At 45.6% G+C, this 505,231-nt stretch overlaps 2 protein-coding genes across 5 annotated transcripts; one reads left to right on the top strand and one right to left on the bottom strand.

The window, feature by feature from the left end:
• Positions 1–26,741: 26,741 nt before the first annotated feature.
• On the top strand, positions 26,742–261,685 carry NCAPG (non-SMC condensin I complex subunit G). Its single transcript, XM_082243654.1, has 21 exons — positions 26,742–26,980; positions 29,378–29,581; positions 67,851–68,079; positions 69,597–69,742; positions 73,033–73,117; positions 73,283–73,475; positions 75,748–75,897; positions 78,961–79,101; positions 84,404–84,527; positions 103,629–103,718; positions 127,705–127,884; positions 127,996–128,106; positions 140,952–141,071; positions 167,446–167,709; positions 168,453–168,634; positions 169,363–169,537; positions 203,652–203,813; positions 209,768–209,900; positions 244,055–244,144; positions 253,463–253,535; positions 261,547–261,685. Exons 1-21 carry the CDS (start codon positions 26,870–26,872, stop codon positions 261,674–261,676), a joined length of 3,093 nt encoding a protein of 1,030 aa, XP_082099780.1. The 5' UTR covers positions 26,742–26,869; the 3' UTR covers positions 261,677–261,685.
• Positions 261,686–309,272: 47,587 nt separating this feature from the next.
• LCORL (ligand dependent nuclear receptor corepressor like) lies at positions 309,273–486,187 on the bottom strand (the record flags this gene model as incomplete). 4 transcript variants are annotated; one of them, XM_082243651.1, is made up of 9 exons in its annotated part: positions 309,273–309,611; positions 314,758–314,860; positions 319,959–324,034; positions 370,529–370,610; positions 385,627–385,878; positions 391,926–392,055; positions 392,153–392,229; positions 402,986–403,051; positions 486,060–486,187. In XM_082243651.1, 8 exons carry the CDS (start codon positions 486,154–486,156, stop codon positions 314,766–314,768), a joined length of 4,875 nt encoding a protein of 1,624 aa, XP_082099777.1. In that variant the 3' UTR covers positions 309,273–309,611; positions 314,758–314,765. The 4 variants fall into 4 exon arrangements, with proteins under 4 accessions (XP_082099777.1, XP_082099776.1, XP_082099779.1 ...); XM_082243650.1 differs by having other exon boundaries at positions 486,064–486,178; XM_082243653.1 differs by lacking the exons at positions 309,273–309,611; positions 314,758–314,860; positions 319,959–324,034 and adding an exon at positions 363,719–367,421.
• Between the last annotated feature and the right edge of the window lie 19,044 nt (positions 486,188–505,231).

Genomic DNA, 505,231 nt, shown 5'->3' with positions numbered 1-505,231 from the left:
ACCCTTTAAGTCCTGCTAGATCACTGCAGACTGGCCCCTCCTGCAGGTATAGCTATGTAAAACATTAAGTCTATAATCCAGTCATGCACTGTCTTACCCTGCTCTGCACATGCTCAGTTGCTCTCCATTTTTGGCATCAAGCTGAAAATCAGAGCCACTAGAGACTGATCTGCTGACAGCCTAAATATTTACTGCTGCTGAGGGGCTCTGGGCTTCAGCAAAACAGTAGCCTCCAACAAGAAGAAACAGGAGTAATGTTGGAGGCAATTTAAAGCACACACTTGGTAGCATGAATATTAATGTAGAATGTATGTTTCTTGATAAATAACATTATTTTTAAGTTTTTACCCCCTTAATGACCAGGCCATTTTTTGCGATACTCCAAAGTTTAAAACATATCTCCTGCACTTGAGTTGTGTATGACGGGGGAATGGAATGTATATATGGAGGTTCAATGGACTTAGTTGGTATTGCTTGTTTATAAGGAATAAGTCCTGCGAGCGACCCTGAGGCTCTAAATCGATCAGTTATTTGCCGCAGACACTCCACTTCTCATAATAGTGTGCTTAATTGAAATAAATATATAGTGTTGCGCAAATAAAAAAATATTAAATTAATTAATTTGTGCTTAAATTATTAAAAAACCCAAAATATTTATAAATGACATAATATTAAAGTGCCAATAGTGCTAATAAAGTGGTAAATATAATATAATATAATACTCATAGAAAAGAGAAAATATATAGATATAAAAGTCCAGTGTGCAAAGTGCAAAAAGCCAATAAACAAAGTCCAAAATGTAATCCTAAAGTGATCTGTGCTCCCAGAGAGAAGTGACCAGAGTGTCACAGTGGACAGCCAGCCGTGCACCCCCTTGTGAATGGGTGCTCACCTCAAATCCTATAAAGAGCGCATAGATTGTTATCCCAAAAAGATCATCCATCCATATCCTTCAGGGCTCCTCTCATTCACAGGTGTTGCAGCGTCAATCAATGCAGTATATATGCAAACAAAAAGACTTGCAATAGTGTATGAAATCCTTAAACAATCAGCTTTTATTAAATAAAGGTGGATAAATCTCACTCACATTTGTAGGTGCAACACATGCACTTGGACAATAGCATCAAGTAAATGGTGGAAATCGTGGTGGTATAGTGGGAGAGACTGCACAGCGCCGCCGGTCTCCACAGCGTGCGCCGATAGCTGACAGCCTCACCTAGACAATAGTGTATCGCTCCGTCCGTCCTGTCCCCTCCCCTACGCGTGACGACACAGGGATCACGTGTCTTCCTCAGGGGGATATGTTGTCTTGCTGCCCCCTCAGGGCCAATGGTATCCAAAAACACACTAAAAGACAACAACAAGAGAAGGGCGCACAGACCTAGTGCATTACCGCTAAAAAGATTTATTAAAATGTTCAAAAAAGTGTATATTATACTCACAAAACGAATGTAGGTAGCACGCATATAAACATGATCAACACAAGATCTCCAACGGTAGCCAAAACACTGCACTGTGCTGGATAGCATGCAGAGGTATATGGATCTGCTAAGGCTAGACTGACGCGTTTCGAGGGCGAACCCTCTTCCTCAGAGCCAGAAAGGTGCTGTTAGCTTGTGTTGATCATGTTTATATGCGTGCTACCTACAATTGTTTTGTTAGTATAATATACACTTTTTTAAACATTTTAATAAATCTTTTTAGCGGTAATGCACTAGGTCAGTGTGCCCTTTTCTTGTTGTCATTTTTTGCAACTTAACACTGCGTTTCTTTAACTGAAAATAGCGCGGACGTGTAACGCTGTACCCAAATAAAATTGATGTCCTTTTTTTCCCACTAATAGATCTTTTTTTTTGGTGGTATTTGATCACCTCTGCGATTTTTATTTTTGCCCTATAAACAAAAAAAGTGCGACAATTTTGAAAAAAAAAAAAAAAAACAATATTTTTTACTTTCTGCTATATAACATTCCCAAATAAAAAAAATGAAAAAAAAAAAGTTTTCATCATTTTAGGCCAATTTGTATTCTGCCACATATTTTTGGTAAAAAAAATAGCAAAAAAAATAGCAAAAAAAAGTGTATATTGATTGGTTTGTGCAAAAGTTATCGCGTCTACAAACTACGGGAAAGATTTATGTAATTTTTATTTAACTTTTTTTTTTTTTTACAAGTAATGGCGGCGATCAGCGATTTTTAGCATGACTGCGACATTGCGGCGGACAGATCGGACACTTAATTTACATTTTTGACAGTTGTGGGGGGACCAGTGACCTTACTACAGTAATCAGTGCTAAAAATATGCACTGTTATGGGGTTAACACTAGGGGGCCATCAAAGGGTTAAATGTATGCCTAGGGGGTGTTTTCTAAGTGTGAGGGGGATGGTCTTATGGAATCAACACATGGACCTGTGTTCCTAAATAGGAGGAACACAGGGGCCCTGTGTTGATTGCTGACAGAACTACGGTCTGCCGTGTTTTTAAAGGCAGACCGCCGTTCTGTCTTCCCGGGGAGTGATCGCAGGAGCCCGGCAGCAATCGCGGCCGCCGGCCCTGCAGATCAGTTTCCTCTCTCGCGAATTGTCACGCATGCGCATCCCCATGATCGCTCCAGAGGAGCGATGTATGGGTACGGCGATTCGAGCAGCCGAGCCACCTTGCCGAAGTATATCTGCGGCAGGTGGTTGGCAAGAGGTTAAACAAAACCAATAAAGAGAAAAGTAAAAAGACTGCCATTCATGAACTACCTTTGAAAATGTTAGTTACCTGGGCTGTCTCCAACTTTAATATGAATCACTGAGTTGTATACTTGTTCTAAGTCAGTTACGTACAAAGTACTGGAGCAACTGAATCGACATGACTGCCAGGCAGCTAGCATTCTCAGTATAAATGGAGAGCAATGGTAGCCCCTGTACTTCCTCTGTACAGGATAGATTTAACTATTCTTAGCTGTATTAGCTGGTCCTACTCCTCTGGTATGATATTATAGCTCTATTTTTAGAGCTTTTTAATAGGGAACTAGCAACAATATAGATGAAAACAGGGTCAAAATGTAATTAAACACCTGCTTAAAGCGGAGTTCCAGCCTAAAAAAATTTTATTTTATAAAAATACCCCTAGGACATTTAGGGCTAGTGCATTACCTAGTGTACCTGTAGTGTACCTGCTAGTGTACCTGTAAGAAGAAAAACTTACCTTGAAAATTTATTGTCCAGTGCTGCCATCTGCTGTGTGGACAGCTGAAGCCGTAGCGCCCCCCTTCGTCTCCCTCTTCCTGGATGTCGGAGTCCCAGAATGCCATGCTCGTCACTTCCGGGGCAGGCGCGTCATCCCGCAGCTGGTTGTGCGCATGCCCAGAAGCTGTTCTAATTCATTCAGCAGGGAATGACGCGCCTGAATCGGAAGTGACGAGTGACACCGGGGCAGGTGCATTGACTACTGGGATTGATGACGCTCATTTCCCAGGAGTCAATGCAATTGAGGAAGTGACGTCGGGGGCCGCGGCCGCATAAGGAGGAAGTGGAAGGAAGGTAAGATAATTTTCATTAAAAATAAGGTAAGTGAAACAAAAAAAAATAATAATTATCCAATTCTTTTTCAGGATGTTTTAATCTAACTGATGGTGTAAAGTGCAAAAATAGGGTGGAACTCCGCTTTAAATAACATCCTTGCTTTTAGGGAAAAACCTTAATGGCCTGGCGACACGATCTGGTAGCTAAGGGATATAAATGCTTCCAACCATCATTTCTGCTCTTTATTGTTTATAGAGATTTTCCAACTTGTCAAAAAATGTCAGTGTGACATGTCTTATCATTTTGATCTTGTAATAAGAAAATAAATATTAGACAAGGTGGGCACAACTTGTTCTCATTAGGCAATACAAGATATATGCCAATGTCAGCCAAACTGTTCAAAGAGGGCAAGATGTTATCTTCCTATTCCAAGACTAAAAATAACCTAATAACAATGACAGTTCGAACAGCTAAACTACAGATGTCTCTGAAGAGGAGTAATGCCCCGTACACACGTGCAGATTATCTGAAGACTTTTGTCTGCAGACTTACCAAAACCATATAATATGAGGTCAAACCTAAACACTTTCAATTTGTATGCAATCCGGCAGGCCCTTGCACTACATAGAAAAGGTAAATCTGAAGACAAAAGTCTTCAGATAATCTGCACGTGTGTACGGGGATAAATCGTCATATAGACATGTAATGGTAGAGGAGAACCTAACATTCTATCAGATACACATGCAAAAATTCTAAAATTATGGAAACCATAGAAGTGATACACACACACCAAGATCTTCCCACTATGACACAGATTACCCATCTTCTTTCCTAACCACCTGTAGGCAGGTGCAGTCTACTTCATCCACTGCAGGTGGCATTTGTCTGCAGTGGCAATGCAGTTGGAAGAAGAAGTCTAATGCCTAGTTTCTCTATGGTTTCCTCCATCACAGGGAGGCATCTATTGGAGGCTGGCACCCCATGTAACTTTGGTGGCCATCTTGGATCAGGCAGAATCAATTTAGGACCCTGGCTCCTGGGTTTGGCGTGCATTTTGCGAGTGACTGTAACGCTCCTGCGTTTTATGTATGATGTGGATTTTCAGCTGCAGAAATATTCCACTTCAGTAGTCATGTAGAGAAACGCTGAGACACCAATCCCAACTCTCAATGACTCATCATGTGTGGATGATCTCAATTCAGCAAGTAAATACACACACTCAATAAGATGTTTCCTAGAGTGACTTATGTATATAGTAACACAGTGATGATAGGCTGAAGAGACAGGTTGGGTAGAGATGGTAGATGACAGACACTTGAAAGGAAATGTTCTTGGAAGTAAGATAGTAGCAGATGGGATGCAGATAGGTTTAGCAATCATGTATGGTAGCAGATGACAGAGTAGCAGGTGGACATACAAGAGAGATCAACCCAGTGCAAGAACAGGTGGTAGTAGGCTCAAGAGCTAGCAATCTTGGATAATGCAGATGTAGTAATAGTCCTTAGTATGCAGAGCTAGATAGTGTAAGCTTTAGTATGAAAGTTATAAAGGTTTCCCCTGTGGGGTACTTATCACTAATAGCAATGTAGTAGAGGAGAGGTTCGGCAAGAGCGGATGATCCGGTAGCGGGATACAGGGATCAGCGCAGCGTGGTTCCGACAGCGAGGTATGCTTGCAAGCATGAGAGCTTCAAGACAGGTTAGCATCAAGGCACAAAGCAGTTTGAACGAACACATGTGAGTGAGAGCCGGCGATCTAAATAGCCATCCATTCCGGCGCTCAGTGATGACAGCATCAGTCTTAAAGGTGTATGCGCACCTTACCAAAAGAGAATGGTGGGGCGCATACACTTATGAAAGAGTAATTAGAGTACCCAAAGGTACCAGAACATTACAGTACCCCCCCCCCTTAAGGCCGGCTCCTGAAGGCCTCTGGAGCTGGTTTGTCTGGGTACTTCGCATGAAAATTGCGGATTAATCTAGAGGCATGTATGTCAGAGGTGTTTAGCCAGGTGTCGTCTTGGGGCCCATAGTTCTTCCATCGAACCAAGTACTGAAGTCTTCCTCTGTGGATACGAGAATCCAGAATCTCTTTTATCTCGTATTCTTCTCCACCTTCAACTTGTACAGGAGGAGGAGGTGGGATAGTAGGCCTTATTCCTTGGTCAGGAACATGGGGCTTCAGTAGCGACACATGGAAAATGGGATGTATTTTGAGGTCTATTGGCAATGTAAGCTGTACTGCAGCTTTTCCAATAAGTTTCTTGATTGGGAAAGGTCCCAAGAACAGAGGTCCAAGCTTTTTGTTAGGGATTTTCAGTCTTAAATTTTTTGTTGAGAGCCAAACGAGGTCCCCGATAGCGTACTGAGGAGAAGGTCTTCTGCGAAGATCATAGTACTTCTTTTGTTGACTATGAGCGTGTGCAATGGTAGTATTAAGCAAACCCAGAGAGTCCTTTATTTGGGTAAGATAGTCTGAAGCTACTGGGTTATTTGAAGGAAGGATGCGTGGTGGAAGAATAGAGGGATGAAACCCATAGTTCAAGTAGAACGGACTCTGCTTGGTCATACTGTGGGTTGCGTTGTTGTAGGCAAATTCTGCCAGAGGGAGAAGATCCACCCAATCATCCTGTTGGTAAGAAGTGTAACAGCGTAAATATTGCTCGATGCATTGGTTGACTCTTTCAGTCTGTCCGTTGGTCTGCGGAGGGTAAGGAGAAGTGAGCTTCCGCTCGATCCGTAGTATGTGACATAGTTCTTGCCAGAACTTGGAAATAAATTGTGATCCACGGTCAGACAGAAGAGTTTTTGGGATACCATGTAACTTAAAGACATGTTTCATCAGGAGTTCTGCCGTTTGTTTGGACGAAGGTAGTCTGCGAATAGCAATGAAATGTGCCATTTTTGTCAGATGGTCCACTGACACTAAGATGGTATTAAATCCTTTGGAAGGAGGCAATTCCACTATAAAGTCCAAGGACACAACTTCCCATGGAGTTTGGGGTATTGGTAGACTGCATAGTAGACCGGATGGTCTCGTAGTGTCAATTTTGGACCTGGCACAGACATTGCATGAAGAGACGAATTTTTGTATAGATGTTTTCATGTCAGGCCACCAGAATTGCCTGGTAATCAGATTAAGAGTCTTTGTCATACCCATATGTCCTGCCATAGGCACATCCTGCGATAATTCCAAGATCTTGGTGCGTATGGTAGGTGGTATGTAAAGTTTGTCGTTGTAGTAGAGGAAGCCTTCTGCATCAGTATTTAGTTGTGGTGGGGGTGAATCCAAACTTATACCATGCAAAACCTCTTCCTTCAAGGAACGGACAACTCCAATAATGCGTTTGTGAGGTATTATAGGAACGGAAGGGATTTCAAAGTAGTTTTCTTCAGTTAGTCGTGATAGTGCATCCGCCTTTTTGTTCTTATCTGCAGGTGTGTAGGTCACTAGGAAGTTAAACCTTAAAAAGAATAGTGACCATCGTACCTGTCGGTGAGAGAGAGTTTTGTTAGTCTGAAGATATTGGAGATTTTTATGGTCCGTGTATATAAGTATTGGTAATTGGGTGCCTTCGAGTAGATGTCGCCAATTCTCCAGAGCCAATTTTATAGCAAGCAGTTCCTTTTCACCCACGGGGTAATTTATCTCTGGACTGCTTAGGGATTTCGAAAAAAAGGCGACTGGATGAAGTGGCGAAGTGTGAGTTGGTCGTTGGGAGAGTATTGCTCCTACTGCCATGTTTGACGCATCTACTTCCAGAATGTATTGGAGGGATGGGTCTGGATGGCGTAGTATGGGAGCAGAAGTAAACCTTGTCTTTAACAGGTGAAAAGCTTTATTTGCTTCATCTGACCATTTGAATGGTTTTTTAATGCTAGTGAGCTGTGTGAGGGGTCTCACAATGGCAGAGAAGTTTCTAATGAACTTCCTGTAGAAATTCGAAAATCCAAGGAATCGCTGTAGCGCCTTGCGTGTGGTTGGTGTAGGTCAATCCTGAATGCAGGATATCTTACTCATGTCCATCTCGATTCCTGTTTTGGATATGATGTAGCCTAGAAAGAGTACCTCGTCTTTATGAAACAAGCATTTTTTCAGTTTCACATAAAGGTTGTGTGCAAGCAATCTCGATAATACTAGTCTTACATGTCTTATGTGTTCAGACAGGGATCGTGAATATATTAGTATATCGTCCAGATATACCACAACACAGACATCTAGTAAGTCTCTGAAAATATCGTTTATAAATCGTTGAAAAACTGCAGGGGCGTTGCATAGCCCGAATGGCATTACAAGATATTCGAACAATCCGTATCTGGTTCTGAATGCAGTCTTCCACTCGTGTCCATCACGGATTCGAATGAGATTGTATGCTCCTTTCAGGTCCAATTTTGAAAAATAGGTAGCTCCACGCACCTGCTCAATGAGCTCAGGGATAAGCGGTAGAGGATAGCGATCTTTTATTGTAATAGCATTCAATTGCCTATAGTCGATGATAGGCCTGAGACTTGAGTCCTTATTGCGGACAAAAAAGAGTCCTGCTGCTGTGGAAGAAGTGGAAGGTCTAATAAAACCTTTTTCCAAATTCTCATCCAAATAGTCTTTGAGATGGGAAAGTTCATCCTGTGAAAGAGGATAAACATGACCGAACAGCAATTTGCTATTTGGGAGTAGATCAATGCTACAATCATAGTCTCGATGGGGAGGTAGTGCTTGAGCATTTTTCTCAAGAAAAACCTCAGAGAGATCCTGATAACATAGTGGTGCAATCTCATCTGTCACCACAGACAGGATCTTCCCGAAAGACGGGAGGTTACACGTACCCTCGCAATAGCAAGAGAGGAAGGTCAGGGTCCGTTCCTTCCAATCTATGGTTGGTTGATGTGTGTGCAACCAGGGAAGTCCCAAAACAATAGGAAAGTGGGGTGAAGGTATTAGATCGAAGGTAGTGGTCTCCATATGAGACCCGTTAGTAGTGACTAGGAGTGCCTGTGTCTGATCAGTGATCGGACCAGAGGATAAAGGAACACCGTTAATAAGACTCACTGAGACAGGTTTAAGTTTAGAAATAATAGGAACTTTATTTAAAGCAGCAAAACATATGTCAATATAATTTCCACAAGATCCTGTGTCAATCATGGCCTTATTAGTAATCCTGTTCTGGTCCCACTGTAATGTTAAGCAAACAGAAAGATAAGGGTTAGTGATTGAAGTTGTCAATCCCCCTAGGAGGACATGTGAACACTCACCCTTCATTTTGTAGACTAGGGGACAGACGTTTATCTTGTGATCCGGGGATGCACAGTACAAGCAGAGATTACCAGATCGTCTTCTGGCTCTTTCCATAATTGATAGAGGTGGGCGTATGGTTCCTACCTTCATAGGAACGGGGTCAAAGGCCGAAATCCGAGAAGAACTGGATAATGGCATTCCCATTTTCTCAGCCTTTCTTTCTCGTAGTCTTCTATCTATGGTGATACTGAGTTGTATCAATGCATCCAGGGTTTTTGGCAGATCCGCTCGGGCGAGCTCGTCTTTAACGGCCTCTGATAGGCCAAGCCTAAATTGGGTTTTCAGAGATGCATCATTCCATTCTGAATCACGGGTCCATCTCTTGAATTCTGCGACAAAGTCTTCTACAGGTCTCCCACCTTGTTTCAAGGATCTTAATTGAAGATCGGCAGTACTCTGCCTATTGGGATCATCATATAAGCTAGTGAGTTCTGCTAGGAACAAGGCATAGGAGTTGAGAAGCTGATCGCTTTTCTCAAAAAGAGAGTCTGCCCAGGCCCGAGGATCGCCTGTTAGGTAAGAAATAATAGTACAAACCTTAATGTGATCAGTAAGGTAGGTACGGGGTTTTAGCAAGAAAAGTAACTCACATGCGTTTTTAAATTATTTAATTGTGTCATCTGAGTGGTTATTTCTGCTGAATCCATTTGTGGTTCGTTCAATCTGTAACGCTCCTGCGTTTTATGTATGATGTGGATTTTCAGCTGCAGAAATATTCCACTTCAGTAGTCATGTAGAGAAACGCTGAGACACCAATCCCAACTCTCAATGACTCATCATGTGTGGATGATCTCAATTCAGCAAGTAAATACACACACTCAATAAGATGTTTCCTAGAGTGACTTATGTATATAGTAACACAGTGATGATAGGCTGAAGAGACAGGTTGGGTAGAGATGGTAGATGACAGACACTTGAAAGGAAATGTTCTTGGAAGTAAGATAGTAGCAGATGGGATGCAGATAGGTTTAGCAATCATGTATGGTAGCAGATGACAGAGTAGCAGGTGGACATACAAGAGAGATCAACCCAGTGCAAGAACAGGTGGTAGTAGGCTCAAGAGCTAGCAATCTTGGATAATGCAGATGTAGTAATAGTCCTTAGTATGCAGAGCTAGATAGTGTAAGCTTTAGTATGAAAGTTATAAAGGTTTCCCCTGTGGGGTACTTATCACTAATAGCAATGTAGTAGAGGAGAGGTTCGGCAAGAGCGGATGATCCGGTAGCGGGATACAGGGATCAGCGCAGCGTGGTTCCGACAGCGAGGTATGCTTGCAAGCATGAGAGCTTCAAGACAGGTTAGCATCAAGGCACAAAGCAGTTTGAACGAACACATGTGAGTGAGAGCCGGCGATCTAAATAGCCATCCAGTCCAGCGCTCAGTGATGACAGCATCAGTCTTAAAGGTGTATGCGCACCTTACCAAAAGAGAATGGTGGGGCGCATACACTTATGAAAGAGTAATTAGGGTACCCAAAGGTACCAGAACATTACAGTGACCAGAGAAGGGACAGGTCATCTGTCTGTCAGGGATAGTGCTTAGCATCAGGGAAAGGTTCCAGAGGGGGAGGGAAAGTGCAGGGATTCACCATCCTTCCTGGAAGCCATCCTGTTTGGGTACAGACTGGCCAGGCACATTCCGCTCCTCAAGGCAGATGCTGTCACCACCTCTGGTCCACCATTCTACTGACGCTTTGCTGTTACAACTTGTTAGTGCTCCCGGTCAGATTGCCTTCCCGCCGGGCTTGTTTTAATTGCTGAACTTCTATTACAATATATTCTTGTTACTGCCCCTGGACTCTGTGTGTTTTCTGCCCACTGCATCATGCTGCACTTTTCCACACACCTATTTTTATGATCATACTCATGCTTTACACCACCTTACCAGTTGCTTACCCCCTTTTTCTCAACCTTTTTGCCATCTCTTAAGCTGGCCATACACTGAATGAAGTTTGGCCGGTTCAGCAGGGACCAGCCAAAATTTGATCAGTCGGTGGATGGCTCTGCTTGACAGAAGTAATAGTTTGATTGACTTCCGTTTAAGGGACTTCCTGGAATACTATTATTAGTCAGCGCCTGCAGACAATATTATCTCTCCGTTTCCTACCCTCTCATCTCTTTTTTTTTTTAACAACCAGAATGTTTCTTTATTGAGAACATTGGCATGATGCAGAGATCAGCAATAAAGAGTGGAATTAAAGCAAAACAAATACTGACAGTATCATTAGCATAGTGTCCTCATGGCAGGGTGCAGAGTTCACAGTCAGAACATATACACAGTAAAAATGTCATCACTATATATACTGTATTTTTACCACAACGTATACAAGATAGTAAACCACAGCCAAATCACGACCACATCGAGACTTAAAGCAGAACTTCACCCTCCCCCTCCTTCTCCCCTGGCTTTGACAGGTACCCACTCACTTATGGGTCAGATCGGCACAATGAGGATATTCTGCCCTCTCCTCCTCCCCCTCCCCACCTCCCTACACACACAGGTCCCAAAAGAATGTGGGACCATTCACAAAACACTGCCGATGCCTGCACCCGAAGCCGACTGAAGATTCGGCTTGAAAAGACATTGTTGGATCCCTGGACAGGTAAATGTCCTCATATAAAAAGACATCAGCTACAGTATTTGTAGATGCTGACTTTGTAGCTGCTGTCCTTTAATTTGTTTGGGGGGAGACTGGAGCTCCTCTTTAAGGAATAGGAAGAAACACCTTCCTACTAGGCCAGCCATGGCTGCCATACCCTATCAAATTTCCTAGGACAATTCCTACTAATATAAGTTAATTTACAGTATACATAGAAAGGACATTTTTAATAGCTTTCTCCCACAAAGCCAGGGAGGGAGGCGAGGAAGCATTCTATTTCGGTAAAATTTCTCTCTTGGCATAGCATAGCAAGTACGAAATCAGCAGTTTAGTACATTGGGGACCTCTGCGCATTATCTGGGATACCTAATAACGTTTGCTCTGGGGAAACCTGAAGGGTCAGCTGAAGACGGAAGTTGATAAGCCTAAACACATTCGCTCAAAAGAGTACAACTCCAGAACAAATGAAAATATGTTCCAATGTCAGCCCGAAAGCGAGGGCAATCAGGAGACTTTTGAGGGTACAGCAGATCCAGTGCAACTTCTGTGGAGTATATTACACCCTGTGTAAGAACTTCCTCTGGATTAACCACTTTCCTACTGGGCACTTTTACCCCCTTCCTGCCCACGCCAATTTTCAGCTTTCAGCGCTGTTGCGCTTAGAATGACAATTGCGCGGTCATGCAACACTGTACCCAAATGGAATTTTTTATCATTTTTTTCACAAAAATATAGCTTTCTTGAGGTGGTATTTAATTACCACTGGGTTATTTCATTTTTTTCTAAATAAGCAAATAATGACCAAAAGTTTTGAAAAAAAAGAAAAAACCTTTTTCATAGTTTGTTATGAAATTTTGCAAACAGGTAATTTTTCTCCTTTACTGATGTGCACTGATGAGGCGGCACTGATGGGCACTGATAGGCTGCACTAATGGGCACTGATAAGACGGCACTGGTGGACACTAATGAGGTTTTTCTGATAGGTGGCACTGTTGGGCACTGATAGGCAGCACCAATGGGCACTGATAGGTGGCACTGATGGGCATTGGTAGGCAGCACTGATAAGAGACACTGATGGGTACTGATTGGCTTCACTGGTGGGCACTGATTGGCAGCACTGGTGGGCACTGTTGGGACTGCACTGATAATCAGGACACTGATAATCAGTGCCCTGAATATCAGTGTACATTTCTCTTTTACAAAATCCAGTTACGGGCTCTCTTCTCTCCTCATGCTGACAGCGTGAGGAAAGGAGTGCCGATAACCGGCTTCTGTTTACATCTGTGATCAGCTGTGACTGGACACAGCTGTGACTGGACAAAGACCTGCTGATTGGCTGTTTACCTCAATCTGTGATAAGCAGTGTCCAGAGAACACTGCTGACAGATTTCACCGCCTGCACCCCACAGCAGGCACATGGCGGGCGCATTCACGGGAGACGGTAATATGACAGCCTCCCAGAACAAGCCATCATTCGGCTATAGTGCGGTTGGCAAGTGGTTAAATTATCCCTTGAGGAATTCATTAATTTAGAGCCATCCTTAAAATAGTCTTCTCTGTCAAGGTCAGGAATGTCCACCCTCCACGCCTCCCACAGTGTACCTTCTCATCTCTTTATCTCCTTCTTTCCCTTCTGCTCACTTCCTTAGCATCCACTTCATTTTAGAATACCCTCGGCTCTGCCTCTTTTAGATAACATCATGCTCCCAGAGTCTGTTGCTGCATCTTGGAAGTTACAGACCTAACCGTCACTACATGATTCTAACATCCCACTCTCCCCACTTTACAGTTACCAAAACTTCTAGAAAAAGGTAATGTTTTATTTAATGCTATCATCTTTTTGGCATACACAAATTACAAAAGCTAAACATACAATCAAAACAGTTAAAAATGAACTCCAGGTATGGTTTTTATTTTTACAGTTACACTGATGAAGCTTGAACCAATGTAAGTATGCATATGCAATACCTGAGCGACCGCTGTGAAAGCAAAGAATCACTGTAGTAGTCTATGCTACTACAGTGATCACTGCTATTGACCAGGTCCCGTGCTTTGTTGCATAGCAACCACAGGGGGTCTCCTGCTCTGCAAAGGTGCCATTAAAGCAGGGTACACACTAGTAGAAAATCTGCCGAAAATTCCCACCCGATGTGAAATTGTCCGATTTTCGCCTAGTGTGTACACAACTTTCAGCAGCCGATGCCGACATTTTCAACTAAAAAAAACGGAGGGACAAACACCAAAAATGTTTTCGTTCGTCCCCAGACGACCAATTTGCTTTTAATGTGTATGCAGTATGTCCGTGAAAAATCGGATAGGAAAGACCGCGCATGATCTGAAGTTGCTGACAACCCGGAAGTCTAGGAAGAAATGTGCCAAAAAAAAGAAAAATCGGACGAGAAATTTTGTGAACATTTATGCACTGTCGACTAAAAACGGTAATGAGCGCTGAGAAGACAGAGAAAAATCGGAGGATATTTCGTCCGATTTTCGTCAAGTGTGTACGGCCCTTTACATTGCATTTTTCTCAATGAATGCAAGACATTCTCTTATTGAACAAAGTGGGGAGATGGGGCATTGACATCACAATCTCCACCTACATTAATTGGAGATTATTGTATGTGCAATAATCAAACACATCTTATCATTAAAAACAATAATAAACCTGTAGCTGGCTCAATAATCCACATAAATAATCAAAAGCTCTTGCAGCATTGCAATCAGAATGTGCACTGTGCAAGAAGTTGCCACAGGTAAACTGGCACTTGGCACTCAAAATCTTTTGGACAATAATGCCTCGTTTCCACTGAGCGGATCGGTTCGGATCGGTACGGTACGGTACGCTATTTTGGGTGTTTCCATTATGAAAGTGGCCCATACAACCGAACCAAACCGCACCATTCCTGGTCCTGCTTCAGATGTAGGGCCATAGGAAATGGTACGGTACGGTTAGGGCGGAGCTACTGGCGTCACACGATAGATTCCACTGATTGGCAGACAGGAAAACTTCAATGCTCACGTCAAATGAAAGAGCAAAGCAAACACCTCATTTGGTGTAAACCCCGCATGGTCCCTGTTGGCCCGACTTGCAGTGGAAACGCTCACCTGAATAGACCGGACCATTCTAACCCTCCCAAACTGTACCGACCCGAACCGTTCCGCTCAGTGGAAACGAGGCATAAGTAATACTTTGTAAAATGTTATGGATAGAAAGATTATTTTCAAGCCTTCTAGCAGCATGAGCTCTGGATCATAGCAGCACAACAGTCCTAGGAACTGAGCTCCTACGCACCACACTGGCCATGCACAGTTTTCTTCAACAGGGGGACTTAACGCAGACTCAGCCTGGGCTTGCTGCAGGCGACATAGGTTAAATTATAGTCACCTTTGTAAAAATAAAATAATGAATGCACATATTTTTGTAGGTAAAAAAAATGTGCTTTTATTGTTTTTTTTTACTAGGGGCCTGCAAAGCATTGCACCCGCAATCAGCAGATCAATGCAGGGCTCTTGCAGACTGTCAGGGTAAGCTGTCTGCTTGTACCTCATACGGGCAGGCAGTTATACACTCACAGGAAGCATCAACCAACTACCTAGAATGCTCAACAGTGCCCTAGTAGTTCATTGAGAACTGCAAGCCAACAGCCAAGGATTGGATACCTGCTGCAGACTAATGGCCCGTACACACGTACCGATTGTTGGCCGTAAATATTCGGCCAACGTCCGATCGGCCGATTGTCGGCTTGTTAGTATGATGCTTCCGTTCTGACAACCGACTGCGACTTTTCGGCCGAACAAAATCTGGTGTGCACGCTTTAAAATTTTTGTTGGCCAACAAAGAACTGATTGACTGGTTGACTGGCCAACTGAAAGACTGATTGTTCGTCAGTCAGTAGAGATTTCAGCCGACAAAAATGTGATGATCAAGACTGGGCATGCTCAGTGAAGAAAAAACACACGAAAAGTAGACCAGAACATAACATCATTTCTGCAGTTGGTTGTTGTTGGTCGACAAAATTTGTGTGCAGTCTAGAGCACATTTCAACCAACAAAACAGCACTGGACAAAATACGGCCGATCGTTCGGCCGATAATCGGTACGTGTGTACAGGGCATTAGGATCAGCAAAGTATTTCAACATATGAGGTGCATGAAGGATAAGCCTGTTCTTTTACAGGGTGCATATTCAGTAGGTGACCCTGTGGTCTTTTCAAAACACAAACAATTACATTTTATAAATTTTTTTAAATAAAATACTGCTTTACTCTCCATTTTTGAGAGGTGTATGGCATTTGGGAGACATCTTGAAATAACACAATAAAAAAAGCCAGATGAGGTGACTTGGAACCTTTTTACGTAAGCCTAATGTACATTGCTGTATTAATCTACACAAATCTTGCTGGCACCATGATCCTGCATAAAAAGTCCCTACTACATCCCACTAGCTGTCGTGTCCTGTGCCTAGTGGCCGTCCTGCTGCATTCTGACTACAGAAGGCTGACCATTTGGCCTGCACATCATTGGGAGATCGCTGTGCATTTTCTCAATGAACATAAAGTGTTTTTTGATTGGAGGAGGTGGATAGGCGGGCAATAATGTCATGCTCTCCACCTCATCCAATCAGAGAATGCTTTGAGAAAACGCAAAGCATTCCCTGAATGGCACCCATGCCAACTGAATGACAGTTGTGTTCAATTAGCAGCAGGGCAGCTGCTTGGCACAGGACCCAGAAACAAATGAAGATCACTAGAGAAGAGCTGTGTTTACTCTGGTGATTTCCAGCTGTTAGAGTAGATACCTGCAATTTGTTTCAGTCCGAATGTAAATTCGGACAAATTTTTGGTTATTCAGAGATTCAGATGTATCCGAATCTGAATTAAATAGTAACTAATTTAGTTTAAGTTTGTTTCGTTTATTAGTTTTCAAACTAATTCCAACTTTTTGGAACAATTTGAAATCAGATCAGTAGAAAAATGATCAACAGATTCAACAGATTTAAATTTCGTGTGACGAAAAGCTGGTTGTTAAGGAGCGGGCCGGGAAGCCGGCCACCGCATCCTTAACAACCGATGACTCATCAGCTGTCAGCAGGCCTCCCCGCTGAGAGCTGAAATGTTAACAAAAGAATGTCGTCAATGGAAAATTCAGAAAAAAACAACGTGCCCCCCCCCCCTCAATCCATACCAGGCCCTTCGGCTCTGACCCCCCCCCACCCCAAAGCACCCTGTCCCCATATTGATGGGGATAAGGGCCTCTTCCCCACAACCCTGGGCAGTGGTTGTGCGGGTCTGCAGGTGGGGGGGGCTTATCAGAATCTGGAAGCCTCCTTCAAGGGGTCCCCTGATCCTGCCCCCCCCCCATGTGAATGAGTATGGGGTACATAGTCCCTCTACCCAATTACTGAAAAAGTGTAAAAAGTGAATGTAGACACAGCATGAGTTTTTGACAATTCCTTTATTAGAAAAAAAAATAAAAATGTCCCCCGAAGTAGAGCCATTGTCAAATACATCATCGGAAGACCCCATCCCTTATCTATTTAGGAAATGTCAGACAGTGTCGTGATTGACGATTGATCTATACCGGGGGAATTTTTTTTTTTTTTAAGGAATTGTTAAAAACCTGTGTTGTGTCTTTATTCATTTTTTTGGTGAATGGGTAGGGGTACTATGTACTGGGGGCCCCTTTGGTAAAGGGGGCTTCCAGATTCTGATAAGCCCCCCGCCTGCATACCGCCACAACCACCGCCCAGGGTTGTGGGGAAGAGACCCTTTCCCCCCATCAACATGGGGACAAGGTGCTTTGGGGTGGGGAGGTGGAGCACCCCCTATGTTAGTGTGGTTTAGGAGGTGGGTGCTCACTTGTCACCCCCCCCTTTCTTGGTCTGCCAGGCTGCATGCTCAGATAAGGGACAGGTATGGGTTCTGGGGGGACCCCACGCTGTTTTTTTTTTTTTTTACTTTTCTATTGCTGGCATTCTTTTGTGTACATTTCAGCTCTTAGCAGGGAAGCCCAATGACAGCTGATGAGTCATTGGTTGTAAAGGACACGGCACCTGACTTCCAGGCTTGCTCCTTCACACCCAGCTATTCTTAACACTGAATTTAATTTGGTTGATTATTTCTCGACCAATCCAATTTCGAATTGTTTCGAAAATTTGGAATTCGTTAAAAAAAAAAAAAAAATGAATAAACTAACCACAATGAAATGAATCGAAATTAAACGTGCCCAGTAGGCAAGTGGTTAAAGAAGTAATGGCACTGAAGAGTGATTGGAACTGTGTGTCACGCTGCGAGGAAACTACTGGGAAAAGGATCCGGGCAAACTGCTTAGCGACTTCTACGGAGATAGCGCTACACGGTAAACAGGACTAATCCAACTCCACTATATCTAAAACTAAAAAACAATTGGTTTCAGGTATAGTGAATCCGGAAAGTATTTACAGCGCTTTACTTTTTCGACATTTTGTTATGTTACAGCCTTATTCCAAAATGAATGAAATTCATTATTTTCCTCAAAATTCTTACAAACAATACCCCATAATGACAACGTGAAAGAAGTTTGTTTGAAATCTTTGCAAATTTATAAAAAATAAAAAAGGAAAAAAAATCACATGTACATAAGTACTTGCAGCCTTTGTTCAATACTTTGTTGAAGCACCTTTGGTACAAATTACAGCCTCTAGTCTTTTAGAGTATCAGTACAAGCTTGGTACACCTATTGTTGGGCAGTTTCTTCCATTCTTCTTTGCGGGACCTCTCAAGCTCCATCAGGTTGAATAGGGAGCAGGGCAGCCATCAGAAATGTTGGGGCCCCTTACACAGCTTTAGGACCGGGCCCCCCGGTGCTTGACCACCAACCTTCCCCATGGCCCGCCCACTGGCCGCCCCACCAAATCTGCCCACTGGCCATCTTACCAAATAAAGTAGATTTAAAGTAGATTTTAAGAAAAATCAGAAGATGAAGGGGAGGGGGGGGGGGGGGGAACCACTTTAAAGGTGCAACAATGGTAACATTTCCAAAATGTAAACCACAGTTCCCAGTCCACCACAGTGCCCCATACATCACTGTGCCCCCTATAAATAACAGTGCCCTGTACATCACTGTGCCCCCTATACATCACAGTGCCACTTACATAACAGTGCCCTGTACATCACTGTGCCCCCTATACATCACAGTGCCACTTACATAATAGTGCCCGTACATCACAGTGCCCATACATCAATGCCACTTACATCACAGTGCTGCTTACATCACAGGGCCCATATATAACAGTGCAGCTTACATCACAGTGATCTGTATAACAGCGCTGCTTACAACAAGGTGCCAATACATCAATGCCACTTACATCAATGCCACTTACATCACAGTGCCAATAACATCACAGTGCTGCTTACATCACAGTGCCAATACATCAATGCCACTTACATCACAGTGCCCATTCATCAAAGTACTCCTTTATGACACAGTACCCCTTTTATTGCAAGCCTTCCCTGCTGAGTACCACCTTGGTAAGTCATAGGCACTGATCAGCCTGGGGTGTCCTCTCCCTTCTGTCTCAAGCCAGCAGCCACTACCATGCTCACAGAGACTAGAGGTGCTGCAGATCTGGAAGGAAGGCGGGAGCTGGCCAACTTAACAAGTGGGTACTTATCCACTTGTTAATTTTAAAAGGCTCCCGCACTCTCTGCAGATAGTCCTGCAGCACCTCCCACTCCCTGTGAGCATGGCAGTGGTGTCTGGCGGGAGACCTAGCTGCTAAGTGGTGGACCATGGCCCTGACAGGACTTTCATTTGGCATGGACCGTGGCCCCATTTAGTGATCCCTGCAAGGTACCAAGAGCCTTTCATGGGGCCCCCACTGACATTGGGCCCTTGGGCACCGCCCATGGGCCCAAATGTCAGTCCGCCCCAATCCCTGTCCACAATGTATCCCCATCCCACCCAGAATTATCCATCCCTCTCCAGGATTCTGGTCGGGGATGGGGATACATTGTGGACAGGGATTGATAATTCTGGGTGGGGATGGGGATACATTGTGGACAGGGATGGGGATACATTGTGGAGAGGGTTGGAGGAATCGGGCCTGGGCAGGGATGATGGGAGTTGCATTGTGATAATGGATGAGGATGATTCTGGGTGGGGATGAGAGTTACTAAGTGAAGAGGCTCTCCACAATGTAATTCCTTTCCCCACTCACAATCACCCCCAGCCATGTTTACATTGCACCTCCATCATGTGTGGAGTCTGTCTGTGTCCCATCAGGAGTTCAAACAAAGCACAGGAGGACCAGCAGCAGGCTGCAGCACATCGCACATAGAAAACTCAGTGACTTTTACCCTCCAAGCTGATCTTCATTATGCTCCATGCACCTGCGAGGGCTTGGGATACTTCCTCTATTAGGCAGATAACCATACCCCCATGCTGAGTGCTGGCCAATCAGCTACTGCCCAAACGTTTTTTCCATAACCAGGCTCCGCCTCAGGCACAGAGATCATTGAAGCTTTCCAGGATCTACCCGTGGCCACTGAGAGGAGAAGAAAGCCTGTATGTAGGTATTTCTTCTCCTTCTCTCCTCATAGTACTGCAGCGAGAGGGGGAAGAGGATTATTACTGACTAGAACATCCCCACCCCCACCAAAAACACGGCACAAACCCCGAGCAATATCCAGCCCCCCCCCCCTGGCATACGAGCGGGGGGGGGGGCGGGGTGCTGATGGCGGTGGTGAAGATCGGAAGCTAAGGGAAGCGGTCCCCGGGCCCCTCTAGAGGCTCGGGCCCCTTACACCAGTACTGCCTGTACCCCCCTGATGGCGGCCCTGATAGGGAGTATCGGTGCACAGCCAAATTCAGTACTCTCCAAAGATGTTCAATTGGGTTCAAGTCTGGGCTCTGGCTGGGCCACTCAAAGACACTCAAAGAGTTGTCCCATAGCCACTCCTTTGTTATCACGGCTGTGTGCTTAGGATCGTTGTCCTTTTGGAAGATAACTCTTCCCCCGCAGTCTGAGGTCCAGAGCACTCTGGAGCTGGTTTTCTTCAAGGCTATCTCTGTACATTGCTGTGTTCATCTCTCCTTCGATCCTGACTAGTCCCTCAGTTCCTGCCGCTGAAAAACATCCCCACAGTTTGATGCTGCCACCACCATGCTTCACTGTAGGGATGGTATTAGCCAGATGATGAGCTGTGCCTAGGTTTCCTCCAGGCATGATGCTTGCCATTCAGGCCAAAGAGTCAAATCTTTGTTTCATCAGACCAGAGAATTTTGTTTCTCATGGTCTGAGAGTCCTTCAGGTGCCTTTTGGCAAACCCCAGGTGGGCTGTCATGTGCCTTTTACTGAGAAGTGGCTTCTGTCTGGCCACTCTACCATATAGGCCCTGATTGGTGAAATGCTGCAGAGATGGTTGTTCTTCTGGAAGGTTCTCCTCTCTCCACTGAGAAATGCTGGAGCTCTGCCAGAGTCACCATCTGGTTCTTGGTCAACTCCCAGACTAAGGCCCTTCTCCCCCGATCACTCAGTCCTGGTTGTTCCAAATTTCTTCCATTTACGAATGATGGAGGCCACTGTGCTCATTGGGACCTTTAATGAGGCAGAATTTTTTTTGTTCCCTTTCCCCAGATCTGTGCCTTGATACAATCCTGTCTCGGAGGTCTACAGACAATTCCTTGGACTTCATGTCTTGGTTTGTGCTCTCTCATGCATTGATTACTGTGGGACCTTATGTAGACAGGTGTGTGCCTTTCCAAATCACGTCCAATCAACTGAATTTACCACAGGTGGACTCCAATCAAGTTGTAGAAACATCTCAAGGATGATCAGTGGAAGCAGGATGCACCTGAGCTCAATTTTGAGTGTCATGGCAAAGGCTGCGAATACTTTCGTACATGTGATTTTTTTTATTTTAAATACATTTGTAAAGATTTAAAACAAACTTCTTGCACATTGTCATTATGGTGTATTGTTTGGAGAATTTGGGGGAAAATAATGAATTTATTCCATTTTGGAATAAGGCTGTAACAACAAAATGTGGAAAAAGTGAAGCGCTGTGAATACTTTCCGGATGCACTGTATATTTTATCCACTTGTCTACCAAGGTATGCCTTTAAGTGGCATGGTAGCCAAGTGGTTAAATCAAGTTCCAGAGCACCCTGATCACTATTATGGGGCCCTCCCCACACACCCCCGCTGGCAGCACCCGCATTGGTTCCCAGTCTCTCCTGTTCCTCTAGGAAGCCTGGGATTGCAGGAAACAACTTCAACAGTGAAAAACAGGAGGAACTCAGCAGACATCTACTCCCTGATCTCTGCTGGGACTAATGACCCCAAAAGCGACCTGTATTACGACACTTCCAGGATCACAGCTGTCATTCCTCGGCTAGTGTAGATGAGGATGCAGCTATTCGAGCATGATCAGTGTTTGAATAGCTGCATTGGAAGGCAGGGAAGACAATTGGTCTAATAGACTTGTTAGGCCCTTTGTGATGGCAATAAAGTAGCAACAAATTTAACAAAAAGTGTTTAAAAAATTATATAAAATAAATAAAAATTGCAGCATAGGCAAACACGTGAATGTAAATATCAATAGCACCGCACATGCGAACATCAGAGTACAAGCAATAATTCTAGAGCCAAATTTCACGGTTAACGCTAAACTGATGACCTGTAAGGGCTTTTAAAGTGTCACCTTGGGAGAATTTTGGGCACCATAGTTTTTTGTTATTCCATGGGTGCGTGCAACTTTAAGACTTCACATGTTTCACATGTTGGTTTAACCACTTTCAGGTCCGCCCTATAGCAGTTTTATTGCTACAGGGCGGCACCTCTGTGTCGGATCCTGTATATATACGTGATCCGACTCTCCTTGGTAGGGAACACACATGTGTGCTTCTAAACACAGCAGGAGCTGATAGGCGGGAGCCGCAGACTCCATGTCTGCCGGCACCCACTGATCATCAGTCGGTGTGCCTATGTAAACAAGGCAGATCACTGTTCTGACAGGAGGGAAGAGATGGAATTTGTGTCCCTGCAAGGCAGGAAACACATTTAATCTCTTCCACTAGTAAAAGCACCAACCTACCTACCCACAGTGTAGTAAAACACAGGTTAGGCACAAAGTTATCTCTTTGATTGCCCCTCATGTTAACCCCTTCCCAGCCAGTGTCATTAGTAAAGTGACTGTGTATATTTTTAGCACTGATCATTGTATTAGTGTCACTGGTCCCCAAAAAGTGTCACAAGTGTCAGGTTAGTGTCTGAATGTCCGCCGCAATATCACAGTCCCGCTATAAGTCACTGATTGCCGACATTACTAGTAAACAACAAATAAATAATTATCCCATAGTTCAGGGGTAGGGAACCTATGGTTCGCGAGCCAAACGTGGCTCTTGATGGCTGCATCTGGCCCGCAGACAAATCTTTAATAAAGGTGGGTGTGTCCGGACGTGAGCCGCGCTGGACGTGTAGTCCCAGAGCTCCGCCACATCTACCACTCAATCCAGTGCCATCTGCGTAGCTGTGCCCGGTGCCAAGAAGATCTCTGCACCCATCGACGGTACACTTTGTGGGCTACCCACCACTACCCTCAGTTTGTCTCTGGGTGACCGGATTACCGCGCTACGGAAACCTCGGCCTACTCGCGGTACCGCCGCCGGCTCGTGTGCATCTGAGGGCCTTGGCAATCACCGCCCGGTAAGGACACCTGCCATCCGCTCCCTGTTCCCCGGAAGGAGAGGGAAGGAGATTCACAATCTCCTTCCCCTCTGACACCCGGGGACCTGCAGGAGCTGCCTCTCACGTCCTCTTCTGAGGCCTTCAGCGGCCGGCTGCCATTTTCTCAGGGCCTATTCTCACATCCATCACTCGCAGGCCTGCAGGTGTTTCACCACTCCGGCCTCATTGCATACCTGCCTGCTCTGCTCTCTTCCCGACCGGACTCCAGGCACTTTCACACGGCTCCAACTACTCACTGTGTAACTGCGGCCCATGAATATGAATATTAAATAAAGGTTCCCGACCCCTGAAATATAGTGTATGGCTCTCACGGAATTACATTTGAAAATATGTGGTGTTCATAGCTCTCTCAGCCAAAAAGGTTCCCGACCCCTGACATAGCTTGTAGATGCTATAGCTTTTGTGCAAACCAATCAATATACGCATATTGGGACTTCTTTTAGAAAAAACATGTGGCAGAATACATATTGGCCTAAATTTATGAAGGAATTTGATTTTTTAGTATTTTTTTTATTGGATATATTTTATAGCAGAAAGTAAAAAATATATATATTTTTTTTGTTTTTGTTTTGATTGTCAGTCTTTTTTTGTTTATAGTGCAAAAAAACAAAAAATGCGGAGGTAATCAAATACTGTACCACCAAAAGAAAGCTCTATTTGTGGGAAAAAGGGACATAAATGTTATTTTGGTACAGTGTCACACAACCGCGCAATTGTCAGTTAAAGTAACGCATTGCTGTATCACAAAAAAGGGCCTGGTCATGAAGGGGGGTAAATCCTCCGGAGGTCATGTGGTTAATATTGTGCTTGCACTAAAATTAATTTTAGTGTATTTTTTCCAGAAAATAAGCATTTGAAAAATAGCTGTACAAAACTGCAACAGCTACCATTTTATTCTCTAGACTCAGAGATCTCCAAACTACGGCCCTCCAGTTGTTCATAAACTATAATTCCCATCATGCCTAGTCATGCCTGTAAATGTCAGAGTTTTACGTGGGACGTGTAGTTCTGCAATAGCAGGAGGAACGTAGTTTGGAGATCCCTGTGGGAGCCTCTGTTCTATCAGAATACTACTACCTATCAGATTCTGCAACCGGAAGTGACGTTTGGACAAGAACAACTTACTGCGCATGCGCCATGCGTTCCTACATGGCCGCTATGCGTTTCGATAGGTTTCCTAATGTGACAGAACACGAAGCAGCGGCAGACATCTTCTTACACCCGCCCACGTCTTGAATTTTACATTTATTTTAGCAGGAAACTCACCTTATATACTGAAATAGACTATTTCACCACGACCGAGTTAAATAGTCTATTTCACTATATAATCAGTTAGTTTGTTGCTGAACAGTGCGGGGTGTACCAAGATGGCCGTCGCCACCTTCTACCTGCAGGTTACTCGCTATACTTACTAGAATACAATAATAATAGAAATGTAATACTGTGATTTAGTATATAAGGTGAGTTTACTGCAAAAATAAATGTAAAATTTAAGATTTCCGTGGGTGTAAGATGTCCTCCTCTGCTTCGTGTTCTGTCACATTAGGAAACCTATTGCATACCTGCCAACTGTCCTGTTTTTCCCGGGATAATCCTGGCAAATAGGAGCCTGTCCCGGGTATTTTACATTGTCCCTGTTAATCAGGGACAATGTAAATCATTTAAAAAAAAAAAAAAAAATTTTTTATTTTGTGCCACACAGTGTCGCTCCCACCCCAGATAGGAGTTGTAGTTCTGGCAGCAGGTTGTCTCTCTCTCTGTGCCCGCTCACTCTTCCCGCCTGTCGCAAATTTAACGTGTCACCGAAGGCAGGGTGTCAGCATGGTGCACTTTCCAAAATCCGCCAGCAGGGGGAGGCAGAGCACCTTCCGACAAGCAGGAGGCCTCACACTCCATTAATTACTACTATTAATAATGTTTTTTTTATAGATATAATTTATACACCTGTTAATTGATACATGTATATAGTTTTCTAGCTCTAGATAAATGTGTGTACATATCCGTGTATGTGTGTGAATATATATATATATATATATATATATATATATATATATAGCTCAAAAAAATGAAAACAGACCTCAATCCTCAATGGGAAAAATCTCATGCTGGATATCTATACTGGTATGGACTTGGTATGTGTTAGGATAATATGGACTGGGTAATGTGTTAGGATCTATACTGGTATGGACTATACTGGTATGGACTCTGTAATGTGTTAGGATGGTATGGACTGGGTAATGTGTTAGGATCTATACTGGTATGGACTGGGGAATGTGTTAGGATCTATACTGGTATGGACTGGGTAATGTGTTAGAATCTATACTGGTATGGACTGGGTAATGTGTGAGGATCTATACTGGTATGGACTGGGTAATGTGTGAGGATCTATACTGGTATGGAATGGGTAATGTGTTAGGATCTATACTGGTATGGACTGGGCAATGTGTTAGGATCTATACTGGTATGGACTGGGCAATGTGTTAGGATCTATACTGGTATGGAATGGGTAATGTGTTAGGATCTATACTGGTATGGAATGGGTAATGTGTTAGGATCTATACTGGTATGGAAAAGGAAAGGATGCTACATTGTTTTATGTAAATGAAAATGATCACCCTACAGAGGGCTGAATTCAAAGACAGGTGAATAAAGTGTGAAATGTGCTCAGGTGTGACCATACAAAAAATTGAATATGTAAATCTAAATAAAGTATTAGGTGTAAATAAGTACAATAAAACCTAATTATACCAGATAGTATAATCATACTTTATTTACACCTTGCACTTTATTTATATTTACATATTCCATTTTTTCTATGGTCACACCTAAGCACATTTCACACTTTAGAATTGCAGGGAATTGTGATGAGAATTTTAAACTTTAGGCAGAAGTAGTGCAACTGAATGGGAGAATTATTCCAACTCTGCTACTTTGGCCTTAAGTTTTCAATTCCCTTTTCAATTTCCTGTAATTCTCTCTTTATGAAGTAGACCCTATAATCTGATAAGTAGGCGGAGATTAATTATGCGGAGTGGGCGGAGCTTCACGGAAGTGGGTGTGGTAAGTAATTGATAGCTGTGCTGCAAAGTGTCCCTGGAATTTTTTTTCAAATGTTTGCAACTATGCTATTGGAACACATAGCGGCCATGTTGGAATGCATGGCGCATGCACAGTAAGTTGCTCTAGTCCGTACATCACTTCCGGTTGCAGAATCTGAAAGGTAGCGATATTCTGATAGAACACCTCCGCTTTTAGAAAACACATCCTTTTTCTTGAAATTACAGTCATTTTTAGCAAAAAAGTGCGTGCAAAAATTGGTTACATGTACATGTGTAGGACCAAAGTTTTATTTATTTTGTATAATCATTTTGAATGGCCCATGTAGTCTGTTTGCTCTACGTATGAGTAAAGTACTCTATTTTGACTTCACTTCTCTGCCCCTAATCTCGCCTCAATAATACACCGACTTCCGGGTAAACTAATTCGGAGCAGCGCGTGCGCAGACTGCACTTTCCCTGAGCGCGCACGCTGGGCATCTCTTGACAGCGTGAGGCACGTTCTTCAGTCACATGATGAGCGTTTTCTCCCGGTTGCGTGTAGAAGCAGATTTTGAAAGCAGGCGGGAGCGCGTCTAACTGTCCGGTGGTAGATTGTGTGAGAGCTGAGGTGTCAGACTCCCCCGAGGTGGAACAGAACCGTATACTATATACAGGGACCGCTGGAGAGAAGACGTCGTCACGATGACTGTGGAGAAGAAAGGATTTCAGATTAAAGAAGCCTTTGACTTGGCTCAGAAGCCGCACCAGAACCTCGCCAAGCTGGTCACCGGGCTCAGGACCACTTATGACCAGGTGAGTGAGGGGGGACTGACTGAGGGGCTCACCCTGTCTGTATCATTAGTGTCTGATGAATGTCCTTCCTTATGGCCCCCTTCACATCTATGTGACAGCATAGGGCAGCCCATTCACTCAGGGGCCTTAATGTAGCTCCTGCACCTTTATTTTTGGCCTGGAGCCTCTCGCATCTTTTGTAATGTGTGACAAAATGTGCATCTCCCTGCTACCTTAGTTGTGCCTTTAAGAAATAATTGCAGAGCAATAGGCATTTTGTAGCGTTTCTTTGCACGCTCCCGGAACACAAAGGTGTGAACGGACTTATCCCTCGTACACACGCATCGATTATTGGCCGGGAATTTCCGGCCAACGTCCTATCGGCTGATTTTCGGCTTGTTAGTATGATGCTTTCGACAGCCGACTCCGACTTTTCGGCTGAAAAAAATCTGGTGTGCAGGCTATAAAATTTTTGTTGGCCGTCAACACAACGGCCAATTTTCCTCAGTCAGTACAGATTTCGGCAGACAAAATTCAGATGAGCAAGACTGGGCATGCTCAGAGAAGAAAAAACACACGGAAAGTAAACCAGAACATGACATCACTTCTGAAGTTGATTTTTGTCGGGCGAAAAAATTTGTGTGCAGTCTAGGCACATTCCAACCAACAAAACACCACTCTGGACAAAAGTCGGACGATCGGTCGGCCGATAATCGTTGCGTGTCTATGAGGCATAAGGCCAGGTGGTGCGTCTCGTGTTTGGGTGGGCACTGCAGGCCGTTCCTTTGAATGAAAGAAGACAGGAGGCACCTCTAAGGCCCCTTTCACACTGTAGAGTCCGTCGGCGGACTCCATTTTTCTCAGCGGGGGATCCGATCCACGGATCCCCGCTGAGCAGGCGGATGGCAGCTCTGTCTCTGTGCTGTGTGCAGAGACAGAGCTGTCCGGTCCCGGCTGTTCTCTATGGGGGAATTGGATGAGAACGGACTGTCCGCTCTCATCCGATCTGCTGGACGGATGGAAAATAGGACATGTCTCTGCTGACATCCGATGCCCCATAGAGATGCATGGGGCATCCGTTCAGATCCGCCTGAAAAACTGACAGGCGGATCTGAACGGTCCGCCTGTGTGAAAGGGCCTAATAGGTAAGATAATTTATTGAGCACAATAATAAACAATTCACAAGCAGTAAGGAGTTGAATGCCTGGGATTGATGTCCGGTGCTGTCGGGGGGGGGGGTCTGACACCGTGACGTGAAGCCGGCTGAGCGGTGTATATCAGGACTGCCCAGGACGCTGACATGTTGTGGAACTAAAGCGAGGCCTGAAGCACAGAAGGCCGTGGAAGGAAAAGCGGATGTCGTCATTGGTAATGCAACGCATTTCCAAGTTAGCTGGCTGCTGATGGCAAAATGCAGCGACGCTCCTTTTTCACAGCAAAGGACTGGATTTTTATTTTATTTGTAATCAGTGTTAAAAATATGCACTGTTACTGTAATAATGACACTGGCAGGAAAGGGGTTAATCCAGGGGCGATCAAAGGGTTAAATGTGAGCCTAGGGGGTGTTTTCTTACTGTGGTGGGGGGTGGTAGTGGGCTTGTAAAATCAACACAGAGACTTGTGTTCCTAAGTAGGAGGAACATAGGAACTCTGTGTTGATAGCTGAGAGAACAACGGTCTGCCGTGTTTACAACAGCAGATCGCCGTTCTCTCTCCACGGGGATCGATCGCGGGTGCTTGGCGATCGCGGGTGCCAGGATTGCTCCCATGGACCGCGGTACAGGTACCATGGCCATGTGAAACTAGCTTTAGAGTTATACGCTAAATTCTAGCATATAATTGAAAAGGTACTTTGCTTACCTTCAGCAAATCACTCTCCATCTATTTATTTTTGTCTGTTATTCCTCTATTTATTCACTCCTCCCAGGCTGGTCCCCCTGCCCCCACTTTATAACTTAGTTTCCTTGTTTGATCCCTATGGTAAAAAAAGCTCCTGGTCACATTTCCTCCTCTGAGTAGAATTCTGACCTGGTTATGTTGCACTTCTGTGGCCAGGCGTGATCTGCACAGCACCTAGATGTGACCTACCCTTAGCCATTAATTAGTTTACATGTTGGTGTTACGTGTTCCACCTGTTTTGAGGGTGGAACATGTTCCCAATAGTGTAGCCGCTGCCTGATTCTAGGACAAATGGAGAGAATAGTTCTCCTGAAGTGGACACAGGCCCCAATAAAACTCTGATAATGGTTCTATTCAAAATTTAAAATAAAAAAATAGGGTTTCAGATTGACTTAAACGTGCAAAAAACCGGGTATTACTGAGAATACATTTCTATGAGGTGTACAAAAGTGTAACAATATATATATTTCTGCTGCCACTGTTATACAAAACTAATACTATGTTACTGTTATTTTACAGATTGAAGACAAAACCATATTTCTAGAAGAATTTGTTCATTACCTGAAATACCCCTTGATAGTTTACAGGAGGGAGCCCGCTGTGGAAAGGGTTATGGATTTTGTGGCAAAGTTTGTAACTTCTTTTCACAACTCTAACGATGAGGAAGATGAGATGGATGAAGAAAACTCCCCGGTCAATTATTTATTTAATTTCCTTCTTCAGGTAAGATGTGTTTAAAAAAAAAAAAAAATGTATGGTTTATTTAGCACCAGCAATTTACTCAGCTCTGTTCATTCACGTCAGTCCCTGTCCTTAAAGAGGTTGTACACCGAGAAAATTTTTTTTTCTCTTCTTTACATCCTGAAAGAGAAACCCATAATGAGCTAGTATGCATCGCATACTAGCTCATTATGAAATACTTACCTTAGAACGAGCCCCCGCCGTGCCGTCCGCTTACCTGTATGACGGGCGACATGTATAGTCGCCCGTCTTCCGGGATCGCGGCATCCGGCCATCTGATTGGCCGGAGCCGCGGTGACGTCACTCCCGCACACGCGCGCGGGAGCCGGCGGTCACGGCACGGGGCTCTGAAGGAGCGGCACGATCTGCCGTTCCTTCAGAGCGCATGCGCCAGTGACGTCACTGGCTGCATTAAAGGTAAATATCTCCTAAACGGTGCATGTTTAGGAGATATTTACAGTACCTATAGGTAAGCCTTAATATAGGCTTACCTATAGGTACAACTTCCTGAGGAGGGTTTACTTCCTCTTTAAGCTCATGATCTATAAGCACAGTTTAGACAGTAGATAATCAACCTGTCAGCATGTCTTTGGAGTGTTGGAAAAACCCCTGAATCCCTGGAAGAATCCTATGCACTCCATGTAGATTGTGACCTGGTTGGGATACATACAAAGAATCCCAGCGCTTCAATGCTGTATTGATCACCTCTAAGCCATTGTGCTGCCTCTTATAATAACGTTTACTTTGTAAACCTACAGAAATATATAGTTTCCTCTTGATGTTGCATAAGATCTATTCTCTGGTTTACAGAGAATATGGTGGCTCTTATATAGGGACACTACCTTTTTTTTAAATCAGTCAGTTTTTACATACCGAGATTATGCGAGTTTAGCAGTGCTTATGAGTGTGTTTTTTTTAGGGTTAGAAGCGTTTTTTAAAGATCACCTCAGGAGACCCTCCAAAATGCCCACAATGCATGGAAAAACAAGTAAATTAACTATTTCAGCCATTATGTGAGAGAAGAGAAAGCAGCAGTATAGGGAGCAGTGTGCTTGTAGATAGCTGTCTAATTTTAGTGTTTTGTGTTCCAAAATTATCACCGCGGTTACAAGCATTTGGCGTTTGAAATGCTGTTAAATTGCTGAAAAAAAAATGACCAACTGCTCCTAAACTTCAGTTTAACAGCTGTAGTGTACATTAGGCCTAATTCAGACACTGAATTGTTTGTCAGCTGCTTTTGAGCAGGCTTCTGCAGACAATGTGGGAAGAGTTAATAACCTGAGATCTGAATATTTATCCTTCCCAAGCAATCACTGAGTAGTTAACTCGGGGGTGTCGGTTAAGGGAGGATGATAATGCTTTGGAGTAACCTTGCAGAGTGTTTTTAGAGCTTGCGATTATGTTTTTTTTTTTTTTTTCTCCTCCTCTAGACCTCCTCTAGAAGGGAGTCTGCTAGAAGAAATTTGTTGGAAGGTTTTTTTTCCTCTAGGAGCTTTACTGATGCTACAGCTGGTTTGAGAGAGATCCCTGGCCTCCTGAAGAAAGCCAGAGTAAAGGCTCCTATACACTTGACGAAAATCGGACGAAATATCCTCCGATTTTTCTCTCTTGCTCAGCGTTCATAACCGTTTTTAGTTGACAGTGCATAATGTTAACAAAATTTCTCGTCAGATTTTCTTTTTTTTGGGGGGGGGGGGACATTTGTTCGTAGAGTGATGTAAGTACTTATACGTGTGACCCCCCTGAGGCCACGCCTTTGCGTTCCATCTTGCGGATTTGACATGGCTTATGTCTTTGCATTGTGTATATACAGTGGGTACGGAAAGTATTCAGTCCCCCTTAAATTTTTCACTCTTTGTTATATTGCAGCCATTTGCTAAAATCATTTAAGTTCATTCTTCTTCCTCATGAATGTACACATAGCACCCCATACTGACAGAAAAACACAGAATTGTTGACATTGTTGCAGATTTATTAAAAAAGAAAAACTGAAATATCACATGGTCCTAAGTATTCAGACCCTTTGCTGTGACACTCATATATTTAACTCAGGTGCTTTCCATTTCTTCTGATCATCCTTGAGATGGTTCTACACCTTCATTTGAGTCTAGCTGTGTTTGATTATACTGATTGGACTTGATTAGGAAAGCCACACACCTGTCTATATAAGACCTTCCAGATCACAATGCATGTCAGAGCAAATGAGAATCATGAGGTCAAAGGAGTGGCAAGGCACAGATCTGGCCAAGGTTACAAAAAGATTTCTGCTGCACTTAAGGTTCCTAAGAGCACAGTGGCCTCCATAATCCTCAAATGGAAGACATTTGGGACAACCAGAACCCTTCCTAGAGCTGGCCGTCCGGCCAAACTGAGCTATCGGGGGAGAAGAGCCTTGGTGAGAGAGGTAAAGAAGAACCCAAAGATCACTGTGGCTGAGCTCCAGAGATGCAGTCAGGAGATGGGGGAAAGTTGTAGAAAGTCAACCATCACTGCGGCCCTCCACCAGTTGGGGCTTTATGGCAGAGTGGCCCGACGGAAGCCTCTCCTCAGTGTAAGACACATGAAAGCCCGCATGGAGTTTGCTAAAAAAACACCTGATGGACTCCAAGATGGTGAGAAATAAGATTCTCTGGTCTGATGAGACCAAAATAGAACTTTTTGGCCTTCATTCTAAGCGGTATGTGTGGAGAAAACCAGGCACTGCTCATCACCTGTCCAATACAGTCCCAACAGTGAAGCATGGTGGTGGCAGCATCATGCCGTGGGGGTGTTTTTCAGCTGCAGGGACAGGACGACTGGTTGCAATCGAGGGAAAGATGAATGCGGCCAAGTACAGGGATATCCTGGACAAAAACCTTCTCCAGAGTGCTCTGGACCTCAGACTGGGCCGAAGGTTTACCTTCCAGCAAGACAATGACCCTAGGCACACAGCTAAAATAAGGAAGGAGTGGCTTCACAACAACTCTGTGACTGTTCTTGAATGGCCCAGCCAGAGCCCTGACTTAAACCCAATTGAGCATCTCTGGAGAGACCTAAAAATGGCTGTCCACCAACGTTTACCATCCAACCTGACAGAACTGGAGAGGATCTGCAAGGAGGAATGGCAGAGGATCCCCAAATCCAGGTGTGAAAGACTTGTTGCATCTTTCCCAAAAAGACTCCTGGCTGTATTAGATCAAAAGGGGGCTTCTACGAAATACTGAGCAAAGGGTCTGAATACTTAGGACCATGTGATATTTCAGTTTTTTCTTTTTTAATAAATCTGCAACAATGTCAACAATTCTGTGTTTTTCTGTCAGTATGGGGTGCTATGTGTACATTCATGAGGAAGAAGAATGAACTTAAATGATTTTAGCAAATGGCTGCAATATAACAAAGAGTGAAAAATTTAAGGGGGTCTGAATACTTTCCGTACCCACTGTATATCAATACATATATACACGTGTGTGTGTATTAGGGCTGAACGATAGTAGATGTGATATCGACTATCGTTCTGCGGGCGTGGGCGATATTCATATCACTGAAGACATGATATTTGGCATTAGGCAGGGAGAAGTCGGGACTTGGGGGGAGGACTCGCAGTGCTGGCAGCCGACACATCCATTGTTGTATCGATAGCCCGATGCAATCCAGCCCTCCCAGCTCTGCCTCTAGTCTCCAGCCGACCATTACTCCGCCCTGTTCCGCCCATTGTCTCGCCATTGAATCTATTTACAAAACATTACAGCCTGATCCTGCCCCCTTGTGCGCCCCCGATGCAGCCAGGAGAGACAATGGGCGGAGTAATGGTCGGCTAGAGGCAGAGCTGGGAGGGCTGGATTGCATTGGGCTGGAGGGGCGGAGTTCCGATCACAGCTGAAAGCAATGGGAAACTCGTTTCTTTGGGGAAACCGATATTGACACAACAGATGTCATGTCGGGCTGTGTTCTTCTACCTCCTACCACCACTGTGAGTCCCGACTCTGCCTAATCCACACTGTCAGTGTCTTCTGCATTCCACCCAGAGAAATATCGCGATATATATATATATATATATATATATATATATATATATAGTTGAAAACCAAATATCGCAATGTACTTTTTTCCCCAATATCGTGCAGCCCTAGTATGTATGTATGTATGTATGTATGTATGTATGTATGTATGATAGAACAGTGTATATGTATAGTGTATAATTGCTATACACAAGACATTGGATATCTAAAGTGTACACAACACTGTAGGTTTCTGTATTCTGACATATCAACATTGGTGTATAGACTTTACATACCCTTTACAGTGAATGTGTGGATAGATGGAGAGAGAGAATCGGTGCTCAGTTCATAGTGCAACGAATATAGATACGAATTATCCATTTCTGTTTTTTTTTTTTTTTTGATGATAAACTTCCGGGTCTTCAGCAACTTCCGATCATGCGGGGTCTTTTGTATCTGATTTTTTTCACGGATATACTGCGTACACATTAAACAAAAATCGGTCGTGCTGGGGACGGACGATGAATATTTTGGTGTTTGTGCCTCCGTTTTTTTTTCGTTAAAAATGTCCGCATCGGCTGCGGAAAGTTGTGCACACACTAGCCGAAAATCGTACGATTTTACCTCGGACGGGAATTTTCAGCAGATTTTTCTACTAGTGTGTACCCCACTTAAGTTGACTGGTGTATAGGTTTACTAGGCCACTTGGGTCATCCAACATGACCCTCTGAAGTATTGCTACACTATGAAACTCATAGTTGAGTAATCGACTACCATCCTTCCTTCCCTCCAGTGCCCTAACAATGAATGATGTCACGTGTGCTCCACACCCAGCATCATAGGAGGACCGATGTGGAACTCCTCTGTCCAGCCCTGCGGCTTGTTATTGCTCTCTTCCTTTGCCTGCCTGGCACGCTGCCCGGCACGCTGCCTGACACAAACAGGTGTGGGAGCATTGTAAGGGGGCACTCTGAAACAGCAGGCACTGAGTTTGACAAGTCCCGTAGGCTTCAGGCCATAGATAGGGGTTAAAAAACTATCACCTCTCACACTGAAAATAATCTTTTAGATCAGGCAACTAGCAGCATTTTTAAAGGCAGGGCACAAGGTCTAAAGAAAGTGAGCCTTGCATTTTGATGCAAGGTCCCATTGTGAAGCATGTACTCTGAGTAAGTATAGTATAACATGGCTCTAACTTTTTTTTTTTTTTTTTTTTTTTAATATGCAAACATAATGGAACACTAACCACCTTTTTATGTTACATTTAAACAAAAGATCATAAAATACGTTTTGCAGACTCATGTCCTTCATTTAGAGCAGGGTTGTCCAACCTGTGGTCTAAGACGGCTATGACTGCACCCAACAAAGAATTGTAAACTTTCTTAAAAATTTGTTTTTGTTTAAAAATTTTTGTAAAAATGTGTTTTACACTTGGCGAACACATGCAGGCAAAGAAAAATTTGACAGTGTCTACTTACTGTATTTTTAATTATCTTCCCAAAGAAAAATCTTCCACTCTTTACAATCGTTCATGTTATTTGTCTTTGACAGTACCTATATGTAGCAAGGTTTCCAGGCCTGTGGCCTGATGTGGGTCTGCCATTGTTACTGGTTACCTCTCCAGCACATGTGAGCTACAACCCTGGGTGTGAGAACTGAGACATTGACAACTCTGGCATCTTTGTTTTGTGGTTTTATTGTAGATAATGGGATGGGAGAAGGGAATGAGTGAGATACTCCTTAGGCTCAACTAAATACACTTAAACATTTTTCCTGGATAAAGTCCCAACGCTGCCTTGACGCCAGCCGATGCTAGCCAATGCTCACTGACTCAGAACACACTGTAACTTGATAGAAGTGTTGAATCCTCTACTTTAAGTCCAGAAGATCCAGGACTGTGGACTATAGACCTACTGACACTGCGGTATTGCAAAGTCACTGACTACTCCCACACCCCCCCTAGCCTTGCACTGGCTTGAGGTAGTTCTGCATCCTACAACCTCTTCCGGAGTGGTCCCCTCTGACTCTAGGCAGACCCCCAGGGGCATTTCTCAGTACTCACAACCTATGTAGGCTTTCCTGGGACTGGACCCCTCTCGCTCTCCGCAGGTTCTCGGCACTCTCTGTATTCCCAGGCGACACCCCGAGACATCCACCTCCTCAGACAGGAGGAGAGACAGCTGTTCTCTACCTCCTGGGACTCTGCTCCCGCCAAGGACACTGTGTTACGCACTTCCCCTAAACTTATATCCACTCCCCAGAATCCTTTGCAGCAAAATCTGCCTCTTGGGGTAGCTACAAGCTTGAATGTGTCCCCTGATTGGGCTTCCCACACTACCCTATGAGAAGCCTCTCAGAGGAGCCAGTGGGGAGACTTCCCCTTCAGCAAACACATGACACCCTAACTAACAGAAATCATGGCCCTACTGTTAGAAAGACAAGGCCCACTATACATTTACCTACCTGTAGGGTGCTACATATATTTGTGAGTGTTGTAGAATATTAGAACTGGTAAAATAAAACTAACACTAGCAGCGCTAAAAAAAGAAACAAACTGTTGTGTAAAACAAAGTCCTTGGCAGCTCATGTGATATACAAGCATATAGTCCATACAGTGATTAATCAGGCAAAATCCATCCACCAGGGTAGGGGAGTAAAGGGTCTTGACTGTTCTACCAAGCTTCCACCACACTGCGGTGCTCCCCCCCTTTAAATGGAACACTCACCAGAAAGCGGTGAACAAAAAGCCTTCAAATACATCCACCAATCGACGGGTATAGGAATCACTGCTGGACATCACCTAGCTCCTTCCTCCTCCAATTTTCCTCCATTCAAAGCACATGCAATTGAACAAAGTGGGGGCAACAATAGTGTAATTCCGCAAAATATTTATTTGAAAGCAACACAAAATTACAGCCCCTCTCCCCTTTCAGATGTCTACTTACAGGAGGGCAATGGAGTGAAGGCATACAGATAAAAATATGCACATCGGATGGTCATCACAAGCAATTCCTGCAGCCTATTAGGAATCCTGGAGGACGTCCTGTGTGAAATAATAAGCGACCGCGCACATCAGCTCTGACGTTTCGTTTTCTCGACTTCTTCTGAGAGCCCATCTGATGTGCGCGGTCGCTTATTATTTCACACAGGACGTCCTCCAGGATTCCTAATAGGCTGCAGGAATTGCTTGTGATGACCATCCGATGTGCATATTTTTATCTGTATGCCTTCACTCCATTGCCCTCCTGTAAGTAGACATCTGGAGGGGAGAGGGGCTGTAATTTTGTGTTGCTTTCAAATAAATATTTTGTGGAATTACACTATTGTTGCCCCCACTTTGTTCAATTGCATGTGCTTTGAACGGAGGAAAATTGGAGGAGGAAGGAGATAGGTGATGTCCAGCAGTGATTCCTATACCCGTCGATTGGTGGATATATTTGAAGGCTTTTTGTTCACCGCTTTCTGGTGAGTGTTTCATTTAAAGGGGGGGAGCACCGCAGTGTGGTGGAAGCTTGGTAGAACAGTCAAGACCCTTTACTCCCCTACCCTGGTGGATGGATTTTGCCTGATTAATCACTGTATGGACTATATGCTTGTATATCACATGAGCTGCCAAGGACTTTGTTTTACACAACAGTTTGTTTCTTTTTTAGCACTGCTAGTGTTATAGTTTTATTTTACCAGTTCTAATATTCTACAACACCTTTGATAGTATCTGTTTCTGTATAGCAGCTGCTTTGAGACTTTACGTCTTAACACATTTTATTCCATCATTGTTGCCATTTATCCATTTTAGTATTGTGCGCGGGGTGAGTTATTTTATGAGACTGGTACTCTTGTCATACATATTTTGACTCTTTTGTTTGCATATATTTGTGAGTAACTATTATGAATGAAGCACTTGAAGGGAAAAATTTAAATCAAAATATCTGATGAGCACCTTGAGAATTCATTGACAATTGCTACTACATCCATGCAAGCAGATATTGATACAATAATTTATCAAGAACCATGTAAATTATCGCACTAGTTTTGTTGCCCTTTTTAAAATAAATTACAAAAAAAATTAAAGTTTTATTACTCGGGTACATTATTCTTCTCAGTGATCTTAACTTGTGATCTGCCTGACATTTTCTGCTTATCCGCTATCTCTATTCTTAGGGTATTTTTTGTGTGGTCCAAGACCATTCCGCTTCCAAAGTGGCCCAGTAAGGTCAAAAGGTTGAACACTCCTGATTTAGAGGTAGACAGATTAGAAAGCAATACACCTATGTATCGCTAACAATTTACACAACACTCTGTGTGTGATTATATTATTTTGTAAATTACCAAGTCCTGTGGCTGACAAGTAAAAACATCTTGCCACAAGGGTGGCAAGGGAGATTGCAGGAATTGTACAAGGGCAGTTGGTGAGGATATACAAAAATTTAGGGGGAGTAAATGCATTGCAGATAGTCTAGGAATAATGAGAGATTATTGGGCAGCTATTGTGAGAGTGACAAGTTTAAAGAGTCCACCAGTGCACAAGTGCCTCACAAGCAGCTGAACAGACCACCAATGCCCCCTGGCGTACTCTGTTCTAAAAATGCAAGAGCATGTCCTGCGCTTTCATGAACAATTATAAAAGGTGAGTATTATCCTGTAGATGTCTTTCCAAGCCTTTTACCAGATTTACAATCTGCTTATGCTAAATGGCTTCAATAAACCACTGTGTGTGTCTTCTCCTTTATTCACCTTTGCTTCCCAACTCTTCATGTGAAATTCAAGAGAAACTCCTATAGTGTGGTATTTAGATTGTAAGCTCTTCTGAGTAGGCCCTCTTAATCCTCTTGTATTTTATTGTATATGTATGGTCTCCCTCTAATATTGTAACGCTCTGCGTAAACTGCTAGCGCTATAGAAATCTTTAATAATAATAATAATAATAATAATAATTTTATAAACATAAACATGCATCTACAGTATATTGTGGTCATATGTGAATATACTAACATATGTGCACCGCTTGCTGCTTGTGCAGCCTCTTACCAAATAATCCAATTACAACTGCATGTCATTCCATTGCAGGTGGGTAAGTGGATCAAGATCCCTTAGTGTTCCTTCTCTCAGTATTACTCAAAATGGCGTTATACTGCAAACCATATGAATAAATACTTCATGCTCACATTTAAATCCATAAAGTGCAGACCTGTGATTTCCCACACCACATGCCAGCTTAAAGTGTACTAACCCCTTACCAGAGGTAGGTCCTTTAAGGCACAAAATCTGATCATCCTAAATCTCTCTTCCAATCTTCTCAGTGCTCAACATTAATACCAGCCATAAAGTTCCAATCCCATGATTCTCATACACCAGCCACCTTCACACTGTATGTGCTGAACACCTTACCAAAATGGATCCTTTAAGGCACAGTAGCATGAGTCGTGCTATGGAACATTTTACTCCTTGTTTCCAATATAGATTATTTTTTTTTCTACTATTGCTTTGTTGCTGACGTTCGTTTTTGTGGTAATCTAAGCCTCTGGCCTGGTCTTCTCTGTATTCAGCCTCCCCATCGATCACTAGTTAAAGGACATGGAGAAAGCAAAAATAGCTCATAGTGCAGAAAATCCCATTAAAAAAAAACGCTTTTTTTCACCACCAATATGCTTACATGTAAGAACGTATACAGACATCCAACACTCAACAGTGACCTCCTGGGTGCTTCCGGCATCTGATGTCCCTTTTTTCATGCGTTTCATCTGTAGACCAAAGGCATATGCCTTTTGTGTATTGAGGGAAATCACCACGCTGCCTTTTTCATGAGGGTGTAAATATTGCAAGTTAGTGAACAGTCAGCAGAGGTTCTTACGCGTGGGCCTCTTTGGAATAACACCAGCTTGACCTGAACCTACCAGTTTGCTCACATATAAATTCAATCAAAAAACAAAGACCTTAGAATACATTGATATTAAGGGGAAAATAGGGTTTTAATAAAAGTAATATCTGGGCTTATCGTGGTGTGTGGTAAGATCCCCACAAAGAGGTTATGTAGGGATCCTCTAAGTTGAGTGAATGTTTTTTGTACCAACCTGCAGGAAAGCTATTTAGGACTTGGGAGTTTTTAGGAGTGAGGGTGGGAATTGCACAGGGGTGCTTTAAAAGCTGATTGTTGGGAGTTAGTTGAGGAAAGTTGATTTTGGAGAGATATTGATTGAATACCCCCCCCCCCCCCCTCCCGTGTAGAATGCTACTGTCCTGCAGGGGTAACCAGTGTAAGGAGGTAGAGTTAAATTCAGGTCTTGTGAAGTAAGCTAATTCTTTCCCTGTCTTATTGCTAAATTCAAAAATTTGAATGGTTTGCAGCAGGCCTCGACAAACCCTGGGCACCAGGTCGCATTTGCGACTAGAATTAGCGACCTGGCGCATGGGGTGCCCTGCAGGAGGTGTCCTAACCCTTTTGCGCCCCCACCTTCTTTCCCGAGTGCACGGACTTCCACGCCATCCATAAATTGAGGCCCCGGCTTTTCGGCCTTCTTCTGTGAGATGAAAGGCTAGGGGAAATGGCGCCCTCTTGTGGTGGCCGAGAGTAATGCATGTTCTCAATGCCTTCCCTCTCATCTGCTCTTTGGAAGGAGATGGGAAGTTTTTGCAGGCTTCATCTCTCTGTCCAGTTACCTTTGCTTAAAGGTAAGTGGGCAGGGAGTGTGGTTATTATTATTTATTTTTTAAATTAAAAAAACATTTTTTTTTTTTTTTTTTCCCCCCCCCTCATCGCCATGCCACAGCTGAAGGCCCCTTTCACACGGGCTGTCTGATCAGGTCCGCCTGTCAGTTTCTCAGGCAGACCTGATCGGACCCTTCATTCTCCTCTATGGAGCGGTAATCTGCAGCCATCTGATCCTGTCTGCCAAAAACAGACGGATGGTGGTTCTATTTTCTATCCATCCCTTGGATCGGATCAGATGCTCTATAGAGGAGAGTGGGGTTCTAGTAGTCTTTATGTGTAAATTTAGTACGTTATTTTTTGGCAATAAAGCTTGGTTGTTTAAAAAAAAAAAAAAATCTGGCTCCTAACTTTTTTTTTTTTAGCTGGCTCCTAGATTTCAGGAAAATTTGTCAAGCCCTGGTTTGCAGAAGTTTTTGTGTAAGGGGTTGCCATAGAAGGAAGTGCAATATATATTGAGCTTTGTTTGAATCATGTCAGATTCTGGTGTGACCAAAAGGGTCTCATGATCACATCAGCTGGCACCAACTGAGGCTTAAAATAAGCCACAAATTTTGCCTTAAATCCTTCCACAAGGGAGTATGAAGGCATCTGCAAGTTGTACATTCTTATAGGTTCTTCAGCCTTGTTCCCTTTGCTGTGAGCTGATGATGGTAGTTTTCGATGGCCAGCTCAAGTCTCCACCAGCAATTGAGATCCAACTTGAATCTTTTCTGAAGTTGTGATCGCTATGAGAGCAGTTACCTAGTGGCGACAGTAAACCTTTTTATTTTGTAGACCAGCCCCACAGCTTTTTGCTGAGGCCACAAAGCTGCCTGAGTTTGGCAGTGTGCCCCTGTTTTATTGCTGTAATGGAACACAGCTTTTTGTTTGTGTCAGCAATACTACTTTCCCCCTACAAGTCAATGGTAAGACAAAATCAACTTGAGGCAGAATGATGCAACCTGTAAGGTCAACTGCAGGTCTAAAGCGCCCATCATTGAACCCTGAATGGTCTTGAAAGCCTCTCAAATGCAAGATGAAAGCATTCTGCCTTTTGCACATTAACACAAACCCTTGAAGCGGAATTCAACTGTATCTGAGCAACACAAACTGAAACTGCTAGTAGAACTTTATGTAAAAAATGGGAACGCAGGCAGGATTTTTAATGCAGAAAAGACCAGCTTTGTGTCTCCTGCATTAAAGTTGTCTACCCCCCCCCCCCCCCCCCACACAGTATAAATTTGGCAATGCGCAGCTGACTGCGCTTCCACACATGCGCTGGAGTGATGACTTATCGCCCTGGCCAATGAAAGTGTCGAGCAATCAATACCTGGAAGAATAGTGTGCTTAGCTGAGAGAGCTCCTCTTCTAGATAAAAGTGTAAAATAGTTATGGAATGTACGATATGTCCTAGGTCAGAAATCGGAAAATAATAGAAAACCTGCCGCAGAAAAGCTTAAGACAAGTGTAAATTGTAAACACCCCCCTATAAGTCTAAATGGTGATCTCATTACAAATGAGGTATCACTGTGAATGTCAAAGTGAGAGCCAGAATTCTAGCACCTGAGCATGTTTAACTCTAAACTGGTAACCTGTAAAGATATTTTTAAGATTTTACCTGTGAAGATTTTAGGGATCGTAGTTTGTTGCCATCTTGACATTGGTATGTATTTTACTCAGTAAAACAAAATTTCCCTTATCGTCTTTCAGGACAGGCACTTCTGAGAGAACCTGGCTCCTCCCTTCTTAGGAAACACCGCCCCAATTTATTGGATTTAAGCCTCCCTCCAGCTGGCTGCTTCAGTTCTGGTGTTTCCTCCAGCGGGGAGTCACCGTCCAAGAGGAGACCATATTATCCTCATTTCCCATGTTACTACGGGGAGTAGCATACATAGCGGATGCCTCTGCGGAGTCTGTGCGCATGACGGCCAGGTCATCGGCCTTAACCAATTCGGCTAGAAGAGCCCTCTGGTTAAAAACTTGGCAAGGAGACTGGGGCTCTAAAGCCAAATTGTGTGGGATCCCATTTACAGGGGACCGCTTATTTGGTCCAGGATTAGAAACAGTCCTGGATCACACGGCAGACCGAAAGAAATCCTTCCCAATTAAACAGGGGAAAAAGACGGGATTCAATAGAAAGTCCTATCCCCAGAAAATTTTTTCGGCTCCAAAGAAATCTGAAGGACAGAAAAGATCCTGGAATCAAAGAGGGAAGGGCCGCGGGGGGGCTATTTTTCGCCCTCCTGAACAGCCCAAGAAGTCTCAATGACAACCTCACCACTGTGGGAGGAAGACTGGGGACCTTTCTCCCTCGGTGGGAAGAGATCACCTCCAGCCCCTTTATCCTGCAGATAAGACAGGGTTATCAGCTGGAGTTCTCAAGCCCCCCTCCTGCCAGAATGTTAATCACCCATCTGCCAAAATGCGAACAGAAGTCCAGGGCCATACTCTCCTCTCTCAAGGAACTAAAAATACAAAACGTCATTCGGAGAGTTTCAGCAAAGGAAGTGGGAGAAGGTTTTTACTCCCACATCTTTGTGGTGATAAAGCCCTCAGGCAGTTACAGGTTAATCTTAAACTTAAAACCCCTGAATCGTTCAATCAGATACAGGAAGTTCAGGATGGACTCTATCTATTCGATAATAACCATCCTTCCCCCACAGTGCTATATGGCCTCGATAGATCTCAAGGATGCATACCTGCACATTCCCATTGCAGAGAAAAGCCAAAAGTTCCTGAGGTTAGCCGTAAAAACAGGGGAGGACATTCAGCACTGGCAATTTCAGGCCCTCCCTTTTGGCCTCTCCTCGTCCCCCCGAATATTCACGAAGGTAATGGCAGAGACCTTGGCATTTATGCGACTACAGGGTTTGTTGGTAATCGCATACCTAGACGACCTGCTGTTGTTCGCCCACTCCCAAGAACAATTGTCCAGGGATCTCCGGGATGCAACACGGATTCTGGAATACCTGGGTTGGCTACTAAATTTAGAAAAATCCTCCTTAGTACCAACACAAAGGATATTGTTCTTGGGGTACGAGAGACTCCAGGGTCCAAAAAATCTTCTTACCCCCAGACAAAAATCAGAAAATAAACAAGGCAGTAGGACAGTTGCAAGCAAACCAAGCGATCTCAGTCAGACAATCCATGTCTATACTGGGGTTACTAACAGCAGCCATCCCAGCAGTTCAGTGGGCAGGCCTGCACTTTCGTCCCCTGCAACTATTCATCCTGGAAGCTTGGGACCGCAGCCAGGATTCCCTGGATACCTTCATACAGATCCCAACCGCAGTGAAAAGATCTCTGTGGTGGTGGAGAAAAGCCGAAAACCTATCACAAGGCCTCTGTTGGGTTCAGATAGCCTCCACCATCATCACCACAGATGCAAGCGGCATAGGCTGGGGGGCCCATCTGGGATCCAAGCTAGCCCAGGGGACCTGGGGACTGGAGGAAGCAAAACAATCCTCCAATTGGAGGGAAGTGAGGGCGGTAGAGTTAGCCCTCAGAGCCTTCCAGGAGGACTTGCAGGGACACCGAATTCAGGTACGGTCAGACAATGCCACAGTGGTAGCATATCTAAACCGACAGGGGGGAACCAGAAGCAATCTCCTATGGGGTCTGGCAAAAAAGATCTTGCAATGGGCCGAGGTCCAAGTTCTCTCTCTTTCGGCAGTTCATCTCAAGGGAGAGTTAAATCAACTAGCCGACTTTCTCAGCAGAAAGAAGGTAAGAGAAGGAGACTGGACGTTAAATCAGGAAGTGTTCAATGGAATTACCCAGAGATGGGGAATGCCAAACATCGACCTGTTTGCCTCACGGCAGAACACAAAGACACCTCAATATTTTTCCCTGAGCAGATGGGACGGAGCTCTAGGGGTGGATGCTCTAGCTCAACCCTGGGTGTTCCCCAAATCCTATGCCTTCCCCCCACCAGTGCTAATACCAGCGGTCTTGAGGAAGTTTCAGGAGGAAAGTACGACGCTAATACTTATAGCACCACATTGGCCGAGGAGACCGTGGTTCTCGACCCTAAATCGCTTAGCGGTAGAGCCCCCCTGGTTGCTACCAGTGAGAGAAGATCATCTCTCCCAGGGCCCAGTACTCTGTCCTCAGACACAACATTGGAACCTTGCAGCTTGGCTACTGAAGAAGAACTGTTAAAGAGCAAGGGTTTCTCGGGCCAACTGGTGCAGACTCTGCTAGGAAGCAGGAAGAAAGACACAGAGCATCTACCTAAAAACTTGGAAGTTTTTTAGAAACTGGTGCAAAGCAAGCTCTTTAGACGCAGGAAGTACAGTATCAGTACTCGAGTTCCTACAAGAGGGGGCTAACAAAGGGTTAGCCATCAGCACCCTAAAAGGCCAAATTTCAGCCATTAGCGTATTCCTCGAAATACCTTTAGCAAAAGATCCCTGGGTGATCCGTTTTTTCAAAGCCCTGAATAGGCAAAGACCAACAAGAAATCTCCCATTTCCAATGTGGGATTTGTCTTTAGTTTTGCAGGCTCTCATTAAAGAGCCATTTGAGCCATTGGAGTCTTGTTCGGTGAGAAATTTAACCCTCAAGACAGTTTTTTTAGTGGCAATCACGACCGCCAGGCGGGTTAGTGAGCTAGAGGCCCTTTCGGTTAAAGCACCTTTTTTACAAATTTTTGCAGATCGGGTTATCTTTAAAACCGATCCAGCGTTTCTACCCAAGGTAGTCTCAAGGTTCCATAGAGACCAGGAGATAGTGCTACCGACGTTTTGTTCAGAGCCTGTGAGGGAACAGGAAATTCGTTTTCATAGTTTAGATGTCAGAAGATGCATTCTGCAATACCTAAACATCACGAAGGAGTTCAGGAAGTCAGACTCTTTTTTTGTTTTATTTGATAATTCAAAGAAGGGTACTAAAGCGTCCAGGCGTTCAATAGCCAGATGGCTTAGATTAATCATCTGTGATGCTTATAGGCTTTCCGGTAAGGAGGTCCCTATGGGTATTAAGGCGCACTCTACAAGAGCAATGGCGGCCTCTCAGGCGGAAAGAGCTGGTGCTACCCCGGAGCAGATCTGTCGGGCAGCAACTTGGTCCAGCTACACAACTTTTTCCAAACACTATAGACTGGACCTGCTATCCGCTAAAGATCAGGCTTTTGGGCGAAAAGTCCTGCAAGCGGTAGTCCCACCCTGAAAGTAAGTACTCTCTTATCCTCTCAGAAGTGCCTGTCCTGAAAGACGATAAGGGAAAATTAAAGTTACTTACTGGTAACGTCTTTTCCAGTAGTCTTTCAGGACAGCACTAATACCCACCCGAAGAAGGTCTGAATATAAGATGATCAGAGGATGGAGGTTAGTATGATATATCTTTGTGTCTCCCCAGTGGCCGGAGGTACTCGTAAAGAACTGAAGCAGCCAGCTGGAGGGAGGCTTAAATCCAATAAATTGGGGCGGTGTTTCCTAAGAAGGGAGGAGCCAGGTTCTCTCAGAAGTGCCTGTCCTGAAAGACTACTGGAAAAGACGTTACCAGTAAGTAACTTTAATTTTTTTATATTTGACCAAAAATTGGGTGTTAATATTGGGTACTATTTTAACATCTATTTGAAAAATTACAAAATTGGCCCCGATGGTAAGTGGTTAAAGAAAAAAAAGTCCATCAATCCTGCAAGCTTTGTCTGGACATTTTATGCATCAAACCTTCGGTCATATAAGGGTTAAAGAAAAATTACACCTCGTTGCAGGTCCTCCAATGCCAGCAATACTGAAATAATTTGTGTGCTGATTCCTGCTAGCCAATTTGTAGGTATTGCTGAGTAAACAAGGCATATCTCCGTTCTAACAGGGGTAAGGGATGGAGTTTGTCCTTGCAGAACAGGGAATAAATTCCAACTCTTCCTCTAGTAAAAGCACCTCACATACAGGTGCATCTCAAAAAATGTAGAATTTCATCAAAGTTAATTTATTTCAGTAATTCAATTCAAAAAGTGAAACTCTTATGTGATGTAGATTCATTGCACACAGAGTGATATATTTCAAGCATTTTTTTTCTTTTAATTTTGGCTTACAGCTAGTGAAAATCCAAAATTCTCTACCTCAAAGTATTACATAAGACCAATAAAAAGATTTTTAATACAGAAGTGTTGGATTACTGAAAAGTATGTCCAAATATAGTATGCACTCAATACTTGGTTGGGGGCTCCTTTTGCATGAACTACGGCGTTAATACGGTGTGGCATGGAGGTGATCGGCCTGTTACACTGCTATGGTTTTATGGAGGCTCAGGTTGCTTTGATAGCGGCATTCAGCTCATCTGCGTTGTTGGGTCTGGTGTCTTATTTCCTCTTGACAACACCCCCCAGATTCTCTATAGGGTTTAGGTCAGGTGAGTTTGCTGGCCAATCAAGCACAGCGATACCATGATTTTTAAATCAGTTATTGGTAATTTTGGCAGTGTGGGCATGTGCTAAGTCCTGCTGGACAATAAAATCAGAATCTACATAAAGCTGGTCAGCCAAGGAAAGTATGAAGTGCTCTAGAATTTCCTGGTGGAGGGCTGCGCTGACTTTGGACTTGCTAAAACACAGTGGACCAACACCAGCAGATGATATGGCTCCCCAAATCATCACTAACTGTGGAAACTTCACACTGGACCTCATACAACTTGGATTCTGTGCCTCTCCACTCTTCCTCCAGGCTCTGGGACCTTGATTTCCAAATGAAATGCAAAATGTACTTTCATCGGAAAAGAGATGTTTGGACCACTGAGCAACAGTCCAGTCCTTTTTTCTTATAATCCCAGGTAAGACATTTCTGATGACGTGTCTGGTTCAGGAGTGGCCTTGACACAAGGAATGCTACAGTTGTAGCCCATGTCCTGGATACGTGTGTGTGGCGGCTTTTGAAGCACGAACACCAGCTGTAGTCCACTCCTTGTGAATCTCCCCCAGATTCTTGAATGACCTTTGCTTTACAATCCTTTCAAGGCTCTAGTTATCCCTGTTGCTTGTGCACCTTTTTCCTTCCACTCAACTTTCCATTATTATGCTTGGATACAGCCCTCTGAAGAGCCAGCTTCTTTAGCAATGATGTTTTGTGACTTGGCCTCCTTGTGGATGGTGTCAATGACTCTCTTCTGGTCAACTGTCAAGTCAGCAGTCTTTCCCATGATTGTGTAACCTACTGAACCAGACTGAGACCATTTAAATGCTCAGGAAAGTTTTGAGTTACAGTAATTCGCGCATAAGAGTGTGACACCATGAGTCTACAATAATCTTTTTCACAAGTCTAATTTTCTGAGCTACTGAATTTTGGATTTTCACTATCGACTGTAAGCCATAATTCTCAAAATTTAAAAGAGAAATGCTTAAAATATATCACTTTTTGTGTAATCTATATTATGACAGAAAAACAATAAATCACTGTGCTTGATCAATAAAAGTGGCTAGATTATGGTATAGATTAGCAGCCAGCACATAAAGTTGTTGAACCCCAACTAAGCAATGATGTAGACAAGGTGTGCAGCGCTCAATATAGACCTAACAAAAAATGGGTCAATAAGATCCCAAAGACCTTTTTAAAATAATGAACACAAGATGAAATGAACACCATTTAAAACCTAATTAATTATAATATGAATGTCCAAAAAAAGTCCAGATCTATCGATGAACCACTCAGGAGAAAAATCCTGTTCACGGTGTGCTGGCTGTATTAGCAAAAACCTCCACCAATCACCTAATATTTTGGCCCGCTTACCAGAATGTGCAGATCCCCATTAGACATCCACACAAGCTCAAATGGTAATTTATTTCAAGGCACAACGATCAGCTGTAAAGGTATTAGATCCTAATCTCAGAATTCACTCCAGGGATGTTACGATGGAACGATCAATGTACACCCTCATCGATGATTTTATCAGGGTAGATATATCATTGGGTTGGCAGAAATAAACAAAGAGAAACTCCTCATGGTGAAGTACGCAGAGACACTTGATTTAATATGATAAAAAAATTTACACTCCCATGTTACAACAACATATTTCGCATAAATGGTGTCCTGAAGAGGTGTTCCCTTTGAATAGTTTGGTCGTGGATCGCTGAAGACTCTGACCGAAACTAGTACACCGGGGAGACGCCGGTTCCCCTACCGGTTTCGTCAGAAGGTGACGTCTTCAGCGGGCGTAGCTAACCGCCGCTATTTCTCGCTTTCAATGGCCGATGAATCCGGAAGGGGGAGGGCGGCATGCGTTCCAGCCAGCTCCTCCTCTCTCAGAATTACTATCCACAACACGATGCAAAACAGGAAATGCCTTAAAAGTTCATAGAACCACTCAGGGAATAAATCAACTTGCATATGACATCCCCAAATCTAACATAGCTGCATACAGGATTCATTGCTTCTCTGGGAAACCAATACCAGATAGCAATCATCCACTGAATGCAACTATGTTAGCGAGACTACCAAAAGAAAAAGAATAATCAATATAAATAATCCTTCACAGCATAAATATAGGAAAAGTTCCAATATTTAAAAATCCAAATGTCAGTCATACAATGTGTAACAAATGGGTCGAAACTACCCAAATTAATGTTAACATAGCAATGGATGACCAATGACACAAAAAGGAACAATAAAGTGATATCAAAAATATATGAATAAAACTAAAAAATTAAACTTGAATTAGCTAGGTGGAAATCAGCTAAGACTACCAACCTATTCTCCAAGAACACCTCTCAGGGCCTCAACATGCAAAATACACATAAACAACATAACACATTTTAATAATAAAAAGTCTGAACGTAATAAAATACAAATATAATATAGTAAAGGACTGAATAAATTAGAATAAACCTAAAAGCAATAATATCAACTAAGTATTATTGATAAAAGAGTTGATGTCCCAATCGATGTTCATTCCATGTGGACTATAAGTTTTGACTTTATAAATCCATTGTGTTTCCAGCCGAGACACACCTCTCGTACGGTTACTGCCCCTCCAACTACTAGTGTACCTATCTATGCCCATAAAGATGGTACCTATTGGGTCCCTATTATGACACTGGTCGTAATGCCGAGAGACGCTGTGTTTTGGAAATCCCTTAAGGATATTCGTCACGTGCTCCTTCAGCTTCACATGGAGCATGCGTATGGTACAGCCAATGTAATCAAGCCCACAAGGGCACCGTAAGAGATGCACAACGTGCTTCGTGGTGCACGTAATGAAAGGTTTGATATAAAACTGTTGATGTGTGGCATTCGACTCAAATTAGTCTATTTTCCTCCTTTTTTATCAGCGTTCATTTTGCAAATGGAGCACTTCTTGCACTGATAAAAACCCTAATATTGCCACCTAAACCCCAGGTCGTTTATAGAGGATTACCCCCCCCTTAGGCTGTATGTTGCCCCGAATGTTATCAACCCCCCCCCCCCCCCCCAAAATGTTTCTTTTTTTCATGATCGAGGGTACACCTCCATATCTTCTGTCAGCCATTGTTTCACCTTATGGAAAGAATGGATTTGACCAGCGCTATGGAGTGTGTATAAACAATTATGTACAGGTATGAAGCTGCCACCAACCAACCCCTAAGATAGGGGTCAACTAGATAAAGGGTATGGAAGGATTGGTAATGGCGCTAACCTGTTTTTTTTTAAAAGTATTGCACTAGATCCCGTGTGTGTATATTGGTGATAAATACAATTAAAAACCAAGTGAGAGTAAATTCCAAGTGATCATAAAGTGCAAGTGCCGAATGACAGGATCTATTTTTGGGCTGATAATGTACAGTGCCTTATGAAAGTATTCGGCCCCCTTGAACTTTTCGACCTTTTGCCACATTTCAGGCTTCAAACATAAAGATATAAAACTGTAATTTGTTTGAAGAATCAACAAGTGGGACACAATCATGAAGTGGAACGAAATTTATTGGATATTTCAAACTTTTTTAACAAATAAAAAAACTGAAGAATTGGGCGTGCAAAATTATTCAGCCCCCTTAAGTTAATACTTTGTAGCGCCACCTTTTGCTGCGATTACAGCTGTAAGTCGCTTGGGGTATGTCTCTATCAGTTTTGCACATCGAGAGACTGAAATATTTGCCCATTCCTCCTTGCAAAACAGCGCAAGCTCAGTGAGGTTGGATGGAGAGTGTTTGTGAACAGCAGTTTTCAGTTCTTTCCACAGATTCTCGATTGGATTCAGGTCTGGACTTTGACTTGGCCATTCTAACACCTGGATATGTTTACTTGTGAACCATTCCATTGTGGATTTTGCTTTATGTTTTGGATCATTGTCTTGTTGGAAGACAAATCTCCGTCCCAGTCTCAGGTCTTTTGCAGACTCCATCAGGTTTTCTTTCAGAATGGTCTTTTATTTGGCTCCATCCATCTTCCCATTAATTTTAACCATCTTCCCTGTCCCTGCTGAAGAAAAGCAGGCCCAAACCATGATGCTGCCACCACCATGTTTGACAATGGGGATGGTGTGTTCAGGGTGATGAGCTGTGTTGATTTTACGCCAAACATAACGTTTTGCATTGTTGCCAAAAAGTTTGATTTTGGTTTCATCTGACCAGAGCACCTTCTTCCACATGTTTGGTGGGTCTCCCAGGTGGCTTGTGGAAAACTTTAAATGACACTTTTTATGGATATCTTTAAGAAATGGCTTTCTTCTTGCCACTCTTCCATAAAGGCCAGATTTGTGCAGTATACGACTGATTGTTGTCCTATGGACAGAGCCTCCCACCTCAGCTGTAGATCTCTGCAGTTCATCCAGAGTGATCATGGGCCTCTTGGCTGCATCTCTGATCAGTCTTCTCCTTGCATGAGCTGAAAGTTTAGAGGGACGGCCAGGTCTTCGTAGATTTGCAGTGGTCTGATACTCCTGTATCAATATTATCGATTGCACAGTGCTCCTTGGGATGTTTAAAGCTTGGGAAATCTTTTTGTATCCAAATCCGGTTTTAAACTTCTCCACAACAGTATCTCGGACCTGCCTGGTGTGTTCCTTGTTCTTCTTCATGATGCTCTCTGCGCTTTAAACGGACCTCTGAGACTATCACAGTGCAGGTGCATTAATACGGAGACTTGATTACACACAGGTGGATTCTATTTATCATCATTAGCCATTTAGGTCAACATTGGATCATTCAGAGATCCTCACTGAACTTCTGGAGAGAGTTTGCTGCACTGAAAGTAAAGGGGCTGAATTTTGCACGCCCAAATTTTCAGTTTTTTATTTAACAAAGTTTGAAATATCCAATAAATTTCATTCCACTTCATGATTGTGTCCCACTTGTTGTTGATTCTTCACAAAAAATTAGTTTTATATCTTTGAATCCTGAAATGTGGCAAAAGGTCAAAAAATTCAAGGGGGCCAATTTCTTTCGCAAGGCACTGTATATGTGCCCAGAAAGTGCTTAGGTGCTAGAAATAAATGTGAAACAGCAAGTATAAAGTGCTGATTTATTATTCCAAAAGTGCAATAATAGCGCGGGTATTAAAAAATAATAAAATAATATGAATTGTTGTCCATAAACATGAAATTAGGACTTTAATCGATACTGTGCAAAAAGCAGTGCTAGTGAAAAAAGGAAAAAGTGGTGGAATCATTGAGGCTACTGCCAAGAAGTGCTATGCATAGGAAAAAAGCACTAGGCGTTGCACTCACCCTTTTTTTTCTCCTGAGCACAAAGTATTGAGTACAGGCTGTGATAATCTCCACAAACACAGCAGGTAAAGTCTCAGGGTGCAATCTTTTGGTGTGCAAACCTCATGGGGATCCTCCGGAGGCAGGTCCAATCTGAGAGCTCAAGACAAAGAAAGCCCCATGGTGTAGTATATACCATTTAAATGAAAAGCAAGTGTAGCAAAACTCACATTTCAGGCTGATCAATTCCAGTAAGAGATGCAGGCGCCGGGTGCTGGGTATACATCCGCGTTCCACGGCTACCAACTGCAAAAACCGGAAGTGACGTTGACGTACAAACTCTTCTCTACGCGTTTCATCTTTGGAAGTCTACGGGCGCGGCCACTCCAGTAGGCGCCCAATGACGAAACGAGTAGGGCGGAGTTTGTACGTCAACGTCACTTCCGGTTTTTGCAGTTGGTAGCTGTGGAACGCGGAAGTATCCCCAGCGCCCGGCGTCTGCATCTCTTACTGGAATTGATCAGCCTGAAATGTGAGTTTTGCTACACTTGCTTTTCATTTAAATGGTATATACTACACCATGAGGCTTTCTTTGTCTTGAGCTCTCAGAATTGGACCTGCATTCGGAGGATCCCCCTGAGGTTTGCACACCAAAAGATTGCACCCTGAGATTTTACCTGCCTTGTTTGTGGAGATTATCACAGCCTGTACTCAATACTTTGTGCTCAGGAGAAAAAAGGGTGAGTGCGACACCTAGTGCTTTTTTCCTATGCATAGCACTTCTTAGCAATAACCTCAGTGATTCAAACATTTTTTTTTCCTTTTTTCACTAGCACTGCTTTTTGCACCGTATCGATTAACCGGTTGCCGACCGCCGCACGACTATATACTGCGGCGGTCAGCCCCGGCCAGGCAGAGTGACGTATCGGTACGTCACTCGCCTGTCACTGACTTGCGAGCCTATCGCGGGCGGGCGTGCGCCCGCCGCGGCTCGTTCACAGACAAGTCAGTGCGTGTGACCGGCGGACTCGATGTCCGCCAGTCACACTGCGATCGCTCCTGTGAAGGGAGAAAGACAGAGCAGCTTGTGTAAACAAGCTGCCTGTCAGTTCTCCCTGTGTAAAAGTGAAGATCTGACCGTTCTACTATGTAGAACGGTTGATCTTTGCTTTTACACCAATAGGAATGTCCCTACACAGTTAGAATCACGCCCCTAGGACACACTTAACCCCTCCCTGTCCAATAAAGTTAACCCCCTTCCCTGCCAGTGTCATTTTTGCAGTAACAGTGCATATGTATAGCACTGATTACTGTAGTAATGTCACTGGTACCCCCAAAAGTGTCAAAAATGTCAGTTAAGGGTCCGATCTGTCCGCCGCAATGTCGCAGTACCGAAAAAAAATCGCAGATCGCCGCCATTACGCGTTAAAAAAAAAAAACACCAAAAATGACAAATCTTTCCCTTTGTTAGTAAACGCGATAACTTTTGCGCAAACCAATCAAAATACGCTTTTTGCGATTTTTTTTTTTTTTTTTTTTTTTTTTTTTTACCAAACATAGGTAGCATAAAACAAATTGGCCGAAAAATGTTAAAAAATTTTGATTTTTACTTTTTTTTTTTTGGGGAATTTCATATAAAAAAATGTGAAAAATATTGTTATTTTTGCAAAATTTACGCTCTTTTTTTGTTTATAGCGCGTGATCAAAAAATGGCACAGGTGATCAAATACCACCAAAAGAAAGCTCTGTTTGTGGGAAAAAAAGGACGTCAAATTCGTTTAGGTACAGCGTCGCACGACCGCGCAATTGTCCGTTAAAGTCACGCAGTAAAAAATCGCAAAAAAACCCCTGGTCCTTTAGCAGCCAAATCCTCCGGGGCTTAAGTGGTTAAAGTCCTAATTTCATGTTTATGGACAACACTTCATATTTTATTTTATTATTTTTTAATACCCGAACTATTATTGCACTTTTGGTGTTGGGTGAAAAGTGCGCAGGATAATGTGTAGTAAAGCTGCAAACCTAAAATGATGTATAGCAATAGTGAAGGAAGGTAGGTGCGCTAAACTTGAACACAATGTTGCCCAATTGGGAATAAATCACAACGTGATAAATTAAATTACATGTGAGGAAACAATATACAAAGTAGAATGTAATAACGTGCTCTAGTGATCAACTAAGCAATCAAGGGTGACATGTTCTCTTCAAAGTAATGACAAAAACTGAAGTAAAAAAGTCCAATCCAAACAAAAGTCCTGAAAAAGTCCACGTGGTGTTGTGAATAAAATGAACTCCTTGGTGAACAATCCACAGCAAACTAGAGTGCATATAGTCCCACCACCTTATCTGGATTGGCTCCTTACCAGAAGATAAAATTGTAAGGGCGTAAATGACACAAATCCAGATATAAGATACCCACACTGGATCCCTTAGACCACACTTAGGGAGAGGATGTGCCTCTTATCATAAATCATAAATATGGGCCTGATCACACACTCTCTCATGGGAATGGGAGAGTGACACCCTCTCCTATCTCCGTTGACGTCCTCTCGGAGGAAACGTGTCAGAAAGGAGCGCCGCAACGTCATCACTCATCGCCGCGGACCGCGCTGCAGGAGGCCGTGGCTCTCTCCTCTCCACCGTTGTGCTTTTGTGCCCGGAACAAGTGGCTGTACGTAAGTGTTTCTATTATTTTAATATTAAACGGTCTGTACAGTACTACTCTATTGCACGATTTTTATTTCTGGGGCACTACGAGAATATCTCACGCACCGGAGGGGACACATCCAGACCCAGGAACCAGAGGAGGGAAACCACCCATTCCCATGAGTGTGTGATCAGGCCCATATTTATGATCCTTCTGGTAAGAGGCACATCCTATCCCTAAGTGTGGTCTAAGGGATCCAGTGTGGGTATCCTATATCTGGATTTGTCATTTACGCCCTTACAATTTTATCTTCTGGTAAGGAGCCAATCCAGATAAGGTGGTGGGACTATATGCACTCTAGTTTGCTGTGGATTGTTCACCATGGAGTTCATTTTATTCACAACACCACGTGGACTTTTTCAGGACTTTGTTTGGATTGGACTTTTTTACTTCAGTTTTTGTCATTACTTTGAAGAGAACATGTCACCCTTGATTGCTTAGTTGATCACTAGAGCATGTTATTACATTCTACTTTGTATATTGTTTCTTCACATGTAATTTAATTTATCACGTTGTGATTTATTCCCAATTGGGCAACATTGTGTTCAAGTTTAGCGCACCTACCTTCCTTCACTATTATTGCACTTTTGGTATAATAAATCAGCACTTTTATACTTGCTGTTTGACATTTATATCTAGCACCTAAGCACTTTATGGGCACATATACATTATCAGCCCAAAAATAGATCCTGTCATTCGGCACTTGCACTTTATGATCACTTAGAATTTACTCTCACTTGGTTTTTAATTGTATTTATCACCAATATACACACACGGGATCTAGTGCAATACTTAAAAAAAAAAAACAAAAAAAAAACAGGTTAGCGCCATTACCAATCTCTCCATACCCTTTATTGTTTCACCTTAGCCAATACATTATCAGAAGAGAGAGCATGGTTCTTGTAACGAGGATTCAAAAGACTTGCAAGCACAACATGTTTAATCTCTTCATGCTTCTCAAAACCTATATCAAGCAAAGCTCTTTGGCTTGACAGACCATCAATTAAAAGTTGGAGGGTGTTGTGTGCCATGATGACAGAGGTCAAAATGTTTGCTCATGTTGCATAATCCCATAAGTGCCCAAATCATTAAAAATAAAAAGCTAGCATTTTGTAATTATAAAAAAACCCAGAGCAATGAAGATAAGGAAATCTACAAGATTAGGCAGAAAGAGGCCAAGCAAGTTATAAGAACTTCTAAAGTGCAGGCAGAAGAAAAACTAGCTCAGTCTATGAAAAAGGGGGATAAGACATTCTTCAGATATATAAATGAAAAAAGGAAATTAAAACAAGGAATAACTAAATTAAAAACAAAGGACGGAAGGTATGTAGAAGAGAATAAAGGGCTAGCCGACTGCCTTAATGAATACTTCTGTTCAGTTTTTACAGAAGAAAAAGAAGGACCTCCACTTGAAAGGATGACTAATGAATCGTTTGATGCATGTGTCTTTACAGAGGAAGACGTTCTAAGATTGCTGTCTAAAGTGAAGACAAATAAGTCACAGGGTCCTGATGAGATACACCCAAGATTATTAAAAGAGCTTAGTTGTGAGCTGGCAAAACCATTAACAGATCTATTTAACCAATCATTAGTAACAGGAGTCGTCCCGGAAGATTGGAAATTGGCAAATGTCGTGCCCATTCACAAGAAAGGTAGTAGGGAGGAATCGAGCAACTATAGACCAGTGAGTCTGACATCAATAGTAGGCAAATTAATGGAAACCCTATTAAAGGATAGGATTGTGGAACATCTTAAATCCCATGGATTGCAAGATGAAAAACAGCATGGGTTTACTTCAGGGAGATCATGTCAAACAAATCTTATAGATTTTTTTGACTGGGTGACTAAAATAATAGACGGTGGAGGTGCAGTAGACATTGCATATCTAGATTTTAGTAGGGCTTTTGACACTGTCCCACATAGACTTATAAACTGCAGTCATTGAGCATGGACTCCCGTATTGTTGAGTGGATTAGGCAGTGGCTGAGTGACGGACAACAGAGGGTTGTAGTCAATGGAGAACATTCAGAACAAGGTCATGTTACCAGTGGGGTACCTCAGGGATCTGTACTGGGACCAATTTTGTTTAATATCTTCATAAGTGATATTGCACAAGGCCTCGATGGTAAGGTTTTGTCTTTTTGCTGATGACACAAAGATATGTAACAGGGTTGATGTTCCTGGAGGGAAACGCCAAATGGAAAAGGATTTAGGAAAACTAGAAGAATGGTCAGAACTCTGGCAACTGAAATTTAATGTGGATAAGTGCAAGATAATGCACCTGGGGCGTAAAAACCCAAGGGCAGAATATAGAATATTTGACACAGTCCTGACCTCAGTATCTGAGGAAAGGGATTTAGGAGTAATTATTTCAGAAGACTTAAAGGTGGGAAGACAATGTAATAGAGCAACACGAAATGCCAGCAGAATGCTTGGATGTATAGGGAGAGGTATAAGCAGTAGAAAGAGAGAAGTGCTTATGCCGCTGTACTGAACACTGGTGAGACCTCACTTGGAGTATTGTGCGCAGTACTGGAGGCCATATCTCCAGAAGGATATAGATACTCTAGAGAGAGTTCAGAGAAGAGCTACTAAACTAGTACATGGATTGCAGGAAAAAACTTACCAGGAAAGGTTAAAGGACCTTAAGGGCTCTTTCACACGGGCGGTCCGATCAGATCCGCCTATCAGTTTTTTAGGCGGATCTGATCGGATCCTCCATGCAGCTCTATGGGGCAGCGGGTGTCAGCGGAGGTCACCTCAGCTCACACCCGCTGCCATCCGCATCCGATCCTGTGCTGAAATCTGGACGGATGGAAACCCTATTTTTCCATCCGTTCAGTAATCGGAGCGGAGCGGATCTGATGAGAACGGACAAGCGGTCCGCTCTCCTCCGATCTCCCATAGAGGGCAGCGGGTGCTGAGACACCTCCCTCTCCGCTCTGTAAGCCGAGACGGAGCTGTCATCCGCCCGGCTCAGCGGGGATCGCGGATCGATCCCCGCTGAGCAACACGGATCCGCCTGCGGAGGCGGACCGTGTGAAAGAAGCCTAACATGTATAGCTTGGAAGAAAGAAGACAGAGGGGATATGATAGAAACTTTTAAATACATAAAGGGAATCAACTCGGTAAAGGAGGAGAGCATATTTAAAAGAAGAAAAACTACCACAAGAGGACACAGTTTTAAATTAGAGGGGCAAAGGTTTAAAAGTAATATGAGGAAGTATTACTTTACTGAGAGAGTAGTGGATGCATGGAATAACCTTCCTGCAGAAGTGGTAGCTGCAAATACAGTGAAGGAGTTTAAGCATGCATGGGATAGGCATAAGGCTATCCTTCATATAAGATAGGGCCAGGGACTATTCATAGGATTCAGATATATTGGGCAGACTAGATGGGCCAAATGGTTTTTATCTGCCGACACATTCTATGTTTCTATGCCACATCCCAAAAATTGAGTACAAAACCAAAAGGAGTTCCCCTTGGGTGGGACTTTTTAGGCACTGAGTTAACACACAATGAAAAATATGTAAAAAATATGAAAACTTTATTAAATTTATACAAATTGGATAAAAACAGTTAGGCAAGCAGCATGATACATCACATGTAGCAGTGGAACTTAGACCACTCGACCCCCCGGGTTCTGACCCGACGCGTTTCGGAGTATGAAACTGAACTCCTTCTTCAGGGGTGCCCTTGGAGGGTGGTCTGTAGATAATTAGTATATGACAAATTATTTTAAATATTTTCCAACAAGTAATTTCAAGATACATTGTATCTTGAAATTGTTGAAAAATATTTAAAATAATTTGTCATATACTAATTATCTACAGACCACCCTCCAAGGGCACCCATGAAGGAGTTCAGTTTCATACTCCGAAACGCGTCGGGTCAGAACCGGGGGGTCGTGTGGTCTAAGTTCCACTGCTACATGTGATGTATCATGCTGCTTGCCTAACTGTTTTTATCCAATTTGTATAAATTTAATAAAGTTTTCATATTTTTTACATATTTTTCATTGTGTGTTAACTCAGTGCCTAAAAAGTCCCACCCAAGGGGAACTCCTTTTGGTTTTGATGACAGAGGTCTGACGTATCAGCAAGTCTCACTCCTTTAGGCATGTTTGCTCCACTGTCTCTAAGTTGCGCAAGCTTCACTTGGTCTTTGTTTGTTCCCCATTCTTCAAGCATGCCTAGAAACATTTCTCTACTGTACTCAGCTGTGTGGGATCCTTGCATCACTTTTGTATTCAACACCAATTGCCTTTTCGTCCATCCGCTGTCAATGAAGTGGCATGTAAGAATGAGTAGTGACTCAGACTCTGTTTCTGACCAGCAGTCCGTCATGAATGAGCGAGTTGCCAGCATTCTCTGGTTGCAGCATAGCCTATACTTTGTCAACTACCTTTTGGTGTAGCTTTGCCAGCATTGTGGTTTGATAATACTTCTCACTCTTCAGTGTGTAGCTTGGCTCAAGCATGGACATCAACCGCTTAAATCCTTAGTCAGACACCATTGTAAATGGCTGGTTATCGGTGACAATCATCTCTGTGATTACTCTGTCCATCAGTTGGGATCTTCCATCTGAATATAAACAGTGACATCTGTTTTTTTCACAAACATATATTATTGTTATTTGGGATAGTGGAGGAGGTATTTCAAAATCGCATTGATATTCATTTTGTTTTTTCTGTGCTGCATGATACAATTCAATATGATGAACTCTTAGATGGGCCCAAAGATTTAAGATATTTTTGTTTTTTGCAGTTACTGATCCCATGCTTATTATGTTTGTACATGTGTTGCACACTGCTGCTTTTCCTTGAGAAGGTTGAGACGCAAAATAATCCCAGACCACACTTTTTTTACTCTCTCCTCCTCCATCTCCATTTCAACTTGAAAGACACAAAATAGATTAAAGAAATGGCTTGCTGAAGCTGCTGCTGGCACTGGCACCCTGTTGTGGGCTGGTGGCTGACGCCTGGCAGTGTGGCTAGTTTGGCGCCACCCTGTTATGGATGGCTGGCAGCATGACAGGACCAGACTGCAGCTGGCTGTAACACGAGGCTGTGGGAGGCGGCTGTAACACGAGGCTGTGGGAGGCGGTCTTAAGTGCAGTACACGCTGTGAAATGGCATCGCATACGGGGCTGCGCAGGGGTGGGAGGCGGCATTAGAAGGCAGACCGTGTGCGCGCAACATACGGATTGACGTCACTAAAATATCGGTAAATCAAAAGGCCGATTCCGATATATCGGGGAAAGTGCATATCTGCCCTCGATATATCAATGTTGTCGATAATCGGTCAATCTCTAATCACAGTCAGTAGGCCTGGTGAACAGGAAGGAAGATGCTGAACCCAGAGATCCAGGAGAACTGACTAGAGGGGTTGAGACACTGGAAAAACAGCAGCGTGAGTACAGGGGATCATCGTGTCTAAGGGCCTTACCAGGTGGGGGGCCACCCCGGAGTAGAGTAATCATAGGATGGGTGCGAGGCGAGTACCCGGGGGGGGGGGGGGGGAGCCAGTGCTGGCAGCCGCACTGCTGAAGTGAGCTGCCCGGGCTGCAGTAGACGCTGAAGGAACCTGAACCCCTGCATGACGAGCATGACCATCATGAGCACTCCAGCATCTCAAGGTTTTTGTACTTTTAATATTGTATGTAATAATTTATTTTATATATTTGTATTCATTTAATATCTTTTTATTGGTGACCTGGGTTGGAGGTGAAGGCCTAATGTGGGTTGAGGGGGGAGGGGTATGGAGGTGAAGGAAGGCCTAATGTGGGTTGAGGGTCGTGGGGGGGGGGGGGGTTGGAGGTGAAGGCCTAATGTACTGTGAAATGTGTGGTGTGGTGTGATGTGCTGTGTGGTGTGCTGTAAACATTTAACCTACTGATGCCTCAGTTAATGTAATTTTATTGGTATCTATTTTTATTTTTGAAATTTACCAGTAGCTGCATTTCCCACCCTAGGGTTATACTCGAGTCAATAAGTTTTCCCACTTTTTTGTGGTAAAATTAGGGGCCTCGGCTGTACTCGAGTATATACAGAATATATATAATCTATATTTCAAAATGGTTTATAGTGCAAAAAGTAAACGCAATGATGATCAAATACCACCAGAAGAAAGATCTTTTCTGTCGCTCATTGACAGACGTAGTCCTCTTTGATTCATATCAATTGGGTTATACTGCCCTCTACAGGAGTAGGACACTAGGCAGAAAAAAACGTTCTGGCTCCACCTTAGGGGCAGTCCCAGAGGGTATATCCTCTCTCTCACTTCTACAGGATGTTAGTTTTTTTCTGTCTAATCAGGACCTAAGTTCCTTGCTGGGATCTTTGGTCCTGGCAAGATTTTTTTAGAAAATTTTTTTCCTTTTTTAGGTAGTTTTCTCTCCAGTTTTCCTGTGAGATCTTCAAGCAAATCACGCCGGATCTGGGCGACGGGCTGGATGTTGAGATCCAGTGGTCACCCCAGCCGGCCTACGAGCGCGCGCAGGCCATAGCTCCGCGCTGGGTCGGCCGCGACACATTCAAGTAAGTATGCTGGAGCCGGGCGACGGGCTGGATGTTGAGATCCAGTGGTCACCCCGGTTCGGCCTACGAGCGCATGCAGGCCATAGCTCCGCGCTGGGTCGGCCGTGACATAGTCCCACTGGACGGGGACTGACCCTGCGAGTTAAACGTCTCACTTGGACGCCAAGAACCAGCAGAGTCACGGCGTCCGTATTGACAGCCCCCCACCTCGGTGGAGAGGGGTTCTGTTAAAGGAGGGTGCCCGTCAGTTCCGGTATGGTGAGTAGATGTTCCCCCTTCCCCCCTGTGGGGTTTATTGGGATACGGGCCCCTCTGTGTGTGGTCGGACCCATTTTGCATTAAGGTTCCCCCTTTAGCCTATGACAGGTGCACATATCTCTCTGTGATAGTGTGATTTAATTGGGAGCTAACGCTCCAGCAGGCTGACACTCCAGCAGGCTCGGTTTGGGAGCTGACACTCCAGCAGCCTTGGTCTCCAAGGAAGCCTGGTTTAGATTGACTATATTGAAATATAGGATGCTGGCATTTAGATAAGAGGCAAAGCGCCTACCTTATACTAGGATACAGAGGCGCCATACTCCCGCAGGCCGTACTTGCAGGCCGCCGCCAGCCTTTCAGAGCCGTTCGCCGGCTGTTGCAATCTTCCGGAGGAACCACACTAGATCGGCAGTCCGCCGCCATTTTGCTGTAGACGGCACGCTGCATTGTCTACAGAGGCCGCCCGCAGGTCACGCAGGCCGCCATTTTACCGTAGCCTGGTGTCTCCTGCATGGGGGTGGCCATGTTTGATGTGCCCAGCCTACCTCGAGGAGTAGCTGGGAGCGCCGGAAGGCGTGCAAAGGGGGCGGAGCCACTTCCTTTTACCCGGGAAAGCTAGTACAGGACTTCCCAGTCTGTATAGGACAACGCTGACAGCAGTTTGATAGGAACTTCTCTGCATCAGGTGGTGAGCCCTTGGGGTCTCTCTCTCTCTGTGGGGGTCAAAGAAGCAGGTACGCTGAGGGGCGCTATTGCGCTGGGGGATTACAGAAAAAAAAAAAAAAAAGATCTTTTTATTTTTTCAGATTTTTTACTGGCAAAGTGTCCTGGATTAACATGGACCCTGCCACGCATGTATCTCCACCTGATCCCCCTCGAGGTGGCTGCAGGACCCTCCAGTTCCCCACTTACTATTGATGCATTATCAGCGGTTTTGGAGTCTTTTGTATCCCGGGTGGAAGTGGCCTGTCAGGGACGGGGGGCAAGGAAGCGACCCCCGCCTACCCCTATTTCATCTGAAACTTCAGATTCAGAGTCTGAGCCTGTCACTGCAGGTGCAGGACCCTCATCTGGGGCTTGTGTCTCGGGTACTGTCTCTTCAGACAGTGAGGAGGATGTTTCGGCATCTACCATAGCCAGAGAGGAAGCGTTGGTGAACGCACAAATTGTATCTGTCCGAGAAACCTTAGGACTGTAGGTTACACCGTCGGAAGTAGCTGAGACTGAGATCCCTTTTGGTACTAATAAACGGACCAAAATGGCGAAAGTATTTCCCTTGCCCAAATGTTTTTAGTAATGTAATTAAGGAAGAATGGGGTCATACTAAACGAACCCCTGCTATTTCCAAACGCATTATTAGGCGTTATCCGTTCGAGGAATCTCTCCTCCAAAAAATGGACAGTACCACCTGGGGTGGATTCTCCAATATCCAGATTGAACAAAGGTACGGTTATCCCATTGGAGGATGCTCCGTCCTTCAAGGATCCAGTGGATCGTAAGGTAGAAGCTGTGTCTCGCGCCATCTTTTCCCCGATTGGGTCAGCTTTCAGACCAGTAATTGCTATTGGTCTGTTTTCACAAACTGTGACAGAATGGACCAAGTGGTTACGCCGGGACTTAGAGGGGAGAGACATCCCCCAGGCGGTATCAGATCTGCTGGAACAGATGATACAAGGGCTTCAGTTTGTCTGCGACGCTGCTCTAGACGCCACTCCATTATTGGGGCGAGCTTCAATTTCTGCAGTGGTCCTCAGGCGTACACTGTGGCTAAAGTGTTGGTCAGCGGACCAAGGTTCCAAGAAAGCTTTGGCTAATCTCCCCTTTCAGGGGGAGCGCCTATTTGGGGCCAACTTAGATGAGATTATCAAGGATCTCACTGGAGGCAAGAGCACTTTTTTGCCACAAAATACTAAGGGTAAAGGACCTCGTCAGAGACGGGGGCCTTCCTTTTCCGCTCATAAGAAATTTTCTCGCCCCACGGGCGACAAAGCAAAGCCCTCCAAAACTCCCTCAGGAGGTTTCAAGGGGCGCTGGTCGGGCAAACAAAAGTCCGGCTCTTCCAGACCTGAAGATAAGACTACTAAAGCCTGAAGGTGCGCCCCCACCCATACCTGGGGTGGGGGGACGTCTTCGCCGGTTTCCGGATCCATGGCTTTCCAGAATCCCGGACAAATGGGTTCGCGAAGTCATACGGTCAGGTTACAAGATCGAGTTTCAATCACTCCCACCGGTGCGATTCTTCCCTTCCAATATCAGACTATCCCCGGATCGCCTAGAGGCTTTGCGGGGGGCGGTCACGGATTTAATGCAACAAGGAGTGGTAGTCCACGTTCCTTGGACAGAGCGTTTTCAAGGGTTTTATTCGAACCTATTCACAATACCCAGGAAAGAGGGCAAGGTGCGTCCAATTCTGGACTTAAGAGCACTCAATCTTTTTGTCAAGATACAAAAATTCAAGATGGAGTCTATTCGCACAGTAGTGACCTCCCTGCATCAGGGGGATTTTTTAGCGTCCATAGACATCAAGGATGCCTATCTTCACATTCCTATTTACGCAGGACATCAGAGTTTCCTGCGTTTCTCCGTAGAGGAGAACCATTATCAGTTTGTGGCGTTACCCTTTGGTCTCGCCTCGGCTCCCCGGGTCTTCACAAAGGTGTTGGCCCCAGTGTTGGCTCTGTTGCGACAACGAGGCATATATCGATTCTAGGTTACCTAGACGATCTTCTACTCCGTGCGGAGTCTCCGCAGACTCTGTTACTAAACTTAGAGATCACCAGGATCTCTTTGCAAGAGTTCGGGTGGCTGGTGAACCTGCAGAAGTCTTCTCTGGTTCCCACCAGGAGGTTGGAATATCTGGGTCTAATTTTAGACACATCCAGGGCAAGAGTATTTCTTCCGGTGGGGAAACTCCGGAAGATTCAATCGACCATTCAGTTGTTACTATCCGACAACTGGCCTTCTTTTCGGACTTGCATGAGGGTCCTGGGTTTGATGGTGGCTTCCTTCGAAGCAGTACCATTTGCCCAGTCCCATACCCAAATCCTTCAAGGAGAGATTCTTCTCAAGTGGAACCGGAGTCCAGACTCCCTGGACAATCGGATCCGATTGAGCGAGCGGACCAGGGAGTCTCTGGTCTGGTGGCTTCGGTCCCCGATGCTCAGCCAGGGGAAGTCATTTCTCCCAATATACTGGACGATTGTCACCACGGATGCCAGTCTATCCAGGTGGGGAGGAATTCTGGGCCAATTATCTGCCCAGGGGCTTTGGTCCCTGGAAGAGTCCAGGTTACCGATAAATGTATTGGAACTGAGAGCGATCAGACTTTGTTCACTGGACCGAGCAGCTCCAGGGCAGCCCGGTTCGGATCCAGTCGGACAATGCCACAGCAGTGGCTTATGTCAATCATCAAGGGGGCACCAAGAGTGTCCTGGCGGCTTTAGAAGTGGCCAGCATTTTTCGTTGGGCGGAACGGTTTGTTCCAGCTCTCTCCGCTGTGTTCATTCCGGGGGTGGAAAATTGGCAGGCAGATTATCTCAGCCGTCAGATTCTGGATCAAGGGGAATGGTCTCTTCATCCAGAAGTTTTCCACCAACTGTGCCTTCGTTGGGGCACCCCGGATGTGGATCTGTTGGCATCCCGGCTCAACAGGAAGGTGCGAAGGTTTGTAGCTCGCTCCCACGATCCGCTAGCAGATGCCGCAGACGCGCTGGTCGCCCCGTGGGGGCAGTATCAGCTACTGTATGCCTTCCCTCCTCTCAGGTTGCTGCCGAAGCTTCTTCGCAGGATAGAGGTGGAGGGAATTCCAGTTATCCTGGTAGCTCCGGACTGGCCTCGTCGAGCCTGGTACGCCGACTTGGTCAGGCTGGTAGCGGACGTCCCGTGCCGACTTCCTCTCAAGGAAGACCTGCTGTCTCAGGGACCGATCTTCCATCCTGCTTTACAATCGCTGGCTTTAACGGCCTGGCTATTGAGACCCAGGTGCTGAAGGACAAGGGGTTCTCAACTTCAGTTATTCCTACTCTAATTAAAGCTAGGAAAGCGACTTCCAGAAAGATTTATCATCGCACATGGAAGTCTTATATTGCGTGGTGTGAATCTCTTAGGTTTCCTCCACGTTCTTTTTCGGTGAACCGTATTTTGGCTTTTCTGCCAACGGGGTTGAGCAGAAGCTGGCCTTGAGCACTATCAAGGGTCAGGTTTCAGCATTAGCAATCGCCTTTAGCTACTCATTCCTTGGTGCGGAATTTCATCCAGGGGGTGCGACACCTGGCTCCGCCAGTGCTTGCGCCTTTACCACCTTGGGATCTTAATTTGGTGTTGTCGGTTCTTCAGAAACCTCCCTTTGAAGATATTAGGAAGATTCCCTTGCTTACGTTATCCCAGAAGGTGGCCTTCTTGGTGGCCATCACTTCTGCACGCAGGGTGTCAGAACTGGCCGCATTATCCTGTCGTTCCCCATATCTGGTGGTTCATAGGGATAAGGTGGTTCTTCGTCCGAATCCATCCTTCCTTCCTAAAGTGGTTTCAGAATTTCATCTGAATGAGGATATTGTATTACCTTCCCTGTGCCCTAAGCCCAGCCATCATCGGGAGTTTGCTTTACACTCCTTGGATGTGGTTCGGGCGATCAGGGTATACTTGAAAACGACGGACTCGTTTCGCAAGACGGATTCATTTTTTGTGATCGCGGATGGCCCCAAAAAGGGGTTGCCTGCATCTGCCGTGACTATCTCCAAATGGATTAGACAGACGGTGGTACAGGCTTATTCTATTAAGGGTCGGGAGCCCCCTTTCCCTGTTAAGGCGCACTCCACTCGGGCGCTTAGTGCGTTATGGGCCTTTCGCCATCAGGCGTCAGTGCTTCAGGTTTGCAAGGCGGCTACTTGGTCGTCAGTGCATACCTTTTTGCAAAATTCTATAAAGTTGATGTGATGGCATCGTCAGATGCCTCTTTTGGCCGCAAGGTTCTGCAGGCCGCAATTTGAGGAGATCGGTGGTCTACCTCGAGGGTTTTTTTCTGTTGGATTTTTAGTTGAGTCTCATCCCTTTTTGTCTGATGAGCCTTTAAAACTTCTAGTTGGCACCGGTTGGGCCTCCTAGATTGGATTTTGATTTCCGTTAATCCCACCCCTCATTTGTGGCACTGCTTTGGAACGTCCCAATTGATATGAATCAGAGGACTACGTCTGTCAATGAGCGACAGAGAAAAATGGATTTTTGTAAGATCTTACCGTAAAATCCTTTTATCTTAGCTCATTGACAGACGTAGTACCCGCCCCTCTACTTTTGAGTTGGGTTAAATTCTCTGACACTGCTTTGTGACATAACTAACATCCTGTAGCAGAGAGAGAGAGGATATACCCTCTGGGACTGCCCCTAAGGTGGAGCCAGAACGTTTTTTTTCTGCCTAGTGTCCTACTCCTGTAGAGGGCAGTATAACCCAATTGATATGAATCAGAGGACTACGTCTGTCAATGAGCTAAGAGAAAAGGATTTTACGGTAAGATCTTAGAAAAATCAATTTTTTTGTAGGGGGAAAAAATGTATATATTTTATTTGGGTACAGCAGTTGTCGGGTAAAGTAACGCAGTGCCATGTCCCAAAAATGGCCTGGTCATGAGGGAGGGTAAATCTTCCGAAGGTCAGGTGATTAAACAAAAACCGGTTAAAGTGATTGGTGCCTTGCCAAGACTGCCCTGCAACCATGTGCAATACAGCGACTTTTCAGTGTTAAAACGGAACTGATAGGGAACATATTGCCTCTGTCATCTGTCAACTCCTCTCTGAAAAGCGATCCACCACAGATTGCTTTTTAGCACAGTGGCAAGGACTGCTACACATCTGAAAGAGGCCTCACTCTAGGAAGATTACATACGATTACAAAGTAAAATGGAAGAATACCTTGTTTGATATACTGTAACTCCCTGTGTCTATATTGTGTATATCTAGATAGGACTTTGTCATCAAATCGATATTCAGCAGGATTCTTCAGGATCCCCAAATGGCAAAAAAAAAAACTAAAGTGCACTTATCGTATTAAGGTGATGCCTACATTGTGAATTTGATGAGTTTCATTGCCCAGCTGTATTGCTGAAAGAATTCACTTTCTACTGTTTTGTGTTATGATCTGATCTCTCTTGTGAATTGCCTCCTCTCCCCTGCTTAACAATGTTCATCCTCTCATAGTTTGATTCACGAGTTCTGGTCTTATTTAGGAAAATTGGTTATTTGAGCTTTTGCATGTGCTATTTTTTATTTTTTTTTTTAATCCTCCGTTCATACTGTTTACTAGTTGTGGTTTCTCAGTATCCATGTTTTATAGCATGTGTGGTACATTGTGAACACTAGATGGTGCTAAAATCCTAAACTATACTTAAAGGAGGAAAAGAGTCACCTTTTGTTGATGAATTCATTAAATATTTCAAGGACACAACTTACCAGTATTTTTATTTTTTTTTCTGTTTCAGTCCCATGTGGCCAATAGCATGGCAGTGCGGTTCAGGGTTTGCCAACTTATTTATAAACTTCTGGTAAATTTACCTGAAAATGCTCAAATTGATGATGACCTGTTCGACAAGATCCATGATGCCATGCTCATCCGAGTGACTGACAGAGTTCCCAATGTGCGGATCCAGGCGGTTCTGGCGCTGGCCAGGCTCCAGGACCCAAGTGATGTTAACTGTCCTGTAACAAATGGTGAGCATTCTAGTGATGTGAGAGGTGACACTGATATCCTACAGACTGTTATCATAGTCTATGTAACGCATACAGAGGCTGACTAAAGAAACTGAAAAGATTCATACAAATTGTGTGACTATTCACTTCAATTATCCAATCATGTCTAGATGAAATAAGAAAATGAGGTTATTCTATACAATCGTATAAGTATACTTACTTCAGAAGTTAGAGACTTGTGTAGATTGATGGATCTGAAATTAGGTATGCACCGAAATAATTCTGGACCGAAACCGAAAATGCAGGATGCCCTTGGCCAAAAACCGAAACCGAAAATTACTTTTTCCCCCAAATAATTTTAAAATAGAACAGGGGCATACACCAAAAACAGGCAGGCATACACTTGTAACTGCCACCCTGTCACAGTATAGTGGTTAATTTAATTACCAATGGTATTTGTATTATGCAGCATAAGGGGGTTAATGTATTGCCACTGCTGGTCACTGATGAATTAGTGACTGACCAGTGGCAGTTAATTAACCCCTTTGTGCTGCATTAGTGCAACCAGTATCAGTGTTAATTAACACTGGTTGCACTGCTACTGGTTGCACTAATGCAGCACAAAGGGGTTAATTAACTGCCACTGGTCAGTCACTAATTTATCAGTGACCAGCAGTGGCAATACATTAACCCCCTCATGCTGCATAATACTAATACCATTGGTAAGCTGCCTCAGCGTCCCTCCCCATCCCAACAATTCAATCTCCTTACTGTCACTCTGCTGAGTGCTCCTCCGGTGTCCTTCATTCAAAAGAAGCGCCTCTGGCCGGCGGCCGCCTCCCGGTGATGTCACTACTACGATGTGTGTATGAATGAAGTGACACACCGGGCGGGAGGGCGGGCGAGCGGCCGCTAATAACTATAACTATGTGAGCGTTTCACCTCCCTGTCAGCGGAGATACATGCCTGACAGGGAAGTGAAGGCTCACATAGTTACAGCTATAAACGGCCGCTCCCCCCGCCCGGTGTCAGGTCAGTTCATTCACACACAGTCCCGCTGACAGTGAAGTGAAGGCTCACATAGTTGTATCTATTAGCGGCCACTCGCCTGCCCTCCCGTCCGGTATGACACTTCATTCATACACATCGTAGTAGTAGGGACGTCATTGACAGGCGGGCTGCTGGCCAGAGGCGGGACTTTTAAAACCTGCGCCCTCCTCCTTCCTCACGGCGGCCATTAATTTCGGCATTGTTAACCCATTATCGGCCGAAATGGGATAGGCTAATTTTTGGCCGATAATTTCGGTGTATCCCTAATACACACACACATAATGTATGTGTGTGTGTGTGTATATGTATATATATATATATATATATATATATATTTTTTTTTTTTTTTCCTAGACCTCTTGCTAATGCCCCCTTGTTTCATAGGGAATGGTGCGAATTGTGCATGATAGAGCTGACCTCAGGTTCTGTTTTGTGAGCTTTAAACATTTTTTTTCTTTTAAAAAAATAAGCATTGTTTTTCTCCATAGCATACATGCAGTTGCTGGAAAATGATTTGAATGCAGAAGTAAGAAGAGCAGTGCTATCCTGCATTGCACCCTCTGCCAGTACCTTACCAAAAATTGTTGGGCGCACTATGGACGTTAAGGAACAAGTGAGGAAACTTGCCTATGAGGTAAATTTTGGTAATGAGATGTTTTGTTTATGACTAATCTGGAATATAAAAGGACTTGATCACACAATTTCTGCAGATCTGCATAGATAAACACAGGCTCAATGCAAGGGCACATAGTAAAGATATTTTTAGTGTGTGCCCAGTTTACAGCACAACAAAGCGCTGTGGTGTGTGTGTAAAAATGCATACCGGCTGCATGTTTAATGCAATGCAACTCAATGCTCCGCATGTCACTGCAGCACGCCACAACATTCTGCTGTGCATATATTTGAATGAAGTGCCCTTTGTTTCCTTTTATGGGTACTAAAAAAAGGTAAACCGTGCATTGCGCAGTAATGCATTTCACCACCGCCTTATGATCCTTTTTTGTAATTTTTTTTTTTTTCTTCGCTAGTGGGTTTTTTTTTTTTTTTTTTTTTGTGAGGATTTTTTCATTACACCTTTGTGTGAAAGCCCTTCCACCCCGGGGCACTTTTCAAGCGCTTTGGCGCTAAAAAAAAAGCGCCTGAAAAGTTCACGAAAACCAATTCCTAATAAAATTAATGAATGCCTTCACACTGGGGCGGTGCGCTGGCAGGGCGGAAAAAAAAATCCTGCAAGCACTGTCTTAGGAGCATTAAAGCGCCTCAAAAATGTCTTTCTCTATTGAAATCAATAGAAAGCGTCCGAAAAGCGCCCTTAAAATGGTTCTGAGCGCTTTTGTGGTGCTTTTCAGGCATTAGCAGTGTGCCTTTTTTTTTTTTTTTTTTTTTATAGGAACTTGACTCAAAAATGGTTTCAAGAACCTTTTTGAGGCGCTTTCCATTCATTTCAATAGATAGGGGCGTTTTTGAGACTTTTTTTTTTTTTTTTTTTTTAGCGCTCCAAACGTGCTTCATAGATGCTGCTTGCAGGATTTTTTTCACTTTCCCACTGTGAAAGCAATTATTGATTTCAATGGGAATAGGTTTTTGTGAGCATTTCAGGCGCTTTTTTTTTTTTTTTTTTTTTTTTTGTTTTAAAGCGCTTGAAAAGCGCCTCAGTGACGGGGCGCTAAGCAGTAATGTGTTATCTTGACAACCACAAAAAAAAAATACATACACCTTCAGAAGGCTTCATTCATATATATGCAAATTGGATGCATTTTGAACCGCATCCAATTCTGACGTGAATCAAACCCATATTTTAGGGAGCCGGTCCACACAGTTGGGCAAAAAAGTATTTAGTCAGCCACCAATTGTGCAAATTCTCCCACTTAAAAAGATGAGAGAGAGGCCTGTAATTTTCATCATAGGTAGACCCCCACCAGGCTAAGAAGACTGAATCTGCAATAGGCAAGCAGCTTGGTGTGACGAAATCAACCTGTGGGCGCAATTTTTAGAAAATGGAAGACATACAAGACCACTGATAATATCCCTCGACCTGGGGCTTCACACAAGATCTTACCCCGTGGGGTCAAAATGATCACAAGAACGGTGAGCAAAAATCCCAGAACCACACGGTGGGACCTAGTGAAGGACCTGAAGAGAGCTGGGACCAAAGTAATAAAGGCTACCATCAGTAATGCACTACGCTGCCAGGGACTCAAATCCTTCAGTGCCAGACGTGTTCCCCTGCTTAACCAGTACATGTCCGGGCTCATCTGAAGTGTGCTAGAAAGCATTTGGATGATCCAGAAGAGAAGTGGGAGAATGTCATATGGTCAGATGAAACCAAAGTAGAACTTTTTGGTAAAAACGCAACTCGTCGTGTTTGGAGGAGAAAGAATGCTGAGTTGCATCCAAAGAACCCCATACCTACTGTTAAGCATGGGGCTGGAAACATCATGCTTTGGGGCTGTTTTTCTGCAAAGGGACCAGGACAACTGATCCCTGCAAAGGAAAGAATGAATGGGGCCATGTTTCGTAAGATTTAAGTGAAAACCTTCCATCAGCAAGGGCATTGAAGATGAAAAGTGGCTGGGTCTTTCAGCATGACAATGATCCCAAACACACCGCCCGGGCAACGAAGGAGTGGCTCCAGATCTCTACCCCATAGAAAGCCTTTGGAGGGAGTTGAAAGTCTGTGTTGCCCAGCGACAGCCCCAAAACATCACTGCTCTGGAGGAGATCTGCATGGAAGAATGGGCAAAAATACCAGCAACAGTGTGTGAAGACTAAAGGCTTGACGAAAATCGGACAAAATATCTTTTTTTTTTTTTCTTTTCTCTCTCTCTCTCTCTCTCTCGTGCTGGGGAGGGACGATAAAAATTTTGTTTGTCCCTCCATTTTTTTTTCGTTGAAAATGTCGGCACCGGCTGCTGAAAGTTGTGTACACATTTGCCGAAAATCTTACGATTTTACCTCGAACTGGAATTTTCAGCAGATTTTCTAATAGTGTGTACCCCGCTTTACAGAAAACGTTTGACCTCTGTTATTGCCAGCAAAGGGAATATAACAAAGTATTGATGAACTTTTTTTATTGACCAAATACTTATTTTCCACCATAATTTGCAAATAAATTCTTTAAAAATCAGACAATGGGATTTTCTGGATTTTTTTTTTTTATTTTATCTTAGTTGAAGTGTACCTATGATGAACATTACAGACCTCTCTTATCCTAAGTGGGAGAACTTGCACAATTGGTGGCTGACTAAATAATTTTTTGCCCAACTGTATCTGCGGTGCTGCAGCAGTGCAAATTTGTTGCGAATTTAGAAAAGAGCCCTGTGAGTTTTCTGAGCACTGCGGTATGATTTCAGATACAAATTTCAGGCTCATTGCCTTCTATGCGAACGCATCTCAATCGCACACATGATCTTTTTTTTTTTTAACTACGGTTTTTACCCCCCCCCCCCAAAAAAAAAAAAAATGGCGTGCTCCCCTCGATCCATACCAGGCTTTTTCTGGTTCACCATTTGTTTTTTTTGTTTTTTTTAAATCTGTAAAAAATCTGTACCAGATACCAGACCCTTATCTGAGCAATGCAGCCTAGCAGGCCAGGAAGGGGGGTGGGGGGGGGGGGTCACGAGCCATACCAGGCCACATGCCCTCAACATTGGGGGGGCATGTTGATGGGGGGGAAAGGTCTCTTGGAGGTGTTTTTTGGATTGAGGCAAGTACACACTGTAGGCTGATATGCTTGTGCATTTTTTTTGTCAAAGGTTTACAACCACTTCAACCATAGTAATTCAAATTGGGCATCCTTTTTAGGATTTGAGGCACATTGGCCACTAGGGTTTTAAGATTTCTGAATTAAAGGGAGCCATAATAACATCTTATGGCTGTAGCTTTTTAAAGGTGTTTGATCAATCTTTCTCTCTTTTTTTAAAGGTTTTGGCTGATAAAGTTCACTTAAGAGCGCTTACCATTGCCCAGAGAGTTAAGCTTTTGCAACAAGGACTTAAAGACCGATCAGGTGAGCATTCCACTGACTGCATACTTTCTAATGAATGCTGTGAAACATTCCCTTTGCCTTCAAATGGCTATTTTGGTAACCCCTGAGTAAAACCATTCAATGCCCCTGCACTGAAAATGTCACTTTAAGCACTTGGTTTGTCACAATCCATGTGTCTCATCACAGAGGCAGTGAATGGAATCATGCAGAAGAAGCTGCTGCAGTCGTGGTTGAAATACACAGAGGGGAACATCTTGGAGCTCCTTCATCGTCTGGATGTGGAAAATTCCCCAGAAGTTGCAGTCGCTGCACTCAATGCAATGTTTTCTCTGTCATCTCTTAATGAGCTTGTGGAGAAGTGCGAAAATATTGATGAAAGGTAGATGAATTTGTGTTTTCTCCATTTAGAACATGGCTAGAAAGCTTTTGTGCGGTTTATAACTTAACCACTTCTGGACAGGAAGGTTTTACCCCCTTAATGACCAGGCCATTTTTGCGATGCGGCACTGCGTTACTTTAACTGACAATTGCGTGGTCGTGCGACTGTACCCAAATAAAATTTATGTCCTTTTTTTTTTTTTTTTTTCCATAAAAAGCTTTCTTTTGGTGGTATTTGATCACACCTGTGTTTTTTTTTTTTTTTTTTTAATTTTTTGCACTATAAACAAAAACAGCCACAATTCTGAAGAAAAAAAAAAAACAGTATTTTTTTACTTTCTGCTATAAAACACAGCCCAAAAAAAAAAATCGAATTTCTCTTTCGTTCATTGACAGACACAGCTTCATATCTTTGACGGATTGGTTATGCTGCTCTCCTTAGGAGTAGGACACTAGGCAGAAAAGGGTTAGCAAAGCTTGACTACGCCTACAGGGGCAGTCCCAGGGGGCAAACTCCCACTTCCTGCTCTAGGATCTCAGGTTTTTTTTTTTTCCTGCTTAGTCAGGAGTAAGGACCTAGGTCCTGGCATTTTTTCCTTTTCAGTTAAAAAAAAAACAGCAATAAACAAAAGGAAATAAGTTCAGTTAAAAAAAAAATTTTTTTCCTTTTTGTTTGTTGCTATTATTTATATATATATATATATATATATATATATATATATATATATATATATTTTTTTTTTTTTTTCTTGCTGTGCTTTGGGATGTTTCATTGGTCAAAGACAATATGAAGCGGTGTCCATCAATAAAAGAGGGAACTGGATTTTTGTCTTACCGTAAAATCCTTTTCTCTGATGTTCATTGACTGACACAGCACCCATCCCTCTGTGGAGTTGGGTTATGTATTATTCTGATACTGCTTGTTACAAAACTGAATCTTAGAGCAGGAAGTGTGAATATACCTCCTGGGACTGCTCTATAGGCGTAGTCAAGCTTTGTTAACCCTTTTCCGCTTAGTGTCCTACTCCTAAGGAGAGCAGCATAACCCATCGGTCAAAGAAGATATTAAGTGGTGTCCGTCAATGAACATCAGAGAAAAGGATTTAACATTAAGACAAAAATCCAGTCTTTTTGCATCATTTTAGGCCTGAATGTATTCTGCTACATATTTTTGGTTAAAGAAAATCCCAATAAGTGTATATTGATTAGTTTGCGCAAAAGGTATCGCATCTACCAACTAGGGGATAGATTTATGGCATGATTTATTTTTTACCAGTACTAACGATCAGCGGTTTTTTTAGCAGGACTCCGCGACATTGCGGCGGACAGATCGGACACCTGACACTTTTGAGAGGACCAGTGACATTACTACACTAATCAGTGCTAAAAATATACCTAGTTACTGTACTAATGACACTGGCAGGGAAGGAGTTAACACCAGGGGCGATCAAAGGGTGAAGTGTGTCCCTAGGGGATGCTTTCTAACTGTGTGGGGGATGGTCTCACTAGATAAACCTAGAGGTCTCTGTTGCTAAATAGCCTTGTTTACATAGGCAGACAGCCGTTCTGTCTCTATGGGGAGTGATCGCGGATGGCTGGAGGACATTGCGTCCACCGGACCCGCTGCATGTCCCCACTGGCTATTACATGAAACAACGTACAGGTACGTTGTTTCATGCAATAGAGCCGACCTGCCGCAGTTTATGTACTGCTGGCAGTCAGCAAGTGGCTAAGCAAAACTTTTTTCCATTTAAAGGGTGATGACGTGTTTAAACCACCATCTGGTTTTTATTGCCACCAGATCACTAATAGAAGGAAAACCTTCCAATCCGGACACTCATTCTTGTGACAGCTATCTTAGAGGTTGTAAACCCCAAATGTTTTTTTTTTTCAACATGCAAGAGAAACACCTAATGAGCTAGTATGCATCACATACTAGCTCATTATGAAATGCCTTGGAACGAGCCCCCACCATGCCGGGGGCTAGACTTATTATCTAGACTTATTATCTATATACTTTATACTCTCTTTAGGCATTGAAGGGATTTAATCAGTATGACAGTCAGGCAACTAGCATTTTTAAAAGTATATTCGTAAAGGTAGCTTATTCTCCCCACTGTTTTTGTATGTTAACTCTAGGATTGCATCCTGCTTTCAGTTCCCAAGGGGCAGAAAGACCATGTAGTGTCGCATATAGTGAGATATGAAGTTGCATAGCAACAGCATTCTTGTAGCTTAAATGCTGATGCAGCCAATGTATTTTCTTTCTTTAGGAAACTCATCCCGCTGGATACTTTGACTCCAGAAAATGTTTTGTATTGGAAAGCACTTTGTGAGTATGTTAAATCCAAAGGTGACGAAGGCGAGGCTGTACTAGAGCAAATTTTACCAGAGCCAGCGGTGTATGCGGAGTATCTGTTAAGGTAACAATCTCCTATTGAAGTAACTGAAACCGTAATATATTTCTATTTTTATGCAGAAAACATTTATTGGAGAAATGTCACAAGCATTCATCCAGGCTGCAGGATTTTCCCCCGTATTTTCTCTAATACCAGGACTTCCTTTGATTGTCTACGCCATCTAGTGGCCTATATGCAGTATACTTTTCTGAAATACCTCAAACAAAGTATACTTTATATTGGCCACTAGATGTAGCACACACCAGACGCAGCAGTGTTTACTCCATAGGGCACTGTAAGGAACCCACTATGCACTACAGAGTGTTCTCTGCAAAATGCTGCAAAGTACAGTCTTGGATAGAAGAGCATGGTCACATGATTGGGTGCCTTTATTTCTCCTCCTGACAGTTTTTGCTGCGGTATTTGTTACTGCTGTGGTACTGAGCTCTGACTTCATCTGCTTAGTGGACTGTCATGTACTCGATGCTCTTTCCTACCATACAGCGACTAGGGAAGCATCTTGCTTCTGCTTGTAAAGAACTGCATGGATTGCAAGTTTGTTTCTGTTGCCTGCCTATGGTGCCTTTTAGCCTCTACCTTGCTTGCATTGTGTTGTGTGCAGCCTGGAATGTTATCTTCTGATATTTAGAATCAAATCTTTCTCTGAGTCCTCCACTCTTATCAAGTGTGGCTGAGCCCTCTCACCTGTCAACTGAAGTTTTTACCATGATCGAGAGGTTTTCTTTTTTATCCCAATTACCCAGTTATTTGCTGAGGCCACTAATACGCTCTTCCCCTTTCCTGCGGATTTTAATATTTGATTTACCTGTGGCCTTAGCGACTTCTGCACCATTGGCCACAGAGACTGATTTGCTCCATTTTTTTCACTGAGCTTGTCCCTAAGAAGTCACAGTTTACTGCTATTACTGTTAAATTAAGGGAGACTGTTACAGCGTGCACCACTCTGAAATTGAAGGATTGACCTCTTGCTTCTTTTCACAGACGGTACTCCAATGTTTTTGTAACAAGTGTGCAAATACAGCTACAGTTGCCTCAACTATGTACCGATGTTAACAGATATTTAAAACTTCTTAGGCTCTAAAAACTTTCCCTTTCCTCCCCACTTTCCAATTTCTCTATGGAGATTGGATACATCCTGGCAAGCTGTTGGATATCCTTAAACACTAATTAGCCTTATACCTGTTTAGTGTTGATTTCATGCAAAATTGGTTTATTCCACTGTGGATCAAGTGATGTCCCAACCTAACAGGGCGCCTACTATTCTGGAGGCGGCTCCTGTCTTTAGGAACCCAATCAACAGCCAGCTGGAAGACCATCCTAGAGTTCTGTTCTTACTAATAGGCCTTGCCCTTCATCCTATTTGGCGGTCACTTTACTTTATCAAACCATGTTCCTTGAGAAATTGAACTGCTGCTGAGGTTAATTCCTTTCTTGCAGCGGATGGCTATACTAGTAAATTTCAGTTTTGAGTCTCCCATCTTTTTCTGCATGTCTCATATCCGTGTATATGCATAGTAGGGATGCACCGATCCGATATTCGGATCGGATATCGGCGCCGCTATGGCCATTTTAGATGGATCGGGGGATTGGTAACATTGACCGATCCACTGGCCGATTTGGTTTTTGCTTGGTAACGGCTCAGCCATCCCTTACTAGGTGCAGTAGTAGTAGTATGGGATGGGAGCCGCTACTTCCTGTATAGGTCCAGCTCACAGGCGGAGTGATATCAGATGCACTCCACCTGTGAATGGAGGAACCGTACACATGAAGCAGCGGCTTTGCTCTGTACTGCAGCCGCTTGCTTTGTGTGTATCTCCGGATCGGTTCCAGTATTGGCGATTTCACAATGCCAGATATTGGTATCGGGTCCAAAAAAGTCGGATCGGTGCATCCCTAATGCATAGGGCCTTTGTCTAATAAGCTGAACTGTAGAACCCTTGTGTAAAAATAGTTTTGACCTTCATGGTCTTTTAGGGCAGTGTCTCTACACATCAACTCTTACAAAATTGTAAAGGATGCTATTGATGGAAAGAGAATCCATCTTCCTGGGAGGAAAAAATGTATTCGGCAAAAGAAACCCAAGGATCAGCGTGCGAAGTCTTTTTCCTCCCTCCTTGTCAAGATTTGTCCCTTTTTGTTTATCCAGTCCCACGACCCCCTTGCTAGTCCAATGTATCTGCAAGAAAGTAAGGCAACCCTGAGATTAAGCCTCATTTTAGATCTTGCTGGAAATTCCTCCTGGCAAGGAAAATCCTGGAGTTAGAAATGTTACTGATGCTTCAAACCCAGGGTTTTTTTTTTTCTTCGATACCAGGAAGCCACAATCGGGAACCTGACTAGGCCAGCATTTTACCCCATTTTGATTCTTTTAACAAGCTTTGATGTCAACAGAAAATCACTGGTTTTCAAAAGAATGTGTTGCATTATAGTGCATTCCAACATGCTGGTATTGGCTGTGTTGACATTCAAGTAATTTATTTTTCAAAACTGCAATGCTTACCGCTAGTGTTTACCAATGTGTTTGGGTACAGATAAGTCCTTAAAGTGATATTAAAGCCTCCAGTTAAAGTGCTCACTGTAAGAATTGCTTGGTATTTTTTCCTCTTCCTGTATGAAACATTGCCTTTTATTCAGGTTAATTCTGTAACTGACTCCTTTCACCCACTGTGTTCTATGAAGCCACCTGTACATGCGTGGTCTTGGTTGGCTGTCAGTGCAAACTCAAAACACCATGGGCAAGCCATTCACCTGCTTCCTCCTTTAGAATCTTAGAATTCCTGTGAATGGCTTCTAGCACTGGAGCTTGTCATGCAAGCACTCAAGCCTGCACTTCTCTTTCTAGAAGTCCAGTAAAGAGGGAAGTGCTGAGACTTGGAGCTGATGGTGGTGAACAGCAAAATGGATCTAAAAATGTACAGTCCTCTTTCAGTGCATCCTTAGAATGTCTTCATTAAAAAAAAAGTTTAATATAATAATAATGGGTAAGAATCCCAGTACTGATTTTTTTTTTTTTTTTTATTGCAAAAGCGGGGCCTAAAAAACATTATTTTTTTTTTTTTTCTTTAGTTATCTTCAAACTCTTCCTGTACTAACGGAGGAAGAAAAAGCAGATATGACTAAAATTGAAGACCTGATGACTAAAGCATTCATTGGGCAGCAGCTGATTCATATAATAGGCTGCCTGGATACCAGTGAAGAGGGAGGAAGGTAGGTCAAAATGGCTTATTTGGTGTTATGTCACTTCACTTTCACTATAGAAACCTTCCCACGTTCTCCTATTTCTCTGCTACCTTTTTACAAACCTCCAGAAATTCTGAAGCATTAGTTGTAGCTAATGTGCTACACCTTAGAAAATGTTCTTGATTATTCTGACATCTGCCTAATTATGTAATCTGATAACACAGGAGCTGCAAAAACTTCAAAAAAATCTGCATTTCTTCACTAGATAAAAAAGCCTGTTACCACTGACAAAATACAGTTTACAGTTGTCAAAATAAGCCATATGGTTGCTGGTGTCTAAAATAGGAAGGAAGTACTGAGCTCTGCACAAACTTAGATCTCCGAATAGCTACAATTTTGCCTCTGAGGTAGAGATGCAAACTTGTAGGTTACCGGATAAAACTTTGCTCTTTGAGCAAAGAAGAAATCCAGAGACTGACAGTCCCTTGCTCTCTGCTCACAGAATGCTAAGAACTGAATGATCAGTGGTCTTTGATCGCTCAGTTCTCAGTGCAGAGCTGGCGGGGACAGATTCAGCATCAGATCGATGCTGCATCCACCTAGGTGAGTTCAATTTTTTTTTTCTAAAACCCAAACTTTTCTGTGAAGGCCCCCAGCCTGAAGGGGCGCCCTCGCCCGCGTCTGGGGTGGGGGGGGGGCGTCTTCACTTCTTCCAGATCCGTGAACCTTACTCATTCTGGACAAATTGGTCCACAAACTGATTTGTTTACAAGATCGAGTTTCGGTCCTTGCCTCCGGCAAGGTTCTTTTCTTCCAACTTACGTCTGTCTTCAGAGCAGCTGCAGGGCCTCTATGGAGCAGTGCTGGACCTGTTGGCACAAGGAGTTATTGTGCCGGTTCCAGAGTCGGAACGTTTCCAAGGTTTTTATTCAAATCTGTTTACAGTTCCCAGGAAGGAAGACGAGGATCGTATGATCTTGGATCTCAAGGCTCTGAACCACTTTGTGCGGGTTCAGAAATTTTGGATTGAGTCCATCCACACAGTAGCTTTCCTGCATCAAGATCTGCAGGCCTCTATCAATCTCAAGGACACTTGCCTTCATATTACAATATATGTTGGTCATCAGCATTTTCTTAGTATTGCAGTGGGCGAGGAGCACTTTCAATTTCGTGGCGTTACCCTTTGGTCTTGCTACAGCTCCTCGAGTGTTCACAAAGGTTTTGGCCCCTGTTCTGGCCTTGCTATGGCAGAAGGGGATTGCGGTACTAGGCTACCTGGACAATCTGCTTCTGCGTGCAGAGTCTTCCTCTGCTCTAGAAGCCGTCTTGGACGTTATGGTGCGAACTCTGCAGGGGTTCGGGTAAACACTGATTTTTCAGAAATCTGCACTGTCTGTCCACAAAGCTGGATTACCTGGGTCTGACGCTGGATTCAGCATCAGCCCGAGTGTTTCTTCCTCAGACTAAACTTCTGAAGCTACATGATGCTGTTCGGCTCCTATTGTTCAACCATCGATCGTCACTCGTTCCCCGGCTTTACATCTGGGAAAATCTTTTCTTCCCCTGTATTCTGTAATCACCACGGATGCCAGTCTGCCCAAATGGGCAGGGGTCTTGGTAGTGTGTTTGGCTTAAGGTGTCTGGACTCAAGAGTCCAGGTTGCCGATCAACATCCTGGAAATTTGGGCTATCAGACTTTGCCTCAATAGTTGGATCGTATGCAGGGATGCCCTGTGAGGATACAATCGGACAATGCTATGGCTGTCTCATATGTCAATCGTCAAGGGGGCACAAAGAGTGCCCTCCCATCCCGGGAAGTGGCCGGCATCTTGAGGTGAGTAGAACGTTATGTTCCGGCCGTCTCTGCTGTGCACATTCCTGGGGTAGAGGTTTGGCAAACCTCTGTCGGCAAACGTTGGCTCCGGTAGAATGGTCTCTTCATCCAGAGGTTTTCCAACAACTGTGTCTTTGGTGGGGGGACCCCTCGATGTGGACCTGCTGGCTTACCGTCTCAACAGGAAGGTGCAGAGGTTCATGTCAAGGTCTCTGGATCCTCTGGCTGATTCCACAGATGCTCTGGTGGCCCCTTGGGGTCAGTATTGTCTGATTTACGCCTTTCCTCCGATACAACTCCTGTCGAGACTACTACGCGGAATCGAGGTGGAAGTAATTCCAGTCATTCTGGTGGCACCAGACTGGCCTCATCGGTCTTGCTAAGGCTGGTAGCAGACGTCCCTTGGAAACATCCTCTCAGAGAAAATCTTCTGTCTCAGGGACTAATCTTCCATCCTGCTTTATGATCACTGGCTTTAATGGCATGGCTATTCAAAGACAGAGGGCTGTCAGAGTCGGTGATTCCTACGCTGTTGAAATCTAGGAAATCTATTTTCAGGAAGATTTCTCATTGAGTTTGGAAGGCATACATTAATTAAGTTTGTCTCGGTGGTTTCACTTAAATGAAGATATCGTTACCCTCCTTATGTCCCAAGCCAAAACATCTTAAGGAAATTGCCTTGCATTCTTTAGATGTGGTAAGGGCGATTTGGGTGTACCCTGGCGGTGACTGAACCGATTAGGAAATCCGATTCTTTGTTTGTTCTTATGGATGGACCATGTAAGGGGCAGGCCGCATCTGCTGCGACCATTTCCAAGTGGATCAGGCAGACGGTGGTGCAGGCCTACTCCATTAAGGGTCAGGTTCCTCCTTTCCCTGTTAAAGCGCATTCTACTAGGGCGCTTAGTGCCTCCTGGGCCTTCCGTCATCAGGCGTCAGTGGTTCTGGTGTGCAAGGCGGCTATGTGGCTGTCTGTACACACATTCACAAGATTTTATAAGATGGATCTTCAGATGCAGCGTTTGGCTGCAACGTTTTGCAGGCTTCCGCTTCTTGAGGCTTCCGCTTCTTGAGGCTTCCGCTTCTTGAGGCTTCCGCTTCTTGAGGGTTACAAGTTTTCCTGGTGGTGAGCTCCAGTTCCTAGTTGAGCTCCTGTTACCTGGTTGACTATGTTTAGCCTTGTTGGGAATTCTGTGTTTTTTCCCACCACTCATGTTGACACTGCTTTGGGACATCCCAATGGTCTGAAGACTTGAAGCTGTGTTTGTCATTGAATGAAAGACAAAACTAGATTTGTCTTGCCATAAAATCCTTTTCTCTGAGGTTCACTCAGACACGGCACCTGCCGCTGTTGGGGTTGAGTTATATGTTCTTCTTACACTGCTTGTTAGAAACTGGAGTCCTACAGCAGGAAGTGATGGTATACCCTCTGGGACTGCCCCAGGGGCGTAACCAAAAAGGTTTCCGCCTAGTCCTACTCCTGAATAGTGACAGCATAATACCCAATGGTCCAAAGACCTGAAGCTGTGTCTGTCAGTGAATGAAAGAGAAAAAAAATAAATACATCCTCCAAAGAGGAACAGGTCCTTAGCAGTCTGAAAAACCTTGAGACCAAGGGAAGCATGCACAGATGCCAACACATCCACTTTATAAAAAGGGTATACTATCACTTCCTGCTGTAGGACTCCAGTTTCTAACAAGCAGTGTAAGAAGAATATATAGTTCAACCCCAACAGAGGCAGGTGCTGTGTCTGTCAGTGAACCTCAGAGAAAAGGATTTTACGGTAAGACAAAAATCCGTTTTTTTTTTTTTTTGGGTGGGCTCCAGTTGTTTGGTTGAGCACCCGATGCCTGATTGGCTAGCCTTGGGAATTTTTAGCTGTTTCCCACCCCTAATGTTTAGCACTACTTTGGAACATCCGAATGGTTAAGAATACCAGAAGCTGTGTCCGTCAATGAACAAAAGCGAAAATTGGATTTTTGACTTACTGTAAAATCCATTTCTCTGATCATTGACGGACAGAGCACCCACTCCTCTGTGGAGTTATAATTCTCCTGACACTGCTTGTAACAAAACTGAGTGGCTATAGCAGAGGGGGGGGGGGGGGGAGTATACCCCCTGGATGGTATGCCAGAATTTTTTTCTGCCTAGTGTCCTACTCCTGTAGAGGGCAGTATAACCCAATGGTTAAGAATACCAGAATCTGTGTCCTTTAATGAACATCCGATAAATTGATTTTACGGTAAGTCAAAAATCCCTTTTTTTTTTTTTTGGCAAACGTAGCCAATATGACTAATTTCTCCTGGCTGTCATGCTAAATCCACTGGCTTTTAACATTTCTGCATTACTGACTTGGAAAAATGTAGATCAGACGTTCTAACTTCTGCTTGTTGCAGGCCAGGCTCAAAAAATGATAGATTGCCAGTAGCAAGCATTTCAAAATTAGGTTGGTTAGTAGTAATGCCCATGCTTCTTTTGGTAAGCAGAAGGTTCCTTTCAAGAGTGGGTTAAAGCTTTCTTAGAGCCCTGGTGCCCAACCTGTTGCCTGAGGTACTCGCGCATCCCTTTTTGTCTTTTTTTTTTTTTTTGTTCAGGGCCCTGCTGATCAGTTTTCCTACCGCCCCGGTATAGCAGTAATTTCAAGCAGCCTATAATGTCTCCAGTTTAAGACTGTCTCCTGAAGCATGTCCCCAGTGTACAAGTCTGCTGTCTTTGACCATCTCTTGTATCATGTCTGCAACCTCTGACCATCTCCTGTATGGTGTCCATAGTCTTTGACTATATGCTGTTGTGTGTCTGCTGTTTCTGATAATGGACATTCAATTACTTTTTTGTGGCCATTTGGTAATGACGGAGGCCACATTTGAGTTCCCCATATGAAGAGAGTTGACAACCACTGGTCTAGAGAATAGAGAAAAAAAAAAGTTAGAAGTTGACTATCAAAAAAGAACCGCAAAATGCATAAGGTTCGTACACAAAATGGCAGGTTAACATGGCCCATTGCGATAGCATAAAAACTGGCTATTTCTGTGAAAATGCTTCACACGGGGGTGGGGGGGGGGTTAGAGGGAGAGAGAGAGAGAATGTCCTATGTCCTTTATCCTTCTCTACAAAGCAAAGTATGGTAAACAGGTTGGGGGGGGGATATTGGTTTAGGCTGGTGTGTAAGCTTTCAAAGTTTCATTGTGGACCTTATTTTGTCAGTGGGAATGATGAAATGGATGGGGGTCACAGATTTTTATTTTTTTTTTTCCAAGAATTGCAAATGCTAGGCTTAAGTGTCTTCCCCCCAACTGAAAGAAGGTAAAAGGTTGATTGTATTTAGTAATTTTAACAGTAAAAATCCTCCTTTTCAGTTTCAAATTTTATTTTTTTATTGTGTAACTAATGTAAAAATCAACAATAGACTGCATAAAAAAATTACATTAAGGTATTCTTACAATAGTTTTACTATGATCAACCTTGCTTTGAAAGTTGGCATGTTTATTTTCCAGAAAACGTCTTCTTGCGGTATTACAAGAGATACTTATCATGCCCAATGTTCCAACATCATTTATATCCCCTTTAGTGGACATCCTACTCCGCGTTATAAAGGATGACGACCGTAGAATCGTAACTGTAAGTAGCAGAATATATAAAGACAGAGATCAATTTATTGATACCTTACATGAAAAAGAACCATCAATTTGCTTTGAAACTGACAAAGTAATTAGCTTCTGGCATTGTTTACTTCATAACATATTTAAAAAAAAAAAAAAAAATCAACCTTTGGCATGGACAAAAATGATGGTTACCATAACCTAATACTTTTTTGCACAGCCTTGGGAGGAAATCCCAGTAAAATCATTTCTGTAGCTATCTACAGCTGTAAATGTAGCTTTCTACAGGGTACCTTCTTCGAGCTACAGAGTTCAGATCTTTCCATTTGATGTTTGATAGGATTTAGATCAGGGCTCATAGAAGACCACTTCAGAATGTTTTGTACGCAATTCTTGAGTGTTTTTATTTGTGTTTTTTGGCTCATTATCTTGTTAGCACCCATGACGTGGCTGAGACAGCGTTTCTGACACTGACAGTATGTTGAGGTCTCAGAATTCCTTGATAGTCTTGAGATTTCATTATACCCTACACCAGGGGTAATGAATTAAAATTCATGAAGGTCCAGTAGGTAAAATTTTCTTCCAACCGAGGTCTGAATCCTAGGTTTGGCTCTCAATGGCATCTGCACAATGCGCAAACATGGCGCGTCTTTACGAGTGCCACATCACATGGTGCCACAGTACCATGCAGCTTGGTACAGCGCAATTAAAAAGAAAAAAAAAAAAAAAAAAAAGGTCAGGGACTTATTTTTCTGCGTTTCTGCTTACAAGGCAGCCCACTGAAATAAATGGGCCGCCTACACGCGTTACGCAATAATGTGAACCTAGTCTATGATCCTTCACATCACAATCCTTTTTTATTACATCAGTGTTCTCAGTCCCCCTGTACATCATCCCCCCTTCACATTACAGTCCTCAGCCCTTCACATTTTTGTCAGCGGCCCCCCTTTATATCACCCCCTACTTTAAATTGCAATTCCAAGCCCCTTTCATATCACCCACCCTTCACATTCCTGTTCTCGCCCCCTTTATAGTACCCCTCCTTCACATTGCAGTCCCCAGCCCCCCTTCACATTTCTGTCCTCACCCCCTGTACAGCAGCACCCCCTTCACATTCCTGTCCTCATCCTCTTTATAGCACCCCCTTCACATAACTGTCTCCCCCCCCCCCTTATAGCACCCCCTTCACATTCCTGTCCTCATCCTCTTTATAGCACCCCCTTCACATAACTGTCTCCCCCCCCCCCTTATAGCACCCCCTTCACATTCCTGTCTCCCCCCCCCTTTATAGCACCCCCCTTCACATAACTGTCCTCACCCCCTTCTTAGCACCCCCCTTCACATAACTGTCCTCACCCCCTTCTTAGCACCCCCCTTCACATAACTGTCTTCCCCTTTATAGCACCCCCTTCATATAACTGTCACCCCCTTTATAGCACCCCCCTGCATATAACTGTCCTTCCCCCCCCTTATAGCATCCCCCTTCACATAACTGTCCTCCCCCCCCCTTTATAGCATCCCCCTTCACATAACTGCCCCCCCTTTATAGCACCCCTTCACATAACTGCTCCCCCCTTCATAGCACCTCACTTCACATAACTGTCCTCACCCCCTTCATAGCACCTCACTTCACATAACTGTCCCCCCCCCCCCCCTTTATAGCATCCCCCTTCACATAACTGTCCTCCCCCCCCCCCCCCCTTTATAGCACCCCCTTCACATAACTGTCCTCCCCCATTTTATTGTGCCCCTCCTTCACACTGCAGTCCCCAGCCCCCCTTCACATTCCAATCCTCACCCCCTTTGTAGAACCCCACCCCCCTTCATATCACTCCTTTACTTTCCTGCCTCTTTGATATCACCCCTCTTTCCCCCTTTACATTAGCAGTGCCTCTTCCCTGTCCTACCTTAAACAGGGCAAGCGTGGCTGACATCGGAGGCACAGCAGCTGACTTCGGAAGTGCAGTAAAGGGATGGACGGAGGGCTGGACCTGCCCCAGGTAACTGATTAGTTGCTAGAATACAGGGCAGTTTTAGCAACCAATCAGTTAACTGTACCAGCCCCTGTCCTCCGTGAATCACTGCGCTGCTCCTCCGATGTCAGCTCTGTAAAGACAGAGCTGCGGCAGCAGAGGGAAAAAGCAGATCCTAAATGGCGCGACCGCTGCGGGGCCGGACGGAACATTGATTGGGTACGGACTTGGCCCGCGGGCCGCCATTTAGTGATGCCTGCCCTACACAGACTAAATGTGCCCTTGCCATACATAGCACAGCAGCCCCAAAACATAACCAAGCTTTCTTAACCACTTAAGCCCCGGAAGATTTTACCCCCTTCCTGACCAGGGGGTATTTTGCGATTCGGCACTGCGTGACTATAACGGACAATTGCGCGGTCGTGCGACGCTGTACCTAAACAAATTTGGCGTCCTTTTTTTCCCACAAACAGAGCTTTCTTTTGGTGGTATTTGATCACCTGTGCGATTTTTTGATCACGCGCTATAAACAAAAAAAGAGCGTCAATTTTGCAAAAATAGCAATATTTTTCACATTTTTTTATATGAAATTTCCCCCAAAAAAAATGTAAAAATCAAAATTTTTAACATTTTCGGCCAATTTGTTTTATGCTACTTATGTTTGGTAAAAAAAATCGCAAAAAGCGTATTTTGATTGGTTTGCGCAAAAGTTATCGCGTTTACTAACAAAGGGAAAGATTTTTGTCATTTTTTTTTTTTTAACGCGTAATGGCGGCGATCTGCGATTTTTTTTTTTTTTTTTGCGGTACTGCGACATTGGGGCGGACAGATCGGACCCTTGACTGACATTTGTGACACTTTTGGGGTTACCAGTGACATTTCTACAGTAATCAGTGCTATATATATGCACTGTTACTGTAAAAATACACTGGTAGTGAAGGGGTTAACTTTATTTGGGAGGGAGGGGCTGGGTGTATCCCTAGGGGCGTGCTTTCTACTGTGATTGGCTGTGGCTTGAGCTGTAAGGACACTGATCAACGGATCTACATACTAGATCCGTGTGATCAGTGTCTTTACAGCGAGGAGAATGACAGGTGGCTTGTTTACACAAGCTGCCTGACATTCTCCCTCTCCCCCGCCGATCGCCGAGTGACCGGCGGACATCGGGTCTGCTGGTCACACGCGCGGGGGGGGGGTCCGTGACCACGCGGGAGCGGGAGCGCGCCTCCGGCGGCGCGCGCTCGCTCCCTAGACCCTCACAAGCTAGTGACCCTGTGAGGGGCTGACTGCCGACGTAGATCGGCGTTAGGCAGTCGGCAAGTGGTTAATGTTTCACAGACAGGACTGTGTTCTTTTATTTGAAAGCTTCTTCCTTTTTTTGCCAGTAAAAAAAAAAAAAAAAAAAAAAAAAAAAAAGTTTGTCTCCTCTGTCAAAAGAACATCCTCTCAGAAGCTTTGGGACTTGTTTTACTGGGCATATATCACTCAAAAAGCAACAGATGGTGGGATCAGGTCCTGATGCACCTCAACCTTTGAGTTCAGCTTGTATCTCTTTGAAAGTTTTCGATGAGTCTTTGGGGTTGATTTCCTAAGACTGGAGAATAGGGATCGGCTGATATAGTTTTTTCAGGACCGATACCGAATTTTTTCCCACCCTTCAGGTTGATAACTTATATTAGGTGCCGATATTCTGCACATTTAAAGTATTTTTGGTTTTACACTGTCCTTGAAAAAAAAAAAAAAAAAAATAACTTGGTGTCACAAGGAATGCAAACATCCCTGTGACAGTAATAGGCAGTGACAGGTATTCTTTATGGAGGGATCTGGGGTCTAAAAGACCCCAAACCCCTCCTCTGCACCTAAAAGCATTCAAATCACCAAATTTGGCTGCTTTTTGAATGCTGTCATTTTTTTTTTAAATCTGGCGCCTTTAAGGCTCCAGTACCCGGAAGTGATGTCATGACATCACTTCCAGGTTTTTACATCAGAAAACCTGATCAGAGCCGAATGCAGCTTTGTTCGGGCCTTCGGCCAGCCAGCGGACATGCAGGCTGGTCGCTCGGGTCTCTCGGTGGGACAGGACGTCCCCTCCCACTCCTTGTAACGATAATCAAGCAGCTGCTCAGCCGCATCGGATGTCATTACAAGAAAGCCAACCATGGGCTCTAAACGATACCGGGGTGATGCCTGTAGTTGCAGGAATCACTCCGGTAAAATCACTTGAAGCAATTTCAATCTTATCGGCACGTTTGTGGCCGATACTTAGAAAAAAAAAAAGTGACTATCAGCCCCACCAATAATCGGTCAAACCCTTTTGGAGAGTACAAAATCTGGTGCAGGAGTACAAGGTAGCCAATCGGCCTCTAATTTCAGCTTGTTCAATTAAGCATTGATGAAATAACGTGATTGGATTGTATGCATAGCTGCATTCCATTTTTGCACGCTCTAGTTTTAGTAAATCAACATCATTGTCTGTCTACTTTCCCTTTCGTCCACCGATGGACGTAGCTGCTGTAATAAATCATAGACGGATGTCTAATAAGCCCCTCCCACTAGTAGTCACCAGGTAGAGCCAAAGGCTTAGACACACCCAGGCGGGCAGGGTCCCTGGGTTATTACCCCTGGCCTCACCGTTGCATCTTCAGTTTCAGCTGCCTGGTCTTAGGAGCTTTTAGTGGGGGTCCCCTATGAAAGTTGCCTCAGGTGCAATACCGGGTAGTGGGGGGGGGGGGGCTTCACAGGGGGTACGTGATTGTGCCTCATACCGCTACCTTGGGGGGTTCATATGCCGGGATGACCCCCACCAGGGCCCCCCGGGCCTGTTACTAGGGTAGGCCTCACTAAGCCCGAGGTCGCATGCTCATCAGCGCGAAGCAGCCATTTTGTCGTGGCCGGCAGCCTTTAACAGGCTTCAGCAGCCTGCCTGGGTATCCCTATCACTGTAATGCCGGTGGCCATTTTGCTGGAGCCGGAGACAAAACAGCACAGGAGCGTCTACTTCATGGACCTTGATGTGTTCTCTACTCTAGAGGAGTTTAATTACCCTAGCCTTCACCTTTTCATCTTCAAAGTTGTTTCAGGCCTTTAGGGGGCTTAGGATTATCCCCCCGGAGTAGCGCTGCATGCATCGTGATCGCCTCTTAAAGGCGCAGTGCACGCTGGTAGCGGTGGACTTGCTGGGACCTGTGGTGCCTTTGTAACCTCACTTAGCCTCAGGGGCGTTAATATTTGGCGATTGGGTTCGGATTGTTCCCTCTTAAGCCATTGCTTCTGTTTCCGGAGAAGCGTCTGTTTAACCTCTTGCGGTGCAGGTTCTGGTGTTTCCCTGTCTGCACTCCACATTCTTACTGTGCAATCCTACTTTCCCAAGTCATCCTCCAGGACGGTCACATGAGAGATGGCTCCTCCTCCTACAGGAAACACAAGCACAGTTAAGTTTAAAAGGCCGCCCCACAGGCTGCCCCACAGTTCTTGGGTTTCCTGTCCTGCTTAAACAAGCATGGTCCTGAACATCCCGTTTGTTTTTTTATTTTCCCCTATCCTGGGCAGGTGTCCTGGGATACCTCTTCCCTTCACCGGCCTGTGCCGATAAGGGTATCTGGCGGGCTGGTGCCAGCAATGGGGGCAAGGAAAGAGGACGTCCACGGGAGAGGGGGGGGGGGTCGTGAGGCTTCAGAAGATACCCCCTCCTCTCTCTCTCTCTATCTTAGAGGGCAGAAGCAAGGCTGGAGACCTAGGCAGGTAAAACCCAGTATCCTGCCCAAACGCTTACCTTACTCCAGGGGGACCGAGGTATAGCGGACCAAGAGGGGACCATGGCGGCCAGCCGGAGGCCGTGCTGAGCCGCTCGCCATTTCCCCTCGGAAGGGTCATCTCCACGCTGGGCTCCCGGTGGAGTTTCCAGCATGGGCTGTGACAGCCAGCGTCGCCGCTGGCGCGGCGGAAGTGACGTAGCCAATATGGCGCCGCCACCGGAAGTGGGGCGGCGGCCATTTTGGATGTGGGCAAAGGGCGCCGGAACAGCGTCAGAAGCTCTGGCGGGAAATTCAAATATAAATGGCGCCAGTTCACAGGAGATCGGCTTGGCTACGCTTCACCTGCTGCAAGGCTCCTTCCCTCCAGGCGGTCCTAATGGCGGAGGACCAGTCCCTGTTACCAGAGGCTGTGGTGTGTGGCCCCAGCCCGAGTATGGTAAGTGGAGGGAAGAAGAGGGGAAGGGGGCTCCCCTTTACCCCCCCCCCAAAAAAAAAAAAAAAAAAAAAATTCTCTTCTATTGGCCTCTCAAAAAAGAAAGGGAGGTCAGGGGGGAGGATTTAAGGGGGTCAGGGGAATTGGGGGGGGGGGGGGTAATAGGGGGAGGGTATACCCTGAGACGGGAGATAACTAGATATGTGTCTCTGTTTCTCTCTCTGTCTACAGCCCAAGCCCGCAGAAACTACAGACACTTCGGTTAAACCAAAGAAAAAGCACTGCCGCACCTGCGGGACAAAAATGCCAACGGATTCAGACAAGCTATTGTGCCAAAGATGCATTAAGAAAGTAATCAATGAAGAATCCAAGCCATTAGGGAAGGATTTCCTTGATTTCAAAAAAGAAGTCACGTCCACTCTGAAATCGCTACAGTCATCCATAGAAGGGATGAAAAGAGCAGACCAACCATCCACGTCGGGATACCGCACAAAAACGGCAAGGATCCAAACGGTCACCAGGCTAATGGAAGAATCCACAGAATCGGACTCCCAGGATGAGGAAGGGGAACTCCTGGGAGGAGACAGCTCAGACTCGGAAGAGCATGACAGTGAGGTACAGGAAAAAGTGACCAGACACCTATTTCCAACAGAAGAGACGGAAGAACTACTGAAAGCAATATATGTAACAGAAGATTTACAAGAAGAGGAAGAACCAAGATCGGTGAGAGACCGACTATATATAGGCCTACAGGTGCCGAAGACACGTACCTTTCCGGTCCACCAATCCCTGAAAGGGATCATCAAGAAGGAGTGGGAATGTCCCGAAAACAAGCTTTTCTTCCCTAAAGCAATGAAAAAGAGATTCCCCCTTCGAGGAATCCGTAGGAGTTTGGTCCAAATGCCCAAAAATTGACGCGCCTCTAGCCAAAGTGTCAAAAAAGTCGGACTTGTCTTTTGAAGACATGGGCCACTTAAAAGATCCGATGGATAAGAAGATCGATGTGACACTTCGGAGGGCCTATGAGGCGGGGGCAGCATCTTTTCAGCCAAATATGGCAAATACCTGCGTGGCTAGGAACATGTCCTTTTGGCTGGAACAGCTAAGGGAACAGTTGGAAAAGGTCCCAGGGAGCGAAGAGGCGCAGGATTCCCTCCCCTTGATGGAGAAAGGGGTGGCCTATATGGCAGATGCAGCGGCGGAAGGTGTACGGATAGCAGCCCGAACCACTGGTCTGGTAAACTCTGCCAGAAGAGCCCTCTGGCTTAAAACATGGGAAGGGGACTACGCATCCAGAAATAAGCTGTGCAGTATCCCTTTTGACGGGAAGCTACTCTTTGGCCAAGAACTGGATAAGGTTCTGGAAAGATCGGCGGACAAATCAAAAGGATTCCCCGCCAAAAAGGAGAAACGGAAGAGATTTTTTCGCCGCCCGAGAGGCGATACACAGTCCAAGGGAGGAAAACCAAATACCCAGAGGAAGTGGGTATACAATAAGAGCAAGGGTAGACCAAACAACACCTTCCCCAATAATAGCAGCAATGTCAGCAAGCCCCAGTGACGCCAGATGGCCAGTAGGGGGGAAACTGAGATTCTTCTCCCCCCAATGGGAAGAATTCTGTACGAACCGCTTCATAGTACAGATTCTCAAGGAAGGTTACAAGATAGAATTCGTGACAACTCCCCCTCACAAATTTCGGGTAACATCTCTACCAAGAACATCACCAGCAAAAGAAGCCTGGGAAACATCCATCTCGAACCTATTGCAAGAGGAGGTAATAAAGGAAATACCCTTATCACACCAAGGGAAAGGGTTCTTTTCCAGAGTCTTTTTAAGGCTAAAACCATCAGGCAAACACCGCCTAATCCTAAATCTCAAGGACCTCAACCGAAGAGTAAGTTACAGGAGGTTCACGATGGAATCCATCTTCTCAGTGAGAACCCTACTTCCCGAAGATGCTTTCCTAGTAACCCTAGATCTCCAAGATGCCTATTTACATGTGCCAATCCACCTAAGGCATCAAAAGTTCCTAAGGTTCGCAACCAGATTGGGGTCACAAATACGCCTATTCCAGTTCCAGGCACTCCCATTCGTAATCTCCTCGGCACCGAGAATCTTTACCAAGATTATGGCGGAGGTAGTCCAGGACCTTTGAGTAAGAGGGGTCCAGATAATCCCCTACCTAGACGACTTCCTGATATACGGCAAATCAGAGGCAGAAGCGTTGGAAAATCTCAGAACAGAGGATTTCCTCACATCACTGGGGTGGGTGATCAACACCCAGAAATCCAACAGAATCCCCTCACAGGAGACAGTGTTCCTGGGTTATCGAATCAACACAGTGACACAAAAAAATCCTGTTACCAGAGAACAAGATTGTGAAGCTCAAAGAAGCTACGAGGCGCTTGATAGAGCTACACCGTATATCAAGAAGAGACACCATGGTGGTCCTGGGCCTCATGTCAGCAGCCATCCCAGCAGTACAGTGGGCTCAGCTACACATGAGACCTCTCCAGAGACATCTCCTGAGTCACTGGAATGGGAAGACCTCAGAACTGGACGGTCTAATATCAATTCCACCAACCGTAAAAAGATCACTAACCTGGTGGCTAAAGGAAGACTCCCTCTCTCAAGGGAGACTCTAGATGCCCACAGTACAGGTCAGGATAACGACGGATGCAAGCCTTTTCGGCTGGGGAGCCCACATAGGACATTAGGTGAGACAGGGAACCTGGTGCCAATCTGGGGAAGAAGTGTCCTCAAATATGAGGGAGCTAGCGGCTGTAAGAGAAGCTCTGGTAGGATTCCAACAAGAAACAAAAGGAAAACATGTCCAAATTCAGTCGGACAATGTTACGACAGTCTCTTACATCAACCACCAAGGGGGTACACGCTCAAATCACCTGATGAGTATAGCGCAAGACATTCTATCGGAGGCGGAAGCAAACCTTTTATCCCTTTCGGCAGTGCACATAAAGGGGTCAACCAATGTGCTGGCAGATCTACTGAGCCGGAAGCACCTGGACCCAGCAGGGTGGGAGCTAAATCAACAGATTTTCAACCAGCTGGTACAGAAGTGGGGGACACCGGAGGTGGACCTTTTCGCCACAGAAAGCAACAGAAAAGTAAGGAAGTTCTTCTCTTTACACAAGGAAAGAAACGCATTGGGCATAGATGCCCTAGCATTTCCCTGGAGCTTCGGCCTGGCGTATGCGTTTCCCCCGATCCAACTGATTCCAAGGACAATCAGGAAAATCCATCGGGAGGGGACAAGGGCAATCCTAGTGGCACCCTTCTGGCCAAAACGAGCATGGTTTACTCCACTCTGGAAAATGGCAGAGGAAGAACCCTGGATTCTACCAGCTCAGGAAGATCTTCTGGCCCAAAAGGGAGCGCATCACTCTTCCAGTCAGACGCTACAACTAGCAGCATGGATCCTGAACGGAGCATACTACTAAATAAAGGACTATCTACAAGAGTCACGGAAGTACTGCTCCAGAGCAGAAAACCAGTAACCAGGAAGATTTACAACAAGATATGGAAGACATACAGATTTAAAATGGAGCCCAGCAACAGAAACCTAAAGGATATTAGCACTGTGCTGGATTTTTTTCTAGACTGAGTAGACAAAGGTCTTGCCGTAAACACCCTTAAAGTGCAGGCGGCAGCTCTGTCAGTCTTTCTGGAAAAACCTATAGGAGAAGATCCTTTAGTAAAGAGGTTTTTTAGATCCATCCAAAAATCCAGGCCTAGCAAAGACCTTAGCTTGGCCCCATGGGATCTAACACTAGTACTACAGGCACTCACCAAAGCCCCTTTTGAGCCTTTAGAAGAATGCAATCTAAAGAATCTTACTCTGAAAGCGGCATTTCTTGTGGCAATTACATCAGCCAGAAGGGTGAGCGACCTACAGGCCCTTTCCATCAAGGAACCTTTCTTAAAGATTTTTCCGGATAAATTAATCCTCAGGACGGACCCTCTGTTCCTTCCGAAAGTATCATCGGAATTTCATCGGACACAGGAAGTAGTCCTTCCATCATTCTGCCAAAACCCAACCTCACCAGGGGAGGAGGTTTTTCCTACTCTGGACGTTAAGAGGTGTATCCTACACTAAATAGAAGTCACCAGAGAAATCAGGAAATCAGCTAACTTATTTATACTCTTTGGAGGCACTCAGAAAGGTAATGCGGCCTCAAAATCATCCATAGCCAGGTGGATCAGAATGGCTATCTGCGCAGCCTACACAGGGCAAAATAAAAGTTTACCAGCCGGTATCAAGGCACACTCCACCCGGGCGATATCAACATCTTAGGCAGAAAAGGCTGGGGCCTCAGCAGAGCAAATCTGCAAAGCAGCCACCTGGTCAAGTGATCTGACGTTTGTCAAAACTACAGGGTCTCCGCCCAGGATCTATCCTTCGGTCGCAAAGTGCTCCAGGCAGTAGTCCCACCCTAGGTATGCATCCTTGGGGTCTCATGTGACCGTCCTGGAGGATGACTTGGGAAAGTATAAGTTATTACCTGATAACTCCCTTTCCAGGAATCCTCCAGGACAGTGGACCCCCACCCTATTAATAAATTGTATACTTAGAATTATAGTTTGAGCTAGTCGCTTAAGCAGGCCAGTTCATCTTTTTACAACTGTGGGGTGGCCTTTTAAACTTAACTGTGCTTGTGTTTCCTGTAGGAGGAGGAGCCATCTCTCATGTGACCGTCCTGGAGGATTCCTGGAAAGGGAGTTATCAGGCAATAACTTATACTTTTTGGCCATATGTCTAACATGGATTCGCCAAGTTTGTCTGGGACCCCCGATGTATCGTTGTGGCCCGCTTCTAATGCTCTTGTTGTGACGTTATTGTCTGTGATGCAAGAAATGTTCAGGAAAATGGACAGTTATTGCGGCAGCATTTACTAAGAAACGCCCTTGGCCCTCGCCTGTCTCATGTCAGACCTCAATTCTGAGGGCGATATGGTCGCTGGCGATGCAGACCCCCCTTTTGGAGGATGTGTCCCTGCATTCAGACTTTTCTGACGCGGAAGAGGATGTCTCCACACCTGCCTTGGCACAGGAAAAGGCGCTGGTAGATGCTTTGATATCCTCAGTGAGGGACACCCTGAAAATCACGGATGCGATTTCCAAATCGCAAGGAGCCTCGGTATCCTTTTGGATCCCTCAAGGCAAAGAAATCGGCCAAGGTTTTCCCAAAGGGTGGGAGTGCTGAGCATCCTGAATGTTCAAGGGACCTGGACCTTGGAAGAGCCCAAGCTCCCGATCAATGTTCTGAAACTGAGAGCAATCAAGTTGAGCCTGTTCCACTGGACGGACAATATCAAAGGGTGTTCTGTCCGAGTCCAGTTCGACAATGTCACGGCCGTGGCATATGTCAATCATCAAGAGGGCACCAGGAGTGCTCTGGAGGTAGCCGAGATCCTGCGCTGGGCAGAGTACGACGTCCCAGCCCTATCTGCCGTGTACATTCCGGGGTAGACTATTGGCAGGCGGACTACCTGAGCCTTCAAAGCCTGGATCAGGGAGAGTTGTCCCTTCATCCACAAGTGTTCCACCAGCTGTGTCTCCGGTTGGGGACCCCGGATGTGGACCTGTTCGCCTGCAGATAAAACAGGAAAGTTTCAAAGTTTGTTGCTCGGTCCAGAGATCCCCTGGCCGATGCGGTAGACGCCCTGGTGGTTTCCTCAGTTGAAACTTTTATCTTGTCTACTACTCGGGGTCGAGTTGGAGGGGATTCCGGTAATTCTGGTGGCTCCAGATTGGTCCCGGAGATCCTGGTACGCCAACATGATTCGGGTGAAGGTCGCAGGTCCATGGACACTTCCTCTGCGGAAAGATCTTCTATCTCAGGGTCCGATCTTCCATCCTGCTTTACAGCTGGGTTTTACGCCTTGGCTGTTGAGAGCAAGGTGTTAAAGGACAGGGTTCTGTCCGACTCTGTGATCCCTACCTTACTCAAAGCTAGGAAGTCCACTTCTCAGAAGATTTATCATCGTACGTGGAAAGCGTACATTGCTTGGTGCGAATCACTGAAGCTGCATCCTAGATCCTTTGCTATCGGCAGGATCCTGACCCGTCTACAGAAAGGGGTAGACCAACGTTTGGCGTTGGGCACTCTTAAGTATCAGATCTTGGCCTTGGCTGTGTACTTCCAAAGTCCTTTGGCTACACACTCTGATTCGTACGTCTCTTCAGGGGGTTCGCCATTTGGCTCCCCCCCCCAGGAGGTCTCCGTTACCTCCTTGGGACCTTAATTTTGGTTCTATCGGTTCTTCAGAAATCTCCTTTCGAGAACTTAAGACATATTTCCTTGCTCGCCTTCTTGGTGGCTGTCACCTCTGCGCACAGGGTTTCTGAACTAGCGGCGCTATCTTGCTGCTCTCCTTATCTGGTAATACACAGGGATAAGGTAGTATTACGGCCTAATGCGTAGTTTCTTCCTAAGGTGGTTTCAGACTTCCATCTGAACGAAGACATAGTGCTTCCGTCACTCGGTCCGAAACCTTCACATCCTAAGGAAATTGCCTTGCATTGCTTGGATGTGGTTCGGGCGATACGGGTGTATCTGGAGACTGAGTCCTTTCGTAAGTCAGACTGTGAATACGGATGGACCCTGTAGGGGTCATGCTGCGTCTGCTTCGACCATCTCTCGATGGATCAGACAGACAGTGGTGAAGGCCTATTCTCAAGGGTAAGGTTCCTCCTTTCCCTGTCACGGCTCACTACACGGGCGTTGAGTGCTTCTTGGGCTTTCCGCCATCAGGCATCAGTGATGCAGGTTTGCAAGGCGGCCACTTGGTTTCCTGTACATACATTGACCAAGTTTTACAGAGTGGATGTGTTCGCATCCTCTGGTTGCGTCCTTTGGCCGCAAGGTTTTGCAGGCTGCCATTTAAGGGGCAGTCTACTTTTCCTTCTCCTTTATGGTTTTGCTACAATTGAGCCCAGTTGTTGCTAGTTTGGCTCCATGTTATATAGTTGGCTATGTTGGCCGTGAGAATTGCATTCTTTTAAATTTGTCCTTTCCCCACCCCTCAGTGGTTACTGCTTTTGGACGTCCCATCTGTCTATGATTTAAAGCAGAAGCTACATCCATCAGTGGACAAAAGAGAAAATGGGATTTTTTACTTACCGTAAAATCAATTTCTCTTGAGTCCACCGACGGACGTAGCTCCCACCCCTCTTTTCTCTGAAGGGTTGGGTTTTGGTTATTATTCACTGCTTGCAGCTACACTGAAGATGCAACGGTGAGGCCAGGGGTAATAACCCAGGGAAAAAAAGATAAGTGCTATTCAGCACCCCACTCCTGCGCTCAGAACCCGGTCCTCAGGCTGCCTCAATCCCGGAACTCGTACTCACACTTGGCATCCATTATAGCTAGGCTTTGCTGCCCCTTACGACCGGGGCGGTCGACCAGACACTGTAGATACAAAACAAAGAAAGGGCGCACCAGCTTAGCGCATTATCCTCAGCGAGTTTATTAACCACTTGCCTACAGTGCACTTTCACCCCTTTCCTGCCCAGACTGATTTTCAGCTTTCAGCGCTCTCACACTTTGAATGACAATTACTCAGTCATGCAACACTGTACCCATAAAAAAATTACATCCTTTTTTTCACACAAATAGAGCTTTCTTTTGATGGTATTTAATCACTACTGGGTTATTGTGAAAAAACGCATTTTTCTTTGTTTCTGTCATAAAATTTAGCAAATGAGTAATTTTTCTTCACAAATTTTGGCCAAAATTTATACTGCTACTTATCTTTGGTAAAAATAACCCAAGTAAGTGTATATTATTTGGTCTTTGTGAAAGTTAGAGTCCACAAGTTATGGTGCTATTCATTGAATATTGATCACACTTGACCACACCTGATGTACTGAAGGCCTATCTAATTTCTTGAGACACTAAAAAGTCAGGAAAGTACAAATACCCCCCAAATGACCCCTTTTTGGAAAGTAGACATTCCAAGGTATTTAATAAGGGGCATTGTGAGTTTTTTGAAGTTGTCATTTTTTCCCACAACTCTGCAAAATTAAGATTTATTTTTTTTTTTTACAAATTGACGTATTAACAGGTTATTTCTCTCACACAGCATATGTATACTTGCAACTACACCCCAAAACACATTCTACTACTCCTCCTGAGTATGGCGATACCACATGTGAGACTTTTTCACAGCCTGGCCACATACAGAGACCTAACATCCAAGTAGTACCGTCCGGCATTTTAGGAGCACAAATTACACATATAATTTCCTGACAACCTATCGTACTTTTGAAGGCCCTGGAGCACCAGGACAATGGAAACTCCCATAAAATGACCCCATTTTGGAAAGCAAACAGCCCAACGTATAATTTTTGAGGCATAATGAGTCTTTTGAATGTCATTTTTTTCCACAAGTTTTTGGAAAATGTGAAAACACATTTTTTTTTTTTTTACACAAAGCTGTCCATTTATGCAATATTTCTAACACATAGCATGTACATAGCAAAAATTGCACCCCAAAATACATTCTGCTATTCCTCCGGAGTATGGCGATACCACATGTGTAACACTTTTTCACAGCCTGGCCACATACATAGGCCTAACATCCAAGTAGCACTTTACACAAAGTTGTCCATTTATCCACTTTAAGACTGGGCCTATTTTTGACACTTGGTGTTGACAAGCTAAAATCATTTTTTTTTTTTGCTAGAAAACTACTTGGAACCCCCAAACATTATATATTTTTTTTTAGCAGAGACCCTAGAGAATAAAATGGAGATCGTTGCAATATTTTTTATCACACCATATTTGCGCAGCAGTCTTCCAAATGCGATTTTTTTTTAAAATAAATTCACTTTTTTGAACTAAAAAATAAAACAGTAAATTTAGCCCAATTTTCTTCCATAATGTGAAAGATAATGTTACGCCGAGTAATTAGATACCCAACATGTCATGCTTCAAAATTGCGCATGCTTACAGAATGGCGCCAAACATTGGTACTTAAAAATCCCCATAGGCAACATTTTAGCATGTTACTAGCTTAGAGTTAGAGGAGGTCTAGGGCTCAAATTATTGCTCTTGCTCTAACGATCGCGGCGATACCTCACATGTATGGTTTGAACACCGTTTACATATGTGGGTGGGACTTGCGTATGCTTCTGCGCGCGAGCTAACGGGGACAGGGCGCTTTAATTTTTTTTTCCTATTTATTTTATTTATTTTTTTATTTTTACACAGTTTAAAAAAAAAAAATGTTTTGATCACTTTTAATTCCTATTGCAAGGAATGTAAACATCCCTTGTAATAGAAATAGGCATGACAGGTCCTCTTTATTGTGAGATCTGGGGTCAAAAAGACCTCACAACTACACTAAAAAAAAAAAAAAAAAAATTGTTGAAAGAGGAAAAAAAAGAAGAAAAAAAAAGCGGCCCTTTAAACCGGTTGCTAGGCAACGTCTTTTGACGTAGCTCCGGTCCTCCAAGACCATAGTCGAGTGAGGGCCATCTTGCCCTCACTCGACTTCCTGTCTCTGAGGATCCGGGACCGGATAGTTTTCCCCGCTGCCGGCGGGTCCGGTAAGCTGGGAAAACGTCTGGGACTCGGCAGGAGGGGGGCACCTCTTCCCCCTGCACCGTAAGGGTAATTCCGCGGCGAATCCACCACTGGGACCACCCTTATCTGAAAGCCGACCGCCCGCCGTTTCAAAAAATACTGGGGTTATGGGGGCTATCTGCTGCCATAACCCCAGTATTTAGCTTTTAATGGCCGACGCATATAGTCGTTAGGCGGTCAGTAAGTGATTGCATGTTTATGGCAAACAGGTGACGATGACTGATGGGGTGACAGGTGACGATGACTGATGGGGTGACAGGTGACGATGACTGATGGGGTGACGGGTGACGATGACTGATGGGGTGACGGGTGACGATGACTGATGGGGTGACGGGTGACGATGACTGATGGGGTGACGGGTGACGATGACTGATGGGGTGACGGGTGACGATGACTGATGGGGTGACGGGTGACGATGACTGATGGGGTGACGGGTGACGATGACTGATGGGGTGACGGGTGACGATGACTGATGGGGTGACGGGTGACGATGACTGATGGGGTGACGGGTGACGATGACTGATGGGGTGACGGGTGACGATGACTGATGGGGTGACGGGTGACGATGACTGATGGGGTGACGGGTGACGATGACTGATGGGGTGACGGGTGACGATGACTGATGGGGTGACGGGTGACGATGACTGATGGGGTGACGATGACTGATGGGGTGACGATGACTGATGGGGTGACGATGACTGATGGGGTGACGATGACTGATGGGGTGACGATGACTGATGGGGTGACGATGACTGATGGGGTGACGGGTGACGATGACTGATGGGGTGACGGGTGACGATGACTGATGGGGTGACGGGTGACGATGACTGATGGGGTGACGGTGACTGATGGGGTGACGATGACTGATGGGGTGACGGGTGACGATGACTGATGGGGTGACGGGTGACGATGACTGATGGGGTGACGGGTGACGATGACTGATGGGGTGACGGGTGACGATGACTGATGGGGTGACGGGTGACGATGACTGATGGGGTGACGGGTGACGATGACTGATGGGGTGACGGGTGACGATGACTGATGGGGTGACGGGTGACGATGACTGATGGGGTGACGGGTGACGATGACTGATGGGGTGACGGGTGACGATGACTGATGGGGTGACGGGTGACGATGACTGATGGGGTGACGGGTGACGATGACTGATGGGGTGACGGGTGACGATGACTGATGGGGTGACGGGTGACGATGACTGATGGGGTGACGGGTGACGATGACTGATGGGGTGACGGGTGACGATGACTGATGGGGTGACGGGTGACGATGACTGATGGGGTGACGGGTGACGATGACTGATGGGGTGACGGGTGATGGGCGGTGGTCACTGATGGGTGACAGGTGACGGGCGATGGTGCACGGCGGTACTGATGGCAGTCTCTGGTGACCGGTGAACTTTAGGCTACGTTCACATGTGAGCGTAGCGATCGCGGGCAGAATCACTGCGATTCCGCCATCGATCCAGAAATCATTGCAAATTGCGGGACGCCTGTGCGTTGCCTGTGATTTGCAATAGCACCCCAAACGCTGTGCGATGTTGCTGCGATTTCCGCCTGCCGAATCGAGGTAACATCACGCAAACAGCACATGACGCCCCAAAGAAACTCTTGTACCTTTTTTGGGCGTCATGCGTTGTTTGCGCGATGTTACCGCGATTCGGCAGGCGGAAATGGCGGCAACATCGCACAGCGTTTGGGGTGCTATTGCAAAAAACGGGCAACGCACAGGCGTCCCGCAATTTGCAATGATTTCCGGATCGCGGCAGAATTGCTGTGATTCTGCCCGCGATCGCTGCGCTCACATGTGAACGTAGCCTTATGGGTGTCAATTTCTGGGCACTGATGAGGTGACTGTTGGGTGACAGGTGACATTGGGGGGGGGCTGAGTACTGTGTGGGGGGACCTTTATTTGTGTGATTTTACTTTTGACATGTGTACAGAGCAGTAACTCACTATTTCTAGCTCTGCTCTCCTCACACTGGAATCTGTATGAGGAGAGAAGAGCTAGTAACAGTGAGTTACTGCTCTTTGTTTACACTTTGTGGTCGGCTGTGAATGGATTCACAGCCGATCACATAGTAAACAGTCACTGTCAGTGACTGTTTACTACTGCCGGTGACAGCTGTGTTCCTACGGAACACAGTGCCACCGACATGACCGCGCTGCGTGCTCCCGATCGCGCATGCGCGGTCTTCTGCCGGCATCTACTGTTGTGATCGGCTATGTCATTGCAAAATAGCCGATCACGTGGGAAACAGCCATGCCTATTGGCTGTTTCCCCCCTGCCGGTGACCGGCTGTGTCCCGGGGACACGCCGACACCGGCAGTGCACGGCGGCGCGATCGCGCGCCTGCCCTGCATTTCCTGGGTCACGTCATATGACGTCCGCCCAGGATAATAGCCGCACCGTCCCGCCGTCATATGACGGTAAGTGGTTAAAGATATTAAGATAAAAATCTGCTACTCACAAACATTTGTGAAAATCAAGCACATCAATTCTCCAGGCTCTGAGGAAGAGGCACAGCCTCGAAACGCGTCAGCCCTCTGCTTCTATGAGATTTCGGACTCCTGCTATGAGGCGGCTTTATGGAATTGATGTGCTTGATTTTCACGAATGTTTGGGAGTAGCAGATTTTTATCTTAATATCTTTAATAAACTCGCTGAGGATAATGCGCTAGGCTGGTGCGCCCTTTCTTTGTTTTGTAATAACCCAGGGACCCCGCCTCCCTGGGCGTTTCAAAGCCTTTGGCTCTACCTGGTCACTCCTAGTGGGAGGGGCTTATTACCCATCCGTCTATGATTTAAAGGAGCAGCTACGTCCGTCGGTGGCCTTCTGTTTCATCTGGGGTCCATTTTTTACTTTTGTGGCCATGTCTATTTGGCTGCACTGATCTCTTCAGACTAGTCTGACTGTTTGCAAGATTGAATGTGTGTGATAATCCAAAATTGGGGGGGGGGGGGGGAGTGTTTGTAATATCACAATGATCAAGCTATTTTTAATCCTTCTAGGGATACCAAAATGTTAGTCCAGGCCATTTAAGAATTTTTATCATTGTAGAATACTCAGTAGTTCTTCACACTTTGCTTTACTCTGTATCATACCAAAAACATGCATGTATACAATTATTTAAAATATAACATATATTATACATTGATTGCATTTAGACAATTTCTTTAAATTTGAAGTGGAAGGAAGCAGTTTCAATGAGCTGAAAGAGTGTGTATATGTGTATATGTATGTATGTGTGTGTGTATGTATGTATGTATGTATGTATATGTATATATATATATATATTAGTTTTTACCTATTCATCACTACTTCAATCTTTTTAGGTAGCAGAAATGATTTCTGAGCTCCGAGAGCCAATTGTCACGGTCGACAATCCACCAGATGTTGCAGAGTCCAGGAAACTACAAGTGAAGGTATGATTCTTTTATAATTTTTAATTCCAGTTTTTTCCTATTTTGTTCTATGTTTATAGGCCTGATGTTCTCCCAAATACTTATAAAGGTTTTCTTACCAACCCCTTTCACCAGCCTGTCATCATAATCCGTACTTTAATCAGGGACTTTGGAAACCCCCTCAGCCAGACAATGTATGCTAATCTAAGCTTTTAGTCCTCTATTTTTGACCCCCCCCCCTCCTCTGGATTTCCAATAATTATGAGCATTCCCTTTCTACACTGGCAAGAACCATGCTCTGCAAGTTGCTTTGTATGAATTATATGTCCTTTTGCCTCTTCTACACTGCTTAGGGGCTTGTTTACACTTGCAATTGGGGCGGATGGTAAAACCCTGCAGTTGACCCATGTTTTTACAGTCCCTGAACTGCTCCCCCTTTTGCTAGCCAGGGTTGTACTGATGCCGCAGCAGAAATGATACCACCTGTTGCCCATGGCGAGTGGTACTGCCCACTGAGTGTAACCCATTCATGTGAATAGGCCCACACTGCAACCGCACACAACACATTTGTGACATGGTTGTCTGGTGTTTAGGGGGTTAAAACGAGTCCTTGTAACACTTTCTTGCCACCTGTTAAATGCTATCTGAAGAGCAACACACATGCAGTTTGCTCTTTAGAGAGCAAAACCAGTGTAAATGAGCCCTAAAGGATGACTTTTCCAAAAGCTATACAGCTATACTGGAGCAGCACAGTACATAGCACTCAGCAGAGTCTTGGAGGACAATATCCAGATCCTGCTTGATGGAAGATGCGAGGTCGGCATAAAATGGTGCCTGCATGCACTGAATTCTTGTGTGTGCGTGCGCGTGCACGTGTGTGTGCGCGCGCTCCCCCTGTCATGTAGTGCAACGCATGAAGTTAACCAAAAGCTGTTGTACAAGTCCTGGGCTGTTGTCTGCCTGGTGGACAGCCCTGTTCTTGAGCATATCTGGGGGGGATGACATGCCCATTGTTGAAGGCAAGCTACGACTGGGTATATACCGTTACTCCTGCCTACTAGATATCATATGGTGGGTACAGGGCAGAACCCCTTTAAACATTCATCCCCAGGGAGCCCTTATGATCTAGACCAGTGTTTCTCAACTCTGGTCCTCAGGGCACACTAACAGGCCAGGTTTGCAAGAAAACTGAAATACATCACAGGTGATATCATTTGCTGTTCAGTGATTGCAGTATTCTAGTCTGAATCTCCCCAAGGTAATACTTAAAATCTGGCCTGTTAGTGTGCCCTGAGGACCGGAGTTGAGAAACACTGATCTAGACCCTTGGAGTGTGGGAGCCATTGATCACCCTTCTGGTGGCTGCACCAGAAGAGTGCCAGATTTGACTTGGAGCTGTTTTTTATGTCTATTATTATTATTCAGGATTTATAGAGTGCCAACAGTTTGCGCAGTGCTTTTTAAGATGACGGACAGTACAGTTACCATACAATTTAAAACAGGAGGAATCAGAGGGCCCTGCTCGCTGGAGCTTACAATCTGCAACCTGGGTAGTGCACCTATGCACATCCAGCAGAGGGGCACCTATTGCGCCTATGCGGTTCAAGCTATACTGCGTTTGCACTGCCTCATTTTCTTGTTAAGTTTTTGAATCCTATCTGAGATGAGAAATAAGCAAACGAACAAAGAAAATGAAGCTCAGTACAGCATGGTCCATTAGATCAGTGCTCCCCAACCTTTTTATCGCCGCGGACCGGTCAACGTTGGATAATTTTTCCGTGGCCCGCTGAGGGGGGGACGTCAATGCAGAGTGCCCACAGCGTGCCTCCATCCGATGCAGAGTGCCCACAGCGTGCCTCCATCCGATGCAGAGTGCCCACAGCGTGCCTCCATCCGATGCAGAGTGCCCACAGCGTGCCTCCATCCGATGCAGAGTGCCCACAGCGTGCCTCCATCCGATGCAGAGTGCCCACAGCGTGCCTCCATCCGATGCAGAGTGCCCACAGCGTGCCTCCATCCGATGCAGAGTGCCCACAGCGTGCCTCCATCCGATGCAGAGTGCCCACAGCGTGCCTCCGTCTCCTCGAGTCTTCCCTCCTCCTCCTTGGCCAATGGCATGGGTTCGCCTTTCGGCCAATCAGGAAACGCGTCTTTGACCCGCTTCCTGATTGGCCAGGAGGAGGATCCGTGTGACAATAGCGAATATTTATTCGCTATTGTCCCACAAATGGGTGGGCTCAGGGCACACTGCTCTGCTCCCCGGGTCCACCCTTTTCTGAAAAAGATTTTTTTTTCTAAAATGGAAATGTAATGTTCTTTGGGCGGACCGGTACCGTTTGATCCACGGACCAGTACCGGTCCGTGGCCTGGGGGTTGGGGAACACTGCATTAGATGACCAGAGCTTACTATGTATAACAAGAAATCCCTGTATAATCGTGTACAAGGTCATTGGAGAAACAATGTACTCCTTTACAGTGGAAATACAAGCAAACAAATGTATCCAGCAGTAACCAAAGTGGTTGTATCTGTGGAGAAGGAGTCTGTGTTAAGAAGGGGAGCTTCATTGCTGGCAGGGAGAAAATAAATGAAAGGAGGGGGGAGTCCACAAGGCTGAGAGACATTCGGTAAAGGACGGTGTAGAGTGTGCTACCATGGCAAAAGGACTGTTTGATCAAAGGTCAGTGGTAAGCAGTGAGTGACCCAGGGTTGCCATAGGGAGTCAAGCTCTGCCTCTTTTTTAATAGGGTTTCTGTGACTGCGTGCCCTACCTCCTATTCCCAGCAGGATTTTGGTCCTGCAACAATTCCTGGGTCTCTCCTGCCTGCACAATAATGTGGCTCATATTGTACGACCTGCCTGGCACTGAGGCAATCCCCCTTCTGCTCTACTGCTATGAAGGTCCTATATACATACATATACACACAATTTTTATAATCCTATTTTGTTAAAGTAGTAGTGCTTCCAGTTTTATCGAACGTGGACCTAGATTTAGCTATCCCTAGTAATAGATAAATACGTGTAGTTTAGGAACAGAAAGAGCTTTTCTCAATTGGGCATAAAGTTGTTTGAAATAAGGTCTGCTTTATTGCTTTAACAGTTATGTGCCTTGCTTGACTCAAGCACACCCTAAAATATTTGTACTGATGTAATGTAAAGGATTATTGTAAAGTAATAATGGGGATGTACTAAACTGCATATTGGAATGATTCGATTATTGGCTGCAATGCTCGGCACTCTCACTAGCTGTCAGTGTACTTTCTCTATCGTCCATTGACAGACGCAGCTCTCATACTTCTTAGCCATTGGGTTATGCTGCCCCCTGCAGGAGTAGTACTAGGCAGGAAAAAATGCAATTCACCACGCCCACGGGGCTGTCCCTATAGGCATAAACCCACACACCCTGCTCCAGTAAAACAGTTTGTTTTTCTGCCTAGTGAAGGAATAGGACCTTGGTTTCCTGCTGGTACTTCGGTCTGTTTTGTTATTCTTTAAAGATAAAATAAAATATTCTTAACTCCCTTTTCTAGTTAGTGTTCAGGGGGATCCTCCTGGTGATCTACAAGCAATGCCGGCTGAGGTTTCGCACTGGATAATCTAGATCCTTAAGGTCTCCCAGCCTGACCTATGAGCGTGAGCAGGTTATAGTCCCACACTAGGCCTTGCCATGATGGAGCCCCTGTTTGGATGGGGACGAGCCTGCGAGTGGATGTCGCGCTGGGACGTCACGACCTGGAACGCCCTGAGTCTTAGCGTACTTCTCGGCTGGCAGCACCTCCACTCCGGGTAGGAGGTGGTCTGTCCGGAGCGGTGGTCTTGGGGGGGACGTGGGCCCTCTCCTGGGGATAATGGGAACTGGACTTCCAGTTCCCATTATCCAGCCTGTCAGGCTGCCCGGCCGTGTGCCCTGCCACCGACTTCTGCGCTATTGTTTGCGACGCCTGGTTCCCTGGGGGGGGGTCGTAATTGGTACCTTTGCCTGCTGGGTCTGGTTGTAGATCCCTTGTGGCCTTCATATTAGGGGTCCCTGACAGCATGGTGCACCGTGGACGCCGTCATCTTTAATGTGGGCAATATAACTTTTTTTTTACTTCCCCATTGACTTGTATGGGGCAGCTATTTTCCCTGTGCTTCCCACAGACTTGTACTGGCAGCCATTTTTGTGTAGCCCTATGGAGCTTGGCCTTTCACATACCAGGCGGATTCAGGAGGTTTTTTCTGAAGCTAGTAAAGTACTGGGGTCTTTGTGGGCATATCCCTTGGCATTCCTGTTATCTGTATATATTTAAAGGGGAGTCCGCAGTGATCGGCGGTGGGGACCGCGATCAGCGCTTTTAAAGTGACAGTATCCTTTTTTTTTTCTGTTTGAATTACTATGCAGTCCCAGGTAGTAATTTCACCCTCAGACCCCCTTAGTGTGACTACCAGACCTTCCGGATCGCAGTCGCTGGCTGCGATTTCAGCAGCACTGGAAAACCTGGCGACCAAGGTAGATTTTGTTATGAAAAAGGTTACTAGCCAAAAAAGGCCACTGCTTTCACCATTGGTGGGGTCCTCTAAATCCGAGACTGATATGGTCGCCATGGATGCCCTCCTACCTGAGGGGTCGCTGTCCTCGCAATCGGATGGTAAAGAGGACCTGTCCTCTTCAGATGCAGCACGGGAACGCGCTTTGGTGGAAGCCTTGATTGTTTCAGTAAGGTAAATTTTGAAAATGGCAGCTAAGCCCACGCTGGCAGGGACACGGGTGTCTTTTGGCTCCCGCAAGACCCAAAAATCGGGCAAGGTTTTCCCTTGTCCCGAGAATTTTCATGATATTGTTAATGACCAATGGCTGCGCATCAAGCACGTGCTAGTCGTGGCTAAGTGCTTTAATTGCTGTTATCCCTTTGCTGAGACGGTTTCCAACCGTTGGACGGTACCGCCTCGGGTGGATCATCCTGTTTCCAGTTTGAACAAATCTACTACAGTGCCTATGGAAGATTCCCTGTTTTTTACGAATCCGGTGGACAGGCGAGTGGAATCCCTTTCCCACCATCTTCATGTGTTGGCGGTTCTATCCCGAAACCGGTTTTTGTGTCTGTTTTGGTGTCAGACGAGACGGAATGGGTGAAGGTTCTGAAAGGGAACTTGGATCCTGGCATAGTTCCCCTTGAGCTGATGGAACTAATTGACCAGATGGCCCAGGCCCTTGTGTTCCTGTGGGATGAGTCCTTGGATGCGGCTCCACTGGTGGCCAGAGTGTCGGCTGTGGGATTGCCTTGAGACGCAAGAGCTGTCGGCTGACCAGGCTTCCAAGAAGGCCTCAACAGATCTTCCTTTTCTGGGAGAGCGATTATTTGGCAACTCACTGAATGAGTTGATCAAGGGTCTGACTGGTGGGAAGAGTACTCTTCTTCCTCAGTCCTCCAAAGGTAAAGCACCTCGTAATAAATGGGGACCTTCCTTCACCGCTCATTGACATTTTTTTTGTGCCTCCGGGGTGCAGGAAAAAGGTAAGCCGTTCAGAGCTTCTGGAGGGACTAAGAAGCCCTAGGTCAAGCCCAAGACCAGTCAGTCCGGTTCTGCAGAAAAGTCCTCTTCAGCATGAAGGGGCGCCCTCACCCATTTTTGGGGTGGGGGGTACGTCTACGCTTCTTTCAGGAACCCTGGGTTTCCTTTGTTCAAGGCAAGTGGGTTCACAAACTGATTCGGGTACAAGATCAAATTACAGTCCCGGCCGGTGGACAGGTTCTTTGTCAAATCTTCGCCTGTCTCCGGATCATTTGAAGGATTTCCGGGAGGCTGGGCAGGATTTCCTTGATCAAGGAGTGATTGTGCTAGTTCCTCCGCAGGGACGCTTTCAAGGTTTCTATTCAAACCTAATCACGGTGCCCACAAAAGAGGGCAAGGTCCGTCCATTCCTGGATCTCAAGGCTCTGAATCGCTTTGTGTGGGAGCAGAAGTTTAGAATGGAGTTCATTTGATCGGTGGTGGCAACTTTGAACCAGGGGGATTTTCTGGCCTCCATCGATATCAAAGATGTGTCCTCTCATGAAGTCGGCTCTATCCTGGTGGATCCAGTCGCCAGCTTTGTGTTAGCGCAAGTCCTTCCTGCCGCTGTTCTGGGCGGTGGTCACCACGGATGCCAGCCCGTCAGGCTGGTGTGGAGTGCTAGGGAAGCTCTGTGCCCAGGGGAGTTGGTCGACAGTCTTCCTTGCCGATCAATATTCTGGAGCTCAGAGCGATCAAGCTTTGCCTGTTCCACTGGATGAGTCTGCTACGTGGTTCTCCGGTTCGGATACAATCGGACAATGCAATGGCTGTGGCTTACATCAACCAAGGGGGACCCAAGAGTGTCCTGTCAGCTAAGGAGGTGGCCGAGGTTCTGGTATGGGCGGAAGACTATGTTCGGCTCTTTCCACATTCCGGGTGTGGAGAATTGGCGAGTCATCAGGTGCTGGATCAAGGGGAATGGTCCCTTCATCTGGAGGTGTTTCATCTCCTGTGTGCCCGGTGGGGGACACCGGAGATGGATCTGTTTGCGTCTTGCCTCAGCAGAAAGGTCCATAGGTTTGTGGCCAGGTCTCAGGATCCTCTGACCGACGCCACAACCGCTTTGGTGGCTTCTTGGAGCCAGTATCGGCTGATTTATGCCTTCCCTCCGCTCAAGCTCCTGCCGAGGTTTCATCACCGGGTGGCGGTGGAAGGAATTACGGTCGTTCTGATGGCTCCAGACTGGCGTCGTCGGTCTTGGTACGCAGACCTAGTAAAAATGGTCGTCGATCCTCCCGTGGAGACTTCCTCTGAGGGAGGATCTGCTGTCCCAGGGACCGATCTTCCACCCTGCTTTACGGTCGCTGGCTTTAACGGCATGGCTGTTGAAAGCACGGTGTTGAGGGGTAGGGGTCTTTCTGATTCCGTAATTCCTACACTTTTGAAGGCCAGGAAGTCGACATCCAGGAAGATCTATCATTGTACGTGGAAATTGTACATTTTCTGGTGTGAATCGCTGCAGCTGCACCCTCGCTTGTCTTCTGTAGCTAGGGTTTTGCCCTTTTTACAAAAAGGGGTTGAGCAGCGGTTGGCTTTTGGCACGATCAAGGGCCTTGGCCATTTACTTCCAACGTCTGTTGGTTGCGAATGCCCTGATTTGCACCTTTTTTCAGGGGGTGCATCATCTGGCTCCCCTGCGGAGATCCCATTTACGCCCGTGGGATCTCAATCTGGTTTTGTCCGTTCTTCAAAAGCCTCCTTTTGAGAACATTTAGGGAGATTTCTCTGCTTTTTTTTTTTTATTTTTTTTTTATTCAAGAAGGTTGCCTTTCTGGTGGCAATTACTTCTGCCCACAGAAGTAATCCATCTTTTCTTCCTAAGGTGGTGTCCGTTTTTCATCTCAATGAAGACATTGTGTTGCCTTTTGTGTCTCAGCCTCAGCATCCCAAGGAAATTGCCTTGCACTCTCTGGATGTGGTTTGGGCAATAAGGGTTTATCTGGCGGTAACTGAGTCTTTTAGAAAATCGGACTCTCTCTTTGTTCTTACCGAAGGACCTCAGAAAGGTTTGGCTGCGTCTGCTGTGACCACTTCCATATGGATCAGGCAGATGGTTGTTCAGGCTTATTCTCTGAAGGGTCAGGTTTCCTCCTTTTCCCTGTGAAGGAGCATTCTACTAGAGCGCTGAGTTCCTCTTGGGCTTTTCGCCATCAGGCGTCAGTGATGCAAGTTTGCAAAGTGGCAACTTGGTTGTCTGTGCATACCTTCACAAAATTCTACAAAGTTGGTGTGTTGGCATCTTCGGTTGCCTCTTTTGGCCGCAAAGGTTTTTCAGGCTGCTGTTTAAAAAATATATATTTTTTTCTTCTCTTTGAGGGTGTATGTTTTTGCGAGGTGAGCTCCAGTTGTTCCCGGTTGAGCTCCATATTTCCTGGTCGGCTACATTTAGCCTTTCGGGAGTTACGTTCTTTTTTTGCGTTGTCTTCCCACCCCTCATGAAAATACTGCTTTGGGACATCCCAGTGGTCTAAGAAGATATGGAGCTGCGTCTGTCAATGTACGATAGAGAACTGGATTTTTGTACTTACCGAAAAATCCTTTTCTCTGAAGTTCATCAACAGACTCAGCACCCGCTCCTCTGCGTCTGTGTGTGGGGTTTTTTTGTCTTCTAAACACTGCTTACAACTAAACTGGCTGCTGTAGCAGAGTGTGGGCTTATGCCTGCAGGGACAGCCCACCATATGCGTGGTAAAGCTTTTTCCTGCCTAGTGTTCTATTCCTGATTGGAGGAGCATAACCTAATGGTCTAAGAGGATTCAGAAGAAAGGATTTTACGGTAAGTACAGAAATCAATTTTTTGTACTTACTAAAAAATCCATTTCTCTTGAGTTCGACGGACACAGCGCTCCATAAATCATATCTACTAGGTTATATTACCTCCTTCAGAAATAGGACTAGGCAGAACAAAAAACACATGGCTACGCCCATGGGCCATAGTCAGCTTGATATATAAGCCCCCTCTCTGCTCTACGTAATCAGTTTTAATCTGCCTAGTAGGAGTAAGGGCCTAGGCTCCAAGCTGGGATTTCTGGTCCTAGCAATTTTCTCCTTCCTTACATCATTTTTGTTTTCTCTTGGGAGATCTACATCATTTTTGTTTTCTCTTGGGAGATCTACAATCAACTGCCGGGCTGGGCGATGGGCTGGATAATCTAAATCCAGTGGTCTCCCTAGCTCAGCCAGTGAGCGCGTGCAGACCGCAGCTGCGCGCTAGGTCGCCGGTGACATAGCCTCATTGACAGAGGCTGGTCCGCAAGTTAAATGTCTTGCAGGGTCGCATAAGACCGGGCTTGGGTTTGAGTCAGAGGATGGATTGTTACCCGCATCATGGAAGGGGTAAGTACAGTCCTCCCTCTCCCCTTTTTACTGTTTTTTGGGGTGGACGCGGATAACCTCCAGGGATGGTTAGACCTGCCTGCAGGTTCCCTCCTCCCATCCTTAAATCCCTCACTGAGCTGGGCTTCCCTCACTCCCATCCCCCCCTGTCTGGACCTGGAGTCTGGTGGGGGTCCCAGGGCAGAGACTGCAGCAGAGACCCCTGGGGTCTCCACCCTTATCCCCACTCTGTAAGGGTCCTGGGATAGTGTGTGTCCCGTCGCTACTAGTCTGAGTAGTTTGAAGGGTTCCCAGTGTAGGAGACCACTAGGTGTATGCCCTGCTGTTGGCAGTGTGTGGTCCCAGTGCAGAGAACGGTGCAGAGTCTCCCCTAATAGTGTGTCCTACCTTCAGGGGGGGTCCTCCCTTGCAAAGGGTGCAGAATTGCAGAGGGTGCAGGAAAGATCATGGCAGCATGCTTCAGTGTTTGTAGCTGATGGTGGCCATTTTCCCTTAGTCTGGCTGGTCTCTGGTTGGCGGCCATGTTTGTGTAGTCGGATGATGTCACGGGGACCATTTTCCCTTAGTCTTGGAGATTCTGGAGACAACTGAAGCCTTGTGGGGATGCCAAAGCTCCTCCTCTTCCTCCTTAGTTTCCTCTTCCTGTGCCCAGGACATATGAACAGGGAATGGCGTCCATGATGATGCTGGGTTCGAATTCTCTGCGCTGCTCTGGTCGGTAGAGAGACTTTGGGGGTCCCTGTGTTCTGTCTCTCTCCATCTATCTCTGCTGATAGGTACCCTGAACCTTAAGGGGATCCTTTAGTGGTGCCAAAAGATCGTTTTTGTACTGTAAGGTCTTCCTCTCCTTATGGTCACATCTCCCCCACTGACCCCCTTTATGGAGCTTCCCACGGTTGCACTGACGGTGGTTCTGCAGTCCTTAGTGTCCCGGCTGGGTGGTGTTTGGGCAAAGGCCCAGGAGGAAGCTGCTCAGGCTGTCTCATCTGATTCGGTCAGTCCAGGAGTATTATCGCACCTCCTGATCCAAATGATAGTGAGGATGACTCCTCCATGGTCGCAGCAGCGAATGAAAAGCGCTGGTAGACACACTTATCACTGCAGTGCGTGATACTTTAAAAATGGAGGACGTGGCTGTGTCGTTTGGTACGCACAAGTCGCATCATACTCCAAATGTGTTTTCCTTATGTGCCTTTATTTTGACAGGTTTCCCTGTAGGGAATGGGAACAGCCAAAATGACCCTTTGTGGTCCCCAAACCTTTTGCTGTACGTTACCCTTTTAAGGAGTCCTTTTAGTAAAGTGTGCTAGTCCACCAGTGGTGGACCCTTCTGTTTCCAGGTTGAATAAAGCAACCATGATCCCTGTAGAGGAATCCCTGTCCTTTAAGGACCTGGCTGATAAGAAAGAGGAGGCTGTGGCACGCATCATGTTCACTATGGCTGGTTCGGCATTGCTGCCAGTCTTTGCCTCAGCCCTGGTGTATTAGTCCCTAACTAAATGGCCAAGCTTTTGCACCAGTGCCTGGTGGGTAAGCAGGTCCCCACTGCTTATGTTGATTTAGCAGACCAGTTGGTCCATGGACTGCAGTTTATTTGTGATGCAGCTTTGGATACAGCTCCTGTGCTGTCCAAACTTTTTCAGTGGTGGTGATTAGACGGATGCTGTGGCTTAAGAATTGGTCCACAGACCAAGCCTCTAAGAAAGCTCTCATTGATCTGCCCTTTCAAGGCGATTGCTTGTTTGGGGCTACCCTGGATGACATCATTAAGGGTATGACGGGAGGGGGGGGGGGGAGGAGGAGAGTACCTTCCTGCCACAGTCAAGGAAAGGGAAGGAACCTCGTCGAAGACGGGGGCCACCTTCTCAGCGCATAGAAAATTGTATTTGTGCTTCTGGAACGGAGAATAAGGGAAATAGATCTTTCAAATCTTCCCCTAGAGGTTCCAAGCATCCTTGGTCTGCTAAGCCTAGAGCTAGCTTCTCTGGACCCACAGACTAGACCCCTTCAGCATGAAGGTCTGCCCTCATTCATTATCGGGGTGGGGGGACATCTTCGCTGGTTTCCGGCCTCGTGGACCTCCTTCATGAGCGTCAAGAGGGATCTACAAAATGATTCTTTTGGGGGTACCCAGAAAGGGGGACAAAGCTTGTCCTTTTTCAGGTTTTTTAGGTCCGGAGTCTCCTTGTGCAGATTTAATCATTTATTTCCTGCAGGGTTCAGATGATGTCCAAACTACCTAAGGTCCCCCCTATTCCTGTCCAGGGAATTGATTTACCTAGACCTGTTTCTAATTCTGACCAGGGTGGTCCTTCTCTGGACAAACTTCAGGAACCACAGGCCATGATTCACCGGCTGCTGTCACACAGATTGTTCTCTCTCTCATTTTGCATACAGGTTCTGAGGTCTGGTGGTATTCACCTTCAAGTCAGTTGTTTGCACAGTCCTACATGCAGCTCCTATAGCAGGTTTGGCTCCACAGGAGGATACCGAGGTTTGTGGCGAGATCTGGCAGACGCCGCAGGCGTCCAAGGGCCAGTGGAAGTCCAGTATCATGCTCGGCTCAGGCTTCTTTTGCAATTCTCGAGAGAAATCAAGGGCTAGGATCTTCCAATCAGTCTGGTGGCCATAAACATCCCTTGGGGACTTCCTCTGAGAAGACCAGTTGTTCCAAGGGTTGATCTACCATCATGCTTTACAGTCGCTGGTTTTAATGGCTTAGCTATTGGAAGCCAGGTACTGAGGGATAGAGGTCTGTATGGATCGGTAATCCCTACTATGAAGGCGAGAAAGTCGTCTTCCAGCAAGATATACTATCGTGCATGGAAAGCGTACATTCCTGGGTGTGAGTCCATTGACGCTCATCCTCGATCCTTTTCTGTTGCTCGGCTCTTAACCTTTCTTCAACAGGGCGTTGATCAGAAGTGGGCCTTGAGTACCATCAAGAGCCAGGTGTCTGCCCTGGCAATCTATGTTCAACGACCCCTAGCAAAGCACTCTTTAGTGTGTACCTTCATTCAAGGGGTTCGACATGTGGATCCACCTGTTTGGTCCTGGGATTTAAATTTGGTACTTTCAGTTCTCCAGAAACCTCCATTTGAGAATATTTGATAGGTTCCCTTGCCTACGGTTATCCCAGTAGGGGGACATTCTTGGTGGCTATTACCTCAGCCCACAGGGTAGTGGAATTGATGGCATTATACTGTCGCAGTCCCTATTTGGTGGTCCAAAGGGATAAAGTGGTTCTTCGTCCCTGTCCATTCCTGCCCAAAGTTGTCTCAGACTTCCATTTGAATGAAGACATTGTGTTGCCCTCCTTGTGTTTAAGCTGGCTCATCCCAAGGAATTTGCTTTGCATACCTTGGATGTGGTTAGTGCGATTCGGGTGTATCTAGCAGCTACTGAGTCTTTTCGGAGATCAGACTCGCTTTTTGTGAATATGGATGGACCAAGAAAAGGGCTGGCCACTTCTTCGGCTACCATCTCCAGATGGATCAGACAGAGGGTGACTCAGGCCTATTCCATTAAAGGTCATGTTCCACCTTTCCCTGTCGCGGCACATTCTACTTGGTTGCTGAGTACTTCTTGGGCCTTCCATCATCAGGCATTAATATCGCAAGTTTGTAAGGCGGCTACTTGGTCGTCGGTGCATACCTTCACAAAATTCTATATGGTTGAAACTGTTGACCACAAAGTTTTGCAGGCTGCTGTTTTAAGAGGGGCTGTACCCTCTTGAGGTTTGTTTTTTTTAACTTTTTTATTTTTCAGACGGGGCCCCTGTGTCCTGGTTGAGGGCTCTTATTTTAAACCTTGGATTATTTTCCCCACCCCTCATTTTTCTTTTGGCGCTGCTTTTGGACATCCCACTAGTTATGGAACGCTGTGTCCGTTGATAAACGAAAGCGAAAATGGGATTTTTTACTTACCATAAAATCCATTTCTCTGTGTTCGAAAGACACAGCACCCACCCCTCTATGTTCTGATACTTCTAAAACTGCTTGCTACAAAACTAATTACCTAGAGCAGAAATGGGGGGTCTATACCAAGCTGAGGAGGGCCCATGGGTGTAGCCAGGTGTTTTTTGTTATGCCTCGTCCTACTCCTGGATCAGGCAATTTAACCCAATAGATATGATTTATGGAGCACGGTGTCCATCGAACTCAGAGAAATAGATTTTACGGTAAGTACAAAAATGCAATTTTTGACTTACCGTAAAATCAATTTCTTACGTCCTCTGACAGTCGCCACCCACTCATACAGTCTTCACTACTGGGTATTGGTCTTATCCACAAGAGTAAGCTAGGCAGAAGATTTTGTTAGAAAACATTCACAAAACCTTGTATAGACACACCTACAGGGGGCTGTCCCTCTGGTCCAATACCCCCCTGCTAGCAGCATTCCCAATTCAGTTTGTCTTTTGCCTAGTTAGGAGTAGGCAGGCTTCCCTTGGCTGGGGCTGCAGTCTCAGCCTTTTCTTCTTATTTCTGAAAGAGTGATTTTTCTTTACACTGATAGCTTTTTATTTGTTCCTGCGCTTAGTTAGACTTCGGAAGACTACAGCGTTTGCGGAGCTGGGAATCGCACTGGTTATCCTAGAGCCTTACGGAATCCCAGCCTGCCATCGAGCGTTTGCGAGGCCTGGGCATACGTATAGCCTGCTAACGACCTGTCACTGTCCTCAGGGACAAGCCTGTGAAGTGGCTACTTTGCTGGGTGTCTCAACTGCGGTTCGCCGCGTGTTGCTAGCGTCCTGTTCGGCTGACGGCAACCCCACCCGGAGGGAGGCTTCCTGTCAGAGCGGTACCCCATGTTTCGCTGGATGGGGGAGTACCATGCTACCCCTCTGTCTATGGCATTATCTGTCAGGGGGTGTATGTGGGGCCTCTGTTATGGGGATGGCAGTCTATGTGGAGTCTGTGATATCTCCCTCATGTCTGTCAGTATGGTTCCCGTGCGTCCCTTCCCGGTCCCTGCAGGGGCGTTATAGCGGTTCTGCCGCGGTGTGGGGTGTTTGCAGGGGTCCCTGAGTCCCTGTGATGCTTGTGCAACGTTTTGGGGGTACAGACATGCTTGTGGGGGCCGCAATAGGTGTAAAACCACGGGGCCACCATTTCAGGTGTGGGCGGGTTGTTTGACCTCATTGTGAGGGCAGCAGCCATTTTCTGTAATGCTTTGGCACCCTTCGGACGCCATCTTTAGTGTGGGCAATGTGTTTCCTCAATGTGCTCAGCGGCCATTTTCTCGGAGCCTCCCCAAACACTTACATTGGCAACCATTTGCTTGTGGCTCAGAACTATGTTCTGCCTCTAGTGGTGTGACATAATTTCCTTCTCCTGGTACACAGATCGAGCTGGCAGCGTGGGTACAGTATAACACACTTCTGGGGGATTTTTTGCTGTTTTTTTTTTGGTTTATATCTCTGCTGGCAGTTATAATTTTTCAGTGCTTAGTAGCACAGGCTAGTTATTCATTGCGGTGGGAACCGCAGTTATCGCCGATTTTAAAAGGCCAGCGCCATTTAATCTCTAAGTGTTCTGATGTAGTCCCAGGGTAGCAAATTTCCCCAGCTCTGGTGGAGGGTTCAGGTACTCCTGAATCCTCTGCAATAGTCTCACTTACTGCTGCGCTTACGACTTTAGCGTCCAAAGTGGATCTGTTAATGTCTGAGCGGGCTTCTAAGAAAAGGCCCAGGCTTTCTCAGTCTTCTGATTCAGAGCCAGATATGGTTGCACAGACAGTGTACCCCCTGAAGGGTCTCAGTCCTCTCAGTCGGATGGAGAGGAGGTGGAGGATTCCCCCTCCGGGTCCGCAAGAGGAACGCGCTGCAATGTCTGCGCTCATTAGCTCTGTTAAAGACACGCTACATTTAGAAGATGAGCCCCACCTGCCGGGTAAGCGGTCTTCCTTTGGTTCCCGCAAAGCCCAGAAGTTGGGTCAGGTGTTTCCCTGTCCCGCTGAGTTTCACGAAACAGTGAACGAACAATGGCGCAATTTAAAACGCAATTTTGTGGCGCCTAAGTGGTTTCAGTACCGTTATCCCTTTGCGTCTCTGGATTTGCGCTGGACTTTGGCTCCTAAGGTGGACCACACTGTGTCCAGGTTAAATAAAGCCACTTTGATGCCCGCGGAGAATTCTCCGGTGTTTAGAGATCCGGCGGATAGGCGGGTGGAGTCTCTTACCTGCCACTCCTATCTGGTGGCAGGTTCCTTGATGAAACCCGTGTTCGCCTCGGTAATGGTCTCTCAGGCTGCGGTGGAGTGGACTAAGGTGCCAAGATGCACCCTTGTGGCTGATTCCGCCCCTCCTGCTACTCTGGAGATGGTGGACCAAATTATTCAGGCTGTTTTTATAGCTGTGTGACGCTGCCTTGGATGAGGCCCCTTTAGTCTCACGCTTATCTGCAGACGCAGTGATGATCCGTCGCATTGTGTGGTTGAAAAGCTGGTCGGTCGACCAGTCTTCCAAGAAGACGGTGTCTGACATCCCTTATGCTGGGAATCGCCTTTTTGGGGACTTCTTGGACGAATTGGTGAAGGGGGTCACTGGGGGTAAAAGCACACTGCTGCCCCAGGTGTCCAGGGGCAAGTCTTTCCGCGGTAAGCCGGGCCCTTCCTTTAAACCTAACCAGGGGTCTTTTCATGCCTTCAAGGCACAAGACAAGGGCAAATCCTTCAGGGCCTCTGGTGGCCAGAAGTGGGGTGGGATAATCAAAAGCCGCCACCTCGACCAGAAGGGGCGCCCTCACCCGTCTTGGGTGGGGGGACGTCTGTGCTGTTTTCCCGAGCCCTGGCTGGCCAAGGTTCAGGACAGATTGGTTCAGGAACTCATTCAGTCAGGGTACAAGATCGAACAGACAGATTCTTTCCCTCAAATCTTCATTTGACCCCAGATCGTTTCCAAGATCTCCAACGGGCGGTTCAGGATTTCCTCGCCCAGGGGGTGATCGTCCCGGTGCCACATCGGAACAAGTTTCGGGGTTTTTACTCGAATCTGTTCACGGTGCCCAGAAAGGAGGGCATGGTGCGTCCAATTGTGGACCGAAAGTTTCTGAACCGCTTCGTGCGGGTTCAAAAGTTCCGCATGGAATCCCTCAGATCGGTGGTGGCCTCCCTGAGTCCGAGAGATTTCCTGGCTTACGTCGACCTCAAGGATGCGTATTTACACATCCCCACCTGGGGATGGTTCTGGACTCCGCCCAGGCAAAAGTCTTCCTGCCGGAGGACAAACTCCGGACTCTGCAGGACGAGTCCTCATCGCTCAGGACCTGCATGTGGTCCCTGGGATTGATGTCAGCCTTCGAGGCGATACCATTTGCCCAGTTCCACACACGATCTCTGCAAGTGGAGATTCTGGCCAGGTGGGACAGACATCCTCATTCCTTGGAAAGGAGGATCTCTTTGAGCCACCAAGTCAGAGCGGATCTTCGGTGGTGGCTCCAGTCTCCGGCTCTGACGGAAGGGAAATCCTTCCGGCCGTTGTGGACGGTGGTCACCATGGACGCCAGCCTGTCGGAGAGACAGAGGTCTCTCGTCAGCGGTCATTCCTACCTTGCTCAAGGCCAGGTAGGTCTATTCTGGTAAGATTTATTATCGTACCTGTTAGGCTTATTTCACCTGGTGTGAGTCGCAGGGTTTCCATCCTCGCTCCTTTTCGGTGGCGAGGGTGTTAGCCTTCCTGCAATCTGGTGTGGACCAGTGTCTTGCGCTGACCATTATTAAGGGTCAGTTATCTGCGCTGGCCGTTCTCTTCCAGCACCCCTTGGCGTCAAATTCCTTGATCCGCACCTTTATTCAAGGGGTGCTTCATCTGGCTCTCCCTAGGAGGGCACACTTGCCTCCTTGGGACTTGATTTTGGTTCTGTCCGTTTTGCAACATCCTCCCTTTGAGAACATCCGGGAGATTCCTCTGCCTGCGCTGTCATGGAAAGTCGCCTTTCTGGTGGCGATCACATCTGCTGGCAGAGTGTCGGAGTTGGCGGCCCTGTCTTGCCGCTCCCCCCATCTGGTTGTTCATAGGGATAAGGTGGTCTTGCGACCTCATCAATCTTTCCTTTCAAAGGTGGTGTCCGATTTTCATCTCAACGAGGACATTGTCTTGCCTTCGCTGTGTGCGAAACCTAAGCATCCTAAGGAGTTTGCCTTGCATTCCTTGGATGTAGTCTAAGCGATCAGGGTTTTCCTGTCGTCTACTGAATCCTTCAGGAAGTCGGATTCTCTTTTTGTCCTTCTTGAGGGACCTCGGAAGGGTATGGCTGCGTCTTCGGCAACCATTTCTAAATGGATCAGACAGACGATTGTACAGGCTTATTCACTTAGGGAACAGGTTCCACCTTTCCCTGTCACGGCGCACTCTACCAGAGTGGTGAGTGCGTCTTGGGCCTTCCGCCATCAGGCGTCAGTGTCCCAGGTGTGCAAAGCGGCGACCTGGTCGTCCGTGCACACCTTTACAAAATTTTACAGACTTGATGTTTTGGCATCGCCAGATGCCTCCTTTGGCCGCAAAGTTCTGAGTGCGGCAGTGCCTTAGGGGAGACATGGCGTTTTTTAGCCTGTCCCCTCCTGTTGGGGGTTTTTCCCCCCTTGGTTATTTTGCTTTCCTGGGTTTGTTCGCTCCTGTTGAGCCTTCCTGTTACCCAGTGTTTTACCTTTCTCGTTCAAGATAAGGTTCTTTTCGCTGAACTGGGTGCTGCGTTGCCTTTTAGACGGTTACGTTTCCCACCCCTCAAATCTACACTGCTTTGGGACATCCCAGTAGTGAAGACTGTATGAGTGGGTGGCGACTGTCAGAGGACGTAAGAGAAAATATAATTTTTGTAAGAACTTACCGTAAAATTCTTTTCTCTGAGTCCTCTGACAGTCGCCGCCCCCACCCATCTTTTGGGGTTCATGGACCTATACACTGCTACCAAACTGAATTGGGAATGCTGCTAGCTGGGGGGTATTGGACCAGAGGGACAGCCGCCTGTAGGTGTGTCTATACAAGGTTTTTTGAATGTTTTCTAACAAAATCTTCTGCCTAGCTTACTCCTGTGGATAAGACCAATACCCAGTAGTGAAGACTGTATGAGTGGGCGGCGACTGTCAGAGGACTCGGAGAAAATAATTATTCTATTTTCTCTGATGATCATTGATGGACACAGCACCCACCCCTCTGTCGAGTTATAATTCTCCTGACCCTGCTTGTGACAAAACTGAGTGGCTTTAGAAGAGAGAAGGGAGTATACCCCCTGAGACTGCCCATGGGTGTAGCCAAAATTCTTTTCTGCCTAGTGTCCTACTCCTGTAGGGGGCAGTATAACCCAATGGTTATGAATATCAGGATCTGTATCCGTCAATGAACACCAGAGAAATGGATTTTACGGTAAATCAGAAATCCCATTTTTCCCATCCCGCCACGGAAAAATATTTATATGCATATTCCTATGAGAAACCGGTCAAATGCTTTACATACGATGTGTATCCTCGATATTCCACCCATAATCCCCATGTAGAACAATTATTATATGCATGTTATCATTGGAAACCGATTAAATCTGTTCCTTGTTAAGTGTATCCATGATATTCTCCATGATATTCCACCCATAATCCCCATGTAGAAACATAATTATGTACATATTTTATTAGAAATCGGTTCAATATGCGCTTTGGAATTTGTAGCCATGGTTTCTCTATCGTTCATTGACGGACACAGTCCTCTGAATCATATCAGTAGGGTAATACCACCCCCTACAGGAGTAGGACACTAGGCAGAAAAAATTTCTGGCTATGCTTATGGGCAGTCCCTGGGGGTATACCCTCTCTTCCTGCATAGGATGTCCGTTTTAATCTGCCTAGTCAGGAGTAAGGACCTAGTTCCTTGCTGGGATCTTTGCTCCTGGCATAGAAGTAATTTTTTTATGTAGATTTTTTTTTTTTTTTTTAGCTAGCCTTTTTTTCTCGAACGTTTTTTTTCCTGTGAGATCTTCATGCAATTTTGCCGGACCGGGCGACGGGCTGGATCGCTATATTCAGTGGTCACCCCAGTTTGGCCAGCGAGCGCGTGCAGGCCTTAGCTCCGCGCTGGGTTTGGCAGCGACATAGTCCCACTGGATGGGGACTGGGCCTGCGAGTTAAACGTCTTGCCAGGACACACAGGACAGGGTCTATGCTTTTGTCGCAGCGTTCCTATATGGCCGATAGCCCCCCCACTCCGGTGGTGTGGGGTCTTGTCAGGAGATGGTGCCCGCCTGTGTTCCCGGTATGGTGAGTAAATGTTTTTTCTCTCGCTGGCTTCCAAGGGTAGGGATCCTCGCCATAGGCGGGGTCTGTCCTTTTTGGCTCACAAAGTATTTTTGTTCCTCCGGGGGGGGGGGGGGGTGGTTTGCAGCCGATAAGGCTTCCTCGGGTTGTTCCAAACGTCCCTGGTCTAGGAAACAGAAGTCCGGTTCCGCCAGGCCTGCGGATAAGGCCTCCTTGGCCTTAAGGTGCGCCCTCACCTGTGACTGGGGTGGGGGGGGGGGCGCCTTAGCCAGTTCTCGGACTTGTAGCTCGCCCGGATCCCAGACAAATGGGTCCGGGAGGTTGTGCGGTTCAGATCGAGTTTCGATCCGCTCCTCCGGTCAGGTTTTTCCCTTCAAATGTCTGCCTATCCCCGGATCTCTTGCGAGCGATTTATGGGGCAGTGCAGGACTTGCTACAGCAAGGAGTGATAGTGTCTGTTCCGCACACAGATCGTTTAGACGGGTTTTATTCCAACCTGTTCACGGTTCCCAGGAAAGAGGGCAAGGTGCATCCGATCTTGGACCTAAAGGTACTGAATGTGTTTGTGCGTGCTCAAAAGTTCAAGATGGAAACTATTCGCACAGTGGTGGCCTCCCTACATCAGGGGGACTTCCTGGGTTCCATAGATATCAAGGATGCCTACCTTCACATTCCAATCTGTGCCGCTCACCAACGTTTCCTCCATTTTGCCGTGGGAGAGGATCACTATCAGTTTGCGGCATTACCCTTTGGTCTTGACCTCTGCTCTTCGGGTCTTCACAAAGGTGTTGGCCCCAGTCCTGGCACTGTTAAGGCAGCGGGGAATATCGGTCCTGGGTTACCTGGATGATCTGATTCTGTGTGGAGTCCCCAGCGTTACTGACTGAAAACTTGGGGGTCACCATGAGAACTCTGGAGGAGTTTGGTTGGATTGTGAATCTTCAGAAGTCGTCTCTGTTCCCTTCCATGAGACTGGTCTATCTGGGCTTGACTTTGGACTCGTCCTCATCCAGGGGGTTTCTTCCTCTGGAAAAACTCCAGAAGCTCCAGTCAGCGGTTCATTTGTTGATTTCCAATGCCGGGCCGTCCCTTCGGATCTGTATGAGAGTGCTGGGACTGATGGTGTCCTCCTTCGAGGCGGTCCCATTCGCTCAGTTTCCCACGAGTGTTCTTCAAAGGGAAATTCTTCTCAAGTGGAACAAACACCCAAATTCTCTGCATTCTCGGATTTGGTTAAGCCACGGGACCAGGGAGTCCCTGGTCTGGTGGCTTCAGTCCCCGATGCTTGTCAGGAAGTCCTTTCTCCCCATATACTGGACAATTGTCACCACGGATGCGAGTCTGTCCGGGTGGGCGGGGGGGAGAGAGTCCTCAATCAGGACTCGGCTTAGGGAGTCTTGTCCCTGGAGGAATCTCGATTGCCAATGTCCTGGAGCTGAGAGCGATCCAGCTTTACCTGGCGCACTGGACCGACCGTCTGGAGGGTTGTCCAGTGTGCATTCAATCGGACAATGCCACGGCCGTGACCTATGTCAATCACCAATGGGGCAACAAGAGTGTCCTTGCAGCCCTGGAAGTGGCAGGCATTCTACGTTGGGCGGAGCACCATGTTCCAGCTCTCTCTGCTGTCCACATTCCGGGAGTGGAAAATTGACAGACGGATTACCTCAACCGTCAGGCCTTAGACGCAGGGGAGTAGTCCCTGCATCCAGAGGTCTTGCAGCAGTTGCACCTTCGCTAGGGCTCTCCGGACGTGGATCTGTTGGCATCTCGCATCAACAGGAAGGTGCAGAGGTTTGTGGCCAGCTCTCGGGTTCCCTCTAGCAGACACCGCGGGCGCGTTGGTGGCCCCCTGGGGCCAGTACTGGCTGATGTATGCCTTTCCTCCTCTCAAGTTACTGCCAAGACTTCTTCGCAGGATAGAGGCGGAAGGGATTCTGGTCATTCTTGTGGCTCTGGACTGGCCTCGCCACGCTTGCTACGCCGACCTAGTCAGGCTTGTCGCAGACTCCTCTGTGGAGACTTCCTTTCAGGGAGGATCTACTGTCTCAGGGGCCAATCTTCCATCCTGCTTTACAGTCGCTGGTTTGACGGCTTGGCCGTTGAAAGCCAGGTGCTGAAGGACGTGGGTTTATCTGCTTCAGTGATTCCCACTCTGCTAAAAGCGAGGAAGGCGACTTCCAGGAAGATTTATCATCGTATGTGGAAGTCGTACATTGCGTGGTGCGAGTCCCTTGGGACCCACCCTCACTCCTATTCGGTGGCTCGGATCTTGGCTTTCCTTCAACGGGGAGATGATCAAAAGTTGGCCTTGAGTACCATCAAGGGTCAAGTCTCTGCCTTGGCTATTTTCTTCCAAAGGCCATTGGCCACCCATTCCCTGGTGCGTAGGTTCATCCAGGGGGTGCGACACACGGTACCTCCAGTGCGACCTCCGCTACCGCCATGGGACCTTAATTTGGTGCTGTCGGTTCTCCAGAGACCTCCCTTTGAGAATATTCAGGAGGTTCCCCTGCTCACCTTGTCTCAGAAAGTGGCTTTCTTGGTGGCTATGACTTCTGTGCGCAGGGTGTCAGAACTGGCGGCGCTGTCCTGTCGTTCTCCCTATCTGGTGGTACTTCGGCCGGATCCATCTTTCCTGCCGAAGGTGGTTTCCAGTTTTCACTTGAATGAGGACATTGTGTTACCTTCCTTGTGCTCTAAGCCTAAACATCCTAAGGAATTTGCTCTGCATACCCTGGATGTTCTGGCAATCAAGGTGTATTTGGCGTCTACGGAGTCTTTTTGCAAGTCTGACTCGCTCTTTGTGCTCACGGATGGCCCAAAGAAAGGGATGTCTGCGTCTGCTGTGACTATTTCCAGATGGATCAGACAGACGGTGGTGCAGGTTTATTCACTTAAGAGTCAGGTTCCACCTTTCCCTGCGTATTCTACTCGGGCGCTTAGTGCTTCTTGAGCTTTTGCCATCAGGCATCTGTGCTTCAGGTGTGCAAAGCGGCGATCTGGTTGTCTGTTCACACGTTTACCAAATTTTATAAGATGGATGTGATGGCATCTGCGAATGCCTCCTTTGGCCGCAAGGTTTTGCAGGCTGCGGTTTAGAGGGCCCCTTGGCCTTCCTTGAGGGTGTTTTTCTGTTTTTCAAGTGGACCTCATCTGGTTGTTCTGATGAGTTGCCTGGTTGGCCATGCTGGCCTTGGACTGTTTTTTTTCTTCTTTTGTTCTGCTGTTCCCACCCCTCATTTGGGTACTGCTTTGGGACGTCCCTACTGATATGCATCATAGGACTTCGTCCGTCAATGAAGGATAGAGAAAACTGGATTTTTGACTTACCGTAAAATCCTTTTCTCTTAGGTTCATTGATGGACGCATTACCCATCCCTCTCTTTTTTGAGTGGGTTGGTGTGGTTTTCTCTGACACGGCTTTGATACAAAACTGACATCCTATGCAGGAAGTGAGGGTATACCCCCAGGGACTGCCCAAAGGCGTAGCCAGAAATTCTTTCTGCCTAGTGTAAAGAAAAAGCTCATTCAGCGCTACAATCAATGAGAAATGGTATAAAAGCAGCTGAACACCGGTAAAGGTCAAATCTATCAAATCCCAATAAGCATATAATACAAAGAGGGTGCAGCGCTAAAAAGATATAAAATTCACATAAAATTCCTAAAAGTAATATATACTAAAAGTAATCCAAGGCAATAAATATATAAACATGGATGCAAAAAAGAGTCCTTGAAACTTCACAAAGCCAAGCATAAAGATTTAAGAAGACCCGTGCTGTAAAGGATGAAAAATGCACCACTTCATTCGTGACTCCATCACCAGAGTAAGTGCTAGCCTCTCACCTCCATTACTTGACCTAAAAGGTCATTGCGCTTTGTGTCAAATTATCGGATTGACTCCTGTTAATCCGATCTCCCAAGCTATGCCTCCAGTTCAAGATGGCTCAACAGTTGTGCATTCCACCAAAAAATAGAATAGGGACATCTAGTGCTCTCTGTTTAAACAACATTTATTGCAGGATAAAATCAGTTTACTTACAAATAAGGCACTTTCCAAGTGCATAGAGATCAGCAGATAAACATGAACAGTACACGCAGTGTGCTCGATGTCCGATCCCTTCGGAGCGTCGCGGGTGACGTCACAGCTCCTCCCCCGTACGCGTTGCGTCAATGGGTGTGACTTCTTCAGCGGGGTACCCCGCTCCGAAGGGATCGGACATCAAGCACACTGCGTGTACTGTTCATGTTTATCTGCTGATCTCTATGCACTTGGAAAGTGCCTTATTTGTAAGTAAACTGATTTTATCCTGCAATAAATGTTGTTTAAACGGAGAGCACTAGATTTCCCTATTCTCTTTTTTGGTGGAATGCACAACTGTTGAGCTATCTTGAACTGGAGGCATAGCTTGGGAGATCGGATTAACAGGAGTCCATCCGATAATTTGACACAAAGCGCAATGACCTTTTAGGTCAAGTAATGGAGGTGAGAGGCTAGCACTTACTCTGGTGATGGAGTCACGAATGAAGTGGTGCATTTTTCATCCTTTACAGCACGGGTCTTCTTAAATCTTTATGCTTGGCTTTGTGAGGTTTCAAGGACTCTCTTTTTTGCATCCATGTTTATATATTTATTGCCTTGGATTACTTTTAGTATATATTACTTTTAGGAATTTTATGTGAATTTTATATCTTTTTAGCGCTGCACCCTCTTTGTATTATATTTTCTGCCTAGTGTCCTACTCCTGTAGGGGGCGATATTACCCTACTGATATGCATCAGAGTACTGCGTCCGTCAATGAACCTAAGAGAAAAGACTAATTATTATTAATAATGTAGTCCGTAAATGTAGTCCGTAAAAGTGTCCTACTCATTAGTAATAATGTAGTCTTATTGCAGATTGCGAACACAAAAGTGCAACTAATGGAAGCCAAGCAAGCCTTGGAGGATGCTATAAATGCCCAAGATTTTGGCAAGGCTTCTGAATTAAAGGAAAAAGTGTCAGAGTTGGAAATGGTGAAAGCCCAGCTAATTAAAGAAGCAGAAGAACCAGAACTTAAAGAAATCCGTGTTGAAAAGGTTTGGCCTGCTTTTTCAAACTGTAGCTGTTTTTTATCTCTCAGTAAATCTCCTCTTTTTTTTTTTTTTCCTCAACTTTTTTCTATACTGTTCTTTTTTTTTTCTTTTCAGAATGACCCTGAAACACTTCTAAAGTGCTTGATTATGTGTAACGAACTCCTAAAGCACATTTCGCTTTCTAAAGGACTTGGAGGAACGTTGAATGAGATAATTCAATCACTGGTAAGTGCCTAAGAGAGGCAAAGGGAGTCTTGGGAAATATGCTAAATCAGACAGTCTCTTCAGTGTGATTTCAGGAGTGTCTAGCACAGTATTTCTGATAGAGGTGTGGCTTCAAACCTAACAAGCGTGCTGCTCTCAGGCGGGGAACTCCAATCAGAAGTGCATAAGAAAAAGAGAAAGGTGCAAACACCTGGTGCATCACCCTTTGACACCTTTAAAATATATTTTATTAAAAAGCCAAAAACATACTCAGACATGAGGAACATATATCGCATTGAATGAGTCCACAACAAGTGGAGGTATTCGCCCCTGTCGTTGGACCGCTAGGGACGAATACCTCCACTTGCTGTGGACTCATTCAATGCGATATATGTTCTTCATGTCTGAGTATGTTTTTGGCTTTTTAATAAAATGCATTTTAAATGTGTCCAAGGGTAATGCACCAGGTGTTTGCGCCTCCTTTCTCTTTTTCTTATGCACATCAAACCGAACAATAATATGATCTAATTGTTTCAGAAATTAGTGATAATTCGGTGTAAAAAGGAGAGCTTCCTTGGACTAGGTATCCAGAAGAATCTTTTTAGCTTTTATAGGAATGTACTAAAAAAAAAAAAGTGAAATTACTATTTTTTTTTACTCTCACTTTCTGCTATAGACATTTGCGAAAAAAAGGAAGGGGTGCCCTTATGTGGGACTTTGAGTGAGGTATTTACACTAAGTAACTCAAAGTTGTAAGATGGCAATGAATGGCAATTTTTTAATACAGTCGTACAGAGCGTGGCAGCAATGTAACAACAAAATAACAACAATGTTAAAATACAACAAAATGGGCATATAACATGTGACATCAATAGTACAAATAAATAACATATGTTGAACTCCTATACTTTAGGAACTTGACGCGTTTCGTGAGTCTTAGTAAGCTCACTCATCAGGAGTATATGAGATAAAATGTATCTAGTAGTAAAGCAGTAAACAGCATGTTAGTATACATGATTGTATCAGTGAGTGTGATATTGCAACATCTGTATGTGCGAACCATAATAGGAGAATCACACTCACATATAGCCCAGAGAGAGATGAATGGATTGATGCTCCCATGAGGCGGCGGTTGTCATGATCTAACCGGGAGCTGACAGGACTGGTAAAAACGGTGAACGCAGTGGGGAGCCAGGTGAGGAAACAAGAGTAATACGGTGGATTTTCTGCTTGGTAATGAGGCATGGGCTGAAAATACATCAATATATATCTCTCTCAATAAAGTATAGAAGTAAAATATAATATATAAAGGTAATTATAATTATATCACTGGGTGATGCCCAGAAAGTAAAATATATATCTATGTAAAAATCTGAGTAACTGAATATATGAATAATATGCAGCCCAGGCGCATGTCATATACAAAAGAATAGATTGGATCTTAATGAATCTGTTGGAGTATGGCAATATGATGATTAGACAAGTAGAGTACTGTGTCACTTAGGTGATGAATGATGTAAGAATGTGTAGGTGTGTGGAAATGTGAAAGAAGGGAGGGAGTATGGGAACATGGGAAATAATGTGAGGACCAAAAAGAAAAAGTCAGATAATGAAGGATGGTAGTGAAACAGAATGGGAATGGTGAGTCCACTCAGGGTGGATTCAGAGGTGGAACGGAAGACCAGCTTCATCTGGTACAATGAAGGAACAAAGATGATCCTTATGAGATGGGACACCATGTAGAAACTAGGGAGGGAAGTAAGGGGGAACACTAAGAAAAGAAATGGGATGAGAATCCTCACCTGAGTACCCACAGCGCAAACACATGATAGCAGTCCTAGAGCACCATGTTGTGGTGTAGGGGACAAGGGTTTAACCACCGCACCCATGTCATCCAGCGGTAATGAGTCGGCCGAGGCCGACAGCCACAGATCAAAAACACCCGCCAATACGTGCGGGCACCTGGCCGGCGTTCACACGTGGGGGGGGGGGACGGGACGACGCATGGTGCCGATGTACAGGTGGCCCCGCCCCTCTAGGGGGAGGGGGCAGCCAGGGAGAAAAGACTCTGTACATCGCAGCTCCCGGATTAGGAACACAAACACCACCAGGGGGAGCACAACCATCATCAAAGTTGTATGTAGTAGAAAAAAATATATGTAGCCAAATAATTGTGTGTGTATATAAGTAGGACAGTTTGGGACCAAAGGCGGGCTATGGGTGTCTACCACCCGGGTTAAGGTTGAATAAATAAAATGGTCTCATGCTGTCGAATGTAAATACCTCCATCCCTAATCAAATGCGAAAAAAGGAAGGTGCTATAGACATTTAGTTTTTTTTTTTTTTCTGCCTAGTCAGGAGTAAGGACCTAGTTCCTTGATGGAATCTCTGGTCCTAGCATTTTTTCCTTTTTTGAATGGAATGATTTTTCTTTTATTATTTCTCTATCGTCCATTGACAGACGCAGCCTCATCTTCATAGCTGAGTGGGTTATGCTCCTCCCTGCAGGAATAGTCTAGGCATTTAAATGTACACGCCCACGGGGCTGTCCCCACAGGCATAACCCACACACAAGTCAGCTCAGCAAACCAGTTTTCTCTTACGTCCTCCGACAGTCGCCGCCTCTTCATATTCATCACTAATGGGGTTAATGACCTTTGCTCCGTAGGAGTAGCTAGGCAACAGAATATATTAATATCAAAGCTTTTAGCATATCCCACCCCCAGGGGGTGGTCCCCTCAGTCCATACCTCCCTGCTTCCTGCATTTCCAACTCAGTTTCTAATGCCTAGCTCAGGGGTATGCTGGCTGTTCCTGTGCTGGGGCTCTCAGTCTCAGCTTCTTTTCTCTTTTTGATTTTATTTGAAGTTTTTTCTCTTTCTTTTACTTAGCTGTTTATTTTCAGCGTTCGCTTCTTCTGATGAAGATGATCGTGCGGAGCTGGGTCTCAGTCTGGCCACCCTGGTTCCCAGGGCTCAGGGCCAGGGGCTTCCCAGCCTGCCATCGAGCGTTCAGCTTAGGTTTTGCCCTGGCACATTGAACGACCCATCCCTGTTCGCAGCAGGGATGCTATCGGTGAGGTGGCTACCTCACTGGACGCCATTGCTGTTTCGCACCGCGGTTCCGTTGCGTCATGCTTGCGACACTCCCTGTCCTCAGTGCAGCGGTTTGGTCGCTGGAGCAGGCTCCCCACGCCATCCGGACTGGTAAGTGTAACTCTATGTGGGGACCTGTCTATTTGGGTGTCAGTCTGGGACTGTGTGACCCTGCATGTCTGTGTGCCTGCTGTGCTCCCTGTCAGTTCCTGTGTGAACTTGCTGCCTGTGTGTGTGGGCTGTGAAGGGGGGCGCTCTCCCACTCTGCTGGGTGTCATTGTAAAGCAGTCAGGTTTTCAGCATGCTGTGAGGCGATCGCTGCGGCGATCCGCCATTTTTCTGGGGCAAAAATCATGGTGGCAGGTCCTGTGAGGTACTGTACGGCGTTTTTGGCGCCAAACGCCGCCATTTTGGGCGGCGGTCAATCAGGCCACATGTCAGCGCCATGTTCTGTTTGCCCAGGGATTTCCTCAGCCGAGCGGCCATGTTTGTGTAGCCTTGCATAGGCTTCATAGGGGCGGTCAGTCTTGCATCACTTCCTTTTGCTCTGGGACAGCGATCGGTGCAGCAGCCTGTGTGATCTCTCCAGGTTTTATATTTCCTTTTTTCCTGTATTCCTTGCCCAGTTTCTTGTCCCTGTGGGGGTCAGTGTATTCAGTGGGTGCGGTGGGCTTGCGCTCGCCGCGATCTTAAAGGGGCAGTACCCTTTATTACCTTTTTGTTGGGGCATGGATTCTCAGGATTGCAAGTTTCCTCCCACCTTGGTGGGGGGCCAAGGGGCTGCTGCTTCCCCCGAGGGGGCTGATCTGGCCACTATTGTGGCAAACTTAGCTGCTCAAGTGCAGATGCTGGTGGCTGATCGATCCACTAAACGGCCCAGGGTGTCTATTTCCTCTGATTCAGAGGGCGATGGGGCTGCTATGGCTGGAGTGCCCTTCTCAGGGTCTCACTCATCCCTAGACCTTGTGGGGTCTGACGGGGAGGCTGAGGTGGAAGGGGTAGATAATTCTCCCCCTGGCTCGTCTGAAGAGCTTGCAATCATGGATGAGTTGGTTGCTTCTATCAAACAAACGCTGCATTTGCAGGATGAACCATGTCCTCCTGCTTTGATGTCCTCTTATGGGACGCAAAGGAAACGCAAAACATCGCAGGTTTTTCCTTGCTCTACGGAATTTCAGCGCGCGGTGGATGAGCAATGGCTCAATATAAAGAAGCCTTTTGCTGTGCCGAGTAGGTTCAAGCTGCGTTATCCTTTTACACCAGCTACTGATGAGCGTTGGTGTGTGCCGCCTCAGGTGGATCACGCGGTGGCGATTTTGAATAAACCAACTGCGATCCCTGCTGAGGATACCCCGGTTTTCCGGGACCCCTACGGACAGGAGGTTAGAATCTCTGGCCCGTCATGCTTATACGGTTGCTGGCTCTATGCTGAAGCCTATTTTTGCTTCCATTATGGCAGCCCAGGCTATTGCGAATTGGACGCAGGTTCTCAAGCGCACTCTGGTGGCTGACTCTGCCCCGCCGACAACTTTGGCTATGGTGGATCAGATTCACCAGGGTGTCATGTATTTGTGTGACGCGGACTTGGATTTAGTCCCTTTGGCTGCGCGTCTTTCTAGTGTGGCGGTCTTGAACCGTCGCCTGATATGGCTGAAATGTTGGTCTGTTGATCAGTCTTCCCGCAAGACTTTAGCTAATTTGCCCTATGCGGGATCTCGCCTTTTTGGCGAATCTTTGGATACTCTGATAAAGGGTATTTCTGGGGGTAAGAGTACTCTTTTGCCCCAATCTCACAAGAATAAGTTTGTTCGTGGTAAGAAGAATGCTTCGTTTAGACCCTCTCAGGGGTCCTTTCGTGCCTTTCGGTCGCACTATAAGGGCAAGCCCTTCAAAGGCCAAGGCTCCCAGAAGAAGCCGTGGACGGGTAAGCAGAAGTCCGGCCAGTCCGGATCCGCTGCCCACAACAATGCGGCCTGAAGGGGCGCCCTCACTCGCTTCTGGGGTGGGGGGACGTTTGCTCGGTTTTCTTCAACCCTGGCTGGACCGCGTTCGGGACAGGTGGGTTCAGGAAATCGTTCGGTCTGGATACAAGATCGAGTTTCTCGGCCGGCGGGCAGATTTTTCCCCTCAAACCTTCAGCTGACTCCGGAGCGCTTGCAGGATCTGCACCTGGCGGTGCGGGCCCAGGGAGTGGTGGTTCCGGTGCCTCGTCAGGACAGATTTCGTGGGTTCTATTCCAAATTGTGCACTGTGCCCAGAAAGGAGGGCAAGGTACGTCCGATTCTGGACTTGAAAGCTCTGAACCGCTTTGTGCGGGTTCGCAAGTTCCGCATGGAATCCCTGCGCTCAGTGGTGGCTGCCCTGGTTCCGGGGGAATTCATGGCCTCCATCGACTTGAAGGATGCGTACCTTCACATCCCCATTTTCGAGGGTCACCAGAGGTACCTTCGATTTGCCATTGCGGAGGATCATTATCAATTCGTGGCGTTGCCCTTTGGTCTCGCTTCGGCTCCGCGGGTTTTCACCAAGGTGCTTGCGCCGGTTCTGGCCTTATTGAGGGCCCAGGGCATTTCTGTCCTGGGGTATCTGGACGATATCCTGATTCGGTCCGCGACCAGTCAGGGCCTGGTGAACGACCTGTTCATCACGATGCAGACTCTGCAGGAATTCGGCTGGACGATAAATTTTCCAAAGTCAACGTTGTGCCCGTCAGTTCGTCTTCCCTACCTGGGGATGATTCTGGACTCGGTTCAAACGAAGGTCTTCCTGCCGGAAGACAAGCTTCGGACACTTCAGTGCGAAGTCAGGTCCCTCAGGGACAATCAGTGCTCGTCCCTCCGGACGTGTATGAGGTGTCTGGGATTGATGGTTTCGGCCTTCGAGGCGATTCCCTTCGCCCAGTTTCACACACAGGTTCTTCAGGCGGAGGTCCTGGCCAAGGGGGACGGGCGTCCGCAATCTCTGGATCTGCGGCTGTCGTTGAGCCATTTTGCTCGAAGGGGTCTTTTGTGGTGGCTCCAGTCCACGGCGGTGTCGGGGGGCAAGTCTTTTCGTCCTTTGTCATGGACGGTGATCACCACGGACGCCAGCCTGTCGGGCTGGGGTGGTGTTCTGGGCGTTCTATCTGCCCAGGGAACTTGGTCGGAGGAGGAATCCTCCCTTCCGATCAACATTTTGGAATTGCGAGCGATAAATCTGTCTTCTGCGTTGGACGGACAGGCTTCAGGGCCGTCCAGTTCAGGTACAGACGGACAATGCAACAGCGTTGGCCTACATCAACCACCAAGGGGGCACCAGGAGTGCCCGAGTGGCTCGGGAAGTAGCCGACATTCTGTCTTGGGCCGAGACGCACGTCCCGGCGATATCTGCAGTTCACATTCTGCGGGTGGAGAACTGGCAGGCGGATTATCTGAACCGTCAGACCCTGGACCAGGGAGAATGGTCCCTTCACCCGGATGTCTTCCAGATGTTGTGTGAGAAGTGGGGGTCCCCAGATGTGGACCTGTTCGCGTCTCGTCTAAACGACAAGGTGGAAAGGTTCGTGGCAAGGACACGTGATCCTCGGGCAGACGCCTCGGACGCGTTGGTGACGCCCTGGCATCAGTATCGCCTGTTGTATGCTTTTCCACCGATTCAGCTGCTGTCCAGGTTCCTTCGCAGGTTGGCCTCGGAACCGAAAACGGTGATTCTGGTGGCACCAGACTGGCCTCGCCGGTCTTGGTACGCAGACCTCGTGAATCTGGCGTTCGACGCCGTCTGCCACTTCGAGAAGATCTCCTGTCTCAAGGGCCGATATTCCATCCTGCTTTACAGTCGCTGCCTTTAACGGCCTGGCTGTTGAAAGCCGGGTCCTGAAGGATAGGGGTCTCTCCCCTGAGGTCATTCCCACTTTGATCAAGGCTAGGGAGGCCTCTTTGGGGAAGATTTACTACCGTACTTGGAAGGCTTACTTTGCCTGGTGTGAGTCCAGGGGGTATTCCCCTCGCTCGTACTCGGTGTCAAGAGTGTTGGCTTTCCTTCAAACGGGCGTGGACCAGAGTGTAGCGTTGGCCACGATTTAAGGGTCAGATTTCTGCGCTGGCCGTTCTCTTTCAACGCCCTGTGGCGTCTAACTCTTTGGTTAGCACCTTTGTTCAAGGGGTGCGACATTTGGTCCCTCCTAGGAGGGAGCCTTTGCCTCCATGGGATTTGAACCTTGTTCTGTCCGTGTTGCAACATGCTCCCTTTGAAAATATCAGGGAGATCTCGTTGTCTTTGTTGTCCAAGAAGGTTGCCTTCTTAGTGGCGATCACTTCGGCTCGCAGGGTGTCGGAGCTGGCGGCCTTGTCCTGCAAATCTCCGTATTTGGTGATTCACTTGGATAAGGTGGTCTTGCGACCTAACCCGTCTTTTCTTCCGAAGAGGATCTCGGAATTTCACCTCAATGAGGATATTGTTCTGCCTTCGCTTTGTGCGAAGCCTAAGCATCCGAAGGAGGTGGCTTTGCATTCCTTGGATGTTGTTAGGGCGATCAGGGTTTACCTGTCATCGACTAAATCCTTTTCGCAAGTCGGATTCTCTCTTTGTCCTTCCTGAGGGACCTCGGAAGGGCATGGCGGCGTCGGCTGCTACCATCGCCAAATGGATCAGACTGACCATTGTGCAAGCCTATGCTTTGAAGGGGAAGGTTCCTCCTTTTCCTGTGAAGGCGCACTCTACCAGGTCTCTGAGTACGTCTTGGGCCTATCGTCATCAGGCTTCTGTGGCCCAGGTGTGTAAGGCGGCGACTTGGTCGTCCGTTCACACTTTCTCAAAATTTTACAAGGTGGATGTTCAGGCATCGGCAGATGCTTCCTTTGGCCGCAAAGTTCTTAGTGCGGCAGTGCCTTAGGGTCCCTTGTTTGGGCCCTTGGCTGTTGGGGTGTTTTTACCCCTAGGTTACTTGTTTTTTCTGGGTTGTTGCTCCTGTTGAGCACGTTTTTCCTGTTGCCCAGTTGGTTCTCTTACTTTGGTAAGGTTCCTTTCTCTGATGTGGGTACTGCGTTGCTTTAGGCGCGGCTGTTTTTTTTTCCCACCCCTCATGTCTACACTGCTATGGGACGTCCCCATTAGTGACGAATATGAAGAGGCGGCGACTGTCGGAGGACGTAAGAGAAAACGGAATTTTTGTAAAATCTTACCTGTAAAATTCCTTTCTCTGAGTCCTCCGACAGTCGCCGCCCCTGCCCCTCTTTTGGGGTTTGTTTATGTACTCTACTGCTATGCTACTGAAACTGAGTTGGAAATGCAGGGAGGTATGGACTGAGGGGACCACCCCCTGGGGGTTGGATATGCTAAAAGCTTTGATATTAATATATTCTGTTGCCTAGCTACTCCTACGGAGCAAAGGTCATTAACCCCATTGGTGACGAATATGAAGAGGCGGCGACTGTCGGAGGACTCGGAGAAAGGAATTTTACAGGTAAGATTTTACAAAAATTCAGTTTTTCTGCCTAGAGAAGGAGTAGGACCTAGGTTTCCTGCTGGGACTTTGGTCTCAGTTTTTTCATTCTTTTCAGAATATTTTATTTCTCTTTACTCACTTGCGAGTTAGTGTTCAGGGGGATCCTCCCGGTGATCTACAAGCAATGCTGGCTGGGGTTTCACACTGGATAACCTAGATCCTTATGGTCCCCCCAGACTGACCTACGAGCGTGATCAGGTTATAGTCCTGCACTAGGCCTCGCCACGACGGTGCCCCTTTCCGGATGGGGACGAGCCTGCGAGTGAATGCCACTCCGGGACATGACGACCTGGAACGCCCTTAGTCGCAGCATATTCCTCGGCTGGCAGCACCCCCACTGCGGGTGGGAGGAGTTCTGCCCTAAGCGGAGCCCACCCGGTCCATGGTATGGTGAGTAAGTGTGACTCCCCCTTGTCCCTGGTGAGCTTGGGGGGATGTGGGCCCTCTCCAGGGGTTAATAGGACCTGTACCTCCTAAAAGATCGCCCTGGGCTGTCGGGTACCCGGCCTTTGTGCCCTCTCCATCCCCACGGGGGGGCTATGTAACTGGGGAGCCTGGCGTCCTGAGGGGATAGCAATAGTACCTTGTCTCTTGCCGGGTATGGTTGTAGATCCTTGAGGCCGTCATTATGGGGGTCCCTGGCCACATGGCACACCGTGGGCACCGCCATCTTCAGTGTGGGCAATGTGCACATTTTCTCCATTGACTGGTATAGGGGAGCCATTTTCCCTGAGCTTCCTATCAAAATGTATTGGCAACCATTTTTGTGTAGTATAAACTGCACTGGCAGCGTGATTTTACATTCAAGCCGAGGTTACTTCCTGTGATGCTTCTTCCTGCTGCAGGCCGAGATTACTTCTTGTGTCTCTTCTCCATGCTGCAACCCTCCGTTCAAGAGGGTTCTCTCTGGAGGTGGTACAGTACTGGGATCTTTGCGGACATATCCCCACACGCTCTGCTATTAGTGTATATTAAAGGGGGACTCTGCAGACCGCGGCGATCGACGGTGGGAACCGCGATCTGTGCTTCTTGAAGTAACAGTACTCAGTAAAAGTTGATTTTGTCATGAAAAGGTTAATAGCTGGAAATGGCCGCTGCCTTCTCCCATCTTTGGTGGAGTCCTCTGATTCAGAGGCTGATGTGGTCCCCCGAATGCCCCCCTACCTGATGGGTCGCTGTCCTCAGTCAGATGGTAAAGAGGAACCCGTCTTCTTCAGCTGCAGTGCGGGAACGTGCTCTGGTGGAAGCCCTGATTTTTTTTTTTTTCAGTGAGGGAAACTTTAAAATTTGCTGATGAGCCCACACCGACAGGGATGTGGGTGGCCTTTGGCTCCCGCAATACCCAAAAGTCTGGCAAGGTTTTTCCCTGTTTCAAGACGTTTCATGATATTGTGATGACCAATGGCGGCGCGTTAAGCACGTGCTAGTGGTGCCAAAACGCTTGAATGCCGGTATCCTTTTGCTAATAGGGTCTCCAACCGTTGGGCCACCTAAGGTGGACCACCCTGTTTCCAGGTTGAACGAATCTACTATAGTGCCTGTGGAAGATTCCCCCGGTTTTCACGGATCCGGTGGACAGGCTAGTGGAATACCTTTCCCGTAATCTTCACGTGTTGGCGGGTTCCATTTTGAAACCGGTCTTTGTGTCTGTTTTAGTATCAGATGGTTACTGAATGAAATAGGGTTTTGAAAGGGAACTTGGGCCCTGACGTAGTTCCCCCAAAACCAATGGAACTTTTGGACTAGATGGCCCAGGCTCTGGTGCTCCTGTGTGATGCGTCCCTGGATGTGGCTCCCCTGGTGGCCAGAGTTTCAGCTGTGTGGTTTGCATTTGGGCACATGATTTGGCTGAAAAACTGGTCAGTTGACCAAGTTTCCAAGAAAGCCCTGACAGATCTCCCTTTTCTGGCAGAGCGTTTGTTTGGCGACTCACTGGATGAGTTGATCAAGGGTCATTCCTCCAAAGGTAACAGGTTTTCTCTTACGTCCTCCGACAGTCGCCGCCCACTCATACAGTCTTCACCAATGGGGTATTGACTTCATCTCCACAGGAGTAACTAGGCATAAGACTTGTTAGAAACAAAGCATTTACATAGACACACCCATGGGGGCTGTCCCACTGGTCCAATACCCCCCTGCAATAGCCATTCCAACTCAGTTTGTCTCCTGCCTAGTTAAGGAGTAAGATGGGCTTCCCTGTGCTGGGGCTACAGTCTCAGCCTTCTTCTTCTATTTTATGATTTTATTTACTGCAAATGTGATTTTTTTTCTTTGCATTACTAGCTGTTTATTTTGTCAGCGTAAGTCGGATCTTCGGATGAAGACGGTGTTTGCGGAGCTGGGAGTCGGACTGGTCGTCCTTGTTCTCCAGGACAGAGGGCCAGATGGAATCCCAGCCCGCCATCGAGCGTTTTAGCAGGCTATGTGTTCGCCCTGGCCTCGCAAACGACCCATCCCTGTCCGGGATGCAGCCGGTGAGGTGGCTACCTCACCCGGACGCCTCATACACGGTTATCCATGCACTGTTAGCGTCCTGCGTTTTTGGCTGACGGCACCCCTGCCATTTGAGGGTGGGCGGTTTCCCGTCGATTAGAGGCACCCCACGCCATCGGGTACAAGTAAGTACATTCTGTGTGGGGCCTCTGTCTGGGGCTGGCAGTCCTGTGTGTCTGTGTTATCCCCTCATGTCTGTGCGTTTTTGGGCTCCCTGATCCCGGTCCCTGCGGGGGTTTTCTATCACAGCCAGTGCGCTGTGTGGGTTTCTGGGGTCCCTCTCCTGTGTCACTTTAGGGTGCTTTGGAGGTACTGCTGCGGGGTTAAACACCGCCGGTCCGCCATTTTAGGTGTGGGCAGCATGTCTGGCTTCACTATGGGTGCTTATACAGCATGTATATGGTGTGTTTTTTGCGCCTTGCGGCCATTTTACCGAAGCCTCCCATTGCTTTACATAGGCATCCATGTTTCCTTAGCCCGCAGCCTCAGTTCAGTCTCTGCGGTGACATCACTTCCTTCCTCTACTCAGGAGCGACCGACTGCGCTGGTAACACATTTGTGGGGCTCTGTTCTGCTGTCCTTCTTTTTCTCCCTTGTGCAATATTCCTGGCTTCAGTTTGTCCCTGCGGGGGTCTGTGTTCCACAGTCATTATAGCAGTGTGCTGCGTGGTCCGCGGCGCGCTTAAAGGGCCAGTACCTAAAAAAAAAAAAAAAAAAAAATTGTGCAATGGAATCCCAGGACAGCAAATTCCCTCCAGCCTTGGTGGGGGATTCAAGTTCCTCTGAATCCTCTACTCTGACTAATTTGGCTGCTGTTGTGGCGACTTTGGTGTCCAAAATGGATGTGCTGATGACTGAACGTGCTGCTAGAAAAAGGCCTAGGATTTCTTTTTCTTCTGATTCTGAATGTGACATGGTTGCTGTAGGTAGCGTGCCCCTTTCAGGGTCTCGCTCTTCTCAGGACCCGCAAGAGTCTGAGGGGGAGGCGGAGGTTACAGGGGTGGATGATTCCCCCCTGGGACGCCAGAGGAACGTGCAGCTGTGGACGCGCTGATTTCTGCCATTAAAGAAACACGAAACACTACATTTAGAGGATGAGCCCAATCCTCCGGGCATTGTGTCCTCTTTTGGTACACACAGGACCCGCAAGACGGCGCAGGTTTTTCCTTGCCCCGTAATACAAAAATCCATTTTTTTTTTCTTGTTCAAATATTTATATTGAAATTGACATGCAAATTTTCAGGGAATATACAGCTGTGACTTGGAGGAGCAACGACATCCACGCAGGGAGGAACCGCTGATAAATTCTAAAAAAGACTAGACCTAGATAGGCAATTACTAGTAGAAACAACAAGTTACACATTCCATGGGTTTTAACATAAAGCGAGAATCAAACCAGTGGGTGTACAGAAAGCAAAGTTTCAGGATGTTAGCCAAGTGCCCTTCCCTTGCTCGGGGTTGGCTGTAAGGCAAGTAGATATTAGAAAGGATCAGAATAAAAGATGAGGCGGGTGGGAGGGAAAAAAGACTGTATGGGGGACTCTGGGTCGTCCAGGTGATAGTGGTTACTGAGGGATCAGAAGGGCGAGGTTTGTCTTGGGGTTCAAGGCTTCAAGAAGGATGCGTTGTAAAGAAGCCTCAGTTTTGGCATGTGCCATTGATTGGGTGGCCCTGTGTTTGGCAGCCAGAATACAAAGTACAGGCTTTTTTCCATACCTTTTTTTTTTTTTTTTGTCCTGTAACTTGTTTAAACTTGTATGTCCTGTAACCAAATATTCCTTTTCTGACCCCATGCAGATACTTCCAGGAATAACCAATGTTCATCCTTCTGTAAGGAACATGGCTGTCTTGTGCATTGGCTGCTGTGCCCTGCAGAGCAAAGACTTTGCAAAACAACACATGACTCTGCTTCTACAGGTAAGAAAACATGCAGTCCTCATGAATCTTCAGCTGAATATGAAGAGTTTTCTCTTGTAGCATACATCCTGGCTTTTGCTTGCTTGCTTTTTTTTTTTTTTTTTGCTTAATCTTGATGATTTACAAAGATTAAAGTGGCAGTTGAGGCAAAACCTGACTTAACGCTAAAACTGCTCTCTGCCACGTTCTAAACCTAAGCTATTTAACCCTGTGAAGCAAAAATAGCTATACTTGCCTAGTCTGCAGCTGATCAGGTCCGGTCTGGTCCAAGCATCAGCAGTTTCTGTGTGTAGGCGGGAGGCAGCCGACAACGGAAGCCCCATGGTAAGTCTATGGATGACGTCACTTCCCAGCCATCTCACAGCTTCCGCCACTGGAAACTGGACCGGATCTGCTGCAGAATAGGTAAGCTTTACAGGGTTAGATAGATTCGGTTTAGAATGTGGTAGAGAGCAGGTTAAGGCCCCTTTCACACGGGCGTTCCGTATGTCCGTATATATCACCCCATCCGTTTGCGGGTGATATACGGACATAATGCATGTCAATGGGATTGCGGATGACCATCTGCTGACATCCGATTTGCGTCCTTTCAGTTCTGTTCTGTTTTTTTAGAACGGAACAGAACCCTATTTTTCTTCCGTTTTAAAAAACGGAAAGGACGCAAAATCGGATGTCAGCGGTGTCATCCACTGACATCCGCAATCACATAGACATACATTATGTCCGTATATCATCCGCAAAAGCATGGCATGATATGCGGACATACGGACCGGATGACACAAGTGTCATCCGTGTCCGTTAAAAAAAAAAAAAGTGCCGCAGCGGATGAAATAAACTGAGCGGCCGTGTGAAAGAAGCCTTAGTTTTTGCCTTGACTTAACATGATACAAAGTATCTTTCAAACATATTAGAGTAAAGGGGGAAAACCCAGGTAGGCCAGCACAAGAAATACTGGTATAAAAGAGACTAAACCGCAAAGAACCTCTCGGCATAAAGTACAGCTAGTAAACTGCTGTTGCTATCCACCAGTGTCAAAGCACACATACAGTGGGGAAAATGTATTTGATCCCCTGCAGATTTTGTAAGTTTGCCCACTTACAAAGAAATAAAGGAATAATTTTTTTTCCCCATGGGTGTAGCCAGAATTTTCTTCTGCCTTGTGTCCTTCTCTTGTAGGGGCAGTATAACCCAAGGTTTAAGAATGACAGGAGCTGTGTCCAACGAACGAAATAGAAATAAATATTTCATCCCCTGCAGATTTTGTAAGTTTGCCCACTTACAAAATGCTATAAACTGAGTTGCAGTTCAGGGAGTAAAATAAGTATTTGATCCCCAAGCAAGACATGACTTAGTACTTGGTGGAGAAACCCTTGTTGGCAAGCAGAGGTAAGACTATTCTTGTAGCTGGTGACCAGGTTTGCACACATCTCAGAAGGGATTTTGATCCACTTTTTTTTTTTTTTACTGACTGACTAAGCCACTCCATGACCTTAATGTGCTTCTTCTTGAGCCACTCCTTTGTTGCCTTGGTATGCTTTGAGTCATTGTCCTGCTGGAAGACCCCTACAGTCAAACACTGAAGTGGAATCATGATTCTTTGGGGCTGTTTCTCTGCTAAAGGTACTGGCCGACTTTGCAGCAATGAGGGGCCATGTACTAAACATTTTGGATGAGAACCTTCTTCCCTTAGCCAAAACACTGAAGATGAGACTTCCAGCAGGACAATGACCCAAAACATACCGCCAAGGCAACAAGCGGTACTTCGACCTAATCAGTCGTTTCTTCCTAAGGTGGTTTATGATTTCCATTGAATGAAGACATTCTACTGCCTTCACTCTGTCCTAAGCCCAAGCATCCCAAGGAAAATGCCATGTATTCTTTGGCTGTGGTTCGGGCAATTAGGGTTTGCCTGGTGGTTACTCTTTCAGGAAATTAGACTACTTTTGTCCTCACGGAAGGACCTCGTACGGGCTTAGCTGCGACTGCTACGACCATATCCAGATGGCTTAGGCAGACAGTGGTACAGGCATCTTTACTTAAGGGTCAGGATCCACCTTTCCCTGTGAAGGCGCATCCTCTTAGGGTGCTGAGTGCCTCTTGGGCCTTTCACCATCAGGCATCAGTAATACAAGTTTGCAAGGCTGCAAACTTCACTAAACGTCTGTGCACACGTTCACTAAATTCAACAAAGTAGATGTGTTGGCATCCTTGGGTGGGTGCTTCTTTTGGCCGCAAGGTTTTGCAGGCTGCTGTTTAAAAGAGCAATTTTTTCTCTTTGAGGGTGTATGTTAATGTTTCAAGGTGAGCTCCAGTTGTTCCTGATTGAGCTCTGTTACCTGGTTAGCCAAGTTTAGCCTTTGGGGAATCACGTTCTTTCTGTGCGTTGTTTTCCCACCCCCTCATACAAATACTGCTTTGGAACGTCCCAATGGTTAAGAAGAATATGAAGCTACGTCTGCCAGTGAACGATAGAGAAATCCAGTTTTCTCTTACATCCTCCGACAGTCGCCGCCTCTTCATATTCGTCACATATGGGGTATTAGACTTTGCTCCGAGGGAGTAGCTAGGCAACAGAATATGTTAACAATAAAGCTTTTAACATATCCCACCCTCAAGGGGTGGTCCCCTCAGTCAATACCCTCCTACTTCCTGCAACCATATCTCAGTTTTAATGTCTAGCTTGTCAGGAGTGGCTGGCTCTCTCTGTGCTGGGACTTTCTGTCCCAGACTCTTTCTTCTTTTTAAAATTTTGTTTGAGTTTTCTCTCTACCTTTACTTAGCTGTTAGTTTGTCAGCGTTAGTTCTTCGGATGAAGAGGATCATGCGGACTGGGTCTCGGGCTGATCCCCCTGGTCGCAGGTCGTGGGTCAGTGGCTTCCCAGTCTGCCATCGAGCGTTCAGCCAGGTAACGCTCATGGCACAGTGAACGACCCATCCCTGTTCGGTGCAGGGATGATTGGTGAGGTGGCTACCTCACTGGACGCTGTGCGGTTTCTTAACCCCCATTGTGTGCGTCTTAAATGCGACTCTCCCTGCCTCATGTGCAGCGGTTTGTTCGCCTGTGCGGGTCCCCCACGCCATGTGAGGTAAGTGTATTTATGTGGGGACCTGTCTGTCTGGGGGGGTGTCAGTCTGGGACTGTGTAACCTGCCTCTATTCACACTGCTTGTCTCCCTATCTCTCGGCTGCATGCTGTGGGCTGCAAGGGGGGGGGGGAGCTGTATGACACTGTGTGTGTCAGACTGGTCAGTGTGAGAAGCTGTGTGCTGTGGGGCATGTTTTTTTGGCATGTTTGGGCATATACAGCGATCGCTGCGGCGATCTGACATGTATTCTGATTTTGGAATGTAATGTGTGTTTTAATGCACTGTGGAGCGGCGGTTTCGGCGCCAAACGACGCCATTTTGCCTACACTCGCTCCGGCCGCATGTTTTACATGCATGGCGGCCATTTTCTTGTAGCCTCCATAGGCTTACATAGAGCGCCCTGGCAGCATCACTTCCTCTTTCCAGGAACACCGATCGAGGCAGCAGCAGCGGCGAGGGTCTCCTCAGGTTTTATCCTTCTGTTTCTTGCTATCCATTGCCTGTGTTCAGTTTGCATATTCCCTGTGGGGGTCTTATTGTGCTTGAGTGTGGTGCGGTGGGCTGCGCTTGCCGCGCTTGCTTAAAAGGGGCAGTTAACCCTTTGTTGTCTGGCATTACAGGGGCAATGGATTCTCAGGAGGGCAAATTTCCTACAGCTTTGGTGGAAAGCCAGGGGACCGCTGTTTCCCCCCCAGGGGGGGGATTTAGCCACTATTGTGGCTGGCCTTGCTGCTCAGGTGCAGATGCTGGTGGCTGCTCAATCTACTAAAAGGCCCAGAGTTGCTCTTTCCTCTGATTCTGAGGGTGAAGGTGATGGGGCTGTTATGGCGGGGGCCTCCTTATCGGGGTCCCGCTCCTCTCTTGATCTAGTGGGGTCTGAGGTGGAGGCTGAAGTTGAGGGGGTTGATAATTCTCCCCCTGGCTCGCCTGAAGAGCTTGCAATCATGGATGAGTTGATTGCTTCCATTAAGCAAACGCTGCGTTTGCAGGACGAAGTGTGTCCCCCCGCTGCCTTGGCGGCTTATGGGACGCAGAGAAAACGCAGGACGCCGCAGGTTTTTCCCTGCATTGATGATTTTCAGCGCGCTGTTAAGGATCAATGGCGTAATCTGCGCAAACCTTTTGCGGTACCAAGTAGATTCAAGCTGCGTTAACCTTTTTCGCCTTCCACTGATGAAAGGTGGTGTGTGCCTCCCCCAGTGGATCACGCAATTGCGGTTTTGAACAAAGCCACTGCGATTTCTGCAGAGGATTCCCCTGTGTTCCGTGATGCCACGGATAGGAGACTGGAGTCTCTTGCCCGTCATACTTATTCTGTTACGGGTTCTATGCTTAAGGCTCTGTTTGCTTCTCTCATGGCGGCCCAGGCGATCGCAAGTTGGACGCAGATGCTTAGGCGCGTCCTAGTGGCCGACTCGGCCTCGCCGGCGACCCTGGATATGGTGGATCAAATCCACCAGGGTGTCATGTATCTGTGTGATGCGGACCTGGACCTGGTTCCGTTGGCTGCACGTGTGCACAGCGTGGCGGTGTTGTCTCGCCGCCTGGTTTGGTTAAAATGTTGGTCGGTGGACCAATCTTCACGTAAGACCTTAGCCAATCTACCTTATGATGGGTCTCGCCTTTTTGGGGAGTCCCTGGATGTGTTGATTAAGGGGATCACCGGGGGTAAGAGCACTCTCTTGCCCCATTTCCCCAAGGCTAAGGGGGCTTCTGGGAAGAGGCATGCTAATTTTCGGCCCCCTCAGGGGTCCTTTCGTGCCTTTCGGCCGCACTACAAGGGCAAACCGTTCAAAGGTCAAGGCTCTCAGAAGAAGCCCTGGTCTGGTAAACAGAAGTCCGGTCAATCCGGATCTGCAGCCCATAACAGTTCGGCCTGAAGGGGCGCCCTCACCCAGTTTTGGGGTGGGGGGACGCTTGCTCGGTTTTCTTCAGCCCTGGTTGGCCCGTGTGCAGGACAGATGGGTTCAGGAAATCGTTCGATCTGGTTACATAATCGAGTTTCTCTCTCGGCCGGAGAGCAGATTTTTTCCCTCAAATCTTCAGCTGTCTCCAGAGCGCTTGCGGGACCTGCACCTGGCGGTGCGGGACCTGAGGGCTCAGGGAGTGGTGGTTCCGGTGCCTCATCGGGACAGGTTTCGGGGGTTTTATTCCAATCTGTTCACCGTGCCCAGAAAGGAGGGCAAGGTTCGTCCAATTCTGGACTTGAAGGCTCTGAACCGCTCTGTGCGGGTTCGCAAGTTCCGCATGGAATCCCTGCGGTCGGTGGTGGCTGCCCTGGTTCCGGGGGAATTCATGGCCTCCATCGATTTGAAGGATGCGTATCTTCACATCCCCATTTTCGAGGGTCACCAGAGATACCTTCGATTTGCCATTGCGGAGGATCACTACCAGTTCGTGGCGTTGCCCTTTGGTCTCGCCTCGGCTCCGCGGGTCTTCACCAAGGTGCTTGCACCGGTTCTGGCATTATTGAGGGCCCAGGGCGTTTCTGTCCTGGGCTATCTGGACGACATTCTGGTTCGGTCTGCGACCAGCCAGGGTCTGGAGAAGGACCTGTCTGTCACGACACTGAGTCCGTCTGTTCGTCTTCCCTATCTGGGAATGATTCTGGACTCGGTGCAGGCGAAGGTCTTCCTGCCGGAAGACAAGCTCAGGACTCTCCAGGAGGAAGTCAGGTCCCTCAGGGACGTTCCGCACTCTCTGCGGACGTGTATGAGATGTCTGGGATTGATGGTCTCGGCCTTCGAGGCGATTCCATTCGCCCAGTTTCACACGTGGGGTCTCCAAGCGGAGATCCTGTCCAGGTGGGACGGGCGACCTCAATCTCTGGATCTTCAAATCTCGTTGAGTCATCGCACCAGAGGAAACCTTCTGTGGTGGCTCCAGTCCCCGTTGGTGTCCGGGGGCAAGTCGTTTCGTCCGATCTCGTGGACGGTAATCACCACGGATGCCAGCCTGTCGGGCTGGGGTGGAGTTCTGGGCGTTCTGTCCGCCCAGGGGACTTGGTCGGAGGGGGAGTCTTCCCTTCCGATCAACATTCTGGAATTGCGTGCGATAAATCTCTGTCTTCATCGCTGGACGGACCGGCTGCAGGGCTGCCCGGTTCGGGTGCAGACGGACAATGCCACGGCGGTGGCCTACATCAACCACCAAGGGGGCACCAGGAGTGCCCGAGCGGCTCGAGAAGTGGCCGACATTCTGTCTTGGGCCGAGACTCATGTCCCGGCGATAACGGCGGTTCACATTCCGGGGGTGGAGAACTGGCAGGCGGACTATCTGAGTCGCCAGACCCTGGATCAGGGGGAATGGTCTCTCCACCCGGCTGTCTTCCAGATGTTGTGCGCGAAGTGGGGTCTTCCAGATGTGGACCTGTTCGCGTCTCGTCTCAACAACAAGGTGAAGAGGTTCGTGGCAAGGACGCGTGACCCTCGGGAAGACGCGTCGGACGTGTTAGTGGCCCCGTGGCATCAGTACAGGCTGATGTACGCGTTTCCACCGATTCAGTTGCTGTCCAGGTTCCTTCGCAGGTTACACTCGGAACGCAGCACGGTGATTCTTGTGGCACCGGACTGGCCTCGCCGGTCCTGGTACGCAGACCTCGTGAATCTGGCGGTCGACGCCCCGTGGCGTCTGCCTCTTCGAGACGATCTACTGTCTCAAGGACCGATATACCATCCTGCTTTACAGTCGCTGGCTTTGACGGCCTGGCTGTTGAGACCGAGGTCCTGAAGGAGAGGGGTCTCTCTCCAGAGGTCGTTCATACTTTAATCAATGCGAGGAAGTCTTCCTCCGGGAAGGTTTATTACCGTACTTGGAAGGCCTATTTTGCCTGATGTGAGTCCAGGGGGTTTTCACCCCGCACGTACTCGGTTTCCCGTGTGCGGTCTTTCCTTCAAACGGGTGTTGATCAGCGTTTGGCGCTGGCTACGATAAAGGGTCAGGTGTCTGCGCTGGCCGTTCTTTTTCAACGTCCCGTGGCTTCCAACTCCTTGGTTGGCACCTTTGTTCAGGGTGTGCGGCATCTGGTCCCCCCTAGGCGGGATCCTCTGCCCCCTTGGGACTTGAATCTCGTTTTATCTGTGTTACAACGTGCTCCTTTTGAACAGATCAGGGAGATCTCGTTGTCTATGTTGTCCAAAAAGGTCGCCTTTTTGGCGGCGATCACTTCGGCTCGCAGAGTGTCGGAGCTGGCGGCTTTGTCCTGCAAGTCTCCATACCTGGTTATTCATTTGGATAAGGTGGTCTTGCGACCTAATCCTTTGTTTCTTCCGAAACGAGTTTCGGAATTCCATCTTAATGAGGATATTGTCTTGCCTTCGTTGTGCGCGAAGCCTAAACATCCAAAGGAGGTGAGATTGCATTCTCTGGATGTTGTTCGGGCGATAAGGGTTTACCTTAAATCGACTGAGTCTTTTCGAAAGACGGACTCCTTGTTTGTTCTTCCAGAGGGTCCTCGGAAGGGCATGGCGGCTTCGGCCTCTACCATCGCCAAATGGATCAGGCAGACCATTGAACAGGCCTATGCTTTGCAGGGGAAGGTTCCCCCTGTGCCTGTGAAGGCGCACTCTACTAGATCTGAGTACGTCTTGGGCCTGTCGTCATGGGGCTTCTGTAGCCCAGGTGTGTAAGGCGGCGACTTGGTCGACCGTGCACACTTTCACAAAATTCTACAAAGTAGATGTTCAGGCATCGGCGGATGCTTCCTTTGGCCGCAAGGTTCTTAGTGCGGCTGTTCCCTAGGGTCCCTTGTTGGGGACTCCTGGCTGTTGGGATAAGTTTTTGTATCCCCTGGTTTTTTGTCTTTTCCTGGGTTGTTGCTCCTGTTGAGCACTTGTTTTTTGCTGTTGCCCAGCTGGTTTCCTTCCTTTGGTAAGGTTCCTTTCTTTGATGCGGAGACTGCGTTGCCTTTCGGCGCGGATGCGTTTCCCACCCCTCATGTTTGCACTGCTTTGGGACGTCCCCATATGTGACGAATATGAAGAGGCGGCGACTGTCGGAGGACGTAAGAGAAAACGGAATTTTTGTAAAATCTTACCTGTAAAATTCCTTTCTCTGAGTCCTCCGACAGTCGATGCCCCCGCCCCTCTTTTGGGGTTTGGTTGTATACTCTACTGCTATTCCACTAAAACTGAGATATGGTTGCAGGAAGTAGGAGGGTATTGACTGAGGGGACCACCCCTTGAGGGTGGGATATGTTAAAAGCTTTATTGTTAACATATTCTGTTGCCTAGCTACTCCTTCGGAGCAAAGTCTAATACCCCATATGTGACGAATATGAAGAGGCGGCGACTGTCGGAGGACTCAGAGAAAGGAATTTTACAGGTAAGATTTTACAAAAATTCAGTTTTCTCTATCGTTCGACAGACGCAGCGCTTCCTATTCATAGATTCATAGGGCTATGCTCCTCCTCCTCCTAGGGATAGACACTAGGCAAAAAAAAACGTATCCACGCCTATGGGGGCTGTCCCAGCAGGCATAACCCCTCAGGCTCTATTCTCAAACAGTTTTGCTCTGCCTAGTGTCAGGGATAGGACCTAGCTCCCTGCTGGGACTTCGGTCTTCGCTGAAACAGGGAAAGTTTGTCATTTTTTTTGTTTTTAAACTGGTTAGTTCCTGAGGACCAAGATCCAGAGGATCTATAAGCAACAGTCGGCTGGTATTCGTACTGGATAATCTAGATCCTTAAGGTCTCCCAGTCTGGCCATCGAGCGTAAGCAGTCCAGAACTTTGCCTCGCCACGACAGTGCCCTGATGGATGGGCCTGCGAGTGGATCGTCTCGTCGGGACGCAAACGCCCTGGAACGCCCTGTGTCGCAGCTTCCCCTTGGCTAACAGCACCCCCTTCCCGGGTGGGAGATGATCCATTTCAGGGTGGTGTCCACCTTGTACCGTGGTATAGTGGTTAAAATGTCCCTCCAAAACCCCTGGAAGTTGCGGGGCGGACGTGGGACCTTCCTTGAAATGGTCGGACCTTAGGGGCCCCCTTGGTTCCCTGGCACCCCTTAGGATATACCCCTTAGCATTTTCCCTCCCCTTGCAGGTTTTTAGCTGGGGGGGCGGTAATAATGTAGCCGCTTCGGAGCTTATTTGAGGGGCGTGGATCCCTGGTTAGGAACCTTTTTGATGCCTTGTATTTCGGGACCACATGGCGTGCCGTGGGAGCCGCCAATTTGCTGTGGTTCATGATCTCTGTGTTCCCATTAGTTTGTATGTGCAATCATTTTATTTATTTCCCCATTGAGACTGTATTGCGGCCATTTTCTTGAGGTCCGTGGGCTGGACAGACATGCAGCTGTTTTTTTTTTTTTTCATGAGAGGCAGAGCTTCTTCCTCTTCCTGTGCAGCTCAGTGTTACTTTCGTTTTTCTACACTGATCAGACTGGATGTTTTTCTCTGGGCTCTGGTAAAGTTTTCTGGGGGCTCCCTGTAGGTTTTTTTCTCTCCTGCTCTGCTATTATACAATGTATAACAATACTAATCAGGGTTGGGGGTCTGCAGTATTAGCGTTGGGACTGTGGTTTTTGCGTTCTTAAAGGGACATGCACAAAAAAAAAATGTATTTGCAAATGGAGTCCCAGGGTAAAATTTCTTCCACAGACCCCCTGGAAATGACTACGAGACCCTCTGGTTCACAGTTGCAGCCAGAAATTGCATTTTTTTGCAAAGCTTGATGTCAAAAGTGGAATTTGTCTGTTCTGGTGTTGCCAGCTGCAAACGTCCTCCGCCCTCCCCTCCATCGGCAGAGTCCTCGGACTCTGAGATAGATATGGTCACCGCAGACCACCTTGAGGGATCGGTGTCTTTGCATTCTGATGGTGAAGAGGCCCTGTCCAGATCTGCAGACAAATCCCTGTCTGCATGAATGGACACCCTCACCTGTATCTGGGGTGGGGGACGTCTTTGTTTCTTTCCAGAACCATGGACCTCCTTGATTCAGGACAAATGGGTCTGCGAACTGATCCGATCGGGTTACAAGATCAAATTCAGGTCCTGACCGTTGGACAGATTTTTTTCCGTCCGATCTCCACCCATCTCCATATCGATTGCGGGACCTTTGAGGGGCGGTACAGGACCTGCTGTCCAAGGAGTGATTGTACCGATTCCCTCCTGGGAATGCTTTCAAGGGTTTTAGTCAAACTTGTTTACTGTTCCCAGAAAAGAGGGAAAAGTGCGTCCAATTCTGGTCCTCAAGGCTCTGAATCGCTTTGTGGGGGTTCAGAAGTTTTGAATGGAGTCCATTTGCACAGTAGTGGTGTCCTTACACCAGGGAGACTTTTTGGCCTCTATCAACCTCAAGGAGCCATATCTGCACATCCTTATTTACGTTGGACATCAGCGTTTCCTTCGGTTCGCTGTAGGAGAGCAGCATTATCAATTTGTGGCCTTACCGTTTGGTCTCGCCTCCGCCCCCAGGGTCTTCACCAAAGTGTTCGCTCCGGTATTGGCTTTACTGCGACAGCGGGGGATTGCGGTCCTAGGGCACTTGGACGATCTTCTCTTAAGAGCAGATTCCCATTCAGTTCTGGTGGGCGATCTGTCTATTGTCCGGACTCTCAATTTAAAGTCTGCTCTGGTTCCAACCTCCAAGTTGGTTTATCTGGGACTGACTCTGGACTCTGCTTCGGCGAGGGTGTTTCTTCCCCTGGAAAAGCTGAAAAAGTTGCAGAGGGCGATTTGCTTGCTATTATCCAGCAACCTGTCCTCTATTCGGACTTGCATGCGAGCCCTAGGTCTGATGGTGTCTACTTTTTTGAGGCGGTTCGGTTTGCTCAGTTCCACACGAGACCTCTGCAAAGGGAAATTCCTTTTCAAATGGAACAAAGATCCAGAATTACTGGACAATATGATTCGTTAGTCACAGCACAAGGAGTGCTTTTTTGTGGTGGCTTCGCTGGTTGGCCTTACTCTACAGCAAGTCCTTCCTCCCATTGTATTGGACCGTGGTAACCACGGATCCCAGCCTATCTGGCTGGGGAGGAGTGCTTCGGAAGCTGTGTCCAGGGGACCTGGACTATGGAAGAATCCAGATTGCCTTTCCGCCGTGCATATCCCAGGAGTGGAGAATTGGCAGGCGAATTACCTGAGTCATCAGGTGTTGGATCAGGGGGAATGGTCCCTACACCCAGAGGTGTTTCACCTGCTGTGTGTCTAGTGGTCGACCTGTTAGCCTTTCGACTCAACAAGAAGGTACAGAGGATTGTAGCCAGGTCTCGGGATCCTCTGGTCGACGCCACAGACACGCACTGGTGGCTCCTTGGGGTCAGTATCGGCTGATCTATGCGTTCCCTCTGCTGAAAGTTCTACCGAGGCTTCTGTGCAGAATAGAGGTGGAAGGGATTCCGGTCATTTTGGTGGCCCCAGACTGGCCTCTCCGGTCTTTGTACGCAGATCTGATAAGGTTGGTCGCCGATGCTCCTTGGAGACTTCCTCTCAGGGAAGATCTGCTGTCTCAAGGGCCGATCTTCCGTCCTGCTTTACAGCCGCTGGCTTTAACGCCGTGGCTGTTGAAAGCCAGGTATTGAAGGATAGGGGTCTTTCTGACTCAGTGATTCCTACACTATTGAATGCTAGAAAATCTACCTCCAGGAAGATCTATCATCGTACGTGGAAATAGTACATCTCGAGGTGTGAATCGCTGAAGGGGCATCCACGCTTCTTTTTCGGTGGCTAGGATTTTGTCTTTTCTCTAAAAAGAGGTTGAGCAGCAATTGGCCTTGGGTACCATTAAAGGCTACACATGCTTTGATTTGCACTTTTATTCAAGGGGTTCGCCATATGGCTTCTCCGATATGGTCCCTGTTACCTCTGTGGAATCTTAACCTGGTACTGTCTGTTCTTCAAAAACCTCTTTGAGAACATAGGGAGATTCCTCTGCTTCCACTGTCACAGAAGGTAGCCTTTTTTTGGTGGCTATTACCTCTGCTCACAGAGTATCTGAATTAGCGGCGCTATCCTGCCCTTCAACTTATCTGGTGGTCCACAGAGATAAAGTGGTACTTTGTCGTAATCAGTCGTTTCTTCGCAAGGTGGTTTCTGGTTTCCATTTGAATGAAGACATTGTGCTGCCTTCACTCTGCCCTAAGCCCAAGCATCCCAAGGAAATTGCCTTGCATTCTTTGGATGTGGTTCGGTCAATTAAGGTTAACCTGGCGGCTACTGACTCTCTCAGGAAATCAGAGACTTCACGGAAGGACCTCGAAAGGGATTGGCTGTGTCTGCTGTGACCATATCCAGATGGCTCAGGTAGACGATGGTACAGGCTTATTCACTGAAGGGTCAGGCTCCACCTTTCCCGGTGAAGGTGCATTCTACTAGGCGCTGAGTGCTTCTTGGGTTTTTCGCCATCAGGTGTCGGTAATGCAAGTTTGCAAGGCGGCAACTTGGTAGTCTGTGCACACGTTCACCAAATTCTACAAAGTAGATGTGTTGGCATCCCCGGATGCTTCTTTTGGCCGCAAGGTTTTGCAGGCTGCTTTTTAAAAGAGAACATTTTCTCTTTGAGGGTGTATGTGTTTCTAGGTGAGCTCCAGTTGTTCCTGATTGAGCTCCATGTTAACTGGTTGGCTAAGTTTAGCCTTTGGGGAATTACGTTCTTTCTCCGCTTTTGTTTTCCCCCTCATGCAAATACTACTTTGGGACGTCCCAGTGGTTAAGAAGAATATGGAGCTGCGTCTGTCAATGAACGATGGAGAAAACTGGATTTTTGACTTACCGTAAAATCCTTTTCTCTTTTCTCTTACCTCTATTTCTGAGTGGGTTGGGGTGTTTTCCTCTAACGAATCCTATAGCAGAGTGAGTGGGTGTATGCCTGCAGAGACTGCCCCATAGACGTGGTAAAGTGTTTTTTTTTTTTTTTTTTCTCCCACCTTCCAGGACGGCATCACGTGAGAAATGAGGCTCCACCCTACAGGAAACGCAATCCGTTCACAGCTGTTAAAAGGCCATACCCTTCCCCTTGTCCCTCAGTATTGATTGTGTTTCTCCTACAGCGAAACATTTTTTTTGTCTCTGACCTGAAGACTGTGTTGGGTGGTCTCCCTGTGAGGCAGGTTCAGCAACAACGATGAGGGCTGCACTCTACCTGCACGCCTTTTAGGCTTCTCACAGGTCGCCCCAGGATACGGGCTGTTGGTCACAATGGTGGTCCCTCCAGAGCCTTTGGCCTGCTCTTCAGCAGGGGTCTCCTCCGGTCCTCCCTGCCATTCAGCCGGAATTCGCATTCACCCGAATTTGAAAAAAACGCCGCACAGCGCGCTCTGAGCCTCACTTTGAAACCGGAGCTTCAGGTTTGTGCAGGAAAGGCGGAGCATGCGCAGTGCGACCCTGAAGAGGGAAGCGAGTACGGAGGGGATGCCGGACCCGCATGGCGGCAGTAAGGCAGACTTTCCGGCCAAAAGAAGCCAGAAACCTGCCAAAGACATGAAACCTGCCGCAACCCACCTCATGGAGAAGGAGGGAAGGTCAGTTCAGGTGGTTGCAGGCAAGAGTAGATCGGAGCTCGGTAAGTGCCGTTTTCTTTCCTGACTGGGGCTGATACCAGTGTCATAGTCCCTGGTAGTTCCATGCTCTCCCCAGCAGGGCCTGTAGCCAAGTTACTATGGGGCAGGAAGAGTGATCTTGTGTTTATCTCCTCTTCTCTTGCAGAATCCACAGGTGGAACCCAAGAGGCCTCTGATAAAGCACCCCCTGTATCCGCTAGCACTAGCTCCTCTAAAAAAAATATGGTAATTGTGGGGAGAGACTGCTCAGATCTCACACCAAGCACTTTCTTTTGTTATAGGTGTATTAACAAACTGGCTGGTAAAGAGGCCTCAGGGTTTGATGAAGGTTTTCCTTAAGTCTATACAGGAGGAAATGCTAGTCTTTATCCAGTCCTTCGGCACCTCTGTAGAACCCCCCCCCCCCCCCCCAGGTAACAGAGCCGGGTGAGCTAACCCCTAAAGAGGGCCCTTTTTCTTAGGAGAGTTTACTTTCCAAGGCAGGCCCATCTGCTTTTCTGCCTGGTTCGCAGGCAAGGGAAGAGGAAGACCTAGGGAACGCAGAAAGTCAGGCTAAGTCTCAGCTTAGCTCTGGGGAGGTTGATGTGGATCCAGATAGTGAGGCAGAGGAGACCAAATTGAACAGAAATCTGTTTGGTCTGTAAAATCTGGAGTGACTCCTTCAAGCTGTTTATGCTACAGTAGAAATCCCAGAACCCCCCCCCCCCCCCAAGGAGACCTCGACACAGGATAAGATGTATAAAGGACTTGTTAAAAACCAATCCAAGGTATTGCCTGTTCACCAATCCTTGAAAGATTTAATTCTTCAAGAATGGCAGTTTCCTGAAAGAGGTCTATTTAGACCAAAGACGTGGAAAAGGAGATTCACCTTTAAGGAGGAAGAGGTGCAAAAATTCCTAACGAGGCCAAAATTGGACGCCTCCCTGTCTCAAGTGACTAAGAGGTCTGACCTCTCTTTTGAGAACACAGGGAATATCGGAGATGTCATGGACCGTAATGCGTCGTACACACGCAACGAATTTCCGCCGACCGGTGGTCCGTCTTTTGTTCAGAGTGTTGTCTGTTGGTTGGAATGTGCTCTAGACTGCACATGAATTTTCCCGCACGACAGAATTCTACTTCAGAAGTGATGTCATGTGTTGGATTGCTTTGTATGTGTTTTTATCTCTGAGCATGCCTAGTCTTTCTCATAAGATTTTTTCCCCATCAAAATCTGTACTAATGAGACGAAAATCGGATGTGTTTTGACGGTCGACAAAAATTATTTAGCCTGCACACCAGGATTTTTTCGGCTGAAAAGTCGGAGTCGGTTGTCGGAAGCACCATACTAACAAGCCGAAAATCGGCAGATCGGTCATCGGACGAAATTTCCCGGCCGAATTTCTACTCGTGTGTACGGGACTTCAGTAAGAATCTGTTAAAAGTCTGGGATGCCAACTCATCCACTATGGCTCCAGCACTGGCTGCAACCTGCGTGGCTAGGAATGCAGATTTCTGGATAGAAAGGCTTACAAAACACCTTTGACAGGGAAATAAGTCCCAGGACCTGCTGGATTCCCTTTCAATTATAGGGAAAGCTGTCGCCTACTTGGCCGATGCAGCAGTTGAGTCAGTAATCGCCTCAGCTAAGAACGGAGCTCTCATTAATTCAGCTAGGAGAGCTTTTTGGGTTAAAGCTTGGAAAGGCTACTTTACTTCAAAGGTCAAGCTCTGTGGGCTACCTTTTTTAAAGGGTCCATTCTGTTTGGCTTAGGCCTGGATGAAGTGTTGTCCGGGTCCTCTGAGAAGGGGAAGAAATTTCCTAGCAAGCCCAAAAGTGAAAGATATAGATAGATATGACATTTTTTTCATGCCTCTCCGGGGCAAAGTCAACAGAGAGCCAAAAAAGAACCCAATAAGAAGTGGGGCTTTTGCAGAGGTAGGCAAAGAAGTAATTTGCTCTTCCCCTCTCCAAGCTCAAGCGCCAAAGATACTAAGTGATGCCAGAGTCCAAGTGGGGGGCAGACTGTCTCATTTCATATGCCAATGGGAGGTCAGTCCATACATTTATCACCTCATTCTGGAAGGCCACCGCCTAGAATTTTCATCCATACCCCCACCAGAAGTGACTTTACCTCATCCTCCAAAGGATGTACTAAAAAGAAGAGCCCTTTTGTATGGGATAACTGGCAGAACAACTAGTGGTAGTTCCCGTGCCAGAAGATCAGCTTTACCAAGGCTTTTACTCCCACATGTTTGTGGAACCCTAGCCCTCAGGAAAATACCAACTTATCATAAACCTCAGAAACGTAAAGTTCCTAGAGTACAAGAGGTTTTCTATGGAAGGTTTTTTATACAGTCCGCAAAAACCTGTTAAAAGATGTTTATGACTACTCTGGATCTCAGGAACGCCTACCTGCATGTTCCAATTCATCCGGAAAAACACCAGGCCTTTCTGAGATTTGCGATGGTCACCGAGGGAGGGACTGCACATTGGCAGCTCAGAGCACTCCCCTTTGGTCTAGCAGCCAGTCCCAAGTATTTTTACCAAGATCCTGGCAGAGGCGGTGGCCTATCTTCATCTCCAGGGAATAGCTTTGATTCCTTTACCTGGACAATCTACTGATTTTTGGTCTGTCAGCGGACCAAGTGAGATCAAACACCCAGAAGGTGTTAACAGTCCTGCAAACGCTAGACTGGTTGATCAGCATGGAAAAGTCATCCCTGGAGCCCGCCCAGGTTCAGACCAATTAGGGTACCGGATAGACTCACGGGTACAAAGTCTTTTCCTTCCAAGGGAAAAGGTAGTCTCTTCAGTAAGAGTGTTGATGATCGCCCCCTTGTGCAACAGGAGAGAGAGATCCTGAGTTCTGGGGCTCATGTCAGCCAGCATCCCAGCAGTAGTTTGGGCACAGCTACACTCAAGAGACCTTAAATTCTTCCACCTTTCCTCCTGGGACAAAAAGGTTGAGCCCCTGGATGAAAGGGTAATCCTCAGGTAAAAACCTCCCTATAGTGGTGGTCAATACCAAGAAATTTAGAAAAGGTCAGACCTTGGTCAGCGGAGCCCTCTGAAGGTCACCTCAGATGCAAGCACCTGGAGGTGGGGGGCTCACCTAGAGGGAGCCCAAGCCCAGGGCATCTGGAACAAGAAAGTAGCCCAGGCCTCCTCCAACTTCAGAGAACTCAAAGCAGTGGGTGAAGCCCTAAGAGCCTTCGAGAGTTCCATTTCAGGCCTGCTCCGACAATGCTACAACAGTAGCTTACCTGAATCACCAAGGGGGTACCAGGTCCAGACCCCAGTTGGTACTAGCCCAGGAAATCCTAGGCTGGGCCGAAGGAAGAGTGATCTCCCTGTCTGCCATTCACATAAAAGGGGAAGGCAACTGGGAAGCAGATTTTCTCAGTTGCCATCCAATAAGACAAGGAGAATGGGCACTAAATCCCAAGGTATTTCAGACACTAGTCCAAAAATTCGGCTGCCAACAAGTAGACCTATTTGCCAGCCTAAAAAACGAAAAGTCAGAGATTCTTTACCCTTTCACGGGAAGGAGGGATGTTGGGCCTGGATGCTCTGGCCCAGTCATGGCAGTTCGAGTTATCCTATGCCTTTCCCCCTCTAACTCTTATTCCTTGAGTTTTACAGAAGCTCAGTCGTTCCCCGGGCCTTCGCCTCCTCCTGATTGCGCCATGGTGGCCAAGGAGGGCATGTTTTGCAACCCTAAAGGCATTATCGGTAGCACCTCCTTGGAAGCTTCCTAACTTCCCAAACCTGCTGTTGCAGGGACCAGTTTGGCACCCCAGGCTGGAATTCTTCCAGTTGACGGCCTGGTTAGTGAGCGCCAGTTCCTTAACTACCTCACATCCGCGCTACAGCTTATATACGGCTGCAGCGAGGACTTGAATTTTCGGGAGGCTGTTTTTAAACGGCCTCCCAGAAAGACTCTCCCCGCGCGCTCCCGCATCGGGGAGAATCTGTGTCGGCCGTGTCTCTTGGACACGGCCGATCACAGATCGTGGTGAATGGCCAATCACAGCGGCCATTCACCACGTGATCAAGCCGTCCAATGAGAGATGATCTCATATGTAAACATATGAGATCATCTCTCATCGTCGGCACTCCTTCCTCACACAGAGACTGCAGTGTGAGGAAGGAGGTGGAGCCGTCAGCCGCCGGGGACACACAGCAATGTAATAAGGGCACTGATCACCAGTGCCCTGATTACTAAAGGTAAAAAAATACACAAATTGCCCCCCCATCAGTGCCCGCCATCAGTGCCCCCCATCAATGCCCACAATCAGTGCCCATAGTGCTGCCAGTCAGTGCCCATCAGTGCCTGCTCATCTAGGCACTGATGAGCACTGACTGGCAGCACTATGGGCACTGAGTGTGGGCACTGATGGTGCTGCCCATCAGTGCTCATCAGTGCCGCCCATCAGTGCTCAGCAGTGCCACCAGCCAGTGCCCATCAGTGCCATCCGCCAGTGCCGCCTCTCAGTGCCCAGCAGTGCCACCTATTAGTGCCCAGCAGTGCCACCTCTCAGTGCCCAGCAGTGCCACCTCTCAGTGCCGCCTATCAATGCCGCCTATCAGTGCTCATCAGTGCGGCATATTAGTACCTCCTCATCAGTGCCCATAAGTGCAGCCTATCAGTGCCGCCTCATCAGCGCACATCAGTGAAGGAGAAAAAATTATTTTCAAAATTTACTCGCAGAAAATAAACTTTTTTTTTTTTCAAAATTTTTCTGTCTTTATTCTTTTTTTTTTTTTTTGTAAAAAATAAAAAACTCAGAGATGATTACATACCACCAAAAGAAAGCTCTATTTGTGTGAAAAAAATGATAAAAATTTCATGTGGGTACAGTGTAGCATGACCGCGCAATTGTCAGTCAAAGTGTGACAGCACTGAAAATTGGCCTGGATTGTAAGGGTGTTTAAGTGCACAGTAGGCAAGTGGTTAAAGGGCTGCTCAGACAGAGTGATACACACTCCTCCTGAGCAGGAAACCAGTACCGAGGAAAATATACTAAAGTTTGGAAAACATTTTGTACTTGCCGTAGGCAGAAGCAAATTTCTTCCACCTCTGTCCCCATAATCTTGGATTTCCTTCAAGATGGGGTAGAGAAGGGTGTGGTGGTTAACACCCTTCGGGTACAAATGGCATCGCTCTGTTTTTCTAGATGCAAGACTTTCAAAAGAACCTTTTAGTTAAAAGATTTTTGGTGGCCAGGGATAGAGCTACCCCTGTCACTAGAGTCAGGTTCCCTCCTTGGGACCTGACTAGGGTTCTAGAGGTGTTATCTAGAAGCAATTTTGAACCTATAGAAGAGGTTCCCTTTAAGTGTTTGTCCCTAAAACTAACCTTTCTGTTAGCTGTCACGACAGCCAGAAGGGTAGGAGACTTACAAGGCCTTTCAATTAAAGAACCATTTATGTTGATCTTCTCAGATAGGATTATTCTCAGGCAGATCCCCTATATCTGCCCAAAGTAGCATCTTCCTTTCACAGGAAGCAGGAAATAGTTTTACCTTCTGTGATAATCCTAGGAATGAAAAGGAAATGAAATTGAATTGTTTAGATGTGGGGAGATGTCTCCTCACTTATTTACAGAGGACCAGGGAGTTTAGGAGATCTAATCACCTTTTGATCCTCTACTCTGGACCAAGAAAAGGACTGCAAGCGTCAAAGCCTTCAGTCTCTAGGTGGATCAGGCAAGCCATTACCATGTTTTATGAGGTTTCAGGTGTTCTGAGAAAGCACACTCAACCAGAGCACTGGCAACTTCCTGGGCCAAAAAAGCGGGAGCTACCTGGGAACAGATTTGCAGTGCAGCCACCTGGTCCAGTCATGACACGTTTCTGAAGCACTACTGAGTGGAGGTGCTGTCTCAGCAAGACCTAGCCTTTGGCCGAAAGGTACTACAGGCAGTGGTCCCACCCTAAGGTAGGCCTGTGGTTACTTTATTATCCTCTCATGTGTTGCCATCCTGGAATGTGAGAGGAGAAAAAGATCCCAGACTTACCGGTCACGGTGTTTCTACGAACCTTCCAGGACGGCAGGCCTACTTCCTGCCCTGTTTAAAGTGTGAGGAAAGAATGTTAACATAAGTGGTAAGTACCAAAGTGAATATACATTCCTTGTGAATCAGTTGGAGAACTACTTTTTTACAACTGAGGGACAAGGGGAAGGGTGGGGCCTTTTAACAGCTGTGAACTGATTGTGTTTCCTGTAGGGTGGAGCCTCTCATCTCTCATGTGTTGCTATCCTGGAAGGTTGGTAGAAACACTGTTACTGGTAAGTCTAATGGACGTTTTTTTCCTGCCTAGTGTCCTACTCCTGTAGGGGGCAGCATAATCCAATGGTTAAGAATATGGAGCTGCGTCTGGCAATAAACTTCACAAAAAAGGATTTTACGGTAAGTCAAAAATCCATTTTCTCTTACGTCCTCCGACAGTCGCCGCCTCTTCATATTCGTCACATATGGGGTATTAGACTTTGCTCCGAAGGAGTAGCTAGGCAACAGAATATGTTAACATTAAAGCTTTTAACATATCCCACCCTCAAGGGGTGGTCCCCTCAGTCAATACCCTCCTACTTCCTGCAACCATATCTCAGTTTCAATGTCTAGCTTGTCAGGAGTGGCTGGCTCTCTCTGTGCTGGGGCTTTGTGCCCCAGACTCTTTCTTCTTTTTTGATTTTTTGTTTGAGTTTTCTCTCTACCTTTACTTAGCTGTTCTTTTTGTCAGCGTTAGTTAGTTCTTCGGATGAAGAGGATCATGCGGGCTGGGTCTCGGGCTGATCCCCCTGGTCGCAGGTCGTGGGTCAGTGGCTTCCCAGCCTGCCATCGAGCGTTCAGCCAGGTAACGCTCCTGGCACAGTGAACGACCCATCCCTGTTCGGTGCAGGGATGATTGGTGAGGTGGCTACCTCACTGGACGCTGTGCGGTTTCTTAACCCCCATTCTGTGCGTCTTGTATGCGACTCTCCCTGCCTCATGTGCAGCGGCTTGTTCGCCTGTGCGGGTCCCCCACGCCACTGTGAGGTAAGTGTATCTATGTGGGGACCTGTCTGTCTGGGGGGGTGTCAGTCTCGGACTGTATAACCTGCCTCTATTCACACTGTTTGTCTCCCTATCTCTCGGCTGCATGCTGTGGGCTGCAAGGGGGGGGGGGGAGCTGTGTGACACTGTGTGTGTCAGCCTTGTCAGTGTGAGAAGCTGTGTGCTGTGGGGCATGTTTTGTGGCATGTTTGGGCATTATACAGCGATCGCTGCGGCGATCTGACATGTTTTTTTTATACATGGATGACGTGTGCATTACTGTACTGTGGAGCGGCGGTTTCGGCGCCAAACGGCGCCATTTTGCCTACACTCGCTCCGGCCGCATGTTCTACATGCATGGCGGCCATTTTCTTGTAGCCTCCCATAGGCTTTCATAGAGCGCCCTGGCAGCATCACTTCCTCTTCTCCAGGAACACCGATCGAGGCAGCAGCAGCGGCGAGGGTCTCCTCAGGTTATATCCTTCCTATCCATTGCCTGTGTCAGTTTTATTGTCCCTGTGGGGGTCTCATTGTGCTTGTGTGTGGTGCGGTGGGCTGCGCTCGCCGCGCTTGTTAAAGGGGCAGTTAACCCTTTATTATCCGGCATTTGTTATAGGGGCAATGGATTCTCAGGAGGGCAAATTTTCTACCGCCTTGGTGGAAAGCCAGGGGACCGCTGTTTCCCCCCCAGGGGGGGATTTAGCCACTATTGTGGCTGGCCTTGCTGCTCAGGTGCAGATGCTGGTGGCTGCTCAATCTACTAAAAGACCCAGAGTTGCTCTTTCCTCTGATTCTGAGGGTGAAGGTGATGGGGCTGTTATGGCGGGGGCCTCCTTATCGGGGTCCCGCTCCTCCCTGGATCTAGTGGGGTCCGAGGTGGAGGCTGAAGTTGAAGGGGTTGATAACTCTCCCCCTGGCTCGCCTGAAGAGCTTGCAATCATGGATGAATTGATTGCTTCCATAAAGCAAACGCTGCGTTTGCAGGATGAAGTGTCCCCCCCCCCCGCTGCCTTGGCGGCTTATGGGACGCAGAGAAAACGCAGGATGCCGCAGGTTTTTCCCTGCAATGATGATTTTCAGCGCGCTGTTGAGGAACAATGGCGCAATCTGCGCAAACCTTTTGCTGTACCAAGTAGGTTCAAGCTGCGTTATCCTTTCTCGCCTTCCACTGATGAAAGGTGGTGTGTGCCACCCCCAGTGGATCACGCAAATGCGGTTTTAAACAAATCCACTGCGATTCCTGCAGAGGATTCCCCTGTGTTCCGTGATGCCACGGATAGGAGATTGGAGTCTCTTGCCCGTCATACTTATTCTGTTACGGGTTCTATGCTTAAGGCTCTGTTTGCCTCTCTCATGGCGGCCCAGGCGGTCGCAAGTTGGACGCAGATGCTTAGGCGCGTCCTAGTGGCCGATTCGGCCTCGCCGGCGACCCTGGATATGGTGGATCAAATCCACCAGGGTGTCATGTATCTGTGTGATGCGGACTTGGACCTAGTCCCGTTGGCTGCACGTGTGCACAGCGTGGCGGTGTTGTCTCGCCGCCTGGTTTGGTTGAAATGTTGGTCGGTGGACCAGTCTTCACGTAAGACCTTAGCCAATCTGCCTTATGATGGGTCTCGTCTTTTTGGGGAGTCCTTGGATGTGTTGATTAAGGGGATCACCGGAGGTAAGAGCACTCTCTTGCCCCATTTCCCCAAGGCTAAGGGGGCTTCTGGGAAGAAGCATGCTAATTTTCGGCCCCCTCAGGGGTCCTTTCGTGCCTTTCGGTCGCACTACAAGGGAAAACCGTTCAAAGGTCAAGGCTCTCAGAAGAAGCCCTGGTCTGGGAAACAGAAGTCCGGTCAATCCGGATCCGCAGCCCATAACAGTGCGGCCTGAAGGGGCGCCCTCACCCAGTTTTGGGGTGGGGGGACGCTTGCTCGGTTTTCTTCAGCCCTGGTTGGCCCGCGTGCGGGACAGCTGGGTTCAGGAGATCGTTCGATCTGGTTACAAGATCGAGTTTCTCTCTCGGCCGGAGAGCAGAATTTTCCCCTCAAATCTTCAACTGTCTCCGGAGCGTTTACGGGACCTGCACCTGGCGGTGCGGGACCTGAGGGCTCAGGGAGTGGTAGTTCCGGTGCCTTTTCGGGACAGATTTCGGGGGTTTTATTCCAATCTGTTCACCGTGCCCAGAAAGGAGGGCAAGGTTCGTCCGATTCTGGACTTGAAGGCTCTGAACCGCTCTGTGCGGGTTCGCAAGTTCCGCATGGAATCCCTGCGGTCGGTGGTGGCTGCCCTGGTTCCGGGGGAATTCATGGCCTCCATCGATTTGAAGGATGCGTATCTTCACATCCCCATTTTCGAGGGTCACCAGAGGTACCTTCGATTTGCCATTGCGGAGGATCACTACCAGTTCATGGCGTTGCCTTTTGGTCTCGCCTCGGCTCCGCATGTCTTCACCAAGGTGCTTGCACCGGTTCTGGCATTATTGAGGGCCCAGGGCATTTCTGTCCTGGGGTATCTGGACGACATTCTGGTTCGGTCTGCGACCAGCCAGGGTCTGGAGAAGGACCTGTCTGTCACGATGCAAACTCTGCAGGAGTTTGGTTGGACGATAAATTTTCCAAAGTCGACACTGAGTCCGTCGGTTCGTCTTCCCTACCTGGGAATGATTCTGGACTCGGTGCAGGCGAAGGTCTTCCTGCCGGAAGACAAACTCAGAACTCTTCAGGAGGAAGTCGGGTCCCTCAGGGACGTTCCGCACTCGTCTCTGCGGACGTGCATGAGATGTCTGGGATTGATGGTCTCGGCCTTCGAGGCGATTTCCTTCGCCCAGTTTCACACGCGGGGTCTCCAAGCGGAGATCCTGTCCATGTGGGACGGGCGACCTCAATCTCTGGATCTTCAAATCTCGTTGAGTCGTCACACCAGAAGAGACCTTCTGTGGTGGCTCCAGTCCCCGTTGGTATCCGGGGGCAAGTCGTTTCGTCCTATCTTGTGGACGGTAATCACCACGGATGCCAGCCTGTCGGGCTGGGGTGGTGTTCTGGGCGTTCTGTCCGCCCAGGGGACTTGATCGGAGGGGGAGTCCTCCCTTCCGATCAACATTCTGGAATTGCGTGCGATAAATCTCTGTCTTCATCGCTGGACGGACCGGCTGCAGGGCTGCCCGGTTCGGGTGCAGACGGACAATGCCACGGCGGTGGCCTACATCAACCACCAAGGGGGCACCAGGAGTGCCCGAGCGGCTCGAGAAGTGGCCGACATTCTGTCTTGGGCCGAGACTCATGTCCCGGCGATAACGGCGGTTCACATTCCGGGGGTGGAGAGCTGGCAGGCGGACTATCTGAGTCGCCAGACCCTGGATCAGGGGGAATGGTCTCTCCACCCGGCTGTCTTCCAGACGTTGTGCGCGAAGTGGGGTCTTCCAGATGTGGACCTGTTCGCGTCTCGTCTCAACAACAAGGTGAGAAGGTTCGTAGCAAGGACGCGCGACCCTCGGGCAGACGCGTCGGACGCTTTAGTGGCCCCGTGGCATCAGTACAGGCTGATGTACGCGTTTCCACCGATTCAGTTGCTGTCCAGGTTCCTTCGCAGGTTACACTCGGAACGCAGCACGGTGATTCTTGTGGCACCGGACTGGCCTCGCCGGTCCTGGTACGCAGACCTCGTGAATCTGGCGGTCGACGCCCCGTGGCGTCTGCCTCTTCGAGAAGATCTCCTGTCTCAAGGACCGATATACCATCCTGCTTTACAGTCGCTGGCTTTGACGGCCTGGCTGTTGAGACCGAGGTCCTGAAGGAGAAGGGTCTCTCCCCAGGGGTCGTTCATACCTTGATCAACGCGAGGAAGTCTTCCTCGGGGAAGGTTTATTACCGTACTTGGAAGGCCTATTTTGCCTGGTGTGAGTCCAGGGGGTTTTCACCCCGCACGTACTCGATTTCCCGAGTGCTGTCCTTCCTTCAAACGGGTGTCGATCAGCGTTTGGCGCTGGCTACGATAAAGGGTCAGGTGTCTGCGCTGGCCGTTCTGTTTCAACGTCCCGTGGCTTCCAACTCCTTGGTTGGCACTTTTCTTCAGGGAGTACGGCATCTGGTTCCTCCTAGGAGGGATCCTCTGCCCCCTTGGGACTTGAATCTCGTTCTATCTGTGTTACAACGTGTTCCTTTTTAACAGATCAGGGAGATCTCGTTGTCTATGTTGTCCAAAAAGGTCGCCTTTTTGGTTGCGATCACTTCGGCTCGCAGAGTGTCGGAGCTGGCGGCTTTGTCCTGCAAGTCTCCGTATCTGGTTGTTCATTTGGGTAAGGTGGTCTTGCGACCTAATCCTTCTTTTCTTCCGAAGCGAGTTTCGGAATTCCATCTTAATGAGGATATTGTCTTGCCTTCGCTGTGCGCGAAGCCTAAACATCCAAAGGAGGTGCGATTACATTCTTTGGATGTTGTTCGGGCGATAAGGGTTTACCTTAAATCGACTGAGTCTTTTCGAAAGACGGACTCCTTGTTTGTTCTTCCAGAGGGTCCTCGGAAGGGCATGGCGGCGTCGGCCTCTACCATCGCCAAATGGATCAGGCAGACCATTGAACAGGCCTATGCTTTGCAGGGGAAGGTTCCCCCTGTGCCTGTGAAGGCGCACTCTACTAGATCTCTGAGTACGTCTTGGGCCTGTCGTCATGGGGCTTCTGTAGCCCAGGTGTGTAAGGCGGCGACTTGGTCGACCGTGCACACTTTCACAAAATTCTACAAAGTAGATGTTCAGGCATCGGCGGATGCTTCCTTTGGCCGCAAGGTTCTTAGTGCGGCAATTCCCTAGGGTCCCTTGTTGGGGACCTCTGGCTGTTGGGATAAGTTTTTTTATCCCCTGGTTATTTGTCTTTTCCTGGGTTGTTGCTCCTGTTGAGCACTTGTTTTTCCTGTAGCCCAGCTGGTTTCCTTCCTTTGGTAAGGTTCCTTTCTTTGATGCGGAGACTGCGTTGCCTTTCGGCGCGGATGCGTTTCCCACCCCTCATGTTTGCACTGCTTTGGGACGTCCCCATATGTAACGAATATGAAGAGGCGGCGACTGTCGGAGGACGTAAGAGAAAACGGAATTTTTGTAAAATCTTACCTGTAAAATTCCTTTCTCTGAGTCCTCCGACAGTCGCCGTCCCCGCCCCTCTTTTGGGGTTTGGTTGTATACTCTACTGCTATTCCACTGAAACTGAGATATGGTTGCAGGAAGTAGGAGGGTATTGACTGAGGGGACCACCCCTTGAGGGTGGGATATGTTAAAAGCTTTAATGTTAACATATTCTGTTGCCTAGCTACTCCTTCGGAGCAAAGTCTAATACCCCATATGTGACGAATATGAAGAGGCGGCGACTGTCGGAGGACTCAGAGAAAGGAATTTTACAGGTAAGATTTTACAAAAATTCCGTTTTTTTTCTGCATAAACGCATGGATAGTAGACTATATGGGATCTATTGGCCCAGTTCACACCAGTGTGTGCTCTGTTCCAGTGCAGAAAAAAAGTGGAACATGCTGCATTTTTTTTCTTCCAAGAACTGTACTGAAACGCAGCAAAACCCCAGGAAACTTGCATTGAAAGCGCCTCAAAAATGCACTGGAACACAGCAAAAATGTGCATGCAGAAACACATCTGGACTGTTTCTGTGGTGTGAACAGGCTCTCAGTGTTTTGACTTCTCTAGATTAGGCAATGCTTTGTTTCCCACTGTTGGATCTTCCTGCTGAAGTTCAAAGCAATATAAAATCTACACCTGTTGTACTTTTGGATGACTTTGTGCTTTTTAGATATCACAGCTTGATGAGGTCAAAGTGAGGACCAGTGCCTTGAACGCGGTGTTTGATCTTCTTCTGCTTTTTGGACTTGAAATTCTAAAGCCAAAGGAAGATGATGCTGGTGATAACCACCAAATTAATCAGGCAGACGAAAGAGATGGAGCCCTTGAGACTGAACAGTCTAACTCTACACAAAAACCTGATGAAGAAGTAATAACTGAGACTTCTGCTTTGAATTCCATTTTAAAGATGTTCTCTGACTTCCTGGACAGTGAGGTATGAAGCAATTAGGCCTTTTTTGCTTATTCTGCTGATGGTAATATGCAAACATGTATTTAAGAATACCTATGGAAGCACAGCTGATTGCCATTTCATAATATTGCATTCCTTTACACATTGAAGATGTTTATCTAATCAACTAATGAACTCATTGATATAAATAATGAAGTTTCCATGTAGTGCCGGTTCTAGCTTTTTCTTCAGGTCCTACATTTTCTTAGGTGGAACGGCTAAACGGAGCAATGCTCTTTCTGAAATGTTAATGTCTGCTAAACAGAAGAAATCTCTTGCTATCTCCTGATGCGATCTTGGAGGCTAGCAATAAATTATTATTGTAGGTCCACAGCATTATCATTTAAAGCTTTCTTTAAAATGTGTTTAGATATGCAGACTTGTTCTGGCCCTTAAAAACTGTTAGCATAGATACATATGTATAGATCAGCTGAATGTAGGTGTTTATACCTATAAAGGAGGGAGGGTGAGCACTTCTAAACCTTTTGGCACTGGCTTGTGTCAGGAATGAACAGTAATCATTTGCTTGGATAATACCATCTGTCCAGTAATAACTACTGCTGAGAAATCATCCAGGGGGGGTGTCTACAAGAGTAAAGGTCGCAAGTGCCACAGACATGATCTTGTTAGGTCTAACTATGATTTGATGGTTCAGATGAAGTGATTGTTTATGCCTATGGACAAAGTGAAATATAGCAGAAATTACCCTGGTAATTTTTTTTTTTTAGGTTCCAGAAATAAGGACGGAAACGGCTGAAGGTTTAGCCAAACTGATGTTCTCAGGAAGATTGAAAAGTGCTAAGCTCCTGTCACGTCTGATACTTCTGTGGTACAATCCAGTGACTGAAGAAGACACAAAACTGCGTCACTGCCTTGGTGTCTTCTTCCCTATTTTTGCTTATTCATCTCGGTAAGATGTGTGAATTCTAAATCCACCACCACCAACTTGAATATGCTGCATGCTTGATCAAAGACAGGGACTCAGAAATATAAGACAGACATGCCTGGCAACTAGCATTTTCAAAAATATTTCTTGCATGACCTTATTCTCTACACATCCATGTAATGGTATCGCTATTATAAAAAATGCACATATCAGTTGAAGCAGAATTCCAAGCATGGATATTTTTTGCAATGTTGCATTGGCCCTCATGCCAAGTAAACAACCTCCTGTGTTCACTGTTCAGCTGGGCAGCTGCTCAACATGGTAACTGGAAGGTGGTAGCAATCACTGTAGTAGCAATCACTGAAGTAGCAGTGCCTACTGCCTGTGATTTCCAGCTTTCACGAGGATGAGCCAAGTACTGCACATGCATTTACCAAATTGGTCCAAGCTAGATAATTGTGACTATGCAAAAATATCTATACCTGGAGCTCAGCTTTAACCCCCTTACATAGTCCTATATACCTAAAAACCAAATTGAATTTTCAGTTTAAATACGTTGAATATGTTATAGTTGTCAGCCTGCTGTGGTGTGACCCTTGCTCTGTGTGGAAGCAATGGTGTGTCTGCAGAAATGCAACACATCCACTACTGAGTCACAGCTAGAGCTCTGGCTACATTTATTGAAAACCACATTTATATAAAAAAATGTTTTTAATTACCTATAAATTTATTGTAACCATTTGCTCCTATAGAACAAATCAGGAGTGCTTTGAAGAGGCTTTCCTGCCAACGCTACAGACCATCTTCAATGCCCCAGCTTCTTCTCCACTTGCTGACGTTGATGCCTCCAATGTTGCTGAACTGCTGGTTGATCTAACAAGGCCAAGTGGTTTAAAAGCACAAAAGAATATTTCCCCAGATTATCAGGTAAGTGTATTCTGTAACTGATACTTGTGCACTTTTATTGTTTTAGGGTTTTAAACCTTAATATGTTTAAAATGGTTATAAAGGCATTCCTTACATGAAGGTAAACCTTTCAGACGTTGCTGTGTGTATCTACAAAGGCACACAGCCTGCCTTGAGGTTAAACATGCAGGAGTGCCCCATAGCAAGTGGCTTGCTCTGGGGGCAGTCAGAAAAGGAGTAGTCAAGATCACCGGCAGGGGACCCCAGTAGAGGAGGGTCGGACCTACTTTGAGCAGTGCAGGCAAGTATGACATCTTTGTTAGAATAAAAAAAAATTAATCTTTACAATTACTTTAAACAAAAAACAAAACTGGATTTCTCTATCGTTCGACAGACGCAGCTCCTTACCTTCATGACTTCTAGGGACCTATCCTCCTTCTAGGAATAGGCACTAGGCAGGAAAAAAACGTAACCACGCCTATGCAGGCATAACTCCTCAGACTCTGCTATCATCAAACAGTTTTGTTCTGCCTAGTGTTAGGAATAGGAGCTCCCTGCTGAGACTTCGGTCTTGGCTGTAACAGGGAAAGTTTGTGATTTATTTTTTTAACTAGTTAGTTCCTGAGGACCGAGATCCAGAGAAACTACAAGCAACAGCTGGCTGCAGTTTGGCACTGGATAATCTAGATCCTTAAGGGCTCCTAGCCTGGCCAGTGAGTGTGAGCAGGTTATAGTCCAGAACTAGGCCTCGCCACGACAGTGCCCCGATGGATGGGGATGAGCCTGCGAGTGGACGGTCTTGCTGGAACGCCCTGAGCAGCTTCCCCTTGGCTGACAGCACCCCCATCCCCGGATGGGAGATGATCTGTTTTTGGAGTGGCGCCCACCTGGTACCATGGTATGTGAGTAAAATTGTCCCCCCAAACACCCTTGGAGGTCGCTGGGACGGAGTGGGCCCCTCCCTGAAATGGTCAGACCTTAGGGGCTCCCTCGGTTCCCTGGGCGGGGGTGTGTGGCGATAATAATTAGGTCGTTATGGCGCTTGAGGGGGGTGGATTGTCCTCAGTGGGTCTCTGGCTAAGGACCTTTAGATGCTTATTGTTCTTGGACCCCTTTGGGTGGTCCTGGAGACCGCATGGCACGCTGTGGGGACTGCCATTTTGCTGTGGTTCATGATCTCGGTGTTCACATTAGTTTGCAAGGGCAGCCATTTTTTATATTTCCCCATTGAGAATGTTTGAGCTGCTATTTTCTTGAGGTCCGTGGGATGGACAGACATGCAGCGTGGCTTATGATAGAGGCAGAGCTTCTTCCTTTTCCTGTGCAGACAGTGTTAGTTTAGTTTTTACACTGATCAGGCTGTATGCTTCTCTGTGGTCTGGTAACGTTCCTGGGTTTCCCTGTGGGTTTTTTCCTTTTCTGCTCTATTACATTAATAATCAGGGATTGTGAATCCGCAGTATTGGCGGTGGGACCACTTTTTCTCTTAGGTCCTCCGACAGTCGCCGCCACTTCATATTCATCACTAATGGGGGTTATTGACCTTTGCTCCGCAGGAGTAGCTAGGCAACAAAATAGTTAATATCAAAGCTTTTAGCATATCCCACCCCTAGGGGGTGGTCCCCTCAGTCAATACCTCCCTGCTTCCTGCATTCCCAACTCAGTTTCTAATGCCTAGCTTAGGAGTAGGCTGGCTGTTCCTGTGCTGGGGCTCTCAGTCTCAGCTTCTTTTCTCTTTTTGATTTTATTTGGAGTTTTTTTTTCTCTTTCTTTTACTTAGCTGTTTATTTTCAGCATTAGTTAGCTTCTTCTGATGAAGATGATCGTGCGGAGCTGGGTCTCGGACTGGCCACCCTGGATCCCAGGGCTCAGGGCCAGGGGCTTCCCAGCCTGCCATCGAGCGTTCAGCACAGGTTTCCCTGGCACATTGAACGACCCATCCCTGTTCGCTGCAGGGATGCTACCTGTGAGGTGGCTACCTCACTGAACGCCATTGCGGTTTCGCACCGCAGTTCCATTGCGTCACGGCTGCGACACTCCCTGTCCTCAGTACAGCAGTTTGGTCGCTGGAGCAGGCTCCCCACGCCATCCGGACTGGTAAGTGTATCTCTATGTGGGGACCTGTCTATTGGGTGTCAGTCTGGGACTGTGTGACCCTGCATGTCTGTGTGGCTGCTGAGCTCCCTGTCAGTTCCTGTGTGGAATTACTGCCTGTGTGTGGGCTGCGAGGGGGGGGCGGGGGGGCTCTCCTGCTCTGCTGAGTGCATACATAAAGCAGTCTGGTTTTGGACATGCTGTGCGGCGATCCGCCATTTTTTTTGCGGCAGAATGATGGTGGCCGGTCCTGTGTGGTACGGCGCAGCGTTTTGGCGCCAAACGCCGCCATTTTGGCGGCGATCGATCAGGCCACATGTCGGCGCCATTTTCTATTTGCCTATGAAGTCCTCAGCCGGGCGGCCATGTTTGTGTAGCCTTACATAGGCTTTACATGGGCGGTCAGTCATTGCATCACTTCCTTTTGCTCTGGGACAGCGATCGGTGGCAGCAGCCTGTGTGATCTCTCCAGGTTTTTACCTTTCCATTTTCCTGTATTCCTTGCCTAGTGTTCTTATCCCTGTGGGGGTCGGTGTATTCAGTGGGTGCGGTGGACTACGCTTGCCGCGATCTTAAAGGGGCAGTACTCCTTTTTTCCTAATACTACTGGGGCATGGATTCTCAGGATTGCAAGTTTCCTCCCGCCTTGGTGGGGGGCCAAGGGGCTGCTGCTTCCCCCAAGGGGGCTGATCTGGCTACTATTGTGGCAAATTTGGCTGCTCAGGTGCAGATGCTGGTGGCTGATCGATCCACTAAACGGCCCAGAGTGTCTATTTCCTCTGATTCAGAGGGCGATGGGGCTGCTATGGCTGGAGTGCCCTTCTCAGGGTCTCACTCATCTCTAGACCTTGTGGGGTCTGAGGGGGAGGCTGAGGTGGAAGGGGTTGATAATTCTCCCCCTGGCTCGTCTGAAGAGCTTGCACTCATGGATGAGTTGGTTGCTTCTATCAAGCAAACGCTGCATTTGCAGGATGAACCATGTCCTCCTGTTTTGATGTCCTCTTATGGGACGCAAAGGAAAGCAAAACATCGCAGGTTTTTCCTTGCTCTACGGAATTTCAGCGCGCGGTTGATGAGCAATGGCGCAATTTAAAAAAGCCTTTTGCTGTGCCGAGTAGGTTCAAGCTGCGTTATCCATTTACACCCACCACTGATGAGCGCTGGTGTGTGCCGCCTCAGGTGGATCATGCAGTGGCGATTTTAAATACATCCACTGTGATCCCTGCTGAGGATACCCCGGTGTTCCGGGACCCTACGGACAGGAGATTGGAGTCTTTGGCCCGTCATTCTTATACGGTTGCTGACTCTATGCTGAAGCTGATTTTTGCTTCCATTATGGCAGCCCAGGCTATTGCGGATTGGACGCAGGTGCTCAGGTGCACCCTGGTGGCTGACTCTGCCCCGCCGACAACTTTGGCTATGGTGGATCAGATTCATCAGGGTGTCATGTATTTGTGTGATGCGGACTTAGATTTGGTCCCTTTGGCTGCGCGTCTTTCAAGTGTGGCGGTATTGAACCGTCGCCTGATATGGCTGAAATGTTGGTCTGTTGACCAATCTTCTCGCAAGACTTTAGCTAATTTGCCCTACGCGGATTCTCGCCTTTTTGGCGAATCTTTGGATACTCTGATAAAGGGTATTTCTGGGGGTAAGAGCACTCTCTTGCCCCAGACTCACAAGAATAAGTTTGTTCGTGGTAAGAAGAATGCCTCGTTTAGACCCTCTCAGGGGTCCTTTCGTGCCTTTCGGTCGCACTATAAGGGCAAGCCCTTCAAGGGCCAAGGCTCCCAGAAGAAGCCGTGGACAGGTAAGCAGAAGTCCGGCCAGTCCGGGTCCGCTGCCCATAACAATACGGCCTGAAGGGACGCCCTCACCCAGTTCTGGAGTGGGGGGACGTTTGCTCTGTTTTCTTCAACCCTGGCTGGACCGCATTCGGGACAGGTGGGTTCAGGAAATCGTTCGATCTGGTTACAAGATCGAGTTTCTCTCTCGGCCGGCGGGCAGATTTTTCCCCTCAAACCTTCAGCTGACTCCGGAGCGCTTGCGGGATCTGCACCTGGCGGTGCGGGACCTGCGGGCCCAGGGAGTGGTTGTTCCGGTGCCTCATCGGGACAGATTTCGGGGTTCTATTCCAATCTGTTCACTGTGCCCAGAAAGGAGGGCAAGATACGTCCGATTCTGGACTTGAAAGCTCTGAACCACTTTGTGCGAGTTCGCAAGTTTCGCATGGAATCCCTGCGCTCGGTGGTGGCTGCCCTGGTTCCGGGGGAATTCATGGCCTCCATCGATTTTGAAGGATGCGTATCTTCACATTCCAATTTTCGAGGGTCACCAGAGGTACCTTCGATTCGCCATTGCGGAGGATCACTACCAATTTGTGGCGTTACCCTTCGGTCTCGCTTCGGCTCCGCGGGTTTTCACCAAGGTGCTTGCGCCGGTCCTGGCTTTACTGAGAGCCCAGGGCATCTCTGTCTTGGGGTATCTGGACGATATCTTGATTCGGTCTGCGACCAGTCAGGGCCTGGTGAACGACCTGTCCATCACGATGCAGACTCTGCAGGAGTTCGGTTGGACGATAAATTTCCCAAAGTCAACGTTGTGTCCCTCCGTTCGTCTTCCCTACCTGGGAATGATACTGGACTCTGTTCAAGCGAAGGTCTTCCTGCCGGAAGACAAGCTCCGGACACTTCAGGACGAGGTCAGGTCCCTCAGGGACAATCAGTGCTCGTCCCTCCGGACGTGTATGAGGTGTCTGGGATTGATGGTCTCGGCTTTCGAGGCGATTCCCTTCGCCCAGTTTCACACACGGGAGGTCCTGGCCAAGTGGGACGGGCGTCCGCAATCTCTGGATCTGCGGATTTCGTTGAGCCGCCTCTCCCGAAGGGGTCTTTTGTGGTGGCTCCAGTCCCCGGCGGTGTCGGGGGCAAGTCTTTTCGTCCTTTGTCGTGGACGGTGATCACCACGGATGCCAGCCTGTCGGGCTGGGGTGGTGTCCTGGGCGTTCTGTCCGCCCAGGGAACTTGGTCGGGGGAGGAATCATCCCTTCCGATCAACATTCTGGAATTGCGAGCAATACATCTCTGCCTTCTGCGTTGGACGGACAGGCTTCAAGGCTGTCCGGTTCGGGTGCAGACGGACAATGCCACAGTGGTGGCCTACATCAACCACCAAGGGGGCACCAGGAGTGCCCGCGCGGCTCGGGAAGTGGCCGACATTCTGTCTTGGGCCGAGACGCACGTCCCGGCGATAACGGCGGTTCACATTCCGGGAGTGGAGAACTGGCAGGCGGATTATCTGAGTCGCCAGACCCTGGACCAGGGAGAATGGTCCCTTCACCCGGATGTCTTTCAGATGCTGTGCGCGAAGTGGGGGTCCCCAGATGTGGACCTGTTCGCGTCTCGTCTAAACAACAAGTTGGAAAGGTTCGTAGCAAGGGCGCGCGATCCTCGGGCAGACGCCTCAGACGCGTTTAGTGACGTCCTGGAGTCAGTATCGTCTGATGTATGCCTTTCCGCCGATTCAGCTGCTGTCCAGGTTCCTTCGCAGGTTGGCCTCGGAACCACGCACGGTGATTCTGGTGGCACCGGACTGGCCTCGCCGGTCTTGGTACGCAGACCTCGTGAATCTGGCGGTCGACGCTCCGTGGCTTCTGCCTCTTCGAGAAGATCTCCTATTTCAAGGACCGATCTTCTATCCTGCTTTACAGTCGCTGGCTTTAACGGCCTGGCTGTTGAAAGCCAGGTCCTGAAGGATAGGGGTCTCTCCCCTGAGGTCATTCCCACTTTGATCAAGGCTAGAAAAGCCTCTTCGGGGAAGATTTACTACCGTACTTGGAAGGTGTATTTTGCCCGGTGTGAGTCCAGGGGATATTCCCCTCGTTCGTACTCTGTATCGAGAGTGTTGGCTTTCCTCCAAACTGGAGTGGACCAGCGTTTGGCGTTGGCCACGATTAAGGGTCAGATTTCTGCGCTGGCCGTTCTTTTTCAACGCCCTGTGGCGTCTAATTCTTTGGTTAGCACCTTTGTTCAAGGGGTGCGTCACTTGGCTCCTCCTCGGAGGAATCCTTTACCTCCATGGGACTTGAACCTTGTTCTGTCCGTATTGCAACATGCTCCCTTTGAGAAGCTCAGGGAGATCTCGTTGTCTCTCTTGTCTAAGAAGGTTGCCTTTTTGGTGGCAATCACTTCGGCTCACAGGGTATCGGAGCTGGCGGCCTTGTCCTGCAGCTCTCCCTACTTGGTGATTCACCTGGATAAGGTGGTCTTACGACCTAACCCTTCTTTTCTTCCGAAGAGGATCTCGGAATTTCACCTCAATGAGGACATTGTCTTGCCTTCGCTTTGCGCGACACCTAAGCATCCAAGGGAGGTGGCTTTGCATTCCTTGGATGTTGTTAGGGCGATCAGGGTTTACCTTTCATCGACAAAATCCTTTCGCAAGTCGGATTCTCTTTTGTCGGATTGTTCTTCCAGAGGGTCCTCGGAAGGGCATGGCAGCGTCGGCTGCGACCATCGCCAAATGGATCAGACAGACCATTGTGCAAGCCTATGCCTTGAAGGGGAAGGTTCCCCCTTTCCCTGTGAAGGCGCACTCTACCAGGTCTCTGAGTACGTCTTGGGCCTATCGTCATCAGGCTTCTGTGGCCCAGGTGTGTAAGGCGGCGACTTGGTCGTCAGTTCACACCTTCTCAAAATTCTACAAGGTGGATGTTCAGGCATCGGCGGATGCTTCCTTTGGCCGCAAGGTTCTTAGTGCGGCAGTGCCTTAGGGCCCCTTGTTTTGGGTCCTTGGCTGTTGGGATGTCTTTATCCCTAGGTTACTTGTTTTCCTGGGTTGTTGCTCCTGTTGAGCACGTTTTTTTTCCTGTTGCCCAGTTGGTTCTCTTACCTTGGTAAGGTTCTTTTCTCTGATGTGGGTACTGCTTTGCTTTAGGCGCGGCTGCTTTTTTTTCCCCACCCCTCATGTCTACACTGCTATGGGACGTCCCCATTAGTGATGAATATGAAGTGGCGGCGACTGTCGGAGGACGTAAGAGAAAACGGAATTTTTGGAAGATCTTACCTGTAAAATTCCTTTCTCTGAGTCCTCCGACAGTCGCCGCCCCCGCCCCTCTTTTGGGGTTTATGTACTCTACTGCTATGCTACTGAAACTGAGTTGGGAATGCAGGAAGCAGGGAGGTATTGACTGAGGGGACCACCCCCTAGGGGTGGGATATGCTAAAATCTTTGATATTAACTATTTTGTTGCCTAGCTACTCCTGCGGAGCAAAGGTCAATAACCCCCATTAGTGATGAATATGAAGTGGCGGCGACTGTCGGAGAAAGGAATTTTACAGGTAAGATCTTACAAAAATTCCGTTTTTTGCGGTCTTAAAGGGACATTACACAAAAAAAATGTTTACTTGAGCAATGGAGTCCCAGAATAAAAATTCACCTGCAGACCCCCTGGAAGCGACTGCGGGACCCTCCGGTTCACAGTTGCAGCCAGAAATTGCAGTTTTTTTGCAAAGCCTGATGTCAAAAGTGGATTTTGTCATTTCTGGTGCTGTCAGCTGCAAACGCCCTCCGCCCTCACCTCCATCGGCAGGGTCTTCGGATTCTGAGACAGAAATGGTTGCCGCGGACGCAGACCACCTTGAAGGGTCGGTGTCTTCACATTCTGACAGTGAAGAGGGACCTGTCCTCATCAGCTGCCGCATGGAAACGCGCATTGGTGGAAGCCCTGATAGTTTTTGTGCAGGAAATCCTAAAATTGGCTAATGAACCTACAGCGTCCGATACGTAGGTGTCTTTTGGCTCCCGTAAATCGGGCAAGGTATTCCCCTGTCCAGAATTGTTTCATACTATTGTGGATGAACAATGGCGACGCATTAAGCACATGGTGGTGCCTAAAGCTTTTTGCACGCCGTTATCCTTTTGTGGAGATGCACTGTACCACCAAAAGTATATTCTCCGGTGGCCAGATTGAATAAAGCGACTCGGGTACCGGTGGAAGAGTCTCGAACCTTTCCAGATCCCGTGGATAGACTGGTGGAATCCTTGTCCCGCCATTTACATGTGGTAGCAGGTCACATGTTAAAGGCTACCTTTGTGAATGTTTTAGTAGCGCAGACTGCTACTGAATGGGTGAAGTTACTGAAAAATAACTTGGAAATGGCACAGCTTCCCCCTGTGGTAGTGGAACTAATAGACCAGTTGACCCAAGCCCTGGTGTTCATGTGTGATAAGTCCCTGGACTCAGCTTTGTTGGTGGCCAGGACGTCCGCAGTGGGGATTGCCATTAGGCGCATGGTGTGGCTAAAATGCGGGTCGGCTGACCAGGCTTCTAAGAAGCAGGGTTCGTACGGTCCTGGAAATCCTGGAAATCCTGGAAAAGTTTTGGCATTTTTAGATGACCCTTTCCAAGCCTGGGAAAGTCATGGAAAATTAGGAAACACCACTAGGTTTTGGAAAAGTCATGGAATTACTGTGGAGGATCGGGGAGCGGATGCTTAATTATTTTATTCCCTAATGATATTGTATTGCCACATACTGTATTTACATTCACATCGGTGTATTAGCGTCCTTCCGGGTCCGCGGTATTATACATAGTTACATAGTTAGTGAGGTTGAAAAAAGACATCAGTCCATCCAGTTCAACCTATGATGTGTGTGTGTTTGCTTTTAACCGTACATTGTATACCCCTGTATGTTGTGGTCTCTAAGGTGCCCATCTAATAGTTTTTTGAAACTATCAATGCTCCCTGCTGATACGACTGCTTGTGGAAGAGAATTCCACATCCTTACCGCTCTTACAGTGAAGAACCCCTTACGCACTTTAAGGTTAAACCGCCTTTCCTCTAGTTTTAGTGAGTGGCCACGTGTCTTATTGTATCTCCTTTCTCTGAATAGTTTGTTCCTTATGCTAGGGTCGCCAGTACAGTATTTGTACATTGATATCATATCCCCCCTCAATCGTCTCTTCTCCAGAGAGAATAGGTTCAGTGCTTGTAGCCTTTCCTCATAGCTGATGTCCTCCATTCCCCTAATCATTTTTGTTGCCCTTCTCTGGACTTTCTCCAGTTCCAGCACATCCTTCCTGAGGACCGGTGCCCAGAACTGGACAGCATACTCCAGATTTGGCCGGACCAGAGTCTTGTAGAGTGGGAGAATAATCTCTTTATTTCTGGAGTGAATCCCCTTTTTTATACATCCCAGTATTCTGTTGGCTTTGCTTGCAGCGGCTTGGCATTGCATGCCACTGCCAAGCCTGTTGTCTACCAGTACCCCCAAGTCCTTTTCCATCCTAGACTCACCCAGAGGTTTCCCCCCTAGTGAGTAGCTTGCTTTCTGGTTTCTGGCCCCCAGGTGCATTACAAAATAGTACATTTTTCAACATTAAACCTCATCTGCCATGTAGTTGCCCACCCCGTTATTTTGTTCAGGTCCGCTAGCAAGGTTTCCACATCCTGCATAGAAGATATTGGCAAGCCTAGTTTAGTATCATCTGCAAATACTGAGATTGTACTAGATATCCCCTCCTCTAAACCTTTTTTGAATAAATTTAAACAGGATTGGTCCCAGGACAGAACCCTGGGGGATCCCACTTTCCACATCCGCCCAATACGAGTACTCCCCATTAATCACCACCCTCTGGACTCTCCCCTGGAGCCAGTTCTCTATCCAGGTACTCACCTTATGGTCCATACCTACCTTCCTTAGTTTGTACAGTAAGCGTTTGTGGGGAATGGTGTCAAAGGCCTTTGCAAAGTCCAGATACACCACATCCACAGGCTTTCCCTTATCTAGGTGGCAGCTCACTTCATCGTAGAAGGTTAATAGATTGGTTTGGCAAGAACGATTTTTCATAAATCCACGCTGATTACTACTTATAATACCGTTTTCATTACTAAAGTCTTGTATGTGGTCCCTTAACATCCCCTCCAAAATTTTGCAGACTACTGATGTTAGGCTGACCGGCCTATAGTTACCGAGATACATCTCGGCCCCTTTTTAAATATTGGTACCACATTGGCTTTTTTCCAATCAGCTGGCATCATACCCGTCTGTAAACTATCCTTAAAGATCAAGAATAATGGTCTGGCAATCACCTGGCTGAGCTCATTAAGAACCCTCGGGTGCAAGCCATCCAGTCCCGGGAATTTATTTATGTTAAGTTTCTCTAGTTTAGCTCCAAGTCTATCTTCTGTTAGCCATGGCGGCACTTCCTGAGGTGTATTATTTAGTTCGGCCTTACAAGCAAGGTTTGTGTAGCCCCCCGATTCTTTTGTGAAGACTGAAGAGAAGAAATTATTTAACACTTCCGCCTTTTCTCTGTCCTCAGTGGCCATATTTCCTTTGTCATCTTTTATGGGGCCAATGTGTTCTGGCCTCGCTTTCTTACCAGTTTGCCTCTCGCCTCAACAAGGAGCAGAGATTCGTAGCCAGGTCTCAAGATCCTCCGGCCAGCGCCACAGACGCACTGGTGGCTCATTGGGGTCGGTATCGGCTGATTTATGCATTCCCCCCCATTGAGACTCCTGCCGAGGCTTCTGCACAGGATAGAGGTAGAAAACTATTGGTGGCTCCAGACTGGCCTCATCGGTCTTGGTTACGCAGACTTGATAAGACTGGTTACCGATACCCCTTGGAGACTTCCTCTCAGGGAAGATCTGCTGTCTCAAGGTCCGATCTTCCATCCTACTTTACAGTCGCTGCCTTTTAACAGCATGGCTGTTGAAAGTCAGATGTTGAGAGAAAGGGGTCTTTCTGACTCTGATTCCTACACTCTTGAAGACTAGGAAGTCAACTTCCAGGAAGATCTACCATCGTATGTGGAAAGCGTGCATTTCATTGTGCAAATCGCTAAAGGTGCACCCTCTCTTGTTTTCGATCGCTAGGGTTTTGGCCTTTTTGCAGAAAGGGGTTGAACAGTGGTTGGCTTTGGGTACTATCAAAGACCAAGTTTCGGCTTTGGCTATATATTTTAAACGCCGGTTAGCCACACATGTACTAATTCAGACTTTTATCCAGGAACTACGTCAGATGGCTCCTCCGAGGAGATCCCCGTTACCTCTGTGGGATCTAAATCTGGTGTTATCTGTTATTCAAAAGCCTCCTTTTGAAAAATTTCAGGAGATTTCGCAGGCTTTCTTTTTCTCAGAAGGCTGCCTTCTTGGTGGCGATGACTTCTGCCTGCAGGATTTCTGAAATGGCGGTGTCTTACCTCTCACCTTATCTGGTGGTACACAGGGATAAGGTGGTACTTTGACCTAATCAGTTGTTTCTTGTTGTTCTTTTTGTCCTTACTGATGGACCTCGTAAGGGATTGGCTGCGTCTGCTGCGACCATTTCCAGATGGATCAGGCAGACGGGGGTACAGGCCTATTCGCTGAGGGGTCAGGTTCCTCCTTTCCCAGTGAAGGCTACTTCTACGAGAGCGCTGAGTGCCTCTTGGGCTTTTCGCCATCAGGCGTCGGTGCTATAAATTTGCAAGGCGGAAACTTGGTCGTCTGTGCATACATTCACAAAATTCTACAAGGTAGATGTGTTGGCATCCGCGGATGCTTCTTTTTGCCACAAGGTTTTGCAGGCTGCAGTTTAAAAGAGAACTCGGTTTCATTTATATCTTTGGGGGTTCAATTTTTTCCGGGTGAGCTCCAGTTGTTCCTAGTTGGCTAAGTTTAGCCATTGGGGACTTACATTTTGTTTCTGCATTGTTTCCCACACCTTGATTATACTGTTTTGGGACATTCCTATGAGTCATGAAGATAAGGAGCTGCTTCTGTCGAAAGATGGAAACTGGATTTTTGTAAGAACTTACCGTAAAATCCTTTTCTCTGAAGTTCATCGACAGATGCAGCACCCGCCCCTCTACTTCTGAGGTATGGGTTTTTTCGTCTTCTAAACACTGCTTGTAACCAAACTGTTTGATAAAAGCAAAGTCTGAGGGGTTATGCCTGCAGGGACAGTTAAGTTTTTTTTTCCTGCCTAGTGCCTATTCCTAGGAGCATAACCCTATGAGTCATGAGGATAAGGAGCTGCGTCCGTCCATGAACTTCAGAGAAAATTATTTTACGGTAAGTTCTTACAAAAATCCAGTTTTTCATGGCAGATTGCCTATCTTAATTTGTGAATCCAATCCATCAATCAAATGTATCACATGTTGCATGTTTAAATTGGGATTTCAATCTTTGTTGGTTAAAAAAAAAAATCTCACAAAGTCCTTTTATATGTTTCAAAGCTTTTACCACAATTTTACCTGCTACTTTTCTGCAGAAATTAGTAAATGCATTCCAGTCATTCTTAACTGGGAGCTTCTGCCTGCCCAAGCATGTCCCATTACATGAGAAAAACTGCTGGGAAAAGCACAGAGCCAATCCTTTACATTTATTGGATGTTACACAAATGATAGTGCCCCCATTTTATTTTGGCACTATAAAGAAATTAGTAGTTTTTATCAAAAGTGAACATTAAAATTAAATTATATACATTACCAAAATAAATGAAATTCACCGCATGGAGGAATTGACTGCTACCTTGACAAACACCGAAGAACAAACCTGGATTCCCTGGGCACACTTAACAGGTACAGAGGCGTACCTACGGGGCCAATGGCTGAGTTGGTGCGGATTGTTTTGGCACCCGCTGGGCCTCTGCCCTGGCGCCCCCGCCCTGGTCTTCCCCCACTCTTTTTTTCCCACCTCCTTCCTTTTTCTTTTTCCCTTTTTCTTCTCCTCTCACCCTCCCCATCTCCCTACCTCTATTTTTGACTCCTCACTTCTACTTTCAGAGATTTCTCCTGTGCTGCCTATTATCCTGCCTACAGTTTATTTTAGTATATCCGGTTCCGTCCCTCGAAGACGGAATGTTAGGTGCACTCGGTTCGGTTATTGTGTCACGCTCTCGTTCCTTTCTGAGCGCTGCATTTGCACTGTCTGCACCCTTTTTTTCTTTTGAAAAATCAGTTTGTCTGCAGTGTACCATGGTTTATCTGCTACCGCTCATTGCTTACCTGACAGCACCGGTTGAATCTATGTACTCATATATTACTGTATCTGCCTGTTGCTTTTCTCTGCTGTTTCACATGGCAATGTTCTTGCTTTTGTATTTTCACTGGTACTTTGCTTTCAATAAAGACATTTTTAAAAAATGATATACATTTCTGCGTAAAATTTGTAGGCTCCAAAAATTCTGTAAAGTGAGGGTAGAATGCAATGAATAGTTTTTTTTTATTTATCAGTTAAACTGCAAAATGCATGAACAGGTTAAAAAAGCCTTTAAAGTGAAAGTTCTTGAGTGGCCATCCTAATCCTGACCTCTGCATCATTAAAACAATGAAGAATTTACAAAGCCCAGAGGCATTAGTCAGCTTTGAGAAAATAAAAGGGCTTCCTATACAGCGGAAACTGAAAGATTGTGTGGGACTTGCGTCCCATATTTTATGTTGCAAGGACCGAAAGGTAAAGCAAAAACTAGGTCTGCACACAGCTACAGTGGGGAAAACAATTATTTGATCCTCTGCAGATTATGTAAGTTTGCTGACTTACAAAGAAATGAAGGGTCTATAATTTTTATCATAGGTGTATTTTAAATGATAGAGACAGAATAATAACCAGAAAAACACATGGTACAAATCTTATAAATTGAGTTGCAGTTTAGTGAGTAAAATTAAGTATTTAATCCCCTACCAACCAACCATAATTCTGGCTCCCACAGACTGGCTACAGTATGTGATCATGTGGTACACAGATTAGTCCTGTCCATTTAAAGAAGGTGCTCCTAAGGACAACTCGTTATGTGTATTAAAGACCCCTGTCTACAGAAACTTTCTTCCATTCAAACCTTGCTATCATGGGCAAGACCAAAGAGCTGTGAAAGGACGTCAGGGACAAGATTGTAGACCTGCACAAGGCTGAAATGGGCTACAAGACCATCAGCAAGAAGCTTGATGAGGAGACAACTGTTGGAGTGATTATTTGCAAATAGAAGAAATACAAAATAACCATCAAATCTCTCTCTGGAGCTCCACGCATGGGGTAAGGATGATCATGAGAAAAGTGAGGGATCAGCCCAGAACTACACAGGGAGGAGCTTGTGAATGATCTCAAGGCAGTTGGGACCACAGTCACTAAACAATCCACTGGTAACACAATACACCGCCATGAATTAAAATCCTGCAGCCTCAAGAAGGCACATGTACAGGCCCGTCTGAAGTTTGCCAGTGAAAATCTAAATGATTGAGGATTGGGAGAAAGTGTTCTGGTCAAATGACACAAAAAGTGAGCTCTTTGGCATTGACTCGCTGTGTTTGGCGGAAGGAAAATGCTGACTATGACGAACACCATCCCTACAGTCAAACACAGAAGTGGAAACATTATGCTTTGGGGCTGTTTCTCTGCTAAAGGTACAGGCGGACTTTACCATATTGAGGGGCCAATGGATGGGGCCATGTATTGTAAAATCTTGGATGAGAACCTTCTTCCCACAGCCGGAACACTGAAGATGGAGTGGGTCTTCCAGCATGACAATGACCCAAAACATACCGCCAAGGCAACAAAGGATTGGCTCAAGAAGCATCCTAATCCTACAGAAAATTTATGGAGGGAGCTGAAACTTTGAGTTGCCAAGCGACCACCAAGAAACCTTGTTTCGAGAAGATCTGTAAAGAGTGGACCCAGGTCCCTCCTGACATGTGCAAACCTGGCTACCAACAACAAGAAATGTCTTACCTCTGTGCTTGCCAACAAGGGGTTCTCCACCAAGTACGAAGTCATGTTTTGCTTGGGGATCAAATACTTATTTCTCTATCGTCCTTTGATAGACGCAGCTCTCAATGCTTCTTCACTATTGGGTTATGCGCCATCTACAGGAGTACACTAGGCAGTGAAAACTTTTCACTCAACACGCCTATAGGGGCTGTCCCTCACGACATAACCCCAGACACACTGTGCTCTCAAATCAGTTTTTTTGCTGCCTAGTTAAGGAGTAGGACCTAGGTTTCCCGCTGGGACTCCGGTCTTTGTTTTTATTTTTTAAGAATGTTTATCTTTACTCACTATCGCTAGTTAGTGTAAGGGGGATCCTCCTGGTGCACTACAAGTGACAGCCGGGCTGAGGTTTCGCACTGGATAATCTAGATCCTTACGGTCTCCCAGCCTGGCCAACAAGCATGAGCAGGTTGTGGTCCGGTGGATGGGGGACAAGCCTGCGAGCGGATGCCTCGCCGGGACGTGTCAACCTGGAACACCCTGAGTTGCAGCGTACCTCTTGTGGCTGGCAGCACCCCCACTCAGGGTGGGAGGCGAGCTGCTCCGGAGCGGAGACCTCTGAGGGGGAGATGTGGGCCCACTCATGGAGATAACAGGGCTGTGTTTCTCTAAGATCCCCCAGGCCTATCAGTACAGGCCCTGCCCTCCCAGCTCCCACTGTGGACGCTATAGTCGGCGTCTGGGGGGGGGGGGGGGGGTTAATGTCACCTTGTCCTGGGGGGTTCCTTTAGATGGATTTCCCTCGTGGACTCATGCCTGTGTCCTGACCGCATGTCAGTGCTGACGGCCGTCATTTTAAGTGTGGGCATAGGTGCTCTGTGTAAGGGCAGCAGCCATTTTCCCTAAGCTTCCTATACTTTACTATTGGCACCATTTTATTGTAGCCTGAGGCTATACAGGCAGTGTGCGGCCTCTAGTGGTGATATGTCACTTCCTGGCAGACGTTTTCATGCTGGAGATTACACTACAGAGCTGCTACAACTCAGAGGTGATAAAGTAAGGGGTTTTGTTCCTTTGGGTATTCCTCTGGCACACTTTTGCTCCTGCCAGCCTTTAAGGGGGACTCCGGATGCAGCGGTATAGCGGTGCGGACCGCGATCGCAATTTAAAGGAGCAGTGCACTCTTTTTTTCTAAAACTTGCAAAATGGAGTCCCAAGGTAAAAATTCCCCCTTAGACTTTATTACTGCGCATGCCGGACCTTCCGAATCGCAGTCTCATGTCTGTCTGCAGCTTCAAAAAATCTGGCGCCAAAGGTGGACTTTGATAAAACAAGTCGCTACCCAGCCACGGCCACTGCCTTCTCAGTTCTCTAATTCGGAGCCTGATAAGGTCGCCACTGATAATCCCATCCCTGAGGGATCCCTGTCCTCAGTCAGATGGTCAGGAGGATATGTCGTCCTCAGCTGCAGCGCGGGGACGTGCTAAGGTGGAAGCACTGATTTTTTTTTTTTCAGTCAGGGAAACATTGAAAATGGATGATGAGCCCACACAGTCAGGTCAGCTGGTGGTTTTTGGCTCCCGCAAAAGCCCAGAAGTCGGTCAGGTTCCCTTGTCCCGAGGACTTTCACGATATGGTGAATGAGCAATAGCGCATTGAGCTCGTGCTAGTGGTGCAAAAGCACTTTAAACACCGTTATCCCTTTGCTGACTCAATAAGTTGGATCACCCTGTTTCCAGAACATATCTACTGTGGTACCTGTGGAAGTCTCCCCGGTGTTTATGGACCTGGTGGACTGATGGGTGGAATCCTTTTCCCGCCACCTGTATTTGCTGGCGGGCTCGATACTTACTTCTGTATTCGCGTCTGCCCTTGTGTCTCAGACGGTTACAGAATGGGTTGCAGTGCTTAGGGGTAACTTGATCGCGGAGACAGTTCCCCCCCCCCCGGCTCTGATGAGCTCACGGACCAGATGGCCCAGGCCCTGGTGTACCTGTGTGCTGCGGCCCTGGATGCAGCTCCTCTGGTTGCCAGTGTCAGCGGTAGGGATTGCCATACTCCGATAGTGTGGCCGCGGAGCTGGTCGGTGGACCAGGCTTTTAAGGCCTTAACTGATCTCCCATTTTTGGGTGAACGCCTGTTTTGGGACTCCTTGGATGAGTTAAGGGCCTAACGGGGGGTAAGCGTTCTCTGCTACCCCAATCCTCAAAGGCAAGCCACCTCGCAGTAATAGGGGACCCTCTTTCACGGCTCTCAGGCAGTTTTTTTCGTGCCGCAAGGGCGCGTGCAAACGGTAAACCGTTCAGAGCCTCTGAAGGAAACGGGAAGGCTTGGTCGGGTAAGCCCAAGACTAGCAGGTCCGGTTTGGCGGACAAATCCTCTTCTAAATGAAGGGGCGTCTTCACCCAATTCTGGGTGTGGAGGGGGGGACGTCTGCGTCCCAAGAACCCTGGACGTCTCTGATTGGGACAAATGGGTTCACAAACTAATTTGTTCAGGGTACAAGATCGATTTTTGGTCTCACCCAGCAGACATGTTCTTTCCATCAAATCTCCGTCTGTCTCTGGATCGATTGAAGGACCTCAGGGAGGCAGTGCAGACTCTCCTTGCACGGGGAGTGATTTTGCCGGTTTCTCAGCATGAATGATTTCAAGGTTTTTATTAAAACCTGTTTGCAGTGCCCTGACAGGAGGGCAAGGTGCTTCCAATTCTGGACCTCAAATCACTGCACCCCTTTGTGCGGGCGCAGAAGTTTGGATGAAATCCATTCGGTCGGAGTTAGCATCTTTACATCAGGGGGACTTTCTGGACTCCATAGCTGTAAAGGATACGTATCTGCACATACCTATTTACGAGGGTCATCAGCGGTGTCTGTTTCGCGGTGGCGGAGGAGCACTTTTAATTTGTGGCATTACCCTTTGGTCTAGCTTCCACTCCCAGGATATTCACCAAGGTTTTGACCCCAGTGCTGGCTTGCTACGCAGAAAGGGGATTGCGAACCTCGGCTATCTGGACGAACTCCTGTTGAGGGCAAGCTCTCATGTCGACCTGTCGGGCGACCTGGCATTCACGGTTCAGACACTTCAGGAGTTCGGGTGGACCATCAACTTTCAGAAGTCTGCACTGACTCCGTCAGTGTTCCTGAACTACCTGGGCATGATCTTGGACTTCTCTCATGCGAGGGACTTTCTCCCAGAGGAAAAACTTCAGGCCTTGCAGGGCGAGATCGGTTGCTGATGGACAACGATCTCTCCTCCCTGCGGATGTGTATGAGGTTTTTGGGGCTGTTGGTGTCGACTTTCGAGGCGGTCCCATTTGCTCAATTTCACACAAGGCCGCTACAAACAGAGACCCGCAGTCCTTGGACAGAATATGTCTAAGACGTCTCTCGAGGTGAGAGCTCTCTTGGTGGCTTCTGTTGCCCGCTCTAGCCATGGCGGGTCCTTTCTGCCGCTGTTGTGGACATTGGTCACCACAGATGCCAGCCTGTCGGGCTGGGGTGGAGTACTGGATACCTCTTGTGTCCAGGGAACGTGGTTGCCGGAGGAATCCTCCTTACCAATACATGTCCTTGAGCGAAGGGCGATCAAACTCTGCCTGCTCTATTGGGCTACATGGCTTTCCGGTTCGGGTACAATCCGACAATGCCACAGCTGTGGCCTACATCAATCATCGGGGGCACCAGAGGGTCCGGGCGCCCAGGGAAGTGGCTGAGATCCTGATTTGGGCCAAGGCACATTTTCCGGCTCTCTCCACTGTTAATATCCCAGTCGTCATGTTCTGGATCAGGGGAATGGTCCCTGCATCCGGATGTTTTTAGTCTCCTGTGTGCCCGATGGGGGAACTCCGGAGGTGGATTTGTTTGCGTCTCATCGGAACAAAAAGGTAGAGCGGTTTGTGGCCCGGGCTCGAGACCCTCTGGCCGACGCCACAGACGCATTGGTGGTGTCTTGGAACCGATATCGGCTGATTTATGCCTTTCCTCCTAAACAGCTCTTGTCAAGGTTCCTCTGCAGGTTGGCGGTGGAACAGATTCCGGTAAATCTGGTGGCCCCAGACTGGCCTCGCTGGTCTTGGTACGCAGACCTGGTAAAGATGGTCGTCGAGCCTCCCTGGCGGCTGCCTCTGGGAGAGGATCTGCTGTCTCAAGGGCCGATCTTCCATCCTGCTTTACGGTCGCTGGCTTTAACGGCGTGGTGGTTTCTGTGATTCCTACCTTGTTGAGAGCTAGGAAGGCTACGTCCAGGAAGTTTTCTCATCGTACTTGGAAGATGTATATTGCCAGGTGTGAGTCAAGTTGCATCCTCGCTCGTTTTCGGTGGTGAGGGTCTTAGCCTTCTTGCAGAAGGGAGTTGAGCAACGCTTGGCTTTAGGTACAATTAAAGGTCGGGTGTCGGCCTTAGCCATTTACTTCCAACGTCCCCTGGTGTCTATTTCCTTAATCTGCACATTTATTCAAGGGGTGCGTCATCTGGCTCTGCCGAGGAGATCCCCTTTGCCGCCATTCTTTGTACTTTGGCAAACTTAAAAAATCTGCAGGGGATCAAACAATTTCCCCACTGTATTGTGTAGCACAAATGTCCTTTAAAACAAATAAATGGTTGCAAGTGGAGTGGTCTTCGCGTATTACCTGTGTCCTTGGGAGATGGAGATTTAGGTTAACTTTTGAAAATATTGGGAGATGGAGATTTAGGATAACTTTTGAAACTAGAAGCCAGCTCATGGTCAGCAGCAGTAGTTTCTCCACAACCACACACAATCATATTTTTGTGTGTGACATATTTATCATGGTAATCTGAACTACTTTTGCAGAAAATAGTCTTTCTCTTACGTCCTCGGACAGTCGCCGCCTCTTCATATTCGTCACAATGGGGTATTAGACTTTGCTCCGAAGGAGTAGCTAGGCAACAGAATATGTTAACATTAAAGCTTTTAACATATCCCACCCTCAAGGGGTGGTCCCCTCAGTCAATACCCTCCTACTTCCTGCAACCATATCTCAGTTTCAATGTCTAGCTTGTCAGGAGTAGCTGGTTCTCTCTGTGCTGGGGCTTTTTGCCCCAGCCTTTTCTTCTTTTTTTGATTTTTTGTTTGAGTTTTTTCTCTCTTTACTTAGCTGTTCTTTTTGTCAGCATTAGTTAGTTCTTCTGATGAAGAGGATCATGCGGGCTGGGTCTCTGGCTGATCCCCCTGGTCGCAGGTCGTGGGTCAGTGGCTTCCCAGCCTGCCATCGAGCGTTCAGCCAGGTAACGCTCCTGGCGCACTGAACGACCCATCCCTGTTCGGTGCAGGGATGATTGGTGAGGTGGCTACCTCACTGGACGCTGTGCGGTTTCTTAACCCCCATTTTGTGCGTCCTGAATGCGACTCTCCCTGCCTCATGTGCAGCGGCTTGTTCGCCTGTGCGGGTCCCCCACGCCATTGAGAGGTAAGTGTATCTATGTGGGGACCTGTCTGTCGGGGGGGGGTGTCAGTCTGGGACTGTGTAACCTGCCTCTGTTCACACTGTTTGTCTCCCTATCACTCTGCTGCATGCTGTGGGCTGCAGGGGGGGGGGGAGCTGTGTGACACTGTCTGTGTCAGCCTGTTGTTCAGTGTGAAGAGCTGTGTGCTGTGGGGCATGTTTTTTGGCATGTTGGGGCACGATACAGCGATCGCTGTGGTGATCTGCCATGTTTTTTTGCATGGATAGTGTTATCTGCATAACTGTATTGTAGGAGCGGCGGTTTCGGCGCCAAACGGCGCCATTTTGCCTGCGCTCGCTCCGGCCGCATGTTCTCCATGTAGGCGGCCATTTTCTTGTAGCCTCCCATAGGCTTTAATAGAGCGCCCTGGTTTCATCACTTCCTCTTCTCCTGGGTGCACCGATCGAGGCAGCAGCAGCGGCAGGGATCTCCTCAGGTTTTATCCTTCTGTTCTTCCTATATCCATTGCCTGTGTTCAGTTTATTGTCCCTGTGGGGGTCTCATTGTGCTTGTGTGTGGTGCGGTGGGCTGCGCTCGCCGCGCTTGTTAAAGGGGCAGTTAACCCTTTATTCTCCGGCATATTATATTGGGGCAATGGATTCTCAGGAGGGCAAATTTCCTGCCACCTTGGTGGAAAGCCAGGGGACTGCTGTTTCCCCCCCAGGGGGGGATTTGGCCGCTATAGTGGCTGGCCTTGCTGCTCAGGTGCAGATGCTGGTGGCTGCTCAATCTACTAAAAGACCCAGAGTTTTTTTCCTCTGATTCTGAGGGTGAAGGTGATGGGGCTGTTATGGCGGGGGTCTCCTTATCAGGGTCCCGTTCCTCCCTGGATCTCGTGGGGTCCGAGGTGGAGGCTGAAGTTGAGGGGGTTGATAATTCTCCCCCTGGCTCACCTGAAGAGCTTGCAATCATGGATGAATTGATTGCTTCCATAAAACAAACGCTGCGTTTGCAGGATGAAGTGTGTCCTCCCGCTGCCTTGGCTTATGGGACGCAGAGAAAACGCAGGACACCGCAGGTTTTTCCCTGCAATGATGATTTTCAGCGCGCTGTTAAGGAACAATGGCGCCACTTAAGCAAACCTTTTGCTGTGCCATGTAGGTTCAAGCTGCGTTAAACCTTTTTCGCCTTCCACTGATGAACGGTGGTGTGTGCCACCCCCGGTGGATCACGCAATTGCGGTTTTAAACAAATCCACTGCGATTCCTGCAGAGGATACCCCGGTGTTCCGTGATGCCACGGATAGGAGAATGGAGTCTCTTGCCCGTCATACTTATTCTGTTACGGGTTCGATGCTTAAAGCTCTGTTTGCCTCTCTTATGGCGGCCCAGGCTGTCGCAAGTTGGACGCAGATGCTTAGGCACGTCCTAGTGGCTGATTCGGCCTCGCCGGCGACCCTGGATATGGTGGATCAAATCCATCAGGGTGTCATGTATCTGTGTGATGCGGACTTGGACTTAGTCCCGTTGGCTGCATGTGTACAGAGCGTGGCGGTGTTGTCTCGCCGCCTGGTTTGATTGAAGTGTTGGTCGGTGGACCAATCTTCGCGTAAAACCTTAGCCAATCTGCCTTATGATGGGTCTCGCCTTTTTGGGGAATCCTTGGATGCGTTGATTAAGGGGATCACCGGAGGTAAGAGCACTCTCTTGCCCCATTTCCCCAAGGCTAAGGGGGCTCCTGGGAAGAAGCATGCTAATTTTCGGCCTCCTCAGGGGTCTTTTCGTGCCTTTCGGTCGCACTACAAGGGCAAACCGTTCAAGGGACAAGGCTCTCAAAAGAAGCCCTGGTCTGGTAAACAGAAGTCCGGTCAGTCCGGACCCGCTGCCCATAACAGTGCGGCCTGAAGGGGCGCCCTCACCCAGTTTTGGGGTGGGGGACGCTTGCTCGGTTTTCTTCAACCCCGGTTGGCCCGCGTGCGGGACCGGTGGGTTCAGGAAATCGTTCGATCTGGTTACAAGATCGAGTTTCTCTCTCGGCCGGAGAGCAGATTCTTTCCCTCAAATCTTCAACTGTCTCCAGAGCGTTTACGGGATCTGCACCTGGCGGTGCGGGACCTGAGGGCTCAGGGAGTAGTGGTTCCGGTGCCTCATCGGGACAGATTTCGGGGGTTTTATTCCAATCTGTTCACCGTGCCCAGGAAGGAGGGCAAGGTTCGTCCAATTCTGGACTTGAAGGCTCTGAACCGCTTTGTGCGGGTTCGCAAGTTCCTCATGGAATCCCTGCGGTCGGTGGTGGCTGCCCTGGTTCCGGGAGAATTCATGGCCTCCATCGATTTGAAGGATGCGTACCTTCACATCCCGATTTTTCGAGGGTCACCAGAGGTACCTTCGATTCGCCATTGCGGAGGATCATTACCAGTTCGTGGCGTTACCTTTTGGTCTCGGCTCCACGGGTTTTCACCAAGGTGCTTGCACCGGTTCTGGCCTTGTTGAGAGCCCAGGGCATCTCTGTCCTGGGGTATCTGGACGACATTCTGGTTCGGTCTGCGTCCAGCCAGGTTCTGGAAAAGGACCTGTCTGTCACGATGCAAACTCTGCAGGAGTTTGGTTGGACGATAAATTTTCCAAAGTCGACGCTGAGACCGTCAGTTCGTCTTCCCTACCTGGGAATGATCCTGGACTCGGTCCAGGCGAAGGTCTTCCTGCCGGAAGACAAACTCAGAACTCTTCAGGAGGAAGTCAGGTCCCTCAGGGACGTTCCACACTCGTCTCTGCGGGCTTGCATGAGATGTCTGGGATTGATGGTCTCGGCCTTCGAGGCGATTCCCTTCGCCCAGTTTCACACGCGGGGTCTCCAAGCGGAGATCCTGTCGAGGTGGGACGGGCGACCTCAATCTCTGGATCTTCGAATCTCGTTGAGCCATCGCACCAGAAGGGATCTTCTGTGGTGGCTCCAGTCCCCGATGGTATCGGGGGGCAAGTCTTTTCGTCCTATCTCGTGGACGGTGATCACCACGGATGCCAGTCTGTTGGGCTGGGGTGGTGTTCTGGGTGTTCTGTCCGCCCAGGGAACTTGGTCGGAGGGGGGAGTCCTCCCTTCCGATCAACATTCTGGAATTGCATGCGATTAAATCTCTGCCTTCATCGTTGGACGGACCGGCTGCAGGGCTGTCCGGGTGCAGACGGACAATGCCACGGCGGTGGCCTACATCAACCACCAAGGGGGCACCAGGAGTGCCCGAGCGGCTCGGGAAGTGGCCGACATTCTGTCTTGGGCCGAGACTCATGTCCCGGCGATAACGGCGGTTCACATTCCGGGGGTGGAGAACTGGCAGGCGGACTATCTGAGTCGCCAGACCCTGGATCAGGGGGAATGGTCTTTCCACCCGGCTGTCTTCCGGATGTTGTGTGCGAAGTGGGGTCTTCCAGATGTGGACCTGTTCGCGTCTCGTCTCAACAACAAGGTGAGAAGGTTCGTAGCAAGGACGCGCGACCCTCGGGCAGATGCGTCGGACGCGTTAGTGGCCCCGTGGCATCAGTACAAGCTGATGTATGCGTTTCCACCGATTCAGTTGCTGTCCAGGTTCCTTCGCAGGTTACACTCGGAACGCAGCACGGTGATTCTTGTGGCGCCGGATTGGTCTCGCCGGTCCTGGTATGCAGACCTCGTGAATCTGGCGGTCGACGCCCCGTGGCGTCTACCTCTTCGAGACGATCTCCTGTCTCAAGGGCCGATCTACCATCCTGCTTTACAGTCGCTGGCTTTGACGGCCTGGCTGTTGAGACCGAGGTCCTGAAGGAGAGGGGTCTCTCCCCTGAGGTCGTTCATACCTTGGTCAACGCGAGGAAGTCTTCCTCGGGGAAGGTTTACTACCGTACTTGGAAGGCCTATTTTGCCTGGTGTGAGTCCAGGGGGTTTTCACCCCGCACGTACTCGGTTACTCGAGTGTTGTCCTTCCTTCAAACAGGTGTCGATCAGCGTTTGGCGCTGGCTACGATCAAGGGTCAGGTGTCTGCGCTGGCCGTTCTTTTTCAACATCCCGTGGCTTCCAACTCTTTGGTTGGCACTTTTGTTCAGGGAGTGCGGCATCTGGTACCTCCTAGGAGGGATCCTCTGCTCCCTTGGGACTTGAATCTCGTTCTATCTGTGTTACAACGTGCTCCTTTTGAACAGATCAGGGAGATCTCGTTGTCTATGTTGTCCAAAAAGGTCGCCTTTTTGGTTGCGATCACTTCGGCTCGCAGAGTGTCGGAGCTGGCGGCTTTGTCCTGCAAGTCTCCGTATCTGGTTATTCACTTGGATAAGGTGGTCTTGCGACCTAATCCTTCCTTCTTTTCTTCCGAAGCGAGTTTCGGAATTCCATCTCAATGAGGATATTGTCTTGCCTTCGCTGTGCGCGAAGCCTAAACATCCGAAAGAGGTGAGGTTGCATTCTTTGGATGTTGTTCGGGCGATTAGGGTTTACCTTAAATCGACTGAGTCCTTTCGAAAGACGGATTCTTTGTTCTTCCAGAGGGTCCTCGGAAGGGCATGGCGGCGTCGGCCTCTACCATCGCCAAATGGATCAGGCAGACCATTGAACAGGCATATGCCTTGCAGGGGAAAGTTCCCCCTATGCCTGTGAAGGCGCACTCTACTAGATCTCTGAGTACGTCTTGGGCCTGTCGTCATGGGGCTTCTGTGGCCCAGGTGTGTAAGGCGGCGACCTGGTCGACCGTACACACTTTCACAAAATTCTACAAGGTAGATGTTCAGGCATCGGCGGATGCTTCCTTTTGGCCGCAAGGTTCTTAGTGCGGCAGTTCCCTAGGGTCCCTTGTTGGGACCCCTGGCTGTTGGGATACGTTTTTATCCCCTGGTTCTTTGTTTTTCCTGGGTTGTTGCTCCTGTTGAGCAAGTTTTTTTTCCTGTTGCCCAGCTGGTTTCCTTCCTTTGGTAAGGTTCCTTTCTTTGATGTGGAGACTGCGTTGCCTTACGGCGCGGATGCGTTTCCCACCCCTCATGTTTGCACTGCTTTGGGACGTCCCCATTGTGACGAATATGAAGAGGCAGTGACTGTCGGAGGACGTAAGAGAAAACTGAATTTTTGTAAAATCTTACCTGTAAAATTCCTTTCTCTGAGTCCTCCGACAGTCGCCGCCCCTCTTTTGGGGTTTGGTTGTATACTCTACTGCTATTCCACTGAAACTGAGATATGGTTGCAGGAAGTAGGAGGGTATTGACTGAGGGGACCACCCCTTGAGGGTGGGATATGTTAAAAGCTTTGTTAACATATTCTGTTGCCTAGCTACTCCTTCGGAGCAAAGTCTAATACCCCATTGTGACGAATATGAAGAGGCGGCGACTGTCGGAGGACTCAGAGAAAGGAATTTTACAGGTAAGATTTTACAAAAATTCAGTTTTTTACAAAGCTCAGTAGCTCAATAAGGCAAACCTAAGCCAAAGAAGTCAGAAGAACGACTCATGCCCCCCCCCCTTTGCACATAACCATGTTGACTTTCAGTAAGAGTGTGAGAAAAACCTGGAATGCTTTGACAGTGTCATGGGTGCATCTTGTATTTGTATTATAAAGACTTCTTTGATCAAGGGACAAATCGGTGTCAATTTCTTCTTTGCACATTTAAAGTGGTAAGTCCTAAATCTAAAATGTTATGTATTGCGATTTTAAAATTTTTAAGCCTCATACACACAGAGCGTTAGAAGAAAAGAGCTGCAAAGCCACTACCAACGCCAAGAAAAAGCAGCTGTAAAAACATGCTTTTAGTAGCTTTTCCATTGGTGTTAATGCGCGTTTAGCCGCATTTGCTTTTAGCAGTGTTTCTCTGCCTCTATTCAAAATCAATGGTTGCCTATGAGAGTCGTCTTTGATCTGACTTTCAGCCCATTGATTTGAATGAACGTTGCTTTAAAGTCGGATCATGATGCTCAGACTTGTGGTGCGACTTGTGCTCTGAGAATCTTAAAGGGGCAACCCCCCCCCCCTAAAAAAGGGCGTGCCCCCCCTCCCAAAAAAAAAAATCAATACCAGACCCTTATCTGAGCACGCAGCAGGGCAGGAAAGAGGAGGGGACGCCTAAAGCGCTGAACTGATTAAATCCTGTCTTTTCACATTTAGACCCCGTTCAGACAGGGGCGACACGACTTGGTGGGGGCGACCTGTGAAGTCGCGGTGCACAGCGTGCACCGCGACCTCGGCGCGACTTGCACGGACTTCATATCATTGAATTCAATGCAAGTCGCCTCCAGGTTGCCCCAAAGTAGTACAGGACCCTTTTTCTAAGTCGGAGCGACTTGTGTCGCTCCTATTAGAACGGGTCCTGTACTATTCAATGGCGAGCAACCCACCGTGACTTGTCAGGCGACCAAGTCGCCCGACAAGTCGCGCTAGTGTGAATGGACCCTTATAAAAAGTCCACTTTAACCACCTGCTGACCGCTCACTGAGCTGGTACTGCGGCAAAGTGGCTCGATATCGTCCAGCGACGTAGACCTACGTCACTGGACTCCTCCCCTTGTGGGCGGCACCGCCAGAGGCTCGCTCCCGCTGTATTCAGTCACAGCGGGAGTCAGGCCAGGGGAGGCCGCTCTCACCGCCGCTCTTCCCCGATCGTCGGGGATCAAGTGTGGAGATCCGCCCGCTTGCGTAAACAAAGCGGGCGGATCTCCTAAGTGACAGTGACGGATTGCAGGATTCAGCATAGCTGAACCTGCGATCTGTGCCTGTGTCACACAGTCCCCTCCCCCAAATACGTTAGTAAGCACCAGGCATACATTAACCCCTTGATCACCAATAAAAGTTAACCCCTTCCATGCCAGTGTCATTTTTACAGCAACCGTGCATATTTATAGCACTGATTACTGTAGTAATGTCACTGGTACCCCCAAAAGTGTCAAATGTCAGTCAAGGGTCCGATCTGTCCGCCGCAATATCGCAGTCCCGCAAAAAAAATCACAGATCACCGCCATTACTAGTTTAAAAAAAAAAAAAACAATAAAAATGACAAATTTCCCGTAGTTGGTAGCTGCGATAACTTTTGCGCAAACCAATCAAAATACGCTTATTGCAATTTTTTTTACCAAAAATATGTAGCAGAAAACAAATTGGCCTAAAGTGTTAAAAATTTTTGATATATTTTTTGGGGGGGGAATTTCATATAAAAAAATGTTAATTTTTTCAAAATTGTCGCTCTTTTTTTGTATATAGCGCAAAAAATTCAAGTTAAACTTACCGGTTACTTGTTTTCCAATAGTCTTTCAGGACAGCACCTTAGAAAGATGGCTCCTCCCTCTCATCAACAGGAAACACCCATCCACCAGATTTTAAAAGGAGGCTTCTCCCACCATTCACCAGTTTGTAGAAGAGTACCTCCGGCCCATGCTGGAACACAAACAGATATGGTTAATCACAGCAAAAAAATGTATACAATAGGGCGGTACTCCTGCTGTCCTGAAAGGCTATTGGAAAACAAGTTACCGGTAAGTTAACTTGAATTTTCCCTAAAACGTCTTTCAGGACAGCACCTTAGAGAGGATTATCGAGACTTAATTTAGGGAGGGACCACAGCCTGAAGGACCTTTCTGCCAAAAGCCTGATCCTCAGCTGCCAAAAGGTCCAACCTATAGTGTCGTGCAAACATAAAGTAACTTGACCACGTAGCCGCTTTGCAGATTTGATCTGGAGTGGCACCAGCTTTCTCTGCCCATGTAGTGGCTAGCGCTCTAGTAGAGTGAGCTCTAATCCCCTGCGGGGGAGACAATTTCATTTGGGAGTAAGCCTCTAAAATAGCGGATCTAAGCCATCTGGCTATTGATCCCTTTGATGCCTGGCGACCTTTTTTGTTGCCAGAAAAAACAAAAAGAGAATTTGAGGATCTAAACTCTTTAGTAACCTCTAAGTAGTATATAAGAACTCTTCTTACATCTAGATAGTGAAAACTTCTTTCCTTATCTCCTGATGGATTAGGACAGAAGGTCGGTAATACAATTTCTTGTGATCGGTTTCTCGTTGAAGCTACTTTTGGGAGAAACCCAGGATCCGTCTTGAGAATTATCCTGTCTGGATATATGGACAAAAAGGGTTCAATAACCGATAAAGCATGCAGTTCACTAATTCTTCTTGCTGATGTTATTGCCACCAAGAAAGCAGTCTTGAGGGAAAGGTTTCTTAGTGTAATTGTTTCTAGTGGTTCAAAAGGTTCCTTCGTAAAGGCCTGAAGGACCACTGACAAGTCCCATTTGGGAAAACTCTTGATAGGTGCTGGTCTGGAGCGGGTGAGGGCCCTGAAGAATCTGATGATCAGAGATTCTGAGGAAATGGGCTTTTCTAGGAATACTCCTAAAGCTGGTACTTACTGCCAAACCCTTTACTGCACCCTCCTGTAGGAACTCCAAAATTGAAACTATACTGTCCAATTTTTGATCTTTTGATTCACACCAGATATAAGTTTTCCAAACCTTTGCATATATATCCCTTGTGACTTTTTTCCTACTGGAAAGTAGAGTAGCAATCACTGCATCTGAAAGTCTTTTCCTTTTCAGCAGTTGCTCCTCAGATACCAGGCGGTGAGCTTTAGCTTTTCCACTTCTGGATGATAGACTGGACCTTGAAGCAGTAAGTCCTGACGAAGAGGAAGCTGAAAGGCAGGTTTGGCTGTCAGTTGAAGGACAGTTGAAAACCAGACCCTTTTGGGCCAATATGGAGTGATCAGGATCACTGAGGCTCTTTCCGTTTGGATTTTTCTCAACACCAGCGGAATAAGTTGGAAGGGGGGGGGGAGGCATACCCCAAACTGAACTTCCAGGGCTGTGCTAGAGAATCCACCCCCAGAGAGTTGTCGTTTCTGTGGAGTGAAGTAAAGTGGAAGCTTTGCGTTTTCCTTTGTTGCAAACGGATCCACTTCTGGTCTTCCCCAAGTCTTGATTATCAACATAAAGACTTCTGGATTTAGGCTCCACTCCGCTTCTCAGATCTTCTGCCTGCTTAAGTAATCCGCCACATTGTTTAGTGTACCTTTTTAGGTGGATTGCTGACAAGGAAAGCAACCGACTTTCTGCCCACTGCAGAATTTCTGTTGCCAAAAGCTGTAGGGTTTTGCTTCTTGTGCCCCCTTGCTTGTTTAGATATGCCACTGTAGTGGCATTGTCTGAAAGGACTTGTACATGAGTCCCCTGAAGGTTTTGAGCGAAGGCAGCTAGAGCCAGGCCGACTGCTTTCAACTCCTTCCAATTCGAGGATTTCGTTGTCTCGATCTGAGACCAAATCCCCTGTGCCAGGGTTTGGTTCCAGTGGGCTCCCCACCCCCATCTGCTGGCATCCGTTGTTAATCTTTGGTCTGTCGGGAAGGCCCAGGCCAGTCCCTGCGACAAGGTTATTTGGTTCCTCCACCACCAGAGGGATCTCTTGACCTTGGTGGGGATCTTTACCTTTAAATCCAAAGTCTCTGGATTGTGATCCCAGATTCTGAGGAGAAAGTATTGTAGTGGTCGAAAATGAAGCCTTGCCCATTGGATGGCTGGTATAGATGCAGTCAGGTTCCCTAGAACTGATATGATCTCTCTGACCACCACTGATTTGTTTGTAGCTTGGCTACCATATTTTGGATCTTGACCTGTTTGACTTCTGGTAAGAAGATTCTTTGTTCCACAGATGATATCTGAAAACCTAGGAACTGAACCCGCTGAGCCGGTGTGAGATTTGATTTCTGGACATTCACTATCCAGCCCAGAGACTCTAGATGACCTCTTGCTTTGTGCAGGTCCTCTTGAAGCTTTTCTTTGGAAGGGGCAAAGAAAGGTAGGTCGTCAAAGTATGGTACCACAGAGATTCCCCTGAAGGCGGAGGGGCGCTAGACACTCTGCCATCACTTTCGTAAAAATACGAGGGGCAGATGATAGGCCGAAAGGAAGGGCTTTGAATTGAATGTGAAGCATTTCCTTTCCTAGATTTACCGCCAGCCTTAGGAATCTCTGCGAATGAGGGGCTATAGGGATATGCAGGTAGGCATCCCTTAAGTCTATTGATGCCATAAAGCATCCTTTTGTTAACAGGGTTCTGACTGTAAGAATTGAGTCCATCCGAAAATTCTTGTACAGAACTGACCTGTTTAGTGGTTTTAAATTTAGGATAAGACGGAAATCCGATTTTCTTCTTTATCAAAAATATGTGGGAATAAAATCCCTGATGTTGTTCCTTCACTGGTACTGGACAGACAACTCCCTGTCGTCTCAGGTCCTTTAGTAGGTCCATCATAGCCAGGGCTTTTGCTGCATCTCTTGGGAGGTTTGTGACAAAGAACCTTTCGGGCGGTGTCTCCGAAAACTCTATTTTGTAGCCTTGGGACAGCATATCTAGAATAAACTGGCTTTCTGTGATGGCTGCCCAATAGGGGAGGAATTCCCTCAATTTTCCTCCCACCGGCAATGTCTTGTCATTGCGTTTTATTGGTTGACGCAGGAGGATGGAAGAGAACACCTTTTCCTTTGGATCTTTGTGTTGACCAATTTTTCCTCTTCTCTTGGGGTCTGCTATCCTGCTGAGCTTTTTGAGGTCGAAAAAACTTTTTAATTGGCTGTTTTTTCTTAATAGGAAAAAACCTCTTTTTGTCCGCTGTTCTATCTAGAACAGAGTGCAACTCAGGACCAAATAGGAGATCCCCTTGGAATGGGATTCCACACAGCTTGTTCTTAGAAGTTGCATCTCCAGGCCATGTTTTTAACCAAAGAGCTCTTCTGGCGGAGTTGGTTAATGCTGCAGACCTTGTCGTCATCTTCACTGACTCTGCTGAAGCATCTGCAATGAATGCTATAGCCGTGGAGAGAGGGGAAAAATAATTCAAAATTTCTTGCTTAGGGGAATCTGCCGTAATGTGTGCCTTTAACTGGCTAAGCCAGAACTCCAGAATCCTGAAAACACAGGTAACTGCCATGGCAGGCTTAAGATTCCCCATGATGGATTGCCAGGATCTCTTAAGTTGCTGGTCCATCTTCTTATCCATGGGATACTTCAGGACTCCCATGTCTTCAAATGCTAGGTCAGTTGACCTAGAAACCTGGGAGAAGGCTGCATCAATCTTCGGCACCTTGTTCCAGGGGGCTCCTGGGTCCTCATTAAAGGGAAACCGTTTTTTAAAGGCTTTAGGGAAGAAGGTTTTTCTCTCTGGATCAGCCCACTCATTTTTGATAGCATCTGAGATGGTCTGATGCACTGGAAAGGTACGACCCTTAGGCTCGTCCAGGCCTGCATACATTTTATCATGCAGGGATAATTCCTTCTTATCTTCCTCTATACCCAGGGTGATATAAACTGCCTTTAAGAGACCACCTGTTCCAAGGACAGTTTATATTTAGAGGGCCTATTTTGTGCCCCTTCCTCCTCTTCTTCCTCTGAATCCTCTTTGGAATATGAGGGGGAAGGTGTCCTTGGGTGGGAGGACCTTCTGTTTCCACCGAAGGAACCAATTGTGAACCCTGAGAAGAATGTGAGGCTGATGGCTGACTCAGGGCAGGATCCTGCAGGGATGACCGAAAAGGATTAAATGGTAGCATCCAGTTCCTTTCTCACAGATGCGACCAAATCGCCACATACTGTAGATGCTTCTTCTTTGACTAAGGCATCAATACATCCCTGGCAAAGTGTCTTTTTCCAGAGTTCAGACAACTTTGTCTTGCATGAGGGGCATTTCCTCTTGACAACTGTTTCAGAGCTTCTAGCCTGAAAACCATGAAAGAAAAAGCATACACATTCTTTCTAAAGAGTCAGCCTGATTCTGAGGGCCACCTAGGTGCACAGGAAGACATTTAAGGAAAGCCCCATGTGCCCTGACAGGCCCCCAGCCACCGGGGGGATAGATAAAAGGGATGGAGAGAGACCCCACAGTAAGATAGGCAATAAGAGTTACCCCTTACCTGGGCCTTACTGGTGCCTGTGCCTGTCCCACTCGCTGTAGAAGCTGTATCCATTTTGCTTGGCAGCGGTATCACCGTGGCTTTCGGTACCGGTTCCGGAGACCAAAGGCGCACCTGCACTGGACCGGAACCGGAATAGGCACCAGCTTGCTCCTCCCCTCTTCCTCTGCGCTGGCGGAAATGACGCCACGCGCCCCCTGCCGAACACCACCCCTCCCGGAAACCTCACTTCCGGCCGGACGAGCGTCACTCTATCCGGGAAAGTGGCGGCAAATTCAAAAAGTAGCGGTGGGTAAGAAAAAGTACTGACCACCAGCCTGAAATGCCATCCAGGGGTTGCGCTCTGCGGGGTCCTGACTCAGCCTTGAGCACTGAAGGGGAAGAAGGAGCCCATGCACTGCAGTCGGTCGCGTGAATGGGAGGAAGCAAAGTCTCCAATATAGGGTAAGGTGGACGTAGGAAGCTCGGTCTCTCAGGATAGCACCTTAAGAGCCCAGCTCCCCACACAGGTGTTCCTTGGCCGGAGGAAACACAAAAACTGGTGAATGGTGGGAGAAGCCTCCTTTTTAAAATCTGGTGGATGGGTGTTTCCTGTTGATGAGAGGGATCAGCCATCTCTCTAAGGTGCTGTCCTGAAAGACGTTTTAGGGAAAGTAAAAATCGCACAGGTGATCAAATACCACCAAAAGAAAGCTCTATTTGTGGGGAAAAAAGGACATACATTTAATTTGGGTACAGCATTGCACGACCGCGCAATTGTCCATTAAAGTAACGCAGTGCCGAATCACAAAATATGGCCTGGTCAGGAATGGGGTAAAATCTTCCGGTCTTAAAGCGGTTAAAAATACGCTCATTGAGAATTTTTTTGTCAGACATGTAGCTAAATACGTTTTGGGCTAAATATATGACAAAAATTGAATATATTGGATATTTTTTAACTGTCAAAGTAGAAAAATATTGTTTTTTTATTATCGCAAAAAATGAAAAGCGCAGAGGTGATCAAATACCACCAAAAGAAAGCTATGTTTGTGGGAAAAAACGACGTAAATTTCGTTTGGGTACGGCGTTGCATGACCGCGCAATTGTCAGTCGCACAGTGCCGAATCGCAATAAGTGGCCTGGACGTACAGCAGGAAAATCCTCCGGTGGTTAAGCAGTTAACATCACGTTTTTTTTTTTTTTTAACTAAAAGATATAGATACTAACATTGAAGCTAAACTCCAGCTAATACTTTAGAAGTAGTTACAGCAAATTTTGTTTTTTTTCTTCTTCTTCTTCTGGGATAATGTATTTACATTAATAAATAATAGCTGGTCATTGTAAGCACCCCCATCAGTGTTAAGTTGTTTTTCCTAAAACCTCTAACACTTTTGCTGGACAGTTATGCCTTGCTGACTGGCTCACCTGGAGAAATGCAAGGGGAAAAAAGCCTAGAAAAAGGGAACTGATGCAGCCACCAAATCTAATAATTGGTATGCTGCAATAGAATACATTTCTGTTTTTGGGTTTAATACCACTTTATTTCCAGCGCACAGACTCTAAATGTAGTGAGCCACATCACTTGTACTTTCCCCTGTAGATGTAACCACATGTCCATGTATTGAGCAACTGCACACAGAATAATGAATTCTGAGGCAAGGAAAACTTGAATGTTAGTGCTGCACATAAGGAGGGCAATATGGACAATGAGCATTCATCTCAATGGTGCTTTCTGATATTGAAATTTTAAAAAAGGTTGCTGCAGGATGACCAGTTGGCAAGGCAGCCTACCTCATTGATGATATAAAGAATCAAGACCATGTGCCTGTTAGGCATATTCATTAGTTGACTTCCAATAATACAGCCCCCAGTTCTAGTACTATAATGCTTAATGACATGCCACAGGCAACACTGGTTATGTGTGAGGGATGAGGGTTGCTTCGCCTCAGACACCTGTTACATAATTTAGAGGGCATGCTGTCTCCCTGGATGGTGGTCAGGCAAACATACAATTAACTAAAGAACCTCTTTAATGTATTTTCTGATATTTCGTATTATCTTTCAGATTTCCACAGTACACGACAGCTTGGCTCTAAAAATATGCAACGAGATACTGAAAGATCCTACATCTCCAGATGTTCGCATATATGCAAAATCTTTGTGCTCCCTTGAACTGTCGAAAGAGTTTGCAACAGAGCTGCTGCCAGTTTTGGACATTGCTCTAGAGGTAATGGTTATGGGAAGGAACTTTATTTTGCCTAATGTCTGTTTTTCAATTTGGATATGCTAAAGGTCCGGTTACAGTGTTTCTATTGTCAAACTTCACTGTCACACTCCAAATTCGAAACTATTTATTTTAGAGCACTTAACGTAATATAATTATTTGTATATGTAAACAAATAAAACAACCCATCCAGTTTAAAGCTGTACCTGGGATGTATGACATAATTTGCCTAGGCAAGAAACAAGGAAGTAACTAAAGACATGTAAAAAACTGTTTAAAACAAATAAATATGGTATACTTTCCTATCTATTTGCTAATGCTAGCACCATGAGAGTTAAAAATAGTCAATGTTGATTGAGAGAGTGAAGTTCCACTCTAATGCATTCTATGCATTAAGGTAAAAAATATTCTGGGTGCAGTTCCCTTATACTTGAGCCTGATCTCGATCCACCGATGTCCATAAGAGCAGCGGCTCTCCTGGGTCTTGCTGCTGTCGATCACAATTAGTGAGCCAATAAGGAGAGGGCGGGACTGACACTCGCTGTGTGTGAAAATGGACAAACACAGCATGGTTTTGGAGCCCCCATAGCAAGAGACTTGATAATTGGGGTACTCAGCAGGATAAAGGGGCCAGGAGTGCCAGCATGGGACCCAAGAATCGGGGCTTCTCTGTGCCAAACCATTGCAGTACGTGTTTTTTTATTTGAATTCTTTCCTTTAGAAGCAATGTAATATATATGCAAAAATCTTTGTTATGCATTAAAGTATAACTAAAGGCAAACCTTTTTTCTCCATTTTCGAGAGAGTAAGGGAGGGGTTATAACCCCTGTCAGTTTTTGCAATCTGTGTACAATTGGAGATTTCTCTTTACTCCCTGCCCCATAGCCAAAACAGGAAGTGAAAGGTAATCTCTTCAAAGTGATGGAATTTCAAGGTGTCTCCAGAACTTGTCCCCATTAAAAGTTGAGCTTTTAGTTATACTTTTAACAGGACAGACTAGGACAAAAAAGTTGACGAGAAAGCTGTTTGGTAGGCAAGACCTAGCTACTACTGATCCTTTTTACTTACCATTTTTACTTAAGCTATCCTTATCATGTATTTTATTACCGGCTGAATTTTAATTTTCTCTTTCGTTCACTGATAGACACAGCTTCATGTCTTCTAGACCATTGGGCTTATGCTGCTCTCTCTTCAGGCGTAGGACTAGACGGAAACAACTTTGACTACACCCCTGAGGCAGCCCCAGGGGATATACCATCACTTCCTGCTATAGGACTTCAGTTTTTTCTGCCTAGTCAGGAGTAAGGACCTGGCTCTCTGCTAGGATCTGCGGTCCTAACTATTTTTTCCTTTTTTTAAATGGAATTTTTTCCTTTTTTTTTTTCTCTTTTTTTATTATTTTTGTTCCGGTTATGAACTACAATCAACCTGTTCCTGTGGGAACTACAATCAGCAGCTGGACTGGGCGGCGCACTGGATATCCTAGATCCTTATGGTCTTCCCAGTCTGGCCTGCTAGCACGACCCAACTATTAACTCCGCACAAGGTTGGCCGCGACATAGCCCGACTGGACGGGGGCTGGCCAGCGAGTAAAACCATGCAAGGTCACATAGCCCTGTTCATGACCGCAGTCACGATCAGAGTCGCAGCGTACCTCGGGCCACCGCACCCCCATTCCAAGATGATGCGGTGGACTGCTGGGAGTAGTGGCCACCTGATGCCATGGTGTGGTGAGTAGTGTCCCCCTTCCTTTCTTTTAGAATTGCTGGGGTGGTCGCGGGCTCTCCCTGGGGATGGAAGGTCCCCCTACTGTTTCCGCCCTCCCCTCACTGTTTTTCCCCCGCGTCGGTCGCCCTAACATGCCCCCTGTCCCCCCCCCTCACATGCCCCCTGTCTCCCCCCCTCACATGCCCCCTGTCTCCCCCTCTTAGCCCCCTTTTGGGGAGCATGGGTGTATTTTTGGGTGGTGGGGCTTTACTGGTGTTGAGCCGGAGAGCGATGGGTGGGTATCGATTTTGGCCCCTCCTTTGGGTGTGTCTGCACCTTGGTGCTGCGGGGGAGGGGGTTTCCTCCTGTTGGATGCTTTGTTCCCTGGGGTCCTGGGTCCAGTGCAGTGTTACCATTTTGCTGTGGATGCTGTTTCCCGTTTTCGGTGGCCATGTTTGTGTAGTCCTGCAGCCATGTTTTTGCTTTCCCATTGCAAATAGTAGCGGTCATTTTCTTGTAGTCAGAGTGTGGTGATGTGCTGTGGGGGCCTCTAGTGTCAGTCTTCCTTTTTCATTGCAGTGTGGCAGGCTGTTTGTCGCTCTCCAGCTCTGGGATGGTGGGTCTCCCCTGTGGGTATACAATCTTTCCTCTGCTATACAGCACCGCGGATGCGCTGATTCTTGTGGCGCTCAAGCTGTGTATTGGGGGGGGGGGGGGGGGGGTCTTTTTAAAAAAAAAAAAAAGCGTTTTTTTTTTTTTTTTTCTCTTGTGCACAGCTCCGATTAACCATGGAGCCCCTGCAGTGTGTATCACCACCTGATCCACTCCTTGAAGCTGCGAGACCCACTGGGTCTCAGTCTGCCCTGGTGGCCATGATGGCAACCCTGCAGTCACTTGTCTCTTAAGGTAGATAAGGCCCTGCAAAGGTGACCTAGCAAGAAGCATCCCCTGCCTTCACCTGTATTCTCTGCCTCCTCAGAGTCTGGGGTGGATTTGGCCGCCGTGGACGAGAGTCATCCTACTGGGTCTGCGTCCACACACGCTGAGTGCTCCTCCTCCGCAGCCGCGCATGAAAAGGCGCCGATGGAAACCTTAATTGTCAGTGCGGGGAAACCTTAAGGTTGGAGGACTCAGCTAATGCTGAGTTGGCGACGCCGGTGCAGTTTGGCACCCGCAAATCTTCCAAGGTGACAAATGTGTTCCCCTTTTCTGCCTATTTTGACGAGATTGTCAGGTCTTGCCTCATCTCCTCGGGTGTTCACAAAGGTTTTGGCCCCAGTGCGTGCCTTGCTACGTCAGAAGGGGTTCGTGGTACTGGGTTACCTGGACGATCTGCGTCTGCGTGCAGTCTTCTTTTGCACTGGAAGCCGTCTTGGGGCATTACTGTGCGAACTCTACAGGAGTTCGGATGGACACTGAATTTTCAGAAATCGGCTTTGACTTAGTCGCCCAAACTGGACTACTTGGGTCTGATGCTGGTCTCCGCATCAGCCTGGGTGTTTCTTTCACAGGCGAAACTACTGAAGCTACAGGATGTGATTTGGCTCCTGTTCAACTGTCGGCCGTCGCTCAGGACTTGCATGCAGGTGTTGGGTCTGATGGTTTCCACCTTCGAGGCGGTTCCATTTGCTAAGTTCCATACCAGACCTCTGCAAAAAGAGAATGTGGCCAAATGGAACAAGGATCCGCTGTCAATGGACGATCTGATCCGGTTGAGTTGGGGTACGAGGGGGTCTCTGCTATGGTGGCTCTGCTCCCCGAATCTTTGCCTGGGAAAATCCTTTCTTCCCCTGTATTGGACTGTGATAACCACGGATGCCAGTCTGTCCAGGTGGGGAGATGTACTCGGGAGTGTACTCGACCCAAGATGTTTGGACTTGAGAGGAGTCCAGTCTGCCGATCAACATTCTGGAGATTCAGGCGATTGGGCTTTGTCTGTCTTAATGGACGTATCATCTGCAGGGACGCCCTGTGAGGATTCAATCGGACAATGCTACGGCTGTGGCATATGTCAATCATCAAGGGGGCACAAGGAGTGGAGTGTCCTGGCGGCTCGGGAAGTAGCCGGTATCTCGAGGTGGGCAGAACTATATGTTCCGGCCTTCTTTGCTGTGCACATTCCGGGCGGTGGAAAATTGGGAAGCGGGCTATCTCAGTCGGCAGACGTTGAATCCGGGAGAATGGTCTCTTCACCCAGAGGTGTTTCATCAGCTGTGCCTTCGGTGGGGACCTCCGATGTGGGGTTGTTGGCCTCCCGTCTCAACAGGAAGGTGCAGAGGTTCGTGTCAAGATCTCGGGCTCCTCTGGCTAATGCCACAGGAGTCCTGGTGGCCCCTTGGAGTCAGTATCGCCTAGTTTACGCTACGCAGAATCGAGGTAGAAGGGACTCCAGTCATTCTGGTGGCGCCAGACTTGCCTCGCTAGTCTTGGTACAAAGGCCTGGTAAAGCTGGTAGCAGACATCCCTTGGACATTTCCTCTCAAGGACAGATCTTCCATCCTGCTTTACAGTCGCTGGCTTTAACAGCTTGGCTATTTAAAGCCAGGTGTTGAAGGACAGAGGGCCGTCGGGAGTCGGTGATTCCTACATTGTTAAAAGCAAGGAAATCCACTTCCTGGAAAGTATAGTAAATCATAGTTTAGAAGGCATACATTACTTGGTGTGAGTCCCAGGGAGTTTCTGCAACTAGGTGTAGACCAATGTTTGGCTCTGGGCACCATCAAGGGCCAGATCTGCACTTTTGGCTATATTTTTCCAAAGGCCATTGGCGGCGAAGTCTTTGGTTCATACTTTTTCAGAGTGCGATCCCTGGTACCTCCATGGGATCTCAAATTGGTACTGTTAGTGCTTCAAAAGCCTTCTTTTAAAAACCTTTGTGAACTAGCTCTGCTCACTTTGGCGCAAAAGGCGGCCTTTCTAGTCGCTGTTACTTCTGCACGTAGGGTGAAGAGATTGTGTTACCGTCATTATGTCCTAAGCCGAAGCAGCCTAAGGGTATTGTTTTACATTCCTTGGATGTGGTCAGGACGATTCGGGTGTACCTGGCAGTGACTGAACCGATTCGGAAATCCGATTTTGTTCTTACGGATGGACCTAAGGGGCAGACCACATCTTCTGTGACCATTTCCAGGTGGATCAGACAGATGGTGGTGCAGGCCTATTCCATTAAAAGTCAGGTTCCTCCTTTCCCTGTCTAGGCGCATTCTATGAGGGCGCTTAGTGCCTTCTGGGTCTTCCGTCGTAAGGCTAAGGCTACGTGGTCGTCTGTACACACATTCACAAAATTTTGAAAGGTGGATGTACTTGCATCTTCGGATGCGACGTTCGGCTGTAAAGTTTTGCAGACTGCAGTTGCTGAGGCTTCTGCCTCTTGAGGGTGTAATTTTGTCCTGGTGGTGAGGTCCAGGTGTTCCTGATTAAGCTCCTGTTTTACCTGGTTGACTACGTTTTTGGCCTTGTTGAAAAATTATATCTCTTGCTGTGTTTTTCCCACCCCTCATGTTGACGCTGCTTTGAGGCATCCCAATGGTCTAGAACAGTGTTTTTCAACCCTGGTCCTCAGGGCACACTAACAGGCCAGGTTTGCAAGAAAACTGAAATACATCCCAGGTGATATCATTTGCTGCTCAGTGATTGCAGTATTCTAGTCTGCATCTCCCCAAGGTAATACTTAAAATCTGGCCTGTTAGTGTGCCCCGAGGACCGGAGTTGAAAAACACTGGTCTAGAAGACATGGAGCTGTGTCAGTAAACAAAAGAGAAAACTGGATTTTTGTCTTACCGTAAAATCCTTTTCTCTGCGGTTCACTGGCGGTCACAGCCCCCGCCCCTCTGTTGGGTTGTGTTTATGTATTATTCTTCTGTCACTGCTTGTTACAAACTTAAGTCCTATAGTAGGAAGTGATGGTATACTCTCTGGGACTGCATCAGGGGCGTAGCCAAAATTGTTTCCGCCTAGTCTTACTCATGAAGAGAGAGCAGCATAAGCCAAATGGTCTAGAAGAATAAGGAGCTGCGTCTGTCAATGAACTTCAGAGACAAGGATTTTACGGTAAGTCAAAAATCCAGTTATTCCCAGGTTTGCAGCAGATTTAATTCCCATGATTCTCCGATTCCCCATTAGAGATTTTCTATAATAGTTGAGCTAGTGGTAAACCGCAAATACCCTAAAGCTCACACCTCCCCACTCTATGTCAAATTACCTTCTTAGCTCGTTCAGTTTTTCCGGTATGACCTTCTTATATTTTGTAGGAGATAACAGATAAAGTGTGCGAAAGGGCATTAGAAAAGGTCAAGATGCAATTAACAAACAAGAATTCCAAGGAGGAAGGTACTGTCGCACAGGAAGCCACAAGTGTAGCGAACGTGCAAGAAAACATTGAAGGTAATATAGGTTTTCTGAAGTAGTATCTTATGTGATTGGCATACTTCGTGCTTGTAAGGGAGGCATTCATTTGTATTTTCCTTTGTGCATGGACCATGATGCCTTTTTGTCAGGCTTTCATTAGGTTAACTGCATGTATTCCTCGATGAAGGTTACATCCTCACTCCTACTAAACAGCCTTGTTCTCTTCTATGTGGTTTGACAGACACTTTGTAGTTTGTAAGAGCAGCAAGCCAGGCAGGCAAAAAAATGGGGATTTGGTCCCACCATATGGCCGTATTTTGCCTTTGTATTTGATAGTCATTTCTCTTGCATGTGTGCGCTATTCTCTGTAAATATGCATGTTGCTTGGTTCATAGCTGCACCAGCTTTAGAAATGCATGTTCAGGGTGTGCCCCCCCAGCTCTTTGTTTGTTATGTATTCGGTCCTGACCGGACTTCTGGGGTTGAGCACCCCACCCTCCCACACCTGTACTCTTACCAGTGTCCACTAGTAAGCAGATTTAGGAGAAGTCCCTTATAATGCAGTTGCACATCTCTCCCAGTAAGGAATAAGCATCTCCAATGGTGAGAGGTTGGATTCATTCTTTTTATGGATAGTGTAGGACCCACTGACAATGGGGTACTTTGACGTGGTGGGCTTGAGCACGATATGGCCATATGGTGGGACCAAATCCCCATTTTTTGCTTTTATATTTGATAGTCATTTCTCTTGCATGTGTGCGCTATTCTCTTTAAATATGCATGTCGCTTGGTTCATAGCTGCACCAGCTTTAGAAATGCATGTTCAGGGTGTGCCCCCCCAGCTCTTTGTTATAAGAGTAAGCGTAGTTTACTCTGCCCAGCTTTCTTTCTTAATTAGAACAGGTAAGGCTGACTTGTATATTGACATGCTGGGGAAGCAGGACAGGCTTTGTGGATCAGACAACAGGTAAACATGCTGTTACTGATTTATACAGCCCCATCACTAGTGGTGCTGTACATGTATATAAGGGTGGGTAGTAAAGATGACAAAGAACTTAGACTGCGGAATTGATTCATAAAGAGTGTCTAAGACCCTCTTTAGAATTCCACTGTACCTCCACATGACAAATGTTTGTGCGGTAGTCAGATTCATGTACCTGTTGTTGTAGGTGGGTACATAAGTCTGGGGTGTGCACGGAGGCCAGAGTGTCCATACAGAAACTCGGGCCTCCCTGCAATTGTGCTTCCTTCCCAATTTAGCTATCACACAGCGCACTGGCAAAGAGTTTTATACCTGAGGAGCAGTCTGTTGGGGCTTCACAGATTCTAGTTCCCCATCAGATCTGCTCCTTATGTTTGACAACAGACAGTGGGCAGATCTTTAGCCAATAGACAGAAAGCTTTTGGCTGAAGAATCCGCCCACTGTTTGCTGTCAATTACAAGGAGAGAGCGGGCCTGGTGGGGAACTAGTGCTTCAGCTTCCCCATCAAGCTCTGCTCACTGCTGCATCACTGGTTACTAGGAGGCTATCGGCTGTGAAACTGACAGTATCCTTACCTGTAATGGGGAGAGGATAGCAGCTGTATATATGCTGCTCTTCATACAGGGACAGGCACTCTGCTTGTTTCTATATGCCATCTTACAGTAGATCTTAATTACCTCCCAGTTTCGCTATCTATAAATGGGGTATTTTTTTAATTGCATGCATTACCGGCCTCACTATTGTAAAAGAACTACCCAAATCTGCTGCATTTGTCGTTACCGAAACGAGCAATAGGGAATGTATATTCTGGCATAGCTATTTAAAAGGGCCTTAGCGTCTAAACCTGTTGGTAGTGTTTTTTTATTGAATTCCCTGAGAATGTTTTAGTGACAAGTACACACATTACAATAAAAAAGGTAGAGAATGCCCTGCCAATATGCGTGTACAGTCTAGAGGCCAAGAAGTTTGTTCAGTCTACTAGACACATGTGAGAGCTGCCAGTACAAATTATGGGGAAAATGCTGTCCAGAAACTATCGGTCTATATACGCAGGGTATCCTGACCCTAGGTTCACTTCTATGAAGCTCTGCGGGCTGCTGTTTGAGCTGGCACAAGAGCCAATTTATTTGATTGGGCTTCCGTGCACCGCGACACGCAGGAAAAGTTCATGCACTACTTTGGAAATTGCAGCCCGCGTGGGAACCGTGAGTACAGTGTGGTTCCAATTTCCAGTGTGGGTGGCATGCTCTTAGGCGGGTCCCGTGTTCCATTGTATGGGTGGTTGCAGCTGTGGGAATTTGTGTGGGTCCTGCAGTGGCACCACCCACACAGGTGTAAATCTATACTGAATGTCGTGTTTTTTTTTTTTTTTTTTCTTTTCTTTTCTTGATAATGTTTGATTACAAAATACTCTTAAAAATCTATTTTAGGCAATAGCACATGTTGCACCTGTTGTACTAGTTTACCTTTATGTAAATGGCTGCAGGTGGTTTTACTGCAGTGCTCCTTAATAATTTTTTGGAAGGGCTTTTTGAAGTGTGTACTGTGTAACTTCTCTCGGCTTTTTGTCATTTTAGACTGTATTTTTGTGCTCACATTTTTTCTCAGGTCGCCTTTCAGGACAGCACCTGGAGAGAGCGCAGCTCCACCCAATCCACAGGAAACATTGCAAATAAAAACTCCTCCTCTTCCACCATGCCTCAGTCATTTGTGTTTCCTCCGCCATGGTGGAAGCATTGCAGGAGCTATGTGGAAAGGGCTGCACTCTCTCCAGGGGGAGAGAAGGATTTGTTGCCCATTTTTTTGTTTGCTGTTTCAGCATGGAGACCATCCCAGCTCCCCTCCCTGGAGTGTCAAAGGGGGTATGCTCCGGAGCCTCTCACCTCGTTCGCTCAGGGGAGCTGAAACCCATCGGAGGATCCGGTCCGGGCGTCAGAGGTCCGCGCTTCGGCCGGTCGGCGGGCGGGGAGCCGCTTTGGCATTCGAATCTCCCGCACTTTCAGACTCTGATCCCGGGGACGCGCGGCGTCACTTCCGGTGGACGGGACTTCTGGTGGGGGCGTGGCGGCGTTTGCTCCAACCGCAATACACGCAGGGGTCAGAGGCAGGTCACGAGGTCGCCGCTTCCGGTCCACAGAGGAGGACGCGGGAAGCGGTATTTAAATGAGAGATCTGCCAGCAAGCTGCGCTTTTCATCAAACATGGAGGAAAAGTCTGCAGCGACGGTGGAAGCAGGCACCGCCAGCGCCGGCCAAGCTCAGGTAGGAGTGGTGCAGTGGTGCCTCTTTCTTCTTTACTTTGTGAGCTTTTATTTGGGGTTTCTTCCTTCCCTCCTTTGGAGCCTGCCCTGTAGACTAACTGTTCCCAGTCTAACAGGATATATATGCACACGGGAGTCTTTTCTTCTGATCCTTTTTGGTGTGGGTCACGATTTCTTCTCCCTTGAAAAAAATCACTAGGTGGTGGTTTTTTTATTAGTGGTTATTGGGGTTTCATGGTGGCTTTTTCTTTACTAGGTTAAAGCCACAGTGAAGACAAGAGCCCCAGCATCAAGGAAATGCCCTTCATGCAAGAATCCACTCAGAGATTCCTGGGTGAAGCCACTTTGTAAATCCTGTATTGCTGACCTTGTGAAGGAAGAATCTAGTCAGCAGAATAGTGAATTCTTATCCTCATTCAAAGAACTCACAGACACCCTGTCCTCAGTTCGTTCCCTGTTATCCAGGACGCCACAAGTTCTATCAGATTCCCAACAAACGGGTGGAACATCTTCCCAGCCGTCTACTTCTAAGTCTGCAGTGTCAAGTGATTCAGAAGATGAGGGGGAGAGTGCTCTTTGTTCCATCAGGGATTCGGAGGAGGAAGAGAAGGAAGAGGTGGCTAGATCTTCCAGATACAAATTATCCTTGGAAGAAGTTGATGATTTGCTGGGGGCGATTTACACCACGTTAGAAATCGCAGAAGAAAAGGTGCAAGTTTCAGTTCATGACAAGATGTACCAGGGCCTTGAACAGACAAAGCGCAGGGTTTTTCCTGTTCATAAAGTCCTTACGGAATCTATTGAGAAAGAGTGGAAGGACCCAGAGAGGGCCCCTTTTTTCTCTAAATCCCTAAGAAGGAGATTTCCGTTTGAAGAGGATACGGCACATCTGTGGAACAAGAAGCCCAGAGTGGATGCTGCTTTTTCTCAGGTGTCTCGCCGCACGGACTTGGCGTTCAAAGACATGGGTGTTCTGAAAGACGCCATGGATAAAAGGGCAGATTTTCTCCTTAAAAAGGCTTGGGATTCCTCTACGTCCAGCCTTAAGCCGGCCATGGACTCCACTGTGGTAGCCAGAAATCTTGAGTGCTGGCTTGAACAACTTAAAGGGCATGTGGAGGCTGGAACAGCAAGGAAAGATCTCCTGGAGTCTTTTCCGCTGCTCCTAAAGGCAGTAAAATATATGGCCGATGCTTCTGCTGAATCTATCAAAATGTCCGCCAGGTCAGCAGCCCTTGTCAACTCTGCCAGGAGGGCGGTCTGGTTGAAAACCTGGTCAGGTGATTCAGCTTCTAAGGTGAAACTCTGTGGTTTACCTTTTGCTGGTGACTTGCTTTTCGGGCCAGAATTGGAAGCAATTCTTGACAGAACGGCGGATAAAAAGAAGGCCTTTCCGTCAAAAAAGAAATCGTCTCCTAAAAAGAGATTTCGTTCTGTTCAACAAACCAACAGGGGTCGTGAACAAGATCAGAGATCAAGATGGGCCTCCCAAAAAGGCAAAGGGAAAGGTGGAGTCCTCTTCAGACCACCTGACCAAACGAATAAAAGCAAGTGACAACAGTCTTCCAGTGGGAGGAAGACTGTTATGGTTCCTCCCACGGTGGGAAGAGGTATCCGCAAGCCCCTTTGTAAGGAGTATAGTGGCTCAAGGATACAAACTGGAATTTTCAGAGACACCTCCAAGCAGATTCTCTGTTACTCCCCTTCAAAGGGATCCGGAAGAGGCTTCCTCAATGATGTCTCTTTTAAAAGAGCTGATTCAACAGGAAGTGATTATCCAAGTCCCCGAGGGGCAACAAGGCCGTGGGTTTTATTCTCAGATCTTTCTAGTGAAAAAACCCTCAGGAAAGTACCGAATGATCCTAAATTTAAAGATCCTGAACAGATCAATTCGGTACAAGCACTTCAGGATGGACACCATCTATTCAGTGACCAAACTGTTGTCCCCAAACTGTTTCATGGCATCCTTGGATCTGAGGGACGCTTACCTGCACATCCCAATAAATCAGGAGTGCCAGAAATTCCTAAGGCTGGCGGTCAATCTGGGGGAATCTGTCTGGCATCTACAGTTCAGGGCCCTCCCCTTTGGCCTCTCATCTTCTCCAAGGGTGTTTACCAAGGTAATGGCGGATGCCCTAGAGCCGTTAAGGCTGAGGGGTATTTCAATTGTCCCTTACCTGGACGATCTGCTAATTTTTGCAGAGTCCAAGAGCCAGGCGTTGGTACACCTTCAGGAGACTCAGGACCACCTAGAGAGTCTGGGGTGGCTCATGAATTTGGAGAAGTCCAGCTTGATTCCTTCTCAACAGATAAAATTTCTGGGATACAGAATAGATTCGGTCCTCCAGAAGGTGTTTCTACCTCAAGAAAAGATCGAGAAGACTCAGAACCCAGTGGCTCGATTGCAAACCAATCATCAGGTTACTGTCAGGTCGGCCATGGCAGCTCTGGGCTTGCTCACAGCCGCTATCCCTGCAGTACAGTGGGCAAGACTGCATTCCCGTCTTCTCCAGAGAGACATTCTGCAGAGTTGGTCATATCCGGAATATCTGGAGAAATCCATCAGAATCTCCACGAAAGCAAAGAGATCTCTGTGGTGGTGGAGGAATTCCAGAAATCTGGAAGGTCTGCAATGGACTTTCCAGACGAGCAAACGTCTGACAACGGATGCCAGTTCGTGGGGTTGGGGAGCCCACTTGGAAGGTCGGACGATGCAAGGAACATGGTCCAAAGCAGAGTCCAGGAAATCATCCAACTGGCGGGAGTTGAAAGCCATCCTTCTGGGTCTTTGGTCCTTTCAACAGACAGTCAGGGGCCATCATGTGCAAGTTCTGTCGGACAACATGACAGCAGTGGCCTATGTGTCAAAGCAAGGAGGCACAAGAAGCAGACAGCTATCAGACCTGGCAATACAGCTACTCTCCTGGGCGGAGAAAAATCTAGCCTCTCTGACATGCTCTTCGGTGCATCTGAAGGGGTCACAAAACCTAGCAGATCTGCTGAGCAGGAAAAAGGAGTTGGAATCGGAATGGAGTCTGAATCAAGAAGTATTCACACAGATCATGGAAGTCTGGGGTCTTCCCCAAATAGATTTGTTCGCTTGTCAACAGAACACCAAAGTCCAAAGATTCTTTTCCCTACACAGGGAAGATCAGGACTGGGGCTTGGATGCTCTAGCTCATCCATGGGACTTCCATTTGTCTTACCCGTTCCCTCCATTCCAACTGATTCCGTTGGTTCTCAAAAAGTTCAGGGAAGAAAAGACCAACTTGATTCTGATTACACCTTACTGGCCAAAGAAACCTTGGTTCGCCCTCCTGCTGAATCTTGCCTCAGAACCTCCCTGGAAACTTCCGTACAGGAGAGATCTTTTGACACAGGGGAACCTAGTGTATCCAGAACTGGACCGCTTACAACTGATAGCGTGGTTACTGAAGAAGACATCTTGAGAGCCAGAGGCCTGTCAGAAAAAGTTATCTCCACCCTTCTCTCCAGCAGGAAGAAGGTGACTAGGGATATTAACTTGAAAGTCTCGAGAAAATACAACTTTTGGTGTTCCAGCAAAAATTTTGAATTAAAAAATGTAATTTCAGTGCTTGAGTTCCTCCATGAGGGAATGGAGAAAGGTCTAGCAGCAAGCACTCTAAAGACGCAAGTAGCGGCACTTTCAGTTTTCGAAAAGACTTTGTCCCAAGAGACTCTAATCATTAGATTTTTCAAGGCATTAGCCCGCAATAGGCCAATAGCCCTTAAAGTATTTCCCAAATGGGATTTGACCATTGTGTTACAAGGTCTGACTAAGTTTCCTTTTGAACCTTTAAAAGAGGCTTCTCTGAAGAATTTAGTTTTGAAGACTATCTTTTTGATAGCAATAACCTCGGCCAGAAGGGTCAGTGAGATCCAGGCCCTCAGTTTCAGACCCTTTTTTGACAATTTTTGCAGATCGAGTAGTCCTAAGAACGGACCCAGCCTTTCTTCCAAAGATTGCTTCATCTTTTCATAGATCACAAGAAATTCTTACCAACCTTCTCCTCAACTCCTAGTAATTCTCGGGAAGAATCCTTTCATACCTTGGACGTGAGGAGATGCTTACTTCAGTTCCTCCTGGTAACGAAGGAATTTAGAAAGACAAATGCATTATTTGTCATCTTCTCAGGGTCCCATATAGGAGAAAAAGCATCAAAGAGCACTTTAGGCAAATGGCTCAGATGGGCAATTGAACAGGCTTATGTAGCTCAAGGAGAAGAACCTCCAGAAGGCATCTTGGCGCATTCTACAAGGTCTGTGGCAACCTCATGGGCTGAAAGGGCCGGTGCTTCGCCTGATCAAATCTGCAAGGCAGCTACCTGGTCCAGCTATTCAACCTTTATTAGACATTACAGGTTGGACTTGTTGTCAGCTCAGGATCAAGCCTTCTGCAGGCAGTGGTCCCACCCTAAGTGTAAGTTACTCGCTTATCCTCTCCAGGTGCTGTCCTGAAAGGCGACCTGAGAAAACCTTAGTTACTTACCGGTGACGGTATTTCTAAGAGCCTTTCAGGACAGCAGCAGCTACCCCCCCTTGGTTTTGTTTATAATATAATTTGTAAATGTTTAACCTGTGGTAGTTTGTTTTCCAGCATGTCGGAGGCTATTCTATGACTGAGGCATGGTGGAAGAGGAGGAGTTTTTATTTGCAGTGTTTCCTGTGGATTGGGTGGAGCTGCGCTCTCTCCAGGTGCTGTCCTGAAAGGCTCTTAGAAATACCGTCACCGGTAAGTAACTAAGGTTTTTTCCTACTTCAAAATATTTGCAAGTAGGTTGGAATAGTTTGCATTTCCTGTAGAAAAGGAAGTATTTACACAAATACTGCTCCATATGGGCTAAATAGCAGTAAATGCTGTTGGAGGATAGGTAGACTGGTTCTGCGAGACCTGACAAAAATGTATGACTACCCTATTTGCATACAAACTTGGAAATTATTTTTTAGTAATAGAAATACACCCTGATAAAACAATTTTATATTACATTTTCAGTCTGAGTGTTGGATATCTAAACCATTGTCAATTGTCAATGGCTCAAGATTGAGGGGTTTGGGGTAACAGGCAAATGTCGTTAATGACAGAATGGTCCTTATGTTCATCAGACAGTCCTCAGACCCAAAGAAAAGTGCTGTTGTAAGCCCACCGTGGTTCAATTTTTAAGATTTTCTCTTTCGTTCATTGACGGACACAATGCTCCATAATCATAACTACTGGGTTATATTGCCTCCTCCAGGAGTAGGACTAGGCAGAACAGAAAACACCCCCCTCTGCTCTTGGTAATCAGTTCTAATCTCCCAGCTGGCATCTCTGGTCCTAGCAACTTTTTCTCCTTCCTTACATCTTTTTTTGTTTTTCTCTCTTTTGGTTTTTCTCTCGGGAGATCTACAATCAACTCTTTGGCTGGGGGACGGGCTGGATAATCTAGATCCAGTGGTGCCCCCAGCCAGTGCACGTAGACCTCATACACAATGGGTCGGCCGCTATATAGCCCCACTGACAGAGGCTGGCCCCCGAGTTTAACGTCTCGCAGGGTCGCATTCGACTGGGCTTAGGTCTGAGTCGCAGCAGTCCCTTGGCCAAGAGCTCACCTACTTCAGTGGTGAGGATTCTCTCTGGAGTGTTACTCGCACTATGAAAGGGGGTAAGTACAGTCCCCTTTCTACTCCTCCCACCCTAAATCCTTCAGTTGGCTGGGCTTCCCTGGTAGTCTGGAGGGGTCACACTTTAAAAGACCGCTAGGTGCATGCCCTATTGTTTGCAGTGTGGGTATAGTGCAGGGTGGTCCCAGTGCAGAAACCGGTACAGAGTGCACAGCGGAGTCTCCCCTAACCTGTGTCCTACCTTCAGGGGGGTCCCCTTGCAGAGGGCGCAGGGAAGACCCTGATGGCATGCTTCAGGCTTTGTAGCTGATGGTGGCCATTTTCCCTTGGTCTGGCTGGTCTCCAGTTGGCGGCCATGTTTGTGTAGCCCAATGTCTTCTGGGCCATTTTCCCTTTGTCCGGAAGATGCTGGAGACGACCAAAGCCTCATGGGGATGCTGAAGCTTCTCTTCCTCTTCCTCCTCCTCAGTTTTCTCTTCCTGTGCCTGGAACATATGGCGCCCATGATGATGCTGGGTTCGAATTCTCAGCGCTCCTTAGGTCTGTAGGGTGCGTCCTTGGGGGTCCCTGTTATTTCTCTCTCTGCTGATGGGTACCCTGAGCCTTGAGGGGATCCTTTTAGTGGTGCCAAAAGATCGTTTCTCTTTCGTTCATTGATGGACACAGCTCCAGAATATTCTTGACCATTGGGTTATGCTGCCCCTACAGGAGTAGAACACTAGGCAGGAAAACGCTTTACCACGCCAATGGGACAGTCCCAAGGGGTATACTCCCACTTCTGCTATAGGCATTCAGTTTTTTTTCTGCCTAGTCAGGAGTAAGGATCTAGTTCCTTGCTGGAATCTCCGGTCCTAGCATTTTCTTCTTTTTAAACTGATTTTTTTTTCTTATTTTCTGTTCCCGTGAGAAATACAATCAACTGCTGGACTGGGTGACGGACTGAAAATTCTAGATCCTTAAGGTCTGCCCAGTCCGGTCAGTGAGTGCGCACAGGCCTCAGCTCCGTATTAGGTCGTTTGCGACATAGCCCCACTGGACGGGGGCTGGCCTACGAGTTAAACGTTTTGCAAGGATGCATATGACCTGTTGCAGCTTGAGTCGCAGTGTTTCTCCTAGCCGACAGCACCTATTGCGGTGGAGAGGTGATCTGTCTGGAGCGGTGCCCATCCAGTGCCACGGTAGGGTAAGTAGTTGTCCACCCTCTGGTTTTTGGGGTGGACGCGGGCCTGTCCCTGAGACGCTGAGACCCTCAGGTTCCCCTCCTCCTCCTCAGCCCCTCGGTTTACCGTCGGTCCTCTGTACCCCTCACCACCCCCCCCCCCCCCGAGGTTGTGAGCTGGCTTTTGCCATGTGCTCTGAAGGGGGGCTTCCTTTGGGGCTGCTGGCCGGTTCTCTCCGGGTGCACCACGGGGGTTACAACCGGGTCCTTCGTCATCGTGGGAGTTAGTGACCAAGTGTTCCAGGCTGTTTTGGTCTGGGGGAGAAGATGGTTTCACATCCTTGGGTCCATGCCGCATGCGGCCTGACCCAGTTAAAAATTTAGGCTATGGCCTGCCGGACGCGATTTGGGGAGGCCCTAGTGAGGGTGACTGGAGCCACCACCCTCTGTTTGGGCATCCACCCTCTCCCCTTTTGTTTCTGGGCGGTCAGCTCCGGCGGGGCACCCACAGAAATTTAGGCCGCAGCTTGCGGCCGAATGAGCGACTCTGTTGTGGGGGAGGGTGGGGCTGTGAGTGTCCTGTAGCCACCCGCCTTCCCTTGGATGGGATCTGTGCTGCTGGGCCTCCACCAAAATTTAGGCCATGGCTTGCGGCCTACTAGGCCATGCTGCCAGCCTGGCGCCTTCTCTGGAGAGGGTGGGCGGGGGAGCTGCGGCGGTGGTCACCTGTGTTTGAAGGCAGCATTCCGCCATTATTGTGTAGGTCACCCCCCTCTTCAGAGCTTCCGGTGGAGGAGTCTCCGGCTTTTAAAGACCCCTTTGACAGGAGAGCCAAGAATTTGGTCCGCCACATGTTTACTGTGGCTGGTTCAGTCCTTAGGCTGGTGTTCACCATAGCATTGGTGTCCCAGACTTTAACAGAGTGGGCAAAGCTTTTCTGGAGGGGGAACTGCTTCCCCCTGCCCTTGTGAGCTGGCAGACCAGTTGGTCCAGGGGTTGCGGTTTGTCTGTGGTGCCTCTCTGGATACGGCTCCCTTCGTTTCTAGGCTTTCCGTGACAGCAGCAGTCCTTCGGCGCATGATATGGCTGAAATGCTGGCCTGTGGACCAGTCTTCCAAGAAGGCCTTATCTGTTCTCACCTTTTTGGGGGAGTCGCCTGTTTGGATCTTCCTGGAAGATATCGTTAAGGGTCTTACGGGAGGGGGAAGAGTACTCTTCTTCCTCAGGCTGCCAGGGGCAAGTAGTCTCGTCACAGAGAGCAGGTTCTTCCAGACCTGCAGACAAGCCCCCTTCTGCTTGAAGGGGCACCCTCACCCGTATCTGAGGTGGGGGGGACATCTTTGCTTTTTCCAGGACCCATGGACCTTCCTGATTCAAGACAGGTGGGTCCACGAGCTGATCTGGTCTTGCTAAAAGATTGAGTTTTGGTCTTATCCTCCAGTGAGGTCCTTGCTTTCCAATCTGCGTTTGTCCCCAGATCACCTGCGGAGTCTCTTTAGGGCGGTGCAAAACTTTATACTGCAAGGGGTCATTGTTCTGGTTCCAAAATCTGAAGGTTTTCAAGATTTCTAGTCAAACCCGTTTACAGTTCCCAGGCAGGAAGGTAAGGTACAGTCGGGTCCATAAATATTGGGACATGGGCACAATTCTAATCTTTTTGGCTCTATAATGGATTTGAAATGAAACAAACCAGATGTGTTTTAACTGCAGACTTTCCGCTTTAATTTGAGGGTATTTACATCCAAATCAGGTGAAAGGTGTAGGAATTACAACAGTTTGTATATGTGCCTCTCACTTTTTAAGGGACCAAAAGTAATGGGACAATTGGCTGCTCAGCTGTTCCATGGCCAGGTGTGTGTTATTCCCTCATTATCCCATTTACAAGAAGCAAATAAAAGGTCCAGAATTAATTTGCATATGGAATCTGTTGCTGTCAACTCTCAATATGAGATCCAAAGAGCTGTCCCTATCAGTGAAGCAAGCCATCATTAGGCTGAAAAACAAAATAAACCCATCAGAGAGATAGCAAAAACATTAGGTGTGGCCATATCAACTGTTTGGAACATCTTTAAAAAGAAAGAACGCACCGGTAAGCTCAGCAACAGCAAAAGACCGGGAAGACCACAGAAAACAACTGTGGTGGATGACCGAAGAATTCTTTCCCTGGTGAAGAAAACGGCCTTCACAACAGTTGGCCAGATCAAGAACACTCTCCATGAGGTAGGTGTATGTGTGTCAAAGTCAACAATGAAGAGAAGACTTCACCAGAGTGAATACAGGGGGTTCACCACAAGATGTAAACTATTGGTGAGCCTCAAAAACAGGAAGGCAAGATTAGAGTTAGCCAAACATCTAAAAAAAGCCTTCACAGTTCTGGAACAACATCCTATGGACAGATGAGACCAAGATCAACTTGTACCAGAGTGATGGGAAGAAAAGAGTATGGAGAAGGAAAGGAACTGCTCATGATCCAAAGCATACCACCTCATCAGTGAAGCATGGTGGTGGTATGTATGGCTGCCAATGGAACTTGTTTTCTTGTATTTATTGATGTGACTGCTGACAAAAGCAGAATTCTGAAGTGTTTCGGGCAATATTATCTGCTCATATTCAGCCAAATGCTTCAGAACTCATTGGACTGCGCTTTACAGTGCAGATGGCCAATGACCCGAAGCATACTGTGAAAGCAACCAAAGAGTTTTTTAAGGGAAAGCAGTGGAATGTTATGCAATGGCCAAGTCAGTCACCTGACCTAAATCCGATTGAGCATGCATTTCACTTGCTGAAGACAAAACTGAAGGGAAAATGCCCCAAGAACAAGCAGGAACTGAAGACAGTTGCAGTAGAGGCCTGGCAGAGCATCGCTAGGGATGAAACCCAGCGTCTGGTGATGTGTATGCGTTCCAGACTTCAGGCTGTAATTGACTGCAAAGGATTTGCAACCAAGTATTAAAAAGTGAAAGTTTGATTTATGATTGTTAATCTGTCCCATTTACTTTTGGTCCCTTAAAAAGTGGGAAGCACATAAACAAACGGTTGTAATTCCTACACCGTTCACCTGATTTGGATGTAAATGCCTTCAAATTTAAGCTGAAAGTTAAAGCACATCTTGTTTCATTTCAAATCCATTGTGGTGGTGTATAGAGCCAAAAAGATTAGAATGGTCGATGTCCCAATATTTTATGGACCTGACTGTACGTCCAATCCTGGACCTCAAGGCTTTGAACTGCTTGTGTGGGTACAGAAGTTCAGAATGGAGTCCATTCATATAGTAGTGGCATCCCCACATCAAAGGACGCTTACCTTCATATTCCAAAAAATGTCGGTCATCAGCGTTTCCTCCACTTGTCGTGGGTGAGGACCATGATCAGTTCATGGCATTACCCTTTGGTCTCGCCTCAGCTCCTCGGGAATTCATGAAAGTATTTGCCCCGGTGATGCCATTGTAGCAGCAGTGGTGGATTGCGGTGCTAAGTACCTGGACGCTCTTCTGTGAGCAGTGTCTCCGACTGCTCTAAAGGACAACCTGGAAATTACTGTACGGACTCTGCAGGAGTTCGGTTGGAAATTGAAAATCTGCTCTGGTTCCATCCACCAAGTTGTACTATCTGGGTCTGACTCCGGACTCTGCTTCAGCCAGGGTGTTTCTTCCAGGGAAAGACTCCAAAAGCTGCAGGATGCGATTTCACTCCATTTGTCCAGCAGTCCGTCATCTTTTAGGACTTGCATGCGGGTTCTGTGCCTGATGGTGTCTACCTTTTTGAGGTGATTCCGTTTGCACAGTTCCACTGGTGGTCCCTGCGGTTGCCAGCCTGTCCGTGTGGGGAGGCGGAGACTACCGATTAATATACTGGAACTTCGGGCGATTAAGATTTGTCTGGCTCATTGGTCAAATCGCCTCTAGGAGTGCTAGGTAAGGATTCAATCGGACAATGCCTCGGCCGTGAAGTATGCCAATCAACGGAGCACAAAGTGTCCTGGCGGCTCAGGAGGTAGCTAGCATTCGAAGGTTCAGCTGTGTCTCTGGTTGTGGGGAACTCCCGAGGTGGACCTGTTGGCCTTTTGCCTCAACAGGAAGGAACAGAGTTATGGCAAGGTCTCGGGTTCCTCTGGCCGACATCAGACGCACTGGTGTCTCCTTGGGGCCAGTATCTTCTGATATGCGCCTTTCCCCTGCTAAAACTTCTGCCAATCTTCCATCCTGCTTTAGTCGTTGGCTTTAACAGCCTGGCTGTTGAAAGCCGGGTGTTGAAGGATAGGGGGTTCTCTGAATTGGTCATTCCCACATTATAAAAGGCTAGAAAATCTACCTCTAGGAAGATTTTACCATTGCGCTTGGAAAACTTACTTTGCATGGTGTGAGTCTCTTGGGGTTCATCCCCGTTCCCTTTCTGTGGCTCGGATTTTGGCATTCATCCAACGAGGTGTTGAGCAGCGCCTGGCCTTGGGTACCGTCAGGGGCCAGGTTTTCAGCCTTGGTGGTCTTTTTACCGCCCTTTTGGCTAGACATTCTTTGGTTTGCACCTTTAGGGGGTTCGCCACTTGACTCCCCCAGTACGATCTCTGTTGCCTCCGCGGAATATCAGTTTGGTGCTGTCGGTTCTTCAGTACCCGCCTTTCGAAAATATTTGCAAGCTCCCTCTGCTTACTTTGTCCCAGAAGGTAGCCTTCTTGGTGGCTATTAGTTCTACACACAGGGTGTCGAAGCTGGCGACGTTGTCTTGTCGTTCACCTTACCTGGTGGTTCACAGAGATAAAGCGGTGCTTCACCCTTGTCAGTCATTCCTTCTTAACCACTTTAGGACCTGAAGATTTTCCTGCTTAATGACCAGGCCCTATTTTGCGATTCGACACTGTACTTTAACGGACAGTTGCGCAGTCGTGCGACGCTGTACCCAAATAAAATGTTCTTTTTTTCCCCCACAAATAGAGCTTTCTTTTGGTGGTATTTGATCACCTGTGCGATTTTTTTTTTTTTTTTTTTTTTGGGTCCGTTTTGCAACGTCCTCCCTTTGAGAACATCCGTGAGATTCCTCTGCCGGCGCTGTCACGGAAAGTTGCCTTTCTGGTGGCGATCACATCTGCTCGCAGAGTGTCGGAGTTGGCGGCTCTGTCGTGCCGCTCTCCCTATCTGGTTGTTAATAGGGACAAAGTGGTCTTGCGACCTCATCAGTCCTTTATTCCGAAAAGTGGTTTCGGATTTCCATCTCAATGAGGACATTGTCTTGCCTTCGCTGTGTGCGAAGCCTAAGCATCCTGAGGAGTTTGCCTTGCATTCCTTGGATGTGGTGAGGGCGATCAGGGTTTACCTGTCTACTAAATCCTTCAGAAGTTTGGATTCTCTTTTTGTCCTTCCTGAGGGACCTCGGAAGGGTACGGCTGCGTCTGCGGCAACCATTTCCAAATGGATCAGACAGACGATTGTACAGGCCTATTCAATTAGGGATCAGGTTCCACCTTTCCCTGTCACGGCGCACTCTACCAGAGCGGTTAGTGCGTCTTAGGCCTTCCGCCATCAGGCATCGGTGTCTCAGGTGTGCAAAGCGGTGACCTGGTCTTCCGTGCATACCTTTACAAAATTTTACAAACTTGATGTTCTGGCATTGGCAGATGCCTCTTTTGGCCGCAAAGTTCTGAGTGCAGCAGTGCCTTAGGGGAGACATGGCGGTTTTTAGCCGGTCTCCTCCTGTTGGTTTTTTTTTCCCCCTTGGTTATTTTGCTTTCCTGGGTTTGTTCGCGCTTGTTGAGCTTTCCGGTTACCCAGTGTTTACCTTTTTGGTTCAGATAAGGTTCTTTTCTCTGACCTGGGTGCTGGGTTGCCTTTTTGACGGTTACGTTTCCCACCCCTCACATCTACACTGCTTTGGGACGTCCCAGAAGTGCAGACTGTATGAATTTTACGGTAAGTTCTTACAGCTTCCCTCTGCCCTTGGTTACGACTAAGCGAAAGTTTAGCCGTGAAACGCGTCAACTACTATGCTTTTCCCCTGTCTCTGACTGACTGTATTATGGACTGTATCTTGGATTGATTTTATTTCTTGGATTCAAATAAACTGATTTTATACTTTGTACCTTCAAGTGCGAGTGCGGCTACCTTTTTCTCTATACAACACAGCTGTTTGGACTGCGGATCCTAGCTGCACCTTGCTTTGATGGTCGGGATTGCTTTCTCACCTGAGCGGTTCTCTTGTTTCTTTTGCTGATCTGTGGTCGCAGACATGGTCCTGTTTCCTCGGCTCATAAGCATTTTTTTCTTCCCTCCAGGGTCTCAAGAGAAAGAATCCTATTCCATTTGGAACACCTCCGGAGGTTCCAAGCGTCCCTGGCCTGGTAAGCCAAGGGCAGGTCCTTCCAGACCTGCCGTCAAATCCTCTTCTGCCTGAAGGGGCACCCTTAGCCGTGTCTGGGGTGGGGGAATGTCTTTGCTTCTTTCCGGACCCGTGGACCTCCCTAATTCAAGACAGGTAGGTAAACGTTCTGATTCGGTCCAGCTACAAGATCGAATTTTGGTCTTATCCTACAGAGAGGTTTTTCCTTCCAACCTGCCTTTATCCTCAGACTGCCTGTGTGGTCTCTTGAGGGCGGTACAAGATTTGCTACTGCAAGGGGTGATTGTACCGGTTCCAAACTCGGAAGGTTTTCAGTGGTCATATTCAAACCTGTTCACGGTTCCCAAAAAGGAAGGCAAAGTTTGTCCAATCCTGAACCTCCAATCCCGAACCTCCAATCCCTGAACCGCTTGGGCGGGTACAGGAGTTTCGGATGGAGTCCATCTGTTCGGTGGTGGCATCCCTTCATCAAGGGGATCTTCTGGCCTCTATCGATATCAAGGATGCTTACTTCCATATCCCCAATTATACATCGGGCATCAGCACTTTTTCCGCATTGCCGTGGGCGAGGAGCATTATCAATTTGTGGCGTTACCCTTTGGTCTCGCTTCAGCTCCTCAGGTGTTCACAAAAGTTTTGGCCCCGGTGCTAGCATTGTTGCGACAGCGGGGGATTGCGGAGCTGGGGTACCTGGACGATCTTCTGCGGGCAGTGTGTCCGACTGCTCTACAGGACAACCTGGACATCACTGTGCGGACTCTGCAGGGGTTCGGTTGGACTTTAAACTTCCAGAAGTCTTCTCTGGTTTCATCCACCAAGTTGGACTATCTGGGTCTGACTCTGCCTTAGCCAAGGTGTTTCTTTCGCTGGTTAAGCGTCAGAAGCTGCAGGATGCTATCCGACTTCCTTTGTCCAGCAGTCGGTCGTCTCTCAGGACTTGCATGCGGGTGCTGGGCTTGATGGTGTCTACCTTCGAGGCGGTTCTGTTTGCACTGTTCAACACGAGACCTCTGCAGAGAGAGATTCTTGCCAAGTGGGACAAGAATCCACAGTCTCTAGACAATCTGATCCTGCTGAGTCAGGGTATGAGAGAGTCCCTGATCTGGTGGCTTCGCTCTCTGGCTCTTCCTTCCCCTGTACTGGGCGGTGGCCACCATGGATGCCAGCCTGTCTGGGTGGGGAGGTGTTTTGGGCATGGATTGTGCTGAGGGGGTCTGGAATATGGAGGAGTCTAGACTAACAATCAACGTACTGGAACTTCGGGCGATCAGACTGTCTGGTCCTTTGGACGGTTCGTCTTCAGGGGTGTCCGGTACGGATTCAATCAGACAATGCCACGGCCGTGACCTATGTCGATCACCAAGGGGGCACAAAAAGTGTCCTTGCGGCTCGAAGTAGCCGGCATTCTATTGTGGGCAGAACTTTTTGTTTCAGCTCTCTCTGCCGTGCATTATCCGGGGGCTGAAAATTGGCAGGCGGATTACCTTAGTCAACAGGTCTTGGACCAACGGGATTGGTCTCTTCATCTGGAGGTATTTCACCAGCTGTGTCTCTGGTGGGGATCTCCCGAAGTGGACCTGTTGGCTTCTCATCTCAACAGGAAGGTGCAGAGATTTGTGGCAAGGTCTTGAGATCCTCTAGCTAACGCCACAGACTCACTGGTGACTCTTTGGGGACAGTACCATCTGATATACCCCTTTCCCCCCAATCAAACTTCTGCCGAGTCTTCTACGGAGGATCGAGGCAGAAGGAATTCCGGTCATCCTTGTGGCCCTAGTCTGGCCTCGTCGGTCTTGGTACGCGGATCTAGTGCGGCTGGTCGCCGATGTCCTTTGGCGACTCACTCTCAAAAGACCTGTTGGCCCAAGGACCGATCTTCCATGCTTCTTTACAGTCGCTGGCTTTAACGGCTTGGCTGTTGAAAGCCAGGTGCTGAAGGATAGAGGGGTTGTCGGTCGGTGATTCCCACGCTGTTAAAGGCTAGGAAGATTTACCATTGTGTTTGGAAAGCATACATTGCTTGGTGTGAGTCTTTGGGGGTTTTTCCCCATTCATTTTCGGTGGCTCGCATTTTGGCGCTCATCCAAAGAGGTGTGGAACAGCGCCTGGCCCTGGGCACCATCAAGGGCCAGGTTTCGGCCTTGGAGATTTTCTTTCAAGGTCATTTGGGTACGCATCCCTTGGTTCGCACCTTTGTTTAGGGAGTTCGCCACTCGGCTCCACCTATGCTCTCAGTTGCCTCCGTGGGACCTCAATTTGGTACTGCCGATTCTTCAGAAACCGCCTTTTTGAAAATATTCGTGAAATTCCTCTGCTTACATTGTCCCTGAAGGTAGCCTTCTTTTGGCAATCACTTCTGCACGCAGGGTGCCCGAGCTGGCTGCCTTGTCTTGTCCACCTTTTTCTGGTGGTTCACAGAGATAAAGTGGTGCTTTGTCCTTGTCAGTCGTTCCTTCCTAAGGTTGTCTTTGGTTTCCATCTGAATGAATACATTGTGTTGCCTTCCCTGTGTCCTAAGCATCTTAAGGAGATTCCCTTGCATTCTCTGGATGTGGTTCAGGCAATCGGGGTGTACCTGGTGGCAACCGAGTCGTTCAGAAAATCAGACTCCCTTTTTGTCCTTATGGTTGGACCTAGGGGTTGGTCGCGTCTGGCGCAAATATTTCCAGATGGATCAGACAGAAGGTAGTGCAGGCGTATTCGAGCAAGGGTCAGGTTCCTCTTTTACCTGTTAGCGCGCATTGTACGCATTTGCTTAGTGCTTCATGGGCCTTCCCCCATTAGGCGTCAGTGATGCAGGTTTGCAAGGCGGCCACCTGGTCGTCTGTACACACCTTCACAAAGTTCTACAAAGTAGATGTGTAGGCCTCATCGAATGCTGCTTTTGGTCGCAAGGTTTTGCAGGCTGCTGTTTGAGAGGGCTTGGTCCTATTTTAGGGTGTATTGTTGTTTTTTTTTCAGGTGAGATCCAGGTTAGCTGGTTGGCTAGTTTTAGCGTTTGTGAATTTTTTCTGCTGTGTTTTTCCCACCCCTCATTTTGACACTGCTTTGGGACGTCCCAATGGTCAAGACGATTCTGGAGCTGTGTCCGTCAATAAACGAAAGAGCACCCATCGCTCTATTGAGTTATTTTTCTTCTGATACTGCTTGCAACAAAACTGAATGCCTATAGTAGGAAGTGGGAGTATACCCCCTGGGACTGCCCAATTGGCATGGTAAAGCTTTTTCTTGTCTAGTGTCCTACTGTAGTGGGCAGCAAAACCCAATGGTCAAGATTGTGGAAATGTGTCCGTCATTGAACCTGAAAAGGATTTTATGGTAAAACAAAGATCCAGTTTCTCTATCTTCTTAACCATCAGGTTATGCTGCCCCCTCCAGGAGTAGGACACTAGGCTGGAAAAAACGTTACCACGCCTATGGGGCAGTCCCTGCAGGCATACACCCACTCACTCTGCTATAGGATTCAGTTTGTTTCTGCCTAGTTTAGGAGTAGGACCTAGTTCCCGGCTGAGATTTTGGTCTTAGCTTGTCTTTTTTATTTTAAAGGGAACCTTTTGTTAAATTACATTTTTTAGCTAGTTATGTTCCTGAGAGAACTGCAATCAAAAGCCGGACTGGGTTTAATACTGGATATCCTAGATCCTTAAGGTCTCCCAGCCCGGCCAGCAAGCGTGTGCAGGTTATAGCCCAGCTCTAGGCCTCGCCTCAACAGAGCCCCGATGGACGGGGCTGGCCTGCGAGTGAAGCACCTCGCTGTGACGAACACAACCTGGTTCGGCCTGAGTTGCAGGGTACCCCTTGGCCGTCAGCAACCCCACCTGAGTGGAGAGGTAGTCTGTCCGGAGTGGCGCCCACCTAAGGTCGTTGGTATGTTGAGTAGTGTGTCTGACCCCCCCCCCCCCTCCCTTCCCATAGCTCTGGCAGTCTCGGGGCAGACGTGGGCTCCTCCCTGGGAAGGTCGGACCCTCAGATACCACTCATTCCCCCTGGTTTCTCGGTATGTACCAGGCTCCCCCAAGGGCTCCCTCCCTACCATCATAGAGGACCCCCCAATGCCACTAATCGTTTGGACCTCTTGGGGAGTCCTGGAGACCGTATGGCACGTCAAGCGGGCCGCCATTTTATTGTAGAATCATTCAGCCTCATTTTGCAGAAGTTGAAATGCATGGGCTGCCATGTTTTTGTGGTTTCCCCATAGGAATGCAATGGGCGGCCATTTTCTCGGAGTCCGCAAACACTGGACAGCAGGGAGCAGCTAGGCCTTTACTTTAGTGATAGTGCGGGGGTGTGGGTCAGGTTTTCCCAGTCTTCTTAAAGCGACACTACGCTATTCCAGGGTTCATATGGTGTCCCAGGAACAAATTTTACTTACAAATCCCCTCCTTGCGGTTGCGGGGACCTCCGGGTCGAAACCCTGTGTGCCTTAACGGTGGTTTTGGAAAACCTGGTATCAAAAGTGGATTTGGTTATAAAAAATACCACTAGTAAAAAGCGCCCTATGCCCTCCCCTGCCTCTCCTGTATCCTCAGATTCTAAGGTAGAAATGGCCGCCGCGGACGCATGTCACCCTGAGGGATCTGTGTTATCGGATGGCGAGGACGACATATCCTCATCTGCAGCTGTGCAGGAAAGCGCGCCGGTGGAGGCACTTGTAGTGTCAGTGCGGGAAACTCTAAAAATGGTGGATTCTGCAGCGTCAGGACGCAGGTGTCATTTGGCACTCGCAAATCCCAGAAGTCGGGCAAGGTTTTTCCCTTGTCCGGAAATGTTTTGACAAAACAGATGTTAGTGGTGCCAAAGGATTTTAAGAGGCACTATCCATTCTCGGACGCGGTATCCGCAAAATGGACCGTTCCACTGAAGGTGGACTATCCGGTCTCCAGACCTAACAAATCTACTGTGGTCCAGGTGGAGGAGTCCCCGGTCTTTACAGACCCTGTGGCTAGAAGGATTGAGTCTTTGTCCTGCCACTTATGTGATAGCGGGCTCAATACCTGAAACCGACCTTCGTGATCACTCTGGTGTCCCAGACCATAACGGAATGGGCAAAGTTACTAATAAGTGACCTAGAAACAGAACAGCTCCCTCTGGACCTGGCAGAGCTAACGGACCAAATGGTCCAAGCCCTACTATTTATATGGGATGCGTCGCTAGATGCGGCCCCTCTTGTAGCCAAAGTATCCGCGGTGGGGGTAGCTATTAGAGTCTAATAATAATAATAATTAGATGTATCCCATTTCGGCCGATAATGGGTTAAAAATGCCGAAACTGCGATCTGTGCATTAATCAAATAACAGACCGGGCGAGCGGCCGCTAATAGCTGTAACTGTGAGCTTCACTTTACTTCCCTGTCAGCGGCAGATGTAGATGAAGTTTCTTCCTCCGAAAACCATTGTGGTCGAGCCCCTCCCTCACTTCATTGGTGGATTATTAAGTCTTTGCCAATCAGATTCATCCAGGCGGAAATCCCCCTCCTGTGATCTCATCACGGAGAAGCCTCCTTTGCATGAGACGCTCGAGAATTGTTTACTTTTTTTTTTTCTTGTCTTAATCTCTCGGCAGCAGGAGAGGCTCGTGCAGGGGGGGGGGGGGGGGGGCGCTCCGAGAGAGCGCAGCGGAGCAAGATACACTCTTCATGTGCTGGACATAGAGAGACATGTGCTGGACATAGAAAGAGCTCGGTCATCGATCAGGGAGCCAATCCGCTCAGTGTACTTCTCTATCATCCATCCGGACTCCATTATCTGACATAACACCCATCCACTTCCATTACCTGACATAACACCCATTCACTTCCACTGAGGCGAGCTTACCATTGGTATTAGTATTATGCAGCATGAGGGGGTTAATGTATTGTCACTGCTGGTCACTGATGCATTAGTGACCGACCAGTGGCAGTTAATTAACCCCTTTGTGGTGCCTTAGTGCAACCAGTATCAGTGCAACCAGTGTTAATTAACACTGATACTGGTTGCACTAATGCAGCACAAGGGGGTTAATTAACTGCCACTGGTCGGTCACTAGTGCATCAGTGACCAGCAGTGGCAATACATTAACCCCCTCATGCTGCATAATACTAATACCATTGGTAATTAAATTAACCACTTGCCAACCCATCACAGTACATATACTGTGACAGGGTGGCAGCGATAGGTGTACGTCGCTGCCTGTTTTTGGTGTATGCCCCTGTTCTATCCAATTCAAAATTATTTGGGGGAAAAAGTCATTTTCGGTTTTCGGCCAAGGGCATCCTGCATTTTCGGTTTCGGCCCAAAATTTTCATTTCGGTGCATCCCTAATAAATATCCTATGCTGTACTGATTAAAAGGTGTTCCTTTAATTTTTTTTGGAGCAGTGTAGAATTCTATAAAGTCAGAATTGTTTGAAAAACATTTTATATGACTTTAGGGGTGTCCATTTATAAATGTGGTAGAACTTCCACTGGGAGTGCTTGGTAAACTGCCTTTCTCTATCGCTCATTGACAGACGTAGTCCTCGGTGATACAGCACCTTCGGGTTATGTTGCCTCCACAGGAGCAGGACTAGACAGGAAATTAAAATGCTCTGGCCACACCCTAGGGGCAGTCCCAGAGGGTATATCCTCTCTCTCTCTCTGCCTCAGCAAATCAGTTATTTTCTGTCTAGTTAGGAGTAAGGACCTAGATACCTTGCTGGGATCTTCGGTCCTGGCAAGATTTTTTTCTTAAAAGATTTTTTAGACAGCTTTTTTTCTCCAGTGTTCCTGTGAGATCTTCAAGCAAGAAAGCTGAACTGGGCGACGGGCTGGATGTTGAGATCCGGTGGTCACCCCAGTTCAGCCTATGAGCGCGTGCAGGCCATAGCTCCGCGCTGGGTCGGCCGCGACAGAGTCCCATTAAGGGACTGACCCCGCGAGTTAAACGTCTCGCTGAAACGCCAAAGACCATGAGTCACGGCGTCCATATCGGTCGACAGCCCTCCCGCCCCGGTGGAGAGGGGTACTGTCAGGAGTTGGTGCCCGCCTGGTTCCGGTATGGTGAGTAGTATGTTCCCCCTTTTCCCCTGACGGGTCTTGTGGTGAACGCGGGCCCCTCTCTGTATGGTAAGATAGAGTCCCCCTCTATCCTATAACATGACACAGATCCCCCTACTTTGAGTGTGATTTTATGTGCAAAGAGCCAGGAGGCTTGGTTTGGGAGCTAACAATCTAATTGTATACATGTTTTAAAGATTGTAATCAGTGGCATTCTGGGAATCTTACTGTGATAAGAATAAGGTACCTACCAGTCAGAAGCCACGGACATGTAGACTGCCTTCCTAAACCAGATCTCCAGCTATAAGCAGGCCTTCCGAACGGCCATGCGGTCCGCCAGGGCCGGTACCGCCAACCACGCCAAATCCCCATGCAGAGAGAGTGTTGTGTGCCCTGCAGCACACCGCTATTCAGTACAGGCCGCCGCCATTTTTTTTGCTGGATTGCACGAGCCGCCATTTTGGCGTAGCCTCGTGTCTCCAGCATGGGGGCGGCCATGTTTGAGGTGATCCAAACACCTCGTGGAGCTAGGGGAGGCGCCGGAAGGCGTGCAGAGGGGCGGAGCCGCCTCCTTTCTTCCTGGGCAGCCAGCCAAAAGACTTCCTGTTTGTCAAGACAGCGCTGTAACCTGTTGCAGTTAAACTCTGAGCATCAAGTGGTGAGCCTGGGGGTCTATCTCTCTCTCTCTCTCGATCGATAGGGATCCCTAGCAGGTAACATTAAGGGGCTTTTGTGGCGCTGGGGGTCTGAAAAAAAAAAAAAAAGTTTTTTATTTTTGAATTATATTATCCAGGAAGTGACTGGAATTATCATGGACCCTGCCACACATATTCCCCCACCTGTTTCCCTCGAGGGGGCCACGGGACCCGCCGGTGCACAGAGTGTAGAGGCATTTACAGCAATTTTGGAGTCTATGGTGGCTCGGGTGGAGGCGGCCTGTCAGGGACGGGGGTCAAGGAAGCGACCCCCGCCTACCCCTATACTATCTGACACCTCTGACTCAGATTCAGAGATGGTCACTGCAGTTGCAGGTCCCTCTGCAAGGGCTGTTACCTCAGGTAAAGCTCCCTCAGACAGTGAGGAGGACGTTTCTTCTCCCGCTATAATTCAGGAAGAAGCATTGGTGGACGCACTAGTTGTGGCAGTGCAGGAAACCTTAAAACTTGAGGTTTTACCGGCAGAGGCAACTGAAACAGATTCCTTTTGGTACTAACAAGCCCATCAAAACGGTGAAGGTTTTTCCTGTACCCAAGTGTTTTGGTAATAAGATTAAAGGAGAATGGGAGCATTCTAAACGTACCTTTACGATTTCCAAGCGTATTGCTAGACGCTATCCGTTTGAGGAATCCATCATTAAGAAATGGACGGTACCACCAGTGGTGGATCCACCTATTTCCAGGCTGAATAAAGCCACGGTTATCCCAGTGGAGGACACTTCGTCCTTTAAGGATCCGGTGGATCGAAAGATGGAAGCAGAGTCCCGCACCATCTTCTCTCTGATAGGGTCAGCATTTAGACCAGTAATTGTTATTGGTCTAGTTTCCCAGACACTTACGGAATGGGCGAGAATGGTACGCCAAGACCTTAGGGGAAAAGATATTCCCCAGGAGACATCTGATTTGATGGAACAGATTATACAAGGGCTACAGTTTATCTGTGACGCAGCCTTGGACACTACTCCCCTATTAGGGCATGCATCTATGTCAGCGGTTATCCTCAGACGTGTGCTGTGGTTAAAATGCTGGTCAGCTGACCTAGGTTCCAAAAAGACCTTGACAAATCTCCCCTTTCAGGGGAATCGTCTATTTGGGGCCACCCTAGATGAAATCATTAAGGATGCCACTGGGGGTAAGAGCACTTTTTTGCCACAGGCTGCTAAAGCAAAGGGACCTCGCAACAAGCAAGGACCTTTCTTTACCGCCCATAAAGGGCGCCCGGCTGGAACAAGCGGGAAAGGCAAGACTCCTCCAGGAGGGTTCAAGAAGGGCTGGTCGGACAAACAGAGGACCAACTCAGCCAAACCCGAAGCAAAGGAGTACACAGCCTGAAGGTGCGCCCCCACCCGGTTTCAGGGTGGGGGGACGTTTTCACCGGTATTCAGGACATTAGATCGAGCATCAACTACTACTACCGGTGCGATTCTTCCCTTCCAACATTTAAGTACTACAGGAAGTGGTAGTTACCGTTCCCTGAATAGATCTTTTCCTTTACCTTTTCCTAAGATTAGTCCCAATGCCTCACAGGAATCGGATCTGGTTGACCAGACAGGCCAAGAAGCCTCTAGTCGGGTGACTTCGGTCCCTGAGGTTCAACCAGAAAAGATCACCCTTCCTGATAACAATCAGGTATCTGATAAATGTGTGGGAACAGAAAACGACCAGACTTTCTCGGATGGTCGGGGCCAGATACCTCTAGGGACGCCTGGTTCAGATCCAATCAGCGCCAGTGGTCCTAGAAATTCTAGGCTGGCCTCGTCAAGCCGGCCTGGCCGACTTGGACATGCTAGTCGCAGACGTTCCGTGGGAACTTCGTCTCAGGGAGTGTCTGTGGTCTCAAGGACCAATTTACCATCGTGCTTTACAGTCGCTGGTTTTAATGGCCTGGCCATTGAGACCCAAGTACTGAAGGACAGAGGTTTGTCTGCTTCAGTCATTCCTACCCTTATTAAAGCAAGGAAAGCGACTTCCAGCAAGGTCTATTATCACACATGGAAGACTTATATTGCGTGGTGCGAATCTTTAGGATTTCCTCCACGTACCTATTCGGTGACTCGAATATTAGCCTTTTTGCAACAAGGAGTTGAGCAGAAGCTAGCCTTGAGCACCATCAAGGGTCAAGTTTCAGCATTAGCAATCTTCTTTCAGAAACCTTTAGCTACCAAGTCCTTGGTGCGGAATTTCATCCAGGGGGTGCGGCACCTGGCTCCACCAGTCCGCGCGCCCTTACCGCCCTGGGATCTTTAGTTTTGTCGGTTCTACAGAAACCTCCCTTTGAAAACATCAGGGAGATTCCCTTGCTTACTTTATCCCAGAAGGTGGCCTTCTTGGTGGCTATCACTTCTGCTCGCAGGGTGTCAGAACTGGCTGCATTATCATGCCAGTCCCCATACCTAGTGATTCATAGGGATAAGGTAGTACTTCATCCTAAGCCATCCTTTCTTCCTAAGGTGGTTTCAGATTTTCATCTGAATGAAGATATTGTACTACCTTCCTTGTGTCCTCAGCCCAAGCATCATCGGGAACATGCGTTGCATTCCTTAGATGTGGTTCGGGCAATCAGGGTATACCTGAAAGCTACGGAATCATTCCGTAAGACGGATTCACTTTTTGTGATCACGGATGGCCCCAGAAAGGGTTTGCCTGCATCTGCCGCGACCATTGCCAAATGGATTAGACAGACGGTGGTACAGGCTTATTCTATTAAGGGTCAGAGTCCTCCGTTCCCTGTTAGGGCGCACTCCACTCGAGCGCTCAGTACTGTCAGTGGTCCAGGTATGTAAGGCGGCCACCTGGTCGTCGGTACATACCTTTACAAAATTCTATAAAATTGATGTGACGGCATCGGCGGATGCCTCATTTGGCCGCAAGGTTTTGCAGGCCGCAATTTGAGACCGGTGGTCTACCTCGAGGGTTTTTTTCTGTTTGAAAAAAAAAAAATTTTTTTCTTTTGAGTCTCATCATTAAGGATGAGCATTGTAAACTTCTAGTTGACACCGGTTGGGCCTTCTAGATTGGGATTTGATTTTCATTTTCCCACCCCTCATTTGTGATACTGCTCTGGGATGTCCCGAAGGTGCTGTATCACCGAGGACTACGTCTGTCAATGAGCGATAGAGAAAAATGGATTTTTGTAAAATCTTACCGTAAAATCCTTTTCTCTTAGCTCATTGACAGACGTAGTCCCCGCCCCTCTGTTTTTGGGTTGGGTTAAAATCTCTAAAGACTGCTTTTTGACATAACTGATTTGCTGAGGCAGAGAGAGAGAGGATATACCCTCTGGGACTGCCCCTAGGGTGTGGCCAGAGCATTTTAATTTCCTGTCTAGTCCTGCTCCTGTGGAGGCAACATAACCCGAAGGTGCTGTATCACCGAGGACTACGTCTGTCAATGAGCTAAGAGAAAAGGATTTTACGGTAAGATTTTACAAAAATCCATTTATATAGAAGGGTATGTACACAGATCAGCCATAACTCTATGATCACCCACCTAATATTGAGTAGTTCCCCCCCCCCCCCCCCTTTTGCCACCACCTCTGAAGGTATGCTGTGGTATTTGGCATCAGTCCATTAGTAGCAGATCTTTTAAGTTGCGAGGTGGGGCCTCCATGGATCGGATTTGTTTCTCTATCGTACATTGACGGACGCAGTCTCTAATCTTCACATATTTTGGGTTATACTGCCCCCTACAGGAGTAGGACACTAGGCAGAAAAAAGTTGTGGCTATGCCTATAGGCAGTCCCAGGGGGGGTATAACCTCTCTCCCTGCTATAGGATGTCAGTTTTAATCTGCCTAGTCAGGAGTAAGGACCTAGTTCCTTGCTGGGATCTCTGGTCCTGGCAAAGTTTTTTCTAGTTAGGTTTTTCTCCAGATTTTTTTCCTGTGAGATCTACAAGCAACTATGCTGGATCTAGGCGATGGACTGGATATATAGATCCAGTGGTCACCCCAGTGGGCCAACAAGCGCGCACAGACCTTAGCTCCCCGCTGGGTCGGCCGCGACATAGTCCCACTTGACGGGGGACTGGCCCCGCGAGTTAAACTTCTCGCCAGGTCGCATACGACCGGGTCTAGGCACGAGTCCCAGCGTTCCTATTCGGCCGACAGCCCCCCCCCCCCACTTCCGCAGGGAGGGGTTCTGTCAAGCGATGGCGCCCGCCTGTTCCTGGAATGGTGAGTAAATGTTCCCCCCTCTTCACCTGGCGGGTTTTGGGGTGGATGCGGGCCCCTCCCTAGGACGGTTGGACCCTCACATCCCAGGTTCCCCTCTGTCCTATCACGCATCCCCACCTAACTGCCCCCCCCCCCCCCCCTCACAACTAGAGGCTATTGGGATGTTTGTGACTATTCCCGGGGGCTGGGACCGAGTTTTAGGCCGCATGAGGGGGGAGGGGGTGCACTGCCGCCGATGGACGAACGATTGCGAGGGGGGGTGGTTCTACCTTTCACTCCAGGGCCTGCCTTCCCAATCAATCCCGTCCAGGAGGTCCTCAGTTGCTCTGCAGGTCACGTGGGGCCGCCGTTTTTTTTTTTTTTTTTGTAGCCACATGTGCTCTGCATGATCGGCGGCCATCTTGGTACACCATTTTTCAGTGGATTTCTCATAGGAATCACTGATGGGAGTTCCTGGAGGCGTTGTTCTGAGTGGAGCCCCTCCCTATACCCTGGTGCTGATCTTCAGATCTTTCTTTCTGGATCGACATCGCTGCGGGCACGTGCTGTGCAGACGTTCTGGGCCTCCTAGTGCATCTTTGGTGTAGGGTGGTGAGTCTGGGGGGTCTCTTTCTCCCTCTCTATCTCTCTGCTGGGGGTCTTCAGTGCGCTCTGCCTGACATTCTTGGGGGCGCTGTAGCGCAGTGGGATATTTAAAAAAAAAAAAGTTTTCAACTTTTTGCTGACGGGTTCCTCTGGTGCCACATGGACCCTGTAGAACATGTGTCCCCACCTGACCCCCTCAAGAGAGGCCTCAGGGCCCTACGGATCCTAGCTATCTATAGATGCACTGTCGGCGGTCCTGGAATCGGTTGTGTCCCGGGTGGAGGTAGCCTTTAAAGGTCGAGGTGCCAAAAAACGCCCTCCGCCTACCCCTGCCTCCTCTGATGTCTCATGTTCTGAGTCTGACTCAGCCACTGTAGACGCGGGTCTCCCTGCCGGCTCTACCTTGTGCTCGGTCTCCTCTGACAGTGAGGAAGACATTGCTACCTCCGCCACCGCGCAAGAAAAGGCGCTGGTGGACACACTGGTTGTATCTGAGCGTGAGACTCTTAAGGGTCCTTTCACACCTGTCCATTTCACCGACGGACTCCGTTCTGCTCAGCGGGGGATCGATCCGCCGATCCCCACTGAGAAGGCGGATGACTGCTCCGTCTTTGCTGTGTGTGTGGAGACGGAGCTGTCAGATCCCCGCAGTCCTCTATGGGGGAATCTGATGAGAACGGACCGCCTGTCCATTCTCATCCGATCTGCCAGACAGATGGAAAATAGGGTTTCCATCTGTCCGGATTTGACGGACAGGATCGGATCTGATGGCAGCGGGTGTCAGCGGACATGTCTCCGCTGACATCCCCATAGGGATGCATGGGACATGGGCCAGAAAAACTGACAGGCGGATCTGAACGGACCGTATGTGTGAAAGGGACCTAAAGATGGAAGACGCAGCTGTGACTGCGACTGAGGCGCATGTTACGGTTGGCACTTGCAAGCCATCCAGATTGTTTTCCCTTTACCGCATATTTTGACACATGCTTAAAAAAGAATGGGTACGCTCAAAGCGTTTCCTGGGGTGCCCAAGCGGATTGCTAGGCTATACCCTTTTGAGGAGTCCCTTATAAAGAAGTGGACTGTGCCACCTACGGTGGATCCCCCGGTCTCAAGGCTGAATAAAGCTCCCATGATCCCAGTGGAGGATTCCCTGTCCTTTAAGGATCCGGCGGAAAGGCGGAGTCTGTGGCCGGCAATATGTACTCCCTGGCAGGGTCTGCACTAAGACCGGTGTTTACGGTTGCCCTGGTCTCGCAAACATTGACTGAATGGGCTAAGTTACTACGCCGTGACCTGGAGGGGAAACCTCTTCCTCCAGCCTTTGAGGAGCTTTTGGACCAGCTGGTGCAGGGGCTGCAATTTGTTTGCAATGCCGCACTAGATACTGCTCCTATATTGGGCCGACTGTCTGTTTCGGCAGTGGTCCTCCGGTGTATATTTTGACTAAAGTGCTGGTCTGTGGATCAGACCTCAGAGAAGGCCTTGACTGATCTGCCTTTTCAAGGAGATCGCCTGTTTGGGGCTACCCTGGATGACATTATCAAAGGTCTCACAGGGGGTAAGAGTACCTTTCTTCCACAGGCTAACAAGAGTAAGGACCCGCGTCGCAGACGGGATCCCTCCTTTTCAGCACACAAGAAGTTTTTTCACTCCCCAGGGACAGTCCATAATAAGGCAAAGCCCTTCAAGACTCCCTTGGGTGGTTCCAAGCGACCCTGGTCTGGCAAACAAAATTCAAGATTTTCCAGATCTTGAGGACAAGAATGCTTCAGCACCCTCACCCGTATCTGGGGTGGGGGACGTCTTTGCCAGTTCCCGGACCTGTGGCTATCCCGGATACATGAGTTAACTAGGTCATACTGTCCAGTTACAAGATTGAGTTTCGATCCTTCCCGTCGGTAAGGTTTTTCCCTTCCAATGTGAGACTGTCCTCTCTGGAGCAGTACAGGACCTGTTACAACAGGGAGTAATAGTTCCGGTTCCGTGTGCGGAACGTTTTCAGGGCTTTTATTCAAACCTGTTCTCGGTCCCCAGGAAGGAAGGCAAAGACCTGAAAGCACTGAATTGCTTTGTGCGAGTTCAAAAATTAAAGATGGAATCTGTTCGCACAGTGATGGCTTCCCTACAACAGGGGGATTTCCTGGCCTCCATAGACATCAAATATGCCTACCTTCACATACCAATCTGTGCAGGACACCAACGGTTTCTCACTTTTGCAGTGGGAGAGGATCACTATCAGTTTGTGGCGTTACCCTTTGGTCTCGCCTCTGCTCCTCAGGTCTTCACAAAGGTTTTGGCTCCAGTCCTGGCGCTGTAACGGCAGTGGGGGATAGTGGTCCTGGGTTACCTAGACGACTAGACGATCTGCTTCTCCATGCGGAGTTGCTGGTGACAAATTTGGAGATCACCATGAGAACTCTGGAGGAGTTTGGGTGGATTCTGAACCTTCAGAAGTCGTCCCTAGTTCCTTCCATGAGACTGGACTATCTGGGCTTGACTTTGGACTCGTCCTCAGCCAGGGTGTTTCTTCCTCCAGAAAAACTCCAGACCATGGTTCAGCTGTTGCTGTCCAGTCATCCCTTTGGACCTGTATGAGAGTTCTGGGACTGATAGTGTCGTCCTTCGAGGCGGTCCCCTTCACTCAATTCCACACGAGGAATCCTCCAGCAGGAAATCCTTCTCAAATGGAACAAGAATCCAAATTTCCTGGACACTCAGATCCAGCTAAGCCAGGTGACTAGGGAGTCCCTGATATGGTGGCTTCGGTCCCCCATGCTTAAGCAAGGGAAATCTTCCTCCCTATATATCGGACGATTGTCACCACGGATGCCAGTCTGTCGGGGTGGGGAGAGGTTCTCGGCATATTGTGTGCTCAAGTAGTCTGGTACCTGGAAGAATCCAGGTTACCGATCAATGTTCTGTAGCTGAGAGCGCTAAGGCTTTGCCTAGTCCACTGGACCGAGTACCTGCAGGGTTCACATTCCAGGAGTGGAAAATTGGCAGGCGGATTACCTCCGTCGACAGGCCTTGGATGCAGAATGTTCCCTCTTTCCGGAGGTGTTCCAGCAGTTGTGCTTTCGTTGGGGCACTCCAGATGTAGATCTGTTGGCGTCTCGGATCAACAGGAAGGTGCAGAGGTTTGTGGCCCTCTCCCGGGACCCTCTGGCAGACGTGCTGGTGGCCACGTGGGGGTCAGTGTCAGCTGATGTATGCCTTTCCTTCTCTCAAGTTGCTGCCAAGACTTCTTCGCAGGATCGAGGCGGAAGGGATTCCGGTCATTCTTGTGGCTCCGGACTGACCTTGCCAAGCTTGGTACGCCGACCTGGCCAGGCTAGTCGCAGACACTCCTTGGAGACTTCCTCTTAGGGAGGATTTACTGTCTCAAGGGCCAATATTCCATCCTGCTTTACAGTCGCTGGCTTTGACGGCTTGCTTCAGTGATTCCCACTCTGCTTAAAGCAAGAAAAGCGACTTCTAGGAAGATCTATCATCGTATGTGGAAGTCTAATTTTTGCGTGGTGTGAGTCCCTTGGGGTTTCCCCTCGCTCTTACTCGGTGGCTCGGATCTTTGCTTTCCTACAATGGGGAGTTGATCAGAAATTGGCCTTGAGTACTGTCAAGGGTCAGGTCTCGGCCTTGGTAATTTTCTTCCAAAGCCCATTAGCCTCTCATTCCCTGGTACGTAACTTTATCTAGGAGATGCGACACTTGACACCTCTGGTGCGACCTCCGTGCCACCTTAATTTGGTGCTGTCAGTTCTCCAGAAACCTCCCTTCGAAAGTATTCGGGAGATTCCCCTGCTTTCCTTGTCCCAGAAGGTGGCCTTTTTGGTGGCTATTACTTCTGTGCGCAGGGTGTCCAAACTGGCGGCGTTGTCCTGTTCTCCTTATATGGTGGTTCACAGGGATAACGTGGTACTTTGTCCGGATCCATCCTTCCTTCCGAAGGTGGCTTCCAGTTTTCACTTAAATGAGGACTTTGTGTTACCCTCTGTGTGTCCTGAGCCAAAACATCCTAGGGAAATTGCATTACATACCTTGGATGTGGTTCAGATAATCAGGCTGTATTTGGCGACTACTGATGTGAAGATCAGAGACTGTCCGCCAATGAACAATGCAGAAAATTAGATTTTTGTCTTACTGTAAAATCCTTTTTCTCTTAATTTCATTGACAGAAGCAGTACCCGCCCCTCTATTTGAGTTGGGTTGGTAGTATTTTCTCTGACACTGCTTTGATACAATCCTGACATCCAGCACATCCTACAGATGATAGATTGGATCGAGATCTGCAGAATTTGGAGGCCAAATCAACACCTCAAACCATTCTTGAACCATTTTTCAGTGTAACAGGGTGCATTATTCTGCTGAAAGAGGCAAACTTCCTTCAGGGAATAGTGTTTCCATGAAGAGGTGGTCAGCAACAATTTTTTTTTTTATTACATGTCAAGTAATATCCACATGAATCTCAGAATCCAAGATTTCCCAGCAAAACAATTGCCCAAACCATCACACTGCCTTTGCCAGATTGCCTTACCATACTGCATCCTGCTGCTATCTCTTCCCCAGTTGAGTGATGCATACCCACCCAGCTATTCACCTGATTAGAAAATGGGATTCATCAGACCAGGCCACTTTCTTCCATTGCTCCCTTGTTTACTTTTGATGCTCATGTGCTCAAGTACTTTTGGCTGTGGATCAGCATGGGCACCCTGACCAGTTTATGGCTACGCAGCCCCATACACAACCTGTTATGCCCAGTTTTTCCTGCTTTCAACACAGGGACTTGTTTACTTGTTGCCTAATATATCCCATCCACTTTTAGATGCCATTTTAAAGAGATAATGTGTGTTATTCACTTGTCAGTGGTCATAAAGTTGTGGCTGATCGGTGTAGTTTAATAAAGTTGGGTACAGATAGTTACAATATGTTTTGGTTTAGTTATGCTGGTTAAATAGACCCCCGTGCTCTTTTCTGCCTATATATATATATATATATATATATATATATATATATATATATATATATATATATATATATATATATATATATATATATAACCGGTATTTGATTTGACTTTTACCTTGTCATATGAAACCTGCCTAAATTATGTGCATAGGAATACATGAAAGTCATACTTTCTCTCAAAATTATACATTTCTAGTATTGATTTGTTTTTTTTTTTGGTTGAACTGGATAACCTTTTTTCAACCAGATTAACTATGTAAGGTTGCCAGGACATCGAAATGTGTAGACGTGCCATGCATCTACTGTTTTTCCACTACTTACAGTCCTTGGAAAGCAGGGCAGCTGTTAATCAATGTGGTTATTTCTAGAAAAATCAAATGAAGAAAAAACAAATGAAGAAAATGATGAAGTCTTTGAAGAACAAAATGCTGACTTATCAAAGATGAAGTCTGTTAAAGGAAAACCCAGCAAAGGTAATATCAATACAATTCATTGAATGTACCAGAACATTCTATCGTTAACCCTTTTGTGACCAGAAGTCATTCATTCCTAGATACACAGAACAAATTTAGCAGTGTCAGTAACCATAACCAGACCTAATTTGCATACCTTAATTTAGAAGGTTTTTATTTGTACACTTTTTCAATAACCAAAAGTTTTTTTTTTATTAAACTGACTAATGTGCACAAATGTAAGAAACAAAAAAAAAAAATTATTTATATATATATATATATATATATATATATATATATATACACACACACACACACACACAGTAAACCCCCCTCCATTGCGGGGGTTACGTTCCGGACCCACCCACGAAAAGTGAAAATCCACGAAATAGAAATACCCTATTTAAATAACACTGTAGGCATGTTTTTATAACTTTCACTGTACTTTTAAAAGCATTTTAAGGTCTTTAACCACTTGCCGACCGCCGCAAGTACATATACTGCGGCGGTCAGCCCCTCACAGGCAAAGTGACGTATGGGTACGTCATTAGCCTGTGAGGCTCTGGGGAGCGAGCGAACCCGCTCGGTCACGGACCCCCCCCCCCCCCCCTGCGTGTGTGCTCAGGGGACCCGATGCCCGCCGGGCACTCACGATTGTCCGTGACAGCGTTAGAAAGGCAGGCGGCTGATGTAAACAAGCCGCCTGTCATTCTCCCTTGTGTAGGAATAGTGATCATACGGTTCTACTATGTAGGACCGTTGATCACTGTTCCTACAGCTCAAGCCACAGCCAATCGCAGTTAGAATCACGCCCCTAGGGACACACACCACCCCTCCCTCTCAAAAAAAGTTAACCCCTTCACTACCAGTGTCATTTTACAGTAACAGTGCATATGTATAGCACTGATTACTGTAGAAATGTCACTGGTAACCCCAAAAGTGTCAAAAATGTCAGTCAAGGGTCCGATCTGTCCACCCCAATGTCGCAGTCCCGCAAAAAAAATCGCAGATCGCCGCCATTACGCGTTAAAAAAAAACAACAAAAATGACAAAAATCTTTCCCTTTGTTAGTAAACGCGATAACTTTTGCGCAAACCAATCAAAATGCGCTTTTTGCCATTTTTTTTTTTTTTTTTTTTACCAAACATATGTAGCATAAAACAAATTGGCCGAAAATGTTAAATTTTGATTTTTACATTTTTTTTTTTTTTTGGGGGGGGAATTTCATATAAAAAAAATGTGAAAAATATTATTTTTGCAAAATTTACGCTCTTTTTTTGTTTATAGCGCATGATCAAAAAATCGCACAGGTGATCAAATACCACCAAAAGAAAGCTCTGTTTGTGGGGAAAAAAATTACGTCAAATTTGTTTAGGTACAGCGTCGCACGACCGCGCAATTGTCCCGTTAAAGTCACGCAGTGCCGAATCGCAAAATACCCCCCTGGTCAGGAAGGGGGTAAAATCTTCCGGGGCTTAAGTGGTTAAACACACTTTTAAAACAATATAAACTCATTTAAACACACAAAAGATACTGAGAGACAACAGAGCAAGAGCTATGGAAAACACAAAAATATTAACTTTCCATGATTTAATTAGTAAAATAACATTACAGAAAAAAACACAATATACTGGGACCGCAAAAACGGAACCGCAATATAACAGGGGTTTACTGTATGTATGTATATATGTGTGTGTGTGTGTGTGTGTGTGTGTGTGTGTGTGTATATATATATATATATATATATATATATACTGAATTTTCGTAAAATCTTACCGTAAAATTCCTTTCTCTGAGTCCTCCGACAGTTGCCGCCCATTCACACAGTCTTCACTTTTGGGTATTGACTTAATCTCCACAGGAGTTTCTAGATATAAGACTTGTAAAAGAACAATCAATCAACATAGTCACACCCATGGGGGCTGTCCTACTAGTCCAATACCCCCCTGCAATAGCCATCCCAATTCAGTTTGTTCGCAAGCAGTGAAAGTGTATAAAAAGACCCCCAAAAAGAGGGGCGGGGGTCGGCGACTTTCAGAGGACTCAGAGAAAGGAATTTTACAAGAATTCCGTTTTCTCTTACGTCCTCCGACAGTCGCCGCCCATTCACACAGTCTTCACTTATGGGGATGTCCCAAAGCAGTGTAGACATGAGGGGTGGGCAACGCAACTGCCAGAAAAGCAACGCAATACCCACATCAGAGAACGGAACCTTACATGTACAAGAAGGTAACCTGGGTAACAAAAAAGGGCTCAACATGAGCAACAACCCAGGAAAACAAATAACCAAGGGGAAAACAACCCCTAGGAACCCGCACAAAACCAGGGTTCCCTATGGAACAGCCGCACAGAGAACTTTGTGGCCAAAGCTGATGCCAGAACATCAATTTTGTAGAATTTTGAGAAAGTGTGCACCGATGACCAAGTCGCAGCCTTGCACACCTGGGCCACCGAAGCCTGATGCCGATAGGCCCAGGACGTACTCATCGACCTTGTAGAGTGCGCCTTGACAGGGAAGGGAGGAACCCGTTCCCGCAACGAATAGGCCTGTACAATGGTCTGTCTGATCCATTTGGCAATGGTTGCTGCAGATGCAGCCATACCCTTCCGAGGTCCCTCAGGAAGGACAAAAAGAGAATCCGATTTTCGAAAGGATTCCGTCGACGACAGGTAAACCCTGATCGCCCGGACAACATCCAGGAATGCAAGGCAACCTCCTTTTGGATGCTTAGGGTTCGCACAAAGCGAAGGCAAAACAATGTCCTCATTCAGGTGGAATTCCGAAACCACCTTTGGCAAAAAGGAAGGATTAGGTCGCAAGACCACCTTATCCCTATGAACCACCAAGTAAGGGGAGCGGCAAGACAACGCCGCCAACTCTGACACTCTGCGAGCAGAAGTGATCGCTACCAGGAACGCAACCTTCTTAGATAGCATGGGCAACGAAAGTTCCCTAATGTTTTCAAAAGGGGAACGCTGCAACACGGACAGAACCAAATTCAAGTCCCATGGAGGTAAGGGCTCCCTTCTGGGGGGAGCCAGGTGACGCTCACCTTGAATAAAGGTGCGAATCAAGGAATTAGACGCCACAGGGCGCTGGAAAAGAACAGCCAGTGCAGAGACCTGGCCCTTTATCGTGGCCAACGCAAGACGCTGGTCCACACCAGTCTGGAGGAAAGCCAACACCTTCGCCACCGAATAGGCTGGAGGAGAGAAACCCCTGGACTCACACCAGGCAAAATACGCTTTCCATGTACGGTAATAAATCTAACCAGAAGAGGCTTTTCTAGCCTTGATCAAAGTAGGAATGACCTCTGAGGAGAGACCCCTGGCTCTCAACAGCCAGGCCGTTAAAGCCAGCGACTGTAAAGCAGGATGGAAGATCGGTCCCTGGGACAGCAGATCTTCTCGCATTGGCAGCCGCCACGGAGGCTCTACGGCTAGGTGAACGATGTCCGCGTACCAGGACCGGCGAGGCCAGTCCGGCGCCACCAGAATCACCAGTGATTGTTCCGAGGCCAACCTGCGAAGGAATCTGGACAACAATTAAATCGGAGGAAAGGCATAGATCAGTCGATACTGACGCCAAGGTGCCACCAGCGCATCTGAGGCGTCTGCCAGAGGATCGCGCGTTCTTGCCACGAACCTTTCCACCTTGTGGTTTAGCCGAGACGCGAACAGATCCACATCTGGGGATCCCCACTTCGCACACAGCATCTGAAACACCTCCGGGTGTAGGGACCATTCCCCCTGATCCAGGGTCTGGCGGCTCAGATAGTCGGCCTGCCAATTCTCCACACCCGGAATGTAAACCACCGATATTGCCGGGACATGAGTCTCGGCCCAAGACAGAATACTGGTCACTTCCTGGGCTGCCTAGGCACTCCTGGTGCCCCCTTGATGGTTGATGTAAGCCACCGCAGTGGCATTGTTCGTCTGCACCCGTACAGGACGGCCCTGAAGACGACCCGACCAATGGATCAGGCACAGCCTGATCGCTCTCAATTCCAATATGTTTATCTGAAGGGAGGATTCCTCCTCCGACCAAGTGCCCTGGGCAGACAGGTTGCCCAGAACGCCACCCCAGCCCGACAGGCTGGCATCCATGGTCATTACCGTCCACAGAATTGGCCGGAAAGATTTTCCATCGGACACCGCCGGGGACTGAAGCCACCACAAGAGATCTATCCTGGTTTGGCGACTCAGACACTCTCAGGTCCAAAGACGGAGGTAGCCTGTCCCACCTGGCGAGGATTTCCGCTTGAAGAGAGTGCGTGTGAAATTGTGCAAACTGTATCACCTCGAAGGCCGACACCATTAACCCCAGGGACCGCATACGGGTTCTGAGCGATGAGGATTTGTTGTCCCTGAGGGAGCTTGTCCTCCGGTAAGAACACCTTTGCTAGAGCAGAGTCCAGAACCATTCCCAGATACGGGAGAGGAACCGAAGGCGAAAAGGTCGACTTCTGAATGTTTGTCCAACCGAACTCCTGAAGCGTCTGGACCGTAGTGGACAGATCGCGCAGCAGGCTCTGACTGGCACTCGATCTTAACAGGAGATCGTCCAGATATCCCAAGACCGCAATGCCCTGTGCCCAGAACAGGCGCCAAGACTTTGGTAAAGACCCTTAAAGCCGAAGCGAGACCGAAAGGTAACGCCACAAACTGGTAATGTTCCTCCGCGATAGCGAATCGGAGGTACCTCTGATTACCCTTGAAAATGGGGATGTGTAGATATGCATCCTTCAGGTCTATAGAGGCCAGGAACTCCCCCGGATTCAGGGAGGCCACCACCGAGCGGAGTGATTCCATGCAGAACTTTCGAACGCGCACAAAGCGGTTCAGCGCTTTTAAGTCCAGAATCGGACGCACTTTGCCCTCCTTTCTGGGCACAGTGAACAGATTTGAATAAAAACCCCCGAAACCTGTCCTGATGAGGCACCGGGACAATCGCCCCCTGAGCGAGAAGATCCTGCACCGCCTGATGTAGGTCCCGCAACCGCCCTGGGGTCAAATGAAGATTTGAGGGAAAGAATCTGTCTGCCGGCTGTGAAAGAAACTCGATCTTGTACCCTGACCGAATGATTTCCTGAACCCACCTGTCCGTGATTCGGAGCAGCCAAGGTTGTAGGAAACCGCGCAAACGTCCCCCCACCCCTGTAACGGGTGAGGGCGCCCCTTCAGGCAGAGGTGGACTGAGCCGCCGCACCAGCCTCGCCGGATTTTTGCTTGCCAAACCAGGGCTTCTTCTGACTACCTTGGCCCTTGAAGGGTTTACCCTTGTTCCCTTGTACCCTTGCCCTTAAAGGCACGAAAGGACCCTTGAGCAGGTTTAAAGGATGGGCCCCGCTTACCACGGGAAAAACTTGCCCTTAGGATTCTGGGGCAGCAAAGTGCTCTTACCCCCAGTGACTCCTTTAACCAATTCGTCCAAGGATTCTCCAAAAAGGCGAGACCCCGCATAGGGGATGTCAGCCACCGTCTTCCTGGATTTTTGGTCAGCCGACCAGCATTTCAACCAGATTAAGCAACGGCTAACCACAGCGACACTGGACAGGCGGATCGCCAAAGGGGCCTCATTAAGAGACGCATCGCACAAATACATGACCCCACGATAAATCGGATCCACCATCTCCACCGTAGTGGGAGGGGCAGAGTCGGCCACGAGGGTGGGTTTGAGCACCTTGGTCCAATCCGCCACAGCCTGAGCCACCATTACAGAGGCAAAAATAGGTTTAAGCATGGAACCTGCCACCATGTAGGAATGTCGGGCAAGAGACTCCAGTCTGCTATCAGTAGGATCCCTAAACACAGGAAAGTCCTCGGCGGGGAGCAGGGTAGCTTTGTTCAACCTGGCCACCGTGTGATCCACTTGAGGAGGCACACACCAGCGCGCAGCCGTAGTAGCCGCAAAAGGGTAGAGAAGTTGAAACCTCTTAGGCACCACGAAGGTGTGTTTTTAAATTACGCCATAGCTCATTCACCTTATGGTGAAACTCTGCGGGGCAAGGAAAAACCTGCGCCGACTTGCGGGTCGTGTGTACCAAAAGAGGACACAACGCCCGGAGGAGTGGGCTCATCCTCCAAATGTAGTGTTTCCTTCACTGCTAGGATCAACTCATCCATAGCTGCGCGTTCCTCGGGTGACCCGGGGGGGTGGGGGGGGGGAGTCATCCACCCCTGTGACCTCCGCCTCCCCCTCAGACTCTTGCGGGTCCTGAGAAGAGCGAGACCCGAAAGGGCCACGCTACCTACAGCAACCATGTCACACTCAGAATCAGAAGTAAAGGAAAACCTAGGCCTTTTCCTAGCAGCATGTTCAGACATCAGCACATCCATTTTTGACACCAAAGTTGCCACAATAGCTGCCAAATTAGTCTGGTTAGAGGATTCAGAGGACCCTGAAACCCCCACCAAGGCTGGAGGGAATTTGCTGTCCTGGGATTCCATAACAAATACATTTTTTTTTTTTTTTTTTAACTGGCCCTTTAACCACTTTACTACCGCTTACGGGAATACTACTGCGGCAGAGTGGCTCGTTCCCGTCCAGTCACGTAGTATTAACGTGACTGGACTCCTCCCCTTCTGGGCGGCGCTTGCGCGCCGCCGGAGGCTCGCTCCCGCTGTTTTCATTCACAGCGGGAGTCGGGCCAGGGGAGGAGCAGCGGCGATCGCCGCTGCTCTTACCCGATCGTCGGGGATCGAGTCTGGAGATCCGCCCGCTGTGTGTAAACACAGCGGGCGGATCTCCATAGTGACAGGGAGTGACAGATCGGACTGTTCAGCATAGCTGGACATCCGATCTGTCCATGAATCACATAGTCACCTCCCCCCCTACACGTCAGTAAGCACCAGGCATACATTAACCCCTCCCTCTCCAATAAAATTAACCCCTTCCCTGCCAGTGTCATTTTTACAGTAACAGTGCATATATATAGCACTGATTACTGCAGTAATGTCACTGGTACCCCCAAAAGTGTCAAAAATGTCAGTCAGGGGTCCGGTCTGTCCGCCGCAATGTCGCAGTCCCGCAAAAAAAATCGCAGATCGCCGCCATTACGCGTTAAAAAAAAAACACCAAAAATGACAGAAATCTTTCCCTTTGTTAGTAAACGCAATAACTTTTGCGCAAACCAATCAAAATACGCTTATTGCGATTTTTTTTTACCAAACATATGTAGCATAAAACAAATTGGCAAAAAACTTTTAAAAAAATTGGTTTTTACATCTTTTTTGGGGGGAATTTCATATAAAAAAATGTGAAAAATATTGTTATTTTTTCAAAATAAACGCTCTTTTTTTGTTTATAGCGCAAAAAGTAAAAATCGCACAGGTGATCAAATACCACCAAAAGAAAGCTCTGTTTGTGGGAGAAAAAGGACGTAAATTTCGTTTGGGTACGGCGTCGCACGACCGCGCAATTGTCAGTTGAAGTCGCACAGCGCCGAATCGCAAAAAGTGGCCTGGACGGAAGACAGCAAAATCCTCCGGTTGTAAAGTGGTTAAGCGCGCTGCGGACTCCCACAGCACACCGCTATCGAGACTGTGAGACACAGCCCCCCCGCCGGGACAAAAACTGACCAAGAAGATTGCACAAGGCAGGATAGGAAAGGAACAGCAGGACAGAACCCCACAGTGTTACCAGCTCCTTCGGTCGGCTCTGTGAGAAAGAAGGAAGTGATGTCACCGCTGGAAGCTGAACTAGGCTGCAGGCCAAGGGAAAATGGATGCCTATAGAAACGAATGGGAGGCTTCGGCAAGATGGCTGCCGACGTGCTCTGAACGATCGTTCGCCACACACAAGATGGCGCCGTAAGGCGCGAAATACACTACATAGCATGCTGTATGTGTGTCCACAGTGAAGCCAGACATGCTGCCCACACTAAAAATGGCAGACCGGCGGTTTTTAACCCCGCAGCGGTCGCCACACGCGTCTGCATCCTAAAGTGACATTAGGAGAGGGACCCCCAAAACCCCACACAGCGCTGCTGTGAGAGCATAAAAACCCCCGCAGGGACCAGGACCAGGGAGCCCAAAACAGACACAGGGAACGCCACAGACACACAGGACTGCCGACCCCAGACAGAGGCCCCACACAGAATGTACATACCTGTACCCGATGGCGTGGGGTGCCTCCTATCAAGCGGGAAACCGCCCACCCTCAGATGGCAGGGGAGTGCCGCCAGCCAAAACGCAGGACACTAGTAGTGCACGGACGAACCTATGCTGTGTCCAGTGAGGTAGCCACCTCACAAGGCTGCATCCCTGACAGACAGGGATGGGTCGTTTGCGAGGCCAGGGCGAACACATAGCCTGCGAAACGCTCAATGGCGGGCAGGGATTCCATCTGACCCTCCGTCCTGGAGAACCAGCGGGCAGTCCGATTCCCAGCTCCGCAAACGCCGTCTTCATCCGAAGATCCACTAACTAGTGCTGATAAAATAAACAGCTAGCAATGTAAAGAAAAAATTACATCTTTTGAAAATAAAGCATAAAAGAGAGCGGCTGAGACTGTAGCCTCAGCACAGGGAAGCCTATCCACTCCTGAAGCTAGGCAGAAGACAAACTGAATTGGGATGGCTATTGCAGGGGCGTATTGGACTAGCAGGACAGCCCCCATGGGTGTGACTATGTAGATTTATTGTTCTTTTACAAGTCTTATGCCTAGAAACTCCTGTGGAGATGAAGTCAATACCCATAAGTGAAGACTGTGTGAATGGGTGGCGACTGTCGGACGTAAGAATTTTTTTTATTTTTTATTTTTTTCTGTATTTTTAATTGTGCCAAGCATATCGGACAGTTGAACTACTAAATAGGTGTCTATGTTCACCTGCGCTATTTCGGAGCTTACACAGTGATCACATGATCAGGTTCCATTTAGGTTCCCAATAGTCTTTGGGAACCGCGGCTGCCACGGATTATAAGCCATACAAAGTTTTGGCTAGTGGTTCTCAAAAGGGAGTGTGTATTAGTGTGTCTTGGTACAGGGTATTGTGTGGGGAATATTAACATACAGGTGGTGGTAAAGGGGTTAAATATACCTAAAGCCTCCCAAAAAATGTCCCCACTGGAATATGTCCCTTCTCTATCCCTTTCAAGGGAACATCCCTAACATTTTGGATTTTACATGACCCTATGTCCCATTGAAAATAGGCACCCTAAGAAATAATGTAGGTGAATCTCCCCATCAGGGGGGACGGGGCTGTAGTTATACATGAGAGGGTTTTTTATTAAATTTTTTGCACTATGAAAAAAAAAAAAACTTTGGATAATACCTTATTTCAGTCTGGCTAAATAAACGTACCTGTGGTAATGGCATGATATATTTTATCTCCACAGGTCGCAGGAAAGCATCTTCTGTAAGCACCAGGAAGAAGAGTAGCCGAGCTACTGATCAAGGGGAAGGCGATGGGTATGTTCATAATATAATTGTCTCATCAATTTTATGGATCTGAACAGAAGCGCTGCTTATTGTGTTTTTAACTTACAAACCTGATCAGAGTGACTAAGAAATAACTAGCAAATATGTCAAAGTACTTCATGGCTCTTAGACAGATTCACTGGTTGGTGGATATTGATATAGACAGGAAAGCACATAATTTAAACTGATTACTAAAATGCCCTTAAAGAGGTTGTAAACCCTTTTTTCTCTGTCGCTCATTGACAGACGTAGTCCTCGTTGATTAATAACAACTCGGGTTATGCTGCCCTCTACAGGAGTAGGACTAGACAGGAAAGAAAACGTTCTGGCCACACCCTAGGGGCAGTCCCAGAGGGTATATCCTCTCACTTCCTGCTACAGCAAATCAGTTTTTTTTCTGTCTAGTTAGGAGTAAGGACCTAGATACCTTGCTGGGATCTTCGGTCCTGGCAGGATTTTTTTCTTAGAAGATTTTTAGACAGCTTTTTTTCTCCAGTGTTCCTGTGAGATCTTCAAGCAAGAAAGCTGGAACTGGGCGACGGGCTGGATGTTGAGATCCAGTGGTCACCCCAGTTCAGCCTACGAGCGCGTGCAGGCCATAGCTCCGCGCTGGGTCGGCCGCGACATAGTCCCACTGGACGGGGACTGACCCTGCGAGTTAAACGTCTCGCTGAAACACCAATGACCATGAGTCACGGCGTCCGTATTGGTCGACAGCCCTCCCACCTCGGTGGAGAGGGGTACTGTCAGGAGTTGGCGCCCGCCTGGTTCCGGTATGGTGAGTAGTATGTTCCCCCTTTTCCCCCTGACTGGTTTTTTGGTGAACGCGGGCCCCTCTCTGAAATGGTAAGGATGGGTCTCCCCTCTATCCTATAACATGTCACAGATCCCCCTATTTGAGTGTGATTTTTGTGAACAATTAACCAGGAGGCTTGGTTTGGGAGCTGACAATCTAATGTCATTTCAGCCGGCCAGGCTGATCAACATCCAGGGTGAAGTTTGGGGGCCGATGCACTCCCACAGGCCGCTAGGCCGTATACAGCATCCCGCAGGCCGCTGCTAAGCCGCCGCTATCCTAACAGGCCGCCGCCATTTTCTTGCAGAGCACACGAGGCCGCCATATTGGCGTAGCCTCGTGTCTCCAACATGGGGGCGGCCATGTTTGAGGTGACCAAACACCTCATGGAGCCAGGGGGAGGCGCCGGTAGGCTTGTTAAGGGGCGGAGCCGCCTCCTTTACCCAGAAAATAGGGCCAAAGACTTCCTGCCTGTAACAGGACAGCACTGAGCAAGCTGATGAAAACTTCTGTGCATCAGGGATGAGCCTTAGGGTCTCTCTCTCTCTCTCTCTCTCTCTGTGGGGTCCAAAAAGGCAGGTAACACTGAGGGGCGCTGTTGCGACTGGGGGACGCAAAAAAAAAAAGTTTTTTACTTTGTCATTTTTTGTCGCTGGCAAGTGTCTTGTATAATCATTGACCCTGCCGCATAGGTATCCCCACCTGATCCCCTCAAGGTGGCCGCAGGATCCTCCAGTACCCCACTTGTTTTTAATGCATTATCGGCAGTTTTGGAGTCTTTGGTATCCCGGGTGGAGGTGGCCTGTCAGGGACGGGGGTCAAGAAGCGACCCCCGCCTACCCCTATTGTTTATCTGATACTTCAGATACGGATTCGGAGCTGGTCAATGCAGCTGCAGGTCCCTCTTATGGGGCTGTTGTCTCAGGTAATGTCTCCTCAGCAGTGAGAACGTTTCTGCCTCCGCCATAGCACAAGAGTGGTGGATGCACTAGTTGTGTCCGTCCGGGAAACCTTTGGTCTTGAGGTTATACCGGCAGAGGTAGCGGAGACTGAAATTCCTTTTTGGTACTTGTTAGCCTACCAAAAGGGCGAAGGATTTTCCTTTACCCAAATGGGGTCGTTTTGAAACGAACCCCTGTTATTTCCTAACGCATGGCTAAGCGCTATCCGTTTGAGGAATCCCTCTTTAAAGGATAGACGGTACCACCTGCTGTCTTGCCACAGACTGTTAGGTTAAAGAGGACCTCGTAGCCAGCGAGGACCTTCCCTTTCTGCTCATAAGGAGTTGTTCGTTCCGCGAGGGCGGGCGATAAGGCGAAACCCTCCAAAGCCCCTTTAGAGGGGTTTCAAAGGGCGCTGGTCGGCTAAACAAAAAGTCCGGTTCACTCCGGGGGTGGGAAATCGGCAGGCAGATTATTTCAGCCGTCAGATTCTGGATCAAGGGGTATGGCCTCTTCATCCAGAGGTATCTCACTAGCTGTCCCTTCATTGGGGCACCCCGGATGTGGATCTGTTGGCACCTTGGCTCAACAGGAAGGTGCGGAGGTTTGTAGCTCGCACCCGCGATCTTCTAGCGGACGCAGCAGAAACGCTGATCGCACCGTGGGGGCAGTATCAGCTACGGCATGCCTTCCATCCTCTCAAGTTACTGCGGGAACTTCTTCGCAGGATGGAGGTGGAGGGAATTCCAGTTATTCTGGAAATTCCGGACTGACCACGTCGAGCCTGGTACGCCGACTTGGTGAGGCTAGTCGCGGACGCTCCTTGGAGACTTCCTCTCAGGGAGGATTTGCGGTCTCAGGGACCGATCCTCCATCTTGCTTTACAATCGCTGGCTTAATGGCCTGGCCATTGAGACCCAGGTACTGAAGGACAAGGGAGTGTCAGCTTCAGTTATTCCTACCTCTAGTTAAAGCAAGGAAAGCGACTTCCAGCACATGGAAGTCTTATATTTGTGTGGTGTGAATCTCTTGGATTTCCCCCACATACCTATTCGGTGATCCGAATCTTGGTCTTTCTGCAACAAGGGGTTGAGCAGAAATTGTCCTTGAGCACTATCAAGGGTCAGGTTTCAGCGTTAGCAATCTTCTTTCAGAAACCTTTGGCTAATGATTCCTTGGTGCGAAATTTCATCCAAGGGGTGCGACATCTGGCTCCGCCAGTGCGTGCACCCTTACCGCCTGGGATCTTAATTTAGTGTTCTTCAGAAACTTCTCTTTGAAGATATTAGGGAGATTCCCTTGCTTACATAATCCCAGAAGGTGGCCTTCTTGGTGGCCATTACTTCTGCACGCAGGGTGTCAGAACTGGCCGCATTATCTTGTCGTTCCCCATTTCTGGTGGTTCATAGGGATAAGGTGGTTCTTCTTCCGAATCCATCCTTCCTTCCTAAAGTGGTTTTCAGAGTTTTCATCTGAATAAAAATATTGTGTTACCTTCCCCGTGTCCTAAGACTAGCCATCCTTGGGAGTTGCATTACACTCCTTGGATGGGGTTCAGAAGGATACACTTGACTACTACGAACTTGTTTTCGTAAGACGGACTCACTTTTTGTGATCACGGATAGCCCTTGAAGGGAGGGGGTTGCCTGTGTCTGCCGTGACCATATCTAGATGGATCAGTCAGACGGTGGTACAGGCTTATTCTATTAAGGGTCGGAATCCTCCGTTCCCTGTTAAGGCGCACTCTACTCGGGCGCCTAGTGTCTCCTGGGTCTTCCGCCATCAGGCGTCAGCGATCCAGGTTTTCGAGGCAATGACTTGATCGTCGGTTCATACCTTTACAACATTTTATAAAGTTGATGTGATGGCATCATCAGATGCCTCTTTTGGCCACAAGGTTCTGCAGGCCGCAATCTGAGGAGACTGTTGGTCTACCTCAAGGGTTTGTTGGGTGTTTCACTTAGGTCTCATCTTTTTGCTCGATGAGTCCTTGATGCTTCTGGTTGGCTCCGGTTGGGCCTTCTGGATTTTGATTTCTGTCATCCCACCCCTCATTTGTGGTACTGCTTTGGGACGTCCCGAGTTGTTGTTAATCAACGAGGACTACGTCTGTCAATGAGCGACAGAGAAAAATTGATTTTTGTAAAATCTTACCGTAAAATCCTTTTCTCTTAAGCTCATTGACAGACGTAGTACCCGCCCCTCTGTTTTGAGTTGGTTTGGGTTAAATTCTCTAAACACTGCTTTGTGACATAACTGATTTGCTGTAGCAGGAAGTGAGAGGATATACCCTCTGGGACTGCCCCTAGGGTGTGGCCAGAACGTTTTCTTTCCTGTCTAGTCCTACTCCTGTAGAGGGCAGCATAACCCGAGTTGTTGTTAATCAACGAGGACTACGTCTGTCAATCAACGAGGACTAAGTCTGTCAATGAGCTTAAGAGAAAAGGATTTTACGGTAAGATTTTAAAAAAATCCTTTTTTTTTTTTTCACCCTGAAAGACCGACATAATGAGCTAGTATGCATCGCATACTAGCTTATTATGAAATACCTTAGAACGAGCCCCCGCCGTGCCGTCCGCTTACCTGTATGTCCAGTCGCCCGTCTTCCGGGATCGCGGCCTCCGGCCATCTGATTGGCCGGAGCCACGGTGACGGCACTCTCGCGCGCGGGTGCCGACGGCACGGAGTTCTGAAGGAACGGCACCAGCGGCCGTTCCTTCAGAGCGCATGCGCCAGTGACGTCACTGGCTGCATGTAAGGTAAATATCTCCTAAACGGTACATGTTTAGGAGATATTTACAGTACCTATAGGTAAGCCTTATCATAGGCTTACCTATAGGTACAACGTACAGAGGAGGGTTTACTTCCTCTTTAAGTGCAAAGAAAAGGAATAGGTTTTCTCCCCTGCTAGGCAGTACTGAGCTATGTGACACGGCTGTGTAAACCCCATCACTGGATGGACAGAAATACAAATTCTATGTAAAACCACTCCCGTGTATACTGAACAAAATTATAAACGCAACACTTTTTTGTTTTTGCCCCCATTTTTCATGAGCTGAACTCAAAGATCTAAGACTTTCTATGTACACAAAAGGCCTATTTCTCTCAAATATTGTTCACAAATCTGTCTAAATCTATGTTAGTGAGCACTTCTCCTTTGCCAAGATAATCCATCCACCTCACAGGTGTGGCATATCAAGGTGCTGATTAGACAGCATGATTATTGCACAGGTGTGCCTAATGCCTCGTACACACGCGTCAATTATTGGCTGTGAATTTTCGGCCAACGTCCGATCGGCCGATTTTCAGCTTGTTAGTATGATGCTTCCGACAACCGACAACCGACTCCGACTTTTCGGCCGAAAAAAATCTGGTGTGCAGGCTATAAAATTTTTGTTGGCCGTCAACACAACTGCCGATTTTCCATCAGTCAGTACAGATTTCAGCAGACAAAAATCTGATGAGCAAGACTGGGCATGCTCAGAGAAGAAAAAACACACGGAAAGTAAACCAACACATGACATCACTTCTGAAGTAGATTTTTGTTGGCCGAGAAAATTCGTGTGCAGTCTAGGCACATTCCAACCAGCAAAACACAACTCTGGACAAAAGTCGGACGATCGGTCGGCCGATAATCGTTGCATGTGTACGAGGCATAAGGCTGGCCATACATGTTCAATTTTCTGTTAATTTACGAAAAAACCATATAATATGAGGTCAAAATGAAACAACGCGTTCAGTTGTGTCCTATAAGGCAGGTCTTTGTATTGCATAGCTGAAGGTAAATCTAAAGAAAATTGTAGAGAAAATGGTAAGGCTGGCCACAAAAAAAGGCCACTCTAAAATGTGCAGTTTTATCACAAAGCACAATGCCACAGATGTCGCAAGTTTTGAGGGAGCGTGCGATTGACATGCTCACTGCAGGGATGTCCACCAGAGCTGTTGCCCATGAATTGAATGTTCATTTCTCTACCAAAAGCCGTCCCTAAAGGCGTTTCAGAGAATTTGGCAGTACATGCAACTGGCCTCACAGCCGCAGACCACGTGTAACCACACAAGCCCAGGACCTTCACATCCAGCATCTTCACCTCCAAGATCGTCTGAGACCAGCCACCCGGACAAATGCTGCAAAAATCGGTTTGCATAACGAAAGTATTTCTGCACAAACTGTCAGAAACAGTCTCAGGAAAGCTCATCTGCATGCTCGTCGTCCTCATCGCAGTCTCGACCTGACTGCAGTTTGTCGTAACAGACTTGAGTGGTCAAATGCTCACATTCTATGGCATCTGGCACTTTGGAGAGGTGTTCTCTTCACGGATAAATCCTGGTTTTCACTGTACAGGGCTGGTGGCAGACAGCGTGTATGGCATTGTGTGGTTGAGCAGTTTGCTGATGTCAATGTTGTGGATCGAGTGGCCCATGGTGGCGGTGGGGTTATGGTATGGGCAGGCGTATGTTATGGACCATGAACACAGGTGCATTTTAATGATGGCATTTTGAATACACAGAGATACCGTGATGAGATCCTGAGGCCCATTGTTGTGCCATTTATCCACGACCATCACCTCTTGTTGCAGCAGGATATTGCACGGCCCCATGTTGCAAGGATCTGTACACAATTCCTGGAAGCTGAAATCATCTCAGTTCTTGCATGGTCAGCATACTCACCGGACATGTCACCCATTTAGCATGTTTGAGATGCTCTGGATCGGCGTACACGACAGCGTGTACCAGGTCCTACAGCGTGTTCCAGGTCCTCCCAGTATCCAGCAACTTTGCACAGGAGGAGTGGACCAACATTCCACAGGTCACAATCAACAACCTAAACAACTCTATGCGAAGGAGATGTGTTTCACTGCGTGAGGCAAATGGTGGTTACACCAGATCCTGACTGGTTTTCGGAACCCCCCCCCCAATACAGTAAAACTGCACATTTTAGAGTGGCCTTTTATTGTGGCCAGCCTAAGGCACACCTGTGCAATAATCATGCTGTCTAATCAGCATCTTGCTATGCCACACCTGTGAGGTGGATGGATTATCTCGGCGAAGGAGAAGTGCTCACTAACACAGATTTAGCCAGATTTGTGAACAATATTTGAGAGTTTGTGTACATAGAAAAAGTCTTAGATCTTTAGAGTTCAGCTCATGAAAACATAGGGGAAAAAACAAAAGTATTGCATTTTATAATTTTGTTCAGTGTATGTATTTCATCTGTGTATTTAGCGGTTTGCCTGGAGTTCTGCTTTAAACCACCGAATGTATTTAGGTGGGTTGGTGAATTTCATGCTTTACCAAATGATGCAGATGGTGCTTATTAAAGTTTGCCTTTCAAAAAACACATTGCTGAATGCCTCAGAACTCAACATATCTTCTGTGGGGGACAATTGCTTACATTATTAAACTTTCTGTGTGACTGAGAAACGTTGTATATTGATGTGCTGTAGTATACTGTATAGATTCTTCTGAAATCTCATATTTCAGTTATAGATATTCAAGGGAGGAATAACATGCAGAGCCCAATGAGAAGATGGCACCACATAGTGTTCCCTCAATGCCATAGCAATGGTACCTACCTCCCCTTGTAACAGGACTCTGTGTAGAACATTGCTTTGTAGGAATTGCATGGAATTTGAGTAGAACTGAGAATCCCAAAGCAGAGCTATAGGCAAAACTTTTATTTTCATTTTGGAATAGATTAAGGGAAGGTTACAACTTGTCAGACTTTTTTTTGCGATCTGTGTCCCATTTCAGAGATTTCCCTTCACTTCCTGTCCCATAGCCAAACAGGAAATTGAGGAAATTCCTGCAACCTAGGGGAATCTATTGGAGACCCCCAGGTCACCAGAACTAGTGTCACCATTGGAAAATTTCCCCTCTTACTTTTCTGGGAACAACCCAACATTTGGTATTTTCTTTTGCTTTCAATGATGATGTAAACAGGACAAATACATTATAAATCTCCTTAACCGGGGGACAGGTAGCAACAGGTGTGTTCTAATCCCTGTACAAACTTTTAAAACAGTGTTTTGCCCTTAATTCTACTTTATTGGTGATCCCTCCACTGGAGTTCCACAAATGTGCATGCAACCATGCAAATTTTCTGTTTTGGGTGCATTAACCATCACTAATCTAGTGGTTGTTTTCTGCTTAGGTATGTGGGGGTATGTTGCAGAATTAAGCAGGGTTGTAGGCATATAAACCATGATTGCATGTTCTTGCTGTATCTCGGGTCTGTCTTTTTGCTAAACATTTCAATGATCCACAGGGACAAAAGAGAAGAGGCACAGACTTCTACAGTCAGTACAAGGCCATCAAGAAGAGCCAAAAGCATTGCCATGGAAAAAACTAAAATGAATCTCTCCAAACTTATAAATAAAGAGGCCAATGCACAGTAAACCAGTTTTGTAATATAGATGCTTATCAAAGGATACTTTGACTTTTATATAAAATTTAAAAGTGCCATTTATGTGCAGATCAACTTTAACATGTTGTAATAATAAAAGTAATTTGCTGTTTGTAGTCTATTGTATTTTGTATTATATATCTTCCTACTACTGTACATTACTGTAGAATATACCTTCTTTCAGTTATGCTGATACTTTACCCTCCCGCCCTCCTTATGAGCATATTTTGCTATTTAGCACTGTGCTACTTGAACTGGCAATTGCTCGGACATGCAACACTGTACACAAATGAAATGTATATGATCTTTTCACGCAAATAGGTCTTTCTTTATTTAATCACCACTGGAATTTTTTATTTTATAAATATAAAAAGACAGGAAAATGTAAAAAAAACAAAAATAAAACTATTTTCTACTTTGTTATAAAACATATTCAATAAAAGAGAGATCACATTTCTTCATACATTTTGGCCAAAATGTATTCTGCTACATGTTCCTTAAAAAAAAAAAAAAAACCCTAATAAGTCTATATTTATTGGTTCGTGTAAAAGTTGTAGCATTTACAAACGATTTTGTGTGTGTGTGTGTGTGTGTATGTATGTGTATATGTATGTATGTATGTGTGTGTGTGTGTGTATATATATATATATATATATATATATATATATATATATATATATATATATATATATATATATATATATATATATATATATATATATATATATATATATATATATATATATATATATATTGTGTGTGTGTGTGTGTATATATACACACACGAATTGATGCAGCTATGACACTATACTTGTAATGACGGTGATCAGCAACTTAATATTGGGACACTGACACTCGCTGGGCAGTATACTGACACCAGTAGTGACACTAATACAGTGATCGGATAATAATGTATTAATGACAACGGCCTAACAAGTGCAATATGTGCTGCTTTTACTAACAGATCAGGCTATTTTATTCTCCTTGCTTTGCAGGAGAATAAAGATTTTTTATATAGCATCACTATAGGTTCCTCACCCCTATTTTGATAAAGGAAGAGGACTACCTCTTTTAATTTCTCTGTAATCACAGTTCCAAACAGTAAAGTAGTACAGTGGATTTAAAAAGTCTTCACATCCCTGTTAACCACTTAAGCCCCGGAGGATTTGGCTGCTAAACGACCAGGGGGTATATTGCGATTCGGCACTGCGTGACTTTAACGGACAATTGCGCGGTCGTGCGATGCTGTACCTAAACAAATTTGACATCCTTTTTTTTTCCCCCCACAAACAGAGCTTTCTTTTGGTGGTATTTGATCACCTGTGCGCTTTTTACTTTTTGCGCTATAAACAAAAAAAGAGCGTAAATTTTGCAAAAATAACAATATTTTTCACATTTTTTTTATATGAAATTCCCCCCAAAAAAATTTAAAAATCTAAATTTTTTAACATTTTCGGCCAATTTGTTTTATGCTACATATGTTTGGTAAAAAAAATCGCAAAAAGCGTATTTTTATTGGTTTGCGCAAAAGTTATCGCGTTTACTAACAAAGGGAAAGATTTTTGTAATTTTTGTTGTTTTTTTTTTAACGCGTAATGGCGGCGATCTGCGATTTTTTTTTTTTTGGCGGTACTGTGACATTGGGGTGGACAGATCGGACCCTTGACTGACATTTTTGACACTTTTGGGGTTACCAGTGACATTTCTACAGTAATCAGTGCTATAAATATGCACTGTTACTGTAAAAATACACTGGTAGCGAAGGGGTTAACTTTATTTGAGAGGGAGGGGCTGTGTGTCCCTAGGGGCGTGATTCTTACTGTGATTGGCTGTGACTTGAGGTGTAAGGACACTGATCAACGGTTCTACATAGTAGAACCGTGTGATCAGTGTTTTTACACCGAGGAGAATGACAGGTGGCTTGTTTACACAAGCCGCCTGACTTTCTCCCTCTCCCCCGACGATCGCAGAGTGACCGGCAGACATGGGGTCCGCCGGTCACATGCGCGGGGGGGGGGTCCGTGACCGCGCCTCCGTAGGCAGGCGCGCGCTCGCTCCCCAGACCCTCCCAGGCTAGTGACGTTAATTAACGTCACTTTGCCTGTGAGGGGCTGACTGCCGCAGTAAATATACTGTGAGCAGTTGGCAAGCGGTGAAAATAGCAGGTTTCTGTGATGTAAAAAAAGGAGACAAGGCTAAATCATTTCACAACTTTTTCCACCTTTTTAATGTGACCTATAAACTGTACATCTCAGTTGAACAACAAACTGAAATCTTTTAGGTGGAGGGATATGAAAATAAAAAACTAAAATAGGATGGTTGCATAAGTGTGCACACCCTTAACCACTTTATCACCGGACTATTTTGCTGTCTTACTTCCAGGCCACTTTTCCCATTCGGCACTGTGCGACTTTAACTGACATTTGCACGGTCATGCAACGCCGTACCCAAATGAAATTTACGTCCTTTTTTTTTTCCCCCCACAAACAGAGCTTTCTTTTGGTGGTATTTGATCACCTGTGCGATTTTCATTTTTTGCGATATTAATTAAAAAAAAGTGACAATTTTGAAAAAATAACAATATTTTTCTACTTTGACAGTTAAAAAATATCCAATATATTCAATTTTTGGCATATATTTAGGCCAAAATGTATTTAGCTACATGTCTTTAACAAAAAAAAAAAAAATCTCAATGAGCGTATTTTTAACTGCTTTATGACCGGAAGTTTTTACCCCATTCCTGACCAGGCCATATTTTGATCAAGAAGTTTTGGCTAAGCACTTTTTAAAAAAGGAACACCTATCACCTGGGAAATGCTTAATTCCACCCCTCACCCTCCAGGTCTCCCGCTATGGACGTTTTTCCAAATCCGTCACTTCCTCTCGTCCAACCACGCTTCCTCCAAATGGACGAGACCTCCACTGGGGAGGCACATAGGATGCTGGAAGGAAACCTAACCAATGACACACAGGCTTTTGGTACTGCCCCAGGGACTGGCACGGTTGATCTTTGTGCATTATGGAGCAGGGTATAAAAAGCCACGGGCACATGAGGTAGAGGGTTTTGGCAGGAAACCGAGTCCCAGAAGGAGGGTGGCGGCTGCCTTCTCTTCTGCAGCAGTTGGTGATGGTCACAGGCAGTCGGCCTGGTGCACCTACAGCATGGAGCTGAACCCAGAGATCCAGGAGAACTGACTGAGTAGTTGGGGCACTGCGAGACTCTGGAAAAACAGTATCGCGAGTACAGAGGGTCTTGCCCAGGGGTCTACCAGGGAAGGGGACCACTCCGGGTAGTGCAGTCAGTGGATGGGTGTCGGCTAGTATAGAGAAAGGGAGTACTGGGGGAGTACCCTGAAGAGAAACACAAATAGGAACATTACCTCAGCTTCGTTTAAGTGGCAGGATGAAGTAGCAGCCTTGCCACATTTTAAAGTTAGAAGTCCTCTGAAATGTGAATAGTTAACAGTTGGAGTATCCCACTCATCTCTTCTTCCATCCCAATATAAATAAAACAACAACCCCTAGACTGAGCCAAGAACTTAAAGTATTGAGATTTCTGCAAGCAGTTGCTATGGGTAACCCAGGGGAATCCAAAAGTTTTATTCTTCAGTCCTCTAGGGGGCAGTGCTACACACACATGTTGGAGAGACTCCTACTTAAATAGACTGCATCTCTCTGGGGGAGAAGAGGCTTCGGGTTGGCCATCCATGGGAAGTAAATGCCATTGCTTAAGCAGTTTGGAATCCTTTGTCCACACTATAGACCAGGACCGTCTTCCCATTCCAGGTAGCGAGAACTTTTGTAGGAAAGCCCCATCAATAGGAGATGTAGCTCCGCAGAGCCTTGGTTAGTGGTGCAAACTTCTTTTGATGAATCATGTTTTGCTGCAATCTAGCCCTATCTAAAGAAATTCTATAATTTATAATAAATATAATAATAATTGATATAATTGATATAATGATATAATTGATAAATTGATATAATTGATTAATAATAAATGAATATAATAAAGAAATTCTAAAGAAATGTCTGGAACCAGTGCGTTTTGTTAAGCAGCCACCATGATCCTGTCTTTCACATGAAAGTATCCCTAGGTGCTGTATCGGGAATGTACGCTTGGGAATCCGATGTGCTCTAGGAATACACAATTCAATGTGGGTATAAGGGCTTTCATAAGACCCCGAATCAAAGTAGTGAGCTCAGCCAGGGGGATGGATTCTGGAATACCCCTGAACTTTATGTTGTTCCATCTAGAGCAGTCTTCTCAATCAGAAATCTTATTTTGTAAGAGTTGGAGCGCTGCTTCCTGGTCAGCATAAGCATTCACCAAATCATTTGTGAGCAGAGTAAAGATCGACCAGTTTAGATTCCATCAGCATGTGTCTGGACAGTGCATTAAACATGTCAGAAAAGTCTGCCAGGAGAGATTATTTCATAGAGAGCATGTTTTGTCATTGTGTTTTCTGAAATAGGCTGATCAGCAGCAGGGAAGGATTCAATAGAAAGATCAGACATGGTGTGTGCTGTGAAGAGCCTGGAGAGAGGGTGGAATGCTGCTTGGGTGGGTGGAAATCTTACTCCCTGCACTGCCTAGACTGGGCGCCAGATGTGTGCAACAGCGGGGGGGGGTGTAACTCACCCATGTCCAGTTGGGGCTCTGAGCTGTGCTTCCCCTGCTTTTAGGAGTCAATATGGGTCTCTTGTCTGTCCCCTCTGCCCCGCTGCTGTATAGAAGTCAGTGAGGTACCGGGAAGGCTTCCTTCTTTTAGCCAACATCACCCAAGGATACAGTAAGGCTAAGGGGGCAGGCTCCCATGAGGTTGGAGTCTCTCCTTGTATTTTGGGTTTGCAGCTGTGGGAGAGAGGCAGCAGGAGCTCTCGATTAAAGAGGTTGTAAACCCTTTTTTTTTTTTTTCTTTTTGACCCTGCAAGAGAAACACATAATGAGCTAGTATGCATCGCATACTAGCTCATTATGAAATACTTACCTTAGAACGAGCCGTGCCGCCCGCTTAGCTGGATGACGGGCAACATGTCCAGTCATCCCCGTCTTCCGGGATCGCAGCATCCGGCCATCTGATTGGCCGGAGCCGCGGTGACATCACTCCCGCGCACGCGTGCGGGAGTCGACAGTCACGGCACGGGGCGCTGAAGAAACGGCACTAGCGGCCGTTCCTTCAGAGTGCATGCGCCAGCGACGTCACTGGCTGCATCTAAGGTAAATATCTCCTAAACGGTACATGTTTAGGAGATATTTACAGTACCTATAGGTAAGCCTTATCATAGGCTTACCTATAGGTACAAGTGTCAGAGGAGGGTTTACTTCCTCTTTAAGAGGCCATTTCCTTCACCGGCTACCCCCACCTCTTCGAGCGTTTAAGGACCAAAGGGGTTTTTTTTTTGCTAGAAAACAATTCTTTAAGCAATAGCCAGCATGGATTCACGAAAGACTGAAGTTGTCAAACAAATCTGATTTCTTTTTTTTAGGAGGAGGTAAGCAAAAACTTATGGCCCGTACACACGCACCGATTGTCGGCCGTAAATGTTCGGCCAACGTCCGATCGGCCAATTGTCGGCTTGTTAGTATGATGCTTCCGATAACCAACTGCGACTTTTCGGCCGAACAAAATCTGGTGTGCAGGCTATAAAATTTTTGTTGGCCATCACCAGAACGGCCGATTGTTCATCAGTCAGTACAGATTTTGGCTGACAAAAGCCAGATGAGCAAGACTGGGCATGCTCGGAGAAGAAAAAAAAAACACGAAAAGTTAACCATCACATGACTTCACTTCTGAAGTTGGTTGTTGTTGGCCGACAAAATTCATGTGCAGTCTTGAGCACTTTTCAACCAACACGACAGCACTGGACAAAAGACGGCCGATCGTTCGGCCGACAATCGGTGCGTGTGTACGGGGCTTTAGACAAAAGAGTGGTTGTGGACATTGTAAACTTGGATTTGGCAAAAGCGTTTGACACTCAGCTAACGTGTAAGTCAAAGGTTACAGGCTTAGAAAATTCAGTTTGTAAATGGATAGAAAACTGACTAAAAGACTGTATTCAGAGAGTAGTGGTTATTGATCTATACTCTAATTCAGTGGTCCTCAACTCCAGTCCTCAGGGCCCACTAACAGGCCAGATTTTAAGTATTACCTTGGGGAGATGCAGAATAGAGTACTGCAATCACTGAGCAGCAAATTATATCACCTGGGATGTATTTCAGTTATCTTGCAAACCTGGCCTGTTAGTGGGCCCTGAGGACCACTGCTCTAATTGGTCTAATATTATTAGTGGTGTACGCCAAGGTTTTGTTTAGGGACCCTTATTTTTACCAGTTTACATAATATACAGTTTAGGATCAGTAGCATTTTTTCCTGCAGATGACGACAAGCTATGCAGCAGAATAATGTCCTTAGAGGAAGTCTCCAACTTCCAATTGGACCTCAATGCATTAATTGCGCAACTGTGTGGCAAATTAGGTTTTATGTTGATAAATGTAGTTATGCACTACAACTGGGGAGTAAATGATGAAGGATCTAGGTAGACCTGTTCTGGTAGATTATAGACTTGCAATGCAATGCCAGGATGCCTTCTAAAGCTAGCAAAATACTTTGTGTATTAAAGGTGTTTGTGCTATCCTGGCATTTCTTGGCCTCCGAAACTGATATGTAGTCAGGAAGTGACATGAGGAAATACACCATTTCAAAGCCTGAAGGGTGGTCATTGAATTCTGGGGCCCTGTACTGTACGTGTGTAGGATGCCAAAAAGTCTCTCACATGTGGTATCCCCATAGTCGGGAGAAGTAATAGAATATGTTTTGGGATAGGTTTCCACATATACCCATGGCATGTGTGACAACTTAAAAAAAAAAACACTGTTTTTTTGTAAGAACTTACCGTAAAATCCTTTTCTCTGAAGTTCATCGACAGACGCAGCTCCATCTATTCAGAGACCATAGGGTTATGCTCCTCCCACTAGGAATATGCACTAGGCAAGAAAAAAAGTTAAACCACTCCTATGGGGCTGTCCCTGCAGGCATACCCCCCGCACACTCTGCCATCAGCAAGCAGTTTAGTTGCAAGCAGTGTTTAGAAAAGAAAAAAACCCACTTAGAAGTAGAGGGGTGGGTGCTGCATCTGTCGATGAACTTCAGGGAAAATAATTTTACAGTAAATCCAGTTTTCTCTATCATTTATCGACAGACGCAGCTCCATCTATTCAGAGACCATAGGTATGTCCCAAAGCAGTATATTCATGAGGGGTGGGAAGACAAGGCAAAAAGGAATGTAGGGACAGGTGGGGATAAAATTAAAATTAAAAAGGCTAATAACAAATATCAAAATTCTAAACCCTTAAAAATATATACAGTGAAAAATTGAATAAATAAATGACAATGTGAACAATGTGCCAAGTCGAGTCCAAAATAGTTCATAGAAAATGCACAGTGAAAAAATGCAAAAATATATCGCAATATAAATAATGTGCCAAGTGAAATCCAAAATAGTTCATAGGTGACTCAGTGATAAATAATCCAAAAGGGTGCCAAAAAAAGTGCAAGTGCTTGGTGCTGGATCCTCCAATGGTCCAGGAAATCCAATCATACAGGTGACTTCAAAAAGGAATAGATGTAAACTCACCAGATATGGTGGGTCTCAACTGCCTTACGACAAAGAGACCAATAATGCTTTTATGACCCTCCAGGTCAAGGAGATGGTAACTGCTGGGCTCTGATCCCTCTCGACCGGAATCCCCCACGCTAGGCGAATAGGGTCCTCCAGGTTAGATTCGGGGAACAAAATAAACAGGCTCCGGATGGTGCAGTACCATTTAGGTTACTTTATTTAGGTTAAAAAGGCAAACAAGGATAAAAACCGCTGTACAAAGCCCGCCAGTGAAGTGTATGTAGCGTGGAGAGCGGTTAGCGTTCCAGGCTGACGCTTTCCACATATGATGATGGAAGTCGACTTCCTAGCCTTCAATAGCATAGGAATCACAGAGTCAGAAAGACCTCTATCCCTCAACACCTGGCTTTTAACAGCCATGCCCGTTAACCACTTAAGCTCCGGAAGATTTTTACCCCCTTCCTGACCAGTCCCTATTTTGCGATTCGGCACTGCATGACTTTAACGGACAATTGCGCGGTCGTGCGACGCTGTACCCAAATGAAATTGATGTCCTTTTTTTCCCACAGAGCTTTCTTTTGGTGGTATTTGATCACCTGTGCGATTTTTACTTTTTGCGCTATAAACAAAAAAAGAGCGACAATTTTGAAAAAAACCTTAGTTACTTACCGGTGACGGTATTTCTAAGAGCCTTTCAGGACAGCACCTGGAGAGAGCACAGCTCCACCCAATCCACAGGAAACACTGCAAATAAAAACTCCTCCTCTTCCACCATGCCTCAGTCATAGAGTAGCCTCCGACATGCTGGAAAACAAACAACTACCACAGGTTAAACATTTACTAATTATATTATAAACAAAACCAAGGGGGGGTAGCTGCTGCTGTCCTGAAAAGCTCTTAGAAATACCGTCACTGGTAAGTAACTAAGGTTTTCTCAGGTCGCCTTTCAGGACACCACCTGGAGAGGATAAGCGAGTAACTTACACTTAGGGTGGGACCACTGCCTGCAGAACCTTTCTGCCGAAGGCTTGATCCTGAGCTGACAAGTCCAACCTGTAGTGTCTAATAAAGGTTGAAAAGCTGGACCAGGTAGCTGCCTAGCAGATCTGATCAGGCGAAGCACCGGCCCTTTCAGCCCATGAGGTTGCCACAGACCTTGTAGAATGCGCCAAGATGCCTTCTGGAGGTTCTTCTCCTTGAGCTACATAAGCCTGTTCAATTGCCCATCTGAGCCATTTGCCTAAAGTGCTCTTTGATGCTTTTTCTCATATACGGGACCCTGAGAAGATGACAAATAATGCATTTGTCTTTCTAAATTCCTTAGTTACCAGGAGGAACTGAAGTAAGCATCTCCTCACGTCCAAGGTATGAAAGGATTCTTCCCGAGTATTACTAGGAGTTGAGGAGAAGGTTGGTAAGACAATTTCTTGTGATCTATGAAAAGATGAAGCAATCTTTGGAAGAAAGGCTGGGTCCGTTCTTAGGACTACTCGATCCGCAACAGAGGGCCTGGATCTCACTGATCCTTCTGGCCGAGGTTATTGCTATCAAAAAGATAGTCTTCAAAACCAAATTCTTCAGAGAAGCCTCTTTTAAAGGTTCAAAAGGAAACTTAGTCAAACCTTGTAACACAATGGTCAAATCCCATTTGGGAAAAACTTTAAGGGCTATTGGCCTATTGCGGGCTAATGCCTTGAAAAATCTAATGATTAGAGTCTCTTGGGAAAAAGTCCTTTCGAAAAAAACTGAAAGTGCCGCTACTTGCGTTTTTAGAGTGCTCGCTGCTAGTCCTTTCTCCATTCCCTCATGGAGGAACTCTAGCACTGAAACCAAATTCTTTAATTCCAAATTCTTGCTGGAACACCAGAAGTTATATTTTCTCCAGACTTTCATGTAAATATCCCTAGTCACCTTCTTCCTACTAGAGAGAAGGGTAGAGATAACTTTTTCCGACAGGCCTCTGGCTCTTAAGAGGTCTTCTTCAGTAACCACGCTGTCAGTTGTAGACGGTCCAGTTCTGGATACACCAGGTTCCCTTGTGTCAAAAGATCTCTCCTGGACAGGAGTCTCCAGGGAGGTTCTGAGGCAAGATTCAGCAGGAGGGCGAACCAAGGTCTCTTTGGCCAAAAAGGTGTAATCAGAATCAAGTTGGTCTTTTCTTCCCTGAATTTTTTGAGAACCAACGGAATCAGCTGGAATGGAGGACACGCGTAAGACAAAGGGAAGTCCCATGGATGAGCTAGAGCATCCAAGCCCCAGTCCTGATCCTCCCTGTGTAGGGAAAAGAATCTTTGGACTTTGGTGTTCTGTTGACCAGCGAACAGATCTATTTGGGGAAGACCCCAAGCTTCCACAATCTGCGTAAATACCTCTTGGTGATTCCAACACCTTTCTCCTGCTCAGCAAATCTGCTAGAAGGTTTTGTGATCCCTTTATATGTACCGCTGTCAGAGAGGCCAGATTTTTCTCCGCCCAGGAGAGTAGCTGGATTGCCAGGTCTGATAGCTGTCTGCTTCTTGTGCCTCCTTGCTTTGACACATAGGCCACGGCAGTCATGTTGTCCGACAGAACTTGCACATGATGGCCCCTGACTGTCTGTTGAAAGGACCAAAGACCCAGAAGGATGGCTTTCAACTCCCGCCAGTTGGAGGATTTCCTGGACTCTGCTTTGGACCATGTTCCTTGCATTGTCCGACCTTCCAAGTGGGCTCCCCAGCCCCACGCACTGGCATCCATGGTCAGACGTTTGTTCGTCTGGAAAGTCCATTGCAGACCTTCTTCCAGATTTCTGGAATTTCTCCACCACCACAGAGATCTTTTTGCTTTCGTGGTTATTCTGATGGATTTCTCCAGATATTCCGGATATGACCAACTCTGCAGGATGTCTCTCTGGAGAAGACGGGAATGCAGCCTTGCCCACTGTACTGCAGGGATAGCGGCTGTGAGCAAGCCCAGGGCTGGCATGGCCGACCTGACAGTAACTTGATGATTGGTTTGCAACCGGGCGACTGCGTTCTGAGTTTTCACAATCTTCTCTTGAGGTAGAAATACGTTCTGGAGGACCGAATCTATTCTGTATCCCAGAAATTTTATCTGCTGAGATGGAATCAAGCTGGACTTCTCCAAATTCATGAGCCACCCCAGACTCTCTAGGTGGTCCTGAGTCTCCTGAAGGTGTACCAACGCCTGGCTCTTGGATTCTGCAAAAATTAGCAGATCGTCCAGATAAGGGACAATGGAAATACCCCTCAGCCTTAACGGCTCTACATCCGCCATCACCTTGGTAAACACCCTTGGAGAAGATGAGAGGCCAAAGGGGAGGGCCCTGAACTGTAGATGCCAGACCGATTCCCCCCCGATTGACCGCCAGCCTTAGGAATTTCTGGCACTCCTGATTTATTGGGATGTGCAGGTAAGCGTCCCTCAGATCCAAGGATGCCATGAAACAGTTTGGGGACAACAGTTTGGTCACTGAATAGATGGTGTCCATCCTGAAGTGCTTGTACCGAATTGATCTGTTCAGGATCTTTAGATTTAGGATCATCCGGTACTTGACTGAGGGCTTTTTCACTAGAAAAATCTGAGAATAAAATCCACGGCCTTGTTGCCCCTTGGGGACTTGGATAATCACTTCCTGTTGAATCAGCTCTTGTAAAAGAGACATCATTGAGGAAGCCTCTTCCGGATCCCTTGGAAGGGGAGTAACATGGAATCTGCTTGGAGGTGTCTCCGAAAATTCCAGTTTGTATCCTTGAGCCACTATACTCCTTACAAAGGGGCTTACGGATACCTCTTCCCACCGTGGGAGGAACCATAACAGTCTTCCTCCCACTGGAAGACTGTTGTCACTTGCTTTTATTCGTTTGGTCAGGTGGTCTGAAGAGGACTCCACCTTTCCCTTTGCCTTTTTGGGAGGCCCATCTTGATCTCTGATCTTGTTCATGACCCCTGTTGGTTTGTTGAACAGAACGAAATCTCTTTTTAGGAGGCGATTTCTTTTTTGACGGAAAGGCCTTCTTTTTATCCGCCGTTCTGTCAAGAATTGCTTCCAATTCTGGCCCGAAAAGCAAGTCACCGGCAAAAGGTAAACCACAGAGTTTCACCTTAGAAGCTGAATCACCTGACCAGGTTTTCAACCAGACCGCCCTCCTGGCAGAGTTGACAAGGGCTGCTGACCTGGCGGACATTTTGATAGATTCAGCAGAAGCATCGGCCATATATTTTACTGCCTTTAGGAGCAGCGGAAAAGACTCCAGGAGATCTTTCCTTGCTGTTCCAGCCTCCACATGCCCTTTAAGTTGTTCGAGCCAGCACTCAAGATTTCTGGCTACCACAGTGGAGTCCATGGCCGGCTTAAGGCTGGACGTAGAGGAATCCCAAGCCTTTTTAAGGAGAGAATCTGCCCTTTTATCCATGGCGTCTTTCAGAACACCCATGTCTTCGAACGCCAAGTCCGTGCGGCGAGACACCTGAGAAGATGTGCCGTATCCTCTTCAAACGGAAATCTCCTTCTTAGGGATTTAGAGAAAAAAGGGGCCCTCTCTGGGTCCTTCCACTCTTTCTCAATAGATTCCGTAAGGACTTTATGAACAGGAAAAACCCTGCGTTTTGTCTGTTCAAGGCCCTGGTACATCTTGTCATGAACTGAAACTTGCACCTTTTCTTCTGCGATTTCTAACGTGGTGTAAATAGCCCCCAGCAAATCATCAACTTCTTCCAAGGATAATTTGTATCTGGAAGATCTAGCCACCTCTTCCTTTTCTTCCTCCTCTGAATCCCTGAGGGAACAGAGAGCACTTTCCCCTTCATCTTCTGAATCACTTGACACTGCAGACTTAGAAGTAGATGGCTGGGAAGATGTTCAACCCGTTTGTTGGGAATCTGATAGAACTGGTGGCGTTCTGGATAACCGGGAACGAACTGAGGACAGGGTGTCTGTGAGTTCCTTGAATGAGGATATGAAGTCACTATTCTGCTGACTAGAGACTCTTCCTTCACTAGATCAGCAATACAGGATTTACAAAGTGGCTTCACCCAGGAATCTCTGAGTGGATTTTTGCATGAAGGGCATTTCCTTGATGCTGGGGCTCTTGTCTTCACTGTGGCTTTAACCTAGTAAAGAAAAAGCCACCATGAATCCCCAATAACCACTAATAAAAACCACCACCTAGTGATTTTTTGCAAGGGAGAAAACAGTGACCCACACCAGAAAAGGATCAGAAGAAAGACTCCCAGATGCATACATATCCTGTTAGACTGGGAACAGTTACTCAGTCTACAGGGCAGGCTCCAAAGGAGGGAAAGAAGAAACCCCAAAATAAAAGCTCACATGGTAAAGAAAAAAGAGGCACCACTGCACCTCTCCTACCTGAGCTTGGCTGGCGCTGGGGGTGCCTGCTTCCACCGTTGCTGCAGACCTTTCTTCCATGCTTGTTTGAAAGTACAGCTTGCTGGCAGATCTCTCCAATTTAAATACCGCTTCTCGCGTCCTCCTCTGTGGACCGGAAGCGCCGACCTGCCTCTGACCCCTGCATGCAGTGCGGTTGGAGCTATCGCCGCCATGCCCCCACCGGAAGTCCTGTCCACCGGAAGTGACGCCGCGCGTCCCCGGGATCAGAGTCCGAAAGTTTTGAATGCCAAAAGCAGCTCCCTGCCTGCCGACCGGCCGAAGCACGGACCTCTGACACCCGGACCGGACCTACCGATGGCACTCCGCTCCCCTGAGCGAGCAAGGTGAGAGGCTCCGGAGCGTACCCCCTTTGACAACTCCAGGGAGGGGAGCTGGGATGGTCTCCAATACTGACAGACAAAAAATGGGCAATAACTCCTTCTCTCCCCCTGGAGAGAGCGCAGCCCTTCCACACAGCTCCTGCAATGCTTCCACCATGGCGGAGGAAACACAAATGACTGAGGCATGGTGGAAGAGGAGGAGTTTTTATTTGCAGTGTTTCCTGTGGATTGGGTGGAGCTGCGCTCTCTCCAGGTGCTGTCCTGAAAGGCGACCTGAGAAATAATATTTTTCAAATTTTTTTATACGAAATTCCCCCCAAAAAAATGTAAAAATCAAAATTTTTTAACATTTTTGGCCAATTTGTTTTCCGCTACATATGTTTGGTAAAAAAAAATCGCAATAAGCATGTTTTGATTGGTTTGCGCAAAAGTTATTGCGTTTACTAACTAAGGGAAAGATTTCTGTAATTTTTTTTTTTTAACGAGTAATGGGGACAATCTGCGATTTTTTTTTTGCGGGACTGCGACATTGCGGCAGACAGATCGGACCCTTGACTGACATTTTTGACACTTTTGTAAATAGTAAATAGTCGTGCGGCGGTCGGCAAGTGGTTAAAGCCAGCGACTGTAAAGTAGGATGGAAGATCAGGCCTTGAGACAGCAGATCTTCCCTGAAAGGAAGTATCCAAGGAGCATCGGCGACCAACCTTACCAGGTCTGCGTACCAAGACCGGCGAGGCCAGTCTGGAGCCACTAGGATGAGTGCAATTCCTTCCACCTCTATCCTACGTAGAAGCCTCGGCAGGAGTTTCAGCAGAGAGAAGGCATAAATCAGCCGATACCGACCCCAAGGAGCCACCTTGGGGTCGGCCAGAGGATCCTGAAACCTGGCTAAAAAACTCTGAACCTTCTTGTTGAGGCGACAAGAAGAAACAGCTGCAATATTACTGCCCCCCCCCCCCCCAGGGTAAAAACCTGCTAGGGGTAGGGGGAATGTTGAGGGGTATACAGGCCCAGTCCTCTGAGAGGCCAGGGGAACTGAGGGAGCCCTTGGGTCAGACTAATCCAGGGAGGGGGCCTACGTCCAACCCGTGACCATCAGAATCATTTGGGGGGACACTTTTACTCACCATACCATGATACCAGGTGGGCACCACTACAAAAAAGACCTCCCACCTGGGATGGGGGTGCTATCAGCCTAGGGGGAAAGCTGCGACTCAGGGCGTTCCAGGTCGTTTGCGTCCCAGCGAGACTTGTCCATTTGCAGGCTCGTCCCCATCTATCGGGGCACCATTGTGGTGAGGCCTAGTTCTGGACTATAACCTGTTCACGTTCACTAGCCAGGCTGGGAGACCTTAAGGATCTAAATTATCCAGTGCAAAACCGTAGCTGGCTGTTGCTTGTACTTCCTCTGGATCTTGGTCCTCAGGAACTAACTAGTGAAAATAAAAAATCACATCTAATAAATAAATAAAACATTCCCATTAAAAGCTAAGGCTGAAGTCCCAGCAGGGAGCTAGGTCCTATTCTTTAAACTAGGCAGAAACAAACTGCTTGCTGATGGCAGTGTGTGGGTTTATGCAGGCCCAATAGGCGTGGTTAAACTTTTTTCCTGCCTAGTGCCTATTCCTAGTGGGAAGAGCATAACCCTATGGTCTCTGAATAGATGGAGCTGCGTCTGTCGATGAACATTAGAGAAAAAGATTTTTATTTTCCAGAAACTTGAGGCAAAAAATAAAATCTTACATGGACTCAACATGCCTCTCAAATTTCTTGGGGTGTCTACTTTCCAAAAAGGGGTCATTTGGGGGGGGGGGTCAAAATATGAAGGCGGTGATTGGTTTTCGGCACCTGTACGGGGCTAGACTCCAAATAAGTCACACACATGGGGTATCCCCATACACAGGAGAAGCAGCAGAATGTATTTTGGGGTGTAGTTCCACATATGATGCATGTGAGCAATATACCATTTAAATGATAACTTTGTGAAAAAAAAAAATCTTCCATGGGCTCACCATGCTCTCAGCAAAAAGGGGTCATTTTGGGGAGGGGGGTGTTGTACTGCTCTGGCATTTTAGAAATGTGATAGGCAGTTAGAAAATAAAAGCTGCGTAAATTCCAGTATATATACATACCATAGTTTGTATATGATACAATTTTTATACAAACCAATAAATATGCACTTGTTTGGATTTTTTATTTTTATTTTTTTAAGAAAGATATGTAGTAAAATACATTTTGGCCTACGTTTATGACAAAATTTTAGTTTATTGGACATTTTTTCATAACAAAAAGTCGAAAATATTTTTTTCAAACTTTTTGATTTTTTCATTTATATCGCAAACAATAAACCCAGTGGTGATCAAATACCACCAAAAGAAATCTTTTTGTGCGGAAAAAAAAGGATATAAATCTTGTTTGGATACAGCGTTGCATGACCGTGCAATTACCAGGTAAAGTAGCGCAGCGCCAAATAGCAAAAATTACCTGGTCAGGAATGTCACAATGTCCATTCATAATGTGCTCAAATAGTGCAAGGTTTCTTTGCGTGATCACACCCTTCTTAATCACTCACTGCTATGATAATAGGTGCCTGCTCACCTGGGAAAGAGGGCCTTTTAGTTATAGGAGATCATCAAGTGCAAGTAAGCCAAAAGCATTAATTATCCTCCACTGCTCCCCCGCAGACACGTCAACTCTGTCACTCTCAAAGGAACCAGCAGTTCTCAGGACCTCAACGGTTACATTTTCCTCCTTCCACTTTACCACTAGCAATGCTCATAAAAACTAAAGAAAACTCATAGTGCTCATGGAAATTTTTGGTTTATTTGAAGGTAAAATAGTGCACTTACATTTCACAGAAGAGTATAATTGCCCACAAATAACATATAGGGGGGATCAGACACTGACCAAAGCTCCTGCAGACAGCTGACCGTGACTTTGAATCCTCCCACCAAGCCTTCTCTGGATCAACTGGGGGTATAGGACTAATAAGGAGCTTTTCTATTTGTCTGTTTTTTATTGGTTGAACTGGATGTGTCTTTTTTTCCAACCTACAGGGCCTTGATAAAGTATTCACCCCCTTGGCATTTTTCACGTTTTGTTGCCTCACGACCCAGAATTAACATGGATTGTTTGAGGATTTGCATCATTTAGATTACAGAACATGCCCACAACTTTGAAGATGTGTTTTTTTTTTTTGTTATTGTGAAGCAAACAACAAATAGGACAAAATAACAGAAAAAGTCAATGTGCATAACTATTCACCCACATAAAGTCAATACTTTGCAGAGCCACCTTTTGCGGCAATCACAGCTCCAAGTTGCTTTGGATAAGTCTCTATGAGCTTGCCACAACTTACCACTGGGATTTTTGCCCATTCCTCCTTGCAAAACTGCTCCAGCTCCTTCAAGTTGGATGTATGTACTTGTGAACAGCATTCTTTAAGCCTGACCACAGATTTTTCTATTGGATTGAGGTCTGGGCTTTGACTAGGCCATTCCAACACATTTACATGTTTCCCCTTAAACCACTCAAGTGTTGCTTTAGCAGTGTATTTGGGGTCATTGTCCTGCTGGAAGGTGAAGCCTCAAATCACACACAGAGTGGTAAAGGTTTTGCTCAAGAATATCCCTGTATTTAGCATCATCCATCTTTCCCTCAACTCTGAACAGTTTCCCAGTCCCGGCTGCTGAAAAACATTCCCACAGCATGATACTGCTATCACGTTTCACTATGGGGACGGTGTTCTTTGGGTTATGTGTTGGGTTTGCGTCAGACAGCATTTTCTGTGTTGAGTTTGCGACAGACATAGCATTTTCTTTGATGGCCGAAAAACTGAATTTTTGTAAAATCTTACTGTAATATTCCTTTCGGGATGTCCCAAAGCAGTGTAGACATGAGGGGTGGGAGACGCAACCGTAGAAAAGGCAACGCAGTACCCATATCAGAGAAAGGAACCTTACACGAACAGTAAGAGAACCTTCAAGGCTCAACAGGAGCAACAACCCAGGAAAGCAAATAACCAGAGGGGATAAACAACCCCAATAGCCTGGGACCCAAAAAAAAAACAGGGTCCCCTATGGCACTGCCGCACAAAGAACCTTGCGGCCAAAGGAGGCATCAGCTGATGCCAGAACATCAATTTTGTAGAATTTTGAGAAGGTGTGCACTGACGACCAAGTCGCAGCCTTGCACACCTGGGCCACCGAAGCCTGATGCCGGAAGGCCCAGGTTGTACTCACCGACCTGGTAGAGTGCGCCTTTACAGGGAAGGGTGGAACAATTGTTCAGTATAGGCCTGAACAATTGTCTGTCTGATCCATTTGGCAACGGTCGCAGCAGACTCAGCCTTATCCTTCCGAGGTCCCTCAGAAAGGACAAAGAGAGAATCCGATTTTCAAAAGGATTCAGTGGACGACAGGTAAACCCTGATCGCCCTGACAACATCCAAGGAATGCAAAGCAACCTCCTTAGGATGCTTAGGCTTTGCACAGAGCGAAGGCAAAACAATGTCCTCATTAAGGTGAAAATCAGAGACCACCTTAGGAAGAAAGGACGGGTCAGGTCGCAAGACCACCTTATCCTTGTGAACCACTAGGTAAGGAGAGCGGCAAGACAACGCTGCTAACTCTGACACTCTGCAAGCCAAAGTGATCGCCACGAGAAAGGCAGCTTTCTTAGACAGCAGAGGTAACGATATCTCTCTGATGTTTTCAAAGGGAGGACACTGTAGCACGGACAGAACCAAGTTCAAGTCCCATGGAGGTTAAGGCGCCCTCCGGGGAGGGGCCAAGTGACGCACCCCTTGAATGAAGGTGCGAATTAAAGAATGAGACACCACAGGGCGTTGAAAAAGGACAGCCAGTGCAGATACCTGGCCCTTATTGGTGCCAACGCAAGGCGCTGGTCCACACCAGATTGGAGGAAAGCCAACACTCTCGTCACCGAGTAAGAACGAGGGGAAAAGCCCCTGGACTCACACCAGGCAAAATAAGCTTTCCAAATACGGTAATAAATCTTACCAGACGAGGCCTTTCTAGCATTGATTAAAGTAGGAATAACCTCTGAGGAGAGACCCCGGTCTCTCAGGACCTGGCTTTCAACAGCCATGCCGTTAAAGCCAGCAACCGTAAAGCAGGATGGAAGATCGGTCCCTGAGACAGAAGATCTTCCCGCATTGGGAGCTGCCAAGGAGGCTCGACGGCTAGGTGAACGATGTCCACGTACCAGGACCGGCGTGGCCAGTCCGGTGCCACCCGAATCGCCAACGCTGGTTCCGACTCCAGCCTGCGAAGGAACTTGGACAACAACTGAATCGGGGGGAAAGGCATACATCAGACGATACTGATGCCAAGGCGCCACCAGCGCATCCGAGGCCTCTGCCAGAGGATTGCGCGTTCTTGCCAGATCCACATCTGGGAATCCCCATTTCGCACACAGCATTTGAAACCCCTCCGGGTGCAGGGACCATTCCTCCTGGTCCAGGGTCTGGCGGCTCAGATAATCGGCCTGCCAATTCTCCACACCTGGAATGTGAACTGCCGAAATCGCCGGGACATGAGTCTCGGCCCAAGACAGAATACTGGTCACTTACTGGGCCGCCCGGGCACTTCTGGTGCCCCCTTGGTGGTTGATGTAAGCCACCGCGGTGGCATTGTCCGTCTGAACCCGTACAGGACGGCCCTGAAGACGATCCGACCACTTAATCAGGCAGAGCCTGATCGCTCCCAACTCCAATATGTTGATCAGAAGGGAGGACTCCTCCTTCGACCAAGAGCCCTAGGCAGACAGATTGCCAAGGACGCCGCCCCAGCCCGACAGGCTGGCATCTGTGATAATCACCGTCCATAGTAACGGCTGGAAGGATTTCCCTTCCAACACAGCCGGGGACTGTAGCCACCAGAGAAGATCCATTCTGGTTTGGCGACTCAGACACTCTCAGGTCCAAGGACTGAGGCAGCCTGTCCCATCTGGCCAGTATCTCCACCTGGAGAGACTACGTGTGAAATTGTGCAAACAGTATCGCCTCGAAGCAGTGGCGGCTGGTGAAGTTTTAAGATGGGGGGGCGCAAGACCCCGCCCTTCCATTTTGACCCCTCCCATTTCTCAGAAGCCACACCCCTTATAGACTCCACCCATTTTGTCCCCTCTATTTTGCTTGCGTGAACCAATTCTCCCAATCTATCACATAATAAGGGGTCTCTCAGTACTAGTATATCCCATAATAGGGAACAGGGGCCCTATTATGGGATATACTGTGAGAGACACCCTATTATGGGATACATGGACTGAGAGTGGCACAAACCCCACAGTACAGACCCCCCCCTAAGAACAAAACTCAAGCACAAACCCCACAGTACATGCCCTCTAGCATAAACCCCACAGTACAGGCCCCTAGCACAAACCCCACAGTACATGCCCCCTTCAATATAGTGACCAGTATACATGTCCCCAATGCAGAGCTATGCGTGCATGCCTCCAATGCAGTGACCACCAGTATACATGTCCCCAATGCAGAGATATGCGTGCGTGCCTCCAATGCAGTGACCACCAGTGTACATGTCCCCCAATGCAGAGCTATGCGTGCGTGCCTCCAGTGCAGCCAGTATACATGTCCCCAATGCAGAGCTATGCGTGCGTGCCTCCAGTGCAGCCAGTATACATGTCCCCAATGCAGAGCTATGCGTGCGTGCCTCCAGTGCAGCCAGTAAACATGTCCCCAATGCAGAGCTATGCGTGCGTGCCTCCAGTGCAGCTAGTATACATGTCCCCAATGCAGAGCTATGCTTGCGTGCCTCCAGTGCAGCCAGTATACATGTTCCCAATGCAGAGCTATGCATGCGTGCCTCCAGTGCAGCTAGTATACATGTCCCCAATGCAGAGCTATGCATGCGATGCGTGCCTCCAGTGCAGTCAGTATACATGTTCCCCAATGCAGAGCTATGCATGTGTACCTCCAGTGCAGCCAGTATACATGTCCCCAATGCAGAGCTATGCGTGCGTGCTTCCAGTGCAGCCAGTATACATGTCCCCAATGCAGAGCTATGCGTGCGTGCCTCCAGTGCAGCCAGTATACATGTCCCCAATGCAGAGCTATGCATGCGATGCGTGCCTCCAGTGCAGCCAGTATACATGTCCCCAATGCAGAGCTATGCATGTGTGCCTCCAGTGCAGCCAGTATACATGTCGCCAATGCAGAGCTATGCATGCGTGCCTCCAGTGCAGCCAGTAAACATGTCCCCAATGCAGAGCTATGCATGCGTGCCTCCAGTGCAGCCAGTATACATGTCCCCAATGCAGAGCTATGCATGCGATGCGTGCCTCCAGTGCAGCCAGTATACATGTCCCCAATGCAGAGCTATGCATGCGTGCCTCCAGTGCAGCCAGTAAACATGTCCCCAATGCAGAGCTATGCATGCGATGCGTGCCTCCAGTGCAGCCAGTAAACATGTCCCCAATGCAGAGCTATGCATGCAATGCGTGCCTCCAGTGCAGCCAGTATACATGTTCGGATGTTCCCCAATGCAGAGCTATGCGTGCGTGCCCGACAGAGCAGTGCACTTACCTGTGAGTCACGGCGGCTTCTCCCTCTCCTCCTCTTCGTTTGGCGGCGGGAAGGTGAGCGGCGCTTCTCCCTCTCGGCCTCTTCTGCGGCGGGTGACCGGCGCGGGCTTCTTCTCCGGACTGGACTCCAGGTCTTCGGCGGCGGGAAGCTGACTGGGCGGTGACGGTGAGTGACTGATGCACGCACCGGCACCGCCCCCATTGCGACGTCAGCGGCGTCACAATCGGATGTCCTGGATGATGATTGGTCCAGGCTGGAGACTGGACCAATCGCAGCCAGGAATCCACGAAGTGGGGGTGTGGAAGCGCTGTGCCCTGCGCCCAGGTTACGCCCCCAGAAGGCAGCCAATCGGCACCTCTTGTGGGTCGTAACCCCCCCCCCACCCCCAGCCTCCACATAGGCCGGCGGCGGCGAAGTTTGCGAATGCATTTTTTTTTTTTTTAAAACTATTGCTTTTTGTCTTTTTTTTTCTTTTTTTAGGGGGGGCGGCGCCCTGGCGCCCCCTATGCACGGGCCGCCACTGCTTCGAAGGCTGACACCATCAATCCCAGGGACCGCATACAGGTCCTGAGTGATGAGGATCCGTTGTCCCTCAGGGACCGGATCTCGTTCTGCAGGGTCCGGAGCTTGTCCTCTGGCAGAAACTCCTTTGCTTGAGCAGAGTCCAGAACCATTCCCAAATATGGGAGACGAACCGAAGGAGACAAGGTCGACTTCTGAACATTGATGGTCCAACCGAACTCCTGAAGCGTCTGTACCGTGGTGGACAGATCGCGCAACAGACTCTGGCTGGCACTCGATCTTAACAGGAGATCGTCCAGATATCCCAGGACCGAAATGCCTTGTGCCCACAACAGGCCCAGAACAGGCGCCAACACTTTGGTAAAAACCCTTGGAGCCGAAGCGAGACCAAAGGGTAACGCCACGAACTGATAGTGCTCCTCCGCGACAGCGCAGCCAGAGGGGCCTCGTTCAAGGCCGCATCGCACAAATACATGACCCCTTGATAAATCTGGTCCACCATCTCCACAGTAGTAGGGGGGGGGGCAGAATCAGTCACAAGCGTGCGTCGAAGCACCTTAGTCCAATCCGCCACCGCCTGAGCCACCATGACAGAGGCGAAAATAGGTTTCAGCATGGAATCTGCCACCATGTAAGAATGGCGCGCAAGCGATTCCAACCTCCTATCCGTGGGATCCCTAAACACTGGGGAATCCTCAGTGGGAACCAGGGTAGCCTTGTTCAATACGGCCACAGTGTGATCAACCGGAGGGGCCACACACCAGCGCGAATCCGTAGAGGACGCAAAGGGGTAAAGCAGTTGAAACCGTTTTGGCACCGTGAAGGTTCGTTTTAAATTGCGCCATTGCTCATTCATAGTGTGATGAAACGCAGCGGGACAGGGAAAAACCTGTGCTGTCTTGCAGGTCCTGTGTGTACCAAAAGAGGACACAATGCCCGGAGGACTGGGCTTATCCTCCAAATGTAGTGTTTCTTTTACTGAAAGAATCAGCGCATCCATAGCTGCGCGTTCTTCAGGCGACCCAGGGGGAAAATCATCTACCCCCTCCGCCTCCCCGAAAGGGGCACGCCACCGACAGCAACCACATCACCTTCTGAATCAGAAGAAAAGGAAAGCCTAGGCCTTTTCCTAGCAGCACGTTCAGTCATCAGCACCTCCATATTGGACACCAAAGTTGCCACTACAGCAGCCAAATTAGTCAGGGCAGGGGATTCAGATGAACTGGAGTCCCCCACCAGGGCTGGAGGGAATTTTGTTGTCCTGAGATTCCATTGCAGAGAAAAAAATCTTTTGCAAGGTACTGGCCCTTTAAGAGCGCTGCGGACCCGCAGCACACCGCTATACAGACTGTGTCACACAGAACCCCCGCAGCGACAAAACTGAGCCAGAAAGGATTATACAGAGGAAAATGCAAGGACAGTAGTACAGAGCCCCACAAATGTGTTACCACATCAGACGCTGCTCCAGAGGAAAAGGAAGTGAGGTCGCCAGAAACTGAACTATACCTGTAGGCTAAGGGAAAATGGCTGCCCATAGGATGTAATGGGAGGCTTCGGCAAGATGACCGCCGACATGTGCACAGAACGATCTGTTGCCACACACAAGATCGCGCCGGAGGCGCGAAAACACACTACATAGTATGCTGCACAAACGCCCATAGTGAAGCCAGACATGCCCCACACCTAAAATGGTGGACCGGCGGTTTTTAACCCTGCAGCGGTCGCCACACACGCAGTCTGTACCTCCAAAACACACTAAGTGACACAGGAGAGAGGCCCCCAAGCACACACAGCGCAAGCAGTGAAAATAAAAAACCCCTGCAGGGATCGCATCAGGGAGCCCCAAAAACGCACAGACATGAGGGGATACCACAGCCACACAGGACTGCCAGCCCCAGACAGAGGCCCCACACAGAGTGTACTTACCTGTACCGGATGGCGTGGGGCGCCTCATCAAACGGAAAGCCGCTGCCCTCAGGTAGTAGGGAATGCCATCAGCCAAAAACGCAGGACACCACAGAGTGCGGACGAACCGCAGACGTGTCCAGTGAGGTAGCCACCTCACAGGCTGCATCCCTGCTGACAGGGATGGGTCGTTCGTAATGCCAGGGCGAACACATGGCTGAACGCTCGATTCCCAAAAAATGTAAAAATCTAAATTTTTTACATTTTAGGCCAATTTGTTTTCCGCTACATATTTTTGGTAAAAAAAAAAAAAAACTCGCAATAAGCATATTTTGATTGGTTTGCGCAAAAGTTATCGCTTTTACTAACTACGTCATTTTTTTTTTACTAGTAATGGCAGCAATCTGCGATTTTGTGTGGGACTGCGTTATTGTGGTGTACAGATCGGACCCCTAACTGACATTTTTGACACTTTTGGGGGGACCAGTGACATTACTACAGTAATCAGTGCTATAAATATGCACTGTTACTGTAATAATGGCACTGGCAGGGAAGGGGTTAACCCTATGGGTGATCAAAGGGTTAAATGTATGCCTCATGCTTACTGACGTGTGTGTGTGTGTGTGTGTGTGGGGGGGGGGGGTTTGTGACACAGACAGAGATCGCGGGTTCAGTGATCTCTCCCTGTCTGTCAATGAGAAGATCCACCTGCTTGGGTCTTCTCACACTTTCCCCGACGATCGGGGAAAAGAGGCGGCGATCGCCGCCTCTCCTCCTCCGGCCCGACTCCCACCGAGACCACTGGGAGTCCAGTGGCGTAAGTCTACGTCACTGGACCCAGGGGAGCTGCACTGTCGCAGTAGGATTACTGCAAGTGGTTAACTATTGTGTTCTGATCCATCACATAAAATTCAGATTAACAAAACATTGAACTTAAGGCTGTAATGTAACAAAATAGGTAAAAAGTCAAGGGGGTGAATACTTTTGCAAGGCACTGTAAGTATTTTTTGCAGAACATGCTGAAAACTTTAGATATTGTTAAAATAAACATTTCATTACTATGCTTACCACTGTCAACCCAACCTTACAAATATTTACCGTATTTATTGGCATATAACACATACAAGCCTATAACACGCTCCTTTACTTTAAGAGGGAAGTTTTAGGAAAAAAACATTTTTAATATTTAAAAATAACAGTACACTGCCCCTTTCATTAAACAGCCCCCCTATACATTGCACAGTTCCCCCCATGCACACTACATGCCCCCTTTTATTACAAAGCCCCCTTTACATTGCACAGCCCCCCTGCACTCCCAGGAGACCCCCAGTCTCCTGGAACAGCCCTGACAGCATACTCTAAAGTAAAAACAAAATCACTGCCAGACCCTTTCCATAGATGCTTCCTACAATGTGTCACTGTTATTGTTGTAAACCGATGCCTCTAAATACCTCAGTAGCTCCGTTCTTTCATGGCCGGTCATGTGACTGCTCTGTTCTGACGTTCAATGGCCGGTCATGTGATCGATCTCCTCCACCAATCTGAAGCTACACTCAGAGGAGGAGGAGTGGGAAAAGGAGAGCAGCCAGCAAGAACGAAGCTAACAAGGTATTTAGAGGCAGCATTTTTCAATGACAGTGATATATTATGTAGTAAGGATCAATAAAAAGGGCTGGCAGTGATTTTTTTCTTAACTGCAGAGTACGCTGGCAGGGCTGTCCTAGGGCCAGGAGAGGCGGAGCGGAGCGGACCGCCCGATCCCCGCCCCCCCCCCTCGTTGGAAAAAATAAATATCGGCGTATAACACGCACCCAGTTTGCACTATAATTTCAGGGGAAAAAAGTGCGGGTTATGCGCCGATAAATACGGTAATTTTCACATCTGTACCAACACTAAAAAACAATGGCGAACGGGAAAAAGAAAATAAAAAAACTCACTCCTACTGTACAAATCAAATTTGATTTTTTTAGGCCTGGTTCACATTGACATATTTGGGCATACATCCATGCAAAGGGCATACTGTGAGGGCAAACACAGGCCTTTGCATAGATGTAAGCGTAAGTACACAAGGCCTTATGAAAGGCAAATGAAATGGCAAAGGAACAAATGTTGCCCAAACAAGGAGTGAACACAACTGTTAAACCCTTTATATACTGCTGTTTTTCTCTTCTTAGATGAGTGTTTATGGTTGAAGTTCCTGGTAAAAAGAAAAAAAAGGAAGAACAGCCTGTGTGCGCCATTTGCATGCTGTTTTGATTTTCTGTGCTGCAATCAAGTTTTTGGTTTTATCTGGAAACCTCGCAGTTTACGCAGAAAGCTTTTACAAATTTGTTTGTGCTTTTCCCCCTCCAGTGGTCAGGGAGAGCTTTCGCCTCAATACACACTATGCTAGGATTACGACAAATATTCTCAAACATATTATGAGAATTTCAACCTTCATCTTTGCCATAATGGGTAAATATAAAATTCCAGTTATTTTTTTTCGTTTTCATTGCACATAAAATGCGTAAAACCCAACTGAAGCCAGTTTAAAACTAGGGCAGAAGTTTGTAACATTATGCTTACAAGCTTCTGTTGCCCAGTATCATTCTTTACAGTGCAGTTGTTTTTCTCTCAGCACACTCCAAATATCTGTATAACAGACTGCACAGACGTATTGCTGCTCTGTGTGGACAGTTGCTGTGTCCATAGAGCATCCAACATGTTAGCACTACGGCATACCAATTAGCAATGCCTGTTGAGGAATGTTTGGTGCTGGGAGAAATAGAAATGTAAAGTGATACTAGGCAACTGAAGCTTGTAAATCGATGAATCTGCCGTGTTTTAAGTTGGCTTTAAGGCAGGGTGTCCAACCTGTGGCCCTTGCATGTCTGGAGGAATGCCGTGCAAGAATAGAAGCTACAGCAGTCGGCACAGGCACGTATTGGAGGGACACAAGGGATGCTGTATATGCATAGAGGCCATGGTGGCTGGCACACAGAATATAGAATCAGGCACAGCTGACAGGATGTCGGGGGTGTTGGCAACCGCAAATACAAGCACTCCACATAGCTCCAGGCAAGTAAATGCCGAATGTCTGTATCAGGGGGGTACCCCCCAGATTTCCGTTGCACCCCCGCCCACAACCTCCCCCCACAGCACATACCAGGAGGGCAGCGATCAATAAATTCAAGGAAAGTTTGTTCTTTACAGATATTTACAGACAGATTTTACAAACGGTCTGTGAATTTAGGCTGGTTCACACCACTGTGGGTGGTTACGGGTGTGGCAATCACAGTTGTTCAAGTACCCACAACCACCTCTGCCAAAACACACTGTTCTTTACAGAATTGTGGGGCTGGCAGTCATTTTTAATAGTACCCCACACATCTAAAAATGCAACACATTACCAGGTGCAGGAACCACCAGGAAATCACATGCTACTTTTTCCTGGTTAATGCCGTTCAAAAATGGAGCAGGAGCCTTTTTCATGCAATAAATGCAGGCACAGCAGCCCATTCAAATGAATGGGCTGCCTTGCCAGAGCAAAACGTGGCCCAAGACCAGTTCCTTTTCTTCGTTTTCATCAGCATCTCATTTATTTTTATGGACTGAGTGGCCAGGGCTACTCGCATACCCAGCAGATTCCAACCACAATAATACACTAATCCGAAGCATCAAAAACACATCAAAAAAGCACGTTGAATAGGTAGGGGCTTTAATGTGTGTTGAAGTTGAAGCAAGTGTAAATGAGACCTCTGAATACAGAAGGCCACTTGCTCGGCATGGGCAGTGTTCACAGAACACTTTGCATTCTCTCAATTAATGCAAAGTGTTCTGTGATTGGACAAGGTGGAAATTGTGAAGTGACTGCTTCACCTCTCCACCTTGTCCAATCAGGGAACACTTTGCATTTATTAAAAAAATGAAAAGTGTTCCTTGAATGGTGCCTGTGCCGGGCAAGAGACGTCCTGTATTCAGTGCAGCCACTCCGCATGGGACCTGAAAGCTTATGGAGATGGAGAGAATCACTCTAGTAGTGATGCCTACCAGTGTTTTCCTCCACAGAGATCTGATATGTATGGAACAATGTAACAATGCAAAAATTGACATACCTAAACATCTGCCCTAAAGTAAACATGCAGATCTATATCTGCTGCTGAATTTGCATTGGATATGACTGGCTCATTCCTTTGGATGTTTCTTCTTTTACCTTACCTGAGAAGATACAGTTTATTTTTAGTTAGGAGGCAGAAAGAAGATGCACCATGGGCATATGCTGAGTGTTTCAGAAGATGTCGTATTTGGAGCAAGTGTCACATAATCCTCCTCCAGAGCAAAGGGGAAAGCAGTTTGCTTACATACGTGGTGCACCTGGCACTACAGGGGATTAACATAATAGGGAATCTCTGTAATGTGTATTTTCAGTAAATACAAATTTGATATTTCTACATTTACCTGAATGCTGGTGTGCCTCCCTCTAATGGCTATGAGTGTATAATTGCCTGCTGATTAATAAACAAAAAAAAAAAAAGAAAAAACTAAACTACATTGATTATTGCTTTTAACAAGTCTCAGCAGACTGACAGAATTGCGTCAAAAGAACACACTCTACTAGCAGGAAGCAGAGCTTGCACAGCTGCACCTTTCTACATATTCATAAACTGGATTGCATTCAAAGGTATCACTGCAAAGAATAAAGATGAATTGTCGTCAAGCATAACACCACCCTAAAAGTGGTAAAAAAGTTTCTAAAATACTTCGCTTTACTGCAGAAGGCAGTTACTCCAGGATATCAAGGTGGTTGGATGCATGTGTTACCTGGCTTGGAATTATTTGGGAGTAGATCATAAGTGCACCTCTATCGCCACACATTTAACCACTTTGGTTCTCACATCTGTTCACCCCTTATGGACCAAATCAATTCTCCAATTTCTGCTATGAGCCTGTTTATTGGGCAACAATTTTGTCATTACTTAAGAAAACAACATAATACATATATTGTTTTTTAACCACTTCTGGACAGGAAGGTTTTACCCCCTTAATGACCAGGCCATTTTTTGCGATACGGCACTGTGTTAATTTAACTGACAATTGCACGGTTGTGTAACGCTGTACCCAAATAAAATTGATGTCCTTTTTTTCCCCACAAATAGAGCTTTCTTTTAGTGGTATTTGATCACCTCTGCCATTTTTATTTTTTGCGCTAAAACAAAAAAAGTGCAACAATTCTGAAGAAAAAAAATGGGATTTTTGTACTTACCGTAAAATCAGTTTCTCTGAGTTCATCGAGACACAGCGCTACAGAAATCAAAACTAGTGGGTTATATTGCCTCCTCCAGAAATAGGACTAAGCAGAGCAAAAAACACTTGGCTGTCCTCAGCTGGTATATAACCCCTCTCTCTGCTCTAGGTAATCCGTTTAGTAGCAAGCAGTATTAGAAGTATCAGAACTCCATAGAGGGGTGGGTGCTGTGTCCGAGAAGAAATGGATTTTACGGTACGTACAAAAATCCCCTTTTCTCTTTAGTTCCTCGACGGACACAATGCTCCATAAAAATCATAACTAGTGGGAGTCCAAAAGCAGTGCCAAAAGAAAAATGAGGGGTGGGGAAAATAACCCAAGTCTAAACATAAGAGCCTAACTTAACCAGGTCACAGGAGCCCAGTCTGAAAAATAAAGGTTTAAAGAAAAAAACACACCAATCAAGAGGGAACAGCCACTCTTAAACAGCAGCCCGAGTATCTACCTTATAGAATTTCCTGAAGGTATGACCGGACGACCTTTATCCCTATGGATCAATGAATAGGGACTACGACAGGATAAAAACACACCAATCAAGAGGGAACAGCCACTCTTAAACAGCAGCCCGAGTATCTACCTTATAGAATTTCCTGAAGGTATGACCGGACGACCAAGTGGCCGCCTTGAAAACTTACGATATTGAAGGCTGATGAGGAAAGGCTCAAAAAGCACTTAGAGCCCAAGTACAGTACCTTGCGAAAGTATTCGGCCCCCTTGAACTGCCATATTTCAGGCTTCAAACAAAGATATAAAACTGTAATTTTTTTGTGAAGAATTACCAACAAATGTGGCAAAAGGTCTCAAAGTTCAAGGGGGAGATGGTAGCCGAAGAAGGGGCCAGCCCTGTTCTTGGTCCATCCATAACCACAAAATGGGAGTCTGACTTCCGAAAGGACTCAGTAGCTGCCAGATACACCCGAATCGCACGAACCACATCCAAGTTATGCAAAGCAAATTCCTTGGGATGAGCCGGCTTAAGACACAAGGAAAGGCAACACAATGTCCTCATTCAAATGGAAGTCAGAGACAACTTTGTGCAGGAATGATAGACAGGGACAAAGAACCACCTTTATCCCTATGGATCAATGAATAGGGACTACGACAGGATAAAAACACACCAATCAAGAGGGAACAGCCACTCTTAAACAGCAGCCCGAGTATCTACCTTATAGAATTTCCTGAAGGTATGACCGGACGACCAAGTGGCCGCCTTGAAAACTTACGATATTGAAGGCTGATGAGGAAAGGCTCAAAAAGCACTTAGAGCCCAAGTACAGTACCTTGCGAAAGTATTCGGCCCCCTTGAACTGCCATATTTCAGGCTTCAAACAAAGATATAAAACTGTAATTTTTTTGTGAAGAATTACCAACAAGTGGGACACAATCATGAAGTGGAACGAAATTTGTTGGATATTTCAAACTTTGTTAACAAAAAACTGAAAAATTGGGCGTGCAAAATTATTCAGCCCCTTTACTTTCAGTGCAGCAAACTCTCCAGAAGTTCAGTGAGGATCTCTGAATGATCCAATATTGACCTAAATGACTAATGATGATAAATAGAATCCACCTGTGTGTAATCAAGTCTCCGTATAAATGCACCTGCACTGTGATAGTATCAGAGGTCTGTTTAAAGCGCCTACAAGTAACAGCTCATCACCCTGAACACACCATCCCCACTGTCAAACATGGTGGTGGCAGCATCCTGGTTTGGGCCTGCTTTTCTTCAGCAGGGACAGGGAAGATGGTTAAAATTAATGGGAAGATGGATGGAGTCAAATACAGGACCATTCTGGAAGAAAACCTGATGGAGTCTGCAAAAGACCTGAGACTGGGACGGAGATTTGTCTTCCAACAAGACAATGATCCAAAACAAAGCAAAATCTACAATGGAATGGTTCACAAATAAACATATCCAGGTGTTAGAATGGCCAAGTCAAAGTCCAGACCTGAATCCAATCGTGAATCTGTGGAAAGAACTGAAAACTGCTGTACACAAACGCTGAGCTCGAGCTGTTTTGCAAGGAGGAATGGGCAAAAATTTCAGTCTCTCGATGTGCAAAACAGATGGAGACATACCCCAAGTGACTTACAGCTGTAATCACAGCAAAAGGTGGCACTTCAAAGTATTAACTTAAGGGGGCTGAATAATTTTGCACGCCCAATTTTTCAGTTTTTTGTTAAAGTTTGAAATATCCAATAAATTTCGTTCCACTTCATGATTGTGTCCCACTTGTTGATTCTTCACAAAAAATTAGTTTTATATCTTTATGTTTGAAGCCTGAAATGTGGCAAAAGGTCTCAAAGTTCAAGGGGGAGATGGTAGCCGAAGAAGGGGCCAGCCCTGTTCTTGGTCCATCCATAACCACAAAATGGGAGTCTGACTTCCGAAAGGACTCAGTAGCTGCCAGATACACCCGAATCGCACGAACCACATCCAAGGTATGCAAAGCAAATTCCTTGGGATGAGCCGGCTTAAGACACAAGGAAAGGCAACACAATGTCCTCATTCAAATGGAAGTCAGAGACAACTTTGTGCAGGAATGATAGACAGGGACAAAGAACCACCTTTATCCCTATGGATCAATGAATAGGGACTACGACAGGATAATGCCGCCAATTCCGATACCCTGCGGGCTGAAGTAATAGCCACCAAGGTCACCTTCTGGGATAACATAGGCAAGGGAATCTCCCGTATATTCTCAAATGGAGGTTTCTGGAGAACTGTCTGAAAGTACTAAATTTAAATCCCATGACGGCAAAAAAGACCGTAAAGACCGTACAGGTGGAGCCACATGTCGAACCCCTTGAATGAAAGAGTGCGTGGCTAGGGGTCGCTAAAACAAGATTGTCAAGGCAGACATCTGGCCCTTGATGGTACTCAAGGACAACTTCTGATCATAATGCCTTGTTGAAGAAAGGTTAAGATCCGAGCCACAGAAAAGGATCGAGGATGAGCGCCAATCATCACCAAGAAATGTACGCTTCCCACGTACGATGGTATATCTTACTGGAAGACTACTTCTTTGCCTTCACCATAGTAGGAATCACCGATACAGACAGATATTTATCCCTCAGTACCTGGCTTTAATTACCTAAGCCATTAAAGCAGGATTGTAGATCAGCCCTTGGGACAACTGGTCTTCTCTGAGAGGAAGCCCCTAAGGGACGTTTACAGCCACAAGGATGATTGGAAGATCCTCGCTCCTGATTCCTCACAGGAACTGTGGAAGAAGTCTTAGCTGAGGATGATACTGGCCTTACCGTGGTCCTTGGACGCCTGTGGCATCTGTCAGAGGACCCGGTGACCTCGTCATGAACTTCGGTATCCTCCTGTGGAGCCGAACCTGCTAAAAGAGCTGCATGTAGGACTGTGCAAACAGAACTGTCTTGAAGGTGGATACCACCAGACTCAGAACCTGTATGTAAATCGGGAGAGAGAACTGTATGTGGCGGCAGCCGGTAAATAACGGCCTGTGGTTTCTGAAATTTGTCCAGAGGAAGCACTACCCTGGTCAGAATTAAAAGCAGACCTAGGTAAATCAATTACCTGGACAGGGATAGGGGGGGACCTTAGATAGATCAGATACCACCTGAACCTTTGCAGGAGTTAAATCTGCACAAGGAGACTCAGGACCTAAAAAACCTGAAAAGGACAAGCTTTGTCCCCCTTTCTGGGTACCCGCAGATCTCATTCACCAAAGCAGTCCACGGGGGACCACAAACCAGTGAAGATGTCCCCTATCCCAATAATGGGTGAGAGCAGGCCTTAATGCTGAAGAAGTCTTGTCTGCTGGTCTGGGGAAGCTAGCTCTAGGCTTACCTGACAAAGGTTGCTTGGAACCTCTGGGGAACGATTTTAAGGTCTATTTCCCTTATTCTCCATCCCCTTGACTGTGGCAGGAAGGTACTCTTCACCCCCCATGATACCCCTAATGATGTCATCCAGGGTAGTCCCTAACAAGAGATCGCCTTGAAAGGGCAGATAAATAAGAGCTTTCTTAGAGGCTTGGTCTGCCACATCACGTGCCTAAGCACCACTGCTGAAACAAAGTTTGGACAGCACAGGAGCTGTATCCAAAGCTGCATCACAAATAAACTGCAGCCTATGGGCCAACTGGTCTGCTAAATCAACATAAGCAGCGGGGACCTGCCAACCCCCCAGGCCCTGGCACAAAAGCCTGGCCCATTCAGTTAGGGTCTAAAACACCAAGGCAAAGGCAAAGACTGGCCGCAATGCCAAACCAGCCATTGTAAACATGCTGTGTGCCACAGCCTCTGCTTTCTTGTCAGCCAGGTCCTTAAAGGACAGATATTCCTCTACTGGGATCATGGTTGCTTTATTCAACCTGGAAACAGGAGGGTCCACCACTGGTAAACTAGCCCACTTTTTTTTTAAAAGTGACTCTTTTAAAGGGTAACTTACAGCAAAACGTTTGGGAACCACAAAGGGTAATTTTGGTTGTTCCAATTCCTTACAGGAAAACTTGTCAAAATAAGGCATATAAGGAAACAACTTTGGAGTACAATGCAACTTGTGCGTGCTAATGGACACAGCAACGTCTGTGGTTACTTCAGCCGTATCATCCATTTTTAAACGACAGAAATGAGTGCGTCTACCAGCGCGCTCTCATTCACTGCTGCGACCATGGAGGAATCAACCTCACTATCGGATGGATCAGGGTGTGTGATATTAAATCCCCCTGGACGGGCCACGTCCAAGGCGGCATCAGGCTCAGATGCATCTACAAAAGAGAAGCAGTACAAAAATGAATTTTTGGCACCACTAACGAATCCCCCTCAAGGCTCAGGGTACCTATCAGCAGAGAGAGAGATGACAGGGACCCCCAAAGACTCACCCTGTCAACCGAAGGAGCTCTAAGAATTCCAACCCAGCATCATAATGGACGCTATCTCTGTTCATATGTCCCGAGCACAGGAAGAGGAAACTAAGGAGGAAGGAGGAGGAGCTTCGGCATCCCCACAAGGCTTCAGTTGTCTCCGTCATCTCCCAGACTAAGGGAAAATGGCCCCCGTGACTTTCGGCTACACAAACATGGCCGCCAACCGGAGACAGCCAGACTAAGGGAAAATGGCCACCATCAGCTCCAAACACTGAAGCATGCTTCCAGGATCTTTCCTGCACCCTCTGCAATGCTGCACCCTCTGCAAGGGGACCCCCCATGAAGGTAGGAGACACATTTAGGGGAGACTCTGCTGTGCACCGTTCTCTGCAGTGGGACCCCCCAGGTCCTATACCCACACTGCAGGGGCATGCACCTAAGGGGTCTCCTACACTGGGACCCCCTCCAGATTACCAGGGCGGGACACAATCCCAGGATCCTTACAGAGTGGGTCTCTGCTGCATTTTCTGCCCTGGGACCCCAACCAGACTCTAGGTCTAGACAGGGGGGAATAGGAGTGGGGGAAGCGCAGCTCAGTGAGGGATTTAAGGATGGCAGGAGGAAACCTATAGGCAGGTCCGACCATCCCTGGAAGTTACCCGCATCCACCCCAAAGAAAACCACCAAAAGGTGAGAGGGGGGACTGTACTTACCCTTCCATGGTGCGGGTAACACTCCAGACAGAATTCCTCGCCACCGAAGTATGGGAGCTGTCGGCAAGGGACCGCTGTGACTCAGACCCAAGCTCGGTCATATGCAACCCTGCTAGACGTTTAACTCGTAGGCCAGCCTCTGTCCGTGGGACTATGTCGCCGCCAACCTAGCGCATAGCTGCGGTCTTCACGCATTTACTGGCTGGGGGAACCACTGGATCAAAATTATCCAGCCCATCGCCCAGCCCGGCAGTGCATTGTAGATCTCCCGAGAGAAAACAAAAATGATGTAAGGAAGGAAAAAATTGCTAGGACCAGAGATCCCAGCCGGGAGCCTAGGTCCTTACTCCAGACTAGACAGATTAAAACTGATTACCTAGAGCAGAGAGGGGGGCTATATACCAGCTGAGGACGGCCCATGGGCATAGCCAGGTGTTTTTTTGTTCTGTCTCGTCCTACTCCTGGAGGAGGCAATATAATCCACTAGTTATGATTTATGGAGTGCTGTGTCGATGAACAAAAGAGAAAATATTTTTTACTTTCTGCTACATAACATCCCCAATAAAAAAAAATTAAAAATCAAATTTTGTTCATCATTTTAGGCCAATATGTATTCTGCTACATATTTTTGGTAAAAAAAAAATCCCAATAAGTGTATATTGATTGGTTTGCGCAAAGGTTATCAGGTCTACAAACTAGGGGGAAGATTTATGTCATTTTTATTTATTTTTTATTAGTAATGGGGGCGATCAGCAATTTTTAGCAGGACTGCGAAATTGCGGTGGACAGATTGGACACCTGACATTTTTGACACTTTTGAGGGGGGGACCACTGACACTACAGTAATCAGTGCTAAAAATATGCACTGTTACTGTACTAATGACACTGACAGGGAAGGGGTTAACACCAGGGGTGATCAAAGGGTTAAATGTGCCCCTAGGGGGTGCTTTCTAATTGTGTGGGGGATGGGCTTGCTGAACACAGAAACCTGTGTTCCTAAAAAGGAGGAACACAGGATCTCTGTATTATGACAGAACAGCGGTCTGCCGCGGCTGCTAGACCCGCTGATTGGCTCCCCCCTGTGGCCAATTGGACCCCTACTAGCGGGACTGCAAAGCGACGTACAGGTACGTCGTTTTGCAGGACAGAGCCGTCCTGCCGCAGTAAAACTACCGCAGCTGGTCGGCAAGCCGTTAAGGACAAACAAAGCTTTCTTTTCATGAATATCGTCACGCAACCATGATTTTTTTTTCTCGCAATCCTTAGACAATTAAATGTAATAAATCTAAGCAAAAGTCACTTTCTTTTTTTGAGTAGTGTTCGTTTAAAAAGTAAATAAATAGTGTTCGTGCACATAAAAAAAAGTGCATTTTATTCTGTAATTTGTCCGGTTTAAAACACAAATTTGTATTTTTTTTGTATTCTTTATTTGTTTTTTTATAAACAAAAATTCATAGGTTTAACCATCCTTATACAAAAAAGTCCCCAAACTCCCTCTTTTTGGACATTCCCACCATATATGTGCCATAGTGCCCTTCAAGTTACATCCCCTCCTACATAGTATAGAATTCTCCAGATGATGTTTCTGAGCTTTAACTGGGGTTATATACCACCGACATTTGTAGTTCTATCTCTGGCCAGGCCCTATACGGCTCTCAGGACTTTGTCCAATTGTTGCTCTTTCAGGCCTGTTCCCAGTTCCTCTTCCCATTTCAGAATAAATGGTGGTATTTTTGGCTCCGCACTCTCCATAAGAATAATCCTCCTCTGACCTAATAGGTTGAGGTAGTGCAGTCACAAAAAGTCTTCGCTGCCAATTCCGCCATTCATTCAATACCATTAAATCCGTCTTGTGTTTCAGTTCCTGATATTGACATATTTTCCCTTTTTTCACTATATCTTTAAATCCATTCCCTGAATTGTGTCTTATTACCAGGTAAAAAGAAAATTTTGCTCCGTGAGTGCAAATAACGGTGAATTATATTCACATTTTGTTTATTCATAAGTTGCATCCCAAACCCTAAACACAACCCTAGTCGATTCATGTGTATTTTCATCTAACATTCTATACTATCGTGGAACCCAAATATTATTGCTTAATCGTGTATTTTCTAGTGTTACCCATCTTTTATCTCATTTTTTCTTTGTCCACTCAACCATTTGTGCCAATATAGCAGCTTTATATTGCCTTTTAAAATCTGGTGCAGATAATCCCCCACATGCTTTATCCCTAGTCAATACTGAGAGCCGTATTCTCGGTTTCTTATTCTGCCAAATAAACCTTGATATTGTTTCCAATATCTTAAAATAGCTTTGGGGTAAAAAAACTGGTAATATTTGGAATTTATAAAGATTTTTTGGCAAGATCACCATTTTAATCATATTTATCCATCCTACCCAGGAGATTGGCCTTGTAGTCATCTCTCTCATTTCCATTTTAATCTCATTGTGTAGTGGGATGTAGTTTACTTGGTATAAATTCTTTAACAATGGTGTTCAATTTATTCAGAGATAATTGAAAAACCAGAGTTAGACTTACCGGTAACTCTGTTTCTAGGAGTCGTCCAGGACAGCACAGGAGATATAGGCTCCACCTCCGGAGACAGGAAACACAAAGGATCAGGTGAATAAAGGGGCGGACACCCACCATCTTCCCCAGTCTTTATCCGAGAACTCCCCGGACATGGCATCTGTAACAAGACAAAAAAACACTCGCCCATGGTTAAAACAGCATTATAGGGAGGGAATCCCTGCTGTCCTGGACGACTCCTAGAAACAGAGTTACCGGTAAGTCTAACTCTGGTTTTTCTCCAGTCGTCTGTCCAGGACAGCACAGGAGAGATCAACGAGAACTTACCAGATTAGGGTGGGACTACCGCCTGGAGGACCTTCCTTCCAAACGCTTGATCTTGCGCAGAGAGAAGGTCCAGTCTGTAGTGCTTGATGAATGTCGAGAAGCTAGACCAGGTGGCTGCTTTGCAAATTTGTTCTGGTGTCGCCCCAGCCCGCTCCGCCCAAGAAGCAGACAATGCCCTCGTGGAGTGGGCTAACAGAGAAAAAGGGCACTCCTTATCTAAACTTCTATAAGCTTCTACTATCGCCTGTTTAATCCACCTGGCTATAGTATTCTTTGAAGCCTGCTGCCCCTTATTTTTCCCTGAATGCACTACAAATAAAGCATTGGATTTTCTAAAGCCCTTAGATAACTCTAGATAGCTTAATACACAGGCCCTGACATCTAAAAGATGAAACTCTGCTTCCCTTGGATTGGAAGGGGAGGAGCAGAAGGATGGTAACACCATTTCTTGGGCCCTGTGGAACCTGGAAGCCACTTTAGGTAGGAATCCTGGATCTGTACGTACGACCAACCTGTCATCAAAAATTTGAAGAAAAGGTTCCCTAACTGAAAGCGCCTGAAGCTCACTAATGCGCCTGGCTGTAGAAATTGCTACCAGAAAGGCTGTCTTAAGGGTAATATACTTTAACGACAGATCTATGTCCTGCGAAAGTTTTATCCAACCCTGTAGTACTATTGACAAGTCCCATTTAGGAAGAACCTTAAATGGAACAGGTCTAATTCTGGATAGTCCCTTGAAGAACCTCACCACTAACGGTTCTAAAGCCAGGGATCTTTCCAGAAACACTGACAATGCCGCTACTTGCACTTTTAACGTGCTAACGGCCAGTCCCTTGTCTGCACCTTCCTGCAGAAATTCAAGAATGGCTGGAATACCGATCTCCCTGTTATCGGTTTTTAGCCAAGAACAAAAAATTTTCCAATACTTAAAATAAATTGCCTGGGTGACCTTCTTTCTACTAGAAAGAATTGTGTGAATCACCTTATCTGAAAGTCCTTTTGACTTCAAAAGACTTTCTTCAGACACCAGGCTGCCAACTTCATTCTTTGAATCTTTGGCAGTTGTATCGGTCCCTGAGATAGCAGGTCTTCCCTCTCTGGGAGCACGAGGGGGGGACCCACTGCTAGACGCTTCAGGGATGAAAACCAAGGCCTGTTTGGCCAAAACGGGGCTATCAGGATTAAGGTGGTATCCTCCTGGATGAACTTCCTTAAAACGAGAGGAATCAACTTGAACGGGGGAAAGGCATAACTCAGCTGAGACGTCCACTCCTGAGCTAAGGCATCCAGCCCTATGGCTCCTCCGCCTTTCTCTAGGGAAAAGTACCTTGGTACTTGGTTGTTCGTTCTGCTGGCGAACAGGTCTATGTCTGGAACGCCCCATCTCTGGGTCACCAACTGGAAGACTTCCCTGTTTAGGGACCACTCTGCTTCCGATACCTGATGGCGACTTAGAAAGTCTGCCATCTCGTTGTCCACACCCCTTAGGTGGACTGCGGAAATAGAGCTCAGGTTTACTTCTGCCCAGGAAAAAAGGTTCGCCGTCAGCTGCATCAGGGACGGGCACCGAGTCCCTCCCTGTTTGTTGACATAAGCGACCGCCACCACGTTGTCCGATAGGACTTGAACATGGTGTCCGTTCAGGTCCTTGGAGAACACTTTTAGGGCTTCCCAGATTGCCCGTAGTTCTCTCCAATTGGCCGATTCCCGAGATTCCCTTCTGGACCATGCTCCCTGTGCCATCCTCGTTCCCCAATGGGCTCCCCAGCCCCAGGTACTGGCGTCCGTAGTTATCCGGACTGATATTGGGAAGGACCACTGAAGGCCCCCCCAGAGGTTCTCTTCTTTTCTCCACCACCAGAGTGATTGCTTGGCTTTTGGAGATAAACGGATGGTCTTGTCCAGGGATTGTTGTCTCCCGTTCCAAACTCTCAGGATGTTGGCTTGGAGACACCGAAAATGGGCCCTTGCCCAAGGAACAGCTGGGATTGTTGCTGCGAGGAACCCTAGGCCTGACATAGCTGTCCTGATGGACAGTGTCATGTTGGATTGCAGGGCGGCTGCTGTCGCCTTTACCTTTTCCCCCTTTTCTAGAGTGAGAAAAACTTTCTGCTCTATTGAATTTATCCTGTACCCCAGATAGCACAACTCTTGTGTTGGGATCAGGTTGGATTTGTCCTTGTTGATTAACCAACCCAGGTCCTCCAAGAACCGGGTGGCTACCCGCAAGTCTTCCTGTAACTGGGAAAAGGAATGGGCAAAAAATAAAAGGTCGTCCAGATACGGAATGACCGAGATTCCCCTTAGTCTTAAGGGAGCCAGTGCTTCTGCCAGGACTTTGGTGAAAATCCTGGGAGAAGAACTCAGTCCGAATGGCAGGGCTCTGAACTGCAGATGGCGAACAGCGCTCCCCCATCTTATCGCTATTCTTAAAAGTTTTTGAGACTTCTTGTGAATAGGGATATGAAGATAGGCATCCCTTAGATCTAGGGAGGCCATAAAGCAATTTGGGGGGAGCATGGCTTTTACCGTAAAGATGGTTTCCATCCGGAACTTCTTGTAGGTCACCCATCTGTTCAGAGGTTTCAGGTTCAGGATTAGCCGAAAACTCCCTGACGGCTTTTTCACCACAAAGACGTGCGAATAGAAACCCATGTTTGTTTCTTCTTGGGGCACTGGGACAAGGACTCTCTGGTCCACAAGGTCGCCAATCTGCGACAACAGTGCCGACGCCTTTAAGGGATCTTTGGGAGGGGAGGTCAGAACTGTTCTCGCGGGTGGAACACCCTGGAACTGAATCTGATAACCTTCCTTGATAATCCTCAATATGAACCTGTTTTGGGTCACGCTTTCCCACTGTGGGAGGAATTGACCCAACCTTCCCCCCACCGGGACCCGGTCATTGGGGTTTAGAGGTTTTTTTAGGAGAGGAAAAGAGAATGCCCTTCTTTTGTTGTCCTCTCCCCCACTGTTTTTTAATGGCTGGCATTTTGGAAGTTTGCCCTTGTGGTCTTTGGGGACGAAAAAAACGTCGCTCTGGAGCTTTCTTGGGCTTTGACGGAAAAGCTTTCTTCCTGTCAGCTGTTCGGTCCAGGACCTTCTCTAGGTCTGGGCCGAATAAGAGGTCCCCTTCAAAGGGGATACCACAAAGCTTCGTCTTGGACGCTAAGTCCCCTGACCATGACTTCAACCACAAGGCCCTACGTGAAGAGTTCACCAGGGCTGCAGTTCTGGCGGACAACTTGACCGATTCTGCCGAAGCATCTGCCATATACCCGGCCGCTTTTGACAGCATAGGAAGGGAATCCAGAATTTCTTTACGGGAAGTCCCTCCTTCCAGATGAGCTTTAAGTTGGTCCAGCCAAACCTCCAGATTTCTGGCCACCACTGTTGTGGCCATAGCTGGTTTTAGGTTAGCCATAACTGCCTCCCATGACCTTTTAAGGAGAACCTCTATTCTCTTATCCATAGGCTCTTTAAGGACACCCATATCCTCAAAGGCCAGGTCTGTAGATTTGGCGCATTGTGAGAAGGCCGCATCCAGCTTGGGAACCTTGTTCCAAATACAAGAGGGGTCCTCGTTAAAGGGAAACCTCCTTTTTAAGCTCTTTGGGAAAAACAGTTTCTTTTCAGGCTCCACCCACTCCTTTTTAATGGAGTCCGACAAAGTTTCATGTACCGGAAATACCCTAGACTGAGCTTCTTTCAGGGTTTGGTACATTTTGTCATGTAGGGACAGAGAGACCTGCTCTTCCTTAATTTCTAAGGTCTCATAAATCACTCCTAGTAAAGCATCCACTTCCTCCAGTGATAACTTATACCTAGGCGATTTAGTCCCTAACTCAAGGACCTCCCTGGAAGAAGCTGCCTCACTAAGCTCTTCAAGGGAATCTGAGTCCTCTGCCTCTGTTTCTACACCCTCCGCTGGGGCTGAAACCAGGGGGGCTTCTGCTGGCTGTTTGGGGGTCTCTATGCTAGACAGCATAGATTTAATCGCTTTCATCTCCTTTTGGACTCCTGCGATTAAATCCTTGCATGCCCCTGTTGACTCCTTATAGACCAATTTATCTATACAGGGTTTACAAAGGGGTTTACTCCAGCCCTCCTTAAACTTAGCAGCACAGGACGGGCATCTTTTCTTCCCTGAAGGTTTCTCTGTGTCTTTGGGCTGAGCCTGAAGACGAGAAGAGGGAAAAAACAAGGAGATGGTGAGACCCTAACAGAAAAAAACAGGGGGGATAAACTACAATAGCCATCCCCTCCCCCTGCCAGAGAAGCTAAGCCAGAGTTCCTAGGCTCATTAGCCCGGACTCAGCTTTGAGGGGGGGGGGAAGAGTAAAACCAACAGGGGAATCACAGCATTCTGAGGGCCCCTGTACTCACCCCCCCCCTCTCCCAGCCTAGTAGGTAGCCTACCCCTGTGACACCTACCTGGGCTGGGATGGCGCCACCACCGCTGGGTCCTGCAGTCTCCATGAGAGAGGCCTCTTCCTCCTGTAACATCCCGCCGCTGCGTTCTTGCACAGGGAAGCCTCGCCGACCTGTAGCGGTTTCAGCAGTTTAAATAAACCGCCATGGTTCCGGCGTCATCACCGCTGTGAGAGCCGGAACCGGAAGTGATGCGCCGGAAGCCCCGCCCTCCTCCTATGCGCTCCAAAGGCCGGAACTCAAGGCCTGCGCATGCGTCCCCCTGCCTGAATGCGGAAGTCCTCGGTACGGCGACCGGTGTAACGTTAAAAAACCATACCCCGTGGAGAAACCATACCCTCGTCACTTCCGGGCTGAAACAGCTGAGCAGCGCAGCAGTGCGCATGCTCAGAGCCCCGGAGACGTGATTGAACATTAAAGAATTAGACAAGTGCGCATGCTCGGTGGGCATGAAATTCTCACGGCACTGTGTCTGATGTAAAACTTGCGGCGCTTACATTAAAACAGCTCATCTGAAACGTAAATCATCTCCGATCTTCGCCCTGTCACTGCCCTCATCTCCGGTAATAAATATAAAAGCGGCGGTGGGTGTATGAGATGTAAATGTGACGGCGATCGCGGCTCCGTGATCCGCTTTTATATTACCGGAGATGAGGGCAGTGACAGGGCGAAGAGCGGAGATGATTTATGTTGCAGAGGAGCTGTTTTAATGTAAGCGCCGCAAGTTTAACTACCGTGAGAAATCCATACCCTCCGTAGCGGAACCGGAAGTGACGAGGGTATGGTTTTCTCACGGGTATGGATTTTTCACGGAACACCGGACTCCCCCTTGTAGCAGGTACTGGACATAGCCCTCCCCGGGCTCCAGGAGGAGATGCGCCGGACACGGCCTCGTCGACCACCGGGGGCCCCCCATCGCTGACCTCCTTCCAGGACAGGTACAGCAGAGCTCCACACCTGCCTCCTCCTCCGGGGAGGAAACACAAAAGACTGGGGAAGATGGTGGGTGTCCGCCCCTTTATTCACCTGATCCTTTGTGTTTCCTGTCTCCGGAGGTGGAGCCTATATCTCCTGTGCTGTCCTGGACAGACGACTGGAGAAATATGTTTTCCCCCAGGTAAATGGGAATTCTTTTTGTAGGACTTGTTCGTCCTTATTCATGTTTATGGCCAGGATTTTTTACTTTACATGGTTAATCTTAAAGTTTGAGAGTTCTCCATATCTTATTTCTTTTATTAGATTTGGCTGTGTTATTCTGAGGTTTTATATATAAAACAAAGTCATCGGCATGTGCTGCTACTTTGTGTTCCTCTCTTCCGATCCTCACCCCCCCTATATCTGTATTGTTTCGTATAGTTGCCAGTAATAGCTCTGATAGCAAAAACAGGAGGGGGGGGGGAGCGGACATCCCTGTTTTGTTCCATTGTACATTTCAAACAATGGAGACAGACTCCTATTAACTTTTACTGCGACCGTTGGGTGTTTATATAGGGTTTTGATCCACTTGGTCATCCTATTTCCCATCGCCTCGATCATACTCATAATAAATTGCCAGTCTACCCTGTTGAATGCCTTTTAGGCATCTATCAACAGGAGTAGCGCTTGGAGCCATTCTTTTCCAGATTTTTTGCATTAGAATGTGTCCTTATCCCATTATCTTTACCTTCTCTCCCCAGGATGAAACCGGATTGATCTGCATGGACCGATTCAGTCATAGACTCTTAGTCTTGTAGCCAAGATCCTCACGTATAATTTGGTGTCTGTATTTAACAATGCTATAGGTCAGTAACTCGAGCACAAGGTGGTGTCTTTCCCTCTTAAGGTATAACGGTGACATGGGCCTGCAGTGGTTCCCTCCTCATCTCTCTTCCTTCTCCCAGCCTGTTCATATATTTACTTAGTTTGGGTACTAATTGCCCTTTAAATTTTTATAGTAAGATTGTGAACATCTGGTCCTGGACTCTTCCCTATTGCTGTGTGCTTTAGTGCTAACATAATTTCTTCTTGTGTTATTGGTTCCTCTGAAGCTTGCAGTTTATCTTCAGAAATTTTGGGGAGATTTGCCTCCTTGAGGTAATCTTGAATATTTACCATTCTTTTTAATTCAGCCTCTTGAGACCCTTTTGGCCCTACCAAATACAAGGAGCTATAATAACTATGAACAACTTTATATATTTTTTACAGCTTTCCTGATTTTTTTCTATTCTTGCTAAATGTTTCCTGGGTTTATTACCCCATAGGTATCGGTCTTTGGCTACTCTATTATAAACTGGTCTTGTTTCCTGATCCATTAGCACTTTTTAATTTATCCCTTTTTAATATTAATCCATGGTGTATTTCTGTGTCTGCTGTTCGCTTATGTTGTTGTTCTAGCTCATATCGGTTATTGCCCCCATGTTTGTCCTTTCCTTTCTGTTCCAATAGAGATTAAAATGCCTCTAGCATTGGCCTTATGTGCTTCCCAGATCATAGCTTCTGACATCCCTGGGGTTTCACTTAACAGAAAGTATTGCTGTAGTTCATGTTTTATTTTGCCTTCTACTGCTTTAACTTGTAACAGTTCCTCGTTTAAATTCCAGTTGCATATTTTGTTCTGGGTTTCTGCTATCGTCATCTTCATTATTACTGGGGCATAATCTGATAAGAAATCTATAGAAATAATAACTTTAATAATAAACATAAATAAATAATAACTTTAACCACTGCATCCAGCCACCTATGGTCTACCATTATATAATCCAGTCTAGAGTATGTCCAATGCACTGGGGAATAAAATGTGTAATCTTTCATCTTTGGGAGCTGAATTCTCCATATATCCACTAGCTGGAACAGGTAGTGTTTCTTAATCAATCTAAGCTATCGACTTACATTCTCCAGTGCAGGTGACGTACTGTTCACCCTTGGTTCCTTACAGAAATTCAAATTGCCTGCTAAGATTAATTTGCCTTTTTTGAAATCCTCCAACTGCCCCAGAACCCTCCTTAGAGAAGGAATTATGATTCTGGTACAAAGCATTGCATTTTCAGTGTGATACGTGTAAATATATATAAAAGGTGTAAAAATAATAATGAAATAAGCAAACTCATGCATAAAAGTTTAAATATTTAAAAGAAAATTACCAGGAAAATATAATTGAATGGAGGAGGAGAATAAGGAATTAGCGTAAACTAAGGCTTAATAAGGGATTTAACAAAGGAACATTTTTTTTTTCACTTGTCAGGTTGCTTTAACTGACTTCATCTACAGATCAAAGTTCATCCCGTTGATCTGTAGATGAAAAAGTTGCAAAATGATACAATGTTTCATTGCAGCTTTCTGTATTCACGGCTGAGCAATGTTGATAAAAAAAAAAAAGCAGTCTGGTAAGGTTTGACAGCTCCTGCTGCCAACCTTCTTTGTGTACTCAGCAATGCAGCTGTGATTAATCAGAGCTGAATTGCCATGTACTGGGACAGGGGGGATCCCAGCAGCAGGGCAAAATGACTGGACGTACAAGACAAACCCAGTGTACACTGAGGACATTTTTTTTGGGTGTAGTACACACAGATTCAGCTACTGGTTAAAGTGTCTACGTTATGGGCATTAGATTTATCTACACTGCTCAAAAAAATTAAAGGAACACTTTTTAATCAGAGTATAGCATCAAGTCAATTAAACTCTTGGGATATTGATCTGGTCAGTTAAGTTGCAGAGGGGGTTGTTAAGTTTCAGCTGCTTTGGTGTTAATGAAATTAACAGGTGCACTAGATGGGCAACAATAAGACAACCTGCAAAACAAGAATTATTTTACAGGTGGAGGCCACAGACATTTTTTTCTCTACTCTTTTCTGACTATTTGTCACTGGTTTTGCATTTGGCTAGGGTCAGTGTCACTACTGGTAGCATGAGGTGATACCTTGACCCTATAGAGGTTGCACAGGCAGGCCAACTCCTCCAGGATGGCACATCACTAAGTGCCACTGCCAGAAGGTTTGCTGTGTCTCCCAGCACACTCTCAAGAGCATGGAGGAGATTCCAGGAGACAGGCAGTTACTCTAGGAGAGCTGAACAGAGCCGTAGAAGGTCCTTAACCCATTGGCAAGACCAGTATCTGCTCCTTTGTACAAAAAGGAAAAGGATGAGCTTTGCTAGAGCCCTACAAAACGACCTCCAGCAGGCTACTGGTGTGAATGTCTAACCAAACAATCAGAAACAGACTTCATGAGGGTGGCCTGAGGGCCCAACGTCCTCTGGTGGGCCCTGTGCTCACTGCCCAGCACCATGGAGCTTTATTGGCATTTCCCATTGAACACCCGAATAGGCAGGTCTGCCACTGGCATCCTGTGCTTTTTACAGACGAGAGCAGGTTCACCCTGAGCACATGTGACAGGTGTGAAAGGGTCTGGAGAAGCTATGGAGAATGTTATGCTGCCTGTAACGTTCAGCATGACCGGTTTGGTGGTGGGTCAGTGATGGTCTGGGGATATATGCCCATGGGGGCATATCCATGGAGGGATGCACAGACCTCTTCGGGGGTAGACAATGGCACCCTGACTGCCATTAGGTATTGGGATGAAATCCTTGGACCCATTGTCTGACCCTACGCTGGTGCAGTGGGTCTTGGGTTCCTTCTGGTGCATAACAATACAAGGCTTCATGTGGCGAGAGGATGCAGCCAGTTTTTGGAGGATGAAGGAATTGATACCATTTAATGGCTCCCACGTTCGCCTGACCTAAAACCAATAGATTACCTCTGGGATATTATGTTTCGGTCCTTCCGACGCCACCAATTTGCACCTCATTCTGTTCAGGAGCTCAGTGATGCCCTAGTCCAGGTCTGGGAGGAAATATCCCAGGACACCATCCGTTATCTCATTAGGAACATGCCTCGGCATCAGCATGCATACAAGCATCTGACATCCTTTACGCCTGTGGCTGCGTTAGGAGAAATCTAAAATGTCTTTTGAGTCAATTTCTTAATTGAAGACTGTTTTGTAACATCTACTGTAAGTTCTGTAATTTCAAATATAAATAATGTTGAATGTACAGCTTATATCTGATTGTGTACTACCATATGTATTCTCTTCTTTCAGCAACCATACCCAACTGCATCCCTAGCGAAACACCTCTCCTTTCTTTTCCGGTTATATACGATAATTCACTTTATATAGGATGCATAAGTACATATAGGGGAGGGCCTTTAATTTGGGGTTGAAACATTGATTATGACTTGCAGCAAAGCTTTCATGTTTTTAGGGGAGTTCTACCCCAGAAAATTATTTTAATGGATTTTTATAAGAAACGTATTTAAGAAGTTAATTTTATAGGTGTATTATTCGCACAGAAGGTTTTGACACCTTAAAAATCCCACTTCCTTTCTGTTTTTTTTTCCATGTTATTTCGGGATATGATGTTGATTATACAACTGAACTCCCTTTCATTGAATTTGATGCATAACCAGATATCTGCAAACTTAGCCACCAGACTGCTGAACAGGAATAGCACAGTTCAGACTAGCTGGTCCTTCCTAACAGCAGAGATGAAAATACATGAACTGGCACAGTGGGATCCTCAATAAGTGCTGGTATTTCCATACTATGGTTACCTTTTTGTTACTTTAGGGAGTGGGATGGCATGCTTGGCCAGTTTCATGTGATAATAGGTCCACTTTTTACAGCTGATAATAGTGTGAGTTCCTAATTTGTAAATTTGCACACATATTTTGTCCCATCATTGTATAAAGCATCTAATATAAAAAAAAAAGAAAAACAATTATTGTAATGGTCTTAGCATATTTTATTTATAAAATCTTTACTATCTTCCACATAATATGTGGTACAAATTGCAACCCAACTTCCCCCAACAGTGCAGAACAATAAGCGGCAATGGCATCTGCAGTAGTGATTTCACACTAATGCAGCTCACAGAAAACCCTTGCAATTTTACATCCTGAAATTGTGCTTTCACAGCATATAGCTAGCTAGCCATTAGAAATAAGCACTGACCACAAAATCGACCCAACATTTCACAAATGACGCAGTGTCCCAACTAATCAGTCTATTTTCTGGTGAGACATGTCTTCCAGTGCTATGTATGTATATGTACCAACAATCCCATTAACAGTAATCGGTCCATACAAATGTTCTCATAAATCTAAGTTTACCCCACCACCCCTGGCACCAGTTGCTACTAAAATAACATCACAAAAGTGGTTTTGGCTTAAATTTATGACACACAACAAAAACAATTATAAAAGCCTACGGAAAAGGGCATCCAACATATACACTGAAAATCTAAAGAAACTAAGCAGAAGGAAACTTGAGATGGGTTTAAAATAACAATAGAAATAGTGCAATATATGCTTCTGAGCAGCACCATCTGATGAAGTAAACTTCATAAAGCACCATGATAAAGAGAACAGCTAAGGTAAGGCACAACGGTGTTCCTCCGTGAATTCACAGATTTACATTGTCATCGACTTCTGAAAGAGAAGATTGGGGATAATATCAGGTAAAAGTCTTCCTGAAAACGCACACATGGTTCTTTTTGGTACTGTACACGCATTCCGACTAATTAAGTTAAAGCAATGCCATAATATACAAAGTACCATAATCCATTGCAATAAAAAAAAAAAAAAAAAAATGTTTTTCTGCTAAAGTGTTCGTTAACCCCAAAACCTATTTTGTACTGCTACTTACCAGTCCTTAGATATGATGGTCCCAATAGTTTTTTCCATTTAATTTTACCTTGGGATTTTGCCAGTTTACAAAAAAAAAAAAAAAAAGCCACTTTCGTTCCTAGGACAGCTCAGAACAACATAAATATGCCAGGATTACTAGGAGCTCACCTGTCCTCATTTCCATAACAAACATTGGGTGGGTTCCTGTAGTCTTTAGAACAACATAACAGTATATAACAGACAAGAGAGCAAATGAAGCTGTTATCGGACAAGCTGTTTGGCAAGATAGAAAATGCATTTCCTAAATCATACAGTACAGAGTCTACTTTATTCATAGACCCTGGGTTATATGAAGAAAATAGTGGGTGGAGCAAAAAAGAAAAATATAAATCAGAGTACCAACATCCCTATAAATATGTAAAAAAGGGGAATTGGAATTGTGGGACTTTAACGGTACTCATACTATAATAAAGATCAAGAGATAGTCATCAAGTATTCATAAAAAAAATGGTGTCTATTTCTAATACAATCACAATAAAACATTGCTTTTCACATTTAATCCAATAAATTAATGCTTCAGGTATGGGCCTCCTACTCTTAATTTCCTTGCATTGATTCATCATGGATTATTGTTAAATTACACTTAATTATGTTATGTATATGAAATTTATTTGTATATTTTGGTCTTTATAGTAAACCATGCAACATATGTCTTCATTTCCCTGAGGAAGCTGTTTTGCAAAACCGGTCGCAAATTGATGCATAAACATAATAAAACAGTTACTTGGTTATATGAATTTATTGGATTAAATGTGAAAAGCAATGTTTTATTGTGATTGTATTAGAAATAAAGACACCATTTTTTATGAATACTAGATGACTATCTCTTGATCTTTATTATAGTATGAGTACCGTTAAAGTCCCACAATTCCAATTCCCCTTTTTTCCTGGGTTATATGAATCTCCCTTCAAGTGACTGGACACTGGCAAACAGAATTGTGGGACAGTCCATATAACCCTTGCCACTCCCAGCAAGCTTCGGTTTTTGCTAGCATGTTAGGTGGACAATCTCGCTCTACTGAGACTGGGTTTCTGGTTTATGCTTTCAAGATCTTGAGAAGATCCTTTCTCAACCTAGCTACACCTGCAGCCACTGCGGCTACTTACTGCAGCTTTTAGATTGGTGCTCCTTGTCAACAGCCTCAGTGATCATAGCCCACTGCATGCAGAAGAGGGGCTGGCCTAATGTAACCTTCAGCACTTGCCTCTGCAATTTGTACTCACCCTTGGTACAGCAAGGTGCAGTTAGCCGTTCAAGGGGTGCTATGCAGGTCCAGGGTAATGGCGCTTCACATCTAGTGGGTATTCCCCTGGAAAGAAGCGCCCAGAGCCTGTGTTGCATGTATGGGGCACTGTGCGACACTTTCCAATGCAGTGAGAATTCTGTCACAGCAGCCTTGCGGCAATGGAACACATTTTGACAGACAGTAGTCTGAAGCCGTGGGCACAATTCCACCACAAAAGGTGGCTCCTCGAAGCTGCAGACCTCATTTTGAGGACATGCCCTGCTACATACCAAACATTTCTGCTTTGGATACAACCCTGTTTCATGCTGGACTCTGCACACAAGTCTTCACTGGATTATTCAGCAGCCTTCGGTAAAATGCACCCCTTCTGGCATCCAGTTTCAACTATGAAGATAGTTTGGTGGCCAGGACTAGAAATCCTCAGGCCTTGGCAGTGGACAAACTGGTGACCAATGGGATCACATTTAGCTAATTTACAACACAGGATCAAGGTAAAGGGTGTTCCAGTGATCCCAGTAGAACCAAACTGACCCAGAAGAGCTTGGTACAGGGGATAGAGTACTCTCATCCCCCTGAAAAAGAAGGCTAATGCTTCTGTAGGTAGCCCAACCACTGAGACTAGGGACACAAGTTTTAATATTAACCAGGGGACACACGTTTATTATTAACCAGGTTGATGTTGATGCCTCCTCTGATGTAAGTTTTGGGTACAAGGCTTTGTCAAACCCTTTCATGACTTGTTACTTAGGACGGTTCCCATTGTTTGCTGTGTTGCCCACCCTGCAGTTGTAGAGCTTTGGATGTCTCACGGTTAAGACCAAGATTCTGTGTCCTGTACTGTACAATTGAGAAAACAGGGTTTTGTCAAGTACAGGGCACAGGCCCCTCCCCTCTGTTCCTTTTGAGCTCCCTATGGCTTGCTACAAAATCAAGGCTAACTGGGAGTGGAGGGGGTTATTTTTCCAGTGTTCAATCACCTGAAGGTAGCTGCAAATAACCAATGGGTAATACTGAGTTTGTGTCCTCTACTGTAATCCAAAAAATAATTAACCTGTAATTTAAAAATTCCATGTTTTTAAACAGTTGTAAATAAACAATTTCAGCAATATATTTAACAGACCAAAGGTAGTGAATAAGAAATTGTCATGGTTAGAGTTTGCATATATTTTTAAAGCAGACCTGTAGTAAAATGTTAAAGTGACAATAAAGGCTAACTGTAAGTGATCGAGAAGTTGAAGATGCTGGACCATGTGACCACACCAAAACAGAATAAAATAAAAAAAAGGTGTGTGTACAGATCCCAAAGACACATTGCTGGGTGTATCCAGGTATTTCAGTTTCCTAGCCTGACAAATGCCATGAGAACAAAAATGTGGAAACGCATGGACAATATCAAGGTTACAAGTCCATCTCCAGAGATTTCAATGTTCCAGTGTCCACTGTGCGCAACATTGTCAAGACGTTTACAGCCCATGGCACTGCAGCTAATCTCCCTGGACAAAAGAGAAAAATTGATCAAAGAAGTTGCCAAAACGTACCTGAGGAAGCCAAAATCCTTTTGGGAGAATGTGCTGTGGACAGACAAAACAAAATTACAGCTTTTTGGTACAGCCCATCATTCTGTTTTCAGAAAAAACAAATGAGGCCTTTAAAGAAAAGAATACAGTCTCTACAGTCAAACATGGTGGAGGTTCACTGTTTTGGGTTGCTTTGCTGCTTCAGGCACTGGATGTCTCAATGACTGGATGCGTGCATGGCTTTATGAGATATGAAGACTACCAAAGAATTCTGGGGTGCATTGTAGGGCCCAGGGTCTTACAGCAGCACAATGACCAGAAGAACATGTAAAAATGCATCCAGAAATGGTTTAGAGACAGGGGTAGGCAAACTTAAAGGGGTGAAGATCTACTTGAACAATATAGGAGAAAGCCAAAGATCACCGGGCACAGTGTCGGCTCCTCACACCTGATTTAAATGTCTGATTGCCGTACTACCACCATGTCGCATTTACATGTATTGCACAGCAATTGTGTGTAAATCAGATTGCCTCCTCACCACCTGTCAAACACACTCTTCAGAGGAGCGCAGTGCAGTGCCCGCTGTACTTGTGGATGAGCCTTAAATTGCATATGTCAGCAGCACACTTAGGGCTCATTCACATGTAAAGTTGGGGGGTGGTAAAACCCTATAGTTGAGTCAGTTTTACTTCCCCCCGATCCCTACCCCCTTTAGCTGCTGAGGCAGCAGCCAATGGTGTACACATGCCACAGCAGGAATTAGGCCCCTATTGCTTTTGGTGGATGCTACCACCTTCAAGTAAATGGGGCCACTCTGCAAATGCCCTGCAACTGCATGCTTCTGTAGGGTTCAAAGGGTTAAAGCAGATGGTGAGAAAGCAACACAATGCTGCCTGCTTTAACCCTTTATTTTCTGTACTACACAAGGTTGCAGGGCACTTGCAGAGTGGCCTCATTCACTTGAGTGGGTCATGCTTGGCAGGTGCTACACCCACCAACCATGACAGGGTGAATAACTCCTGCTGCGACATGTGTACACTCCTGGCCACTGCAGCCAAAGGGGGTGCGGTTGGGGTGGGGGGGTGATAACTCATCTTAACTATGGGGTTTTACCACCCCCCAAAACTGCAAATGTAAATTAACATTTTTTCTATTACTGTCCTGAGCCCTTTAAAGGGCTGATTTCACACCTATGTGCTGCGTTTACCTGCACCGCGGATGCAGCGCATTTGTTAGCTGTGTTTTGCCCAAGACTTTCTGAAAGCGCACCAAAACACCTGCATTCAGAAAGTGCACCAAACCCACAGGATATAATTGTATGGCTAAGCACAGAAAACCCACAGGAAAACTGCAGGTACACTGCACTGCACCCTCTGTGGATAAACCACAGCACATCTGTGTGAAAGCAGCCCTATACTATAAAGCCCATTTTATTGCTTCACACTCATGAAATGCAGACACTGAGGTTGACAGTAGCCTATATGTAAATGCTGCCATTAGGCCTCTGGTTCTAGAGCCTACTAGATGGGGTTACAAATACTTTGAACACAAGTAGCTAAACTTTATGACAGCCTAGTCACCTGTATATACTTTTGTAGGGCACACCTAAATAAAGATGCAGGAATAACTGTCTGCTCTATTCTTGACAAATGTATTGCTCATTGTCTGGAGTAACAAGACCATTGCTCCTGCATTTGAAATAGTTAAACAGATGCAGTACCCATTTCCTATTCTCAGGGTCCTCCTCTGATGGGTGCCACTCAGCAACTAGGGGCACTCTGCCCACCACCCCATTTGCCTCTTTAAACCTGCAGGTCCCATCTCTCTGTAATGTTAGGCAATCAGGACCAATAGACTTTTGCCTTTGTCTTGCAAAGGGAAATCTTAACTTCACCCTCCAGCTCCATAAGAATATATCTCTGCTATTATTATTAGTCTTTAATTAGTGAGTATTAGTAGAAAACTTATTCTAACTGAATGAGCATTGTTGAGAAAGCTGATAAACCTCTTACTTGGCATGATGTTAAACAGTGTCCACAGCTTCTTCCCCCTTATCTACAAATACTTGTATAAGCTATGTTTAAAGAATGTTTTTATATATGGCAATAGGTAATTAAGTCTGACCTTGCAAGTTACTTGAGTGGGATACGGATGGGAGTTAATGAATAACTGCCAAATTTACTGAGAAGACCCCTAGTGGCAGGAAATCCAACAGGCTTTAGAGGTCCTGGAAAGAGATAATAAGCTTATTTTAAAAAATCATTTACAGACTATATGTAAAGCAGTAAAAAGGCACATTTAGGTAACCCCAAGAATAGTAGGTCTTTAACAGATCAAGCCTCAAATATAGAATATAAGAGAAAGAAAGATGTGGTAGAGAAAGAGAAGAAAAGATGTCCTGGTTCGGAGTATGACCATGGTCTTGGTGAAAACCCACAAAGCCATGGCAAGGCTAAAAATATACATGGCCACACACTTAAAGTGAAGTTCCCTACTGAGGTGTGCAGAATTTCTCACCGTTCAAAAACTTTGAGCTTCAGGTGACAAAACGCTCATATATGAACAGGAGCCAATTAAATGAATGGGATTTTGTTTGTTGTTGGGCATTTTGAGACTTCAGAGATGAGCGTTTTACAAGCTGAAAAAATGCACAGGTGTGAACAGTGCCTTTCCATCAGAATGTCCTCATGCAGCTGTTTTTATGCTGAAACGGAGTGCTGTTCACTCCACCTATTTCCTGTACAGAGAATTATTATAGAAAAGTCCTTGTAGAGCAGTACCTTTGCTTTACCAGTGAGCTGTTCCCAGGAGCAGCATGACTGCTGTTTTACTAGTAAAGTGTACAAAGCTCAGGTCGTTTGGTAGCCAAGAGATGAGGCGCATGCATGAGGTCACTTTCCATAGAGACCTTAAAGCAGAGCTTGCAGTGACTTTCCAAATTTTGAAGTCAAAAGGTATGACAGAGTGCAAATGGCTGTACCCCTGAATAGAACATTTAGCAAATGTGTGTGAAAACCTAACACTAATCTAAACTCTGAGGAGGGTATAGTCCACGAGTATGAGGCAAGCCTTCTGGTATCTTAGAGTCCAACCCCCTAGATGCTTTGCTATTGTCTTTTCTTTTGTATGTACTATTTAAAAGCTATATATTTTCCTTATACAAACCCAATTCCAAAAAAGTTGGGACACTGTACAAATTGTGAGTAAAAAAGGAGTGGACTAATTTACAAATCTCAAACTATTTTAGTTACAATATAATATAGATAACATATCAAATGTTGAAAGTGAGACATTTTGAAATGTCATGCCAAATATTGGCTCATTTTGGATTTCATTAGAGCTACACATTCCAAAAAAGTTGGTATAAGAGGCCGGAAAAGTTACATGTACATATAAGGAACAGCTGGAGGACCAATTTGCAACTTATTAGGTCAATTGGCAACATAATTGGGTTTAAAAAGAGCCTCTCAGAGTGGCAGTGTGTCTCAGAAGTAAAGATGGACAGAGGATCACCAATTCCCCCAATGCTGCGGCAAAAAATAGTGGAGCAATATCAGAAAGGAGTTTTTCAGAGAAAAATTGCAGTGTTTGAAGTTATCTACAGTGCATATCATCATCCAAAGATTCAGAGAATCTGGAACAATCTCTGTGCGTAAGGGTCAAGGCCGGAAAACCATACTGGATGCCTGTGATCTTCGGGCCCTTAGACGGCACTGCATCACATACAGGAATGCTACTGTAATGGAAATCACAACATGGGCTCAGGAGTACTTCCGGAAAACATTGTCGGTAAAAACACAATCCACCGTGCCATTCGCTGTTGCCGGCTAAAACTCTATAGGCCAAAAAAGAAGCCATATCTAAACACGATCCAGAAGCGCAGGCGTTTTCTCTGGGCCAAGGCTCATTTTAAATGAACTGTGGCAAAGTGGAAAATTGTTCTGTGGTCAGACGAATCAAAATTTGAAGTTATTTTTGGAAAACTGGGAAGCCATGTCATCCGGACCAAAGAGGACAAGGACAACCCAAGTTATCATCGGCGCTCAGTTCAGAAGCCTGCATCTTTGATGGTATGGGGTTGCATGAGTGCATGTGGCATGGGCAGCTTACACATCTGGAAAGGCACCATCAATGCTGAAAGGTATATCCAAGTTCTAGAACATATGCTCCCATCCAGACGTCGTCTCTTTCAGGGAAGACCTTGCATTTTCCAACATAACAATGCCAGACCACATACTGCATCAATCACAACATGATGGCTGTGTAGAAGAAGGATTCGGGTACTGAAATGGCCAGCCTGCAATCCAGATCTTTCACCCATAGAAAACATTTGGCGCATCATAAAGAGGAAGATGCGACAAAGACGACCCAAGACAGTTAAGCAACTAGAAGCCTGTATTAGACAAGAATGGGAAAGCATTCCTATTCCTAAACTTGAGCAACTTGTCTCCTCAGTCCCCAGACGTTTGCAGACTGTTTTAAAAAGAAGAGGGGATGCCACACAGTGGTAAACATGGCCTTGTCCCAACTTTTTTGAGAAGTGTTGATGCCATGAAATTTAAAATCTACTTATTTTTCCCTTAAAATGATACATTTTCTCAGTTTAAACATTTGATATGTCATCTATGTTGTATTCGGAATAAAATATTGAAATTTGAAAGTTCCACATCATTGCATTATGTTTTTATTCACAATTTGTACAGTGTCCCAACTTTTTGGGAATCAGGTTTTTACTTTTGAGCCTCAAATAGAAAGGCTGTCAGGCAACGCACTACTTCTGTGGATTTTAGATAACATGGTAGTAATACTACAATGCACTTTGATCCAACAGTGAATCCTTTCAATCCTTCCTTTTATTAAATAAATGAGCTCAACTGCAGTAAAAAGGATTTCCAACATTATAAAGTTTTTGCTGTAGCTTACAAACCCGTAAATGATACACTAAAGTGCTCAACAGTTAATGAGCTAGTACACTTTACTGGAGAGGTTTCTCCTCACTGGAGATTTCTTTGAACATATAGTCAACTCTGTAATTATATTTATTTTTGGAAGAATGCTGGTGGGATAGGAAATCAACTAGAATAGGGCCATCATAGGTAAGAAATAGTTTTACTAAAGCCTTGATTCTTCAGACATACAATACAAATCAGTATAACCTATAAAATTATCTATACGGATGATGCGTAAAAAAACTGATTTGTGAGTTATGAGGGTCTGTTTGCATCAGTAAAGTTGCATTCCTTCCATAGTATTTGTTAAATGCTCTCAAAATTGTGTCATGCAGGGGATGCCATTCATTGTTAATGCCATCACAAGCAACAAAAAAAGATTGATAAATGCAGTAAAATGCACTGTTAAAAAATGGCAGAAGTGTCTGAGCTACTTTAACATGTTTGTTGCATGTAGGGCAACACATTGAAAGGAATGGGCTGCCCTATGTGAGTAGTGCAAAAAAACATGCATACAGCTGCAAGAAAAAGTATGTGAACCCTTTGGAATGATATGGATTTCTGCATAAATTGGTCATAAAATGTGATCTGATAATCATCATCATCTAAGTCACAACAATAGACAATCACAGTCTGCTTAAACTAATAACACACAAAGAATGAAATGTTGCCATGTTTTTATTAAACACACCATGTAAACATTCACAGTGCAGGTGGAAAAAGTATGTGAACCTTTGGATTTAATAACTGGTTGAACCTCCTTTGGCAGCAATAACTTCAACCAAACGTTTCCTATAGTTGCAGATCAGACGTGCACAACGGTCAGGAGTAATTCTTGACCATTCCTCTTTACAGAACTGTTTCAGTTCAGCAATATTCTTGAGATGTCTGGTGTGAATCGCTTTCTTGAGGTCATGCCACAGCATCTCAATCGGGTTGAGGTCAGGACTCTGACTGGGCCACTTCAGAAGGCGTATTTTCTTCTGTTTAAGCCATTCTGTTGTTGATTTACTTCTATGCTTTGGGTCATTCACCTGTTGCAACACCCATCTTCTGATGAGCTTCAGCTGGTAGACAGATGGCCTTCAGTTCTTCTGCAAAATGTCTTGATAAACTTGGGGATTCATTTTTCCTTCGATGATAGCAATCCGTCCAGGCCCTGATGCAGCAAAGCAGCCCCAAACCATGGTGCCCCCACCACCATACTTAACAGTTGGGAGGAGGTTTTGATGTTGGTGTGCTGTGCCTCTTTTTCGCCACACATAGTGTTGTGTGTTTCTTCCAAACAACTCGACTTTGGTTTCATCTGTCCACAGAATATTTTGCCAGTACTGCTGTGGAACATCCAGGTGCTCTGGTGCAAACTGTAAACGTGCAGCAATGTTTTGTTTGGACAGCAGTGGCTTCCTCTGTGGCATCCTCCCATGAAATCCATTTTTGTTTAGTGTTTTACGTATTGTAGATTTGCCAACATTGTTTTACGTATTGTAGATATGTTAGCATTTGCCAGTGACTTTTGTAAGTCTTTAGCTGACACTCTAGGATTCTTCTTCACCTCATTGAGCAGTCTGCGCTGTGCTCTTGCAGTCATCTTTACAGGACAGCCACTCCTAGGGAGAGTAGCAGCAGTGCTGACCTTTCTCCATTTATAGACAATTTGTCTTACCGTGGACTGATGAATAGCAAGGCTTTTGGAGATACTTAATAACCCTTTCCAGCTTTATGCAAGTCAACAATTCTTAATCGTAGGTCTTCTGAGAGCTCTTTTGTGCAAGGCATCATTCACATCAGGCAATGCTTCTTGTGAAAAGCAAACCTAGAACTGGTGTGTCTTTTTTATAGGGCATGGCAGCTGTAACCAACACCTCCAATCTCATCTCATTGATTGGACTCCAGTTGGCTGACATCTCACTCCAATTAGCTCTTGCAGATGTCATTAGTCTAGGGGTTCACATACTTTTTCCACCTGCACTGTGAATGTTTACATGGTGTGTTCAATAAAACCATGGCAACATTTTATTCTCTGTGTGTTATTAGTTTAAGCAGACTGTGATTGTCTATTGTGACTTAGATGATGATCAGATTACATTTTATGACCAATTTGTGCAGAAATCCATATCATTCCAAAGGGTTCACATACTTTTTCTTGCAGCTGTATGTGTGTAGTATGAATTGGGCCTAAATGGTTTCTTCTGGAATATTTATTTATAAGATTAGTTATTGGAAACAATGCAAAACTGACATATCTCTGTTATCTTCAGTATATATTTACTCTCCTAAGATACAATATTAACCAGTCTTGTACCCTAAGCGTGGTACATTTGCACCCAAATACATTAGCATGACATACTGTTTAATAAAACACTTCTGACTTACCTATCTGGAGTTTTGTATATTCAGTGTGCACCTTTCCTGTGAATGAACGCTGCTCTTTGGGACGGTTTTTGTTTTTTTCTAGATATAAGGCAACTTCCAGATGTTTTTTTCTTTCTTGCAGTACTGAGGTATTGTAGTGGCGGTCACGCTGTACAGTTCCTCTCAGTTTTCTTAGGCACATTTCATATCTACACTTGAGTGTGTTTACAGGTGTAAAACACCGGCGTTTGGTAAGGGTTTTGCCCACTTGAAGTCTATATTTCGTGCTAAAACTAGTGTTCAATCCCAAACCTGACTTCACACTACACTTGCTGTTTCCATCAGAGGCTACTGTATTTGAAAGTAACATTTTTGCTTCTTTAGTTTCACATTTTGTTAAAAAAACTTTGCAGTCTTTGAAGATTAGTTTATTTTGGTACTTAGTGGAGCATTTAGGCTCATTTTCTTTTAATGCCTTCATATTTTTATTGGAAGAAATTTGAGCCCTTGTCTCAGCATTTGATGGTGGGGAAGACACTTGTACCATTCCAAGGCTAGTAGAAGCTTTTGGATCATCTTTGGTTAACTGCACAGTTTCTTTGACAGGGGATTCTGCAGCATTGACTTTTGTTCTGCAAAACTCATTCCCATTCAAATTCTCACCAGTACATGAAAACTTTACAGAGACATCTTTGGTTTTATCACTGCTACTTTTGCGCTTGTGCTTGCTAAAATTTAAGGAAAAGCTTTCAGGATGGAGGAATTTAGAAACTGGATATAGTTCCTCTAATGTGCAAGACTGTGTCAGCTGCCTGCAGTTTTTCAAGTATTTTTTGGAAACTAAAGAATTATTGCATTGTTCTGTTTTTCTTCTAGACCCCTTTTTCGTAATTACGTGAAGAGGTTTGCGGGCATTAGCTTTTCTCGCTATTGAAAGGGATTGGGTTTCTGTTGTTTGCATAAACCAGGTAGCAAGGTCATTCATGTCACATTTTTTCTGAAAAAGCATCTGAATGGGTGATCTCGACTCTGAGCTGGAGAACTTCCAAACTGGCGACGATTGGGTTTCCTGTTCTTTCTCTACAGTGTTCTCAGTAACCCACGTCTTTGCAATATGTTCATACCTGTTTTCTAAATGATTTAGCAAAGTCTCATTTGATGTTTTTGCAGACCACCACTCAATAGCAGTGTCAACCTGTAGATCAGGATCTGTAGAAGTACATAGACTTTGATCTTCATTAACACTATTTAAGTGCATTAATGGTGGCTTACACTGCTGCTTGTAACTTCTCAATTTCTTTCTGTAATGTTTACTTTTACCAAAGCTATTCTTTTTGGATTTATGGAATAAGGCACATCTTACAGAAAATTTAGACTGGGAACCATAATATAGTGCAAATAACGGTGACTTTTTAGATCTGGTCATATATTTTGACATGGCCTGCTTCCTAATCAATCGGGATTTCAGAAAGTTATGCTTCCCTGGTTTTGTTTTTTGGTTGAGGTCTTGCTCTGCTTGACATTTTCCCATGTTACAAGCTTTACTATTTTCCGGTTGAATATCTGATATGATTTTGTGCTTTGTTTTTTTCTGCTCTGAACTGCATTCATTGACCACACACAGATTAGAGACAGAGGAAGGCTTCTCCAGCTTCTGAAGGCGTGAGGAAAATCTTAGTGAAATTTTGCAGTTCTCTCTTTCAAGGGGCATAGTATGGTCTCCTGGGAGTACGACATTTGTAAAGTCAGAAGACACAGGAGACTCCAAAATCTTGTGCAGTTTTTTTATTTTAATCTGTGTGCTGGATATATTTTTGGCTACATATGTTTCAGTGGTCCTTGTATCTTCCAAATGATCCACTAGTTTAGAGCGGGTAACAATTTTGTTTGTCTTATACGGAATAGAAATCTTTAGGTCATTTTTCATTTTAACAGGCATTTCCTTGTCAAGATTCCTTGATCTTGTAACAGTTGATTTTCCAGCATTTCTCAGAATGTGGTGACCAACCCTGTTGGACCCTGACAATTTTCCTCTCACAGTATATACATCTTTATGATGATTCTGAGTAGTGACATAAGCTTCTGATGAACTTGATGTAATGATTTTGCACTTTGAATTATGAAAGTTGCTTGGATTGCCAGGTTGACTGAGACAATCAGCCATTGTATCCTTGCTTTGTGCATCATTGGACTGTTTTCTCAATGTAGCCATTGGCTGGTGATCTTTGTTATGTGGAGTATACACAGGACTTAAGGTATATTTTTCTCCATCTTCAGATTCAATCTTAGAAATAAACATAAGTTTAATTGGGCTAAGGTATGTGTTCTCGGAAAGTCTGCATGATGCAGAATTTTGAGCTATAGACTTTGAACTTAAAGCTAGATCACCTTGGTTCTTCTGTGTTGCTGATCTTAGGGATAGATGATTGCTTGACCTATCATTTGTCTGTGGGTTTATTGACAACTGGTCTAATGGCAACTCAAGTCTTTCTCCTTGATTAGCCATGCTTTTAGTTTCACAATTTTCTTTTTTGCTTCTTTCTGGAATTTGTGCACCAGAACCAATGGCGTTTTCCAAACGTTCAACCACTACCTTCAAGTGGGCATTTCTTGTTTTATCAGTAGTATTCCTACCAAACATTGCATCACTTTTAAAGTTCTTTAAAATCCCTGAGTTGTGTTTGATGGTGCATTTGCAAAATAAATTACTGTTACCTGGAAAAGAACACTGGCCATGAGAGACATCACATAGTTTGCATTTTCCCAAAATATTTTTGGAATATCTTTTTAAGGGAATCTTGCATTCAAAAAAAGAATCTTGCTGAGAACGTCTTTTATGCATATTTACATTACCTGTGGCTGAAAATGTTGAGACTTCAGGTAAACATGGCTTATTATTTTTGACATAACTAACATTCTTAGAATGCATTTTTGATTTACTATGAGGTAGTTCCGTTTTATTTTCTTGTGCTACACTCTCTGTTGGAGTATTTTCAGGATCCTTTGTGACTAAAATGTTACAAACCTTCTGTTTTTTAGAGCCTACTGTAGTAGCCATATTCTCAGTTGATTTCTGCAAATCTTTCTCATGATCATTTTTTTCCTTAGGAAAAGTGTCACAGAAATTAAGTTCGCTAGTAAATTCCAATGACTGACTGCTAGGCAAAGAGCAACCAAATATTGGTGACTTTCGTTGGCTTTTTTGGAATCGTGTTTGTATCCCTGAATTCTCTAGTTTTTTTGTATCTTGATTTAGCAGCTCCACAAAATGGTTTGTTTTGGAACGGTTTAGAAGGTGCTTAATTAAATTTCCAAAATGTACTGAGCCAATCTTACATTTGTTCGGAGAACTTTGGGTAGCATTATTTTCTGTAGGCATTAGGTTGTTCTGTTTCCCATCAATGCCACATGATTGATTCTTAACTTTTGAACTTTTAGACACAGTCTTGTGGGTTCCTTCGGTTTGGCAAAATTTATTTTTTATAGAAACGGGTGATGATGGTCGATTGCAATATTTCAAGTCACTTTTTACCGTGGTTCCATCCAAACATGTTGCAACTCTTTGCAACTTTAAACGGGGTAAAGATGAACAACAACTGATGGCACGGTACCTACTAGAACAGTGAACAAATAATTTCTTCTTTTTTGAACGTGTATTTATGCAGTGCAAAACCTGATCATTGGATGTAAGGTGCAAATCTCCATGTTTAATGGGATTCAGTTTCACAGTTCCTAAGGCTAAATTAGGCCACGTAAGGCGTAAATCTTTTAGGCGGACAGACAGATAAGGCAGATTAGCAGAGGACGCTTGTTTCTTAAGAGTAACACAGTTACTGAGTTTTTCCTTTGTGCAAGTGTTAAATACAGCTGGTGTTTTTTTTGTTCTTTTAGATGATTTTGCTTGTTCAGAAACTTGTAGATGGCCACAGCAAACCCGTGAACATGTGATCTGTTCCTCTCTTAAGTATTTCAGCATAAGTACTAATTGCTGTTGGTGGTACAAACAATATGTGGCTAAAACTTTAGTTAAAGCAGTACTTTCTTTTGGAAGTTTTTTCACTTTCTTGAGTTTCCGCAAAAAATAACCATTGATGACACTGTAAAAAAATGAGAAAACAAAACAATTTAAAATATATAAAAGGTTAGCCTTATATTTGTGTATATACACAAGGCATTAAATACATTAAAGAGACTCCATACCTCTACAAATTCATTTTGTGGGATGACCATATTATGTACTAGCATACTTGCATCAGGACCTGATCTTGTAGCATGGGGTTTGGTGAGAGAGTAGGCAGCAGAACCTGATGTTGGAGAGGGGAGGAGGCAGAGAGCAGGCAGTGGAATTTGATCATGGAAGGAGAGTGGCTGAGTAGAGGCAGAACCTGTTCAACTGGGAAGAAATTTGAAAAAAGAAAGCTGCAGGGCTTTTCAACGGGGAAGAAAGGGGAAACAAGAAAGCTGTAGATCTTAAGCCCCAGTAAGTAATGTATGATGCAGTTGGATTTTATTGTGGTGTAGAGAAGTAGATGAGGCACCGATGCCTAAAAATGCAAGTGGAATCAGATGTGGGTAAAAAATTCTAATCCTGTATTTTGACGGGTTTGGGAGTAGGAGAATAGCAGGTAAACAGTACAAGCAGAGTGGACACAAGGAAGACGGAATGATAAGGGCAATGTGCATGCAAAGGAAATAAAACGTGTAGTTACTGGATTCTGAATTGCCAACTGCAAACTGAAGAAATAGGTTTGTGGACAAAAAAGCAAGTGTTGAAATGGCAAAAAGAAAGCACCGAGCATGTGCAGAAGAGGGAAGAGCTGTGGGCAATAAGTAGCAATGATGAGCAGGAGGTCAACACCAACATTCCAAAGAGAATGGGATAAAGAAGAGGACTGCGATGCAGCTAGAGCAGGCAAACTAGAGGAGACTCAAAGGGAGTAGAATCTGTAAATTACCAAGAGGAGAGGAATTAGCAGACAGAAGATAATAACAGTCAAAACTTGAAGGTGGTGAGCGAAGACATAGGCAGAAGGGTTCCAGTTAAAGTGCTAGCTAAGCTTTGGGGTGTTTGAATTTGGTTTTTATTTATTTGTTTGCTTTATGTGCCCTAGGCCGGAATCTTTGCTTTTGCCACACTCTCAGGTTCATTTTAAGACAGGTAATGCATGATAACTATATACTTGCTGTGAAAATCTTTATTCACTGTGTTTAATTTTATCCTTTATCATCATATGCTAGGCCATTTCTTTAAGCATCATGTAAAAAGGAAAAACAGAAATATGAGCATTTTGGTAATGCTTCTTGCAGAACTTGCATGTTCAAAAAGTTTTTAAGTTTGGATAGAATGCTTAAACCCGTCTGTCGTTTTTTTTTTTTTTTTTTGGGGTCTCTGCATCCCATTGAGATAAACCGTGTGCCCTCCTTACTGTAATAAGCGAGAGTTCTCCCCTATGCATCTAAAATTATGTCAGAGCTTGGGAGCCTTCTCACAGTCAACATGCTGTTATTTATTCTAGTCTCTACTTAATACTGTGCCTTTACTAAGAAGTGTGATAAGAATAACTACAATTTACTCTCTCTTCTTATTCATACTAGTAGACATAAAAGGAGAGTGTGGTCAATTTGAATTGAAATCATACAAATCACTAATCATTAGAAAAGTATATACATCACTGCTTTAATGATCAACAAATTTTCAGACAGAAGTACCGCCAGCAAGATCCTGTACAGCATCAGCAATAATGAAAAGCTCAAATACAGCCTACAACCCACCTAACCTATCTTCTATATGTTAATTATATTGCAACATAAAATATATCAGAAATACTTTTATCACTGATAATAGTGTCATGTAACATAAGAGTTAAAACATGATTATAGCATACATGCACAGGACGCACAAGGACACATGGAACCAGCAGATAGTTTAAACAATACTCCATGAAAAAAAAGGCAGAAGACTGACAACTAAATACTTTCAAAGCATTAATGTACAGTACAGACCAAAAGTTAGGACACACCTTCTCATTCAAAGAGTTCTCTTTATTTTCAGGACTATGAAAATTGTAGAGTACACTTCAAGAGGTAGTCACCTGAAATGGTTTTCACTTCACAGGTGTGCCCTGTCAGGTTTAATAAGTGTGATTTCTTGCCTTATGGGACCATCAGTTGTGTTGTGCAGAAGTCAGGTGGATACACAGCTGATAGTCCTACTGAATAGACTGTTAGAATTTGTATTATGACAAGAAAAAAGCAGCTAAGTACAGGAAAATGAGTGGCCATCATTATTTTAAGAAATGAAGGTCAGTCAGTCCGAAAAATTGGGAAAACTTTGAAAGTGTCCCCAAGTGCAGTCACAAAAACTATCAAGCGCTGCAAAGAAACTGGCTCACATGCGGACCGCCACAGAAAAGGAAGACCAAGAGTCACCTCTGCTGCAGAGGATAAGTTCATCGGAGTCACCAGCCTCAGAAATCGCAGGTTAACAGCAGCTCAGATTAGAGACCAGGTCAATGGCACACGGAGTTCTAGCAGCAGACACATCTCTAGAACAACTGTTAAGAGGAGACTGTGTGAATCAGGCCTTCATGGTAGAATATCTGCTAGGAAACCACTGCTAAAGAAAGGCAACAAGCAGAAGAGACTTGTTTGGGCTAAAGAACACAAGGAATGGACATTAGACCAGTGGAAATCTGTGCTTTGGTCTGAGGAGTCCAAATTTGAGATCTTTGGTTCCAACCACCGTGTCTTTGTGCGACGCAGAAAGGGTGAACGGATGGACTCTACATGCCTGGTTCCCACCGTGAAGCATAGAGGAGGAGGTGTGATGGTGTGGGGGTGCTTTGCTGGTGACATTGTTGGGGATTTATTCAAAATTGAAGGCATACTGAACCAGCATGGCTACCACAGCATCTTTCAGCGGCAGGCTATTCGATCCGGTTTGCGTTTAGTTGGACCATCATTGATTTTTCAACAGGACAATGACCCCAAACACACCTCCAGGCTGTGTAAGGGCTATTTGACCAAGAAGGAGAGTGATGGGGTGCTGCGCCAGATGACCTGGCCTCCACAGTCACCGGACCTGAACCCAATTAAGATGGTTTGGGGTGAGCTGGACCGCAGAGTGAAGGCAAAAGGGCCAACAAGTGCTAAGCATCTCTGGGAACTCTTTCAAGACTGTTGGAAGACCATTTCAGGTGACTACCTCTTGAAGTGTGACTCTACAATTTTCATAGTCATGAAAATAAAGAAAACTCTTTGAATGAGAAGGTGTGTCCAAACTTTTGGTCTGTACTGTATATATAAACAAATACCTAAACAAGTATGAATAGAACTACCAAAGCTCTAAAAAAGTGATTATCTATTATCCCACCCAAAAAACTACAATATATAAACCTTTTTACTATATGATCAAACATAACCATTATTAAAAACAATTGAACCAACCACGGTCAAGTGCATTCCCATTAAGGCTTTTAGATGTACATGGATCATTTGTGTATTGCTTTGGTAATAGTATTCTCCTTGATGGATTTGTAATGGTTCCACAATTTCAGGTACATGTACAGGTCACCATGGTAACCAGTCTGGTTACCATTAGTGAATTGACACACACTGGTCTCTTTTGTTTTAAAGTGCACAGATCCCTTTTGACCCTTTACCCTGACCTAAGCCACCCAACAAAGACGCTCCATTGTTTGCTTTCATCCAGCACCGCAAGTCTTGCTAACCTGGCCTGTACATTACAGCTCCATAGGAGGTCCATGAGGTTGTGTCCTGAGTTTGAAGACCACCTCAAGAGGTCTGTAGGGCTGTAATGCAGATAGGGCCAGGATGGATTTTGGATGTATTTGAAGAACTGTGACATCCTAAAATTAACAGTCAATGTGTTGTTATAGTTTTTTTTATCCTTCTCATCCATCAGTATGTACACAGAGATTCAGCATAGAAAATATCACTTCTGCTAGAATAAAACTAACATGTGCAGTTATTGTCTACTGTTGTTCATTCACTCCTACAAGTCGTTAAAATGATAGGGTAGCTTGTGCATACAAGTTTGTTGCACCCAAAGTAGTGTGGCTCAAAACAAGTTAGACATTACTTAAGCTGCGGTCCATATTTTAATCTTCAGTAAAGTTATTTTTACAACAGTGCTCTGAAGGGTGAATAAATGATGTTGGACAATATCTCCACATGTAACTCACTTGGAAGCAGGAGCAGTGGTTTTTACGCTTGATCCGTATGTGGATGTAAACAGCAGCTGCCGCATACAGTGGAAACAAAGGTAAGAAGAGAGAAAGACATAGGACTATTCTTGAGGATTATTATAGTAGCAGGCATATTCACTATGCAAGGAAATACCTTTTACAAAAGAGCTTAAAGGTCAGTTTTTTCTTTAGAATAAAAAGATCCCTAGCCTATTCTAAGCCAAAACCTTCCTACCCACAAACCTACTTATCTATTTCAGTTGGCCTCCTTCGGTGCTTACAGCCTCAATGCAGAAATCATGTGTGATGCTACCCCAATGTTCACAGTAACTACTTGGATAGGCAATATCCATTCATTTGGAATAAGCCCCCAAGCCTATGGAAGTTACTACACAGGTGTGGGCAGATCAGAATGAGATTTGTGTACCAAGGTTGTAAATACCTGCCTTAGACTTGCAAGTAGTAAGTAGGCACCTGTGTTGGAGAGTTTATTCCTAAAAGACAAAATAAAAGCGTTATTGCGAATAGTATCATACCATGGTAGCCTGGTGTAAGACTTACTAGCCCCATGTTGAATATACTGTTCTATCTTCTTGTAGAGAAGAGGAAAAAAAATGCAGTTAACGAAAACACAGGGGGAGATTTACTAAAACTGGAGCCTCAGAATCTGGTGCAGCTGTGCATAGTAACCAATTTGCATCTAACTTTAGTTTGTTCAATGACGCTTTGGCAATAAAACCTGGAAGCTAATTGGTTACTATGCCCAGTTGCACCAGATTCTGTGTACTCCAGTTTTAATAAATCCCCTCTATTGTGTTGTGTATTTTGGGATGTTGGCAATGAAGTGAACCTAACCTGGCTTAAAAACAAGCGAATACTGCTAAAACCTTGTGGTGCCAGCCAATACTTGTCTTCAAATTGACCCTTGTGTCCTTGCAGAACCTAATGGAGCTCAGCCCAACCATTTGCAGGGACTCAACTCTCCAAGTAAAGATCAACATGTCAAATGCCAACAACCACTGGGATTTGAGGGTCTAACATTTGACGGTTCATGAACAGGTTTGGGGCCTAATCTTGATTTGAAGAGATTTGGAGGGTTTTTTCACAGCCTGTTCATAGAATCCATAAGATCAAGAATCAGCCTCAAGCATAACAAAAAGGTATTTACAAACACCACCAGAGGATGCCATAAAAAAGAAAAGTTTGCCAGGGATCACATATGTTGTGGAAAGACTGCCAGAAATTGCTTATCAGACACAGTGCCAGATTTTGCCTGGAAATATGTTCCACATAGGGATGTTTTACTGGGCATGCAGAAGGTTCATGCCGTTATATTTAATCCTTACTGCAGAACAGCACAGACCAGCAAGCAAGTCATATGTCAGGCTGGCACTGGGTGGGAGATTTAAAGCTTTCCATGTGTCTCCTGTGCCAAGTTTTATTGGATTGCCACTTCAGGGATGCATAAAAAGGAATCAGTCTGCATTGCCCCCACCCACCAATTGGCTGTACACTTTCCTCATCGCTCTGCTGACATAAAAGCAAATAATAAATACCTTGATACTGAGTTACAATATTTTACAGTGGTGCATTTATACAATACAATGCCCCCTCCTCACAGGTCTGGTAGCCTATGTGAAAATGGCTATTACACAATTTTCTCCCTCTCCTTCCTACACATAAGTGGACACAAATACAGGAATGCTTCTGAAGCTGATATTTAGCAGCACAGACTTAAGAGATCACTCTAATTAGAGATCTAGATATACAGCTGTGGAGAAGTTACATAGGATGCTGCATTGCTGATTCCGGTAAATAGGTGGGTCACCTGGGAGGCTGTGCAGTATGGTAGAGGTACTTAAATCACAAGACTGACTGTACAAAAATAAAAAAAATCCTATTAACTCTGTATTCAGGTTGTAGTTTCACTTGAATTGTCTTGCATTGGACTGCACATACTTGCTTAAAATGATGCACTTCATTCATTTTGAAATTGTCCAAACCAACACAATTATCAGGTACCCTGCTGGGACCCATACCAATGCAGGTATCTACTCATCCAACCTTTTTTAAAAGTTTATTCCTTCTAAAAAACAGCAGTTTATTTCCTAGTGTGTGAGGGTGCTTAGATACTTTAGGGGCTTTGACAAAGCACTGCGGCTTCCACATATTTTTTCAAATATTGTGCAACCTCTGTTTTTAAACGCAAATTGTTTGAAAGTGCCATTTTGAGGGGTTTTTTTTTGGCTGGTAAGTGTGCAGGGAATTTGTTTGCTTGTGCTGTGCACCTTACCAAAAAAGATAATTAAAATTGGGGTGGTTGTCATTTTTTGTATAAATGCTTGTTGGAATTGGTGTAGGGGAAACGGTGGACATCTTCATCAGTCATTGTGCTTTGCTGGGCTTCTATTGTGTCCATTCATCTTTAAAGAAGAGTGGGCTTCCTCCAGGCATACCTGCCCTTAATTTATCCAATACTATACATGCTCCAATTTTGAGACTCAAATATTAGCATTTGGACCGCACCTTACAGAGGGCATTGACAAGGTGGTGCAACTTCTACATATATTTGCAAATGTTGTGGAACTAAAACCTGTTTTAAACACAAATGGTTAGGGGTTTTTTTTTTTTTTTTTTCAGACTAGCTGCTAAGTCTACTGGGAAATGTTTTATTTACCTCGGTGCCAAAACTACAAATGCTGTAAATCTGAAGTGCAAGACCTAAGGCACTGCTCCGTCTGACTGTTAAGCTGGCCATACACAGCTGAAATTCATACAGATCAGCAGAAACCAGTTGGATTTCATCAGTGCATGACTGACCCTGACTTCTGTAGAAGGGAGACGCTGTCCCGCTGTCAGAATACAATGTCCTGGCAGGTGAGGGGGGAATTCCTCCATCGACCTAATTTGTGTGGATGGAGGAATCGGTTTCCAATCAACCCTCCTGCTGAACAAAATAAAGGGGGAGTGTATGACCAGCTTTAGTCTCACTAGATGGTGTGAGAGGTCTCTACTGTGGTGGTCACTGTTCTTTGTTGGAAGCTCTTACAAATAAGAAAAATCCGGTTTCTACTAGGATGGCAACCTCCACACAGATACATAGGGGTTGCTATATACTATAGGAAAATTGTCTGTTCACTTTACAAGGGCATTTTTCACATTTTTCCTTAGCTTAGCTAATGAGGTCAAACTCTGCTGACTTGCATTATCCAATCATGTTGAAGAAAATACTGCTTTTTTTTAATGTCTTGGGTATACTATGCAAATTGAATTTTCACTACATACATGAAAGTGGTTGAAAGCCCTTATATGTACCCAATGAAGTGAAACAAATCCTCCTACATAAGTTGTACCTTATTTGCAACCATTTTTCCTGTAGGTCGATCCAACACAAAAATCAAAAGATTTTGCTCAGCTGTAGAAGGCAAGGGGCAGGGACAGCCCCCCTTCCCAGACAACAGAGGGAAGTGAAAGGAGACATAAATCACACTAGGTTATTTGGATTAAGGCTAGTAAACACTATAGATTGATATGCTTTGTTCATTTTTCATGTCTAAGGTTACAACCACTTTGAGTGAGGGGAAAATTCCCTTGCAAAATAACAAATGTATTTGCTTTCAGTAAATAAACCCAATAGTGTGAAACAAGGCATAAGTTCAGTTCCTCTTTAGCTTCCAATAAATCTGGAAGCTCAAAATTACATAAATGGCACTGTACATTATAAAAAGGAAAAACAAGTTAGGTATACAAGTAAGAGCAGCCTAAAAACATCAAACGAGGATATATGTAACCGATCAAAATTAAGAGGTTTGTATACCAATGCCAGAAGCCTGGCCAACAAGATGGGAGAGCTGGAGCTGCTGATGTTTGAGGAGGACTTAGATTTTGTGGGGATAACTGAGACTTGGTTTGACAGCTCTCATGATTGGATGGCGACCATTCAGGGGTATTCCCTTTATCGCAGAGATAGAGAGGGTAAAAAAGGGGGAGGGGTATGTCTGTATATTAAGAACAGTATACAGGTAAATATGAGGGATGATAATAATGGAGATATGGATGAGGCAGAATCCCTATGGGTAGAACTTCAAAGGGAAGGCACGGTGGGGAAGCTAATATTGGGCGTATGCTATAGGCCCCCCAACCTGAGGGAGGAGGGGGAGGCGGACCTCATTTTACAGATAGGATTGGCAGCAAGGATGGGAAATGTCATTATAATGGGGGACTTTAATTATCCAGATATAGACTGGGCAGAAGGAACAGCACACTCAGCCAAGGCTAGGCAGTTCCTAAATGTTTTGCAAGACAGTTTCATGGGTCAGATGGTGAATGCACCGACGAGGAAAAATGCGGTACTGGACCTACTGATTACCAACAATACAGACCTGCTCACGGATATAGAAATACGGGACAACTTAGGAAACAGTGACCATAGGTCAATAAGTTTCAGTATTAATTACAGTTATAGGAAGCAGAGGGGTAATATAAGGACACTGAATTTCTAAAGAGCCAATTTCCCAAAACTGCGCTCGCTGCTAGAAAATATCAATTGGGATAGAACCCTGGGAACAAAGAACACGGAGGAAAAATGGGAGTGCTTCAAGAGCATACTTAACAAGGGGATTGACCAGTGCATTCCAAAGGGAAATAAATTTAAAAGAGCAAAACTAAACCCTGGGTGGCTAAACTCCAACATAAAAATGTATATTAGTGCTAAAGAAAAGGCCTTCAAAAAATACAAGACTGAGGGGTCATTGGCAGCATTTAAGCATTACAAAGAGTGTAATTAGAAATGTAAAGACGAAATCAGGGCGGCTAAAATAGAACACGAGAGACATATAGCGGAAGAGAGTAAAAAGAACACCAAGAAGTTCTTTAAGTATATAAGCAGTAAGAAAGCGAGGCCAGAACACATTGGCCCCATAAAAGATGACAAAGGAAATATGGCCACTGAGGACAGAGAAAAGTCGGAAGTGTTAAATCATTTCTTCTCTTCAGTCTTCACAAAAGAATCGGAGGGCTACACGAACCTAGCTTGTAAGGCCGGACTAAATAATACACCTCAGGAAATGCCACCATGGCTAACAGAAGATAGACTTAGAACTAAACTAGAGAAACTTAACATAAATAAATCACCGGGACCGGATGGCTTGCACCCGAGGGTTCTTAAAGAGCTCAGCCAGGTGATTGCCAGACCATTATTCTTGATCTTTAAGGATAGTTTACAGACGGGTATGGTGCCAGCTGATTGGAAAAAAGCCAACGTGGTACCAATATTTAAAAAGGGGCCGAGGTGTATCCCGGGGAACTATAGGCCGGTCAGCCTAACATCTGTAGTCTGCAAGATTTTGGAGGGGATGTTAAGGGACCACATACAAGACTTTAGTAATGAAAACTGTATTTTTAGTAGCAATCAGCATGGATTTATGAAAAATCGTTCTTGCCAAACCAATCTATTAACCTTCTACGATGAAGTGAGCTGCCACCTAGATAAAGGTAAGCCTGTGGATGTGGTGTATCTGGACTTTGCAAAGGCCTTTGACACCATTCCCCACAAACGCTTACTGTACAAACTAAGGAAGGTAGGTATGGACCATAAGGTGAGTACCTGGATAGAGAACTGGCTCCAGGGGAGAGTCCAGAGGGTGGTGATTAATGGAGAGTACTCGGATTGGGCGGGTGTGGAAAGTGGGGTCCCCCAGGGTTCTGTCCTGGGTCCAATCCTGTTTAATTTATTCATAAATGATCTAGAGTAGGGGATATCTAGTACAATCTCAGTATTTGCAGATACTAAACTAAGCATGCCAATATCTTCTATGCAGGATGTGGAAACCTTACAAGCAGACCTGAACAAAATAACGGGGTGGGCAACTACATGGCAGATGAGGTTTAATGTTGAAAAATGTAAAGTAATGCACTTGGGTGCCAGAAAGCAAGCTACTCACTAGGGGGGGAGCCTCTGGGTGAGTCTAGGATGGAAAAAGACTTGGGGGTACAGGTAGACAACAGGCTTAGCAGTGGCATGCAATGCCAAGCCGCTGCAAGTAAAGCCAACAGAATACTGGGATGTATAAAAAAGGGGATTCACTCCAGAAATAAAGAGATTATTCTCCCACTCTACAAGACTCTGGTCCGGCCACATCTGGAGTATGCTGTCCAGTTCTGGGCACCGGTCCTCAGGAAGGATGTGCTGGAACTGGAAAGAGTCCAGAGAAGGGCAACAAAAATAATTAGGTGAATGGAGGACATCAGCTATGAGGAAAGACTACAAGTACTGAACTTATTCTCTCTGGAGAAGAGACGACTGAGGGGGGATATGATATCAATGTTCAAATACTGTACTGGCGACCCTAGCATAAGGAACAAACTATTCAGAGAAAGGGAATACAATAAGACATGTGGCCATTCACTAAAACTAGAGGAAAGGCGGTTTAACCTTAAAATGCCTAAGGGGTTCTTCACTGTAAGAGCAGTAAGGATGTGGAATTCTCTTCCACAAGCAGTCGTATCAGCAGGGAGCATTGATAGTTTCAAGGAACTGTTAGATGGGCACCTTAGAGACCACAACATACAGGGGTATACAATGTACGGTTAAAGGTTAACACACACACGCATTATAGGTTGAACTGGATGGACTGGTGTCTTTTTTCGACCTCACTAACTATGTAACTATGTAATAAATTTTATTGCGTATTTTGCTGCCTTACACGGGTGCAGGATAGTATGCTTGAAGTAGAACTAAAGGCAAGACTTTTTTCTCATTTTGGCTAGAGTAAGGTAGGGTTATAACTAGGCAAAGCCGATATATCGAGGGCCGATATGCACTTTCCCCGATATATCGGAATTGGCCCTGGCGGTTACCGATATTGCCGCATTGCGTATGTTGCGCCACGCACCTCCGCGTACTGGGACAGCTTCTGCCTTCTTAGGCCTCCTCCCTTAGCCTCGTCAGGAGTCGGGACAGGGAGTGTACGACTGTACGTACACTACAGTCACAGTGCACAGGGTGTTTAACACAGCCGCCACGGCCACATACTGGAGTTGGGACAGTGAGTGATTCTCATACAGTACAGTTACAGTGCAGTGTGTTTAACACAGACGCCGCGGCCACATACATACACCCACAGCTGCCCGGTGCCAGCCAGCCACCCACACACCTGTACCAGCCAGCCACAGGCCCTGCCTGTACCAGCCAGCCACCCACCACAGGGTGCCAGCCAGCCACCAAAAGGTGCCAGCCACCCACCAAAGGGTGCCATCCAGCCACCCACCACACCACAGGGTGCCAGCCAGCCACCCACCACACCACAGGGTGCCAGCCACCCACCACACCACAGGGTGCCAGCCACCCACCACAACATAGGGTGCCAGCCATCACCAGGGCAGCAGCAGTATGCAACACGTGCACAAACAATGTAAGCATGGGATCAAAAACTGCAAAAAACAAAAATACCTCAAGTCTTTGGGCCCATCAAGAGTTCATCATGTTGAATTGTATCATGCAGCACAGAAAAAACTAAATGAATCGCGAGGTGATCCCAGGCAGCAATAACAGATATGTTTCAGAAAAAAAACAGGTGACTAAAATCGGATGGAAGATCCCAACTGCAGGACAGAGTAATCACAGAGATAATGGTCACTGATAACCAGCCATTTACACTGGTGTCTGACTCTGGATTTAAGCGGTTGATATCCATACTTGAGCCAAGGTACACACTGAAGAGTGACAAGTTTTAATTGAACTGAAATGCTGGGAAAGATTCACCAAAAGGTCCTTGAGAAAGTAAAGGCTATGCTAAAACCAGAGAATCCTGGCAACTCACTCTCATTCACGACTGACCGCTGGTCAGGACAAACAGAATCACGAATGTGTCTTACATCACTTCATTGACAGATGGACAAGAAGGCATTTGGTGTTGAATACAAAGGTGATGCAAGGATCCCAAACTGGGGTGTACATTGGAGAAAGGTTTCTAGGCATGCTAGAAGAATGGGGAATCACCAAAGACCGAGTGATGCTTGTGCTTCGAGACAGCGGAGCGAACATGGTGAAAGGAATGAGACTTGCTGAATTGTCAGACCTCAGTTGCATGGCACACACCCTCCAACTTGTGGTAAATGATAGTCTGTCAAACCAGAGAGCTTGACATAATTAACATGCTGAAGAGGTGCGCAGGCTATTTCCGCCAAGCAGCGACCGAGGTGCATTCAGGAAGACCTTGGCCTACCCAAAAACAACTTGATTAACGCTGTTCCATGGAACTCAACACTTCACATGCTGCAAAGCTGGAGTGGAACCAAGCTCTTACCATATATTCAGGTGAATATGGAGGATAGTCTTGTCCTACTGCTGATCAGTGGGACATTGTAGCCAATGTCATTGAGAGCCTCCTCCCCATAGAGGAAGTGACACTAAAGGCGAGTCATTAGGACTCATCTGTGTCATCTGTCATCCCATGAGTGCTGAAGATGCTTCTTCAACAGAATGAAGGACCCAACACATGTGGCATTAAAACAAGTAGGCAGGCCATGAGGGACAGCCTCGCAAAACATTTTGAGAAGCATGAGGAGAATAAAAAATGTTGTGTTTGCATGTCTTTTGGATCCTCAATACAAGAACCATCCTTTCTCTTCTGATGATGTATTGGCCAAGGCAAAACAATGGGTGACAGAAGATATTCAACAGGAGGTGCAGGAGGTTCCTGTCAAAAAGAAAAGTCAAGAAGAGCAGGATGCTTCCAAAAGAGAAAAATGTCCAAAAAGACAACGGACAGAAGAGAAACTTCATCGTGGTCAAATAGATGCCATGTTCAGTGTTTTAGTGGGGGCTCATGTGGAGGATTCTTCTGAATCTGCAATAATGACCCTGGATGATGAACTTCATCTCTATTTGAAGGAACCAGTAACTGACAGAAGAAGTGTTTATCCTCTTCAGTGGTGGAAAGAAAATGAGGCACACTACAAAAGACTTGCGTCTCATGCTAGAAGATACCTTTCTGCTCCTCCTTCCTCAGTACCAAGTGAGTGTGTTTTTAGTGAAGTTGCAGCAATTTATGAAAAAAAAAAAAAAAAAGAAGCCGTTTAACTGGTGAACATGCTGAAATGTTATGCTTTCAAAACTGCTAGAAAAAAAAAAAAGCTAGACAGTGGATTGGAGTCAGTGGACTACTGCTGCAGTAGTGCGCCACTCACTGCTGCAATAATTTTAAATCACTACTGCAGTGACTGCATAGGTGATTTAAAACGATTGCAGTGAGTGAGTGTACTACTGCAGCAGTAGTCCACTGACTCCCCACTGTCTAGCTTTTTTTTTCTAGCAGTTTTGCACTGACTGCAGTTAATGATTTAAAATCATTGCAGTGAGTGCGCTACTGCAGCAGTAGTCCACTGACTCCTCCAATCCACTGTCTAGCCGTTTGTTGTTGTCTAGGTTTTTTTCTAGCAGTTTAATTTGCAATTTCATATCATTGCAGTGAGTGCACTACTGAAGCAGTTGTCCACTGACTCCTCCAATCCACTCACTGTCTAGCTGTTTGTTGTCTATCTTTTTTTCTAGTAGTTTAATTTGCACTGACTGCAGTGTTAAAAATGTTAATAAACAAAACATGTTCAGTAACCGATTTGTGTAGAAAATTGTGTTGATTTTGCAAAACTTTAAGAGCCCATTCAGACTAGCGTGACACGACTTTGGGGGGAGACCTGTGAAGTCGCGTGCACCGATGTGCACCGCGACTTCGGCGCGACTTGCAGAGACTTCACATAATGGAAGTCTATGCAAGTCGCCACGAGGTCGCCCCCAAAGTAGTACAGGACCCTTTTTCTAAGTCGGAGCGACTTGTGTCGCTCCTATTAGAACGGGTCCTGTGCTAATCAATGGACTGCGACATACCGCGACTTGTCAGGCTGACAAGTCGCCTGACAATTCGCACTAATGTGAATGGGCTCTAAATGTTCAAAATATCGGCCCATACTGATATGCAATGGCCAAAATATCGGTATCGGCAACGAAAAACCGATATCGGTCGAACACTATTTATAACCCCTATTTATTTTTGCCCACCTGTGCCCCATTGGGGAGATTTCTCTTCACTTCATGTATCATAGCCAAAACAGAATGGGGGAAAAAAACCCTACAAAGTGAGGGAATCCTAGGGTGTCACCAAAACTAATATTCTCTTTGGAAAATGATCCCTTTATTACTGTTCTTGGGACAACCCAAGATTTGGGACTTTCACTTTTCGTGATAACAGTACACAGGCAAATAGAGAGTGAATTTTCCTAATTGGGTCACAGACAGCAATATGACCTAAAAGGGGTTCTAATTCCTCTTCACTCTATCCAAAAAAAAAAAAAAAATGGATTTTTGTAAGATCTTACCGTAAAATCCTTTTCTCTTAAGCTCATTGACAGACGTAGTCTTCTTGATTCTCAAGAGCTGGGTTATGTTGTCTCCGCAGGAGTAGGACTAGGCAGAAAGACAAAACGTTCTGGCTCCACCTTAGGGGCAGTCCCTGAGGGTATATCCTCCCTCTCTCTGCTACAGGGAATCAGTTCTGTTTTAAAGCAGTACAGAGAATTTAACCCAACCCAACTCAATGATAGAGGGGCGGGTACTACGTCTGTCAATGAGCTTAAGAGAAAAGGATTTTACGGTAAGATCTTACAAAAATCCATTTTTCTCTATCGCTCATTGACAGACGTAGTCTTCTTGATTCTCAAGAGCTGGGACATCCAGAAGCAGTGCCACAAATGAGGGGTGGGATTGACAAAATCAAATCTAGAAGGCCCAACCGGTGCCAAACTAGAAGTTTTAAAGGCTCATTATAAACAAAGAATGAGACTAAAGAAAAATTTTCTAACGGAAAAAACCCTCGAGGTAGACCGCTGGTCTCCTCAAATTGCGGCCTGCAAAACCTTGCGGCCAAACGAGGCATCAGACGATGCCATTACATCAACTTTGTAATGTTTAGTAAAGGTATGCACCGACGACCAGGTAGCCGCCTTGCACACCTGGACCACTGACGCCTGATGGCGAAAGGCCCATGACGCACTAAGTGCCCGAGTGGAGTGCGCCTTAACAGGGAACGGGGGCTCCCGACCCTTAATAGAATAAGCCTGTACTACCGTCTGTCTGATCCATCTGGAAATGGTCGCGGCAGATGCAGGCAACCCCTTTTTGGGTCCATCTGGGATCACAAAAAGTGAATCCGTCTTGCGAAACGAGTCTGTCGTTTTCAAGTATACCCTGATCGCCCGGACCACATCCAAGGAGTGTAAAGCAAACTCTCGAGGATGACTGGGCTTAGGACACAGGGAAGGTAACACAATTTCTTCATTCAGATGAAATTCTGAAACCACTTTTGGTAGGAAGGATGGATTCGGACGAAGAACCACCTTATCTCTATGAACCACCAGATATGGTGAACGACAAGATAATGCGGCCAGTTCTGACACCCTGCGTGCAGAAGTAATAGCCACCAAGAAGGCCACCTTCTGGGACAACGTAGGTAGAGGAATCTCCCTAATATCTTCAAAGGGAGGTTTCTGAAGAACCGACAACACTAAATTAAGATCCCAGGGGGGTAACGGCGCGTGCACTGGCGGAGCCAGATGTCGCACCCCCTGGATGAAATTCCGCACCAAGGAATGAGTAGCCAAAGGCTTCTGAAAGAAGATGGCTAATGCTGAGACCTGACCCTTGATAGTACTCAAGGCCAGTTTCTGCTCAACCCCTTGTTGCAGAAAAGCCAATATTCGACTAATCGAATAAGACCGAGGACGGAACCCCAAAGGTTCACACCATGCAATGTAGGACTTCCATGTGCGATGATAAATCTTTCTGGAAGTCGCTTTCCTTGCTTCAACTAGAGTAGGAATAACTGAAGCTGACAAACCTTTGTCCTTCAGCACCTGGGTCTCAATAGCCAGGCCGTTAAAGCCAGCGATCGTAAAGCAGGATGGAAGATCGGTCCCTGAGACAGTAGATCCTCCCTGAGAGGAAGTCTCCACGGGACGTCCGCCACCAGTCTGACCATGTCGGCGTACCAAGCTCGACGAGGCCAGTCCGGAGCTACCAGGATTACTGGAATTCCTTCCTCCTCTATCCTGCGAAGAAGTCTTGGCAGTAACGCGAGAGGAGGGAAGGCATATATTAGCTGGTATTGCCCCCACGGGGCGATCAGTGCATCTGCGGTTTCTGCTAGAGGATCGCGGGAGCGAGCCACGAATCTCTGAACTTTCCTGTTGAATCGTGATGCCAACAGATCCACATCCGGGGTGCCCCACCGTAGGCACAACTGGTGGAAAACGTCTGGATGGAGGGACCATTCCCCTTGATCCAGGGTCTGATGGCTGAGATAATCTGCCTGCCAATTCTCCACCCCCGGAATGAACACCGCAGAGATTGCTGGAACAAATCGTTCCGCCCAGCGAAGAATGCAAGCCACTTCTTTGGCCGCTCGGACACTCTTGGTGCCCCCCTGGTGATTGACATAAGCCACGGCCGTGGCACTGTCCGACTGGATCCGAACCGGGCTGCCCTGGAGCTGCTCGGTCCAGTGAATCAGACAAAGTCTGATCGCTCTCAGTTCCAATACATTTATCGGTAACCTGGATTCTTCCGGGGACCAAAGTCCCTGGACAGATAACTGACCGAGAATTCCTCCCCATCCGGATAGACTGGCATCCGTGGTCACTATCGTCCAATATATTGGCAGAAATGACTTTCCCTGGCTGAGCATTGGAGACCGAAGCCACCAGACCAGAGACTCTCTGGTCTGTTTGCTCAATCGGATCTGATTGTCCAGGGATTCCGGATTCCAATTCCATCTGAGAAGAATCTCTTGCTGAAGAATTCGGGTATGGGACTGGGCAAATGGGACTGCTTCGAACGAAGCCACCATCAACCCCAGAACCCTCATGCAAGTCCGAAGGGAAGACCAGCTGTTGGACAGTAACAACTGGACTGCTGATTGAATCTTTCGGAGTTTCCCTACCGGAAGAAAAACTCTTGTCCTGACTGTGTCTAGAATTAGACCCAGATATTCGAGCCTCTGGGTGGGAACCAGAAATGACTTTTGCTGGTTCACCAGCCACCCGAATTCCTGTAAAGAAATCATAGTAATTTCTATGTTTTGTAGCAAGGTCTGAGGAGACTCTGCATGAAGCAGAAGATCGTCTAGGTAACCAAGGATCGATCTGCCTCTTTGGCGCAGAAGTGCCAACATTGGGGCCAACACCTTTGTGAAGACCCGCGGAGCCGTGGCGAGACCGAAAGGTAACGCCACAAACTGATAGTGGTTCTCTTCTACGGAAAAGCGTAGAAACCGCTGATGTCCTGCGAAAATGGGAATGTGAAGATAGGCGTCCTTGATGTCTATGGACGCTAGGACATCCCCTGGATGCAGGAAGGCTGCTACTGTGCGAATGGACTCCATTCTGAATCTTCTTATGTTGACAAAAGAATTGAGTGCTCTTAAGTCCAGAATTGGACGCACTTTGCCCTCTTTCCTGGGTATTGTAAATAGGTTTGAATAAAACCCTTGAAACCGTTCTGTCCAAGGAACGTGGACTACCACTCCTTGTTGTAGTAAATCTGTGACTGCTCTCCGCAGATCTTCTAAACGATCTGAGGATAGTCGGATATTGGAAGGGAAGAATCGCGCCGGTGGGAGAGATCGAAACTCGATCTTGTACCCTGACCTTATGACTTCGCAAACCCATTTGTCCGGGATTCTGGAAAGCCATGGATCCGGGAACCGGCGAAGACGTCCCCCCACCCCAGTTATGGGTGGGGGCGCACCTTCAGGCTTTGGATGGTTTATCTTCAGGTCTGGAGGGGGCGGGCTTTTGCTTGCCCGACCAACGACCCCTGACGTCTCCTGCAGGAGCTTTGGAGGACTTAGTTTTTTCACCCGCGGGACGAAAAAACCTCTTGTGAGCAGAAAAAGAAGGCCCTCGTCTTTGACGAGTTCCTCTACCTTTAAAATTTTGCGGTAAAAAGGTGCTCTTTCCACCCGTGAGATCTTTGATGATCTCATCTAAGTTGGCTCCAAATAGACGCTCTCCTGAAAAGGGGATATTAGCCAATGCTTTTTTGGAACCTTGGTCGGCTAACCAACCTTTTAGCCACAGTGTACGCCTGAGAACCACTGCTGAGACTGATGCTCGCGCCAATAATGGAGTGGCGTCTAACGCCGCATCACACACAAACTGTAACCCCTGTATCATTTGTTCCAACAAATCTGATACCGCCTGAGGGACTTCTTCTAAGTCCCGGCGTAACCACTTGGTCCATTCAGTTACAGCCTGCGAAACCAGACCAATAGCTATTATAGGTCTGAAAGCTGATCCAATCAAGGAAAACATGGTGCGAGACATAGCTTCTATCTTGCGATCCACTGGATCTTTAAAAGACGGAGCGTCTTCTAAAGGAATAACCGTGGCTTTATTCAATCTAGCAATTGGTGAATCCACCACAGGTGGTTCTGTCCATTTCTTAATAAGGGTTTCCTCAAACGGATAACGCCTGTCAATGCGTTTAGAAATAGTAAAAGTGCGTTTTGGCAGACGCCATTCTTCTTCGATTGGATTGCCAAAACATTTGGGCAATGGAAAAACCTTCGCCACTTTGATGCGTTTTTTAGTCCCAAAAGGGATTTCAGTTTCAGCTATTTCCGATGGAATACCCTGTAACCTTAAGGTCTCTTGAACAGATACAATGAGTGCGTTTACCAACGCTTCCTCTCGGGCTATGGCGGATGCCGAAACATCCTCCTCACTGTCTGAAGAGACAGGACCCGAGACACCAATCCCAGATGAAGTACCTGCAACTGCAGAAATAGGCTCAGAGTCTGAATCCGAGGTTTCAGATAATAAGGGGTTAGGCGGGGGTCGCTTTCTTGCGCCCTGTCCCTGACAAGCCACTTCCACCCGGGACACAAAAGTTTCCATAATAGCTGACAATGATTCAATTGTCAATGGGGTGCTGGAGGATCCCGCAGACCCCTCGAGGGGATCTGGAGGAGATACATGAGTGGCAGGGTCCATGTTAATTCAGGACACCTTTGCCAGCAAAACAAAAAAACTTTTTCTTTTTTTTTTTTTTTTTGTGTGTCTCCCCCTAGCGCAATAGCGCCCCTCAGAGTACCTGCTTCTCGATCCCACAGAGAGAGAGAGGGACCCCCAAGGCTCACCACCGATGCAGTGCAGTTTCCAACCAACTGCAGTCAGCGTCTGTCTTACACAGACTGGAAGGAGCCGTTTGCTTTTTCCCGGGTAGAAGGACGTGGCTCCGCCCCCTGTGTACGCCTTCCGGCGTTCCCAGCTTTCCACGAGGTAGCTGGGCTCACAAAACATGGCCGCCCCCATAGAAGAGACATAAGACTCCAAAAACATGGCGGCCGGCGTGACCTGAGGACATACATGCATTTGGTCTACGGCAAAATGGCGGCGGACCGCCGAAATCGTTTTCCCAGCACATCCACCTGCATCTCTGCTAAGAGGCGATATATGGATCTACAGGAGATACACTACACATAAGGTAGGATTATACCTCCTATGTCTGCTGTAATGTTACAGTCTGCTGGGTAGAGTGTTAGCTCTTCAACCAAGTCCACTTCCCACAAACACATGCTGTATTACAAGGGGGACTTGTAAGTATCAGATATATACTGACCATATATGGAGGGGCCCATAATACATACTGCCTCATAACGAGGAAAAAAGGACTAGACAGAAAAAAACTGATTCCCTGTAGCAGAGAGAGGGAGGATATACCCTCAGGGACTGCCCCTAAGGTGGAGCCAGAACGTTTTGTCTTTCTGCCTAGTCCTACTCCTGCGGAGACAACATAACCCAGCTCTTGAGAATCAAGAAGACTACGTCTGTCAATGAGCGATAGAGAAAAGAAGTTTTGCCTCTACTTTAACCTACTTGAGCTATATTTGTGTGTGTGTGTGTGTGTGTGTGACAAGTGTTACACCCCTGCTGCTTTTGTAAAGGGGTGTTTCAGTCTGATTGCATAATCTCCTTCGGATCCACCAACTATGTTTTGCAAGCGTTGGCCATAATAGATAAGATTGACTGAATTGTTTAGGCAGGTCCTCTGATCACAGTTTTGGTAAATCATATGGTTTACATTCTCCTCAAAACATGCAATGCTTTGTTATTAATACTTAAAGTCTGTTCGGATCTGAGTTTTTGCTCCTTCCTGTATGTCAAACTTTGACAGGTGGGGTGTGCTCAGGCTTGCTGATTTACATGTGCGTGGTAGTGTCTGTGCAGTGGTTACGTGTGCATCCACTTTTATGGGCTGCCTCCACATAGCTCGGAGGTGGATGCACACATTTGCATTAGCAACGGGATTAATTGTCTGTATGAATTGTCTGTATGAATGAGCCCTAAGGAGAAATAAGAGGGTATTTTCAGTGAGTATGCATTTTTAAAATCATTACTGCACTGTTCACCCTAACACAATTTTTAATATTAGCTCCCATTAGCTCAGTGCACTGACAATTTCACTCAAACTGATCATGTGCCAGATCATGTATACTAAAGCGATCAAGTTTTGAAATAGGTGTAAAGGCACTATAAAAAAAAAAAAGCCCTCATTCACCTATTAACTTTAGGTATTATGGAGAGAATCTTTAAAAACGCACAACAGACGCACTCACTTTTTATGGAATGTACATAAAAAACATCATCTGGGCTCAGGCGCACTTTTGGGCCAGTTCAAAGTTCAGTGGAGAACTGCGTTTTTCTGCATAAGGAAAAAAATACACACCCCTTCTGCAGGGGCACACAGAAAACAATGGTTTTCTGTGGACCCGGTTTTAGAGCAGTGTAGAAAAATGCAACATATCTGCATGTAATGCACAGAAGTGAATGGAATAAATGTGCACCCCCCCTTCTTTGCTGGCAGCAGCGATCACTATCCGCAGAGAAAAATTTAATGTTTTGCTCCACAGGTAGTATGAACCTACCCTTAAAGTTGAACTCCATGCAGATATAAAAGATACATTTATGCAGCTCTATATTCATCAATACATCCTTAAATGTATCTTTTTTTAAATGAAAGCAGTTAAAGTGATTGTAAACCCTTATATACCCAATGAAGCGACTAGCCTCAGGCGATACACAGAGATTAAACAAATCCTTCTACATAAGTTGTATCTGTTTATCTGCAGCCATTTCTTCTGTACATCCTTCTAAAACACACAGATCAAAGGCTTTTTTCTCTGCTCCAATAGAAGCAGGGATCGGACATCACACATTATACAGCATAAAGCACAGAGTGCAGTGTAATCTGAGACCTGAATGGAGGGAATGGATACACCCACCTCTACATACTGCCAGAGAAACATGCACAGCTGAGGCTGTCAATCACCTTGTGTGTGCTGAATTTAGGAGGGGGGGGGGGGAAGAATCGATTCCATCACACAAGATTTTCTAGCGGAGAGAAGTGACTGATAAAGATAGATGTAGAAGAAAACAGACAGAAATTACACTTGGCAATTCGGATTTAGGCAAGTATACACTATGAAAAGGACCTGCTTTGTTCATTTTTTTTATCTCCAAGGTTTACAACCACTTTAGGTATCTGAACTTGACCTCAGCTTCTTGCAGGACCTGGGCAGCAGTGTTCAAGTAGAAGCAGCATAGAGATCATGCTAACTGGAGGAGACACAGCGAGACAGACAGGATCTCATTGGTGTGCAACTTCTCCTTTCACTGCACAGAGTGCGAGGAGACCTGTAAGTGTTAGTGGTTAGTGAATTGCAGCAGATAGAAATCTAGCCCCTGAACTGGTCAGACAAGACTATGTTGTGACAAATCCCTGCATATATCAGAAGTGAAAGGACAAAGATACAGATCTGCCTGAAGCGGAGCTGTAAAAGAAACCTTCCTAGGGAACCATAAAAGATGCGCATACTTTGTGCAAATGCTAACTGCCTGGTCGGCATGCTAACAATTTGATTTCTTCAAAAAAAAGAAAAACTATTTGATTTCAATGCTTTAGTGATAAAACGCCAACAAAGCCCAGAAAGCAGTAATAAACCCAAAACAAAAAAGTTATTATAGATCAGGTTTACCAATCAAATGTGGTGGCTACGTTCATTTTCTTTTATTTTAGGTTTTTTTATCCTGTGATCCAGTGTTAATTTCGTTGACTAAAACGTTTTCGTTGACTAAATTAAACACAATTTTAGTCGACTAAAATACGACTAAAACAATTCAGATGACTAAAATACGACTAAAACTAAAATGGCATTTTAGTCAAAAGACTAACTAAAACTAAATAAAAAATTGACATCAAAATGAACACTCCTCTGCTGGCCATTTCTATATTGGCAACACAATTCCATCCAGAGCATGTAATAATAGCACATTAAAGTTTAAACATGTATTGCACCACCGCATACGCACAAGTAAGGAGCATCTACTAAGCTGCTGAAAATTAAACAATTAAGAAAAAGGCTTTTCTTATATTTTTCCCTAATATTTAATGTTGGTAATATATTCAGGTAATATGTGCAATGACATTACAGCCAATGGAGTTTACAGCAGTGTTAATTTTGTCAACGAAAACGTTTTCATCACCGGCATTTTTCAACTGACGAAAACGAGACGCAAAGTATAGCACATTTTCGTCAAATGACAACTATGACGAAAATCAAATCAGTTTTCGTTAACGAACGAAAACTAAATGAGAATTGGAGGCAGGGACGTTTACCCAACTTCCGGTTTTGACGGAGCTCCGCCTGTGTGGCGTCTGGCGTGGCATGCCCCGTGACGTCCGACGTGAGGAGTGGACTACTACAAGAGAGTCGGCTCGAGACCAGTCACCTGACCTCACCAGAGCACTGCAGCACTACAGCCAGACGCGCCAGGCCCGACTCATCACACGGCACTGGCACCCGGCCACCACCACATCCAGAGCAGAGCACCCACTGTGAGTTAACAGCCAGGCCAGCTATTACTGCCTCACTGAGTCCCCTCAGACCAGTCACCACTGGCATACGATTCCTCCATCCATCCAGGACTGTGTGCGTGCATATAGGCCGCTGAGGCCCGCCCGGCCCATCCTGTTCCAACAACTTCAGTTCAGAGTCAGACCAGAGACCACCCTTAAACCTGAGACCCCCATCCAGCACTCTGAGCAGCACTGTGTGCACTCACTGCACTGACTGCAGGCAGCAGCATTACAGGCCTAGAATGATTAAAAGGATCCTGCGAGCAACCTCTTAGTGATAGATAAATACAGTGCCTTGTGAAAGTATTTGGCTCCCTTGAACTTTGCGACCTTTTGCCACATTTCAGGCTCCAAACAAAGATATAAAACTGTAATTTTTTTGTGAAGAATCAACAACAAGTGGGACACAATCATGAAGTGGAACCAATTTGATTGGATATTTCAAACTTTGTTAAATAAAAAACTGAAAAATTGGGAGTGCAAAATTATTCAGCCCATTTACTTTCAGTGCAGCAAACTCTCTCCAGAAGTTCAGTGAGGATCTCTGAATGATTAATGATGATAAATAGAATCCACCTGTGTGTAATCAAGCCTCCGTATCAATGCACCTGCACTGTGATAGTCTCAGAGGTCCATTTTAAAGCGCAGAGAGCATCATGAAGAACAAGGAACACACCAAGCAGGTCCAAGATACTGTTGTGGAGAAGTTTAAAGCCGAATTTGGATACAAAAAGATTTCCCAAGCTTTAAACATCCCAAGGAGCACTGTGCAAGCGATAATATTGAAATGGGAGTATCAGACCACTGCAAAGCTACGAAGACCTGGCCATCCCTCTAAACTTTCAGCTCATACAAGGAGAAGACTGATCAGAGATGCAGCCAAGAGGCCCATGATCACCCTGGATGAAATGCAGAGATCTACAGCTGATGTGGGAGACTCTGTCCATAGGGCAACAATCAGTCATATACTGCACAAATCTGGCCTTTATGGAAGAGTGGCAAGAAGAAAGCCATTTCTTAAAAGATATCCATAAAAAGTGTCATTTAAAGTATGCCACAAGCCACCTGGGAGACACCAAACATGTGGAAGAAGGTGCTCTGGTCATATGAAACCAAAATCAAACTTTTTGGCAACAATGCCAAAAAACTTTATGTTTGGCGTAAAAAGCAACACAGCTCATCGCCCTGAACACACCATCCCCACTGTCAAACATGGTGGTGGCAGCATCATGGTTTGGGCCTGCTTTTCTTCAGCAGGGACAGGGAAGATGGTTAAAATTGATGGGAAGATGGATGGAGCCAAATACAGGACCATTCTGGAAGAAAACCTGATGGAGTCTGCAAAAGACCTGAGACTGGGATGGAGATTTGTCTTCCAACAAGACAATGATCCAAAACTTAAAGCAAAATCTACAATGGAATGGTTCACAAATAAACATATCCAGGTGTTAGAATGGCCAAGTCAAAGTCCAGACCTGAATCCAAAAGAGAATCTCTGGAAAGAACTTAAAACTACTGTTCACAAACGCTCTCCATCCAACCTCACTGAGCTCGAGCTGTTTTGCAAGGAGGAATGGGCAAATATTTCAGTCTCTCGATGTGCAAAACTGATAGACACATACCCCAAGCGACTTACAGCTGTAATAGCAGCAAAAGGTGGCGCTACAAAGTATTAACTTAAGGGGGCTGAATAATTTTGCACGCCCAATTTTTCAGTTTTTTATTTATTTGTTAAAAAAGTTTGAAATATCCTATCCAATAAATTTTCATTCCACTTCATGATTGTGTCCCACTTGTTGTTGATTCTTCACAAAAAATTACAGTTTTATATCTTTATGTTTGAAGCCTTAAATGTGGCAGAAGGTCGAAAAGTTCAAGGGGGCCGAATACTCGCAAAGCACTGTAAATAAATTGCTGCAGACACTCCACTACTCATAACAGTGTAAGCAAATTAAATAAAATATAGTGCTGCGCAAAAATATATATAAAATAATTAAAACTATCAATCCGTGAAAAAAAATGTATATAAATATAATTAGTGCCGCAAAAGTGTTAAACATAGATATGATAAATATCAAACAATAAATATGCAATAATGCAAATATAATAAAGTGCAAATGCAAACATTGTGCCAGTAAAATTATATATGCAATATATAAAAAAATGTGCAAACTGTATAAATGTGCAAATAATGCAAAAGGAAGTCCAATAATAAATGCACGTGAAGAATAGTGCTGAAAACAAACAGTCCTATCATAGTGAATCAGCCAACTGCAGGTGGCTAGTGCTTCCCAGTGGTGAGTGACCAGAGTGTCACAGTAAACCGCAATCGTGCACCTACTTGTGAATGGGTGCTCACCTTTTAAAATATATACAATGAAGCGTATATAGAAGTTATCCTAATGAACATCCATCCGGATCCTTTTGACTCCTCTCATCCGAGATAACCAAGGCTGGTATGCCGTATACCTCAATGCAGCATCCACCGCTCTCTTCTAGCTTGGCGCCGCGGTGAGTAGTGAGGAGAGGTTTCTCACATGGGCGCGGAAATAGAAGAGAGCGGTGGATGCTGCATTGAGGGATACGGCATACCAGCCTTGGTTATCTCGGATGAGAGGAGTCAAAAGGATCCGGATGGATGTTCATTAGGATAACTTCTATATACGCTTCATTGTATATATTTTAAAAGGTGAGCACCTATTCACAAGGGGGTGCACAATTGCTGTTTACTGTGACACTCTGTTCACTCACCACTGGGAAGCACTAGCCACCTGCAGTTGGCTGATTCACTATTATAGGACTGTGTTTTCAGCACTATTATTCACGTGGATTTATTATTGGACTTCCTTTTGCATTATTTGCACATTTATACAGTTTGCACATTTTTTATATATTGCATATATATTTTTACTGGCACAATTTTTGCATTTGCACTTTATTGGAATTATTGCATATTTGTGTATATACTTGGTAAAAAGGCGCTGGTAATCTTTTATAGTGCTAAATACAAATACTAAATTATTTTCATAAAAATCCAATAAAATTATATAATCAATATTATAGTAAAAGTGCACGTGCTGTACTATACTATACTTGGTGCAAAAAATTATTGCAAATCAAAGTGCTTACTAGTGCATCAACTTAGTAAATTAAGGTGCAAGTGCTAACCTTTACTTGTGCAAAGATTATTGCAAATCAGGAAAAGTGCTTCATGGTGCATCCACAAATAAAATTAAATCACAAGTGATATATACCTTTAAATTATATCAACATTAGATTTACAGTGCTCTAAAAAATGTGATTAAAGTGTCTCTAATATATTTGGTAATTCTGAGCAATTCATGCAACAAAGGAGTGCTTGTGAAAACTTGATTGTTTAGATCTATAGTGCTCCAGGTGCTGGGGTGTGCCACACGTTGCCTCTTACCAGATTATGGCAGGTCACAAGGACCCCAACGCCTGTGATCCCTTTAAATGGGTGGATCAGACCTCTCCTCGGCTTCTTATCCAGAATATCCTGCTCCTACGTTACTCGTACATCGACAATGCAGTCCGCACATATAAAGATATGGAAGATAGCCACCAATAGTGTAATACTGTTTATTGTATCAAAAATTACACAATAAAGTAACAATTAGCTTCTTACATTTCGTTGTGCCCTCCTGGCACTGGGCAATTCGGCAGTTAATATCGTACGGGTATTAGGAAGACACCGTCCGAGGATCTGCAGTACCCTCCTGTATCTCCTTTCCCCTGTTTAGTTGCGGCGGTCGGCGAGGGTACTGCAGATCCTCGGACGGTGTCTTCCTAATACCCGTACAATATTAACTGCCGAATTGCCCAGTGCCAGGAGGGCACAACGAAATGTAAGAAGCCAATTGTTACTTTATTGTGTAATTTTTGATACAATAAACAGTATTACACTATTGGTGGCTATCTTCCATATCTTTATATGTGCGGACTGCATTGTCCATGTACGAGTAACGTAGGAGCAGGATATTCTGGATAAGAAGCCGAGGAGAGGTCTGATCCACCCATTTAAAGGGATCACAGGCTTTGGGGGTCCTTGTGACCTGCCATAATCTGGTAAGAGGCAACGTGTGGCACACCCCAGCACCTGGAGCACTATAGATCTAAACAATCAAGTTTTCACAAGCACTCCTTTGTTGCATGAATTGCTCAGGATTACCAAATATATTAGACACACTTTAATCACATTTTTTAGAGCACTGCAAATCTAATGTTGATATAATTTAAAGGTATATATCACTTGTGATTTAATTTTATTTGTGGATGCACTATGAAGCACTTTTCCTGATTTGCAATAATCTTTGCACAAGTAAAGGTTAGCACTTGCACCTTAATTTACTAAGTTGATGCACTAGTAAGCACTTTGATTTGCAATAATTTTTTGCACCAAGTATAGTACAGCACGTGCACTTTTACTATAATATTGATTATATAATTTTGTTGGATTTTTATGAAAATAATTTAGTATTTGTATTTAGCACTATAAAAGATTACCAGCGCCTTTTTACCAAGTATATACACCTATTTATTGTTTTAAAACAATTACCGTATTTTTCGCCGTATAAGACGCACCGGCATATAAGACGCACCCAATTTTAAAGGAGGAAAATCTAGAAAAAAAAGATTCTGAACCAAATACTGCAGTAAAATATTTTATATCAACAGGTGATGGTATAGGCATGGCATAGGCATGGTACAGGCATGGCACAGGTGTGGGTACAGGCATGGCACAGGTGAGGGTACAGGCATGGCACAGGTGGTGGTTTAGGCATGGCACAGGTGGTGGTTTAGGCATGGCACAGGTGGTGGTTTAAGCATGGCACAGGTGGTGGTACAGGCATGGCACAGGTCGGCTCACTTACCTGCTCTCCTGGGCTGCCTGCGAGACGTCCACGGCGCTGCTCCTCTCGTCCTCTTCTTCTGACGGTGGCGGGATTCCAGGAACCGTCCACGGCGCTGCTCCTCTTCTGTCTTCGTTCTTTGATGGCGGCTCTCTCGGTGCGGGGGGAAGGAGATCGGGCGGTGACGGTGCGTGACTGACGCACGAATCGGCACCGCCCCTATTGGACGTCAGGACTCAGCACAGGCAGCAGGAAAAATGTTCATTTGCCGTATAAGACGCACCAACTTTTCCCCCCCAGTTTTGGGGAAGAAAAAGTGCGTCTTATACGGCGAAAAATACGGTAAAAGGGCAGCAGGTTTTAACATCTTTTTTAAAGGGCTAGGCGCCTTCGCAAAACTTATTGCATATTTATTGTTTGATATTTATCATATCCATGTTTAATAACACTTTTGCGGCACTGATTATTTATATTTATATACATTTTTTTCACGGATTGATAGTTTTAATTATTTTATACATTTATTTTATTTGATTAGCATTACAGGCCTCCTCTCTGACCATGACCATTTAGATGACTAAAACGTAGGACGTTTTAGTCGACTAAAATGTAGGTGTGTAAGTGTGTCTATACTGCACCCACGCTGCCAGCTCGATCTGTGTGCTTGGAAAGAGGAAATGTCACGCCACTAGAGGCCGAACAAAGGTCTAAGCCACAAGAAAATGGTTGCCAATGTAAGTCTATGGGGGAGGCTCCGAGAAAATGGCCCTCGAGCACATGAGGAAACACATTGCCCACACTAAAGATGGCGCCCGAAAGGGCGCCAAGGCATTACAGAAAATGGCTGCTGCCCTCACGAGGCCAAACAGCCTGCCCACACCTGATGACGGCCCCACGGTTTTACAACGATGCTGCCCCCCACAAACATGTCTGTACTCCCAAAATGTTGCACAATCACAAGGGACTCAGGGACCCCCCACAACCCCCCGCCCCACACCACGGCAGAACAGCGATCGCTCCCCCGCAGGGACCGTGAAGGGACACACGGGAAACATACCGACAGACATGAGGGGGATATCACAGACTCCACATAGACTGCCATCCCCATAACAGAGGCCCCACATACGACCCCCGACAGGAAATGCCATAGACAGAGGAGTAGCATGGTACTCACCGGTCCAGCGAAAACGTGGGTACCGCTGCGACAGGAAGCCTCCCACTCTGGGTGGGGGTGCCGTCAGCCGAACAGGACGCTAGCAACACGCGGCGTACCGCAGTTGAGACATCCCAGAGAAGTAGCCACTTCACAGGCATTGTCCCTGTGGACAGGGACAGGTCGTTTGCGAGGCCTGGGCGTACGCATTGCCTGCCAACGCTCGATGGCAGGCTGGGATTCCATAAGGCTCTAGGACAACCAGTGCGATTCCTAGCTCCGCAAACGCTGTAGTCTTCCGAAGTCTGACTAACTAAGCGCAGGAACAAATAAAAAGCTATAAGTGTAAGGAAAAATCACTTTGCAGAAATAAAAATGAAGAAGAAGAAAAGGCAGAGACTGCAGCCGCAGCCAAGGGAAGCCTACCTACTCCTAACTAGGCAAAAGACAAACTGAATTGGGAATGCTGCTAGCAGGGGGGTATTGGACCAGAGAGACAGCCCCCTGTAGGTGTGTCTATGCAAAGTTTTTGTGAATGTTTCTAACAAAATCTTCTGCCTAGCTTACTCCTGTGGATAAGACCAATACCCAGTAGTGAAGACTGTATGAGTGGGCGGCACCTGTCAGAGGACGCAAGAGAAAAATGGATTTTTGTAAGATCTTACCGTAAAATCCTTTTCTCTTAAGCTCATTGACAGATGCAGTCCTCTTGATTAATATCAAATCGGGTTATATTGCCCTCTACAGGAGTAGGACACTAGGCAGAAGGAAAACGTTCTGGCCACACCTTAGGGGCAGTCCCAGAGGGTATATCCTCTTCCTCCCTGCTACAGGAAGTCAGTTATGTCACAAAGCAGTGTCAGAGAATTTAACCCAACCCAACTCAAAAGTAGAGGGGCGGGTACTGCGTCTGTCAATCAGCTTAAGAGAAAAGGATTTTACGGTAAGATCTTACAAAAATCCATTTTTCTCTGTCGCTCATTGACAGACGCAGTCCTCTTGATTAATATCAAATCAGGACGTCCCAAAGCAGTGCCACAAATGAGGGGTGGGATCCAGAAGGCTCAACCGGAGCCAACTAGAAGCATCAAGGACTCATCGAGCAAAAAGATGAGACCTAAGTGAAAAAACCCAACAAACCCTCGATGTAGACCAACAGTCTCCTCACACAGCAGCCTGCAGGAACCTTGAGGCCAAAAGAGGCATCCGACGATGCCAGCACATCAACCTTATACAATTTTGTAAAGGTATGAACCGACGACCAAGTAGTCGGTTTGAAAACCTGGACCACTGACGCCTGATGGCGGAAGGCCCAGGAAGCACTAAGCGCCTGAGTGGAGTGCGCCTTAACAGGGAACGGAGGATTCCGACCCTTAATAGAATAAGCCTGTACCACCGTCTGTCTGATCCATTTGGAGATAGCCTAAAAAAGTTTCTAAAAAAAATCTTGCCAGGACCAAAGTTCCCAGCAAGGAACTTAGGTCCTTACTCCTAACTAGACAGAAAAAAAATGACTTCCTGTAGCAGGGAGGAAGAGGATATACCCTCTGGGACTGCCCCTAAGGTGTGGCCAGAACGTTTTCCTTCTGCCTAGTGTCCTACTCCTGTAGAGGGCAGTATAACCCGATTTGATATTAATCAAGAGGACTGCGTCGGTCAATGAGCGACAGAGAAATAGGGTTTCCATCCGTCCAGATTTGACGGATCGGATGTCAGCTGACATGTCTCCGCTGACATCCGATGCCCTATAGGGATGCATAGGGGGACCAATCAGATCCGCCAAAAAAAAAAAAACCCGGAGAGGCGGATCTGAACAGTCCACCTGTGTGAAAGAGCCCTTACTCATTGAACTGCTGGCACAACATATTAGATTGAACACATCCATTGGGGGTATAGAGGTTACGATCATGAACTGTGTTTATTTGCAGATGATATTTTTGTTTTTCTCCCCTCTCCACACATTTCCGCCCTCAACCTCATTAAGACCCTGAAAGATTTTGCCCACATTTCGGGCTTCCAAGTAAACCTTCAAAAATCTACTGCTTTAAACATTTCCTTATCTGACGAAGAGCTCTTTGACTCAATCTGCTCTACCCTTTAGCTGGTCCCCACACCACCTTCCCTATCTTGGCGTTAAACTTACAGCTAATATTTTTAACCTATTCTCGGCTAATTACTCACCATTATTGAAAACAACCACTGAATTAATAATCCTCTCTCCTGGTTTGAAAAGATCAGTGCCATTAAAATGACAATTCTTCTCAAATTCCTTCATCTGTTTAGAGTTCTTCCGATCTGGGTTCCGACCCATTTCTTTCTCATCTACATGGGGTCGCACCCGCCTAAGGATACCTAGGGCCACATTATTTCTGCCTAAAGTTTGAGGTGGATTGGGCTTCCCATATTTTAGATCTTACTACAAGGCTGCTCAGATAGCTCCAGTTACCAAATATCATGCATCTGAGGAAATGCCAATGTGGGTATCAATAGAATCCACCAAAATAGATCCACTTTCAGTATCCAACCTCCTTTGGTTGAACCCCAAATCATGCCCACCTATCCTTAATCCAATTAACCACTTCCATACCAGACGATTCCTGGCACCACGCTCCTACATGTAAAAATCATTTTTTTGCTAGAAAATTACTCTGAACCCCCAAACACTATTTTTTTTAGCAGAGACGCTAGGGAATAAGATGGCGGTCATTGCAACTTTTTATGTCACATGGTATTTGGGCAGAAATTTTTGTGAATGAAATAAAACCAAAACACTAAAGTTAGCCCAATTTTTTTGAATAAATGTGAAAGATGTTACGCCGAGTAAATAGATACCCAACATGTCACGCTTTAAAATTGCGCACACTCGTGGAATGACGCCAAACTTCGGTACTTAAAAATCTCTATAGGCGACGCTTTAAACGTTTTTACAAGTTACCAATTTAGAGTTACAGTAAACCCCCCTCTATTGCGGGGGTTACGTTCCGGACCCAGCCGCGAAAAGTGAAATTCCGCGAAATAGAAAAACCCTATTAAAATGCATTGTAGGCATGATTTTTTTACTGTCACTGTACGTGTAGAAGCATTTTAAGGTCTTTAAACACACTTTTAAAACAATAGAAACTCATTTAAACACATAAAAGATACTTAGAGACAGAGCAAGAGCTATGAAAAACACAAAAATCTTTCATTTTTAATGATTTATATAGTAAAATAACATTACAAAAAAAAACGCGAATTACCGGGACCGCAAAAACTGAACCGCGATGTAGCGGGGGATTACTGTACAGTGGAGGTCTTTGGCTAGAATTGTTGATCTCGCTGTAACGTTTGCAGCGATACCTCACATGTATGGATTAAACGTAGTTTACATATGTGGCTGCGTTCGCTTCTGCATGCGAGCACACGGGGACGGGGGCACTTTTCCTTTTTTTTTTTTAATCGATTTTTTTTATTTTTACACTTTCTCTTTAAATTTTTTTTTTTTGATCACTTTTATTCCTATTACAAGGAATGTAAACATGCATTGTAATAGGATTAGTGAATGACAGGTCCTCTTTATAGCGAGATCTAAGGTCAATAAGACCTCAGAGCTCTCCTACAGGCTAGAAAGCCTGAAATTAAAAAAAACAAAAAAACAAAAACGATCTCAGCTGAATGCCGAGATCAGTGCTATATTGAAACTGCCAGGCCGGGCGCCGCCAGAAAGAATGTCCCCTCCCGCCGCCTGAAAGAATGATCAAGCGGCTGTTCAGCCAGTATGATTGTTCTTATGGTGAAGGGGATCGCCGGCAGAAAAAAATATATATCTGAATGATGCCTGCAGCTGCAGGCATCATTCAGATATCCCCACTTAAAGCCTTGGACGTCATATCACGTCCAGCGGTATGGAAGTGGTTAAACACACTTTCGAGTTGGGACAACATAAAAATATATGGACTTCAGTCAACACATAACCCTCTTCTCTCGGTCTTAAAAAATCAATCATTCATTCTATCCTGCTTGGGTTTCTCCTAAATCTTTCCCCAACTGGGTCACGTTGGGACTTACACGTTTGTATAATGTGGTCTCTCCAACAATCTTGCAGTTCTCGGACCTATGCGACTCCTTTCATCTACCCAAAAATGAAATATTTCGTTACCTGCAAATTAAAAAAGGTTTTCTCTCCACTCATTTCTAGAGATGTCCCTTTGAAAATATTTGCCTTAATGAACCTCACTCTAGAGGCCTAATCTCAAAACTATATCTGCACTTACATACCAAACCCAACGATGGCCCCCCAGCATATGTGGCGAAGTGGGAATCCAATGTGGGTTGCACTTTAGGTGACTCAACATGGCTGGACATTTGGGCCAATTTTAAATCCTCTTCAGTCAATACTGTTGCGATTGAAGCTTCCTATAAAGTACTTATGCGCTTGTATTTGGTTCCCTCTAAGGTCGCTAAATTTGCCTCTAACCAATCGGCACTCTGCTTCCGCGACTGTTCGGAGATCGGCACTCACATACTTGGTGGCAATGTCCGATTGTCACCTCATTTTGGGGTAAGGTTTTTGTACTTGCCTCCACAATGTTTGATACACAAATACTACCTGACCTGGTGAAGGCTCTGTTGAACGCCAAACCAAACTTTCAGGAAACAAAGCAACGTATGAATTGTTCCATGCTTCATGCCAAGATGGCAGCCAGGGATAATGTAGACATGGGTAAATTTGACTGTCCTCCCCCACCAGACTTCAACAAATCTGTACAACTACTACTTCAATATTTATGTGGTTATTCACTCTATTCCCAAGTTTTCCTCCAGACTTTCTCCTGCCTTTTCTTCCCTTTTACTTTACCCAAATTGTCCTCTTGCCTATCTTTGTCTGCTCTTTAGTCTTTCTTCTTACCTTCCCCCCCCTTATTTTGAGATTTGTTTTCAGTTTTTATTTTAGTTTATTTTTCTCATCTCAGCCTATTAATACATGGTTATAACAAGGGGTCTTCTATAGGAGTTTATGTCCTTATACATTATATTTTTTGAAGACTCTACATAGCTTAATTTATGTTTCAACGTCTTTTTTTTTTACTGTATTAAGCGAGATACGATTATACTCTTGCTCCATAATTGTTTTGGTTGTTAAGCTTATAGGATGAACTTTCTCCATGCCGTCTCCCCCCCCCCCCCCCCATAGGCCACAGTTTGAACCCAGTAGGGGTGACTGGGAGGGAATCTTGGCACTATCCTCTTTTCCCATGAATACCGCTTGCGTTTTGTCTTTATAGTACAATTTCAATGTACTGCATTTGAAAGCTATGTTTTATCTATGTATGGACCTTGTCATATTTATGCAGCTAGACAATACTTGAGCATCTATTTTGAGTTTATTGTATGTTCATAAATTTTAATAAAATCTTTTCAACAAGAAAAAGTAATGATTCTTTCTCTAGAGGCAGCAATGGAGAACACACTTGCATAAAAAATTGGTGTAATTTTGTATTGTATACAAAATGATAGTTGGTTTGATATTTGAGGAGGTATGCGAGAGGATATTTGGGAAATGATGTTATATGTATATGTATTTATAATATGGTAACCTCCTTTGTCATCAGAACCATCATGTCCTTGTTTGTTCTTAGTGCCCTTTTTTGTTGTACCCTTTGCTTGTCCCCTTGTCATTTGTGCGGTGGTTCTTAAATTTAAAACTAATTTATTATCCTTTTTTCATATTTTTAATATCTTTGTTATATTTTATTTAGCCTGTGGTCCCTGTGCCACTGGATGCCGGCCTTAGGGTCAAGTTCCAGTATCTTGGACAGCAATAAAGTTGTTGCTTGCAATCCCAGACAGGAATTCTGGTGGGGTGTGCTCAGGCTTGCTGATTTACATGTGCGTGGTAGTGTCCCCAAAGTGTGTTCCAACCTGCAACAGGGTGGGGGTTAAGGGGAAAGTAAATGATGGTACAGACTACACCCACCGGATTTCCATCAGTGGGGTGGAGGAACACATATGGATGAAGCAGAATAGGGCAGGTTTTACTTCTCTCCAAAAAGTAATTTGCCTATTTGGGTAGTTCAACCCAAGCAGCAGCAGTTTAAGGAAATGGATACAATTCACAACACTTTTTACCAACTTTTCCTGCTGTTAATTTTCTTTCACCTCTCTTATGGCTTATACCTCCCCCACAGATACTCCACTTGATTATGGGAACCACCCCAGAGACCTGGTATGCTAGTGGCCTTTCTGTTGCTTCCTCATTAAGTGTGGGCTTTTCACATTCTGCATTCTATGAGGTGGTCCTGTGTGAAAACAGACTGGTTTATAAATTTAAAGATCTAATTGGTTTTATACTTCAAGTACATATGCATAAAATGTGAGCTGTTTCATGCTATGATTATATGGGCTATAAACACATTTTTATGCACTAAAAAGTGCATGTTATATTTCCAAATTGGGCAAGTGACCAAAATCCAAAATTAAAAACTGCCCCCTTTCCTGATGAAGCATCTTACTGTGAAATGCATTGATAGGGTTTTGATCAATAGCCTAGGTTTTAAAAAAAAAAAAATTGTGTCTCTGGGCAAATAATTTTCATATTTATTGAACATCTGTTTACGGATTTTTAACATGTGTATAGGTAAAATAAAATTACATTTTTGTATACAATAAAATTAGATTTTTATGCAAGTGTGTGCTTTAGTGCTGCTATAAAAAAAAAATCAATTTTTTCTTTTAGTAAAGTGTTTAAATCTAGTTTACATATAAGGAGATCTGCCAGTACAAGGACAGGGTAATTATGAAAACATTTAACTCCTTACTCACCTCATGAAAAGAACTGAGTAGGATTTTTCAGTCCTAACGTTATAATAAAAAAAAAAAAAAAAAAAAAAAACAACCCCATTTAAAAATGGTAAGCAGCAATTTTTGAATTTTTTTTAGTTTTGCTAGGTGAATAAAAACACAAATCTAAAGTAGGCGTTACCCCAATTTGGCTGCAAAAAGGGTTACACTTTAAGTCACTTAACGCTGTTTAATTATACACTATATTACCAGAAGTATTAGGGCGCCTTCCTTTATACACACATCAACTTTATTGGCATCCCCAGTCTAAGTCCGTAGGGTTCCATATTGAGTTGGCCTACCCTTTGCAGCTATAACAGATTCAATTCTTCTAGCAAAGCTGTCCACAAGGTTAGTAGGGGTGTGTCTATGGGAATGTCTGACTATTCTTGCAGAAGTGCATTTGTGAGGTCAGGCACTGATGTTTTTTTTTTTTTTCCCTCTAATTTTCCTCTCATTGTCTATGGCATTCTTCTCTTCATGCATCGTATCACATGTATATTATTGTTTATTTTTATTTCTTACTGGTTTGACCTCTAGAGGGACCCTTGTTCCTCATACAGCCATAACGTAGAGTCATGTTTACTTTGATAGTAATTTAATAACTTCACCACCAGAGGGCATTGTTCCTCATACAGCTATAATGTAGAGTCATGTTTACTTTGATAGTAATTTTATAACTTCACCACCAGAGGGCATTGTCCCGGAACACATAAATTGGTCCTTCTCTTCCCCTTTTACATTTGACTTTGAAAAAGGAGCGCGCGCTGGTTTCCCACCACAGTGCGCATGCTCGGAAACGCGTCAGTCATTACGCCGGAAGATCCTGTGGACAAGCATCACAGCCACTGTGCGGCCCAAGCCTCCATCTCACTGCGGTTTCACCCTGCTGTCCAAGCCTCCATCTCACTGCTGTGACACCCTCCACTTCCTGCTGGACAGGAAGAGGAAGAGAGGAGATGATTACAGACCCACAGTGATGACTCCAAGCCCCAGCCTCCACATGGACACCGAAAGGACCCATCTTGTCTGCTTATACTTACCTTGATGTAAGTTTTTATTACTTGTTTGCCATATTAAATCGCAGTCTTAACTCAGAGGCGCCTGTTTTCTCTTTTGTTTGTTGCATGTTTGGAGATCGCTTCTGCTCCCCAACAGGCTGGCCCTGAGCATTCAGACTATTTCCTCATCTCACCTTAAGACTTTATCATAGCCTTGATGTGCTATTATATGGACTATTGTTTTTATGTAGTGCTAACAGCTTGCGCCACTTGTTCCATTTCTTGACTGATGTTGGACCAGAAGGCCTGACTCACAGTTATGCTCCAATTGATCCCAAAGGTGTTTTATCAGGTTTAGGTCAGGACTCTGCAGGCCAATCCTAATCCTCCACCCCAAATTCACTCATCCATGTCTTTTTGGACCTTGCTTTGTGCACTGGTGTGCAGTTATGTTGGAACAAGGGGCCATCCCCAAACTCTTCCCACAAAGTTGGGTGCATGAAATTGTCCAAAGTGTCTTGGTATGCTGACACCTTAAGAGTACCCTTCACTGGAACTGAGGGGCCAATCCCAACCCCTGAAAAACAACCACACACCATAATCCACCCTCCACCAAATGATTTGGACCAGTGCACAAAGCAAGGTTCACAAAGACATTGGATGAGAGTGTTTTGGGTGGGGGAACTTGAATGGCCTGTGACCACACTGTGAACCAGTCCTCCTCATCCAACATCGGTGCCTGACCGCACAAATGCACTTCAGAAGAATGGTCAAACATTACCTGGACACACTCCTAAACCTTGTGGACAGCCTTCCCAGAAGAGTTGAAGTCATTATAGCTGCAAAGGGTGGGCCCACTCAATACTGAATCCTACGGAGTAAGACTGGGATGCCATTACAGTTCATGTGCCTGTAAAGGCGGGCGTCCTAATACTATTAGTAATATAGTGTATATTCATTTCCCAGGCAAGAGATTCAAAATGTTACAACATCCTGAACTAAACCATTCACAAATACCTTCCCCTCCCCCATTTTAGGTCCAGGCTATATTACCTGTTTTCCCTCTAGTGAGTGATTGAATTGTAAAGTTTTATTTAATTTAAATTTTAAAGTGTCAGCTCCCCCTCTTCTGCCAAAAGTGGTGGTACTTGAGTTATAGCCCCAAGTCCAGTGGACTGATATATATTTGGATTATTATTATTATTATTATTATTATTATTAGTCATAGCTTCTGGCTCAATTCTCGGTCACCTTAGGCTCCTTTCACACGGGCTTTCCAATCCGGTCCACCTGTCAGTTTTTCAGGCAGACCGAATCAGATGCTCCATGCAGCCCTATGGAGCGGCGGATGTCAGCGGAGACATCTCTGCTGACACCCTCTGCTATCTAAATCCTGTCCGTGAAATCTGGACAGATGGAAACCCTATTTTCCATCCATCTGGAGGATCGGATGAAAATTGACAGGCAGTCCATTCTCATCCAATCTCCCATAGAGGAGAGTGGGGCTCTGACAGCTCCGTCTCTGCAAAGTAAGCGGAGACGGAACTGTCATCCGCCTGCTTAGCTGGGATCGATCTCCACTGAGCAAACCGGACTCCGTGGGGCGCACCACCCATGTGAAAGGAGCCTTAGGGTTTGTCCAACAATATGGTGTAAACCCACTTCCTAATGGCACAAGATGGATGCAGGCCTAATCACTTTAGAATAGAGATTCCAGTCAAAACCATTAGCTGGTTTAACTATCTAGCATCTACATAACTGTGGCAATAGTTTACTAATTTTAGGTGTAACTCCAGATTTATTGAGAAAAAAATAATGCTCTTTATAAGGGTGTTTGTAAACTTCATTGGATACTACCATCTCCCCCTCCCAATATGCTAAGTGGAAGGGTATGTCTAGTAGTCCCATGATTAGTGTAAGAATTTGAGTATGAGAAAAGCCTCTGGGAAAAGCAGAGGCAATCACTGCAATAGACTGAGGGCAATCTGTACTCTTACAGTATACAGAGTGTCTCAGCTGCCAAAGTTAAAGTGGAATATTTTGGGGGAAAAAAAAAAAATGGGTGGAAACACGATGTGGGATTTAACTATTTGCTCAAATAAGTATAGAATATTTAATTTTTTTCTGGTCTTAGACAATCAAATCTGGCTAGAGACTAAACAGTAAAAGATAATTTTTATGTTCCATCATATTTTAATGAAAGAAAGAATTTGCCCTTTAAAGCCAACTCCAGACAGATCTAAAAAGGCAAAACTAATGCAAAACAAATGAATACATAATGTAATTAAATATATATATTTTTTGGACATGGTATCAGTCTCTTACAGTTCCTTGTACTACACAGTACAGAGCTCTGAGTGGGAAAAGCAACATAAAGGAGTCTGCTGATTGGAGAAGAGCACAAAATAAGGCGAGTGCATGAGTCTGCTGTTTTTCCATTCAAAGTCAAGTCACAGGCTGAGGGAAAGACAAGAACCTTAGGTGTAACTCAATTGCAGTAGAGAAAATTCAGGTCCCCTGCTCTGCCAGACAGGAATGTGTTGTGTGGCAAAGCTGTGTAAATCTTAAGACTGGATGGACACATTCATTTATAGGTAAAACTGTTCTCTTATCAATCTTATCTGTGTATTTGGCGGTTTGCCTGGAGTTCAGTTGTAACAATTTAATACACAAACACAAATTTTTAGGGGGGGAAAAAAAAACACAACTATGAAAAAGTAAAATGAAAAATTCTGTATTTAATAATATACAATGCTGAGGTCAGAGGAAAAGTACTCAGTAGTGAGCACAGTGCTGTGTTATTGGTCTAGGTTGAGGATAGTTAAGAACAGGTTTCTCGACCTGAACAGGACAGTATATACTGGATACAAATGCAACAAGTTGAGAACCGTTCTTCTACATCTGTACATTGATATTGGCAATAACCACAAATATGACAAAAGTTAAACTATGCACAATAGAAAGAAAGAAAAAAAAAAAAAACTTAGTAAGGTATAAATGCAAGATTTTTCTTTCAAATGTGAAGAATAACCATTAACAACTTATATTCGCTCAGTAATCATTCTTTTTAAATTTATGTGGAAAAGCAGTGAAGTGCTTTACAATAAATTATAACTTAATACATTAACCAAACAAATTCATACAATCAGGTTTAGCTTTATAAAACACAAAGAAAAACAGAATTACAGTACATTAACATCACGTGACAAGATACAGGAAATTCATTAGAAAATATTGTAATAAATAATTCATGAATTATAGTGCAATTGATTTATGCATAAATAGAACTCACTGCCTAAAATAAGTTTATATAGTCAACAAAATCTTTTAAAAGTCAAGCCAGCTACACACTGCAGTTATACCAAAATTACTGGAAATGGAAGTGACAATGTAAAGTCTGTAAATAAAAAAAAAATATATATACACAAACTGGAATATTACTGTAAACGACTAATCATCTTCAGTAGGTTAATTTACAATGCAATATAAAATAGTCAGAAACTGCAAGAAATGGTTTAAATAACTTTACCGATCAGTAGTCTTAAAAACAGAGGCACAGCTTTTTTTCTTTAGTGTTTTTTTTTTTCTTTTTTCCTTTTTTCATTATAAAAGCTCTTGATAACATTCAAACAGGCCAAAAATAAAATAAAGGGTTTACCTCTGCCTTCGGTTGTGTTAAGCAGTGAGCAATACATTTGATTGTTTTACCTAAAGGCATTGATTAAATTATACATAAAAAATTACTTGAATGTGACGGACTTGAAATATAGACAAATGTGTTTTAAAGTTGTGTGTTATACCACCAATGCATAAAACAGATAAAATATCCCTATGAAGTTAAAAATAAATACTACAAACTGTACGGATATAAAATTAGTGAAGGCTGTTACTAAAAGACTGTCCCTGATAGTAGGAATTCTGTTATGTGTTTTTTATTATTTAATTCTACTTAGAGGTTGTCTGGTTACCTTACAGATATTTTATTCACAGCAAAGGTTGAGGAAGTGGATATTACCTGAACTGCGTAAGACATTTTATGTATTTAAAAACATTTAAATCAAAACAGAGTTACATTGGCGCATGAGATAGATTTCTTTTTGCAAAAAAATAACACTAACATTTAGCTGTAGAAGGTCTTTAAGTAATCGAAACCCATGCATGTAAAAACTGTACAAAATTAAATTTAAGTGCATACGTGCAAAATAAAGTCTGCTCAGAGTAGTTTCAATTTTCCCTAAGAGCTACGGCAATAAAAATTTGATGTATGAAAATAGTTTGAATTTCAGGAGGTAAGATAAACAGTGTAATGCCTTGCAACCCACAACAATGGAGTGTTCCGTGAAGGTAGATTACCAATTAGAAAACAAACCTACATCCTACAACCATAAAAAAAAAAAAAAATCACAATTTATTTTAGTAAAAAAACCTCAGTCTAAGGGCATTTTGAATATTCAAAACCCTGAACAATTTGCAGGTTTGGTCATTAGCAAAAAAGTTAAAATTGGTCTGGGGAAATTCAACTGACCATAATGAAATGGTTTCTGAACTGTGGCAGCAGCAAATACATAAACAGTTACACTGAGGTTCATTGATTGCATGAGTATGACAACACTTGAGGGGGGGAAAAAATACCCAAGTTTTAAGCTTATCTTGTGCACAATATGAGCATGCTCTAACCTGCATTCCACATTTCTTAACATAGTTCATAATTTTCAAAAAAAGAAAAAACGCTTTTCATAAATTATTTTCATAAAGTTAATTTTTTTTATAGTTTATTTAAAGTCCCTTTAACAGTGACTTTCTACAACTACTGAAATAGGAGCTTTTTTTTTGTTTTGTTAACTGTCCATCCCATTGATAAAAGATGTAATTAAAATGCAGTATTTTACTTTTATAACATTTAATTCGTATTATACACTTGAATTAACATGTTCTCTCAAATCTCTCTTTAAATCTTCGTATGTGTGGATACCAAAAGATAGGACACTTATTCTGCATTGAAATAATACTGCATGCTTCCACACAAGCTCTTATCATGTAGGTGATCCACAGGGATTTTAAAACCATGAGTAGAAAAACCGATAGCTAGAATACGAAACGTCCTACCACTGTCAAAAGTTGAGTGGAAGTTGTGATTTAAACATTGGTACTGTAGTAAGTAGTGTTAATCATAGTTTTCTGCTGTTAACTATGACCTATAAACCCTGAATTTTTACCTATTTAAGCAAAAAGAATGCTTAATACATAGTATCAGTAGTAAGTGTGCAACAAAAAAAATTTAGTCCACAGTGAAAACCCTGAATAATCTATTTTAAAGGCATGAATGTGGTTAAGAACTGTATCGTTTCGGCAGAGTATGTTAGGTCACACTCAGTTGCGTGTACAGTAGAAGTGTGTAACAATACACACGGATAATAGTCAAAAAATTCAAAATTACATCTACATAGACTTGCTACTGTTTCTGGAGTTACCAGTCCCTGAATTAACAACATTGTACAAATTAGGGTCTGCCAGGCGAAGCTTTTTTTTCGGAGGGTTCTTCAGTGTTCCAGACCGTTCTTTGACTTTGTATTCTAAAGTGCTGTGAGGTACGCCATAAATTCCTTGTGCTTTAGAAACACTCATTTTCCCACCCAGAACCATGGCTATAGCTTCTTCCATAATTTCATGATTATATTGTCTGTATCTACCCCGTTTTTTCCTTGGCTGTTTGTCCTTTCGATCATCATCTGGGTTGTCAGACGATGTGTCGCCAACTCCATTCTTGTTATTAAGACACAAAGGAGAAAGGTCTCCATGAACAACATAGGAATCGACATTGGAACGTGTTAGATTTCCCGAACATTCAACTTTGTTTTGCTTGGGAAGAATGTTTTTTAGTTTTTGTAGAGATGAATTTTCCATAACTCCCGAGGTTTTAGTAACCTGATACATCACATCCAGAAGACCAGAGGGGTCAGGCTGTGGTTTGGGCACAGAGCTCACTCGTACCTGAGGAATTTTTAACTGTACAGTGGGAACTGAAGATTCGCAATTCAAAACTTCCTTTTTTTCTTTGAACTGAGCAACCATTCTCTGTAGAGTTAACTGATGGAGGTAACTGGAAGCGGTTGGTAGTTTCAGTTCCGAAGTTTCAAGTAGACTGAGTTTACTTTTTTCTGTATGCTCGGCCTGAGCCCTTGCCCACAGGGCGACTTTTTGAAAAACAGCACACGTTTCAGTGCTGTCTTTTAATAAATACCCATCGTTACAATTTTGAGCTGTGTCTTTAAAATGTGCAGGCTTGCCTGCTGATAAGGCTTTTAAGTGAAGTAATAAGGTTTTTTGAGGTATGCCATAAAGTATGGCTGCTTTGTTAATATCCAGTGTTCCCAGCTGAATATCCTTCAATGCTTTTGAAAGCAAACCGTCTGCAAACTCAGGACTTCGGTCCAAATAGTCATCTTTCTCTCTCTGAAGTCTCCTGGATGAATGGAATGAAACGATGGTCAACGGATGCATGAGACGTGTACACAGGTATGGAAAGGTCCACTCCTTTATTAAAACTCCTTGCTTAGGTAACATCACCGCTTCTGATAAAGTTTTTATTCAAAACGTGGAAGTTTAGAAGTTATAGAAATCTTTACACGTCTGCTTGGACACTGTCAATCGTACGATGGCTTCTATAGCAACCCAGTCAAGAATTCAAAAACATTTGGTAAATATTTTATTTAATATATATGTAAGTGCATACTATTCCAGCTGACAGTTGCTTGCGGAGCCAAACTTATGATTTTGAACTTAAGCAATTAGTAAGCCCTTAATATTCAACTTTATGTTAGTAGAAACGTGACGTTACCGCTAAACAAGTAATAAAAGAGTAAACCCCCTTTTTAAAGATTTGCTGCAGTAACAAAGACACACAAAAATACAATCAGGAAAGCCCTACATGAAATGCACCAAACACACACAGACCCAAAACACACATGAAAACAAACAATTGTATAGTTCATCTAGAAGACCCATGAAGAGAGATACAAAATGATTTAGTGAACAGAAATAATCCAAAATTAAGCTAACACAGGTGTAACAAATCTGGTAGCTGGAACAGGTTAACTGAGCTGCAGGATTAACCAAACTTGGCAGTAAGTTAAAATTTAGGACCTAAGTGTGAAAACGGAGTTGAAGCATTTAGTAGCATATGGCATGTTAAGTACTAACAAACCTGCTCTATTCTTTGATAAATTTAAAATCTGGATCATAAAAATATTGCTGCTTACACATTTAAGGAAAGGAAGATGTTCTATACTATATATTATAATATTTTAAATTCTGTCACTTAATGATTACTAATCACACATTACTAATCTTGTGTTAAAGAACACCTGTCATGAGAAAAAAGTAAAAAAGAGTTGCTATTGCTGGTCTGTCTAAAAATGCTAAATTTCTGGCTTAAAACCTAGTTGATTTAAAGGCCTAGAAAAAGCGTGCTTTTTGGATGGATGTCACTGCCTCGCTGTTGCTGAAACCTTCCCACTGTGAGCTCCAGTGTCCGGGAGGGGAGTATGTGAGAAACAAATGAAGGATTTGGCTCAGTCAACAAAGGCTTCTGAGGCTTGGGCATCACATAGTAATGGGATTTTACATGCAGGAAACTTTGGGTAGCATTTTTTTTTCTTTTAATTTTTGAGGTAATAGTGTCTTGCAAAACACATACTTGCATAGTAGTAGAGTTTGAAGACAATAGCCCATCCAGTTAAACCTGTGTAGGTGTGTGTGGACATATTCATTTCCCATACCCCTGAATGTTGTGATCTTTGAGATATACATCCAAGAGTCTTTTAAAAGTAGCCATACTCCCCGCAGTTACCACCATTTGCAGAAGAGTGCTAGAATCTTATTGCCCTTACTGCAAAAAATATTTTGCGTAGCCTGAAGTTAAATCGCTTCTCCTCTAAATCGCATTGTGTTGCCAAGTGTCTTCTTACATTCCTTGCGACTGAATAGTTTTTTTCCTATGCGGAGATCACCATTGAGGTATCTGTAAATTGCTATCATGTCCCCCCTCAGATGTCTCTTCTCCAGGGAGAATAAATCAAGCGCTTGTAAACGCTCCTCATAATTAAGGCCCTCCAATCCCCTTATCAGTTTAGTTGCCCTTCTCTGGACTCTCTCCAGTTCCAACACATCCTCTGAGGATTGGCGACCAGAACTAGACAGAGTACTCCAGATGTGGCCGTGGTTTTATAAAGTGGTAGGATTATAGCTTTATCTCTGGAATAAAGAACCTTCCTTATGCATGCTAATATTCTGCCACCTTTGGCAGCTGCAGCTTGACATTGCATGTTATTGCTTAGTCTATCTGCTACTAAAGACTCCCAGATCTTTCTCCACAAACCACTTTTTATTTTCTGGAGGACATCACATGAAGATCTCAGGTCACTCCCCTTTTCTGCAGATAAAGAACAAAGTAAGGTCCCTTTAACATGGGCAGACTCTGCTTTCTCTGAAGGGGATATGTCAGCTGATCCCTCACTAAGCAGAATGGAGCAGGAGGATGACAGGTTTGTGCCTGCTCTGCTTATGTAAAGCGGACACAGACACAGCCTGCTCTGCAGCGGTCAGATGTAAACTTACTAGATGTCCATTCACACCCGACTACCCTCTGATCCAAACTGCCCAGACGGAGGGGAAGAGATCCCCCTTCCATTTGGTTTTGGCGGATCGGATTGGAGGTAGGCAGGTACAAACAGACAAGTCTGTTTACATCCACCGCTCCATAGAGGAGAATGGAAGGCCCTATCAGGTCTGCCGTTCCGTCTTTCAGGCGGACACAATTGGTCCTTCCATTTCGCTCTATGGATCGGACCACTAATGTGAAAGGGTTCTAAGTGCAAAGTAACAATGTTTTCACATCTGGGAATTTCAGGCAAATATTTTTGGGGGGAGTGGCACCAGGGGAGAGGGACAGAGTGTGCTGCTAAGTACACCCTGCGGGTTTTTTGGTGTACATATCCTGCTTCATATCCCTAAACAGTTAAAGGGTTGAAGTCAAAGCACTGTCATGGCAGTCAGAAGACTAAGATAGCAATAGCAGGCTATGTAATTTTTTCATGACAAGTATATATCTCCCCCCCCCCCCCCCCCCCAATGTTGAATACTTACATTTTACTGAGAAACTGTTGCAAATAAGTTAAATACATAAAATATGCAAATTCCATACATAAACAGTTTATAACAGTACTGTAACTTGCTTAGCTTTAATCATACTAAAATAAACAAATTCTATTACTTGCAGCTAGAACTATTGAGGGTTGCTAATAGTCGTTGTCCTGCCTGGCTTATCTGATAAATGCATAAATATTGCTTAACACTACATTTAAAAAAAAAAAAAAAAAAGTTTGAGCACCAGATGCTCCCCCTTCCCAAGCAAAACCCCCACTATATACTCCACATAAAACACAAACATTACAGAAAGGTGCTAGAAACAGGTACAATTTAGCAGCAAGCTAAAACAACCCAGTAGGTTTGTCAGATGTGTAACTCTTTGTCAAAGGATAAGTTCCATATAAAAGTGAAGTTGCTACTCACTCAAGCTTGAGATTTTTGATTTTGGAGTTTTCTTCTAGTCTACTGCCATTTCTTTTTACAGAAAGATCCAAAACCCCATCTTCTGCAATAGAAAAAAAAAAAAAAAAAAACTTTGCATAAAAACACTTTCTACTAGATTAGATTGCTTGTTACAGCAGACACACAAAAGAATAAAATCACAATAGCAAAAAATTAAGTCATTTTCTTTTCTCTCTAGATCTATAGATTTTTACCCATTTAAGTTTAATTCAGCAGATAAGTAGCCCTCTTTATTAATCGCAATCTCAGCATTTTGTGCAACACAGATTGTTCTTCATCCACCAGATGTGAAGAAAAGGGCCCTTGTACGGTCTTATTTTATTACAGTATTCATGTACTATATTGAAATTTGAACCAGTAAAAAATACCTTTAAAACAAGCCCTTGCTGAACTATGAAGATGCATGTACTGTGAAGCAATTCATTCTAAAAGATTACAACAGAAAAAGTGAAGGGGAGTTCCAGTCTGTTTCTAACAGGTTATAGTAATTTAGAAAACCAGTACAGGTTCCTGATTTGTGATAAGGATCTGTCCACCAGTCTCACATATTTATGCAACATTACAGTGGCAAGAATAAAGTATGGGAACCCCTTGGAATGAACTGGTTTTCTGCAGTATTTAGCCATAACATGTGATCTGATCCTCATCTAAGTCACAACAGACAAAACAAACATTTTTTCTTATTCACTGGATACCAACTTAGCAGTATAATGGGCAAATTGTATTTAAAAAAAAAAAAAAAGAAGTAAACCGTGGAATAAAATAGCAAGGCCGTGTTGCACTGCCCCTACACCACGCACACTAGCGCGCATGCATTATACAAAGCATAACATTTGTGAGCTGGTATGAATGGGCTCCTAAGCTTCAGATAGAGTGGGGGGAAACCTGGAGCTGACAGACTATGGTGCAGCCGTGTATGGTAACCAGTCAGTTTCTAGCTTCAACTTGTTCAGGTAAACTTTAAAAATGAAAGCTAAAAGCTAATAGCCACACACAGCTGCTCAAGATATTGGCTGATCCAGTCTTTGTAAAGTCCCCTGAAAAAATGTTAAAGTGGTTACAAACCCTCACATATACCCAGTGAAGTAACTGGTGATACACAGATAAACAAATCCTCCTACATAAGTTGTACCTGTGTATCTGCGGTCTTCTCTCTCTACATCTGTTCAAAGTCCAAAATTTATAAAGCTGGTCTTTGCCATCAGTAAAAAGGGGGCGGAGAGCTGAAATTACACACTACAGAGCTCAGTGAGGAGAGCTCTGAGAGCTGATTGGAGGGAAGGACGCACCCCCTTTCACACAGCACACAGGAACAGAGCTGGGGCTGTCAATCTGCTTGAGATCCCTCCCAACACCATTTTTCTCTTTGCGTTAGGAAAACTTGTTAGCAACAACTGATGCAAATAGAGAAATGGCATTATACAGAAATCACCAATGGTGCTTTATACACACTATAAAAGGGATAGGCTTTGTTCAAATCTCATGTCTGAGGTTTATAACCACTTTGTCAGAAAATGTATATTAAAGTAAGCATGCACCCCTTGCAGAATCCTTAGAACTAATTAAATATTATTTGGTGTACAACTAGCCTCCAGTTAGGGACTTAAACCTGATCACTCAGGCTAGGGCCACATTAGTGACTTTAATCTATAGCTACTTAAAGATTTAACCACTTGTTAGCAATCAACTTGTTTGCAATACACTGAAATTAATGAACTGCTAATGAGATAACAAGTAAATCTATTACTAGAAAGAAGGCCTTCGTCTTAAAGTAAACGTAGCATGACGAAATATGAATGTAATTATAGCTTACACTTACATCTAAAAATTCTCATTTGCTTGACTGCCATGCTGACCCCTTTTTTATTTAATGTTTTTGAATCAATGACCCTCTATAAGTACAGTATGTACTTACCATAATTTTTTTTTTTTCTTTATTGTGAAGCAAGTAACAAATAGGACAAAATAACAGAAAAAGTTAATGTGCATAACTATTCACCCCCCTAAAGTCAATACTTTATAGAGCCACCTTTTGGGGCAATCACAGCTCCAAGTCGCTTTGGATAAGTCTTTATGAGCTTGCCACATCTTACCACTGGGATTTTTGCCAATATCTCCTTGCAAAACTGCTCCAGCTCCTTCAAGTTGGATGGTTTGTGTTTGTGAATAGCAATCCAAGTCTGACCACAGATCTTTCTATTGGATTGAGGTCTGGACTTTAACTAGGCCATTCCAACACATTTACATGTTTCCCCTTAAACCACTCAAGTGTTGCTTTAGCAGTGTTTTTTGGGTCATTGTCCTGCTGGAAAGTGAACCTCCATCCTAGCCTCAAATCACGCACAGAGTGGTACAGGTTTTGCACAAGAATATCCCTGTATTTAGCACCATCCATCTTTCCCTCAACTCTGACCAGTTTCCCAGTCCCGGCTGCTGAAAAACATCCCCACAGCATGATGCTTCCACCATGTTTCACTGTGGGGGATGGTGTTTTTTTGGTGATGCGATGTGTTGGGTTTGCAACAGACATAGCGTTTTCTTTGATGGCGGAAAAGTTCAATTTTAGTCTCATCAGACCAGAGCACCATCCTCCAAATATTTTGGCCATCTCCCACATGCCTTTTCGCAAACTCAAAACGTGCCATTTTGTTTTTTGCTGAAAGTAATGGCTTTCTTCTGGCCACTCTGCCATAAAGCCCAACTCTATGGAGCGTACAGCTTAATGTCGTCTTATGTACAGATACTCCAGTCTCTGCTGTGGAACTCTGCAGCTCCTCCAGGGTTACCTTGGGTCTCTGTGCTGCCCCTCTGATTAATGCCCTCCTTGCCTGGTCCGGGAGTTTTGGTAGGACGGTCGTCTCTTGGCAGATTTGTGCCATGTTTTTTTCCATTTGGTTATGATAGATTTGATGGTGCTCCTGGAAATCAAAGATTTGGGTATTTTTTTAATAACCTAACCCTGACTTGTACTGCTCAACAACATTGTCCCTTACTTGTTTGGAGAGTTCCTTGGTCTTCATGGCAGTGTTTGTTTAGTGGTGCCTCTTGATTAGGTATTGCAGCCTCTGGGGCCTTTCAAAAAAGGTGTGTATATGACAGATCATGTGACACTTCGATTGCACACAGGTGGCCATCATTTCACTAATTATGTGACTTCTGAAGGTAATTGGTTGCACCAGAGCTTTTTATGGGCTTCATAACAAAGGGGGTGAATACATATGCACATGCCAAACTTCTGTTTTATATTTATAAAAAAATAGTTTTATGTATATATTTTTCTCATTTCACTTCACAAAACTTAAGACTATTGTGTTCTGATCCATCACATAAATGTCAGGTTAACAAAACATTGAACTTAAGGCTGTAATGTAACAAAACAGGTAAAAAAACAAGGGGAGTAAATACTTTTGCAAGGCACTGTATCTATACTAATATGGACCGGGCAATGTGTTAGGAACGAAAAGATGCCACATCGTTTGATGGAAATGAAAATCATCAACCTACAGAGGGCTGAATTCAAAGGCCCCCAATGAAAATCAAAGTGAAAAAATTATACAGCAGGCTAGTCCATTTTGCTGAAATTTCATTGCAGCAACTCAAAATGGTACTCAGTTTGTATAGCCCCCCACGTGCTTGTATGCATGCCTGACAACATTGGGGCGTGCTTCTAATGAGACCACGGATTGTGTCCTGGGGTATTTCCTCCCAGATCTGGACCAGGGCATCACTGAGCTCTTGAACGGACTGAGGTGCAACCTAGAGGTGTTGGATAGATCAAAACAAATGTCCCAGAAGGTGCTCTTTTGGATTTAGGTCAGGGGAATGTGGGGGCCATTCAATGGTATCAATTCTTTCATCCTCCAGGAACTGGCTGCATACGAGGTCGGCCATTGTCATGCACCAGGAGGAACCAAGAACCCACTGCACCAATGTGGGGTCTGACAATAGGTCCAATTATTAAATCCTGGTACCTAATGGAGGTCAGGGTGCCATTGTCTAGCCTGTAGAGGTCTGTGCATTCTTCCATGGATATGCCTCCCCAGACCATCACTGACCCACCACCAAACTGGTCATGCTGAACAATGTTACAGGCAGCATAATGTTCTCCACGGCTTCTCCAGATCCTTTCACATCTGTCACATGTTCTCAGGGTGATCCTGCTCTTATCTGTTAAAAGCACAGGGCACCATTTGCAGACCTGCCAATTCTGTTGTTCAATGGCAAATGTCAATGGAGCTCCAGGGTGCTGGGCAGTGTGCACATGGCCCACTTGAGGACATTGGGCCATTTAGGCCACCCTTATGAAGTCTGTTTCTGATTGTTTGATCTGAGACATTGACACCAATGACCTGGTGGAGGTAATTTTGTAGGGCTCTGGCAGTACCTATCCTGTGCCTCCTTGCACAAAAGGAGCAGATACCGGTTCTGCTGTTAAAGTGGAGTTCCGGGCACAAAAAACATTTTTCAATGAAAATAACCCCGGGACAGTAAGGGCTAGTACATTCCACAATGGCTAGCCTCTGATCTGTCCCGGTTCACACTTACATGCAAGAAGAAATACTCACTTTTAAAATTTCTTCTCCAGCGTTGCCATCTCGGTTGTGGGCAGCTGAAGCCAGCGCGATCCTCTTCTGCGTCCTCTTCCGTGTCTTCTCCCAGAATGCGCCTGCACCGGCCCCCTCTCGTCACTTCCGGTGCGGCGCCACATTCCTCTACAGCTTCTGGGCATGCCCAGAAGCTGTTTAGCAAGGAATGCGGCGGTGCACCGGAAGTGGCGAGCGGGGCCGGTGCAGTCGCATTGATTCCTGGGAGCGATGACGTTCAGCTCCAGGAATCATTGCAAACTGGAAGTGACGGCGCGGGCCGCGGCCGCCGAGGGAGGAAGTGGAAGAAAGGGGAGTATATCTTTCTACAATTACAAGGTAAGTAAAAACAAAAATCCTAACTATCCATTTCTGTTTCAGGTGAGGAAAAGCAAGCGGATGGCCACAAAATCAGTTATGTCGATTTTGTGGCCGGAACTCCGCTTTAAGGACCTTCTACTTCCCTGTCTAGCTCTCAGAGTAACTGTCTGTCTCCTGGAATCATCTCCATGCTCTTTAGACTGTGCTAGGAGACACAGTAAACCTTCTGGCAATGGCACATATTGATGTGCCATCCTGGAGGAGTTGGACTGCCTGTGCAATCTTTATAGGGTCCAGGTATTGCTGCAGGCTACCAATATGGACACTGACCCTAGCCAAATGCAAAACTAATGAAACAGTCAGCAAGGATGAGTAGAGAAAAAAATGGTCAGTGCCTCCACCTCAAACCATTCGTCCATTTTGGAGGTGGTTTTATTGTTCCCAATCGAGTGCATTTGTTAATTTCATTCAACATGCAAGCAGCTAAATGTGATTAACAACCCCCTCTGCTACTTCACTTATCAGATCAATATCCCAGAAGCTTATCCGACTTGATGCTATAGGATATATTAAAAAAGTGCTCCTTTAACCACTTGCAGACTGCTCACAGTAATATTACTGCGGCAGTGTGGCTCCCCTGGATCCAGCAACGTAGACCTACGTCAACTACGTTTAGACACAGCGGGAGTCCTGCCGTGGGAGGAGCGGCTCCGATTGCCGTTGCCCTCCCCTGATCGTCAGGGAAATGGAGAGAAGACCTGCCTGCTTATGTAAACAAAGCAGGCGGATAGTCTCAGTGACAGACAGGAAGAGATCAGCAGATTCAGCACAGCTGAAACTGCGATCTCTGTCACAGAACCTCCCCCCCACACACACGTCAGTAAGTATGAGGCTACCATTTAACTCATTGATCACCCACAGGGTTAACCCCTTCCCTACCAGTGTCATTATTACACTGACAGTGCATATTTTTAGCACTGATTACTGTAATGTCACTGGTCCCCCCAAAAGTGTAAAACATGTCAGTTAGGGGTCCGATCTGTCCGCCACAATCTCGCAAAAAAAAAAAAAAAATTGCAGATCGCTGCCATATGTAGCAGAAAACAAATTGGCCTAAAATAATAAAAGATTTTATTTTTTTTTTTGGGGAGGGGGGATGTCATAGCAGAATGTGAAAAAAAAAAAAAATGTATATATATATATATTTTTTTTTTTTTTTTTTTTTTTTTTCAAAATGTTCGCTCTGTTTATAGCGCAAAAATTAAATTGCACAGGTGATCAAATACCACCAAAAGAAAGCTCTATTTGAGGGGAAAAAAAAAAGAACATAAATTTAGTTTGGGTACAGCATCGCACGACTGTGCAATTGTCCATTAAAGTAACGCAGTGCCGAAATGCAAAATAGGGCCTGGTTAGAAAGGGGGCAAATCCTTCCGGGCTAAAGTGGTTAATTTTTTTTTAGCAGTGTAAATTTATAGCTGGACCTCACCCTTCGATGAAAACAATTGTTCTATATCATCCATTGAGGGCCCCGCGCATTTTACATATACCGCAGCCTTCAGGGGTTTGGACACTGACAAACTATAAGCCTGCTTTCATAAAACCCTAGCTGCAACCATCATGCCTCGGATTTTATTAATGTCCTGAGTAGCTGGATGTCTTTTCCTCAGTTCTGCTACAACTATATTTTTTGCTAGCCTTTTTTATTTTTATTCTTAAAAGATACTCTAGATATTTTATTCCTTGATGACTTCAATCAGTTTAAAAAGGCTACAACCAGAACCATGGTGGACAAATTATTCTAGGTTAGCCTGGATTGTGATCTTTGGGCACTGGTCTCTGCATTGTTCTTTCCAGACCTCAGTGTACTGTGTTAGTTAGCAACAAAGTGCTCTCTAGCTCCAGAATCAAGACAAAACCTTTGGTGTGACCCAGACTCTGATAAATCACGCATTGCTTAGGTCCCTCTGTTTATTACCAGGGTAACCTGGAATGTGGCCGTCGGGCACTGGGCTCTGCATAGCGCTGCTTTCAAGGCCCCTGTACTGTGTTCCCCACAGAGCACTCCTCTGGTCCAGAGATGAGGCACAGTCTCTGATGTCATCCAGTCTCTTAGGACTCACATACTTTTTTAAGTTGTATTATCTCCAGGTCCTTTACCAGGTTAAGCAGTACATGCATTTGCAGTCACAAGGAGATATGCATGCCTGTTGAACGTTGCAGATCAGTGTAAAAGAACAAAATAAGAGTCATGCGATTACTTTTTCCAGTTCTCACTCTGAGCAATGCGATTTTAAAACAGGTGGCTTCCTGTGCTACATTTTATGCTGGCGTTAGCGATGTCAAGACCGAACAATATAGTCGATTTTGGGAGCGAGCAAAGGAGGGCCAATATAATCCCATGTACAGTGGGACTATGGAAACCGAACACAGCCACCTTTTTAAGTGAGGTAGAAAACAGAGCAGCTTTGATATTCAAATTTCAGGATGTGCAGACAGAGAATACTACAAGGTAAAAAAGTGAATAAAGAGGATTGTATTGAATTCAATTTTTTTGTCCTTTAGGTTTAGTAACACCCTAATAGGAAAGTCTGACTCTTTGGGGTATTCCACTAGTTTTGCATCCTACCAACAGCTCTGGGGTATTCCACTCGTTTTGCATCCTACCAACAGCTCTGGGGTATTCCACTCGTTTTGCATCCTACCAACAGCGCTGACTTATGTCCACCCTTTTACTTGAAATTCCCATTCTGGAAGGCTTAGGGTGAACTTAATTACTGTGAGTCAGTGTCCTTGATCCCTACAGTAACAGCTAAACCAAGGGTCAATATCAGCTACACTCCTTGAGTACACCAGATCCTTTCCCCTTTACCACTTTTAGGGAATAGCAGGATTGTTGTGGCTCTAGTTCACATATCTTCCCATCTTGTCCTGTCCCTCAGTAAACTGGTCCTTCAGACCAACAAGTCCCACTAAGGACCAAAAATTTGTCACTTTCTGTTGGCTCGTATTTTAACTTAACCTTTGCTGGAATTCATCTGAAGACTGCAAGATTTTCACCTCTGGAAAAACTGAAAATATCTATTTCAACTACATTAGTGACTACACTCCTTATGATGGACAGTGCTGCGTGTGAAATTCATGTTTACATGGTTTCCTTCTGGAACACAAAAAAGTAATGCTTCTGGATCCATCATCATCTTAGGTTTTCCACTTTAAACAGAACTGGTCCTTTCTTCCTTGTAAGGAAGCATCCATCTTAACAAGATACCTGTACTTTCCTGTAAGGTCAAAAGACAGGACAAAAAAGACAGGATACTTTGTTACCAAGCTGCAAATTACAAAGTGGGAACAAAGACCCTGTAAGTCCAGAGATTTTTGTGAGACCCAATTACTGGAAGATGATCCTCTTCCTTCTTTCCTTCATATTAATTATTCCTAGCACTATTATTTTATTTATTTCAGGTACTTGTATAGCGCTGTCAATTTGCGCAGCGCTTTACATATACATTACACATTCACATCAGTTCCTGCCCTCAAGGAGCTTACAATCTAAGGTCCCTAACTCACATTCATACATACATACATAGTAGGGCCAATTTTTTTTATACAGGATCCAATTAACCTACCACCATGTCTTTGGAGTGTGGGAGGAAACCGGAGTACCCGGAGGAAACTGACGCAGGCACAGGGAGAACATGCAAACTCCAGGCAGGTAGTGTCGTGGTTGGGATTCGAACCAGCGACCCTCTTGCTGCTAGGTGAAAGTGCTAACCATTACACCACTGTGCCGCCCGTAGTACTAGCACATAGATCCTTACTTCAAAGCTCATCTGCAGGAAATCTTGCAAAAGCTATGGTTTATCAATTACTAAAATTGTGTATTTAATGCTTACTCAGGAAGGATCTTGTGTGGCTACCACAACCCCAAAACACATTTGGAGGTCAGTGTCCTGGTCCTAAAATCCCTGTACTTCAATTTGCATTACACTATACCCTCACCCTGTAAATGCTTTTACATGGGTTTTGTAGGTCATCCAACCCTTTGGTTAAAGGGGTTTAGTAAACTTCCCTTTTATTTGGCTTTTATCCTCTTTATACATTTAGATATGCTGCTGTGGGCTGATAAATGCATGATCATCATCTTGAGAGATTTCTTATCTTTTGGGTAACATCCTGCATATTAAGGATCTCCTTCTTCCTGCAGTCACTAGTTAACAGTGTTCTACTTAAGCTTCCAACTGTTAGCCGGTTGAGTTTTCTCTCTTGTTCAGGTACATGGTTGTTTCTACCAGTTTTCTTTATAGGGGGTGATTGGATCATCCTCGAACATTATCAGTTATGGTCCATCATCCTTTCAGGTAAATGTTTCCCGAGTGGGTATTACCTGTCCTCGCCCCAGAACACTCAGTGTCCTTCCTGAGGTCGTGGCAATTTCCATAGTTGTCCTAACCATTCTACATCTAGCCCTAGTTTATGGACTTCCTTCAGATGGTCTTATATCCTTTGGATCTCTCTTTAGCTACTGCCCACCCCTCAGTTGGGACTGCTTTTGGATGTCCCAATTGTCTAAGATTTGTGTACCTTAATAAAAACGACAAAAAAAAAAAAAAACGATTTGACCTTATAATAAAATATTTTTCGAAGTCAAACCCCCCCCCCCCCCCCCCGCCCCCCGATCCATTTCTTACAGCACATAGGAAAATCTTACGGCAGACTTCATGAAAGTGGCCATCTACATTTTTGTATCTTTTTATTATTACCATACAACAATTAAATATTACTCCACTCTCTTTACAGCCAAAATGTCACCGTTGACATCAATCTATGCGCTATTGGAGATCATAGTGTGATGATCATTGCACAACTGGATTTTGTCTTACCGTAAAATTCTTTTCTCTGATGTTCCTTGATGGACACAGCTCGCCATCTTCTTTGACCCTTGGTTTATGTTGCTCTCAGGAGTAGAACACTAGGCGGAAAAGAGTGACTACTAAGTAGTGTCAGAAGACCATAAACCCCAACTCAGAGGGGCGGGTGCTGTATCCGTCAATGAACATCAGAGAAAAGGATTTTACGGTAAGAGAAAAATCCAGTTCTCTTTTTTGTTCATTGACGGACACAGCTCCTTATCTTCTTTGACCCTTGGGACATCCCAAAGCAGTGTATATATGAGGGGTGGGAAGAACAGTAATGCACATAAATCCCAAAGGCAAAACGTTCCCTACCCAGGTAAAACCGAAGCTCAACAAGGTAACTTGAGCTTACCTGGCAAAAATGTACATCCTCAAAGAGGACTAATCGTATCCAACAGCAGCCTGCAAAACCTTGCGGCCAAAGGTGGCATCAACAGATGCCAACATATCTACCCTATAAAAATTTGTGAAAGTGTGAACGGACGACCAGGTGGCCACCTGCAAACTTGCACCACTGACCCAGATGATGGAGGGCCCAAAATGCACTAAGCTCCCTCGCAGAATGCACCTTAACAGGGAAAACGGAGGATCCTCACCTTTAACCACTTCAGCCCCGGAAGATTTTACCCCCTTCCTGACCAGGCCCTATGTTGCGATTCGGCAATGTGTTATTTTAATGGACAATTGCGCAGTAGTGGGATGCACTACCTAAACAAAGCTTACAACCTTTTTCCCCCCACAAATAGAGCTTTATTTTGGTGGTATTTGATCACCTGCGCGATTTTTATTTTTTGCATTATAAACAAAAAAATAGTGACAAAAAAAAAAAAAAGATTTTTCACATTCTGCTCTAAAAAAAAAAAAAAAATGTAAAATATCAAAATTTTACATTTTTTTTTAGGCCAATTTGTTTTCTTCTACCGACATAATAGAATATGATGGTAAGCCTTCTTAATAATCGATAGAGGCCAGAAAATCCCCATCAAGTAGGGATGCCACTACCATACGAATGGACTCAATTCAAAATATCTGTACCCAAACGGTTCAGAACTTGAAGTACGAAACATCTGTACTCAAACAAACGGTTCAGAACTTGAAGTCCAAGATTGGACTACCACTTTCCTTCCTAGGACCTGCAAACATGTTTGAAATAAAGCCATGAAACAAAACGTTTCGATTTGGAGACCGGAACACTCGCCCCTTGTATTAGCAAGTTTTGCACTGCCCTGAAGAGACCTCACAGGCGGTCTGGGGATAAACGCAGGTTGGAAGAAAACCACACTAGAGTAGAAGATCGAAAACCCGATCTTGTACACAGGCCGATCAAATCATAGCCCCACCTGTCTGATCAGGGAGGTCCACCATTCCAGAGAAAGCAGATGTCCTCCCCCACCCCAAACAGGTAAAGGTGCCCCTTCAGGCAGAAGTGACCTTTTTCGCACGCCTGGAAGGACCTGCTCTCAGCACACCAGACTGGGACTGCAAGGAACCTCTGAAGGCGATTCCCCCAAAGGGAAGATCAAACAAGGCCTTCTGGACAGCCTGGTCCGCAGACAAGTATATTAGCCATTTCATGCACCAAAGGATATTGCTGTCCTGGACAGCCCAGAGACTAAAGCCCCGTACACATGTACCGATTGTCGGCCGTAAATATTCGGCCGACGACCGATCGGCCGATTGTAGGCTTGTTAGTATGATGCTTCCGACAGCACATTTTCGGCCGAAGAGAATCTGTCGTGCAGGCATTAAAATGTTTGTTGGCCAACACCAGAACGGCCGATTGTTCGCCAGTCAGTACAGATTTCGGCCTACAGACAGCAGATTAGCAAGACTGGGCATGCTCAGAAAAGAAAAAAAGACAAGGAAAGTTAACCATCACATGTCATCACTTCTGCAGTCGGCTGTTGGCCGACAAAATTCGTGTGCAGTCTTTTGCAGTTTTCAGCAGACACGACAGCCCTGGACAAAAGACGGCCAATCGCTCGGCCGACGATCAGTACGTGTGTACGGGGCTTAAGAGAGCTGCATCCAGAGAGGCATCACAGACAAATTGCAACCCCTAGACCAAAAAGTCCACCAGCTCCGAAAGGGCAGGTGGAAGCTGTCTCCCCCCCCCCCCCCCCCCTCCAGATCCCAGCGCAAAAGCTGTGCCCATTTGGGAAAGTCAAATGATGAGAGGACAAAACAAGCGCTCCGAGAAAGTAAACTTACAGGGGTCTAATGGAATACTAATCAGCCATTATGGAACGCTGATACAATTAATGTCCATGACAGTATAAAAGATGTTCAAGTCCATAACATGGGCTATGGAGTCCCAAAGAATCACTGTGCTATGAGGAGTGATGCATGTAAACTGCCATTTAGGGCTGGCTCCGAGACACAGGGAAGTCAATTCTGTAGATCGGAACAAATAGAAGAACACACAGAGCGGTATTTTTTAATGACAATGGAAGCACAGAACGTAACTCACATGAAAAGTTAGGTATCAAAGGCTTGTAATGGCTCCGGTGGTCCGTGGAAGGAGGCTGTAAAGTCCAAGTGTCCCTGAAAGATGGATGTAGGCAGCCGATGAGATGAAACTGGTAGACGGGAGAGGCCGGCCGGGCGTCTTCCGGGTACAGCTGATGTGCGGGGACCAGATTATGCCAACGCGAGCCCTTCTGGATCTATACCCTCGACGCCCTCAAGCCTTATGGCCTTAACGAGGAGTTAGAGATTAGCACAATCCTTTAGATGAGGTTCATATAGATTATATATTTTTTATTGATTTTCATTGATTCTTTATGACGGTTGATTCTAGCAATATCTTATTTATAATTTATGAATTTATGTATTCTAGTCCATCAATGCACAAGCACATGCATTCACATGTGTGGGTGTGTACGCATAATCTACACTATCATGTTCACTAGCATTTGTTCTGTCCATCTAGATCTATTTTCATGTCATTGAGTTCTCACCTTACATTTATTTTTATTATTATTTAATCTTATGTCCGTTATCTATATTTTTAGTTTTATTTTGTTAGTTATACATCACCTATCATCATTACAGATTCAAAATATTTATATATCTATATATATCTATATTTATATATTTCTATATATCTATATATATCTATATATATCTATATATATCTATATATATCTATATATATCTATATATATCTATATATATATATATATATATATATATATCTATATATATATATATATATATATATATATATCTATATATATATATATCTATATATATATATATTATGCTATCATGTTCTTAGATCTGTATATATCTTTTTATGTGTTTTATCCTAGTTCAGTAACATGATCAGTATTATGATTACACCATTGCCATTATTGATTTAGCATAGCCACCCCCGCTGTTGTTTCTCCTCCCTATATATACTAGGCTTTTTTTCTCCTTTGTTTTCGATCCCACACTTGAAAAAAAAGCGCGCATGCCCATTGCGAGCTTGGTGCATGCTCCGAAACGCTTCGTGTCACCCTCTGCTCCGATAACGTCACTTGGCGTACGCTGCATTCCAACCTGGTCCCCGCACATCAGCTGAACCCGGAAGACGCCCGGCCGGCCTCTCCCGTCTACCGGTTCCAACTCATCGGCTGCCTACATCCATCATTTAGGGACACTTGGACTTTACAGCCTCCTTCCACGGACCACCGGAGCCATTACAAGCCTTTGATACCCAACTTTTCATGTGAGTTACTACATTCTGTGCTTCCATTGTCATTAAAAATACTGCACTTAGAGGCACTCTGTGTGTTCTTCTATTTGGGAAAGTCAGGGACACCAATGCTATGGTGAACATCAGCACAAGGACCAAACCGGCCACAATAAAACATGCGGTGGACAAAAGTCTCGGCTCTCCTGACAAAAAGGATCTTTTTAAAAACCAGAGACTCTTCCACAGGAATTAGGGTTGATTTATTCAGCCTGGAAACCTGAGAGCCCCCCACAGGTGGGACTGCCATCATACTCAACAGAGACAACTCAAGGGATACCATCTATCGAAACGCTCTGGCACCGCCATATTGCGTTTAGAACAAGTCAATTGATTTGCGACAATTTTGTCACAGTAGGCGGAAAAGGGGAATACCTTTGCCTTTTTTGAGGAACTGTGGGCCCCAAGGGGACCTGCGCCTCTTGACACAGCAGCGGCTGCATCTCAATATTTAAATTACCTGTACAGATACAGTCAGTGTATCCACCAGCGCCTTTGCATGTGCATATGTAGTAAAAGAGGAATCATCCTCACTGTCAGAGCACCCGAAGTGTGCGGACGCAGACCCAGCAGAGTCGCTATATACTAAGCTCACCCTGAGAACATAAGCATAGGCGGTCGCCGAAGACAGTCCAGAAAAGAGAAGCCGGCCAAAAGGTCAACAAAAGGACCACCTATTAGACCTGCAAAAAAAAAAAAAAAAAAAAAAAGATTGTAGAAAGAAAACAAGAAAAAAAAAAAAAAAGGAAAAAAAGTTCAGTTTAAAAAAGGGAAAAAATGGTAGGACCAAAGATCCCAGCAGGGAGCCAGGCCCTTACTCCTGACTAGGCAGAAAAAAACTGAAGAGCTAGAGCAGGAAGTGGGAGTATACCCCCCTGGGACTGCCCTATAGGCGTAGTCAAATGCTTAACTCTTTTCCATCTAGTGTCCTACTCCTAATGAGAGCAGCATAACCCAAGGGTCAAAAGAATATATGAAGCTGTATCCATCAATGAACAAAAGAGAAAAGCCTTTTGCATAAATGTGTCTAGAGGAGAAAAAAAAACAACAAAAAAAAAAAAAAAAACAAACACACTTGTTGCTGCTAACAACTAATTTTTGCCAACCAAGTGCCACATCGATAACGGAAAAAGAATAACCAACAAATTTTTCCTTCCAAACAGACGTACAGTGAAATCAGGGGCAGGTTTTTATTCTGATGTAGTTCTACTTTAAAGCAACAGGAAAGATTTATGAAAGTGTGATCTTTCTCACTGCTCCTCTATAGCACTGCCTTGCTGCATGATAGAACTAATATATGGCCCACACAGGTATTTAAATACAATTTTTTTTTTTTTTTAGATACTTGCTGTGGAAGGAAAGAGCTGCAATTTGCAGAAATTCCTGATGAACGTTCACATCTTGTGCAATTTCCTGGTTGTATCTGAACCCAGGACTCCAGTGTCGTGTTACATGCCACTCTGCCAACATAAAAATTTTCATTCAACATGCATTCCTTACCATCCTGAAAAGAATGCTCCTCAATCCGTGTCACTGTGAGGTCTAAAGGACTGTCCTGCTCTTCCTGAAGTAAGCTTTCAGTTTGGTTCAGCTGAATACCATTACAACCATATGGAGAATCAACCATTTTTCCATTGTCTTGATACATTTTTCGGCTTTTTGAAACATATTCGATTGCAAACTGACGTATCATTTTCTTCATTAATTCCTGAGCTACAAGTGGAATGTTGGGATCACAGTTCCGAGGAAGATCTGAGTAGAAAAAAAAAAAAAAAAAACAACAATCATTTCTCCGCAACAATATGGATGCTATCTCTACCAATATTGAAATAGGATTTTTGACTTACCGTAAAATCCATTTATGCGATGTTCATTGACGGACACAGCTTCTGATCTTCACAAGTATCGGGTTATACTGCCCCCTACAGGAGTAGGACTAGGCAGAAAAAAATCTGGCTACCCCTATGGGCAGTCCCAGGGAGTACAATCCCCCTCCCTGCTATAGGTACTCCATTTTGTTACAAGCAGTGTCAGAAGAATTACAACTTCACAGAGGGGTGGGTGCTGTTTCCGTCAATGAACATCAGAGAAATGGATTTTACTGCAAGTCAAAAATCCCATTTTCTCTTTCGTTTGACAGACACAGCTCCTGATCTTCATAACCATTGAGACGTCCCAAAGCAGTGTTCAACATGAGGGGTGGGAACAGCAAAAAAATTACCCAGGCTGAAAACCATAGCCAACAGGAGTTTAAACAACTGGAGCCCACCTGGAAAAAAAAAAAAAAAAACACAACATACACCCTCAAAGACAATCAAGTCCTCTAAACAGCAGCTTGCAAAACCTTTCAGCCAAAAGGAAGCATCCGCAGATGCCAACACATCCACTTTATAGAACTTTGTGAAAGTGTGTACTGACGACCAAGTGGCTGCCTTGCAAACCTGCAATACTGATGCCTAATGACAGGGAAAGGAGGAACCTGATCCTTTATGGAATAGGCCTGAATCCCCCCGTCTGATCCATCTGGAATGGTCACACAGGAAGCAGACAATCCTTTCCAAGGCCCATCCGTGAGCCCAAATAGGGAGTCTGACTTCCTAAAAAAAGAAAAAAGACTTCATAGCTGCCAGGTACACCCCAATTACCCGGACCACATCCAAGGCATGCAGGGCAAGTTCCTTTGAATGTTTCGGCCTGGGACAAGGGAAGGCAACACTAGGTCTTCATTCAAATGAAAATCAGAAACAACCTTTGGGAGGAACGACGGACAGGGGCGAAGAAAGACCTCATCTCTGTGAATCACCAAGGCGTACACGATAACGCTGCCTATTCCAACACCCTGGAGGCGATAGCCACCAAAAATGCCACCTTCTGAGACAGCGTAAGCAAGGAAATCTCCCGAAGATTCTCCCAAAGGAGGCTTCTGGAGGAATGAAAGCAGAAAATTGAGGTCCCAAGTGGGCAACGGGGACCTCACTGGAGGAACCAAATGTCGGACACCCTGCAGAAAGGTACGCACGCACCAGGGAGTGTGTAGCCAAGAGTCATTGGAAGAAGACCACCAAAGCCAACACCTGGCCCTTGATGGTACTCAAGGCGAATTTCTGTTCAACCCCCCTGTTGAAGGAAGGTCAAAATATGAGCCACGAGAAGGAGCCAAGATGAACCCCAAGAGACTCACTCCACACAATGTGAGTCTTCCACGTACAATGGTAGATCTTCCTAGAAGTATATTTCCTAGCTTTTAACAGTGTAGGAATCACCGACTCAGATAAACCTCTATCCTTTAGCACCTGGCCAGTGACTGTAAACCAGGATGGAAGATGGGTCCTGCGTAGAAGTCTTGGTAGAAGCTTGAGAGGAGGGGAGGGGGGGTCTGGAGGCGTAAATCAGACAATGCTGACCCCACTGAGCCATGAGCGCGTCTGTGGCCTCTGCCACAGGATGCCGTGAACGAGCCACAAACCCCTGCACCTTTCTGTTGAGCCGAGACGCCAACGGATCCACCTTGGGGATGCCCCACCGGAGACACAACCGATGAAAACACATCCTGATGAAGGGACCAATCCCCTTGGTTTAACGCCTGCCGACTGAGGTAAAATCCGCCTGCCAGTTTTCCATCCCGGGAATGTAGATGGCGGAGAGAGCTGGAACAAACCGTTCTGCCCACCTAAGAATGCCAGCTACCTCCAGAGCTGCCAGGATACTTTGTGCCCCCTTGGTGAATGACATAAGCCACGGCCGAGGCATTGTCCGATTAAATGCACACTGGACATTCGGGGAGATGATACGTCCAATGGTCTAGGCACAGTCTGATCGCTCAGAGTTGCAAGACATTGATCGGTAGTCTGGACTCTTCCAGTGTCCAAATCCCCTTAGCAGATTTGTTGCCAAGGACACCTCCCCAGCCAGAGAGGAGACCACTGTCCAATACAAAGAGAGGAAGGATTTTCCCAGACAAAGAATGAAGCCACACCATCAGGGACTACTCCGTTCCGGATCGGATTGTCCAGAGACTGCATAGTCTTGTCCCATTTGGCCAAAATCTCCCTTTGCAGGGTCCTCGTATGGAACTGTGCAAACAGGACTGCCTTGAAGGTAGACACCAATAGGCCCAGCAACCGCATGAAAGTCCGGAGGGATGACCATCTGTTGGAAAGCAGGAGACGAATGGCACCCTGCAACGTCTGGAATTTGTCCAGAGGAAAGAGCACTCTGGCTAAGGCCGAGTCCAGAGTCAGACCCAGATAGTCCAGCTTTGTGGATGGAACCAGAGCAGACTTCTGAAAATTCAGAATCCAGCCGAACTCCTTCAGAGTTCATATGGTGATTTCCAGGTTTTCCACCAGAGCAGTAGGGGACTCCGCTCGCAGAAGGAGGTCGTCTAAGTAGCCCAGTACCACAATCCCCCGTTGGCATAACGCTAGCACCGGGGCGAACACTTTTGTGAAGACTCGAGGAGCAAAGGTGAGGCCAAAGGGTAACACCACAAACTGATAATGTTCCTCTCCCACGGCAAAGCGGAGGAACCGCTGGTGACTGGCACATATTGGAAATGTGAAGGTAAGCATCCTTGATGTCGATAGAGGCAGGAAAATCCCCCTGATGCAAGTATGTCACCATCACACGAATGGACTCCATCCTGAACTTCTGCACCCACACAAAGCAGTTCAGCGCCTTGAGGTTCAGGATTAGATGCACCTTGCCTTCCTTCCTGGGAACTGTAAACAGGATTGAGTAAAAAAACCTGGAAACGTTCAGAAGTCAGAACAATCAACCCTTGAAGCAACAGGTCCTGTACTGGTTATGACTAAGCGGATTGCATTCCGTGAAACGCGTTAAACTTGTCTCCTGTCTCTGGATGGATTCATTTGTCTACCAGTGATCAATAAATCGTTTATTGTTTCAAGTTGGAGTGCGGTCTTTCATCGTCTAGATCTACAGGTCCTATACAGCCCCAAACAGACCCTGTAAATGGTCTGGGGACAGGCACAAGTTGAAAGGAAAGAACCTTGCCGGGGGATAAGAGTGAAACTTGATCTTGTAGACGGACCGAATTACTTTGTGGACACACTTGTCTTGTACCAGGGAAGTCCATGGGTTCGGAAACCAACAAAGTCATCCCCCCACCCATGATACGGGTGAGGGCGCACCTTCATGCTGAAGGAGCTTTGTCAGCGGGTCTGGAGAAGCCCGCTATTGGCTTGCCAGACAAGGTTCTCTTGGATCCTCCAGAAGAGGCCCTGAAAGGCTTTTAGCCTTTGTCAGCCGGCCCTGAAGGATGAAAAAACTTCTTATGAGCTTGAGACAGAGGGCCCACGTCTGCGATAAGATTCCTTGCCCTTAGTAGCCTGCGAAAGAAAAGTACTCTTTCCCCCTGTAAGACCTTTAATGTCATCACCCAGGGTAGCCCCAAACAAGCTATCCCCTTGAAAGGGGAGATCAGTCAAGGCCTTTTTAGAAGTCTGGTCCGCAGACCAGCATTTAAGCCAAAAGACACGCTGAAGGACCACTGCCAAAACACTGCCGAGCCACCAGGGGAGCCTCTTCCAAATCCACGCAGCTTCTTCAGGCACCTGCAGCCACAAGAAAATTCTGCACTTTATGTGGAGCTATCAGGCAAGTAAAGATCCAGGTGATGAGGAGGGGCTCCCACCGCTGAAATCGCCGTCCACAGGGCTCCACTGTCACGGCCGCCGCTATTATTTTATTCCCTGCAGATTTTTTACGTTTGCCCACTTGCAAAGAATCGAACAGTCTATAATTTGTATCATAGGTGTATTTTAAATGAAAGAGGCAGAATATCAACCAAAAAAAAAAAGAAAAAAAACACACAATACAAATGTTATAAGTGGAGTTTCAGTTCAGCGAGTAAAATACATTGATTCCCGTGCAAAACATGACTTCGTACTTGGTGGAGAAACCCTTGTTTGCAGGCACATAGGCAAGACATTTCTTGTAGTTGGTTACCAGGTTTGCAAACCCAGGAGGGATTTTATTTTGGTACACTCTTTTTTACTGATCTTCTCTAAATTCTTAAGGTTTCTTTGCAGTCACTTGGCAACTTGAAGTTTCAGCTCCCACCATAAATTTTCTATAGGGTTAAGGTCTGGAGACTGGCTAGGCCACTCCATGACCTAATGTGCTTCTTCTTGCACCATTTCTTTTGTTGCCTTGGCAGTATGGTTTTGGGTCATTGTCATTCTGGAAGACCCATTCATGGCCCAATTCAGTGTTCTGGCTAAGGGATGAAGGTCCTCATCCAAGATTTTACAATACATGGCCCCCATCTATTGGCCCCTTAATGCGGCCTGAACCTTCAGCAGAAAAACAGCCCCAAAGCTTAAGGTTTCCACCTTTGTGCTTAACTGTAGGGACTGTGTTCTTAGGGTCATAGTCAGCATTTGTCTTCCTCCAAACACAGCTAGTCAAGTTAATGCCAAAGAGTTTAATTTTGGTCTGATCTGACCACAGCACTTTCTCCCAATCCATCATTTAGATGTTCATTGTACAAACGGCATGTACATGTGTCTTAAGGGGGGGGGGGGGGGGCTTGCAGGAGTTCAATCCACCGCGGCGTATTGTGTTACCAATGGTTTGTTTGGCGACCGTGGTCCCAACTGCCTTGAGATCATTCACGAGCGCCTCCTCCTGTAGTTCTGAGCTGATCCCTCACTTTTCTAATGATCATCCTTACCCCATGAAGCAAAATCATGCATGGAGCTCCAGACGGAGGGTGATTAATGGTCATTTTGCATTTCTTCCATTTGCGAATAATCGCCCCAACAGTGGTCTCCTTCTCCCCAAGCTTCTTGCTGATGGTCTTGTAGCCCATGCCAGCCTTGTGCAGGTTTACAATCTTGTCTCTGACATCTATTGACAGCTCTTTGGTCTTGACCACGATGGTGAGGTTTGAATGGAAGAAAGATTCTGTGGACGGGTGTCTTTTATACACATAATGAGTTCTCGTTAGGAGCACTTTCTTAAATGGACAGGACTTATCTGTGTACCACATGAGCACATACTGTAGCCAGTCTGTGGGAGTCAGAATTATTGTTGGTTGGTAGGCTATCAAATACTTATTTTACTGAACTGCAACCCATTTTATAAATATATAAATATACCATTTGTTGTTTTCTGGATTTTTGGTTGATATTCTGTTTCTATCATTTAAAATACAGCTACAATAATTATAGACCCTTCATTTCTTTGTAAGTGGGCAAAATCTGCAGGGGATTTTTCCTTTAACCGTGCAGTCACCAAGAGTCTCTCTTTGATTGTGTTTAAATCACAAATTGCTATATCAACCAATCATAATGATCACATTAGTTTTTGTTTTTTTTACAAACCCACAGGCTCAAACTGTTGCTTTTGCAGACTGTGCAGTGTGTAAACTACATTTTACAAAAAAGATTTAGGATGGCTACCGTAACCAAATAAAAAAAAAAAAAACATTTTTTCTACTTGTCGGCTTAAAATTAAACAATGATTAAGGTGCCTTTCGCACTTGTGCAACTTGTCCCGAGACTTTGGACTGCAAAGTCACATGACAAATTGTACCCCATGATTTCCAATGAGTACCATTCATCTCTGTGCCACTTCAAAGTAAACCACGCACTACTTTGATACGACTAATGCGTCAAAGTCGCGCAACTTTCAGGTCGTACAAGTGTGAAAGGGGTTTTAGGGAGGCAAATCACAGATGTAGCTAAATTTGAAAGGGTTAAATTAGTGTTGTCAGATTATTTTCTACTGGCTCAAAAATGAACACTGTAGTTACAATTGAAGCAAACGAATACCTTTCTTCTGAAAGAGTGCATTTAGGTAATTTTCAGCTTGGCATTCAATTTTCTCTGTGTTGAACTGGCCCTGAGATATCACTTCCCCTGTAGGTGTGGACTGTGCCGAATCAGCTGATGGTGTGCAGTCCTTAGAAGGAAAGAAAAAAAAAAAATGAACATCAGTCTTTTAGCCTATGAGAACTCCAGTAACATCTTGGTAATGTAATGCAGACAGAAATACTTACAACTGTCTCTTTGCGCAGGCTACATAATGAGCATTTCTCATCCACACACCAATCAACCAGTTCTTCTGGTTCACAGTCTAAAATACAAAAAAAAGACTAAGTGTTAAAAAAAGAAAAATCATGCATTTTACTTAAAACATAGTGTATAACAGGAAAAAAAAAAAGATAAGCATCATGTAACAATTTATAAAATATAATTTAATAAAATAAAAAAAAAGAAAAAGAACAAAAGAAGAGTCTACACTAAAGTGGATCTGAACACAAAAGTGAAGATTTGCCATGTTCTGGGGAATATCTAGACATGTTAATAGTGCCCAAGCAGGACAGTAGTGTTTAACTGCAATTAATCTTTTTCCTATTACTGACTCTCTATGGGCCCTTTCACACGGGAGCTCCGTATGTCCGCAAATCATCTTTTTTGCGGATGATTTACGGACATAATGTATGTCAATGGCATTGCGGATGTCAGCGAATGACCATCCGCTGACATCCGATTTTCTTCCTTTCAGTTCTTTTCCATTTTTTGGAACGGAACAGAACCCTATTTTTCCTCCGTTCAGAAAACAGAAAGGAAGCAAAATCGGATGTCAGCGGTGTCATCCGCTGACATCCGCATTGCCCATAGACTTACATTATGTCCGTATATCATCCGCAAACGGATAGGATGATATGCGGCCATACGGAGCGGATGACAAGTGTCATCCGCTCTGTGAAAAAAAAAAAAAAAAAGGACCGGAGCGGAGCCAAAAAACTGACCACCCGTGTGAAAGAGCCCTATGTCTTGTTTTGCGCTGTCTTTGTGGAGGCTGGCATCTTGTTAGGGGCAGAGTTTTGCTTCTTCAAGTCAGAGCAGTCGAATGACCAGTGTGGAGAATAATCAAAGAAGAAGTAGGAGAGGTTCAGAAAGCGCACACATCCACAGAATAGGTGAACCAGAAGCAGGTCCGCAGGGGCAGCTTCCTTTTAAGCTAGGAGAAGATTAGGCTACAAACAGCAGTGACCTCAAATCTCATGAGGCTAGCAGTACCAGTCAGAGATAGCGATGCCCGATATGGTCTCATACTGCAGATATACAGCTATGAGGCATAGGAACTCTATGGCCCTTTTGAAGTAATTTCAGATAAAATCTTAAGGTTTACACAGTTCCAGTACTCTTTAAGAGATTTCATTTGACTTTGCAGGAACATCAACACTGACACCATCAAAAGGTAAAATGTCAACTTCGGCAAAATAAGATTCGGTTACCTACCTGTAAAATCCTTTTCTTGGAGTACAGTAAAGGGGCCCTAAAATCTTAACTATGGCTATTACCTTCAGGTAATGGCTAACAAAGTTTTTAGGTCAAAATCCTTAGATTTTATTTTTAGCAAGCAATCAGGGGGAAATGCCAGGACAGAGAAGATGGGCCTTGTACTGTACTATACTCCAAGATGATGATTTTATATTTCAATATCTCCATTTGAAATTTTTAATAATACAAAAACGAACAATGACAACTGTATATATGGTAACAGTAGATAATATAACAAACAAGCAAAGGACATTTACCCCTTGAGTCCCAGTTCACATTTGTGCAATGCGGGTACGCTGCGAATATGCAGTGTGATCCCGCATCACACCCACACCCCTGGCAGTTCACACTGCCATATGTGAGACGCAGGGGGTGTCAATTAAAAGTGTCAATTAAAAGTTAACACCCCCAGTTGCGATCGCAGTGCGATCTGCAAGTTCGCACAGAATCGGATCGCACTAGTGTAAACCACTTTGAGATCCGATTCTGCTGCGGATAAAAAAAAAAAAAGGGGTCAGGTGCGTGTTTACTGCGGATGCGGTGCAAATTCAGCCATACAAAGTGTATGGCTGAAATTTGCACCGCACATGAGATCACATGTAATTTAGGAGCAGTATACTCCGAATTACATGCGATCTCCGTGATCGCACTAATGTGAACTGGGGCTAAAGAAAAAGGGGCAATACCATGGTAGCCATTAATCTATACATATAACCCATAATCCTTAGCAGCGATTTGTCAGGCAAAATCCCTGCCATATCTAGAAAATTCTAAAGGCGGGAACAATAAATTAAATAAAGTAGGAAAAAGAAAACGGGGGAGAGATAATGATTTTACAAGCAATTGAAAAATTCTCTCTTTTTTGTACAGTACAGGACACAGGCTCCTTTAAATCTTGACCATAAAAGGTCCTTAAGCAATACAACTGAGTGGTCAGCAACACAGCACACAGGCCCAAAACAGGGTAACCAGGTTTCTAACAAAGCAGCAGCTTGAGCACCCTATGACCAAAGCTTCCATCAGCAGAGACCTGTACATTCACCTAGTAAAACTTTACAAATGTGTGCACAGAAGACAAGGTGGCAGCCATGCAAATCTGAGAAACAAATGTAACGTGTTGAAAAGCCCAAGTAGTAACAACTGAATGAGTCGAGAGGGCCTTAACAGGGAAAGTTGGATTTATAGTCAACCCCAATTCCAAAACAGATGAGACATGGTGCAAAATCTACATGAAAACAGATTGCCATTAATTGCAAATATCAATATTTTATTCACAATAGGAAAACATCACATTTTTAAACTGAGAAAATGTACCATTTTAAGAAAAAAAAGAGGTATTTTTAAATTGATAGCAGCAACATCTCAAAATAAATTGGAACTGGGCCTTGTTTAACAGTGTAGCATCCCCTCTTTTAACAATCTGTAAGACCCCGGTCGCCTGCAATAGAGAAGCTGTGGACCCGTTCTAATAGGAGCGACACAAGTCGCTCCGACTTAGAAAAAGGGTCCGGAGCTTCTTTGGGGCGACCTGCATTGACTTCAATGTTATGAAGTCCGTTCTGGCCGCTCCGAGGTCGCGGTGCGAGCTGCGACCTGTGAGGTCGCCCCAGCAAGTCGGATCGCCCCAGTGTGAACGGGGTCTAAATGTATGGGAACTGAGACCAGTTGCTGGAAATTTGAGAGCATATGCTGCTCTAAAACCTGGATATACAGTGCCTTGAAAAAGTATTTATACCCCTTGAAATTGTCCACATTTTGTCACGTTACAACCAAAAACACTTTTTTGGGGGATGTTATGTGATAGACCAACACAAAATGGAACAATTATGAATAAGTAACTGATAAATGATTTATAAAAAAATTTTATCTGAAAAAAGTGTGGCATGCATTTTTATTCAACCCCCAGAGTCAATACATTGTAGAACCACCTTTTGCTGCAATTACAGCTGCAAGTCTTTTTGGGAATGTTTCTCCCAGCTTTGCACATCTAGAGAGATTGACATTTTTGCCCATTCTGCTTTACAAACAACAATTTTCAAGTCTTGCCACAGATTCTCAATTGGATTTAGGTCTGGACTTTGACTGGGTCATTCTAACACATGAATATGCTTTGATCTAAACCATTCCATTGTAGCTCTGGCTGTAGGTTTAGGATTGTTGCCCTGCTGGAAGGTGAACTTCAGCCCCAGTCTCAAGTATTTTGCAAACTAACAGGCTATCTTCTAAGATTGCCCTGTATTTGGCTCTATTCATCTTCCCATCAACTCTGCCCAGCTTTCCTGTCCCTGCTGAATAAAATCATCCCCACAACATGATGCTTCCATCACCATGTTTCCCGGTGGCGATTGTGCGTTCAGGGTTATGTGAAGTGTTAGTTTTCAGCCTCACAGTGTTTTGCTTTTAGGCCAAAACGTTCCAATTTTGATCTCATCTGACCTCCTTCCACATTTGCTGTGCCCACCTACATGGCTTCTCGCAAACTGCAAACAGGACTTTTTATGGGTTTCTTCTTGCCACTCTTCCATAAAGACCAAATTTGTGGAGTGCACAACTAATAGTTGTCCTGTGCACAGATTCTCCCACCTGAACTGTGGATCTCTGCAGCTCCTCCGGTTACCATGGGCCTCTTTGCTGCTTTTTTGAATAATGCTCTCCTTGCCTGTCAGTTTAGGTGGATGGCCATGTCTTGGTAGGTTTGCAGTTGTGCCACACTTTTTTAAATATAACTCTGATTTTTACTTCTCCACAACATTATCCCTGACAAGTCTGGTGTGTTCCTTGGCCTTTATGATGCTGTTTGTTTACCAAGGTTCTCTAACAAACCTCTGAGAATAGCTGTATTTATACGGAGATAGAAAATTACACACAGGTGGACTCTACATACAAATTAGGTGACTTCTGAAGGCCATTGGTTCCACTAGATTTTAGTTAGGGGTATCAAAGTAAAGGGGGCTGAATACAAATGCACGCCACACTTTTTAGATATTTGTAAAATAGTTTGAAAACCATTTATAATTTTTCTTCCACTTCCCCATTTATGTGCCACTTTGGGTTTGTCTATCGCATAAAATCCCAATAAAGTACATTTACATTTTTTGTTGTAACATGGCAAATGTGGAAAATTTCAAGGGGTATAAATATTTTTTTCAAAGGTCCCTTTAGTTTGGAGGACAGGGCGCGCCCATGCTTGAATGTAAAATTTGCGATTCAAGATTTGGCCTAGAGAAGACCGCAATTTTCTGATCATGTTCAGATAGGACTACTTCTTTGCATGATGGAGCTTTCACTTGCATTTTTGGATGGCATGGCCAGCTGTGTTCACAGACAGTGATTTTTGGAAGTATTCTTGAGCCCATGCACTGATGTCATTTACAGAATTGTGCCTGTTTTTATTGCAGTGCTGTCTGAGGGCCCGAAGATTACAGGCATCCAATAAGATTTTGGCCTTGTCCCTTGCGCACAGAAATTTCTCCAAATTCTCAGAATCTTTATTTTGTACAGTAGAGGATGATTTAAAGTCAAAGGCAAATGTTACGTTGAACATTCTCTTATTGGTCGACAATTTTTAGAAACAGCTTTTTGCAGATTAGTGAATCTCTGCTCATCTTTACTTCTGACACACACTGACTCTCGAATATTTTTTTTATAAACAAGGAAGGTCACCAGTTCTGGGGCCAAATTTGCTGGATGGCCAGGGGAACATTGAGTAGGCTCTGTAAAGCTCAAAGGAACTAATTAAGATCATGAGGCGGAACAGATGTACACAGGGAAAGCGATTTGAGCTACCATGTGAACAAAGGCCTTTACTAGAGAATTTGTAGCTAGTGGACTCCGAAAGAAACTGGCCAGTGCCAAGATTTAAGATCAGGCTGCAAGAAAAACAGGATATGTCCTGCATAATGTAATCTAGGGCGAAACTTCTGTGTCTCCCACCATGTAAAGTAGGCCTTCCAAGTGGGATGATGGACCTTGCGGGAAATTAATCTCTTCGTTTTAAGCAGCTTATCTGTCAGACCTTAAGTTTCAACAGCCAAGCAGTCAGAGTATCCATAGCCAAGCAGTCAAAGCAAGTATCCATAAAGCAGGATTGTAGACCTGTCCTGGAAACAGTAGATCTGGCCAGTCTGGAAGTGCCCACAAAGTATCTCCTAGGATTCGGGGAATAATGGGATTTTTGACTTACCGTAAAATCAATTTCTCTGATGTTCATTGACGGACACAGCTTTTCATCTTCATGACCGTAGGGTTATACTGCCCCCCACAGAAGTAGGACACTAGGCAGAGAAAAAAGCTTAAGCACGCCTATGGGGCATTCCCTGTGGGTATAATTCCACTTCCTGCTATAAGTATGCAGTTTTGTGACAAGCAGTGTCAGATGGAAAAAAAAAAAAAAAAAAAACCCAACAACTCCAAAAAGGGGCGGGTGTTGTGTCCGTCAATTAACATCAGACAAATGGATTTTACAGTAAGTCAAAAATCCCATTTTCCTTTTTCATTCATTGACTGACACTGCTTTGGGACGTCCCTACGGTCATGAAAATGAAGAGCTGTGTCCAACATGAGGGGCGGGAACAGCAGAAAACAAACTTCCCCAAGGTTAAACCTAGCCAACCAGGTAACTTCGAGCACAACTATTATTAACTGGAGCTCACCTGATGCCAACACATCCACTTTATAGAACTTTGTGAATGTGTGTACAGATGACCAGGTGGCCGCCTTGCAAACCTGCACCACTGATGCCTGATGACAGAAGGCCCAAGAGGCAGTAGAGTGCGCCCTGACAGGAAAAGGAGGAACCTGACCTTTAATAGAATATGCCTGAACCACAGTGTCTGATCCATCTGGAAATGCAGAAGCAGCCAGCCCCTTGCAAGGTCCATCCGTAAGGACAAATGAGTGACTTTCGAAACGACTGTGTAGCTGCCAAGTACACCCTAATTGCCCAAACCACATCCAAGGAATGCAAAGAAACTTCCTTCGGATGCTTAGGCTTGGGAAACAGGGAGGGTAACAATGTCTTCATTAAAATGAAAATCAGAGACAACCTTTGGAAGGAATGACTGACATGGCTGAAGAACCACCTTATCCCTGTGAACCACTAGGTAAGGTGAACATGACAGCGCCGCCAGCTCAAACACCCTTCGTGCAGAAGTAAAAGCCACCAAAATGGCAACTTTCTGGGACAATATAAGCAGGGAAATCTCCCAAATATATTTTCAAAGGGAGGTTTCTTGAGAACTGACAACACCAAATTGAGGTCCCACGGCGGCAATAGAGACCACACCGGGGGACCAAGTGTCTCACTCCCTGGAGGAAGATATGCACAAAGGAGTGGGTGGCCAAAGGATGTTGAAAGAAAATTAACAAGGCCAAGAACTAGCCCTTGATGGTACTCAAGGCCAGATGCTGCTTGACTCCTCGCTGGAAGAAAGCCAAGATCAGAGTCACCGAAAAGGAGCGAGGGTGAACCCTGAGGGATTCACACCACGCAATGTACGACTTCCAAGTACAATGAGAGATCTTCCTAGAAGTAGATTTTCTAGCTTTTAACAACGTAGGAATCACCAATTTAGATAACCCTCTATCCTTCAGCACCTGGCGTTCAACAGCCAAGCCGACAGAACCAGCGACTGTAAAGCAGGATGGAAGATCGGTCCTTGGGACAGCAGATCTTCCCCAAGAGGAGCATCAGCGACCAGCCATACCAGATCGGCGTACCAAGACCAGCGAGGCCAGTCTGGAGCCACTAGGATGACCGGAATTCCCTTCTGCCTCGATCCTGCACAGGAGTCTCTGCAGAAGCTTGAGGAGAGGAGGAAAGGCATATATCAGAGGATACTGACTCAAGGGAGTCACTAGGGAGTCTGTGGCGTCAGCTAGAGGATCCCAAGACCGTGCCACAAATCTCTGTACTTTTCTGTAGAGGCGAGAGGTTAACAGATCTACCTGGGGAGTCCCCCACTGGAGACAACTGATGGAACAAATCCAGGTGAAGTGATAACTCTCCTTGGTCTAACACCTGTCGACAGATAGTCCGCCTGCCAATTTTCCACTCCTGGGATGTGCACCGCAGAGAGGGCTGGAATTAACCATTCTGCCCACCTTAGAATTCCGGCCACTTCCCGAGCCGCCTTGGTGATTGACATAGGCCATGGCCGTGTCATTGCCCAATTGAATCCAATTGAATCCATACCCAACACCCCGGAAACGACTTGTCCAATGATCCAGACAAAGTCTGATCGCTCAGAGCTCCAGTACAATGATCGGTAAGCCTGGACTCTTCCACAGTCCAGACCGCCTGAGCACACTTTGTGCAGAGGATGCCTCCCCACCCAGATAGGCTGTCATCCGTAGCAACAGTTCAGTACAGGGGATTTTCCTAGAAGTACTGGAGAACGAAGCCACCAAACCAGGGACCCCCTCATGTTCCAGCTCAACAGGATTAGATTGTTCAAAGGCTTATGATCCTTGTTCCACTTCACCAGAATCTCCTTTTGCAGTTCAGAATTTGTCCAGAGGAAAGAGCACTCTGGCTAAGGCCGAGTTCAGAGTCAGACCCAGATAGTCAAGGCTTGTGGACGGGACCAGAGCAGACTTCTGAAAATTCAGAATCCAACCAAACTCCCTCAGCGTTTGCAGAGTAATCTCCAGGTTGGTCAACAGAGCAGTCAAAGACTCTGCTCGCAAAAGCAGATCGTCCATGTACCCCAGTATTGCGATCCTCTGCTAACAGTAATGTGAGACCAAAGGTAACGCCACAAATTGATAATGCTCTTAGGCCACGGCAAAGTGGAGGAAGCGCTGATGGGGATGTGAAGGTAGGCGTTGTTGATGGAGGCGAGAAACTCCCCCTGAAGTAGGGACCCACCACCGTGCAAATTAATTCCATTCAGAACTTCTATACCCGCACAAAGAAGTTTAGCGCCTTGAGGTCCAGAATTGGACGAGCCTTGCCCTCCTTCCTGGGAATCGTAAACAGGTTTGATTGGAGACCTCCAAAACGTTCCAACGTCGGAAATGGAACAATCACCCCTTGAAGTAACAAGTCTTGTACTACCCCATAGAGATCCTTCAAGCGGTCTGGGGATAAATGCAGATTGCAAAGAAAGAACATTTCTGGGGGATATGATCTAAACTATCTTGTAGCTTTGTGGACTCACTTGTCCTGGATCAGGAAGGTCCACGGATCCAGTAAACAACGAAGACGCCCCCCCGCCCCCAATATGGGCAAGGGAGCCCCTTCTTTCAGGGGAATTTTTTTCCGCAGGTCTGGCAGAACCCACCCTTGGTTTGCTTGACCAAGACTTCTTGGAACCCCTAGAGAAGGCCCTAAAGGGATTAGATCCCTTTGTCTTGAGACCCTGAGGGACGAAAAGGCCACTTGTGAGCCGAAAAGGAAGGTCTGCGATGGGACTCCTTACCCTTGGAAGCCTGAGGAAGAAGAGTACCCTTTCCCCCATGAGGCCTTTGATGATGTCATCCATGGAAGCTTCAAACAGGTGATCCCCCTTGAATGGAAGATCGGACAAAGCCTCCTTAGAAGCCTGGTACCCAGACCAGCATTTCAGCCATATAATATGCCACAGGACCATGAGAGACAGTCTAGAGATCAAGGGAGCGGCATCCAAGAAGGCATCACAGATTAACTGTAGCCCTTGGACCAACTGATGTGCAGGGGGGAGTTGTTTCTCCTCCAGGTCACTAGATCACTGAGCTTGGAGGGGGGACACGAACTGGGAGGGAGAGGAGCCCGGAGGTCCGACCATCCCAGGGAGGGGCCCCCCATGTGCACCCCAAAACCCTTCAGGGGTAGGGGGGGGACAGCTACTTACCACACCAGGAACAGGGTGGGCACCGTTCCCAATAGGACACTGCTCCATTGTAATGTGGGTGCTTTCGGCCAGGAGGAAATGCTGGGATTCAGGCTAAAGACAGTTCATATGCGCCCTCGTGAGACATTTAACCCGCAAGCCAGCCCCTGTCCAGTAGAGCTGTCACGGCCGACCTAGCGCAGAGCTGCGGTCTATATGTGCTCGCTGGCCAGACTAAGGGGCCTCTAAGGATCTAGATTATTCAGTGCATCGTCTAGTCAGGCACTTTATTGTAGATTCACACAGGAATAAAATATTAAAAAAGGAGGAAAAATTTTCATTTAAAAAGAAAAAAATTGTCAGGACCAGAGATCTTATCAAGGAACTAGGTCCTTACTCCTGATTAGGCAGAAAAAAAACGTAATACCTATAGCAGGAAGTGGGAGTTTACCCCCAGGAACTGCCTCATATGCGTACTTAGCTTTTTTTTCTCTGTCTAGTGCGCTTTTCCTGTAGGGGACAGTATAACCCTACGATCATGAAAATAAAGAGCTGTGCCCGTCAATGTAGGAAAGAGAAATCGGAGTACCAATATCGGAGTGCAACCAAGGTCACCATAATGCTCTCCCATCTGGATCCGCCGAAGCAGTCAAAGAATCTTTAGCAGAGGGAAGGCATTTCAGGTGGAACAGAACCCACATGGTCACCAGTTCACCTCAGAGGCTTTGGATCCTGGCCACAAACTTGTCCATCTGGCTTTTAAGACTGAGGTCAACCGATCTTTGTTCAATGTCCCCCAGTGGTAACAGATGTTTAAGAATACTTTGGGGTGAAAAAAACAACTTTCACGCTTCCATGTGCCAGCGAAGGAGAGTCCTCCTGCCAATAACCTACTCTGGGAATATGGACGGCAGACAACACTGGGCTGAGCCTTTTTGCCAAGCCAGAAATAGGATGGCTTATCAAAGGGCACAGCGGCTTCTGGTGCCGCCTTGATGACTGATGTAAACAATGCCTGTGGGGACGTCAGACTGAACTCTCATCAGCCCCACCGGGGTAGTGGTATGATTCCTCCATTATGGTGTAACCCCTTTGCAAGATGTATACATTTTGTCAGGGCTTCGACACACACACACACACACACCCACCCAAATTCGTGACTTTGGGTCCAACGGTGGCAATGGTTATGATTCCCAGGGCACACCTCACCATCAACTGCCTTTCCTCCTAGGGGGGGGGGGGGGGGTTTAGACTGGGAATTCACTTTTTACTTGCTCCTCTTCTACCCCCTCCTTACTGTGGAGTAACTGTGCCACAACGATAACGATGATAGATAACGACTTGAAGAGTATAATGAGCTATAATAATGACTATGTGAGAACACAGGGCCATGCAAAATATGACCCCTTCATGAAGTGTACAATTTTGCACCAATAAAGTTACTGCAAGGCAACACTGGAAACACAGTATATAATTAAACATGCATAGCATATCTACGAATAAGGCAGTAACCCACAGTAGCTTTTTATAGTCAAATTAGAGATCACAATTATTTCCGATTAACTGTTAAGGGTCATTGTACTCTGTTCTCTTATTACCAAGAGTACACTATGTAACAGGAATATTAAAAATAAAAAAATAAAGTAGTGATCAGTACACCTTGCCTAAAAATATTATTTCTAGATGACGGATGTATGAAAAGGCAAAATAGTGTATAAAAAGATAAAATACCATCAAATAAACTGAGGTCTCTACGTAATCCTGGTCCATACAGCCCTTCTAGAATGCTCTCGAAACCTAGAAAAATACAAAAAATATAATCAGATTTCAAATTCTAGAAATAATAGTCAGTATTTTAAACAGTACAATCAGCCACAATAATTTTTTATTCGAAAAGCAAAGATTGACAGGCAGTTTGGAGAAGCTTATCACCCAAGGTGGATCAAACAAAATGTTCTTACTGTTAAAATTTTAGCAAAAAAAAAAAAAAAAAAAAAAAAAAAAAAAAAGGATGCAATCCCGTCACCAGAAATAAAGGAGTCCCTCCTGTAACAGTTTCGTTACCAGTTGATCCGGTCAGGCCTTTGTTCTTACAATGGTTTTTTATCCATATGGCTTAAGTGGTATTTAAAAAGTTTTTTTTTTTTACCTGAATGCATTCTCTGCATTAAGGCTTCGTTTCCACTGCTGCGGCTACAGTTGTGCTACTTCTAGCGCGACTCTGTAGTGTTACTTGTTCGCGGCTTTCAGTGCGACTTGTCCCTCATTATAGAAGTCGCACTGCAGTCGGCCCGAAAGTAGTGCACGAACTACTTTTCAAGTCGCCGCAACTCAAGCCGTGGCAGTTAGAACGGCCAAATGGAAATGAATGACTTGACTTGCTGTGCGACTTGACATGTGTCAAGTCGCACAGCAAGTCGCAACAGTGGAAATGGAGACTAAGGCAAAAAAAAAAAAAAAACACAACAACATTCCAATACCTGTTCCCACCGCTCCTGTCTGCAGCTGTCAGTCAAATCCTGTAAAGGAGTGAGCAGGAAAACAGCCCACTTCGGGGGCGCACACCCACAGCACATCCTGCACATTGCACAGGAGTATAACTGTTTTTGTTAAAGTCGCATTTTATAGAAGATGCAGGGGCTCTTTTCCTACAGGAAACACAGGAACAGCAGCCCATTCAAATGTGCCTGTGCAAATGCGTCACACAGAACCCTTCATACATGAATAGTGAGATTTGAGCGTCTTTCATTCCAACACATCAAATACATGACAATACGTAAAAGCAAGAAAACGCCTAACAGACATTTGAAACTAACTTAAGGGGGGGGGGGGGGGGGTACAAAGCTTTAGGTTTGAATAAAAAAAAAAAAAAAAAAAAAAAAAAAGAAAGTACACACTATACTAGCACACGTTTTCCCAGAAGAGCAAATAAAGTAACAAGAGGGTCACGCACAAGCGCATATACATGCCAAAAACAGTACTGCTAATTCCTAGAAAACCCAATTTTAATCCAGGATCAACCTGGAATCTGGGCTCAAACAAATGCATACCAACTCTAAAAAGGCTAATATAGCCAAATGCAAAATTTAGATAAAATATACATTTGCTTCCATAAAATGAACAAATTTTATTTATACAGATGTAGTGATCCTAAAAAGGTACTAAAAAAAATTCTTTGTAACATCAAAACAGCATTTATTACTGGGGAAATATAAATGTACAATTTTAAAGAAGGTCAGTTCAGACTTGGGAGCAGCAGGTGCTTTTACATCATAATTCTGGGAATTTTATTTTCTTCAATGTAATATGATTTGATATACAAACTAATATCTCACAAACTGGTTAAGAATTGCTCTCATACTTTACGAAAAAAAAAAAATCACTATAAAAATCCTTTACAATAATACTAATATTAAAAAAGGAGAAAAAAAAAAAAAAAAACACAGTATTTTTACAAAATTGTGTACAAAATTGAAATCAAGTACCAATTCCTGACAAATGCTCCTGGGAGCCCAGAGCAGACTGGGCTGCAGTATCTGAGCTCAGACAAACAGCCTTACAATAAGGAGTATTCTACCATCTAGGTCAATTCTGATATTTTAGGTCGGGGTGTCCAACCTGCAGCCCAAGACAGCTTTGGATGCAGGCCAAACAAAACCGTAGACTTGCTTTTAAAATGTTGATTTTTTTTGGAATGTTTTGTAAAAAAAACATTTACACTGAAGCAAAATTTGACAGCGTCTCTAATGAGCTTTTATACGTTTTATTTTCCCACTCTTCACATTCTTATTCAGGTCATCAGTTTTCAGCAGCACCTATATTTGTTAGCAACTATTTTTAAGTATGAAGCACACAAAGGGCAAAATTAGAACTAAAGTACCTTGAGATGTCATTTGGAATCGCTACTACATCCATCCAACCAGATATTAATGCATTTGTTTATTAAAAACAGTGTTACATATTGCACTAGTTTTAGGTTTACCTCTTACTTCTATATATAAAATATTATATATATATATATATATATATATATATATATATATATATATATATATATATATATATATATATATATATATATATATATATATATAATAAAAATAGCAAAAACGTTAATAGGGTTAAGTTCACAAAGGATACAGCAGAAAACTGATCATTGTACTGGGCTGACCTCAGTATCATGTCATTGTTCTGACCAATCACATATCAAGTACAAAATGGCTGGCCATTCATAGTCATTCATGTATACTATTGTGATGGGTCACAGTATACACATGGTATTAGGGGCCAATCACAGCACTTGTACCATGTGATGCTGTGGCCAATGACAAATGACAACTACTATAATAGTACACAATGGCACATGAACGGATGCCATTCACAAAAATGATAACAGTGATCAGATCACCCTTGTAAAAAGCAGTTGAGTTAAAAAAAAAAAAAAAAAAATCCTGATAACCAATTAAAGTATTTTTTTTCCACAGTCAGTGTCCTTGATCACTGCCACACCAGTCAGATGAAGACACAGTACTGCTTTGGTGACCGTAAGTAAAAAAAAAAAAAAAAATAAATAAACACATTTTATTTAACTTATTAATTTTCCAAAAAAAATAAAAAAATTACAACTTCAAAAACTCACCATGCCTCTTACTAAATACCTTGGACTGTCTACTTTCCAAAAAGGGGTAATTTGGGGGGTATTTTTACTGTCCAAGCGTTTCAGGGCCTCAGGAAATGCGATAGGCCATCAGTACATCAGGATTGATCAATTTTCGAATTTATATATACACCATAGTTTGTAGACTTTCACACAGACTAAATATACACAAATTTCTGTTCGTTTTAACGAAAATGTAGCAGAATATATTTTTTTAAATTTATGAAGAAAGATTATTTGCAAAATCTTATAACAGAAACAAAGAAAACAAAGACTGATAGCAAAAAAAGCAAAGGAAGAAGGAGGAGAGAGAGCCATTGCTCTCAGGCACAGCTTTGGATCAAAATCAGTCTCATGTAGGTATTATGGGGGGGGGGGGGGGTCATCCTGCACACCACAGAAGATTATTTTTACTTTAATGCATTAGCGTAAAAAACCTTTGGGCTTTAGAACTATTTAAAATTCAACTTTAACTGGCGTCACAGCAGAAATTGGATCACTATGAATTACCGCACAGCCATGGCACTTTGTAAAAATACACCCCCATGTAAGGCTAGTATTTTTTCCAGAATTAGAAAAAACAAAAAGGGTTGTAACCACCTGCATTTCTACAAAATATTAGCAAACTTATGCCTGCATACAGTAAATTCAGGAATGGATCGCTCTTCACTGCGAGACACTCAACTGTACTTTATTTTTATGAATTTGATATCGAAAAATTCTAATGAATAGTATACTTAGACAGCTATACAAGACCGCTATACAGAACAGGTGCAAACACGAACAATACCAATACAAAAGATTTACATGTGCAACTAAAATTACAAAGAATAGGAAATGGCATGCTAGATCCTTGAGAGATATAAATTTGATTATATGTACTGCTCCATTAAACCTGTAAGCAACTGACCACTTATCACTCGTGTTTCCATAGGAACTGATGAATAATGTATATGACACAAATACCGTTTCCATGGAATCAAGAAATTTCTTAATACCTAAATACATATGCTAGGTAAAAATTACCTTGTCTCAATTTATGAAATTCAATCCAAGAGAGAATAGGAGATTTGGTGAAATCTTAAGCAGATCTGCATGTTATAGTTGCAGAGTATTATTCTTCAAACTGCAAAATATCAGAAAGTAACGTGACAACAAAAACGGGCTAAAATGGAAACCAAAATGCGGGGGTACATCCACACGAAAAAAAAAAAGTTTATAGGCAAAAAAGGTATAAAATATTCACGTCAGCTTACTTTAAAATTCTGACATGTACAACATTCCTGTATGTAAAAGAATGTAGATAAGAAAAAATATGGCCAAAAAGGACACAGCTTTCCTGTGCTGGGCACATCTTTCAGTGATGAAATAGATGCCAACTTCACAGCATAGTTACTCTTGATTCACAACATAAAATATATATACTGTACTGAATGTATAAAAGCATTAACCAGAAAAATTTGGCTTTTACAGTTTGGTGGTTGAGGCTTCACTCTCTCAAATCAACAAATTGTATTGCTCCTGCTGCTAGCATTAGTAAATAGATAGATTAAAAAAATTTTAGGTTTACAAAAGCTGCAAAACGAAAAAGATGCTTTGAATTTCCCCTCTAATACAATGTCTAGGACATATACAATGAAACTATCACTTGCAGCACTACTCATGTAGTTTCTTTACTTCAGTGCCCCTGTGGGTTTCAATATGTGGGTTGTACCACTTGGGCACTGAGTATTAGACTCAACGAACATATTGCCAATATCTGTAAGGGATACAAAAATCATAGCGTCTCACGACACTATGACCTTGTACACAGAGAACCAACGGGGACCCTCTTTATGGGAATTCACCATTATACTTCCCACTGGAGAGGAAATCTCAAAGTAAGAGAATTATCCTAAATGGAAACAAAGTGGATTTATCTCCTTAAGAGTTATACTCCACATGGTTTAAATGTAGACTGGGACGTTAATTGTTATGTTAAATTCCAGAGCCTGCTTTTTACCTTTTTTTTATTCTCTGCATTTTGCTTTTAAATGCTTTTTTTTTTTAGGTTATATAAATTTTGTATTTTGCTCTATGGAATATCCATCTAACATATGTATGTGATGGCATACAGTTGTATGTATGTGATGGCATACAGTTGTATTCTAATTTCTATAAGTCTAACTCCCTTTTTTTTTTTTTTTTAACAGCTGCCTGCATGAATATACAGTGACTGCAAACCCCCCCCCCCCCCTGGCATTTTTCATTTTTTGCTGCCTCACAACCTGGAATTAACATGGATTGTTTGAGGATTTGCATAATTTAATTTACAGAACATGCCCACAACTTTGCTTCACAATAATAAAAAAATCTTCAAACAACAAATAGGACTAAAAAACAGAAAAAGTCAATGTGCATAACTATTCACCCCCCCCCCCCCCCCCTAACGTAAATACTTTGTAGAGCCACCTTTTGGGACAGTGACAGCTCCAAGTCGCTTTGGATAAGTCTCTAGGAGCTTGCCACATCTTACCACTGGAATTTTTGCCCATTCCTCCTTGCAAAACTGCTCCAGCTTCTTCAAGTTGGATGGTTTGCGCTTGTGAACAGCAATCCAAGTCTGACCACAGATTTTTCTTTTGGATTGAGGTCTGGGCTTTGACTAGGCCATTCCAACACATTTACACGTTTCCCCTTAAACCACTTAAGTGTTGCTTTAGCAGTGTGTTTGGGGTCATTGTCGTGCTGAAAGGTGAACCTCCATCCTAGCCTCAAATCACGCAGGGTGGTACAGGTTTTGCTCAAGAATTTCCCTGTATTTAGCACCATCCATCTTTCCCTCAACTCTGACCTGTTTCCCAGTCCCGGCTGCTGAAAAACATCTCCACAGCATGATGCTGCCACCACCATGTTTCACTATGGGGATGGTGTTCTTTGGGTGATGTGAGGTGTTGGGTTTGCGCCAGACAGCTTTTTTTCGATGGCCGAAAAGTTCAATTTTAGTCTCATCAGACCAGAGCATCTTCCTCCATACATTTTGGAGTCTCCCACATGCCTTTTCGCAAACTCAAAACGTGCCATTTTGTTTTTTGCTGAAAGTAATGGCTTTCTGGCCACTCTGCCATAAAGCCCAACTCTATGAAGTGTACAGCTTATTGTCCTATGTACAGATACTCCAGCCACTGCTGTGGAACTCAGCAGCTGCTCCAGGGTTACCTTAGGTCTCTGTGCTGCCTCTCCGATTAATGCCCTCCTTGCCCAGTCCATGATTTTGGTGGGCTGCTGTCTCTTGGCAGGTTTGCTGTTGTGCCATATTCTTTCCACTTGGTTATGATAGATTTGATGGTGCTCCTGGTGATCATCAAAGATTTGGATATTTTTTTTTATAACCTAACCCTGACTTGTACCTCTCAACAACATTGTCCCTTACTTGGAGAGTTCCTTGGTCTTCATGGCAGTGTTTGGCTAGTGGTGCCTCTTGCTTAGGTGTTGCAGCCTCTGGGGCCTTTCAAAAAAAGGTGTGTATATGTAATGACCGATCATGTGACACTAGATGGCACAGGTGGACATCATTTCACTAATTATGTGACTTCTGAAGGGAATTGGTTGCGCCAGAGCTTTTTATGGGCTTCATAACAAAAGGGAATGAATACATACGCACATGCCAATTTTCTGTTTTCTATTTCTAAAAAATAAGTTTTATGTATACACTTTTCTTCACTTCACCAACTTAGACTATTGTGTTCTGAACCATCACATAAAATTCAGATTAACAAAACCTTTAACTTAAGGCTGTAATGTAACAAAATAGGTAAAAAGTCAATTGGGGGGGGGGGGGGAATACTTTTTCAAGGCAATGTATCTTTTTCTTTTCCAGTTTTTTTTTTCATTGGGGACTCACGTCTGAGTTCATGCCTGGGACTGACAGAGCCATATGGTGTGAATGCTTCATATACAAACGGCTCTGCAATTGGAAGCGAGGTTTGAATGCCTTTCCCATTATGAAAATGAGGCTTGGTTGCCACTTGAAATGCAGGGTTACCAAAGTGAAAGCGAGGCTTGTTTTTCTGGGTTTACTAGTCAAGAGCGGTGAAAGGATGTCACTCCTGCCCTGGAAGAAGTACTCTATGCAACAAAACCAGTCGGTTATACACCTATCATCGCATTACCTGGATGTCTAACTGATCACTGTTTATGCTGTACATGCTTTTATCTGGCTGAAGTCATGCAAGTGCAATATATTGTGAATAAACTTCCACTTGTAAGAAGATTTTACACTATTAGAGCCTTTTTATTTATTGGGTTCAATATCATTACAGACGGCCTGAGACTTGTTGCCCGGAAGTGTCCTGTGGCTGATTGAATACCATTGCTGTTTGTCTCCTATGGTTGACCACTTATGGAGGATATATCAAGGCATATGTGACCTTCCATAATAGGGGTCCACACTCTGTGGTAAGAGTACATTTTTACCGAAGGTGGTGGTGTTTTCACGTGGTGATGGGACTCCACCTAAAACAGCGAACGCAAGATTCTTCTCGGTTTTTTTTTTTTCCATTGATTGGTTATCACATCATTCGACTTCCATTTTTTTTTTTTGTTGTTCAGTTTTTCTTATGCTTGAACACTGGAACTTTTTATGATTAACTCAGCAAATAAAAAGCATGGAAACATGGATGGATGAGCGAGTTTGTTTATATTTTAAAAAGGAATTCCCACCGCCTTAAGGGCTCTTTCACACGGGCGGTCCAATCAGATCCGCCTGTCAGTTTTTTAGGCGGATCTGATCGGATCCTCCATGCAGCTCTATGGGGCAGCGGGTGTCAGCGGAGGTCACCTCCGCTGACACCCGCTGCCATCCGCATCCGATCCTGTGCTGAAATCTGGACGGATGGAAACCCTATTTTTCCATCCATTCAGTAATCGGAGCGGAGCGGATCTGATGAGAGCGGACAAGCGGTCCGCTCTCCTCCGATCCCCCATAGAGGGCAGCGGGTGCTGAGACACCTCCCTCTCCGCACTGCAAGCGGAGACGGAGCTGTCATCCGCCCGGCTCAGCGGGGATCGCGGATCGATCCCCGCTGAGCAACACGGATCCGCCTGCGGAGGCGGACCGTGTGAAAGAGCCCTAAGTTTTACAAGGATCTCCTGTCCCACCAGGAATCCCAATCGACCAGCTCAGCTTTGTTCTGCTCTATGATATAGTAACCCAGAAGTAATGACATTAACCCGGAAGTAAATGGCACCATATTAAAATGAAAAAGCATTTGATCACGCTGATCTTGGTGTGATCATTTGCTTTTAAGGGCAGGGAAGGGATCTGTGGTTTTATTGAACCCATATCTCTCCATAAATAGTATCTGTCATATGCCTATTGCTGTCACAAGGGGGGGTTTACATTCCTTGTGACCACAATAAAAGGGATAAAAAAAAAAAATTTAAAGCAACAGTTTAAAAAAATAAATGTAAAAGTGCCCTCATCCACCAGCACAAGTGTGAAAGCATGCGTCTGTATTGTGCACACACAAACCACGATCGTCCCACACACGCAAACATCAGATTGAGGGCAGACCACCTGTGTAAATCTGATGTGGTAATCTGTAATGGCTTTTAAATAGTCACCTACAGATAGTAAAATTTACATTGTGGCCTTTATGACATGTTAGATCTATTTACTCGGTGTAACATAATTTATATATATATATATATTTTACCAAAAGAAAAAAAAAAAAAGTAAAAAAAATTGGGTTATGCATTGTGCTAAATTTGCACCTAAATTCAAAAGTGAGTACACCCCTCACATTTTTGTAAATATTTTATTAGCTTTTAATGTGACAACACTGAAGAAATTACACTTTGCTACAACGTAAAGTAGTGAGTGTACAGTTTGTATAACAGTGTAAATTTGCTGTCCCCTCAAAATAACACACAAATTGGGCTCAACGTGTCAATATTTTGTGTGGCCACCATTACTTTCCAGCACTGCTTTAAAGCGGAGTTCCACCCTGGTTATACATTTTTTTACAAAAATACCCCCGGGACAGTCAGGGCTAGCACATTCCACAATGGCTAGCCTCTGATCTGTCCCGGGTTGCACTTACCTTTCAGGAGAAATACTTACCTTGAAATTGTCTTCTCCAGCGCTGCCATCTCAGGTGTGGGCAGCTTGAAGCCAGCACGATCCTCTTCCGCGTCCTCTTCGGTCCTCTTCCTCCTTCGGTCCCACGATGCACTGCACAGGCCCCGACGTCACTTCCGGGTCACGCGCGTCATCCCTCCACAGCTTCTGGGCATGCCCAGAAGCTGTTTAGAAGGGAATGACGCGCGCGCCCCGGAACTGACGTCGGGGCCGGTGCAGGCGCAATGATTCCTGGGAGCGATGACGTTCAGCTCCCAGGAATCATTGCAAAAGCCAGGAAGTGACGAATCGCCGTGGCCGCCGAGGGGAGGAAGAAGGAAGTAAGGTGAGTATATTTTCTCTAAAAGGTAAGTGAAAAAAAAAAAAAAATTGCGATTATCCATTTGTTTTTCAGGTGACCGGGAGCGAGAAGATGGAGGTAAGTATAAATTTCGGGTGGAACTCCGCTTTAACCCTCTTGGGCATGGAGTTCACCAGAGCGTCACAGGTTGCCACTGGAGTCCTCTTCCACTCCTCCATGATGGCATAACAGAGCTGGTGGATGTTAGAAACCTTGCGGTCCTCCACCTTCCGTTTGAGGATGCCCCACAGATGCTCAATAGGGTTTAGGACTGGGGACATGCTTGGCCACTCCAACATCTTTACCTTCAGCTTCTTAAGCAAGGCAGTGGTCGCCTTGAAGGTGTGTTTGGGGTGGTTATGTTGGAATACTGCCCTGAAGGGAGGGGGGATTATGCTACTCCCACCACTATGCTTGACTGTAGGCAAGACACTTGTCTTTGTACTCCTCAACTGGTTGCCGCCACACATGCTTGACACCATCTGAGCCAAATAAATGCATCTTGGTCTCATCAGACCACAGGACATGGTTCCAGTAATCCATGTCCTTAGTCTGCTTGTCTTCAGCAAACTGTTTGTGGTCTTTTGTGCATCATCTTTAGAAGAGGCTTCTTTCTGGAACGACAGCCATGCAGACCAGTTTGAAGCAGTGTGCAGCGTATGGTCTGAGCACTGACAGGCTGACCCCCAACCCCATCAACCACTGCAGCAATGCTGGCAGCACTCGTACGTCTATTTCCCAAAGATCATCTCTGGATAGGACGCTGAGCACGTGCACTCAACCTCTTTGGTCGATCAAGGAGAGGCCTGTTTGGATTGGAACCTGTCCTGTTAAACCGCTGTATGGTCTTGGCCACCGTGCTGCAGCTCAGATTTAGGGTCTTGGCAATCTTCTTATAGCCTAGGCCATCTTTATGTAGAGCAACAATTATTTCTCAGATCCTCAGAGTTCTTTGCCATGAGGTGCCATGTTGAACTTCCAGTGACCAGTATGAGAGAGTGAGAGCTATAACACCAAATTTATCACACCTGAGACCTTGTAACACTTAGGAATCACATGACACCAGGGAGGGAAAATGGATAATTGGGCCCAATTTGGACATTTTCACTTAGGGGTGTACTCACTTTTGTTGTTAGCAGTTTAGACATCAATGTGTGTTTGGTTATTTTGAGGGGCCAGCAAATTTACAAGCTATACACTCACTACTTTAGATTGTAGCAAAGTATCATCACATGAAAAGATATAATAAAAAGTATTTACAAAAAATTGAGGGTTGTACTCACTTTGTGAGATGCTGTATATACAGAATGAATATATATCTATATCTCATAACATAACTAAGCTCCATTTCATGCTAAATAAACTAAATTATTAATGTATCAATTATCTTACACCGGACCCGATGCAATAGGGCATTTGCCACACAATTCTGGGGGTGTTGATGTAGTCAGCAGCCTTGCGCCAAATTCATGAAACCCCTGTTATATTTTCACTGTTCGAATCTACATGTGCAACAAATTCATGGCGCTCTTATTTGCGACATTTCTGTGTCGCTACTGTTGCAACAAAACTAAAAAAAAAAAATACTGTCATATTACTGGTAAGAAAAGTACTGTAGCGGTACGACACACCTCTTACATTAGAGTAAAAAGAGGTGCATACGTACTCTGTCACAAAAATCTGTCCAAGACAAGATTTTTCTTAAACAATTCTGTGACAGACTCATGTACGCCGATAAGGTATACATGAATCGTTCACAGAATTGTTTAAGAAAAAACTTGTCTTGGTCTCGAGTGGCGCATTAACGCAATGCAGATTTCTAATGAGCATCCACAAGAATTTCAGTGTTTTTTTAACCTAAAGCAGCCGTCCAACCTTTTTGGTAACCGGGACCAGTTTCGTGGCAGCTAATTTTTCCAGGGTCTAGGGGGGCGGACTGGATATTCACTGTCCTCAGTGTCCCTTTACATCACAATTCTCCTTTTAAACCAATCCCTTGTACATTCATGCAATGGGGGCAGCACTGTAAAGGGGCACTGCACTGTAAAGGAGACTGCACTGTAAAGGGCTACTGTACATGATTGCAGTGTCCCTTCACAGTGCAGTCACCTTTATATCACAGTGTCCTTTGCAATCACAGCCCTTCCTGTCACAGTGCCCTTTGCAGTCATGCCCCATCAGTGCCCCATTTCAGTCTCAGCTTCCCCTGCACAGTCCTACCTGTGGCAGGGTAGAGGCAGTTTTCAGCCGTGTGCCTTCTTCCAGTCTCTCCCCCCCCGCCGCCAACTTGTCAGCAGGGCAGGGGGCTGCATATCTGGACGAAGGGTGGGAGCTGGCAAAACTATTTTAAAAAGTGGGTGATTACCCACTTGTTATTATGAAAGGCTCCCGCTCTCCTGAGGTGAGCGGCAACCGCGGTCTGTGATAGTCCTGTCTGGAGTTTTGTCACCACTCACCTCCCACTGCATGGCCTGTGATGGTATCCTGCGCTGGGACACCATTTTGTCCTACACATCTGCCATTTTAGTTTCCGAGCTCTGCAGTTTGAAAAGACACTCAGCGTAATGATTAAGCACACATTGTAGTGTGTGAAACGCGTCTACCTTGCCACCATTTGCCACACTGGGATGTCCAGTCAATAAATCTGGATTTTGACCTCATCTGGAGTGCAGCCGTTCCTTTTTTCTTTATTGAAGTATTAGGGGGGGCTGAAGCAAACAGAAGGGTTTTTATCTTAATGCATAGACTGCATTAGGATAAAAAAAAAACCTTCTGACTTTAGAACTACTCTACTCTAAAGTGGTTGTAAAGATTCAAGTTTTTTTTTTTTTAATTAACCATAATGCATTCTATACATTAACTTTTAAGAGGGGGGTAGATGCGCCCAGTTTTCTTACTCGAGCCCCATTTCGATCCAGCGATATGTATGAAGCAGCTCTCCCAGGTGTCTCTCCTCACTGGCTCACACAGCAGAACTCCCATTAGGGAGTCATTAGCAGCAAATAAGCCAATGAGGAGAGGGCAGGGGACGAGGGAGAGGGAGAGGCCGAGGCATGCTGTGTGAATAGACACACAACGCAGCTTGGGAGGGAGCCTGCTTGAGTGTCCCCAACGCAAGAGGCTTGCTAGTGGGGACACTGACCGCCCTGGGGGGTGGGGGTTAGAGGATTGGGGCTGCTCTGTGCAAAACCATAGCACAGCGCAGGCAAGTATAACATGTTTGTTTTCTTTTCCTTTCGAATTGCCTAATACATGTTTTTTCCTTTTTATTAAATCGGAATTTCATTTAAAAGGGCAAGTTCCACTTCGTATCCTCCACCCCTCCTCTTTAATTGGATTTTTTGGGGAGTGGGTACCTGAGTGGAAGTTCTCCCCCCCCCCCCTTCCATCGCAGCCTTCTGAGACACGTCTCAGGCCTGGGAAGACAGCGGGACCATGCACAAAGTAAAGCATGCCTCGCTCATGCGCAGAAGCAAACAGCAGTGAAACTGCAAGGCTTCACTGCTGATTTCCCTTATTTAAAGATGCCAGTGCCTGGACCCAATTCCAACTGAAGGATTGGCTGGGGTGAGGACAATGCTGGATCCCTGGAAAGGTCAGACAAGCAGTATAAAATCCAATCCTGTACAGGGATCTAATGGGGAAATTGCAATGCGTTGAACTAAATCAATTTAATAACATTTTAAAATGGGACAACAAAATGATAGAATTAAATTTATACTATAAAAAAAAAAAAAAAAATGTTTTTACATTTACTGATCAATGTACGGGTTACATTAAAAAAAAGGCCTACAAATACATTTGTATTACTTTGTTATCTTCAGTAATGACAAAATTCATTCTGAAATCAACAGGTCCATAGGAAAAATTTTAAAAATGACTCTGGCCCATAGGGCGTGTACAGGTGGGAAGAGCTGTAGTGGTCAAAATGTAGTATGCCCAACGACATGATGTAGTATTGCAAAAATAAACCAATTTAAAAAAGAAGCTGAATGTTTGCCTGCAGTGAATGGTTTACACAATTACTAGGATACCATACTTGATCCAGGAAACGTATTTTACTGGTTTAGTAGTAGCAGGAAGGAATGTATTTCTTCCCTGTGTGGGAAACTACACAAAGTTACCAGGGGATTTTTCCTTCTTATGGACCCAGTGTTAAAGCTGGTGTAAGATTTAACTTGATAAATGTGTTTTTTTTTTTTTTGAAAAACACATTCCAAGCAAATTAACAGTTTGTGGCAGAGAAGTTTTTGACTTAGATTAGATTTGTCAATGCTCTTTAAAATCAAGAGATGAAAGATGAATGTTGGTCATCTTTATCATATATTCATTCATACACACATACAAGGTAGGTGCTAGGTAAATGCATAGCGGGCCTTGGCTGCCTAACAGAAGGGCCATGATTTTCAGCTGGGCTGTCATGTCTCCCAGGTGTGGCTGCTGAGTGGGGAGTCTACCCCCACTAGCTCCATGAGAGGATTCTCATTGTGCAGTGGAGGAAATCCAATCAGTGGTTCATTCATGCTTGTATCTACCCCAGAAGGCAGATTCTGCCGCAGAGGATTCTGAGAGTGGGTATAAGTTTGAGGGGAACGCAGCATCTTTGGTGGGAAGCAGAGTGCCAGGAGGGGGGGGGGGGGGGGGGAGTATGGCTGTCTCTCCTCCTGTCAGAAGGATCGCGTGTCTCAGGTGGCTTCTGAGAGTCCAGAGAGTGAGCTGAGCTGCAGAGAGGATCTGGTATGCCGAGGACCAGCGGAGATAGAGGGGTTCAGTTTCAGAAAAGCATGCCAAGTTTGTGAGTACTGCGAATTGCCCCTGAGGATCTGCCTGAAGTATAGAGAGGACCACTCCGGTGAAGGTCCCAGGGATCAAGGAGCCAGCGAGCGTCAAGGGTGGTGCCTAGTGAGATGACCCTGAAGTGTAGAGGGGGCGCCAGCGGTTGGGCCCTGAAGAGTTAAATGTACAGTAAGAAGTGTACAGTGTTAAGAGTTGCAGCAGCACAAGCAGTTACAAGGAGCTACCTCAGTCAGTGAAGGGCTGGAGGGAGCTGTTCACTGGACTTTTGAGCTAAACAGAGTGTCAGCAGTCAAATGTCTTACAGTCCTGGATCTTCTGAGTTAATCTGAGTATTAAAGTCAAAAGTTCTAGCACAAGTTCAGCAGAACAGTATCTTCAAGCGCCAGGGAGCATTGGCCGGCATTCAGCTGACGTCAAGACAGCGCTAACGGGCATTTTTCTGTACAGTGTCCCAGTTGAGCCAGAGGAGTATCCCACTCATTCCCTTCACCCATCCCCAATTACAAAATAAACAAAACAAAGCAAAGATTCCGAAATGGTCATTGTCTCAGCTGTCACACTTGGGTTTTCAATTTAAATGTGTTGGAAGTGTTACCGGTAATAATGGCAGAACCATATCAGGCCCAATGCCTGGAAATATTGCTATATATATATATATATATATATATATATATATATATATATATATATATATATATAGTTTTGCATTTAGTTCTATTTTAGAGTGATGCATTAGAACTCCTGTTGGGTTTTTATTGCCGTCTGTGCCCCTGGGAGATTCACCCTTCCTATTAGTCCTGTTTACCATTACTCACCACTGAAAGTGAAAGCATAAGAAAATCTCAAATGTTGGGTTCTCCTCATACCAGGAATAGTGGAGATATATTCCAGGAATAGTGGAGATATATTCCAATGAGGACACTCGTTCTGGTGACAGAGGGATTTTCTCTTGCTTCCTGTTTTGGCTATCAGACATGATGTGAATTTGTCATCTGTGTCGACTGGGACACAGATGGCAAAAATAAATCTTAAAGGGGTTGTAATCCTCCCTTACCCTATTCAAAAAAAAAAAAAAATTGCCTTCAGTTCTACTTTGCCCTTTGGAAGGCTTCCTTAGAATCTGTTTTGCATTTGATCTTCAGGAGCCATTTTAGATTTCACCTGAAACAAGAAATCTACATAGGCCTTCTCAAGCTAAAGGAAAATCGATTGTTCAAGCAGGGTTCCGCCTCACCCTCCAAAATTTAAGTCAGCAGCTACACATACTGTAGCTGCTGACTTTTAATATTAGGACACTTACCTGTCCTGGAGTCCAGCAATGTCAGCACCATAGCCGATGTATCCATCGTCTGCTGGCGCCGCCATTGGCGGTAAGGAAACCCGGCAGTGAAGCCTTGCGACTTCACGGGCGCGTCCCTACTGCGCATGGGCAAAGCGCACTGCGCAATCCTATTGGCTCGGCGGCAGAGGAGGTAGCCGAACTTCCGAGGGGCGGCATATATATGATAGATACACACACACATACTTGTTGATGTCAAAGAGTTGCTGTCACGGAATTGCTGTACACAGTTTATGAACCGTAGCTGCTGGATTTATAAGAGCAGATAGAGCGCTTTGGATACTGTATCATATGTGAAATCGAACATCCATTGTCCCCACTGAATGCATGTCGCAACATTTTATGCAGGATCTGCAACTAGATTTTACCTGATGGAAATAATTCAGTTTTTGTGGTAATTGTTCATTCTGCCAAGTGCTTCAAAACAGCAGGATAGGGATATTTGCCAGGAGGTAGCGGGGCCCTCTTTGTAGAAGGGAGGGGATCAAAAGATAAAGACGAGTCCCATTTTTTCTTAGAAATCACCCTTAATATCTTTACAATAAATGTAACATTTCTGTAAAATGACTCGAAGAGGTGAATGAAACTTTAATGCTTCTTAAAACTGACAAATTAAAGCCACTGTTGTGACATATGAATTCAACATCCGTTAATTTCCCTTAAATATTTTTACAAATTTGTGAATTCAAATCATAGGGAGTCAATTAAAGCACTCTTCTAGGTATGCAATAATTAACTGTAAAGTGAAATTAATAGCATGCTGGGAATGGAAGTGGGAAAGATTTCCCTCCTTGAATTAGCTTATGATTGCCAAATAGAGTTTTACATTTTTCTGTTGATAAAAGTGCTACTAACCTAGGACCCCTTGGGTTTATCCTAGCCTTACTATAAAGTTAAATTAAAAAAACACAAATAAAAAGGAAATCAACAAAAAATACAATTTTAATATTTTTTAGAACCATATGCAAAATGACTTATCAAGCGATCACCTGTTTTCTCCTGAAGACAAGGATAAGCCAGCCTAACTTCTTATAATTTCCATTACAAGGCCAAAAGGCTAGGCCCTTTAAAAATGGTGGCAAGCACTAAAATGAACCTGAATTAGAATTTTCTCCAGAAAAGCCGAGTATTTCAGCTGTTCAGTTACTTCTTTACCCAACTAACATTACCAAAGTACTCTAAACAAAGAAAATCGGATCCCGATAATGCGTTGGAAGTTTGAGTCCCAAGCATATATAAAAAAAAAAAAAAAAAAACCCACACCACAATTTCAACTGAGCATTTACAAATGTCTAATCCACTACAGAATACTTCACAGAGCAAACATTTCATAACCCCTGCCTGCTTTCTGTATACTGCACAGCTCAGTTTACATGCTGGGCATGGTGTCTTGGTGCTGAGAGGAATGATCTCTTGCGCATGTGCAGGCGTTCTGCTATCCAGCACCAGCAAATTCAAGTGGACCAAACTTGGAAGAAGCCAGGCACAAGATGCCATCAAGAGACCTCATACTTTGTAGAGGAGGTATATATTAGTATAGTTTAACTTCAAGTGGACCAAGATATTTAAAAAAAAAAAAAAAAAAAAAAAAAAAAAAAAAAAAAAACTTAAAGTTTCAGTCTGAGAAGCTCTAGAGCGGTGATCACTAAATGGCGGACCGCGGGCCACATGTGGCCCGCGTCATGTTTCCATTCGGACCGCCGCGGTACCGCTATTTAGCAGCCTTTTCTTCCCCTGCCGTCGCTCTGTAATCCATTGCTCACAGAGCAGACAGCAGAAGGCAGGACAGTTCTGGATGGAGGGCGGAGCTGCCCGAGTTTCACAAGCAGGGATTGGCTGCTAGGATGAAGGGCAGTCCTAGCAACCAATCACGATCTTGCAACGCCCCCCTCCATCCAAATATGCTGTGCCTGTGCCTCCCTCCAACCTTCGATCTGTGTAGGCAAGGTAAGACAGTAAGGGAGGGGGTGAAGTCCCAGGGAGTGAGGACACTAGTTTGAAAAGCTGTAAATGAGGAATGTGTGTGCTGAGGACAGTGATGTGTGTGTGTGTGTATTTGAGGACAGCGAAGTGGAAGAGCTGTGGTGTGTGTATGTTGAGGACATTACAGTGGACGACAGAGGATTTTAATGTGGGGTGTGGGGGGAAGGTTAGGACATTCAAGTGGGGAGGCTGAGGACTGTGATGTGGTGGGCTGAGGACATCATAGTGGGGGGGGGGGGGGAAGCTAAGGACATTAAAGTGGAGCCCTGAAGACTGTGATGTTCGGTGGGCCCTGAGGACATTAAATTGGGGAGGCTGAGGACTGTAATGTGGGGGGGAATGATGACTGTAATGTGGAGAGAGCGGAGGAAAATAAAGTGGGGGACTGAGGACTGTAATGTGTGTGTGTGTGGGGGGGGGCATTAAATTGGGAAATTGGGGGAGGCTGAGGACTGTAATGTGTGTGTGTGCGGGGGGGGGGGGGGATATTAATTTGGGGAGGCTGAGGACTGTAGTGTGTGTTTGTGTGTGTGTAGGGGGGGACATTAAATTGGGGGAGGCTGAGGACTGTAATGTGGGGGGGACTGATGATTGTAATGTGGAGAGAGCGGAGGGCAATAAAGTGGGGGACTGAGGACTGTAATGTGTGTGTGTGTCATTAAATTGGGGGAGGCTGAGGACTGTAATGTGGGTGGGCTAAGAAATGTAATGTGGGGGACAATAAGCAGAGTAATGTGAAAGGGGCTGAGGACAGTAATGCGGGGTAGCTCAGGATTGGATTGTGGGGGGGGGGGGGGGATTGTGGGGACAGAGAACAGTAATGTGGGGGGGGGTGATGTAAATAGGGGCAGAGGATAGTACTGTCAAGGGGGGGAGGGTCGATGACAAGGAAGTGTGAGAACATTACTGTGAAAGGAGTGGAGGGGGGTGATGTAAAGGGGAACCTGAGGACCCTCATCAAGAGGAGATCTTAATGTGAAGGCGCGGAGGGGACTGTGATGAGCAGTGGGGACTGAGGGATTCAGATCTGTGCATGTGGCGCACACATCGCAGGCTGAACTACCCACGAGAAACATAGAGAAAGAAGTCCTTGACCTTTTTTTTCCAAAATCGCACAGAACTGAAATGCTGTTTGGCACATGCGAAAAGACACCACGGGTTCCGACATGATATTCGGACCTCTGCTACAAGAAAATTTTACTGACCGGACCTCGATACATTTTAATTCAATACCCCTGCTCTAGAGTGTATTATGAATAAGGAAGGAAGTACCCTAGATCACCACTTTAACAGTATAACCTGATTGATCAGGAAAGGTCAGTTGGTTATTCCAACTATATAGAAGTCTCTTATCACAGCCACAAGGGCTGAGCAGTCTCCAACCCAAGCAATGCAATTACAAAAAAAAAAAAAAAATATATGGAATTGTGTTGTACAGGATCCCAAAAAAAAAAAAAAATAAAAAAAAAAGGAAGAGGTTGATCGAAGGACACACAGAATAAAAAAAAGCAGCTTTATGGTTTTCAAAATTTAAATTCACAAAAATCAACCCAACCACCACAGGCTGTGCATACAGACTACACAATTAAAATCAGACAACGTTGTCTATAACAATAAGGGGAGATAACAGCAGTGTATTATTAGCAAAGAAAGGAAGGTTTTGAAGTTAGGTTTTCTCTGTGTTTTGTAGTTTGAAGGTTCCAAAGTGTCTTAGGTGGGACAGAACTTTCAATCCTGTGTCCGGCTTTTGCTGGATGCCTGCAGCCTGTGTGAGTACAGAGGTGTGCAAGGTCATTATAAGCCAAACCTTATGATAACTTAGAGCTTCCATTTTGCAGACAGGGCTCCACCCAAAAGTCAGAAGGGGACCTGTCCAGGAGACAGGAGGGCTTCACAGTTGGAAACCAGAATCATTGTGTGTGCAGCTGCATTCATTCAAAAAGAGCTATGTGCATTGAAGAGCCGATGGTCAGAGGAACCCATTATTAAGAGTGGAGGTACAGCTAAAGTGAGAGCCAGGTGGCTTGGTATTAAGTTACTAGTTCGACTGTGTGAAAAACTCTTGCATGGGCAAGTTTGTGTTCAGACTATCTATACCTTTTGTAATAAATGTGGGCTGCCTCGCCTTTAAAATAACTAAAATGCACGTACCACTCTAATGGCGCTTTCCCACTGCATGGTCCGTGTTACAACGGTTCGGTACGGTTTGGTACAGCGGCGCTTTTCCACTACATGGTACGGCTCGCTTAAACAGTACCACCTTGGTTGGGGTTCCAAGCCGGCCGTACCTATACCATATCCCACAATCCTTTGCATGCAGCCTTAATTGTCACTACTAGCCACTGATTGGTCAGAGAATCGTTGTAACCCCACCCACTTACTACTTTAGTGTAAAAGCAAACCGAGTCGAGTAGAGCCTATACAGTGCTGAAACGTGCCAACTCGTACCATGCAGTGGAAAAGCAAACTGAGCCGAGCTGGGCCAAGCATTGCCAAGTGGAGCCAAGCCGGTACTTGCAGTGGAAAAGTGCCATAAGTCTAATCACCTCACGACACGTCTCTATTGATCTATCTATACACACACACACTTTCAGATAAGTGAATCATAATATCTTTTGATGTAGAAACAGCAATAAAGGAGCAAAAACAAGATGAAAAAATGAACTGTCCCCTAAAGAAGAAGAGCGATTCATTTCACGAAACACACGAGGCATTCCTAGACCGAACGTCTCTTCCCTCATCATCCCTCCTACTACTCCCCCCCCCCGCCCCCCAGTTATAGCCTTTTATATCACTTACCCCACTCAGATAGTAAGCTCTTATGAGCAGGGGCTTCCTAACTCTCTTGTATTGTAGTTGTGCCGTCTCCCTTTATATTGCAAAGCACTATGCAAACTGTTGGCGCTATAGAAATCCTGTATAATATTAGACCATACAACCCTTTCCCTCTAAAAGGGTCCAGTGTTTATTTTGTTCCCCTTTAACCCCAGCAGCCCCCCCCCCCCAATGGCAAGCAGAGTTATTCTCTCAAGCACCATTTAATAATTACACAGATTTTCTACCTAGAAAGAAGGTATTTTTGACTTTCTGCTGTGTATATCGGGCCTGGGTCATAATCCTGCTTTGTTAAGGTGGTACTAAATCCAAAACCATAAAATCAGTCTGTATATGCAGTAAAGCATGCTCAATAGTCGCACTGTGGAACCTAAAGGGTTAATCCTCCGCATTGTGTATAAAGGCAGTTTTGATTAGGTCTCTGATGATCCTCTTTCACGGTCTCCAAAAAATAAATGGATTTTCACCCAACATGAAGAAAAAAAAATAAATAAAAAAAATGGTTAAGACTATTCAAACTGTCCTCTATTACCTAATCAGGCTCAAACTGGTCAACTGCCAAGGGTTTGATTTGTTGCAAGAGGAAACTAGTGCAACGTTTCCACACTTAGAAAATGTTATGCAAGATTCTAGTAATTTCCAAAATCACTCCGACTCCTCACATGATGTGCTACAGACCATCCTGCCACTGATAAACTAGCAACAATGCAAACCCATGTGCCATTTTAAAAAGGTAAAAGTTCTGCCTAAAAGACAACACCATAAGATGTCAGTTATTACATTTGTAAGGCAGCAGTCTCCGTTGTTTTGCCCTCTGGCTTCAAATTTTTTACAAGAGCTCAACTATCCTTACCACAGTATGGCCAACACAATCTCAACCTCCATGTACTCAATTTTCAAATGAACTCTGAACGGCAGACCTATTGGCCTTGGAGCTCTGGAACTGCTAAAATATACGGAAAGCACAAAGCACACTCATTGATATCCATAGATTGTAACAACAAGATTACACTTGTGGAAAAAGAGACTTGCGATTAAGCTGCAAATAAATAGGTAAAAACCATAACATTTAAAGAATATAAAAATATCTAAAAAAAAAGAAATTATATTTTAATTAAAATGGTTGTAAAGGCAGAATGTTTTTCATCTGCATTAAGATAAAAAAAAAAAAAAAAAAAAAAAAGCGTGCAGTAGCCACACTCACACTTACCTGAGGTCTATCTAGATTCAGCGATGTTGCACGAGAGACTCGGCTGTCCAGGACTCCCCTCCTCATTGGCTTAGACAGCAGTGTGGTGCCATTGGAGCCTACTGCTGTCAAAGTCAGTGAGCCAATGAGGAGAGTAAGGGGGCGGGGCTGGGTCCGTGCCTGAAACGACACATGGAGCTGCAGCTCAGCTTGGGTGCCCCCATAGAACAGGAGGGAGGGGCTAGGAGCGCTGAAGATGGACCAAAGAAGAGGAGGATTGGGGCTGCCTGAGCAAAACTAACTGCACAGAGGTGGTAAGTAGGATATGCTTTTTTTTTTTTATTTAAATAACAGATACTTTATTACTTCAAGATCTATAAAATGAAACTTATTCTGGCCATACACTATACGAAAAACTGTTCAACCTCATTTTCGAAAAAACAAACACTTGGCCGTGAGAGCAACCGATTTTTCACATATGGCTCCTGCTACTGTCTCAGCCAATGAGGAGGAAGAGACCCAGGAGAGTCACATTGTTGGATAAAGATGGGGCTCAGGTAAGTATTGGGGGTTGGGCTTCTACACACAGAAGGTTTTTTTAAGCTTCATGCATAGAATGCATGAAGGTAAAAAAAAAAAAAAAAAAAAAAGGAGCCTTTACAACCAATTACGTCAAAATAGAGGGGGGGGGGGGGGACGTACAATGTGGTTGCATACATATGCATACCCTTAAAACTAATACTTAGTTCAAGCAACTTTTGGTTTTATGACAGCATACAGTTTTAGGGAGTCTATCAGCATGGCACATCTTGACATGGAAATCTTTGCCATCTCTTTCTTGCAAAAATGCTTCAAATCTGTCAGATTGCAAGGGCATCCCCCATGCACACCCCTCTTCAAGTTGCCCCACAGATTTTCAATTGGATTCAGGCCCGGAATCTGGATGGGTGATTCCAAAGCTTTGATCTCATAGTTGGTTTTAAAATTGCACAGATTAAGGTTACAATAAAAGGTGGAAACAATTTTGAAGTGTCTAATTTTTTACATGAAGGGTCTAATTTTTTTATGTCTCAAAAATCTGGCATTTTTTCCCCATGTGTGTTTATATATATTTTTATTTTGTTGGTTTCCTAAAAAGGAGGAAAAAAAGAAAAATCCCCATTTTTATCCTTATGACTATTCTGGGGTTCACTATATTAAAATGCATAAAACTGGTTTGTAGGACTCACCACCACCCAGGACAACACATTTTTTTGCTAATGAGGGATTGAATATACCTTCGTTTCTGGTTACTATGCACACTGGCCAATCATTTGAAACCATAATTTTTTTTTTATGCAGAAAATGAACAACATTTATCATATTTCAGAAAATATATCTATCCTACTAGAGCCAATTCAAATCCAAGATGTGGAAATGTTTAAAGTGCTCTGGATTTCAAACATTTATTCCCAAATTATGCATTCTAAATATACCTAATGCTGTATTGAGTGGAGATATCAGCTACATAAACCATAACTGTCAGGCTTCAGTGCATACAATTTGTGAGTTTACACTAATTCATTTAGAAAAGTAGTATAACAAAAAAAAAAAAAATCTGTGAAAATTAAATGTATGCTTTTAGAAACTGTATAAGAGAGGGCAGACATTTAACAATTGTGTTGTCACTTCAAATCAAAACCTCAAAAATTGTTCAGCATTAGATTTTAGTCAAATTCAAGGCAGTAGCAAGTACCATTAATCAAGAGTATCCCACAGCTCCCTATGCCCTGACAAAGAAAAAAAATAAGATTTTTAGCCCACTGGCATCTATATACACTTGAGTCAAAGAAATAAAGTATCCTTGAAACAGTCCCATATACAAACACGCATCTTTTACAAATTAAATAGATTAAGGATACATCCTCCCAACAGTCTGTCTGGAGTTGCTCTTCTCTTCCATTCTAATTTTAACTCTAATGCCTGGTACAAACTGAGGATCTCACTGTACTAACTAAACAATGCGATATGCCCGCTGAGCTATTGTGTTCAGACAGGGGGGGCTGCCTCCCCCGCCACAACACACCAGTCAGCAATCACAGCCATTGGGTGCGAGCGCTGATCAGCTGCTGGTTTTCCAGCATGCCCATTCGACAGAAGCCGGATGTTAGGGCCAAATGTCCCAAGGGCCCCATATTGACGGGTCGAATATTGACCAGTACAACCGAAACCGGTGTGTAACAGCCTTAACATAAAAGCCTTGTGCTCAGTTTTCAGGCATATGGGTATTTTGTACGGATCTAAATGCACTCCATTGTTTTCAATGTCCCTGTACACACATACGTGTGAACATGTACTGCATATTAATAAAAAGAAAAAAAAACAAAACACAAATCTGAGTTGCCTGTCAAAAGTTCTGCATTTATACACAAAGTGCAAATACGCAAAAATAATTGTGAGTATGCACACACAAGCAGAAAGTGTGTAATTTGCAAAAGATATACAGTCCATCCTCACGCTATTCCAGCCAGGAATGTCTGATGCTCATACTTCAGTACAGTGTGAAAGAGGCCAAAAAGTTTGTTAAAACTTGAGAACCCATTAGGAAGGTTGATGGTGGTTATTTATATACCTTTGTTGCCCTGACCTAACTAAAATATGAAAAACTCAGGTACGTGTGTGTACACACACACGACAAACAGCATACATACAGTATCTCACAAAAAAAAAATACTGGGGTTATGGCACGGTAAACCACTTGCAAGCCGCAGCATATACAGCATCTCACAAAAGTGTACACCCCTCATATTTGAGAATATTTTATTACATCTTTTCATGTGATAACACTGAAGAAATTACACTTTGCTACAATGTAAAGTAGTGAGTGTACAGCTTGTATAACAGTGTAAGAGCCGGTTCACACTGGGGCGACTTGGTCACCTGACAAGTCGCCTGCCATAGATTAGCACAGGACCTGTTCTAAATAGGAGCGACACAAGTCGCTCCGACTTAGAAAAAGGGTCCTGTACTACTTTGGGGCGACCTGCATTGACTTCAATGATATGAAGTCCGTGCATGTTGCTCCGAGGTTGCGGTGCGAGCTGTGCACCGCGACTTCACAGGTCGCCCCGGCAAGTTGGGTCGCCTGTATGTGAACCGGCTCTCAATGTGCTGTCCCCTCAAAATAACAACAGCCATTAATGTCTAAACCGCTGGCAACATAAGTGAGTACACCCCTAAGTGAAAATGTCCAAAGTGTCAATATTTTGTGTGGCCACCATTATTTCCCAGAACTGCCTTAACCCTCTTGGGCATGGAGTTCACCAGAGCTTCACAGGTTGCCACTGAAGTCCTCTTCCACTCCTCCATGATGACATCACGATATCTTGGTCTCATCAGACCACAGGACATTAATGGCTGTGTGTTGAGTTATTTTGAGGGGACACCAAATTTACACTGTTATACAAGCTGTACACTCACTACTTTACATTACTTTACATTGTACCAAAGTGTAATTTCTTCAGTGTTGTCACATGAAGATATAATAAGAACATTCACAAAAATGTGAGGGGTGTACTCACTTTTGTGAGATACTGTACACACACACACAAAATACTTTAACTTCACATGGCTAGTTGACCATCAACATTGCTATGTTAGCTGTGTCCACTTTGCATGAAGCCAAAAGAACGCTGGCCCTGGCTTTAAGTAGGGTTAAGGAGAACAAAGTATAAAACAAATTTGGTGAACTATTATACAGAATGCAGGATGGAGTATACTTTTAAAAACTTTACTCAGATAAGGGGAAAAAAAAAAAAAAAAAAAAAGACAGATAATCAAGTGATCATAAACTAAAAACGACATGCTTTCGATAGGTGGCGAGTTATGTGTATATAGTATTTAAACAATATGGATTTAAGTATCACACACAGTTTGTCTTTCCCCATAAACATGGCCCCAATGGAAGCATTACAATGATGTGTATAGTAGAACATCTACAATATGAAGCATTTGTATAAATGACTGGTAATAATGACTATGAGAGAACAGGAGGCCATATTTTGTACTGTGTCCGTGAATTTCGGACGCATACTTTCAATTTACATAATTATGATACATACTAGAGAGATGCCTTAGTAACACAATATGAAGGTTTACAATTTCAACAAACAGTGGAACTAATCTCTGAAACAAGGAAACACCTTACAAAAGAAACGGTGTGCCCTTAGGTTTGAAAAGCTTCAGTTTGCTCAGACAACAATAGAAAAATCAATATCCTGAACAAAAATATTTATTAGGCAAGTTTGGATTTTAACTGAATTAAAGTGGATTTCTTCATAACTGTGGGAGAAAATACCATAATTTGCATAAACATTTTGAAGGCTACACAGAGGAAAAAACATTTCAAACACAATGGGGCTTTCTCAAAAGTGCCCAAGGCTGACAGACCTGATCTTCAAAAATAAGAACTGCAGAGCGGAGCACAGATCTGCCCAATCCTTGTGCAATGCTTACACGGACATGAGATTGCTGTTCAAACTAGGGATCGACTGATATCGGCACCACCGACCGATATGCACTTTCCCCGATATATCGGAATCGGCCCCTGAGGTTACCAATATTCCAGGAAAGTGCTGTACCGGAGTGATGTCTGCAGCTAGAGGCATCACCCCGGAACCGGCGTCCATCGCAGACAGTCGGCTGTCTTGTAATGACAACCAATGCAGCCGAGAAGCTGCTTGGCTGTCATTACAAGGAGCGGGAGGGGATGCCCCCCCTTCCCGCAGTTCGCCTGGGTCTCCCGTCCCACCGGGTAACATGGGCATCCTACCTGCACAGCCACCAAAGACCCGATCAAAGCCGCATTCGGCTCTGATCGGATCTCCATATAAAAAAAACGGAGGTGATGTCATGACATCATTCCGGGTACTCGGCGCCACATTAACCACTTTACCACCGGAGGATTTTGCTGTCTTACGTCCAGGCCACTTTTTGCGATTCGGCACTGTGCGACTTTGACAATTGCGGGGTCGAGCGACGCCATACCCAAACGAAATTTATGTCCTTTTTTGGTGGTATTTGAGATTTTTACTTTACTGTACGATTGCCGCTGCTCCTCCCCTGGCCCGACTCCCGCGGGAGCGAGCCTCTGGCGGCGCGCGAGCGCCGCCCACAAGGGGAGGAGTCCAGCAACGTATGTCTACTTCGCTGGACGGAATCGAGCCACTTTGCTGCAGTACAGTCCCAGTGACTGGTCGGCAAGTGGTTAAAAAAAACTGACAGCATTCAAAACAGCCAAACGTGGCGTTTTGAATGCTTTTCAGTGCCGAGGAGGGGTTTGGGGTCTTTTAGACCCCAGATCCCTCCACAAGGAGTACCTGTTAAAAAAAAATGTTTACATGTCTGAAAAAAAATAGGCCGATACCAATATCCAAAATATCAGTATCGGCATTAAAGAAATGATATCGGTCGATCACTAGTTCAAACACAGGCAAAAGCAGATCAAGTGCTGCACTTATGTTTCTGGATTCTGAGTCATGGGGAAAGCAAAAGAATTGTCAAAGGATCTGCGGGAAAAGGTAGTTGAACTGTACAAAACAGGAAAGGGATATAAAAAGATATCCAAGGAATGGAGAATGCCAATCAGCAGTGTTCAAACTCTAAGAAGGGGAAAATGAGGGGTTCTGTTGAAACCAAATCACGGTCAGGTAGACCAACTAAAATTTCAGCCACAACTGCCAGGAAAATTGTTTGGGATGAAAAAAAAAACCCACCAATAACTTCAGGTGAAATACAGGAACTCTGAAAACATTTGGTGTGGCTGTTTCAAGATGCACAATAAGGAGACACTTGAAGACAGATGGGCTGGATAGTCGAGTCGACAGAAGAAAGCCATTACTACGCAAATGCCGCAAAGTATCCCACTTACAATACGCCAAACAGAGACAAGCCTCAAACCTTCTGGCACAAAGTCATTTGGAGTGATAAGACCAAAATGTAGCTTTTTAGCCACAACCATAAACACTACAATTAGAGAGGAGTCAACAAGGTCTATGATGAAAGTTACACCATTCCAACTGTGAAACACGAGGTGGATCGCTGATGTTTTGGGAATGTATGAGCTACAAGCACAGGAAAGTTGGTCAGAAATGATGGAAAGATGAATGCAGTATGTTAAAAAAAAAAAAAAAAAACTGGAGGAAAATTTGCATTCATCAGCCCGGAAGCTGCGCATGGGATGTACTTGGACATTCCAACATGACAATGATCCTAAACACAAGGCCAAGTCTACCTATCATTGACTACAGCAGAATAAACTGATGGTTCTGGAGTAGCCATCTCAGTCTCCTGACCTCCATATCATTGAGCCACACTGGGGAGATCTCAAAACGTGCAGTCCATGCAAGACAGCCCAAGAATTTACAGAACTGGAGGCTTTTTGCCAGGAAGAATGGACGGCTTTACCATTTGAGAAGATAAAGAGGATAATCCACAAATACCGCAAAAGACTTCAAGTTGCCATTGATGTTAAAGGGGGCAATACACAGTATTAAGAACTGGGGTACGTAAACTTTTGATCAGGGTAATTTGGGTAGCTTCTGTTGTCATTATGATTTAAAAAGAGTAAACACAGTTGATTGATTATAAATGGCTTTAGCCAAAAACACTAACCATGAGTGAAAGAAAAGTTTGTGTGTTATTCATAATCTATGAAAAATGGCCAAGAAATCAAATTCTGCCAGGGTATGTAAAGCTTATGAGCACAACTGTGTATATACAGTGCTTTGCGAAAGTATTTGGCCCCCTTGAACTTTGACCTTTCCACATTTCAGGTTTCAAACAAAGATATAAAACTAATTTTGTGAAGAATCAACAAGTGGGACACAATCATGAAGAGGAACAAAATGTATTGGATATTTCAAACTTTAACAAATAAAAAACTGAAAAATTGGGCGTGCAAAATTATTCAGCCCCCTTAAGTTAATACTTTGTAGCGCCACCTTTTGCTGTGATTACAGCTGTAAGTCACTTGGGGTATGTCTATCAGTTTTGCACGTCGAGAGACTGGAATTTTTGCCCATTCCTCCTTGCAAAATAGCTCGAGCTCAGTGAGGTTGGATGGAGAGCGTTTGTGAACAGCAGTTTTCAGTTCTTCCACAGATTCTCGATTGGATTCAGGTCTGGACTTTGACTTGGCCATTCTAACACCTGGATATGTTTATTTGTGAACCATGCCATTGTAGATTTTGCTTTATGTTTTGGATCATTGTCTTGTTGGAAGACAAATCTCCATCCCAGTCTCCGGTCTTTTGCAGACACCATTAGGTTTTCTTCCAGAATGGTCCTATTGGCTTCATCCATCTTCCCTGTCACTGCTGAAGAAAAAACAGGCCCAAACCATGATGCTGCCACCACCATGTTTGACAGTGGGGATGGTGTGTTCAGGGTGATGAGTTGGGTTGCTTTTACACCAAACATAACGTTTTGCATTGTTGCCAAAAAGTTTGATTTTGGTTTCATCTGACAAGAGCTCCTTCTTACACATGTTTGGTGTGTCTCCCAGGTGGCTTGTGGCAAAACTTTAAACAACACTTTTTAAGGATATTTTTAAGAAATGGCTTTCTTCTTGCCACTCTTCCATAAAGGCCAGATTTGTGCAGTATACGACTGATTGTTGTCCTATGGACAGAGTCTCCCACCTCAGCTGTAGATCTCTGCAGTTCATCCAGAGTGATCATGGACCTCTTGGCTGCATCTCTGATCAGTCTTCTTGTATGAGCTGAAAGTTTAGAGGGACGGCCAGGTCTTCGTAGATTTGCAGTGGTCTGATACTCCTTCCATTTCAATATTATCGCTTGCACAGTGCTCCTTGGGATGTTTAAAGCTTGGGAAATCTTTTTGTATCCAAATCCGGCTTTAAACTTCACAACAGTATCTCGGACCTGCCTGGTGTGTTCCTTAGTCTCAGAGGTCCGTTTAAAGCGCAGAGAGCATCATGAAGAATATCACAGTGCAGGTGCATTTATACGGAGACTTGATTACACACAGGTGGATTCCATTTATCATCATTAGTCATTTAGGTCAACATTGGATCATTCAGAGATCCTCACTGAACTTCTGGAGAGAGTTTGCTGCACTGAAAGTAAAGGGGCTGAATAATTTTGCACGCCCAATTTTTCAGTTTATTTGTTAAAGTTTGAAATATCCAATAAATTTCGTTCCACTTCTTCATGATTGTGTCCCACTTGTTGTTGATTCTTAACAAAAAAAATTAGTTTTATATCTTTATGTTTGAAGCCTGAAATGTGGCAAAAGGTTGCAAAGTTCAAAGGGGCCGAATACTTTCGCAAGGCACATGTATGTATGTATGTATGTATGTATGTATGTATGTATGTATGTATGTATACACACACACATACATACACACACACACCTCATCTGCCACTTTTTTTTTTTTTTTTTTTTTTTTTTTTTTTAGGTACACCGGTTCCATTGTTTGGTAACACAAATTGCTAATGAGCCCAATCACATGGCAGCAACTCAGTGCATTGAGGCATCTACAAGTGATGAAGAGGACTTGAAGTTCAAACCAAACATCAGAATGGGGAAGAAAGGGGATTTAGGGGACTTTGAACGTGGCATGGTTGTTGGTGCCAGACAGGCTGGTCTGAGTATTTCAAAAACTGCTGATCTACTGGGATTTTCACACACAACCATCTCTCGGGTTTACAGAAAATGGTCTAAAAAAGCAAAAATATCCATTTAACACCAATGGTGTGGACGAAAATCCCTTGATGTCCTAATGTGAGAGGCGAATGGGCAGACTGGTTTGAGACAAAGGCAACAGTAACTCAAATAACCATTCGTTACAAACAAGGCATGCAGAATATCATCTCTGAACACACAACACATCGAACCTTGAAGCAGGTGGGCTACAGCAGCAGAAGACCACACTGGGTGCACTCCTATCAGATAAGAACAGGAAACTGAGGCTACAATTTGCATAGGCTAACCAAAATTGGACAATAGAAGATTGGAAATATGTTACCTTGTCTGAGGAGTCTTCATTTCTGCTGCAATATTCAGATAGTAGGGTCAGAATTAGGCGCAAACAACATGAAAGCATTGATCCCTTCTGCCTTGTATCACTGGTTCAGGCTAGTGGTGTAATGGTGTGGGGGATATTTTCTTGGCACACTCTGGGCCCCCTAGTACCAACTGTGTATTGTTGCTGACCATGTCCATCCCTTTATGACTACAGTGTACCCATCTTCTGATGGCTCCTTCCAGCAGGATAATGTACCATGTCACAAAGCTCAAATCATCTCACCACTGCTTTCTTCAACATGGCAATGAGGTCACTGTACTCCCAATGGCCTCCAGATTTAAATCCAATAGAGCACCTTTGGGATGTGGTGGAATGGGTGATTCACATCATGGATGTGCGGCCAACAAATCTACAGCAACTGTGTGAGGTTCTCATATATATATATATATATATATATATATATATATATATATATATATATATATATATATATATATATATATACATACACACACACACACACACACACACACACACACACACACCAGGGACCCATGGTGGAAGGAAAGAAAATGGATTAATCTAGGGCCTGCCCTAGCAGCAGCCACCAATACAAACTCCTGGGAGTGGGCCCTGGCTTCTCCTGTACCACAAAGTTGAGTACATCACATCCGCACACACAGAAAGACAAATTTTGTTTACCACAAATTCCCAGCAGTCACCCATCCAAGAAGCAAGTATGAGTGAGGGAGCTTATGGGTGGGATGTCCCGTTTATGATGAGAATTCTTGCAGCAACCATGGAGAATGGGTAATGGGTAATGACCAGTCCTGACTCCATATTCAACCCTTATAAAAACAGACCCCTGTGAAAGCACACATTACATTTTATACACATTTTCACTGGTAGATTGATAATACATGGACCTTTGTTTCTACCTTACCAGACCTGATATCTAAATAAGAAAACTAAAAAGACAAAACCTTTTTCCTTTTCCTGTGCCATAAGCAAAACAGGAAGTGGGAAGAAATCCCTCCAAAGTGTAAGACTACATGGTTGTCACCAGAATTAGGGCCTGTTCACACCTGCATGTTGTAAAACATTTGTGTTTTGTTTTCTTTAAATCGCATTTAATAGATTGGATTACAATTTAACGCAAGCATAATGTGTTTTACATGCATTTTGCATGTGTCGTCATCCCTGGTCACCTGGGAAAATTGACATGCGACAAAAAATACACTTAAAAATGAATAAAAGCGCTGTGCATTTTTGGTGTGCTCTCACACACTTCAATAGAGGTTGCTTCTTTGGTATATTCCTCAAGCTGGTCATTGAAGATGCTGCAAGCAGGACTATTCAAAAACAGCGCACTGTAAAAAAAAAAAAAAAAAAAAAAAAAAAAAAAAAAAACACGCAGCACCCAGATGTGAACAGTTAGATGGGATTTTAAAAGGCGACTATTTTTCCATGTGCTTTTGATGCATTGTTGGGGTGCGTTGTAGCATGGAAAAAGAGTTCAGGTGTTAAGAGGACCTAAGCATTACTCACTGGTAGATAGATTTTTCCCTCTATTCCTTTTCTGATGACAACCAAAAAACGGAATTTTTGTAAAATCTTACCTGTAAGATTCCTTTCTCTGAGTCCTCCGACAGTCGCCGCCTCTTCATATTCGTCACATATGGGGTATTAGACTTTGCTCCGAAGGAGTAGCTAGGCAACAGAATATGTTAACAATAAAGCTTTTAACATATCCCACCCTCAAGGGGTGGTCCCCTCAGTCAATACCCTCCTACTTCCTGCAACCATATCTCAGTTTTAGTGGAATAGCAGTAGAGTATACAACCAAACCCCAAAAGAGGGGCGGGGGCGGCGACTGTCGGAGGACTCAGAGAAAGGAATTTTACAGGTAAGATTTTACAAAAATTCCGTTTTCTCTTACGTCCTCCGACAGTCGCCGCCTCTTCATATTCGTCACATATGGGGACGTCCCAAAGCAGTGCAAACATGAGGGGTGGGAAACGCATCCGCGCCGAAAGGCAACGCAGTCTCCGCATCAAAGAAAGGAACCTTACCAAAGGAAGGAAACCAGCTGGGCAACAGCAAAAAACAAGTGCTCAACAGGAGCAACAACCCAGGAAAAGACAAAAAACCAGGGGATACAAAAACTTATCCCAACAGCCAGGAGTCCCCAACAAGGGACCCTAGGGAACAGCCGCACTAAGAACCTTGCGGCCAAAGGAAGCATCCGCCGATGCCTGAACATCTACTTTGTAGAATTTTGTAAAAGTGTGTACGGTCGACCAAGTCGCCGCCTTACACACCTGGGCTACAGAAGCCCCATGACGACAGGCCCAAGACGTACTCAGAGATCTAGTAGAGTGCACCTTCACAGGCACAGGGGGAACCTTCCCCTGCAAAGCATAGGCCTGTTCAATGGTCTGCCTGATCCATTTGGCGATGGTAGAGGCCGAAGCCGCCATGCCCTTCCGAGGACCCTCTGGAAGAACAAACAAGGAGTCCGTCTTTCGAAAAGACTCAGTCGATTTAAGGTAAACCCTTATCGCCCGAACAACATCCAGAGAATGCAATCTCACCTCCTTTGGATGTTTAGGCTTCGCGCACAACGAAGGCAAGACAATATCCTCATTAAGATGGAATTCCGAAACTCGTTTCGGAAGAAACAAAGGATTAGGTCGCAAGACCACCTTATCCAAATGAATAACCAGGTACGGAGACTTGCAGGACAAAGCCGCCAGCTCCGACACTCTGCGAGCCGAAGTGATCGCCACCAAAAAGGCGACCTTTTTGGACAACATAGACAACGAGATCTCCCTGATCTGTTCAAAAGGAGCACGTTGTAACACAGATAGAACGAGATTCAAGTCCCAAGGGGGCAGAGGATCCCGCCTAGGGGGGACCAGATGCCGCACACCCTGAACAAAGGTGCCAACCAAGGAGTTGGAAGCCACGGGACGTTTAAACAGAACGGCCAGCGCAGACACCTGACCCTTTATCGTAGCCAGCGCCAAACGCTGATCAACACCCGTTTGAAGGAAAGACAGCACACGGGAAACCGAGTACGTGCGGGGTGAAAACCCCCTGGACTCACACCAGGCAAAATAGGCCTTCCAAGTACGGTAATAAACCTTCCCGGAGGAAGACTTCCTCGCGTTGATTAAAGTATGAACGACCCCTGGAGAGAGACCCCTCTCCTTCAGGACCTCGGTCTCAACAGCCAGGCCGTCAAAGCCAGCGACTGTAAAGCAGGATGGTATATCGGTCCTTGAGACAGTAGATCGTCTCGAAGAGGCAGACGCCACGGGGCGTCGACCGCCAGATTCACGAGGTCTGCGTACCAGGACCGGCGAGGCCAGTCCGGTGCCACAAGAATCACCGTGCTGCGTTCCGAGTGTAACCTGCGAAGGAACCTGGACAGCAACTGAATCGGTGGAAACGCGTACATCAGCCTGTACTGATGCCACAGGGCCACTAACGCGTCCGACGCGTCTGCCCGAGGGTCGCTCGTCCTTGCCACGAACCTCTTCACCTTGTTGTTGAGACGAGACGCGAACAGGTCCACATCTGGAAGACCCCACTTCGCGCACAACATCTGGAAGACAGCCGGGTGGAGAGACCATTCCCCCTGATCCAGGGTCTGGCGACTCAGATAGTCCGCCTGCCAGTTCTCCACCCCCGGAATGTGAACCGCCGTTATCGCCGGGACATGAGTCTCGGCCCAAGACAGAATGTCGGCCACTTCTCGAGCCGCTCGGGCACTCCTGGTGCCCCCTTGGTGGTTGATGTAGGCCACCGCCGTGGCATTGTCCGTCTGCACCCGAACCGGGTAGCCCTGCAGCCGGTCCGTCCAGCGATGAAGACAGAGACTTATCGCACGCAATTCCAGAATGTTGATCGGAAGGGAAGACTCCCCCTCCGACCAAGTCCCCTGGGCGGACAGAACGCCCAGAACTCCACCCCAGCCCGACAGGCTGGCATCCGTGGTGATTACCGTCCACGAGATCGGACGAAACGACTTGCCCCCGGACACCAACGGGGACTGGAGCCACCACAGAAGGTTTCCTCTGGTGCGATGACTCAACGAGATTTGAAGATCCAGAGATTGAGGTCGCCCGTCCCACCTGGACAGGATCTCCGCTTGGAGACCCCGCGTGTGAAACTGGGCGAATGGAATCGCCTCGAAGGCCGAGACCATCAATCCCAGACATCTCATACACGTCCGCAGAGACGAGTGCGGAACGTCCCTGAGGGACCTGACTTCCTCCTGGAGAGTCCTGAGCTTGTCTTCCGGCAGGAAGACCTTCGCCTGCACCGAGTCCAGAATCATTCCCAGATAGGGAAGACGAACAGACGGACTCAGTGTCGACTTTGGAAAATTTATCGTCCAACCAAACTCCTGCAGAGTTTGCATCGTGACAGACAGGTCCTTCTCCAGACCCTGGCTGGTCGCAGACCGAACCAGAATGTCGTCCAGATAGCCCAGGACATAAACGCCCTGGGCCCTCAATAATGCCAGAACCGGTGCAAGCACCTTGGTGAAGACCCGCGGAGCCGAGGCGAGACCAAAGGGCAACGCCACGAACTGGTAGTGATCCTCCGCAATGGCAAATCGAAGGTATCTCTGGTGACCCTCGAAAATGGGGATGTGAAGATACGCATCCTTCAAATCGATGGAGGCCATGAATTCCCCCGGAACCAGGGCAGCCACCACCGACCGCAGGGATTCCATGCGGAACTTGCGAACCCGCACAGAGCGGTTCAGAGCCTTCAAGTCCAGAATTGGACGAACCTTGCCCTCCTTTCTGGGCACGGTGAACAGATTGGAATAAAACCCCCGAAACCTGTCCCGATGAGGCACCGGAACCACCACTCCCTGAGCCCTCAGGTCCCGCACCGCCAGGTGCAGGTCCCGCAAGCGCTCTGGAGACAGCTGAAGATTTGAGGGAAAAAATCTGCTCTCCGGCCGAGAGAGAAACTCGATCTTGTAACCAGATCGAACGATTTCCTGAACCCATCTGTCCCGCACACGGGCCAACCAGGGCTGAAGAAAACCGAGCAAGCGTCCCCCCACCCCAAAACTGGGTGAGGGCGCCCCTTCAGGCCGAACTGTTATGGGCTGCAGATCCGGATTGGCCGGACTTCTGTTTACCAGACCAGGGCTTCTTCTGAGAGCCTTGACCTTTGAACGGTTTGCCCTTGTAGTGCGGCCGAAAGGCACGAAAGGACCCCTGAGGGGGCCGAAAATTAGCATGCTTCTTCCCAGAAGCCCCCTTAGCCTTGGGGAAATGGGGCAAGAGAGTGGTCTTACCCCCGGTGATCCCCTTAATCAACACATCCAGGGACTCCCCCAAAAAGGCGAGACCCATCATAAGGTAGATTGGCTAAGGTCTTACGTGAAGATTGGTCCACCGACCAACATTTTAACCAAACCAGGCGGCGAGACAACACCGACACGCTGTGCACACGTGCAGCCAACGGAACCAGGTCCAGGTCCGCATCACACAGATACATGACACCCTGGTGGATTTGATCCACCATATCCAGGGTCGCCGGCGAGGCCGAGTCGGCCACTAGGACGCGCCTAAGCATCTGCGTCCAACTTGCGATCGCCTGGGCCGCCATGAGAGAAGCAAACAGAGCCTTAAGCATAGAACCCGTAACAGAATAAGTATGACGGGCAAGAGACTCCAGTCTCCTATCCGTGGCATCACGGAACACAGGGGAATCCTCTGCAGGAATCGCAGTGGCTTTGTTCAGAACCGCAATTGCGTGATCCACTGGGGGAGGCACACACCACCTTTCATCAGTGGAAGGCGAAAAAGGATAACGCAGCTTGAATCTACTTGGTACCGCAAAAGGTTTGCGCAGATTGCGCCATTGATCCTTAACAGCGCGCTGAAAATCATCATTGCAGGGAAAAACCTGCGGCGTCCTGCGTTTTCTCTGCGTCCCATAAGCCGCCAAGGCAGCGGGGGGACACACTTCGTCCTGCAAACGAAGCGTTTGCTTAATGGAAGCAATCAACTCATCCATGATTGCAAGCTCTTCAGGCGAGCCAGGGGGAGAATTATCAACCCCCTCAACTTCAGCCTCCACCTCAGACCCCACTAGATCAAGAGAGGAGCGGGACCCCGATAAGGAGGCCCCCGCCATAACAGCCCCATCACCTTCACCCTCAGAATCAGAGGAAAGAGCAACTCTGGGCCTTTTAGTAGATTGAGCAGCTACCAGCATCTGCACCTGAGCAGCAAGGCCAGCCACAATAGTGGCTAAATCCCCCCCTGGGGGGGAAACAGCGGTCCCCTGGCTTTCCACCAAAGCTGTAGGAAATTTGCCCTCCTGAGAATCCATTGCCCCTGTAATGCCAGACAACAAAGGGTTAACTGCCCCTTTTAAGCAAGCGCGGCAAGCGCAGCCCACCGCACCACACTCAAGCACAATAAGACCCCCACAGGGAATATGCAAACTGAACACAGGCAATGGATAGCAAGAAACAGAAGGATAAAACCTGAGGAGACCCTCGCCGCTGCTGCTGCCTCGATCGGTGTTCCTGGAAAGAGGAAGTGATGCTGCCAGGGCGCTCTATGTAAGCCTATGGAGGCTACAAGAAAATGGCCGCCATGCATGTAAAACATGCGGCCGGAGCGAGTGTAGGCAAAATGGCGTCGTTTGGCGCCGAAACCGCCGCTCCACAGTGCATTAAAACACACATTACATTCCAAAATCAGAATACATGTCAGATCGCCGCAGCGATCGCTGTATATGCCCAAACATGCCAAAAAAAAAAAACATGCCCCACAGCACACAGCTTCTCACACTGACCAGTCTGACACACACAGTGTCATACAGCTCCCCCCCCCCCCCCCCTTGCAGCCCACAGCATGCAGCCGAGAGATAGGGAGACAAGCAGTGTGAATAGAGGCAGGTTACACAGTCCCAGACTGACACCCCCCCAGACAGACAGGTCCCCACATAAATACACTTACCTCACATGGCGTGGGGGACCCGCACAGGCGAACAAACCGCTGCACATGAGGCAGGGAGAGTCGCATTCAAGACGCACACAATGGGGGTTAAGAAACCGCACAGCCCAGGGGTTCCATTGGGAATCCACTACTACACTCCCCCCAGCGCATTCCATGACGGAACACCATGACGACTAACGTGAGTACGGTATCTTCTTTGCAGGTGGCATCACACAACACCCAGGGCTTAAATTCACCGGTTAAACGTAGGAAGGCATTCCAACATTATCACTCCCAGGGATTGGGGGTTCTCCTGCTTCAGGAGACTCACTTTCCGGAGTCTTATCAACCTACATATGTCCACCACAAATACCCCTTGTTTTATCTTGCCAAAGCCCCCACTAAGCAGAGAGGGGTGGCCATATTCTTTGCTAAATCCCTCTCCTTCTCCCATCTGCACACAATTCGGGACCCCCACGGACGTTTCATTTTAGTTAAAGGTCACATTCAAGGGGAGTTATACACGTTTGTCTCCTATTATGCGCCCAACAGGGGTCAGTCGAAATTCTTCTCCGACATGTTCCTCATCCTGTCTCCTCACCTTGAGGGTCGAGTTCTCATTGGGGGGGATTCCAACTTAGCTCTTGATTGCACCCTTGATAAATCTAACTCCTCTGGTGGTAGGCTTCGCCGCCCCTCCAAGCAGAGTCTTCGAGTAGCTCGAACTCTTCACTCGCTAGGTTTGATTGACATCTGGCGGGAACTTAACCCTTCCTCCCGCGATTATACGCACTTCTCGGCGCCCCATCATACGTTTGCGCGTATAGATCACATTTTCATCCCCACAACTGACGTCCCCTCTGCGCAGAAGTCTAAAATTAAGGATATCCCTTGGTCGGACCACTCCATGGTTTCGCTTCGGCTTTCCTGCTCCTTGCCTCCCCGAGGCCCTTCGCCTTGGAGAATCAACGAGTCCATCCTGAGCGACCCCGCTATTTGTTCCCAGGTAGAGGCGGCACTCCGCGACTACTTCACGCTCAATGATATTCCTGATACGTCCCCCTCTACCCTCTGGGGGGCCCATAAGGCGGTTATCAGGGGCTACCTCATTCAACTGGGGGCGAAAATTAAAAAAGAAAGACTGGTCGACATTGCCCGTTTGGAGAAGGAATATGATCATCTCCGTAGAGCCCATAAGAGATCCCCTAACCCTACCTCGTTGGCAGAACTTGATGCGGTTAAGCTATCATTGAACCTAGCCCTGACTTCTAGGGCAGAGAAGGCCCTTAGGTGGCAAAATGCTCGCTCTTATGCTTCCCGGGACAAATTGGGCACGCATTTAGCGCTGAGACTATCCCCCAAATTTCGAGCGATCTCCATGCCTAAGATTAAGTCCCCCTCTGGCGTTCTCTCGAGTAACCCCGATTCCATCATGGACTCCTTCCACTCCTTCTATTCACATCTCTATGCGGCCCCTGCCCCCCACAAGGGGAATGATCCTGAATCGTTCTTGAAAGATGTACCTCTTCCCCGCCTATCAGCTACACATAGATCCCTTATGGAAGCCCCTATTGATGAACAGGAGGTGTTGGATGTTATCAAGAACCTTCGGCCCAATTCTGCCCCAGGCCCTGACGGCTTTTCAAATTCTTATTACAAGACCTTTGTATCGGTCCTATCTCCTTATCTGGTCCGGTTCTTTAATGCCCTCAGGGGCGGAGCTAGCCTTGAAGAAGTTTCTAATAAAGCTTACATTTCGGTTATCCCCAAGCCTGGGAAGGACCCCTCAGAGGTGGGCAATTACAGGCCAATTTCGCTTATTAATAATGATCTCAAGATCCTGACCAAAATTTTCGCTAATCGTTTCTCCAGCTTTATTGCCAAATACATTCATAAGGATCAGGTGGGGTTCATTCCAGGTAGGCAGGGACCTGACCAGGTAAGGAGGGTGATTGATGTCATCTCTCTGTTAAACTCTGGGTGGGATGGTGGCCCTCCCCAACATGGTTTTCTTCTGTCCCTAGATCTACAAAAGGCCTTTGACTCCCTCTCTTGGCCGTTCCTCTTCCGCACTCTAGAATGTTGGGGCTTTGGCCCCTCTTTCCTCACCACTCTTCAGGCCCTTTACTCTCACCCAGTGGCTCAGGTTCGGATGCAGGGTTACTACTCGGCGAACATTCCCATCCGGAGAGGCACGAGACAGGGATGCCCCCTTTCCCCGCTCCTATTTGCGGTGGCTCTTGAATCCTTGGCAACAGCCATCCGCCTTCATCCGGATATTCATGGCATACAATGCGGACCCGCAACCCACAAATGCGCGCTGTTTGCAGACGACATTATGCTTTTTGTCACCTCCCCATTGATCTCTCTCCCCAATATCGTCTCCCTCCTAGATGCCTTTGGGGCAGCCTCAGGTTTACGAGTAAACATGTCCAAATCTCTTGCCCTTAATTTAAACCTCTCCTCTTCCCTTGTGGATCGGCTGAAGGACCACTTCCCTTTCTCCTGGCACTCGGATTCCATCCCCTACCTAGGGGTGTCGTTAACCCCTACTATAGACAAACTCTACCCATCCAATTACCCGCCCATGTTCCGACGACTGAAGCGGGATCTCTCGGATTGGTCTCGCTATCGCATCTCCTGGTTAGGGAAAGTCAATGCTGTTAAAATGACTCTTTTACCGCGTATTCTCTATTTATTCCGATCTCTCCCGATCCCTGTGCGTAAATCCCATGTTCAGAGTTTACAAGGCCACATCTTTAAATTTATCTGGGGACGGAAGGGACATAGAATTAACAAACATACACTTCTACGCTCCAGGAGACAGGGGGGATTGGGTGTCCCGGACCTCTGGAATTACTATCTAGCAGCTCAACTAACACAGTTCTCCGTTATCTACTCCAGGGGTGGAAAGCCCGACTGGTGCCATATAGAACGTCAGGCTGTCCCCCGACACACTATCGATTACTTACTGTGGTGCCCAGCCTCCTCCCGCCCCCCAGTATTATCTCCTACCCTATCACATTCTTTCTCCATTTGTGATCGCATACATAAATCGCATAAAGTGACTTCACATTGGGCTCCACTCACTCACTTATTCCATAACCCGGCCTTCCCTCCTGGGGAAAACATAGGGGCATTTAAATGGTGGACTGACAAAGGCATGTATAGAATCGGACACTTTGTAGATAGCTCTGGTCCTATAACCTTATCACATTGTACTTCCAAGTTGGGGATGCCGCCTGTAGAGAGGTTCCGTCTGACTCAAATTTCACACTTTATTAACTCCATCAAGTCCAAATCTCCTGCTCCCCTTCGGGCATCGCTTTATGAGCAATGGTGTGCCCAAATTACTGATGTTAAGGGGGGTATCTCCCTCATTTACGCACTTCTAAACGACACCCAATATAAACCAGCCTACATGCTCAAATGGGAACAGGACCTCAATATAGACTGGAACCTACCTGACTGGCACGCATGTGTTGGGCGTTCTTTCCGGGGTATTCACAATGTTGGTCTCATGGAAGCTAACCTAAAAGTGCTCATGAGGTGGTATATGGTGCCCGCTAGGCTGGCCACCATCTATCCCTCCATGCAACCCACCTGCTTTCGTGACTGCAACCTGATGGGTACTATTCTACACATTTTTTGGGAATGCCCCAAACTGCGTTCGTTTTGGGGGCGCATTTATAGTATAATAAGGCGAATTACTGGTCTTATAGTACACCCGTCCCCTACGCATGCTCTCCTAGGTCAGCGCATTCCTAATGTTCCCAAACACACTCAGGCCCTCGTTTTTTACATTTTCCTCGGTGCCAAAATGGCGATAGCCAGGCAATGGAAAAAACCTTCTGTTCCGCTCTATTTAGCTAAGCGCAAGATCTCATGGATAATGGCGCAGGAGAAGATGTATAGTATTCTTGATGACTCCAGAACAAAATTTGAACGGATCTGGGAACCCTGGGCGGCCTACGTTCATGTTACCATTTAGCCGAGGTGAGACCGCTGGAGCCCTCTACCCCCTCTTGCTCTCCCTCCTGTTATCTTTTCTCTGTCTTTGCTTTTTGTCAGCTTCCTTTTCTGTCACCTCTACCCTCTTCTTTTTCTTTCTTTTCCTTCTTACTGCTCTCCCATTGGTACTGCTGTACTCATAGTGTTTTGTCGATGACTGTACCTGGGGGGGGGGGTCTCTGGGTTTGGGCCCAGAGCCCCTGCCAATGACTTAAAATGGGTTTTTGAATTGTTAGAATTTTCTCTTTTACTATTCTTATTTACAATTTGGAATACGGGTCCCTTGCTAGGTTGGCTTGGGACTGGGAATTGCATGCCTCTGTCCAGTTCTCCTTTGCAGTTCTCGTGTTTGGGATACCACATGGTTTACTATTAGAGGTTGGGCGCGCCTCCTCCGGGACACAGTTTGCTCCCTTTAGGGGTGTCTCGAGGGTGGCGCCCTACCGTTGTGGGGGTTGCTCCCGTCACCTATTAGCTGGTACCCTCCCTTTTTTTTTTTTTTTTCTCTTTTCCTTGTCTAGGTTTTCTGGATCGAGGCATGGTCCCATTTGCTCTGAATCACTACTGGATACTATATATATGAGCTTAGTTTGCTACATACCCACCACACTATGCTGTTCTACCTGTATCCATTAGCCTTTTTAGTGATTCAGTTTTCATTCCTGTACCATTTTTGCATTTGTCTGTACTTGTTATTCTTGAATAAAAATTGAAAAAAAAAAAAAAAAAGAAACCGCACAGCGTCCAGTGAGGTAGCCACCTCACCAATCATCCCTGCACCGAACAGGGATGGGTCGTTCACTGTGCCAGGAGCGTTACCTGGCTGAACGCTCGATGGCAGACTGGAAAGCCACTGACCCACGACCTGCGACCAGGGGGATCAGCCCGAGACCCAGTCCGCATGATCCTCTTCATCCGAAGAACTAACTAACGCTGACAAAATAACAGCTAAGTAAAGGTAGAGAGAAAACTCAAACAAAATTTTAAAAAGAAGAAAGTCTGGGACAGAAAGCCCCAGCACAGAGAGAGCCAGCCACTCCTGACAAGCTAGACATTAAAACTGAGATATGGTTGCAGGAAGTAGGAGGGTATTGACTGAGGGGACCACCCCTTGAGGGTGGGATATGTTAAAAGCTTTATTGTTAACATATTCTGTTGCCTAGCTACTCCTTCGGAGCAAAGTCTAATACCCCATATGTGACGAATATGAAGAGGCGGCGACTGTCGGAGGACGTAAGAGAAATGTTCTTTCACTGTAACTTCACTGTGGCAAATGGTTACCAGGACAAATAGAGAGGAGGCAAAATCAGCTATGCATGGATCGAAATTTAGCCAGTTTAGCACAGACCGGCTGAATTTCATGTATGGGCAAAGGTGGTTGTACAGACGTCAATCTACCAATTGACTTCTGTACAACTGCGCAGTCTGAATTTTTGCTGCTCAATCAGTGCATTCTGGTGGTGGTGGAAGTCCCCGCTGTCAGAATACAAAGACTCAGCAGCAGCAGGGAGAATTCCTCCATTCACACTGAGTATGTGGATGAGGAAAATGGAGTGGTTGAAGGAAAAAAAAAAAAAAAAAAAAAAAGCCATCCATGGGCTTCTTAAATCTCCCTAATGGGGACACAAGACAAAAAAAAAAAAAAAACCCATGACAGGGGTTTTATTCCTCCCTACTCAAAACGAAAAAATCGGTTTTGCTTTTAGTTCCACTTTAAGGCTTAAATTTTACGACATGCACCTCTTTGCTGTTTTATTTAATTTAGTCCAAAAAAAATGCCCCAAAATGCTGAAAGTGAACCCAATAGTGCCCATCCACGCTTTCATTTGTCATACAATCATAATGAAATAACAGATTATGGAACAACTGGTTTGGTAATACTTGGTGTAGGCTGTACAAAGTACGTTTTTTTAAACAAGAATTAAAAAATGTAAATAAACCAAAATAATTACTGCGCATAAGAAATAAAGAATATTTACACTCGCAATTGTATCATACGAGTTATAAATGGGTACATATTAAGGGACGGAGGTAAAAATTAGTGAGTAAAATGGCAATAAAAACGATAGAAAATAATGGTGGACTTCTGCAGTGGGGAGGGAGAAAAGGAACATGGAGTGGCGGGTATACCATGCTGAGCACACTGGGCTATAATTTCACCCCGAATGGCCTTCTTAAGTGCCGGGTCACACTTGTGCGATGCGGGAAGGCTGCGAATTTGCAGCCTGTTCCCGCATCGCAAACGCACATCTGGCAGTTCACACTGCCATATGCGATACGCTGGGGGTGTCAATGAAATGTTAACGACACCCCCAGTTTGATCGCATATCGCAGTGCGATCTGACAGTTCGCACAGGATCGGATCGCACAAGTGTGAACCACTGTGCGATCCGATCCTGATGCGGCTGAAAAAATGCCTCATGTGCGACTTTTGTGCGGGTACAGTGCGAATTTAGCCATACAAAGTGTATGGCTGAATTCGCACTGCACATCCGATCGCATGTAATGAAGGAGCAGTGCGCTCCGATATTACATGCGATCGCCGCACACGCGGAAGTGTGAATCGGCACTAAAGCTGTAGTAAACATCACATGGTCAGGTGTACCTACAGATAAGCTAATAACAAAGCTTCCAGGAGGTACAAGGAATATTACCTAAACGTACACCGTTTATTCTCTATTCCTGCAGGGGACGTAACTGGCACATGCACTCTGAAAGGATGGCATACCACATCGTCCCTTCAGAGCTCTGTGCTGGGGACATGTCATATGTCATGAGAGTAATGTCATCACAACTCGGCCAGGACCCGGAAGGAAGGCGGAGTGAAGATGGAAGCCCAATCAGAAGTGACAAAACGCCATACAGCAATGTGCTAAGGCAAGTCTCTCAGTCTGGTAGTTTGCAATGCATACTAGCATATTAAGAGAATAGCCTGCAGGGCAACCATATTTTTTTTGTTTTGTTACCCAGTTTACTACTGCTTTAATGTAAAAAATAAGCCCCATCAAAGTCTGTTTAAAAATAAAAAACATCTGCAGTGCTGCACAGTGGTTGTGCTTCACTCTGTTATTCCCTTGTTGCAAGTCTATTCCAAGCGATCCAAAGCAATTAAGCCTGGGATATACAACCCCAGAGGGTAAAAGAAAAAAAAAAAAAAAAATATCACCTTACAGATTGCCATACTAAACACAAGTGAGGTTAAGCTGGCCAAACATGGATTGAAATTCAGTCGATTCAACAGGGATCGGCTGAGATTCAATCCATCTATGGGCAGTCCGATTGGATAGTCAGATCCATTGATTCATTTGGGTACCACCAGCCCATTATTTTTTTTACATGCAATTAATGCTGGCAGCTATCGCCACCAGGCCACCAGCAGTAATCGTGTTCTGCCAGCCAGGAAGGCTCCCCACACCTGAATGTGTTGATAGGGGAATCAAGCAACTTTCTTTCCTTCCACCACGGGTGCAAGGAAAGAAAATGACATCATCTATGGGCTGCACCAGTGTGGCGATCTCCCCCCACTATGTATTGGGTTCTGACAGGGGTCTGCTCGCCCCCCCCCCCCCTCCCAGAACACACTGATCAGTTCTGATTGGAAGCTGGTTTTCCAGCATGTCCTTTCAACAAAAGCCAGCCATTAGAGCCGCTGTGCACACTGGTAGATATTCAGCACGTGTGTACCCAGCCTAAAGCCCCGTACACACGATAAGAAAATCTGAAGGGAAATTTCGTCCGATGACCGATCTGCCGATTTTCGGATTGTTAGTATGGTGCTTTCCACAGCCAACTCCGATTTTTCAGCCGAAAAAATCCTGATGTGCAGGCTATGAAGTTTTTATCATCCCGTCAACACAACGTCCGATTTTCGTCTCATTAGTACAGTTTGACGGAAAAAAAAAAATCTTAAGAGCAAGACTAGGCATGCTCAGAGAGGAAAGAGCACATACAAAACAATCCAACACATGACATCACTTCTGAAGTAGAAAATTCGTATGAAAATAACTTCACTTTCCACATCAGACTAGCATGCCACAAAAAACGGACGACTGATCGTTCGATAATCTGATAGTGTGTACGGGGCTTTAGGGTTTCTATCTGGTTTATTGTAACAAGACTTGTTTATCACGTTTCGTGACTGACACTAAAGTATTACAAATTCATATACAAAATACCATCATAAACAGTTACCAAGTAGAATACCAAAATGTCACAATAATTTGACGTGTATATTAAAAAAAACACCTAGCTTCCCATGAAGGGAGATTCACTGTCTGACAAGAATGGAAACCCCCCCCCCCCCCCCGCATTGGTCTCCCTAAAGTAGACCTGTCATGAAATAGAGGCTGCCATTGCAAACCTTATCTCCTGAAAATGCTTGCTGCCTGACTGTCATACTAATATTTTGGCTTTAACATTTTCAAAATTAGAGTCAAAGCAAGTACAGAGAGGAGTTATTCTGACTTTACAAAGGTGGCCAAAGATGGATCAAAATTCAGCTTGTTCAGCAGGGACCATCCAAATTCGCGATTGACCGGTATCGTTTTTTTACCGCTGATATCGATATTTTGGTCATCAGGTATCAGCCGATATTTTCGGACATTTTTTTTTTTTTTTTTAATGTCTACAGGTACTGCGGAGGAGGGATCTGGGGGTCTAAAAGACCCCAAACCCCTCCTCTGCACTTAAGCATTCAAAAAAAAAAAAAAAAAAAAAAAAAAAAAAAAAAAACGCAAAGTTTGGCTGTTTTGAATGCTGTAGGTTTTTCTAATTCAGCGCCGCCAGTACCCGGAAGTGATGTCATGTCATCACTTCCGGGTACGCGGCGGCGCCAAATTAAAAGAAATGGAGACACGGGTCAGACGGCGGTAAAGGTAAGATTTCTGGGCGAGCCGCAGGAGGACGTCCCATCCCACTCCTTGGAACAACAGCCGAGCAGAACAACAGCCGAGCAGAACAACAGCCGAGCAGAACAACAGCCGAGCAGAACAACAGCCGAGCAGAACAACAGCCGAGCAGAACAACAGCCGAGCAGAACAACAGCCGAGCAGAACAACAGCCGAGCAGAACAACAGCCGAGCAGAACAACAGCCGAGCAGAACAACAGCCGAGCAGAACAACAGCCGAGCAGAACAACAGCCGAGCAGAACAACAGCCACATCGGTTGTGATTACAGGACAGCCGACCATTGGCTATGGACACTGGTACCGGGGTGATGCCTCTAGCTGCAGGCATCACCCCGGTACAAGCACTTTCCCTGAAATATCTGCAATATCGGTAAATAAAAAGCAGATTCCGATATATCGGGGAAAGTCCGTATCGGCCCTCGATATAACGGCTTTGCCGATAATCGGTCGATCTCTAATCCAAATTCAATTGTCGAATGAACAAGTTGGAAATCTTTTGCCGATCAGTGGCAGCAGCCGTTGATCAGTGGATTGTCAGAATACAATGTTCTTCGGGGGGGGGCTGGGGTTTGATTCCTTTATTCCCCTCCTTTGTGAGGATGGAGGAATTAATTTTTTCCCCATTCAGCCTGCTATAAAAAAAAAAAATCATCTCTGGCCAGCTTAAGATTTGCATTTGTAAATCAAATATATTAAAACCAGACAGTGTCAAGCGATTTGCTGTTTTTAGAAAAAATAAATAAATAAAGATAAACAGCAGCACTCACATTTTTCTTATGACAGATGTACTTTAGTGGAAGTAAAGGCTAACACAAGTCGGGTTAAAATGTTGCCTCCCGCTCTCCTCTTGCCTATGCACCAGATATTAAAAAAATAGCGCACACATGCAAAAGAAATGACTATCAAATATGAAGACAATCCATAAATAAAAATGGGGATTTGGTCCCACCATATGGCCATATTGTGCTCAAGCCCACCACTACGTCAAAGTACCCCATTGTCAGTGGGTCCTACACTATCCATAAAAAAGGGGTGAATCCAGCTTCTCTAACCCTTGGAGACAACACTCCTTGCTGGGAGAGAAGGGTTAGAGAGGCTGGATTCATCCTTTATGGATAGTGTAGGACCCACTGACAATGGGGTACTTTGACGTAGTGCTGGGCTTGAGCACAATATGGCCAAATCCCCATTTTTATGTATGGATTGTCTCCATATTTGATAGTCATTTCTTTTGCATGTGCGCTATTCTATAATATGCATGTCGCTTGGTTCATAGCTGCACCAGCTTTAGAAATACATGTTCAGGGTTTGCTCCCCCAACTTTTTGCTTGTTTATTATGCTCCAGATATGTTTGCATAAGAAATAAGCACAAATACATTTTTTTAATCAGCATTGGTGTAGTTCCATGATCAGAGCTGCAGCTCCCATGTATCAGTGAGCGGCTGCTGCAACAGATGGGAAGGAACGCCCACAACAGAGGGGCAATGGGAGCCGACAGGGGATATCATAGCTCTGCATTCAGCCCCGTTATCCAATGCTCAACGACACTTCGAGATCACATAACAACCCAAAAACTGAAGAGACTTGCTTTGCAAGTGACGTCCAAAGCAGTCCCTAACATTTAGACGGATAGTTTATCTTTTCCCAAAAACCTGCCTATGCAGGTAAAGGGGAGCCCGTAAACAAAAACACTAGGTTTAGTCTCATCTACTTACCGCCCAAAGCCTGGCTGAAAATCTCCAAATCATCATCATCCTGTCCAGCTTTGTTTTGAGGACAATGCTAAAGCCTCATACACACGCACAGATTGTTGGCTGTAAATTGTCGGCCAACGTCCGATCGGCTGATTGTAGGCTTGTTAGTATGATGCTTCCGACAACTGCGAATTTTCGGCCCAAAAAAATCTGGTGTGCATGCTATAAAACTTTTGTTGGCCAACAACAGAACAGCCGATTTTCCGTCAGTCAGTACAGATTTCGGCAGACAAAAATCAGATGAGCAAGACTGGGCATGCTCAGAGAAGAAAAAACACACGGAAAGTTAACCATCACATGACATCACTTCTGAAGTTGGTTTTTGTTGGCCAACAAAAGTCCAGTGCAAGTCTAGAGCACATTTCAACCAACAAACACTGGACAAAAGACGGCCAACAATCTGTGCGTGTGTACGGGGCTTTAGACAGTCCCAGCCATTGCTGCTCACAAGAGCGAGTCCTCAATCCCCCCGAAGCCCCCCCCCCCAATGCTTACATTACAGCATTGCTGAGCTACCCCAATAGAGGAGAGTGAGCATGTAAGGGGTGTTTGAATCAGAGAAAGAGCTTGCTCTTGTGATGGTGGAGGTGAGTAGTAAAGGCTGGAAGTGTCTTTGCAACTTCCCAGCAACGAGGAAAGACAGGACTATAGCAGCCGGAAGTTTAGTTATATTTGTTCAGCCAGCAATGGGGTATCTGGTAGAAGGGATTCCCTTCTGTCACGTATCCCGGGCTCTGCTGTCCCACCTGCATGGCGGGTTCCAATGGGTGGAACAGAGGGAAAACCATGGAAGTGACATATGTTAAGCCACTTCTAGGTTTACTTTTGCTTTCTCTGGCTGCTGGGGAACAAGCTAACTGAGAACACTCTTTGATCCATTAGCATCAGTGTGGGAAAGGGGAGACATCAGGGGTCTATACCAGTATATAGTCACACGGGAGCAATGACAAAAAAAAAAAAAAGTCTCAGTCCCCACACAAATGAACATAAATGCATGTAGGGGGTGTGCCTATTTAGAAAAATAATTTGTGTGAGCGCAATTATTCGAGGGCCATCAGTCAAGGTCGACTCTAAATTGATACTTTTTCCCCGCTTACCGGACCCGCTGGCAGCGGGGAAAACGATCCGCTCCCCGGATCCTCACAGACAGGATATCGAGTGAGGTCAAGCTCGTTCAGTGTCCTCCACTCCTCTCTGCCAATCCTTCCATTGGCTTCCCATTGTCCAATGAATAAAATTCAAAACACTAACAATAACATACATCGTAATTTACAATCCTGCCCCGAGCTACATCACCAATCTTATTTCCAAATATTACCCAAACCGTCGGCACCGCTCCTCCCAAAACCTTCTGCTCTCTAGTTCCCTTGTCTCCTCCTCCCATACTCGCCTCCAGGACTTCTCCAGAGCCTCTCCAATCCTCTGGAACTCCCTACCCCAATCTGTCTGGTTATCTCCTACTCTGTCTACTTTTAGGCGATCCCTGATAACTCATCTCTTCAGGGAGGCCTATCCAGCCTTCAGCTAACAACCAAATCTTATACTTCCCTCATCAGTTCATCCCTCACAATTACTGCCTTTTGTTTCACCAGCCCCTATTCGAGTGTAAGCTCACAGAAGCATAGACCTCTCCTATGACAAATCTAGCAGTGTCATGCAATGGCACCAACATTTCCGGATACAAAAAAATACTAGAGACAAGAAGTTTAGAATTTTTCCCCTCCAACTTCCATTTGCTACATGCTTGTTTCTGGTCTGACAGACTTACAAGAACCAAACCGATTTCACGAACAAGAATATGAAAGTGTGCTCCTTAACCACTTCCAGGTAAATGCCACAATAATTCATGCTTGTATTCACTGTAACTTTCCTATTAGGGTGTTTCCACTCAATACAAGAAAATGGATTGAAGAAAACTTTTTTGCAGATGCACAACTTTCAGTTCTAAAAGGGAATGCCGTTTCTCTTATAATGCCTTTTTTAACCTGAACCATTGTGATGTAATGAGAAAAACTGCTGAGCCCACATCCCACAGACAGCCCTATCACAAGGCAGCAACATTTGAAGTTTGACAGTTTTGGAAAATTAAAAACAGAGTTTGAAAAAGTAGTTTTCAATAGCAATAAAATAAAGCAGATGAGTTTCCTTTAAATGACTGAAGACAGAAAATCATTACTCGGCGCGAACACCACTGCTTATGCCAAGTAAAAAAGGTATTCTTAAAAGTGATGGAATTTACAAATGCGGACAAGACATAAAACTAGGAAAGTATTATATTACATACATTTTTGGGCCTGTAGTGGGAAATGAAGGCTGCAGGTGACCTGAAGCTGCTACCCATGACACCAAGTAGCTGAAACAAACAAGGTTTGATTAAGAAGGAAGTCGACACCTCCCTCATACCTACATACAAAAAAAAAAAAAACCTGTAGTAATTATAAAATGAGCATTTAAGTGAGGAATGTTCACTGCACTGCAGGAACAGATGCAATTTAAATACACATTTCAAGCGGCACATAAACCAAGATATACATTTATGGCTCATTCACACCAGAAAGTAGCGTGTATTCTGTCACTTGCGCCCAGCGATCTCCATGACATGCCAAGTAGGAGTGAGCAATATTCTTGCTTTTCTATTTCCATATGGGTAGAACTATAGTGGTATGAAGACCCCATAAACAGTTTTTAGAAAGGGTCTTTAAATTCACATGCTTATTTGTTCAGAGTCTACCAAGGGTCTATGGCCTAATGGCAAAATATCATCTCCTTTGAAAATGCACAATTCTCCAAATCAAATTAAAAAATGACCAACATATGTCAACTCCTGAATAAGGCTCGTTGCTGCATTTAAACCTTTTTTTTTGTTTTGTATAGAGAAGAAAATAGTTAGACCAGTGGTTCTTAACCTGGGTTCGATCAAACCCCAGGGGTTCGGTGGGTCAGTCTCGAGGGTTCCGCACACCCTCTGCTAGTACCACTTCGCTGTCAGGGACTATTTCTCCAGTTTCGGGCATGTCCTTCCACTCCCGCTCCGTCATCATGGAAATACATAACATCCAGTGGCGTAGCGTGGGGGTGCAGGGGGGGCCGGCCGCACCGGGCGCAACATCTGGGGGGGGCGCATCTGCTGCGCAGTGTCATGTCACTCACTCTGTCACGATAGGCTGGCCGCCGCCGCCTGCTAAATCTGCTCGCACTCGCAGCTCTCTCTGCCCCTGGCTCACTCTCACTGCTGGCTGGCTGCGGAGAGGGACTGTCTGGGGGGAGGGACTAACCCGTGCAGTGGCCGCCCAGCGCAGCGCGGGAGAGAATCGCCAGGCAGCCACAGCAGCAGAAGAAGCCGGCAGGTGAGAGGCCAGAGAGCCAGTGGTGACAGGGGTGCTGAAGCCTGCAGGAGGAAAACCTAGCCTGTGATCGGGAGTCGGGACACAGGTGAAAAAAAAAAAAAGGTAGGACTGGAGTAGTACTGGCTGTACTAGTCTAGTGACTGACTGTCTGACTGACTGTGTGAGAACACTGAGAAGACTATGTAAAGGATCTATTTTATGGGGAACCTGGCCTGCTGTAAGGGGAGAGATCTAAATGGGGGACGGGACCTCACCTCACCCTGGCCTGCTGTAAGGGGAGAGATCTAAATGGGGGACGGGACCTCACCTCACTGTGGCCTGCTGTAAGGGGGGATCTATATGGGGGACATGATCCCCCATATAGATCCCCCCTCACAATAGGCCAGGGTGAGGTCCCCCATATAGATCCCCCCTACAGCAGGCCAGGGTGAGGTTAGGTCACTCTGGTGTCCCCCATATAGATCCCCCCTTACAGCAGGTCAGGGTGAGGTTAGGTCACTCTGGGGTCCCCCATATAGATCCCCCCCTACAGCAGGCCAGGGTCCGGACCTCACCTCACCCTGTCCTGCTGTAAGGGGGGGGGGGGGGGAGATCTATATGGGGGACGGGACCTCTCCTCACCCAGGCCTGCTGTAAGGGGGATCTATATGGGGGACCTCACCCTGGCCTGCTGTAAGGGGGGATCTATATGGGGGACCCCCCTTACAGCAGGCCAGGGTGAGGAGAGGTCCCGTCCCCCATATAGATCTCCCCCTTACAGCAGGCCAGGGTGAGGTGAGGTCCGGGGTCCCCCATATAGATCCCCCTCACCATGGCCTACTGTAAAGGGGGTGATCTATATGGGGGGACGTGACCTCATCTCACCCTGGCCTGCTGTAAGGGGGGATGCTGGACATAAAAACAAAGAAAAGGAACAGACTTTGTAGCGAAAATGACATGCGCGGCTTTATCTTGGCAAGTGCCACTCTCATTTCTGAACTGGTCTCTGAAAGACAACAGCAGAAGTCACACGAATTTGCAGTAAATATTCATTATTATGTTTTTGTTTTTGTGTGAAAATCATGTTTTAATGGTTTTGTTCTTAATGATTTTGTTCATTTTATGTATAAATATATACCTAAAATAATATATACCTATGTTTTGAATTTGAAAAAAATCATATTTTATTTTTCCAATTAAGAAGGGTTCGGTGAATGCGCATATGAAACTGGTGGGGTACAGTACCTCCAACAAAGGTTAAGAACCACTGAGTTAGACCCTTCGTTCCGTTTATACCACTGTGTCCCCTCTGGAAGCATTTCATTCACTTTGGAGAGATTTGTTATCATTTGCTGTCGTTTCTCCGCCACAGGAACTGAAGGGAAATACCCCCAGCAAGACAGAAGTAGAGAAAAATTATTAATCGCTAAAAGTGGTTATAAGCTCAAAAGGTTTGTCTTTAAAATGATAGTGAAGTCTCGATTTTTATTTTTATTTTTTTAAATACCAGTATATCTTACCAGCAGCATATCTTATAGCAGTGGAAGCCATTGGCTCCTGATGTAGTCAGTCAAATTCTGTAAGGAAAAAGTGGGGGGCATGGCTATGCCACACAGTGTGACTATGGGTGCACATAGCCCAGCTTGAAAATGCGCTATGCTATCATTTATGAAAGACGGGTAGAAATTTCAAAATTGTGTTTAACTGCGTTGAATACAGTCAAGCAAAACCACAGTAGTAGATGTCCAAAGAAATTACACTACAAAAAAAAAAAAAAAAAACACGTCCTGCGAAAAGAGAGAGCGCGAGAGAGAGCGAGAGCGCGAGAGAGAGCGAGAGCGCGAGAGAGAGAGCGAGAGCGCGAGAGAGAGAGCGAGAGCGCGAGAGAGAGAGCGAGAGAGAGAGCGCGAGCGCGAGAGAGAGAGCGCGAGCGCGAGAGAGAGAGCGCGAGCGCGAGAGAGAGAGCGCGAGCGCGAGAGAGAGAGCGCGAGCGCGAGAGAGAGAGCGCGAGCGCGAGAGAGAGAGCGCGAGCGCGAGAGAGAGAGCGCGAGCGCGAGAGAGAGAGAGAGAGCGAGAGAGAGAGAGAGAGCGCGAGAGAGAGAGAGAGAGCGCGAGAGAGAGAGAGAGAGAGAGCGAGAGAGAGAGAGAGCGCGAGAGAGAGAGAGAGCGCGAGAGAGAGAGAGAGAGCGCGAGAGAGAGAGAGAGAGCGCGAGAGAGAGAGAGCGCGAGAGAGAGAGAGCGCGAGAGAGAGAGAGCGCGAGAGAGAGAGAGAGCGAGAGAGAGAGAGAGAGAGCGAGAGCGAGAGAGAGAGAGCGAGAGCGAGCGCGAGAGAGAGAGAGCGAGAGAGAGAGAGAGCGAGAGAGAGAGAGAGAGCGAGCGAGAGCGAGAGACGAACAGCAGCTCCATGGATGGACACGCGGAGCTACAGCTTGGCTCGGGTGCCCCCGTAGCAAGCTGCTTGCTGTGGGACCACTCGACAGGAAGGAGGGGCCAGGAGCAGCAACGAGGGACCTGAGAAGAGGAGGATTCAGGCTGCCCTGTACAAAATCAACTGCGCAGAGAAGGCCAGTATAACAGGTTTGGAGGTAAAGGAGACTTTACAAATCACATTAAATGCCTTCAGATAAGCACAAGACTCTAGGAAATATTCACTTATGAACAGTAACAAAAACAAATTAAGGTTAGTGCATATGTCAGAATAGGAAGTCAAATCAAGCATGCCTTCAAATGCTTATGCTCACGTCTGATCTTAGGTCAAGACAACAATTCAAAATGGGAGTCACAGACTTGTAAGAATAAACAATTACCTGGTAACAGAGATGTATAGTAACTAAGTAGAACTACTTCACTACTGTACTTAAGTACCAAAAGGCGGTATCTGTACTTTCCTGGAGTAGAATTTCTCTCTCCTACTTCCACTTCACTACATTTTTTCGATGATTTCAATACTTCTACTCCAATATTTTTTTTTTTGTGCTGCATAGTTACTCGGTACAATTATAAAAATTACCACTGCCAGAACAGTAGATGGCAGGTTTCATGAAGTTCAAAAAAATGTGTATAATGTCATGTGTAAATCAGCGCATACAAAAATATAAATGCTACTGTATGTATAAATAAAATGGTCTACATATCTGCTGTTAAGGGGAAAGAGAATCACCCCCAACCAAGGTGAGTCACAAGCGTACATAGACCTTTTTTCTGGTAAGAGGCTGATTTTGCTTTTTTTCACTGGAAGTTGAGAGCACAGGTTTTGCAGTTTTGTTTCACTGAAGAGTCTATTTGGATATTATTTTGCACTTACCTTCATCCGCCGGGTAAGGGAGAAATCCACAAGGTGGTGGGAGTCTGCACCTATTATTTGGAATAGCACCTGTCTGATTCCTGCACCTTTGAAAATATATTCATCTTGTTTTGATATATACGACGAATATATATGGCATTATATGTATGGACTTTTTATTGACTTTGATTTCATACACTCTTCCTTTTTTTCATTATTTTTTTCATTATTGGAATATATTGTTGTATATCACATTGGTTTATATATGATTTTGCGCACCAATAATCTGTGGAGAAAAAAAAAAAAAACACGCAGGGAAGAGAAGGAGGGATGCTTTAAAGGGGAAAGGGAGGGACATACTTTATCTGCTTTTGTTTACAAAAAAGTTACAGCCGAAGGAATTGTGATTGTCCTTTAGGTTAATCATTTGAAATAATAAAAAATATGATGTTCAAACATTTGACTTCTTTAATAACTACATAACACAGTACTTGTACTTTTACTTTCAGTACTTTAGTAGCAATTTTTTTTTCAAAACTACTGGTACTTTTACTTTCAGTACTTGAGTAGCAACATTTTTAAAAAAACTACTTGCAGTACAAAAAAAGTTGAATACTTTAGTACTTCTACTCAATTCACTTTTTGATCGAACACTTGTACTTTTACTCAAGTATGGGTTTCGAGTAGGGCTGCACGATATTGGGGAAAAAAAAAAAAAAAGAACATTGCGATATTTTGTTTTCAACTATATATATCGTGATATTTCTCTGGGTGGAATGCAGAAGACGGATTAGGCAGAGTTGGCAGGAGGTAAGGAGGTAGAAGAATGCAGCCCGACATGACATTTGTTCTACACGTTCCCTCTGCCGACCGTGAGCTAGTTCTCTTGACCGAGTGGTGAGCGCGGCACAGCGAACCAATCAGGTGTGCAGGCACGCGTGATTGGTTAGCTGTGCAGCTGCTCACAGCGCGTTGCTCACCGCTGAACATGTGGGATGGCTGCCAGCACTGTGAGTCCTCCTCCCCCCCCCCCCCCCCGGAGTCCCAACTTCTCCCTGCCTAATGGTAAATATCGTGCCCACGCCCGCAGAACGATAGTCGATATCACATCGACTATCGTTCCGCCCTAGTTTTGAGTACTTTATACAAGTGTGCCTGTTAAAAGCAAATGAACATTGCTCCATATGTCCCAATACATTAAAGCATAACACCCCTCCACTAGTCATTCTCACACATACTCGTGCAAGCACAGGTCAGCACAAAAGATTTTGACAAGCAGCTGGTAAGCAATAGCAATAGAACTAGTTGAATGAAAATCTCCCCAGAAAAAGGACAGACTTGTAAAAGAGGGGGTATAAAGAACTACAAAATAAGAGTCGTTGGTTTGAATCCCAACAACGGCACTATCAGTGTGGATTTTGCATGTTCTCCCAGTGCTTGGTGCGTTTCCTCAGGTTTACTCCCACACTTCAAAGACATACTGGCAGGTTAACTGGCTCCTGTCTAAACTGGCCCGAATATACATAGGAGTGTGAATTAAGCAAGCCAAAGACAGCTCAAATTTAAGCCGGTTTAGCAGGAACCAGCCGAGATCTGAACCATTTAAGGGCAGGCTGATTAAACCCAAGTCAATCCATTGATCGACTTGGATACAACCAGCATGTTGGTTTTAAGATTATTGCCAGGGGCTGTAGCCCCTAGCAATAATTACTGTGTTCTCCAGGCAGGGGTGGCTTACCATGACCCCTGCTGGGATAACGCAATAGCTGCACGGGAGGGATTCCCCCATTAACAATGACTGCGATGATGGGGGAATCTAGCGATATTATAATCTTTATCTGGCTTTAGAGACCTTAGATTGTAAGCTCCTTGAGGGCAGTGAATGTGCAATGCATGTGTAAAGCACTGTGTAAATGGACAGCGCTACAGAGACACCTTAAATAAACCTGTCATGAGAGAAGATTGCCATCACAAATTTGACATCTGAAAAGGCTACTTTCCCAACTGTCTTGTTGATCCTTACTTAGTTTAAACCACTGACTTGAAACAAGTACATGGATTAGGATTTTCCCTGACCCTCCTAATCTATACACTTGATAGAGGCCAGAAAAGTATTAACACTGTAGTCTTTTTTTTTTTTTCCCTTTATACAGCAGCAGGGACAATACTTCCCTTGAATGAAGTGTGCCCTGTGTGCTGTTGGCTGTTGTGTTCGGTTGTAATCTGAAGTCCTCGGCCACCCCAGATACCCTCGTAGCCATGATCTTCTAGTTTTGCAGGGGTCAATATGATCGGTTGCAGCTGTGACAGGCACTCGTCAACTCTCGAGTAGGTCTGTCCTTTCCACCCCATTTATAGAAGCCATACTAATGGGTCTCACAATGAAAAGCACTCTAGGGATGGAGGACAGGAATTAAAGATCCGCTTCCTCCATTTATAGAATGCTTTTGATCGTGAGAACCAATAGTATGGCTTCTACAAATTAAGGAGGGGGCAGAAAAGGCAGGCATAATCAGGAGTTGGGAGTGCCTGTCAGCTGCTCATATCGATCCCCGCAGCACCGAAAGATCATGGCTGTGTGGTATCAGGGGGGCCGAGGACTTCAGATTACAACCCAACACAGCAGCCACCAGTACACCTGGAGGTTTATTGCTGTAGAAATGCAGTGAGAGATCATCTAAGGCAGTGGTCCTCACCCCTGGCCTACAGGGCCCACTAACAGGCCAGATTTGCAAGATAACTGAAATACATCCCAGGTGATATCATTTGCTGCTCAGTGATTGCAGTACTCTAGTCTACATTTCCCCAAGGTAATACTTAAAATCTGGCCTGTTAGTGGCCCTGAGGACCGGAGTTGATGACCACTGATCTAAGGCACTGCCTCCGACTGTCAGTCTCATGAGATTTGGTCAAATTTGGTGTCAATACTGTATTGTCCTCCTTGCTGTAAAGGATTTTGTACATGTGTATCTGCAATGCAAGGACATCCCTGCTTCATTCGTTCATTGGGCCCCCTATTTTTACATGCGTTAGCTTTCAGGACTATGAACTGAAAATTTTTCTGTTTTAATCTCTACACATGACTGCATAAGCTGAACAAAACTAAGCAAACAATAGACTAGTTAAAGTATTACTTAAAAAGGTCATTTCTGGCACTTGATCCAATAATTAAAGTAAACTTGGCCCAAACCCATATTTATTTAAAGCTTGATTAAGGAAACAGACTATAAAAGATAATCAAGTAATAGGATTAAAGAGAAAAAGTATTAGGAAAAGAATAAAAACAAAAAAAAATGGAAAAAATCGCAAATATCGCAAATGGATAATGTGCCAGATATATTGAATACATTGAACAAAACAAAACATCAACTGCCTGTGTGTAACGGATTGGCGATTATAATTTACTAGCTGGCACACAGATGCATACACATATTAAGAGAACACAATTGCTAAACAAGCCACTGTGAAATTTGACGTTAATAAAAATTACCCATTTCAAATTTTCAGGCAGCCAAGATTTTTGTAAAAAGTGTCAAAAATGTTAAATGTAGCTTTCGTGTAACCATGACAATACTGGAGGCATCCTGCCCGTTTAATTGGCTTAATGTTGTATCGAGAGAAAAAAAAAAACACACTTGAAAAAGGCAAAGACTTTCACAATTTGTTTAATCTATGGATTTCAGATTTTTATAGCTGTTGAAATATTGAGAAACCGGGTAGAGAAAACGCCCCAAGACACTACATAAATAGATCAAAATCATAAACATTGATTTTGGCTTTTTTTGTAAATAAGCTCCCAGAAGACATAGGAAGCCAATGCATGAATCAAAACAGCAGCACTAATCTGAAAGAATATTGGTTTTTAGGTGTTGCCGTTTCTGGAAAAACACCTAAACTAGATAGATATGGAGGAGGATTATGTCCCAAAGGTTTCCTTGTGGACACTCTGGACTGGCTGCTTATTTATAGGTGCAGTGCTCATGAGTTTCCTTTTGAGAAAGCACTATGATGACCAGCACTTTGCTGGAAACAAAACTACCGAAAGCATCTAAAATATATCTCTCCAGGTCATCAGAGTGTCAGATTACAGACAAAGGCAACAAAGTGTCACCAGATACTTGCAGCCAATCAGGAGTTGGAATGGGCTCGGGTGGGTTCTGGATCCCACAGCTGCACAGATAGTCAAATGTCTCAGCCCCGGTTCACACTTATGCGGGGTTCGCATGCAATATCGGAGCGCACTGCTCCTTATTACATGCGATCGGCTGTGCGGTGCGAGTTTAGCCATACACTTTGTATGGCTAAATTCGCACCGCACCCGCAGCAAACACGCACAGGACCCTTTTTTGCAGCCGCATCAGGATCGGATCGCACAGCGGTTCACACTTGTGCGATCCGATCCTGTGCGAACTGCAAGATCGCACTGCGATATGCGATCAAACTGGGGGTGTCGTTAAGATTACATTGACACCCCCAGCGTATCGCATATGGCAGTGTGAACTGCCGGGGGTGCGTATGCGATGCGGGAACAGGCTGCGGATTCGCAGCCTTCCCGCATCGCATAAGTGTGAACCGGACCTGACTGATTAGCTGTGTGCAGTGTCAGTTTCCTAGAGGGATTGGGCAGGTGGGACACGCCCGGGCTCATCTCTACTCCAGAGCCATCATGAACTCATGAACAAGAAAATTATGAACCAAAAAGTTATGCAGTTTAGGTAAAATTTGAAAATTCTACTCTGAACCCTACAAATCAGTAAATCTGTATAAGAATTAACATTTTTAATATCAATTCACTAGTTGAGGAGCCATTTTTTTTTGTAAGCCTATTTTTTTTTTTTTAAGGATTTTGTAGCAGACAAGGAGAAATGTAGAGATAAATCAGTCAGAACCGTTTTTTTTTTTTTTTTTTTTACAGTCGATCGGGCCTATTAGGGTTAAAAAAGGAAGTAGAACAGATTATACCTCTGAGGGGTAAGGCAGTATACAGGTGTATGTACAACCGTTCTAGCCAGTGAGAGAATAGTATAGCCACCATCCTTCACCCTAAAAGACAGGGGAAGGTTGAAGGGATACATCTGACACTAAACCCTGGTATTGTGTGTAGAGAGTATTTACCTAGAGTCTGCCAACCCCTCAGGTAAAGGGGAGGAAAAAGCCAGCCCTTTCATTGCACCAAGGGGAAAGGGAAAGGCGAAAAACCCCAAGGTAATCAGCAAGAGTCAGAAAGAAAAAGTAAGAGTAGACTATGCACACCATCAGAAGTAGAAGGGCCCTTTTCACACGGATATGTTTTTTCTGCGTTTTTTCCTTGCAGGGAAAATGTTCCCCATAAATCCTATTGGACTTTTCACACCACTGCGCTACAGGGGCAAGTCCTGCATGCTGCATCTTTGGTGGGGTTTTGAAAAATCGCAACTTCCCACTGAAATACAAGTCGTGGCAAAATTGCAGTAAAAACGCACCAAGATTTTGCATCTTTGGTGAGTTAAGTCAAATGTCCATTTTGCACAGGTGTAGGCAACCCAAAAACGCATCTGAAACACAGCAAAATCATGGCAAAAGACAACGTCTTGATGACAAAACGTTGGCGACTCCAGACGTAGCGTTCACACGCCCCCTTACGGAGCCGGCCTCCTTTACTGCTGTAAATGCTGTTTAGATACATGCGGGACACCACGATTGAACCCTTCAGCTTCTACTTTATGTGCCTGCATTTGTCTTCTATATTGTGAGTAGTGCTTTTAAATAAATATACTTTATGTGGTTTACGAGATTACACTATGGTCCTTTGTCTTAATTTCCCTCCATATGTTTATCTGACCAAAGTGATTAAGAGAGATCAAGAGGTAATCACCCACCTTCTTGGATTCACTGATGTATGGTTGTTTATCTACATGCTGGGAGAGGCTCTCATTTATTTGAGTAGCCATGGCGCTCTGGTAAGCTGCTTTGATCATTTGTGCACTGAGGTGTCCCCATCCTACACTTTCCCTGGGTGTCACTGGAAGGAACATCTTTCACAGTATTTTGCACTTGGACTTGTATTTTTTTTCTGGGATCTTATTCACCATAATTCATCCTGGACACTATCCGTATAATATTGTTTGTGGATCAATTTTTTCACTATTATTCACATTTTTAGCGCTACACTGTATTATTAATGCCAACACCAGGGCCAACACTATTATTAATGCCAACACCAGGGCCAACACTTTTGTGAAGACCCGAGGAGCGGAGGCGGGAACAAAGGTCCACACCACAAACCGATAATGCTCCTTGCCCATGGCACACAGAAGAAGTGTTTTGCTGACCAGCACATATTAGAATGTGCAGGAAGCCGTCCTTGATGTCAATAGAAAATCCCCCTGATGCAAAGATGCGACTACCGTGTGAATGGACTCCATGCGGAACTTCTGTACTCGCACAAGCAGTTTAGCGCCTTGAGGTCCAGAATTGGGCGTACCTTGCCTTCCTTCCTGGGAACTGTAAAGAGGTGTGAGTAAAAACCCCGGAAAAATGTTCATAATCTGATCACCCCTTGAAGGAACAAGTCTTGCACTACCCCAAAGAGAGCTGTAAGTTATCTGGGGACAGATCACGGTGCAGGTTGGAAGGGAAGAACCTTTCCGGAGGATAAGACCGATCTCATAGCCTGACTGAATACCTTTGCGGTCCCACGTGTCCTATACCAGGGAGGTCCATGTATCCGGAAACCAGCGAAGACACCCCCCCCCCCCCCCCCCCTAAATATGGGTGAGTGCACCCCTTCATGCAGAGCCAGCCTTGTCAGCAGATCTGGAAGAGCCCGTTTGTGGCTTGCCAGACCAGGCCTTCTTGGAACCTCCGGTGGAGGCCGACTTTTGATCCCTTGCCTAGAGACCCTGAGGGATGAAAAAAACCTTATGAGCCAAGGAGAACGGCCCAGGTCAACGATGGGGCTCTTGGAAGGAAGCTCCAAACAGGCAATCCCCTACAAGGGGGAGATCAGATAAGGCCTTCTTAGAAGAAGTATTGTCCGCAGACCAGTATTTCGGCAAGATAATACGCCGAAGGACTACTGCTGATAATGACTGCCGCATCCAAAGAGGCATCACAGAAACTGTAGCCCCTGGACCAACTGATCCACAAGACAGAGGAAAGCAGATTCCCCTCCAGGTCTCTGCGTAAACGTTCAGCCCACTCTGTTAGAGCTCGTGACACCAGGGCAATAGTAAATAGCGGACTAAGTGCCAAACCAGCCACAGCGAACATATGGCAGGCCAGAGCCTTCACCCTCCTATCAGCTGGATATTTAAAGGCCAGGGACTCTTCAGCCGGAATGAAGGTGGCTTGAAAACTGACGAGTCCACGCACTGGGTCTGCCCCCCCAACAGAGGCTCCCGACTCGGCCTAGTAGGCAATAGGCCGCGGCCTAAATTTTTGTGGGCACCCAGCAGCTTGGACACGAGCCCCAGCAGAGCCGACTACCCAGGGACAGTGGAGGGGAGGGCAGATGCCAAAAAGGCAGTCAGTGGCTTCAGCCACCCTCCCAGAGGCTGCCTCATGTAGTTTTCGACTTAGGCTGCAAAGCCGCGGCCTAAATTTTTGGCCGGATCAGGCCCCGTGAGGCACGTACCCCTGGATGCTAAACTATCCGCTTCCCCAGCCCAACAACCGCAGCAGGGAGCCCAGAGGATATCCCTGCCCCAGTCACCAACCCACAGGGTGGGAGGGAACCCTGCTCAACCCCCCGTTGCGCACCAGGAAAAACCCGGTCAGCAGCAACTCCAACAAGCCCCCCTTTTAGAGAATGTGGCAACAGTCAGCTCATAACCTCACCCAGGGAGGGGGCCGAAAGACCCACAATGACCACCCAAAATTTTAGAGGAGCTTTGGGGGGGACCCACGATTGTAGATTCTCCCAGGAACAAACAAAAGATAGGAAAAAATTCCATAAAACAAAAAAAAAAAAAAAAAAAAAAAAAAAAGCCAGGACCAGCAGAGATCCCAGCAAGAAACTAGGTCCTTACTCCCGACTAGGCAGGAACAAAAAACTTGGTGCCTGTAGGGGGCAGTATAACCCAATGGTTAAGAAGAATCAGGAGCTGTGTCCATCAATGAACGAAAGAAAAATGAAATAAAATTTCAGTTAAACACAGTAGTAAAAAGCAAAAAATGACCTGGTCATGAAAGTGGGCGGGGTAAATCTTTCTGAGGTCAAGTGGTCAAAACAACAATCTTGTCATACAGAGCAGCCCTGCGCAATGGTTTTGCACAGAGCAGCCCTGCGCAATGGTTTTGCACAGAGCAGCCCTGCGCAATGGTTTTGCACAGAGCAGCCCTGCGCAATGGTTTTGCACAGAGCAGCCCTGCTATTCTTCTGCTGGGGTTACCCACCGGCGCTTCTGGCTCCTCCTGCCTTCAGAGTGCTCTTTAGCAAATCATACAATATAGTATAGAGTGCAAGTATAGCAAGGTAAAAAAATGACTGCCTTTAGAATAATTTGCTTCTCTGGACTACATGTCCCATGAGGCATTGCTCCTCACATTCAGGCACTTACTGACATGTATGAACGGTGCACCGAGCTGTATGTGTGCTGCACAGCGTATAATGACATGTATGAACAGAGTACTGAGCTTTATGTTTGCAGCACTGTAGTTTCTGATAATGCTTTCTGTATGCAGGCCAACTAATCAACTTAATAATCGAGTATGAAAATAGTGTAAGGCAGCTGTTCATGGACTAGCTGAAGAAAAGGTTTGTTGCCTGTTTTAGGCCTGTACTAAAAAGCCCACTAAAATTTCAGTATTCGCTGTTCTCATTTCATCAGCACTATCCGTTACCACCAATAAAGCCTTATCTTCCCTGTCCACCTTCACTCCCCCCCCCCCCCACCCCGTCCTCGTCTTCCTTTCACCCAGCCTTGAGCTGTAATAAACCTCTACAATTACAGTACAGTACATCCAGTTAAAATGAGAGAACACACTAGAACTGTTTGTCAGCAGAGTACAACCAGGCCTGTTCTTTAAAGGGCATGCACCAGATTCCGAATACATGTTCACAAATGGCATATAGAAACCGTTCTGTAGGCAGAGGGCTAATTACAAAATACATTTCTCTGAAATCCCCCATCCTTCCCCCCACACTCAGACTAATAAAGAATATTTTATCAAAGTAGAAAAATGCTTATTTACCATTCACCATACTTTGAGCTCAAGGACAAAATGACTGGAAAAGTAGCTGCGTATTCTTCTTTCCAGGAACTTTATGCTTTCATGAAGGATCTGCAGCATTCATATTGCAGTATAGGGAGCTTTTAGCATTTATTTCCTAGATTCCAGCAAAGCATTAAAAGGCTCACAACTTTTAACCCACTGCATGTGTGAGAACATCTTCACAAGGGAACAAAGCTAAATAAAATAAACACCGAACAAAGAATGCCAAAAATAAGCAGTAGCACTTCAAGTGTTTGCATCTTCAAGTGTTTCCAACCCCGATTATACAAAAGTCTTACAAGTAGTTTATTTTTAAAGTGGAATTCCTTTGCATTGTACAACAGACTTTTTTTTTTTTTTGCTAAAAACAACTAGTCACATTTAGGGCTCTTTCACATGGGCGGTCCGATCAGATCCGCCTGTCGGTTTTTTTTAGGCGGATCTGATCGGATGCCCCATTCAGCTCTATGGAGCAGCGGATGTCAGCGGTGACATGTCCGCTGACACCCGCTGCCATCCGCATCCGATCCTGTCCGTGAAATCCGGACGGAAACCCTATTTTCCATCCGTCCTGGAGATTGGATTGGATGAGAGGGGACAGGTGGTCTGCTCTCATCCGATTCCCCATAGAGAGCAGCGGGGGCTGGGACACCTCCCTCTCCACACTGCAAGCGGAGACGGAGCTGTCATCCGCCGGCTCAGCGGGGACCGCGGATCTGCCTAAGGAGGCGGACCGTGTCAAAGAGCCCTTAGTCCATTGCACTGATTGAGTCAGAATATACTGACAGGGCAGTTGAACAGAAGCCAATCAGTAGATCCACCTCTATTCAACCACAGTGGTCACACATGGATGGAAATTTAGATGATCCCTGCTGAACTAGGCAAATTTAGATCCATGTATGGCAAGTTTTAGCATTGGTCAAAAAACCTTGCAGTCAGCCATGACACCCCATCCTGAGAAACACCTAAATAAGGTAACAATTTTTTTTTTTTTTTTTTTTTTTTTTTTTTTTTTTTTTTTTAGGCATGCTGTGTGAATGGGAACACAGTGGGATTTTCTCAAATGGGACTACAAAGGTGTAAATACATTTTAAAGCCCAACTCCTAGAAACTTAAAAACTCTAGTTTGTAGGAGCTGCAACTGCACTGCAGGGGGTTAACTGTTCATTTAGGTCTACTGGGCAAAAAAAAAAAAAAAAAAGATTTAAGGCCTGTAAACACGATAAGAATAATCAGAAGTAAAATTTCATCCAATGAATGATCTGCCAATTTCCGGATTGTTAGTATAGTGCTTTCGACAGCCAATTATGAATATTTGGATGACAAAAACCCAATGTGCAGACTATAAAATTTTTATCGTACGTCAACACAATGTTCGGTTTTCATTTAGTACAGTTTTCGTCCAAAAAAATTTTAAGAGCAAGACTACGCATTGAATTGAAAGAATACATACAAAACAATACATAACATCACTTCCGAAGTTGAATTTTGTCGTACGAGTATTTTCGTATGAAAGTAACCTCTTCCCTTTTGATAGACTAGGATGCCACAAAAACGGATGAAACTTCATCCGATAATCTGATTGCGTGTACGAGGCTTTACTGATACTTCATGCTGCTAGACTGGACATAGTAGCGTCTTCTCCCCATGCTCATAGGTCCCAACGCCATCAAGACCAATACAGAGTCCAAAGGATATGGGCTTTAGCATAGACCCCCATCCATTTTAATTAGGGATGCACCAATCTATCAGCCCCCGAAAATTATTAGTCAAAAACAAGGTTATTGGCGTTTTGCCGATAGAGAAGAGAAAAAAAAAAAAGTGGTGTTGATAATGGCCAACCGAAAACCACACGTGATTTCCATAGGTCATGTGACTCAAAGACCGCATCAAAAAAGCAACACGGGTGTGTTGTCGATTGCATTTTTGCTGTGTTTTCAATGCATTTTAATGGGGACTTGCGTTACACAGCAAAGGAAGTGTAACGGACCAGTGTGAAGACATACATGGAATTTCAGGGGATGAATCTTTTCTTGCGCTATTTTTTATTTTTTTTTAAACACAAAATGCGCTTAAAAAAAAAAAACACGTAATTGAAAAAGTCGAATATAGCACTAATATATATATATATATATATATATATATATATATATATATATATATATATATATATATATATTTTTTTTTTTTTTTTTTTTTTTTTTCTCCTCTTTTTCAATTGTCTACTTTGGTTCAGGTTTTTGGCCAAGCGCATCCCGGATTTTTGGCTCCAGCTCAGAATTTTCATTTCGGTGCACCACTACTTTTAATAAATGGAGGAAAAAATGTGCTGGGAGGAGGAAAGCCTGAACACATGACATGTCAAAGTCCATTAACTGAGCACTTCTCGGAGCGCTCTGTGCAGCGTTATGCAGAAAAACACTCTGCTGGAGATTGCAGTCATGAACACTCATTCGGAGAGCTTATAACTATATCCCTCTCCTTTACATACAGCCCCATTTTAAACCAGAGGCACTCTAAGCATTATTAATCAATAGCTATAATGAGTTCGGACTTTATTTTGACTTTGCTTTCTACATGCGTCTTCTAGGTTAGGCCCCATTCACACATGAGCGCTTTGTAGCTCAAAGTAACAAAATTCTCAACAAACAAAACCCTGTGCATTAAATGGTGGCTGTTCACATGAGCACTCAGTTGTCTGCAGCTTGACACCCAACGCTCCGAACATTACAGGAGCTACTTTTGGAGGCAGAATTAAGGCCCGTACACACGTACCGATCGTCGGACGAAAAGCTTCGGCCGACGACCGATCTGCCGATTGTAGGCTTGTTAGTATGATGCTTCAGACAGCGCATTTTCGGCCGAAAAGAATCTGTCTTGCAAGCATGAAAATTTTTGTATGCCGACACCAGAGCGGCCGATTGTTCGCCAGTCATTACAGAATTCGGCCGACAGACAGCAGATTTGCAAGACTGGGCATGCTCAGAAAAGAAAAAAACACAGGGAAAGTTAACCATTACATGACATCACTTCTGCAGTTGGCTGTAGTCGGCGGACAAAATTCTTGTGCAGTCTTTTGCACTTTTCAACAGACACCGACAGCCCTGGACAAAAGACGGCCGACGATCGGTATGTGTGTACGGGGCATTAGGCATTTTTGGCCCCACAGAAAAACGTATTCAAGTATATTTCACTTGTTTTATGGTCTGTAATGGGAGTCCTCCCTCTAATATATTCTACTGGCTAAAATAACTCCTGAAGCTATATGCTTTGAAGAATATGCTTTGAAAACATTTGAGGGGGAACCTTTGGGGGAATCAAAAATGGAGAAAGATCTGGGAGTCTTGGTAGAGGATAGACTAAGCAATAGCATGCAATGTCAAGCGGCAGCTGCCAAAGCTAGAAGAATATTAGCATGCATAAAGAAAGGGATGTATTCCAGAGATAAAACTATAATCCTTCCACTTTATAAAACTCTGGTCTGACCACATCTGGAGTATTCTGTCCAGGTCTGGTCGCCAGTCCTCAGGAGGGATGTGTTGGAGTTGGAGAGAGTCCAGAGAAGGGCAACTAAACTGATTAGGGGATTGGAGGACCTCAATTATGAAGAGCGTCTACAATCGCTTGATTTATTCTCCCTGGAGAAGAGACGCCTGAGAGAGGACATGATAGCAATTTATAAATATCTCAGCATAGAAAAAAAGCTATTCAGTCGAAAGGATTGCATGAGGACTCGAGGGCATACAATGCGATTAATGGAGAAGAGTTTTAACCTCAGGCAACGCAGGGGGTTCTTTACTGTTAGGGCTACAGGACTGTGGAATTATTTACCACAAGAGGTGGTTTCTGCGGGAAGTATGGTGGCTTTCAAAAGACTCTTGGACGTACATCTTACGGCCACACACACATACACAGGTTGAACTGGATGGACCATTGTCCTTATTCAACCTCAACTACTATGTAACTATGTATAAGCTTGCAAAAATGCTCGAATAAAAAATTTTGAAGACTGCTCTGCTCAGATGTGACTGCAGCCTTAGAGATTCATTAAATAATAAGGCCAGAGATAACCAGGCGATGAGGAATTTTTAGGTCAGAAAAAGCTACCCTCATTTCTTTCAGAACAAACCTATACAAAAAAAAAAAAAAATACAAAAATGTACATACAATAAGGACAAAAGACCAATGACTAAAGAAATAAGGTCTAATTAGGTGACAATATGGTGGAAATGATTCAAAAGTGTGGCTCCAGTAAAGCCTGCCATAGATGGATCCCGGATCCCTGCTGAATTTGGATCCATATATGGTTCTCCCCATATGACAAAATTTGATTAGAATTCTGGAAAACATTTTAATCAGCAGCTGCAGACAATGGGCTACAGCCACTGATTAGTGTATTCTTAATATCTCAGGGGATGATCCACCTAGCTTGCGTTGATGAAGGAATCCATCCCCCCCCCCCCCCCCTTATCAACCTGCTGACTAATAGAAAAAAAAAAAAAAAAAAATCATCCATGACCACCTTAAGGGCTCTTTCACATGGGTGTTCCGATCAGATTCGCCTGTCAGTTTTTTAGGCGGATCTGATCGGATGCCCCATTCAGCCCTATGGAGCAGCGGATGTCAGCGGTGACTATAGGCACTTTTCCACTGCAAGTACCGGCTCGGCTCTACTCGGCCCTGCTTGGCTCTACTTGGCCCGGTTTGCTTTTCCACTGCTGGTACCGCATGGTACGGTGTTGGAACGGTTCGGTACGGTACGGTATGGTTTGCTTTTCCACTAAAGTAGTACTAAAGTTAAGTGGGTGGGATAACAACGGGGTGGGTGGGATTCTCTGACCAATCAGTGGCTAGTAGTGACTGCATGCAAAGGATTGTGGGATACGGTACCAGTTTGGTACCTGTTGGAACCACAATCGAGTAGGTACTGTTTTTTCAGAGCCGTACCGTACCGTTCGGTTCCATGCAGTGGAAAAGCAAACCTATACCGTACCGTACCGAACCGTTCCGACCCTATACCATGCGGTACCAGCAGTGGAAAAGCACAAAAGGGTGCCGAACCGGTACGGTTCCATGCAGTGGAAAAGAGCCATATGTCCGCTGACACCCGCTGCCATCCGCATCCGATCCTGTCTGAAATCCGGACGGATGGAAACCCTATTTTCCATCCATCCTGGGGATTGGATCGGATGAGAGCGGACAGGCGGTCCGCTCTCATCCGATTCCCCATAGAGAGCAGCGGGGCTCTGACACCTCCCTCGGAGACGGTGCTGTCATCCCCCGGCTCAGCGGATCGATCCCCACTGAGCAGAGCACGGTACGCAACTGAATGCGGACCGTGTGAAAGGGGCCTAATTCACTTCAAGGAATTAGGTTTGCACAAGTCTCTGTTTAGAGAGGATATTTAAAATGAGAAGTGACCACCTTGTCAACCTATTATTAGCCAGATTGGATGAACATTTTCAGCAAACAGCAAATTGTGGGTTTAATATCACTACAAAAAGGTAATATTTTACTAGAAGCAGCATCACAAGAAACTAATATTCCCCCAAAACATCATGCTATTTTAGCATAATAAATCTTCATGTTGAGGGATCCCTTTCCTAAATAATCACAATTTACATTGAAAAACAGAATGCAGACATCAACACCGCTTTCCCCAAGAGGAACGGCCTTCATCCAAAACCACATTTAAATATTTTTTTTACACCCAGACATTATCTGTTGACAACCACCACAGAATACCTTTATAAATCAAGACAGTCATTCAAAAATTAGTTGGAGATCAGCACTAATGGATTCATGTAAACACTCCGACAAACTCCTGAAAAGTAGGCCAAAACCTGTACATGTTCCATTAGTGGATACATATAAACAAACTAAATACACACACAAGTTCATGTACAGACTAGAAGATTCGGTTCACACTATGGCGACACGACTAGTTAAGTCGCCGTGCACCGCGACTTGCACGGACTTCACATAATGGAAGTCAATGCAAGTCGCTCCGACTTCGGTCAAAAGTAGGGCAGGAACTATTTTCTAAGTCGGAGTGACATGAGTCGCCCATATTGGAATGGTTCCAATTGTACTGACTGGACCGCGACTGGTCAGGTGGCCAAGTCGCCTGACAAGTCGGAGTAGTGTGAACCGGGACTAATGCCCCGTACACACACACCGATTGTCGGCCGAACGATCGGCCGTCTTGTCCAATGTTTTGTTGGTTGAAATGTGCTCTAGACTGCACACAAATTTTGTCGGCCAACAACAACCAACTGCAGAAGTGATGTCATGTGCTGGTTTACTTTCCGTGTGTTTTTTCTTCTCTGAGCATGCCCAGTCTTGCTCATCTGGCTTTTGTCGGCCGAAATCTGTACTGACTGACTGACGAACAATCGGCCGTTCTTTGTTGGCCAACAAAAATTTTATAGCCTGCACACCAGATTTTGTTCGGCCGAAAAGTCGCAGTCGGTTGTCGGAAGCATCATACTAACAAGCCGACAATCGGCCGATCGGACGTTGGCCGAATATTTACGGCCGACAATCAGTACGTGTGTACGGGGCTTAAGCCCTAATGAAAAATAACATTAATTCCAAACCCACACAAGCAAGGTGGATGGAGGAATCCTCCCGGCTGTGCTAATGTATTCTGTAATGTTGATTGAGAAAAGCCATATTTAATCCACAAATCGCTTTAATGTGCACCTTCCCATGCAAAATCAGAAGACAGAAGATTTTTCTATAAATCTTGTGCATAGATAAAATGAGAACACAAAAAAGTGCCGAAAAAAATGCAGGGGGTGGGGAACACTAATCAAAAATACAAAAAATAAATAAAACCCAAATTTTCCCAGGTGGTTCTTGGGGTAGCATATACCGCAAATACACAAAGGACACAAAGGTGTTCATGCCAGGGTCTACAGGAGTAAAGAGCTAGTTCTTAGTAGTTTTACCCCTCACAAAAGTAACCCCATATCTCAGCGCATTTGTCACAACAAAAACCGAAAGAATGAGTCGCCATCATTTTAAAGCAAACCTGCTATACATAATAAACAAGCAAAAAGTTGGGGGAGCAAACCCTGAACATGCATTTCTAAAACTGGTGCAGCTATGAACCAAGCGACATGCATATTAAAAAAGAATAGCGCACACATGCAAAAGAAATGACTATCAAATATGAAGACAATCCATAAATAAAAATGGGGATTTGGTCCCACCATATGGCCATATCGTGCTTAAGCCCACCACTGCGTCAAAGTACCCCATTGTCAGTGGGTCCTACACTACTGCTATACATGTTTATTTCAATTGTGGCCTACCAGTAGCATGTACTTTCCTTCAACTCCCCCCCCCCCCCTCACTTCCTCCCATGTGACAGCCCTGGGGTGACGAGAGTGTCCTCAACCCCGTGTAAGCTCCAAGTTGTGACAAAAATCCAGGCAATATGTAAAATCAGTCAAGTGATGATGTTAGCCAGGAACACAGAATACATTTATTCTGGCCATTGAAATTAATTAATTTAAGTGCTAAACGCACGTTTACATGCTTGAAGAGTTTTTTTTTCTGCCAAAATGCCACTTCTCCTGACCGCTGCTCCAGGACAGTGGGGGGGGGGGGGGGTCTGCCTTTAAACTCCTCTAAAGCGCCTATGTGTGCATAGACACATAGGCTAACATGCAGAGGAGAAGAAAAAAAAACCTAAGAGCAGAAAATGACCAGTGTTCATGAGGCCCAAAAAGTAAAGCTCCTCACATGTGGAATGGGCAAGTCAGTTTTGCAAACTCTGCTGGCTTTAAACTTTCCTTTCTATCTGCCTAATTTATCACAGTTTCAAATTGCCAAGGCAAGTGTCCGATAAGAATGTTTTATCCGAAACAATTGGAAAGTTGAAGCCTGCCATAGACAGATAGAAATCTGGCCGGTTCAGTAGGAACCAAAATTAATTTGGATCCATCTATGGGCAGGCTGGTAGCACTGAAGTCAACCTATCAATCAACTTCAGTACATCCAGCCTGTCAGGTTTTTTCGTACTATCACTGCCAGCAGTTACAGTCGCTTACAGTAATCATAGTATTCAGCTGGTGGGGAAGGCTCCCCGCCAGAAGAACACAATAGTACTGTGGGAGGGATTCAACCGGTGGTTGAAGGAAAGAAAATTTCAAATTGGCCTGCCTTAAGCCTCGTACACACACGTCAAAAATCGTCAGGGAATTTTCGTCCGACGACCGATCTGCCGATTTTCGGCTTGTTAGTATGATGCTTCCGACAACCAACTGACTTTTCGGCCGAAAAAAATCTGGTGTGCAGGCTATAAAATTTCTGTCCGTCGTCAAAACTGGCCGAATTTCGTGCAGTCAGTACAGATTTCGACAGGGAAAAATCTTATAAGCAAGACTGGGCATGCTCAGAGAAGAAAGAACACAAAGAAAGCAAACCAACACATGACATCACTTCTGAAGTAGAATTTTGTTGGGCGAGAAAATTTGTGTGCAGTCTAGGCACATTCCAACCAACAAAACACAACTCTGGACAAAAGACGGACGATCGGTCGGCCGATAATAGTTGCGTGTTTACTAGACTTTAGTCTTTCTGTAGGTGAGACAATTAGGAGCCAGCTCAGATTTACAAAACCAGTAAGCAAAAGTGTTCCTCAATCACCAAAAATTACTAATATGAACGGGATTGGACAAGGGAACTATTTATAGAATAAAAACTAGGGTTGGGCTGGTGAACTATGTATAGATGAAACCGAAGTCCTAAGCATATGGACTGCATTAATCATTTGCATCTTATAATATACATTGAAAGCTAAGATGTACTTACATAAAAAATCTAAATCTTTACTCCTTTATAACAAAACAGACAAGTCATATAAAATGCATATAAATATTTTGAACAGTTTGACCATTACCATCACAGCTTGAGTTGTATAAACTTTATGGATATTAAAAGCGGACCTAAACTCTTCCATCCTTTTTTCAGACCAGGAAGCGTAAAAAGCGAGTGTTTACAAGGAGTAAAACATTGTTATTTTCTACTTCAATTCTCACCTCTCCTGCTACCTGTTCCTTCTCCGACTTTCCTGATCTGCAATGCAAGACGCTGGAGTTAGCGGCAACACCTGCCCAACAATTCCTTCACTCAGAATAGCCAAGAACTGACCGCCTCACGTGATGTTTTGCAACAAGTTAGGAAATCTCTATGGATATGAATTCGTATTTACTGCCGAATGTGTACTCCTAAATTACTAATCCTTGGCGGAGCATCACACCGGGTGGGATCAGGTGTTTCCAGACAGTATAATTTAGGAGTGAACTTTACATGACCCAACAGGTCACAGGGGAATTAAGATTTTAAAAAAATAAAAATTACATGTGAAGATGACACTGTGCAATTTATGTTGACAAAATAAAAAATTACACCCTTTAAAAACTAAACATATAGGATTCCTATCTTATACATAGGGCAGTTCCTCAAAAGCCCGGAGAGATCCATTTTATCCCCTAAAAGATGATTAGGGTATTTAAAGGGTAAATTCCAGAACCTATAATTGTCCATGGACTGCACTGAACACCTTACAGCAGCGATGAGAGCCTGGCAAGTCTCACAAGCAACCAGTACACCTATTCCGCTTAAAGCGGTGTTCAAGCTATGGGGGGGGGGGATTAAGAGTCAGCAGCCACAAATACTGTAGCATATATATAAATATTTATAAATAATATCTTTATACACACTTACATATAGACACTTACCTGTCCAGGGAGCCCACCATGTCAGCACCCCAGATGATTTTCAGATCCACTGATGGGTGCTGCAGCCGCCATTTACTCTAAAGCCCCGTACACACGTACCGATGGTCGGCTTACAAATGTTCCTCTTTTCTCCCCGGGATGTCGGTGTCTGCTGAAAAGTGCAAAGACAGCACAAGGACAGCACAAGAATTTTGTCCGCCGACTGCAGAAGTGATGTCATGTAATGGTTAACTTTCCCTGTGTTTTCTATTTTCTGAGCATGCCCAGTCTTGCAAATCTGCGGTCTGTCGGCCGAATTGTGTACTGACAGGCGAACAATCGTCCGTTCTGGTGTCGGCATACAAATATTTTCATGTTTGCAAGAAAGACTTTTGTCCGCGGATTGTGCGCAGACATCTGTCGGAGGCACCATACTAACACGCGTACAATCGGCAGATCCTTCGTCCACCGACGTTTGTATGCCGACGATCGGTACGTGTGTACGGGCCTTTAGGGAAACCGGCAATGAAGCCTTTCGGCTTTACAGCCAGTACCCCTACTGCACATGCATGAAGCGTGCAGCGCATTGGCTCGGCGGTGGGGGAAGGAAAAAGGGGACGGAACTTCCCAGGGACGGTGCCTTCTCCCATAAGTGGGGAAGGGTACCTGTCAAAAACAGGTACCCGTTCCCCTCCCAACCTGAAAGGTGCCAAATGTGGCACGGGGGGGGGGGGATAAGCAGATGAGCAGAAGTTCAACTCTTGGGTGGAACTCGGCTTTAAAACAATGCCACACACACACCTCAAAATTTTTTTTTTAAAGGAACACTTTGAAAACACATCAGATCTCAATGGGGAAAAATATCATGCTGAATATTTATACTGATATGAACTGGGTAATGCGTTAGGAACGGAAGAATGCCACATTGTTTGATTTCCTAGGTGTCTTTGAATCCATAAAAGTAAAAAAAAAAAAAAAAAAAAAATGCAGCAGGCTAGTCCATTTTGCTGAAATTTCATTGTCTCAACTCAAAATGGTACTCAGTAGTTTGTATGGCCCCCACCTGCTTGTATGCATGCCTGACAATGTTGGGACATGCTCCTAATGAGACGATGGATGGTGTCCTGGGGTATTTCCTCCCAGATCTGGACCAGGGCCTTACTGATGATCTGAACAGACTGAAGTTCAAACTTGCGGCATCGGATGGACCAAAACATAACGTCCCATAGGTGTTCTATTGGATTATGGTAAGGTGAGCGTAGGCCATTCAATGGTATTAACTCCTTCATCCTCTAGGAACCAGCTGCATTATCTCACCACATGAGGCCGGGCATTGTCGTGCACATGGGGGAATGCAGGACGCACTACACCAGCCTAGGGTTCGACAATGGGTCCAAGGATTTCATCCCCATACCTAATGGCAGTCAGGGTGCTATTGTCTAGCCAGCAGAGGTCTGTGGATCCCTCTATGGATATGCCTCCCCAGACCAATGACCCACCACTAAACCATTCATGCTAGACGATATTACAGGGAGCATAATGATCTCCAGGGCTTCTCCAGACCCTTTCACGTCGGTCACATGTGCTCAGGGTGAACCTGCTCTTCTCTGTGAAAAAGCACAGGGCTCCAGTGGCGGATCAGCCAATTCTGGTGTTCAATGGAAAATGCCAAGTCAAGCTCCACGGTACCAAGCAGTGAGCGCAGGGCCCATTAGAGGATGTCGGGCCCTCAGGCCACCCTCATGAAGTCTATTTCTGTTTGTTTGGTCAGAGACATTCACATCAGTGGCCTGCTGGAGGTCATTTTGTAGGGCTCTGGCAATGCTTATCCTGTTCCCCTTTGCACAAAGGAGCAGATACTGGTCCTGCTGATGGGTTAAGGACCTTCTACGGCTATGTCCAGCTTGCCTAGAGTAACTGCCGGTCTCCTGGAATCTCCTCCATGCTCTTGAGACTGTGTTGGGATACTCAGCAAATCTTCTGGCAATGGAACGTATTGATGTGCCATCCTGAAGGAGTTGGACTGCCTATGCAACCTCTATATGGTCGAGGTATCGCCTCATGTGATCAGTAGTGACACTGACCCTAGCCAAAATGGAAAACAAGCAAAAAAAACAGTCTGAAAAGATGAGTAGGGAACAAAATGTCAGTGGCTTCCACCTGTAAAACCATTCCTGTTATAGAGGTAGTTTCATTGTTGCCCATCTAGTGCACCTGTTAAATTTTAGTAACACCAAAAGCAGCTAAAAGAGGAAGTAAACCCTCCTCTACAACTTGTACCTATAGGTAAGCCTAATCATAGGCTTGCCTATAGGTGCTGTAAAATATCTCCTAAACATGTACGGTTTAGGAGATATTTACCTTACATGCAGCCAGTGACGTCACTGGCGCATGCGCTCTGAAGGACGGCCGCTCGTGCCGTTCCTTCAGAGTCCCGTGCCGTGACTGTCGGCTCTCGCTCGCGGGAGTGACGTCACCGCGGCTCCGGCCAATTTAGATGGCCGGATGCCGCAATCCCGGAAGACGGGCGACTGGACATGTCGCCCGTCATAGAGGTGAGTGAGCGGCACAGCGGGGGCTCGTTCTAAGGTAAGTATTGCATAATGAGCTAGTATGCATACTAGCTCATTATGTCTGTCTCTTGCAGGGTAAAAAAAAAAAAAAAATGCGAGTTTACAACCTCTTTAAACTGATTAACAACCCCCTCTGCTACTTAATTGGCCAGATCAATATCCCAGAATGCAAGATATCTGCAATGTAGGCAGATAAGATCCAAGTAACAATAGATTTACATATCAGAGCGATATCTCCTCACTTCCTGAAAAGCTGACAAGGTTTTTCCAGACAGGAAGTGAGGGGAACTCTTCAATAGCAACACAGACCAAAAAACAAAAAAAAAACACACAACATTTTAGGCCAATTTGTTCTCCGCTACATATTTTTGGTAACAAAAAAAAAAATTTTCAATAAGCGAATTTTGATTTGTTTGCGCAAAAGTTATCGTCATTAGTCTACTAACTACGGGAAAAGATTTGCCATTTTTATTGTTTTTTTTCTTACTAGTAATGGCTCCGATCTGCGATTTTTTGTGGGACTGCGACATTGCGGCGGACAGATCGGACCCCTAATTGACATTTTTGATACTTTTGAGGGTACCAGTGACATTACTACAGTAATCAATGCTAAAAATATGCACTGTTACTGTAATATTGACACTGGCAGGAAAGGGGTTAACAGTATAGGTGATCAAGGGGTTAAATGTGACCCTATGGGAGGGATTCTAACTGTGGGGGAGCGTGGCTTCTGAGATGACCATAGAGACATTATAGAAGGATCACATGGGCTCTGTGAGGATCGATCGTGGGTGTTGGGCAGCAATCGGAGCCACCTGACCCGTGCATCGGCTTCCCCGCTGCTGAGTGAAGGTGGGAGTGCGCCGGTGGTGGCGCGCGACCGATGTAGACCTACGTCGGTTTGCGCAGGAGAGCCACCCTGCCGCAGTAAAAAGGCGACAGGTGGTCGGGAAGTGGTTAAAGTCCACCTTTATGACCAAAATACAGGCAATTGCAAAAAGGGGGAAAACGCCAGTAAAGGAAAAGCTCAGTGATGCTCATGGATACACATGACAAGTTTCTAGGCATCTGGCAGCCCTGGTTAAACCAGTTCCCATCGATGCGACCACCCACACATTTTGTAGACTTGTAGGTCACTACATTTGCCTAGCTATCCCTGCCATGACTCAGTCAGTCTCTCTCGTCACATTTTCTTAGGCATGCTGCTCTTATGCCAGACCAATATGTTACCTTCCCATTTAACACACGCATCGATAGTTGGCCGTGATTTTTCGGCCAACGTCCGATCGGTCGATTGTCGGCTTGTTAGTATGATGCTTCCGACAACCGACTGCGACTTTTCGGCCGAACAAAATCTGGTGTGCATGCTATAAAATTTCTGTTAGCCGTCAACAGAACGGCCGATTGTTCGTCAGTCAGTACAGATTTCGGCAGACAAAAATCAGAGGAGCAAGACTGGGCATGCTCAGAGAAGAAAAAACACACGGAAAGTTAACCAGCACATGATATCACTTCTGAAGTTGGTTTTTGTTGGCCGATAAAATTTGTGTGCAGTCTAGAGCACATTTCAACCAACACAACAACACTGGACAAAAGACAGCCGATCGGTCGGCCAACAATCGTTGCGTGTGTACGAGGCTTAACAGGCCAGGTTTGCAAGAAAACTGAAATACATCCCAGGTGATATAATTTGCTGCTCAGTGATTGCAGTATTTTAGTCTGCATCTCCCCAAGGGAATATTTAAAACCTGGCCTGTTAGTGTGCTCTGAGAACCGGAGTTGAGAAACACTGATCAAGCAGGACATCATTTTTTGAATAAAGTTCCACTTTAACAAATGTTATTCAAAAGTACTTTGCTTGCTTTCAGCATTCAGTTTTGGAATTAATGTACTTTCCCAAGAAAAAAAAAAAAAAAAAAAATCACTACTAAAAATCGCTAATCCCCACCATTACTAGTAAAAATAACTTTTTTTTTTTTTTTTTTTTAAAAGTCCATAAATCTATCCCATGGTTTGTAGTCGCTATAACTTTTGCACAAACCAATCAATATACACTTATTAGGATTTTTTTTAAACAAAAACATGTGGCAGAATACATATTGGCCTAAATTGATGAAAAAAATTTGATTTTTTAATTTTTTTTTATTGGGAATGTTTTATAGCAGAAAGTATTTTTTTTTAAATTGTGATTTTTTGTTTATAGTAAAAAAAAATAAAAAGCATATTGGGAATGTTTTATAGCAGAAAGTAATATATATATATATATATATATATATATATATATATATATATATATATATATATATATATATTTTTTTTTTTTTTTTTTTTTTTAAATTGTGTTTTTTGTATAAAGTGCAAAAAATAAAAAGCACAGAGGTGATAAAATACCACCAAAAGAAAGCTCATCAAGTTTGTTTGTGTACAGCGTCACACGCCCGCGCAATTTTCACAGTAACGCAGTGCCATATCGCAAATAAATTGGCCTGGTCATGAAGGGGGTAAAACCTTCCGGAGCTGAAGTGGTTTAATTGTAAAGCTCCTTTGAGCAGCGCATCTTCTAACCGCTTGTATTGTATTATATGGTCTCCCTTTATATTTTAAAGCACTAAGCAAACCATTGGCGCTTTTTAAATCTTGAATAATAATAATAATAATAATAATAATAATAATAATAATACCTGTCATATTAGATACAATAATAAATGTATATGTAAATATATATTATACACACACATTGTTTGAGGATACATTTTTAAGCCAATGCAAAGTAGTACGGTAGCTCATAAAATCCAAGCAACATTTTTTTTTTTTTTTACTGCTCTAAACTTATGAAAGACGACATCTGATTGGTTACTGAAGGATTCTGCACTTTGCTCTTTTACTTAAAGCAAATTAGCAAGTGTCACATCATATAGGTGCAAAAATATATTTTACTATACAACAAACAGGCGGACGCAGGCAAGCCCAGGAAAATGTTGCAATGATAAAATCTTCATGCAAATAGTTTTTTTCCCCTTACAATGGGGTGCTTTGCATTGTGTTCCCTAAGGAAAGCGCATTGGTCATCTCCTAATGTAACAGCCTGACATAAAACATATTTGCAAACAGAGGAAAATACATTGGGTTTTATTTCCAAACACAGCATTACTAAGGTGATGACTACATACCAAGTCTTTGCTGTGTTTATAAGCTAAAATAAACAAAACATCTCCAAAAGGGGTGAAAGTAAAACAAACACGGAAGAAAAAAAATAGAAAAAGATCGATCACCACTTTTAACAGTTCTATAAAAGGCAATAATCAAATAAAATAAGCTCAACTACCCCCTTCCCTGTTCATCCACCTTATGTCCATAATATTATCTGTCGTTAGCTTTCATGTAAAGAAGACGGAACAATGGGACCCCTTCCCCCACCCAAAAAAAAAAAAAAAAAAATGTTTAATTAGAATTAAGCCACGCTGCTGGCAAGGGATTGCTCGACAATGCAGTCCCAAGGCACATCATTTAAAGAGGAAAGAAAAACTACACACCATGCGTACAGACAACAAGCATGCTTCTCAATATCTCTAACATTAATATAAAATAAAAGGTTTGAGGAAGCAATAGGGATCCCAATTGCATAGTGGACAATGACCAAAGAGTAGCCTTGTTTATATCCGACTACATGTGACTGATGCGCCTACCTTCACTGGTCTATGGATGTAAAGCACTGCGTCTTAGGTGAGCCTGGTGAAAGCAGCCCAACAAGGGGTTAATCATAGTTCAGCTGCCAGAGGGGGTCCCTGACCTATCCCCCCCTCCTACTGCAGATGCAATGGAGATTTTCCTTCTATAACCAGAGCTGCAGTACATACAGGCTTAGCAGGAGGTGTGTCCTCCATATCCTTAAAGTGCATCTCCCTTTAAGCTAGGTAACTGCCAACTGAACCAGTTAACTCTATATGATGCAATGATCCCCAGCCGATTCATTCCACTCCTGAACATCCCCCATCTCTCTTTCCTTCCTTCCTAATAAAAATAGTAAGAAAAACTGGAGCCGATAACTTAGAGCACTCCATGTAAATAGAAGCACACGCCGAGCTCAGATGTCACTGTCACCAAACAGTTAAACAGGATACATCTACCCAGCGGCCCTGGCTGAGCACATTTCAAAATCAACACTAGAGCATATTCAGACACCTCCCTGACATTAGATTGGGTGGGGTCAGGGATATTTGAAGATCCGGGGCACAGGTCACATCTGACAGACAGGGATAAGACAAAAAAAACACAAGTCACGAGAGAGGTTAGCAGGACGTGTATTTAGGCTCATTTACGTAGATCTTCCTAATCCTGCACTGTACAAATGAATGCAGCCCAGGCACACCAGGGGGATTATTCTTAGCAGATGGACACAGATGCATCTATTGGGGACCAAGAATTCTGCTAAAACTGCGCGTAGCATCAAATAGAATTATTCTATTGGTCCAGGGATCTACAGGCTATCGATTAGGGTCACTCAAATTGCAACATATTTCATAAAACGCCTGGAATGATGAGAACTGTGGATGTAGTTTAGCACAGGGGATTGACGCCGATCTTTAACAGATCGCAGCCTGTATCCAATGGTACCATACACTGCCTCTGTGTGTGCGGTATGTCAGATCATTGAATGTCTAACTGCAGATTCTGGATGCTGATAGAACTGCCTTAAAAAGTACTTCATAAGCACTGACGTCAGATACTAAGCAGTCACATTTAATGAACATAAACCATATGTCACCTACAATTATATTCTATAAACTTCTACAAAGATTAGGAATGAGCTACCTGAATACACAACACCTACAATGATCAGAGCTGTATGTGGGTTATAGAACTGATATACACATAGGGGAGATAGATATATATCTATCTCCCATGTAGCTACACAACTTACTGGAGCTACTCCGTGCAATCCCCTAGACAAAGTAGCAGGAAATACGTCCTCAAAGTACAATGGAGAAGACTCAGAAAAGTTACATGCCTGGTGTGTTTTTTGCCTTCAGAAGGTTCAAATTCGCTGTTCACTGTCATGTTGTTGGTTTGCTGTTTTAACTGACTTTAAATGGCAGTTGACACAACATGCATTCCCCTCCCCCCATGTATCTGAACAGGTCTTACCAAAAACAAGACTAATCCGGCCACTTTGCTGTGTTTGAAAAGAATGGCTCCGTATTCTGTGTGAAGGAGCCCTTTAAGTGTGCTGCCCCCCCCCCCCCAATACAATAAACACACTGAGGAGAGTGCACACACCTAGAAAGCAGCAATGAGCACCCATAAACAAAGCCAGATCACATCTCATCCTAAACAAAAAGAGAGCCCAGGTCCAGTGCTGGGGAGTGCTGACATAATGATGGCATGGGAGGAGGAGAGGCAGGGATCAGGTATGGAAGAAGGGATCATGTAGGGTGTCAGGGATCGGGAATGAAGGGAGTGAAAGTATAGAGGGACAGGGATAAGGTATGCTGGCAGAGAGAAGGGAGTGAAGGTACAGAGACAGGGATCAGGTAGGAAGGTACAGAGAGAGGGATCAGGTAGGAAGGTACAGAGAGAGGGATCAGGTTAGGTAGTAGGGCTCAGGAAGAAGGGATCAGGTATGAAGAAAATGGAAGTATACAGGCAGGGATCAGGTACAGAGGAAGAGATCAGGAGAACTAAGGTACAGAGGTAGGGTTTAGGTATAAAGCTAGGGATCAAGTACAGAGAAAGCAATCAGGTGAGATCAGGTATGGAGAAAAGGGACGAGGTCGGATCAATCACAGAATAAGGGATCAGGTATGAACAGGTACGGAGAAGGAGACAAGGGATCAGGTACGGAGAAAGGGATCGGGTACGGAGAAAGGGATCAGGTAGGATCAGGTACGGAGAAAGGGATCAGGTACGGAGAAAAGGGATCAGTTAGGATCAGGTACGGAGAAAGGGATCAGGTAGGATCAGGTACGGAGAAAAGGGATCAGGTACGGAGAAAAGGGATCAGGTAGGATCAGGTACGGAGAAAGGGATCAGTTAGGATCAGGTAGGGAGAAAGGGATCAGGTAGGGAGAAAGGGATCAGGTAGGGAGAAAGGGATCAGTTAGGATCAGCTAGGGAGAAAGGGATCAGTTAGGATCAGCTACGGAGAAAGGGATCAGTTAGGATCAGGTACGGAGAAAGGGATCAGTTAGGATCAGGTACGGAGAAAGGGATCAGTTAGGATCAGGTACGGAGAAAGGGATCAGGTAGGATCAGGTACGGAGAAAAGGGATCAGTTAGGATCAGGTACGGAGAAAGGGATCAGGTAGGATCAGGTACGGAGAAAAGGGATCAGTTAGGATCAGGTAGGGAGAAAAGGATCAGTTAGGATCAGGTAGGGAGAAAGGGATCAGTTAGGATCAGGTAGGGAGAAAGGGATCAGGCACAGAGAAGGAATGAGGTACAGCAGAAGGAATGAGGTACAGAGCTGGTGTCGGAGAAGTTGCAGTAGAAGTTGAGGTGTCGGTGGGGGGAGGGTCGCTCAGCACGAGGTACGGAAGTTTACCTCCCCGGTGTAATATCGGAGTGTGGGGTTCCCCAGTGGAGGACAATGAGTTGTGAGTGAAGATGGAGGCTCCGCGGTGACAGCGGTCCCCCGTCCAGTGACATATCCCGGATACAGAGAGCTCCGCGGGTTTGTTTTGCTTCCCTGTTGTTGCTGTCAGGCGCCCCTCCCCCCTCTGACTCCCCTCACGGCACACGGACGGGTCCCTCACCTACACAGTGGATGAGCCGGTGCCGCCACGAGTCGAGTTCCCGCCGGAATCCCTTCCTCTCCGCCGTGCACCGAGGGCTCCGGCACTGGGCAGCCATTCTGACGGTTCCCTTTTTCCATCTGCGTCTGACGTCATCGCTCGTCACTTACTACTCACTCACACACATACAGGCACAGCGAGGGGCGGGACCAACGGCGCTGATTGACAGACGCTCTGACTGACGCGGCGCTGAGAGATGGGCGGGGTGACGGGTGATTGGCAGCTGGAACTGTCAAGCCGTGGGGAGGTGGGCGTGTCTGCCTGAAGCGTTCAACTGTCAGCGTCCGGAGAAGCTGCCACGGAGGAGAGGAGAGAGGGGGCCGCTTCCCGTCCATTGTTGGATCAGACATTTATTATGACAACTTCATACTTCTCTCTGTACATTGGGATGGAGTAATCGAAGTGTGTGATAATCCCCAGCAAATGCCAGGACAGTGCCCATGGAGGAGCTCACTGATCATGGCAGATCGCAGCTCTTGACTAGGAAGTCAGGCCCATGGGGAAAAAGTGAAACTACTTTCAGAGAGGAGCACAACAGACTCACAATTTGAATGACAATTACTCTGTCATGTAACACTGCATCCAGATGGAATCTTTTTTTTTTTTTTTTTAACCACTTTACCACCGGAGGATTTTGCTGTGTTACGTCTGGGCCACTTTTTGCGATTCAGCACTGTGCGACTTTAACTGACAATTGCGCGGTCGTGTAACGCCGTACCCAAACGAAATTTACGTCCTTTTTTTTCCCACAAACAGAGCTTTCTTTTGGTGATATTTGATCACCTGTGCGATTTTTACTTTTTGCGCTATAAACAAAAAAGTGCGACGATTTTGAAAAAATAACAATATTTTTCAAATTTTTTATACGAAATCCCCCCCCCCCCCCCCAAATGTAAAAATCAAAATTTTTTAAAATTTTAGGCCAATTTGTTTTCTGCTACATATGTTTGGTAAAAAAAATCGCAATAAGCGTATTTTGATTGGTTTGCGCAAAAGTTATTGCGTTTACTAACTAAGGGAAAGATTTCTGTCATTTTTGGTGTTTTTTTTTTTTAACGAGTAATGGCGGCGATCTGCGATTTTTTTTTTTGCAGGACTGCGACATTGCGGCGGACAGATCGGACCCTTGACTGACATTTTTGACACTTTTGGGGGTACCAGTGACATTACTACAGTAATCAGTGCTATACATATGCACTGTTACTGTAAAAATTACACTGGCAGGGAAGGGGTTCATTTTTATTGGAGAGGGAGGGGTTAATGTATGCCTGGTGCTTACTGACGTGTGTGGGGGGAGGTGACTGAGTGACACAGGGACAGATCGCAGGTTCAACTATGCTGAACCCTGCAATCTGACCCTACCTGTCACTCAGGAGATCCGCCTGCTTTGTTTACACAAGCGGGCGGATTTCCACACTAGATCCCCGACGATCGGGCAAGAGCATTGGTGATTACCGCCGCTCCTCCCCTGGCCCGACTCCCGCTGTAACTGAATACAGCGCACGCGCCGGCGAGAGAGGGGAATGTCTGGTGACGTAGACCTACGTCGCCAGACGATAACAAGCCACTGTGCCACAGTAGCAGCACAGTGAGCAGTGCGGAAGTGGTTAAGTAAAGAATCTTTCTGTTTTTACCTACCTTAAGATGAGGTCACATGATCATCCAGTGCTCTTCTCTGTTAGGGTTCCTGCTAGGGTCCCTCTTCCAGGTGTCTATGTCACTGCCTGCATGATGTGAACAGTTCTCATTGGTTGGCCAGCGGAGAGGTTCTCTCAGAATCCAAAAGACTACTGAAATTGGATTGAGGGGAGTGAAGGAGACTGGCTGGGAAGGGTTAATGTGCAGCATTGAACTAGCAGTCCCAACAAGCAGACATGGTGTCATTGAGGGACCTAGTTCGGGGGACTCAGGCACAGGTTAGTGTATTTTAGGTAAAAGTAAATGGCTTTTTTTAAAATTTGGTTTCAGTGTCAGTGTGTTTTTAGGTGGAATAAAAATACATAGTTACATAGTTAGTCAGGTTTAAAAAAGTCCATCTGGTTCAACCAAAAAAAAAAAAAACAGTATTAAAAAAACCCAACAATACAATCCCAATATACACAACCCCATACCCGCAGTTGATCCAGAGGAACCCAAGTTGCTACAGCAGGGGAAAAAAAATTCCTTCCTGATCCCCCGAGAGGCAATCAGATATTCCCTGGATCAACTTTACCTAAAACAATTTTAGTACCCACTTATATTATGTACACCTAGGAAAGAATCCAGGCCTTTTTTAATAAATACATTACTGTTCTTGGCGCTACCACAAATACAACAAACAAATAATGTGTTATCACTGTGAACGTCAAGAGTAGGAAAATTGGCACACCCACCCCTCCAAGAGCATGAGGCGTCTCTCCCTTCTCCTCTCACACCCGCCCGAAGAACACCCGCCGTCGCCGCCCGCCATGTCTGGGATAGACTACGTCAACACCCTGGTGGACGTCACCGCGTGCACGGACTGCGCCATCTACGCCTTGGCTCCTGCGCACGGCGTGTGGGCCACCTACCCGGGAGGGGGCTTCGCCTGTATCAGGTCACAAGAATTGGCCACTATTGTTGTCAAAGATCGAAGCCAATTATTTATCAATGGCATAGTGCTTGGAGGGGTGAAATGCAGTGTGCTCAGGGACCTCTGGTTTGACGAATCACAACAGTGCCTAGATACAAGGACAAAAAGCTCAGACGGAGGAACAACATTCAATATACACATTGTCAAAACATGTCAAGCAACTTTCCTCCTCAAAGGAGGGAATGGCATTTACGGTGGACAGTTGACCCAAAAATGTCATGAAACTATAAAGTACCTGAGGAGTGTAAGCTATTGATGCTGCTGCCTCTCCAGTTGCCAGATATACAGCTATCACCACTTTCCGATCACAATACGTATATATACCTTGTGGTTTGGAAGTGGTTTACCAGACTTATTGCTGAAGCTATCAGTCATAACCCCTGTATTGTTTTTCTCAGCCAGTGGCTTGCTTTCTCGTGAAAACGTTCTGAGTGGTTCATGAGTCCCTGGAACGCTTTCCGAAGTGGTGGGGGGGATTGGAGTCGCCGGTGTTTCTCGGGCTTACCATTTCCATTGGCTCGCCAAAGAAAACGATCTGCCGGCTGGTCACAGAGGCGATAAAAGACTACATCGACTTTGATCGCCTCTATGGCCTTGGAGGACTGGATGACGTCATGTCCGATCCAGGGTGGAAGTAAGCATTTTTTTTTTTCTAAAGCAAAGATCTAAAACATTTTTTCTTTTTAGCTTTTGCTTTTAAAGGTAAAGGAGAAATTTGGGGTGTTTTTGACCCCAGATCTCTCCATAAAGAGGACATGTAATCCTTATTTATAATATGTGGAATATATTATGTATGGAAGTCATTGGTTAACTCTGTCATTCCGTTATATAAAGAAACATACTACAATAGAGGATGCCCCCTTTAATTTCAATAAAGTGTGGGATATTTGGTTGGAAACAGATAGCACCACTGCTGAAAGAAAAAGTGACCCTGTGAATGTTCAACTTGAATATAGTGTATCTTAACATACGATGGTTGTAAAATTCAAAGGTGACAAGTGTTCAATCCTAAACGGCAACCAGACAGTAGCAAGTGCCAAGCTGGATGATCATCTATATCACCTCGACACAGTGAAGGAAAAGGTGAGACTATGCACACACAAGCACAATGACTGTATACATATATGGCACAGACGTCTAGGTCACAGACACCCAGAATGCATACAGGAACTACAGAGGAGGAATCTGAGAAGGGATCTAACAATATCCCCTTGTCCAGTTACTGTTAAGTGTGAATGTTGCATTAAATCCAAAGCTACAAGAGCAACACTTCCCAAAGTCAGTCAGAAGAGAGCTTCAAGACCACTTGACTTAGTTCACAGTGACGTGTGTGGTCCCCTAAACCCACCTACACCTGGAGGCAAAAGGTACATAGTGACTTTCATAGACGACTATTCAAGATACACAGTCACCTACCTAATGCAACACAAGAGTGACGTTTTTGACAAATTACAAGACTATATAATAATGACCAGTAACAAGTTTCAGAGGAAGACTCTCATACTCCGGAGTGACAATGGAGGCAAATTCACAGGATATAAGATACACGAATACTTAAAACAGAATGGAATAGAACATCAAAAGACCCATATACACCAGAACAAAATGGAGTAGCTGAAAGAAAGAACAGAACTCTGACTGAAATGATCAGATGTATGCTGACAGACTCTGGACTACCACAAAAATACTGGGGTGAAGCAGCTATGACAGCTACATATTTGCAGAACAGACTTCTTTCCAGAACAATAGAGAAAACTCCATATGAACTTTGGCACAATGAGAAGCCAAATGTAAAACACCTAAGAGTTTTTGGATGCAAAGCATTTATCTACATACCTGAAGAAAAACGCACCAAACTCCAAAACAGAGCATTTGAAGGTATCTTCGTTGGATACAGTGACAATGTCAAAGGTTACAGAATCCTTAATCCCAAAACAGACAAGGTTACCATTAGCAACAGCATAACTTTTGTTGAAGATTTAAGAGACAATGTAATGACAACAGTAGAAGAAAGAATAGAAGGGAAAACTGACATTGACCAGCCCATCTCTGTAACTTCTGAACAAACAGTTGAAGTGAGTGCAGACTCTACCAGTATTGAAGAGCAGACACAAGAAGACTCAGACACAAAACCGAGACGTTCAACAAGAGAAAACAGAGGTAAACCACCTGTACATCTCTCATACAAAGCAAGTACTGCCAGACAGTATCAATGAACCTGCAACCTGGGAAGACATATCTCAGCTTTCAGAACAAGAAGCAAGTAAATGGATAAAGGCTGCTGATGAAGAGATAAAATCCATGCATGACACTAAAACATGGACACTTACAGTACTACCACCCGAAAGGAAAGCCATAGGCTGTAAATGGACTTTCAAAGTGAAATACAATGCAGATGGCACAATTGAGCGATACAAAGCAAGACTAGTAGCCAAGGGCTATTCTCAAAATATGGAGAGGACTATGACGAGACATTTGCACCAGTAGTCAAGCACACTACAATACGGACTTTACTGACAATAGCCGTCACAAGAAAAATGCAAGTGAAACATTTTGATGTGAAAACCGCGTTTCTACATGGCGAGCTAACAGAAGAAATTTACATGGAACAGCCACCAGGGTTCAAAGATGAACAAAGGCCAGACCTTGTTTGCAAACTTCGCAGGAGTATATATGGTCTAAAGCAAGCAGCCAGAGCGTGGAATATAAAAATAAATTAAGTGCTTACACATCAAAACTTTCTGAGGAGTAAAGCAGACCCCTGCTTATACACAAAGAATTTGGCAGACAGATGGGTCTATATGCTTATTTATGTGGATGATATCCTGATTTGCTTTGAGCAAGAAGGGGATGAAGCAGAAATTGTAGAAAAATTAAATCAGAACTTCAACACCAAAGATCTTGGCAACATAAAGAATTACCTCGGCATCCAGATTGAGAGAGAGGAAGATGGCAGCTTTCTTCTGGACCAAAGACACAAAATACAAGAAATAATTGAAACATTTGGAATGGAAGACGCCAAACCAGTAACGTCTCCTATGGAAACCAACTACCTAAAGGAGATGAATTGCCAAGATAACCCATTACCTACTAATACTCAATACAGGAAGGCAATAGGGAAATTGCTGTATCTTACCACTGCTACAAGGCCGGACATTGCAGCAACTGTTGGAATCCTATGCAGAAAGGTTTCAATGCCAAGTCAAAAGGACTGGAATGCTGTAAAGCGAATCATTCGCTATCTTAAAGGGACTTTGCACTACAAGCTAAAGTTACCAGCAAGTGATGGAAGCACCTTAACAGGATATGTGGATGCTGACTGGGCAGGAGACACCAGCGACAGGAAATCTACCAGTGGTTACTTATTTTTTCTGTCAGGAGGTGCCATCAGTTGGACTAGTAAAAAGCAACTCTCTGTTTCACTGTCGTCTACTGAAGCAGAATACATTGCTGCAGCGCAAGCAAGCCAAGAAGTTATATGGCTGAGACAGCTATTAACAGACTTGGGTCAACCAAAGTTGGGACCAACAGAAATCTATGAGGACAATCAAGGATGTCTCGCACTTGCGCAAATGGAAGGAGTTAATTCAAGAACCAAGCACATTGACGTGAAGTTCCACTTTCTTAGGGATCTTCAAGAGCAAGGTCTTCTTGAGTTACTTTATTGCCCAACCGAGGATATGACAGCAGATATCCTTACAAAGCCTCTGACCGCTGAAAGACACTCAAGGCTTACAAAGAAGATGGGTTTAATAGACTAAGCCTTAGCTGTTGAGAAGGGGTGTTGGAGATACAACAGCTTTTATCTTATAGATTAACTGCAGTTCACAAATAGAACACTAGATGTCGCTAATGCTCAGTGATATGCTATGCATTTTCTATGATGTGTTGGATTTCCTGTACTGTACTTGTTGGTTATCTCTTCCTGTCTGTGTCCTTCTCACCATGAGAAGGTGATATTCTTTGATATCTGTGGTTATGTTCCAATAAAGAAGCCAGTTCCTGTTTACTCCACAATGTCTGATCTGAATGGACTCCGCTGCACCCAGTGATCGCACTCTGCAACAGTATATACGCACCTTATGGAGCACTGCCCTTCTCCTTACCGCAGCAAGCTTGGGGAGTTTTGAGTTTATGTTTGGTTAATACTGTTCCCTTTTTTTTTTGTTGGTTTGTTTTGTTTTTGTTTTCTGTCTTTTCGAGTCGGGGTATGCCCAGAGGCTCTGTCTTGTATTGTTTTCATTTTGAAAAATAATACTAAAAAGAATTTCCAAAAAAAAAAAAAAATATATATATATATATATATATAATTCTCAAAAGCTACAAAGAATATAAATCTGCTTTGTGTTCACCAAATGCCTTTGCAAACCCAGTTATTGCCTTGTAAAAGTAGCAGTGACATCATCACTGTGCTGTCCATAACTTGTACAGAGAGTGGAGCTGTTGGAGGGACCACCAACTACAAGTTTCCTGCAGAAAACTACAGGAGGAAGAGGATATCAGACCAGTCACCCTGCACATAGAGAGGAGTGGCTGGTTTTTATTACAGCAAGCTTCTACACAGAGGCAAAGTTTCACACTGGAATACTGCACAGAACTGAAAGAAATATACAAATGACACCAGTATTCAAGGAAGAATACACATGACTCTTGCATTTAGACAACATTTGCTTATTCCAAAGCTCAGCTTAAGAGTCCATTCACACTTAAAAATCGTGTGATTTCCATTGCAACTTTCCATTGTGACTTGATGCGATTTTGGATGAGTGCGACTTTCTTGCAACTCTGGCTTTGACCAATGTGATTATTTTTGCTCACAAGTAGCATGCAGGTTGCACGTATATCATGCAGGTGCCACTTTTGAGGGTTTACATTGAAGTGTATGGCCCTCAAGTCGTATGAAAGTCGCACCAAAGTAGTGCAGAAACTACTTTAAAATCACTGTGATATGAACGGAATCATTGGGAAACATGGGGTGCAACTTGTCATGCGACTTTGGGGTCCATGACAAGCCACACGAGGCCATGAATGGGGCCATAAGGAATATGACTCCCTGGCATGATAGTTCAAGTGTATTGAATTAAAGCCAAGCTAAAGTTTACAAATACCTCTACTGCAGTGATGTGATGTGGGGTATTAGGCAGGTAGAGGGTAACGCTGCCTCGGTTGAGAAGGGTATGGTTAATTATGTTCCGGGTTTTCATTTTGGCGGGCTTTGCTGGGTCCAACCCACTGATTCTGTGAGTTATAAAAGAAGCATGGGTCCGCATCCAGTGGGGTCAGGCTCAGAGCTAGAGAAATGTATTGCTTGTCACCATTGTCGGAGTCCAGATTGCCAGTGTCATGCCTAATTCCCGCTATTAAGGAAGATTCCTCCCTCAAGAAACCCCCTTTGGACTCTCATTTGTGTCATTATTACAGTAACAGTGCATATTTTTAGCACTAAAATAAAACACGAAATATATCAGCGCACAGTAAATGATAACGAAAATCCAGCAGCGTACGCCGCTGAAGAAGTCTCCGTCCAGGAGACGATACGCGTGCGGGGGGGGAGGAGGAGCATCTGACGTCACCCACTGTCACTTTGGAACACGGCGAGATCCGAGAAGGACGCCACTGCATGTACCGCTGCTCTCTGCTGTGTACCGCTGCTCTGATCCACACGAGTGCTGGCTCTATTGCATAGTAAGAGGCCAATTTTTATCTTATGTTTTCAATAAAATCTATATCAGTATTACACTATGGTTTGCTCCCTTTGTCTCTTCCATGACATATGAGATGGGAGGATTACCGGATATCTTCATTAGAGGAACAGTGGTACTCTCTTGATTTCCTTTGGTATATATGAGGAGTGTTGGTCTTGCCTAGCCCTAAGGAGAACAGGAACCTAAGTGAGTCTCCCGTATGGAGCGGTGCCTTTTGTCCCTGGTCTTATAAGGAGAGTTGGGCTTGTTTTTCTCAGCCCTAAGGTGAGAAAATATGTTAGATTTTCGGCTTAATTTTAGTCACTTACGTGATTTATTGTTACTTATGAGCGCTGCACTATTCCTATTTTGTATATTTTTAGCACTGATTACTGTAGTAATGTCACTGGTCCCCCCAAAAGTGTAAAAAATGTCAGTTAACAATCGCTGATCGCCGCCATTACTAGTAAAAAAAATAAAAATTACATCTTTCCTCTAGTTTGTAGACGCGATAACTTTTGCACAATCCATTTAAAATACGCTTATTGGATTTTTTTACAAACAATATGTAGCAGAATACAAATTGGCCTAAAATGATGAAAATATTAGATTTCTCTTACGTCCTCCGACAGTCGCCGCCCCTCATAAGTCATCACTATTGGGTATTGACTTCCGCTCCGCAGGAGTAGCTAGGCATAAGACTTAGTCAAAAGAACAAAAGCATTTAGCATAGACACACCCATGGGGGCTGTCCCACTGGTCAATACCCCCCTGCAGTGATCCCTCCCAACTCAGTTTGTCTCTGCCTAGCGTCAGGAGTAGTCAGGCTTCCCTGTGCTGGGGCTTCAGTCTCAGCCTTTCTAATCTTTTCTTTGATTTTTTTTTTTGCAAACTGTCAGTTTTTTCTTTGCTTTACTAGCTGTTTATTTTGTCAGCTTTAGTTTAGTCGGATCTTCGGATGAAGTTTGGATCATGCAGAGCTGGGAATCGGACTGGCCGCCCTGACTCTCCAGGGCAGAGGGTCAGATGGATCCCCAGCCCGCCATCGAGCGTTCGGCTATGGTTCGCCTGGCGATATGAATGACCCATCCCTGCTCGCAGCAGGGATGCAGCCTGTGAGGTGGCTACCTCACTGAACACATCTGCGGTGCTGTGCTCCAGTGTCCTGCGTTTTTTTTGGGGCTCTGCAGACTGTCTCTTCCATATCTCTCTGTTCTATCCTTCCTGGCTCAGTTTTGTCCCCTTTTGGGGGGTCTGTGTCCACTGTGTTTATAGCGGTGGGCTGCGCTATCCGCAGCGCTTTTAAAGGGCCAGTACATTCACTATTGTTTTTTAGCAATGGATTCTCAGGACAGCAAATTCCCCCCAGCCTTGGTGGGGGACCCCAGTTCTGCTGAACCCCCCGTTATACCAAATTTGGCCGCTGTGGTGGCGTCTTTGGTGTCAGAAATGGAGGTGCTGATGGCTGAACGTGCTGCTAGGAAAAGGCCCAGATAATCTTTCTCCTCTGATTCAGATGGTGATGTGGCTGCTGTAGCTGGCGTGCCCTTTTCAGGGTCTCGCTCGTCCCTGGACCCCCTGGGGTCTGAGGGGGAGGCGGAGGTGGAGGGGGTTGATGAATCTTCCCCGGCGTTGCCTAAGAACGCGCACACATGGATGATTTGATTTCTTCTGTGAAAGAAACACTACATTTGGAGTATGAGCCCACTCCTCCGGCCGTTGGTACACATAGGACCCGCAAGTCGGCGCAGGTTTTTCCCTGCCCCGATGAGTTTCATCACACAGTGAATGAACAATGGCGCAGTTTGAAACGCCCCTTCACCATGCCTAGTCGGTTTAAACTGCTGTACCCCTTTGCGCCTTCTATGGATGCGCCCTGGTGCGTGGCTCCCAAGGTGGATCACGCTGTGGCCGTGTTGAACAAGGCTACTCTGGTTCCCGCTGAGGATACCCCGGTGTTCTGGGATCCTACGGACAGGAGGTTGGAGTCTCTTGCCCGCCATGCCTATACGGTGGTGGGTTCAATGCTCAAACCTATTTTCGCTTTGGTCATGGTGGCTCAGGCGGTGGCGGACTGGACTAAGGTGCTTAGACGCACACTAGTGTCTGATTCTGCCCCACCTGCTACGCTGGAAATGGTGGATCAAATTCATCAGGGGGACATGTTTTTGTGCGATGCGGCCTTAAATGAGGCCCCTTTGGCTGCACGCCTGTCTAGTGTCGCGGTGCTTAACCGTCGACTGATCTGGCTGAAGAGCTGGTCGGCTGACCAGACATCACAGAAAACGGTGGCTGATTTTCCCTATGCTGGGTCTCGCCTTTTTGGCGAGGCCTTGGATACTTTGGTGAAAGGAGTCACTGGGGGCAAGAGCACTCTGCTGCCCCAGAATCCGAAGAATAAGTCCTTTCGCGGTAAGCGGGGTCCCGTCTTTAGACCCACTCAGGGGTCCTTTCGTGCCTTTAAGTCACAATTCAAGGGCAAACCTTTCAAGGGCCTAGGCGGCCAGAAGAAGCCCTGGGCGGGTAAGCAAAAGTCTGGCCATGCCAACACGGAGGCTCAGCCCGCCTCTGCCTGAAGGGGCGCCCTCACCCATTTCAGGGGTGGGGGGACGTTTGCGCAGTTTCCGGACAGGTGGGTTCAGGAAATCATTCGATCAGGATACAAGATCGAATTCCTTTCACGGCCGGCGGACAGATTCTTTCCCTCAAATCTTCATTTGACCCCAGGGCATTTTCAGGACTTGCATGGACCTCTTGGTCCAGGGGGTAATTGTCCCGGTGCCTCATCGGGAAAGGTTTTTACTCCAATCTGTTCACTGTGCCCAGAAAGGAGGGCAAGGTGCATCCTATCCTGGACCTGGAAGCTCTGAACCGCTTCGTGCGCGTTCGGAAGTACCGCATGGAATCCCTCCGCTCAGTGGTGGCCTCCCTGAGTTACCAAAGTGCTGGCGCCTGTTCTGGGCCTGTTGAGGGCACAGGGCATTGCGGTCTTGGGATATCTAGACAATCTTCTGTTAAGATCGAGTGCCAGTCAGAGCCTGACGTGCGATCTGTCGACTACGGTACAGACGCTACAGGAGTTCGGTTGGACCATCAACGTTCAGAAGTCGACTTTGTCTCCTTCGGTTCGTCTTCCCTATCTGGGAATGGTTCTGGACTCTGCTCAAGCAAAGGTTTTTCTACCGGAGGAAAAGCTCCGGACCCTTCAAAACGAGTTCAGGTCCCTCAGGGACTCCCAATCCTTGTCGCTCAGGACCTGTATGCAGTGCCTGGGGTTGATGGTATTAGCCTTCGAGGCGATCCCATTTGCTCAGTTTCACACTCGGTCTCTCCAAGCAGAGATCTTGGCCAGGTGGGACGGGCTTCCTCAGTCCTTGGAACTGAGGGTTTCGTTGAGTCGCCAGACCAGAATGGATCTTCTGTGGTGGCTTCAGTCCCCGGCTGTGTCAAAACTCTGTCTCTTCCAGTGGTCGGATCGACTTCGGGGCCATCCTGTTCGGGAACAGACGGACAATGCTACCGCGGTGGCTTATATCAACCACCAAGGGGGCACCAGGAGTGCCCGGGCGGCCCGGGAGGTGACCGACATTCTGTCTTGGGCTGAGACTCATGTCCCGGCAATATCAGCAGTTCATATTCCGGGTGTGGGAAATTGGCAGGCCGACTATGTGAGCCGCCAGACCCTGGACCAGGGGGAATGGTCCCTACACCCGGAGGTCTTCCACATGCTGTGTGCGAAGTGGTGATCCCCGGACGTGGATCTGTTCGCGTCTCAGCTAAACCACAAGGTGGAAAGGTTCGTGGCAAGAACGTGCGATCCGCGGGCGGACGCCTCGGATGCGTTGGTGGCCCCTTGGCATCAGTATCGTCTGATGTATGCCTTTCTTCCGATTCAGTTGTTGTCCAGGTTCCTTCGCAGGCTAGCCTCAGAACCGCACTTGGTGATCCTGGTGGCGCCGGACTGGCCACGCCGATTCTGGTACGCCGACGTTGTTCACCTGGCGGTCGAGCCTCCTTGGGGGCTGCCACTGCGGGAAGATCTACTGTCTAAGGGACCGATCTTCCATCCTGCTTTACAGTCGCTGGCTTTAATGGCCTGGCTGTTGAAAGCCAGGTCCTGAGAGACAGGGGTCTCTCCCCGGAGGTCATTCCTACTTTAATCAAGGCTAGGAAAGCCTTGTCTGGTAAAATGTATTACCGCACCTGGAAAGCCTATTTTGCCTGACGTGAGTCCAGGGGGTTTTCTCCTCGCTCATACTCGGTGACGAGAGTGTTGGCTTTCCTTTAGACTGGTGTGGACCAGCGCCTGGCGCTGGCCACGATAAAGGGCCAGGTTTCTGCACTGGCTGTTCTTTTTCAACGCCCTGTGGCGTCTCATTCTTTACTTCACACCTTTATTCAAGGTGTGTGACATTTGGCTCCTCCCCGGAGTGAGCCTTTACCTCCATGGGACTTGAACTTGGTTCTGTCCATATTACAACGTTCTCCCTTTGAAAACATCAGGGAGATATCGTTACCTCTGCTGTCTAAGAAGGTTGCCTTTCTAGTGGCGATCACTTCGGCTCGCAGGGTGTCAGAGTTGGCGGCGTTGTCTTGTCGCTCTCCTTTATCTGGTGGTTCACAAGGATAAGGTGGTCTTGCGACCCCATTCATCTTTTCTCCCTAAGGTGGTCTCTGATTTTCACCTTAATGAGGACATTGTTTGGCCTTCGCTCTGTGCGAAGCCTAATCATCCTAAGGAGATTGCATTGCATTCCTTGGATGTTGTCAGGGCGATCAGGGTGTACCTGTCGTCCACTGAATCCTTTCAGGAATCGGATTCCCTCTTTGTCCTTCCTGAGGAACCTCTGAAGGGCATGGCTGCATCTGCGGCGACCATTGCCAAATGGATCAGACAGACCATTGAACAGGCCTATGCTTTGAAGGAACGGGTTCCACCCATCCCTGTTAAGGCGCACTCTACCAGATCATTGAGTACGTCCTGGGCTTACTGGCATCAGGCCTCGGTGGCCCAGGTGTGCAAGGCTGCGACTTGGTCGTTGGTGCCCACCTTTTCCAAATTCTATAAGGTGGATGTTCTGGCATCAGCTGATGCCGCCTTTGGCCGCAAAGTTCTCAGTGCGGCAGTGCCATAGGGGACCCTTGTTTTTTTGTGGGTCCCTGGCTGTTGAGGTGTTTACCCCCTGGGTAATTTGTTTTCCTGAGTTGTTGCTCCTGTTGAGCCTTTTCTGTTGCCCAGAAGGTTCTCTTACTGTGCATGTAAGGTTCCTTTCTCTGATGTGGGTACTGCGTTGCCTTGTCTACGGTTGCGTCTCCCACCCCTCATGTCTACACTGCATTGGGACATCCCAATAGTGATGACTTATGAGGGGTGGCGACTATCGGAGGACGTAAGAGAAAACTGAATTTTTGTAAAATCTTACCGTAAAATTCCTTTCTCTGAGTCCTCCGCCAGTCTCCACCCCCGCCCCTCTTTTGGGGTTTTTTCTTGTACACCTACTGCTATTCTACCAAACTGAGTTGGGAGGGATCACTGTAGGGGGGTATTGACCAGTGGGACAGCCCCCATGGGTGTGTCTATGCTAAATGCTTTTGTTCTTTTGACTAAGTCTTATGCCTAGCTACTCCTGCGGAGCGGAAGTCAATACCCAATAGTGATGACTTATGAGGGGCGGCGACTGTCGGAGGACTCAGAGAAAGGAATGTTACGGTAAGATTTTACAAAAATTCAGTTTTTTATTGTTTTTTTTATATTGGTAATGTTATATAGCAGAATGTGAAAAATCTTGTTTTTTTTTTTTTCAGAATTGTCACTCTTTTTTTGTTTATAGCGTAAAAAATAAAAATCGTACAGGTGATCAAATACCACCAAAAGAAAGCTCTATTTGTGGGAAAAAAAGATAAATTTTATGTGGGTACAGCGTCGCATGACCGTACAATTGTCCGTTAAAGTCACGCAGTGCCAAAACGCAAAAAATGGCCTGGTCATTAAGGGGGGAAATTCTCCGGTCCAGAAGTGGTTAAGTAAAACTTTGAAATGTTGTCCTTGCCTGGTCTGAAGTTTTTCATTAGGTGTAATGCAAGTAACCGGAAAATATAGTCTACAGCTTAGGTTTCTCTAGCAGCCTGCCTTAAGAGTGTACATTTAACAAGTCTGATCTGGTTCTAGCAGGACTAGTTGTCAGCATTTTCTCCAAGAACAGGTCCGTCTCCCATTGCAACAGGTGCAGATCAGCACCGCAGAGATCCCAAACCTGTACACAGGTACAGAAGAGAAAGGGTGCTTTCACACGTTCTGCTCAGCGGGGGATCGATCCGCCGATCCTCGCTGAGCAGGCGGATGACAGCTCCATCTCCGCTCTGTGTGTGCAGACAGAGCTGTCAGATCCCCACTGTCCTCTATGAGGAGATCGGATGAGAACGGACTGCCTGTCTGTTCTCATCCGATCCAATCCGATCTGCCAAATGGATGGAAAATAGGGTTTCCATCCGTCCAGATTTCACAGACAGGATCGGAGAGCAGCGAATGTCAGCGGACATGTCTCCGCTGACATGCGCTGCCCCATAGGGATGCATGGAGCATCCGATCAGGTCCGCCTGAAAAACTGACAGGCGGATCGGATCGCCCGTGTGAAAGGACCCTAAGAGATAATTGGAGTGCATGCATGGAGTCAGTGTTAGGTGCATGGCGAGACTCCATTCCGTTACTAGAGGTGAGGGAGCAGGGATGCACTGGACAGGTGGGGAGGGCATTGGCTCTGCGTGTCCCTCCTAAATGCACCGGTGACCATAGCGGTGTATAATACATCAAGAGAGTTTACTAAGGTTCAGTCATTAGTTCAAGTAAATTTACCCCATGTGTGAAGCAGTGATCCTATCTAAAGTGCCTAGTGTAGACCAGAAGAACCCATAGCCTCCTATGTGACCCACACTTGGTGCCTAACATGGAGGGGAACATGGAGGAAGAGTCACCCACCTACTACCCTACCTTTACACAGCGCCAACACCTTCACCCCATCTTTTTCTGGGTCTTGATTGGCTGGCGCGGGTTGACATAACTTTCCCGCATGCGCACATGCGTTCATTTATCCTGACACCAAGGTGTGCCAAGAATGTAAACCAAGCTATGCAGGCACAGCTCAGTATACATTCTAGGGAACATTTTGAACAGGCAGGTAGGTTCATTTTATTTACTTTTTAACTTTAGCTCCAATTTCATCTTGTTCACCAGAAGTAATATGCTTCTAAAAAAGAAAAGTCAGAAATAGTGGCTGCCTTCTTCTTTAGAGGCAGGTATTGAGTTTTGGTACAAGATCCCTTTAAATGAGGAACAAACTCCTTGTTTGTTAAGGGCTGCAGTGATTATGTATACACCCTTAGAGGTTTATTAACTAAAAGATTCATTTTCACCTTAGCTTTTGTTCGCGCCACATACTCAGTCAATATTTTTTTCTCTTTTCAATGAACCTGATCGCCAAATAAAAATGAACACAGCAAACATGAAAAAGAAACTAGGTTTACTACTGTAGCCAGGTGCTGGGCTAGAGGGGAAGAGCTAAAGCCAAGCAAACCCATAGACTTCTATGCAGAGCACTGAAAATCCTGGGAGTTTCAGTTTGAGACAGCAACCATATAATGGTTACACTCATAGGTGTGAGCGCCTATTGTACTAAGGTGCACACCCCAAAGCTCAAACACACATGCCTTTCTCTGCAGCCTCAGCTGCATGGGGCAATGAATGAATAGGAAGTGCTCTATGCTGACCAGTTTACTATGCTTCAGTTATGAATGGACACAATGAGTGTGTTCATTTAAAAAATGAAAGAGCCAGTAAATGACATATTTTGTAGCCCCTTCCCCCACTCTCCATCTTGAAACATACCCCGCAGCAGCAGGGGAGAAAGGAGAGGAGGGAAACCAGCAGCACTGCAGGGTGGGGGGGGGGGGGGAAGCCTGGGCAGTAGGGGGAATCAGAACTGCACATAATGATTAGGGTGTGCCCAGGCACACCTGGCACATCCCCCATGCACGCCTATGGTTACACTATAATGAGTACAGTACAGATCCTAAAAGGAATTGTGCAGTAGGAGGAGTGGAGAGATGATTTTTTTTAACCACTTAAGCCCCTGAAGATTTTACCCCCTTCCTGACCAGGGCCTATTTTGCGATTCGGCACTGCGTGACTTTAACGGACAATTGCGCGGTCGTGCGACGCTGTACCTAAACGAATTTGACGTCCTTTTTTTCCCACAAATAGAGCTTTCTTTTGGTGGTATTTGATCACCTGTGCGATTTTTTGATCATGCGCTATAAACAAAAAAAGAGCGTAAATTTTGCAAAAATAACAATATTTTTCACATTTTTTGATATGAAATTCCCAAAAAAAAAGGTAAAAATCTAAATTTTTTAACATTTTCGGCCAATTTGTTTTATGCTACATATGTTTGGTAATAAAAAAAATCGCAAAAAGCGTATTTTGATTGGTTTGTGCAAAAGTTATCGTGTTTACTAACAAAAGGAAAGATTTTTGTCATTTTTGTTGTTTTTTTTAAACGAGTAATGGCGGCGATCTGCGATTTTTTTTGCGGTACTGCGACATTGCGGCGGACAGATCGGACCCTTGACTGACATTTTTGACACTTTTGGGGTTACCAGTGACATTACTGCAGTAATCAGTGCTATACATATGCACTGTTACTGTAAAAATGACACTGGCAGTGAAGGAGTTAACTGTATTGGAGAGGGAGGGGTTAAGTGTGTCCTAGGGGCGTGTTTCTAACTGTGATTGGCTGTGGCTACTAGTGTAAGAACAGAGATCAACTGTGCTACATAGTAGAACCATCTGATCTCCATTCTTACACAGGGGAGACTGACAGGCGGCTGTGTTTACATTAGCCGCCTGCCTTTCTCCCGCTCTAACGGATGATCGTTGTTGTATAAAATAAACATGCATGCCATAGAGTATAATAACCATAGACACATTAGTACATACATAAATATAATTATCCCCTTGGGGGGAAAAAAACAAAAAAATATAAAACCAAGTGGTGGGTCTCGGTTGGAAATGGTGGAAAGTGGTCCCTGCGCAGCCGACACGTTTCACATGGTCGTGCTTCCTCAGGGCTCAAGAGACCAAAACCAATCAGTGTTCTATAAAGTATACAAAAATATTACAGTAAATACATAACGTAGTAGTAATTGTATTGTAAAGTATTCTATCTTATACTATACAATAAATATTATTATTCAAAAAATATCTATATATAATGGCCAAATAAGAAGACATTCACTAACCACTAGAAGAGTCAGCAGGTGGGCAGCCGTTATATGTGCAGGCGCTGGACATGGGTCACATGATCACTTAAGTAGAAATGAGAAATGACATGTGTGGAGAAGTATGTATATATTATTATATTATGTTACATATAGATATGTATGACCGCAGGAGGGCTGCTGTTAGAAATCATGGGGCCCCGTACAGCCTACCTGGCAGGACCCCCCCCCCCCCCAATTTATATCAAAGCAATATTTTAACTTAAAATACACTAAAATCATTATTAGCAGACACAAACTTAATAGGAGACCTGTGTGAATTAGCCCTTTTTTAATTGTTTATTGACATTTTTTTTTAATTATTTTCTTTTACAACTTTTTAAAATTATTTTTTTATTACAATGTTTAAAAATTATTTTCTTTACAATTTGTTATTTTTTAACAGGACGGAAGGGAGGTTGGTGTCAGACTGACAGGGGGACACACGGGGAAACAGAACTAGGCAGAACAGGGATGGGGCAGGAGAAGCAATTACAGGAAAAATGCCCTGTGTCTGTGTCTCTCCCTACAGCAGCTGAAAGCCAGTGGGAGGGAGAGAAACAGGCTTTCAGCTGCTGCAGAGAGACCCACGAGGCTTCCTTCTGTAATTCCTAACTCTGTTCAGGCCCCCCTATGTGCCAGGGCCCCCTACAGGAGAACTGGTGGCCCCCCTCTATCAGCAGATAGTGCTTGCCAAAGAACATTCAAGAATTGATTCACAGAGATCTCTACAATAAACTCCTAGGGTGCTGCTACCTTTATCATCTTTTATCTATCGTTGCATCTCTAAATGGACATCTGACTGCAGCAGTCTCCTCCTAAATATAGCTAACAATCAGTGATGGGCCTCTTAGAATTAGGTATAAGGTTTAGGTTTATCTTTACCATGGGTTCACAAAGTTTGTGAATCTTAAAATTAATCAAAAAGTTCACCACCAGAACCACAACCCATAGTGCAGAGCATGGTCAGCTCAATCACAAGTGTCACTTACCTGTATGAGCAGTTTGAGATGAAGGTCTCTTACATGATTGCCATAAATGTACCCCTGGAAGTTGAAACAGGGGCTACTAGGACAATGACAGGTCTCGGGTGCCATGAAGCTGGGACTGAGGACTTAAAATTGGGAGCCCTTGTGTCAAGTAAGCAGAAGCACAGTGGTTAGGGCACCCTGACTTTACCAAGTCTACAAGATAGCAGAGCTGTGTCACAGGCTGATTTTGGTAACAGTCGAGCAGGAAGGCATCAAATCATGAGCAAGCACAAGGTCAAGGACAAGCAAAGATTGGCAACATGCAGGCAGGGAGGTAAAGAATCGATAGGCAAAATCTTGGCCAAGAATCCAGGCCAAGGTCAGGAACAAAGGTAAGCAGCAAACATAGACAGGGTAATTAGGAAGCAGGTCATATGAAAGCTGGGTCAATAACAGGATCAATCAGATTCAGGATCAAGGATAACTGGAACTCAAGTTAAAAAGCCTTTCACCAATGATCTCATACAGGGCCCAGGTTTGTATAGGCTACTAGGC

The sequence above is a fragment of the Pelophylax lessonae genome (genome assembly GCF_965119305.1).
Source record: "Pelophylax lessonae genome assembly, chromosome: 1".
In the NCBI taxonomy this organism is placed as follows: Eukaryota; Metazoa; Chordata; class Amphibia; order Anura; family Ranidae; genus Pelophylax; species Pelophylax lessonae.
This window is presented reverse-complemented; position numbering and strand designations above follow the sequence as displayed.

Coding starts and splice junctions, on each gene's coding strand:
- NCAPG (XM_082243654.1), top strand. CDS start 26,870: ATGACTGTGGAGAAGAAAGGATTTCAGATTAAAGAAGCCTTTGACTTG. Junction 29,582..67,850: donor TATTTAATTTCCTTCTTCAG/GTAAGATGTGTT, acceptor TTTCTGTTTCAG/TCCCATGTGGCCAATAGCAT. Junction 73,118..73,282: donor AGGACTTAAAGACCGATCAG/GTGAGCATTCCA, acceptor GTCTCATCACAG/AGGCAGTGAATGGAATCATG.